Source organism: Myotis myotis, unplaced genomic scaffold, assembly GCF_014108235.1.
Source record: "Myotis myotis isolate mMyoMyo1 unplaced genomic scaffold, mMyoMyo1.p scaffold_m19_p_19, whole genome shotgun sequence".
Lineage (NCBI taxonomy): Eukaryota > Metazoa > Chordata > Mammalia > Chiroptera > Vespertilionidae > Myotis > Myotis myotis.
In genome coordinates this window covers 34,616,515-35,193,230 of record NW_023416323.1, presented here as the reverse complement: position 1 = coordinate 35,193,230, position 576,716 = coordinate 34,616,515, and the positions used below count along the sequence as shown (strand labels likewise).

Genomic DNA, 576,716 nt, shown 5'->3' with positions numbered 1-576,716 from the left:
TCCAGCGGGAGTCTCCAGCCCAGGCTGAATCACAGGTGCACTGTGGTTAAGAAACTACCTCCAGGCTCGTTGGCCTTGTCAAGGCCAATAGAAGAATGAGGTCCCTAAAGTCATGGTAAGATTGACGGATACATCCTGTCAAGTCTATTAAATATGACCTTGGATGACATCGCTACACATGCTCTTGTCCTCACCCTACACTAGAACATCAACCTAACCTTTGCACATAGAGAAAAAAAATCACTAAAGTTTATCAATCAATTCTACACCCCTCTCAAGTCATTTGAATAGTTTCTGTCCTCACCATCACTGCACGATTTGAAATCGCTGTGTTGACTTCACACACGTCTATACCCGCTAAAATGATCTTATAGCCGGTCAGCCTTGGTCCCTTCCCACCCCAACAAAGTGATCATATTTCTGTTTGCAAAAGTTTAAATGACTTAAAAATCCCTGCCTGACTTTCCATTTCCCAGGGAGAGATGGAATAGAAATTAAGGATATGATCATAGAGGGGCTTTGCTATGAATATGCCCCTTCCCAATTCAATCTCAGCCCGCAACATCTTTTTCTCACTTTGATTGCACTAAAATCCTTTCAATTATCAGTCCTGATTGTTTGTTTTGTTTGTTTTCTGAATGGAGAGATCAGCATATGTACTTGTTGTCTGTCCTTAAATCCTAGAGGAATCCTAATTTTTCTTGAAATTCCCAGGACATCTTCTTTACCTCTACAATATCTAACTTTCATGTCCATCCTCTAATTTCTTTGGTTATCATGCTTTTTATAATGCATTGCAATTGCCTTATTTATTCCTTTTTCTGGCTTTATTTTCTTTCCCACAAGACTGGGAGCTCATCTTGCACAGGGACTCATGATGTTAGGCTAAGAGAAGTCCTGGCATATAACTTACTCAATACATAGTATGGAAGTAAGAGAGGTCATTAATGGAGGCATAAACCTTCAGTCAGATCACTGAATGGACTGGCTCTTTGGATTCACAGGCTCTTTTGTGCTCTGATGTCTGTTGAACAGCAAATGGCATGAGTATTTGACTAACAGTCTGTGTGCTTGAATTTTGATTTCCTCTGTGGATTTGTGCCAAGGAGCTCAGAAGAGAGCCATGCTTCCTCACAGCACAAATAAATAGCAAGTAATGAACTTCACCCCAGGAAGTTCCTAACATACCAAGCGAACACCTTGTTATGCTATCAGGAATATGACTTCTGTCTTTTCTTGTTTGTTTGTTTCTATGGGTCTCCACAATATTTTCTATTAAAGAAAAATGTCAGGGTATTTAGCTAATAGTGCATAGCGCTATGGCCACATTTCTTGGTTGAAGCTAAATTCTAAATTTAGTGTGAAGGAAGACGATCACATAGAATAATTTTTCTAGTTTTTTTTGGGGGGGGGAAATAGACCTTGTTACTTCAGTATACTAAGAAGATAAACATTGGGTTTGGGCAAATAATTTTGAAAAGTCTGATTTTGGAAATTTTCCAGAGACAATTTAATTATGCTTAAACTATATTTCCAAGGAAAATGTCTCCTTTAGGTAAATAACTTCTAGGGTATAGGCATGTCATATTAAATAAAGCCAGTACAACATTATCCTGTGATGATGAGAGTGTATTGTATAGAACTTTTCAGACTTAATCTGTTTGATTGATTATTTATCTGTGTGGTTTTCCCAGATGAGTTATAGGCATAGCCCATAGACAGACAGCAGTGTGGTGATGGCTGGAGGGACAGGGGTGGGTGCTGGGTGGAGGTGGGTAAAGGGGGAAGGGAGAAAGTGGGGGACATCTGTAATGGTGTCAACAATATCTTTTAAAAATTGTTCTTCAAATCAGAAAATTAATGCTAAAATAGTTTGTTAACAACTACCCAAATAACATACAGGTTCCCCTGGCTAGCTGAAAGTAGAATGGTCCTATGAACTCTTTCCTGAGCTGAAATGTCATAAAGCAAAGAAGAAATTAACATTAATTTATATGGAAAATATTTTGAGCATTCCCAGACCCCACAAATAAACCTAACGAAGCATATCAAATAAACATAAAACTTAAAAAACACCAACATATAGTAAAAGCGGGAACCATATGATAAATACACACCATGTGTTGTACACCCATCAATCCACTCACACCATAGACTTTCCATGTTTTAGCCATTACTGGATGCTGATGAAAAGAGATCCACTTTGCTACTAGCAGAACCAATACCTTTGTTTTGTAACTTTGGCAGCTTTGTAAATTCATTCTCACTGTGTGTACATAGTAGGAATAGTGAACACAGGTAAGAGCAATGCTCACACAAGGTCTTTATTTCATTCACCAGAATGGAAACACTTAATTATGTCCAGTTTCATGTTAAGCAAAGCACCTTTATGAGCTCTTCTAGGCTTTTCTGCTACCTTAGGACACAACTTGTCACGGATGCGCAGAGTAAGTCAAGGTGAAACCCAGATGCTCACAGACAAGCTCAAGTCTATGGGGCTTGATGCAGTGTGGGTACCGGGGAAGGGTCTTGGTGGTGTCCCTTTTGCTGCGTGGGGTGCCACTGCCTCTATAGTGGCTTCTGCAGAGCAAACACTGAACGCTAGTTTCACTTTTTGCCTTTTTTTTTGCAAAGGTGAATATTCTCTTAGGATTTCCTTTGGTTAGAGAAACTGGGGGCACTAATGTGTGTCTTCTGTAAGAACAAAGTGGCTGTAAGTGAACTTTGTTTGGAAAAGCAGAGGATACCTGTATATAGGACTCTATGCCTCATACTTTACAGTTATCTTACACATATAATTGTCTTAAAACTTTCAATTTATATAAGTTGATTCTGGTAATGTTTTCTCATTCTTTTGTCACTAAAAAATAATCAAAAACTTTAATTATGTGTTTCTTTTTTATTTTATTTATTGATTTTAAGAGACAGCAAGAGAGGAAGGGTTGCCCGGCTGGTGGGGCTCAGTGGTTGAGCATTGACCCATGCACCAAGAGGTCACTGGTTCTATTTCCGGTCAGGGCACATGCCAAGATTGCGGGCTCCATGCCCAGAGTGCAGGCTTGATACCAGTAGGAGGCATGCAGGAGGCAGCTGATTATGATGCATCAACGTTCCTATCTCTCTTTCCCTCTCCCTTTCTCTTTCTCTAAAATCAATAAAAACATACATTTTTATAAAAAAAATCATCAATTTGTTGTTCCACCTATTTATGCATTCATTAGTTGATTCTTGTACGTGCCTGACCAGGGATGGAATCTGCAAACTTGGGGTATCAGGAGGATGCTCTAACCAACTGTGCTACCCAGCCAGGACCTTAACTCATTTGGGTTTACAGAATGACCTGCTCTGCCTCCTTCCTTTCCCTGCTGTGTCCAGGTTTTCATTCACTTTGCCCTGAGCTACCCATACCCCTGGTTGTTCACATTAGGATTCCATATTCTTCTCAGGACCTTTGTGAAGGGAAGGCCAGCCTCACTAATATTGCTCTAAATATATGCTACCTTTCATCTTTCAACCATACTATTCCTAAGGAGGCTTTGCCTTCCTTAACTATGTAGTTCTAAAGTGATGGCTGGTGATTACATTTTGCAGAGAAAGGTTTTCATCCTGTTTGCATGGTTCCTGAATTGCCACCCTCCTGTATTTTGAATGTCCTTTGTTCTTCTGTGTTGCAAGAGACAACTTAATTCTGCTCTTTTAGTCATGAGCAACACCTTCCTGGTTGACTTTTCATCTTAACCTTTTTGGGCAGAAAAGTGATGCCACTTCCGGTGTGACTCTGGCCATTTCCTGTGAGTCATGCCATTGTCGAGGTAATTTCATTAAGCAGTCCCGGCCACTGGACTGCGACAACTCACAAGAGTTTCATTGAATCATGCCCAGCACTGTGTGAACTGCCCTTTTCCCAGTTTTGGTTATGAAGGTGTGGTAGGCATATGATACACACATCCAATTAAATTTTCTTTAAAAAGGTCAAGCTATATCTGTGCATAAACTGAACTACCGACTTTAAAATTATTGGATGTAATTTATTTATAATGCTTCAAACCTCCAAAGTAAATGCCAACTTGATTTTACAAGCATTTTTAAAAAAAGAATGGTAGTTTTCTTCAGTCTCATATGCACTTTAAAGTACAGTGCAGAAGTTTGTCATTCTTATTCTCATTTTGATTTGTTTTCTAATACTATCTTAAACTTTTAAAATATATCAGGAGAAGTAATAAGTATGTATAATGCCATTTAGTTGGGGCCTTCTTTGTATTAAACATTGTGCTGGGCATTTTAAGCACATGGACTTATATAATCATCACAAAACTCTGTTTGGTAGAAATTGTCAGTATGTCATTGGATCAGGTGCTCCAAGTCCTTCCCCACATTTTTGGGAAGGGAGAGGTGTTGTTACTTTACTGATTTCGAAATACATAAAGAAAGAAAAAATTGTGTGAAAACCACAGAACCCAAAGTAAGAGATTTGCATATTCATCTACTTAAATGTGATACACCATATAATTCTAATTTTTTTTAAAAAACAACACTTTCATGCTCAACACAATGCCTAGAAAATTTTAAGTAGTTGATAATTGCTTAATTTTATTTAAATGGGATTCATTTGAAAATGTCCTTTTACCATCCATAAAATTGTTATGTAAATGTCTTAGTAAAAATGTTGAGTGAAGAAGTTATGCTATTGATCTTATAAAAATACTTGCAGTTGAAAGTAACTGTTACTCTGTGGTCCTTCATTGAGCATCCTTCCTTTAAGCATTTGGTGGCTCTGTCAGGCATTGCACTAGACACATTGAAGCTCTGAAACACTCATGTATTTTTTCAACCTGGATATCCAAGATTTTGTCACTGATTTTTGCCTTTAAGCTCCAGTCTCAAAACTTTCTGAAAGACAGGATGTGGCACACATAGGACAGGTGTTATCTACGGTATAGTTAGGAATAGTGAAAGAAAAACATATGATGGGGGTCTATACTTTGTATTTAGACTCAGTGTCAAAGCATCCATCTCAAGTATAATCCCCAATCTGTATAGAAAATTAAAGAGGCAAACAATTCTATTATGCAAATCACAGTCATTTATTGTGCAGTCAGAAAATAACAATCTCTAAAAATAAATGTTTGTAACAAAGTATGTCATGCATAAAAGTAGATCAACAATTCATTCCATATTCCTTTGAAGTTTGCTGGCAGATCTAATGCACAGATAAGATTTACTCTCTAAGACTTAATCTCCGTGTTGTCTGATTTGGTGTTTGTGCTAAGGTCATTACTGAAATAACACATATACCTGAGATTCCTGTAATATATGTTTTCTTCATTTATAAAGCAGAGTCTGAATATCCCCAAACTTTCTAATAGGGTAACAAATCAGTTTCCTAGAGGTAAATGGAGCAGTGGAATCATGTGTTTTAGATTCAGAAATATCTGCCATATTGGCATTAATTTCCCAGCCTCTTTCTCTCATTCATTGCATATTTATTGGACATTTTTGATTTGCCAGAGCTTATACTGAGCATTATAAATATAATATTGAGGAAAAACAGATATAATCTCATAAAGGTATACTCTGGTGGGGAAAGCAGACTTTAATCAAATAGTTATGCAGGTGGAAATAAATTCTCAATTGTGGCAAGTGCTGTGAACCAGGGGACTATGAGGATATAATAGGTGTTTTTGCCTTAGGCGGCAAAGTCAGGAAGAGATTATTTGCATAGGAAGCTATCCACTAGACCAGTGGTTCTCAACCTTCCTAATGCCGAGACCCTTTAATACAGTCCCTCATGCTGTGGTGGCCCCCAACCATAAAATTATTTTCGTTGCTACTTCATAACTGTAATTTTGCTACTGTTATGAATCGTCATGTAAATATCTGATATGCAGGATGTATTTTCATTGTTACAAATTGAACATAATTAAAGCATAGTGATTAATCACAAAAACAATATGTAATTATGTATGTGTTTTTCGATGGTCTTAGGCGACCCCTGTGAAAGGGTCGCTCGACCCCCCAGGGGGTCACGACCTACAGGTTGAGGACCACTGCACTAGAGGGTGTTTCCCTGCACCCCTTACCCCCAAATAAATAGAGAATTTTCAAGAAGAGTGGCGTGGGTTTCTACCCCTGAAGAACTACCGCTAAAGAATGGCATGGATTTCTTTAATCCATGTTTATGAATTCACTGTGATAGTAGCAATCTGTGTGCCTCGCATCCATGCCCCCAAATCTGAGAACACCGTACCTTCAGAAGGATTTTTTCACTCTTATGGAGTGCAGCCTACATTTTTGTCTACCTCTCCCAAATAGATTTTTTAAAAAATATCTAAAGCTACATAAGGCTGAAGTGTGAAGATCATGGTGATTGAATCAGATCAGTGAAACCTGATGGCTAGTTCAACTAGAATTTGGAACAGCATGGAGACCATGAAAGGCCAACCTGCAAACACATTTTGAGAAGATGAAATGAAAGCTGAGCAATTACTCTCAGCCTTGGCTGCAGATAACCTAAAAAGAAATGAGTGGAAATTACATCGCTTTTATTTAAAGAAGATGGCAGCATGCATCACCAGGGCACATACACAGTGGCTAGAAAAGGCATTAAGAATATGTATCCTGCCTCGCCGGCATGGCTCAATGGTTGAGCATTGACCTATGAACCAAGAGGTCACGGTTCAACTCCTGGTCAGGGCACATGATCGGGTTGTGGCCTCAGTCCAGTAGGGGGTGTGCAGGAGATAGCCGATGAGTGATTCTCTCTCATCATTGATGTTTCTATCTCTCCCTCTCCCTTCCTCTCTGAAATCAATAAAACTATATATATATATATATTGTTTTTTAAAAGAATATGTATCCGGAATGGAAAGAATCTTATCTCCCCAGAACTAGTCTTTCCTCCTTTCCTCCTCCATTGTTTGGCCAGGTCGCACTAGCTTTAGGATCACTCAAGCTCGGAACCATAGCCACCATCTACTAGTATGGCATTACTATATCCAATGAGCGGCCCTATGCTACCTTGAGACTATCACTCATGCTTCCTTGAGTCCTACCTATGCTACCTTGAGACTATCACTCATGCTTCACCACCTAATTCAGGTCTGCAGTGCATCTCCTGGAGTGTTTTAATAGACTCCTAAGTGGTCTGCTGGAGCCCAGACTCTCACAGCTGCCATCCATTCTGCACGTTGTAACCAGTGCTCTTCTCTTAAAACACACCCACCTGCCTGAGATGTCCTTTCACGGACTTGGCAGGCAACTAGGAATTGTTGAAAGTTTTTAAACCCATTAGCATGTAATTCACAGTTTCTCTCAAGAATGATTCCTAACAACTTGTATTATGTCCATTCAGATCTATTCCTGTAATGCATTTTAATAAATATTTAACAGATATTTATTGAGCATGTATTGCTTGGTAGAAAGGAAAGATGCAACAATGGAAAATGTGAGAGGTATTTCTCCATAGCGAGTGAACTCATACAAGCAAATGTCCTATGTTAGCACTTAGCAAGCTAAAAGAACATGTAAAGTTAGCCAAGTGTCATGGGGATGCACAGAAGAGAAGAGAGATTAAGTCCAGTGTTCCTGTGATATTTCTTCTTTTGAATTTCCTGTTAAGAGTAGTTTATCAGAAATTGCCTAACATAACATCTCAGAGGTGCGTTGGAATATGAGGGTAATGACTCCAGTAGTTTGGAATTGTAATTACTTCATTGTGTTGTTTCTGTCTTTGTATATGATTTAATTATGTCATTGACAAATCACTCTATTATTGTTATTCTCATAACAAAATGTCTTCCAATGATGCTTACTTTGAGGACCTAAAGGCATTTTTAAATGTCATTATTTAATATAATTTAGAGTTAGCCTAACGTACAGATGTATTTTGGAAAGAGGTGACATGGTCCCTTCTCTTGCTTTTGGTCTCATCTGAGTCTATTTTGAGTTTGCTGTGCTAGTTATTTAATGTAAGTGATAATCAATTTGTCATTAGACAACTTAGCTTAGTTTTTAGTTCATTAGTTCAGGTGTAGGTATAAAGACAGACACATGTTTATTCTCACAACCACACAATCGTTTGGAAAGGTGCTGAAATTCGAAGTAAATGAATGAATTTGATCTTTCTTGAATGTGGCTGCTCATACGTAGAGCTATGAATGAGTGATTTGTGGATTTATTCCTAAATAAGTTAGAATGCAAATTTAAATCCTCGGTTTTCAAGATTTTCTATATTACTGGGGAGGATCTCAAAGTAAAGAAATGATATAATCTCTTCTGCCACCCTATCCCTACCCCTTAAAATGAACTAAAAAAGTAGACTGACTGCATTACCGGCAGTAGCAGAAGCATGATTTAATGCAGAGAGTATGAGTTTCAATGTAGGCAGAACTGAATTTGAATCTGTTGTCTTTGTTTTTATTTTAGAGCTGAGGCATTTTTAGTGGTTTGCTCTCTCTAAGTCTTAGTGTGTTTTTAAAAAATAGTCACAATATCCACTTCAAAAATTCTGATGTGATAAGCCGAACATATGTAAAGCACTTCGCATATAACATATTTCTAGCTCCCTATCTGGTCTGTTTGTGTAAACCAGAGATCATTTTGAAATACTTATCCATCTAACATTTTATCTAAATAAAGTATTCTCTATTTCTTCTAGCCTCTGTTTTTAACTTGAGCTGAGATAAGTGAATGGAAATACTACAAGGCCAAAGGACAAGGTCAGATCTAGGGGCATAAGAGCAGAATAAAAATCTGAACACCCAGCCCCCTTTCTCTGTTCCTCGGAGGAAATGTAACTGGTTTCAGGCAGTTGCACTGACTTCTTTGGCCACTGGTGTGTCATCAGGGTTTCCTAAAACAGAAATGCCCAAACGAGGCAAACTGGAATGTGATTTTCATACAGATTTAAAATCACCTAAGGAATGTCTTCAGAACAGCTCACATGCTGGGAGAATCTAGCAAAGATTTAACACGAGAGCAAAAGTAGGACATAGCTTATTTAATTCTTTAATTGCTTTGAGGGTCTTCAGAAAACTTTGATCATATCACAAAATATAGTTTGTTTTCTCTTTATTCTAAACACATTCTTCTCTTCTCTCTCCTCTCTCTCTCTCTCTCTCTCTCTCTCTCTCTCTCTCTCTCTCTCTCTCTCTCTCTCTCTCTCCTGCCCTTTCCCCTCTAGTTTTCTGATAGATTCTAAAGGTAAGTTAAAATTGACTACTTTTTCTTATTTGCTACTTTTCTGATATATCATGTGTTTTTTGGTTTTCATTTGCTTTTTATTCACTTATTTTTTAAATAGTTTAATTGATTTGAATCTCAGGAAAATGTGGTTGGTGAATACGTGATCATAGTGAGGATTTACTTAGTATCAGGCATTGAAGAGATAAAGAACACAGTCTATGCATTTGGGAAAATCACAGGCTCACTGGGAGACTAGAATAACAACTCTTAAAGAAGCAACGGGATTTGTTATAATGAATGTCTCCATGCAGTTAACTATGAAATCTCAAAGACTAAAGTTACTATTTTTTTTTGGGGGGGGGGGTTGGATCAGTGAATCTGACACTTCCCATCTCTTTGAGTCTTTTTTAAAAATATTTTTTTTATTGATTTCAGAGAGGGAGAGAGAGATAGAAACATCAATGATGAGAGAGAATCCATCCGTGACCTCCTGGTGCAGAGGTCGACGCTCTACCACTGAGCCTCTTCTGAGTCTTTGAGGAAAGCTAGGGATTGGCTAGGAAATCTCTCATGTGTAGAGTAGAGGGTGCATAGTGTATAGAAGGAAAGGAAGGACATTTTTGTGTAAAATATGCACAGTATGTGCAGAATCAAAGAAACCCAATTAGAAAGTATTGGGTAGCCGGCAGGAAGTCTAAAACAGTTGGTGGATGGAGGGTGATGATGAAGCATTTACATAAATCTCTTAAAAGAAACTTTCACAAAAAGCTGTCTATACTGTCTACTCTATTTCCTTGTTCCTTTAGACCTCTCTAGCCAGGCTTTCATTCAAACCCCTCCAATGAAATTACCTCTGTGAAGAATACCAATGATCTCACCATTGTCACATCCAGTTGTTAGTTCTCATCCAGCCTTCTGACCAGCATTTGACCAAAACTCTTCCTCTTTAAAGCAACTTTCACTTGGCTTTCAGGGCACCCACACACTCCAAATTTTCCTCCTGCATCACGGGGCCTTTCCATTTCCATCTTTTTGGCTTATTCCCCAGGATTTCCTGACCTCTAAACAGTAGAATTCCTAGAGCTAGTCCTTGGTGCTCTTCTCTACTCTGTCAGCACTCATTGCCTAGGAGATCTCTCTCTGTTTTCGTTTTCTTTTTATTGGCTTCAGAGAGGAAGGGAGAGGGAGAGAGATAGAAACATCGTGATGAGAGAAAATCACTGATAGGCTGCCTCCTCCACGCCCCATACTGGGGATTGAGCACGCAACCCGGGCATGTGCCTTGACCAGGAATTGGACCATGACCTTCTGGTTCATAGGTCAACACTCGACCACTGAGCCATGCCAGACAGGCTCACGATGAATCATACATTGACCCATCAGTTCCTAACCCCACGCCCAGTCCAGGGTTGTCCATTTAAGTACCTATGACAGATCTTGATTAGGATATCTAATAAACATGCCAACATTGTCCTGTCTTAAAGGGCATTGTGTGCACATGAATGTGAGCATGGATACATACATGCACACACATGCATACACCAATGAAACCATGTTCCTGCTGTGGTTAAAACAATTTTAGTAAATGATGCTGGATCAAGTCAGATCCCTAGGAGTCTGCTTGAATCATTTTTCCTTTACATACTAACTGGTATCCATTAATAGTGCTGTGAATTTAATAATTTATCATCATCTTCTCTATCTATTACCAACTTAGTCATACTAATATCAACATTTTTACCATATATGCCTCTCAGTAAAAATAAAGATGACAGCATCACAGATGCATATATATATATATAATTATATATAATTACTTTATTATTATATTGACAATGGAATGAGCAGGATTTTAAACTATTTTAATTTGTTTTATTAAAATGATAGAGAATAATAAATAATATAGTCACAAAGTACAAACATCAATAAAGTATGAAAATATCCACACACAAAAAATAATAATAAAGTAGTATAGAAGGTATTCTGGCTCCCAATAAAATAATTATTAATATTTTAGTGGCAGTTATTTCACTAAAATGACTTCAATGTTTTTGAAAATCTTGGTTTAGTAATTTGAATTTAGAATTAGTCCTCAGCTTATGTTGTTACTATTTTTAGTGGCTTCCATAGCTCCAAAAATTAATTTTTAACAAGATTCAAATTGTGCAAGTACATTTTGACTGAGTTTTCTCCATCACATTCTTTATTTTTGTCAAGTTTATCCATGACTTGTGAGCTTGTTGCTGAAATTAGGGCAGTGCATGTCAACTTCCCTCTGAAATCACTTATCCTTGCAAACTAATCAGAAGGCGGTGCATCTGGATGTTTTTGACACACCAATTCCACGTGGACAAGCTCCTGGAAGAGTTGTAAGCGGGTTAGAAAATTCTATTTCTGGGGTTTTTAATGGCAAAGGAAACAGAGTTTTCAGAAACAAAATCCTACCAAATAGAAACATTTTCAAATACTGATTTCCCAGATGAGCTCTCGGAAGCACACACATTATTTTTTAAGCTGTGATTATCTCACTTTCAGCCCACCCCCAACCTCCCCCGAAGGGGGAGGGGTTGAAGTTTGAATCAGTGGCCAATGGCCTCCATAAAAACCCCAAAGAGGGTGGGGTTGGAAGAACTGCCCTGCTCCAGGACATGCAAGTAGAGGGTGCATCGAAGCTCCGCCCCCTCTCCCCATACCTTGTCCTTTGTATCTGGATGTTCATCTGTATCTCTTATCGTCTATAACAATAAAAAGGTAATATGCTAATTAGACTGGACGTCTTCCGGACGTCCTTCCTGATGAAGCCGGGGCCAGAGGGAAGCCAGCTGGGTCCCAGGTGCCTACAGGCAGCCCAAGGGAAGCCGGTGCCGGCAGCTGGGGGAAGGAAGGCCTACTCTTGCATGAATTTTCATGCATCGGGTCTCTAGTCTTTTTATAATAAACCCAGATAAATATAAGCGAATTATTCTCCTGAGTTCTGTGAGCTGCTCTAGCAAATTAATCAAAACCAACGAGGGCATCATTGAAACCTCTCATCTATAGCCAGTTACTCAAAAGCTAAGCTGATGCCCGGCCTGTGTGATCCAGGAGTTGAGCGTCAACCTGTGAACTGGGAGGTCGTGGTTTGATACCCCCACAGGGAACATGCCTGGGATGCGGGCTCCATCCCCAGTGGGGGTTGTGCAGGAGGCAGCTGATCAATGATTCCCTCTCACTCTCTCATCATTGATGTTTCTATCTCTCTCTCTCTCTCCCTTCCTCTATGAAATCAATAAAAATATATTATATATTTTTTAAAAAAGCTGAGCTGATAATTTGGGATTGGAAGAGGCTCTGAAGTGGGCGGGGTTAAGAAAGTGGGACTGAGCCCTTGACCCAGAGGATCTGGCACTATCGCCAGGGAGTTAATTGCAGGACACTCAGCTATGTCCTGGAGAATTGCCTGGCACAGGAACCACCCCACACCTTTGATGACTGGAAGTGTCAGAAGCGAAGTGTTTTGAGGGTAGCGGTGTGTGTGAGTAGTAAAGGAGACGCACAGAAAGAAAAACTCCTGGGTGGAAAACTGAGTTTTCCCAACTCAGCCTGGTTTGGAATGAGTGTTTAATAGCCACTAAGGGAAGGGGGTGAACGGAGGCTAGAGGTTCCCCAGGGCCCCGTAATGAAGAGTCCTGGCTTCCCAGCTGCTACGTTTGCATTTTAGCTTCCAAATAAAAGTCCCCCAAAGTCTCCCATGACATTTCTTTGCTAACAGGACAGTGAGACTTGCAACATAGTTGTTATTTTGAAGGCCAATGTTAATGATAACATATAAACATTTAATTTAGTGTTTTATTTTAATTTTACTTCCAGCAGAAAAGAAATAACTGCTGTTAAAAGAGAATAAAATGGCTCTTTTTTAACCTTTTCCCCAAATATGCTTATAGAAGACGCTTGATAATATTCCTTAAAGTTTTCTGTTTTCTGTTGTCTAAAGTAAGAAAACTGGTTTTACCTCATTAACAAATATTGGATTGAGATTTGACCTCATTCAAACTGAGATAGCATGGAATCATTATAAACACACATTAAGGGTCCCATGCCTGCTATTATTCTTCAGTACATGGACCTGGGAGTTTCCAACAGGCTTGTCTTGAGAATGTCATGAAAAGAATATCTATGGAGAAAAGTGATTTATCCAATAAAAGGAGTCTGTCTTCCCTTGGCCATATGCTCCCACAGCGAGGTGCCTTCGGGAAACTGAGGAAGGAAGGAATGTCGTGCACATCAATAAAAGAGACAAAATAAGTTAGGTAAGACATTTTTCCTTTGCAAGACCATCCTCGCTCACAGCTCTGCCCTTGGCTTTGCAGAAGCCCGGGGTCCCTCTTGCCATGGTCTGTGGATGTGAAGGGAGGGATGCAGCTTGGAGAAGAGAGATGCTGAGTCTGGCACAGCTCAGCGCCATCTGTTCCCTCTTGGAACCCACAGATGTTCTATCCCCAAGCACTGTGGAAGCTCAGCATTAGCGTGCCCCACCCAGTGGACTGTCTCTGTGGGTAGCTGTGGCTGAGTGACAAGGAAGGCAGCCCCCCCTGCTGGACCTCAGACAGGGGAGACTTTGAGAGGAAAGACTTCTCTGCCTCCTTGAACAGCCCACTTTGCCAAAGAGCACGTCTGAGTGACTTGAGCTAAGAAGCAAATTGCGCACCATGGAGAGAGGAGAGTATGGTGGATTGAGCATTGGACAATGAGTCCAAAAGATTTGGCCACTGTTCCTGGCTCGGTCACGAAATCCCTTTGTGACCTTGAGGAGGTCATATAACTTCTTGTGTGTCTTTGCTTTTCTCCTTCTAAATACCGCCAGGGTTTTGTTTGTTTTTTTTAACTCTTCTGTACTTTCTAGAAGGATTTTTTTTCTGTACCTATTTGATGTTTAGATGTGTAAACTCTTCCAGAATTTCTTAGGGGTCTGATAAGCCCCGTGTACCATCATAAGAAAGAAATAGAAATAGCTAGCTTCAGAATGATGTTAAAACTGGTTTTGGTGTGATTTCTCTTCAAAAGGCATTCTTTAAAAGAAATATAACAAACCACTTATGATGTTTTGATAATCCTCAATGCTTGAGTTTTTGGTGCCTTAAAATGTAAGTATATAGATATAATGGAAATATTGTGCTATTTATTTTTATTATAAATAATTTTTTACTAGTTCATCATGTCTTAATCCTTGCTGTTTACAACAATGGTGTGAAATGTAAAAGAAAAAAGCCGTATTGCCTGTCCCCTCAACTGCTTATATTGTACCAAAACGTACACTGTGTGAGAGAATACGCCAACCATTCTTGGCTGTTCTATTTAAATTTTCTTACATGTACATGCCAGCACTCTAGTTAGTGATTTAGTCATGTTGCAGTATTTAAAGGGAGGTGAAGGTGTGTGAACAATGATCATGTCTTACCTAGAGCTGTGAAGGAACAATGAGGTTCCTGTCTGAAGCCCTTATTGTGTCATTGTGGTGAATCTTATATGAAATGGATTAACATTGCCAGCGGATATGTGATACAGGAACGGATACTGCTGATTCTTATCTCTAGTAGATCAGGTACCTGACCTCTAGGTTGGCTAGTCTCTACAGAACTAATTTTATAGGACAACAACAGGAGATTTCGCCGGAGAAAGTGTAGGATGAGTGTAAGAGCATGGAATTGGGAATAAACTGAGATTAAATCCTGACTCTGTCACATGGGAGCTGTGTGATACTGGCCATTTCACTTAACATCTATCTCCTGGTGCTTTGTCTTCTCATGTGTAAAATGTTCAGAATAAATAGTATACTTTCCCCATAAAGCTTTTTGAGGCGATTAAATGAGATGATGCATGCACGTGCCAAGCATAGAGCTACCTAAAGAGTAACTTTGTGGTGCTTATGGTTGGTTCGATGGCTGAGAGACTCCTTTACTAACTCCCTGTATATAAGGTCTAAGAGCGACTCATTGTTTGATGAAGCACTTATTACATTGTCTTAGGATGGGTTCCCTCAGAAGTAGATGCCGTGATGCATATTGAATGCAAGCCGTTGATTTGGTAAATGATCCCAGAAGCATCAGTAGGAGAGGGAGGAAATTAAGGAAGTAAAGGAAGTCAATGTTCAACATGTTAATGAGCAGGTTACCCTTATGGGTAATTGGATATCTTTCTCATTGCTGACCTGTACAGCTTATGGAATGTTCAGCAGAGGAGTCCCTCGCAAGAAGTGAGGAGATCACGGTATTTCCCTTCTCTGGGGGATAGTAACTTCCAACCTGCTCCGTTTCCTCAGGAGGGAGTTACAGGAGGATGCTTTGGCAAGTGGAGGAGGGAGGACTGAGCACCATGGTGCCATGCTGAGGCTGGCACATACCACCGTGAATGATGTGTTAATTAACTCATTGGGAGGAAATGCTTTCATGTTGAGTATGTGTATCAAATCATCATCATCACTTTAAACATCTTACAATTTTATATGTCAACTATAACTCAATAAAGGTGAAATATCATTTAGAAAAATCTCATTTAGTATTTGTGATATACATAATTTTTAGAGCAGTTTTAGGTTCATAGCAACACTGAGTAAAAAGTACAGAGGTTTGCCTTACACCCTCTGCTCCCACTCCTGTAAAACCTCCCCATTACCAGTATTTTCCAGAGTGAAGCATTTGCTACAATTAATGAATCTACAGTGAAAAGCCAGTTTTCATCTTAAGTCCATAGTTTACATTACAACCTGGCCAAAGGCTTAGTGGTTGAGTGTTGACCCTTGAACCAAGAGAACACGGTTTGATTCCCAGTCAGGGCACATGCAGGTTGCAGGCTTGATCCCTAACCAATCAATGATTCTCTCTCATCATTGATGTTTTTACTAGTATCTCTCTCTCCCTCTCCCTTCCTCTCTCGGAAATCAATAAAAACATATATTTAAAAGACACACACATATTTTACATTATAGTTCTCTGTTGGTGTTGTATGTTCTATTGGTTTTGACACGTGTGTAATAACATGTATCCGTCATTATGACATCATACAGAATAGCATCACTGGCCTACGAATCCTCTGTGCTTTGCCATTTTATTCCTTCCACCTCACTAACCCTGACAACCACTGATTTTTCTTTTACCGTATTCATTGTTTTGTCTTTTTTATAATGTTGTATAGTTGATGTAGCCTTTAAGTTTCATCATATATTTTTCATAGCTTGATAGCTAATTTATTTTTAGTGTTGAATAATATTCCATTGTGTGGATATGCCACAGTTTACTTACCCACTCCCCTATTGAAGAACATCTTGGTTGGTTCCAAGTTTTGGCAATTAGGAAAAAGATTGCTACAAACATTTGTGTGCAGTTTTTGTTTGGACATACGTTTTCAACTCTTTGGGGTCATTATCAAGGAGCACAATTGCTGATTCAGATGGTAAGAGTATGTTTAGCTTTTTAAGAAACCACCAGACTAGCTTCCAAAGAAGCTGTACCATTTTGCATTCCCACCAGCAATGAATGAGAGACCCTGTTGCTCCACATCCTTGTCAACATTTGGTGTTGTCTTGTTCTAGATTTTGGCCATTCTAATAGATGTCTAGTGATATATCATTGTTGTTTTAATTTGCACTTCCCTAATGACATATACTGTGGGTCTTTTCATAAGCATATTTTCAACCTGTGTATCTTCTTTGGTGAGATGTCTATAAAGGCCCTTGACACCCTTTTTAATTGGGATTTTATTTATTTTTGAGTTTTAAGAGTTGTTTGAATGTTTTGAGTCAAATCTTTGCAGGTATATTTTTTGAAAGATTTCTCCCAGCCATTTAATTTTAACAGCAACCCTAACAAGTAGATTTCTAATATTTCCCACTTTATGTGGATGAGAGAAAGGCAACCCAAAGATTAGTTGTAAGTTACTTTTCTCAAGGTCCTGCAACCAAGAAGTAACAGGGTTGGGATATGAACCCATGTCTACTAGTATACCCTGTTCATAAAATGAAGTAAAATCTAAATTTATGGGTTTCTATTCCAGAGCTATTTTTAACAACTCTCCAAATACAACTTAAATACAATTAAACATAATTTCTTTTTTAAAAAATATGTTCTTATTGATTTTAAAGAGAGAGGAAAGGAGAGGGAGAGAGAAATAGAAACATCAATGAGAGAGAAACATCAACATCAATTGGCTGCCTTACGCACGGCCCCTCTTCAGATTGAGCTTGCAACCCAGGCATATGCCCTGATCCGGAATCGAACCAACAACCTGTTGATGCATGGGCTGAAGCTCAACCACTGAGCCACATTGGCCGAGCAAAACATAATTGCTTTTTTAGAAGATATTTACTCATATATGTTCAATATGTGAAAATCTGCCTCTTCATAGAGATGTATTTTTAAACTACATAATATACAATCAAATATAAAATTTTAGAAACAAACTTTTAGAAATCTTTGAAGGAAGAATAAAAAACAAATCCTGTCTATGAACTAAAAGTTCTGGGAATGGAGGAACACAATTTTATGTGCTTATAGCAATTAAGGGAGGCTAACAGAATGGCATTTAAATGTAGAATCGCTCTGTAATATGGCTGCAGGGGAATCTGCCTGCAGTTGGCGAACGGGAGCCAATGGTGATTAATAGGTGGTGCCATGATCCTTGAACGTCTGGTCCCACTTCAATACAGCAGACATCCAAGTTCAATATCAGCTTTATTAACTTGTTTTTTTAAAAAAACCTAATTAGATTCACAGCATAAAGCAGCTCCGTGTGAGAGCCCAAGATGTTTAAGAACATGGAGGCATGGCCACTGTGAGCTTTTTAGCTCTGCTCATTCAATCAGGGGAAAAAATCAAGAAGCAGTGTGTCTACAGATGTGACAGAATCTGTTAAATACGCAAAGAGGAAAACAGGATGACCTCTGCCTGCAGAATTTTGTTGATATAATTGGTCAAGTACCAGGATCATAAGTTGCAGGCCTAGGGTCAGACAGGCTGCGGTGACAGCACGGCTGACTCTGTGGGAACTTATGCAGGTTATGGAGTGGCTATAAAAAAAGAACCGAGGGTAGTTCCTATATCAGAGTTAGGGCTAGAGTTAGGGTTATGCCTATACAGGGACTCACACAGTTTCCCATTTCAGCAGTGGGATTGATCACAAGCCTATTGATGGTCACCCTGCATCTTCATATTTTAAGGGCTTGTGTGTGTGTGTGTGTGTGTGTGTGTGTGTGTTTGTGAGCTATAGGGAATTAATCTCATTGTACATATTATGTGAGCCTAGCCAGTGTGGTTCTGTGGTTGAGCGTCGACCTATGAACCAGGAGATCATGGTTCAATTCCCCATCAGGGCACATGCTTGGGTTGCAGGCTCAATCTCTGGTGAGGGTTGTGCAGGAGGCAGCTGAGCAATGGTTCTCTCTCATCATTGATGTTTCTATCTCTCTCTCTCCCTCTCCCTTCCTCTCTGAAATCAATAAAAATATATATTTTTCAAAAAAGAATGTGAGACCCAGGGAGGGATTATAACTTTGGAAAGGTCAGACAATTTGCTAACAAGTGTAGTTTATAAACGTTTATTTTTTATATCTCCCGCAGTAATTAATGCCATGTTTTAATTATACTTCTTGCTGCATAAATGTCAGCTGATTACTAAAATAATTCCTGCCTTTAATTTATTAATATTATTTTGTGGGTTTGTTATATTGTCCTGGTTATTTCTGGTGTGATGTAATAATGTTAATTAGTGTACTGTTTTCAGAGAAAAAAAATCACTAAAGATGGATGTAATTGGAAAGCATATCACATTTTAGGCTGGTTATTAGATTAAACTTCATCTTATACTTCATTTTTAGTGTTTATTTTCCCTCCAAATAAGTTCTGAAATTGAGTGCTAATGATTAAAATAACAAGGGCTCAGTGTATTTACTACTTTTCTACAAGCAATCATGAATATAAACTGCTTATTTAAAATACCTAAGTTCCACTTACGTTTTTTAAACTGACAACGAAGGGCAGACTCCCTAGTATATTCCACCACGTAATTCACCTTATCTCCGCTTTGACCTCCTGCCACCCCTTATGAGAAACCAAAATGTATCTTTTATACAATTATTTTTCACAGCAAGTCAGGCTAGAAACTTATTAGTGTGGAAGGATTTTTTTTTATGTGACAGTCAGGTGCTGATGAAGTGAAGGAAGGAGAAGAAAGAACATTCCCAGAGTATTTTGTGTGTGTGTCTGAGACCCAAATACAGAATTTATTTGAATCTTTTACCGTAACTGATGGTGTTGTTTTTCATTTCTATGAAGAATTGATGCACATTCTCTGTCATATAATTTTTAATATTCCAACATCTTTTAAAGTGTAAATTCACTGAAATAACTTGTAAAGAAATATAAAATATAGCATATTGTATGTATGCACTATGCAATATGAATTTACATGCAATTTTTATTTGATAGTTAAAATTTTTTGGTTAAGTAATATTCACCGCATAAATAATGGGACCTATTTATTTAAACACGCATGCATTTTATTTGCACTTGTGAAAATAAGGTATGCCTAAATCAGGGAATAGTTCATTGAAAAGATAAGCAACAATCACAATTTGGGGAAATTTAACAAAGTTACACAATTCATTATGGCCTCATATTTAACCTGGAGTTTCAGGTGGCAAAAAAGGAAATAGAAGAGCATTTAGATGAATTCATTGTTATTAGTAAGTAGGAAACATACCATTACTTTGGTGTAGGCAATGCTTTTCCTGGACTGAATTTCTCACCTATAACTTCAATTAAAAGCAGGTTATTTGTGGACTATCTTGTGTATTTTTTTGACAAGTCAAGTACATTTTGTAATAAAGATAATTACAAATGATGGAAATATATTTTAAAAAATAAATAAGTAAATGCTCCTCTAATGAAATCATATTTCAATATGTTTAATATTCAAGTAAAATATCTGAAGTATTTTTATTCCATGACCCTTTTGAGGCTCTGTATTTAAAATATGCACTGAATTGTTTTTTGTTTTTCATGGAATGATCTCGTTTTGACATTACAGCAGTGTATCTGTGAAGAGTGTAAGTATTCACTGTTCAGTGACTGCTGTTACATAAAATGCAAATGCAAGTTTATCTAAATGCAGCAATTAGCATAAATATGGTTCACTGTAGTATGCTTTGGGGGAAAAGTAAACATATAAAGAAGTAAATTTACATTGATTGGCTCAGAGGTACCTCTTGTAATGTGAAAACAATTCAAAACCATTTCCTCTATAATTCAAGTGTTCAGAATGTGGTTCGGTGCAATAGAATTAATGTAATGTACATGGCATTTTAAATTCATTTCAAAGTGGCAGTACATATTATTGAACTGCCACTAAACCAATCAGCCACAAATTTTTATAAGATGCCTTTGTACTAGTTCCTGAGAAGATTTAATATTACTGAATCCTTAGCCCAATAAATTATTCCCAAATTATGGAACGGAAAAAGGAAAAGAAAAAGTTGAAAAATAACTCCATATCTGAAACATGGGCCATATTCCCTAAATATTGGCTGGGTGAATGAATGATTTAATGAATGAATGGATGCACAAATGGTTTTTCTCTTATTAGTCAGCACACTGTCCTGAGAAAGACCAAGACTGCTAACAGACCTGAACACACAATACAATGTACATATGATGTATTATAGAATTATACACCTGAAGTCTATATAATTTTATTAACCTATGGCACCCCAGTAAATTCAATAAAAGATTACAAGCTAGGATAAACTCTTGCATTAGTGAAATTTCTGTGCCCCAGTGCAAGTCAAAAAACCCAGGAGGATATAAGCAAATATTTACTTCTGTTGAGCAAAGTGTGAGCCAAAGATTAGGCTCTGCCAAAGACTAGAGACAAGGAACATTACAGATAATTTGCATTCATTCAGTCCATCCGCAAATTTAGGTGCTGGAAACGAGACAGGTGGACACCATCAAGGCTTGATTGTAAATATTACTTGGATTGAGCAAAGCCCTAGCATTGTGTCTTACTTTTTATTAGAAAACATTGTTTATGAATATGTTATGGCAACTATCCTTCCTTCCTTCCTTCCTACCTTCCTTCCTTCCTTCCTTCCTTCCTTCCTTCCTTCCTTCCTTCCTTCCTTCCTTCCTCCCTCCCTCCCTCCCTCCCTCCCTTCCTCCCTTCCTCCCTTCCTCCCATCCTCCCTTCCTCCGTTCCTCCCTTCCTCCCTTCCTCCGTTCCTCCCTTCCTCCCTTCCTCCCTATTCTCTATGTGTTTATGTCATAAAAATTTGTATTGGAGGATAGGGTAGGTTATACAGGAATATACTAGTAATACATTTACTCAGTTGTTTTGTTTGTTTGTTCCCCCTTTGATTTATTTATAGGTTCAATGCATGTTGTCTGGGTCTTTGCTCAGACTCAGAGGTGCTTCCATCTTGGGTTTTGCTAACTGATGGGAAGAACAGGAGGGAGGGCCGGGCATCCACTCCTAAGTGTCAGCAAACCAAAAAATAACACTGGCCACTTCCACTTGCCTAAAGTTGACCATCATTTCCATTGTTCTAGGCATTTTTATTACTTGTTTTATGGAAGTCAAACACTAGTCACTTAAGGTTCATTTGAATGTTGTGTTTTGTTATATTATCACTAGAGGCCCAGTGCACAACATTTGTGCACTGGGGCGTGGGGGGTCCCTCAGCCCGGCCTGTGCCCTCTCTCAGTCTGGGACCCCTTGGGGGATGTCTGACTGCTGGAGCGGCTTATGCAGGCAGTCAGACATCCCCCAAGGGGTCCTTAGCACTGCTACTGCACTCGCCAGCTGCGAGCCCAGCTTCTGGCTGAGCAGCACTCCCCCTTTAGGAGCGCATTGACCACCAGGGGGCAGCTCCTGCATTGAGCATCTGCCCCCGTTGGTCAGTGTGTGTCATAGCGACTGGTGGGTCTGCTGTTCAGTCGATTTGCATATTAGGGTTTTATTATATAGGATGAAATTCCAGGTGTATTGCCTTGTGGTTAGGGAGTGTCATGTACACTGTTGGAATTTTAGTATTTGTTGAAATCATGGCCTTGTACATGTAAATAGATGTCTGTCTATGTGCATTCTCTAATCATTGAGAGATGCTTCTGTTGAAGTCTTAAGTTCAACTTTGGCAATTGTTTTGTTTTCTTACTAGAAAGGGGAGCCATCATCTCGCACTCTGAAAGTTGTCTATCCATCACTCTGATTCAGGATGTATATCATCTCCCCCTGTGACTTGAAGTACTCCCTAGTTTTTAGCACACTGACTAAGACAGCAACATAATTAAATATTAAAGTGTGCTCCTCTTCATGTTACTTGATAATAGAAGTTTTTTCTTAAATTTACAAATGAGGAAACTGATTCTCAGAGCAGAGAGATGTGCTGCTTAATATAAAAGTTGATCTAATAATACATAAAAATTAATCTGACAAGATGATATTTATTAAATTTCTCTGCATTTCAAACTCAGAAGGAAATTAATATTGATTTTCTTTAATAATCTTTTAATATATGTCTCAATTTGAGTATGCATGTTTCCCTTAGCCAATTTAACTTCAACATTCATTTCATTTTAATTCAGTAATAAACATGATTAAATTTACTATACTACATGGATTGTTGTAAAACACGCATTTTAGTCAAATAAATGTGACGAGGATGCAAAAGAGACTACCAAGTCAAATCAAAATATGCCATAATATTTCATCACATCCTAAATATTTCATGTTGTAGATATATTAGTGTAGGATTAAATGTCTCAATATCATCATCATATAACAAATCTCTTTATATTTCTTTGAATCTAGGGCAGTGATAAAATTACATAATCAAAAACATCTTAATTATAAAAAAGAGGATATTACTATTGAATTAAAATGGTTTATATATTCTTGGTAACTTTTAAATAGTTAATAGAAGAAGAATTTTTTTATTATTTAAAGTATTACATATGTCTCCTATTTCCCCCAGAAGAAGAATTTTTCAGGGAACTATAATTACCTAATTTGTAACCATTCAATATTAGTTGGAAAATATAAATTTCCTTCTCTGAACACACACACACACACACACACACACACACACACACATATCAAATCCTTAATGTTTAAACATGTGTAATGGAGTCAGGATCTTTGCTTTAAAGGATTTACATTTCTGTTGCACTTAGAATTCATCAAAATCATTTTTATTCTGATTTCATATATCTTTAGAACGTCATGCTTTTAAAACATTAAAGTCTAAAATGTATGGAATTTTTTATGATAAGTAATAAAAAAATAGATGGTATAACACACATATTTTCTAAAATTTCAAAGTAGTGTCTATAAAATAAGAAAGAGGTATGCATGTAAAATAATTATAATTATACAAAAATATATTTTTACTTTTTAAATTGTTTTTCTACATGGTGGATTGTTCAACTGTAGTTTCAAATGAGACAGACAACCACAGGCTGTTGAGTATTATTAAGGTAGAATTGTGAAGATTTACTTGCAATTTCTCAACTGTTCTTAGGGATAACAAGCACCTTGACACAATGTGAGCTTTTGGCTCATTTTGCTGCTATTCCCTTATTTCTATGTGATTCCTATACTTCCAATATCATATGTGCAAACACAATGTCTTAATATTTTCCTCTCATCTCTACTAAGACCCTGCCTTTCATAAGCATGGTGAAAATACATCTCTCTGTGAACATTAGGAAAAGCAGATACAAGAATCCTTTGAAGTATCTTTGAACCCCTCTGTAAATATAAATTTCAAAATTAAAAGGCTAAAAATATATACAAGATGGTGATGTCAGGAAAATGGTGGAGAAGGCAAGTTCAAGGTCCTATCTGCCCATAGAAACATCAAAAAAATGTAATAAAAAGCTGTCAGAACTAACTTTGTCAGAAGCTTGGTAAGCAGTCAAAGGTTTACAGCAGCCAAGTGAACACTGAGCCAAAAAAGAAGCTCCATGCAAAGTATAGGAAGTGCCCGAGCTGTGTGGATCAGGGGTTGAGCATTGACCCATGAACCAGGAGGTCAAGGGTCGATTTCAGTCAGGCCACATGCCTGAGTTTTAGGCTCGATCCCTATTAGGGGGCCGATTGACAATTCTCTCTCCTCATTTATGTTTCTGTCTCACTCTCCTTCTCCCTTCCACTCTAAAATCCCTAGAAAGGTATTTTCAAAAAGGGGCATAGAAAGTATTGTGGAACTTCTACGTGTCCTTGCTTCAACCTCCCCCCACTCTCATGGTGTCAGTCTTGAAAATGGCAGCCCACATTGCCAGGGTGGGATCCTGATTCGTGGTTCTAGGGGAAGCAGAGCAAACCTTCCTCACAGATCATTGTGGTGACTCTTTCAACTTCTGGAGGGGGAGAGGCAGGGCTCCCTGAAAGATGGAGGCGAGGCTCTTGCCTTTGTTTCGTTTATCTTAGAACTCGTTGCAGGAAAGCAGTGGGCATTTCTTGAAAAGCTGTAAGATGAACCAACAACTCATAGATGCCAGGGGCAACCAGTTATGAATGAGACATGCGATAGACTGCACAAGAGCTGTGGAGTACTTTGGGATGCTAGGGAAAGCTGTGGTAAACATTTAGTGAATGTGGTGTTATTATGTAAAACTAGAGGCCTGGTGCACAAATTCGTGCACAAGGTGGGGTTGCTCAGCATGGCCTTTGGGGATTGGGCTGAAACCAGCAGTCCAACGCCACCTGCTGCTTCTGCCTGCCACTCCCACTCATCCCGCCCCGCTGCGCCTGCCGCGGGCTTGCACCCAGTCAGTCCTGATCAGGAGAGGCTTGGGCACCACCACCACAGTGGCACCCGCCAGCCTTGAGCACTGCATCTGGCGCCCATCCTGAGGGGGGTGGGGTAGGCAGGACACCATCAGCCCTCCTGGTGGGCAGTGGGATGCCCTTGCTGGTCCTGGATCCAGATCCATCTCCCTGAAGTTCGCACCGGTTGTCGGGAGCCACCTGGCGGTTGCTTTTATATAGTATCTTTCTTGTGGAGCGTCTAGGGAGGGCGAGTGGCTTTGGTGCCTGAAGCCAACCTCCAGGAGGCTAGCAGCGCTGTCAGGATCATGCTGACGGCGCTGGTCTGTTGGTGACTGGTCTGTTCTCCAGAGATTGGACCTGCAGGACTGCTGAGGGAGTGAATGGCTGCCAATGGGCTGGTGGGCCACTGGATGGGTTGGTCAGCTGAGCGGCACTCCCACTGTGGGAGCGCACTGACTACCAGGGGGCAGCGCCTGCATTGAGTGTATGCCCCCTGGTGGTCAGTGTGCGTCATAGCAACTGGTCGATCGGTCGTTCTGTCACTTAGGCTTTTATCTATCTGTAGATAAGGGTTACTTGAACACAAGCACAGTGATATCACTCCAGTCTGATAACCAAGAGGGGTACTCAGTGACTAAAGGGGCAGGGTAGGCAGGGTGGACATGCTGGACATGGGGATGACTCATGTCCCAGGAATGAGGAACAGGATGGCACAAGATTCTATGCTCCTCAGAATGGTGTGCACTATTATGCTAAGCAAAATAAGTCAGTCAAACAAAAAGGACAGATAGCACATGATCTCACTTTTATGTGGAATCTAATGAACAAAATAAACTGACAGACAAAATAAGACCATAGACATGGGAGCATGGGGCAGACCGACAGATCTCAGAGGGAAGGTGGGAGGGAGGGTGGGAAGTGATGAACCAAAGGACTTGTCTGCATATACACATAGTCCAGGGACACAGACAATGGACAGGTGAAAGCCTGCGTAGGGTGGGAGCCGGGTGGAGGGGGAAGTGGGGGACATCTGTAATGCTCTCAGCAATAAAATACATTTTTAAAAAGAATGTTGTGTCATTCACAAGAAGGGGAGTAATGAGTCGGTTATTATGTAAATCCAGCGCAATGCTGGGCAGACTTAGAAACCAAATTGCCAAGTTCAAGTGAGAGGCTTTAAAATCCGTGTGATCAGGACTGCAGTTCGCTGAACTCATTCTTATTGAGTATGTTTGCTGTGCATTGGGGTGTGCAGATGCAGCAGACAGGGCCAACATGTTAATATCTTAGTGCAGCTCTGTCTTCGTTACAAGTGTGAAACCAGAGAGAGAGAGAGAGAAAAGAGAGAGTGCAGTCATCCCCTAATTTCTTGTTCATGCTCTTTATGAATTTTGTACTTTTTCCTAAAAGAATTAATAAAGATCCAGCTACTCTTATAACTATGCAACATATTTAGAAAACTTTCAGTGCCGTCTTACCACGTGTTACCACTGAAAACACACACCCACATTCACTTACATTGTTTTATTTCTTTTTTTTCATGAGATGTTACGGGGCGTGTGATCATTGCATCTTGTTTGATTTATGAGGACTTGATGCACCACTGATCAAAATAAACCAAAAAAGGTCATTAAGAATATGACATAAGGCACGGGTTTTGCACTATCACCTAGGACAAAAGAAGCAAGAGCTGTTTTCCTAGCATCTCTGAAAGTACAGAAAGCAACTGCTGCAACCACAGCACCCTTACTAGTTATCAAAGGATATATTGGCTATTATACGCTCTTTCAGATACTCCTGGGCACCATCCCTTCACAGGAGTGGTCCTTGTAACTTGTTATTAATAAGCAGAGGGAGTGATTATAGAGTCTATTGGAAATGAAATCAAAGAAAACAGGGGCAAAAATCTGCCCCCGAAAACAAACGAACAAACAAAACACACACACACACACACACACACACACACACACACACACACACACACACACCTTTCAGTGACTTCCTAGAGTTCAAGGAATATACAAAGCTATCTCATACTGTTGTGTTAGGTGATTTTGATATAAATTCTCTACTATCCACTATTCTATACTAATTACCTGGGAACTCAGAGACATTCAGAGCCCCCTCCTTAGAATTCTCTTTGGTCCCTATTATTTGCTTATTTGCTTGTTTGTTTGTTTGCTTGTTTGTTTGTGGTGCCATGCCTTTAACAATCTCTCGACACTTTTGAAAATTTTGCTCCAGCGCAATGTTGTTTTCTGTATTTTTTTAAGTCTCTGAAAACGGCATTTCAGCAATTTAATTTAATTAAATATCTCTATATAGAATTTCAGGAATAGATGATTCAAAAGTATATAAATTAGTCATAAATGGTGAAGAAGCATTTTCTTGCCCCCCTTGTCTTCTCTGCACAGTGGACTTATTGATTCAGGAAATAAACAAGCAATCAAACATTTTAGATCAATATTTTTATGAGTATATTTTAAAGCTGTGTGAAAGGAAAAATACCCTCAGTGTAGCACTTTATACCAAGAATCAATCTCTCTCTCTCTCTCTCTCTCTCTCTCTCTCTCTCTCTCTCTCTCTCTCTCTCTCTCTCAATCCTAATCTGAGAATAGGTTGAGAGGGAGAGGGAGAGAGAGAATGAGAACGAGAGAGAGACAGGGACATCGATGTGAGGGAGAAACATTGATTGGTTGACTTTCACATGTGCCCTGAACTGGGGTCAAACTGGCAACCTTTCAAGGCCTAAGATGATGCTCACCCAACTGAGCCACTCTGGCTGGGCAAGAATAAACTATTTCAATGTTTTTATTCCCATCCTATAATAAGAAAACCTGGACACGGGAAGTTTAATGACTTTTCCTGGACACATAAGTGAACTGGGTGCATATTTCAGGGCAAACTACTGAAATATGGAGGGATGAGATGTTCAGAGAGATACAGCAACTGATACCTGTTTAACTGGAACAGAAGTTGCTGGAGCCGTACAACGGTGGGAACACTTACTAGCCAATCATAATTTTGACCAATTGCTGGAGTCTGAATGTGGATTAGGCTGGTAGTGAGAACCTCTGGGAAGCCACCGTTTAAGAAGGACCTTTGAACTTTGGTGGATTTTCTCTCTAGGTTCTTACCATGAAGAACTGGCACCCTGGTGAGAAGAGTAATTATTTGTAAGATATACTCTGAGCCTTCTCCACAACAAAGAGTTGCCCTTCAGAAGAAAGCCTTCCTGAGCTATCTCCCTGTTGGGGGGAAGAGCTTCCCTCCTAGGCCAGACCCCTCCAGCTTTTCTGCCCCATCTAACAGGGCATCTCAACTAGTGGTAGGGCTTTAAGAAATTATAGTGGAAACACTGCAGCTGGGGGCAGGGGTAGGGAACAAGGGAAAACATACCAAAATCTGTAACCCTAGACTCTAGGGATCATTCATGAAGGTCATACCCGAGATACAGGCTCCGTAAAGACCTGAGATTTAACTGGAGGATTATGGGATGTTACTGATCCCCAAGCTTTGCCTCCACACCCAGCTGGCTCTGGTGTAATCACAGGGGTTATAGCTGATAGGCCTGTACAACCCAGAATCTCTCTGGACAGGAGCATTTGGCAGGATGGGTGACTTATCCATTGGGGTCCAGCCTGTGAAAGAATCCTGTCATATGAAACAATCGGCAAAAGTAAGACCCCCATTGTCCTCTCTGTGCCTTGAGACTTTCTTTTTAAAAAGACCCTCCTTAGAGCCTTTTTCTTTTCTTAAAGGAGCAATTGTGGATGTTTGATGAGCTCTTATAACTGTGGCTTCCTTCCACATCCCCCTCCCCCCGCCAACATGTTTTACCATCATGCAGTCAACAGTGAAATGTATAAATGATCCTTGTATTGTGAAAATTGCCACAGAAGACAAGCAATTATGTGGGGGAGTGCATTAAGTAGCACTGTTTTGGTTACTTTCAGAGCCTCGGCTTTATTCCGAGTGTTGAACTCAATTTGCATTGTACTCAGAACATTGATCATCACTGGCCCGAGTAAATATTTATTTGGATTGTCTCAGCAGGCAATCGCAGGGGTCATATTTTAACTCCTTGTGCAGGTGAAAGGAAACGTCGGATAGGTATTTTGGCTGGCCTCTGCCATTACAAAATAGACTCAAGCAGGTGTAGAATAATCAGAGCATATGAGAAGGGGCCTTGTAAACACGAAATTGCATCACAGGCGTATTGTACTGGCTTTATCTCATGTGATCATCCAAACAGTGGAGAGAAGGACAACAGTTATATCCTCATTAGGGGCTGGTAAGGGAAGGCACAGAGAATGTGAGACTTGTCTGTGTTCCCATGGCTAAGAAGAAGCTCAGCAGCACCTTGACTTTAGACACTGATAAAGGGAGAAAGAAGATGTGTTATATACTTATAATTAAATATAATTCAGCTTGCCCAGCTAGTGTGGCTCAGTGGTTGAGTGGCAACCTATGAACCAGGAGGTCAGGGTTTCATTCCCGGTCAGGGCACATGCCCAGCTTTTGGACTGGATCCCAAGTAGAGGGCGTGCAGGAGGCAGCCGATCAATGATTCTCTCTCATCATTGATGTTTCTATCTCTCTCCCTCTCCCTTCATCTCTGAAATCAATAAAAATATATAAAAAAACAAACAAACAAAACACACTGAACCGTCAGTGTACCCACTTCCAAAGGCCTCTGCTGTGTGTTCACAGAGCACTTTGGTCACGAATAAGTTTTCTAACTGTTGTGCTATTACAGATTGGATCTTCTAGTAAGCTCGGAACTTCTACAAGGTAGGCGCCAAAGCTATTGATCTCTTCATCTAGCATCTGATGGATTTATTAAATATCTCCTCAATTCAAGAAGGGGGTTACCTGCTCCTGAATTCCCCCACGGGCAAGTTTGAACTCAGAGTTACTAAAGCTTTTCCAGGGTATTTAGAATGGAAATGGCATTCATCAGTCACTCCACACACACACACATATAAAAGGAAATAGCTAGTATTAGAATGCTCATTTTACAGATGGGGGAAACAGGCATTAAAGAAATAATCTAAGTTGCTCTATTTACACAATTTATACCTGGTGAAAAATGGACACTAGGCAAGCTGATTCAGAGTAAATTGTATCTTCATATATAGGGTGCCCACCCCCCCCCCCAAAAAAAGTATACACACTTTCACAGCTGATAACTCACTTAATTTTCACTCATTTTCAGCTTTAATAAACACTAACTTTATAATCATTCGAAGTATGTATACATGTTTTGGGACACTTTATATATAAACTTTTCATCTTTCAGCATAATTATTTTCCATGTACTGCTTTAATTAATGTAGAACTTATTATTACCAACAACTATGAGACTTTTACAAATGAAGACCTATGTTAACTAGACTTAATGTGGTGACCATTTCACAATATATATGTTTATGGATCAGAATGTTGTATACTTGAAGCTAATATAATGTTATATGTCAATTACATCTCAATTAAAACAAATACCCAGAGAAGTGACTTGCCCAAAGTCATATTCCTAGTGTGAGTGCAGGAACCATCACTTTATTTTTATCTTCTCTGAATCGAAATCCTAGGCTTTTTGCACATGCCATATCCTTAGTGGTAAGCATTTTATTGTCCAAAGCATTATCATTGATAGATATACAAATATAATACAGTACTTAGTCTTGCAGAACTCACAGTGTAATATGTCTGCATGCAATCATTTTTCTATGTGAATATGATGAGTGTGTGTGTGTGTGTGTGTGTGTGTGATTATTTAGAGTGATAATTATTTTCTTTCATATGGAAGATTGATGCCTTTAATTTGCTCATGCTGAAGGGACAACACAATGTTACCTCTGTATTTATAAATGATTTCTTCCCCCCCTCCCCTTGTCCTGTTTCCACATGGTTTCCTGACTCCTATCAGAATCTGTGTCCTTTATGAAACATTATTCTCTTGGTGTTTCTGCTCTGTGAGTTATTATTCCTAGCGGCCATCCAAACAATTCTACCAAGTGTCACATTTCGCCTAAATTGATACTAAAGCCGTTTAGCATAAGCTAATTAAAATTTGGATGTCCTTCATGAACACGCCACATGACTGATGGCGATGAGTTCCATCATCATTACAGAGTACATTACGTTTGTCGATGTGCTTTGCAAAGCACTCCAGAGCCATTTATTATGTTTCCATGACCAAGTGGTCTAATACATTTATTCTATTGAAGAAGAAGAATGATTGAAACAATATTAGTGTAGCAGGATTTTGAACTCCAGTCTACATCTCTACTAACTTCTTCTCCTCCCCCTTATCCTTCAGTTTTACTATCTTCTTATTCTTGCAGATAGAGTATAGAAAACATGAGCCATTTCCTGGGAATAAGATAATAACATATGTCAAACACAATTCACTGTGTCTGAGAGATGAAATGAAACTCTGAGGTCAATTTCAAATTCTTGTTTTTAAGGAAGATTGCATTCCTTATATTAATCTCTTTTAAAGACATCACAAATTAATCTGAGGAGATGTTGACTGGAGACAGTATCTGGAAATAGTGACTGGCGAAAAGGGTACAGAGTTTAAAGTAGAAGTTTCTTTTCTTTTTTTAGACAGTATTAGTTTGCCATCCTCCCCACACTCTGCAACTGTATGATTGATCAAGCACTCATAAAACTGAGTTGAGCCGAAACTGGTTTGGCTCAGTGGATAGAGCATTGGCCTGTGGACTGAAGGGTCCCGGGTTTGATTCCGGTCAAGGGCATGTACCTGGGTTGCAGGCATATCCCCAGTGGGAGATGTGCAGGAGGCAGCTGATCTATGTTTCTCTCTCATCGATGTTTCTAACTCTCTATCTCTCTCCCTTCTTCTCTGTAAAAAATCAATAAACTATATTTAAAAAATTTAAAAAAAAAACTGAGTTGAAGAGAAACTTGGTTTTTGGCTCCATGTCATAAATACCCTCAGAATTAACAAGTTAACTCTTCCTAGAGCAATTGAGTAATTTGTCACCTTAGATGAAAATGTAATCATTTTTTAAAAATAGGCTGTAGAGGCCCTGGTTGGGCAACTCAGTTGCTAAGAGCATTGTCTCCATACACCAAGGTTGTGGGTTTGATCCCTGGTCAGGGCACATACAAGAATCAACCAATGAATGCATAAATAAGTGGAGTAACAGATCTCTCTCTCTCTCTCTCTCTCTCTCTCTCATCAATCTTTATTTTTTTAAATATAGGCTATAGACTCAAACTTGACTTCAGTTTAGTCATGCATAAAATGGAGACAATAATAATATCAAGTCCTAGGAATATTTTGAGGATTCTACAAGATACTGTACATAAAAGGCTTAGCACAATTCCTAGAACTTAGTGAAAATTAAGTGGAAAGAGTGATGCTGAAGATGAGAGAGGAGGCCGGCAACATTTCACAGCATATTCCCTCTAGTTGTTGGCTGGTGCTAATGCGCTAGCCAGTGAGGCCAAGTACAAGGTAGGCCAATCCTCACTACTGGTCTGTGTACTTTGTGTACAGTTGCAAATATCTAAGCAAGGCTTTTCTAGGTTTCTGCAAAGTCCTTTGGAATAAAGTCACTTCCTTAGCTTTTATTCTAAAAGCCTCCTTTATCCCCTCCCCAAATCACCATTGCCTGCAGAATAGGTTAAGAGGGTTGAGAATCTGCCTATTAAAAGGAGTAATTGAGTTGGTTTGCAGTAGTTGGAGGTAAGGGACAAAGCAAAATGCTCAACTGCACAGGCCAGGCCAAGTTCCAGAGTTGCTCTGCAATGACCCAGCAACTGAAGCGCTCAGCAGTCACACTCTGATGTGGTAGGTTGGTCTTCTATCTATCTATTTACTTATTTATCTTCCCTTCCCTACACTGCAGCATAAATGTTGCATTGTACAGTTAACCGATCCCCAAGATTCTTTTCCCACATGGTTGCCCTCTGCTCTCCAGTAAAACCTCCTAGCTTGCCAAGTGTATTTTTGTTTACATTCACACAGTTCTCAGCATTTCCTGGAGAGCCAACCACCACTCTTACTACCAGAAAACAGATGTATGTAGCTAGAACTTGTGTTGGGAAAATACCCAGGGAACGCAGTGACAAATACAGTTGCATGCAATGGTGTCCTTTATATATGGTCCTACTAAATGTATAGGAATGAGGAAGAACACAATAAAGCCACATGTATGTTTTAGAATGATGCAAGCTTTACAGGTTATGCCTATAATGCGCTCAGGTAGCCATGTAATCTGGTCCATTTTATTTTAAACCTGTGCCTCCAATATTACCTCTGTTCTATATTTTCACTTGCAATGAACTATCATGTGCTCCTGGCTAAAAGGTGCAAGCAAAGAAAACATCATTAGTCTCATTAAGAAAACATGGAAATTAGACTAATGGTGCCAGTTGCTCCAAAACTGATACGAGGTGGAAAGCCTGGACCGGGAAAGTTAGAAGGCAGGACAATGAACTTCCAAGGGCAAGAAGTGTTCCAAGTTCTCTGTCACTAGAGCTGCAGGCACCACCCATGGGATGTAGCCACCATCACGGCCTTTGTGATTCTCCATTAGTTGAAAGAGGATCTCAACTTCCCTTTGACTTTGACTCATTTCAGATTCAATATCCAGGTTAGATCATCCAAATGGCTAGGTGTTAAGGGTTGAACTTGGAGTGACATGGAATAAAAAGGAGGAAGATTTATCCCCCTTATCAGATTCTAGATCAGAATGGTATATACTACATCTCTGGACTATTCATAGAATGAGAAGTCTTCTAAATGGGGTGTGGGAAATACTGGGTACTGGACCACTTAAGTGACTAAAAATATCTGCTCACACTGCCTGTTGCATCCTTCTGATTCCTCTCTCTCCTCAATGAATTTTTCATGCAGTAGTCAGAATGAGTTTTAGAAAACGCATCTAGGGCTGTCAGCCCCTTTTTGATCTCTTTGAATTGCACCCATTAGGGGTACAAAGCCTTCAGAGAGGCTTGCAAAATCTTTTCCCCTATGACCCTTATACATGGCTCCTCCCTAATCACTCACTACACCAGGTTCTAAAGGACACCCTCCAAGGTTTAAATAAAATGTCCACTCTTTCTCAATCATGCTGATTCTTTCATAATCTCCGTGCTTTGCTTTTGCTGTTGTTTTCCTCATTAACAAAATTGAAAACTCCCATTTATTCAAAAGATAGCTCAGCAATCTATTCCTATGTCCATGCGTTTCTTAACTTACAGAGACAGAACTGTTATTTCCTCCCCTGGAGTCTGAAGGAAATGTGAACAGGTGTCTATAATAAGTCTTAGACAAGTCAACAGAAAAAAGTATATTCACATGTAAAGTCTCATTACTATATCTTGGTAACAAAGATAGACCCTATATCTCAATTGTTTTTTACCCTATTACAAGTATGGAATAGTTGGGATAGTGATCATGAGGGCAATAGGTGTTATGTGGCCTTCTTATACAAATGAATGACATGGAAACTTTTTGAATTTTAGGGGAAAAAATAGTAAATGTATTGGTAAATATAGAAGCAGAAAAATAAATTAAGAAGCTGCTAAGTAGTCCAGGTGATCGATGATGAGTAGCAGTGATAGGGATGAAGAAAAGCAGGTAATTGCCCTAGCCAGTTTGGCTCAGTAAATAGAGCATCAGCCTGCAGACTGAAGGGTCATGGTTTTGATTCTGGTCAAGGGCACATGCTGGGTTGCAAGCTGGATCCCCAGTAGGGGGAGTGCAGGAGGCAGCCAATCAATGATTCTCTCTCATCATTTATGTTTCTATCTCTCTCTCCCTCTCCCTTCCTCCCTGAAATCAATAAAAATATTTTTTATAAGAAGAAAAGGAGGTAATTTACAGAGAGATTGGGCTGAGAAAATTGAAAGGACCTCAGATTTAAATCCAATATCCAGCATATTTATGTTATTTTTTTTTTTAAAAATCAAACTTTAAAAATTTGGCTTGTGTTGGACTTTTACCTGATATTCCACACCTCTATCCCAATTGGCCATTCAGGAAAATTATGTCAGGAAAAGCCAGAGTGTGATAGAAATGCCAACATCTATTTCTAACAATTGGCAACTAATCCTCCGCAACACAAAAATAGGTGTAGAGACCACTGGATGACCCCCATCATCAGGCATTGGCATGGAAGTATCAATTTTTAAATCTTATTTCCAAATAATTCTAAGTTGGGTCTTTGAGCATGAAGATCCATCTTGGAGATAATTGCAGTGAACTGGAGTTGTTTCTTGGGAGATGAGATCCTATCAGTGTGGTGATTGACAGTAAATTATAGTGGTGTTGATGACAGATCTATAATTACATTACAAATATTTATCTCCGGGAAATCCTCTCTGAATTGCTTATCGTAATGGTACAACTTCTTTTCCCCTCCTTCCTTTGCTAAGATCTGTTGTGATTGACATCAAATTTCCAGTCTAAAAAAACCCCCACAAAACTAATTAGATTAAAACTTGGATAATAAATGGTCACCTGATCTAAAGGCAGATCTTCTTTCTGTTTTTATGAAGTTCCTGTCCAAGAAGAATAGAAAATGCAGGTAGAAACGGCATCTTGCTAAAATTCATCTATGTGGACTTGCTCAGAAGTTTCTTCAGCTGAATACTTACCTAGCCAGACATCTGTTAAGCACTTTCACAATTCAGCATGCATTTGAGTTCCTGGGCCCGTGTGCTGGGCACCAGGGGAGTTACTGAGGACATAATGATAAGTTAATTTTCAAGCTCCCTTGATAATATGAAATAGTTATCAAATTCTATCAAATGATCTCTTAAGCCAGTCTTTCCTTTGATATCCAATTGTATCACTCTAATGAGATCTTTAACTGTATGCCTGGATTATTGCAACAGCCTCTTGACTGGCCTTCACGCCTCCAGCTGACAGGTTTTGCTACTGTAGTTAGACCATGTATGGTCATTTTGGCATAAATATCTACACTTAGGAGGTCAGATGGCTTTTCAGATAAAATCCTAACTTCCCATTCTGACCTCTATCAAAGATGTGATAAGAATCTACTGTGTGCCCCTCCTGTAGTTAACAGAAAGCATGACTACCCCATAACAGCGTAACCATTTTCAATCCCAGTGTGCAGGAAAAAATGCTTATAGTTTGTACTTACCACGTCTTACCACCTCATGGTGCATCCCTACAACATCATCATGGTCTGGGCACCGTTATTGTGCTTCTGTTACAGATGAGAAAACTGAGGCACACACACAAAAGTCATCCCAGCTGGGCCAGTGTGTTGAGCCTTAGCCTATCAACTGAGAGGTCACAGTTAGATTCCTGGTCAGGGCATATGCCTGGGTTGCAGCTCTATCCCCAGTGGGGGGCTTGCAAGGGGCAGCTGATTGGTGGTTCTCTCTCATCACTGATATTTCTATCTCTCTCTCCCTCATTCTTCTTCTCTGAAATCAATAAAAATATATATTTTTTTTAAATCATCCCAAATTGCACTGCTCACCATCACTATTCAAATGCAGGTCAGCAGATTCCTAAATCCAGGTGCCATTTGCTTGAGACATCTGTACTTAGTAGAGAGAAAATCAGGGGACAAGGAAAAACAAAAAAACAAAACAAAACATACGTGTTATTGTTTGTTTGTATTAATGGACATTTAAGATTCAGACTCTTTTTTTTGTCTGTTTGAAAAAGGTCTGAATAAATATGAAATCCAAATAAATCTCAGTGTGGCATGTATGGTCTTGAGAACGCCCAGGGACAGTGACAGGAAGGAAGTCACCAATGACAAGTCAGCGAGGTTATGCTTGCAGCTGGGTGCATATGGTTTGGCAAAATATATTCTTAACCATTTTGCTTGGTCATTTATTGTCATTTCTTCCGAGAAACCAATGCTATTGGAGAGGGATGACAGCGGTGACCTGGCACCCAGGATTGCACTGTGAGCAGCAAGCTCTTTCCGTAGATGTACTTTTAAAAACTGCAATTTCCTCTCCAAGCACAGAGGTCATGCAATTCTCTGAATAGTCGGGCAAGGGCCAGGGCACACTGGCAGATGCTGTCCCTTCTGCACACTTGGGAAAACTAGGAAGTTGTTGGAGACAGCCACTGGAGGCTCGGTGATTACTTTGCGAGAACTAGTCCCTTTAAATTAGAAACTAATGCTATTCTTTCAGCACTATTGTCTAGCGCTGTCTGCAGGTGGCGGGAGATGGGCCACAAAAGGAATTTGATTTCATTTGTCATTAATTTTTAATTTGCTGTAGAGCCATCTTCAAAGATCTCTTTGTAGTTTTTCATATTTTTTTTTCTTGGTGTGGGAAATGACATTCCTTCTTGATTACCAGTCCAGCAATTAGAAGTGAATATTTATTGCAGATGTACCTATCCCAGCATGCTTTCAGCACACTTACTGTGAGTCTGTAAGGGGAGAGAAATATGTGTTCTGTGCCTCCTAATCTGAAAATGCCGAGTGTTTTAAAGCTTGGCAATAATAATTCAACTTAAGACAAATGAATTTTCCCTAAATTTTTCTCCTAAAATATGACATTGAGGCCTGGTTGGTGTGGCTCAATCGTTAAGTGTCACGGTTTGATTCCCTGTCAAGGCACATGCCCAGATTGCAGGCTCTACCCTCAGTGTGGGGCATGAAGGAGGCAGCCAATCAATGATTCTCTCTCATCATTGATGTTTCTATCTCTCTTTCCCTCTCCCTTCCTCTCTGAAATCAATAAAAATATATTTTATCTATATATATATATGAATATGACATTGAGTATGTACAGATCAGACTCAGAAAAATCTACCCTGCAGGATCTTTATGGCCTGACAAAGTGACCTGCTATTTCTAGTTGCCTCTTCTATATTTCTTATGATACTCCACAAACTCCAGCGTTCATTATCTCTTACAGGAACTATTCTAATTGGTTGCAAACTGGACTGTTGCTTTGGGTTTTGACACATACGAACAATTTCTCCACACCTCCACTAGAATGGTGCTTCTAAAAACACAGATCGATCTTGCCAGTTCTCTGCTGAAAGTCTCTCAGAATTTCTGTGCTGGTTACATTTCTCATTGTTAAGAATAAAGTCCTGCTTGGTCAGTATGGCTCAGCGGTTGATCATTGACCCAGGAACCAAGAGGTCACTAGTTCGATTCCCATCAGTGCACATTCCCTGGGTTACAGCTCAATCCCCAATAGGGGTTGTGCAGGAAGTTCTCATCAGAAAGATGGTAGAGTTTCAGACTGAATTGAAGGTTCAATAGCCACACAATACTCAGGGAGAAATGACTGCTTTCTACAAAGATGAGAATCCTGCCAGATCTCCCCCTGGCATGAATCCCTGCCTCCCACTGCCTGCTGGCATTGCCGTTCTGCTCAACACTGGCTTCTCCCCTATGGTGTTGAGATTCAGAGCTGCCAACACACACAGAACATCACGGTCCTAAGCTTCTGTTACTAGAAATGGTGACTGTCTTGCAAAGTTCTATTTAAAAAAAAACACCACACAAAAACCAGAAAGTACTCGAACTGACCCATTTGAACCCATGAGTGGTCTCTTAACTGGATTAATTATCAGTGGGGAGGGCAAGATATTAGAAAAAGTTGGGAGATCCTGCTGAAAACTTTTGGTTGAAATGAGAGAAGAATGGTTTACAGAAGTCAAGAGAGAAGGAGCAGTGACAGAGTGAGAAGGGCTTATGCCCTTAAGACGTATATTCCTCTTATTCATCTAGAGACGCTCTGTAGGTGTCACCCCACACAGACACCTTTCTTACATCCAGACCCGTCAAGCAAGCTTAAATCTCTCCTCTTCTAGTCACAGATAATTTTCTTTTTTGTCACTACTTGGTAACTTCTGTTTTCTAAGAATAGAATGAATTTTTGGAATGGAGAGAGGAAAAGAAACTGGGTTACAATATTTCTGTCTTTCAATTCATATATACATGTTGAACGGGCTTGGTCTGGGAGGAAGATGATACCAAATTTATAGCAAGTTTAATTTTTGTATCTTTTTGTAATGTGTTTAAATATGCATAGTTTAGCTATTACAATTTTATTTTTACTCTTCCTCGTTATACTTGGTGCCATAACTTAAGCATTCTAAGCTATTAAAAATATTTATGAATATTTTTAATGACCACTAGTATCCCATCACATAGTATACTTAAATTTCCCATGTTGCTAAATATATATTTATACTTAATCACATTTTTAAAATAATAGGTAAACATTTTTGGGTCAAGGGATTATAATATTAAACTTTTTCCCTGGACATATGTTTATTGAGTCAATATTGCAGGGTCAAAATATGTGCATATTTTAATGTTCTGGATTCATATTGACAAATTTTATAATGTACAATATTGGTCATAGTATTTAAATTTTTTTGTGTTGCCATGGACTTGCTAGAATTTCTGTATTAGTCTTTTAAGCAATGATGGGATAGCATTTATTTTCATACAAGGTTTTTTATACATTTTTCTGAATTGTACATGTCAATGACCATATCAAATGACATTTCAGTATATTGTTTATACAAGTCATTGACACAAACAATAGTAATGTTAAGCATATCTGGAATTGTTTTATTAATTTATTAACATCTTTAGTGACTAACGTTTCTTTTCATTGTTGGTTTTTGTATAAATGTTTCACTACTAAAGTTTTCAAAAAACTCTCCATATAAAAATGATCTACTTTAAAGACAAAATGGCCAAATTTATTCTTCCTGTAATTATAGTTGTGTGTTTTTAAACCCACGGATCAGTTAGGAGTTGATTTTCTTGTGGAGAACTATGTAAAACAGCATCTATTTGTATACAGTTGTGCATGGCACATGAGTATTGCATAAATTGGGGCAGTATTTTCCCTTCCCTCCACCCACTGCCCTTTGGCAACCATTAGATTATACTCTATATCCATGGGTCTGTGTCTGTGTGTTTGTTCATATTTTATAGATTCCACATATAAATAAAATAATGTGACACTTGTCTTTCTCTGTCAGACTCATTTCACTTAGCATATTACCCTCTAGGTCCACCCAAGTTGTCACAAATGGCAAGATATCATTCTGTTGTATATGTGTACCACATCTTCTTTATCCTTGAATCTATCTATGGACACCTAGGTTGCTTCCATATCTTGGTGCAAAGTAAGTTACACTGCAATGAACATAGAGGTGCACATATTTTTTTCAAGTTAGTGTTTTTGTATTCTTCAGATAAATCCAGAAGTGGGATTGCTGGATTGTATGGAAGCTTTATTTTTAATATTTTGAGGATTCTCCTTACTATTTTCCATAGTGGCTGTATCAATTTATGATCCCACAAACAGCATATGATGGTTTCCTTTTCTCCATGTCCTTGCCAGCACTTGATATTTGTTGAATTTTTTATGATGACTGTTCTAACAGATGTGAGGTGCTGTTTCATTGTTGTTTTAATTTCCATCTTACTGACAGTAAGTGATGTTAAGCATCTTTGTCTGTGTCCATTGGCCATCTGTATGTACTCTTTGGAGAAATATCTATTCAGGCCCTCTGCCTATTTTTAAAATTGGATTGTTAGTCTTTGTGACATGGAGTTGTGTGAGTTATTTATATAAATTGGATATTAAGCCCTTATTGGATATATTATTTGTGAATATATGCTCCCATTCAGTAGGTTGTTTTTTTCGTATTGTTGATGGTTTTCTTCTCACTGTGCAAAAACAATTTTAGTTTGATGTAGTCTCATTTGTTTATTTTTTCTTCTGTTTTCCTTGCTGGAAAAGTTATATGCAGGAAGATAGTGCCAAGACCAATGTCAGAGAGTTTGCTGCCTATGTTTTCTTCTAGGAGTTTCATGATTTCAGGATTTACATTTAAGTCTTTAATCCATTTTTGGTTTAGTTTTGTATACGGTATAATAAAGTGGAATTATATTTTACTCAGGAATGATTTTATATAATTATAGAATGAGATAGTCTAACGCTCTGTTTGAATTTTGTCCACGGAATTCTATCTTAAGAATGGGAGGGATTAGAAGAGCTAAAGAAACAGCATGGACCAGACTGTCAAATCTCAGGTGGAAGGTGGGGGCGGGTAGGTGAGTGGGAAGAGATCAACCAAAGAACTTCTATGCATATATGCATAATCTATGGACACAGACGATAGGTGTTGAAGGCCTGGGGTGGGGGCGGGTGTTGGGGAGGGCTACGAGAGGTCAATGGGGGAAACAGGAGGCAAATGCAATACTTTCAACAATAAAGATTTTTTTAAAAAAATGAAGAAAGAAAGAAACAGCCTGGTGAAGAACTAAAGAAAGAGCACAGGCATGGGAGAAGGAGGAAGAGAAACCTCTTCCTGTTCTGACCCTTAAACAATCACTTCTTTCCTTGGGGCCAAAATTTCTTCATAGCCAATAAAAATGAATGATGATGATGGCTAACGTGTTGCTTTCTGCTAAAATATTTTATTGTTCTATATGGATAATACTTCTTGGCAAATTATATGCAGCAGAAAAAGGCTCAAGGAGATACCAAACAAATGTGTTCATTGCCTGAAATGATCACCCTACCAGGATCTATGCCAAAGTGATGGTTTTCTGGAGAAATTTCTGAGAGCTCTGGTGTTAGTTTCCTAGGTCTGCGATACCAAAGCATCTCACACTGGGTGGCTGAGAACAACAGGAATTCACTCTCTCACAGTTCCCAGGTGACATGTCAGAAGTTGAGGTTATGCTTCCTCTGAGACTCTGGGGCAAATCCTTTCTTGCCTCCCCACCCCCCCCCAAGCTTCTAGTGGTGGCCACTGACCTTTGACATTTCTTGTCTTCTGGGTATGCCACATGGCGTTCCCCCTCTGTATCTGTTTTCCTATGGCCTTTCCTCTTCTTATAAGAACACAAAATCCTATTGGATTAGGGCCCACCTTAAGGACGCCATTCTCACTTGAATGCAGCTCCAAAGACCCTCTTTCCAAATTAAAGTGACATTCACTGGTTCCAGTAGTTAGGACTTTAATCCGTCTCTGGGTGGTACAATTCAACTCACAACACCCTCCATCTGTATTTTAGTAAATTAAAGATGCTCCATTGTCTCATTTCCAGGGGGAAGGGCCAAGATTGAGCCTGAGAGACTATGCACAATGACTCCTGCCTGGCATTGGGAACCATCCAATGCACAAGTGGCCATTCTTGGCCTGCGTTCCTTACACAGAGAACCTCATAAGTGGGAGAGGGATGCGGATGATGATGGGACTGAGAAGAGAAAACATGTCAGAAGGGAAATGGAGAGGTTAGGAATTAACTTCTAATCCCATTCCTGTCATTGTAACGAAGGAAAATTAACTCCTTAATTAAAATAAATGGGAATTAATTGGTCAGTGTCTTACAGCTTATAGAAGGTAGAGAAGGATTTAAATGTATTCAGCATTACAAGACTTTAAATCTATATTCTTAATTGAAGCGCTCTACCTGAATTATTTAATATCTCTGAGCTTCGGGTGCCTTATCTATACAATGGAATAGTAATCTTCTGCTTCAGAGGATCATGGGGGTGGGGAGGGAGGAAGGGGGTGATAAACACATGATGAAAGCTGCATAAATATTATATTTACTGAAGGATTCTTATGCTATTTCCCAAATGTTACTTCTTTCATCTTTTCCCATCAGACTGGTGGGTCCTTCAGGGTAAGGACATTAATGATTGAGCCTCTGACATACAGCTCAGTCCCTAAAATATAGTTAGCACCAAGTTAGAAGTAATTGAATGACTGGATAAAAGAATAACAATTTGGCAAACTGTCCACAGAGTTTCCAAATGGCCAGACACAGAATTACACCCGTAGTCAGGAAGAGTCCAAAGTGCTATTATCTGTCCCAGGAATGGACTGAATGTGAAGGCAAAGATAAGAAGACCACACATGACTTTAAAAAGTTGCATGGATACCAGAAAACTAGTATGTAAACCACAGAGAGGCGAGGCTGGGCTTTGGGAAGACTCATCCATTGAACATCTATCTGTGGAAGAGGGCAGAGGTGTCTTGGTATCAGTTTCCTTCCATTGTGAAGCTTAATTAGACGCAATGCTAGGAATCTCCACCCTATTTGACCCTCCGGAGTATTTATGGTGCCACTGCTCCTCTTCCATTAAAGTCCATGCACGTGAACTCAATTGGCAGAGGCACCACAAGGTTATGAAGGAGAAAGAGGTGGAGAGATTTTCAGTGTGCATTCTCCATCCCTAAAGCTCATATTTTGAGCAAAATATAAGGAATCGACAGTTATTAAACTACAGACGAGGCTGCTCTAGCAGGGCACTGGAGGTCAGCTGCCCATGGAGCCTGGCAGAGGGGCTTCAGGGTTGGGGGCAATCAATACACATAAGAACAACTGAAAGTTAAATGCTCTTCTGTGACCCGCTCTAATGATTCCAGCTGGCTTTGCTCAAAAGGTCATGCTTCCTTTTCACCTGCCTTATCTACTTATTTTTTTGAAGTCAGTATCTGATATCAGCTTTCTAGGACGTTCTCATGAAAGAGAATTTTGTTGCTGGCATGGGGTCAGAGGAATCATTGGCATCCCGGGAACTTTGTGTGTGTGTCCGCAGGAGCAGGTGGGAGCAGGAAAAAGCCATTCCATGATCCAGGGGTGGCTGCCCCTGAGAGCCTGGGGGCAACTAATATGTGCTGAATTGTATTCCAATTATTATATCAGTGAATCTTCAAAGCACATCTTATGATCTCTGCTTTAGAAGTCAGTAATAGAGAACTCAGTAATGTTAAGAGTCAGGCTCTCAGCCAAAATGTGTGATCTGACAGAGCCTGGTTTTGACTCAGGTCTAATGACTCTGTGTGATGCCTTGCTGCCTAAGGGGGAGTAGAAAAAAAATGAGTGCTCCATTGATTATTTGCTAACTCTTATGCACATGTAACTGTGGTTTATTGGTAATCTGAATAATAGAAGCATAACCATTTAGCGACTATTTTACTTATCATGATAGCTTCTATATCTAGCACAGTATCTGACATGTAATAGACACAGTCATCTTGCATGAATCCATGAAGGCTCCAAACCAGCCCTTAGGATCTATTTTCCAAATAGACAGTGGCGGCATGACTAAATCATGATGTTAATTAAGAATTTGTCTTTTGGAAGAAGAAATCGGAGTGAGTCAGAAGTTCACAGGAAGAGATCCCTTCTGGATGAATCTATAGGGAGTGCTTCATGGAATGAATAGGTAGAAAATGAACTGGCTTTGAAAGGTAAATGTTTAAAGAGTAGAGATAAAGTTTTGATGGCCAAGGTCTACCAGGTGATTGACAGAGAGGAGCCCATTTCTTGAGAAGCCCTCAGAAGGCTGGAATTCCAGGTGTATAACAAAGGCTAGCTCTGTTCCAACAGCTCTATTTGCCTCTGTAGTAGTGCCCTCCACCTGCTGTTACAAAGCACTACAAACCAGGTGGCTTGAAATAATAGAAATTTATTCTTTCATCTTTCTGGAGATAGAAGTCAAAAAGGAAGGCATTGACAGGACCATACTGTCTTTCTTTTTTTAAATATATTTTTCTTGATTTCAGAGATTAAGGGAGGGATGGAGGGAGGGAGGGAGAGAGAGAGAGAGAGAAAGAAACAACAATGATGAGAGAGAATCCTTGATCGGCTGCCTCCTATCCCTTACTGGGAATCGAGTCCACAACCTGGGCATGTGCCCTAACCAGGGATCAAACCCTGACCTTCTGGTTCATAGGTCAACACTCAACCACTAAGCCACACCGGCCGGGCAGGACCATGCTCTCTTTGCAGGCGCCAGGAGAGAATCCTTCCTTGCCTCTTTCTAGCCTCTGATAGCTCCCAGCAGTCCTTGTAGACGAACCACTCCAGAGCTTCCATTCTTATGTGACCTTCCCTCTGTGTCCATGTCCAAATTTCCCTCATTTTACAAGGACAAGAGGCATTCCATTAGACCCTACCCTCATTCAGTATGACTTCATTTTGACTAGATTATAACTACAAAGACCAAATAAGGTCACTTTCACATGTTCCAGGTGAGCACCAATTCAGGGGAGAGAGGGCACAATTTAACCCAGTACAACCTCTCTGGCTATTGGGCCAATAATAAAACAAGGGTTTGAATGAGGGCACTGTCGTCTACCTTTTGTGTGACCTGTGTGTATTGGAATGTCTGTATCTGAACTAATTGCATTTTAAGGTCTGTGAAAACCTTGTGATATTTCTGCTTAACCCCCACGGCTATCTGTCAGTCACTTTGGCAGACATCTTTTTGGTTCTCTCTCCCAGCATCCCTACCTCATTGGCTGCTTGAATGGACATGAGAGCCTCCCTGCCCCATAGTCACTAAATTGAGTTCTTAATAGTATCCTCTTAATTATATAAATAAGGATTTGAAGCAAACCAGATAAGTGGTGGGATTTTTTTGCATTTTAATTAAATTCACATTGATTTGGAAAAACAGATTGAGACCTTAACAACCATACGACACAGATAACAGAGTTAAGTCTTGATAACTTTTTTTGGGGGAAATAAATTGACTTTTGATTAATGACAAAGGTCTGTTTTAATAAATCTTGGTGAAATAAACTATTGAGGGTAGGTGGACATTTTAATTAAGCTGGGCTTCCTTATTGTTATACATCACTACCTTGACCCAGATTTGTTTATCCCAGACTTTATCTTTGGGAAAAGAAAAAAAAATCAGGCCATGTCCATTCATCTATTTTAACAGAATGGGTGAGTAAAAGCAATGTCGTTTCTGGATCTTCACTGAATGAAGGCCTCAGTCTCTTATGATTTTCATTTTCTCAAAGAACCCTTCCATGACCACCCTATATAAAGTATTCAATCTTTTCAACCCATATGTGTTTTCTTTACATACTTTATGATTCAAAATCATATCAGTTCATTAATCGTGTACTTACTTGTTTGAACCAGGTCTCACTCCCAGGCAAGCACTCTGACAGCAGCATGCATAACTGATGGGACTCGTATGTCCATCCTGGGACTTCTAGCACCAGGAATGGGGCCTAGAGACCTGTCCCTCTTGCTTTCCATCTGCTTTATCTTGTACATTCCTTTATTTAGTACTCAATAGGCAAATCAGTTATCAGCTTAGAGGTCGCTCTGCTTTACCAAAATATGAATTACTTGATATTTGGGGTCATGTCCCAGCCTCCAACCCTAGCCTTATGCTCAGACCTAGGCAAACATCCATAAATGCAGTTGAATAAAATAAGATGTTGTATATAAAATCTTGGAGCCCAGTGTGTAGTCACAGAGCTCCTCTAGGCGAGGGGTTCTTTGGCACCCCTTAAACTCTTCCTACTTCCTGAAATCACCTGGGGAATACACAGCTGTATTTCCTAAAAGATTGATCTATATCCTTTTGTGTGATATTGATAAACTGTTGACACCTTGTTTCATTGGACGTCTAAAAATAAATTGTGCCCAGCGCACCATAAATTACTACCTTGGAATCATTTGTACAATGTCAACACTCTGCAATAGGTTTTAGCAATAGCCACTAGAGAGAGGAGGGGAAAAAATAGTTGAAGAGGGCTGAAGCTACTGTACCTGTGAATCTCTTCTAGGCGAGACCAGGCAGGCAGGAGGAGGTCTGTGAGCACCTGAGTTATACAACTAAAATGTATTCGCTTTTAGGAAGTAACTATGGATTGTTGTTTTAAAAGAGTAGAAGTGCCAAAAAGATACTCAGGTGACTGTCTGAGCATATATTTTAGGCACGGTGCCGAGCAGGGGATTTATGGTATGCCCTTATTTATTGTACCAAAGCCCTGGGAATGAAATAGTATTAGCTCTCTTTTCCATGAGGGAATTGAGACTCGGGTAGGGTATACAACCTGTCTAATGCCACCCAGAGAGTAATGGATGAAAGCAGGTTCTGAACTTAGACCTTCTGGCTCTACATACATAACTTTGGCTTTAAACTCTTGATAAATGGGTCAACATGGGCTGAACTTGCAAGCATATTCTGGACTGAGTGTCAACCTAACCTAGAAGGATGTGATAGATGTTCCCAGAGGTAAGTGGAGGTCGGCTCAGGAAGGCCAAAGGTCCAGGCCAAGCATTTGACATCTACTGGGTAGATCAACAAATTGTACAAAACAAACAAACAAAAAACAGTCTGCAGAATTTATACACAGCTCAAAGATAAGCTAATCTTTATCTTGTCCCCTTTAAGCAAGGGGAGTCCTAAGAGATTGAGTTAATTGCCCAAGGTCAAATAACTAATACATAGTGGGCCTGAGATTTCCTTACATCTTATTTGAGAACAAGGTGACAACAGTTTCTCAATATCACACAAAATGGTATAGATCAATCTTTTAGGAAGTACAGCTGTGTCTTTCCAAGGTGAATTCAGGTAGTAGGAAGAATTTAAGGGGTGCCAAAGGACATAGGGAATAGACATTTTAGAATTAGCTCCTGAGTACTAGTCATTTTTAGAAGGAGCAACAACAGCCCATGTAGCTGAAGTCCCAGTCCCCAGTCTCAGTTCCTGGGGTAGATAACTGAGCTTGTCAGTTGTTTATACTTTTCCCTCTGACTTTTCTATCCCTCATTCCCTTATCACTGCCATCTCTTGATTGACAACCCCGAAAATATTTTGGGAACGTCTCCCCTGAATTTGCTAATACAATTTGTTGACTGCCTGATATACGTGTCTGTTCAAAGTGTGCCATGAATGTTTGCTTAAAGATAATGACCCAGTCTGAAAATGACGGTGATAAAAATGTCATGTAATTTCCAGGGTGACTTTGAAGTCAGGTTTACCATGTAAATGTAGGGGATTGAGAGATCCAGCTATAATTTTCTTCTCCGATGAGCACTAAATCAGCGACTTCCTCAGCACCAATGAGGTGGGCATTCTCCATGTTGCTAATTCCTTTCCTCTGGTCTTTCTGGTTGTGTTGAAACAATAACCAAGACCCTCCTGGAGCAGTAATTCCCTGGATCATTTTTGTGCTTTGTTTTGTTTTTCCTTTTTCACAATTCACTGCTTCCAGTAGTTGAAAGGATACAGGGTTTGAAGTCAAGCAGAACTGTGTTGCAATATCAGTTCTGTAAGGATTTACAAGAATTATTTGAGTCCCCATTTTCTCTCCTGTAAAATCAGATTTTTGGGGGGGAAGGATTAAATGATACAACATTTTTTAAATGGCTGGCATATGTGAAATAGTGCTTCTCAATTGTTAGTTGGAATCAGCACTGTATTTGTTAAAAATACATATGGTTGTGCCTTACTCAGTGAGATTCTGATTTAATACATCTTGATTGGAACCCAGGAATCTACATTTGTAACAAGCATACTAGGTCATTCTAACACAGGCTAAGTAGGGCCCTGCTTTGAGAATGATAACAACATGATTTCCATTCATTGTGTGCTATGGGCAAGGCACTGTACACTTACACTCTGCACTTGGCCTAGAACATGACATGATACTCAATAGATGCTAGTGTCTTCCATTCTCCTGACCCTCCTCTTTTTTCTCACTCAATGTTTTCTAAACATAGTAGAGTCCTTGGGGAAAGAGTAGATGTCAACAAGGTCCAGTTGCAGGAAGCCGAGTTGGCTGGTCTGATGCCAATTTAACTTTGGGGTTGTATCTCTCCTTCTGGACTTCGAGGAGATGTTTTCTTCCCACACTGTGCCTTGTCTTTAGAAGTTACCTTGTTCACATGACCTGTTGAGACTCTCTCTCCCTAAGAACCTGTCATGGACTTGCCCAACTTCAGTTAGAATAGCCAAAACCATAAAGTTTCCAATGCCCTGGAAATATGGTGCCATTTTCTCCATATCTTATTTGGGAAATGATAATGACACAACAGTAATTCATATTCCTCTTCTTTTGGGTCAGATTATATGCATGCTTCTGATTTTTTCTTGACTTTCCTTTGGCCTTGCGACATTTAGATAGTATATTTTCTTCTTTCTGTAACTCAAGTTTCTCTATCTTTTCTAAATATGAGAAATTTGAGGATCAGGGCCTTCTTAATGGACAAGGCCTCATAACATTTGTGAAATTACTATGCAAATTTTTAAGAATCTGAAAAACTTCTTTAATATTAGCATACTATTATGAAAATTGCTATCATCTACCCTATCCTTTCATTGTACAAAATAAGCAATGACTGGGTCAAGAGTATTCACAGGCCACATGCTGTATATGAGCAATTTACCTTTCTTTCTTGATATATATAATATTCAGTCCAAAATATATATGGTTGACTGAAGACAGTAACAGTGTTCTCTCGGAAGGTCAAAACTTCTGACTAGTGAGGCAGTCTAATTAAGTTAAGCTTGAGGTGATAATGTGTGGCTGGTCAGCAGCTAGAACATTTATTCTTATTTTTATTCTAAATCAGTGTCCTTTGAAACAGTCAATTAACATGCTGCAGAGGAGAGTGTCCAGATAACTCAGGACTGAATGGAAAGGTTTCTCTTCACCTGACAGAGCAGAAAGAGAGGTTGAGCACCCGACTTCCCTTTTAAAGTCGGTGATCCATGCAGCACTTCTGATTGGGAAGATGTGACCCTCTCCAATCCTCTGTGTATATATAAAAGGAGATGCTAAGGCAATTAGCCAGAGGCTGGCCAATCAGAATCAAGGGATGCAAGAAGCCTAATTGCCTTCCAATGTACCCAGCTGTCTCTGGGATATTCTGATTTTCAGTTTTCTTATTTAAACTCCTATGTAAAGAAGTCAGGAAGGGATAATAATGTCTAAAGTGAAGTCTGAGGCAGAAAAAGATGACCACTGCAATCTAAAATCACTCCCATATTAATTAATATCTTATTTGAAATATGCGCTGGCAGGCTTTAGGTTTGGGAGACTTAATGGGGGACTGGCAGATGTGATCAAGAACTCTTTGTATTAATAACTATTGGTCACCCACATGCCTTTATTGGGCAAGGAGTGAAATATGCCAAATAATGCCTGAACGTTTTCTACCTCTGAGATTACATTCTTTCTTAAGCACAATTTCCTTCAAAATCCTGTGCTTGGCGTCTGATGGTTGACCTAGGATATTCACATCTTAGAGTGATAAACAATGTGCTTGCAAGGATCTCTGGGCGTTTTGTAGGCTCTGATCTCCCCCATCACTGAGTCCTGGAGAGAGACCCTGATGGTCCTTTGATCAAGAAGAAACCAAAGTCGTTAAAGCATGTGGTCCTCGTCTTTCTTTACCACAAATTGCATTTTCTGGGACCCGCCTGGGCCTGCATGTCAATCAGAAGCACACACGTGCATTAATCAGCATCACAGGAGAGTGAACGCAGAGATCAGACCATCACTCTCTCTCTAGTTAGCACAATTACACTGTACCCCTTGGATTCATTTCTATCATTCTTCTTTCGGTAAAGGAACGTCAGTGCCTAATTTCTCCATTAATATTGATGTGTTCAAGTTCTTGAAGCCAATTACTTTAGACAGTTAAAGCATTTAACCAATGCTTAGAAGAATCTCAAGGATGTTAACATGGGGATCTGTGAGAGTGATCGCACGATGCATGGTGTGAGGTTTCTTGTTCATTTACCAACTAGGAGAGAGATGGATCATCCATTATGACACTTTGAGGAAACCTATTCAAGAAATGTCATCTGAGTTTGTATTTGGTGAAGACCCACAAACACTCAAATAGCACTACTGTCTCCCTTTCAAGATAAGGGTCAGAGACTGGGTCTGTTTTTGTCCTGCACAGCATCTGCTTCAACCAGGCTGCTCTGAATGGACTCAATTCCTAAGTCCTTTTCCGTTCACTTAGTAACTATATCTTGGCTCCATACCAGCTCTTCATTTCTATTACCTCTCTCCTCACCCAGCCTACCATGACTTTTCACCTAATTACGGCAACAGACTTATAGCTAACTTCTTATCATCAGTCTTGATCCACACCAAGCATTCCCTACAGAAAGTCACAGAACTAACGTGCGTTCTTCCCTTGCCTAGAGTCCTTCGATCACTTTTCATTTTTAGTGGGGAAAATCTGAGTCTTGCACAGAGGCCTCCAGGGAACTGCCCCTCCTTCTATTCCATTCTTATCCTGTTGCTGTCCGTACTGCCTTTACTGCTCAGCAGAACATCACTGCTTAGGATAAAATCAAGGCGAACATTTGGTGTAATCTCACCATTAAGAAACATAGCTGTGCTAGCCAGTGTCACTCAATTTGTTGAGCATTGAGTATTGTCCCATGCACCGAGAGGTCGCTGGTTTGATTCCCAATCGGGGCACATGCCTAGGCTGAAGGTTCAGTTCCCATAAGGAGGCATGCAGGAGGTATGTCATCTATGGTTCTCTCTCATCAATGTTCCTCTCCCTCTTCCTTCCTTTTTATCCTTCTCTCTTCCTCTCTCTAAAAATAATTTTTTAAAAACCTTCTAAAAAGAGAAAGAGGAAACAAGAAATGTATCTAAATTGTAGAGGTATGTTCAGGCTGAGAGAGCAGCTTAGATCCCGAAACAGCAGAACATCTTCAGGAAACAAGAAGAGACTTTGTGGGACTGTGGAAGGGTGACAGAGGGAGTGAGGCGTAAAGCCAGAGACTTATCTTGGAAAAGATGGTGAATTGTTTTAGAAGTCATATGGAGGCATAGGTGATATGGTAGTGTGATCATTGAAATGATTGTTCTGCATAACCATTCCATACCTGAAGACCAACTCTAAGAGAAGTCCTACCATTATCAGAAACCTCCTGGATATGCCGGCATCAGGACAAGGGCTGTCGGTTGCATCAGACTCTCAGAATGGTACCTTAAATCTCCACGATGGAGACAGGTCTGCAACCTGGACTCCACAACTTACTCCTCTGGAACTCTGTGCATCATATGCTGGCCCATCCTTTCCTTAGGTACAGTGATATAATTTATGCTTCAGCAGCATTTGTCAAGCCAAACCAGAAAAAACATCCCTTGAAAATAATTTTAAAATCAGCTGTTTTGTGGGGGAATGTTCCTTAGTTCTCCCCTAAAATGTTTCCTGAAACGTGACCCGATATTATGTTAACGTGAGCCCCTTTTTCATGTACAACCTTTGCACTCTCATGTCAATATGTCACCCAGCCCTTGCCACCCAACAGGGATAGATTCCATGTAATGATTGAGGGAAGGGTCACACATCAACATTCTGATAGTTAAAAAATAATGCAGAATCTAAAATAACTCCTGGAGAAAATGGTAGAATAGATACAACCAGACAGCTCCTGATGGATTACTATGTGAGTGGCAGTGACAATAATTAAAATAGGACTTAGCAGGGGTCAGAGGAGGCTTTAAAAAAAGGGGGCGGGGAGATTGGAACTGGGTCTGAAAATATAGGCAGGATTTGAATGGACAGTGAAGAGGGGACATTCTTGGTAAGTGGGGCTGTGTACTGACCTAGTTTAAGCAGATGGTCAATTACATCTAATATACGATGAGATTTCCTCTCCACCAAATTATGCAGCCCCTCCTACCAATGGGACTTCCCTAGCTGTCAGGGGGATTCCATACACTGAACAAGTGATGGGCAGATTAGAAGAGACAACAGTGAGAAGTGAGAGGCCTGTTTTCTTGTTAAGCTCAAGAAAGGCATCGGGCTAGAAATCAACAAGGGAAAGATGTCATTAGAATAGGGATAAGCTGTGGATGAGGCTGCCTGACACGGTCTCCTCACTTCCCACATTCATCTAGTGTTCAGCAAATGCTTACCGAGTAACTACTGTGTGCTAAATGGGGGCATCATTCTTCACTGCGTCTGAACATCCTCTGTATCCTTAGTACTGAACTTAGACATGTTTTCTTTTCTTTTTAAAAAAATATATTTTATTGATTTTTTTCACAGAGAGGAAGGGAGAGGGATAGAGAAGTTAGAAACATCAATGAGAGAGAAACATCAACCAGCTGCCTCCTGCACACCCCCCACTGGGGATGTGCCCGCAACCAAGGTACATGCACTTGACCGGAATCGAACCTGGGACCCTTCAGTCCGCAGGCCGCCACTCTACCCACTGAGCCAAACCGGTTAGGGCTAGACATGTTTTCTTACATCACTTTCACGGTGAAGGTTTTTATCTTACTTGAAGCACAATGGGAAGGAATAAAAGCAAAGTATTTGTAAATAGTTGTTGACTTGAATCCTAGCCTCTCCTCGATTGCCTAGGTCACCTCTATCAATTTCTTTATCACCTCTCTGAATTTCAGTTTCCACATCTCTAAAAGAGAAATGAAATTTAAAAAAAAAAACAACTAATGTCAGTCATCCTACCAGCAACTTTGATATGTAAGGAGGGTTCCCAACCTTCTCAACCAGGAGTGTACATAAAAATGCCTGAGTAATTAAAAAAAAAGACATAGGCTCATGCCCCATCTTTAGAGATTCTGACTGAGTGGGTATGAGCATTGGTATTTTTGACATGTTCTCCAGGTGCTTGGAGTTTTTCGCCAGAGATAAGGATGGAGATAAAGTATGTAAAGTGATGAGCGCAATGCTTGAGCACGGGACCTTAGGAAATGCTAGCACCTTTTACTTTTCCTCTGGTTTTGATATAATGACTAGGAAAAAATAGAACCCTTGAAGGATATTTATTCATAAAAGAGTTGTGCATCTGGACTGTATAAACAATACTTATAATTCAATGAGGCAAACAACCCAATTAAAAATGGTTAAAATATTTGAATAGTTATAAGGACATGGATATGAAAACAAAATATATGAAGAGAAGGAAAATGCAATGAATGCACAAAATAATGGGCAATTACAGAAACACAAGGTAAAACCACAATGTATTTACTATCTGAAGTGCCTGAAATTAAGACAATTGACCATTCTGACTGTTGATGAGGATAGGGAACAGTGGAAACTCTCACACACAGTTGCTTGGAATGTAAAATAGAACAATTCTTTTGGAAACATTTTGGCAGTTTCTCAAACTGTTAAACATTTATCTACTTATATGACTTAGTTGCTTTAAACCTAGGTATTTACCCAAGACTAACAAAAGTATATGTTCACATAATGACTTTGTATTATACAAACGTTTGGAGCAGTTCTATTTGTAATAACCCCAAACTTGAAGCAACATACATTTCCATCAATAGATCAGTAGATAAAGAAATTGTGCTATATGCTCTCAAAGAAATGCTACTCAGCAATAAAATTAAACTATTGATACAACAATATCAATGGATTTAAAAATAATAGCATTAAATGAAAGAAGACCAACAAAGAGTCATACGTACTGTATGATTTCACTTACATAAAACTCTAAAAATGCAAGTTAATATAAAGAGACAGCATGTTAATGGTCTATGTATAGGGTAGGGAAGAAGGGGAGGAGCAGGGATTACAATGAGGAATTTTGGAGGATGGCCGATTTATTCATTATCCATTATGGTGATGGTTTCATGGACATATTCAACAATGAAAACTGATCAGGTGATACAGTTTGAAGATGTGAAACTTATAGTATGTCAATTATATTTTAATAAACCTGTAGGGGAAAAAATGCATGCCTGTGGATGAAGAGCTGGGGTAGAAATGTAGGTAAAAGACCATCCAAACAAGCCACCTACCTGTTCCAATTACAATGGTTTTCAAACCATTTTTTGAGCCTCTATTGCTCTCTTAACACATATCTTATGAAAAGAATGAGATGTATTTATTACCACATGTTTGTTTATTTATCACTACATAGAAAATTATCCTAAAATTTACATGTTAAAAATAACAAGACATTGTCTCAGCTCAAAGACTGAGGTTGAAATCATACACTTTGGAGTTCTTGAAGCACCAGGCAAGAACTCCAGCTATACTGAAATGATAACGCTGGGGAGATCATTTGAAGATTTTTCTTAGAGAAAGAAGAAAGCACACAGGGAATCCCAACTATTCCAGTTTCAGTCATGTGTGTCTTTCTGGACCAGCAGCACATAGGTGGGTAAGAAAGTCTTCTGATGGTCCTCCCCCTGCCCCCCTACCCGCCAGCCATGTAGCTGGCTGATGTCTAATAGAACAGAGATGAACTATCTCTGCTAACTCTGGTCCCAATTAGAAATTCTTGAGCAAAACAATCACTGTTTCTGTTTTAAGCCACCATGTCTCATGGTAATTCATTACACAACAGTAGGTAACAGGTAGATATTTGGGTACCTGGCAGCAGGATGCCACCATAACAAAACTTACAACGTGTGGTTCGGGACCTGGATGGTAGGTAGAAGCTGGAGGAACCCTAAGGAAGCCTAGGGAATATATCAAAGGCCTAGAAAAGACTGTTAGTGGATTTCTCAAGGTGCGCTCGAAGGCCTAGGAATGGAACAAAGAACATTCATTAGGTCAAGAGCTGCATACTAGCATGTGCCCATGGACTTCAGATCGGATCAATTAATAGACCTTAATTGGGGTTACAGATTTTACTCTAAGTTCAATGTGAAGTCACTAACTAGTTTAAATAATAACTGGGGGGAAAGACGTGGCATAAGGCATATTCTAGAAGGAGTACTCTGGCATTTTATGTGGAGAATAGATTTCATTGATTCAGATTGAAAGAGACCTGCTAGGAGACTATTGTGGTGTTCCAGGTGAGCCATGATGGAGCTTTGACTAAGGTGGCATCAAAGGGAACACAAAGGGGCTGGACGCCCATCAGGATATGTTTTGAAGGCAGAGATAGCAGTCAGGACTTGATGATAAAATGAACATGTAGCAAAGAAAAGCACTCACTTTTATCTGAGCGAATCTTAAGAAGGTCAAATGAAATAATGGGTGTATAAATGCTTTATAAATATAAAGCTTTTCAAAAATCGTCATGAAATTTCATGCCTATTGATATATCAAGAGCTCCAAGCAAATTTGCTTGACTCTGCTTCCAACTCTGTCCTCCACAGCACAATGCATCTTGTTCAACGGCATTAATGCATGCATGAATACCGTACAGTGCTTGCCCCTCTTTATGGATGAATACTGACTCTATCTAAATGGTATCTAGATTTCCTTTGAGTACTGCAAACTGGTATTTGATCATTTCATTTTCCTACAGAAGATGAAACATTATGATTTTCAATAATCCATAAAGACCGACATTTGTTTCCTTTGTGAAACTGTACCCTTCGATGATTATGCCTCACATTAATCATAGTAAAAGCAATGCTTAAGGTAATCTCTTTCTTTCTGCCGATAATAAATGTCTGCTGTTGACAGCCCAAGTGTGGGAAGATGAAAGGCAGGGTGAGCTCTGTGTGTTTGTGAGATAAACAACCACCAGCCTTTCCTAACAGTGTGGTGATCCTGTGAGGCCAAAGTTGCCTCTGTATCGAACAAGGACATTTAAATAATTTTTCTCTGACCGGCGATTCAAAAGATTTCACTGGGGATATCTACCCTAGCATTTCTGTCCAGAAACCTAACTTTATTAAATGCCTGTAATTTCATATTTTATTTTGTTAAACACTGAAGACATTAGCATCTGGAATTGCCTTTACAGCTACTCTCCTTAAAGTCCTTAGTGGTGCCCTAGCTGGTTTGGCTCAGTGGATGGAGCATCGGCCTGTGGACCAAAGGGTCCCAGGTTTGATGATGGTCAAGGGCACATACAGTGATTAAAAGGCTCCTCCCCGGCCCCAGGCTCTGGTTGGGGCACGTGCAGGAGGCAGCCAATCGATGTGTTTCTCTCTGTCTTTCCCTCTCTTTTCCACTCTCCCTAAAAGATCAATGGAAAAATATCCTCGGGTGAGGATTAACAAAACAAAAACATAAATAAATTTGAAAAAATCTGTGGTGGTATATTGGTTCACCCGACATCTCAGATAACCCAGTAGTTTCCTTACCAGAAGTTATCAAGACCTTAACCAAACGTGAGCTCTTGAATGTGAGTTTAACCTGGGATGTAAAAGGCTCATGAAACATTTGAGTAAGAAAAACAGGTGTTTTCCAGTTACCTTCGTGGGGACACACTTGAATGGCTCTGTAGCAATAAATTCCACTCGGTGTTGCTTGTAAGCAATGAGGAGAAGGGGACTGACATTTATTTCACGCTCATTTTGAAGTTGCACTTCATGAATGTTTTCTGCGGGTTGCCTCATTTAATTCCAATGAAAGCTAAGCAAGTTAGGTGTCATCACAGAGCTTTTCGTCTGATTTTAAGAATGAGGTTTAGATGAGGACATGTGACTCACTTAGGTCATGAAAGTTCTGGATCTTACAAATGTTGCCATTATGAAAGATAGATATGTCTTTTTTTAAATGTTTTTATTCATTTCAGAGAGGAAGAAAGAGGGAGAGAGAGATAGAAACATCAATGATGAGAGAGAATCATTGCTTGGCTGCCTCCTGCATGCCCCGCACTGGGGATTCAGCCTGCAACCTGGGCACTTTTATTATTGCTGAAGAATTTGCAATGAAAGGGGAAAGGATGAGAAAAGGCTTATGATTTCTATGCTCTCCTGAAGCAGCTATCAGCAAAAGATCATACCAGATTGATCAGTCTTTAACACTACCTTATGTTTTCCATGATATGTCCACTGATAGTCATTGACTGGAAATGATACATTTGGGCATAGCCATATCCTTTGCTTCTTTTTTTTTTTAATACTTTATGGTAAATACATCGGGTTGTTTGTTCAGGGTTTTGAGTGGGTTTGCTGCATTAGGTTTTGGTTGTTTGATTGTGCCCCTACAATCAATAGTTTGCTTGCAGTTGGGCACTTTGAGTTGAGTTCCTGGAACTTGATGGATGGAGATGTAGGAGATAGCTTTCAACTGTCACACTTTATGAAACATCCAGGGATATTAATTAAAAATCTCACACATTCTACTTCATTTTGTGTAAAATATACAAACGTTCTTTACAACTTTGACATTTTAGTAATCACTTAGGAAAAAAAATTCATACGGGAAGATAGTTATCTTCCATCCTTAACAAATCTGACTGCTTCGGAAATAATCAACTCATAAATATTTAGCTAATATACACTCAGAGCAATGGATTGTGCAAAATTAAATGCCTCATTGAAACAATTAATTTCAAATGCTGTGATTTATTAAGCATGCTTTACTGGAAATTTAATAGAAATATGGACTCAAAGTAATTTGAGCAGAGGATGTTTGCTCTTTGATTTCTGGCCAACACATATTCTTACTCACCCTGCAGGTGAAGCTCCAAAAAAAAGAGCAAAGTTCCAGTAAATCTCTCTAATTGAATGTGTAGGTCAGAGTTTGATGGGAGGAGGCACTGGTCGGGGGTTGTAAAAAAAGACTAAATAAATAATAAACAAAACAAAGTAACCCTTTCATATTTCACATACCTCCTGCACTTAAGCCCTCAGGGAAGGAAATGCCACTCCAGTAAAAGCTTGTTGTCATCATCAGTCTGTTTCCAAAGAATACAGCTCATGCCCCTCTGAGCATCAATAACCAAACATCCCCCAGGCATCTTGGAAATGTGCAGTCCTGCAATTTCCAGTAAGCGGTCTCCGCTTGGGCTTGAAGCTAGTGTTGCATAGGGTGGTCAAGGCAGAATGAGTCATCCTGGGGAAGACTTGATGGACGGCTGAAAGGGTGAGGAGGGAGTGGGGGTGATGGAGCAGCAGAGGGTGATGCGTCGGAGCCTATCAGTGTCTGGTGTAACAGAAAGGACATTAAGTGGGATTCTGCAGACCTGAGTCCTAGTCCCGATCTAGCTACTGTTGACCTTGAGAAAGTCACTCTGTTACTCTTGTTTTCTGACCTCACAGGGTGATCTGATTATGAATTTTTAACTGGGCAGGTCATGGCCCCAGGCCTATAACTTCTTTAGTGAAAGGTTTTAAACCAGCCCTGTCCATTGTCCTTGTGCATCTAGGTTAACAGGCCTTTGAAATGCCCCTTGAATGGGGATTAACCCTCAAGAGAACACACAATCTTGTTACCTGTCCTATAATCCAATCTCTGCTTTGTTTTCTCCAATCTTCCATGTACTTCTCTCCTTACTTTTAAATGCATAAAAGAAGCTGCAAAACTGTTCTCTAAAGCACTTGAGATCTTGCTCCCTGGCATATGTCATCAATTTGGCTCAAAAAACTCTTACAAAAATTCTCTACAGATTTAGACATCTCTTATGCTGACAAAAGAAGCAGGACAAACAGGCCAGATAACTAAAATTTCCTCAAATTCAGACACTAACTCTCTGAATTTATTTTAGAATTTCCTTTCTTCAATTTTGCAAAAATTCAGCATTCTTTTAAAAATCTTAGACAGCTGATTTTCAATTTCCAAATATGTATTAATGACCGGCGAAGAGCAAGATGAGTACTTCTTTGGCATTTTTCTTTTGTGTTTTTAAATCAAGCCAAGCTCTCTGATTTTTATTATGATTTCTGAAATATGTTTTTATAATAAATAATTTCCCCAAAATATTTTAAATCACATTTACAAAACCTTATATGAACTGCTAGGTCTGGATTTTGTTGGGTTTTACTGGTTTTTTTTTTATTCTTTCATCAACATCCTACAACTGGGATACAAACCCATTCTTCTTGTCTCTACAGTCCAGTATTCTAAACATGAGGTGAGACGCATCTCGCTCATTTGACATCAGCTGAGTGCTTTCTTGCCAGACACGGGATCTGTGGTTTGGCCTTACCGTTTTCTGAATGAATGATTGATTGAATGACTGAATGTGAACAGATGTTGATTTCCAGTGGCCTTCAGAACTTCCTGTAAGTGAGTAAACATAAACTAAATATGGGTTTTTTTCATGATTTAATGATGCTGCTTTTCAATTTACCTAAGCAGAAACTTGTATTGTTAGTTCCAAACTTTCAGCATACAGACAGATAATGCTCTCTACTCAGCATAGCAAGGAGGAAAATACACAAACATACTCACACAATCACACAGAAGAGACTGCAGCATGGGAAATTTGGATTTTACCACTTGCTTATTGTTTGCATATCCATGATATTTTTGTATACAGTTTCTTCTTTTATCTCTAAAAATGAATATATTCCATGTACTAAACAGGGAAACATGCATGTTTTCACAGTTGTGTATGATACTTAATATATATTTGCCAATATTCATATCTAGAGTTTCTCCAATTTCTTTTTTTAGGAAAATAAAGCCTATTACAAGCATGAGGGCTCATACCATTGCCATCAGCCACGTTACAGCATTTTTCTGTTATTTGGCTGGTTAAGACATCCAATAAGCTAAATCATCAGGTCAGAATTTTAACGCAGTGAAAAGAAAAAGGTGAAGCCTTGATTTCTTAGCCTCTCCCACTCCGCCAGTAAAGCAGTCTTGAGTGAGGGCTTTTTTATTGTAGATTATTATTTGAGAAGTGATTCCAAGGAATAAGAGTGGAGGAAAAGAATGAGCTGAAAATGAAGGAAGAAAATCTAGTGCAAAGATGTGTTATAAGTTGGTCTACACTGTTTGCAACAAAGGCTCGGTTTTGAAGGGTAAGCTCTGAGAAACAGAGCAGATAGGCTTCCGAATTGTCAGCCCAAGAGACAGAACACTGTACAGGAGTTTTACCTAATGGCTCCTACTCTCTATTACTCAAACGTCCTCCAAGGTTTATGTAATTTTTTTGCACTTTTGGGTTGGTGCATGCTAGTGGCCATAGCCAAGGCTGGAATGGAAAAGTTCACTGATAGGATGAGTCAGACACCAGAAGCATTCAACACACTGGATCGTAAATGACCTTAAGTTTATGCTCAAAAAGCATTCATTCTTTTTATGAGCCAGAAACTATGTTCTGAGTTTTAATGAGGTCTGAGCACTGAACATTATTATTCCCATTTAACAGATCATAATCCTGAGGCAAAAATATAGAAGAGGAGGAGGAGGAAAGGTAGAAGATAGATAATGAGTCTAAAATTAGTAAGCAGTGGAATCAAGACTGAAACTTGCCCTAACCCATTTGGCTCAGTGGATAGAGCATCGGCCTGCGGACTGAGAGGTCCCAGGTTTGATTCCGGTCAAGGGCATGTAACTTGGTTGCGGGCACATCCCCAGTGGGAGGGGTGCAGGAGGCAGCTGATCGATGTTTCTCTCTTATTGATGTTTTTAACTTTCTATCCCTCTCCCTTTCTCTCTGTAAAAAAATCAATAAAATGTATTTTTTTAAAAAGACTGAAACTCAAGCCATCTGACTCCACAGCTCACCTGCTTACTCACAGCACTGCATACGGAAGAGAACATCGCTGTCAGTCAGAAGTGTGTGTTGGTGTGTTGCATCCTGGATAAGGCATAAGCCATTAAACTAGAAAGTAGATGCACGTTATGACTCCAGGACTTATCGGTGTTTTTGATTAACTCATTTAAACTCTCACAGTAGAGTCTTAATTCATATGTCATGTTCCTTCAGAAGCACTCAAATCATTTTATCCAATAAGTATTGTCTTTATGTCTATTCTGTGTAATGCAGAAACCACAGTTTTCCACCTCAGAACTCTTGACATTCAGGGCCAGCTGATTGTGTGGCTGGGGCTATCTTGTGCACTGTAGAATATTTAACAACATCCCTGGTTTGTCTACTCGATGCCAGTTGAACTCCCATCTTTAGTTGTGACAACCAAAAATATCTCTAGAAATTGCCTTATGTCTCCAGGAGGCAAATACCATCCTCCCATCCCCATTAAGAACTGCTTACCATTGAGCTAGGTGATACTCAAGACACAACTTTGACTTATATATTTCTCATGAAGCTTGTTCTTAGGAAAATTAGTATAGTATTTTGGGAAGGAAGTCTACAACCAGAGTTTTGGATAAAATTTTCTCTCATAAGACAGTGAAAATTAAATGGCTTTCCAGAGGTCACTTAACACTAAATATTGATTAGGCACAAAAATGAATTTGCATTGCTGTATTCAGATCTTGGGCATTTGATTATTTAGTTTTTTCACGCAACGCTGCATGAACTTGAGCCTGTCATTTTACTTTCATGATTAAACAAGTGGGGGAAATAATAACATTTTTTTTAGTTACCCAACATGACAAAACTCATCAAAGAAAACACCTAACTCTGTGATCACCACACTGCTCAGTAAGTGGTGATCATTGTCCATAATAATTACTATGCTTCTTAAGAGAACAAGATATGATTGTAAAAGCAATGTCTTTATAGAAGACTTTTAGATGTCTTCTACTTCCTCTAGAATGCTTGTGGCATGCTTGCAGTTTGCCTTTATTCCAGAATAAACTCAAGCAAAGTACATCGGATTTGATACAACAAGTAATCATTAGTTGCTTTCTGTTGTAAAGATTAAGTGAGCTTGTGTCAGGCACTAAGTAAATCTTGACAAATCACAGCAGTGATTTTTTTTTTTACCTGCTTCTTCTCCTTTTCCTTCGACCCCAGGGTGAGGCCCTTTGCTAGGCATTTTAGGACATTTACAGCTGAATAATACCTGAATGTTTATGTAAAGGAGTTCATAGTATAGTAATGCAATTCTTCTCAAGGTAGAGTTTTCATAAGAATTAACGAGGATCTTAATAAAATGTAGATTTGGGTATAGTAGGTCTGAGATTACATTTCTATCACTTTCCAAGTGAAACCAATGATGCTGGTGTAAGGATAACCATCTGAGTCACAACAGAGGAAAGGTCAGTAGTCATGCTCTGAGGGAAAATGATTCTGTTCTAGTTGGAAAGATTGAGGATAATCTCATCTTCCTGTGGCCAGAGAGCAAATTCTTTGCCTGACACATAGTAGGACTTCAATTAATCAATCTATAAATAAATGAGTGAAGACAGAATGTAACGAGTTTTAGTGGATAACTTGGTTTGAAATTGTGGCGATGCAGTTCGAAGATGTGTCAGAGGAGGACCATCAGTCACAGGTGAAAGGGATCAAGCTATGCTCAGAATAGTGGTCCTGAAAGTGGGATCCACTAGACCAGCAGTGTCCACGTCATCTGGGAACTTGTTAGAAACACAAATTCTTGGGTTCCATCCAAATCTACTGAATGACAACCCATTACTGGTGAGCCCCCAGTAATCTGTTTTAACAAACCTTCCAGGTGATTCTCATGCGTAAGTTTGAGAACCACTGGCTTAAGAAAGCAGGTACTAGTTCAGATTGCCTGGAGCTTAGAGTATATAAAAAGATAAAAAGAAGCCTAAACAGAATTATGATATCAGGGATGTGATTGATATCTCTAGCATTCAATTTATTCTAATTGTAGGACTATCAGGACACAGGAGATATGATTTCTTCCCTCCCCTCATTCTCAAGATGAAGCAATTAACATCTCCCACATAGATGAACTCTTGCCTCATCATAGACTGACAGGGATATAGATGCTTAATGAGGACAAAGGAATTTAGACTACGGACAGCAGAAACTGAGCTGAGCAGAGGCAATGTTAGGATCAGGTGACATATTGCAACCAGACATGATTTAGAGATGGGGAAAGGCTAAAGAACCGAACTAAAGAAATGGATTTTGGAGAGATCAAATGCAAACATTAGCCCAAATCCAGGAAGATGGAAGTGAATCAGAGAGGGCTGAAAATAATTGATCATGATTTTAAAAAAAATGATACAGAGTGGCCAGGAGAGGAGGAGGCTTTCTGACTTTCAAGGGACCTTAAGTTGTTGAAGAACAGCAGTAGGCGCTGCAATGCCACACTCAAATGTCAGGATTTTCTCTCTCTGTCAAATGTGTCAGCAAAGAACTCAATGAATCCTTTATTAATGAACAATAAAATACTTTTATCTTATTGTTAAGTATAAATGGGGGCTTTTTTGTTGTTCAGTTGTGAATAATGTCTTTAATAAAAGCTAAGACAAGAGAGTGTTAATATTTAAATTATTCACAGTCATAAACACAAAAGGCCTCCCAAACTCAGCAGATGGCTGGAGTGGATATTTTCCAAAGAGCTGGTGAGGAAAGAGGGAGGGAAGGTCTAGGGGTGGTGGAGTGGAAGGATCCCCAGTTCAAATACTAGAAACACAGAGGGGTAGTCCCAGTCTGCCCTGTCTGTGACTTGGGTGAGTTGATTTCCTCGCTCTCAGCTTCTGTTTCCTTTCATTACAATGCAGGTCCATACTTTTCTGCCAAGCCTCCGTGTTGAATACCGTAACCCTGGAGAGAGTTATTTTAAGATTGCAAAGGCCTAGGGACAGTTTTATTGACAAAACTATCTGAAACCAATCTTGCCTTTTTCCCTCCCCTAACTCTACAGTTCTCTGATCCTCTGAATTTTTGCCAAAAGTGCATAACAGCCATTTAGAAATACACACTTATTATCATTTTTTTGCAGTTATTCCCTTTGAAATATCTAATTTTACACAAAGATTTTAGACCACCACAATCATCGATATTATCAAATAAAATGTAAAATCTCTATCAGTCTGGGAGAATGGTATGACTTATTGATGAAACTGCAGGCTCTATTTCATTTTGTCTTATTTATTTAAATATCCTCTGCCTTTATTATTTATTGATAAGTAAATAAAAGGGCAAGCATTGCTAACTTTATTACAGAATATTTGCCTTAAAAGAAGACACTGAAACTCCATTTCCTCATTTATAGTAGAAATAAATGATTTCTTATAAAAAGCCAATATTGATGAGTGCCTACTGTGTGCACTTATTTACATTTATTGAAATAGAATATTTCTCCAAACTCACCAGATGGTTGAGACAGGCACTCTCCAAATAGCTTGGCCAAGTAAATCATCCAGGTGCTTTGCCTGGATTATTTTACTTCTTCCTCATAGCACTACTAAGCACTCCTCTGATCCCATTTCTGATGAAGAGTTTAGGCTTAGAAATATTCAAGCACTCCCCTCACTCAGTTATCTGACTCCAGAGCCCTTTCTCTTACCCCTACCCTATGGTCTATATGGAATTAATTTTATTATGACTCTGGTTTGTCAGTGTTTGTTGCTTCTTTTCTATAGTGTGATCCTTGTTTTCTCCAGAATTTAGCAGACTTAGTTCCTAATATTCAGTCGGGATTCAGTAAATGAATATTGACTAGAAGTATGAAGTGCTTATGACAGTCTCTGGGTTCAAGGGGAGTGACAAATTAAGAAACAGAAAATGTGTGATGATTTCTATGATAGAGGGAAGTACTCTAGGGTCACAGTGAAGAGAAAATTGATCATGGGAGGAAGCACAAAATGTCCCATTCTTTTCACAGTTTGTATCCTTGGAGTCATGACCCCAGAAAAATAAGAGATTTGATATTAGATAATTCAAAGCCAACACAAATATATGATCCTTCACTCAATTAGCATACATCTGAGTTTTATTATATATAGATATATAGATATATAGATATATAGATAGATATATAGATATATAGATATATAGATATATAGATTTCAGAGAGGAAAGAAGAGGGAGAGAGAGATAGAAACATCAATGATGAGAGAGAATCATGGATTGGCTGCCTCCTGCATGCCTCCTACTGGGGATTGAGCCCGGAACCTGGATATGTGCCCTGACCAAGAATTGAATCTTGTCCTCTTGGTTCATAGGTCGAGGCTCAACCACTGGGCCACATTGGCTGGGTTACATCTGAATTTTAAATGATGGGTTAGAGTTAACTAGGAAGGGGAAGGGAAGGTCTAAGCAGGCACTTGGAAGCACTCAGTACTTTGGGAATTTCATCTAACAGTCTGGTTTGGTGAGTGATGGGGGGGAAAGTGAAGCATGAGATTGCAGGGGAAGCAGGAAGCTGTTGCCTGTCATTGGTAAAGAATTTGGACTGTATTCTGGAGATAAAGTGTTCCGGGAGGGGAATGACAGGCTCATCATTTGGATGTGTGAAGAATCACTCTGGTGTCTGTGTGCAGAATGGATGGAACAGGCTACATTACACATGGAGAGTCTTAGGAGAAGGCTATTGAATGGTCTCAGGTGAGATATGACAAAGTTGGAATTAAGGCAGCAGCATCAGTGAGAATGGAGAGAAAGGGTAGAAGTGAAAAAAGACAAATACATATTTTAGTAAAAGTATTATCCCATGTCCAGTGGTAGAGCAGAAGGAAAATGGTTGACCAAAGTCTAAGAGATGTCCCCCAAGATGCTAATGAAGCCCAGTCACAGATTCATTGGCTTGTCTCCAAATTACATTGTGTAGTCTCTTTTATTGCCTTGTTAATTGTCCCTACTCTCTTTTAGCAGCATAAGGCAGAATGAATTTCAAAATCCAGATGTGTGAAAGAAGTATCGCTAACTAGAGCTCCAACAAGTATTAAACTCCTACTAAACATATTTAATTTAGAATTAATAAGGTGGTGGTATGGAAATTAAATCCCCCATGATTGTCGGGGAAGAACACCTATTGAGGTACAAATATATGAAAGATAAATCTACTTGCAGTGTAATTAATTCAAATCTGCAGAACCAATAAGTGTGTGACGATGTTCCTATTATTACATTACACTTGTGAGGAATGCTCAGGAATTTAATTAGCATTTACCCATACAACTAAAGAAAATGAGATATTAAGCATGCTATCTAATTAACTAGCTATAGATTGCCTGTTAAATAAATATTAAATGTATAAACACTTGAGACCAGGCTGAAAATGTGGCCCTAACAGATACCCATTTTCTCATGAGTCTTTTTTTTTTTTAACAAGTGTAGTTAATTCCAAGAACAAAAAATAAACACAGGGATCTGTATGCTTTGTTCCCATGGTTATTTATTCTTTATTTTTAGCTCAATTAGACCTTGCTCTCACCTCTAACTCCAAAATTAGACTAGAACTTGAACGATGAGATCACATGCATTTTCAACCCTCTGGTCAATTATGTTAGGATGTCAATAGCCCCATTTTACAGATATAGCCACTGAAATGTAGACATGTTAATTTGTCCAACATCACACAGCAAGGAATGGTACATGCTTTGTCATTGCACCATTGCTAAATATCCTTTGCTCCCACAAAGCAGCCATGATGATCTTGCTGTAAATCATATGCCACTCCTCTCTTCAAAATTCCCCAATGAGTTCCCATACCATAAAGAGTATATGCTGTAATCTTTATGGTGTTACATGAGGTGTCTACTGCTAACCTTTATTCTGACCTCAGATTCATTCCACACCTGACCTCATCTTCTCAACTCTCCCCTTTATTCATTCTACATCTGGCACTGGTATTGGTGTTTTTGCTGTTTCTGCACCATTCTAACCAATTATCAGCATCAGGGCATTTGCTCATACTGCTTTATCTCTCCTTCTGTTCCTTCATATTTCTATATCTCTGTACAAATGTTACTGTATCAATGAGGGCTTCCCTAATCACTCTTTACAAAAGAGTGGTCTCATTCCGACCACTCCCTATCACCTCGCACATGCGTGGGTGCACACACACACACACACACACATGCACATGTGCACACACACACACTCACACAGGGCACATTCCCCAGAGGAGCTTCCTTGGATTGTGGTTACTGTTTAGGCTGATAAAACCCACACTCCATACACACACACACACACACACACACACACACACACATACACACACAGAGACACAGACACACACACACACTGATTCCTTGTGGTATGAAGTTAAGATCTTTCATTCACAGTAATGATGTATAAGGTAGAGGACTGAAGTCAGAGAGGAAAGTTTCTTTCATTATTGAGTAACATGACCACATATTTTCATCCATTTTGGGACTATCGCTGTAGCCTACATATTTACAGGCTGTCCATGCTATACCAGAATTATTGATAGTGTCCCCATTTGCACCTGTATTTAGTTGTGGTGCTAAATGATTGACACTGATCATCTCATTTAATTATGACATTTAATGATCAGAATGTGCACCTCTCTAGTTATTATTATCACCATTTGATGATGAGTATGCATCAGGCCAAATACATTGAACACCTTGCTTAAGACTGAGGAGGTAGTCACTGTTGGGATAGGAATTCAAACTCAGGTCTGCCCTCCTCACATGTGACTTTTCCTGATCCCCTGAGGGGTCATTAATAGTCCTTGTCTTAGAGCTGCTTGATCTCCTTCGTATTCATATGTCTTACCATGTGGGTCCCCTACCGGATTGAAGGTCCTAACAGAATACTTGTTCACCACCATGTGCCTAATCCCTAATGTGATGCCCCAAACAGAGAATATAATCAGTAAGTAAATCCTTGTATGATTTGGAAGGATTATGATAAGAAAGTACATAGAGTTGAAATTTTTAGAGATGACATAGTAGTGATGGATCTTCACTGGTGGTGGGGCAAATGGGGAAAGCTTATCAAAGCAGGTGGCATTGGAAGTGAGCCTTGAAGAATGGGTAACGATCGCAACAATCATCTGTTATGCTCAGGGAGGTGGAAGGGTGGTTTGATGAAAGAGAGGTAGCCAAAGAAAAAGAAAAAAGAAAAAAAAGAGAGAGAAAAAAAAAAAAAGAGAGGTAGCCTACGTTGCAAAGGGCATTCCCGGGCCCTTCTAACCCAACAGGCAAACAAAAATATGCTCTCGATGCCGAATGTACCAGTATTATCCGTCCCCTGACTTCAGGTCCTTGCAAGTTAGTGTTTCTAAAATTTAAAGCTGGAAATCAGAGAGCTGTCAGGAGTGAGGGAGAGAAGCAGTGACATCTCTCCTGACCCAGCCTACACGGGAGCACGCAGATGGGACAAGGAACATGCAGGCTGTTGGCTCGAATGGTGTGCAGTGAGCCAGATCGAAGGATCCAGCGCGACGGCCTGGAAGGTGTCAGAATGGATTAGGGACGCGGGTCAAAGGTGGCCGCGGAGTGTCGCACTAGCTGACAGTTCCAGAGCGAAAGTCCAGCGGGGACAGCCTCAGGAGACGCAGGGAAGGCAGTGGGCCCGCAGGCTGGCCTGTCAATGCTGCGGCAGATGGGACGCCCTGGCAGCATAGTCCCAAATAGGCCTAGTGCGTTTGCCTGAGGACAGAGCACATGCTTATCAGAGGTCATTTTTTTTTTTTTAAGAAGGTGGGATATCAGGTATTCTAATTAACTAGACCTATTTACACTTTTCTAAATCGTGAAGCCAGACTCCTTACAGGAAACCCTAGTGCCTTTTCGATTGCCTTTTAAAAAGTCGTTCACAGTTTCCAATACTAATCATCTCACTTTTTAAGCTGTTTCGAAAGGGGAAAACGTGGCTGGAGGAGGACATGACATCTTGGCAAATTCTGGAGGCAGCCAATGGCGCCTTTGGTTTGAATGCTGTCTGTCGCGCAACCTGTCTCCATTTGGCTACTCCCCAGTGATTCATCTTCATCACCTTCGCGCTTGCGCAAGCATGGACCGCCTCCTTCCTTCCCTCCAGCATCCCTAGGTACCATGGTCCCCTCCACCTCCCGCTAGGGCCGCAGAATTTAGGGAGTTATTCCTTTCCATGTTAATGCTTGGTGGGCTCCTTTTTTGAGCCAGTGAGGGTAGGGATTTACAAAATCGAGAAAAATGAAAATGAAGCAGCCACCAAAACAAAACAGAGTAGACGGGAGAATGCCTCCTCGCACAGGCCGCCTGAACCCCGAGGAAGATGCGTGGTACCTCAGCCTCACGGGTTCTGGGTGACAGGAGGCCACAGACAAGTGTCAGGGTCTGCCCTCCCTTCCTAGTGCAGTTTGGTCACAGCAGCAGCCATTTCGGAGGACTTTTGTCTTGATGGCTCCTCTTTTTGGTGAATGTGTATTTTCTGTTTGTTGTTCTTTTTGCTGTGTGTGTATTTTGTTTTTTTTGTTTTTAACAAGGAAGAAAGGAAAGCAGACACTCAATCTGACGATTAAATATTGAAGACCTACGCTGATAAGCACTGTGCTTGATGTTTTTATGTATACGCTGTCTGACTTGTTTGACCAGTGTCTGGTACAGCACTCCAGTCGAGTTACATAAAATGTTTTATGGGAGTAGTTGATTAAACAATGCAATATCAAATACACACACCTCCATACATATTTAGAAGTTTTACATTGCCCATGTATATACAACTTGGCAAAGTTTTGTGGGCCGTTTTGCCACTCATGATGCCAAAAATTTGACTTAATAATCATCTTTGACAGAGCTCTTAATCCATCTGCGTTGCACGTTCATGTGTAAAAGAAGCGGGAAGTGTGAAACTTACAGCAAGATCCCGTCAGGAACTGGTAGTCTAAAATGAAAGCCCCAAATTCTCAAGGCATTTTTTTTTTGGTTTACAGTGAAAATGGAGTTAGAATGTAGGCAAACAGTCACAGCAACACCATTTGGGGAAGTGAGACCAGGGAGATGGGAGGTAGAGGGTGAACCCTCTGAGCCTTAACATCTGATTCCGGTGGCATGGGCTCTCACCATATTAGTTTTTTCTTTTTTTTGAAAAATCTTCTTATTGATTTTAGAGGCGGAGGAGAGGAGAGGGATGGAGAGATAGAAACATTAATCAGCTGCCTCCTGCACGCCCCGTACTGGCGATCTATCCCACAACATGGGCATGTGCACTGATGTGGAATCCAACCAGTGACCTCTGGATTCATGAGTTGATGTTCAACCACTGAGCCACACCAGCCGGGCCATATTTGTTTTTTCTAATCCTCATCATGTCTCCCTTTTCCTATGTTCCTTACATACAAACATGTTGAAACGTGGGGATTTACATTAACTTGACCACACCTCAAGTTTGTAGTTAAATGGGATTCAAACCCCCATATTTGTGGCCGCTAGGCCATTGTCGTGTAATTATTCACCCATGCTGTCGTCCTGGTCATTGCCAAAGTACTTTGGATACCATGCTAATGAGAATGGGTCCTTGTTCCTGAGAATTGTAATATGTATCACCCTGTTCACAGCAATCGTTGATACATGCCTCTCTTATGGGACCTAGACAGGGAAAGTTCAAGGAACATTCAAATAAGATAGAAAATACTTTTGGGGGAAGAGATATATGTGCAAAGGCAATGAACTTGGTGAGAGTGACATAGGGAAAGAAGACATCCCCAAGGACAGAACATAGAGCCTGCTGCCTTGGTTGTGGAGTAATATTTCTGTGGATTCTCTAACTCAGTGGAGAGGATGAGAGAGTTATTTTTCTCACTTCACTTGGCAACTCTTTTTTCTCATTCTGCCAAACTCTAACAGAATAATTAAGCCCACAGAGCCTTGCAGTGTGCTCCATAGGCACCCCTTCCGACGGGACAGAGAGCGTCGCATACCAGGGAGCCCGTGGCTCTGGACTCCAGGAAACAGGTCTCTGCTGTGTTGCCTTGGGCTGGGCACAGAAAAAAGCCTGGCCCAATGCAAACCCTGGTGTATAATGAATTATGTTACATATATCAAATTACAAAATGCACAATTCTTTTTCAATTTCTCTAAAGGGCGCCCTCTTATCATTTTTTATGCATTCACGGGCTAGGGTAGATATACATTTGTCATTTGAAATTCAAATAGTTATAGTCGTAAAGCTGCTGACTTGGAGAAACAGGAAATCTAGCATATATCAGGATCTGAATGCTACGCATGATTTGCTGAACTTTTATGATCATTTCAATAAATTATTGAATTAGCTCTGTAGTTTTACAAATAGGCTTGAAAAATGTTCAAATGGTTACAGCCAGGAATAACGCTTTTTCGGTCTTTTGCCCTACTTGAAAAATAAATTTCAGCTGACAGGCAAGTTTGAGACACAGAATTCACTCATCAAAAACAATAAAATCCAATTATTTAAATTTTGCAAGGTCCACTGGAAAATGAACTTAAAGTCTTATTACCAGTCTGGCTCTTACTGCTCTTCAATATTCAAAGTGTTTATTGATTTCAGCATTTTTCCACCAAAAAAAATCTTTAACATTAAATCGAAAGTTCATGCAAAATAGTTCAGGCAGACAGAATTTTAAAGGATTTAATTATGACCAGACCCAGGATTCTAATGACACTGCAATAGAAATGCATGTCAGAGATGATGTAATATTTTGCTGACATCTGCATCATCCATTGGTTCTATTAATGTAAATATGGACCAATTGGATCGGAACACAAAGATGATTTCAATCTGTCAGTTCTCTCTCATCTTAATGTGTAAGCAATGTGCTAGCTTTTGCTAACACTTCTGTGTTTGGAAGACTCAGGAGCCTCAAATTGACTGATTTTGTTTTCTAAATTATTCTCCTTTAGTAGAAATACTGAGTTAATTCAGCATATCTGGTTTAGGAACCACTATTTTTTTTTTCACTTTGTCTATAGGCTTGAATACACTAGGTACCTGCTAATAGACACATCATGGAATAACTATCTCCCACGATCTCTTAGTTGATGCATTTATTTTTCACTGATATAACTGCACATCACAGAATAAACTCCTACAAAGCACCTCCTCCGTGCAAGGAACTTTGTCACAAAGTAGGATAGTTGGACCTGTCTTGATCCCCCTTAGACGCATTGGCGTTTGCTATAGCTAAAGAGTATTTTCCCAGCCCCATTTTTATCTTTTTATACATTTTGATGTATCTAAGAATAATATGTGAGTGAACAATGTGGAAACATTTATCCCAATTAGATGGAAGGTTATATCAGCGGGACAAAGAATGTCATACTCAAGGGCAAGCATTATTTAAGGTGTTATTTAATGCTATGGTTTTCTTTAAATAAGTTCAAAGTGGTTGACAATGCCACTGACATGACTGTTGAAAGTTGATCCATTATTTAATCTGTGAGGTAGGCAATGATTATTTGTCTACTTCATTTAGTTGAAAACATTTAAGTCCAGAAATTTCTCAAACTCCCATTTGGCAAACAAAAACAGAGGATGCCCACTTAAGATTGAATTTCAGATAAATGATAAGTAATTTCTTGTGTAATCCTGTCCCATACCATATTTTGGATATTCTTATACAAAAACAAACAAAAAAACGCTAGCTAATGTTTATTGAAGGTTGAAATTTAATTGGGATTCTGTATTGTATCTGGAAACCATACACATAGTCAAAGTAGAGTTATAAGATTTCAAATCCACAATAATTTCCACAATAGCATACTAGCTTAAGATGGTAACCTTAAGCCATTCCCAGCCACAGGGTTATAGCAACTGATATCTATAATTTAGATAATTAGCAAAGCAGAAGCCATTGGCATAGTTACCCAACCAATACTACCTGTGTCCAATGAAGAATAATTGTAAACATTCAGAGCAGAACCACTTTCAATATTGCTTCAAGCCATGATAAGATTACATTTTTCATCTCTTTTGATCTTGAGTATATATACTACTCCATTGTTACTAACCAATTCAGTTGATTAAATTAGTGCTGGATTTGAATAAAAGATACTGCAATCTAGGGGGGGAAATACAATAGCCTTGAACCCACAATGTGCTGATCATTCATTTATTATGATATGTAATATAATCCATTAATTTTTACGGAACCATGTTTCCTCCTGAAAAAAGATATTGTGTCCCCGACTATTCAGCCAAAGTATTCTCTTGTATTGGCATGCTATATATAGATAGTTCACCACTATTTCTCATTTGTGAAAAAAAATGTATAATTTTTTCCACAAATACTCAATGCCCTGTTTATGTATACAGTTTTGATTATGTAGTAAAGACTTCCACTTCATCTTTTATAAAGCTTCCTTATCTTTGTCATTAACTTTACATCAAATCCTAACCCATTATATTCTTAAAACATTCCTGGATAAGGAACATCAGCATTTCACAGGTGTCAATATTGTTGAGTGATTAAGATAATGGCTCATAAATCAAACTCCTTGGCAAATCTATGTCCCTTTGATTTCTCATTGTGTGCCTTTGGCAAGTTATTTAGCTTCTCTTAACCTTAGATGCTTCATTTGAAAATTAGATGTAAAGACACTACTTAGGACAGATTATCTCTCACAGTCCTTGCGAACAACCCTAATGGGAAAATACCTACCACGTAGTAAGCACTATGATTGTGCAGTATTTTTACTACCTAAACCCTATGCAACTGGGTTCATTCCTTTTCCTGGAACTCCTCTGTCAAATTCACTCATGAACAGAACACTTTTATTTATCCTTTCATTTTATTGAAATAATTTCCTCTTGGTTTTATTTTTTTTTCATTACTTTCTCTGTTCTGACTTTATCTTCTCTAATTATTATTATTAGCAGTAATAATAATAACCAGATATAGTGAGCAGGATTCTGTGTTGGGGATGAGGAAAAGTAAAGCTATTTTATTATTATTATTTTTAAATTCTTTCCCAAGGATATTTTCCCATTGATTTTTAGAGAGAGTGGAAGAGAGAGGGAAAAACAGAGAGAAATATCGATGTGAGAGGAACACATCATTTGGTTGCCTCCTGCATGTACCCTGACCAGGGCCCTGGCTGGGGAGGAGCCTGCAACCGAGGTGTGTGCCCTTGACTGGATTAGAACCCAGGACCCTTTGGCCCGCAGGCTGACGTTCTATCCAATGAGCCATACTGGCCAGGGCAGAAAAACATGTCCTAAAAACAACCTATTGTCTATGACTTTGGGACATTTATCTGAAACCTCATCTTCATTTTGTAGACAGAGAAACTATACGTTATCTGGAAGAGCTGATGTGAGAACTGGAGATAAAGTCTGCAGGATATAGTGAGGTATCAATAACTTACAGCTATGATACTGCTCAGAGACAAGAGAAGTCTGTGTTAAAGGGCAGCCTTGGGATCACAGCGCTTCCACACACTTTCCTCAAGGCCTTTCACCAACAGCAGTAGCTCAATATGCTACACCCCCAAGTACACATTTTGGTACGGCTCACTTAGCAGTTAAACTAAATTACATATAGGAAGGCAAATCGGGCTCCTCTTAACCCAAATAGAATTTATATGCGTTCTTTGAAATTGCAATTTTTTAAGGGGTTCTAGGCCTTGAAAGGAGGTAAAATATCAATGAGTTTTGCATTCGGACAAATAAGTTGACCACGTCTTATCATCTCTTAAAGGGAAAGGAGGAAAACAAACTTGCATTGAGTACACACGGTATGTTGGCACAGAGCTGTGCACTGTTAACATTTCACAGGTCCCAGGAAAATAGTCATAAATGGGGTTATTTCTTCCCACCTTAGAGATGAGTCATTTAAACTTAGATCAGTCCTTACATGGAAAAGTGACTCACTCCACCTCATTGGGACAAGGTAGTGAAGTAACCCCCACACACTTTGGCAGGTGGATATTAAATAAGCTACTGTATCATGAGTACCAAGCACATAGGAAGGGACTCAAAAATGCCAGTTCCAACCCAAGATACTTTCCAAATTCATAATGTGCACAAGCTGCACAGGATTACTTCCCACCAAAGGGTGCCCACGGCTGAAAATTAGGGGAACAAGCTCCCAGTTGCACAAATCAGCAACAGATGGGGGGAGAGGGGGTCAGTAAGCAGAGGTGGTCCACAGAGTAGGTACACAGTAGAAGCCTACGGCCTGGCAGTGACAACAATCACTCCTGCGTTGGCATTCAGAGAGAAAAGTGCTTGTCAAGATCAAAATGCTAATCAGGGCTTGCTGGGAAAGTTAGTCTTTCCCAGCTGCTGCCCAAGCAGCAGGTCGCTGGAAGCAGCTGTACAGCATATTAGCACCTCGTCTTAACTGAATTGTCTGTGTGATCAGGAAACAGAAATAAAACCAAGGACATAGGTGTTCACAGCCGTCAGAATCACCACAGTTAGCTGTGGAGAGCCCTACATTCCCAGCAGGCATTTGGGTGTCATGGGAAGAATTAGGAGCCAGCCTGGGTGGGGCTTGAATCTCAATCATAGTTTTGCCTCTGTGGGTCTCAGTCACTTCTAGGAAATGGGAATGTTACTATCTCTAACAGACTTGTATAAGCATAAAAGGAATGCATTCATGCGTATTAGAGATTTACTGCTGCCTAACAAATGATTCCAAAACTTAGCCGCTGAAACAGCTGCAAACATTTATTTCACCTTGTGTCAGAAATCCAGGACTTGCTTAGATGAGCGATTCTGGCTCAGGATCGCTCATGAGGTTGGAGTTAAGCTGTGGATGATGGTTACAATCATCTGAGGACTTGTGTGGGACTAGAGAGTCCTCTGTACACATGTTGCTGTTGGCAAGACTTCTTCCCTTGCTGACTGTTAGAATGCAATCCCAGTTTCTCATCATATAGATTTCGCCATAGAGCAACTCACAACAGGGCCACTCATTTCTCCCAGAGTGAATAATCCAAGGGAGAAAGAAGGGCCCAAAGAGTGAGGAAGGGCGTGTATGGAGTGCCCTCGGTAGAAGCGATAGTCTTCATAGAACCCAATCCCAGGTGTGACATAACAGCACTTCCTCTATATTCAATTCATGGGAACAATCACTAAGTCTGGGTCCCACTCCTGGGGAGGAGACCACCCAGATCATGCATTCCCTAGGGATGGGGATTACCGTTCTATTTCAGAGCCTGCCTACCATAGCACATTAAGTACCTAACAGGTAAAACATAACAAATGTCAGTTAAACTCTGAAAGCACTTTAAAAATGGTTTTCTACAGTTTTGTTTAGATATGTACAATGAGTATAATAATTTTTAGTATGTTCTTTTTGAATTTAGGTGAGTTTTCTAAAATTGTTGAAGATTTACAGTAGGTACCTAATGAATATTAGCTGTCCTCCATTTTCTCCCCCTTACATATCAGTATCCCCGTGATCTTGAAACATTTTAATAATGCATCTATTAGATTGTCCATCCAGCTTTCCAACAGTCTGAACTAACCCACTCATTCTCTGCATCCAAAAATAACAAAATATTTTGTATTTTAAATGATAAGAAAGAAATCCATTTTATGCTACTACACAGGTTTAAGTTCCAAAGAATGAGGATCATTTCAACGGTAATTATTTCGGCACACATTTCTTATTTTAATCTATAAATAAATCCTTACCTTACTACCTAGGTTCCTTTGATCCATACAAAATAGGGATATTTATTAAACTCTATAATCATAAGATCCAAATCTAGATGATGTCTCTGTGCAGAATGATTCCTTTGTGGGAGAGTTGTGGTTATAGAAAAGAGGGTCTCAGGACGTTGATGCTAAAGACCTTAATGTCATCACCCTGTCAACATGCTGGCTCTTCCCTTCAAAAACACCCCACCTCAACCCTGGGTTTCTCACTTCAAGGAACCGCAGCCCATGTTGCTGAGTCACTCCAACCAGGCCAGAGCTTTATCTAGGGCTGCTCTCTCATTTTTATTCCTGATAACCAATCACATCAAGTTCTGCTGACCTTACTTTCTGCAGATTACTTAAACCCATTGCCTTTTCTTTAAATTCACACTACCATTACTTCTTTCCTGGGAATTACGTGCAAAAATTCTGTAATGATTCCTTCTTTCTCTGACTCCTTTACTCTTTAACCCAGCCTCCACAGAGCTGCCTATTGGACCATTCTGTTGTATAAAAATCTCTATCTTAGTTAAATATACTTTTATAGCCCAAACTAAACCAAGCTCCAGAATATGGCATATGAAATATTGCAAAATCAGGACCTAGATGGTTTCTCCAGCTTTATATTCCACTCTTCTGCACTGAGCACGTGCACATGTGTGTGTGTGTGTGTGTGTGTGCGCGTGCACACACACACACACACACACACACACACACACCCTTGCCCATTTTGCTACAACAAAACTAAACTACTCTTCATTTACTGATTTCACCACACTGCCTTTTATGCTTTAATTCATTTGTATATGCAGTTTACTTTGCTGTCTCCCTAGTAAACTTGTGTTCTTTCTTCCAAACCCAATATGTGGCTATTCTTGTTAAGCATTCTGGACAGCCTTCCCAGAGCTCAGAGAATAAACAGCTCCTTCCTCCCTCTCACTCTACACCTTGTAAACATTACATTGCTGTTCTTCTAAGTCTACTCAATGGTAATGTATTAGCTGTCATACAGTCTTTTATACAAAAAATAATCATCTTGGAATTATTAGCGCATTAAGCCTGCTTTTAATATATGAAGGTAATAGATGGCTGTACCTGTTACCAATAATAAGTTGAACCATATACAATTATTGTGTTTGAAAGTGAAAAGAAAAGGTCAATTGGCAATTTCATGTGGTTTACCATATTTGAGAGACCCTTCTTTTCTTGTGCACTGGGGGGTGTAGTGTAAAGCACAAGAGGAACATCAGTTGGTAAAGAGTTAAGAGGTGTTGTTAGCATCTAATGTGTCATTTTCTGGGAGAAAACTTGACTTCTTTTAAATAAAATTGAAAAGTGAATCACTAAGGTCAATAGACATGTGTTATCTAGAGATAGATTTTAGCTAAATATATGTAAATTGAAGGCTTCAAAGGAAATGAATGGAACACCTAAAGATATGGGATGTGTGTGTGTGTGTGTGTGTGTGTGTGTGTGTGTGTGTGTGTTGCATTGATGGAAGAAGAGATTAGACCAGGTGGTGTGGGTCAGTGATTGAGCATCTACCCATGAACCAGGAGGTCACAGTTCCATTCCCAGTCAGAGCACAGGCCCAGGTTGCGGGCTTGATCCCTAATACTAGTAGAGGGTGTGTGGGAGGCAGCCAATTGATGATTCTCTGTCATCATTGATGTTTCTATCTCTCTCTCCCTCTCCCTTCCTCTCTCTGAAATTAATTAAAAAAAAAAGAAGATATTAGTTGGCCACATGCAAGGCATACTAGTATTTAAGCACAATAAAAAGTTATCATGAATTAATTATAATGTTTATTCTCTAAAAAGGTATTAAACACCTATGTAAGATGCTTCTTCAGAATGCTGATTTTATGGACTGCCTATATCCATTATCCGTATGATATCTGTATTGAAAACTCCAAATGATTTCAGCAAACTCCAGTGTATATGTATCACTGGTCTATGGATAACCAGACAATACCTTTAGTATCTATATCCATAGTTATAGCTGTACCAATCTACATCTATATTTATAATTGAATCAATATCTTAAATGTAATTCTAGTCTTAGCATGCATACCTTTTCCATTCAGGAATCAAGTCTGGGAAACCAAGCTACTGGAAAGCAGCCCGGCCCTGTCATGTGTGTGGGAAATTGTATTTGAGGTGAGGAGGTGGGTGGCCTCAAACTATTCCTTCTTATCTCATCAAGCCATTTGGCTGCCCATCCATTCATACGCTGCCTAACAAACATCTCCTCCCTGTTCCCCTTCCTGAGGTGACTCTCATGCTGATCAAAAATCTTCTCAAAGCTCCTCCTACCCTGCAGGGATGCCCCCAGTTGGCCAGGGATTCATATCAATTTGCCTTTTGCTTAATCTTCCAGGGGAGACAGCATACAGGGAGTGACTTCCTTGATGCCTGAAATTTATCCAAATGTATGACCCAGATTCAATATTCCTGAAAGTGAGGCATGTGTTTTGGCCACAGTGGTTTTGAGCTGTTCATTTTCTGTCAAGAGGTTTCATGGGTTGCTTCTGGCTCAAGATTCACTTTGAAGTTGATGGATCATGCTTTTGTTTACTTAATAAACATTGAGCTCCTAATACGTTTATGGAATGGCACTAGAAGCTGTGGGCAATAAAAAAAATGAGTTAGATGTGCTCCATGACCTTAAGAAGCTTATAAGCTTATAAAACATTGCTTATTGGTAACTCTAAGGCTTAATATCATATAAATCTTGCACATAGTAGGCCTTCAATAACTGTTGAATAATTTAATGAGGTACTAGAATGGAGCTGTCATCATACTATTGTAGAGAGTTAGAGGAAGTCTAATTTTAATGTGTGGGACAGAAAACACCTCTCTTCCATTTCTCTAAAGGTTGACATTTCACATCCCTTCCAGGCTCACCTTAACCATAATGGTGGGAATGAATAATCTAAGCAGAAGGTTTTGCCTAAATAAAGTAGAGAAGTGGGAAAGTGTATAATATATTTGGGGAATGATCAGTAGATGATGAAATTAAGGGTGTGGGGTCCATCAGACAGAGTTAGTCCAAACATAGAGTCATCAGATAAATACAGGTTGGGGAGGATAGTTTTTGACAGAAAACACATCTCCTAACAACAACAACAAACAAACAAAAAAAGAGAGAGAGAGATACACTACTACCAGCCCCCTCATTTCTTCTCCAGTGTGTGCTTTCTCTCCATCGCTCTGGCTGCCTCCTGTGGCTCTTAGATATTTTTGCAAAGTTTGAGGCATTACCTTTGTGACCTTATAAAGCTAAAGCTCTCTTAGGAGAAAAGGTAGCACAATTGATTTCTGTTTCTAACTACCCTGGCCAGACCATCTTTTACTTCTTCCACCTGTGATCCATTCCGTCCTATGTCATGTTAGAGTTGAATGGACCAATGGCGTTGCCATTTTCTCTTTAGAATGTATAGTCCTTAAAAGAAGGATAGCTTGTTTAGTGAAGAAGGATGGCTTGTTAATAAATCAAGCCATTGGTGTAAAAATAAGCTCCCTTTGTGCATACAATCATCAGAAAGTAAAAACTGAACATTCAGCAGCTTAGATGAGTGGGTCTTTATATTATGCACGTGAAAATTAGATCCATAAGTCATTAATTATTCCTCAACATGTTTATGTTTTCTCCTTAGAAAGCATTTTGGGTCTTCTTGCTGTATCTCATATGTATAAATAGTGAAACATGGGTATTTTTTGTATTAAAATTGTTTAAGTATGTCTTGTACTACTGAGCTTGGTTATACAGTCGTGTATATAAACTAACACACATAAAATTTTCAATGGCTCAAAAGGTGAAGTTACTTACCCAACTAATTAGAGTTTTTATGCATAATCATATAGAATGAAACCTTTACGAGGAGAGAGTCCTATAGAAAATGTCAACCAATTTCTCATCTTGCATTGTTAGCCCTACGGTGTTGTCCATATTGTAGTTTTCTTTGGGACCTCAACGTTCAGCTTACTCTTGTGAATAAGCTTCATGATCAACGTGGCTGGGCTTACATTGCTCAACTCAGGTCACATCTGGGTCAAGTATGTGACAGGAGGAACCATGTTGATATGACATGGACAGATGAGATAAAAGCTACATGTAGACAATTCATGTCAAGGAGATATTAACGTTTGTTCTACTTTTACTTCCTTAACAATGGCCAGATTTAATGTTTCATAAAGTTTCCAACATCTGCATTGGGTAGGAAGCCAGAGAACTTGCTGGACACTGGCACTTATTAAACATGTAGAGCGCTAAATGCTGTCTAAGAATCTTCCTCATCTATAAAACAAAGGTGTTATTTTTAACCCCTTCAGAAGAAAATTGTGAGAATAATCTAATGCATCTACCATTTTTAGTGGCTCAGAGAGTCATTCCGCATTTAAAATTTCATCATTTAAAATGACAATTTACTAGGCACTTGAGAGTTTAGCATAGAATAAAAGATACAGAAACTCTGCTTTTATTGTGATTAGACTATAGTGGATAAAGACAAACAATAATTATAAAAATAAGAGGATAATCAAAATTAACAAGTAATGGTAATGGCTATATAAAGAAATTCAGATGCCAGACTATAAGAAAGGGGTCATGCAAGGCCTTCCAGGAGAAATTAACCCTAATTTCAGATTTGAATGAACACAAGAAGTTAATGATAAAGGCCATAGAGAGCAAGAGCATTCATGGGAATGTCTAGGCAAAACCCGTTAAAGCGTTGGAGCATTCAAAGACCAGACAGAAGCCATTGTAGCTTGTAAGAAGTAAGAGATGGGGGTGTAGAGTGTTTAAATGAAGTGGTAGGGAAGATGTATATGAACCATGTTATGTGAAGTTTCACAGGCCATAGTAATAAGCACGAATTTTATTCTAATAAAAAAAAACTATGGGAGAGGATAGCGTGGTAGGACTTAAATTTGAAAATGATGTCACTGGCTTCTGAGTAAAGGAGAAATTACAGCAGAGCGAAGTGGAAGAAGAAAGGTTGCTGTCCCCCTCCCACCCACAGACGGGGGTGAATTAGAATGTCAGCAGCGGACATAAAAAAAAAAATGATGATCAGTAGAACTTTCCGTGACTATGGAAATGCTCGATATCTGAGCCCTTGCAATGTGACTCGTCTGACTGTGGAACTCGCTTGCAGATTTGTATTTGCTTTTAATTAATTGAAATTTAAATAACTATGCATGCCAGTGCTTTCTCCACTGAGCAGTGCAGCTCTAGAGAGTGAACACTTAGAATCCAACTCACATGCCTTCAAAAGCCCACGTTCTTAACCACTGCCCTATTGGGCCACCACTTACATGATGGGAGGCAGTGATTTCTGAGCCGCTCCGTTTGTAACTTCCCCTGTGCTCTCTGACACGACGAGGGCTATTACCAACAGAGAAAGAACTCAGATAACGTCACCCAGCACTTTTCCACCGTGAGTGCTGCTGCCGGGGCCATTCTGCCTTGCCATCCCTGCTCTGATCCCAGTGTGTAGTGGGAAGCGGGAAGGAAAGAGGCATTTACTTTCCAAGAACACTTAGTTGTCCCAGTAATGTGTTTAGGACCAAAGACTGTGAAGAGGTTGCATTTAAAACTGTCTCTGTCCAGTTGATGGATAATTTATGGCATCATTACAAGGGACAACAAATGGCTTCTCTGGGATAACAGAAATGCAATTAGATTGTCGCAGACTGTCAGTTGTTGTATTTGGGTGTAATTTCTTTAATGCTTCCCTTGTATAAGCCTCTGCTGGTAATAATAACAGAAACAGAACTTGCTGTGTTCTTTTTTAAGAAAGGGGGGGGGTGGGATTAGGAGCACATTCTATTATATTCAAAGTGAGAGTTGCCGCAAGGAAGTTGCAGGAAATATTGGGGTTCTCAAGATTCTCCTTGCTAAGTGCCCACACTTAGTAAGAGCTCAATAAATATTTTAAATACAAAATAAATGAATAATGTAATAAAAGTCTTTGAAAATAAAACTCCAGAATGCATATATCCAACTTGTGCCCTTTTTCTCAAGTAACCCCATTGGTTGGTGTAGAGTTATTTCAATACTAGAGGCCCAGAGAGAGAGAGAGAGAGAGAGAATCATCAATTGGCTGCTCCTGCACACCCCACACTGGGGATCCAGTCTGCAACCCGGGCATGTGCCCTGACTGGGAATTGAACCATGGCCTCCTAGTTCATAGGTCGATGCTCAACCACTGAGCCATGCCAGCCAGGCTCCACTCAATGCTTCTTTTCCCAGTTATTTTCAGGAAACCTCTGCCTTCCCAGTCCAGGAGAAAGGCTTTTGGTGATATTAGCATCTAACCAGCAATGTCCATCTTATTGATTTATTTTACAGACTCTTTGATGTTACTTCAAATCAGGAGGATAAGGAATACGTAATTTAATTTCTTTAGGCTTCGATACTAAATTTTTCTACAGGGAAAGGGAGAAACTTGATGGTTCAAATATCACTCTCTGGGATAGCCTGTCTTCATATAACTTATTCCATGAGTATGCTGAACAGCCATGAGGCTCCAGGTCCTGAGCCAGGCCTGGAAATAGCATCAGTGCCCGGGAGAGATGTAGTCCCCACCCATATATAGATTTTAATAGATATATATTGCTTGTAAGGGGAAATTCTACTTCATATCTGATATTGTCCCCTGGAAAGTATTGCACTAATAACTTCTGTTGCCCATAAATAGTCCAGTATTTATTAAGCACTCAGGACTCAGCACACACTGAATTCTACCCCTACAGGTAACAGTAGTCAGGTAACACTGACTTCCACGAAATGTGTTCTTCTCTCATAAACATGAAACATCCCCAAGTCTGAACTCTCTGATGCCTGCCTCCTTTCCTGAACCTCACACCTATATATCCAGTAGGAAGTTGAACATAAAATAGTTATCTCCAAATTAATATCTCCACAATGGAATTTGATTTCTGTTTTCCAAGACTCTTCTTCCTATAGTCTTCACCCAATAAATGCTGTTGCCAATTGTTCAATTGCTCATCACAATACCCTGGTGTTATTTCATTGTCTTCTTCTTTCGCCCTCCATTTCTAATTTTTTATCTCTTTGCTGCAACCACATTTTGAAGCATCTAGTCTGCTGCGCCTTCATTGCTACTGCCCTCATCCAAGCTGCCACTGTCACCATCTGAATCATTACCATAGACAACTTGCTGGTCTGTCTCTTCCACTGTTCTCACTGCAAGCCATTCAACACATGGTAGATGGAAGGATGCTACTAAAAGCAGACTTCTCTGCAAAAAAAAATAATAATAATAATAATAATAATCATTTAATTACCACCTATTGGATTTTTATTTAAATTTCCACTTCAAAGCCTCAAGTGATCATCTCTCATCTGATTATCAAGTACACAAAGCTCTTTCTGACCTCAGTGAACTTGTGAGTTCCCCTGTGGTAACACTGTCTCTGGCTTCTCCCTTGATTGTCTGGTTTCTTGATAACATTGAGATTTCTTCAGCAAAACCTTAATTGACTAACCCTTTCAAAAATGTAAAGCCCTCAGTAAAATAAGCCAGTTACAGAAGGGCAGATAGTCTATGGTTCCATTTATATTAGGTTCCTAAAAAAAAAAAAAAATCAAACTCATAGAAAGTGAGAGTAGATTGGTGGTTGCCAGGGACTAGGGGGAGGAGGAAATGGGGAATTGATGTCCAGTGGTATACACTTTCAGATACAAGATGAATACGTTCTACAGACCTATTGTACAATATTGTGCCTTCGGTTAGCAATACTGTAGTATATAGTTTATATTTTGTTGATGGTAGATTTCATAGTAAGTGCTCTTAGCACCATCTATAATAATAAAAGCATAACATGCTAATTAGACCAGGCAGCCTGATGACCTTCCCAATGACCTTCCAGACGACCTTCCGGATGAAGCTGGGGCTGTGAGGGCCAAGGCAAGCCACCGCAGCTGTGAGGGCCGAGCTCCTTGCACGAATTTTGTGTGTCAGACCTCTAGTAAAAAAAAAAAAAAAAAAAGGAATAGAACTTTACTCATTACTCGGTTGCATTACCTGTTGATTTCCTTCTTTGCCATTCTCACTAGCAAAGATTATTGCATTCATTTGAATATTTATGAGGATACAAATTCAATGGAGGCAGGGCATGAGATATTTTGATTCTGCTCTTTTTCCAGAGTCGGGCATATGGGTTAGCACATGAAGGATACAGACTAAGTAATTATTAAAGGGATACATGAGGAATCTTTGACTCTGACTGTGAAAACCATGTTAGGGCCACTCTTTGAATTCCCACTGAGGAAATGTCATTATTACTCAAGGACCCTCTCACTTCTTTTTCTGATGGAATTCCACTAGGAGGCAGCCCTCACTTTGGAAATTGGCCCATCACGGCTGCTGAGATTTCAGACACAACACACCGTCTCAGTATAGTGCCTTCTGTTCAGTGATTTTCAAAACAGCTCTCCTGAGGGCGTTTAAAGGCCTTCACTCCAACAAGTCACCTCACAAATTAATTTGGTAGTTTTCAATCTTTATTAATGCAAATTGACTCAATGCTGTAAACATATGCAGGTGAAGGCTCAGGTTTCGCCTCATTCTCTCTGCACTGAGGCAGGGTAAACAGCAAGCTTTGCAAATACACACAACTTCAATAAAGAGGGCGGGCCCTGACAGGTTTGGCTCAATGGATAGCGCGTGAGGACTGAAGGGTCCCAGGTTCGATTCCTGTCAAGGGTATGTACCTTGGTTGCAGGCACATCCCCAGTAGGGAGAGTGCAGGAGGCAGCTGAATCTATGTTTCTCTCTCATCGATGTTTCTAACTCTCTATCCCTCTCCCTCTCCCTTCCTCTCTGTAAAAAAATCAATAAAATATATATATATTTTAAAAGACGGTTGAGCCCTCACTTGCAAGCTGCACAATTTCCCTTTGCAAAGGGAATCTCACACTTGCTTTAAAGGTGATATTATAATACCCTTCATACATCTGCCCCGCAGGGAGACAGAAATTGACATGATATTTTGGCAACAAGAAACTTTGGAATAATCTGGCCTTAGCACTGATCAGCTCCGGGGGACATGGTAGTCAAGTTGTGTAGTGTCAAGTTGTGTAATTGCAGCTGCTGGCAAATGTGAACATTCACACCTTCTCGCTGTTCTTTTTGGGTGAAATACACACAGTACTTCCTAGTTTGGGGTGCCTGATGGAAGGCAAACTAGAGATAAAGACAGAAGGGTAAACACAGTTTCTTGGTCTCCAAATTGTAGAACACATTTCTTACAAAAATAATCCTCACATTTGCATAGCATCGTGCATGTCCAAAAGAGTTTCCCATGGCATCTTCTCATTAAATCCTCACACCGAATGCGTCTATCCATGTGTCAGGACAAAGTGTCATTCTTTTACCTTTTTTCAAGTGTACATAAAGATAATGGGAAAGTATCTTGAATTTTAGGGGAAAAAATAAATTAAAAAATGGAGTTGACGTGGGACATCTTGAATTTAGTTTAAATCTCTAAACAGATTTTAATAGACAGAAAAGATTCATGTTATGAACAACAAATAAATGATTAATTCAAGTGATCATTGGTTTTGCAGAGAATGAAACTGAAGCTCAGAGAAATGTAGACACTTGGATAATAAGGAAGTAGAAGTATGTCAATCATTATACATGGGTGGGCAAAAGCAGGTTAACAGTTGTGAGTACACAAATCAGTTTAGTCTTGTATTGTTATTTATTAGTTATTGTGTTATTTATTTGTATTACAACTATAAACCTACCTTTGCCCACCCCCGTATCCACTGGCCCTCAGCTACCCTCTCAGCTGACAAATGCAAGCACAATTTGTGTGAGAAAAAAAGGACCAAAGAATATTTGAAGGAGTTGATAGTGTAGTGAGTGTATGCTTAGGTGTTGAACTTGAAAAATATATAATAAGTAATGCTTCATATGGTTTAGTATTATCTTAACTGTTTTCAAATTCCTGCTTCTCCCCAGTTAAAAGAAGAGGGGGAAAAGCCCAACCTCTCTTCCTCCTTCACTTTCTGCCTTCACTCTGGTAAATTCCAGTAAAATAAACACAGACAGTGATATCTGGTGTTGTTTGTTTTTGACAAGTTCGTTTTGGTGAAGATCTAAACATGCATGGCAATTCTAAATTGTCTTTGAACTTCATGTTTTTGCTGTTTTCTTCACATAACTGTATGGTTTTAATAATACAAAATATTTTCTAAATGGGGCAGTGATCTCTTTTTAATAATAATCATAAACTGTTAAAAACTAAAGAGTAACATGCAGAGAAAAACTTATACCAGGTATGTATGTGTTAAAGATAAATTCGTTTTGTCAGATATTATCGAACTAGAGGCCCAGTGCACGAAATTTGTGCACGGGTACAGTCCCTAGCAGCTTCCCCAGCTTCCAGCTGCTGGCCAGGGCCTCCCTTCTCCAGCTGCCAGATGCCAGCTGGGGCCTTCCTTCTTTCCGCACGGACCTGTGGTGGTCAGCTCACGTCATAGTGAGCCATAGAACTCCCGGTTGGTCGAACTCCCGAGGGAACACTTTGCATAATAGGTTTTTATATATATAGATTGGGCTAAAGGGCCTCTGTCACTTGAGATCCATGCCACTTAAAATAAGAGGATCAAAAAGACTACCTCTTGGATAAAAAACTATGGAGATATTATATATATATTTCAAACCTCAAATTTTATTTTGGAAACAAAAACTTATTTTTTTGCCATCAGATGGTTTTTGCCACATAGAATGAATATAATTATACTGCCCTTTATGGTCACTATGAACCACGTGTGACCACTGAGTAATGAAACCATGGCCCGTTCAAACTGAGATGTGTTATGAGAGTGAAATACACACTAGTTTTGAAGGACTTAGTTCAAAAATATCTCATCACTAATTGTTTATATTGATTCCATGTAGAATATTGAATTTTAGTTTAATGGAGTTAACTATTACTTTAAAATTTTAATCGGTGCCTGGCCAGTGTGGCTCAGCAGTTGAGCGTCAACCTATGAACCAGGAGGTCAAGGTCTGATTCTGGTCAGGGCACAGGCCTGGGTTACAGGCTCGATCCCCAGTAGGGGGCGTGCAAAAGGCAGCAGATTAATGTTTCTCTCCCATCATTGATGTTTCTGTATCTCTTTCTCTCTCCCTTCCTCTGTGAAATCAATTTAAAAAATATAATCTGTGACTTTTTATTTTTTATACCTAGGCACTAACAATCTTAGACATTCATATGTAGTTCATACGGACACTTCTGGTTTAAATATTTGAGAAATGTACTTAGAAATACATTTCTAGAAAAATAGAAAAGATGTAAATACTTGTTCTTACCATAGACCAAAACCCTCTTTACCTGACAAATGTTAAATGTTCATTTTCACTTTTCATTCTGCGATGTCTACAAATTATCTTGGATATGACATTTATTTAAATAACTGTAGCCCCAAAATACTATAAAAGTGTCATTTTTATCTTTATATAGAATTCTATGAGAGAAAAATATAATGGGGAAGTCTTCTAAATTCCATCAATAATTAGGTTAAAAGAAAATGGGGCAGCTATAGGAGAAGGATAGAGACTTTGTACTTGCAACATTGTTGAGGCCCTTTGATTTATTTTTGTTTTCTAATTCTGTGAAATATTTTATATAAGGAAGGCTTATAAAATACAATTCTTTTTTTAAATGCAAAATTACATCTATCACATGGCCTGTAGAGGAGAGAGAGAAAAAGGGATTATAAGGCAATACACTTTTGTGTTTAAAAAGCATAGTCATTTTGTTGTCATCAACGTGAGTAGATTAATAGATCGTGGGTAACATGTTTTCCTCTTATTATTTATATTTATAAATAAGTGTAGGTTTCTTTTTCACATTACCTACACTCAAGATGCCTTCATTTTGTCCAGAAATATTTCCTTTAGTAAAACACAAAGTATTTTCTTTACTAATTGTCTACAAAGCTCTTAATACCAGTCAGCCGCCAGCAGAACTTGCAATGACTTCATTCCAAGAGCCCAGAATCATCAAGGGTATAGTTTCGCAGTGAATGCGGCCAAGGTAAATCACCATTCAAGTGTTCTCTGTAATTACATGCATGGTGCAGTCTGCAGAGCACAGCCAGACTGGAGGAGCCTGAGGCTGCGTCCCCACAATCTGGCTCCCAGGTAATTTTTCTACTGTTTTCCCATTCCCATGCCTATACATACCACATGTACATCCTAAGCGTCAACTCCCCTGGGGAGACTACATCTAAAACCCTCTGAATTGGACCTTGAGGCCTTAGGCTATTTCCCCCACATAAAGACAAACATAATCCTTTTAACTTAAAATGCAAAAGTGGTCCGGGTCAATTTCAGCAAGAACAGACCCAAGAAGGGGTAAGAATGTCTTTTGTTGCTCCCCAAGCTAGATAAAATGAATCTTTATACTTTTTATTTATTTTTTTGGAAAAAAGATTCAAGGCAAAGAAAAAAATCTTCAAAAGCAGAATAAAAGGGAAATGTGGGGCTTTCTATGGGAGATACAGGAAGGAATTTTCTTATCTAAATGGATAAAATACATTTCAAATAGAAAAAGTATAGATTTCCCGGAGCATTTGTGCAAGAAAATTGAAAGAGTAAATGAGGAGTCAAAGTCATCATAAATAAGCAGAAGACATTTCACTTGAAAAGATATTAACAGAAGAAAATATATGGAATATATCAGAAGTTGGCCAGCAGACAGACAAAAAGAGTCCACAAAAAGATAGGCAGGTGCCTGTTAAGGTTTCAAACATTGAAAGCACTGGAAAAAGAACCTATTAGGGATCCAAGATGCTTTTCAATGAAGTTAAAATGAAAGCATCCAAGAGACACTTACAATGCAGAAATCTCTTAAATTTTGTCACAGTAGAAAATTATTTTTTCAATACAGAGTTTGTTTGGACAATTGGCTTCCGAATCCTCAAGCCTTAAGGGTCTATGAGTGTCTCTCTAAGATTGAAATTGTTTTATTTTTTTTTAAATATATTTTATTGATTTTTTACAGAGAGGAAGGGAGAGAGATAGAGAGTTAGAAACATCGATGAGAGAGAAACATCGATCAGCTGCCTCCTGCACATCTCCTACTGGGGATATGCCCGCAACCCAGGTACATGTCCTTGACCAGAATCGAACCTGGGACCCTTCAGTCCGCAGGCCGATGCTCTATCCACTGAGCCAAACTGGTTTCGGCTGAATTGTTTTAGATCATTCCTGCTAACCAGTATATTCACCTCTATTTTTGGTCATCAGCAAATGTTTATAAAGCACCTATTATGTGTCAGTTGTTAGGCTGAAAATATAGTGATCAACAGAACACAATTTTGTCTTTCCTTGCAGAGTTTTTAAGGAAGAACTCTTTCTAAGACTGCCAGGATTACTCACTTAGTAATTACTGGTAGGATGATATGAAGGAGAAGTGCATGGTGAATGTCATGTGGTCAAGTGCTGAGGTTTAGAGACCTCCCTAAGAAGGCAGACATGGAGTGGAGGCTGGAGGTATGATAAGGATTAGTCAGGCAAAGAGAGAATGTGGGATTACAGGATGCTTTAGGGTGAAAAAGCAGCACACGTGAAGACCCTAAATCAAGAATAAATGGGAATTTTGTAGGGATTCAAAGAAATGTATGTGAATAAAAAGAAGACAGACAGGAAGGGGAGGCAAAAGGAGATGAAGAGAGGCCTGTGCGACCAAACCATAGGTAAGGATTATACTTTTCATGCTATGGACAATGAAATCAGAACAATTAAACATGTTTCTGAAAAACAAAGGGTAAAGAGGTCTATCATTTTATAATAACGGATAGTTGTTGAGCACTTAAGTTTTTTGCATATATCTCAATGAGTTGATGACTCATTAAACTGACTAGAATAAATTGTGACAATATCTTTGGGGTATAAGACTTGAACACAGTCCTACAAAGCTTTGAGTAATGTGCAGTGATTCCTACATATATCTCATCTCTTTCCTCTTGGACGTTCACGAGGTATATTACCATATTAAAAATTCTGAGAAGCTCAGGTAAACACTTTAACTTTGTTAGTCCATTGCCTCCCAAATATGGGTTTGACATTCAGAGAAACAGTTTTTCTTTTGTTTATTCTTATTTTAATGCTTTTAACATTTATTTTATTGTTCAAAGTTTCGATAGCTATTCTTTTTTTAAACTTAAATTCTTTATTGTTTAAAGTATTGTATATGTCTCCCTTTCCCCCCATCGGACTCCCCCCCCCCCGCCCCGCCTGCCGTTCCCACCCCCCAGCATAAGCCCTTTCCCCTCTACTGCCTGTGTCCATGGGTTATGCTTATATGCATGCATACAAGTCCTTTGGTTGATCTCTGAGAAACGTTCATTCTGAAGTGGTGAGCTAAGGAGTTTGTAAGAAATCCTAAAAATATCTGCCACAAATATTACAGAGGCTGTCCCCAGATCTATGGCTTATAATGAAAGTTCAACAATGTTGAGAGGATGACTTTGGATGCAAATGATTGAAACCAGTAAAAATACAGTATTATTATAGGCATCGGGAATTCTTAAAAACACAACTAAAATGCCACACTCTGCAATCCAAGGCTTTAGAAGCACCATCATTCCTTTACTATAAACATCAGATTAAGAAGTCTTAAAACTCTGGTCTCTGCATGATAGATTTTATTTTTATGTCAAATCACATATTCATGTAATCTCACCAGTAGTGGAAATGAGGATCCATTTTCAATCCCTCTTGAAACGTGGTAGGGGGCTCATTCATCTGCCCACGCCCTGGCCACAGGCCCTGGAGCTTACTAGTTCCAGAAATCTCTGGGGAGAAAGAGCCTTACCCCATCTGCCAAAACGCATCTCACTGTTTGAGAATCTGCAAGCACACATGGATACTAGCCTCGTTTCCACGGTGGACCCATTTGAGGAGTGAAATTCATGGCTCCTCAAGGAATGCAATAGAACACTAACTCACTGTGGTTCCTCGGGCTCCCAGCACGCTCCAGATTCTCATGAGTGAGCACCTTAAATTATGTCATGAAGGGACTTGGATTAAATGAATGAGCCCCAGAGTTGGACAACAGTAAATCAGCAAATAATCACAAGCATGGGAAATATATGAATGCAATTTCACAATGCCTCATATATCTGCATTCGCCTTGGCAGGCTCTGGCACTCCCTGCTTCGGGCTGGAAGGCAACTTTCCTACCTGAGTCATGAGAACAGGAATGTTTACTTTTGTTTATTCCTGTACCCACTTATGCCACAGTACCCCCAACTTTCCACTTCAGATGCTTCCGATGTGCTCTGAGAGCCCTCATGTATAATTGGTATAAGGTTCTACTCTATGTAATGTTATCTGAATTTTTAATACTTAGATATTAATATTACTATTTTTTCAGTTACTATAAAACACCATGTTGCCGAAACCAGTTTGGCTCAGTGGATAGAGCGTTGGCCTGCGGACTGAAAGGTCCCAGGTTCGATTCTGGTGAAGGGCATGTACCTGGGTTGCTGGCACATCCCCAGTAGGAGATGTGCAGGAGGCAGCTGATCGATATTTCTCTCTCATTGATGTTTCTAACTCTATCTCTCTCCCTTCCTCTCTGTAAAAAATCAATAAAATATATTTAAAAAAAACAAACACCATGTAATATTTTTAAAATATATTTTTATTTATTTCAGAGAAGGGAGAGGGAGAGAGAGAGAGAGAAACATCAATGAGGAGAGAGAATCTTTGATCAGCTGCTTCTTGCACACCCCCTACTGGGGATCGAACCCACAATGTGCCCTTGCCTGAAATCGAACCCGGGACCCTTTCGTCAGCAGGCTGATGCTCTATCCACTGAGCGAAACCAGCTAGGGCCCATGTAATATTTTTTTCAGTAACCTTGTGAATTTTAATAAAACAAATATATGCAAGCAGTACAATCAACCATGTAATATTTATGTGTGTGTGTGTGTGTGTGTGTGTGTGTGTGTGTGTGTGTATTGGAGGATTCATTAATTCATAAGACAAGCTAATTACTTTTTTTGTTGTTGTTAATCTTCACCCGAGGATATTTTTCCATTGATTTTTAGGGAGAGTAGAAGGGAGAGGGAAGGACAGAGAGAAACATCGATGTGAGAGGAACACATTGATTGGTTGCCTCCTGCACGAGCCCTGACTAGCGCCTGGGCCATGGAAGAGCCTGCAACAAAGTTATGTGCCTTGAGCAGAATCGAACCCGGGACCCTTTGGTCCGCAGGCCAACTGAGCCAGACCAGCAAGGGCACTAATTACCTTTTTCTACAAATTAAGGCCTAAGTTATATTGTGAAGAATGCCATTGCCATGAGGATGGTTTCAACAGATGACATCACTTCAATTTTCCATAACTATACTTAATTATTATATTTTATTTAACCATGACAAAAAGATTTAAGACATGTGGTAACATCCGAGCAATGGACTGGTCCGCCGACAATAACTAGTTGCCATTGCTTACGGGAGCACCTTTGATAAACTCATAGACACGCTCATGTGTTACTAACCCAACTTGAATAAATAGAATTCAAACAGATTCTAAATTAAGGCTGTGCCTCTCTTAGAAGTTGTTTGAGAATATTACCAAGGTGTGTTTTCTCTCTCACTTCTGCATTGAAGAATGGGCAAGGAAGCCTGCGCACCTCACTGACACATCCTTCTCGAGTCAATGTTATTCAGACAAGTTAATGAGAAAATCGCAGACCATAGTCTTAGTCACGCTATGTTTTTTAATAAGCCTGCTGCTGTCCTCCAAGAATTCCTGGAATTGCCTTTATTCTTCATATCAAGAGATATCCTTTGAAGGCTTTACACACTTCCTTGCAGTTTATAGATATATATTTTTTCTCCTCTGTCACACCACTCCTAAAAATATGTTTTCTTCTATAGACTTGATTATATTTCTAGACAAACAGTCACCATGAACACCTTTGGAAATCTGACATCATCTATCAGAGGCTTAAATATGACTAAACATTTTGGAAGTTGGATTGTAAATGTAACTTAAGTTTAGGCAGTTTAGCTAAGGCACTCACAGCCTGAAAACCCTCTGGGTTTTGTTTGTTTTTGTCTTGTTTTTATTGTTGTTTATTTATTTCAGCTGGAATACTTAATATTTGCTACTATTCATAATTTCAAATTTAATTTTACAAAAGTGTAATTTTATTCTATAACTTATTTATTTTTCAAAAATGTTTTGAGTGGGTACCAAGTGCACTGAGGATGCTACAGAGGTGAGACAGGTGTAATTATAAGACGAATAGGAGACATAAAATCCTTAATTTCAAGGAGCTTCCCTGATAAGCAGAAAAAAAGACTAGTCACAGCCTGGCCAGTGTTGCTCAGTGGTTGAGCACAGACCTATGGACCAGGAGGTCACCGTTCAGTTCCCGATCAAGGCACATGCCCAGGTTGCAGGCTCGATCCCCAGTGTGGGGCATGCAGGAGGCAGCTGATCAGTGATTCTCTCATCATTGATGTTTCTGTCTCTCTCTCCCACTCCCTCTCTGAAATCAAAACAAAATGTTTGTTTGTTTGTTAAATCTTAGTTGTCCATTTTTAATTTTTTGAGGCAGGGAGGAGGATGGGTGGAGGTAGAAGAGGGGATAAGGGGGATAAATGGTGATAAAAACATAGAATAAAGAAAAAAAAGAGCCCTAACTGGTTTGGCTCAGTGGATAGGGCATCAGCCTGAGGACTGAAAGGTCCCAGGTTCGATTCCGGTCAAGGGCATGTACCTTGGTTGTGGGCACATCCCTAGCAGGGAGTGTGCAGGAGGCAGCTGATCAATGTTTCTCTCTCATCGATGTTTCTAACTCTCTATCCCTCTCCCTTCCTCTGTAAAAAATCAATAAAATATATTTTTAAAGAAAGAAAGAGCTTAAAATTATCGTTTCTGTCCTTACAGCAAGAAAAAGATGGCCATATTGGAAAGCAACAATGTTTCTGCACCAACCAGAGCCCCGACAGTGCAGGGCAAACTGCCCAGTGGAACCTAGAGAGACAGGTCAACCCAGGAGACCCCAGGAGACCTGCTCACCCTGAGCCAAAGCCAGCGGAGCCGTACACCAGTAGGTACAATGGGATGCTGACTTTTGACAAATTGCTGCAGGCTGAGTGTGAAGGAGCTGGAGGATGAGAAACCCTTGGGGCCACAGTCTTAGGGGTTCCCACACTTTTATGTTCAGGAAGCTCACCAGCTTCTCCCTGTGAAGATCCAAGGAAGAGCCCGTGGTGACTGTGATCGTGGGAGGGATGGGAGTGGAGGGGGTGAAAGGGAGATACATGTTTAGACCCTTCTTCACATTGAAGCTCTATTGTCCAGGGGAAAACAAAATGAAACAAAACTTGGCCACAGCCTTTTTAAAACTAGAAAGAAAGGGCTTCTGATTCCACTCCAGCCAGCGCTGTGCTATTCATCCGTAGGGTATAAGAAGGAAAATAAATCATAATCAGCCCGGCCGGCATGTCTCAACGGTTGAGCATTGACCCAGGAACCAGGAGGTTGCAGTTCAATTCTCGATCAAAGCATATAACTGGGTTGCGGGCTCCATCAGTGTATAGGCAGCTGATCAGTAATTCTCTCTCATCGGTGCTTCTCTCTCTCTCCCTCTCTCTCTCCCCCTCCCTCCCTCCCTCCCTCCCTCCCTCCCTCCCTTACACCCTCCCTCCCTCCCCCTTCTCTGAGATCAATAAGAATGTATTTAAAAAACCATTAGCAATAGGAGTAAGGAAGTAAAATAAACAAACAAAAAAATAAATAAATAGATTGGGAATGCTGCATCCAGCAAAGGGAATAAGGGTCAGAAGAAAGAAGAAAAAAAAATGCTTTACTAACACAGAAACACTGAAGGTCACAAGCTTGAGACACGGGTCTGCTAAAAGACGGGGCTTTAATTGGACAAGGATAGAATGCTCCCATCCCCAGCACCTTCCAGCTACCGCAGCAGAGATCCAGCGTGTTAACAGTGGGTTGAAGATGAAAGGGCTGCAAGACATAGGCTTTCTCTGAGGAGAAGTACATAGGGAAGCTCAGAACAAACAGGAGAAACCAACAAACAAAACCCCAAGTCATTAGAGGACGTTGAGGCCTCTGGCCCCGACCGACAGCTACAAAACTAGTATTCTCATCCCAGTTCTCGGCCAGGAGAACATCAAAATACTAAACGTCTATGTGCCTCATTTCCAATTACTTGAGACAACATGTTGGTTTGGAACAGAACTATTCAAAGAAGGGCTAAAAGAAGGAAAGAAAAATAAAATCTGAACAGACAAAGCAATTATCATAAGCAGACTCCCATATGATACAATTTTGGGAGTTATCAGAGAAGGAATTGAAAACGTCTGTTTAAAATGTTAGGGTGCTAAGGAATACAATAAATTCTTAAAACTCAAAAATAAGAAAACAAACACTCATTTTCTTAAAAGGGGAAAACTCAGAAAAGACATCTTACCAAAGAGAATACAAAGGTTGCGAATAAACATATGAAAAGATACTCCAGCTTCCTATTTCAGCAGAGAATTTTGCAAACGAGCCCGGCCCATGTGGCTCAGTGGTTGAGCGTCAACCCATGAACCAGGAGGTCACGATTCGCTTCCCAGTCAGGGCGCATGCCCCGTTTGTGGGCTTGATCCCCAGGAGTGGGCGTGCAGGAGGCAGCCTCTCCCTCCTTCTCTTTGAAATCAATACCAACTTTTTTTTAAAGGGCAGTGCCAATGGCTGAGGGTGTGAGTGACAGGAGCTCCCATTCATTCCTGGGGAAAATACAAAACTGCACAGCCACTTTGGGACACAGCGTGGCAGCTGCCTGCCAAACTGCGTACAGCTTTCAGTACCATCGAGCCATCACACCCTTGAGTCTTTCCTCATCTTATTTGAAAAGTTATGTTCATCTCAAATCTCCATGGGCATATTTTCCCATCATCTCCAGAAAGTGGACGCAATCAGAACTCTTTGAATAGGTGAATGGACGCACAACCTTTGGTTCACCCAGACAAGGCAACAATGTCCAAGGATAAAAAAGAAAAGGGCTTCGTTCCACATCAAGACAGGAATGATCAGAATTGCACACTGCCCTTGTGAAAGAAGTCAGTCTGAAAAGGCAGCACGCTGCGAAGTCTCATTATCTTTAATATTCCAGGAAAAGTGGCACTTTAGAAACAGCAAACAAATTGCTGGGTGCAATAGGTTTGGGGAGCGTGTTGAATTTGTGAGGCCCAGGTGACTGTTAGGGTGTTGAGATATTTTATAATATGGTACAGGTGAAAAACATAACACAATATGGTGTTTTGTTTTTTTTTAATCAAAACTCATAGAACTTCATAGCAGAAAAATTGATGCTTGATGTAGGCAAATTTTTTAAAAATCATTTAAGAGGTACAGGTCTGCAGATTAGGTTCAAATGTAAATATCTGGAAAAAAAGCATGAAATTTATGTAATAATAATAATAATAATGTATCAATGTTGATCCATACATTATGACAAATGTACCATGTTAATACAAGATGTCAATCAACAAGAGAAATGGGGTGTCAGATATATGGGAAATCTCTCTTTACAGTCTTCTCAAATGTTCTCTAATTTTTTAAAAGATTTTTTAAATTGACTTTTGAGAGAGAGAGAGAGAGAGAGAGAGAGAGAGAGAGAGAGAGAGAGAGGGGGGGAGAGAGAGAGAGAGAGATAGAGAGGTGAGAGTGAATCAGCAATCGGCTGCCTCCTGCACATCTCCTACAGGAGATCAAGCCTGTAACCCAGCCATGTGCCCTGACTGGGAATCGAACAGGCACACAGGACAAAAACCCAACCGATTGAGCAATTTTTCTCTAAATTCAAAACTGTTGTAAAATAAAAAAGAGAGCTGTAGTGGAGGAGAGTTTATAAAATTAGGAAAAGTTTTCTAGAAAGTACAGAGGAGAAAACATTGAAGGAAAAGCTAAGCAACTGCATCAAACACTGCAGGAAGATGGGTCCTGCCCTGGGCAAAATCATTGATAAAAATTAACACCGAGCAGGGAAACGCTTCTTACTATGAAACTTCTGAGTGACTGGGGAGCAGGTCCGTTTTCCTGGAGAGCAAACCACTCAGTGGAAGCTGCTTAAACAAATTAATATCCCTTCGGTCCAATATGTTGCTTTTAACTATTTTCAACACATTGCATTATTGATTTCTTGCAACCCAGGCGAGGTTCATTTGTGGGAGTTTGTCTGGGAACCCAATAGCGGAGCTGGTTTCATCGCTCGGGGGATAGCAATAAGACAGCACACCCGTGGCTTCCAGCTGGCAGAATCCTCAGGAACAGAGGGAGATCATTGCTGGCAGTGGACATGGGCAGCCCCTGCCAGTTCTTTGGTGGCACAGTTGAAAACTCCATGTGCTTCCCGTCACACAGCAATATTTTCACACCTCTCGTGCCATTAATTAACTTCTCTTTATCCTCCTGGATTCAGGAAAGAGACCCACGTCCCTGAATGGTGAGATCTATTTTCAATGGGGCTGAGCCATGAGATAGATTTGATCTTGGCTGCTGTTCCCATATCCATTTTTTTGCGCAGTGTTGCTGAGTGAGGTCTGAAGCACCATATATATTTGCTCCGGCAATTGATCTTGTCACGGAACGGAACCGTTTGGGAATAATCATTCAGACCATCTGTCGGAGACTGGGTCATAAATTGCATGTTTTTCTCCATAGATTTTTATTCTGTAGCATTAGTATGCATTGAATAGTTATTAGCGAACTGTGACTTGAATAAATGAGTTCTACGTGGTGTCAAAAGCACTGGGGGAATTTCAAAAATAATAGCATGGATAGGGTTGCGTATAATAGTTTAATTTATGTCCAATATGGGCATGGTCTGTAATCATCCTTACAGTCGGTTGCCTAGTCAAAGGAATCACAAATAACAAGGAGGCTTTGTTTTGTTTTAAATATGGGGTTTTTTTTGCTTTATTATTTGTTGCTCTTTCTAAAATGAGTATTTTTGTTTTGTTTTGTTTTGAACTTCCTGTTTTGGAACAATTATTGATTCATCGAAAGTCATAAGAAAATGTACAAGAGGTCTCAGGTACCCTTTACCCAGGGGAAATGGATCTTAATACTGTAATACAGTATCAAACTCAGGAAATAAATATTAGTACAGTTCAGGGAACTTGTTCAGATTTCACCAGTTTTACTTGTATGTGTGTGTGTGAGAGAGAGAAAAAGAGATAATTGGCTTGTCCATATTTCTATACAATTTTATTTAACTTTTTATTAAATTTTTTTATTGTTGATAGTATTACACATCTCTCCCATTTTCACCCCCTTCCTCCCATACCCTACTCCCCCACCCCCCGCAGGTCTTCACTACCCTATTGCCCATGTCCATGGACTATGCATATAGTATTTAACTTCTTTGGTTTATCTCTTCTCAAATCCCCAACCCCACGTCGAAGTATGTCAGTCTGTTCCATGCCTCTGTGCTTCGGGTCTTATTTTGTTGGTCAATTCATTTTGTTCATTAGATTCCACAAATAAGTGAGGTCATGTGATATTTGTCTTTCTCAGATTGGCTTATTTCACTTAGCATAATATTTTCCAAGTCCATCTATGCTGTCCCAAAGGGAAAGAGATCCCTCTTTTTCACAGCTGCATAGTATTCTGTAGTGTTATTTAACTTTTAATTTGTATTGAATTTATTGGGGGTGCCCTTGGTTCACAAAACCATACAATTTTATTCCACGTATTGATTCATGTAACTGTCAACACAATCCATATGCAGAACTATTCCCTTACCAGTAGGTGCCAGAAACACCCTATATGTATAATCATTAGAGTATATACTTCATGAGGCAGGAACAATATCAATTTTATAACACAAATGCAACCTAGAGACTAGCACCTGCACCTGAAACATACAGGGTGTTAATAACGTGTCAAATACACAACATTCTGAATTAGTCATTATCTCCATTTTATGGTAGAGGGACAAAATATTAACATATCAAACAATATCACCGTTTCTAGTCATTATCTAAATGTAGAGCAGAGAGATTTAAAACTTTATTTTGATATATTCATAAACTGATCAGTAACTGTGCATCTGAGCAGTTTCCTTAGCTATCCTCCAGGCTCACTTGAAATCCATAAAGGGCAAGCAGAGGATTTGGAAATGCTATTGGTCCAGTTATTACAGTTGTCACCAAATTCAAGACATATGGTTTTTAGAGAAATACTGGAACAGGCTTTTGAGAACATTGTCTGTGCATGGCTTACTATAAGAATGGGATTTATTTGATGGTAAAAAAAAAAAAAAAAGTACTTCTTATCCTTTTTGGTATCCTTACGAATTCATACATGGTCTGGCACATAGTACATTGTAAATCAGTGTGCCGTCCCAAATTGTTCTAATCAAAGCCAATCATAGGGATCTGATGGGAATGGCTTTTAACATCATATCAAATAAATTAAACGGTTTCTTTGTAGGGAGCCAGTATTTTTGTTGTTGCTGTATTGTGTGTTTTCTTAAGTAACATGATCAAAAGCAATGACTTCATTGATCTATCTTCCTCCTTCATACTGGGACTTTATACTGGGGCAGCTTTAAAGATTTTACCAGAGAACCATTTTTCCATTAATTATGTACCACCCACTGAGTCTGATATCAGGAACTCAAAACTCAAATCTATTTGTATGGCTATCTGTTCATTATCCCCACCCCCATCCCCAGCATTACAAATTGGAAATGTGGTGGGAGTCTGGACTTGAACTCTTGCAGTACTAGTGACAGAACTATTTTCCTATACACCAGCGAGATAAAATGTTTTATATTTAGGTGTCTTAGTCACTATTGTTATCCACTATAGGATTATGACTGTGCTATTTCCTTGACTAAGGGGCAAATACTCATTAACATATTGAAATATTTTTTGAGTGATTATTTAATGAAATTATAGATGGTTATAAGAATACTAGAGGCCCGGTGCATGAGAATGCATGCACTGGAGGGGGGTCCCTCAGCCCAGCCTGCCCCCTCTCACAGTCTGGGAGCCCTCAGGGGCAGGAGGCGACCTGGCAATCAGGGGAAGGTGATGCTCCATCACACCTCTGCTTCTGCCACTGCCGGCAGCACAAGCCTCGGCCGGCCCTGGCTGGGCAGCCGCCATCCAAGGCTTGCCTGTGCCTTGGGCTGGCTCTGGGCAGCTGGGGGACTGAGGGGACTGGACGCTGCCGTCTTATGGCTGTGGATGCCGCCATCTTTGAGGGCAGGACAGTCAATTAGCATATTCCCTCCTTATTAGATACGATGAATGTCATGTTGAAGGGAGGGAATTTATTGTTATGGAGAGGAAAATTAATGCAAGGATAATTTTAGTATCAGGGAGACTAGAGACCTCTATTAACCAAATCCTTCACAGATACAATATCTTAAGTTGTACCCAGAAACTACCTAATAAACATCATCACAATTTCCACGCCTCTTTATGAGAATATGAATGCATAATTGTATGATGCCACTTCCTTGCATCATTAATTTTCTTTCTTTTTTTATTGAATTTATTTGGGTGACACTGATTAACAAAATTATACACGTTTAAGGTGTACAATTCAACAATACACTGTTTTGTGTGTTCACGACCCTTAGTCAAGTCTCCTTCCATAACCATTTATCCCCCCTTTACCCTCTTCCACTTCCCCCTAGCCCCTCTCCATTCATTATAATGGAACTTTGAATAGAGAAATATTTTTTAGCCATTGTATAATGCATAGCATGGCCCATGAACCCAAAATAGCAAAGCTAATGTTCTTCCTCATACCAGAATTAATAAAGAGTTTTAACTTAAGATTTTAGTTAGTAACTTGGAATCAATCCCTACACCCAAACATATTTTTAATTCAGAAACCATGTATATTTTTGTCTTTAAAAAGCATTTTTGAAAGCAAGGGCATAATGAAATGGATTCATTATTTAAGAGATTACAAGTGAGTTCTTTATGATTAGTCATTTTGTAGTATGAAGGAAAATTCATTCAGTGATATTGAAGACTATTGATCTAATTCCTTAGGAAAAAAGGTAAGAAAAGTCCACAAGTCATCTTTAGTAAATAGTAAGTATTTAAGGGAAGACGAGTTTGTAGCAGTTACCCATGAAAGAGGACCAGTGGATTGATCGTGTAAGATTCTCCAAATAAAAAGTTCGGAGCCTAATCTATGCATGAATAATATATAAGCTGCATTACACAGTGAGGTTGGGTATGGCAAGGGGTCAGTTCTGTTAGGTCTGAGTCAGATGTTAACATTCCGTTATCACAAGCTGGGGGCTTCCATTTAATTGGATGCTTCGTGTTCAGAAAAGAGCACTGCATGTTGGCTTTTGGCCATATCTGTCAGGTTCCTAGATGAAAAAAAATTGAAAGGTATTGGCTTTATTCATGAATAGTTTAGTACCTAGTAAATAAGTCCTCCTTCCCATCTCTGTTTCTCCACACTTGAAAAAGAAAAGGCATATTGGTCTCTACAAAATAATCCTATTTCTTCCTACTCTTTCCATAGGAAATTCTCCCTGTTTTCCCAACTCACTTGGATAGTAATACCAAGGAATTTGTTCTCATTCTACCTCCAACCCATCTTTATGCTTCCAAGCATTTGCTCATGAGAGCATGAGTAGTAGGGTAGGTGAAAATGGTACTGATAAGGGATTTGCAAGGACCTGGTTCACCTTGCCCTAAGTTTCCTCCTTTCATGAGTTCTCTCTCATCCTCCCAGGTGAATGTAGTTTTCTTGCTGTATTCCTAAAAATAATACAATAATACTGTTATAGCCAAGCGTGGAAAATAGGTTCTATGATTATGTAAATGCATTCTCGGTCTCTAGCATAGAACCTTGACCACAGTATCTACACTAATAAAAGACAAACATGCAAATTGACCATAACTTTACTATGCCTTAAGCTATGCCCACCAGCCAATCAGAGGGACTATATGCAATTAACCCAACCAAGATGGCTGCAGCTCCACTCAAACCAACAAAGTTTCAATTATAGAAGGTAAATAAACCCCAGATACCTGCTTTCAGCAAGCCGTGGCCACGGAGCTGAGCCTTGGGTTGCCCCTGGCGATGGAGGAAGCCAAGCCCTGGCAGGCTCTGAGCTCCACTCCAAGCTACAAAGTTTCAATTATAGAAGGTAAATAGATCCCAGAATAAAAAAAAGAAAAAAAGGAGAGGCTGGGAGCTTCCATAACCAGGGAGGCTTAGCAAGCCTGAAAAAGGCCCTCAGCCCCTCACCCAGACTGGCCAGGCACCCCAGTGGGGACCCCCACCTGAAGGGGTGTGACCAGTTGCAAACAGCCATCAGCTCCCACTGGAGAGGGGCTTGACCAGCCTGAAAAAGGCCCTCAGCCCCTCACCCAGGCTGGCCAGGCACCCCAGTGGGGACCCCCACCTGAAGGGGTGTGACCAGTTGCAAACAGCCATCAGCCCCTCACCCAGGCTGTCCAGACACCCCAGTGGCACCCCAGTGGGGACCCCAACCCTGAAGGGCAAACCAGCTGGCCCCCACCCGTGCACCAGGCCTCTATCCTATATAATAAAAGGGTAATATGCAAACTGACCCTAACAGCAGAAAGACTGGGAATGACTGGTCACTATGACACACACTGATCACCAGGGGGCAGACTCTCAGTGCAGGAGCTGCCCCCTGGTGGTCAGTGTGCTCCCACAGAGGGAGCTCTGTTCAGCCACAAGCCAGGCTGGAGGTTTCCAGTACAGAGGTAGTGGTGGGAGCCACTCCCTCCTCCTCAGCAGCACTAAGGATGTCAGACTGCAGCTTAGGCCTGCTCTCCACTGGCAAGTGGACATCCCCGGAGGGCTCCTGGGCTGCCAGAGGGATGTCTGATTGCCAGCTTAGGCCCAATCCCCCAGGGAGTGGGCCTAAGCCAGCAGGTGTTCATCCCCCGAGGAGTCCCAGACTGCGAGAGGGCACAGGCAGGGCTGAGGGACCTCCTCTTCCCCTGAGTGCACAAATTTTTGTGCACCAGGCCTCTAGTTAAAATATAAGATAACTCATGTTAAAGCAAACATTTATGCTGTGTTTTCTGATATTGACTTAAAATTTGCATCATCCCTTTGTATTCTTCCAGATGCCAAAATTGGAAATGTGGAGGTTAGGGCATTTAAGAGTGATTATTTATGTGTATGAAGGGAATTATTTTATTCTGCTTGTCTTTGCTTTTCCAGCTAAATATCTTCCATGTCTCATTAGCAACATTAGCTCAAATATAAAGGTTTAAGAAATGTTAACTCCAAGTCATGTCCTGTCCTCAGCATCTTTTTATGCTTTATTTTGCTTAATCTTAAAAAAAAAATCCATAAAATAGGTGTTATTGCTATTGACCTTACTAAATGGTAGATTGTTTGCAAATATGGTCACAATAAGTCCCCCCCCACCCCACATCTTCAACTGTTGGAAATGATTCACATTACTCATCACTTTCTCATTCTTTTTAGTGAGTCCTCACTGAATCACGAGGTAGTCACTTAATCAAGAGAACCTAAAAACAAACAAACAAATAACCATTGTGTTTCCTAAGTAAATTTCTAATAAGAGCATTTCAGACATGGAAGTGTGGGACCATGATGACATACTTGAGTTTGTGGATCTCCTTCTGAGCTCGAGCCCCAGAGCCCCCAATCCTGGCTTCTGCTGGCACAGCTCCAGTTCACTTCACCCTCCCTCTGCTGGAGCACAAGGTTGGTGGCTGCACAGGGATTGTTGTGCGTTGGCCCTTTAAGAGGGTGCCTGAATTTCCAGCCATCACTCCTTGGCAGGCAGCAACCCTGCTGCTTCTCACAGCCAGATGTTTTGTGGGTACCCCTCTCCATTGTGGTGCTCTCTGCTGGGGGCCTGGCTTGAAGATTAGACCCCAGAGATCTCCGTGGCAACCCCCACAGCTGAAGTTCTCTCTGGAACTTCAGTTGCTGTGAGTGGGCACTTGGCTAACCCGTTCGCCCCTCCACCCCTCCTACCAGTCTCTATGCACCACCCCTCCTGCCAGTCTTTATGTCAGTGGTTCTCAACCTTCCTAATGCCGCGACCCTTTAATACAGTTCCTCATGTTGTGGTGACCCCCAACCATAAAATTATTTTCGTTGCTACTTCATAACTGTCATTTTGCTACTGTTATGAATCATAATATAAATATCTGATATGCAGGATGTATTTAAAGGGGTCGCAACCCACAGGCTGAGAACCGCTGCTCTATGTGCTCTCCACTTTGGGTCCTCAGGTGTCAGGCTTCTCTCCTAAGAGTTTTCCATTGATTATTCAGGAAGTTTTTCTGTATTTTAGTAGTAATGCCAGTTTGTTCCTGGGAGCGTGTCCCTGCAGCATCCACTTACTCCACCGCCATTTTTTGAGTTTGTGGATCTCAACTCAAAGAACCCGAGGATGTCAAGAGTTAAAATATAATTTCATCACAATATAAAGGCATAATAGGTGATGTGCCATCATGCATATGAATATAAAGTATTATAGTTTTATATGATCTCAAGATGGCTCATGGATTTCTGTTAGCCTTTTGATGGCTGTGGTGGTATAGAAAGAGGAAAGCTCTGTGAAGGCAGGGAAAAGTCCTGAAGAGCTTTGCTTTAAAACCCACAGCACAGAGCCTAGTAGGTATGTAATGCATACGCAATAAATACAGATGGATGAATTAATAAGTTACTTGTTTCACAGCATTTCATTAATTAGCTAGATTTGATTGAAGCACAATGACAAAATATAATCCTCAAAATTGTCCCATTTGGTAATATACTCACTCTACAAATGAGATAATTGTCAAATTGAAGAGGCATCATTTGAACAGTTGCTTCTATCTCTAAACCATGTTATAACCTTCAATTCAACTAGACTATATTCATTATACTCTACTATGCTTAGACTATCCAAAAGCTTACTATTCATTCATTCATTCATTCATTCATTCATTCATATGAATCTGTTGAGGAATCAAAATGTGTTTCATGATAATTGCTGGAACACATTGGTGAGTAGAAACAGACATAGTCTTCGCTCCCATAAAACTCGCGTCAAATGAGGGAGATACTTTAATCAAATAGTCACACGACATATAAAGTTATTATTCTAATAGCTACAAATGAGGTACACATAGATCTCAGAGGTTAATAATAAGAAATCTGGAATTTTATAAGTGGTCAAAGGTGATTTCACTTCGAAAGGATAAATAAAATGACTCAGATCAGGGATTTCCAGGCAAAGGCCACATTAATACAAATGCCCTATGGCCAAAGGAGTAGTATTGTGAATGAGGAACTGGAAGAATCTGTAATGAGAAGATGAAGAGAGAGAGTATTAGTGTTGAGAGGTAGGCAGGGACTAGACTAGGCAGAGCCTTCGATGGTAATTAAGCATTTCAATTTCATCTTTGGTGCAATGGCAAGACATTCAAAGGGTTTAAGCAAGGGAAAAATATGAGCAGTTAGATGCTTTGAAAAGAAAATAATGGTCCTAGAAGGTGTGGCCCAGAGGTTGAGAGTCAACCTATGAACCAGTAGGTCGTGGTTTGATTCCTGGTCAAGGCACATGCCTGCGTTTTGGGCTTGATCCCCAGCAGGAGGCAGCCAATGATTCTCATCATTGATGTTTCTGTATCTCTCTCCCTCTTCTTTCTCTGAAATAAATAAAAAAATATTTTTTAAAAAAAGAAAGAAAACAAGGGTTGTCAGTCCCTCCTCCCAGATATAAACTTACTTAGAAGAGGTATCTAATTAATGGTTAGGAACACTCTTAGACTGTAATTATCTTTGCTCTCCATTTTACCCATCAGAGGAGGAATAGAGAATTATCTTCACTGATGCTTTAATCACTGGAGAAGTGTTCCACTTGATCAATGCACAGAGTTCTTTGAATGTTATCTACTTTACAATAACTGAAAATTCCCCAAGGGTCATGCTTGTGCTCTGGGTACAAATTTCATAATTAGTAACCGAAAAAAAAAAAAGTCCAATCCAGAGTTTGTTTCCCAAAACTGAAAGTTGCTTTAAAAATACTTTAACAACATGGAGTTATCAATGGAATCATTAATTAAATTACCTAATGACAAAATTTAGGAATCAATTACAAAAATAATTAAAGTAATGAGACTAACACCATTTAAAAGATAGTATAAGGAGAGTAATTCTGTGAAATGGCAATTGTCCCTGGACACACTTCATAATTACAAACACTTAAATGCATTATTGGTTCCCAAATGGCCCCATATGGGGTACAGAGGAGAGGAAATAGTTATTCTCCAGATACTAATCTGAATTCCTTTCCAGAAATAAGTTATGTGTATTAAATTATATTAAAGTTGGAACATGCGGATAAACTTTTTTTTTTAATTGAGTTTAGAGAGAAGAAAGAAGAGAGAGAGAGAAACAAAGATGTGAGAGAGCTACATTGATCAATTGCCTCCTGTTGAACCTGCGACTTGGTCATGTGCCCTGACTGAGAATTGAACCAGTGACCTTTTGGTGCATGAGACAACACTCAACCAACTGAGCCGCACCAGCCAGGGTGATAAACTTGTTATTTTTAAAATGTAAAATCGTTTTAAAACAAAGGCAGGTAATTTCTTGGTCTTTGAACTTATCCTTAAGCTGTATCTACTCACTGAATTGGTTAAAAAAATCTCCAACCTTTCAAATCACCTTTTTCCTTATGAGTAAGATGAGATTTTTTTAAACTTGAACTCATGAAGGTGTGTAAAGTTCTTGAACTTCGGCATGAACCATGCTTAGGCTCAAATTTCAGCTCTGCACACTCAGGTAGAAGGCGACTTTAGGTAAAATCCTTTATTTCACCCTTAAAAGTGGTGATATTCTTCACATCTATGTCACAGACCTTATTTGAGAATTAAATGGAATACTACATGGAAGGTGCCTAGACCATAAAAATTATGATTAATACTTATTAATGTATTAAGTACTTTTTGATATGCAAGAAAGGTATTTTTAAAGTTTCTATAGTGTATTGTTTGATAAAGTATTTTTTACCTTGGAATTCATTTTTTAATATAATTCAAAGTTTAAAAGTGTCTCTACGGAGAACCAAGATGGCGGCATAGGTTAACGCCGGAGTTTGCTGCTTTGAACAACTACTTCAAAAGTGAAACCAAAAAACGGAAGGGACATCACCCAGAACCACAGGAAGGCTGGCTGAGTGGAAGTCCTACAACTAGGAGGAAAGAGAAACGCATACGGACACTCAGAGGAGGCGCAGTGCTGAAGTCAAATTCTGAGGTGCGGAGTGCGCTGAGCGGGCTGGCGGCGGAGGGCGCGGTTGGCGTTTTCAATCGGGAGGGAGTCGCAGACTCTGAGCTCCAGATCCGGGCGAGTCTTTAGGGACCCAGACTCAAACGGGAGAAGCGGGACTGTCTGGCTTCGGTCAGAGCGAGTGCAGCTTTCTCTCTGAGCTTTGCAGCAAGTGCTGGGACTCAGAGAGGCAGAGCCCCTGGGGACAGGACTGAGAGCTGCCATAACTGCTCTCTCCGGCCCACCCTGTTGATCCTGTGCGACCCGCCCCGCCCAAGCCCTGCACACAGGCATTTGCCGGATAGCCTCAGGCAAAGGCTAGATTAGCACCTCCCTAGAGGACAGAAGTTCTCTCACTGCTGACACAGCTGATTCTCGTAGCCACTTGGCCTGGAGATCAAACCCTCCCTGGAATTAGCTACAACAATCAAGATTTAACTATAAGACTGCGAACAAAGACCACTAGGGGGTGCACCAAGGAAGCATAACAAAATGCGGAGACAAAGAAACAGGACAAAATTGTCAATGGAAGATATAGAGTTCAGAACCACACTTTTAAGGTCTCTCAAGAACTGTTTAGAAGCCGCTGATAAACTTAATGACATCTACAAGAAAACTAATAAGACCCTCGATCTTATATTGGGGAACCAACTAGAAATTAAGCATACACGGACTGAAATAACGAATATTATACAGACTCCCGACAGCAGACCAGAGGAGCGCAAGAATCAAGTCAATGATTTGAAATGCGAGGAAGCAAAAAACACCCAACCGGAAAAGCAAAATGAAAAAAGAATCCAAAAATGCGAGGATAGTGTAAGGAGCCTCTGGGACAGCTTCAAGCGTACCAACATCAGAATTAGAGGGGTTCCAGAAGATGAGAGCAAGATACTGAAAACCTATTTGAAGAAATAATGACAGAAAACTTCCCCCACCTGGTGAAAGAATTGGACTTACAGGTCCAAGAAGCGCGGAGAACCCCAAACAAAAGGAATCCAAAGAGGACCACACCAAGACACATCATAATTAAAATGCCAAGAGCAAAAGATAAAGAGAGAATCTTAAAAACAGCAAGAGAAAGAAACTCAGTTACCTACAAGGGAATACCCATACGACTGTCAGCTGATTTCTCAACAGAAACTTTGCAGGCCAGAAGGGAGTGGCAAGAAATATTCAAAGTGATGAATACCAAGAACCTACAACCAAGATTACTTTATCCAGCAAAGCTATCATTCAGAATTGAAGGTCAGATAAAGAGCTTCACAGATAAGGAAAAGCTAAAGGAGTTCATCACCACCAAACCAGGATTATATGAAATGCTGAAAGGTATCCTTTAAGAAGAGGAAGAGGAAGAAAAAGGTAAAGATACAAATTATGAACAACAAATATGCATCTATCAACAAGTGAATCTAAGAATCAAGTGAATAAATAATCTGATGAACAGAATGAACTGTTGATTATAATAGAATCAGGGGAAAGAGGTGTGGGAGATGCGGGAAGAGACTGGACAAAAATCGTGCACCTATGGATGAGGACAGTGGGTGGGGAGTGAGGGCGGAGGGTGGGGCGGGAACTGGGAGGAGGGGAGTTATGGGGGGGAAAAAAAGAGGAACAAATGTAATAATCTGAACAATAAAGATTTAATTAAAAAAAATAAAAAATAAAAAATAAAAAAAAATAAAAGTGTCTCTATCTAGCCCTAGGTGGGTGCTCAGTGGTTAGAGCGTTGACCCTCGGACTGAAGAGGTGAAGAGTCACGGGTTTAATGCCAGTTAAGGGCACATACCTTGGTTGCAGGGTTGATCCCCGGCCCCACGTGTGGGAGGCAACCAGTCCAATCGATGTGTCTCTCTCACATTGAGGTTTTTCTCTCTCTGTCTCTCCCCCTCCCTTCCACTCTCTCTTTTTTTTTTTTTTTTTTTTTTAAATATATATTTTATTGACTTTTTACAGAGAGGAAGGGAGAAGGATAGAGAGTTAGAAACTTCGATGAGAGAGAAACATCGATCAGCTGCCTCCTGCACACCCTCCACTGGGGATGTGCCCGCAACCAAGGTACATGCCCTTGACCGGAATCGAACCCGGGACCCTTCAGTCCGCAGGCCGACGCTCTATCCACTGAGCCAAACCGGTCAGGGCTCTCTCTCTCTTAAAAAAAAAAAAAATCAATGGAAAATATACCCTTGGATAAAAAGTAACAACAACAACAAAATGGCTCTAATTATTCCCTTTATTTCAGGACAAAAGCCCCAGGTAACATGATGCCTCCCTTTTCAGTCTTGCTGGCCAGTGGCTTCAAGGCCATGTCTGCCAAATCCAAGCTACCATACTTAGTCTTTTTCCCTTTAGTACAGGAATCCTCCTGCTTCCAGGGTTGAAAATGAAGGAGGTCTATAGTTTGATTCTCATTTTGAATATATTTCATTACTATTTCCAGAAAGATTTTTATATGGAGTAACATGACATACATAAATATGGAAACAAATATAAATACAAACAGACATATCATTCCAGAGTAATAATTCTCAGCTATATCTTTAAATGCCTCTGGGTATAATCTACTCCAGCAGCCACAAAGTCTGTATAAATACATGTGAGATCCTGGAAGCCCTGGTCATTTCAGTGGTCAGCTCTCCTACCAGCCTGCTTGTAGATGGACACACCTGTTATCACTGGTCCTTCCCAAAATTTGGTAACTGATTTCAGTCTTACCTGTTTGTACCTGAAACTAGTTGTTTTCATTTCTCTGAATTGGATGTCTGTGTAGATGACCTGGGCTTACCGATGGGGAGTAGGCTTACCTTAAATAGGGTGGCTTGTACATGGGTCAACCCATCACTTCTGCACATTGAATTCTGAAAGAGTTCCATGTCAAGCTAGGGGGCTAGCCACCTGCCGCATAGAGTTATCTGTCTCTTCTTATTCCTGCCCGTCCTGTGGTCAGAACAGATACTCGTCTACATTGATGTTTTACAGAATGAGAGTCCTGAAAAGTTGAAAAATCCTTTCCCATGTCTACCACCCACCAGTTCACTCTTTGGTATTATAAACTCCATAAGTTAGAATGCTCAGATAATGGAAATCTATCCCAATATCAAATTCACCCAGTTATTTGGAAAGACAAAAGGGATGCAATCCTTAAATAAAGATGTGACAGGATTAGCAACCAATGGAGTTCAGAAATGTGACGGGGGGTGGGGGGGGATTTATTTTTTCCCTTTCAGTTAGCAATTAGACAGCTGTATTTTGTACAAGCTAAAATTGATACCCGGGATATTGTGCTCAAGTTGCTTGAGCAAAAATAGAATTGAATATAAGCTATGAGGGAAAAAAATTCTTCCTGAAAGTCCATTGAGACTATCTCACCCATGTCTGGCCTGTGTTTCCAGATTCATGACTAAGTGAATATTTCCCCCCCTTTTCTTATCTACTTTCTCTATTCTTCCTCTCTCTCTCTCTCTCTCTCTCTCTCTCTCTCTCTCTTTCTTTCTTCTTCCCCCCTCCCCTCCCTCACTATCTCCTTTTCTTCTTTCCTTCATTTATCTTTATTTTTGTCTTCAACAAGACAAAATTTCAACTTCAGAAATAAAGAAAACCTAATGGTAAATACTAAAATCAGTAAGAATGAGTATACAAATGAGTTGGGAAAAGTGAGGTGCGCAATTAGAATCTGGAATCTTCTCATATCTATGGAACCATCTATCTATCTACCGAACTTCTTATCATATATGTATCCATTTTCTCTAAATAAAACAAATACGGACTAATTTGATGGAAATAATAGCCTTTGAGTAACATTCTTTTAACACATTGAAGTAGTCTAGCTCATGTTTTATAAACTCCATTGAAAGAACATATTTACTTGTTTTTGGAATCAATGACTAAAATACAGAAACTTTTGTGGCAGGCTACATACACTCTCTGGAGCCAACACTTGATGTTACACTCTGCTCAGATACAGGTGTTCAGGCCAGTTTTATTTAACCAATGTAGTACGTATTTAGAAAAATAAAGGATAATAATGAGTGTTTATACTACTGTCTGCCTTTCACTCCATGAAAGATTTTTAAAAAGTAATGAATGAGTAGAGAAATAATGACATCGTCTGCCTTCTGATGTGGCTCATATTTAGGGGAAAGCTGAGACTGTGGTGGGAGAATTGGGGGTCTGTATCATGCATTAATACAAAACCACTCTTTATAAAATCCCACAGAAAAAAAATACGCAGCATGTTGCATGAAAAATTTCCATTAGCATTTTATTGTACCAATTATATTGCAATTACTCCTATGTTCACAGTCCTTTGAGTCACTCCATTTTGAGTGAGATCTTAATAATATATGTAAGAGCATTATACCTGTGTTTGTAATATTATTGATCTAACACCATTAACGTCTGCAGCATTTTTAAGACCCATTACCTGCTGTATAGTAGCCCTGCCTGGCAAAAGCACATCACTTTCTCTGTTAAAGTTTGTCAGACAACAACACACAGAAAAGCAATTTTACCTGCTACAGTGCATGTCTGACTGCTTGATAATGTCAATCAATAAGTGAATTCACTTCCCTTGTTCTCTGGTAAACAAGATGTCTGCCCTATTTCAGATGCACACAAAGAGAAAGGAGCCAAGATATGGGTAGATCAAAATAAAGTGTTTTGGATGATATTTAATGGGCATTTGGAGAAGATTGGGGCTTTGGTGGTAGAGACACTGAAAATTATATCCCCCACAGAAAACACTGACTGAATAAGCCATGGCAACAGCGGGGTACTGGCCTGGAGAAAAGTCTAAACAGAGATAGGTTTTTTCTTTCTTCCTTTTTTTCTTTCCTTCCTTCCTTCCTTCCTTCCTTCCTTCCTTCCTTCCTTCCTTCCTCTCTCTCTCTCTCTTTCTCTCTCTCTTTTAAAGATATGTTTTTATTGGTTTTAGGGAGAGGAAGGGAAAGGGAGAGAGAGATAGAAACATCAATGATGAGAGAGAATCATTGATTGGCCACCTCCTGCATGCCCCATACTGGGGACCGAGCCAAAACCATGAATGTGTCCTGACCGTGAATTGAACCGTGACCTCCTGATTTATGGGTCGTCCCTCAACCACTGACTGACACCGGCCGGGCTCATTTATTTTTTTTTTTTTTTTTTTTTTTTTTTTTTTCTCATTTATTTCTTCATAGGGTTGTGATGGAAAGCCATTTCAACTGAAGTACATTTTAAAATATTCAGCGAAAAGTACACCATGTTTTCATAATCTTGTCTATTATTGATCTCGCTGTCTAATAAGGTTGATAGCTAAATATGGAATATTTTTGTCTAAATATCTGTTATCTAAATCTCTATTTCTACATGCAGAATGGGGGAGGGGCATTATGAAGACAGTTACTATCCTATATAATAAAAGGCTAATATGCAAAGTGTCCCCTTGGGAGTTCAACTGCTCACTATGATGTGCACTGACCAGTAGGGGGTGGTATGGAATGAAGAAAGGCCCCAGCCAGCAGCCAGCAGCTGGGGGAAGGAAGACCCCAGCCAGCAGCTGGAAGGTCCTAATCGTCCATGATCACCAGCCAGGCATAAGGACCCAGCCTGTGCATGAATTTTGTGCACTGGGCCTCTAGTTTTTTAATAAGCCTTTGGATGAGTTAGGGTATTTCAAAAGAGGCTCAAAGACATGGAAAGCATTTTAATAGTGAGCCAGGGAGTTACATGAGTAGTTAAACCTCACTAGTCACGTCCACTGGGTTGGCCTCTGAGCAGATAGAGTTTAGCTCGTGATATGTCTCTGCTCAGATCCCTAGTTGAATGTTGATATGGATGAAAAGGAAATGTGGGCCTGGGGTCAAACTGTTGCAATAGTGCATGTTTATGACAGTCATACATGCATATCAGTCACACCAATCACCTGAGCTGCCCTGGGATCAATATCTCTGCCCAGTTCCTTGAAGACAAATGCTCTCCCCTGATTTCTTTCTTACTCAGTTGTATTACACAAATAGAGGCCTCTGTTTTGTTCTTGCTGTTGTTTTTCTAATGATTTCATGACTCTGATATATGCCCCTTCTTAAAAAAAAAAAAAGTAATATAAACATTAGAAAGAAAAGAAATATAAGGCTACATTCATAAAAGTCAGAGTATTTTTTTTGTACTAAAAGTATTGCGATTACTATAATAATATATCCAAACAGCTTTTAGGTATTAGTATAGGATCGGCACTTTGGAGTCTTGCCAGGGAAAGAGACAGAAAAGGTTTACAAAGAAATGATTTCCAAAATAAAAAGAATTTAAAGAGTTAAAGGAACCAAGAAGGGATGGTGCAGTAGTAAGAGACTGACAGTGAGAAGTCCTTAACCCCAGAGAATTCTGGGAAGCAAAGGAGAGACTCAGGCCAGTGAGAGCTGGAACAGTGGGAAGGGCTCCTGGTGTGAGCCAGCCTTGGAAGAATTCAGGCATCACCACCAGGAAAACAAGCAAAAACCTGATCTCACTTTCCTTCTCTCCTACAAACCTGTGTCAGTGATTCTATTAACATAACAAGGAGCCAATGGACATGGGGGGAGGGGTAGGCTACCGCATGCATAGAGGGCAACCTGCTGGGGCATGGAACTGTGAAGAGAAGGGTATAGAAGGGCCTGTATGTAGGGGAAATGGAGAAAACCTTGCATAATGCTTTACCTCAGTTAAGTCCCACCACAACCTTAAGATTATCCCATGTTTCAGTTCAGAAAATCTGTAGTCAAGTGTGGGACTTGGGTTCAACTTGGGATCAACTAGCATTGCTCAGGTTCATGTCCAGCCCTGCCTACCACCACCCCCAAGATACACACATACACATACACACACACACACACACAGTCTTTGAAAAAGATTAAAAGGAAACAAAGAAAAAGATTGGGATACTGCCAGTTGAACAAAAACCATTCATAAGTTTTGGGCAAGTTTTGAAATAAAGAACCTTGCAGTTCATAAACACTTTGAGCAGTATTGCAATTGATTTTCACAGCCTTATATTTATTGTTAGGCATGGAAAGGAGATTTATTCCCACATGTGGACAAAGGAAATTAAATTCAAGGAGGCCACAGAGTTTTTTTTTCCAGTCAGGGACTCAATGTTAGAACTTGCATTCCGATCCAGGTAGCCTGAACTTTACTCCCACTCTTCCACCATATCTCATTTCCAACATGGCTTGTGCATCAAAAGAGGCAGCATTTTATTTATTTTTAAAAATATATTTGTATTGATTTCAGAGAGGAAGGGAGAGGGGAAAAAAACAGAAACATCAATGATGAGAGAATCATTGATCAGCTGCTTCCTACACACCTCACACTGGGGATCGAGCCCAAAACCCAGGCACATGCCCTGACCAGGAATCGAACTGTGATCTCTTGGTTCATAGGTCAACACTCAACGACTGAGCCATGCTGTCCAAACAATGCAGCATTTTATACTCATATATTTATTCTCTAGTATTTACTGGAAGGCAAAAAAATCTATGAGTTGCTTCACATAGCTGTAAATTCCATTTTCATAATGTTTATGCATTATGATTTGTGGATAATTCCTTGGCCTACAAAGCAAATGTGAGTATATTATTAGTTGATCCCATAGTACAAGTGACGATGACCTTTTCAAGAACTGAGATAAGCTAATGAGAGCTACCCCATGCAAAATAATAAAGGTCACTAAGATTTTATCATTTAATTTTCATAATGCAGATGTCAATTAAAGCCTACTAATAAAGTGTATATTTTGAAAAAGAAAAGATGACACCATGAATTATATTAGTTTTACTGCCACGACGAATTTTGATAAATATCCCCTACATGATACAAAGTCTGAGGATTATTCCCCACCAGAGAGAGAGAGAGAGAGGAAGAGAGAGAGAGAGAGAGAGAGAGAGAGAGAGAGAGAGAGAGAGAGAGAGAGAGAGAGAGAGTTTTAATAAAGAAGATTGGCCATCAGGGTCTCAGCTTCCATGTGGGAGGTGCCTCTGTTCCCATCCTCACTCCCATCCTGCATCTGATCCAGCTGCACCCTGAAGTCTGAACAGCTCCACTGTCTCTGTTATTTATTGCTTCACACTAAATCAGAATAACGATGCCTTATTAATTCTCTTAATTCTGTAGGGTGGCTGAATCCAGATAGATTGTTCTAGTCTATTTGCACTACACTTGGGGGTCACTCGTATGGCTTCATCCATCTGTGAACTTGGCTATGATGTCCAAGATGGCCTCTCTCACATGTCCGAGACACAGGTGCTGACAGCCAGCTGGAGAGCTGTACCTGTTGTCCATGTGACCTCTCTCACTCTCTTTGCACATGGCCTCACCTACATGGTGACTGTTTCCAAGAGAGCAAAATAGGAAGCTCCCTAACTCAGATGGGCTGGGACAGAATTGGTGCACTGTTCGTTACTGTGGCCACACTCTACTGGTCCAGCAGTTGTAAAGACAGAAATAGACTCCACTCCTTGAAGAATACAGTGGTGTGCTCATACGTGGATGGGAGGACTGTTGGTGGTTGTCTTAGGAGACCAACTTCTGTATTTATTCTTGCCTAAATCCCAGGTGTAGACAAATTATAGAGCTCACATTCTGAGAAACAAATCTTTTTGGCAAAATAATAAGAAATCATGTTGTCCAGGGGAAAATTTTGTGTGATTGAAGAAAGATGGCTAAGTAGGGAGATGCCAATATCAGATCTGCAAGAGGACGCATGACTTGAGATGCTCTGGTCTATTTGACCTTGATATCTATGAGTCAGAAAAGGGATTGATCATGTTCTGCCTGATCCTTGTTTATTAACTACTTATGACTTATGCTTCTCATCATAATATATTCAAGTATTTTTACCCTATGAAGAGAGGAATAACTATTCACTTATTGAACAGCTATTTTATATCAGGGAATTTCATATATGTTAACACATGTAACTATCATGACAACACAATAAAGTATATGGCAATTCTATGCTTCATTTGTTACTATTTTTTATTAAGACTTTAATATGTTCTGGGCATTATTGGGGGCATGACGATAGAGTAGGTAGCAACATAGGCACACACTTCATTCTTAAGCTCACATAGTAGTGAAGAGCCATGTTCACTTTTGTTTGTTTATTGTCTACTTATGGACAATAAGTTCTGTGAAGAAAATTAAAACATTGGAAGGAGGCTAGAGATTTGCTATTTTACTTAGGATGATTAGAGAAAACTTTTAAATAATGTAACATTTTATTATTATCTTTTAATTAATACAGTCAAATGCCTCTATGTTACCCATGTATCCCCTCTGCCCAATGTTTACTCTTCCGAGAGATAAGCAGATCATTAGTGTCTCTTTATGTCTCTGAACAGTTTTTTAATATATATGTAGCAGCTACTAAGATTAGTAACCCCATTTAAAAAAAAATGTTAGACTTCTACATTATGCATTTCGTTTTTACCCTTCATTTTTAAAAACTTAACAGTACATGTTAGGGACCTTTCTATATTAGTACCCATATCATACAGAAATGTTCCTCACTATTTTAAATAAATATGTAGTGTGCCATGGTTTGTCTCATAAAATTCTTTCACTGGTTGATAAAGTTACTTTTTCAGAGGAAACTAAGAAAATGAGGGAACATACTATGTGGATGTCCAAGGGAGAGTAATAAACAAGAGAAACAGCAGCTGCAATGCTCTGAGTCAGGATTGTGCTTGATGGGAATAAGACTACCAACCAGTTCCTTGGGGCTAATATAGAACATTGTGGGAGGGCCCTTAGGATACGTGATTACAGAAGAAACAAGGAGAAGAACTGGCAGGCAATAACTTATATAAATAATAACCTAATTAAAAATGGGCAATAGAATAAAATAGGCATTTTTCCCCCAAGGAAGGCATACAAATGGCCAACAGGTATATGAAAAGATACATAATACTAATCATCAGAAAAATGCAAGTCAACCACAATGAGGTATCACCCCAAACCTCTTAGGATGTTCAATATCAATAATAATAATTAACAATAATAATAACAAATATTGGTGAGGATGTGGAGGTAGTGGAACCCTTGTTGCCTGTGGGTAGGAATGTAAAATGGTACCGTTGCTATGGAAACAGTATGGAAATTCTTCAAAAAATTAAAAATAAAAGTACCATAATATCAAGCATCCTACTTCTGAGTATCTAAAATAATTTCAATCAGAATCTTAGAGTGATATTTGCACTACTGTGTTCATTGCAGCTTTATTTACAGTAACTCAGGTGGAAACAACCTAAATGTCCATATATATAAAATGGAATGTTATTTATACATAAAAAATAAGGAAATCCTGTCACATATTACAACATGGGCAAAGCTTGGGAACATTATGTCAAGTGAAATAAGCCAGTCACTGCAGTACAAATACTGCATGATTCCACTGTTATGAGGAATCTAAAATAGTCAAATTCATAGAAACAGAAAGTGGAATGCTGGTTGCCAAGAGCTGGAGGAAGGGAGAATGGAGAGTTGCTTTTCAATGTGTACAGTGTTTGTCGTGCAAAAAAAAAGGAGAGATCTGTTGTATTACGTTGTTCTAATAATTAAAACCACTCTACTGTACACTAAAAATTTAAGATACTCAATATCATGTTATGTGTTTATATCATAACAAAAAATAAGTTATTATTACTATTATTATTGGTGGTGGTGGTGGTGGTGTGTGGTAGGGTCTTTTCAGTTGTATTTGCCTTTCTCTCTGTTAATTCTCACCTCAGCACCAAGAAAGTAGAGATGAGAAATTACTCTTAGAAAGGTTAGTATGTTGTTGTTTCTAAGTTAGAGATGTAATCAGAACACAATTCATCTGCCCCAATTCTTTACAACAGTGATCTGTTCTGCCAGCCATATTTTCCCATAGGAAGTAGAGTATGTTCCTTTTAAAATGAAAGAAATTGTGCATTGTTCAAGGTCAAGACAGCCAAGCATGTGGCTCAGTCAGGACTTATTATCTGGAGCATACTTCCAGAGCCTTGTTCTCAATTCACTGTTAGCTTGGTAACTCTGATATTGAGTTGCATGTTGTTTTCCTCAACTAGATGTTAAGGTTTATAAGAGCACAGCTTTAGCTATTTTGTCCCTATGTTCCCAGTACCTAACCAAGTGTCACTCACTAGTCAGATCTTGAGAAGCTGCTTATCACCCTGATATGCACAAGAATTCCTGATTGTAAGACCATATGTCTAATCTGGTCACCTAATTACTAAACCAGTCCTGGGAAGACAGAGCCCTTGCCCGAGTATCTGACTGCAGTAGGCACAGACACAGAAGCCCTCTTGCTCAACCTCAACTCAATGTCTGGTGCCCTGCTATTTGGGATAAACTTTCCAGAGACTCAAAACCTACATGCTGCTGTCTCAATATATTAAACTCCTTTATTCCCCATTGTTGCAATTCATAAACCTGTTGGATCTAAGATAGTTCTCAGTGCTTCTCTAAAATTTCACTTGGACACAGTGTCATATCTTGAAATCTTGCGTTAAGCTTGATTTGTTGAAAAGACTGTCAAGATGGTCAATAGTGAAGATGGATTTGAATGGGCAAAGCAACAGGAGGTAGGCACTTTTAATGCACATGAATGGTTTAAGCATCTTTGGACAAGGTAACATTAATTTAAACATCTGCTGCATGTTGGGGAAAATGCTTTTATATTTGCTAATCTTTTTTTTAAAAGTATTAGGTATTAAAGGGAATGTTGATTCCCTCTATCTTATTAAATATTTAAACCATGATATTTTATGAACATGTTCATCCCATAATAAAATTATTGTAAATCAACTAAACTAGGGAATTACTTTATGCATAAGTCATAGATGATTTAAGGACACTTATTTACATCAGATTCAATTCTCATTTTTGGAAAATCTGTAAGTATCTATTTACCCAAACATTATTTTAAGCTCTGTAATAAATATTCTATATCAATATTCTGAAATGATATTGTAGTTGGTTGTTCTATGAAGTTTATTTTTAAAGAAATTTTGGTTTTATAAAACAAGTTCAGGTATAGATCTTTCCTTAGAAATACAGATGATTCCTTCTTGAATACAGAACGAGAGAGAGAGAGAGAGAGAGAGAGAGAGAGAGAGAACATACTTGTCTAAGTATTTTAGTTGATATCACAATGTATTTAACAAGTGTGTTTATAATGATCAATATGCACTGTGACTCATAGAGTCAAAATGAGAAAAATAAATCCACTGGCATATTTTGATAGACAGTTGCTTCAGCATGACAACATCCTCATACTTCTAGTATTAGCTATTAGTCTTGGATGAGAACAGATTAAACCAATATAATAATAATGGCCATGTCTCTCTCTTTTTATTTCTTTGTTTCTGACCCTCTCTCCTCTTCCAACACTTCTGAACTACTTGTTGCACCTAAAATGTAAAACTTAACTATTAGCTTTACCCATGACTGTCATTCCTCCATTCCCCTTGACATAGATAAGGTGTTTCTAAATCACAGATCAAGATGCTCCCCCTTATTAAAGACTCATTTACTTTTATAACTGCAAGTCAGCAAGCACAGATGCTCCAAAATGGTGCCTTATTCTTTTCAATAAGATACTGGTCACTACTTTTTAAACACATTAGTCACAGAGCATTTTTTTTTTCATTCAATAGTGAAATATCAAGTCAACAGGAAGGGTTTGTATTAAAACATTAGCATGGACTCTAAACTTCTCAAGGAGATGACCACTCAAAGCCATTAAAGAGAAAATGCCCCATCAATTAGAACGACAATAATAGCTTGGCACATCCATTAGTGCATTAATAGTACATGAGTCCATTACTTTATTTCCACATATTTATTAATACCCTGCATCCACAGATCTATTAATATAACTTAGTGATCATATGGAAAGCATTCAATATTTTCAAAACCTTATAAAAGAGGAAATTTAAAAAGGATTATATTTGAGAGATGACATGGTATTTTTTTGCCTCTTTTCCTGTCCAATGACAATAAAAAGATTTTAACATGGAATTACCATCCTACAGATACATATAATGATTTTCTGCACAATCCAGGACATATCCTGGAAGATGAGCTGGTAAAACGATTTACCTAGGATTAGGGTTTTAGTTTTAGCAAATCAACATTTGCGTTGGATTTGTATACAGTCTCAGTCACTTATTTTTCATTGTGAGCCAGGTTAAGTCACTTGAAAAGCTCCTGGAACTTTCATTTCTTCACTTATCAAATGAGTATGTTAACATCTCCCTCACAGAGAAGTATTTCCATTGTAAACACCATTTCGGATTTAGCACATTTCCTCGAACATTGGAAGCTCTTCATAAATATCAACTCTTTGAAGTATGATCATCTCTCAAATCCTCCCAATGATCTCCACTGAGGTAGACTTCGCTCCATCTTGCAGGAAAACAAGCAAACAAACAAACAAAACGGAATTTGGCCCATGAATACACAAGCAATGAGGGCTGGGGCTGGGTTTTACAAAGGGCGGGTATCTGGGAGTTGACATTTTGTCGGAGTTAAGTGCGCAGTGTAGTGTCTGACGTGTCTGACAGTATAAACACACAGCAACTTCAACAACAATAACAATAGCATCATATTTTCATGTCAACGTGTTTTTTCTTCCTCTGACTCCTCCCTTTCGTAATGGTTGTGTCAGACCATATAGAAAGGCAGCCAGCAAGGCTAATAGTTATTAAACGGGCTGGAGTGTCTACAGCCAGGGCACATATACCAAGTGGCTGGGATGTGACAATGTTTGACATTTGCATTTCAGTTGTATAGGGGATGTTAAAGCTGAAGGAGCCACGCTAGATAGCAGACCTATGAGGTAGTTCTGTTGCTTTAAATCTGGCGAATGATCCTTTGTCTCATTGGTGATTTGATTTAAGTGAAGAAATATAAGAATGTAGGACTTTTCCTTTGTGCTTGATTTTGCCTCTTGTTCTTTTGTTATTGTTAATCCTCAACAGAGGATATTTTTTTCCGTTGATTTTTAGAGAGTGGAAGGGAGGAGGAGAGAGAGAGAAACATTGATGTGAGAGAGACATGGATCCCAACCGGGGCAGGGATCCTGCAACTCAGGTACGTGCCCTTGGCTGGGAATGGAACCCAATACCCCTTGGTCTGAGGGCTGATGCTCTCACCACTGAAGCCACACCAGACAGAGCTTGGCTCTCGTTCTTGACTCTGGCCCCTGCTACGTACCCCACTTCAGTCTTGAAATAATTCCACCCTGATACTTAAGAACAAGGAAGGACAGATGGAGATTGAAGACCTGTGTAAGTCACTCCAAGATGAAAGGGTATTTTGGCTACTGCTCCTGTAGTGTCATCCCATAACAGGTGACTGGTTTTGATTTTTCTGTCTTATCCCAGAGCCAGTGTACAGAAGTCAGTCTTTGTCTTCATTTTTATTCATAACATAATTTGACAAATGTCTCACAACATTACATTCAACCAGGAATTGTTTATTTTACACACACACACACACACACACACACACACACACACAGCTGGAAACGCCTGAAGCTCATCTACATGATTTATTTTCAAATCTGAGAAAGCTTAAAACAAATTAGAAACAAAATCATTCTTCATTGCCACTGAGAGTGATCAACTTTATTAGGTATATTTTTTTCTCTTTTTCAAAAACATGTGCATAATGTGATTCAGCAGGTAGTCTTACAAATTTAAAGAATCAATATTGTTAAGACATCTCCGAGTACAGTTAATATGTGGTAACTGGTCTCTTAAATCTTGAGCTTCCCCTTATGTCAGAAGGCACCTATATTAAGCTCTTTGGCACAAGGCGTAAAAGAGAGTTTTGTGACATAGTTGGATATCAGCGTGGACAACAGGCATTATTTTTTCATACTTTCAATTTAAATGGATGGCTAGAAGCTGGTGATTTTTAGTTGTAAAGAGACTGTCTGGTGTCTTTCTGGCTTAGATGTGAACATGACCCCCGACCCTCCCCATGCTTCGGCAAGAATCCTTACTCTCTTATATGTCACCCTCTGGAGTGACATAAGAAGAAAATTCAGAGGAAAGGTCATATTCTGGGCGGACAGCTTGTCTCAGTCTAAAAGGAAACCTCATTTGTTTCTACTTTATGCTGTTTTATTTGAAAAGGGACGTTTAGGTGATATTTGCTTGCTTCTTGTTCTACTTGTGAGAAAAATCACATACCATTGACAAGCGTGTCCGTGGGAGGTCTCAAGGATTTGGAAATAGTTTCCAAGTCTGTTATTTAAAAACATTGCAAGGCACTTCCTTTGTTTTCGATGAAGAGTTATGTATTGATGAAATTATTAAATCAATGCTTCAATTTGATTTTTTATAGAAAGCTACCACTATTCTACTTTTCCTAATTAAGCCAACTAAAATAATAGGTGGAAGGTGGTTGGTATTTAATATCTATTGTTGAAGCAGATATGCTGAAATGTAAATTTTCATACATCATTACTGATAATGTATATTTATTCAGTTTTTCAGAGGGTAATTGAGAAATATGCGTTAAACTTTAAGTGCACACAGCCTTTCTTTGTGTGAGTAAATCTTCAAATACAATTTTACCCTCCAGCATCTTTGCCCATTTCTGACAGTATATGTTCTAACATTCATTGGTTTTAATTGTTATATATTGATAAACATTTCTATTGTGGTCAAGTTTTTCTCCATCTAAAAATATGATACATTATAAAATAGTGTTGCCCGCCCCGTGTGGCTCAGTGGTTGATTGTCAACCTGTGAACCAGGAGGTCATGGTTGGATTCCCAGTCAGGATGCATGCTCAGGTTTCGGGCTCAATCCCCAGTAGGGGGCGTGGAGGATGCAGCCAATCAATGATTCTCATCAGTGATGTTTCTTTCCCTCTCTCCCTCTCCCTTTCGCTCTGAAATCAATAAAACACACACACACACTTATTTTTAAATAACAGTATAATATAGCCTATAATAAATGAAGTACATGTGCTTTGACAAAGATTATTGCATGCACATAAAACTCATGAAAAGAAACTCGTATAGGCTAATGTCTAAGAGGGCAGCCCATTGAATTAAGCTTTTGGGGTCTAATGTTGGTTCCGTTTACTCAGTGTGTGATCATGTACTAGTTACCCCATGTCTTTGAACATCCGATTTCAGCTATGTCAATGTAACCCTCGTAATGGCCACCCTATGTGGTTTTTATTTTATTTTTTTAAATATATTTTATTGAATTTTTTGCAGAGAGGAAGAGAGAGGGATAGAGAGTTAGAAACATCGATGAGAGAGAAACATCGAAAAGCTGCCTCCTGCACACCCCCTACTGGGGATGTGCCTGCAACCAAGGTACATGCCCTTGACCGGAATCGAACCTGGGACCCTTCAGTCCACAGGCCGACGCTCTATCCACTGAGCCAAACCGGTTAGGGCTGTGGTTTTTATATACATTGAAAGAATTCATTCTGGTGTGTGGAAGGGTAAATGAAAGGAAATTTACTTGTTACTTATCTGACCATTAAAATATTAAATTAATTATCACAGAATTGTAAGATGCTATTCACTATCCAAAACAAAACTTGCAAAAGGACTTCTCTGTAGCAGACATCAGCATTTGTCAATTAAAATGGAATGAATGAATGAATGAATGAATGGATGGATGAACCGCATTTCTACTGGCTTGGAGCATCTTATAGCTTCATGTTCCAAGGACTGCATTTGGTGCTGAGGATACTAAGTGTAAAGCTCATACCAGGTTTTTTTTTTCCTTTGAGGTTAAGAACTTGTTACTTCTTTGATGAAAATGTTGATTTCTCCCAACCCAATTAGTGCAGATTCTAATGCCTTTAGGTAAACAAAAGTGGAAAATGTATAAAGGACAGTAGACATTTTAGTTTTCTTTAATGACAAACAATGCCAATAAAAATAATGAGCTGGAAAACTTCTCAACACGCTTTAACTAAAGTACTTTGCCTCATTAGATCCTTACCAGTTTACACACAGGGAATTTGGTATTAAATCACACAGACATCTGTATCCACCTGCAGAAGGATTAAATCCAGGGTTTAGAGTTTTCCAGTGGTTGTTCTTACCCTAGTGCTTTATTCCAGTTAAATAACACTGAATATTCGTTCTGAAAGAGTTATCGGTGTCCATAAATCCATATGTGATGACACATTTCCAAAGAAAGTATTACATCTTTATAGCTCAACATGTCTTATAGGCCAAAATTAAAATCATATTTAGGTAACCAATAATAATATAAATGACAGAAAATGATTCATCCAACATCAACACCAAACTTTACGTTAAAAATATACATATTAAAAAAAATGAAAAATAAAAACACCTGCTTTTATTCTGTTGGAAGTTTGTAGCAATAATTGAAACCACCCTAATTTTAATTATTTTGAAATGTTTTCATCTGAAGCAATAAGTACCTGAAGATGATAAAGCAACAACTTTAGACGCCTCAGGGAAAAAGATGTGCCACTGGGGAGACAAGTGGAGAAAACCTGCATTGATGAAGACACTCATTTTCTAGGTTCTACACCTGACATAATTGTAAGAAAAATCAACAGAACAGTGTCTTTGCTCTTAGAAGTTGAATGGGTAAATGATGATCCAAGTCACTAATTCATTCATGCATTCCTTCACTCATTTATAATCCGATTATTCAATATTTGTTCAATATTTATATTATGGCTGGAACTGTGCTCACTGCTTCAGAAAGAGCAGGAAATCAGACAGATCCATTAGCACATATACTATCATTAGACTCTGATTTCCCCCAAAAGGACTTCTGGCCTTTGGATTTGTTTAGCTGAGTTTGAATCTGTCAGTGATTGTCTTGGCAGGAAACGGTGGCACACTCAAATAATGTGATTTTAGGAAAATGTTTAAACAAGGTATTTGAAGAGGTTACATGTAGCATTTAGAACAAGAAATCATGGTGCTACAATTCTACAGGTCTAGCGGGAAGATATTACTACCTCTATGCTTGAAGGAGTAAGAATAAGGAGTCATGATGAGGATGCTGAGAGAAGCTGGTGACACAGGGTTACCTAAATGAGCTATGGCCCTGAGTAAAAGGAAACAGCCAGATTAAGGAAACACAGAAGAGAAGGCACTTGGAAATACATTCCTCAACTTGAAACCCACATCACCCTCTGATTTTCTTCCTATTTTTTTTTCCCCATTGGTCTAACTCAACCATAATCTGGAACATGAAATAACCAGGAGATGCCCTACAGAAGGTGACATAGAACAAGGTGAAGATGAGAAGAGAGTGGGTCTGAAGGGCTAAATAGAGGAGATTCAGCACAATGAGCGTGACACTTAAACATACAGATCTTAATTTTCCTCACATACATGCAGGCAGACAGCATTTTCCCCTCCCCTATCATCTCCATCCAAACTTCAGGAAAGTGTATAACAAGCCAGTGTAATGAAAATGGAGGAAAAAAGTATTGTCATCATCTTTGAATTGCATTATTAGTAAACTATTTTTTTAGCACAGTTGTGGTTGTGACCCCTAACTGGAAAGGTTCATCTTTGTTTTGTTGAAGTTTCCACAAGTATCTATTTAGTTCTTTATTAGCACATCTCACCTATTCATCCAGCATGGTGCTTAACTGAACAAAGCCGTAGAGAAAAGAGGAGAGGAAATAATGATATGAAGTGGGATGAGGAACCTGGAGAGACTCATTTCCTTTGGTTCAAGAAGATGTGGTTTTCTGGCTTGGCACAGTGGATAGAGCGTCAGCCTGTGGACTGAAGGGTCCCAGGTTTGATTCCGGCCAAGGGCACATGCCTGGGTTATGGGCTCGATCCCCAATAGGGGGTGTGTGCAGGAGGCAGCTGATCAATGATTCTCTCTCATCATTGATGTTTCTATCTCTCCTTCTCCCTTCCTCTCTGAAATCAATAAAGAAATATATTTTTTAAAAGAAGATATGGTTTGGTCCTGGTCAACTAGTGATAAAGGCCTGTGAGAGTGACCCAGTCCTGATAAAAGAACACATGTTTATTGAGAAGATGAGGATCAGTTGAATGTTAGAATGGAAACTTCTGTTCTTCCTTCACACAACATACCATGAACCTATTTTTAAAAGGGGCATGCTAGATTCTTCTACATTCTGATGTTTGTGAATGTGTGCCTATGCTTGGGCACAAATGTGATTACTGAAAGTAGGACTCTGACTCCCATTCATAACAGTGTCATACTGGTGTTACATTTAAAATAGCTATTATGTCGCCTGGTTGGCATGGCTCAGTGGTTGAGCATCAACCTAGGAACCAGTAGATTACAGTTCGATTCCCAGTCAGTGCACATGCCCAGGATTGCAGGTTCAATCCCCAGTGTGGGGTATGCAGGAGGCAGCCAATCAATGATTCTCTCTCGTTATTGATGTTTCTATCTCTCCCTCTCCCTTCCTCTCTGAAATCAATAAAAAAAAAAGTGATTATGTTAAAACAACCAAGTCAGAAGGTATTTTTTCAAATGTTAAGTAAGCTAAACTATGCACAGCCTTTGTTAGGAACTGGTACCTACCAGCTACGTATGAAATATTAGGTTCTCAGTGGGCGGAAAGGAAAATAAACAGTTTCTTTTCTGTCCTCATCTAAACACATCTGCTTGAACTTGGTTCATGTGAAAGCATTTTTAAGCCCTGAAGTCACAAATTAGTAACAGATGTCAAGCTACTCTCTCTCTCTCACAGATACCCTTGTGAGACCAGAAAGCACGCTCATCTGATTTAAAGGGCAAACATTCTGCTTTAAGGAAAGGGCACTTATGTGTAGAAACCACATTCACTGGGTCTCTCCTACCGGGGCAGGAGGAGGGCCTGTTGCGATGGCTGTACAAAGCACTTGAATGATGATGAAATTCAATATAGACATCTGAAATGTCATTAAGATATCGACTTTGTGTTGAGGCAGATCTGAACTCAAATACCAGCTTCATCAATCATTAGGGTGACAGCGCGGGCAAGTCAATTAACATTTCTGAGTCAGCTGCCCCATCTATTACATAGGTGCTTTTATTCCTACCATCTGGTGGGAACGTGGAGCGGTTTAGAGGTATTGTGTTTATTTCTGTGCTCGGTGGCTTACACAGGTAATCTTGGGATCGTTAGCATGTTCCTCCTCATGACAGTAGTTAGCCACATGTCGTGTTCTGCAGTGTGCTTCCATGTGAGGACTGCATGAGCTAAGGCACGGGGCTAAAGCTCAAATTGGAAATCAGGTCCGTCTGACCTGACAGACAGCGTTAGTCACAACTTAGCTATTCAGTGACTAATGTGCTTGACTCACGTTCCTGATGAAAACATCGCAAATATTCCCCACTGGAACTATCTCTTGACTGCAGTTCTTTTCTTTAAATATTTTCTTATTGATTTTAGAGAGGAAGGAAGAGGGAGAGAGAGATAGAAACATCAGTGATGAGAGAGAATCATTGATCGGCTGCCTCCTGCAAGCCACCCACTGGGGATCAAGCCCACAACCCAGGCATGTGCCCTTGACCGATATCGAACCTGGGACCTTTCAGTTCGAAGGCCAATGCTCTATCCACTGAGCCATACCAGCTAGGGCTTGACTGCAGTTCTCATGATGGGTATTCACGGCCGTTCGAGCTGACTTTGGGACATGGACTATGTCAGAACCCACTCAAACAGTCTGGTAATTCTCAGCTTTTGTTTTGAAGAGAAAGAAAACAACTTTCCATTTTATTGAGACATAATTGACATATAACAAGTAAGATGTATAACATGATGCATTGATACACACATCTTGTGAAATGACCACCACAGGGGGTAGTTAACACCTTCCACTCACTAACATAATTACAATTTCTTTTTTTTTAAATATGTTTTTGTTGATTTCAGAGAGGGATAGAGAGCTAGAAACATAAATGAGAGAAACACCGTTGATCGGCTGCCTCCTGCATGGCCCCCACAGGGGATGGAGCCTGCAACCTGGGAATGTGCACTGACCGGGAATCGAACAGGCAGCCCCTGGGTGGATGCTTAACCACTGAGCTACACAGGCCAGGCTACGATTTCTTTTTTATGGAGAGAACATTTAAGATCTACTCTTTTAGCAAAGTTTTAGTGGATGACACAGTGTTGTTAACCATAATCACATTACATCCCAGAACTTAACCATCTTGGGATTGGAAGCTTGTATCCTTGACCGATATCTCTTCACCCCCCAAATAAGCCCTGGAAGCCACCATTCTACTTTCAGTTTCTATGAGTTTGGGTTTTATAGATTTGACATATAAAGATATCATACAGTATTAGTCTTATTCTGACCTATTTCACTTAGGGTAATGTCCTCAAGGTCTGTCTGTGTTGTTGCAAATGGCAGAATTTTCTTCTTTCTTAAGGCTGAATAATATTATGAGTAGGGAAATATATAAATATATATTTTTTCCAGTTATTTTGTCATTAGTATGTAGAAGGCAATGCACTAGGGCCCGTGGTGGGCAAACCGCGGCTCGAGCCACATGCGGCTCTTTGGCCCCTTCAGTGTGGCTCTTCCACAATATACCACTTGCACAAACAGTGTGATTGAAACTTCGTGGCCCATGCGCAGAAGTCGGTATTTTGTGGAAGAGCCACACTGAAGGGGCCAAATAGCTGCATGTGGCTCGCAAGCCGCAGTTTGCCGACCACTGCACTAGGCTATATTCCGCAATGCACTAGGCCCAGTGGTTGTCAAACTCATTAGTCAACAGAGCCAAATATTAACAGTACAACGATTGAAATTTCTTTTGAGAGCCAAATTTTTTTTATTTTATTTTTTTTTTTTAATATATTTTATTGAGTTTTTACAGTGAGGAAAGGAGAGAGATAGAGAGTTAGAAACATCGATGAGAGAGAAACATCGACCAGCTGCCTCCTGCACACTCCCCACTGGGGATGTGCCCGCAACCAAGGTACATGCCCTTGACCGGAATCGAACCTGGGACCTTTCAGTCTGCAGGCCGACGCTCTATCCACTGAGCCAAACCGGTTTCGGCGAGAGCCAAATTTTTTAAACTTAAACTATATAGGTAGGTACATTGTTATTAGCTTAATTAGGGTACTCCTAAGGCTTAGGAAGAGCCACACTCAAGGGGCCAAAGAGCCGCATGTGGCTCGCGAGCCGCAGTTTGCCCACCATGGCACTAGACCAGTGGTTCTCAACCTTGGCTGCACATTAGAATCACCTGGGAACCTTTTAAAAATCCTGACTTCTGGGCCTCCTCCTCTGGAAATTCTGTTTCTTTGTTACTAATGTTGTGGCCTCAGCCCATAACAAAGAAACAGAATTTCCGGGAGGATGAGGCCCAGACATCAGGATTTTAAAAAGATTCCCAAGTGATTCTAATGTGCAGCCGAGGTGGAGAACCACTGCTCTGGGCTGAGTGCTGCTGGCGGCCTTTTCACTTTCCGAGTGTGGAGCTAATCATCGGGCCTGAGCTCTGCGCCCGGACCACAGATGAGGGCCAGCTTTCCGCACGCTCGCTGACCACTCCCCAGACCTCGTGCTCGCTGATGTCAGGAGCACATAAGGAGCCGGCCCAGGTTCTGGGGTGTGAGGGCGAGGTGAGGCGGTGAGAGTGCAGCGGGTGCCCCTGGGCCAGTTAGAGGGATCAGTAGGCGAGATGTCCAGTGTAGTAGGTTCCATGCGTCTTTAATGCCCTCTCAGGGCCCTGCTGGCCACCTTCCCAGCCTCCTCCTGCCCCCAATCAATGCCCCTCGGGCCTCGGGTTGGGCAAGAGGGAAACAAGCCTCTTGGGCGGCACCCCACGCAGCTGGGGACGCCAGGTGCACACTTTTAAGGCTCTTACTTCCCCTGGAGCAGACACCGTGGGCCCAGAAGTTCCCTCTCAGCAGCAGCGTGATGCAGGTAAGCCACACGCCTCCTCTTCCCTTCTCCACGGGGTCCAGCTTGTATTTTGTTTGGACAGTGTGCTGACATGTCTCCACTGGGCGCCTGGACATCCACACAGGCGCTGTCCTCTGTGGGTAATTGTCTAAGGTGCTCTCAGGGGTACCTGGACGTCCACACAGGTGCCATCCTCTGTGGGTAATTGTCTAAGATGCTTTCGGGGGCCTGGACCCCCACACAGGTGCTATCCTCTGTGGGTAACTGTCTAAGATGGTCTCTAGGGGCCTGGACGCCCACACAGGTGCTGTCCGCTGTGGGTAACTGTAAGATGGTCTCAGGGGTCCCTGGATGCCCACATAGGCGCTGTCCACTGTGGGTAATTGTCTAAGATGCTCTCAGGGGCACCTGGACCCCCACACAGGCACTGTCCGCTGTGGGTAATTGTCTAAGATGCTCTCGGGGGTGCCTGGTTGCTCACAAAGGCGCTGTCCTCTGTGAGTAATTGTCTAAGATGGTCTCTAGGGGCCTGAACGCCGACACAGGCGCTGTCCTCTGTGGTTAATTGTCTAAGCCAGTGGTCGGCAAACCGCGGCTCTCGAGCCACACATGCGGCTCTTTGGCCCCTTGAGTGTGGCTCTTCCACAAAATACCATGTGTGGGCACACACGTACAGTGGGAAGTTGACTTAAAACTTTAAGTAAACTTTATTAAGTTAATTTTAGGGAACGTTGTAGAGTGAGAGAAGATGTAGTGTCGAGGATTGAGAAAGGTATGTTGAGATGGTTTGGACATATAGGGAGGATGAACGAAAGGAGATAGACGAAACAAGTACACAAGACGAGTGTGGATGGGAGAGTTGGAAGGGGTCGACCCCAGCGAATGTACCTCAATCAGATTGAGGACGTTTTTAGCAAAGGCCAGCTTAGGAGTAGCCTCATTAAGCTAATAACAATGTACCTACCTATATAGTTTAAGTTTAAAAACTTTGGCTCTCAAAAGAAATTTCAGACGTTGTACTGTTGATAGTTGGCTCTGTTGACTAATGAGTTTGCCGACCACTGCTCTACTGGGGTGGTGATTTGTTTAATTTTTTCCAGACGGCCAATCACAGTGCCACCTGTGGTTGCAAGTGTAAATGAGTGACTTGGTGGATATGGTAACTTCTGTGTCCATAAATATTGGTCTGGTGTGGTAAACAAGACTAGAGCAGTACTCAAATCTTCAAAATATACTTTCTGCTAAATCTAGAAGGCAAGTTCCAAGAACCACTGAAACTCAGTGCTATTTTTGCTCATCTTCCAAACTACATGAGTAAGGTCTGTTCACGAATGAATTCTACACAGAAGAAAGACGCCCCGAGAAATATAGAAGGGGGTGTGGAACCCTGAAAACTTTATTAGAGCACTTGGGTCCAACTGAGCTGGTAGCAAACTATCCCTTAACTATTGAGTTATATAAGCCAATATGTCTCCCACCCCTCTTTAGTTCTGTTTTATTCTAAACACCTTTCTAAATTTAGTAGACTCATTAATTCATTAGAGAAAGACATCTTATTTAAACTGTCTTAAGCAAAATGAGTAAAAATAGAGGCTTTCCTTTGCTAGTTATAAACTTTTTCTAGCACTCTGACCTTCTCTCTTAGGTTTTCTATTAAGACTTTTTGTGAAAGAATAGATGTATAGAAGCAAGGCTAAAGAAGTAAAATAGATATAATGTTAGAGAATATTTGGGTCATGAATGAAGAGGGGAAGGGACAGAGTAATCATGAGAAAAACAGTCTGGCGGGCAGAAGACATGGGTTTTAATTCTGTCTCTGCTTTAATTTGTCTTGTGGTATTTAGTAAAAATAAGATTTATTTACTCAAATAAGTAGAGGGTCAGCCAGCCATTGGTTCCAAATTAATTTCCAAAATTCCTTTAGAAACAAACAAACAAAAACATTATCTATAAAGATAATAACAAAGTTTTTACCCTATTTTGAAAAATGGATTTTTAGGCCTGGCCGGTGTGGTTCAGTGGTTGAGCATTGACCCATGAACCGGGAGCTCAGGGTTCGATTCCTGTCAGGGCACATGCTGGGGTTGTGGGCTCCATCCCCAGTGGGGATTGTGCAGGAGGCAGCCGATCAATGATTCTCTCTGATCATTGATGTTTCTATCTCTCCCTTTCCCTTCCTCTCTGAAATCAATAAAAAAACTATTTTTAAAAAATTGATTTTCAGCCCTAACTGGTTTGGCTCAGTAGATAGAGCGTCAGCCTGCGGACTCAAGGGTCCCAGGTTCGATTCCAGTCAAGGGCATGTACCTTGGTTGTGGGCACATCCCCCGTAGGGAGTGTGCAGGAGGCAGCTGATCGATGTTTCTCTCTCATCGATGTTTCTAACTCTCTATCCCTCTCCCTTCCTCTCTGTAAAAAAATCAATAAAATATATTTTTTAAAAAATTGATTTTCAAAGTGATAGATGTAATTGGGAAAATTTCTTCCCAAGCCAAAGCCTCCTCATATTTTTGTTAATATGCGTGCTCTTACTTGAACTAAGTCTGATAACTTTGGCTATCTCATGTCAACCAAAAGGTTATTATTTGTGGGTTGCGTATGCTTTTGATTAATAATACATTGGTAGTCAATTATTATTTAATAAACTCTGTGGGTTTGGAAGAGCACAGCCAGATGGTCCTGTGGTTCCTGGCCTTTCTTTCCCCAACAAGGACCCTTTTATTAGTTTCTTCTCTCTTCTGGACTAGTTCAAAATCACCTCAGGAAAAGTGTGTGCTATGGTGACCTAGAGGTTGGAGTTTTTGCTTCTCTCTTTAAAAATAACCAGTTGAGTGTTCCTTTGAACTTAGTTTTCTCACCTTTAAAATGAGGTTGTTGTTGCCGAACCGGTTTGGCTCAGTGGATAGAGCATCAGCCTGTGGACTGAAAGGTCCCAGGTTCAATTCTGGTCAAGGGCATGTACCTTGGTTGCGGGCACATCCCCAATAGGAGGTGTGCAGGAGGCAGCTGGTCGATGTTTCTCTCTCATTGATGTTTCTAACTCTCTATCCCTCTCTCTTCCTCCCTATAAAAAATCAATAAAATATATTTTTTAAAAAATGGGGTTGTTGGTAACTACAGCACAGAATTGCTCTAAAGTACAAAGGAGATTTCTGTTCGGTCCATGGTTGGTGTTTAATAAATCTTAGCCTTTGGTCCAGTGCTAAGATTTTTTGATATTTCATTTCTACTTTCACTGTAGTACATTGCGTATCATGCGAGACCATAGGCATCTACAGGATTTTTTTAAAAAGAGTGCTGATTTATTGAAAACGGGTTAATCAAAACTTAGGCAAATTTAGTGAAGAACCACTAATGAAATTTGAAATGCATCATAGACATGCTGGAAGACTAAGACACATCATTCACAGAACAAGTGCACTGGAAGAGAATGTCATGGATTAAGTAGTACAGAAATACCCAGCTGTCACAAAATGTCTAGGAGGAGAACATTAATTAAATGCCCTTTAATGAAGTGTTGACATGTGAAATTCAAGAAAGCAAAGAGGATCGGATCTAGTAAAAACCTTCAGCATGTATAGCAAATCTGATGAAATCGCAACAAGTGACAGTGAGCTATGCCCGTGAGTCTCCTCCTTCCCATGAGGCCACCTGTATCAAATGAAGACTTTTCCAGGGAGGGACAAGGAGAAATGGGGTTTTCTGAAAGGGAGATCCGATGGATCCTTCCTCTAAGATCTTAACAAAATGAAAAACATATTATCTTCACCCTACACCTGTGGCTTTCTTTGAAACATGTCCGTCTTTGTGTGTTTCACAAATCATTCATAAAACATAAAAGCTTTTGCAGCAAAATTTGGAAATGACTATAAAGTCCCAAAAAGTAAACATTGGGCACTTTGTCTATACTGGTGATTTTCAACCAGGGATGAAGTTGATGTTGCCTTCCAAACAGATGGACGTCTGTCAATGACATTGTTGTTTGTTACAATTAGGAGGAGAATGCTACTAATACCTGGTGGGTTCAGGACAGGGAAGCTGCTGAACAAATTAAGATGTATAGGATAGCCCTCGCTGGTTTGGCTCAGTGGATAGAGGGTTAGCCTGCAGACTGAAGGGTCCGGGTTCGATTCCAGTCAAGGGCACGTACCTCGGTTGCAGGTTCCTTCCCAGCCCTGGTTGGGGTTCTTGTGGGAGGCAACCAATCGATGTGTTTCTCCCACACTGATATTTCTCTTTCTTTCTCTTCCACTCTCTCTAAAAATTAATGGGAAAATATCCTCAGATGAGGATTAAAAAAAAAAAAAAGATGCACAGGATAGCCTCTGACAACAAATAGTTTTCTAGCTCCAAATGTTAAGAATGGTCGTTTTCCAAAACCCCATTCAGTGTTCATTATTTTCTGCAGATTGAGGGTGTCAGTATCTCCATATGTCTGAAATGGGCATATTAATTAAATCACTTAGATTAAAATTAAAAAAAAAGATAGGCTAAGATTCTCTACAAGGTCATTCTCACTCTGTACAGAGCTCCTCATTTTTTAGCTTTTTCTGTGTCTCATCTTAAATGTGATTTTATGAGTACAACTTTCATAGTTCTGGGAGTTATCTCTTTGTTCTGCCTTCGTAACACCAATCTCTCATCATCAAATTCTGAAACCTTCCCAACTCGGCCTCCCTTTGTACATACATTTTGTTTTACGTGTGGACTGAGGATTTAGTTTCTATCGGAGAATGGGGCCTGGCAGTCTCTTTTTGAATCCAGTGCTGAAGAAACCTCAGCTTTAATTAAAATGATAGTATCACCATTTTAAAGGCTAAAATACCTACAAGAACACAAGTAATAACCGCCCAGTTTTATGTGGCTTAGCGGGCTGTTTTATTGCAAGAATGCCTCTCATGCACTTGGTTCACTGGGAGAAAGAGGAATGCAGATTTTCTAAAGATATGGATTCTGGATCTGACTGCTTCTGTGAAGAACAGTTTAAGAAGGTTAGGCACCTCTGGCTGAAAAAAAGAAATCATTTTGTGTTAAAAGTTTCACAGTGTGACTGTGCAATGAAAGTCCCATTGAGTTTTCCTGAGCAAACATCCAATGCTTGCATCCTGTTGAGGAATGCAGATACCTTAGAGCTATAACAGGAACAGGGTAGGTAGGGTTTGCTGTGTATCCCAGGAAGTGTGGCCTGAGAGAGCTTGGACAAAGAAAGAGGGTTGGAAGCAAAAATCTAGGTGACCTCCCTAATCCTCATTCTCTGCTAATAATCTTGCCTCCTCCATCACCAAGAATGTGTATTTGTCTCTGTGTATCGAGTCTGCATTCTCTCCTGCTAGTTCGATCAATGAACTTGCTTCACATAAGTCAATCCTCCCATCAATGCATTAGATCAGGGGTGGGCAAACTTTTTGACTCGAGGGCCACAATGGGTTCTTAAACTGGACCGGAGGGCCGGAACAAAAGCATGGATGGAGTGTTTGTGTGAACTAATATAAATTCCAAGTAAACATCATTACATAAAAGGGTACTGTCTTTTTTTCCAATAGTTTTATTCATTTCAAACGGGCCGGATCCGGCCCACGGGCCGTAGTTTGCCCACGGCTGCATTAGATTCTCACCCTTCCCTTCCCTGGTTTTCATCATTGTAATTCCCCTGTTTCTTGGCTGCTTCCTAAAACCCAACACCCCTCTCTGCTCTAGTGGATTTTCTCCAAGCTCACATAAACACGATTTTAATTTGCCCACAATAAAAAAAACTTTATTTTGCCCCCTCCCCATCATATCTCCCACTTCATTTCTTTGTGGCCTATTGGTCAAAATCTTAGAATAAATGAGCCTGTTAAAAATGTAAATGAAATCATGTAACTCCATTGTCCAATTGATTCTCTGATGTCTTTTTTCAGTCAGAGTAAAAGCAATGTATTGGAAATGGTCAAATGCCCCCACGCCCTTGGCTTTCAGCTGCTTTCTGACTTTAATCTCCCACGCTTTCTCCTGGTTCCTTACTCACTTCTACTCATTGACACTTTTTTTTTAATTGTTTTATTGCTTAAAGTATTACAAAGGGTATTCCATATGTGTCCTCCCCCCGCCCTTGACAGTCCCCTGGCCTCCCCTACCCCCCAGTGTCTTATGTCCATTGGTTATGCTTATATGCATGCATACAAGTCCTTCGGTTGATCTCTTACCCCCCTCCCTCCTGCTCCCCCAACCCTCCCCGGCCTTCCCGCTGCAGTTTGACAATCAGTTTGAGGTCATTGACACTTTTTTTTCCCATTTGCCAGAAATGTTCAAGCTTTTTCCCACCTCAGGGTCTCTGTATTTGCTGTTCCCTCTGCTTGAGACCTTTCTTCACACAGTGAGAATGATGACTCCCTCCCTTCTTCAGTTCACTGGTAAAGTGCCTGCCCCCCCTTGGTGAAGTCTTCCTTGATGGCTGACAGCCCCTAGTCCAGCAGCATTCTTACAAGTATGTCATTGTTCTTGTTCTCCATTGTGTGCATTTGAAAGGGCTCCAGGGACCGCCCAGAAATTCCTGGAACATGGACACTGCCCTCCTGGCCTAGCATGAAAAGATGGGGACAGCCCTCGTCCAAACATAATTTACAAAGGCTGCCAGACACTCCCTCAAAGGAGGTCTCGCCTCACCCTCAGTAATACCATCATAAACTAGACGCCAATGCAGAAACTTGGACTTTACATTGTCCATGACCCTGTGCAGAGAAACCTCCATCATGCTATTTCTATTGATTTCTACTTACGCGTGTACCTTTTTAAAAATGTATTCATCCAGTATACTTCCCGCAATAAATAATGAAAGTGATGGAATAGATAAATTCATTATCAAAATTCTGCTTGAGGAAGAGATTATGAGAAAAAAAGGGACGGGAGGGTCCTATGGGGGCCTTTGCCTTAGCAACAGTGAAACCTCAGGGACTGTGACAGGGAGGAGACGCGTTCACCCCTGCGCTGGTGAGTGGCAGCGATATTCCTGGCATTCGTCTCAGTAGACAGTGATTTTCTGTAAAAGGAAGCTCCCTTCTCTCCTCTGGCTCCCCGATGAGGGGCGACTTCTCCCGGCATACTTTGTTCCCTGTCTCCAAGTCACAGTTTCTGAAAATCTCTATTGAACGTGACATTTCTCCTCCTGATACTTCTGGGAATGCCTGCTATCTATAGACCTGCTTATGAATCTACACTTTTGATGCGGGTCTCTTTCTTCACAAAAAATGCAGGAGGAGGAAGCATGGAGGCAAAAGTCCTGCATAAACTCTATTCTCCCTGAAAGTGGGGATGCACACCAAAGGGGTGTGTGTGTGTGTGTGTGTTTAAATGGAAAACTAGAACTAAAAGTTTGTTCTGTTTGTGTTTCCTTTCCTGACACCAGAAGCCTCGGCTTCCCTTTCTACTGGGCCGCCACCTGTCCCAAGCAGACGCCTTCTGTATTAGTCCTTCCTCAGTGACAGCTGCCAGTTCATTCCCTGAATGCTTGGGGTTTTTAGCAGGGAAACTTCCCACCCTCCTTCCTTCCTTTTCTGCCATTTTAGCTCCTTTGATGTACCCATCTTCCCTTCCTACAGGCTACATTATTTACTTTTTGATTTTATTTATTAAAGTAGTTGGGGTGGCATTGATCTCATGATCATATAGGCTTCAGGTGTGGGTTTCTATGTTACCAGGTCTGTCTATTGTACCCTGCACCCACCACCCAGAATCCAATCTTCTCCTGTCACCTTATATGAGGACCCCTTCTCGCTTCACCCTCTTCCTGTGGTTTGTGTTCCTAAGTTTCAGTGTTATGTCCCACATATGAGTGAAATCATATGCTTTTTTAGCTTTTTTTCACAAACTACATGAGTGGAAGAGAATAGGATTTCAAACTCTCAGGTAATCTATACAGTTGGTTTACGTGCTTGCAGGAAACACTGCCTCCTCTGTGATTGGTTTTCTGACCTGGAGAAAAATTGTTTGACAAAAGAAATGAGCTCAATTTTCCCTTTAATTCTGGGGGAAAACAAGTAAGAAAATGAAACTTGTTTATGTCATCTGATATTAAAACTAGAGGCCCGGTGCATGGATTCATGCACTGGTTTGGTCCCTCGGCCTGGCCTGCAGGGATTGGGCCAAAACCAGCTCTCCAACATCTTCTGAGGGGTCCCGGATTGCGAGACCCCTCTTGCAGGCCCAGCCCCCAGGACCTGGATGCCCACTGGCTCCCTCCTCTCTGGGTCCAGGATGTGGGTGAAGCAGATTCAGGACCAACGATGTCCCAGCAGCAACCGACTGCCAATTCCATGAGGAATCAAGCTCCCTCCTCTATTGGTCAGAGCGCCTGCCCCCTGGTGGTTATTGTACGTCAAAGCTATCAGGCGAATGATCAAAGGGTCACTTAGGATTTTATATATATAGATACAATACCTTTGCCTTTGTCATTACTTCTTCCAAGTGACCTTGATTCCATAAAATAATCTCTCCTCCTTTTTGTCTGTCTTGGAAATCATATGGTGTGATCATAAGAGCAAGTGAGTATCCAGCTTTTATGAGAAAACTTTCCCTGTGTCCTCGTGTCTCCATGAAGGAACAGTCACCCCTAGATCGGCGATTTTTAACCTTTTCATCTCATGGTGGACATAAACTAATTGCTAAATTTTGGTGGCACACCCAAAAATATATTTTTTGCCAATCTGACAAAAATAATAGGTATACTTTTGATTCATTCACACTGGATGGCTATTGTTATGTTGGCTATTGTCATTTTTTTTCTTTGACAATCTAAGGGAAAAGAGGTCAGTGCCCCTGGCTGAGTCAGGTATTGCATGCTTTAGACATTCTTGTGGCACACTGGTTGAAATTCTCTGCCCTAGATGGAAAGCACTGGGAACCTGTGTCTATTTCTGAATTTGAAAATGCAAGAGATATCTCATTACAACTCTTTAACCCCAGTTGAGCTTCATTAACATGTGACCTTGAGCTAATGCCTTAACTTCTCTGAATCTTACATTTCTAATCTAGAAAATGGGAATTAGTAAGAACGCACCTCACAGGATTGTCTGAGATTTAGAAAGGTACATTAGGTCAAAGGCATCTCATGCACTACTTTACATATAATATGTCCTCAGTGAGCTTTAGGTCCTATTATCCCATATTTTAACAGTCTTTTGGTGCCTTTCTCTAAAGGTGGCTCTTGATTCAAATGAACCCTTTGGACTTATTTCATTATGTCCTGGTTTGTTTTGAGAATTTACCAAAGTAATGAAATTCCTGACATAGACTAGGTTGTCAATAAGAGGTGGTTATTACATGTCATACTCTTATTATATTTCATCATATAGCCACACTGGTCACGCCTCTCTCCTGGCTAAGCCTGTTTGAGGGCAAAGTTTCCTTTTGGATTAGTTGAGTCTTCAGGGAATGGAACTCCCAGTGTCGTAATAGGAAGTTTTGACTTATATATGGCAGAAAATAGGACATAGTTCATTGGCAGGAAGACCAGAAAGGTCAATTACGGAAATCAAAAATTTGCCCCAATTTCCCTATCACAACCTCTACAGCTCATTGGGAACATTTTCAAAAGCCTGGTGTGAAATGCACACATGTCCTGCCTTTTCATTTAATTTCTGCTTAATTTTAGGCAGGGACTAACCATTTTTCTTAAGTCATTTTTATTACAGTTTATTCAAGGAAGAGCTCTTTCAAGTAATTACTTCATAAAACTTGAAGGAATAAATCAGAACTTCAGGGTTAATGAAAAGTAACAGTGTGAATTTTCCTTACATGAAATTGGCATGCTAAACAAGGGACCCAAGTACAGTGAAATAATATTTTTTTCCCGAATGCTGTGTTTTGTCTCCTGGAAAAACTGAGCCCCAGATACATGAAGTAAGCTACCAAGCCCACAGCTGATATACTGTATGTTATAAACATGTGTCATTCTTAGGACCAACGCTTCACAAAACCTCAAGATGAATATCATTAAACTGTGGGAATGGAAGTTCTGTAACTTGCCAATGGAGATCAGTGGTCATTTGCTAACACAAAAGTAAAGATATAAACCTCAAGAGGAATTAATGACAGTGATAAGGATTCAATGATAACATTGATATATACCCCGTTCTTAGTTTGTGCCCAACATTGTAGTCTGTATGTTGAAAGCGTTTTTATTTTTTTTAACCACTGAAGGACCATTTCTACTGCCTTCCTCCCAGAAGCATCAAAATATTCAAGAATTAGAATAGAAAGGCAGGGAGGGTCATCGTCATTAGATCCAAGCTCAGATACTTGGATTGACCCCTTGGGGAGCCCAGGAAGAAGCAGGCAGTTGTTAGCTTATCCTGACTGTTAAAACATGTTTTCTCCCGTTCAACATTTAGGATTTAGCTCTGTCTCCCAAGAGACTACTCTTTCCCTTCTAAGATAATTTCCCTCAGGCGTACGTAGGGGAAAAGGAGTTTTTGAAAAGGCGTATCAGCTCAGTTAAACCTACTAGAGTATTATAAGTATTTGTCAAAAATAACTGAACTGTCAATACAGTCTACAAGAGGGCTTTTAGGAAATAGAATACGAAGTTACATAGGTTGTTGAAAGCACAGTAAATTGCACAATAACCCTGATCGAACTAACTTAGACCTTCCCACTTTGAGGACTTAGCTTCTCTAGGTTAGAAAGGCAAAAGAACAATTAAACTGTTTAGCCTAATCAGCCCTTCAAGTTGACCCTGTGCAGATCCTCAGGGTTGGGCAAAAGTAGGCTGACAGTTGTAGTCTGTGAAAGTTTATTCTTGTATTATTTATTAGTTATTATTTTCCAAACTTACTTTTGCCCCACCCTGTGTATTTACAAAGACCTGGAGAAGTGATTCTTAGAGGTCTTATTGACTGGCTCAGGAAGGATTAGAACACATATTTTATCATCCCAAGTCCAGTGGTACTTTCACCAAGCCATACTGTCTCACAAGCCGCATGCATTTTAAAAAAATGAAACTTTAAAGAATGCCAATATTTAAGGATGTAGTATCAGGATAGAAGCAAGAAAAAGATTAAGAAGAAGCAATTTCAGTTGTATATGGAAACTTAGGAAGAAAATATGAAGTCAAGAAATCTAAGGATAGTCAACTTTAGAAGATGGACTAATAAATAATACTGAATTTTAATAATTTTATTAAACTTATGGGGTGGCATTGGTTAATAAAATTACATAGGTTTCAGGTGTACAATACTATAATGCATGGATGGACCTGGAAAACATTATGCTCAGTGACATAAGCTACTCAGAGAAAGACAAGTCCCATATGATTTCATTTATATATGGAATCTAATGAGCAAAATACACGAACAAACAAAATAGAAGCAGATTCATAGATACAGAGAATAGACTGGCAGCTGGCAGAGGAGTGGAGGTTTGGGGGCTGGGTGAAAAAGGTGAAGGATTAAGAAAAGACCAAAAAAAAAAAAAAAACCTCATAGGCACAGACAACAGTATGATGAACAATAATGAATTTAATCGTGAAGGAAATCTATATAAGAGGCTAATATGCTAAGTGCCTGACCGTCCAACCAGTCGCTATGACAGACACTGACCACCAGGGGGACAGATGTTCAACGCAGGAGCTTCCGTGATGCACACTGGCCATTTACAGAGAAACAGCCCTGCAAACCTGGTGCTGACAAAGCAACACTCGGCTTCCCCCAAGTGGGACACAGGCCCCGCCACCACCCCAGAGCGACAGCCCACCAAATTGTAGCTGACGCTGCCAAGACCCCATGGGACAAAATGCGGCCCACAGCCCAGCCTGGAAACGGTTGCTGTGGGCGCCAAGTAATGACATCATGTAGCAACACCCGGCTACCTCTCCCTAGTGACTAGCCTCCTTGGAGTTTCTTCAACCCAGAAACACGATTTGCTTTATAGCCAGGTGCAAACATTTTACACTTTAACCAAATGTTTGTGAAGCATTTTCTTGTGCCTCATCTCATTTGATCCTCACAGAAGTCCTGGAGTAGGTAGATAGGAGACTCGGTGGAATCCTATTTTCTTTACATTAGCTGGAAAATGGAGATTTAGAAAGATTAGAAACTTGATCTGATTGAAAAGAAGTAAGAAATGGTGAACCTTGAAAATGACTTCAGGTTTTCTCAGTGCACAGAATATAGTCAAACACTGCTGCAGTTAAATATTTTACCCTTTGTTCTCCCTGCATGATCTATAATATTAATCTGCTTTGTGTTGATATTTACTAGTACTGCTGTGTGGCTGACAATTACCTGAAAGAGAAGTTGGGGTGTTTCACTGGGCTGGAAAAAGTTTAGCTAAATCAGAGAGCAGATCTAATTAAGCAAGTTTATTCTATACATATAAAAGGCTAAGTTGACTCACACATGGCAATGCATATAAAGCTCTCACTGGCGCCAATTGCACGTCTGTGTTTTGAACTGTCATTGTCAATTGTGAATTTGGTTGACACTTCTATTATAGAGAAAGTGCGAATTGCGATATTAAAATATTTCTTCTAATTAGTTTTGATGTGCACAAATTCGTGCACCGGGCCACTAGTGATAACATAATAGACTGCAGAGGATATATTGAATATAAATTTGTCTTGTTTTTTACTCATCATCAGCCTATTAAAAGTTTGGAGAAGTGCCCAGCTGGTGTGGCTCAGTAGTTGAGCATCAATCTATGAACCAGGAGGTCATGGTTTGACTCCAGGTCAGAGCACATGCCTGGGTTGCAGGTTTGATCCCCAATGTGGGGCATGCAGGAGGGAGCTGATCAGTGATTCCCTCTCATCATTGATATTTCTGTCCCTCTTGCCCTCTCCCTTCCTCTCTGAAATAAATAAAAAGATTATATATATACATATATATTTTTTTTTTTTGAAGTTTGGAGAAGGTGGTAAGGAACAGGATGGAAACCTACCTGGGTAGGGGAGAAGGTATGTATAATTATTTTAGAAGATCCCTGGCCTAAAGTTAGAAGGCAGCCACTTAGGCATGGCTACTTGTATACAGAGATGCTGGCCTAGTTGCCAGGTTGTCTGATTTTTATTGAGAAACAGAAAGTATGGATTGTTTTGGGACATATTTTGTTTTCTCTAGAAGCATATATGGATTTAAAACACACACACACATTTCTTTGTGGATTCAGCTTGCAAGTGACTAGTTCAAGCACTTTGTGCGCTGTTGTCAGCAGGCGGTAGTTTACAATGAAATCTCCAAATAGTCCGTAGACCAGATGATCTCTCCTTTCCCCATGTTTTTTCAGAAAGGACTTCCAGAGAAGGAAAGAGCAGTCAAGGATGGAAACTTGGCCAACACTAACAGCAGGCTAAAGAGAGAAATCTAAGAGAAAACAAAGCAAGTGGTGAGAGAGAGAAAAAAAAAATGACTCATGCAGAGTAGAGTGCAGACTAAGACACTTAAAGAAAAGGGTACAGCCAACTGCATTCAATTCATCCAGCTACAGTGGGGCCTTGACTTACAAGTGTCCCGACAAACGAGTTTTTCGAGATACAAGCCATCTCTCGGCCAATTTTTTGCTTTGAGTTGTGAGCTAAAATTCGGGTTACGAGCCAGCTTCAGATACCCCACCGCTAGTTGGCGCAGCGAACCTCACAGTGAATGCCACAACATCAGCCCAGCGTCACGTGCCTCACTCGTTCACTTTTTGATTTGACATACGAGTAATTTGAGTTACGAGCTCCGTCACGGAACGAATTAAACTCGTAAGTCAAGGCCCCACTGTATTCACAAAAGCAGGCATTGGCAATAACTATCGGGCTTGTCAATCTTTAGGATATTTATTGATAGGCACTATGCTGGTAGTTTGGCATTAACAAAATGAGAAGACTTGACTCATGAATATTGTCAAGGAGAAAGACCCTGGCCTTTTAACACATTATTTTGGTCAGAGCAAAGATCACATCAAAGAGACTAGGAGGAGACAAGGGAGGAAAAGCAACTGACATTAGCCAGCAGAGGAATTTAAATGCTGGGCTCCAAACTCCAAACTTATCATGTTAACAAGTTTTCACTGAGCAGCCTTCATGTATTATTCATTCTGTGAACACTTGACACAAATCACTTCTAATTCTCACAGTGATATAGAGCTCTTATTACCTTTACAATGGGTATAATATGAAGATCCACTGTAGCAGCCTCATTTGATCATCTGTGTCACATCTCTCAAGCCAATCTCTGAATTCAAGTTACAACCATGGCAGACAGTCCCAAGGAGTACAAGCAAGCTGCATCGAAAACTTCTGTCATCTCTCTCCGGTGTTCTGCTGTGGGAATGTTGGCCTGTAATTTTTGGGAGCTTCTCAGCTGATGTATCGGACAGACTGAACCTATAAGGGAACTGGCATGCTGAGTGGCCAGCCTCTACCAGTGGAGAATAGGAATCGTGATGAAACAAATCTAGTATCGCATCCTTCAGAATGACCTATTCCTCATGGTACCTCAGAGTCAGCCAGTAGGACTGAGCCCCCGTTGTCTACAATGGGACCTAAGTCCTGGTTTCAGACTCTACTTTCAGAAAGAGTTCTAAGATACCCAAGGCATCTGAGATCATTTCCTTTTCTCTTAGGTTCATTAGATAAAATTACACACAACCTTCAGGACTTACTCAAATGTCTGTCTTCTTTGCACCACACCATCATCTCTTCACCCAAAGGCAATGGAAGATTTTTAAGAAAGACAAGCTGAGGCCTTCTGGATTTCCATGGGAGGTGTCACTGGCGGAGCTGGGCAGAATAGCCTGGAAACAGGGGTTCCCTAGAAGCAGGGATGTCGTTACAAGACTTTTGTGTTCTGGGAGTGTCTTGCTTCCCACCACACCTGAGAAATCTGTAGACCTCACACAGAGGAAGTGGCTCTCCAACGTTGCCCTTTCAAAATTTCCTTCCCTCCTTACAGGAAAAGCAGACTCCAAGGTCTTTCAGATTCCTGTGTTTTCCCAAGGTAGCCATTGTTCCCTTTGCGATTTCAGCAGGAGTTTTGATGGCTTTGACAGTTGAACTTGCCTGGCATTTCTAAAGCAGTGTACAATGAGGAAACAGCTGAGTGTTGGATTTTATAAGTGTTTTCAAAGCAAAGAAAGGCATTCTCTTCCAGCTCTGTCATTCCTTATCTTAACGAGCCTTAAATTGATAGATTAACCAAGCCAAACTTGAGAGATTTTGCTGTTAAACTCAATAAAGGTTTTACAAATGGATTTGACATAGCATTGGAATGCCCATTCAAAACACTGAATCATTTGAGATCAGGGAAGAGGTTTATTAAAAGAAACACAGGGGCACTGCAAGGCAAAATACCTTTGGTAAATGATTGGAAAACAAAAACATTGAAATAATGAGTCACACAAAAGTGTACCTGCTGCAAACATGACCCACATACAAAGTGAAGAAGAGATCTGGGCAAAGATGAACTGTTATGACAAAAAAGCTAAGTAAAACATTGAATATGGCCAAAACCGGTTTGGCTCGGTGGGTAGAGCGTTGGCCTATGGACTGAAGGGTCCCGGGTTCGATTCCGGTCAAGGGCATGTACCTGGGTTGTGGGGACATCCCCAGTGGGAGATGTGCAGGAGTCAGCTGATCGATGTTTCTCTTTCATGGATGTTTCTAACTATCTCTCTCCCTTCCTCTCTGTAAAAAAAAATCAATAAAATATATTAAAAAAAACACACACAAAAAAACATTGGATATGATAGAGAAGTTAAATGTAGTCAAGTCTGTGACTATGGTCAGTATCACAGACCCTATTTTCATTCTGTATCTTCCTTGTCTGTCCTTTTCCTAGGAATGCGATGCTTTGGCCAGGGAGAAATTCCAGACCAACAATAGGTTTAACCAGTCCACGTTCATGGTTTTCTAGAAGTTACCATAAAACAATGCAAACAAGGAATACACTTATTTGATTTTACAATTTAAAGAGAGAGAGAGAGCGGTGGGGAAGGGAGGGGAGAGGAATTGATGGATACAGGAAAGAACATTGCCCTGCTCATCTCCTCATGCTCCTCTGTGTGTTTTTAACTATATGGTAGACAGAAAGAAGACCTAAATAATTTATTAATACTACTGGTTGTACTGAGATCCCCAAAACTTGATAATACCAACATTTGTAAAGTCATTAATAATTTGAATTTAACATGATGTTTAAAAGCATGCATGGGCTGGAAGGCGAAAGAAATAAACTAGACACACATGAGAGGCCAAAAAGGTAAAGGCATCTATCAAGCTCTGGGCCTTTTTGAAAGTAAAGAATGTTTTCTGACCCTCATTTGTGAGATGAAATCACTGAGGCTTAGGTTTGTTAAGAAACTCTTCTGTGGAAAAGCTCAAGTAGCATTTGTGGCAGTTACATGAGAGTGTAGAAGTCTCCATTGCCTTGGCTGAAAACCAGTTGCTGCATAAGGCATTATGAAAATCGAGAGAAGAGTGACATAGCCATGAGTTATTTTTATAGATGTTATGAGATGGGTTATAGTGTAATATCACTGACTTGTCCGTGGCTGGTTTTTAATTCCTCTCCTAATGCCACAGGGAATTCTAGAACAATATTGGGAAGTGAGCTACCAACACAGAAGTTCAAATCTAAATTACTGAAGAAAATTAATCAATAATACTCAGATTCTCTGTACATTCTCAAAATTGCATCTGTATCAATTTCTCTTGGCTTTGTCCTTATTCAGCTAGAGTGACGCCATGATCATCTGAGAAGGTTTCAATCATTCCTGTCTCCAGGTGATGGTGGCGTGGAATCCCAGTGTTTTCTTTAGAAATGGTGTCTAAATAATTAGGACAAGCACCAACAGGTTGAGGTGTGAATTTCAGCTCTCCAGAAGTCTCTCAGCACCATATTTTCCCCATTATCAGAGTTAATAAAGCCAATTTACAGAGAGCAAAAGGCATCCTAGTGTGTCAGGGTAGGCTATTAGGACATTTAGTCACCCCACATAACACCCATACTACGTTGTCCTTACAGTGGAGGTATTTATTGCTTTTACACCCTGCTCGTGCGAGTGTAAATTGGCACATCCCTTCTGGGGATGAATTAGAAACATGAATTAAAAGCCTATGAAGTGTTTGTACATCTTGACCTAGAATTGTAATTCTCCTCTTAACATTTTTTTTTTTCCTGAGGGGAAAACCAGAATTATCAAACAACATTTATGGTCAGTGGTATCATTACATCACTAAGTATAATAGGGGAAATCTGACTACCCGGTTTCCAAACAACTTGCAATCCCATTAGGTTGCCCCTTCCTGGGACCATGCTTCAGGCTGGGAGGAGTGTCCCCTTCGTCCACCTTTACCAACATCAGACGTAGACTATTAAGACCTTATTTTAAAGGACTTGAACAGACATTTCTCCAAAGATATTAAAAGATTCTAAATACCACTAATCACTAGGGAAAAAGAAATTCAGAATCCTAATGAGATAACCCCTCACATCCACTAGAATGGCTGCTACCACAACAACAAAATATAGTAAGTGTTGGTGACGATGGGGAAAAATTGAATATACAGAACTGAAAGCAAGTTTTCCAATAGATATGTATACACCCATGTTCATAGCAGTATTGTTCACAATAGCCAAAAGGTAGAATAAGCCAAATGTTCACTGATGGATGAATGGATAAGCAAAATGTGAAATGTACTTACAACAAAATATTATTCAGTCTTAATAAGGAAGGAAATTCTAGCACACGTTACAAAGATGACCTTAAGGACTAATGCTAAGTGAAATAAGCCAGTCAAGTGACTATATGATTACATTGTATGAGGTCTCTAGAGTAGTCAAACTCACAGAAACAGAAAGTAGAATGGTGGCCACCAGGGATTAAAAAGAGAGGGAAGTGTGTAGTCGTTGTGTCATGGGTGTACACGTTCAGTTTTGCAAGAAGAAAAACTCCTGAAGATTGTTTCCACAACAGGAATGCACTTAACACTACTAACCTATGTACTTAAATATGGGTAAGACAGCTTTTATGTGCTATGTGTACTTTATTAGATTTTTTTTTATAAAGGGAAGGATGTAAGGTGGACAGGAATGGACTCCTTGAGGAAGGAACTTGGGAACAGAGACCTGAGGAGGGGGAATCAGTGATGGAGAGATCTGGGAAGACTTTCCTAGGAGGGAGAGTAGCAAGTGAAGGGCTCTAGAATAGGGCCAACTTGGTGTGCCGAGGAAGAGAGAAGGCCAGTGTGCTAGGGCATTGGTAAGCAGGTGGGACACTGGATAGGGGGTCAAGGAAGAGTTCAAGGGCCAAATTGTCACACATTATAGATTGTACGAGAGTATAGATTTAACTTTTTTGATGTGACAATCAATCTGCTGTTTGTTTGTTTATGAAAGGAGAGAGAGACCTGGATTTGTTGTTCCACTTATTGATGCATTCATTGGTTGCTGCTTGTATGTGCCCTGACCGGAGATCGAACTTGCAACCTTGGCATATCAGGATGATGCTGGAACCAACTGAGCTACCCAGGCAGAGCTTTTTGATTTCAATTAAGAGTCTATATTCAATACTAGAGGCCCGATGCTTGAAATTCATGAAAGAGTAGGTTTCCTTCCCCCGGCTGCCAGCACCAGCTTCCCTCTGGCACCTGGGACCTGGACTTCCCTCGCAGAGGGAGGCCCCGCCCACCCGCTGCAGCCCACCAGTTGGTATCCTGGGCCTCGCTCTGCAGGGCGATCATGGGGCGATGGCCAGGCCCCCGACCAATCACACCGCACCCACCTTGGCTGGCCTGGTGCCAGTGGGGGTCCCGGATGGTCATCTAGATGGCTGTTCCACTGTTTGGCCGTTTGGTCAATTTGCACATTATGCTTTATTATATAGGATTATTTTACATTAGTTTTACACATACAGCATAGTGGTTAGACAATCATATTCTTTACAGAGTGATCCCCCAAACATCGGAATTACTCTATTCCCTGTGTTGTACTTTACATCTCTGAGACTATTCTATAACCAGTGGAGGGTTATAAGGATGATCCGATCCAATATACTTTTTTAAGCTTTTGCTTCAGTGGAAAGAGACTTAGGAGCGCACGAGCAGAGCCAGGGCCTGCAGTTAGGATCTATGCTGCCATCCAAAGCTAGGGGAAGATGTGTTCTTATGACTTGGGAAGTCACACCTCCTTGTGGGACTTAGAGATCACGGAGCTTGGTCTTGCTTCACTTTGGGAGTTAGGACATCGATATTCATGAGTTAAATAATTCTGTAATTCTGTTCAGGAGTAGAGGGGACTGGCAGTTGTATAACACAGAATGAGGCTTAGGAAAGTATTTGTCTTAAATGACTTTGCGGTCTTGTTCCTGCTGCTGGCATACCTCTTCAGTACAGAAATTCATATTTGACCATTTCCATTTGGAAAAAATTGGAATCAGTACTCTAAGGTATATTATCTTGTCTCACCTTCATGAATTTCTCATGAATTCCATGCTGGGTTCAGGGGTGAAGCTATGGCCTACAGCTGAGGGACAACGTGGGACAGAAACTGAATTGGAGACCCCCGAAACAACACGCATATGGAGCTCCTGCTTTTTTTTTTCTTTAGTTCTTTTTTTATCAAGCTCAGAGCAGATATGGTTTTAAAAATACAGTATATGATCTATATTTGGACAAAACTAATTCTAAAATCAAGCTCTGACATTTAAGTGTCAGTCAGCTTTGAGGGACCTTCAAGAGAAGAATATCAGGGCTGTTTTGGATTTCAAATCCCAGTTTCAATTGTCTTATTTCTTTAAGCACTGTGTGCAGCAAGCCATGTCTTTCATCAGTCACTGCAGAATATTGACAAAGCAACACGGGCATCAGAGGCATTCAGGTTATTTGTAATCCTAGCTGTCATTCTTGAGCTTTATGAATTTAAATAATCTACTTAAACTGGCAGAGCCTTACTTTCTCACCTTAGTAATGAATGATGTTCCTAGCTCTTATAGTAGGTATTAACATCTTTCCCCATGTTCCTCCTCCCATCACCTTCTATGTGTAGGTGTGTAGGAAAAGTTTGTGCTTATGAGTTATTCATGGGAGATGTGCAAAAAGGTTTCCAAATATTCAGTTTTCAGTTGCCTCGTGGAGAAGGAACCAGAAAGAAATATCTTCAAGGACCTCACCAGGCAGGTGCTCATGGAATGAATTTGAGATAGGTCTAGAGATAGAATTGTAATGTTGATCCTGCCATCACTTCTACCCCCAAAGGTGTCCATTCCCTTATTTGGGCCTAAGTCCCTCCAGCTGTGAAGCTGACCTTGGAAATCACTCACCCAGCTGAGAGGTTTACATAAAAACCAGAGGCCCAGTGTACAAAATTTGTGCAATAGGGGGTGGGGGAGAGGAGGGTTCCCCAGCCCAGCCTGTGCCCTCTCGCAGTCCAGAAGCCCCATGGGGGAGCAGGCCTAAGCTGTCAGTCGGACATCCTTAGCGCTGCCGCCGAGGTGGGAGAGGCTCCCAGCATGGCCACTGTGCTCGCCAGTGGGAGCACACTACCACCAGGGGGCAGCTCCTGCATTGAGCATATGCCCTCTGGTGGTCATTGCGCATCATAACAACCAGTCATTCTGTTCAATCACTTTGCATATTAGCCTTTTATTATATAGGATTAATTTGTATTGTATTCTCTCAGATTGCCTGCTATCAACTATCTCCTTCTACAAATTCAGTTGCTTTGGAGAGAAGCCAGGAAATTAATCAATCTCTCTTTCTTTCTCTCTTTCTCTTTCCCTCCCTCCATCTCTCCCTCCCTCCTTACATGCATCCAAAACAAAAACCATCCCCACTGCGTCTATAGTCCCTATGGCATACAAAGGGCTAAGATACTCAATGGGTAACCAGTTTGGGGAAACACTGGGTTAGATAACCACCTAGGCCTTCCTTATACCAGGCCCTAAGATTTCATGACTCAATACTCTCTAATGGCAGTGGGCCTACTCGACAGTGTCCTCTGTTAAACTTTTGCAGTTTATGTTATGCAGTGAACACATCATCAGATCAGTTCTCTTACCTGTTTGGGCTTTTTGAGTTGACCCACAGGGAAGAGAGGTAAGCATCTTAATTGGGAGACTTCAAAGAGAAGCTTAAACAACATCAGAGGTATATCATAAAGACGAGAACTTGTTTATGGAACTGGAAATTTGGAATCTGATACAACCCTAGTGACTAAGTGAATCCATTAGGTATAATTTCAAGTGTGAGACGTGGTAGCTACCTGCATGGAGGCTATTGCTCTTACAGCATGCATTCTGAAGGAGTGGCTGCTATCATTGGTTAAAAGGCCAGTGGGGTTAGAATCAGCATCTGTGCAACATTAACTGAAATTTCCCTCACTGTGGTTAAACGAAGGACGATGTGTTTCCAGGCTCCTTACCCACATTCCATACCCGATGTAGGAGAAAGAGCAAATTAAGTTCTTTTAGAAAGCCTCTCTATTCTTAATGTTTGTACATTTCTCTTAAGAAAATACCATTTCTGCCCTAGTGGGTTTGGCTCAGTGGCTATAGCATCAGCCTGCGGACTGAAGGGTCCCAGGTTCAATTCTGGTCAAGGGCACATGCCCGCGTTGTGGGCTCGATCCCCAGTAGGGGGTGTGCAGGAGGCAGCCAATCAATAATTCTCTCTCATCATTTATGTTTCTATCTCTCTCTCTCCCTCTCCTTCTCTCTGAATCATTTTTAAAAGATACATATTTTTTTAAAAAAATACCATTCCTATTCAGAAGGTCTCGAGTTCCAATGATTTATGCATTTTAACTGAATTAATTGGGGTGACACCAGTTAATAAAATTATAGAGGGTGCAGGTGTATAATTCTATACTACATCATCTGTATATTGTATTTTGTGTTCACCAACCCAAGCCAAGTTTCCTTCCATCACCACTTATCCCACCTTTACTCTCTTCTACACCCTCCATCTCCCTTTCCCTCTAGTTATCATCATACTATCATCTCTGTTCTATGAGTTGTATTTTTTGTTTTGGTTTTGCTTAATCCCTTCACCTTTTCACCCACCCCCCGCCCCTCTCTTTGTATTTTGTTAGTTTCTTTTGTTCATTAGATTCCACTTTGAAGTGAAATCATATGGTACTTGTCTTTCTTTGTCTTGCTTACACTTAGCATTTTGGTTATGCTGTCTGTTTTACTGTGGTAAATGCATGTAACACATTTTTTTTTTTTATTCAAGAAAAAGTTGAGAACATTTATATCAGTGAGTGTGGTAAGGATAAGGGTGCCTAACACATACTCTATCCATAGACACCCCCCCCACCCCCCATTCTCCATTTCAGTGAGGCATGAATCTTTTGTTTGGTGTTATTTTGTTTTAATTAAGTATATTACTTTTCTCTAAAAACTCACATCCTATTAATTAAAGACAGAAGAATGAATATTTTAGTAGTCTCTACTATGAGACAATATGGGCAAGAAGGTTGGGAGGGGAGGGGAGAGGAATCTAGCACCCAAGAGGAATTTAAAATTATTAATTTAAGATACAGTGCAATGTGGTGGGGCGAAAAAAAGTGTAAGAATTAGAGTTAGTTAGGCATGACTTAAAAATTTATAAGTCCTGAATTAGATGATAAAATTTGAGTATTTGTCTATTGACAAGACTCAAAGTAAATATAATTTATCCTCAATTAGCAGGAAAAAAACCACTAGAGCTTAAAGACATTAAATAACGTGTCTATGTTGCTCCTCCAGGGACCCCACTTTGAGAAGGAGGTTTGTGGGTACTCCGTGAGGATCACGCTTTCCTTTTCTTTCAGATTTGAAACTTTTCTAGTACTTTGCCCCACACGGGACTCAATATGTTTCCTGATGACAAAACCAAAAGTCAGGTCAACTTTTATAGTGTACATAGATGTAGATCATTAATCATTTAATCAGGATGGCAGACAAAGAATGCTCCCCGGGCCCCCATCCTATTAAACAGCATCGATTTTGTTTACGGGGAGCTTAAATACTTGATTCACAGCCATAGACATGCCCCCTGCTCTGTGGTGTGCACTTGTATGGAGGTGAAGATGCATCAGAATTTTGATTCTCTGTCTCTTTAAGATCCCAGATGAAGACTTAAGCTGAGAAAGTTTTAACAACTCTTTTTGTCTCTGCAACATGTGTTGTTTACAGTGGCCTCGTAGCCCAAGTTGATGGGGAAAAATAAGAAACTAAAAATACACAAGGTCTTTCATTCGCAGGGGTAATGCACATACATAAGTCAAAGTGGCAGGTCATATGAAACCTTCTGTGATTCCTTGAGGTTCCTGTCTTATTTCACTGGCTAGCAAACAGCAAAGCAGTAGGATATATATTTTTCAATTAGGTTGTCAATATTTTGACCAAACAACCTATTTGTAACATTCAGGATGACTGTTCTGTTCATGAGAACCGCTAGAAGCTGCTGCGTGCTGCAAGATAGCCCGGAGATGTGAGGCAGCGTGACCGAGTCGGGTGCTAACTTGCTTCCCAGGTTTCACCTGCCTGTCAGTCATGCAGGCGTAAAACACTCATCATTGTGTCTGATTATTGTGAGAAAACATCCACCTTTTATTTATTTTTGATTAAAAAATTTTTAAACTATATTTTTATTGATTTCAGAGAAAAAGGGAGAGAGAGATGGAAACATCAATGATGAATCATGGATCGGCTGCCTCTTGCACGCCCCCTACTGGGGATTGAGCCTTTGAACCTTGACCTCCTGGTTTATGGATCAATGCTTAACCACTGAGGCACACTGGCTGGGCAAAACACCCACCTTTTAATATCCATTTATCATGACAATAATAGCCATAGTAATAGGAATAAGGACAGATAAGACAAAATTTAGAAGACCTGAGCCTATTTGAAGTAAGTATTTATTGATGGGACATTCTAATCAGAGTCCTACAAGCACAATGGATTAACTATTTTAATGCAAAATAGCAATTTACTTTTGTCCAGAGTGGAGGGAGAGGAATTGGTTCACTGACCACTGTTTTTCTCACGCTAAATATTATTTGGCCTCATATAACCCTAATTTTCCTATGATTTGGGAGGAAAGAATGTGGACTTTGAGATCCTGCAGACATAGACTCAAATCCCTGCTCTCTCATTTGCTAACCACATAACATTGGGCTAATTCTTTTAACTTCCGAACCTTATTTTCTTTACCTATAAAATGAATACATGGATAGCTAACACAGATGATAGCAGAGAATCAGGTGAGTGACTAGAAGCAAATGCAAATTGTTAACCAAAACAACACTATACAAATGTTGTTACTGATGTTGAAGGTCAATAATCTGCCATGTTATAATCATAGAGAGACATGGATATAAAAGAAAATATATCTACATGAATTTTTAGTGCCCAACAATATTAATAACTTTAATGTGCTTAAACTACTCCTGGGATACACTTAAATACTGAATAAAAATGTAAGAGGGGCCCTAGCCAGTTTGGCTCAGCCTGCAGACTGAGGGGTCCCAGGTTTGATTCTGGCCAAGGGCACATGCCGGGGTTGCAGGCTCCATCCCCAGTGGGGGGTGTGCAGGAGGCAGTCAATTGATGACTCTCTCATCATTGATATTTCTGTCTCTCTCTCCCTCTCCCTTCCTCTCTGAAATCAATAAGGAATTCTTTTTAAATCATCATAAAAAAATGTAAGAGGGGTAAATAAAAAGGAGAAGGAAAACCATTGTTTCATAGATGCATAATCCAAGGAAACATTTTATTAGAGAATTGTTTTTTATTAAAAATCATCTTCTCAATTACTAGACGGCTATCCTTACTCGTTTAATAATCCTGTTGCTTTGTTTTCATGCGATCCCAATGGAGACAATTATATCCAAAAGTGTAATTATCCAGTGTAATGAAACTGCTTTTGTTCAACTGGGCTCTGCTTATATTAAATCCCCATCCAAAGAAGGGAGATATTAAATGTCAATAATCAATTGACCCAAATCATAGAGGCTCCTGGGAAACACACGCACATCAAGCAGCAGAAGAGAACCTTGAGTTCGGTTCCAAGGAGCCTCATTTTGATGGTGTAGCATACATTTTTAGAGATGCAAAGTAGAGATCATTGCACACTTTGGCTATTTAAAACGTAAATAGAATAACTTAGAAGAAATGTATTAAGAAGCAATATTTAAATTGGAAGAGTGAGCCGGTTTGGCTCAGTGGATAGAGTGTTGGCCTGCAGACTGAGGGGTCCCAGGTTTGATTCTGGCCAAGGGCACATGCCCGGGTTGTGGGCTCGATCCCCAGTAGGGGGCGTGCGGGCGGCAGCCGATCAATGATTCTCTCTCATCATTGATGTTTCTCTCTCTCCCTCTCCCTTCCTCTCTGAAATCAATAAAAAATAAAATGGAAGAGTGATAACAAAAAAAACAGATCACAAGAACCTTCAAAACAGATGTTCTTTTTAAAAAAAAATCTTTTTGCTTTAAAAAAATATTTCATCTGGCACCGTGACTGGAGGTTACTGCCACACCCTCCACCGTCCATCACTTTGCTCTCCTTTAAATAACCTTGGTTTGTCCACAACAACACAGAACCTACTTACACTGTCTGAACATCTGCTGGAGTCATCAGAACACCCCTGACAAGATCCCACCAGTGGACCTGTTACTCCAGCCCCGCCCTCCTGGTGCTCCAATTATTCTGCCTCCCCTCGAGCCCTTGCTACTATATCCCTCACGTTGGATCAGGGCCATATTTCAGCTCTTAGGAACGGAAACAATTCTCATAAGCTCCCCCAGGTAACAGACATGCATGGAAAAGTTAGGGCATGTGAAGGAAGTGACTCTAGCTGAGGAAATCTCAGTGCACGCGTTTCTGCTGTGTTCACTTCCATCAGATGATTGTCTTTAACCGCCTTCTGCCACTGTGTGTCTCCATCCAGATCTGCGTTCCTAGGAGAGAAAATATGATTAAACTAATGGGTCTCGCAGGCCCACAGAGAGCCACTTAAACTGGGCCAGGAGGGAGGAACCTCCATCCCCCCACAGGCATAGTGGGCATATGCAGCCAAACACTGCCCAATGTCATTGCCACTATTCACTGGTCTAGTCCCCTTCACTGGTGATGGGTGGAGCAGGAGATGTGGGGAGCCTGACGCTTATAGAGGGTGACTATGGAGTACAAATACAAGCCTGCCTATCCATGACCCCTTCATAGTGACCTGTCAGCCCTTTCAGCCTTGACTCCAAGAAAAAGGAAACGTGCACACATTAGGAGTCTGCCCTGAGTGAGTGGCTCGGCTGCTAGAGCATCATCCTGTGCACCAATAGGTTGTAGGCTTGACCCCTGGTTGGGGCACATACTATATGGAAGGCAACCAACCAATCGATCTCGCTCTCTCTCTCTTTTCTCTCTTCTCTCTCTCCTTCCCTCCCTTCCTTTCTCTAAGTCCTTGGGTAGTGAGGATTTTAAAAATAATAATCATTTTTTAAAAAGAGTTTGTGAAGCCCAGTGGCATGGCTCAGTGGTTGAATGTCCACGTATGTACCAGGACAGCAGTTCTCAACCTGTGGGTCACGACCCCTTTGGCAGTCGAACGACCCTTTCACAGGGGTCGCCTAAGACCATCCTGCATATCAGATATTTACATGACGATTCATCACAGTAGCAACATTACAGTTAGGAAGTAGCAACGAAAATAATTTTATGGTTGGGTCACAACATGAGGAACTGTATTTAAGGGCCAGAAGGTTGAGAACCACTGATCCAGGAGGTCTCGGTTTGATTCCCAGTCAGGGCACATGACTGGGCTGCAGGCTCAATCCCCAGTGTGGGGCGTGCAGGAGGCAGCCAATCAGTGACTCTCTCTCACTGATGTTTCTATCTCTTTCTCTCCCGTCCTCTCTGAAATCAATGAGTTTGTGAAGTTCTCAGGCACAGAATGCTCTCCTGAAAAGAAAAATAATCAAAGCAAAATGTATTAAAATAGCACTATTGATTGATTAACAATATAAAACACTGTAAAGTTAAAGAAATATTTTCATAAAATGATATTGGCTCCTTTGGAAATTAGAACTTGAAAACTCCATTCAAAATATTTAATATGAGGGGAGGGGCATAGATCGTGAGGGCAGGTGGCTCATGTGAAGCTCTAATAGAAGTTGATTAAAAGCATAGTTCCTAATATTAATCACAATTGGACTGGGATCCTAGATTGGCAACTTCCAGAATCTGTGACCCTGGGGCAAGTAATTTAATCTTTCTTAATTTGTTTTCTTGTTTGGAAAATCAAATTAAATATGGTACCTACATCATAAAATTGTAATGAGGATTAAATGTGACAACCGGAATGAGGGTGCATGTAAGTGTTCAATACATTTTAGCGATTGTTGCTGTTGCTGTTTTATAAATGGTAGATGACGGCTATGAAGCAGCTTAGCGGAGTGATTGAGATCAGGAATCCTGAGGCAGACTGTTGCGTTGACTGTTGGTTCCACCTTGGGATACCGCTGTAATATACGCCCTAGATTTTCCTCCCTCTTCAGACTTCCAAATACCAACTTCTGGGCAAAAACTCTTATTCCCTCTAATTCCCCTTTCTCTTCCAAATTTCTAACCCAAAGTTCTTTATTTTTCCTGATTTTAATAGTGTTGTCAGTGTAATCATGCTTGTTAAGTTCTTTTTTTCTCCTCCCATCAATTTTCAAAGTCTTTCAGGGTTGTCTGTATCTTTTGTACTTCACCCAATATCCGGCACATAATAGTAGCTCAATATGTGTTTGTTAATGAATGAAATACCAAATAAATGAACCTTTCAAACACCTAACGGCAGCAGACCTCCACTCTGATGTGGGGTCAGCATATTCCAACAGCCTGGGGCACCCACGTATCCTGAAATTTTCCCACCTTCTCCTCTTCCTCCTCCTCTTCCTCCTCTCCCATCCAGCGTCTCTGCTGTGTTTTGGCATGAGGGAAAGAAGGGTTGGAAGCGCGTTGCATTGTGGAACGATCCTGAGACTGAATTGCAGTGAATCTTTTTTTAATTCATTAGTGTCCTCGGCCTTGGCCAACTCAGCTGTGTTTCTTTGTGTCTTTGCCCTCTTTGAAACCTCTACTCCTCAGTGACAATCCCGTTGCTTAACAAATATTTAACATGTTCTAGTGCAGTAGGAAGGATTATGTGTTTCTATGAACTTGGGACTTGACATTGATGTTGCAGCAAAGCATGGGGGTCCAATCCCGCCCACACTGAGGGCAGAGTTTCTCTCCAGAGCGTTACAAAGCCTCTTAGCAGCACGTTCTGTTCTGCACGACTTACGGGTCGTTTACCAGACTCTTTGCCTCCATCCTACCCAGGGCCATTCCCTCGCTCCTCTCTTGGATGATATCAGTGAAGAGGCTTGCAATGTGTTTCCACACACACACACAAAAACAACAAAACAAAACAGCACACCTGCGTTTCTGAAACCTATTTACTCTAATCCTGACATTTGAAAGGGCAGGAAATTGAGACCACGAGGGGAAATTGATTTGTGCAGCGCCAAATGGGAACGGGGAATCAGTAGTCATTGGAATCCAAGGACTGTCTAAGCAAATTAGTCCCCGTTAGAGCGCAAGTCTAAATAACTCAGAAATCACCCTGTCTTTGGGTTCGGCTTTGCTAAAGCTGAAGAAATACATCTCTCAATTAAAACAAATAAGGAAATATTGATTAAACTCTCACTAAAAGTATTTACATTCTACCTTCAAAAGAAAATACCACTGATGCACATAAACTTTGCCACAAAACACATACCTTCTATCTGCCAGTGTCTAGAATGTTCACTTGGCTTAAAATACTGTGTTTTGTTAATGTTCATTTTCCTTCACCGTCAATCAAAGAGCAGAAGGAAATGTGTAGCCCAACCACTATACATAACAATGGTAACTGTCTGTTATGTATTATGTACACACACATTTACACATATATATTTATATTGAATTTTAAGTAAAACTTCGACCTCTCTCTTAACACAATCAGAATTGCTGTTTATTTTTACTCGGCACCATCAAAGGCCAGACACTCTGCTAAATATGTTATGAATCGTTTCACTAGATCGTCAGAGAAAACATTTTGGGTATTATAATTAACTTTAAATTAAAAAGATTAAACCACTTGAAACCCATAATTTAAGAAACAGACTCATGATCATATACCTAATGAGTGGCCTAAGAGGGACATACATTTATTTCAATCCATTTTCCTTCTTCTTCTCCTCCTCCTCCTCCTCCTCCTCCTTCTTCGTGTTTATTTCTGTGCCATAATTTTTTTCATCTAAACATTCATCACCTTCTATCTCTCTTCCAAAATGACGTATTCCTCAGCCATGTTCATAGCCATTCCTGGGGTGGGCAAGCATCTTTGGTGTTAGCAGGTCCTTGTTCTCCTTCCAAGTTTGAGGTTTGGAAGACAAAAATAATTGGGCTTAGAATGTTGCGGACTGAAACATCCCACCTTTCCTTATCCGTACTGTCAGCAGATGGAACCTTAAACCTCAGGCTGCCCAGAATTTTCCCTTCAATTACCAAACCTAAACTGACAGCTATTTTTTTCAGAGAAGAGCCCATATTACTGATTGGGTCTGCCCTGTGCCTCCATTGACTAAGAACAAGAAGATGGATAGACTTTGCTCATGCAAGAGCATTCGAGGGACTTGGGTTTGAGTTTGCTCTGTTATGAACGGTAGCGCCTGAGACAATCATTCATGGAACTGAGCTGATAATACCTAGGACACAGTGTTGTTATCAGAGTGATAGAGCATGTTCATAGAGATATTGATTAAGGCTGAAAAGTTTGATTCTCTTGTCGTCTTTCAAGTCCACGAGAGAGAAGACTTCCTCTTCCTCTTCTCATAAGCCTACATGATGCTTGAGTTTCTATTTGGTGTATTGGTGTAGAGCTAACATGACCAATTGTCCCCATTTTCCCAGAACTGAGGGTATTCTTAGAACACAGGGCATTCACTAGCAAACCGGGAAAACCCCAGCGAACCAGGCCAAATTGCTCATCCTATTTGGAGCTTAATGATTTGATAGCTATATTGATAGTCCCCTTCCTATGACGTTAAACTTTTCTTTAACATATTTTTATTGATTTCAGAGAGGAAGGGAGAGGGAAAGAGAGAAACATCAATGATGAGAAGGAATAATTGATCGGCTGTCTCTTGCACGGCACCTATTGGGGATCGAGCCCCCAACCTGGGTATGTGCTCTGACCATGAATCAAACCCAGGACTCTTCAGTCCACAGGCCAACGCTCTATCCACCGAGCCAAACCATCTAGGGCCATGATGTTAAACTTTTAAGCTACATATACCTAGCTCTTCTGTGACACCTGACGACTCTGTGCTTGTCTTATCAATGTGTCAAGAAGCATCATCCATGGTCATTTCCCCTCACAGTCCAACAACAGTACATATTGTGGGGAAATCTAAGTGAAATTTACTTATTCTTCTCTCACCAGCACTCTTAAAAGTAGTGAAAAGGAGTTGGTCTCTTCTATCAGCATTTTCAAATGAATTTTGACAGGCTATCTGAACACTGTATATTTTAAAGCATACAAAATAGTTGTCCTCTCCCTTGAGAAAAATGTAAAAAGAAAACTTGAGGAGAAACCACAGTTAGAATCATAAACTGAATACTGAAGAGGCTTTCACATCGTGTTCCAAGTATTGACAGATATCAGTGTAAGAGCTGGATTTCTTTGGAAATCAACAAAGGGTAAGCATTTGAAATTCCCAGGATGCTCAAGAGCTTCTGAATTCATATTAGATCTGAATAATAATCAAGATGATACAATATTTTTTGTAAAACCCTAATTTTCCATTTTCAGATGACAATTCTACCAAGTTATTCTATTCTACATCATTAAATTGTCAAGAGGCAATTTTCTGCTTATTATATTTGAGACACTTCAGAAATTAGTAATTGTGTTTCCATTATATTCTTCAATGGAACATCAGATCTCTTTCTTTCCCCCCTTTCCTTTTCTCAGTTCAGAGAATATGCACTACCTGGAATCTAGTCCACATCTAAAGTACAAAGGGGTACATCATGTTAGTTTCCAGGAACTGTAAAAATGGGAGAGAAATTGATGTTTGAGGACAGACATTTTACAACAGAAAATCTACCTTGGGGCATTTAATCATCAACTGTCAAATAGCATGGTCGGTGCAAAGAGAAGGGAAAGGGAGTGAAATGTCTTTAAGGAAACAGATGGATATCTTCATGCCAGTACCATGCAGTGTTAACAAATGTAATTGTTTTCCTAAATGCCCACTGATGGAGAAGTAGATAAGGAACATGTTACATACATACAATAAGATATTACTCAGCCTTAAAAGAAGAAAGAAATATGACACATGCTACAGCATGGATGAACCTTGAGGACATGGTGTTAAGTGAAATAAGCTGGACATCTACAGATTAACTGCACGGTTTCACTACCATGAGATATCTTAGAGTCTAAGCCAGGGGTGGGCAAACTTTTTGACTCGAGGACCACAAAGGGTTCTTAAACTGGACAGGAGGGCCGGAACAAAAGCATGGATGGAGTGTTTGTGTGAACTAATATAAATTCAAAGTAAACATCATTACATAAAAGGGTACGGTCTTTTTTTTTTAGTTTTATTCATTTCAAACGGGCCGGATCCGGCCCGCGGGCCGTAGTTTGCCCACGGCTGGTCTAAGGCATAGGAGCAGAGAGTAGAAAGGTGGTTACTTAGGTCTAGAGCAGCGGTTCTCAACCTGTGGGTCGCGACCCCTTTGGGGGTTGAACGACCCTTTCACAGGGGTCGCCTAAGACCATCGGAAAACACATATATAATTACATATTGTTTTTGTGATTAATCACTATGCTTTACTTATGTTCAATTTGTAACAATGAAATTGGGGGTCACCACAACATGAGGAACTGTATTAAAGGGTCGCGGCATTAGGAAGGTTGAGAACCACTGGTCTAGAGGCAGTTGCTGTTCAATAGTGTAAAGTTTCAGTTATATAAAACTAGAAGCCTGGTGCATGACATTTTTGCATGGTGGGGCGGGGGGAAGGGTCCCTTAGCCCGGCCTGCACCCTCTCGCAATCCGGGAGCCCTTGGGGGATTTCCAACTGACAGCTTAGGCCCGCTCCCCGCAGTCAGACATCTTTAGCGCTGCCGCAGAGGCGAGCTCCCACCACCACTGCTGCACTCGCCAGCCATCAGCCCAGCTTGTGGCTGAGCGGCACTTCACCTGTGGGAGTGCACTGACCGCCAGGGGGCAGTTCCTGCGTTGAGCGTCTGCCCCCTGGTGATCAGTGCATATCATAGCAACCAGTCATTCCACCGTTCAGTCAATTTGCATATTACCCTTTTATTATATAGGATGAGTAAGTACCAGAGATCTGTATATTGTGCCTATACTTAACAATACTGTATGGACACTTAACACATTGTGGACAGATCATGAGAATTCTCTTCATATTAACACAGTGTTTTACAAAGTATTATACTTTAAAAAGATATTAGCTTGTAAGAACAAGTAATAAATAACTTCAAAATGCAATAGGTATTTAACTTTAAAGCATGCCTTTAACATTTATGTAAAATGTTTTTGTATTTGTTCAATAGAAACTTATCTGGCCACTGGGTAAAGCTAGCAATAAAACTACTGGTCTGCAATGTGTTAAAAGAACTCATGTTAGGCATTCTTACTGCAATAAATAAAATGAAATGATACTGCAAAAAAAGAATAAATAGAAGAAGAAACAGATGGAGAAGTGGCAAAGCGCAGAATAGAAGAGGGAAGGTCAGGAAGTACAGGTATAAGAAATGGGAGTTGAGAGAATTAGCATTAAAGTGACCCTCACCTGCATTAAAGCCCCATATTCCCAACCCTTCAACTCCAAGTGGACTTATGTATGGAACAGGTGTTAAAGAACAAGAAACGGAGAATTAGGAGACAGATTTCCAAACACAAGTCCCAGCTCTGTAACTGTGTTGTTGAATCTTGAAGAAGTTATTCAATTATTTCATCTTAGTGTTCTTATTTCTAAAATGGGAATAGATGGAACATATGAAATATACATATGGGATACACATGGAATATGTATTCTTCATAGGACTAGGGATGGATCTCGATTATATTTGAAAAGATTTATATTGAAAAATGAAAAAGAGAAGTGAGTTTTAAAGGGAAAAAATCAAGTGATCGTGCATAAGACATTAGTCCTACCAAGGAATGAGTTCCACTTTATCTCCTCAAACATTAATGTCAAAATTAAGATGCCGGGCATTAAAATAAGCCTAAGACGTAGGGTATTGTAAGCTAATCCTACCCCTGCTAATTTGTACACTGAATAATGAACACATATCTTGAGGATTCCCGCCCTCTTCTACTCATTGCTTCAACTCCTTTTTAAAATTTTTTTATTATTGTATTTTTTTTATTAAAGGTGGTACAGCCAGTGATGGCTCTTAAAAATCTGAGCCACTTAAAAACATGTGCACCCAGACCCACACGATGTCACTATAATGTAGAGCAGTGGTTCTCAACCTTGGCTGCACATTAGAATCACCTGGGGATTTTTTTTTTTTTTTTTTTTTTATAAGTTAAACGTTTTCTTAGGTTAGATGTGTACTTTGGGTTGAGGCTGAGATGTGTACAAGTATCCACTCAATGATTTTGTAAAGAAATAATTAGTTACATCAGTATTGTAATCACTTTCATTTTATTTTCTTAAGCACCTAGCTTAAGGCCTGGCACATATTAAGTGCTCAATAAATGTTTGTTGATGGATCAAATGACCTAATTACTTTTCAAATCCTTCCAATTTCAAGATGGAATAGGAAACAAAATATATTTATAACAATTTTTTTTTTTTTAATTTTTATTGCTTAAAGTATTACAAAGGGTATTACATATGTGTCCATTTTATCCCCCCGCCCTAGACAGTCCCCTAGCCTCCCCTATCCCCCAATGTCTTATGTCCACTGGTTATGCTTCTATGCATGCATACAAGTCCTTTAGTTGATCTCTTACCCCCCTACCTCCTGCCCCGCAACCCTCCCCGGCCTTCCTGCTGCAGTTTGACAATCTGTTTGAGGCAGCTCTGCCTCTGTATCTATTATTGTTCAAAAGTTTATAATGGTCTCTATTATCCATGAATGAGTGAGATCATGTGGTATTTTTCCTTCATTGACTGGCTTATTTCACTTAGCATAATGCTCTCCAGTTCCATCCATGACTTGCAAATGGTAAGAGTTCCTTCCTTTTTAGAGCAGCATAGTATTCCATCGTGTAGATGTACCACAGTTTTCTAATCCATTCATCTACTGATGGGCACTTAGGCTGTTTCCAGATCTTAGCTATGGTGAATTGTGCTGCTATGAACATAGGGGTGCATATATCCTTTCTGATTGGTGTTTCTGGTTTCTTGGGATATATTCCTAGAAGTGGGATCACAGGGTCAAATGGGAGTTCCATTTTCAGTTTTTTAAGGAAACTCCATACTGTCTTCCATAGTGGCTGCACCAGTCTGCATTCCCACCAGCAGTGCACAAGTGTTCCTTTTTCTCCACATCCTCTCCAGCACTTGTCGTTTGTTGATTTGTTGATGATAGCCAGTCTGACAGGTGTGAGATGGTACCTCATTGTTGTTTTGATTTGCATCTCTCGGATGATTAGTGACTTTGAGCATGTTTTCATATGTCTCTTGGCTTTCTGAATGTCCTCTTTTGAAAGGTGTCTATTTAGGTCCTTTGCCCATTTTTTGACTGGATTGTTTATCTTCCTTTTGTTAAGTTGTATGAGTTCCCTATAAATTTTGGAGATTAGGCCCTTATCAGATATGACATTGGCAAATATGTTTTCCCACACAGTGGGTTTTCTTGTTGTTTTGTTGATGGTTTCTTTTGCTGTGCAGAAGCTTTTTATTTTGATGTAGTCCCATTTGTTCATTTTCTCTTTCGTTTCAAGTGCCCTAGGAGCTGTATCAGTGAAGAAATTGCTTCGGCATATGTCTGAGATTTTGTTGCCTTTGGATTCTTCTAGAATTTTTATGGTTTCCTGTCGTACATTTAAGTCCTTTATCCATTTTGAGTTTATTTTTGTGTATGGTGTAAGTTGGTGGTCTAGTTTCATTTTCTTGCATATATCTGTCCAATTTTCCCAACACCATTTATTGAAGAGACTATCTTGGCTCCATTGTATGTTCTTGCCTCCTTTGTCAAATATTAATTGAGCATATTGGTTCGGGCCGATTTCTGGGCTCTCTATTCTATTCCATTGATCTATATGCCTATTCTTGTGCCAGTACCAGGCAGTTTTGAGAACAGTGGCTTTGTAATACATCTTGATATCTGGTATTGAGATCCCACCTACTTTGGTCTTTTTCAGGATTGCTGCAGCTATTCGGGGTCTTTTTTTATTCCAGATGAATTTTTGGAGAGTTCGTTCTAGATCTCTGAAGTATGCCATTGGTATTTTAATGGGAAGTGCATTGAATTTATAGATTGCTTTGGGTAGTATGGACATTTTAATGATGTTGATTCTACCAATCCATGAACACGGTATGTTCTTCCATCTGTTTATGTCTTCCTCTATATCATTTTTCAACGTCCTGTAGTTTTCTGAGTAGAGGTCTTTTACCTCTTTAGTTAAGTTTATTCCTAGGTAGCTTAATTTTTTTGGTGCGATGGTAAACGGGATTGTTTTTATAATCTCTCTTTCTGAAAGTTCACTATTGGTGTATAGAAATGCCTCGGATTTCTTGGGGTTAATTTTGTATCCTGCTACATTGCCAAATTCATGTATTAAGTCCAGTAGCTTTTTGATGGAGTCTCTAGGGTTTTGTATGTATAATATCATGTCGTCTGCAAATAAGGACAGTTTTACTTCCTCTTTTCCAATTTGGATGCCTTTTATTTCTTCTTCTTGCCGAATTGCAATGGCTAACACTTCCAGTACTATGTTGAACAGGAGTGGTGAGAGGGGGCATCCCTGTCTTGTTCCTGTTCTTAGGGGGAATGGTGTTAGTTTTTTGTCCATTGAGTATGATGTTGGCTGTGGGCCTGTCATATATGGCTTTTATTATGTTGAGGTATGATCCTTCTACTCCCACCTTGCTGAGAGCTTTTATCAAAAATGGGTGTTGAATTTTGTCAAATGCTTTTTCTGCATCAATTGATATGACCATGTGGTTTTTTTCTTTCAATTTGTTTATGTGATGTATCACGTTTATTGATTTGCGGATATTGTACCATCCTTGCATCCCTGGGATAAATCCTACTTGGTCATGGTGTATGATCTTTCTGATGTACTGCTGGATCCGATTTGCTAAGATTTTGTTGAGGATTTTGGCATCTATGTTCATGAGGGATATTGGCCTGTAATTCTCTTTCATTGTGTTGTCTTTACCTGGTTTTGGTATTAGGGTGATGCTGGCTTCATAGAATGAGCTTGGAAGTGTTCCTTCCTCTTGAATTTTTTGTAGTAGTCTGAGGAGGATAGGTTTCAGTTCTTCCTTGAATGTTTGGTAAAACTCCCCTGTGAAGCCGTCTGGTCCTGGGCTTTTGTTTGCTGGAAGCTTTTTGATGACTGCTTCAATTTCTTCCATAGTTATTGGCCTGTTGAGATTTTTAGATTCTTCCTGATTGAGTTTTGGAATGTTGTATTTTTCTAGGAATTTGTCCATTTCCTCCAGGTTGTCTAGTTTGTTGGAGTAGAGCTGTCCATAGTATTTTTTAACAATCATTTGTATTTCTGTGGGGTCTGTTGTTATTTCGCCTCTATCGTTTCTGATTTTGTTTATTTGGGTCCTCTCTCTTTGCTTCTTGGTGAGTCTGGCTAGAGGTTTGTCAATCTTGTTTATCCTTTCAAAGAACCAGCTCTTGGTTTCATTGATTTTCTGTATTGTTTTTTTGGTCTCTATGTCATTTATTTCTGCTCTAATCTTTATTATCTCCTTCCTTCTGCTCACTCTGGGTTTTTCTTGTTGCTCTCTTTCTAATTCTTTGAGTTGTAGAGTTAGATGATTTACTACCATTTTTTCTTGTTTTTTGAGATAGGCCTGTAGAGCTATAAACTTCCCTCTCAGGACTGCTTTCATTGTGTCCCATAGGTTTTGGATTGTTGTGTTTTCATTGTCATTAGTTTCCAGGATGTTTCGAATTTCTTCTTTGATTTCATTGGTAACCCAATCAATATTTAATAGCATGCTATTCAGCTTCCAGGTGTTTGAGTATTTTGGGTTGTTTTTATTGTAGTTTATTTCTAATATTATGCCATCGTGGTCTGCGAAGACGCTTTTTATGATTTCAATCTTCTTGAATTTGGGGATACTTTGCTTGTGACCCAATATATGGTCTATTTTTGAATATGTCCTATGAGCATTTGAGTAGAATGTATATTCCCTGGCTTTCGTCACCTGGGGATTTTTTAAAATCCTGATTTCTGGGCCTCATCCTCCAGAAATTATGTTTTTTTGTTACTAATGTTGTGGCCCCAGCCCATAACAAAGAAACAGAATTTCTGGAGGATGAAGCCCAGGAATCAGGATTTTAAAAAGATTCCCAGGGGATTCTAATGTGCAGCCAAGGTTGAGAACCACTGATTTAGAGGGTACAGGTCTTCTTCCCGCATTAGGAACCACTGCTCTTTCTCCCTGTATGCCGTCACTCTAATTTCTCCCCTTGCATGCCCTGTCCTCCATTCCTATGTTGTTCCTTCCTCAAGGCCCAGCTGAAATGCCACGACTTCCTGCAGCCTTTCCTATTTGATGTCTGGCTACTAAACTTTCACTACCATAACCCTCTCTGCTCTGTCATTTATCCCGTTTCACATTGTTGTAGTTATTTGAACATGTAGCTTGATTTTCCTACCAGTTACAAACTTCTGGAAGACAGACTACACATGTTTCCTCTCCTTATGCCTATGGCTGAGTCTTGCTCATAAGTGACCCTCAGGTATTTTTGATGAATAATTACAAACAACCAAAAAAACAAAAACAAAACAAAAAACCCATAAAACAATGTGGCAAACTAAACCCTGACTATACACAAGGAGGAGTCTAAGAGAGACCTCACCATTAGGCTCAGTAGGCAAAACTCTAGTTTAACAGGTAGGTTCTAGGATATCTTTATGAATTAATAAAAGTTAATGATAATGCAAATGAAGATATTCTAAATCATATCTTCATGCATTAGCAGAATCCCGTGTTAGCTGCTATATTTTTCCAAGAGCAGTTTGGTTATTTTTATGAAATTGGGGGGAGGGGGAATGTCTATATATTCACCCTGAAATCTTCATCTGCTGCTGGAGAATTCTTAAAAACACTCTAATTGCTCAGAATAGGGGATACTGCCATGAGCATCTTCATCTAAAAATAAAGGGAATAAACAAAGTTTATTAATAATAACATTCTTATTAGCAGTACATTTGTGACCATTAACCGCATTGAAAATCGTACTGTAGCGATAAAAACTCTAGTAACGGAGATTATAAATCAAATAGAAATAGATTATTATATATAAGAGAACAATTTATGATAAAAAATTATATTGTTTGATTACCATACTGTTAGAACAGGAATAATGAAATGAAGCGAAAAACGTAGAGACAGAATTTATTAGAATGGTGCACTTGGGAACTAATATTTATTCCTGATTATCATTAGCATCTTTCAGAATTGTATTTAATTGAAAATTGTGATTGTGTGTGTACGTATGAGAGAGAGAAATGGGGTCTTGGTGGCAGACAGACCATGTGGACCGTATTGCTCAAGAGTTTAGTAAGAGATGACAAGAATCCATATTAGAACAATGGTCATGAAGATGAGAAGAATAAGTGAGGCCTCTTATTGATCCGTTTATCATATTTATCATGTTTTAGTCGCAGCAGTTCTGTGGGTCGCGAACAATGAAAATACATCCTGCATATCAGATATTTACATGACGATTCATAACAGTAGCAAAATGACAGTTATGAAGTAGCAACGAAAATAATTTTATGATTGGGGGTCACCACAACATGAGGAACTGTATTGAAGGGCCGCGGCATTAGGAAGGTTGAGAACCACTGATAGTGTCACTGGCATTATTACATTTCTGAGCCCTAGCACAGGCCAAACATTATCTTCAAATGATTCACTTCAACAACAAACTGACCAGTATCAGCCTAAAGGTCCCTTTAAATGTAATCATTCTCACTTCATTACCATAGTGACTTGGCCTCCTTCCAGGATGCTGGATCAAGGGCTTGTTGTCTGTTTTACTTATAAGGCTAGGAATGGCTTCCCTGTGCTTCTGCGATTTCGAGTTATGAAATATCTGTCTCTGGACGTCGCCTTCGCTGTCGCAATCAACATTCTCTGCCACCCTGTTCCTTGGGAAGGTGTATAGCTTCTCCTTTGATTGGGCAGAGTCAGTTCCTGCTGCGGGTCTCAAATGAAAATCATATTTTCTTGGGTTGGGCCATGACACTCAGGTGTCACACAATTTACTTATTTGCAAAAGAAGTTAGCACAGAGTCCTGGCTGGTTCCTCATGAGGCATAACTTCCCAGTGTAAAATTACTGATTTTTCTTACATTTAAGACATTTGATAATGTCAAATGAACAAAAATCGGTTAAGTACTTGGAGACAAATGCCTGCTATTCTATAAAAACATTTTATAGATCAAAAATCCTAGCCATTCTCATTTTATTGCTAGGAGTTTTCAATAACCATCATTCATTTAAAGGGGGAAAAGATCTGCGTTTTCTTCTAGGATCAATTACAAAGATCTGACTGTGTGAGAAACAACTTGATCAAAAAATAATTTGAGCCCTAGCTGGTTTGGTTCAGTGGATACATTGTCGGCCTGTGGACTGAAGGGTCTTATGGGTTCGATCCCGGTCAAGGGCATATGCCCGGGTTGGTGGCTCGATCCCCAGTAGGGGGTGTGCAGGAGGCAGCCGATCAATGATTCTCTCTCATCATTGATGTTTCTGTCTCTCTCTCCCTCTCCCTTCCTCTCTGAACTCAATAAAAATATCTTTAAAAAATAAAGATAAATTTAAAAAAAGAATGATTTGAATGTGGAGTGTTCTTATCTTCCAAGGAGCCCGTAGTTGATGTCATCATGAAGTTCCCTATCCATGAGTCTCCTCAGTCAACTGCAAGATATGGGTCCTACATTGTACTCAGTCAAGATGACTGAAATGATCTACTATGGGCAGGGGACCCCCAATAGTAGAGTTCCCACAACCTCAGCACTGTTACCGTCTTCAGGAAGACTCCTGTTGTGCAGGACCGTCCTGTGCATGGTAGGATGTTTAGTAACATCCCTGGCTTTTACCACTAGATTCCAGGTGCACTCCTCCACCCAGTTTTTAAAAAATGTCTCCAAAACTAGAAAGATGTTCCCTAGGGGGCAACACTGCCCTACAATGTTGCTAGTATTTTTCATCTATAAATTGTTTTTGTAGAAGGGCATGCATTTGTCTCCAAGAACCACTGCCCTACAGAGAATTCCATGTGCATCTTATAACCTATATGTTTTACAGCCCATCTCAAAAATACTGTCAAAATTAGCTGAAATAAATATATAAAGATAGCTATAAGGTCATCGGCCCTTTTAACTTGACGGATGAATAAGTAAAACTTAATTTTAATTATTTAGATACTGTCATTGGTCATAATTCTGTTGATGTTGACATAATGGCTTTAACAACAAGCACACAGGCCTAGTTGATGGGAATCAGCCTTGTGTGGCATCATAATCAAGACTGGCTGAGCCCAGCTGACGTGGCTTGGCGGTTGAGTGTCGACCTATGAACCAGGAGGTCAGGGTTCGATTCCCGGTCAGGGAACATGCCCAGGTTGTGGGCTCAATCCCTAGTATAGGGGGGCATGCAGGAGGTATCATGGCATTTCATAAACTATATTATTATTTATTTTGAGGAATAAGCTAAGGTTTTCTCAAGTATGTTTTCTCATCCTTTATATGAATGTAACGTAGGAAAATATGTCAAGAAGTATAATGAGCAAACATCTAGATCATGTACATTTTACATAAGTAGGTAAAATCTGATTCTGGAGCTCGATCAGATAAGGTTTATTTCTTTCAAAATGCTGCTTTAAAAAACTTCAGGATGTGCCCTATCTCTTTATCAAATGCCTCACAACTTACTTGCATCATGAATGTGCACTATAAACTAAGATGAAGGAAGAGCAGTTCACATAATCGATCACCTTGCCCAAGTATAAAATCTGATTTTCATTACACTAATTAGAAAATAGGCTTTAAAAACTGTGCAAAAATTACTACAGGGTAGCGACATAACTTTTTATGTTCCATAATCAGTGGCAGAGCTGTGAAATTCCCCACTGGTACCATTGCTAATTCATAGCCTCATACTTAGAAATGTATGTTAGCTCTTATTTAAAAAAAAAAAATGCACACTTGCCTTTCTTTGCGCTACACAGAGATTAAGGGATGAGTGTCCAAATAGATTCTACCAGTCTGTGTTCACTGTGTAATGTGGTAGTGAGTCCCGAAAACATTGGGTGTTGGAGAATACAACTACCTATCATTTCAGTATGATTGCATGTTGAGTCAAATCACTACTACAGCAAGTCCTTTTTTAAAAAAAAAATTTTTATTGATTTCGGAGAGGAAGGGAGAAGGAGAGAGAAACATCAATGATAAGAGAGAAAGAAAAAATAAAATGCCATGTTGCTTACATTAATTGTTAGTTGGGGTGTTTTGTTGTTTTTTCCCCCTTAAGTTATAAAATTCAACTAGAACTATCTTATTAATGTATTATGAAATATCTTATCCATGTATTATTATTAAAATATGGAATTCAGGAGCAGGAATGTAGACGGGATAAGAATCAGAAACTAGAAATCATATGAATTTTTTCCTAACTCTCTGCTCTTTAGCCCACAAGAAAGAGTATTTCAAAAATAAAACCTGAGCTTTGATTGTCCAGGAGAATTCATATTGTAATATCTCATAGCCCCAAATCTTTGTATCTAGCTAGAAAAATGTCTCAGATCAGATATAAGTTGTGTCTAGTGTGTGTTAGATTTCATATACAGTATGGCTAAGGGGACTCATCCACGGAGATGGAAGAAACTGGTGAGAAAGAATGGAGAATTTCTATACTCTGGGAATATTCCTACAATATTCATTACACAGAGTGTCACTGAAAGAATAACCTGCCATGTGAACCAATTAATACTCTCATTTACTTGTCCAAGTGTTAACCCTTGTCTTTGTTCCTACTGAGGATATTTTCCTGCACAGGTGTGAGCTGCGGTATCAATCTTTTTCCTTTTCTTTGAGCTGATTCTTTTATGAACTGTCCCCAGTCTGGTTCATACTACAGACCATTTACATCCACACTTAGGTACAGAAAATTGAAATTTAATTCAAGAAGAATCCAAGAGATTCTGGATATGGGTGTGACATAGCAGTGGGCATCTTTGAGTAACAGGGATGTTGGAAGTGAGACCCATGGCAGGCTGGCGGTCTGGGTGCAAGCAGGATCCCAGTCAGTGGCTGAAGATTTCAGGGACACGCCCTGGCTCTCAGGGAGAGAAACTGACAAGGCAACCTGAGGTTCAAATATCAAGGCTTCACTCCAGGGACACATGGAGTGGGCACTGCTCTATGGAGAGTCTGGCCGGTGGATCCATGCTGTCCACCTCAGCAAAATGCTGCCCACCTTGATAAGTAAGTGCTCATTGTAGACCTGCCCCAGTGAATGTGTGACTGGGGGGCTGTGCCTGAGAGATGAACAGTTGGTGCCCCTCACTTTGGGCAACCAGAAGAGCTGAGAGCATCCACCACCTTGGTCAGAAGCATGACCTCGCTTTTGCATCTTGCTCTCTCTGGACAATAATGGTTGGTTCTTAGGGTGACCTTCTGGTGTGACAAGTGGTGCCCTGGAGTCACAAGAATGGGGCCTTTCCTTATCTGTCACCAAGATGAGCTGATTTAAGACAATCCTCTCCTTTTCTGACCTCTGGCTCCTCGTTGGTTGAATTCGGGGGCTGGGCTTCCAGTGTTTAAGGCTCTGGTGTTAACTGCTTTAATGTATCCCGAAGAGTAAACCCGAGTTGTTTTCAAGTTACCCTCTCCCATTGGCTCCAGCAGTTACTCTCTGCAACTTGTTCAGCTGGTCACACTTTTTGTCTCATTCTTCTCATTGTGCTCCCTTTCCACAGAGAAAAGTCTTCCCTATGCCAGGTGTAAGGTCAGGTACTGATCATGTGTCTTATGGGCTGTATGGCCTTGGAAAAGTATTGCACACTTTTAAGGCTCAGATACCGTATCTGTAAAATGGACATGGCAGTACCTATATCACAGAGTTAAAGTAAGGATTAAATGAAATTATCCATGTAGAAGACCCCATTTGGTGCCTGGTAGAACTGAATCACTTCCCTTCCCCTCCCGAGGATGTTAGCTGCTGCCACTGCTACTAATAGTAGTACCATTACTATCATCGCCCCCACCGATGATGTTGCTACCACTACTGATTCTACTGACTTGTGATAATGTAAGAGACATTCAAACCTGTGGATATTTTGTGAGTTTGTGCCAAACTGTCAACCATCGCCAGGAAGCAGAATCTCAGCAGATTGAGACCATGCTCTGGAGAATGGCAGTTTTCACCTTGTTTTATACATTACAAGCCAACGAGGAGAAGAACGTGGGTGACATGAAATCCATTGGGGATAGACTAGCGAGATGGGAGAAAGCAAAGCGGGGAAACCTCTGGGATTGGATAAAAGGCAAAATGATAGACATCTGCTTCTTTTACTTAAGTGGGTGCAGGATCGTTAACAGCCAACAATTAACTCAATAACAATGAGAGGGTTTGTGGTCTCCATAGAGTTGTGCCTGTGCTTTGAGGGGTCCAGAAAAAGAAAAATTACTTTGACGTTCCAACGACATGTTATCGTAGGTGGATAAGGACAATAGACAGGCTCAGTTAAGGTCAAGATTGACCTTTGTCAGGGAAGATACCCACATAGGACATGACTACCCACCGTAAACTGCTTTTAGTTAAAGCTCTAATTTCAGACCATCCTTTGTGGTGACTTTAGGTCTCTGAGTTTGCAAGGCCACCATGCAGGCCTTCCCTAAACTTGTCATGTTAGCATGTGGTCCCTTTTCATCCACACTTGAAAACTCTGAGGGTGGACTTGGATCACCCCGCCAGATTTTGATGGACAGGAGATAGTCTACCTAAGTCCCCTGTATTGCTCGTTAAATGCATAGGGTTTTCCCCATCTATTCTGATCTTTGGGAAATGGGAAGATAATGTGAACAAATATAAGCAAACACTAAAGTAAATGCCTAATTTTAAGTTGTCTTCAAGCAGAGCCTCTTGGTAGTCGCTGTGCACCGGAAGTGGGGAGCCATTGCTGGGTCCTCAGTGCGTGGACTCCCCTCCGTGAGGGCGGCCCCTTGCTGGCTCTGCCTGGGCTGCTCTTACAGGAGGGCGGCCGGCTTCCTTCTATTCCTTTTATTGGGAAGGACATGGGTGCCGTGTGTGTTGTGAGAGGCAGAAGCCTGGGTGCCATAGTACTTCCTGATGCTTTTGAAAGTCAGACTGTCTGGAAAAACGCAGAAGGAAATTAGTTGCTCATTCCGTGCTTTAGGAAGGTAACTGATCTGCCAATAATTCCTCAGTTTAATGACAGACAAGGTATTTTACGCACATAATCACATCCTGTTAGTTCCAAACCTCTGGTTTAAATGAAAAACTAAAGTATCAGTACCAGGGACTTTTTAATTTTTGTTTTTACTCCCAAGCCAGGGCAATTTTTATTCCATCATGCTAATGAACAGTCAAGTTCTCATTCTAAGCAGTGAATTTAGGTTCACCATTTAAACTTTTACTGAGTATTTAAACAACAAAAATGTATATCTATCTATAAGGTGCTAGACTAAAATTCAAACATTCCTTATTTTTATTTTTTAATCCTCACCTGAGGATATTTTTCCATTGGTTTTTAGAGAGTGGACGACAGAAGGAAAGACAGAAATATCCATGTGAGAGAAACACATCGATTGGTTGCCTCCTGCATGAGCCCCAACCAGAGCCCGGGCCAGGGAGGAGCCTGCAGCCAAGGTACGTGCTCTTGACAGGAATCGAATCCGGGACCCTTTGGTCCACAGGCCGATGCTCTATCCACTGGTCCAAACATTCCTTTTTAAAAGTGTCACATATAAAAATGTAGAGGACATGCCCTAGCCGGTTTGGCTCGGTGGATAGAGCGTCCGCCTGCAGTCTGAAGGGTCCCAGGTTCGATTCCAGTCAAGGGCACATGACCAGGTTGTGGGCTTGATCCCCAGGGGGGGCGTGCAGGAGGCAGCCAATCAATGATTCTTTCTCATCATTGATGTTTCTGTCTCTCTCTCCCTCTTCCTTCCTCTCTGAAATCAATAAAAATATATTTTAAAAAAATGGAGGGGACAATGACATAGCCCTCTGGGCAACAGAAGCCACCTTGGTACTTTGTTTTGATGAAAATGAAGGGCGTTTGCAGGTAGTTCTACATAAATACCCGGAATCTGTTGTCTACTCCAGTCTTTGTTTTAATTATCATCACAAAAGAGAAACATTGCATATATTAGACATAATTTCTAGCCTCAGAAAGAGAATGTTACCTTAAGTTCCACAGTTAGCATAAACTGAATTACTGGTTCAGCTCAAGGGAGGATATATTTAGGCTTGTTTGTAAAATGTAAATTAGAGTAAGTGTTAAGGTGTCATAAGTTAGTTGGATTACCTGCTTCAGAATCTGACAGCAGTTCCTCTCCTGAATAATTAAGAAATCTGGTTAAAAAGTATGTGATTGTGTGTACACCCGTGTGTGTGTGTGTGTGTGTGTGTGTGTGTGTGTGTGTGTGTGTGTGAATGTCATTCTGCATACATAAGCATAAATGTATGTGTACAGATGTACATGTTTAATAAATTCAAGCTTGCCCAGGTGATGTGGCTCAGTGGTTGAGCATTGACCTATGAATCAGGAGATCACGGTTTGATTCCCAGTCAGGGCACATGCGGGTTGAGGGCTTGATCCCCAGTAGGGGGCATGCAGGAGGCAGCTGATCAATGATTCTCTCTCATCATTGATGTTTCTATCTCTCTCACTCTACCTCCTTCTCCAAAATCAATAAAAATATAGTAGTTTAAAAAAATAAATTGAAGCTTTAACTTCTTAAGGCCTCTTGAGAAAATTTGATCTACCAGTCTTTTCTAGTTATGATAGAATAATAATTAATAATAAACCCTCTTTCACCTTGTGAGCCAGGGGAAGGTAATTAGCACTACTGTAATTATAGTTATTTTTAAATAGACCTATTCCTACTAATTAGCATTGTTTCGGTAGGTAGTCATTTTCATGGAATGGAATTAGGGTACTTGAGGAAGAAAAGTGAAGGAAGGGAGTGACCTGGTTCAATTTCTATAACTTGCTGGTGCTGGGGGATGGTGGTAGCGTTGCTGATAGTTGGCAACTGTCCTGCCAAAAGTGCCATCTTTTGACCAACTTCTCAATGTGCCTCCTAGTCTGGCTTTCAAAGACCTTTATCTTGTGTCATTTCATCACAGATGAAAAATTGTCTCTGTAACATCAGTAACTGTTGAAAGTGCATATGAGGTAATCTAGGGAATGTTCCAGCCATTTTAAAAGAAGCATGTTGCAGATATCCCTGCTTCCTTTCCCACTGTGCCTGCTATCTATCACACATGCCCCTGGTTGACCCACCAGGCCACCCATCACCTTCCCATTCAGAAGGCAACTGCACCAGGGACTTCCCTGAGAACAGTGCCAGATGTCCCAGTTGTTCCTGGGCCAGAATGAACGAACATTTTGAGTACTAGGTAGTGGAAATGTGCAGATATCATCTGTAGTGTCTGATTTGTAGCAAGACGTTTAAATGGATATCCTGTACTTCCAATGAACTGCAAATCTATGAAAGAAGTAGACTCAACATTTGTCAAGCGGCCCAGCCAGTTTGGCTCAGTGGTTGAGCGTTGGCCTGTGAACTCTATTGGTTCGATTCCCAGTCAGGGCACATGCCTGTGTTGCAGGCTCAATCCCCAGTGGGGGTGTGCAGGAAGCAGCCGATCAATGATTCTCTCTCATCATTGATGTTTCTATCTCTCTCTTCCTCTCCCTTCCTCTTTCTGAAAACAAAAACAAAAACAAAAACACACACAAAAAAACGTTTTGTCAAGCTAAGAAAAATGTTGTTGGCCTGAGGCCAACCTTGAAGTGAACAGTTTGATGGTGTATGGCTGTAACTCCTGGAAAGCAGCTGTCTCTGTGTTCACTGGGACATGCAACATCCACTCAAGTTGGTGAGCCCATTTTCTAGCTGAGAAGTGTCTTGACTTTTTGGTGATTTGAGTGCTCAACCCTGATAAAGTTATGCTAAGTTCACCACCGGTTTGATATCTTGTTTAATGAACTACCTTTTAAGCATATTAGCTGAGACTCCAAAGTCAGTTAAAATGGTATCTTATAAACAGTATATGGAATTTTAGAGCAAATTGAAATAATTAATGTTATGACACATATATACAATATCTGCATCTTTATCCTGGTGGATAACAGACCAGGATTTCTTTTTTTCTTCTAGCCTTTTGGTACCACTTGTATATGATCACTGCATCTATTTGGTTAAAATCCTAATCCAATGCACATTTTTTTAAAATCTGTCCACTGAACTAAGGATTTGAAAGCAGTACCTTACATTATTTCATTTTCCTTCCTGAAAGAAAATGAGTCCGAGATGGAGGCACAGGGAATCACAAGGAAAATGCTCTAACAGGTGCTGCTCTGTAGTGAAAATGTTAAAAAAAAAATAAGGAAATTTGTATGAAACGTGTTGTACGTTTTATGGAAATCATTGCATTTGTATGTGTGTGCATGGGTGGCGGTGTGTGTATGTTGACAATATAGAAAGTGACATTCAAGCCTTTGTAAGCCATCTACCTCCTATGCCCACAGCTGAAGTCCTACCTTCATGTCATGCCTTGAAGGCCTGATTATGAAGTAAATGGATTCCTTTCTTGTTCTGTTTATGCTGGTTTCAGTCACTGGGTCTCTGCCTTACAAACCTGTCTGGATGGAACTCCCGTACTTACATGGCATCCCAACACTAGTAAATACTGAAACTGGAATACAGTCTTTTAGCTCCAAGTCTAGCTAGCTTCCTATTTGATCATACCACCTTGGGATTTTAAAAAAATAAAAATAAAAAAGATTACCTATTTACAAATACTGAAGTGTGACCTTAAGGTACATTTAGGCCTTTTACTTATGTGTCAAAATTGTGTGTGTGTTTCTTAAGTCAACATAATATTGAGAAAACAGAATCTTTGAATTGCTAACAAAAAAAACTCAACTGCAAAATATGTTGTCATATTAAGACTAAAGGATAAAAAAGAGTCATTGAAAGTCAGTACCTAGAATTTGTGTGCTATCGATTTATGTTCCTCTTTCTCTCATGACCCCTTGATCTATGATTTTATTGGTTGCCCGGCTTTAAATTAAACTGGAGAAGCAGCAGCCACAATGAATGATTGAGAGTGATAAGCATTTGCCCTTATAAAACTGAAATGAAGACCAGAGGCCACTCGCTACCCAGAGCCAACTGTAGAAATGCTACTCCCAGTAACATTTTTGAATTGGCACTTCTTGTTGATATATTGAGCTAAATGATTATTTTGAAAGATTCATGGAGAATTTTAAGCACTAAATAAAAATATATGTAGTTAGACTAAACTAATGTTATCATTACATCAAATTTAATTCCATATCTGTTCTGACAAGTGTCAAAACCTGAATACTTAAAAATTACAATACATAAAATCCCTTTCAATCACAAGTCTTAATATTCTCTTCCACCTAATATTTGATCATAATTGCCATAGGATTGTGAAACAAAACAAGCGTCATCTCTTTTACCTGTTTTCCTGTCTCCATTTGTGCGCAGTACATATATTAGGTACTTGGAAATGCAGATAATGGACCAAGTAGGTATTACAAAATACTTAACATACAGTTTCTTCCTTGTTAGAGTTTTAGTAAGTCACAGCTAGCAATAACACAATGAGCTATATGAATATTTGAGGAAATATATACAGAACACTATAGAAATGTATCGAATATATGGATTTTACTAAGTAAAAGCGCTTGGGGTACTTTATAGAGGGTTTGGTATTAGACAGATTATTATATATTTTAAATGTGGAGATAGACATGCCATGAGCCAATGAGGAGCAAACAATTAGAAACCACTTTGAGGAAATTGAGTTCAGCAGCTGTGGCTAGACTCAAGGACAGTCGGGGCTAAGGTTGTGGATGGAAGTAGAGGGCAGATCGTGGGAGGGACTGAATACCGGGCCGACTCGGCCATAATTGTGCTGGAAATAGAAATGACACTGAAGGGTCACCAAGAAAGGAATGACATGATTTAACCTGTGCCTCTTGGAAAAATCAATTTGAGCAGAATCACCTGAAGGGTCTTGAGGCCGGGAAACTTCCGAAGCCAGTGCTCCTACCCAGGTGGGAAGCAGTGAAAGCTCAGACCAAAGCACAGGCCATGAAACAGAGAGGAAGAGGCAGCCTCAAAAGACACTGGGAGTCTCATCGACAGGATATTGAAACTGATGCTCTGTCCCAGGAGAGAACGAAATTGATGATGGCTCCTGGGTTCTAAAATGACACGGCAGGACGATCATACAGTTAACAGATAGGGAAATAGCTAAACCGTTTGGACCAGATGGGTCAACTCCGGTAATAAAGAGAGTGGCTTTCTGAACCACTCTGATGAGGATTGTGTGGTCGGATCTAAACTCTTGGGGAAGGAGCGCCATGAGGGTTTAGTTTTGTCTGCAATGGGCATAGGGATGAGATTACATTTGTTGGCTATCAGGTGCTTTCATCCTTGGTGTCTTACGTGGAGAAAAAAGAGAAAGAAACAAGAGGTGCACTAGTTTATTCAATTTATTTCTAATTGGTTTAGTTCTTACTTTTTTTCTTACTTGGTAGTTGTTATATCAGAATAGAGTGCAGGAGCAAAGATGTTAAAATCCTAATATACTCACTGGATAATTAGGGTGCAAGCTTCCGTTGAAGGATCATTCAATTACTAAAAAAGGTTGTATTTTCTTGTTGGTGTTTTTGTGTGGGTTTTTTTTGTTTTTGTGGGGGATTTTTGGTTTTTCAGTAAAACAAGTCCATATATGTGGCTCCAGAGTTTACCACATTGACTTTGCTTCATGAATCATATTTGCGTTTTTGGGGACACTAAGCAGATCTAAGCAGGCAATATAGCAGTAGCTAACACACATGTAAAAGAACACAGCTCATTCTCTGGCAAATGTATTCTTTATTAACGCAACGCATGCTCACAGTAACCCAATGAGTTTAGAGCTTGGTAGTATCACCAGCCCATTTTGTAGATGGGAGAACTGAGGCAGGCGTTGTTAAAAAGTTTGCCCATGCTCGCACAACAAGGAAGTGCTTAAACTAGAATTTGAACTAAGGTAGTCCAACTCCCAAGCCCACGTTCTCAGCCACTGACATACACTATGGCGCACTATATGCACAAGCATTCTGTATGGAAAGGCAAAGCAAGTCTTTTCAAAGTAACACCCCTGTGACACGGAGTTGTTAATAGGAAGCCTAAGGGAATATCAAATGTCAGTGAGAGACAAGTAACTGAAATGAATGGAGCAGGCTGGGAACAGAGGGGAATTGGGTCACGCATTTCCTGTCTAAAGGGAGTGGCTGCATCTCAAAGGCAGCAATGCTGGCCCGCGGTTGACAGTACTCATCCATCTTCGTGAGACCAGAAATCCAGAATTTTATGGGCCATCTATCTATTTCCCAGTAATGGGGACCAAGGAAAAATAGTTTAAAGACAGCTTGAGGCAACACACAGCAGAAACAAAAACGCGTAGTTGGATACCTTTACACACAGACTTGTAATTGATCAGCTTTTGCTCTAGGCATGGAGCCACTGACTGATAGATCTAAACACTGGAGTCCAATGGCATCTGGGCTAGACATCGGGCTGGGTTTAGGCCGAGATGTGTCTTCTTATTAATCACACCATAAAACCAGATCCAAGGAACTTGAGATCTATTCAGTCATATAATTAGGGGTGTGACCCTGGGGACAGTGCCTTTCATTCTCTCAGCCTTTGATTATCAGTGACATTTTTTTTACGGGGAAAGGAAGATGTTTGAAGGTGTCTTACCAGTCCTCGGGGTCTTTCCAAGTCTAGAGTTCTCCCTGCCACTCTCTGCCCCACCCCTCACCCCCCCCATACACACTTTTCTTTCATTTATTTTAGTTTTTAAATTTTTTGTATTTTTTTCTTGAACATGAGATCGTAGGAGTGTTTCAGACTTTTCCAAACCATCATGTTATCTGTGGGTGTAGCCCCAGCAGGAATCAAAGGGCCTATTGCCGGGTGATGGATGGTCTAGATTTTCCAAAACTTTCCTTAGATTTTCTTAGATCCTGGCTGCACTGAAGATGGGGCTCCCTGAGCAACCTGGTTCTCTGATCTTGCTTTTGAGGATTTGTCAGCACTTTTGAACCTTCACAATGGTCACAAGATGTTAGATGACATGAAGGCCCTTTGAATCTGTAATCATACGCCTTCCTGCAAAGGGTGTGTGTTCAGGAGTTTTATTTAGGACATGACAAGGCTGCAGTGGGGGGAAAAAATAAACACATGAGTTCTTTGGGTTTTAAAAAAAAAACCTTGCAGTCAATGGACCAAAAGTCACAGAAGGGTATTGCTGGATCCAATATTCCAGTACCAGAAGTCCCTTCTGCTTTGTGCGCATATGTCTACACTATGTATGTTTTTCTTTTTTTTTCTGGGTTTTCTGTCGCATCCTGTGGAATCTCCAAAAACCCAGGCATTTTTATGGATGCAATTAAATTTTGTATAACCAGAGTTTGGGATACAAGAAACAATGTCAGATGGGGACACGGAGAACTTCTATGTCAGTCAAATCGATTTTCATATCAGAACTACACACTCACTGAAGCTCGGTTATGTATGTGAGTGAGCATGTGGTTTCAGGGCAGAGCGTGCCCTGTAGGGACAGCACTCCCACCCGGCTTCACAGGGGCCAGCCCCAGAACGCGTGGCTCAGCTCCCTGAGTCTTATTCTCCGCCTGGGTGACTGCCGGGCCCACTCCTCCCCGCTCACTGCTGAGCGGGCTTCTCTGTGTTCACATTTCCCTGCCCAGGGCCCAGGGCGGCAGACAGCCTTTGGTCTGTTTCAACACTTTTACCTCTTTCTTTCGTTTCTGATCCTGGTAAACTCTTTGTAAAGTGCAGTTTTAATTCTCAAATAAGAGACACAGATTTTCTTATCCGAACCTCCTGAATTTTCTACGTATAAGATGGTGGGGCTGGGTGGTAACCGGAAGTTGTTTCAGCTCAAGGATTCTTTAGTTTGGTGTTAATCTCCCAACTGACAATACTTGTTGCAGGAAAAGCAGTCTGTCACCTGCTGTTTGCTTGTGTCTGTTTTTTAAAGAGAGTTTATATGTTTTTATTCTGCTTTATGGTGTGACCTGTTTATTTTTAACATAGAAAAACAGACATATAGACACGTATATATCTGTACCCTTTTTATTGATTTCAAAGAGAGAAAAGGAGAGGGAGATAGGAACATCAATGAGGTTGGCTGCCTCCTGCACACCCCCTACTGGGAATTAATCCCACAACCCAGCCAGGTGCCTTGACCAGAAACCGAACCTGTGACCTCTGGTGATAAGACAAGGCTCAACCACTGACCCACACCAGGAAGGGCTATGTGTACCTTTTTTAAAAGTTACAGTATCTTTATAAGCTTTTTGGTGGAAACCTAACATTCTGTCCAAGAAATGAAGTATGGGAAAAACGCTAGCCTCAGACAATAGTCTCAAACAATTCCACATATTTCTTTATATATCATCACTGCATGTATTTAAAACAGCCGTAGATTGCTCTGAAAATAGGTATTCTGAAGGACTAACTACAAAAAGAATGTTTGTCTATAAAGTGTAAATTGTTCAGTCTTTTCTGTAAGATATTTCACAAATGGGAAGAGAGAGCTTCAGCCTGGGGGAGGGGATCGACCTCCCTTATTTATTTAGGATCAACCCCTTTTCCTTACTAGGTCTATAGTTTCACAAGTTTTTTTTACAAGTTATTTTAGGTCAACACTCTTCCATTTAAAAAATGAAGTGGTTGCCCTAGCTGGTTTGGTTCAGTGGCTAGAGCATCAGCCTGAGAACTGAAGGGTCCCAGGTTCGATTCTGGTCAAGGGTACATGCCCGGGGTTGTGGTTGTGGGCTTGATCCCCAGTGGGGCGGGGTGCAGGAGGCTGCCAATAGATGATTCCCTCTCATCGATGTTTCTCTCTCTCTCCCCCCTCCCTTTCTCTCTGAAAGCAATAAAAATATATTTTTTTAATGAAGTGGTTAAAAGGTTTATCTCTCAGGGAATGTAAAGACAACAGAAATCTCTGATCCTGTTTACTTTTTTAACATTTATTGTTGAAAGTATTACAGATGGCATCTTTTTTCCCCCTAGACCTCTTCTAGCCCACACCCACCCCCAGCCTTCACCACACTATTGTCTGTGTCCATGGGTTATGCATACAAGTTCTTTACTTGCTCTCTTCCCACCCACCTACTCCTTCCCTCCATACATACCTTCCCTCTGAGATTCAACTGTCCGTTCCATGCTTCTATGCCTCTGGATCTATTTTGTTCTATCAGATTCCATATATGAGTGAAATCATGTGATACTTGTCTTTCTCTGGCTGGCTTAAGGCACTTAGCATAATACTCTCCAGGTCCCATTGCCTTCACTATATTCCAACGTAACACTTCTTATCCACCTGGGTCTGCATCTTCTTCTCAGAGTAGATCATTAATATCCCTGGTGGAATCAAAATGAGAACTTGACTATACAAAATGTGTATTTTTTTGGTCCCTCCAGATATAAGACACTGACCTTTTCAAACCTTGTTCTGTGCCTCAGAAACTAGTCTCTACAGACTGTATCGGCTGGGCTCCCCTGCCCTCCATGTTAAGTTGGGTTCAGATGATGGAGATTGGTTAGGGGGTGAAGAGTGGACGTGGCCTACTTCACGGCTGAGTTGCACGTTGGTAACGCTCTACTCACAGCCCTGTGACAGGCTACACGCTCACCGAGGCTTACACGCAAGAGGGTATGGATATGCACAGAAACAATCCTGTTCTATAGATACATGTGTGCATGGCACAGACACTGGTGCCTTAAAAAGAGGTGATGGAGTTTGATACAGCATCTGCTTGTTTCAGGAGCAGGACCCATACATGGGCATGCTATGTAGTTCCAATAAATGTCCCTTGTTTCTTGTGCATGTCTGTACCTCCTGTGTTTAAACCTTGGTCAGAGTTGGTGGGATAAACTGATTGGTAAGGATGTGGGAAAATCGACTCCATTGGTAGAACAGTGAATCAGTGCAATTCTCTTTCAAACCAATTCGAAAATCTCTCTCCACAATAAAAATGCACATACAAGGCTTTGTGAGGAGAAACACTTGAATTTATTCTGCAGATGGATTATACATGAGTTACATACCTTTACACATATTTGTAAGTCAAGGAAGATTTGCAACACGTTGGTAAGAACGTGGCTGAACTAAGCTAAGTACCCAGTACTAGAAGCCTGGTTAAATAAAGCAGGAAAGGCTAAATACAATAGAATACAGTGGGGCCTTGACTTACGAGTGTCCCGACTAATGAGTTTTTTGAGATACCAGCTGTCTCTCGGGCAATTTTTTGCATTGAGTTGATAGAGTAATTTGACGAGCTCGGTCTCGGAACAAATTAAACTCGTAAGTCAAGGCCCCACTATATGTCTTCTTTATAGAAAAAGAAGGGTGCTACCCCAGTCAGTTTAGCTCAGTGGGAAGAGCATCCGCCTGTGGACTGAAGGGTCCTAGGTTTGTTTCTGGTCAAGGGCACATGCCTGGGTTGCAGGCTCAATCCCTGGTGGGGAGTATGCAGGAGGCAGCCAATCAATGATTCTCTCTCATCACTGATGTTTCTATCTCTCTTTCCCTCTCCCTTCCTCTCTGCAATCAATAAAAATATTTTTTTCAAAAAGGATACCCATCTTGTGTAAAGGGGGGGGGGTCAAGTTTTACTATGCTTGGAATAGGAATATAAACACAACAGTTATGTCTAAAAAGAATACTGGGTTTCTATTTGGGGAAACAGACTTTTGAGCTTCTTTTCATGTTTATTTCTCCCTTTCGTCTGCAATGAACATTAATTTCATATACTGACCACTAAATCCATACTGGGTGTTGAACAATTCCTTCCAGAATGAATAATACATCTTCTTCTTTTTTTTACAGTAGTTATGAATGCTCGTATTCATTTTGTTGTCTATATATTCATTACCTAGTTCTATGTAGCCATTAATATGTTACTTCAATTCTACCAGACCTTTTGAGCACTTATATTTACAAACTAATGCGCTAGACACTATGAGGATATAAAGACAAATAAGACACATTCCACTGTCATGAAATTTATGGCCAGTATTGAGAGGATGGAAGAGATTGTAAAATCAAAGTGTCCAATGTTATAGAGTTCCTGGATTCTTTTAGTGCCTGGCATTGGGTTGTGCTTATTAAATAAAAAAAGTCTTACAAAATCTTCTATAGCTTTCAAGTAAAAAATTTATAACAGTTTTAAATGTAAGCAAATTTGAGATGATACTAATTCCATATAACTTAGACCTTTTTTACTCTTATTAACATCTTACATTACTGTGACAAATTTGTCACAATTAACCAACATAGATATATCATTACCAACCATAGTCCATAATTTATTCAAATTTGAATAATTCTTAATGTTCTTTTTTGGTTCCAGCATTCCATTTCGTTATCAGGTCTCCTTAGGCTCCTCTTGGCTACAAGTTTCTGAGAGTTTTCTTATTTTTTATAACCTTGAAAGCTTTGAGGAGAACTAAGCAGGTATTTTGTAGAATATTCTAAGGCCAGAATGTCTCTCTCATTTCTCATCAATAAACTAAAGGCTGACATGGGGGAGGAGAATCATAGTGGTAAAATGTGAGTCTCATCATGTCAAGTACACGTACTATTCACATGACTCATCATGGTTGACGTTAGCATTGGGCCACCTGGCTGATGTAGTGCTCCTCAAGTGTATCGAATGTAAAGTTACCATGTCCACATTGTCCTTTTTGGGGGGGAAAGGCATTAGGCAAAGTGGGCATTATGTTTGGCTTCCTTGGGGTTGTAATATCACTGTTATTTAGAATACTTCTACAGGAGAAGCTATTCTCTTCTCTCCCATTTATTAATTTTTCTGTTTTTTATTTATGGACTCATGGATCCTTATTTTATATTTGGGTTATAATCCAAAACTTTTTATTTACTCTGTTCAAAGTATTCCAGTGTTGCCTTTGGGAGCTCTTTGAGCTGGCTCCCGACTCCCTTAGCCATCCATCATCCTGCGGATCTGTTTTGAGCACTTCCTTTCTGGTGCTATAAGATTCTTCAAGTTCATCTTGTGCATTTCCCTCCCTAGTCTTAGAATCAGCCATCTCTCCAAGGATGCTCTGGTTCCTCTCTTGGAAAATATATTAGAAACAAAGTTCTATACACTAACCCACATATAGACGTATCAACAAAGATGTCTATATCTTCTTAAACTAACCAGGAGTTTATGCTGATGTCTCCAACTCTAACCTCTTTCTCCATGGATCATTGTAGCCTGCTTCCCTGGCTTATTGTAATCTCCACATCTATTAGTCAGAAACCTGGATCTTACCATTCACCAGCCACTTACTGAACTGTTCAATCCAGTGCGTGTTCATAGTGTTTTCAGAAATACTAACCTGGAGGCGGAGAGGGGAACTTTATCAACCAGAGTATAGAGCTCATGTACCGTACTGTTTGCCTTTAGTCTAACAGGCTACTTATCTCTGAAGGTACTTAGACTGGAGTCCTTTCCTCACCCCTTTAATGAGGTTGTTCAATACATTTCTACTACAGTTGCATTCCATTCACATGTCCCCCAACCTCCTAATAGTTTTCATTTTCATACATATATACCCCAGATTTTACAAATATGACATCATGTATTAACAATACAGCACCAGCCCTGGGGGTGTGATTCAGCAGTTGAGTGTCAACCTATGAACCAGGAGGTCACTGTTCGATTCCCAATCAGGGCACATGCCCAGGTTGCGGCTCAATCCCCAGTAGGGAGCATGCAGGAGGCAGCTGAATTTAGAATTTGAAAAGCATTTACCTGATGATGATTCTCTCTCTCTCTCTCTCTTCCTCTCTGAAATCAATAAAAATATATTTTAAAAAAATACCACAGCATCATATAGAATAGTTTCTCCACCCTGAAAAAAAAAATCCCCATGTGTTTCACCTATGTAATCTCCTCTTCCTCCTGATCCCTAGCAACCACTGATGAGTTGACTATCGTTACAACTGTGCCTTTTGCAGAATGCCATATCAATGGAATCATACAATCTGCAGCCTTTTAAGCCTTGCTTCTTTCACTTAGTTTTATGCAGCTAACATTCATCCATGCCTTTGTAGGCTATGGTGGCTCCTTATCACTGAATAGGGAGGGTTCTGTTGGCCGGATGGGTCAAAGTTTGTTTTATGCACTTACCTACGAAAGGCCTCTTCCTTGCTTCCATTTTTTTTGGTGATCACAAATACATCTTTTGTCAATATTTGCATAGAGGGTTTTTTGTATGTGTGAACATCGTTTTACTACTTTTTGTTCTTTTTATGCTTAAGAAAAACCTTGAACTTTAAGACATTTTCTTGGTATGTCATTGTATTTTACATTCTAATCCAGGTGAAGTACATAAAAGGATGTCTTAAATGCTTACCTGTCTGGCTACAAATGCATTTCAAATGCTAAATTCATCCTTCAGGCGTGGCTGTTCTAATCCAATTCTTTCATCTTATCCCCCATTTGATGGTGTCCTGATGGTAATTACCTACTTTACTGTCTGTCAGTCAGTTTTATAGAGAGAGACGCTGGGAGTTTCCATCAGCCTGGATGCTTCTAATTTCTCTATTAGATTTCCCTGCCCAACTCTTCTGAATGGTTTACTAAACTCTAAATTAATTACACCTTCTGAATTGGTTTCCAGCTATAACAAGAGTCAAGGAAGGCTATTGGTTGTGTCTGACATGCTTAAGTTTTTATCACCGAATACTCTGAGTCAGCCAGCAGACACTTTGTCTCCAGAGAGAGAGGTCTCAGGTACATCCACTGGGACGACTATGAACATTGATGTATTCTTATGTAAAAGGATCATTTTTTAAATTTGTCTGGACAAACATTTGGGTATGAGTAATGCTGGCCTTTATCGTCTCTCTTCTATGAAGAAGAGTCTGGCTTTATACACTTATAATGTTTATTCCCATCGCCACTCTCTGCAAAGTATTTTGCCAGTTATTTCTTGTTGGTATTTTGGTGCAGAATCTGGGGACAGAGCAGAAGTAGGAAGAGAAGAAATGTGATGACCAGGGGGCGGGGGGTCAGAGGGGCATGGACATGTGAGTTGTGCCATGGATTGGAGGAGAAAAAAATTGTGATTTTTTTGAAAAATATGTTTTATTGATTTAGAGCGAGAGAGATATGGATGAGAGAAACATTGACTGGCTGCCTCCTGCATGCCCCCTACTGGGGATAGAGCCCGCAACCTGGGCATGTGCCCTGACAGGGAAGTGAACTGATGACCTCTTGGTGCATGGGATGATACTCAACCAAGTGAGCCATACTGGCCAAAGTGGTGGTTTTTAAAAAGATTCTCTACATCATACTCAATAAATGCAAATAAAACACTTGAGCTGCCCCCTAACCAGTTTGGCTCAGTGGATAGAGCATCAGCCTGCAGACTGAAGGGTCCCAGGTTCAATTCCTGTCAAGGGCATGTATCTTGGTTGCAGGCACATCCCCAGTAGGGGGTGTGCAGGAGGCAGCTGATCAATGTTTCTAACTCTCTATCCCTCTCCCTTCCTCTCTGTAAAAAAAATCAATAAAGTATATATTTTTTTAAAAACAAACACTTGAGCTAACTTATAATTTCTGCCTTCCTGGTTGTGTTTTCTAGAACGTGACTGTGCTAAGTGTGGATCAAGTGGCCTGCAGCTTCAAGGAGGTGACGTAAATGTCCCTATAGCTCCTTCACTCGGAGCATGTACAGGTGAGCACACACATACACACCAGTAGCCACAACACAGACAACCATGACAAGGGGAACCTAGGTGGGTGTAAAATTCAGGTTCAATGAGATAGAACACCGAGATATTTTTCTCAGTGATTTGATTTAAACACTAAAAATAAAAAAAAAATACTAGCAGCCTTCGCAATTTAATGTTTCCCCCTTCCTGAGATAACTCATTTCCCCCCAAATATTTAAAGCACTGAAGTCCCGAGCTGAGCTTTTATAGCACTTTAAGTAATTGTTCAGCTTCCTGCTTCCTATTGTCTTTTATGACAGTCTTTGGATTTCCTAATTATTGCATTTTGTCTTTCTCTGGAGCTCAGATAATAAAACTGGCGTCTGGCTCCCGTTCTCCAGACAGACAGAAAAATAAAAAAGCTCGCTGCGTTATTTTGTGCCACTGCCACGTCACCATTTCTCTCTGTCTTTGGAAATAAATTGTTGTCTGATCGGCAATTTCTTCTGTCTGCTCCTCGGAACCCATGGCAACATGTCACCTGTTCCGGCAGATTTTTATATTCAGGGCACAATTCCGAGAGCAGGAAGAATTCTTCACTGATTTCCTCCAGTTATTAATCACTGCCTACCGCCTCGCTACTAGGGAGGCATCGCAGTCTCCACACGTGCCGTCAATGAAGGGCTGATTGTTTACTTTATGGATTCTCCAATTCTGTTTTGGTTTTTATTTTTTCCTTTGCATTCCTCCCCATTCCTTAGTTCCTAACGCATTTCTTCGTGGACTTTTTTTTTTTTTTTTTTTTTTTTTTACAGACAGGAAAATGGGGAATGGAATAGGCAAACAAAAAAATAGAGTTGGTAAATCCACTCAAAATTTTAGAACTAATCCAATTTGTTTGGGAATGAATGGATTACATAATTATGGCATTTTCCTCTGTTTGTCCTCTTAATTTCTGAGAAAAGTGTATAGAGGAGTGGGAAATTGCAATAACCCGAGAGTCAGACACCTTAGCTTTGGATCCTGGCTCTCACATAGTCATTGGGGGCTTTGCCAAAGAGCTGAGATTCAGTTTATGCGTCCATGAAATCAATGAATGCCATGACTTCTCGCCTGGGTCAAAGAAATACTGGATGGTAATGAGATCTCTGATTTGAAAGCTTTATGATGTACATACAAGAACATGTTACTCTGTGGATTCACACAAGCTACACTATATCAACCTATGGTGGCACAGTAAGCTAATGCCACAATATCGCCACCTAAAAATCTACCCCAAAGCTCACTTAACCATCATACACTTTTGTGGCTGGGCTGGCCTGAGCCCTGCTGGTGGCTCTAGTCCTTGTGTGCCTCTTCTGTGGCCCAGACTAAGGAGGCGGGAGCTAGTCTTAGAAACAGCTTCTCATGATGATGGCAGAAGTCAAGAGGCCAAAGTTCAAGAGCACACAAGCACTTTCAAACCCAAGTAAAAAAGGAAATACATCCTAGCTTAGGAGGAGGAGGGACTGCAAAACATTATAGAAAGGAGCATGGATACAGGGAATAGTGAAGTATTGGGATAAAACTGTCTGTTCTGCTTCTAATTACCCCAGATTTTGTCTATCCTTTGGAGTCTTCTTTCCCTGACCAATGACTATGCCACTCACACTTTAAGATTCTTCACCTGGGAGGACACTTATACTGCTTTAGTGGAATCTTCAATCTATATTTTGAAGATGAGCCTTAAAAGTTACATATTACATAGTCACACTGAAATATATATGTATGCCAGCCAATTTATATAAAATACCCAAAATCATGTCTGATTTTTTTCTTGCCATTTAAACAGACATAATTTCCTATAACCTGTTTCTATAACTGGGCTATATGATTGAACAGATTTGAGGGGAAAAAAGTACTTTTGCTTACAAATATTTCTAGAGTTATTGTACACTTACTTGCCTTCTTATATGTAGGGCAACTCATAGGCACATATCTGAACTTTTAGGACTAAACCAAGTTAAATGCTGGACATTGTATATGCAAATATTATTTTAAGAGTTTAATAATTGTGGATGCTAACATATTTTTCTAGGGGGAGTTGATCATTTGTTTCTAGCTAGCAACTGGCCTGTGGACTCTAGTAATTCCATGTTATTCTAATCCAATTAAGATGGTAGGTGGCCAAACTGGTTGTCACATGTTTCCCAAACTGGTTTGTCCCCATTGTCTTTTACTGACAGGGTCCCCTTTGATGGCCCAACTGCCATCATGATGGCACTGCCAGGCCCTCAACCTGATTCTGTCCTATCCATGCGAGGCTGTTGAAAGCCTAGCCTCTCAGCTGATGCTAGCCTCAGCTCTCAAGACCTGCTCTCCCATCTCAAAGTTAATTCCTTACTTTCCCGACTTGGAATTTTCCCAATAACTTTGTTGAATTCAATTTGTCTAGTTACTGAGTGAAAGGGTTAGCCAGAATCACCTAGCCCCCCACTGCCTTGAGCCTTTAAACACTACCTTCCTCTACAAAATGTAGAGCAGTGGTTCTCAACCTTCTGGCCCTTTAAATACAGTTCCTCATATTGTGACCCAACCATAACATTATTTTCGTTGCTACTTCATAACTGTAATGTTGCTACTCTCATGAATCATACTGTAAATATCTGATATGCAAGATGGTCTTAGGAGACCCCTGTGAAAGGGTCGTTCCCCCGCCAAAGGGGTCGCGACCCACAGGTTGAGAACCGCTGATGTGGAAGGAAAAAAAAGTAATAATAGTTCCTCTCACACCACCACCCCGTTTTGCCTAAGGCTGAGAAGTAATCAAGTCTTAATAGGGAACAAATTAGGTGAATTATTTGTTCCTTGCCCAGGAGATAATGCTGTGTATTTCTCAAGGCTTGTTATCCTGTTTAAAGCTACATAGGGTTTTAATTATTACTTCAATTCAGTCTTAACAAAAACAACCATGGGCTTAATCACATTACTTTTGGCCTTAAGACCCAGATGGACTTTATTGATCTAAAAATGGAGAATGGGTGGTACCATTTATTCAATACAAAGGGAAGGAGAGATGTCCTCACTGTGTGAGAAATGTAAACAAGATAACATTCAGCTTTATTTTTAAAATCTGATATCCAGATGGTAAAGTGACACATCTGATATGATTTCCTTTGGGATAGTCAATGGGCTATAACCCTATTATTTTGGTAGGGATTACTTTCACTTTGGGTTTGGGGAAATGTAAATACTGCCCCTCTTCCCAGCAAAAGAATGGTTGGGTCATGCTTCATTCGGCACTGCACCTGGAGTATGTTTCTACTTTTTATTCTCCTCAAAGAATATGAAACAACATAAACTTCATGCTCCATTGGTCTAAAAATTGCTTCATTTCTCTTCTCTCTCACACACACTCTTTTTTAATCCCCACTTTCCTTCCCAAATCAGTCAGTATATCTCCCTTAGGAAATACATATTGAGTGACTTCCGCATGGAGATGGGTTATTTCTCACGGTAAGCTCTCCCTCACCAGAATTCTAGGGTTCCTGTTTTAACTTGAATACCTTAGGTGAGTTTGGTGAGATCAGACACAGATCAAGAGAGAAAAGCAAGAAAGAATTTTACAGTTTTATTATGCTCACTGTTTCTTGGGGAGAAAAGAGTTTCCTACCGGGCCACTCAAGGGAAGACTGGGTTGGTTAGGAGGGGGAGTGGAACCGTGGACAAGCAGCTTTATTGAGGCTCCTGAAGGCTGGAAAGGGAGAGGCAGGGCAAGTGGGTTCAGGATTGACTGACTCCAATAATTTTGGAGGCCACTGCGCCATACCTTGGAGTATATAGTGGCTCCAATGTGAGCGCCAAATAAGGGAAGTGGTTGGGGTATGGACTAACTGTTGCTCAATTTGGGGAACTAGGCAGCCTTTAGCCAGGGCATCAAAACTGGATGTAGACAGTGCGCGCACACAAACCGTATTACAGTCCCTGCATTTCCTCTTCTACCTCTGTGAAAAGTCATTGGCCTTGCCAGTATACGTATGCTTCAGAGGTGGTGTTGAAACATTGTTTTTTGAAAGAGGAAAATAGAGAGTAACCTATTGCTTTTCTTTCCCCCTTCATTGGAAAATTCTTCTTTTTATTTTTTTTTTACAGTGTTATGCAGCTATCACCACAATCTAATTGGATTTATTGGGGTGACACTGGTTAACAAAATGATACAGGTTTCAGGTACACAATTCTATAACATCACCTGTACACTGTATTGTGTGTTCACTACCCCAAATAGCAAATTTCTTTAGATACAATTCATTTTTTAAGACATATAATTCTGAAAGCAATAGAAAGGAAGAGTTAAGAAAAACTTGAAGGAAAGGTCTCCACATTATCACTCTGTTCAACACCTATTTTTTTCTCTTCTAAGAAAATGGGCAAGAGCAGTAAAGGTCCTCCCCATAGGTTGAATGCGCCCCCACCAAGTTCACACAGAATATTGAAAGTCTAATCCCCAAGGTGACCTAGTGAGGAGGTGGGGACTTGGGGAGGTGATTAGGTCATGAAAGTGGGAGCCCTCATGAATGAGATTAGTGCCTATAAAAGAGGCTTGAGAAAGCTCCCGGACCCCTTCTGCCATAAGAGGTTATAGCAAAAAGCCATTTATGAAGGAACAGGCCCTTACCGGACATTGAGTCTGCTAGAGCCTTGACCTTTGAGTTCCCAGCCTCCAGGACTATGAGAAATTTCTTTTGCAAGCCCCCCAGTGTATGGCATTTTTGTTATAGCAGCCTGAAGGGGCTAAGACAACATATTTTCAAATAACTGAAAGAGAATAAAATGTAGTTTCATGGACACTGTATTTCCATTTGTTAAGATATTGGGAAATCAAGGGGAAACAATTAGCAACCTATTGAAGATCTTAAGCATTCACTAAAAGAAGTCTTATGAATTTTAATTGCAAAGTTTTCAACATCTTAGAGGTCATTTATCTTATAGAACATGTTGATTTCAATGTTGCCAGGATTGTTTGCCTATAAACATTAACCTGGCAAAAGGAGAACAGAGAAGAAAGCGAAACACAAACCAACAGTGAGTATTACTTTCTTTGATATTTTCTAGTGGAAAACATTGACTTGCCACCTAAGGGGAAATTTTATCAGATGCCTAAGACCCCAAGACAATTAAATTTGATGTTGGATCTGAAAAGTATTTTTTTCTACAAATATCATGCTCTTATCAAAGCTGGCTGCTAATGAGGTGATTGACTTAAATGTCATCTCAGTTGCTTCCTAATGTTTGCTTAAGCTTATTAGTTTGTAAGAGATAATTTATCCATGAATTTGAATTCTACGTGGTATGTTGACATAAATTCCAGGTGGAGACATAAACAGGAGTCAGTTTTTCAGATAGTGTTGGATTTTTATGGGAATACAATGTAAGAGGAGTGATCATGGCCCATGTTGAATTACTGTTGTAGTCAAAAGACCAACAGCTGTCAGGTGGATATATAACAATTCAGCATGCTTTTAAGGGAAACTTTCAAAATATACTGGGATCCTGATAATGCATTTTTGTAATACGAACTAGAGGCCCAGTGCATGAAATTCGTGCACTGGTAAGGTCTCTAGCGGCTGCTGGCTGGGGTCTCCCCACCTTCCCCCCAGCTGCCAACCTGGGCCTTCATTCTGCACTGCCCCCTGGTGGTCAGCATACATCATAGCGAGTGATCAAACTCCTGGTCAGTCAAACTCCCTAGGTGACACTTTGCATATTAGGCTTATCAAGAGTTCACATACACATATTGTATTATAATTAGAACACATAGCATGGAGTTGGAGAAAAGAAAAATTATGAGATTTTTTAAGAGAAGATAGTGAGGACTTTCAAATGTATTCATTTTATACTTAACTGTTTAGCTTTTCATTCTATATATGTGTATTGAGTCTCCACATGGCTCATGTACAGTATCAGGTGCAGGCAATCCCAAGATGAAATGGGCAGTTGCTGCCTTATTATAAGGGTTGTCAGTCTCACTGCGGACTAATTGAGCACACAAAATGACAACCCACAAGGTGGCTTTTTTTTACAAGTGCCCTGCATTTTTATGTGATGGATTATGGACTAAACACAGAGGGTGAGTTCCTTGATATGAGACTTCAGGTTAGTATTGTCTTTTATCTACAGAACCCTATACCTCAGGATGTAAAAAGCATATATGATGGCTCCAAAATATTACAAAAGTCTGTATATGAGTAATGCTGGGGGGTAATTTGCAATAGAGACATGCAGGAGATAAGGCTATGCAATAACTGAAATATTTAATAACTGAAAACGAAGAGCCATTGAAATTTTGACAGGAATAGTGTGCAATTGCCTGTGTACTTTTATCAGGTCCAAACCCCTCTGCCAGGGACTGGACCCTTTTGGACACCAGGTCTTAGAAGACAGAGAAGTTATGAGTATATAAGAGAATCTTTAGCCACTGCTAACAAGGAGCTATTAGCCATTAGACAAAACGGTTCTTCAAAGTCCCATACAGTAGCCGTACACGGGCTGGGTAGCAATACATCTTTCCTACAAAGCAGCAGCAGCCTCTAATATAGGAGCTATACAGGAGCCACCCGTAGAGCTACAGCCTTACATATCAGCATCCTCAAACTAAGCAGTCCAGCCTTATAGAGGAACAGCCTCTTCTGGCTGGTGGTAACATACTTATATACAAGCTCACACAAAAGAGCCTTTATGCCAAATAGTGACCTCAATAGCTGGGTTATAGGAGGGCATGCTTGTGCAGTGTATAGCTTGCTGCATCCTTGCTTTGCACCTGCATATAGCAACTTAGCCTTGAACACTTTGAGTAGGAGTCCCACGCTCAGAGTGGCCTTGAACATCCAGCGTACTCTAGACAGGGCCCCACAACTTTCCAACCTATTATCTCCCCTTTTATTGTTCTGTTCTCTTATTCAGGAAACTACATTTTCCAGAATCCCCTTTTCTATGGCTTCTAGTATTCTTCATTTCATAGACACCTTGGGAGAAGTTTGGCAGGGAATGAAAGATTATGTATTCCTTATACCCACCAGGGAGCCCTTCCTTCTAGGTTTGCTTTTCACACTGAAAATCCCCACCAGTGCTCTGGCTCCTTTTGGCTGAGTCTGCATTTTCTCACTATTCTGTTTAGCTTTTCAGTTTTTTCATTACTCATGTGAACAAGTATCTATCATATATACAGGGTGGGGCAAAGTAGGTTTACTGTTTGTATAGAAAATAATACAATGATTACAAATAATAATATAAGAATAAACTTTCCCATGCTCACAACTGTAAACCTACTTTTGCCCCACCCTGTATAATTCAAGTATCTATATATATTCAAAGCATCTAGAGTTGTTTATTTTTGTGCCTGAAATGCCACCGACATTTCTAAATCAGAGTCTGTAAGCAGCAGGCATATACAACATATCCTCTTCCATACTTTGAAAGCCATAAAAACACAGTCTTCAAATATAGGTACAATATATCCAAATACTTTTTTTCCCCCAAATTGTCAGATCTTTATATCTTGGGATGGACATTTAAAATATTATTGACTGCTCTGGCCAGTGTATCTCGGTTGATTGGAGTGTTGTCCCATACACCAAAGGGTGACAAGTTCGATTCCTGGTCAGAGCACGTGCCCAGGTTGTAGAGCATAAGAGAGGCAACGGATCGGTGTTTCTCTCTCACATCAATAGTTCTCTCTCTAAAGTCAATTTTATCCTCAGGTGAGGATTAAAAGAAAAAAATTATTGACTGTAGGCAGACTGGTGAGACCTCCAAAGTCAATAGTTCTGCCTGTCTAATGTGTGTTTTGTTTTTTAAATATATTTTTATTGATTTCAGAAAGGAAGTGAGAGATGGAAACTCAATGATGAGAGAGAATCCTGCATACCCTCTACTGGGGATTGAGCCCACAACCCAGGCATGTGCCCTGACCGGAAATTGAATGGTGACCTCCTGGTTCATAGGTCCGTGCTCAACCACAGAGCCATACCAGCTAGGCTGCTGTTTTTTTGTTTGTTTTTAAATCAGTGATGTAGTCTTTTGAAAGCTAAGACAATTATTTCATTCATAGATCGCTATTCTATTCCCATGATTCTGATTCTCTACAGTGGTGAGAAGGCTGCTTGCTTAGGTTTCCTCTACTCAGTACATCATGATGATCCTTCCTCTGTGGACACAGAGGTCTCAAAAGCGATTCAACTGCCAAATTTCAACTCCAGTCTCCTTTCTAAGTGCTTACAGTTTCACTCAGACGTAATCCCATTACATCCAAATATACACCTGCTATATGGGAGGGCAAAGACCCCTCTTGATACATCTGTAATCAGGGTCATTGGAGCCATGGTCCCTTGTTAATACTTAGAGGGGATTAATTATAGTAATTATAGAGTACAAAATGAATGGGGTTTTCATAACGGTAAAATGAAGAGCTTTTGTAGTCATTCTAAATATGGCCCATCTATTTCACATTAGCCAGAAAATAACAGCAAACAGAAGAGAGAAACAGCATTGATTAAGCATGCGCAATGTGCCAGATGTTGTGAAACATGTAAGTACAATATCTCTAATGCTTCTTGTTTAATCTAAGGAACTGATGCTCAAGGGATTGGATCCATTTCCTTAGATTAAAGCAACAGATGAATTCAGCTATCCTAGATTTCAAACCCTGCACTTTCTCCTCTGAATTCATATGGATTTTCTCTCATATTGAAATTGCTCAAAAATATTTGTTAAAGATCCATTCTAAGTGAATTCATGAAGAAATAAACATAGACTAAAGCTTAGCCCCTTAAACTCTATACTTTCTAAGCCCTTAGTGTCATCAAACCAGTTATATAAATTTTCTCAATAACAGTGAGTATGACTGACCTATGACCTACAAAAGAATATATAACTTAATTGGGAATATATAGAGAGAAAGGACAATTCCTGAAAGAAATGGTCATATGGGCAGTCATATTGAAACCATAAACTCATTTCATCATTCAGAAACAGTAGAGTAGGTTATTAGACCAATTAGGGAGTTACATTTGTGCAGCTTGGTTCCCAGCATTGGTTCTTACTATGGTTGCATGTGAATGACAGGAAATTATGATGATTGAATGCCTACTATATCTCAAGCACTGTACAAAGTGTTTGTTCTAAATTACCTTTACTTAATCCACTAAGAGCTGTAAAATCTCATCCTATTTCACAGATGAAACTAGGAGTCATAGTGACTTGCTCCAGGTCCCACTTCTAATGCCATAACAACTAGGACATTCTGATTTCTAAACACAAGCTCTTTCCATAACTGGGTGCTCCTTACCTAAGATAAGAGCACGGGCAGCAGGGAGCTGTGCTGATGATTGAATCATTGTAACCTCCCCCCCGCCTCGTCCCCCCATTGGAAATGGGTTGCAGGCACCGGAGGAACAGAAAAAGACCATGACAATTAGGACTTCTGTGATGAATGGTGATCCCAGAACTCTGGGAACCTAGCAGTGTGAACTATCCCCTTGGCTCAATGTATAGATTTATGGCATTTTTACTTAGACACAACATCAGTAGGGTATAGCAACAATAATAGAATAACACAAAATTAAAATCTCATTAAATCATCATCAAATGGGTACAATGCCCAATAAGAAGTTGAAATAGATTAAGCTATGCACAAATACATGTAAATAGAGAGAGTGTATCAGGTTCTAAGATTAATAAAAAGATGGAGGAAGAGAGAGTCATATGAAGGCATCGGCACCACCTGTTTCGTGTCCTCTTTGCCTTGTCCACATGAAAGTCTTGGAAATATCTTGTCTTCATGTCAGATATACTCCCTTGGGGGGGGGGGGGGGGCGGAGAACACAAACTGTCTTACCCTGATATCTTTGAATAACAAATTTTTATAACTAACTCTTCTGGTTCAGAGTGCATGCCCATCAAGGAACAATCTTATTACATTTTTTATTGAATATATTAAGCTAATAGGAAGAGAATGTGCAAGTTCTTTCAATGAGCTTTCCAAAAAGCCAAAGGGACTATTTGTTTGGTTAATCATCATTCCCATGAGTCTATGGATACCATGAGACTATCTTTTTTTTTTTTTAATATATTTTATTGATTTTTTACAGAGAGGAAGGGAGCGGGATAGAGAGTCAGAAACATCGATCAGCTGCCTCCTGCACACCCCCTACTGGGCATGTTGCCTGCAACCAAGGTACATGCCCTTGACCGGAATCGAACCCGGGACCCTTCAGTCCGCAGGCCGACGCTCTATCCACTGAGCCAAACCAGTTAGGGCAACCATGAGGCGATCTTAACAGATCCCAGAAATAGTAGGAAAGGGTCCAAGTCACTGAGACTGCAGGGTTGAAGTTCATCCCCTGGAGGAGGATGGCCTAAGAAGTGGATGTTTCCCAGGGGACTTTTGTCCTGGCAGCTCTTGAGAACACCCCTAAATGGGGCCAGAGACTCCCCGTTGTTGCATTTTGTTGTGTTTTTTTTTCCTCTTCTCACAAAACAGGTAACATTAATAGATGTGCCTCCCATTCTAAAGTCCCAGTTCATAATACACTTTTCATAACCTAGCCTTCATCTCCCCAATGACACAAAATATTGTCTAGCATCTATAACAATAAAAGCTCCTTTGAGAAACCCTGCATTAAAAAAATGTGTGTGTCTAATTAAACTAGAGACAAAATGTTCTCCTATCCAGCCAGGTCTCTCATTGGCTGGAGGGGTTGGCCTATTTTTTTCTGTAAGGACTTGATCTTAGGAGTGAACAGGATTGACCCACAGCCTAGAGCCAAAAAAATAGAAATACAAACGCTCAGGGTCCAAGTTGTTGAGACCACTGTGGAATCCATGGTTTACCAGACAATGCTTAGGATCAACCCGTGTGCCACAAGGATTTTTAAAACATGCACTACCATGCCAAAGACGGTTTGGCTCAGTGGATAGAGCGTTGGCCTGCGGACTGAAAGGTCCAAGGTTCAATTCCGGTCAAGGGCATGTACCTGGGTTGCGGGCACATCCCCGGTGGGGGAAGTGCAGGAGGCGACTGATCGATGGTTCTTTCATCGATGTTTCTGACTCTATCTCTCTCCTTTCATCTCTGTAAAAAATCAATAAAATATATTAAAAAAAAAAGAAAAACATGCACTACCTGACTACAGTGGGGCCTTGACTTACGAGTTGAATTCGTTCCGAGACCGAGCTCGTGAAGGAGCTCATTAACTCAAATTACTCTGTCAACTCAATGCAAACAATCAGCCTAGAGACAGCTGGTATCTCAAAAAACTCGTTAGTCGGGACACTCATAAGTCAAGGCCCCACTGTATTTAGTTAGGGGCACTGACTAAATTGTCAAATAAAAACAAATGATAACAGGTTTTGTTAACACCACACAACACTAACCATCCAGTGTGAATGAATCCAAATCATAACCAAATCATCCAATCTTTAATAGGATTGCCGAATATTTAGTACTTAGTTTGTGTGTGCCGAGAGATGGGAAAGGGTGAAAATCACTGCCTCGGTGGTGTTAGAGTTACCTTGGATAGAGATCATAGAGAAAATAAACGAGTGAACTTATTTCTACCAATTGGTGTCTGGTGACTTAACGCTCATTTGATCAAAAATGCCAAAAGGCTTTTGTGTGTAGAGAGGATATAACCTGAATTATGGGAACTTTCTCTAAGTGTATAAGCCAAGATCCAATCAAGAAAAATAACACTATACATTTCTCCAACAGAAAGAACAGGTGAAACGCCCCCGTTGGTGATCACGTGGAAAGCCAAATAGCTAACCATAAGGTGCGCCAGGTATTAGCAACAGAAGGAAGCTTCTACCATCCCTGGCTTAAAAGAGAGAAAGAGATGCCGCGTTAACTTATTTCAGGAGAATGGAGACAGGTGTGTCATTCATGGGGCACTAGAGCCGAGAACGAAACAGGCTTCCTTGGGAGCGGCCTCCCGAGGAGAAGGGCAGATAAGCATCCCGATTTTGCATGATTTTTGAATAATTTTAGATTTACAGGAAAAAAGAAATCCAAGATGGTAAGTAGGGTTTCCACATAAACTTCACCAAGTTTCCCCTGAGATTAACATAAGATTATCACTAACACATCTCTACGTTTTGTTTGAATCTCACCAATTCACCACCACTTTCTGGTCCCGGAGGCCAAGGGGAGATAACATATTGCCCTTGGCTTTGCCTTCATTTTGTTTGTTGGGCCAGGATATTGTTTCCATTTTTTTTAAAGAGAGAGGGACCGTCACTTCTTAACACTATACCCAGATATCAAGAGTCCACAGGCGAGAGAAAGAGAGAGAGAGAGAGAGAGAGAGAGAGAGAGAGAGACACCCATTAGTTGCCTCCTGCAAGTGCCCCGACCAGGGCATGGGATTGAACCTGCGGCCCTTTGGTGTGAGGGCCAACTCTCTAACCACTGAGTCACACCAACCAGGGGCATGTTTTCACTGCTTTTCGTAGAGGTTTCCAAAGACTGAAATGAGGCCGAGGCCAGCCCGTGGAGGAGAAAGGGAGCCTACAGGGGTAGGTCTGCCTGCAACGCACAGCAGAGCAGGGAAGGGCTAGTTCAAGCTAGGAGGCCAGACTAGCACACGAAATCATACCTCTCTTTTTATTCACGAATTCTTTGAAGTGTTAGATATGCTGCATTCTGATCACCACATGAAAGCCTTGCATTATGAATTATCTGCACAGCAGCCCTAACAGTTAGGTGTCCCTGTCCTCAAGTCACGAAGCCACTAATACAATAGTGGAAATGTAAACCCACTAATAAAATAGTGGAGAGTTTATCGGGCACTTTCCACTTGCTACATTGAAGTTCTGAAGTCTGCCGTCACTTCTTAACACTATACCCAGATATCAAGAGTCCACAGGCCATGCTAAATGCATTCCTGTTTTATAAATGTAATAGAATTGGGCAATTCTCTTCGATTCCAAATGAGAACATGAATCTACAAAACGGGAGGAACTTCATATGATCTTATTCCCAATTCAAACAGAGGTAAACCCGATCCTAATTGTGTTTGTCTTTTCACAGTGTCCGAAGTCCAGCTAGGAGCTGACCTCTCACCTTCATTCATTCCTGCTGATTAAGTGATTATGGGCCAGCTTCAGACTGGGAGTTGGTTTTAATGGCACAGTTTGGTCATTCAAGGTGAAAATAACAAAACCCTTCATCCTCCTCCGAAGAAGAGACAAAACTCTAACCCCCTCATCACAGGTTCCTGAAGCTTGATTTCTATGTAAAATCATTAAACAAACCAGCTAGCCTCGCATGGGCTCTCTGCATTCAATGGGCAGCGACTAGACTAGAGCTAACGGAGCAGCAACGGCAGAGAGGTTTCAGATGTCACCAGAGCTAAGCAGAAGGGACTGCACTGTCTGTGGTCAACCACATACTGTAGTTTGGCTGCTCCGTAACTATATTTTTGTTGAATCCAATAACTATATTTTTGTTGAATCCAATAAAGTTTTCATTTTTCATGAACAAGCTTTGGACTTGTTATGTTTGTTTCCAGCAAACCACGAAGCATTGAAGTCAATTCATACAGCCTGAGAGGCATGAAATTTTCATGTACGGATTTCTCAAACGTTTAATGGGCCAAGGCGGTGACTCAGACTTTCGTAACCACATGCCCCTCCCCCCACCCTTCCCTGCAAACCCTTGCTTGTAACCATCATGGGGAATGGAGAAAACCCTAATAGGCTAAATTACATGCGTGCAACTGCTATCTGCTTCAAGTTTCCATACGCCGTACTATCATTAGACACTCCACATCATGAATGTCAAAAGAATCATGGATTCTAGAATACACTGTCGGCTGCTTTCCCCCCTTATTAGAAAATCCCATTTCCCCCCCAGGTATCTTTCCTTCCCCAAGAAGCCCAGCCTTTCTCTAAGGAAGTTCACCTTTATTAGTTCAAGTCGATTACCATGTTCTGATGTGTTTTGCCAACGATTGGTTCAATAACATGCTTGTGACGTAATCTCTCCAATGAGAAAAGATGCCAGAGCTTCCTGAGAAAGACTTTATCCAGGGCAAGACTGCTTTTCCTGGATGTGACACCGAACATTGCTGCATTCTTCTTAAAACCATGAAAGCAGCCAGCCCCAAATCAAGTCAACACTGAGTGTGCCAGACGAGAAAAACTTAAAAAGACTGCATCCTCGCTCATGCTCGGAACAGGTAATTGCATATATTAAATGCCCTGGGATTGGGTTTCTTCATTGGCAAAAGGCGGGACACATAATGGGTGGCGGGCACACAGTGCCATATACAGATCTGGTAACATAGAAACCCACAGCTGAAACCTATATGATCGTATTAACCACTGACGCCCCAAAAATTAAAAAATAACAAAAGCCCTAAGAAAAGGGCTTTTCATAATAACACTAAAAGCCCCGCCCCAAAAGGGTTGGATAAATGTGAACAAATATCTTTAATCTTTATTTAAGTCTGCAGTCCAGGATTTGGAATCTCCTGTTGGTGAGGATTGATAAGATAATAGATGACACAATGAGAAGCATCTAGTACAGCGGCTGATGCATGATGGGATTAGTAAGTCTTGGTTCTCTTTGCTATTTCCCCCACGGAACATATGGGGACGCAAAGGCAAGTTGTATCATCGCAGGACCCAGGAGGGTGTGTTTGAATAAATTACCTGGGGATTTATATTGCAGATACAAAAGAAACGAAACATGTATTTTAAAGGAGCTTTGTTCCTTCCTGCCAGGGAAAACGGGTTACAGTTTCCAGGAGTGACTCTTTATCATTTGTGAGGCTTCCATAGGAAGGACAAGAGAGAGAATAAGACACATCTCACAGATCTCCAAAGGAGGCAATGACAAAGGCAGAGGGCACACCAGCCCAGGAAGAGTGACAGTCCCCGGGCATCTATTATATGCAATTACCTGTTCCCTGCTTACAAACACCGCCCGGAGAGCAGCTTCATTTATTGCCACTTACTGATGTCAAAACTGTAATTTCCACGCATCCTATTCTCTCCCTTCACGAATGACCCCTTTTGCCTGGCTGCCGACTTGCTTCTCCCTGTTGTTCCACTAATGGCGTTCTATAGAACATCTTGACAGGGATACCTGGCATGACTCACAGGCGGGTAGATTCATTGTGATTTCCAGTCTCTTCTAGCAATTTTCTCCTCGGCCTTCTGGTGACACAACCCACCAAGGTCAACACTTACCGCCTTGCCCTGTGCGGGAGCATGTGAAGTTCTGTTTCTTTGCCCGCTGTCGTTACTGGAATTGGCTGTGTAATCCGGATGAAGGATCACAGTTGTCTGCCATAAACAAGGTCCCTCTTTCCTGGGAGAGCCTACTTGGTTGATAATGTATTAACCAGGGCAACTGTAAAGTAGGTAAGATCATCCCAAGCATGCTTCCCCATGGAAATGTTAACAATGTCCTCGCACAGATACAGGAGTGTGTGGTGGTTTCTATATGAAACATGATGGAAGTTAGTAAAACCTCCATTAGAACAGTATGAACTTGTGTATTAAGAATCCTAAGCCTGGCCTGCTTGGCTCAATGGTTGAGCATCGATCTATGAACCAGGAAGTCAGGGTTCCATTCCTGGTCAGGGCATGTGCCCAGATTGCGGGCTTGATCCCCAGTAGGGAGAGTGTAGGAGGCATCCAATCAGTGATTCTCTCTCATCATTGATGTTCCTATCTCCCTCTCCCTTCCTCTCTCTGAAGTCAATTAAGACATAATTTAAAGAGGGGGGAGGGGAAGAGAGAGAAGGAAGAAGAAGCATTTAGGACCCACAAGGGTGTGTTTGAATAAATTGCCTGAGGATTTATATTTTGAGGAAGGAAGGTGAGTGTTTTGCTAGAGAATGCTGCCACAGAGAATCTGATGGCTAAAAGCACTATGCCTTCATTTATGATCAAGAAAGGAGGGATTATAAGGGGGTGGGGGAATCTTCCTTATTTCTCCTTGACAAATGTTGTGGTTAATGAGACTTTGGCTATTATTACTATTTTGTTTTAGAAGTAGAACATCCTTTGAAATAAGCGTGGAGGCCCGGGAGAACCTTGGTTTAAAAATAGGATTTCTGCTCTCTAGGCCATTTCTTACCTTTTACTAATCTTATGAAGCACCAGCAGCAAAATGCCCGCTGCAACTCACTCTGAGGGCTGTTTGGAAAAGAAAATTAAATTATGGATGTGCGTTTCCAAACTGTCAAGTGTCTCTAGGCTGGGTTTTTCTGGTCACCCGATGTACAGCCTGTCATGAGGGTGTGACGATGAGGCCCTGTCATAGCAAAGAGTTGACAGAAACCTTTGTTCAGAAGGGGGCCTTCCAAGACCACAGAGAAGTTTCTAAGGGGGTTTGAAGTTGCCCAATTACAGCCTTTCAGATGCATCAAAGGCAGGGCCTGGTCATCTTGAGGCAGGGTCTGAGGCTCTCCTGCAGGAAGGCGAGAACAAAGAGCAACTGTTTCTCTTTATGGATTATTAAGTGAGCAATGCAACCACCACATCACAGGCATGATGACCAAGCTCTGCTCAGCCCTGTCTTCATTCGGTTGTTTTGTGTATTTTTCTCAAATGAATCCAGAAAATACACAAAGGCTTTGACTTCAAGGGAGCTGAAATCGGGTCCTTTTTCTCTTTGTTGCATGTTGGCCTTTGTTCAATGGACAATCAAAGAAGCAGAGTGAGAGTGAGTGAGTGTGTGTGTGTGTGTGTTAGATTTCATCTCTGTAAATTAACTGGTAAAAATGTAAACCTTTCAAAATGTGTCTAAGGAAGCTCACTTTCATTTTGTGTATGTGATTGTAAATCCCAAGTATCTGTTTTAATAGCTTAAATTTATGGACAAACTCTCTCCTACTCCCCAACAACAACAACAACATGGGCAGCTTGTTAGCCATACCTCCAGTGTTGTAACTGTTGGCTAAATTAGAAGACACACACAATTAACATACATACAGGGATTGGCTCCCTGCTAATTCTCAGCCAGATCTTACATAAAACTTGTCTCCCAAAAGGGGTAACAATCCCAGCAGGAGTGACCTTACCCTCGGCTGGCAATCTCCATGGCTTTGTCTGCTTCCCACAGAATCTCTCATCTGTCATTTGACCCAGAGCACAGGTAACTATGACTTATAATCCATTTCTAAGACTCATAAGAACAGTAAGGATGAAATAAAGAGCATTACTTCAGCATACATTCTTGTTCTCTTACTATATCTTCTTTTAATTCTCTTAATGAAGACATGCATATTCTCTGAACTGCAATGACAACTCCTGAGGGTTTTATCACCCTTTTTCATCCATAATAAAACCTTAGAATCACAGAATTTCACTCACACAAGATCACATCACCAGCAGGTGGCAAAGTTGGGATTCTGACCTAATGCTATCTTCACCCACACCAGTGACAGCAACCATTCGACTGTAAATGGAAGCCATGTCTTATATTCACAGAACAAAACATCCACACGCCAGCTCTGCCAGAATCTTTGCTTCAGAAGAGGAATGGTACCAGAGGATGAGATGTCCATACACTAAAAGCCACTAACGAAGAGCATACCGGAAGACATACACACATCAAGTTCAAGTGCACCATCCCATTGAATGGCGCTAAAACATAAAGCTTCTTTCATCCAATAACTTAGTAAATCACTTTGAAAAAGATTGTTGCCATTTGCTTTTTTTTTTTATTTTTGAGTGGTCCTTATCTTGTGTTCTACTCAGCAAAACTCTATGGCATAGTACAATGAGCCAGTGAGCTCAGGATGAGAGTACACTTGATTTAGGGGGCAGGAAATCAGTCTGACACTACGTGTATTTTTGTAAAACTTGTATCTTTTTTGTTATTCACCTCATCTTTATCACGGGAATGATAACTGCTTCAAATGAGAAATGTACGTGATAATGTACAGGGTGTGGCAAAAGTAGGTTTACAATTATGGGTCTACAAAACCCAGAGTTTATTCTTGTATTACTCATTAATGAATGTGTTATTTTTCATAGGAACTACTGTAAAGCCACTCTTGCTCCACCCACCCTATCGATCAAGTAAATTGTGCTCAATAAATTTAAGTTTTTTCATATGTATAACTTATAAGGACAATATGTATTCATTTTTAAGCAATATATAAAATTCTAGTCTGTTTATTATCAAATAAAAATTTCCGCTTGCAGTCTAAAAAATTGTGTCTTATACACCTCATTGCCTTTTGCAATAAATATCGCAGGGGACTCATTCAGTTATGACTAAATACATTCAACAACCCTAGACTTCATTCAATATGGTCACAAAAGAGGAAATCTTTGAGATAATGCCTGTATTGTTACCAAAATAATTGTCTCCATTCTACATTCATTTTCTCCCATTTACTTAGACAAATCCATGCTGGGGCCCATATCTATCTGAGTTTCCTGCAACGAAGGGGATTTGTCTCAGGTCAGATTTCCCCGAAGCAGACCCAGAAATGAAGATCATTTCGAGCAGTGGTTCTCAACCTGCCTAATGCCGCGACCCTTTAATACAGTTCCTCATGTTGTGGTGACCCCCACTTTCATTGTTACAAATTGAACATAATTAAAGCATAGTGATTCATCACAAAAACAATATGTAATTATATATGCGTTTTCCGATGGTCTTAGGCGACCCCTGTGAAAGGGTCATTTGACCCCCAAAGAGGTCGCGACCCACAGGTTGAGAACCACTTTTTTAGAGAAACAGGTAAAATGGTGTGGGAAGCAGGACAAGAGAACGGGGGAAATTTGGGCATGGAGAGGAAGCCAAAGGCAAGAAGAAGAAACAAGGGAACTATTTAGACACAGTCCCAGCCTCAGCCCAATATCCAGGTGCGCCCTACAGTGCCCAAACTCTGGTGAATGAAGTTGGGTTTTCCTATTTTCACCAGTTTTAAGCTGCCCTTGGAGGAGGTAGGGGGATTATAAACCTTCAGGCAATTCTAATTTCCGTGCTATCAGGCAGAAGCAGCTCCAACAGCCTAAGGCCGTCCTGGAAGAAACCGCAGATACAAAATAGGGGACACACAGATTGCTGATGGTCACACAGAACAGGTAAGAAGGCCCTCAGGTAGGAGTGGGATAGAGCATTGCCAATCCCCACTGCTGGCCCCAAAATGGACCTGAGACTGTTCAGGTATGGTGCCTCTCCTGTTTATCCATGGAAATTCACCACCAACTAGTCCTAGCTAGACAAAGTCAAGAACTCATCCTTTTAAGGAAGAGAACACCAAACCTTTAAAACAAGAGAAACTTTGGTGTAGAGTTTCAGGGAGCTTTTGAAAGAAGTACCAGAAGCATCCATCTATTTAGTCATATACATTTATTCCAAGTCTTAACCGGCTCAGTCTCACACAAAGCTGACTCAGAAACAAGCCTTGAGTAGGATATATATTTAAAGAAAGAAAAAGTAGCATAAGCATACACACATTCTTGATAACATTTGATGTAAGTAAAGAGAAGGGGCAGGTATTACAGTGTCAACACATCAAAAGAGGGTTTCATATCCTTTTCCAATCTAAGCTGCATTCCCAGAATGTGGTAACTAGCAGGTAGTAATAGAGGCACGGCATGGCATTTCTGCAAGAGGGAAATTGGAAGCCTTTACACCAGTGGTTCTCAACCTTGGCTGCACATTAGAATCACCTGGGAATCTTTTTCAAATCCTGATTTCTGGGCCTCATCCTTCGGAAATTCTGTTTCTTTGTTATGGGGTGGGGCCACAGCATTAGTAACAAAGAAACAGAATTTCCGGAGGATGAGGCCCAGAAATCAGGATTTGAAAAAGATTCCCAAGTGATTCTAATGTGCAGCCAAGGTTGAGAACCACTGCTTTAAACAGTGATGACTGCCTGGCTGGTGTGTCGATTGAGGGTCGACCTATGAATCAGGAAATCATGGTTCAATTCCTGGTCAGGGCCCATGCCCAGGTTGTAGGTTCGATCTCCAGTAGGGAGCGTACAGGAGGCAGTCGATCAATGATTTCTTATCATTGATGTTTCTCTCTCTCTCCCTCTCCCTTCCTCTCTGAAACCAATAAAAATATATATTGAATAATAAAGATGAAGACTGAGCCGAGTCTACAATGGTAAGTGGAAGGTAGCTGGTAAGTAAAGGCAGAAATGAAAGAAGAGCGAGTATAATGGCGCAGAGGTGTGGGAAGCCAAGGTGTGTAGTTCATTAGTAGCAAATGTGAAATTAGGAGAACCAGCTGGGACTGCAGTTAAAACTAGAGAGGAACTTAGGTGCCAGGTCTGTCCGAGTTGGCCAATCACGCTAAAGAACTCGTTCTTTACCTTGGGTGGTACAGAGCATTGCACTCAATAACCAGGTTTTCAAGAAACTTGGTAAAGAGTCTCTATAGTTAAGTTGGCCATGGAAAGATTAATGGACCAAGTTACAAATAGACACACACACACACACAATCATTGCCCAACACATCAAGGATGTTCTAGTCTTATTGAAGTGCAAATCGCTTCGATATTGATTTATTTCTCCTGGGAAAATCAAAAGCAGCTTAGTAGACATGCTGAAGAACTTGAGAATATGCAAAATGAAGGGGTTTAGAATATAACTGTTTAGGGTGTTCACAGGGATATGAGGAAGGAAAGACTGTAGAAGCGGAAGCATGAAAAGGGAAGCCGGGCTAAGGTCTGATGAAAATGGCGCCCTTGCTAGAGCACAGGAAGTGTTGATAGGTGACCAGGCACAGTACGTGGGACAACGTGCATCCTGATGAGAAATAGTTATCACTTTCCTGAAGGAGAATATGTTTCAGAGTAGAAAAGAAGAGATATGCAGCAATGTAAACAGAAATAATCTCGGTCCATGTTGAACCTCAGAGAGAAGGTGGGGGCAGGGGGGAGGGTGGATAGGTAAGAAGAAATCCACCAAAGAACTTGTATGCATATGTGCATAACCCAGGGACTCAGACAATGGTGTGGTGAAGGCCTGGGGAGGGGTGGGCTGGAGGGGATCAAGGGGCGGAAGGGGGCGGAGAAGAGGAATATATATAATACTTTCAACAATAAAGTTTTTTTTTTAAAAAAAGAAAGAACCTCAGTCTTGTACATTCTTCCATGTTTAGATCTGAATTACAGTAAGTCCCCACCCCCCAACCCAAGCAATCTAGAGAATGGGTGGTCTGGTAATGGACTGGAGGAAAAGATCTAGTCAATATGCCCTTAAAATAGCCCAGATGAGAAATAATCAGGTCTGAACTTAAAGAGGTGTGGGCAGGGATGGAGAAGAGGCAGAAGACCTTGCTCAAATTGGAGAAAAGTTCTCTGTATTTGGGGATTGATTGAATATGGGGCTAATGAAAGAGAACATGAGGAGGAGGCTCAAATTTACACCTGGAGTGCCTGTGTGATGCTCTTCATCAAGATTAACAAGGGCAGCATCCTCTAAGTTTTTAGGTTATACTAGGATTTGTGGTACAGTTTGGTCCTATTTAGTTTGTGTAAGGCTAAGGGACCCTATATCTTATCTTAATCCAGCCACTGGCCCTCCCTCTGAGGACTCCCCCTCTTCGCCCCCTGGCCCAGGGAGAGATTCATGACTCATATCCAATTGGAAACCTGGTAGGATCTTCCTAATACTCCTGAGAAACTGCTTACTACACAACTGGGGCGAATGAGGATGAGGATATAGTTTAACTTGAGGCAGAAGATGCATTGCCATTTCCCTGAACTGAAAGCCAGAGTTAACCTCCATTTTCTGTAGCGCTTGTGGTGACTGCATATTCAGTGCACAGGACGGAGGAAGGAAGAAGTGTGCTAGAGATTTGATGGCAAGGTCTGGTCTGATCTACAGGCTGAGAGAGAGCCCCAGGCAAAACCAGGTTGAGTAAATTTAAAGAACAAAACAAACAACAAAAAAAACTTACCAAAAATGGTAAATATACATAAAAGCAGAGAGAATAATTCCATGAACTCAAGTGCAATTGTTACAATCAGACCACTGATGTTTGATCAATGCACAAAGCCCTAAAGAATTCTAAGATCCAGGACATCTTATCTATGTGTCTGTAAACTCTTCAGTATATAGCTAAGAGATAACACCCTACCCCTTAATAAGATTTCCATCTCTTGGAATTGGGACCCAAACAGATTAGGCTGGTTCTTTTTTTTTTTTTTTTTTTTTTTTTTTTAGGCCAGGACCTGGGGGTAATTTTTCCTTCTCTCACCCACAGGCACAAAGACCAAGAACACATTATACATGATGTGTTTCAGCTTCACCTGAAAGAATGTTAAATCAGTATGCAAGTCTGACATTCAAATTGCAATGATGGGGGCAGGAAGGAACACAGATACATAGAAATTTTTTTGAGAACAATATTTTTCAGAAGTGAAAAATTAACCACAGTATATTGCCTTAAAATTCAAAACAAAATAAAACAAATTTTCAGTTCTCAAGTCTGTTAGTGTTTCTCCAGTCCAATATCAAAGTAGGATATTGCCTTTCTCACGGCTAGAAAATTAAAGTGGGTGAGGAGGAGGAGCCGGTGGGGAGACTAGCAGTAAAGAAGTAAGACTCAAGAATGACTATCAGCCGAAACTGGTTTGGCTCAGTGGATAGAGCGTCGGCCTATGGATTGAAAGGTCCCAGGTTCGATTCTGGTCAAGGGCATGTACCTGGGTTGCGGGCACTTCCCCAGTGAGGGATGTGCAGGTGGCAACTGATCGATGTTTCTAACTCTCTATCTCTCTCCCTTCCTCTCTGTAAAAAATCAGTAAAATATATTTAGAAAAAAAAAAAAAAAAGAATGACTATCAGGCATTTAGCTCTGATGTTATTGATGACAGAGCAGATTTAGACAGAGGGCGACCCCACGCCACACTGAACAATGTAATTTTTCTGCATACCTATGATATGTCTATTTAGGAACAATTGAAACAGTTCTGAGAAATCATAGACATTATGTTGGCAATTCTCATAATCATTCTAGGGAACACATTAACATTTTCTGCAGAATTGTAGAACATTATAGTGGGGTTTTTTTTTCATATCTGAAAATACATCATTCATGACCAATTTAATAGTGACCGAGTGAATAGCTGCTGCCTTATTACCAAGTTGAAATGTTGAACTTTCTATAGAGGGGCTGGTCGCACTATGTGCAGTTGTGTCTCTGAAGGACTTTAATGACAAGGAGAGGCAAATCCATTCTCCTTGATATCAGTGAAGAGAAGATGAACCTTCTTACATAGAACCACATGGTTGAGAACTTTGTACATGTGCCGCCTCACTAATCCCACTCATCCCTAGGAGGTGGATTTTAAAAAATATATATAATTGTATTGAAATTTTACAGAAGACGGGAGAGGGATAGAGAGATAGAAACATCAACGATGAGAGAGAACCATCCATCAGCTGCCTTCTGCGCGCCCCCTACTGGAGATGGAGCCCACAACCTGGGCACTTGCCCTGATCAGGAATCGACTGGGGACCTAGGTTCACGGGGTGATGCTCAACCACTGGGCCACACCAGCCAGGTGGATTTTTACTATATAATTGCAGAGGTGAACACACTGGCCAAAGTATATCATACCATATCCCATAGTGAATCCTGGCCTCACGTCTCAGCTGAACTTACTCTCTTGCTCTAAATTTGGCGTTGCCTTTTGTATATCACCATCATCTGTTATTCTTTCTAGGGGGATGATCTCTCTCTGCCTTAATAAAGCCTACTCCCCGTTCAGGTATGGATTAGCTTTCATATTATTTCTTTTGAGAATGCTTCCTGGCTTCCCTGCCCCAGTCTCTTAGGCACACACTTTCATATCCTTAGTCATTGTATTTACAAATGTTCATATGAAACCATATAACTCTTATAATCCTCTTCTAATTAACCAAAATATTGGTTTAACCGACACTGTACATTTCCTGGGTGAAAACAGAGACACACAGCCATAGGCTTCTCTGTGATGCCGTGACACTCGATGCCACTGTTTGTTTATTCCGACGTGTGTTCCCAACCCTGTTTATTCCATTTGTGCTTTCCATTACAATTATTTCTTGTGTTTATGTAATGTTTATTTAGAGCGTGGAAAGAAAGAATCGCTGCATTTGTGGAAAAAAAAAACAGAATATTTTATAAAGACAATAAAGAGCGCTGAAAAAAAAAACATTCCTACTTAGGTGGGTGAGAAGCGATGTAAAAGAGTGGGAGGAATTTCAAATGGCTGCTCCCTACTTATTTCACAAGAGTAACTTCTCATCTCCCTCTGATGGAATTGAAATCGGAAATTGGACAGGATGCATTATATGTGAGACTCATGCGATGAAGGCAAGCTGAAATTCTAGGCAATAAGCACACGTTCCAAGAAATATATTCCCCTTCCATTGGAAGACTGATGAGGCTAAATTTCTATGTTTAAATTAAAATTTCTGGTTAAGTTTGAATACTCATTTGGGTTCCCAGTTTAACCGTAGCATCAAGGTGCAACAGATGGAACAGTGGGATGATTCAACTCACACGAGTTTCATGAGGGAACATTTGCAGAGGTAGAAGCCAGTTTAAGGAAGCAAAACAATGGATGGTGAAACAGCTCACTTCTCGCAGCTGGATGGAATTCCCACCCTCAGACCGAGAGAGGAAAAGGATGAAGGATGTCACTAGAGCCAGGCGCAATCTGGAACCTTGAAGGAGAATTTGCTTCAGAGGAGCTATGGTTGTAAATCCAGTCCTTGGCAGGAGAGCCAGGGAAGACAAGAGATGAGAAAGAAGTACCCCGACTTCTCTTCCCCCTGGCTCTCCAATCTCTGGATGGTGCATTCCATTGCCCCACACTCAGCTGGTATCCAAAGGAGCCTGGATACTGCACCCCAACAGTCATCACCTCCTACCCTCACCCCAGGGCACACAGCAAGGCAGAAAATGGGTAGAAATGGTTGTGGATGGTAGAATAATCAATCCACTGACCAAGTACCAGTTCCTAACATGATGAGGAGGCACGTTTCCCCCTGACTCACCTACCATGTACCTTCCCTATTGGCTTGTAAGTTCTGTAGAAGGAAGAGCATGTCCATTTTGTTATGTGCAATGACCATTAGAAAATGCCTGCATAGTGTAGACAATGTTAGCTACCATACTGGATGATTTAGAGGAAAGAGAAGTTCAAGGGTAAGACTGAGTTGACTTTCCTGTTTGGACAAGAAAAAGACCTCTTTTCCCTGGTGTAACCTTTCATAAGTTCTGTGACGCACCTGGTAATTAAACCCCAAGATTATTAGCTCCTCTGATTTAAACAGCCCCTCAGTTCAAACTGCAAGACCTAGCCAGTTTGGCTCAGTGGATAGAGCATCGGCCTGTGGATGGAAGGATCCGGTCAAGGGCATGTACCTCAGTTGCAGGCTCTTCCCTGGCCCGGGCCAGGGCCTGTGCAGGAGGCAACCAGTCAATGTGTTTCTCTCACATCAAGGTTTCTCTCTGTCTTTCCCTGTCTCTTCCACTCTTTCTAAAATAAATAAATAAATAAAATTTTTCAAAAAGGAAAAATATCCTCAGGTGAGGATTAAAATAAACAAACAAACTGCAAGAAGATAAGCTACTCTCAAGGCCACATTCTTGCATCCCCCTTTTCCCTGGTGTTTTTACAACTCAGGATAATTTGCACCAAGGACACTCTAGTTAGTAGAACTGCTCCCTTCCCTAACCCCCTCCCTTCAAACAAGCCTCTCTTGAACTCATAGCCGTTGCTCTAAGCATGTTTGACAGGCTTGGAGAAAATACTGATAAGACACTTCTCTAGGACATCTGCCTGGACTGTCTCCTGGAAAACAAACTCCACTTCAACCCCAACCCCTCTCCCTTCCTTGTCACCTAGCAACAGCAGCCATTACTCTTTAAAGGGGAAGCCTCCTTTGGTTTCTTGCCCTGTATCGATTAGCAATATACCGGCCCCTTTCATTGTGTGGAAAGTAAAATAAACTCCCTCTCTCTGCATCTATCTCTTCCCTCAGTTGTGAACTCTTTCACGGCCTCCGTCACTGCCAAAGCCTAACATTTCCCTTTTGATTATTATTATTTTAATGAAAGGCCAGTGTATGAGTTGGGGACAGGCCCTGGCTTAAGAGATTGAAGTTTGCCCATGGATTTAGTTTCTGCAAACAGGGATCTGCTAGAATTGGTTTTGGTTGCTAGCAGCAAGTGCTGGATTTGAACCAGTTACCCAGATGGAAGAAGAACCACAGCCAGGGAGCTCAGCTGTATGGTCCCTTTAGGAGGGAAGCTAACTTAATTAGTTCTCAGAACAATACTACATTTTTTATTGTTCATCCTTTTTTTTTTCCCCTCTTCTACAACCTTATGCTAATTTTTTTCCTCCACACTCACAAAACAGCTTCACAAAGTAAATTATATACTCTCACTGTGCGGTTGATTTATAATGCTTTTCTAGAAGAAAACAACTCATGTAAAACTCTGAGAATTAGATATGTCTATGTGGTCTCTCTCAATTTATTTGATTTTCTCCCCTCTGTAATAGCGTTTTCCCCGTTCACATACATATCACTTTAAGCATTAAGGCCTAGAAGAGGTATTTTTTGTGTTGTTTTTTTTAATTCTCACCTGAGGATATTTTTCCCATTGATTTTTAGAGAGAGTGAGAAGGAGGGAGGGAGGATGGGGAGGAAAGAGAGAAAAACTTTGAAGTGAGAGAGATACATCGACTGGTTGCCTCCCACATGTGTCCCAACTGGGGCTGAGGATGGAACCTGCAACCCAGGTACATGCCTTTGATTAAAAATCTAACCTTCAACCTTTTGATCATCAGGCTGATGCTCTAACCATTGAGCAACCCGTGAGGGCTAGCAGAGTATTTTCATGCCATAAATTAGGTAGAAAGTTAACACACCTGATAAACATGTTGAAAAAAAAAAATAGAACCAGTTGGGAGACAGATTTTAGTAGACATAGACTGTTAGACCTTAACATTACACTCGTGTTATTTCCACAAAATTAAATAAGTCAAACTAGTCATAGCTTCATTGAAAACAAACCTATTGTTTTTAAGTGAAGTTTCTGAAGCCCAAAAAGAGGAATTAAATTGCTTATGAGGCCCTAGCCAGTTTGGCTCACTGGATAGAGCGTCAGCTTGTGGACTGAAGGGTCCCAGGTTCGATTCCAGTCAAGGGCACATGCCCAGGTTGTGGGCTCGATCCCCAGGAATGGATGTGCAGGAAACAGCCCATCAATGATTCTCTCTCATCATTGACGTTTCTATCTCTCCCTCTCCCTTCCTCTCTGAAATCAATAAAAATATATTTTTTAAAAATTGCCTATGAGAACACAGAACCCCATGTAGAAAATTCATTCTCTCTCTGGCTTAGTCAATGGGCAGGATTTCCAAGTGTATTCTTTCTATTTGGCCCCTTACATTTCCAGATCCAACTCTCAAGACACTAACCAAGGTACTGGGGTAGGATTTCATTTGGCAACATGTTATCAGTCACATGAAAATTTGAAAGCAATTCGTTCCAGCCCCAAATGATTGTAAGCACGTCTTTATATATCCTCTTTCACTTCACGTCTCCTATTTGAGTACCATTTATAATCTCCACAGGAGACTGGGTTTCTAAAAAGCAGGGGTTGTGTTGTAACATTTCATCTCCTCAACAGCAAGCAAAGTACTTAGCACCAGGCGTCAAATGCATTGCCTTTTATGGGGGGAAAAAACACAACACAACAAACAAACAAACACATATTCTGGTTCCTTACCCAAGGCTCTTTTCACTATTTCACTGACTTGTTTTTTTGTTTTGTTTTGTTTTGATTTTTTTAGAGAGAATAGAAGGGGGAGAGAGAGACAAAGAGAGAAACATCAATATGAGAGAGACATGTTGCCTCCCACATGAGTCCCAAGCAGAGATGGGGATCAAGCCTGCAACCCAGGTATGTGCCCTTGACCAGAATCGAACCCGGGACCCTGCAGTCCACAGGCCGATGCTCTATTCACTGAACCAAACCAGCTAGGGCCTGACTTGGTTGTATTTTATGCATCTTACTACCAATTAAATGATGTTTCACATCACATACTTGAAGGAAAATACCTAAAACCGATATGAAGTCATTGTGTTCCTATCACTTAGCCTGTGCATTATCAAATGAGGAAAACATTCAATCAGTCAACACATGGAAACTAAAACCTCAGTCACATCGCACTCAAGGGTTAGTTCCACAAAATTAAATAAGTCAAACTAGTCATGATTTCTTTACAATTCCAAAGATTAGCTAGGGGAGTTCTGACTCCCTCTGTTCCCCCACATTGCATTCAGAGCCTCAGAAACAAGTGTTTACAGATTGTTCTTTTGTGTTTCCTACTTATCTAAACATCCCCCCCCCCCACACACACACACACAGATGGGAGTTTGAGCAAAGGAATTACAGGAAACCAACTTATTCTGACAATTGAGCAGGCAGCTGAGCGGGGCCTCATTAGCTTGGGAGGGAAGACCTTTGAATGCAGTAAGAGAAAAGGAGGCTGTTGCTATCACTGGTAACAGCTGGGAGTAGGGGGTCATACTGCAGAGAAAACTCAAGCAGACACCATCCTAGGACGGGTGGGGCATGGGTGTGGGAGGTCAAGGGCAGTGCTAAACCTCAACAGGAAGTACCCGAATCCAGAGAGGCAATATTTGTTATGGGGGGAACAGGTAGAGGTGAGTGGGGGCTGGAGAAGATCATTAGAGACCAAACTTCTCTATCTGAAGCTGTAAAAGAATCAAGGTTCTCATCTGTGGCATTCGATTCTAGATAAATAACCTCTTAGAAGAGTTCACAATTTTCTTAAATTGTAACTGCTTACAAAACTACTTGGGACAGCGTGGATGGACCTAGAGCAGTGATGGCAAACCTTTTGAGCTCGGTGCGTCAGCATTTTGAAAAACCCTAACTTAACTCTGGTGCTGTGTCACATATAGAAATTTTTTGATATTTGCAACCATAGTAAAACAAAGATTTCTATTTTTGATATTGATTTTATATATTTAAATGCCATTTAACAAAGAAAAATCAACCAAAAAGAGTTTGCGTGTCACCTCTGACACGCGTGTCATAGGTTCGCCATCACTGACCTAGAGGGTATTGTGCTAAGTGAAATAAGCCAGTCAGAGAAAGACAAATACCATATGATTTCACTTATCTGTGGAGTCTAAAGAACAAAATAAGTAAACAAACAAAACAGAAACAGACTCACAGATACGGAGAACAGACTGATGGTTGCCAGAGGGGAGAGGCTTTGGGGGACTGGATGAAAAAGATGAAGGGATTGAGAAGTACAGATTGGTAGTTACAGAATAGTCGTGGGGACATAAAGTGCAGCAGAGGAAATATGGTCAATAATACTGTGATAACTATGTATGGTGCCATCTGGAAACATCACAGAGAACACTTCAAAATTTTTATTGATTGATTTTAGAGAGAAAGAAAGAGGTGGGGGAGAGATTTGATGTTCCACTTATGTATGCATTCATTGGTTGACTCATGTATGTGACCAGGATCTTGTATTTGCCTTGTCATATAGAGGTGATGCTCTATCCAAGTGAGCTACCTGGCTAGGGCAGGGAGAGCACTTTAAAGAATATGATTGACTAACTAATGTGTTGAGGGAGGGAGGGAGGGAGAGAGGAGGAGAGAGAGAGAGAGAGAAACAGAAACATCAACGTGAGAGAGACACATAGATTAGATGCCTCCCGAATGCAGCCTCACCTGGCCGGGGATTGAGCCTGCAACTGAGTGAGGTCCGTACCCTTGACCATGCCCTTGACCAGGAATCAAACTGTCGACCCTTTGGTCAAGGGCCAACGCTCTAACCACTGAGCAAAACAGCCAGGGCGATTTTTACTTTTCTTTTTCATTGTTTCAGGATGGTATGAAAGAAGAGGGCAGAGTAGCATGGCGATTGAAAACATACCTGGTTAGTATTAGCAAAAAAATGAAAGAGGCAGGGGCAATAGGAACCTTCCAATCACAGGTTACAGCAATTTTAGTGTAATTATATTATCGAGATTATTTTTAGAGAACTGAGTGGGAGGTTCTGGCCCCTATAGACATGCTAGTGCATTTATTTCCCATATTATCTCCTTTTAGTAAACATGTAGGGAACATAAACAACTTGAAAACTAAAAAGTTTGAGGGTTGTTCTATTGCACATGAAAATCATTTTATCAATAATTGGTTTATTTTGTGCTAAGATCATTAATTATAAGATATGCTCCCAGTCATGGAAGATCCATGGGCTCACTGAGCTACTTCAACATGCCCAGGGAGCTTTTGTTTGTAGTCTTGTGCCCAGGCCTGCTCGAAGCTCTCTGTGTGAAGCACTTTGAGATCCTACAATAGGAAAACGCCGAGCAAACAGAAATCTCATTAGTGAAAGCTCTGTGCTTTGTCAAGATTTGGAAAATGTCAAGGTAGTTTTTCTTTTCTTCATCATAATGCTGATGTGTTCTTAATTGAGGTCGTGTATGAGAGAAAGACAGTTCTCAGAGATTGCTATTGAACACCCTGCTCAGGTATCCTGCCTTCTGTTCTGTGGTCTGAAAGGATGGAGGGACTTTCGTGATTAATGGGATGAGGGAAGGAGAATGTATCTTTTTTGATATAGTTGTATTGATTTCAGAGAGGAACGGAAAGGGAGAGATAGAAACATCAATGATGAGAGAGAATCACGCTGCCTCTGCACGCCCCCTACCGGGGATCGAGCCTGCACCCTGGGTATGGGCCTTGACCGGGAATCTAACCTTGACCTCTTGGTTCATAGGTCGATGCTCAATCATTGAGCAACACCAGCTGAGCAGAATGTATCATAGAATCCAAGGCAAATATTTGCCAGATGCAAAAATAAGGGACTAATCACCCCTTCCCCAACTACCACACGGTTGACGTGAAGATTGGCTGATTTGATCAAGGAAATGGAGATAATTACGATTCTAGGTACTTCAAAATATATGAAAAGTTCTCATTTCTTCAAGAAATATCTGCGACCCTTTCAAGCAAAAGTACAGTAAACACTCAATTTTGCCTGGTATATTGTAAGTTCTCGATAAATGGTAGCTGTATACCTGACCTCTTGGTTCATGGGTGGATGTTCAGCCACTGAGCCACGCAGGCTGGGCTCTGCAGCTGTTTTAAGGCCTGCCTGTCTGTGTTCCACCTGCTAAGCCCCGCCCCAGCCATGTGTTAAATGCACCCATTTCCTAGATCTAGTCAGCATAAATTTAAAATTACAGGAATACATGGAAAACCTGTCTGTAAATTTAAACTTTCCATACATACTTCATTTTAATTGCACAAATGTGTCTACATAAGTAAACACAGGTAAACTTATTTGTCAATTTTTTAACATACACCTTTGGAAAACTTTATTATAGAGGACTTGCAGCTTTAAGGGACACTCCCCTCACCCACCCAAGTTAGTTACTTATATTGAGGTTTCTAATGAGGTCCCTTTGAGTAACAGAGAGGGAGGGAGAGAGGTAGAGAAAAAGAGACTGAGAGATATTTAGCGAGTAAGACTTCCTGTGAACCTGCAAAGGTATTTTGCAAGTCCTAAATTAGTAATAATTTCTATTAGACATTAATTTCCCTTTAACCAGCCCTAGGCACCTAGAAGAATTTTAGTGTCTCACTCCCCTGTGTTTCACTGAGATGCCTGTGAATTCATTTTGCCTTATTATGGATAATATGTATGCCAGAGGGAGTTTATTTGCTTACTGTGGCTGGTCTCCCTTTCAAAATTATGAAGCCTTTCTGATTTTATGGGCCATGAAATATCATTTCCACAGCTATCTCCTGCCTCTCTCAGCCTCACACTTCTGGTCCATATTCTCTTGAGGATATGAAAGAGTGTAGTTCTAAGCCATGGGTTTACCTTCTCTTAGATTTTTGAGAAAATTTTTAAAAATATGTATTTCCTAAGCCTTTATTGCATAAATCTTTCCTCCCTATTGTCCACATATACAACTATCATTTATCGAGAACTTACAATATACCAGGCAGCATGCTGAAAGTTTACCAAGTTATTTCTTTTTTGAAATATTTGTATCGTTTTCAGAGAGGAAGGGAGAGGGAGAGAGAGATAGAAACATCAATAATGAGAGAGAATCATTGACTGGCTGCCTCCTGCACATCTCACACTGGGGATCAAGCCCACTGGGGATCATGTGCCCCAACCAGGATTCAAACCCTGACCTCCTGGTTCATAGGTTGACGCTCAACCACTGAGCCTCGCTGACCAAGCCAAATTCTCTCTTTAAATTGGTACATCTCAGGGCAATAGTTATCAACCCTACATTGTAAATGAGGAAGAAACCAAGGGTGGAAGAATTACAAGAGCTAGAAGTGCAGATACTGGCTTCTACTTCAGGTCTGTCTTTACCTCTTTACCTTCCACACTAAACTGCTTTCTCTTACAATCAACTCCCTTCCCTCTAGAGCAGCGGTTCTCAACCTGTGGGTCGCGACCCCTTTGGCGGTCAAAAGACCCTTTCACAGGGGTCGCCTAAGACCATCGGAAAACACATATAATTACATGTGTTTTTGTGATTAATCACTATGCTTTAATTATGTTCAATTTGTAACAATGAAATTGGGGGTCACCACAACATGAGGAACTATATTAAAGGGTCGAGGCATTAGGAAGGTTGAGAACCACTGCTCTAGAGTTTTAAAGCCAAATTTCTCAGCTTATATAGATATATGGTTACTAGAACTTAAGCTCACAGAATTACCTAAAAGAATTAGCCAAGTAAAATTTTACATAAATGTATCTGTGTCTGAAGAATAATCAGTACCAAAAAGTTTCCCTGTAGCCTAGCGTCCACATAACCACCCATTCATTCTCTTTCTAATTCATGTAAAAATGCACTGTTACTGTTAATGGATGTAATTGCATACTGTAGATAACTGTCAACTCTTATCATTATACTAATGAAACGGGAAACATCCCTGAAGGCACCATGAGCTTTATAAGCGGCTCCAACATCAGGTTTTTTACCAGTTGCCGGAGACCGCAGTGATGCTTGTCATATATTTGAGAACAAGTTTTACACAACAGACAGGCGATTTTTTAAAATATTAAGAGTATTGAAATAGAGCATCTATCATGCAGAGATTTACTCAAAATGCTCAGGAAAAATAAAAATAAAAGGCATGATAGGGAATCTAAGGTCAAGAGTCTGGGGGGAAGGGGAGGATGGAGGCTGCAAGCAGGTTTCTTCCTTAAATAAACAGACATCAGAGTTTCCTTTAAAACGATGTTAAGTCCCAACTGGCTGTAATAGCAACTTTCCCTGCTGGAGTACAGACATGCCTTTGTTTCTGAAGAGCATGCTGGGGCTTAGGTCCTCTCATCTCCTTTCTTCCACGTTCCTCCTTCAGATTTTGGCTCAGCTGACACCCTCAGTCAGGTCTCTGAATTGCCACCTCCTCAGAGAAGCCTCCCCTGGTTGCTCTATCTGAACTCAGCTGTTTTGTCCCTCTGGCTCCATTGAACCTGCCCCCCCCCCTTTTGTTTTTCTTTAAGATGTGTCCTTTATCGTGTTTGTTTTTGTTTATGTATTGTCTATGTAGGGGAGGAAACATCATTTCCCCTCTGCTTGTCTAAGTTTGTCCACAAAAGAAATACCCCAACCTGTAGAGAATTTTTATGAGTTAATTTGAGCCAAACCGATGACATGTCCCGGGGGGGCAAGATCCCAAAGGCTCCAGAGATTAACGGTTTTGAAGCTCCTTTTATGCATTTGAAATTAAGGAGGAAACAGAAGGAAGATTATTTCTTATAAACATTTCCACAGGTTGGGATGTTTCTTTTTTTTTAAAAAAAAATATATATTTTATTGATTTTTTACAGAGAGGAAAGGAGAGGGATAGAGAGTTAGAAACATTGAAGAGAGAGAAACATCAATCAGCTGCCTCCTGCACACTCCCTACTGGGGATGTGCCCACAACCAAGGTACATGCCCTTGACCGGAATTGAACCTGGGACCCTTGAGTCCGCAGGCCGACACTCTATCCACTGAGCCAAATCGGTTAGGGCGGGATGTTTCTTATGTTGACAGTTTAATAACATGCGTACCTCCACACACATGGGAGACACCCAGGAAAATCGAGTAACACCCCCAAATGGCCCAAGCCATCATTTAAGTGCCATTTTCAGCTAAAGATAAAAGAAGGGTACGGGGGAGAAGGGAGTAATGAGGTTACCAGGGAACGCACAGGAAACAGGATCTGGTTGTTATGCACATTTCATCCCTGCCTTCTCCACTGATAAGCGTTTCTAGAGATTTAGTCAATTTCTCTTCTTGGTACTAAGAGGAAGACAACTTGGAGATGCTTTAATAAATTCAAATGTCTCTTCAAAATGGTACCTTGTATTCAGTTTTAGAGCCTTTTTGGCTTCTGCTACAGCCTCATATAATCCTGTTCCGAAGAGGCACGTTTTGGGTGTCAGGGTCTGTTCCCCTTCACCTGCCTCCTGCAACTGAATGAAAGCTCCAAGAGGCAGTGCCCACATGGGTCTTGCCAACCTACACATGTTCAGCATCTAGCACAGTGGCTGTAATCATAGTAAGATTTTAGCAAATCCTTTTATTTTTAGAATGAATGCATGCACAGGCCATTGTGTTTCCTCTTATTGCAAATGAGAAAATGGTACTGTAGACAGAGAAAGTAGACCTCAGTACTTGATTCTGGATTTAGAAAAATTCACTTTTTTTCCTTCAAAATATATTCGATACCTTATACCACACAATTTCTTTCCAATTGAATTTGAAATTTTAACTCTTAGAGACCTCAATTTCCAATAATAACCAAAAAAGCAAACAACCGGCATTTCTTAGGTTGACGTTTATGAACACACTTTAAACACTCACTTTCAAGAAACACACCTTCAACAAAGCACAAGGCATTGCATCAACAGCTCCAGATCTGTTTTCTAGCTTCTTTGGCACTATAAGGCCCAACGCAGGTAAACTTAACACTTGTCTAGCCATCAATGCTTAACAGCTGAAGTGAGTTAACTTGATCTGCTCACATGGCTATTTTTTTTTTTTCCTTGCAAGAAGGGTTACCTCCAGAAGCTTGCATTTTAAAAGATGGCCTACGTGAGAGTTATTGGCATTTCAAAGATCCTAGGACTTTGCTTTCATAAACCAACTCTCTGTAAGCATTTTGAAGCTTTGCGGAAGGTAAAGTGGGCTGTGATGTGCTGACAGTACAGAGTTTATCTGTCCAACAAGGACAGCCATTTTGAATGACTCAAGGGATTGACAAATGTTGGCAAAGAACTAACAAATTCATTCATTTTGGGGATGTTTCTTTCCATCTGGGTATATTTTTCTTTCAGGCTCCGTAGCAATTATAGGAAATCTAGTTTACAGGTAGCACATAGCTGAGGGTCATTTCTGAGAATCCTAACGGCTGCATGTATGGAAAAGACACGTTGATCTAAGGCAGTGGTTCTCAACCTTCTGGCCCTTTAAATAGAGTTCCTCATGTTGTGACCCCCAACCATAAAATTATTTTCGTTGCTACTTCATAACTGTAATGTTGCTACTGTTATGAATCGTAATGTAAATATCTGATATGCAGGATGGTCTTAGGTGACCCCTGTGAAAGGGTCGTTCGACCCCCAAAGGGGTCGTGGCCCACAGGTTGAGAACCACTGATCTCAGGCCTCATACTCCACCCACATCCCTGGGGAACAGCGACACAGGTCTAACTGCAGGGTAGCATTAAACTTAATGGTGCCATTAACGGGCCAAACCTCTCCACTGTCCACTTTCTAGTGGGACCAGGCTATGTTGCAAAAGAAGCTTGAGGGACTAGGCTCAAGTTTCTCCCAAAGGGTGTCTCCAGGCACTGTGAACTGGTGCCCCATCTACGGACACAGATAAATTCCCAGCTGAGAATTTATGGAGGCGTCCCTGCTAATCTCTGGGCTGTCCGGGGCCCTCCTTATGTGGGCTGAGTACCACAGTAGGGAAATACCTGGGGTGTGGCGTGCACACCTGGTGTTCCGAGGGCAGACTTACCTGTGGTCACATGGTGGCTGGGCTCTGGAACCATGGACTCCCTCTGCTCAGACAGGCAGGCTCCACGTTACAAAACCAATCCCAAACCAGGTGTCCCTGCTTGTCTGCCTCGGGACTTAGCCAGCCTTGCCAGAGGTCCCGTATCAGGCCTAGAAAACTCTAGGAACAAGGGGTCCCTAGAAAACTCGTCCACATCTCTCAGCTTTAGTCATTGGGCTAGTGACCTGTTGCCCTGCGATTCACATGTCCCAAACCCTTTGTCCTCTAGGAGGCCTCCGAGAGGGGGCAGCCGCCCCTCGTAGGGAAGGGAGAGTCCCGGCTAAGTTATCCCCGAGGCTCTCATAGAAGCTGGTTTAGGCGCCAGAGAGAAGATTCCTGGTGACTATGCGTGTTAGCGGGGCCGGCAAGAAACACACAACACCGCGGGCCCGGAGGGCAAGGCCTGGCCTTGTCTAGAGGCTGGAAGCTGCCAGGTGTCCCTTCTTTTCCAAGATGAGTTTAGGCTCGCCTGCACCCAGCAAGAGGTTCAGCTCATAAAGCATTTGCAATAAAAAAAGCCATCCTCTTATTTCTGTCCTTAGTTATCTTGACACTTATCTATACAGTCTAGGGCAGTGGTTGGCAAAGTCATTAGTCAACAGAGCCAAATATCAACAGTACAACGATTGAAATTTCTTTTGAGAGCCACATTTTTTAAACTTAAACTATATACGTAGGTACACTGTTATTAACTTAATTAGGGTACTCCTAAGGCTTAGGAAGAGCCACACTCAAGGAGCCAAAGAGCCGCATGTGGCTCGAGAGCCACAGTTTGCCGACCACACGTCTAGGGTCTCTCACCCCTTAACCCTTAGCTCCACCTTGAAGATTTCAGAAAAGCTCCTAGAAAGTTCATCTGAATTAACTCCAGACACAAAGGGAGAGAACATCTTCCCAGCCAAAGGACAAGACTCCCTCCCTCCACGGGAACTAATAACCTGACAGGGGAAAGCAGGGGTGTGTGGGGGGGGGGGGGGGGGGGGCAGCTTGTGTGTGTTTATAATGGGTGCATATGTCTCCATCCAGCCCACCCTGTCCCCTGTCCCAGGCCTTCACCACCCTATTTGTCTGTGTCCGTGGGGTTATGCATATATACATATAAGGTCTTTGGTTGATCTCTCCCCACCCACCCTCCCCCACCTTCCCTCGAGATTCCACACTGGGTTCCGTGCTTTTAAATGCTCCACAGGTGCCCAAGCATTACAGCAATCCACAGGAAGAGAGAGAGAGAGAGAGAGAGAGAGAGAGAGAGAGAGAGAGAGGACGAACCCCATGGCTGGAGGAAAAGATGCAGGGAGGAAAGAGAACACAGTCATGTCCTTCAAGCCAAGGTGGCGAGGACTACTGGCTTACCTGTGATGAAACACCCGGGTCGTGGCACCATTATGTTGTAGGTGGTGGGAAGGGCACCAGGCCTCTGACCGACTGGGTGGGGTCAGACCAAACCTGGGGTCAGCAACCTCCGCACTTGGGTTCTGGCTAGGAAAGGATTTAGAGCCAAGACCCAAACTGTAAGCCAACACTCACTGGGTAAATCATAGAGGTAGAAAAAGTAATTCCTAAAAGAAATGGGCTTAGGAAACAAGTTCTACAGGTAAAGGGCCCTAGTGGCTGGGGAGTGGCGGGTGGGGGTGGGGAGGCAGAGTCCGGCCCTCCATCCTATGGGTTTTAAGGGTGGAGACTTAGGGGCGGTCCCAGGTAATCTCAATCGAATATTCAGCAGCTTTCCAAGTGTGTCCTTTCAGGGTGGTGATCTTCACTGATTGAGGGGCGTGCACCAGGCAGGGGTCATTATTCAAGGCAGCTGATTCTGAGGTCAGCCTTGGCTGCTTTTGTTGTTTATCTGGGTTTATTTGGGCCAGGAGCTGGAATGCTACGGAGGCCTAGATGTTATCTCTAGGGAGGAAAGGTCAGCCTGAGGCGAGGTCCCACCCTACAATTGTCCTTTGCCAGGCACCTGGGGCTTTCCAGCTGGTGGCCTTTAGCTGGCTCATTGTCCTTGTCCTCGCTCTGCTCCTATCTAAGTGCCCACCACACTTAAGCATGAGTGCATCCACATGCTAGCTGTGGGTGAAGATGAGGAAGAGGTTTGTTCTGAGAAAACCCTACCAGGCAATCCAGTAACCCTGGGTTCCCATGACCACCTCTGTGAATTCAACCCCGACATCCATAAGCCATCCGGTGTGAATGCCAGCCTTCCCAGATAGGAAACATTTAAAATGGGTTAGATCTGCCCTAGATGGTTTGGCTCAGTGGATAGTGTCGGCGTACGGGCCAAAGGATCCTGGGTTTGATTCCGATCAAGGGCCTCGTACCTTGGTTGCAGGCTCTAGCCCCGACCCTGGTCCTGGGCTCCTGCAGAAGGCAACCAACCGATGTGTTTCTTTCACATCGATGTTTCTCTCTGTCTTTCTGCCTCTCGTCCACTCTCCCTAAAAATCAATGGAAAAATATCCTCAGGTGAGGATTAACACCAAAAAGTAAACAAATAAATAAATGAAATGGGTTAGATCCTGCAGCATCTGCTTGCCCAGAAATCGTAAGAACCTCCTTGTTGAAGGCAAATTCAGAACAAAAGATCTAAGGCAGAGGTTCTCAACCTGTGGGTCGCGACCCCTTTGGCGGTCGAACGACCCTTTTACAGGGGTCGCCTAAGACCATCCTGCATATCAGATATTTACATTACAATTCATAACAGTAGCAAAATTACAGTTATGAAGTAGCAACGAAAATGATTTTATGGTTGGGTCACAACATGAGGAACTGTATGTAAAGGGCCAGAAGGTTGAGAACCACTGATCTAAGGCATGGGGACTCACAGGTCACCTGCCATACTGATAGCCCCCAGGGCTGCATCCCCAAACACAGAAAATCGTTCAGTTATCATCCAAACTAAGAAACAATTGGTCTTTTTCCTGTAACATGGCCTGGTCCCAATATAAATTAGAAGATGGGAACCATGAGCCACAAACAGCTCCCTAAATTATAACGCAATCCTCCAGGTAGACTTGTTTTGCCAAAGAAATGGGACCTGATTTCCTAGGTTCCGATTTCTATGGCTCTGCGTGAAAGTAAGGATCTCCAAAGCAGTGCAAGTTAGGGTCCACGCTCGCCACCCTCGAAGAAAAGGAGTCGGTGTTGCCGGTATTAGACTCTCTGGGTGAGGCCCTGGCCGAAGACTTAAGGGGCCTACACTTGGAGGGGGATACACTCTTTCAGGGTACAGATGACATATTGATTGCTAATCCTTCTAATCTAAGGAATTACCAGTCAGGGCACATGCCCGGGTTGTGGGCTCGATCCCCAGTAGGGGCCGTGCAGTAGGCAGCTGATCAATGATGTTCTTTCATTGATGTTTCTATCTCTCTCTCCCTCTCTGAAATCTATCTATATCTGTATCTATATCTATATATATATATTTTTAAAGAAGCAAGTTAAAGGGTTCTTGGGAATGTTCAGGTTCCCTCATGTGAATCCCTAATTTTGCATTCATAGCCAAGCCTCTCTAGAAGGCTTAAAAGGGAAAGATGGTGAACTATTTGAATGCAACTCAGAATGTGAAAAGGCTTTTTGGGAACTAAGAGACAGCTACTTCAGGCCCCAGCCTTGGGTCTCCCAGATTTCACAAAGCCTCCAGTGAAACAGGAAATAGCACTGTGGGAAGAGGTGTCTTAACTCTGAAGTTAAGACCTCTGGCCCAGGTAATTGCTCATTTTTCTGAACAATTAGATCAGACAGCATAAGGATGGCCTCCTTGACTTTGGGAGGTTGCTACTACAGACACTCTCTTAAAAGAGGCAGAAAGCTTGGCTTTTGGACAACCTGTAACCATCTGGACCCCACACCAGGTTCAAGCCCTGATAAACCCTAGGGGACAGAATGATTGCCACCTGGGAGACTAATCCAGGTTCAGGCCATGCTTCTAGACAACCCAGTGGTCACCATAAAAACATGCTACCCTTTGCACTCGGCCACTCTACTCCCAATTGAGCTGGGAAGCCTGGAACATCATTGCTTAGAAATAATAGATACAATATACTCCCACCAGCCAGGCCTGGAAAGTGAGCCCCTTCCAAGGGTGGAGGAAGCATGGCTTACTGACAGAAGTAGCTTCAAAAATGAAGGTAAGAGGGGGGCAGGCTATACAACTGCCACCCTAAATAAAACTGTAGGAGCAGGGGCCCTGCCTCCCCTCAAAAGGCTGAGTTACTAGCCCTCACTATGGCCCTAGAATTGGGAAGAGGATGACCCTGAACACCTATACGGACTTCCGGTATGCTTTCTCCATTCTACTTGGGCTAATCAACACCATGGAAACTCTAGGTATGACAGTTCCAATTGACCGGGTAGTGAAAGCTTGCCCAACCAGCAATGCCAATAACCTGAATACTCAGCCTCCCTCAGTCTCCAGGATGAGGCCAAATAATGAGGGGAACACACCGTGGGGAAGACTGGCATGGACTTCACTGGCATGCCTAAAGCACCAGGCAATTTCAGGAACCTCTTAGCACCTTCTCTACTGAAGGAAAAAATTCCTAATTGCAGGCTCCCCAATCTTTACAGAGTGGCAGTGGGCCAGCATTTGTCTCTCTGATTACAAAAGATGTTACCAAAGCCTTAAGAGTCAGGTGGGTATTGCTTAATGAGACCTCATTCATCAGGAAATTCCGGTGGCAAAGGCTAATCAGACCCTTAAGAGAACTTCATCCAAATTATGCAAGGAAACAAGAGAATTGGGTAAGGCCCCTTAAGGTAACATGCTGCATATATGGCCTAGTAAAACATGACTCAGGGACTATTGCAAAGTAAGCACTGGAATGAGTTGTGATGTTGAGACATTCTATGCTTGGGCATGGCTACCCATCATTGACCTTCCCAGTTAGGAACTTATGATCAGATCACCCTGTGAGGTTACTCACATCCTGTGTTATTCCTCCTAACAACCCTTCTTCTGTCATCTGTGGATAATGATAAAGAGAACTATTACCATTAAGAAAGATTCCCACAAGAGGTAATACTTACATTCAAGATGTGAGTCAGATAATGTCCCGTAACTCATGTTGGGGAAAAGAGCACCATAGACACTGATTCCTCCAAAAAATGCCTACTGGCCTTGAGACGTAAATGACACTTCCGGAAATAATGGAGCAGGAGCACACACACACAATATTTAGTGTCTTACCTTGGTTGTGAGCTAGAAGATCAGAGTTCAATGTCTGTCTCTCTCATGTATGGGATGTGTCACTGAACTCTGAAAAATTCCTTCAGACATCTCTGAACATTATTTTTTTTTTCATCCACAAACATGCTACGATTTAGGCAAACCTATGTGGGACGTATGAGCACCCATATTCTGGCTCTTTCTGATTGCTTGGAAAGGTGTCATTCATGTATAAACATCGTGCTTTTTCTCAGTTTTCCCTCTTAGTGTTGGTTGTTTGCAAAGCTCAGATTTCTATGGCACCCAGTCCTCAGTTCCCATCTTTTATGAAAACTCCATGAAGGTGTCTTGGGTCTTGGGTCTTCCCATTCAAAATCACTTACTTCCTCTTCAGTTCTTCTGCATCACTGTGGACAACTGAGCTTCTATTTCTTACCATTACAAGCTTCACGTTATAATTACCGAGAGTGTTCTATAGTCACAAGCTATGGGGCTTTAATATCAGGCGACTGTAAGTTTAAACCAAGTTGGAATGCTTCATAAGACCCTTGATGAAGAATGTTTTAATGATTTGTTTTAGATGAAATTTATTATCTCCATGTTATAAATAAAGGAAATAGGTTTGGAGATGCCATCCTACTGAATCTTTCTATATGACTCTATTGATGAATTCCTGAGCTGGTTAATGCTTGATATATGTAGGAGACACAATTGTTTCCTTTTAGATAATCCATCAAGTTGGGAGGGGGCGTTAAATTGCATGAGCCCATAATACTAGGATTGAGTCAAAAATACTTGAACTAAAGTATCTTTAATATCAAGAGTGTATTCATGTGAAAACCAGTATACCCTGTAATATATAAATGTGTGTTGACTAAGAAGAAAATAATAAAAATTAACGTCTGGTTATGATAGAATCTCTGTCTTCTACCTTCATAAAGAACAATGATTGCACTGACAATATATGCAACACTGTCTGGCCAAATGAGTCACTTTGCTAAGAAACTTTGTACACAAATAGAACAGTACTGTAATTGAGGAAAATAAAAATATTATGAAAACTATTTCCTACAAAATACATTCTACAACTATTTTCTCCAGAAAAAACAACAGAAGCACATACAAACATCTAAGTCCAGTTTCACAACATGATACATTTAATTCTAATCCCGGGTATTATGAGCCACTATTTTGTTCTCAAATAGAAACCTGCATTAAAAACCCTTTACCCTCAATCCAATGGCTTTCAAATTCAAGGTTACAGTCAGAAAAACAAAAAGCCACCATTCCGGGTTTGGGGTAGTGTGTGATATTGTGAGACAAAAAAAATTACAAATTAATCCCTGGTAACTCAATTGGGCATATGTGTATGTGTGTGTGTACACATACACACACATATGTTCAATGTTGATATTTCCTGTTTAAATTGTGCATTTATATAGCTTTTATAGCGATGCCCACTGTTACCTTATCTTTTTGACTGACAATAATAGGATTTCAGTCATGCTCAGCCTTTCCTACAGTGCCAGTGATGGGAATTTTTGAAATCTTATTACTGCTTGCACTGCCCTGATCTCAGATGGAACTTTCAATCAAAAAGGCAATCAGAAGGTTATACATTCGTGAGATCCCCTGCAAAGCCCGTGATCGCATAATACAACTTGTTGGAAGGGCCCACTTGCCTCCAGTCCTTATGTGGCTATAAAGAGTAATTGGCTACTTAGCTCTCAGCACCCGCATTTCCTTCTCCAAAACGCAGCCCAGCCCAGAACTCCACTGAGACTCAGTGTGAAATCTGGCTGTTCCTAGGAGATTTCTAGGTCTCATGCAGAGACCTGTCTTATTTTAAGCATCTGATTAAACAAACTCTCCCAAAGACACATTTGGCTCTTTCTAAGCATTCTGGTTTCACCGGTGATGCCAGTGAATCTAAGTTCTTTTATTTTGTACACACACAAACACTTACCCACGCATTTTTCCTCGGAACATTTTCATTCTTCATAATCTCGAAATCACAATTCTGTGTGGCAAGGTTAACACTTGAATTTAATGTCTAGCATCGTTTAACCATCCTCTTGTAAGTTATTTTTAATCTTAAAATAACTATACTCATCAACGATTACTGTAAAGAATGGGCCCTTCATTCTCTAGACTGTACATAGATGGATGTTTAAAAGACATTTTTATAATTTGATTTGATCAGTGAGTGGACAGGGTCAAGGCTGAATTGATCCATGTGATGACCAATCCACTCAGGGATGGTTCATCTCCCCACATAGGAGCCTTGAATTGTGAGATAGGTAGAGGGAGATGATTTTGTCTCACTTTGCATCAACTCAATAGTTCTTCTCCATTTGGTAGAAGAATGGGAAAGGACTAATGGTTGGGATCTATAGACACATTAAAATGCCCATGCAACAGAAAACAGTGCACAGAGACAAAAACAGTCACTTTGATAAAATTAAAAATATGTGTTATTTAAAGAGTTGAACATGGGGTTCTCAAATTCTAAAAGTTTAGGAACGCTCATGCCTTCTCTTGGTTAAAGAAATCCTGGAAAGTCTATTGCTAAAGTAAAAAGTAGTTAAGTCTAGGGGTGTGTGTGTGTGTGTATGTGTGTGAGAGAGAGAGAGAGAGAGAGAGAGAGAGAGAGAGAGAGAGAGAGAGAGAGAGAGAGAGAGAATGCCTCTGTGTTCCTTGGACTTTAATTTAAATTCAGGGTACACCAAAAATATAGTTCAGTCCTAGTAATAAACATACTTGATTCCATATTGTAACAACTTAAATGGGTTTTTAAGCACCAAGTGCTAGCATGGTGATGGCAACAACAACAAAGTCAGCAAGAGACCCACACTTTCATGCTGTCTCTATGGGCAAAGTGAATTTTGAGGTGAGCTTTGGGCAAGTGGTATACCAGGCATTATCTCCTGCTCATGGAAACCATCATAGGTGATTATCCTATTGATTTCCAAGATTGGAGGATATGGATTTTATATTCCAAAAATTAGCATGATTTTTGTTAACCATGTTTATAAATCTGTACTTTATGGCACTTCACTGAGAAATATACTAGAAATGAGTCTGGTATGCAAGAGATAAATAAAGTAATCATCTTACCTTGGTTTAGAATGTGTAAGGTAGTCAGAATATTATCAGTGAATATTATTACTAATACTACTATTAATAATTTACACTCACCAAATATTTGTTTCAGACATTGTTCCAAATCCTAGTGTATTTTGAAAACATTTGGGGCAATCGCTTTGACCTCCAAAAACACATTCAACAGCTATCATGATACACATAAAGGACAAACTATGGATGAATCTCAGGCAACAAAAACTCAGTAAGGCCTCATTTAAGTCACTGGAGAGTTGTCAATTCTAAGTATCATATTTAAATATTTTGTTTCTATCATAGTAGAAGTAGCCTCCAAAAATTGGTACCTTCAGTTTTCTAGCCAAAGTCATGTTCTTTTCAGGCAGCCCAAGCCAGTGCCTGAGATGGTGTGATCAAGCCATTTCACATCCTTGGTTCTTTATATAAAAGCTCTTACAAATAAAGGTGATTCTTGCAATAATTTAGTTGAATGTTCTAGAATTCTAGTTAGACTCTCGTAGTAGGTCTTCATCTGATTGGGGAAAAGAAAAGTGAAGACAACAAAGGTATTTATAAAAATATATTTCACAAAGTAGGAAACAATACAGGAGTTTCTCTGAATACAATACATGGAGTAAATAAACAATATTGCATTAAAGCAAAGTAGAAAATTAAAATGATCTGCATGTCATAGTAGTTCGGTTGTATCATACATTTCTCTACTCCTAAATGTCAGGTTGGTATTACAAATTGAATATGCTCACATCTGCTAGGGCTGTTCTCTTTTGGACTCTAAGATGTTCTGTGTCTCACCATGAGGATCGGGGAGAGAAGTGCTGAAAACAGAAGCAGTAAAATTATGTACAAATCAGTTCCTGCTCTAAAACATTGTGGGGTGACTTGAAGCATGTCTGTTGGGCAGGGCGTTATGTAGGTATCTAAAAGTCTAGAGTTTAAATATTCACACGGATCAATATACTTTCAGATGTTTGTGCTTGTAGTAAAAACACCAAATACTAGGAGTATGAACAAAATAGAAAACAGTCCAAAAGTTTCTCTGGGAAAATGCTGTTCCTGCCATCACCAGTCACAATAACACTTTCTACACTAAAGAGATTATTCGCTCCCTGGTCAGAATATTGCCTGCCATACTCATCTCATCAAAATGTACATGTATTAAACATTCATTGTGTGTGTGTATATATATATATATATATTTATATAAAACAATCTAAAGGATTATTAATGGATATAATTTATCTTTTTTTTCTCCATATAGTCCCTTCATCTATAGGTTACCAACCTTAATAAATAAACGCATTAATGGACATCAATAAAATATTTATTTTGAGGATTAAACAAATAAAACCATCTGTCTCTGACGTTGTCCACTGCGTGACATAGTCTATCTTTGTGTCCTTGTGGAACAAGATGAAGTGGAGGGAAGGAGTAATCCTGCTTCTTAAAAACAAGCCTGTTCCGTGGGATTTCTCTCCTCCCACCACTGCGTTGGCAGACCCCACCTTGGAATGGATTAGGAACATGTGACTATTTTAAGGCTCGACACAATATTTAAAGATGCTATTCCGTCTCTGATGAGTGGGGCCAACCATTATGTACAATGTGTGGTCACTGTACCATGTAATCTTAGGAGGCCTTCCCAAACTCCCAAAAGTCAGAATGTACAGCCGACCGAGTATTGCTTTATCGTGTGTGGCGGGATCCTTATTGGTGAAGGGGAAAAAAACCATTCGCATTTATAAAAATCCTTGCAGAAGACACATCTCAGCAGCAAATTCCTTGCAGGTCCATTTTGTCTAAGAAAGCACCTTTTAATTTTGATTTTTTTCCTCTTTGAAAACTATGTTTTTTCCCTAAGCATGAGCCAGGATCCCCATCTTTGTCTGTGTGGTCACATACATAGCAACTATCCAACGACTTCTAGACACTCCACATAGTTTAATTCACACTCCACAAGATTTATCACCTCCTAACATAGACTTTTTATTATCCATTTTTTTTTGGTTCAACATTAAAATGTAGTTGAGTTTATAGATGATTGGTGCTACACTTGCCTCTAAAACAAATAGCCACATTGGCTGTATCTAAAGGGAGTGGCCCTAGAATATTACAGAATGCTCAGTTCCATGGGTTTATTGGTCATCCACTGTCAAGTTTCTTTGTCACTTTCACCAACAGAGTAAAGTTCACCCAGTCTCTTAAAGCGGGGACCCCAGTCACTGAGGTAGTCAAAATTCTGGTCTGAGTCTGAGGTGGTGGACTCCAAGGAGCTGAGGGAGCCCGCCACTGACCCCCGGCCTTCATAGCCATAAATCTGAATGGAGTCATAGGGCGGGGCCGTGGGGTCGTTATCTGCCTCGTGGAGCCGCACATTTATAAATTCATCCACGTCAACACCATTGGGAACTGGAGCCAGCCCTTGCCTTGGCATAAACTGCAAATCTGGTTTAATATCCTTACGGGGTAAAAATCCATTAATTCCATCCGGGTTTTGTAAAGTGGCGATGTCAAAGGCCTCCGTGTCTTCCTCCCCGCCTCCTTCGTCGTCGTAGCGAATGATGTTTTCTCGTACATCTTCATCATCTTTGATAATTAATGGCTCATTTTTATGTCGCCGCAGAGTGACAAACAGCACCACGATGACTGTAGGAAAAACAAACATGAAAGAACAGTTAGTCGACTCGCATTTAGTCGTATGAGCAACACACACACCTTGTAGGTTCAGAGGGGGGGTCATTATTCTAAAACTTATGAGTCTATTGCTTTGATATCATTGCCGTGAGAATTAAGCAAAATACCTTTATGAAGGATGAGCTCTCAATTTTGAGAGAATGCTATTTGATTTTAATATCAAGAAAAACATCTCAGGAAGTCAATGTAATCTTGAAGAAAAAAATATATTATACTTTTTGTTTGCTTATTTTTTTTTCTTTTTATCTCACCAAACTTTGTGATCAGATGGACTCAGCAACCCAATCCATAAACTGTTTGAATAAAAGAGAGTTTTGGACACATATTTATTGCAGCCAGCGGGTGTGCATCAGATCTGGAGGTCTTCTTTATAATAGATGCTGTTGTAACCACATAAGGCCCATCCCCACTTCCCCCACCATCCACCTTAGTCTATATTTTCACTGGTGATGGCACTGACAAAGGCACGGAATAGTCATCTCCAATTGGACATTTACTATTTTTTTTTTTCACCATCGAGTTTTAGAGAGAGTGCAAGGGAGAGAGAGAGAAACATTGATGTAAGAGAGACATATAAATTGGTTGCCTCCCACATGTCTGGACCAGGGCAAACTGGCTAGGTTCCAACATTTACCATCATAACCATTTTTCTCCTCACCTCCTCTTAGTGATCTCAGAGCTAGGAGAAGTCCAAAAGAGTTCTTCTTTCCAAAAGCATGCCTGGCTTGGTCAGGGTTTGCTGTCCTTATGTACAGTCATTGATGAATCAGAAAAATGGAAACCATGAGGCTATGAAGGAAATACATACCTAGCAGCAAAATGATGCATGCCAATATAGCAATTAGGGCGCCCATACTGAGTCCAATCGGAAGGACGTAAGCTTCCACATTACAGGACTGGACAACACCATCACTGCTGCAGCCACAGACCCGGATGGTCAGCGTGCTGGTGCTGCTCAGAGGAGGGTTCCCGCTGTCACTGATGACGATTGGCAAAAGGTAGACTTCCTGCTTCTGACGGTTGAATCCATTATGCTTGGCCAAAATGCTGAGGGAATTATCTGGAAAAGGTGAAAATCACAATTGCGTGCATCATTTCAAAAATGGCTGCCCAAGCAACACTTGTTTTTCTAGTTCCTAGATTCTCTGTGAGCCTCAAAGCCACCCGACTCCACTGGGCCACTCAGGCTCTTTGCCCTTCTCCTCTTCCAATTTTTTTTTAAATATGTTTTTATAAATTGATTTTTAGATAGAGAGGAAAGGAGAGGGAGAGAAGAGAGAGAGAAACATCGATGAGAGTGATACATCAATCAGTTGACTCCTGTATGCTCCTTTCTGGGGATCAAGCCCACAACCCGGGCATGTGCCCTGACCAGGAATCAAACCTGGGACCTCCTGGTCCATGGAAAGATGCTCAATCCACTGAGTCATACCAGCCTGTCCTCTTCCCATTTTCCCAACTGGTGTGGACCACAACATCCATACCCAAACAAGTCCAAAGAATATGGCCCCATGATAAATTAATGAAGTTTTATCATCATCTTGTAAATGCAAACTATGTTTTTTATTTAAGAAAAAGTGTCCTTGCAGAAGACCCAAATTATCCCAAGTCCCACAATAAGCTTAATTTTCTCTCACTTATCCTGATCATGCAAAATTCGTGGGACAGAATCTCACCACAGTTGAAAGACATGTTTGAGAAGCTCTGGGTTAAAAGATAGACTACATGACACTATGACATATAAAACAATGCAATTTGTTGACTCTACAGGTAACTAAGAGGTTGTACCCGCTCTAGAACAGGGGTTCTCAACCTGTGGGTCGCGACTCCTTTGGGGGTTGAACGAACCTTTCACAAGGGTCGCTTAAGACCATCAGAAAACGCATATATAATTACATATTGTTTTTGTGATTAATCACTATGCTTTAATTATGTTCAATTTGTAACATTGAAAATATATCCTGCATATCAGATATTTATATAACGATTCATAACAGTAGCAAAATTACAGTTACGAAGTAGCAACGAAAATAATTTTATGGTTGGGGTTCACCACAACATAAGGATCTGTATTAAAGGGTCGTGGCATTAGGAAGGTTGAGAACCACTGCTCTAGAGCATTTATACTAACGTGGTAAAGTCCTATGTACTGCCAATTGGAGGGGATAGGCCACATGCATTAAAAATTTGTAGAGAAGACCTGCAGTGATTACACAGGTAAGAATAAAATGAAAAGTCATAGGGAAAAGTGTTCCATTTCACGTGTATCAATGAACTATCTGGAGATTCATATTGGTTATCTGAGTCAACACTTAAGGACATTTAGGCAACATTTAAAGATCAAATGAAGGAAATACATACCTAGCAGCAAAATGATGCTTTATCAAAGTAAAGCTGATCAGTGAGTAGGAATTGGCCCTACAGTTCTCAAAAGTTCACCCCCCAAGGGATACTTTTTCTTATCTTCATCCCTGTCTCATGAACTATAATCATATTACATATATTAATTATTAATATATTTTTTCATTTGATTAATGAAAGAACTATCTATTCAATTTAGAAATATTAATTATCTCAGACTGGTTTTCCCGCCAAAAGCAAATGAACATAATTTTGGTAAATGTGTGCAATGTTTTCTGGGCAAAATGATGATTTCAGTTGGAATTTCTTTTCAAATATTGGCAACTTTGGAAACATTTGTCTACCTCATTGTTGCATATTAAGGCAGGGATTCCAAACTATTGCTGTCTAACTTCTGGTCATCAGTGTCGTATTGTTTACAGATAGTCTATGCAAATGTTTACAGATAGTCTATGCAAATGACTTCAAGTAACTGTATTAAATCTTTTGTACCATATAGTTCTATAACCAGATTCCAAAAAATGATAGCCATTCCCTAAAACAGATGCATTAATTATATTTATTTTTTCTTTGTGTAGCAGGGGTGGGGAACCTTTTTGCTGCCAAGGGCCATTTGGACGTTTACAATATCATTTGCGGGCCACACAAAATCCAAATTCTCAACTTAAAAATTAGCCTGCTATATTTGGTCAAGCATTTCATTAACTCACCTCTAACGCCTTGGCAGGGCCAGACCAAATGATTTCACAGGCCTTATATGGCCCACAGGCCGGATGTTCCCCATCCCTGGTTTAAGGTATAAGCAGGCCTATATTGCCTTACTATTAAGCAGTCAGACAGAAAAAGACATTCTTAGTTAACTTTTTTTTCCCTAAATTTCTTCTGGTTGTGCTTCATTGTCTACTAATTTTAAGAGCCAAAAACCCCTACAATGTCTCTAATGGAGTTAAACAGTGATATAGCCAACGACCCAGTGGTCCTCATTTCCATGGCCTAGAACAGCCGTGGGCAAACTATGGCCCGCAGGCTGAATCCGGCCCGTTTGAAATGAATAAAACTAAAAAAAAAAAGACCGTACCCTTTTATGTAATGATGTTTACTTTGAATTTATATTAGTTCACACAAACACTCCATCCATGCTTTTGTTCCGGTCCTCCGGTCCAGTTTAAGAACCCATTGTGGCCCTCGAGTCAAAAAGTTTGCCCACCCCTGGGCTAGAAGGAAGTACCACTAAACTAAAAGCAGGAGAGCATTATCTCACAACCCGATATAGAATGTACAGCTGTGTGAAATTTTCAGAAAGTGTGTGACAAGTCTGACTATGGTTAATTAGTGCGAGGACCATTTGTAGATGGTTTCATACACCATAGTTCAAAACAGAATATGGGAATTGTTCTTCAAGATGCAATTAATAAAATTACAAGGAGGCCTTTCCCCTTTTGTGGTTGACATTATTTATGTAAGAAACCATCTTTATATATTCTCTCTCTAAAATAATCTATAACAAACATTTAGAAAATGCAGCAGGAATATGATTCTTGCAAAGCCAAAGGCCTATCCTTTATTGCATAGAAAAAATGTTGGTGGTTCTGACACTAAGCTCAGACCCATATATCTTACTACTCCTGGCATTTGTCCGCCTACATACAGAAAATTATTGACTGCTTAAAGGCAGTCCATGAGTCATTTTTACTAAATTTTAACCTGCTACTCCCAAGCAAGGTCAATTTCCTACTTGCCAACTCACTTTAAAAAAAAGTCATTTTGGCCCTAGCCAGTTTGGCTCAGTGGATAGGGCATCAGCCTGTGGAACAAAGGGTCCTGAGTTTGCTTCCAGTCAGGGCACATGCCCAGGTTGTGGGCTTGATCCCCAGTAGGGGTTGTGTAGGAGGCAGCCTATCAATGATTCTTTCTCATCATTGAGGTTTCTATCTTTCTCTCCCTTCCTTTCTGAAATCAATAAAAATATACAAAAAATAAAAAATAAATAAAATATTTTTAAAAAATCATTTTGACTCTAGCTGGTTTGGCTCAGTGGATAGAGCATGGGCCCCGCAGACTGAAGGGATCCAGGTTTGATTCGGGTCAAGGACATGCACCTCGGTTGCAGGCTCAATCCCCGGTCATGGCTAGGTTATGTGCCGCGAGGCAACCAATCAATGTGTCTCTCTCACAACAATAGCTCTCTCTGTTTCTTCCTCTCTTACACTCTCTAAAAATCAATGGGAAAATATCCTCAGGTGAGGATTAACAACAACAACAAAAAAATTATTTCCCCTGGCCAGTGTGGCTCAGTTGGTTGGGTGTCGTCCCATGCACCAAAAGGTCACCGGTTCCATTTCCAGTCAGGGCACATATCCTGGTTTCAGGCTCAATCCCCAGTAGGGGGTGTGCAGAAAACAGCTAACACCTGTTTCTCTCTCTCTCTCTCTCTCCCTCTCTCTCCCCCTCTCCCTTCCTCTCTCTCTAAAAATCAATAAAAACAGTTTTTTAAAAAATCATTTTTTGGTTGGTGCTTATATTTATGAATAAATGTGTTGTTATTTTATTAGACCAAATAAAGCTGTCATTAACATAAAACCTCCATACACATAAAAATCATCATATATCACATTTAAAATTCGTGTATTTAAAATACTTCTTTTTAAATCTACATGCCACAAATATCTTCTACGAAGTTCTGGTTTGTTCCTTTAAAAAAGTGGTTCTCAACCTGTGGGTCGCGACCCCTTTGGCAGTCGAACGACCTTTTCACAGGGGTCGCCTAAGACCATCCTGCCTATCAGATATTTACATTACGATTCATCACAGTAGCAACATTACAGTTATGAAGTAGCAACGAAAATAATTTTATGGTTGGGTCACAACATGAGGAACTGTATTTAAAGGGCCTGAAGGTTGAGAACCACTGCTTTAAAACATCCTCTTAAGGGCTCTCTATTATGATACAATGCTCTGTTTTTCTAATGGTGCATCAGTACCATGCTTTTTATGTGTATAAACTTGATAATGAATCTGGATGTTTTCCCCTATCGTATTCTTCAAGATTATCTTGGCTATTCTTGCTCATTTACTAATCTCTAACAAATATAGAATCCGATTAGCAAGTTTTGTGAAAATCCCCATAAGAACTTAAGTCGAAATTATATTACAATATAAATGAATTTTGAGAGAATTGATTTCTTTATGGTCTTTAGTCTTCTATATTAAGATTGTAGTTTTATTATTTTAATATACATCAACACAATGTTTTAATTTTAGCTGCAGGAGAACTTTACATCTTCTGTTAGATTTATTATTGGTGTGTATATTTTTTGCTCTGGTAAATATAACCTGTTTAAAATTATATTTTCAAGTCATTGTTGCTGGTGTATAAAATGAAATTGTTTTAGACATCGATTTTAATTCCAGTAATCTTCTAAACCGTTCTTTTTACTTATAAAAATATCTCTCCTCACAAAGTTCCACTTCAGCACGATAGTTTGAGGAGCACCACGGAATCATTCCCCAGTGAAACTGGTGAGAATTATAAAAGGAAAACCATGTATCATCTCAGGAAATGTTCCCGAGGCAAGCAGCAAATGAAGAAACAGTTACTCAAGGAAATCTACCAGAGCTTGGTAAGAATGGTGAGACTGTGGTGTGTGCGTCAGAACCCACCTCTTCCATCCCTGCTCCCAGCTCTGTGAGACGGAAACTCCACTCCAAACAGATTCAGCCAAGACCCAGGGCTTCCTCTCCCCCCCCAGCTAGCAGTTGGAGGACTATCTTTTTTAAAATATATTTTTATCGATTTCAGAGAGGAAGGGAGAATGAGAGAGAGAAATATCAATGATGAGAGAGAATCATGGATCGGCTGCCTCCTGCACATCTCACACTGGGGATCAAGCTCACTGGGGATCATGTGCCCCAACCAGGATTCAAACCCCGACTTCCTGGTTCATAGGTCGATGCTCAACCACTGAGCCACACAAGCTTAGCTGTTTTTGTGGGTTGTTGTTTGTTTTTTTTTGGGGGGGGTGTTTTTTGTTTTTTTCTTCTTGCTGGTGGTTTGGAGGCCAAGGAAAAACCCAAGCCCACAGAACTGCCTGTCAAAGAGGATGAGGCCCCTGAAAAAAACTATTGATGTGGCAGCAGAAAAGAAAGTGGTAATAATTACACTTGGAATAGCACAGACTGAGAGGATGCAGAAGAGAGCTGAAGGATTTAATGTACCCGTGAGCTTGGAGACTAAGAAAGCTGCTGGGGCCTGGCCCAACCAGTGTTGCTCAGTGGTGGAGCATTGACCTATGAACCAGAAGGTCATGGTTCGATCCCAAGTCCGGGCACAGGTCCGGGTTGCAGGCTCGATTCCCGGGTGGGGGGGTGTGCAGGAGGCAGCCGATCAATGTTTCTCTCTCATCGTTGATGTTTCTCTCTCTCTCTCCCTCTCTCTGAAATCAACTAAAAAAATAAAGCTTCTGGGGAGCTAAATTTGGAATTTCTTCAAATCCATCAAAAGACCTGTCATCTGACGCTAAGCCTGTGGTTAACCTGGACAAGCTAAAGAAAAGAACTCAAAGTTTGGCTTGAATGTCTCTTCAATCTCCAAAAAGTCTAAAGATGACAAGAAGGTTAAAAGAGGAAGGAACAATTTGGAATTGTCGCAAGTCCAGCTGGGACAGGCACCACAGAGGGTACAGAGGCGAGGAAGAGGAAATGCACAGGGCGCTTTGGCATTGCCTGGTGAGAGACTCTTCATGTTTTCTGTTCTCCAGTGGCTTCCATCTCTCTGACTGTCATTGGCCACACCTATTCCTACATACACAGTCATGTGCCTCGCTCCTGCCTCGTAATGAGAGAGCATGTACCCCTGCCACATCCACGAACTACAGTAGCAATTTCACTTATTGCGCTTCCAGCTTTAAGATTGCTGTGTGTTTTTTTAAATTTTTATTTTTGTTAATCCTTATCCAAGAATATTTTTCCATTGCTTTTTAGGGAGAGTAAAAGAGAGAGAGAAAAATAGAGAAAAACATCGATGTGAGAGAAACACATCGATTGGTTGCCTCCTGCACAAGCCCCGACCAGGGTCTGGGCTGGGGAGGAGCCTGCAACCATGGTACCTGCCCTTGACTGGAATCGAACCAGGGACCCTTTGGTCCCCAGGCTGACACTCTATCCACTGAGCCAAACTGGATAGAGCATGTGCTTTTTTAAATTATTATTTTACTTGTTATAAAAAATAGAAAAAGCCCGGCTGGCATGGCTCAGTGTTTGGGCATCGACCTATGAACCAGGAGATCATGGTTGGATTTCTGGTCAGGGCACATGCCCAGATTATGGGCTGGATTCCCCAGTGTGAGGCATGCAGGAGGCAGCTGATCAATGATTCTCACTCATCATAGAAGTTCTTCTTTCTCCCTTGCCCTTCCTCTCTGAAATAAATAAAAATATATTTAAAACAATATGGCTTTAAAAAATAGAAAGAAAAAAGACTCAGAATTTTTATGCAATGATTTTGACATTAGAGAGACAGATACTATTCCATAAAATATATGTGTTATCTCACTGGATTGGAACCCCCTTGAAGGAGACAAGCCTAAGTCCCAGCTCTATTCTAGGTCTCCAGCCAAGATCCCCATCATAATCCTGGTCATGTTGGTTAGCCCACTTTTGTTTGGAATGCTTTCAGTTTTAAGGAACTGATCACCTAACTGATTCATTAGAAACTTGCTAAGTAAATGGAGACTCTTTCTTGCAGATTGAAGATTTATTTTTCTTCCCATGTGACTTGCGTGGTCTAGTCCCTGCCCAGTGACCCAGCTTCGTGTCCTGACATTCTTTCTCTCTCTCCATTCTCTCTGACTTGGCCTTTTCTGAGCCAAAGGTTTTCTCTCTTCAGGGTTTTCATATTTATTTATTTTTCCTTCTTTTTAAAAAACATTTTAAAAAATAAATATGCTTTATTGATTTAAGAGGGAGGAAGGGAGAGGGAGAGAGAGATCGGAACATCAATGATGAGAGAGAATCAGTAACTGGTTGCCCCGTACTGGGGATCGAGCCCACAACCCAGGCATGTGTCCTGACCGGGAATCAAACCGTGATGTCCTGGATCATGGATGGATTCTCAACCATTGAACCACACCATCTTGGCTGTTTTTTCTTCTTCCTGATATCTCTCTACCCTTCTCTAGCCTAAATTTGAATTGTCCATATTTATGCATTCTTTATATCTTTGCTTAGTATTGCTTCTTTGTGGCTTATTTCCTTCATTAGTTGTCCCTGATCTCCCCAGATAAATTAGTTATGTATTCTTCTAAAAACCTTTATTTTTCATCACAGCTTTTATTACAAAGAAATAATATAGCAGTGGGGATAGAATAGACACCAGGGATACAGAAATAAAGTAGGGAACTTCTAAGTAACAAAGACCCAATTTTAGATGCATAATGAGTACTCAGCCAATATTTGCTGAATAAATGACTACGTAACCCATATTGTGTGGGACTCCTACTTATATCTCTTACGTTATTCTGTCATAGAGAATTACATGTGGTTCAAAATAAGTCATCTAGGAAGTTCAATTTCAGGCTATTGGAAACAACATATAGCCTAAGAAATATTGATAGTTTCCAAGTGTCTCCCCAGGCATGCCTCATATCATGTAACATAAGCAATAAACTGAGGATGATTAGATTGAAATAGAGAGGGTTCAGAGAGGGAAAACTTGTTCTAAAATACCTGCAATACCATCATATTTAAGAGGTGCACACCAGGATTCTCTTGAGCTGAAACTGAATGACTTACATTCAGAGGCGGGAACATATAGTCTGAATAAGTACCTCATATGGTTAGTCTAGGAGGAATTTCTTCTTTGATTATTGATATTCAGGCTTTTATTCATTTAGAGTTGCAAATCAACATACAGCATTCTTTCATACAACATTAATATCCTTATTAGAATGCTGCTTGTACCCTGCCCCCATTTCGCCCTTCCTCCCTCTCTCCCTCCCTCCCTTCCTTCCTTCCTTCCTCCTTCCTTCACTCCCCTCCTTCCCTCTCTCCCTCCCTCCCCTCCTTCATTACCTCCCTCCCTTTCCTCTCTCCTTCCCTCCCTCCCTTTCCTATTATTTACTCCGTATTTTAATGAAAAAATTATCATTATTATTGTTATTATTGAAATATCCCATGTTCTTTCCAAACTGTCATTTCTTTTTTTTTCAGGTAAAAGAAAGCAGAGCATGCCTGGCGTGGCTCAGTGGTTGAGCATCAACCTCTGAACCAGGAGGTCATGGTTTGATTCCCCATCAGGGCATATGCCTGGGTTGCGGGCTACATCCCCAGTGTGGAGCGTGCAGGAGGCAGCCGATCAATGATTCTCTCTCATCAGTGATATTTCCATCCCTCTCTCTCCCTCTCCCTTCCTCTCTGAAATCAATTAGATATATAAGCAGAAAAATCTAAATTCTCGGTGTGTTTCAGTGTAGTCATCTGCCCTGCTGCAGAACTTTAACTTCAGTCTAGGTCCCATTTATTGGAAACCTGGAGCTCTGGCTTTTGTTCAGCCTTTTAGATGGAAGCAGCAGCAACAAGGAGCCAGAGTTAATGAAGGCAGTTGCCAGACAAATATTTATGACAGAAAAGAGTAGATGAAGAGAAGATCAGTAGATAGTATGCCTTTTTTGAGAAATGCCTTCTGGCATTTGACTTGCAAATTTAATTCAAAGATTCTTGATCAATTCAAATGGAATGAAAATGGCAAGAAGGTCAAAACAAAGGGAAAATGGGTCTTTGTTCAGTGGACAAGAGATTTAATTAAGTTCTTATCATTGTTGTGTCTGTTGTTTATTTATAAAAACCTGGCAAGGCAATAAAGATACTAAAATCCAGGAGCTTTCCGCGTATCAGAAACATGTATACACAGTATCCAATAGTATAAATGTGAAGCCAAGTTCTTAACATCAACACTTTATTTATGTATGTCTATTACCATAGACACTATGTCTTATTGGAAATAATCAGGCTGTAATGAATTAATAAAAACGACTCTGCAAAGTCAGTTTCCTCCAGTGCCATTGTAACTTCCTACATAATTCACTGAAAGTGTACCAACACTAAACCTGCAGCAAGCAACTGTCTATGCAGAGTCACCTAATGAGACCATTCGTCACTCTTTCCTGTTTTCATTAGATTATCCACCAGGCCAACTGATGTCAAGAATCACAACGTTTACCTGAGTGTTATCTCATCACCAGGTCTGCTAATATTTAATTAAAAAGTATTATCTAGCCATAAAATATTGACCAACGTTTACTTTAGCTTTAGAAAAACATGATTGTGAATTCCTTTGGCAGTTTTCAGACTAACATCTGACTTCAGGTTTAGTCCGTCATTTGTAAGTACACAAAATGAATTAGCATATCTTTAACACAAAACGTTATTTCACTATAGCCATGCAACACAGTAGTTCTATAAATATCTCAATGAGGGTCATTGGCAGAGGAAATATACAGAGGGTAGGCTGTGCTTTGTAGTTTCTGAAACTGAGGACTCCTCAGTAAACTGTGAAACTTAAGCATCTTCTAAAATTACTTAAGTAGCTACATATATTCTTTCTCAGTAATTACTATAAAATAGAGTTTTTAAAAATTTTTTAAATATATTTTTATTGATGTCAGAGAGGAAGGGAGAGGAAGAGAGAGATAGAAACATCAGTGATGAGAGAGAATCATGGATCGGCTGCCTCCTGCATGCCCCACACTGTGGACGGAGCCTGCAACCTGGGCATGTGCCCTGACCGCGAATCAAATGATGACCTTCTGGTTCATAGGTCTATGCTCACCATTGAGCCAAGCAGGTTGGGCAAAATACATTTATTTTTAGATCATATAAAAATGGCGTTTAGTGAAGTGATCTGAATGGTGACCGCCAAAAAGACATGTCCACCTCCTGTGAATGCTACCTTGCTTGGAAAGGGTCTTGCAGATGTAATTTAATTAAGAACCCAGAGACGAGGAGTTCATCTGGGAGTACCTGGTGGACCCTAAGTGCAGTAACAGGTGTCCTTGTGAGAGTGAAGTAGAGGGAGAGTTGGCACAGGGTATAGAAAGAGGAAATGTAACCACGGAGGCAGACCCTGGCGTGATGCGGCCGTGCTATGATTGGCAGGGGATGCCCACAGCCAACAGGAAGGGGAAGAGAGAGAATGGACTCCCCTTCAGAGTCCCTGCAGGGGTGTGGTCCTGCCCACACCTTCATTTCAGACGTCTGGCCTCCAGCACTGTGAGAGAATAGACTTCTGTTGGCTTAAGCCTCCCAGTTTGTGATAATTTGTTATGGCAGCGCTAAGACACTGATACCGTCAGCAAATCTGATATGATTTGCAGAGGCAGGGAGGGCAGCCTCACTCCCATCTTACACATGAGGAGCAGGGTGTGCAAAAGATAACGTGACTTGCTCAACCTCCCTCAGGAGGCCAGCTAAGAATGACAACCGACTCTAATGTGTTTTCTACACTCTCTCTGTCTTCTTATCAAAAGTCACCTCAGGAAACAAGGGAAAATGGGCTCCAAAAGTTATTTTAAAACTCAAAGATAAGGTAAACAAGAGGAAGTGTATGGAGGGAGGTTTTCCCCGTCTCTGACCTTTTCTCAGAGGCAAAGGGAAAACTGATCGAGGTTTGATTCCCGGTTGTTCAGGGCACATGCCTGGGTTATGGGCTTGATCCCCAGTGTGGGGCGTATATGAGGCAGCTGATCGATGTTTCTCTCATTGCTGTTTCTATCTCTCTATCCCTCTCTCTTCCTCAAATCAATAAAATAAGCCCAGCTTGAGTGGCTCAGTGGTTGAGCACTGACCTATGAACCAGGAGGTCACGGATTGATTCCCAGTCAGGCCACATGCCCAGGTGGCAGGCTTGATCCCCAGTGAGGGGCTTGCAGGAGGCAGCCAATCAATGATTCTCTCTTATCATTGATGTTTCTATCTCTCTCTCCTTGTCCCTTCCTCTCTGAAATCAATAAAAATATTTAAAATAAAATAAAATCCACAACATAAAATATATAAAAAAATATTCTTATATGCTGGAGAGCCATTCTAGTCTATTCCATTTTTTCCCTGAGGTGTACGCAGTGGTTAATGGCTTGGTCCAAGCCCTCAGAGGCACCCCTAAGACCGCTATTATGTTCTGGGTTCTGTAATCCAGCAGGGGTAGCAACAGATAGCAATTTTCCTGCATAATTCCTTCTTGTCTGGTTTAGTGGTAAAATAGCTGCCAAGAATAAAACATAGAAAAAGGAGGGAAATGATTCAAGAATATGTGGCACCCTACAGCGAGCTGAAGTCCAGTGTTTGTCCTTGCATCATTTTAAAGTGTAATATGTTATATTAAAACAGCTTGGCTAAACATATACCTTTAGGCAAAAGTCTTACTATACAGCGAGGGCAAGAGGAAGGAAGGCAGTTGTGCTGATAAAATTATCATCCAAGCAGTGGTCACATTACCATTCATCCCAGGTAGCTGAGAATGGCACGTGCTTTTGAAACTTAAAACCCAAATTATTTTCTTCTTCTTTTTTTAAAAAAAATATTTTTATTGATTTAAGAGAAGAAGGGAGAGGGAGAGAGAAATAGAAACATCAATGATGAGAGAACCATTGACTGGCTGCCTCCTACACACCCCCTACTGGGGATCGAGTCCACAATCCGGGCAGGTCCCCTTGACTGGAATTGAACCCGGGACCCTTCAGTTTGCAGGCCAACGCTCTATCCACTGAGCCAAACCAGCTAGGGCAAAACCCACATTCTTTATTGCATTAGAAATAGTCCTGTTCTGATCATACAAAAAGGACTTTACATTGAAGGTCAAACTGATTTGCTTTTCCTCCCATTCACCCACATATTAACAGGTTAAAATACAGATGGAGCGAGCAGAACTAAGATGCTCGAAGGAAAACATAACTTCGAGGGTCACCCTTATGATTGAAATAGCAATCACATCCAAATCATTTAAACTCCTTTTCACTGAAAATGTAATCTGATAAAACTCCCTATTGTTATACGCTATAGAGAAATCGGAATAAATTTTGAAGTCACGCATGACTTCACTTTAATACTTTCCTTTAAAATAAAAAAGAATTCTTTTGATGAGTCTTTTAAAATATTCTCAAGATAACATTTGATTTTCCAAGCTTGCCATTCCCCCTTGACAGGGAAAGTGTGGTGCTTCCCGGCAGGGGACGGGGACATAAAGGTCCCTGCCACCCAGTTCTCCACATTTTGGAATCATTTAGAGAGAAGTTTGGGGGAATGTGTTCCCTTTTCCCACATTCTAATTTCTGAATAGCTTATTATCAGGTATAATTTCTTTACCGTGTGTATTTCAGAGGGCATCTGAATATGATGTCAGCTCACGTGCAGGCTCTGGGTCACTCCTAATTGTGTTTGCATTCCAATGGCATTCCTTGGCGCATTTTTAAATAATTCCCCAAGGTCATTGCAGGTATCCTTATTGTGCCCACATTACTCATTAGGGAACTGAGTGTCAGAAGGTCTTTGAGGGTTAACTATGTTATTCCACCTCAAGTGTATTTTCAGGGTCGGTGATGTGCAAACTGTTCAATAAACTTAAATTAATAGTGGTTGTTATTAATTTATGGAAGGTTATCAGTTACTTTAGCTTTGAAATAAAGCAGGGAGCTGTAATCTCCTTTTGTTGTTAATCCTCACCTGAGGATATTTTTTTCCATTGACTTTTAAGGGAGAATGGAAGAGAGGGGGAGAAACAGAGAGAGAGAGAGAGAGAGAGAGAGAGAGAGAGAGAGAGAGAGAGAGAGAGAGAGAGAGAGAGAGAAGAAAGACACATTGATTGGTTGATCGTTGCACCCACCCGGACTAGGGCCTGAGACAGAGCCAGTAACCGGAAGTATGTGACCTTGACCAGAATTGATCCTGTGACCCTCCAGTCCTCAGGCTGTCACTTTAACCACTGAACCAAACTGGCTAGGGCCAGAGAGAACTCCAGTGTTTTAAGAATATTTGGATTTCATCCTTTCAGACTTTACAACGAATTTCTATTTAAAAGACTCAAGATGGAAATAAAAAAGCAAATTATAAAGTTAAATGTAAGGGAGGAACTAAGAAAATACATGTTAAGTATAATAAGACTCTTCAAGATGCACACTGAGGACGTTCTCAGAATGGAAGGAATATGAGGATCTATAGTATCCATAAGCAATATACAGTGATTTCCAAGAAAATATTGTATCTAGGTCATTGTCAATCCATCAGTCAATGGTTTTGGGAATCCAGATCTTGATTTAAAACTTTATTCTTAATCAAAGGCAAGCCCATGGGAGCTCATCCCTTCCTACATCCTCTAAGAAAAAGTCAAGACCCACTAGGAAAATACTACCATTCTAAGCCAGGCTCAGAAACTCTCCATAAATACGCTGATGAATGTGTACACCTTCACATCTCCAGCGAATAGTATTAGATTAGTGCCCATAGTACATAACGTTAAATTAGCTAGACTTTCCATCCAACTTAGGTTAAGATAGCAGAGAACTGGGTCCAAGAGAGTGCAGGGAGGCATCGTAGAAAGTGAAAATTACTACAAAGGAAAATGAGGCAGGTTTGGGGAATGGAGGAGAAGAGGAGAGGGCAGCCTGCTCAGTGGAGGTCTGGCTTGACCATGTGAGCAGATTTGAGGCAGGTCATGAATGAGTCAGTCATGCAGACATACGGGGGTGAGGGGACAGGAGAGGGTGTCAAGAGAGGAAGCAGTAGCTCAAAGGCCTTGAGGTGGGGATGCCTATGATGAGTTCAATGAGCTCAACAAGAAAGAAGCCTGCCAAAACCGGTTTGGCTCAGTGGATAGAGCGTCGGCCTGCGGACTGAAAGGTCCCAGGTTCGATTCCGGTCAAGGGCATGTACCTGGGTTGCGGGCACATCCCCAGTGGGACATGTGCAGGAGGCAGCTGATCGATGTTTCTCTCTCATCGATGTTTCTAACTCTCTATCTCTCTCCCTTCCTCTCTGTAAAAAATCAATAAAATATATTTAAAAAAAAAAAAAAAAAAAAGAAGCCAGTGTGACTGGGGGGGTGGGGTGGGCGTGGTTGGGGGCAGCTGGAGGGAAGTGGTTACGAAGCCAGCAAAAGGAGGTGAAGTCAAAGAGATAAAGAAGAGATCAGGACATCAGAGAAAGATGAGTACCATATGATTTCACTAATATGCAGACTCTAATGAACAAAATGGACTAACAAACAAAATAGAAACAAACTCTGTATCTAAATCATAGATACAGAGAACAGACTGACAGCTGCCAGAGGGGAGGGAGGCTGGGAAGCTGAGTGGAAAAGGTGAAGGGACTAAACCAACCCCCCCCCCCCCCCGCAGCCACACACACACACACAAAATCATAGACACAGACAAGAGTATGGTGATGACAGAGGGAAAAAGGGGTGGGGGGGTAGAAGAGGTTAAAGGGGGAATAAATGGGGCAAAAAGGAGACAACTTGGGGTGGTGAGCACATGATACAATATATGACTGATGTACTATAGAATTGTCCACCTGAAATCTATACAATTTTATTAACCAATGTCACCCCAATGAATTCAATAAAAAAACAACAACCAAAAGAGAAGAGATTTTATCTTTAGTTTTACATAGTTTCCATAAGACTATTTAGAACATTGAAATTTTAGTTTCCCTTTATATAAAATGAAGATGGTGATATCACTACTGCACAGGGTAAGAGCAAGGATGACATGATATAATGTATATATACTAAGTGCTTAACACAGGCCGTGCACATAGTAACGATGCAATATTATTATTATTGCCTTTTTTGTGTTTTCTTTTTCATCAGTAAAGAGAATGAGTTTGCCTCATTCCACATATACTTGGAAGATGACTGTTGGCTTTTATGGCAGACTCAGTGGCTCTAAATCAAAGCAGAACTTGCTCTCTCACCTGACAATGAAACTAACTTAATTAATTACTCCTGTGTTCATTGGAGTTCAATGGTAAACACCTCTGGGGGCAGGGGTCGTGCCTTGGATGACTTGACTGCTTCTGGAATGAAAGATGAATGTTTCCGTCCACCCAGGCTGTCTCATCTGGGGAAACTGAAACAATGTGACGTTGCCAGCCTTCCTTTATACATAACCGCGGCAAAACATCTTCTTCATCTTCAGGATGTTTCTGTGTCAGCGAATCTGAATTCTCAAAACCAAAGCGCAGCCACATTGATAAACACGAAGATACTCTGGGTGTTTAGACAATTATTCAAATAATGATCAACCTTCATGCGAGAATGCTTCCCTTCTTCTTACTCTATTGCCAAGACAGGAGGATTTTTTTTTTCTTCTTTGCCTGAATACTCATTTTTTTCAAATGTCTTAGTCACCCACTCAGTACAAGGCGCTGTCCTTGGTACTGATTGCCTCAACTATCCGTTTGATTTCCACCAGTGAAAATAAAGCCCGAGATGGCAAATTCACGTTCTCATTGCAATGCCCTTATTTAAAAACTCAGCAGTCGGTGTGTGTTCAAGTGTTGCTTTGTAAGTGCCCCTCATCTGGCTCCTTTCATTGCAGTCCACTCTCTTGAATACGTGCAGATCACTAGCTCTGCCTGCTGTGTAACCTGCCACCCGCCTACCTCGGCTACCTCCCTGTCGCCGGGCTGGTAAGCTCTCTGCAGAAAGATCAGATAGTTAATGGTATTAAAGATGCCGCAGTGAAATTGTTCTCTATGCTGGGGATGTTACTTGTGCAAAGCAAAGGAGAGATTTCTAATTGGAAGCCTTGCAGCTGGAAACCTTGACCGGGAGGGGGTTTGTGTGTCTCCACGTTGATTGGAGTTAACGCGCCGGAGGTTAGGCAGTGTGCGTTTGGAACCTACAAGGATGTTGCTGTATCTTGCATGTGTCCTTTTGAGGTTGGAAGGTAGAATGTGCACTGAATCAAATGGCTGTTGAAACCAGGAGAAATACAGTTCTCTTAACAGTCACCAGGCGGTCTTGAAGAGAGCAGCGGATGGATTTTAGGAGGGGTCCTGTAGACCCGCTCCCCAGCTTCCTAACCATAGAATTGTGTGCAAATTACAGAATTTCCTTTCCCTCAGTTCCATAAGCTTTCAAATGGTATTGACACTTTCCTCAAATGCTGGGATGGATTCAGCGGTTCTCAACCTGTGGGTCTTGACCCCTTTGGAGGTCAAACGACCCTGTCACAGGGGTCGCCTAAGACCATCCCGCATATCAGATATTTACATTATGATTCATAACAATAGCAATATTACAGTTATGAAGTAGCAACAAAAATAATGTTATGGTTGGGTCACAACATGAGGAACTGTATTTAAAGGGCCAGAAGGTTGAGAACCACTGGAAATGAACCATTGAACAGTATGTCTACACAATGTTGTTGTTTTTTTTTAAAATATATATATATATTTGTATTGATTTCAGAGAAGAAGGGAGAGGGAGATTAGAGAGAATCATTGATCGGCTGCCTCCTGCATACCCCCTATTGGGGATCAAGCCTGCAACCTAGGGAATGTTCCCTGATCAGGACTTGAACCATGACCTGCTGGTTCATAGGTTGATGGTCAACCACTGGGCAACACTGGCCCCGGCAGTCTGCCCACTGTTTTGGCTTGTGTATTCTAGAGTCAGGCTGCTTGGGTTTGACTCTGGCTTTGCCTTTATCAACTAAGTGCCTGGGGCAAGTTAACCCCTTCACACTTCATCATTTGCAACGTGGAGAAAATAATAGTACTTAGCCTAAGTCAATTCTATTGATTTTTATTGAAGATATGTAATCGATATGGCGGGGACTGTAGTGGGTCCTTTCTGGGTCTCTTCTCATTTAGCTATCATCACACTTGATTTTGCTGTTTACCTCCATTATCCCAGCCTCTCTGCCGGAGAAGCTCATTTCTATCTTGTTCATTCAGGCCAGACGCAAGCCAAGGCTGTCATTACTGTCTCTGTGCCCTTGGAAACGCGAATGAAAGACCCCAGCTTTCTTTAAAGACACACACACACACACACACACACACACACACACACACACACACAACAAGTCATTTTATTTGGTTTTATTTTTTATGAGTCTCTTGTAATCTAGAATAGTCTCCAACAGACCTGTATTTTATTGTTGTTAATCCTCACCTGAGGACATGTTTTCCATTGATTTTTTTTTTTTTATAGAGAAAGTGGAAGGGAGGAGGGGAGAGAGAGAGAGAGAGATCAATGTGAGAGAGATACACCCACTGGTGGCCTCTCACACAGGCCCCAACCAGGGCCGGGACCAAGCCTGCAACCGAAGTACGTGCCCTTGACTGGAATCAAGCCTGAGACCCTTTAGTCTCTGGGCCCATGCTCTAAACACTGATCCAAACCAGCTAGGTTTGACCCCAGCTTTCTTTACCTATGAAGCTAAGGACTCAAGACATGCACAGCAGAAACGACCTCTATGCCCCTGACGTCTCTGCAAAGCAGTTTGTTTTCAAAGGAGTTTCAAAAGGATGAGTTTTGCTCCTCTGACAAGGGCTTCCTTTTTCATGCTGCCGGTGGGCCATGGAGCAGTGGGAGGGAAGAGATGCACTTACTGTCTGGGATAACCCCATACAGAGCATGCTGAGGTCTGAAGGTCACTGCTAGTCTCCCCTCGTGGCTCAGGCTTCTGCAGAATTATCCCAGAGATGACAGTGGGGATATGAAGATTTGACGGTGTGAATTCCCTTCCACTCTCACTGGCTGGGGAATACTCTGTCCTGAGGGGCTCCAGGTTGAGTGGCAGAGGAAATGAAACCTATTTTTAAAAAAGTATTTTCTCTCTTTCTGCCTTTAGTGGATGAGCCACCCTGAACATCAATTCCAATGGTCCTTAACATCTTCAAAGTGAAGTTTTCAAAGGCATAAGAAGTCCCAAACCCATTCTATGCCTAAACATTTTTTAATAAATATACTTTCATTGATTTCAGAGAGGAAGGGAGAGGGAGAGAGAGATAGAAACACCAATGATGAGAGAGAATCTTTGATCGGCTGCCTTTGGCATGCCTACTGGGGATCGAGCCCGCAAACCAGGCCTGGGCCCTGACCCTGACCAGGAATCAAACTGTGACCTGGTTCATAGGTTGATGCTTAACCACTGAGCCACCAGCCAGGCGACACCTAAACATTTTTCAGCCAAAGCCCTGCAGTGGGTTTGGACTGGATATCTGTGAGCTTATGTTCACTTCTAATTCTAAGTGTTGCCTGCAAGCCACACACTGGGAATGTCTGTAATATGTAACAGCCTAAAGCACAGAACCCAAGGGGTGAGAAACATAGAGGCGGGAAGGGGAGGCTGATGGGGATGAAGGGAGTTTCACTGAAACATAAGCTGGCAGGTTGCCCAAAATATACAGGTATGGTCCTCTGTACCATTCAACAGCTTAAGGAACCAGCATCCTCTCTGTTACCAAAACAAGATTTTATGATGAAATACTAGTGAGCTTTCGATTCAAAGTAATTGGGGTATGAATCTTAGCTCTTCTCTGACCTTGACAAAGCCCCTTCAAATGACTCAACTTTAATTTTTACATATGTAAAATGGAGCAAGTACTACCTCCCTTTTAGGATTGTCATGAGGCTAAAATGAGATAAGATCCATAAAAGTTCCTGGTCCATAAGAGGCACACAACCTCTACCCCAAAACTCATTTTCTCCCTCGAACTCTCCCCTGCCCCCGGCACCCACAATTGGAATTTCCACTTATTAGCTTTGTGATTTAGGGCAATCACTCAGTGTCAAGGCAACCTCACCCAGCCTTGGGCTCCACAGCTCTGAAATAAGGATCACAGTAATATCTCCTCATGGATCTTTAAGGGGAAACCAATGAGGCAGGAAATGTGAAATCACTGCTTTGGAAGTCAAGAAGCAATACTTACTGTGTATTTACTATGACTGCAGATTCATTTTTGCTTCAGTGATTATAATAATAGACAGGAATTTTTATAGAGAAAACATGTATAGAGTCCTGAGGATTTTTATAGACATAAATCACAACTTGATGAAGAAGGTTTCACTAATATGCTTTTTCTTTTCAGATAAAGACAGTTGTAGAGCATTTAACTTGCTCAAGTTCACACCACTAATATATGTTATAGGCTAACCGTGCCCTAAAAGCCACTGATCTACACTGCCTTCCACCTTCTAGGAATGTGAATTTCATGTGAGTTATCCACCTAACCTACAGCTGTCTGGGTCTGTATTCTTAGCACCATTCCACTAAAGTTGACATTCTTCAGGATATATAGGAGCAAGGAAATGTGCTGAATATATGTTGAGTAAATAATGCCCCAGTCCTGGCTGGTGTAGCTCAGTGGTAGAGCATCAGCCCGTGGACCAAAGGGTCATGGGTTTGATTCCCAATCAAAGTCATGCAGCTGAGTTTTAGGTTTGTTCTCTGGCCACAGTTGGGGCACATGAAGGAGACAACTAACTGATGTCTATCTCACATCGATGCTTCTATCTCTCTCTCTCTCTCTCTCTCTTCCCCTCCTTCCCTTCCACTCTCTCTGAGGATCAATGGAGAAAGTATTATTGATAAGGATTAACAACAACAATAATAACGCACCATAGGGGACTTATACTGACATTTTGGCAGGACAATACCCATATTTTAAAGATGATCAAGTTGCCTGGGTCCAGAGTGTCTCTGACGTAACTATCTACCTCTCAGGGGCATTGTTAGGAGCAATGCAGATGGATTGTAAAAGTTAATAATACTTCTCCCTCTTGTCTTGCACGTTGGATTCTTTATTGATCCTTGTTGCAATCCTGTCACTATCGGCTTTCTGAAACCTTGGAATAACTTGGCACCGTGTGGCAAGTTATAAACCGCCTTGCTAAATGAGTTTTCTCGCACCGAGGTGATCCTAAAATGGCCTCTCTCATCTCTATAAGCTCTCCTATTTCACAGGGGCAGAATGAGGTTTGGAAGAACGCCAGCCCCATCAATATGCACGGAATGATCTTTGGGGTTTGGTCTGTGTTTGCAGAAATTGAAATTGTGAAACATTTATGCTCCTTCCATAAGCACACACACCTTCAGAGTTGCTATCGATTAAACGTTTGAAGTAAATCTCTCAGCTTTCTCATCTTTTTATTTGTATTTTTTGCCAGTTATAAAGGGGTCAACCAAGTTATGTAATAACCAAAAATATTTATAGCAACATAAAAGATTTGTCTTAAGTCCCTAATTAATTTGTCGACCTTGGTGAGATATTTTCCAGGCAAAATGGTGAAAGTATCAATTGGTTTCTTTGGGGGACATGGGATAAGGCAGAGGAATAAAGAGATGAGCTAAAACAAAGCAATAACAACAAAAATATTTATTTTATAAGCACAACTTAATGGAATTTTGGATATGGAGCTTACTGGGTTGGAAAATAAAAGTGTTTCTCAATTCCTGTCTCTCAAATAGTAAAAGAGGCTCAGAGTGTAAAATGACTTAGAGTAGAAGTCAACAAACCATGACCCTTGGACCACATCCAGCCTGCTCCTGTTTTCCTAAACAGTTTTATTGGAAATAGCCATGTCCGTTGCTTTATGTATTGTTTATCTGCCAAGTTACCATTAGAAAGGCAGTGACAAATAGATGTGCAAAAAGTATATGATCCACAAAGCATTTTCTGCTCCTCTATAGGAAAAGTTTGCCAACCCCTTTCATGGGGTTAAGTTCAAATAAAGGGTGTGACTGCCCTTTGTTAACATCTAAAGATTTAAGATGCTACTGCATAGAGCACCTTGACTAGAAAAACAAAATTTTAGGGCATTGTCTTAAAGCAGGCTGACATACTGAAAGCAGACGGAGATATTTCTCAAAAAGAATAATAGATGTGGTGTTTTGAGACATGGACTGGATCTGAATTGGACTCATAGGAAACCTATAAAGTATCAAAAACATCATCAACATGACCAAAATTAACTGAAAAAATTTTGTTGTTGTTGTTAAGGATATTTTTCCATTGATTTTTAGAGAGAGAGAAAGGGAGGGAGAGAGACACACAGAGAGAAACACCAATGTGAGAGAGACACATTGATTGTTTGCCTCCCACACAGAGATCGAGCCTACAAATGAGGTGTGTGCCCTTGACTGGAATAGAACCCATGACCCTTCAGCCCAAGGGCCAATGCTCCATCCACTGAGCCAAAATGGCTAGGAATGAAATAGTTTTAATTTAAAAAGAAATCTCAGGCACCTGGCAGATTAGAACACTCATCTGACAACATGGAATGTTTCTTGTATAAAACAAAGGATTTTGAAGGGATGACCCAAGAACACAGAGGACAGAGTCAGGAGCCATAGTAAACAATGAACTTGCAGCCATACCCAGAGAGTACATCCTGGCTCCTTCCTTACCCTTGAAATAGGATCTGACAACAAGTAATCAGGTAGATTTTAAATAGCTATGAACCAGTGACCTCTATATATCTCACATTCCTCCCCTATTAAAATGGGGATCACTAGTCCAATCATCCATTTTGATTTTCACCCTTTGCTTACCTTGGTTCAGTCATCCATTAAAGTAGAGACTGCAGCCAAGACGTCAAACAAGAGAAGGCTGAGACTTGGGAAGGCCGCAATTGAAGAATTGGGAAAAGATCAGCAAGAGCAAAGATGTGTCATTAGAGACTAATGGTAAGGCCATTCACTCTGTCATATTGCCAATTACTCTGTACAGATATGAAAGCTAGACAGTGAAGAGGGATAAAAATGGATTCATTTGAAATATGGTGTTGTTGGGGGAGAGCTCCACGGATTCCCTGGCCCACCAGACAAGTGGGTCTTAGAGCAAATTAAACCTGAACCATCACTAGAGGCCAAAATGACAAAACTGAAGCTTCCTACTTTGGGCACATCACGAGAAGGCAGGTTTCTTTGGTAAAGACAGCAATGCTGGGGAAATAGAAGGCAGCAGGGAAAGAGGAAGATTCCATCTGAGACCGGTTGACTCCATGGAAGAAGCCACAGGCATGAGTTGGCAGCAGCTGAGCAGGGCTGCTGAGCAGGACATCGTGGACATCGCTCATTCATAGGGTCACCAGAAGTTGGTTCCAACTCAATAACAGGTAACACATATGGGGACAGCTATGGTATCTTTTCAGTTCACAGTCTCCTGATTGAGAGAAGCTGAACCTGAGAAATCTCATCTGCATTTAGACCTGTTTCAGAGTTTAATAAGCTAATACCATGACTGCAAGAGGTTTGGGGTGAATCCAGGGATAGGGTGAGCATCTATCAAAGATGAAAAGAATAAGAAGGTTTGTAGAGAGAAAGTAGGCAGTGGTAGGCTATAGAAAATGAATATGAATATATATTGCTCTTTCTATCAACAGCAATATATATTCAGTAAATATCTTTAGGGCACTGTTTTAAAGCAGGCTGACATACTGAAAGAAGGAAGTATTTCTCAAAAAGAATAATAGATGTGGTGTTTTGAGGCATGGACTGGATCTGAATTGGACTCATAGGAAACCTATAAAGTATCAAAAGCATCATCAACATGACCAAAATTAACTAAAAATCAATGGAAAAATATCCTTAGGGCACTGTTTTAGAATATATATTGGAGTCCCTTTTCCCTTCCCTAATGAGGGCTGGCCGCATGACTTGCTTTGACTAAAGCGATGTGCTGAAAGAAACCATGTGAAAGGGAACATGTGATGCCTTGGAATCACAAGAACCCGAAGAATCTGCTCTCAGCTGGGAAACGATCTATCATTTGAGTTCGGGTTAACTTCCCAGAGGAGGAGAAACCCTTTTGAAATGAGGTCCCAGCTGTCCCAGCCAAAAGCCCTCCCAGGAGAGTGATCCAAGGTGCGCGTAGCTGAGTCTAGCCCAGATGGCAACTACAAAGCTAAGTACAGAAGCCCAACTTGATGACACAGAGGATTGTGACTAAGTTAAAGGGTTGTTGTTTTATGCCACCACAGGGGCTCATCAAGAGGCATTCAACGAGGCATCACTCAGCGACACAGTTCTGAGCAGATTGCCTTGACCTGCATCTTGAATTCCTAAGTCCAATTTAGCTGAATATTTAAATAATATATTACCACAGCCTATCTTGCGGATGGGTGAATGGAAGTAATGAGTCCTAGATGTATTAAGTTTACTTGGGACCATCTTTAGACCAGGTAATGACCATATGTGGACCCATTCACTTAAACAATGACCTCCGGAATCAGAATCAATGCCAAGATATTAGATAGAATGATCTTGGTGTTTAATTGACATTCGCTGAGATCATAACCTCCCCCTGCCTCTCTCTCTCCATCTGAAAAATGGAGATACTCCCCGTAAAGAAATGCTAGACACTCAGATGGTGTTATCACTATGATGTTATGTGTAAGTTAAAATGTATTGAGAGTCAAAGCTGGACCCTGAGGTCCCAAGAGTGGACCAGGGATTCTGTGCCATAAAGGTGGGAGAAAGAAAATAAGATACGATGCGAGGAAGTAAAATTAAACCACCTCCATTTTACAGATGTTTCCAGGACTCTTTCTGGATGCTAGTTCTAGTTGAATAGTAACCATCGCTACTATATATACGGAATCATCTATACACATTATCACGCTAAGCAGTCAATAAATGATAGCTATTATTAGGCATCACAATCTGTGTTAAATGCTTTACATCATTATCACATTGAATCCTTAAAATGATTTCTATATGAGGCATGATTCACCCCCCACACACACACACACACAAAAGCCACAGAAGCCCCCAGACCTTAAATCATGGGCCCACAGATTTAGTAAGTGGCACAGCAAGGAGTCCTACTTGGATCCATCATAATCTCAAGCCTGTGTTCTTTTTGCCAGTGCCACTGTCTCTTGGCTGGTGGAAATCCTAGACCAGCCGTGGGCAAACTACGGCCCGCGGGCCGTATCCGGCCCGTTTGAAATGAATAAACCCCCCCCCAAAAAAAAAGACCGTACCCTTTTATGTGATGATGTTTACTTTGAATTTATATGAGTTCACACAAACACTCCATCCATGCTTTTGTTCCGGCCCTCCGGTCCAGTTTAAGAACCCATTGTGGCCCTCGAGTCAAAAAGTTTGCCCACCCCTGGCCTAGACAGTGAGAGTGCTTTGTCAGGCGCAAACACTGACAATAGATAGCTGCCGGCTTTGTTTTCAGAAGTGCCTTTATGCAAGGCCAGGGAAAGGCTGAAGAAGCTGTCCACACACCATAGCGGGTTCTATGTCGATCAATATTGAGTCTCCATGTTTTCTCCTGACAAAATTCATAATATCAAGGGAATCTATCCTGGAGAAAGCCTTTGGTATCACCGTTTCTTAAGGTGTATCTTGGGTTCTCTCATAGTGGGAGTGATGGGGCCAAAGGGAGTGGACAGGGTCTCTGGTCCAGTCCCTCACCTGTGTTTCAAGCACAGAAGCTTCACGTCTACGTGTTATATATTATTAGAATACATTGAAAAGTATAGCATCATAAGAGGATGCTTCTATTAAAAAATCACACAAGTTGAAAACGTGTGCTGTATGCAAATTCCTATAGTGTAGAGGAGGCCAGCGGAGCATGAGAGGGGAAACCATTTTCCAAAGATCCTCAAAGATAAATGTACCCTAGAAATACAATTAGACCCCAGAAATCCAAAATCCTGCTTTCTTCTCCTTGTTGGACCTGCAGTGCGGCTGTTAGTAGATTGAGTTTCCCATGGATTGTGACGTGCAAGGAGATTTGGGTAAGTGTCCCTAAGTCCAATGTAGCTGACTATTTACATAATATATTACCATAGCCTGTCTTGAGGATGGGTGAATGGAAGTAACCAGCTCTAGATTTATTAAAAGTTTACTTGGACCCCCTTTAGACCAGGTCATGACCATATGTGGACCAATTCACTTAAAACAATGACCTTTGGAATCAGAGTTAATGCCAAGATACTAGACCCATGGTCGGCAAACTGCGGCTCGCAAGCCACATGCGGCTCTTTGGCTCCTTGAGTGTGGCTCTTCCACAAAATACAGACTTCTGCGCATGGGCCACGAAGTTTCAATCTCACCGTATGTGCACGCCCGCACGTGGTATTTTGGGGAACAGCCACACTCAAGGGGCCAAAGAGCTGCCTGTGGCTCGCAAGCCGCAGTTTGCCGACCACTGAACTAGACAGAATGATCTGTGGACACTATCCTCCATAACACCTTCGTCCTTCACCCACTAGATGCCAGTAATACCCCACTCCTTCCCCATCTGTGACATCCCTAGACATTGCTAACTGTCTCCTGGACTGCAAAACCACCCTCCATTGTGAACCACTGGCCTGATATTGGCACTAAAATTATTTATTTGATCATGATTTCTTAATGCTATCCAAAAGCAAACTAAACTCACAATCTAAATTTTTAAAAATATATTTCTATTGATTTCAAAGAGAGAGAGAGAAACATCAATGATATCAAAGATAAGAGAGAATCCTTCATTTCCTCCTATACACCCCCATCTGGGAATCAAGCTCGAATCCCAGGCAAGTTCCCTGTATGGGAATCAAACTGTGACCTCCTGGTTCATAGATGGATGCTCAACCATCGAGCCATGCCGGCTGGGCTAAACTCACAATCGAAAAAACAATTGCACTCATCTTAGAAAGGAAAAAAAAATAGAGTTTGAGTTAAGATGCAGCTTTTAGGATGTTTGTTTTGTGTGTTGTTTTTTTCTTAAAAACTGATTTATGGTAACTGAGTTCTGCAGGCACTGAAGTGTTTGTGGATGTTTCAAAATGACCTGCTTTTCATGAACATCAAATTTTTGATCTATTTTCAGAAGAAAAAAATGGATTGATAGCTGCTATCAAATTTGATAGCAGATCCTAGATATATATAAAAAAGTCTTCTTGCTGTAAAATTTTAGCTGCCTGTCACTTACATTATATTATGTCACAGCTCACAATGACATATTGCAATGTAATGCAATGTAAGTCACATAATAGACAACTACAATTCATAACTTTCTGAACTGGGAGAGTCATTCTTTACTGAGCAATTTCCCAAGGGAAATAAAGGAATCCCTCTGCTTGAGGTCATTCCCAGCACTGATGTGACTGGCCTGTTTGTACCTCATCTTCTCATTCTGTCCATACTCTATTTTTCCAAGCCGCCTTCCTGCTAAAACTGGCCTTCCTCCGCTTCTTCTGATGGGGATGAAACTGTCAATCAAGTGGTTTGCCTCCATTGAGAGGACCATTTTATATTAACTGTGACAGACACCTCTACATATAAACATGTGTCTTATTTCTGCAAAAGTGTATTCAAGCTCTACTTGGAGAGATCTTTCTGATAAATCAAAACAGAATCCAGTAATTAAATATCTTCCTAGCACTCTTATATGTCATGTACTTGACTGAAGCCTGAGAACATAAGCAAGGCTTGCAAATTCCCAAATAATGGGACCACAAGAACTATGTTCATTGCGTTCTTTTGGTGTATAAGAATAATTTGTTTATTTTATATGTCCAGAATTCTGCCCAAGTATACTAAGAAAGAGAATCTATAATATTGTAGAAGCATATCTTAAAATACATATATATATATATATATATATATATATATATTGATTGATTGATTTCAGAGAGAGGAAGGGAGAGGGGGAGAGAGAGAGAAACATCAATGCTGAGAGATTCATCGATCAGCTGTCTCCTGCATGCCTCTACTGGGGAGCGAGCCTGCAACCCAGACCTGTGTCCTGACTGGGAATTGAACAGTAACTACCTGGTTCATGGGTTGATGCTCATGATCTATTTGCAGCCACACTAGCCGGGCTAGAAGCATATCTTTTAATAATATTACCGAATATTTTAATTTGGGTGAGATTGCGGTACGATAATTTCTAGTGTTCCAATCCCTTCCATAGGAATTATTTCTTTCGAAGGTTGATAAAGAAGACAAAGTACATAGTGTGTCATGTAACTTCCAGGTACCGCCTTTGGCATTTATCCTACCTTCTTTCCTTTGTTCATCACAGCAATTCCGTTTTCACATTGTCAAACACTCTCTGTCCTCGACAGTTCAAAGCCTTGCCCAAAGTCACATCTTTATTAATCAGTGGATGCAGGACTTGTCTGATTTCAAAGTCTGGGATTTTTCTCCAAATACCGCATGTTTGCCCACTCAGTATGTTGGAATAGATGAGTTCTTATATCCCCAGCATGAACTCATTCATTTTGTACAAGAGGAAACTGAAGTCCAAGGGGAAGTAAATCACAGCGTGACCTTGATGGAATTAGCAATGAATGTCTGGCCAAGGGAAAGCGTGAAACTCAGGGAAGGATGATTACGCTCAGCATACCAGGTACAGTATCACCTTTTTTCCCCAGACTGCCCCAAGATAAACAGCCTTCAAAAGGCTGAGAATATTATACTCAAGCAATAAAGGAAGAAAATTCTAGTAGGCAATCTGCTAGGATGAAAGCAAGGCAATGAGTAACCCAGAAAGGTCCAAGGACATCAATTACTACCTTCATCTGTAAAGGACACCAGCACATTCATTCTGGTGGCACCTTAGACAACAGATAGAATAGAAAACAGTGAGAAAATGAACCTGATGTCATGTTCAGACATCGGCATTCTCTAGTTGCCAGGGACCTACGGTAAACATTATACATTGAAAGTTAGCTAAAACCCGTTCGCCGACAGGTGTCTGAACCAAGGATGCACAGGGAATGGAAACAACATGAACTGTGTATAGTGAGACTTGAATAAAAATTATAATGGATCACCAGCCCCAGCTCCTGGGCAGTGCTAAAGCCCCAATGACTGAAATGTCTATGAATCTCTCGGTGAATCTAGAGAGAGCCCACCACCATGATCATTCCCTGCATTCAGAAATATGTTGAAGTGGATGGTTCAACATAGTTTGTCTAGCCTGGCTAGTGTGGCTCAATTGGTTGAGTGTTGTCTCATGTACCAGGAGATAACCAGTTCAATTCCCAGTCAGGGCATGTGTCCAGGTTGCAGGATCAATTTCCCAGTGTGGGGTGTGCAGGAGGCAGCCAATAGATGATTCTCTCTCATCATTGATGTTTCTATCTCTCTCCCTCTCCCTTGCTCTCTCTGAAATAAATAAAAATATATTAAAACTAGAGGTCCAGTACATGAATTCATGCACGGGTGGGGTCCCTTGGCCTGGACAGTGATTGAGGCCTATCGGGAGGGCTGGCCAGCCGGGGGGAGGGACCCCAGGAGGTTGGCCGTCTGGGGACAGGGGCCGTGGGAGGTTGGCCGGTGGGGCGGGGGGCGGGGGAGCACAGGAGGTTGGCTGTGGGAGCACACTGACCACCAGGGGGCAGCTCCTGCATTGAGTGTCTGCCCCCTGATGGTCAGTGCACATCATAGCAACTGGTCAACTGGTCATTCTGGTCATTCCACCATTCGGTTGCTGGGTTTTTATATATATAGATAGATATTTTAAAAAACACATAGTTTGTCTAAGCTCAGGCATAATGAGGACACCGATCTGAAACTCACACGGAGACTTAATTGGCCATGACACAATGTATATCACCACCCTGACCAGCCAAATGCTTTGTCAGAGCAGGAGCTATGAAATGCATGAAAGCCAATTCTTCTTTATGTAGGGCCAGTTTCATAAGCTGGGCAAGGTCCAAGAGGAAACTGTTTATGACAGTGTAGATGTTAGAATATGCAATCATTCCAAAATCATAGTACTTTGCAGGCCAGCCTGTGAATTTCTAAACTGTATAACAAAAATCCATGCTAAATTATAGCACTCTTCTTTGCAAATTCAAATTAGTCTAAGACTAAGTCCTAGGAGAACAAAAATACACTGTACACGAGGGTATCTATGTACAGTGTCTGTCTGATTCACTGCTTTATCCCCAGTGTTCAGGGTATTGCCTGTTACATGCTACACACTATAAAAATATAGGTGTGGAATGGGTGAATAGAGATATAACGTGTTACTAACAATCTCAGAGGACAGTGGAGGAGACATCCGTGGTGTCATGTGCCTGCATCAGCAGGTCGCACACTGTTCTGAGAGCAAAGCAAAGCAAACAAATTAAACAGCATCTGATCAGCACTCTTCTACTCTGCTCACAGATGAGGGGAACCTGACTTACTTTGAATGATAGGAAATTATCTAGGCTGAAAAGGGTGGTAGCAGAGAATGTATATTCCAGACAAAGGAAGAGGAGGGGAGATTTAAAAAGCATTATTGGGTCCGGCCGGTGTTGCTCGGTGGTTGAGCGTCGACCCATGAACCAGGAGGTCACAGTTCAATTCCCGGTTTAGGGCACATGTCCAGGTTGTGGCCTCAAACGCCAGTAGGGGGCATGCAGGAGGCAGCTAATCCATGATTCTCTCTCATTATTGAGGTTTCTATCTTTCTCTCCCTCTTCCTTCCTCTCAGAAATTAATGAAAACATCGTCATTGGGTTTGCACATTCAAGCCAAAGGTTGCATAAGGGGCATATAAGATGATAGTGAGGTATAAGGAAGAAGGTGATGGAAAATAAAGTTGGGGAGAGAGACAGCCATCATTGCCCTTTTTAAAGTATACTGGCACTGGTTGTTTGCTTTTTTCATCTGTTTGAAATTCTGTATTTAGCATCGATGATCTTCATAACCTGGCTATTTACCATGAGCTCCTAGCGCCTATCATTTTATCAGCTCTCAAATATCCCATTTGTCAATAGACAGAAAGCTGTATGCAATAGGACCTAGATATAGAAAGCCCAGGCCTATGGAAACCTGTAATTTTTAGACACTATTTTACTCTTTGATCATGATAATGATTACGATAATGAAGGTTACATTCAAAGAACGACTTACACAGATACTCTCCTTTCTCAGTGAGTGGAGACATGTTCAATCATTACCCTGTCAGGTAAGGGACCCAAGTAGCAGCATATTGTTGGTTATCACCCAAGTGCCTTATTTTAGGCCTCTTATTATTATTTTTGTTTATTGCATTGGGTAGATGAGCAAGATTCCGAAGGCTCACAAAATTGGAGAAGAAAGAGAAGAAGAGAGGAAAGAAACTAACATTTAATGAGTACCTTCAATTTGCTAGAAACTGAACTTAGCACATGTTTATTTTTTACCTTAAATTGATCTTTTCTGATTAAAAACAACAGTATTTCTCTTTTACGAGTAAAGAGTCAAGATTTTTCAGTTGTGTGTGCAACTGACACAAATCTCAATATTCCTAACGATGAAGTCTGCAGTCCTCTATTGCACTGGGCTCTCTTTTACCATTCATTCTAATTCATCCCAAGTCAACCTTTTAAAATTTTTTTAAAAATATATTTTTATTGATTTCAGGGAGAGAGAGATAGAAACATCAATGATAAGAGAATCATTGATCAGTTGCCTCCTGCACAGCCCTTACTGAGGATCGAGCCCGCAACTTGGGCCTGTGACCTGAGCAGGTATTGAACTATGACCTCCTGGTTCATACGTTGACGCTCAACTACTGAGTCACACCCAGCTTGGCTGTAAAAGAAATTCTTAACTTCTGAAGGTACTCTTGGACTATCACAAAAAGAATAAGACAGATACGGAAACTGTTCAGAATAACAAGACTTTTACAAAAAGCAAAGAAAATCTAGTTTTCTGGACCAAACTATACAGTCATAGGCAACTTGGGAAGTGGAAGTAAAGATCTGTTAGGTGTTTTTACTAGCTTGCACATCGTCCTTAATTACAGTTTAGACGACAAAATGAAACATAAATGGCTTTTTGTCAACGGAACATTGCTGGAAGCATAAACAATAAATTATGAATTACTGAAGCAGAAACTTTTGTGGATCATGGATGCATAATGCTATTCTGCATATTCAGGATCCCAGGTGGACCTCCTGCTTCATGCAAATGGAGTACTACCTCTCAGGATTCAACCTTGAGACCAAGCGCCCTGCTTCATCTTCGCAAGTGCTGACACCTTAGATGAAAGAGGCCTCTGGTCAATGTTTGGCGCTGTGCGTGGTGTTGTGAAAAAGCCCGGTGTGGGCAGAGCAGATGGCGTCAGCATATTAGAAACATACATACATAGGTATTCATTACCACAGGCATGCAAGCACACCGTTTGCACTTGTTGCTTGGGTATGGTTGCCTGGGAAACCCAGCAATCATGAATCTGCTCAGCTGAAGGGCGGAGGCTTTTGTAAAGGCCACTCAGGGAAAGAGATGTTCTTTCAGAAAGTCCTGTTTGCTCCAAAGCAGCCTGGAGTGATGGGAGAACTCAAGGAGGTCCAAGGTGGCCAGAGAGAGGGCAGGGGCTTCTTAAGGTGGCTCTTCCAGATTCAGTTCAGCCCAGAGGGGGCCCAGCTGGCTTAAGGTGGACACGAGAGGAACTCTGCCTCAACCCCTGCACGCTGAGCACAGGAGAGGCACGCCTGAAGACTCAGCCCAAGAGAGATGGAGGATGGAGGGGGCCAACTCCGGCTGGGTCGGGATCAGGGAAACCCACCTGCATTTCCAGGCAGCACATTTTAGTTTTGTGACAAGAGAACCTTGACATAAGCTGACATGACTCAAAAGAGCAAAGAGAGACCTGTCTAATTTTTCAGCTTATGCAAAAGAATTCCCACAGAGTATGTGTGTTGGAAGGTTGATACGCTAGAAGGGAAAGTAACCTTAACAAGTTGGAAGTGGGGGGTAGCCCTGGTGTGAAGAAAGCCGAGTTTCATTTTGGAGAAAAAGAAAAAAAGACAAAGCCTTCATATTCAAAACCAGACCCAGAAACCCTGCAGCTATTTCTGTGACTGGCAAATATTGGCATTATTTCCCCACCTTCTCCTCCTCCTCCTCCTCTTTCTATTGCTTTTCCTTTTATCTATTATGAAACCCTTATGACGGCAACACGTCGCTAAGCAGATTCCTTGCAATGCAATCTAGTGAGGACCAGGGTTTTCACAATCTCCAGTGAGCCCACTTTCAGGATCACTGTATCGCATCCCTACGTCAATGGAGTTAAAGCTGCCAAGAGACCTGGGTGAGGATAATAAGCTAGAGGAGATGGGCCATCGAATGGGCATCTAGGAATGAATGGCTTCGTATCATGAGCACCATGTCCCATTACTGATGTGGCTTTCCTATGTGCCAGGCACTGTGCTGAGGGCTGTCTGAGCCCTGGGTTATACATGCCCACGGCAGCATAGGCATACCCACGCATACCTATGGGGCAACGGGCATTGCTATCCTGGCATCACAGATGAGGAAACTGAGGCTTAAAATAACTTGCCTGTAGTCATTGCTCTAACAAGGGATGCTTCTAGAGGATAAAAAGACATAAAACACATACTTCTTGAAGTTGGCCAACAGGTGAAATGGAAACCCTCCAAAACCAAGCATGAATTATATCCTCAACAGGTGACCACATTATGGACATTGGGACAATCCAAGACGCATTTATTCCAATGCTCTGATCAACATTTACATTATTCAGACCAATTACCATGATTACCTTTACAGTGAGATGCTTATCAAGAGAATTTTGGTCAAAAAGAAGCTCTCGAGAAGAGAAAAAAAATTATCATCATCAGGCACTTTGGTCCCCCTGCCGTCTTTTCTTAAGCCTAACCAACTATAATGAAGGCCAAGTACAACACCTACTTCTTTTCTTCCCAGAGGCCCTCCTTAGTGAGCAGAGCTATATGTTTTTCCTTATTTCTCTATACACCCGATTCAAATACTTCAGTATAAAACATGAAGACTCCACTTTCACTACTGCTTTCTGGCCATTCCAGTCAAGTCTTTTACCTACAATGTGCAGGTTGGATAAGATCAGGTTTCTGCCGGCCTCAAATCTTCAGCAAGATATTCCTGGGAAAATGTAAATGGACCTGGAACTCCCCCATTTGTTATATTTAATTGTTGACTATCTTCCATTTTCACGATTGGAAACAAATACTGAAATGTGGTCAGCAAAATTCCTTTTGTTTATAAATATACCTAACTGGAAAATGGAGAAATTGATGTTGGGGTCATATAACTTAGACAAGTCAAGGCGATATGATGGTTTGGTATGTACATGTAATATAAGTGACTCATCACATTTTGATCTTTGCTTTCACCTTTATTCCTATTAAAGGCTGCTTTCCTGTTCTGGCAGATATATGATTCTCCTACATTCAGAAAGAGAATTCTATGTGAAATCACTCAACTGTGTAGGGGATAAGAGACAGCTAATTTCTATCTCATTTCGTCTTTGATTCTGAATTAGTCGGCTGAAAATTGCAGTAGGACCAATCTAGATGAGAGAAGGAGATCATAGTGACTTCAAGTTGAAAGACACAGCTGTGAGTTTCTTAGAAAACTCCAAGTACTGCACCCATTTCCTTTAAAGATCTCATTTAAAAGGGGGCCCATCCACCCATCAGTTATGAATTTGAATACTTTGACTATCTCCAAATTGTAACCTTCATCAAGAGGGAAGAGTCTTACAAATTATGATGTGCTCAATAGAGAAACATCAGCTATTGATCATTTTAAAGTCCATCGTAAAAAGAAAATAATTCTCACCATATTATACCATTTGATTCCTGCCATGTTTTAAACAGAAAATAGACCATAGTTTTAACATAAATAATGTCTAGTATTTGGACTTTTGGTTGATTGTGTGTGTGTGTGTGTGTGTGTGTGTGTTCTCCCATCATTAATAACAAGGAATGAGTAACAGGTTCATAAGCTATCTATCTATATATCTCCAACATTTTAAATCTGACAGTTTCTTTCTATTTGTTTCTACATGTTAAGAAGAGACGAATTGCTTTTTCTATTTCACAGTAACTATTCAGATACCAAAAAGTAGTGGTCGATGGAGCAAAGCACACGACTTTCTAGTACAGGAAAAGGAAGATATCCCAAAGACCTGTGGGTTCATAGCTTATTCCATGGAGATGCTGAATATTTGGGTCCTAAATCCATAATCACAGTGAACATATGTCCTGGTTTCCAAAAGGTAGTCCTGGTTTATGGTTTTTATAGGCATCAATATAAATGCAAATAGCAACCCCTTTCACTTAAAACAATGTCCCAGTTGAAATAATAACTTCTATGGCCATTCTTTGCAAAATAAATAAACACATAATTTAAAAGACACAATCATGGCACAAAGAGTGTGCTTTCTGTCCTGAGTAACTTTGCAGTACCTGACATCTTTTTCCCCCAATTATTTCATACACACACACACACACACACACACACACACACACACCTGTAGCTTCCATTTTCTAGTTCCAAAATAAAACAGATAATCCATATGCCTTTAACTATTCTATTACAGGGTTTATTGAAATGTATGAGGGAGCTAAAATATGGGTTTGTAAGTGTAAAATCTTTTACTTCTACTTATTCCAAAAATTAGAGAAAACATATGACATTCATTCACGGTAGGGCTGAAATGTCCTCTTTCAAAGGTTTAGGGAATAACGAATACAGTACAAAACTATGCTTTCACTGACACCCAATAACAACCTCTCATTCATTCAAATATCTATTTAGCACCTTCCATGGGCCCTACCTATAATGTGCATATCTTGAAACTACAGGAAGCACAGAAAATTCCAGAAACTCAGAACCTTAGAGATGAAAAAAAAAACAACAAAAAAACACCAAAACAAAGAGTCAACCATGGGACTGAAGGGTCCCAGGTTGGATTTTGGTCAAGGCTACATACCTCAGTTGCAGGCTCAATTCCCAGCTTGGTCAGGATGAGTACAGGAAGCAATGAATCCATGTGTCTCTCACACATATTGATGTTTCCCTCTCTCTGTCTCTCTCCCTCCCTCCCACCCTCTCTAAAAATCAATGGAACAGACTGCTGAAGCTCAGAGGGAAGGCGGGGGTGGGTGGGAAGAGATCAACCAATGAACTTGTATGCATATATGCATGACTCATGGACACAAACAATAGGGTGGTGTAGGCCTGGTATGGGGTGTGGGGTGGGTTAGAAGGGGTCAGTGGGGGAAAAGGGGGGACATATGTAATACTTTCAACAATAAAGATTAAAAAATAAAAATAAATCAATGAAAAAAACATCCTCCATTGGATGTTTAACAAACATTGAAGGATTAACCAACAAACAAACAAAACAAAGCAAAGTAAGCATGGGTACTTGGGCATGCACTTCCAGCTCAGTTTGAAATTTCTGAGGGGATTTCATGTTAGCCATATTTATGTGACTTCCAAGAAAAAGAAATCTTGGCACTATTAACTAAAAAACGAAGGCAATGTACTTGGATTAGAGTTCTTAATTAGGGAAGTCTAACAAATGAGTACTCTGGGACTGAGGAGAAGGCAGGATTTTGTCTCTGTAGAGTTAAGAATAGTGGAAGCCAAATAAATGAGTAACATCTCTATAATGACTTTCTCATTTCCTTTTCTGCGATGCCTCTACATTTATCAAAGCATACCCAATGAACTATGTAGCGTTACGTTAAAAAGTTAAGGCCATAACATATTTAACAAGAGCCTAAAATGTTATTTTCTTTCATAAAGGAAGTGGTATCAACATTCACTATTTCCTTGAAACAGGACATAGCAAATAATCCAAATGATTGCCATGAACCAAATTTTCCTCTTCTGGTTGAGCACAGCTTTTATATAGACCATTCATAAATCTAAACAATTGTCTGTCGTTAAGCCAGAAGACAGCCTGAGACAATACATTTATTTTGTTAATCATTCCGTAACAGCTGAAATTTAGACTTAAACACATCCGGGCCAAAATAAGCAGTTAAAAACCCTTGTTAAATAGACAGCGGCTAGGGAAACAAAAATGTACATGTAAATGTAAAATAGATTTTTTTCCCAGTTCCCACCAGGCACCATCCACAGTTATGACAATATTATTGATTATATTCCCTATGCTGTACTTTACATCACCACGCATATTTGGTAACTGCCAGTCTGTACTTCTCAATCCCTTCACCTCTTCCACCCCATTCTCCAAACCTCCTCCCCATCAGAGAGACTTTTATAATGATCTATGACCTTCATATCTAATAGGCAATTGTTAAGGGAAATACTTAATCCAAACTTGGTTCTCAGCAACTAATGACATACGGAGCGTTCCCCCAAAATGTATACACATTTTAACAGCTGATAGCTCAATTCTGAAAATGAAATGCATTTTAATAAACACTGTCTTTATAATTATTCAAAGTGTGTGTATACATTTTTGGGGGACACCCTATCCATTAAATGTCCTCTGTCAGTGAGAGACTTATAAATAAATCGGGTCTTATTAGCTCCAAAATAACAATGATAAGGAGTGTCGTTCAAGCAGGATTTTCTGCTCTAATTGCTATTGTCAGTGTTGGTATACAGGTTTAAACAAATGCCTGGAATGTGCACCCACAAACCAGGCACAATTAGAACAGGCTTTCCCTAAAGCCTTGGTAGGAAACAATGATATGTTTCTTTCTGATATGAGTATATATAGTTGCTAATTAAATCTTAACAACTGAAAAGCATAAGCCAGATCCTCCCCTAACAGTCATGTCAGTATCTCAAAATTCCTGCAACTTTCAAAAGGGTTAAACCTTACAGTCCATTTTCAAAAAGAAAGTGATTGAGGTATACCCTGGGATGAAATTAACATGCACATTAACAATTTGCTTATCTACTGTTTCAATATTGGAAAGAGGAAGTGATGTAATTACCATGCCATTAGGCTAATAAGCTGGATTTCAACTGCTCATGAATGAACAAAAATTATTGTATTGACACGTTCAGTCCTATTATGAACTCACATCTTATTTTCCAAGGTATATGGCGCCCCCTTTCTCAATGCTAATATATTTACCTTCATTTTTCTTGATGGTAAAATTCGGATTGTTGACCATTTCTGGAAGAAGACTGTATAAGAAATAATGGCCGTTTTTGGGATCATCTTTGTCCATGGCACTCACCGTTTGAATGACCTGTAACATAAAAGTTGACGTCAGCATTTCTGATGACATCGATGGTTTGAACCGCCTTTCAATTTTCTAAATGGTCCTGGATGGCTTGTGCCAAGAATAAGGAGAAACACTCATCACTTTAAAACCTCAGCTTTGATGAGCTGGTGAAAATTGAGGTCATTACCTTGGTGTCCATTGGGTGTCTGGGGCTTGAAATAGCATATTTAAGGGTATTTTGCAAATTTCCACTGGGCAATGATATGTTTCTTTCCAGTTTGAGTATATACAGGTATCTCGAACGAGATTTGGAATTGTCACAGTGATTGTAGTGTGGCCTTTGAGACGACGGCCTAGGACAGTGATGGCGAACCTATGACACGCGTGTCAGAGGTGACACGCGAACTCATTTTTTTGGTTGATTTTTCTTTGTTAAATGGCATTTAAATATATAAAATAAATATCAAAAGTATAAGTCTTTGTTTTACTATGGTTACAAATATCAAAAAATTTCTATATGTGACACAGCACCAGAGTTAAGTTAAGGTTTTTCAAAATGTTGACACGCCGAGCTCAAAAGGTTCGCCATCACTGGCCTAGGAGGTAAAGGACTTGAATCTTGAGTCCTCACAACCCTTCTTTAATATTCCTCATCAGGTTGCATGTGTTTGCCAACTACAATGTTCCTTGACACAAATGTCATTGTAACAAAGCTTTCTGAAGACTTGCATCTGTTCCCACCCAACAATGAATACTGTTTTTAAAGCGAGTAGATAAGACATGCAAACAATGCTTTGGGGTGTATCCTGAGATGAATAAATTACAGGGATTAGAAGAATTACCACCGCACAGAGAAACGTTTGCTCAGATACGCGTACTCGGGTCCCGGATGAATGTGCTTATTGCATTTGCAAAGCTGCATTAACTTAGGGCGAAGTTATTTCTTGGGATGTCAGAGAATTAGCTTAATAATTCTCATTTATGGTTCTGTGATATTAATCACTTCAATCAGAAACCCTGGGCAAACGCTACCGTAGGAAACACATTATAGCTTATACCTCATGATGAATAACTACAACACCGTTTCTATAAGAGATGCTTGTGAAGCATGACTGTCAAGGTGATATCAGATTCGCCATAAACAATTTAACAGGGACATGCTCTCACGTGTATGAAGTTTAGAGACGGCAATGATGAAGCCTAATATGTTATGTCTGTTAGAACAATTATACCCCATTCAACTCTGCCAATTTCACTAAAGAGGGAAAAAATGGATGGCTTCTTTTTAAGAAAGCGACATCATTGCCTTGGAACTTGTCACCTAGAGGATGCGAGAAGCACACTTTCAGAACACTTTTAGCAGCTGTGGCGATTTGCATTGTATCTGGTACATGCTATGTGAGAAGCAATGCAGTAAGGTTATTTGAGGCCTGAATGAAATAACCTCTCTAGTCTACTTCTCCATTATTAAAATGGGACATATCTGGCTTGGTAGATGTTTTACTTCTGCTAAGGACCTTATGAAATGTCTTCCAATTGTACTTAGCTTGAGTCACAATATCACCAAAAGTAGCACAAGATATAACTCATGGTTAAGAAAGAAATGTAGTCGTTAAGGTGATGGACTCTGAAATAAAGCCGTCTTGATAGAAGTCATAATTTCACTCTTCACTCGTTGCCTGACACTCAACTCTGAAACTCAGTTTTGCTGCATCCCTAAATTAAAAATCTGCCAGGGTTGCTTTGATTACTGATGTAAATTCATGTCAGATGCTCAAGGAAAATTAGTCACCATCATTATTATTGTTTTTGACTTTAGGGTCACTATTGTTTTTTTAATGGCATGGCACCTTGATAAGTGTTATTTAAGGAGGTCCCTGACCTCATCGGATTAGATGGAAATGCCCTATGTCTGCTATATATAATCGCCTAGCACATTTGCCTTGACATTTTAAGTATGGAGACATGCCCTGGGATTCCCCTTTTAGCAAAATGAAAGAATAAAAGGTACCAGGGGAGAAGCTGTGAAACACAGATTAACTCTTTTGTGGACAGCCTACATATGCAAATATTTATCAGGGGAATGTGATAATAGCCTCCTAATAGGCAACAGAGCAGGAAGGAGTTACTGGTGAGCAGGTGTGGCATCCCTGTAGCCAATTTTGCTTCAAAAGGACTTCTATTCCTGGATGCACCTTCTGAAGAAGTAACTCCTAAAGCATGTAAGCACATGTGAAGAATAAAGGCAAATAGTCCTGGCTGGTGTGGCTCAGTTGGTTGGGTGTCGTCCCAGGCACTAAAAGGTTGCTGGTTTGAGTCCCAGTCAGGACACATGCCTGGGTTGAGGGCTCAATCCCTGGTAGGGGGCATGTAGGGGAGTATGCAGAAGGCAGCTGATCGTTGTTCCCCTCTCATCAATGTTTCTCTCTCTTTCCCCCTCTCTTCTTCTCTCTCTAAAAATCAATAAAAATATTTTTTTAAAAAAGAATAAAGGCAAATAGAAAATTTCTTGAAAATCTGTGGTGGAAATCATTCATAACTAAATGCATTCTAACAGGATAGTTAGTGGGTAGAGCTGCTATAGACAGTAACTCTCTTAATGTTTCTAAGTAATCTACATGACAAAGACTCATACATGCTGGCTAGTGCAGCTACACAAGTTATTTAATTAAGCCACCACTACCCAAACAATAAAAAAACATAATCATTTAGCTTACCTCAAATAAAGGAGCATAATTGCCTGTTATACCACATCTCAGAAGTTTGGTGCAAACATTACGCCTGCAATGAACATGTTTTCCCCACCATTTATTTAAGCCAATAACTCTGTTAGATGTGCACCTTTTTTGAGCCTACTCAATCACAAAGTCTCAGGGCGGGGTCTAGGAGTCTACATCTTAGTCTTCTAGGATGGTGATTCTGCTGCATGCATTGGTCTGAGAACTGTTTTGAGCCCAGGGAGGCGGTTGGTGTCGAGAGCTCCCACATTATTATTCATTAGGAGCCTTTGCATTGTCAACCTCACCTCACGCTCAGTGCATAATGTGCTGCAGAAAAAGGGATGAAACGGTAAATCTGTAAATCAACTTCCAAATATCCTGTGAACTGGAAATGGCTAAGACTTTGGTTGGAACCATTTTTGACACCTGATTTTATTTTCATGCAGATGGCCACTGTCTGGTCATTTTATCTCAGAGTAGACGCCTGGTAGATCACTTGAAGGACTTTCTGTCATTAAAATGCATTAGGTGCCCATCTTAAAAAGGCTGGCATTTTCATTGATGTAAGAACATCTGAATACACTTAGCTTTAATCAATAGAAGAAAAAGAACACGTTTATGCAAGGAAGTGCCTCTCCACACAAGACTTTTTACAGACACACAGAAGAGATGGCAAAGGAAGGCCGCACACATGTCCCACGGAGAGCTACTATGACATCAATTAATTTTTAAATAATTGGACAGGTATTTCATGAAAATGACAAAAACAATTCTGGAGAGTACAAAGTTATTTTTTTTTTTTAGAGTACATGTAAAGCATGCAGTTAAAATATTTTCCCTTCTACCAATAAAGTTACAATATAATTGAAAAATCTAATGTTTAGTAATTTATTGTGGAATAATTTAAAAGGAAGCTGAGAGCTAATATGCCTCTCTATCAGAAAACCTAAGTATATGTGGATGTTGGGATGAGGAAGTAAATTCTAGGGCCCTGCTTGGGTTTCTATGGCAGCAGACAGCTGTTGGTTTCTCTGAGACTACTGATTTGAAATAACCTGAGGCATGACACAGAAAACAATGAGCATCATGGGGCCATATCATAATTCAGACTGTTTTCAAAAAAAACTACTCATTGTTTATCAATAACACTATGCCTAAGTTAGATACTTATTAGCAGAATTTATTAAACTTTATTTTAGACTATTTTATATTTACTCAAAAAATATTTAATAGTGGCCAGAGTGGTTCAGTGGTTGACCGTTGATAATTCCTGATCAGGGCACATGCCAGGGCTTTGGGCTCCATCCCCAGTGTGGGGCATGCAGGAGGCAGCCAATCAATGATTCCCTCTCATCATTGATGTTTCTATCTATCTCTCCTCCCTTCCTCTCTGAAATCAATAAAAATATATTAAAAAATATTTAATAGCTGTAGGCCATTACTATCAGTAACTTTTTTTAAAAAAAATATGTTTATTGGTTTTTTACAGAGAGGAAGGGAGAGGGATAGAGAGTTAGAAACATTGATGAGAGAGAAACATCGATCAGCTGCTTCCTGCACACCTCCTACTGGGGATGTGCCCACAACCAAGGTACATGTCCTTGACCAGAATTGAACCTGGGACCCTTCAGTCCTCAGGCCGATGCTCTATCCACTGAGCCAAACCGGTCAGGGCTGTCAGTAACTTTTTAAAAGGCAAGTAGTCAGGAAACAAATACATTTCTAATTATCTGATCTGTTAACAACCAAAAAACCTACCATGGGATCTATTAGAATATCTCCTATCAGTTCCTGTCTATATTATTCATTGATTTATTTTGTTCTGAGGGGATGAGTTCCTATTTTGTTTGTTTGTTTCTCCCTCTCTGCCATTGCAAAAGTCTGGCTATTTTTTTTAAAAATATATTTTATTGATTTTTTACAGAGAAGAAGAGAGAGGGATAGAGAGTTAGAAACATCGATCAGCTGCCTCCTGCACGCCCCCCAGTAGGGATGTGCCCGCAACCAAGGTACATGCCCTTGACCGGAATCGAACCTGGGACCCTTTAGTCCGCAGGCCGACACTCTATCCACTGAGCCAAACTGGTTCGGCAAAAGTCTGGCTATTTTTTATCTTTCTTTTTTTTTTTTAGGGAAAGTAGATGAGAGAGGGAAAGACAGAGAGAAACACTGATGTGAGAAACACATGGATTGGTTGTCTCCTGCATGTGCATGCGCCCAGACCAGGGCCCTGGCAGGGAAAAGCCTATAACTAAGGTACCTGCCTGGAACTGAGCCCTGAACCCTTTGCTCCATAGGCTGATACTCTGTCCACTGATCCAGATCGGCTAGGGCAACAGTCACTTTCTTAGGTAAAACTTAACTTTCTCTTTCTCAGAAGATTTTTCTGTAGTGAATTGGAAGGGGGTGAAGGAGAGAAGAAGGAGTCAAAGGTGGTGCAGAAAAGACAGTAGTGATTTTGGTTTTCTACTGCTTCTTCTGCCGATCATTGCCTATTCATTTCTGATTATCAGTATGAGCTTTCCTGAAATGCTAACTTCTATTTCTTTTTCTTTTTATTGATTTCATAGAGGAAGGGAGAAGGAGAGCTAGAAACATCAATGATGAGAGAGAATTAATGATAGGCTGCCTCCTCCCCGCCCCCTACTGGGGATCGAGTCCCCAACCCAAGTATGTGCCCGACAGGGAATTGAACCATGATCTCCTGGTTCATAGGTCAACGCTCAACCACTGAGACATGCATTCCATTATGCATACAAGATAAACCAGTTATAACACTGATAAATTTTTAAAAAAGAAGAAAATAATAGGGATGTGAGGAATTATACTAAAATTCACACCATAACCCAGTTATTCTCAATTATTTCAATACTGAATAACATAGTTCATATTAGCACCATTCATATCTGCCGGGAGCCAGTCCATGCTTGCTGTTTCAAGGGACCTGGCACATATGGCATACTGTTCTTAATATGTTTGCTCACCTTCTTGGCACTATGTGTTTTAACCAAGGTCACCTCTCTGAGAAAGGTTGTTTCCCCAGGTAGGAATTTTTCCCTGAAGTCAGGGAGGGAATAAAACCTCTTAACTAAGTGCCAGGCGGGAAATTAATCACTTTAACTATGAACAATCATGCTTAAGCTACATAATCTTTACTCCCTGGAATGGAGATAAGAAACGCCCTAACCTTTGTAATAGAGATTGATAGGATTGAATCAACTGGTATAAATACAGATGTAATAAGACAGAACTTAGAACACAGAACTTAGGACACAGAACTCAGAACACAGAACGAAGAAGACAGAACTCAGAAGAAGGAACCTACACAGACAGAAGAACTTCGCTGGAGAGAACATGGCAAAAGATCCTGCACTGAACCTGACTACAGAAATTGGCAAGAGAACCTGACTAGAACCTGGTAACTGAACCTGGCTGGAGAACCTGGACAGAACCTGGCTGGAGAACCTAGCAAGAGAACATGGACACAGACCCTGGCAGGAGATCCTAACCAGAACTTCGCTAGAGATCCAGACCAGAACTTGGCTGGAGATCCTGGCTGGAGATCCTGGCTAGGCTGCTGATCAACTGAACACTGTCTCCGTGTCCTTCCTTCTTCGCCGACTCTGCCTACGCCTTTGGGAACCCCTGGACCTGCTGGGGTTGGACCCCAGCACATATCCATTAGCACCATTAATGGATAGGTCCTGGATATTTGTTAAAAATAATTTGCATAGTAGTCCAGTCTCTACCAAGACTTTAATTTTTCTACCCAAAGTGTTTCCCCATGTTCCATTTTTTCTGCATGAACAAATTCCTTGCCTTTACAAAGTATTAGGTGGCCATTCAGAGCATGTACCTGGGGGTCCGGCCTACAGACAGCACAGCGGGGGAATGAATGGAGATGAGGCTGTATGTCAGTCTTTTAAACATGAAGTCCGCAGTCCTTTGGGGGACACCCGGGCCTTTCTTTCATAAATTCACGGTAGCCCTTCCAACATTCTCTGTAATTTCAGTCTCTTTTCACTCCCCTTCCCTTTACTAAACTAAGTTGGGGTAAAATGATACAGAGAAAGGGCTCCTGGAAAATGTGTTTATACAAAATTGGGATTTTTCCAGTTCCTCCTGCCTCGTATTTTATGTTGTTGGACCCTGAATATTTTATGTGTCTTGTGTACACCTCTGAAATGATCTTTTTTTTCCCTAAATCACTCTACCACTTGCTTTGCTTTGAAAACCTCATTAGTAGGATAAAACCCACAGTTATTAACACAGCTTTGAAATCTCAACTGCCTTTTCACACTTTTCTCCTCTCGATCTTCTACTCTGTTACCTCCCAGCAGTATTTCCTGATGCCTCCTGGACATTAGAAACATCGCTTCCTCCACTGAAACTGTATCCTGTTGTTTACTTTCCTGGAGCAAGATTTTCCCAACTGAGTGCCATTTACCACTAGTTCTATAGTTTTCTCTGACGGAAATTTGAAAGATTTTATAATCAGATCTGTTTGCTAGACGCCAAATACCATATACTAGTAGTCCTTTGGCGACTCATGTATTTATAAATGCAAGGGAACCTTACAGTTAAACAAAACCAACAAATAGTCATTAACTTTAACACAGTGGTTCCCAAACTTATTAGGTCAAACACACACACACACACCACCACCACCACCACCACCACCACCACCACCACCACACCATATATTGACATTCTATCTATACCCTGCAAGTGTTTCTCAGGCACTCAATTTAGGAAACACTATCATCGCTCTGCCCTTGAGGCTCAATGGTTGTGCATCGACCTATGAACCAAGAGGTCACGTTTTGATTCCAGATCAAGGCATATGCCCAGGTTGCGGGCTCCATCCCCAGTAGAGGGTGTGCAGGATGCAGTCGATCAATGATTCTCGTCCATCATTGTTATTTTTGTCTCTCTCCCTCTCTCAAATCAATACAAATATATTTATTAAAAAAAAAGAAACACTATCATCTGAAACTCCATCTGAGTCATAAAAGCCTGGAAGACCTTGGGAAGGTGCTGTGTCTAGATAGCTTGTTGGTTATCAAACTTTCTTTTTGCTTCTCTGTCATTCAAATAACATGTCAGCTCCACTTGGTACCAGATCTTACCCGGTTTATGTCACTAGCAGCAAGCCTAAAAGCTTCCATAATCTAGTGTCAATTCTACTTTCTTCCAAAAGGCATGCTCATCAGCATGGCTTCCATGACCAAGTGGAAACAAACAAGCATACACATGTGGCCAGCTCGCTCCCAGCCTAAATTCTCATTCAGTAATTTGTAGGTTGACAATAAAACGAGGGGGAATACATCAATCTGTAACAGCCCCCACATTTAAAATAATCCTCTGCACCATTTTCTGTGGTCACCAATCTCATTCAGGTGAGGGGCCGGAGTAAAACATGTGGCATCTAGACTCACACAAGATGTTCAGCTACCGCAGACAGAAGCTGCAAGTGTGACCTCAAAAAAGATGTAGACAGTGTGTGTTCCTACAAGTTGATTCTAGTGGATTTAAAAACAATAATTCTATTAACTCACCAATTCATATGTGGAGGAATTAAGTAGGAGCCCTTCCCTCACCCTTGACAAATAAAACACTTGTAAATGTTTTATAGGAAACATTCTCTAAGAAAATGTTTGACAGAAGAGGAGTTGTTCCAACATAGGAGACTAGATTGTCCCATTATACTAGTATTAATCCATTTATTAGTAGAGATTATTTAAGGTGTTTCAATCCAAATCAAACCTCATGAAGATATAACAACAAGAAAAATAAAAACAACAGATACAATGCTAATAAAGTAAGCAAAGAAAAAATAAGGAAAGACTCATGGACACAGACAACAGTATGGTGGCTATCAGAGGGAAGGGGGTGTGGGATGGTAGGAGAGGATAAAGGGGGGTTAAATGGTGATGGAAGGAGATTTGACTTGGGGTGGTGAACACACAATACAATATACAGATGATGTGTTATAGAACTGTACACATGAAACCTATAAAATTTTTATTAGCCAATGTCATCCCAATGAATTCAATAAAAATAATAAAATAAAGACAAAAAGACCAACAAATACAATAGTAAAATATAGTTTGCTTGTAGACTGTGAGACTAGTTGAAATAAATACTACTAATTAGAATAATTATTCATTGAGCACCTACAACATGAGGTACCCTTAACATGCTTTTCCTTCTGTCAAAGTTGTGCTCAAAAAGTCATACTTCCACTAATGGCTCTCTTGAAATATGCTTTGCTACAAATGATTTCCTCAAATATTGCTTTATGCATTCCACTAATTTACCATCTCCTCACTCCTGCCAAAATAAAATGAAAATAGTGCTTTATGCATTTGGTCGAGGCCATCAATTTCATCCATTGTAAAACCAACCCTGTCTCCCTCTTGTGCATGCAGACAGGCTCTGAGAGGTGCCTGCTGGCAGGGAAGTTAAAATTACTTCTCCTCTATGTACTGTTTCATGAAGGCGATAAAATGCCGTAATTGCATTTCATTGTTTTACATTTATTAAAGACCAACAAGAACTGAAAAATAAATAAACGAAGTAGCAAACTCATTCATTGCTGGTGTTTAGCAAGAGATAATGATCTTAACTTTTCTTATTAGGCTTTATTTATTTTCACTTAAGTTTTCATGGACTGCTTTTGAATAAAGCGTTATCGATCGCAGGAGTTGATTTTTGTTTTCTTTCGAAAAAGCTCACTCTGGGTCAGCATCTCATTCTCATTACTATTTTTCTAACACAGGCAATGGAATTTCAAAATCTGTTCCCTTGGGAAGCAGTGCCAGACTGGAGAAAGTTCAGGGACTGGGGCACCTTCAAGAACAGACTTTGAAACCCATCTCTGCCACTTTCCATGGCCTTAGGGGAGAGCCTTTCTCTTGGCTAGTCTCAGCTCCCACATCTGGGACATGTGATGGCCACACCAACCTCTTAGGGATGATGAGTACATGCTAGATATCTGTATATATTATTTTATTCATGCAGCTCTTGTAATCCCTTCTCTCCATCTCTACTGCCACCACCTAGACCAGACTACTGTCCATCTTTGGCACATACAGCCTTCCTTTTTTATTGATTTCAGAGAGGGAGAGAGAGGGGGAGAGAGATAGAAACATCAATGATGAGAGAGAGTCATTGATTGGCTGCCTCCCGCACACCCACACTGGGATCAAGCCCACAACCCAGGCATGTGCCCTGACCAGGAATCGAACCATAACCTCCTGGTTTTTAGGTTGATACTCAACCAACCACTGAGCCATGCCAGCCAGGCAAGTACAGCCTTCTTAATGTTCCTTCTGCTTAATTATGCATCTATGTGTGTGTGTGTGTGTGTTTATACATTTAATTCAAATGTAAAACTTTTTGTCCAATGTCATTCTTGCTTATTCCATTCTTATTATACTTGCTTATTACACTTATGCTCAGCAATAGACGTCTTCAGTTCTTCAGACAAACCCAGGTCTTTCTCCCTTTGTAGTCCTGGCACAAGCTTCTCCTGTGGGCTAGAAGGTCTGGCTCCACTCCCAGCATTCCTGGCCCTTTCTCATTGCTTAGTTTCAGCCTCCATGATACCATTCACAAGGTAACTTTCTTGGACAACACTGTATAAAATAGATCTTTGCTTTTTCATTGTTTCCTCCAGACTAGTTGCATTACTGCTTCTTCAGCCCAGTTTTCAAAATGTAGACATATCATTTATTCATTTTACTTTTTGTATAATCTCCCTTCCTTATTAAGTTCCACGTTCAGCCAGAGCAACTCAGTGGTTGAGCATCGACCTGTGAACCAGGAGGTCATGGTTCAATTCCCGGTCAGGGCACATGTCCAGGTTGCAGGCTCCATCCCCTGTGGGGAGTGTGCAGAAGGCAGCCAATCAATGCTTCTCTCCCATCAGTGATGCTTCTCTCTCTTCCTCTCCCTTCCTCTCTGAAATCAATTAAAAAAAAAGTTCCACAAGAGAGAACACGTTTTTGGTCATTTTCATGTTATTTTCCCAAGTTCATATGAGAATATTTAGCATCTTGAGGCTGCACAATAAATACAGTTTAATAAACAGATGAATGATTTTTCATGTGAAGAGGGTTATCTTGTGCACTGTGTGTCTGTGAGTAGAATGAGTGTTTCCATGGTAATATCTGAGAAAATAATTATTGAAATATTTGTCACTGCCAAATGAAGTGAATTACAACCACAATTTTAAAATTCTGTGAATATCCATTACATGCCAAGCATTGGCTAGATACCTATCTAGTAATAAAGGTTATTCTCTTTTTTGGGGAGGGGGGTACCTGTGATATTCCTATGAAATACTAACTTTATATACTGCAGTATTGATCAGAGAAAGAAAAGATTAAAAGAGGTAAATCAGAATATTTTTTTAACCCAGACATAATTAACTTGATTCCAAACAGCACATCTCAACTTCTATAGCAGGTGATGAAGCTTAAATTAGTCTCCACTAGATTTATTTATGGTAACAGGGAAGCTCCTTCCTGGAGGAAAAAGTACTGAAGCAGTCTGTCGCCTAACGGGTTCTCCAACAATAAATATTCTCTGAGACTCAACGCGAGACCTCGATTCATTCCTAGAAATACAACATTTTTGTTCAGTCCCTGTGTCGATGCACCATCTGGGACAAATTACCCCAATTCTGTCTGTATGAGATACAAGAGGCTGGTATCGCCAATAAAATCCTAGAAAGCTCGCATGAGAAGACCAAGATGGAGAAGAGAATGATGGAAGGCCCTCTGGCCAACACTGGCCACTGAAGTTCTGTTTCTCTCACATGGGGTTCCGAGTGTGGTGTTCTAGGGCAGAATGAGGGGAGATGAGGGTTTCTCCACATCTGTTACCTGCTCCTCCACCTGTCCAGCCACATTGCCATTCTCTCCAGACAGAATCGGGGTGATTCCCTGCTGACTCCTGGAATACTTGATAGATGTTTTCTGTCTCTGGTGGAGGTCTTGTCATTAAGATAGCTCCATCTCCTTTCTTTCTTCAGACTCCTTTCTGACTTGAGGATTTGAGGTATTGTCATGCATTTCTATCATTTCTAATTTTATTCTGTTTGCCATAGAGAAAACTCCATGTGGGAAAAAGACTGATGTGTAGGACATTAGTCTAGTGGCATTGGTTTGCCACTAGATCCCCAGTACCAACTCAACTCCTGGCATATAGTTAGTGCTCAATTCATATTGACTGGCTGTCCAAAACCTACCATCCTATTAGTCAAAAGAAATATCAGGCATATATTTTGCTTTCTAATTTTGAAATTAGAGATTTCAAGTAAGTGGAGAGCATATTTTTATTCTTCCTGATAACTGAGCGCCAAGTAATGTGTAGACGACTCTATCATACCATCATTAAATTAGAGATTAAATATATACACCATCTTCTATCTTTTTACTTAAGATAAATTATCTATAACTATTGGAATTAAAAGAAGTGTTACTGGTAATCAGAAAATACCATTGGAATTTATATATTTAACATTTAAATAATTGTATATTGAAGATTTAAAAGAATTCTAACCAGAAAGGATTCATGTTGATTTTGTGTAATATGGAATGTGAATAATTTCTCTGTGTCACAGGGTTGCTGTTATTCTCTAAGGGAACAAATTCAAGAAAAAGTCATCTTTCATTTCAGAATTATGAGAAGGTACTGGGGCTGATATGATTTGCAGTTCTACTTTCAAAGTGAACATCTGCCAATTTTAGCACAGATATGACATGAAATGGAAATCTACACCTAGAGAAGATGAAACTGGCTCACTGGCTCCCTCCCTCCTTTCCTCTCTCTCTCCTCCTTCCTTCCCTCCCTCCCTCCCTCCCTCCCTCCTTCCCTCCCTCCCTCCCTCCCTCCCTCCCTTCCTTTTTTCCTTCCTTCCTTCCTTCCCTTCCTCTTTCCTTCCATCCTTCCTTTTCTTTCTTATTTGGTATTTTGTTGATGAGTTCAATCCACTGGAAAAGATTCAAGCACAAAATAATTATCTATGTTCATGTTGACATTGGTTCTGATTTTATTGTTTTAAAAACCTTTGAGGTTCTCTAGGCCAGAAGTCTTTAGACTGGATATTCTGAATGGCTTGCCCTTAGTTATTGCTAATGATCTCCAGCTGCACTATCTCCCCAGAAGCTGATCCCCTCTGAATTTAGCCTTAAATCCACACCTTCCAGGCAAACCAGATTTCAAAGTCACCTGCACTCCTTACTCTGAGGCTGTTGTAAAGCAGACATCAAATGCTGAAAAATATTGAGTGACTATAACTCTAGTGCTAATTCAATGTTTGACAAATGTTTTTGATCATTTGAGAATGAACATTCTAATTTGAAAATGAGTCAGTGGTCTGTGGGGTGTGAGGAGAGATGACTGACAGTTTTATCGATGTTGAACTTATATAAGTGAACACTAGTGTAGGTAACAAAGATGAATTTTTGGAAAACATTAAATATAAAAATGAGATACTCGAGCCATTGAAAGTGACTGGGAGTGATGTAATGAACCAAATATGACTTCTGACTAGCACAAAGAAATCAGGAAGTTCAGGAGGGGAATGATTGCTTGTGCATAAACCAGTCCAAAAATTATGCTGAAGAGACAAAAGATCTGGTCTTTTCATGTAAAAATGAACCTTTAACAGATCTGCCTAAACAGATTCATTTGAGGATGAGCTAGTGCAGGGGACACACACACAACATAGGCATCTCTTCACAGAAGGAGTCATTTTGATCTGCAAAAATCATAAGACAAAGAATTAACTTTTCTCTTTTATTTTGATCTTGCATAGGAAAGGTGATGAAACAACCTGATTTCCCCCCTGAGGATAGGAACTGTTGAGGAATCATTAAAACCTTGGAAACAGTTGAAATCCACTGGGTAAAACTCCCGATTTCTGGGGTTCCAAAGGCATGTGTGTCAATGTCACAAGCGAAGGCGATGTTGGATTGCTGCAGTATTGATGCTATTGACTCTCTCAACGTGTGCGATAAGTTTTGCATGAACAATGGAGATTTATTTAAATTCTGATGCATTTGACAGATTCTGTATGATTGAAAGGGACAAGCTTATAAGTCTGTGATTGGCTACATTACCCCAGCAATGATCTGGATCACATAACATAGCCTTGAGAGGGACCTGCATATATTGTGTATATTTTGATCAAACTCTCTGCCAATTCAATCCGCCAACTTCGCTAAAGACTAGTATATATGACATACATATCAGGATGGGGTAAAAGTGGGTTTACAGTTGTGAGTATGTGAAACACTGTTTATTCGTGTTATTGTATTAATTTCTATAGGAACAACTATAAATCTATTTTTGTCCCCCACACTGTACATATAAACACACTCCATCCTTAAAGGATCACAAATGAAAATGTTCAAAACATGCTAGAGAGCAATTCCACATGACAAAATTAAGAAACATTTGAACTAATATTAGAATATTATTAAAAATAGTGTAGCACTGTGAAAGGTGAATGTTTTGATTAGAACATTTATATTATCTAGTTGCTTGAAATTAATCAGTGTTATTACAATTTCAGTTTGTGTGTGTGTGAGCATGTGTGTGAGTGTGTGAGTGTGTGTGTGTGTGTGTGTGTGTGTGTGTGTGTGTGCTATTTTGGTAAATGATGCTAATAGTTCAGGTATATGAGAGTAGTCTAGGAGAAAATGTCCACTGTTTTTAAAGGATGGTAACACACTGATCTTTTGTAATAAATGAAAAGTATGGAGCCACAATGCTAATCCTTTTTTTTTTTGGTGGGAAAAAAAATCTGACTCTTGTCAGGTAAACTGCTCGGCAGATAGTAAGTTTAATTCCTAACACCCACATGAGGCACAAGAATAGTTGGATTAACAACTCCAGTGTCATGCTGTCAGCTGCTGTTTATTTAAATTAAAATGTCACCATCCAGAAATAAATTAGTAAGTCGGAAAATGATAAATTTCTTAAACATACAGTACTTCGGCACCTTGTTCAGATAAATCTATTACATTTGGGGTTTTTAGAACTTTACACACACTATTTCCACTTTGACATTCAGAGTATAGCAGGTTTGGTTTTGTTCTTGCTTATACTACTCTTCCTCCAAACCTCCCTCACAAGTTCCCTTCCTTCCTACTCCCTCCCTCCCTCTCTCCTAACCTCCCCTCTTTCCTTTCTCCCTCCCCCCTCCTTACCTCTCCGCCCTCTAACTCACTCCCTTTCTTAATTGTTCCTATTTATACTACATGAGACAGGTAAAAAAAAAAATTCCATCAATACACAATTATCAGATGCTATAGTTACATGTCTAAGACCTACTGTTTATCTTATGTTAAAATGAATTAACTACATTTTTACAGGTTTCAAAATTCACTTCCTACACCCTCAGACAACTGGTTGACCTGGGTCCCTCTATTCTGCGTTATTTCTATGTCTGACATGAGACAAGCATTCCCTCCCCATGAGCTTTCCCCTTGCTTCCTGTCATTTGAAGTTTACCCTTTGCCCCCATCATGCCAACCCCTCCCCTGCTCTCCTCCATACCGTGGGGTAGTTTAAGCTAATTCTTTGGCTCTGTGGTCACAGGGCAGCAGGCTGTTCCACTTCCTGAGCCAATCTGGTCCTACGTAGGGAGAACCAACACTCAGAAAGAAAAACACTCCCTCTCTGTTTCCACCCGGAGTTTCTTGCCTGTGACTTTGCAGAATGAAAATAAGGCAGATGCACACTCTACGGCAGGTTAGTCAAATGTGAGACAGTCGTATACAAACATATCAGCATTAACAACATGGAGATATTTACTTGGCCGGGTTTTCCATTTTCACATAAAAAGGCCTCATATTCGGATGCGAATTCAGGGGCGTTGTCATTGACATCCAGCACTTTAATAGCAACAGGTACTCGTGATATCTGACTGTGGTTCCCTATGGGAAGGAAAAGATAACATCAGCATTGAGGGTATTTCATTGTAACGTGCAACTAACTCAACGTTCTTCTTGAAAGCATGGGTGTCTGTTTCAACTCCCCCTCATGGGGGTGGTTTCAACATGGTGGTTATGAAGTCTGACCACTCAATGAGAAAAAATAGCCAGGGCTTCACTGCTTAAAAAATAGTGTAAATTATTATTCCAAACACCATTTGCTGGAGCTTTGCTCTGAATCATTAAAAAGTTTCCCTGGTGAAGAAAGCTTTATTTTATTAATAAAGTCCATTAGATAAAAGAAAAAAATCCTGTAGGCAACAAAGATTTATCTCTTTGTTTATCTTGGGTAGAATACAACCCAGTGTTGTGCTATCCCTCATTTGACAGGCTATCTACGAAAGACGAACAAAAACCCAGCATAAGGGCCAAATCAATTGCTGATTGGTCCGTCACAATGATTAAAAAATAATCTTAAAGATGGGGGATCGTATTTTTTATGAATTTTATTCTTTATTAAAACTTGACCTTGGGATGGTTTTGGATAAAATAAGCCCAAGTCATTTTAATATTTTCGTTTTCATAAAGATTTTCATCAGTGTACACAGATAATAATCTCCTAATCTTTCCAGGTCAATCCCAATAGCAAATAATTTAATACATAATCCTTAATCCTCAAGCCCTTAAATTTAAAAAGTTACACACACACGCACACACACGCACACACACGCACACACACAGCAATCTGGTCCATTAATACATTGCTGACTTGGGCCACGTGATAATTTTTTATTTGTAGTAAATACAATAGTTTGACTCTGACTGCAGAGTCTTTTGATGTCTTGTAAATTATGCAGAATGCACGGGGGATGGCCAATTATTTATTTGTGTTTCTGTGGCACTAAATATTTATAAGCAAGCCATGAGGGGGAAAGCGTTTGACTTCTGAATATAAAGAAATCAACTTGCATTTGATAGATCAAATCTGCTTTTTGATAATTGATTACATTCAGATCTCTAAAACCTTCAAGCACTCATCATTGTGCTTTTTCTTAAATATGATGGTATTTCTAAAGCACAGACCAAATGATCAGAGCCATGTTACAAATTTACACTTGGTGAACCCCACTGGCAATGCCACATGGTTTAAATCTGGTTAACTAGCATGGCTACTCTCCAGTATTCTAATGTGATTACCTAAGAATGGATGACTACTCTCCTCTGGAATTCCAACCACCTGAGTCATGGAACATAATCTCACTTCCCCCAAATCAAGCCAATGGCCTTAGATGTGTCCCCTGATACATCTTTTCTCCTTTACTATCTTATATCTAATGGAATAATTCATTCTTCATTCAAAGAGGAAGCATGCACCTCCAACTTTTGATGAAAGGAAAAGTTTTATTTAAAAGTATAGCAGCTGTCCTTAAGATAAGGAACTTACATTTCATGTTTTATCTACTTGAGTAAATTCAATAAATAAGGTATAATTATTTGAAATAAGGTATGGTTATATGCTTAAAGATTTATATCTCTTTCTAGCCTGACCATGAGCTGAAGAGTAGTTACTGGAGAGTAAAGGGGATAATATAGTGTTAGCAGTAAATGATGTTTGGAGCTCCATCCTTGCCTCCTACACCCTACATGATCCTGATCAGTTTGCTTGACCTCATGTTATCCCTGCAGAAACTGAAATTCAAGCACGTAACATGTGGTTTACAGAATTATGACATTATATGAGAAAACATTAAAAGTATTATGACAGTATTGGGCACATGGTCAAGGGGGGTATTTCTTGCTGAGAGAGTAGCCAGGAAGACTGGGGCTGCTATCTCCCCCTCCACAAAACCCTAAGTTCCTACAGAAGAAGTCACTTAGAGAGACACTCCAGAGCCTTGGCTGAGGTTCTGGGGATGGGCTAGAGAAGCATAAAGCAGAGAGCTCTGAATTTCTTATAAAGAAGCTAACTTCAACCAAGCCAGTGTGGTTCAGTGGTTGAGCGTTGACCTATGGACCAGGAGGTTACTATTCAATGCCAGGTCAGGGCACATGGCTGGGTTGCAGGCTCGATCCCAATTAGGGGGCATGCAGGAGGCAGCCAATCAATGATTCTTTCTCATCATGGATGTTTCTATCGCCCTCTCCCTCTCCCTTCCTCTCTGAAATCAATAATCCTATATAATAAAGAGGGAATATGCTAATTGACCCTCACATGTCACAAAGATGGTGGCACCCACAGCCAATAAGGAGGGAATATGCTAATTGACTGTCCTTCCCTCAAAGATGGTGGTGCCACAGCCACAAGATGGCGGCGCCAAGTCCCCTCATCCCCCTAGCCGCCCAGAGCCGGCCCGAGGTGCAGGCAAGCCTCAGATGGTGGCTGCCCAGCTGCCCAGGGCCACCCAAGGCTCAGGTAACCAAGGCTGGCTGAGGCTTGTGCTGCTGGAAGTGGCAGTGGCAGCAGCAGAGGTGTGATGGGGGCATCGCCTTCCCCTGATCGCTGGGTCGCCTCCCGCCCCTGAGGGCTCCCGGACTGTGAGAGGGGGCAGGCCGGGCTGAGGAACACCCCCTCCAGTGCATGAATTTTCATGCACCGGGCCTCTAATAAATATATATATGTATACACACACACACACACACTAGTATATATACACTAGTATAAAAATAAATATTTTAAATAAGCCAACTTCATTTGCAAAGGAATGTGGAAAAGTTCAAGTCCATCTATGCACTAAAAATAATGGAGGTTGTTGTGAAAGGCAAATGGAGGAAGATTGGTAGAGTTGGTAGATTCATTGGAGATAGAGTTGGTAGATTCATTGTAAGCCAGCAAGTGGCCAGAGAGAATCAAAAAGGGAGGGAAGAGAAGCCAAGGCATTCCTTGGCTGGAGCTGCATAACTCAGTCTCTACCTTGATTGTCACATGGCCATCTCCTCATTTTCCGGGGTCATCTACTCTTCCAAGAACGCTTAGTACTGAATTTGGGGCCTACCCGGGTAATCTAGAATGATCTCATATTAAGATTCTTTATTGAATTACATCTGCGAATACCCTTTTCCAACATATTGACATAGGTTCCCAGGATTAGGACCTGGACATATATTTTTGAGTTTGACCATTCAACCTCCTGCATTCCCTCCTTCCTGAAAGCTATTTGGGACTGAATAGAATGGGACTATCCCAAATCTGCTCTTGTCCTAGCAAACAAAGATACAAGAAATTAATTTAGTTATACTTCCTTGCTTGAATTCATGTTTCAAAATATTATCAGATATAAGCTTAGATAACCTGTGATTCCCTTCTGAGAATTTTGTCATTCATTCATTTATTCTTTCATCATTTTTCTCTTTATTTGTTCAGTAAATATTTACCTCTGTATTCCCAGTTACTAAGACAAAGCTCCTACAGTTAAGGGATCTACAGTATTCCAGGAAATAAGGGTTTGTTGTACCCTCATGTACCCTACATATTATTCCTTTACAAAAAGCAGTGGAAGAATATTTCCTAAATTCATGGGAAATATTTAAAAGAAGGGATGACTTCTGAATTAGCTTTACATAATGAGTAGACATATCCTGGGTGAAGAAAGGTAGACAAGTCTTTTCGATTGAAGTCAGCCACATGTAGAAAGGGCCAGAAGCCCGGAGACCAAGCTGTTAATAAAATAATCAGTAGCTCCAATGGTGAGAGCATCCCGAGACCTGGCTGGTGGTGACTTCAGGGCAGAAAGTTGAAGCCAATCAGGAAGAGTCTTCTGTTATAATGAGTATAAGCTATATCACGTGATCATTGGTGAGCCAGTAAAAAAATTCTTGAAATTTACAGTTTTAAAAATTATCGATAAAGCAGAATGCCAAGCACAGTTACTTTTTAAAAATATTTTTCTAAGTATATGAGTGTCCCAGAAATTTACTATGGCAATTTCTTGAAAGTGTTAAGAATAAAACAATAAAATAAACAAGAAACTAGTACACCACATCCCCCAAATATCCTCAAAAAATGTGTTATTATTGTCTCTGTTAAATAAATGTGCATGATTAAAAATTTTGCAACTTATCATAATTTCCAACATGTCATCATTAAATGCTGAAAATTCACTTTTATCTAAATTAATGAAATGATGGAAGTTCAAATTTTCAAGACATTGTAGAGCAATACCACTAATTAATTAAGCTTCTAAGAAAAATTATTCATGTCCTTCGTGACTGGCCCCAAAATGTTTGCCTTTCATCTGATACACAAACATTAAATATAAAGATAATATAATTAGAAACTTGATTAGCATTCATTAAAGATTACTTTTCTAAACACCAGAGATGTGACTAAGTGGTCTGGAAGGAAAAGCCCATTCCAGTGGCCACAAGAGTCAGACAGTTTTTACATGTGATGAGAAAGAGACTGAAATGGCAGCGAGGATAAACAACTCCTTGACTTCTGCCATTTGAATCACAGCGACTCCCTGTCACCTCTCTGTCACACAGCCTCATGAACTGCCCATTAATTTTGCCCTTTGATAATCAAAGGTAATGGAACGCTGCCAAGTCTAAGTTACTTGGGAATTTGCTTCTAACTAGCTTCCATGAGCTGCTGTTTTCACAGGCATCGATTGAAGTAAACAGCCTCTCCGTTTCAGACTATAAGAGAGAGGGGGGAAAAAATTGGCAAATTTAGATATACTAGTGAGGCTCAATAAATAATCCTTGAGCCTTCCATAAGCAGAAGGGCGGAAGCCATAAGCAGTAAATTCCAGTCAACAGGGCCAGGCAAAATAAGAGAATTTATAATTGTGTCGGGGATGGAGGCACAGTGGAAGTTCATAAAGTGGGAAGACGTGAACTGAATATGTGATCAGAAAGCTGGCAACTTAGGAAATTTAAAATGAAACGGGTGAGAATTTGAAACATCATGGAAAATCATTTCAGCAGTGGGTGTAGGCTCTCTACTGACTAAAGTTAAAACCTTTTGAGGTATATTTTGCCCATAAATGGTTTGATAATTTCTAAATCAGTAGCGATAATTTACCAATTCATAGGATATTAGCATCCAAACAAGTTGGAATATAATAGCCAATGGACACCAGCAGGGTAGGAATACCACCAGGGTTGGGGTGTGTATGTGAGTGAGTGTGTGTTTGTTAATCCTTACTTAAGGATATTTTCTCCATTAATTTTTAGAAAGAGTGGAAGGGAGCGGGAGAGACATCAATGTGAGAAAGACATATCCATTGGTTGCCTCCCGCATGCCCCTGAGAAGGGCTGGGGATCAAGCCTGCAAGGGAGTACATGCCCTTGACTAGAATCGAACCTGGGACCCTTCAGTCCATGGGCCAATGCTCTAATCACTGAGCCAAACCAGGCTACCAAGAATATTTTGACTGGTTTTTCTCTTTACAGTATATTTTTATGCTTTACCCTTTTACTCTAGTAGCAACTGTATTGATGCCCTGGTTCACACACAGTCCCGTGAGTGCCTCAAACACATACCCAGAAATCTCTGCCTTCTAGTGTGCATAGAAAGAACCACTGACCACCAGAATTTTAATAATTTTCATGACAGGATTGTGAAAATTCCAGCAAGCCAGGCTTTAAAAAACATCACACTATTTCACTCCTTAAAAGCTGTCATATTTACACAGTGGTTGTGAAGAAAATTAGAACCATAATCAGATGGTGGGATTGGTAGCACACGAGCAAAGCTTATGTGTCTTAGCTTTTCTATTCACCAAGGAGCAGCCCTCTCACAAAAGCGAGAACAGCGCTTCCTCTCACTGAGAAAATGGTGGGCTTGCACATATTTGCAAATTCCTGTAACTCCCTGGAGAAAAGGACTCTTAAACGGTGACTTTGGTTAGGTCCTCACAGTCCCTGTCATTTTCCCTACTGACAGCGAGAAAGCATATTCTCTGGCCCCCCGACTTCCAAGGGCTTTCTAAATGGGAGGACATATGTGGGTCTCTTGTTTATTCCAGAAGTGAACCTGGGAATAGGGGGTCACCCCACCCTTTCCCTGTGTGTCTACAGGGAGCCCTCAGTATCATCTCTCCAGCTCACGGGAGTTCAGGGCCAGGAAACCACCTTCATGACCTAACATTTTGATCCTCTGGGGAAATGCTGTAGAAACCATTGAGGTGAGAACTGACTTTCTGAACCTTTAGATACTATATATTTTATTAACTATAAAACTATAACAGTTATGTTCTAAATAAAGGCAACACATAACTGCATATACACATATAAAGACAGCTTATAAATGAAAAGGCAGTACTTGATGAGAATGGAAATGTTATATTTTTTATTAATATGTTATTTAGTCGACTTTTAATTGTTTACTTATGCTTATCACTTTTTTTCTCTGTTGTCTCTACTCTTTTTCTTTTAAATATGTATTTTTATTGATGTCAGAGAGGAAGGGAGAGGGAAAGATAGAAACATCAATGATGAGAGAGAATCACTGATTGGCTGCCTCCTGCACGCCCCCTCCTGGGGATCAAGCCTGCAAGACATCTAGCATGACCAGCATCCCAAAAGCCTCTCATGTCTTCTCAGTTATTATGCCCGTCAGGCATGTGCCCTGACGGGGAATTGAACTGTGACCTCCTGGTTCATAGGTTGATGCTCAACCACTGAGCCACACAGGCCGGGGTCTATTCTTTTTTGTTTGTTTTGTTGCTGTTGCATGTGTATATGCATTGGGGTTTTCATTTGCTTTGTGAAAGGTATGCCTCATCATTAAACTGTATTGCTTCTGCTGAATTTGTAACTCAAAAATATCAATTCCCTCCTTTCAAAGCCCTAAGTTCATGTTTATAATTTTCTTGTACATCTCTCTTTCTCCATACTATAAGAGATAAGAAAATAAAATTCCATAATGAATTTATTATCCCCGATGCCCCCACTGGCAATCTAAGTCTTCTTTGCAGAATCTCTCATTCTGCCAACAATTTGCATTATGTTTCTATTACTAAATCCTTAGGTTTTATTTTCCCCTTAATTATTTCAAACAGGATCGATTCAAAAATACTGGAACTAAATTTCTGGAGATCATTTTTCTAATGCAATTCCACTTAAACCCCTTATAAAACAGAATCTTAATTATGGAGACTAATACTTGTAGAGGAATTATGTACAGAGTTATTTAATATTCAGTTTAAATGCTCATTCAATATCAACTTACAATAACAATTGTGCCCTCGATTCACACATGTACACACAAACACACATGCACTTTATTAGAGAAGAGAATTAATATTGTAAACAACCCAGCACATATTGCATGATCTATTATACACTATCTCTTTGAAGTGTATTGGCTTACTATGAAGACTTTTTTCTCAAATGGGAATATGATTTCAGAGTATGGGAGGACTGAAATCAATTAATATGAGTTACATATCATAATAGATAGTAAAGAATTATCATTTTCTAAATATCTAATGAGCCTAAAAAAATCAAATTATATGGAATCTAGTCAGCTGGCCCATATCTACTCAAAGCCTGGAAGTGGTAAAGAAATAGGAATCCCAGGTAGTCTGACCAACAGGTAAAAAAAAAAAAATTAAATAAATAAATAAAAACAAAACGTGTTTATTCTCCACAGACTTTCTTTAGCATAGCACTTGTAAAACTTAATCTTAAAAAACAAAAACAAAAAACAACCCCCCTAATTTAAATACAGATTACTTCCTAAACAATGCAATCCTATATAATAAAAGCCTAATATGCAAATTGACCAAACAGTAGAGCAACTGGTTGGCGGGGACAAGGCTGGCAGACCAGCCAAGGCAGGTTCCAGCAGGCAGAGGGAGGGGGTGGTGGCAGGGCGATGGGGCAGGACCAGAGCTGCTCCCTGGTGGTCAGTGCACTCCCACAGGGGGAGCGCCACTCAGCCACAAGCTGGGCTGAAGACTGGCAAGCAGTGGCCGGAGCCTCTCCTACCTCTGCTCCCCATGGGGAGCGGGCCTAAGCTGTCAGTCAGACAGCCCCCAAGGGTGCAGGCTGGGCACAAGAGGGCGCAGGCTGGGCTGAGGGACTACCTCTCCTGCCCCTGTGCATGAATTTTTGGGCACTAGGCCTCTAGTACAATAATAAACAACATCAAAAGAAAGGTTTAATGATTCTATTCACATGGCATTTTCTATTAATATATTTATATTTAGAAATATAATCATACTTAAAAAAAATTCTTGGGGTAACTGCCTTAAAGTTTTTTTGTTTTTTTTGCATGAGATCAAGTTCTGCAGGGGAAGTGGGCCAAGCAAACAATAAACTGGATAAATCTTTAGGGTGTATTCCTGTGTATTTTTATAAGATTATCATCCCCATGTAGCCACTCCACAGATCAAGATATCTGGCATAACCAGCATCCCAAAACCCTCCCATGTACCTCTTCTCAGTCATTACGTCTGGCAAGCTAACTCGATTCTGTTTCTTAACAATATATTAGTTTGTCTTGCACTGAATATTATAAAAATTGAATTAATAGAGTGTACACACTTTTCTATTTGGCTTCTTTAGCTCAATATTGTATTTTTAAATTCATTTGTATGTTTGCATGTAGCTGTAGTTCATTCTTTTCCATTGTTTGGAAAATAATTTGTATTGTACATATACCACAGTAACTGTATTGTATGTATACCACAGTTTATAGTATTTGTAAATTCATTCATATATTTGCGTGCAGCTGTACAGTTCATTATTTTCTATTGTTTGGAAATAACTGTATTGTATATATAATACTGTAATATATATATATATATATATATATATATATATATATATATATACACACACACCCAATTTATTGATCTTATCCTCATACTGGCAAATACTTGGGATGTTTCAGTTAATGCTATTCTGAAAAGTGCTATTATACTTAGTGTATTTCTCTTGGTGCACAAATATATGAACTTAGATATGTTATATACTTAGGAGTCAAGTAAAATATTGATTATAAGCTATCAACCATTCAGCTTCAATGTATGCTTCCAAATATATTTTTAATATGGATGTACCAATTTACACTTTGCCCAGTAATGTATAAATACAGCAATTGTTGTACATCTTTAACAATATCTGTTAAAGCAGGTTACTGCTCATTTTTAATTTCATCCATTGCAGAGGTATGTCATTGTATTTCAGATAGATCTGAATTTGCAATAACCTGATGATTAAATGTGAAAGACCTATTATGCTTACTGGCCACTTGAATATCTTCTCTGGTGATGTACCTGTTCAAGTTTTTGCAATTTTTTTTTGTGGGGTTTTTTTAATGTGAAGTAGCCTATCGATGGGACTTATATTCAGATAACTGATGATTTTTTAAAAATTGGTTTCAGAGAGAAAGTGAGAGGAAAAGACAGAAACATCAATGATGAGAATCATTGCTTGGCTGCCTCCTGCTGGGAATTGAGCCCGCAACCCGGGCATGTGCCCTGACCTGGAATTGAACCTTGACCTCCTGGTTCATAGATCCATGCTCAACCACTGAGCACACCAGCCAGGCAAGTTTTTGCCATGTTTTAAGTTGGGTTGTCCATGTTTTCCTAATTGATGTGCATAGTCTATGCTAAGAAGCTGAGTCCTTTGCTAGATGTGGGCATCACAATCCCTCTCCCTCTCTGTGGTTTGACACAAAATTTGAAAATTCTATTACCTCTTAGGAGACATAATTATTTTTGAAATTTACATCTCTGATCTATATGAAGATTACTAATATCGATTGTCTGAGAGGTCAAAGTTCAATTTTACCTACTCCAGATATCCAATTCACTATCCAGTCAATACAATTGAAAGTCCATCTATGGTATCTTTGCCATAAATCAGTTGAGAATTTTTGTACAGGTCTGTTTCTGGAATTTTCTGTTCCACTGTTCCATTTTTCTATCTTTATTGTTATGTAACGCTCTCTTAATAACTCTCTATATATGAGATAAATGCTCTATATTGCAATTATGAGTATGATGAGATCAACAATTATGGTTTTCTTTTGAATTTTTTTCCATTATTTTCCCTTTAAAGTTCTATGTACATTTTAGTGTTATTAGCTGAACTTTGTGTGTGTGCACATACACACACAACTGTCGGATTTTTGATCGATATTGCAAAGAATCTATAGATAAATTTAAAGAGAAAAAAAAAGAATTTAAAGAGAACTGTCATGTTTTATATTTGAATCCCCAAATAGGGAACTTTAGATATACTTATTTATTTATTTAGAACTTAGTTAATTTCAGTAATGTTTTTTAATTTTCTGGTTAAAAGCCTTGCATATCATTCATTAGATATCATTACTACTTAATTGAAGTCACTTTAGTATTTTAAGTAGTATTTTCGTTTTACTTTCTGAGAAGTGCTAAGAAATAAATATTGGGTTCTTTAATAATAATTCTACCAGGCATGCAAACTTTACTTATTATTTATAAATAGGTTTTGTTTTCATGTCTGGGTACTCAATCATGTGGTCTGTGAATAGTGACAACTTTATTTCTCCCTTCCCAATATTTACACTTTCATTTCTTACTTGTATCTGATTGTACTGGCGAAAAACCGTCAGTATAATTGCATACAAATAGCAATAGGAGACAACCTTATCTTCACTTCCAATCTCAGTGAGAAAGCTTTCAATATTTTCCCATTAGGTCTCATATTTGCTATGATTTTCTATAGTTGCCCTTTATCAGATTAAGTTCTCTTTGATTTCTAGCGTGCAAAGACCCTCCCCCCCTTTTATGAACAAGAGATGAGTATCTCGCAGTTTGTGCATCTGTGGAGCTTGATCTTATGTTTTTTTCTCTTAATATTTTAATTTATACTAATAGATTTTCAAGTGTTATAATCTGTCTTTGTATTCCCTGGGTGCAATATTATATTTTTATATTAGTGGCTTTGAATTGCTAATTTGCTACCTAGGATAACATGAAGCAGGCTGTTAATTCTTCTTTCTTGTAATATTCTTGTCAGGTTTGAGCAGTAAAATCACGCCGGCTTCCTGACATGAGGTGGAAATGCTGCCTCGTTTACTTCTCTGATAAACTGTGTGTCAGATTCACTGGGGCATGACAATTTATGTGTGAAGAGTTAGTAATCACAGATTTAATTTATTCAATACAGAAAGTGATAGACATATTTTTGTTTTTCTTATTTATGGCAGTTTGAAAAGACTGCATTTTTCAACTCAGCCTATTTCATATGTATTTTCATATCTTATTGGATCAATATATTAGTAATATCCAATTACCATATTTTTAATGTCTATAGTCTGTAATGATGTTTCCTTCATCATTGCTGATATTGGTAATGTGGACCTTCTCTATTTTTTTTCTTGCACGATTTTATTAACTTTATTCATCTTTGCAAAGAAATAACTTTTGGCTTTGTTGAATGTCATTACTGGACATGTCTTCAATTTCATTATAGTCTATCCTAAATTTATCTTTAGCGCTCTACTAGTTCTTAATTTTCTGTTCACTTCCAGTCTTTTTGAAGTGGATGCTTAGATTGTTGATTTTTTTTTAGCATTTTTTCTAGTGTAGACACTTAAGGCTAATTTTCCTCCAGGCACTGTGAGCTGTAGTCTATAAGTGGTATGGTGTCATTATTTTATCATTCATTTTAAAAATGTGCTCATTCCCTTGGTGATTTTAGTCTGTATTTCATGGATCATTTAGAAGTAAGTTTATGGCTTAATTTCCACTATTTGGGATAATGTCACTTTTTCATTATTTATTTCTAGTTTAATTCCATTGCATTAAGAAAACGTACTCTGCACATGTTGAGACTCATTTTATGGTTCCATTTTGACCATTTTGGGTAAATGTTTTAAGTGTGTTTGATATGATTTTTCTCTAATTTTTAAAAATTATTTTAAAATATTTTTCTTGATTTCAGAGAGTAAAGGAGAGATAGAAATATCTATGATGAAAGAGAATAATTGATCAGCTGCCTCCTGCATTCCCCCCACTGGGATTGAGCCCACAACCCGGGCAGGTGCCCTGATCAGGGATTGAACCGTGACCTCCAGGTTCATAGGCCCCTGCTTAACCACTGAGCCACGCAGCCCAGTCAAGTTTTCTCTAATTTTTGAGTGCTGTGTATTTTACATTTCAGTTATATAACTTTACTAATCATAATATTCAAACTTCCTATTCTTACCATTTTTGTTTGTCGACTTGTTTGATTAGCAGAGGCTTATATTTTAAAATCTTTATCTACAAGCATTAATATGTCTATTTTTTCTGTTTGCTTCAGTCAATTGCTTATATACTTGGCAAACAATATCTTAGGTCAGTGATGGCGAACCTTTTGAGCTCGGCGTGTCAGCATTTTGAAAAACCCTAACTTAACTCTGGTGCCGTGTCACATATAGAAATTTTTTGATATTTGCAATCATAGTAAAACAAAGACTTATATTTTTTATATTTATTTTATATATTTAAATGCCATTTAACAAAGAAAAATCAACCAAAAAAATGAGTTCGCGTGTCACCTCTGACATGCGTGTCATAGGTTCGCCACCACTGTCTTAGGTACATGAACACTTAGGATTTTTATATTATCTCCCTGCTGAATTTAATCATTTATCATTAGGAAATTTTTCTTTTTCCTTTCGGTAATATTTTTTTCTCCTTCCTCTATAGCTGAACTACTCTCACTTGGCTTGAATTTCATACATCTTTTTCAATGCGTTCAGTCTTCATGTGTTCTTATAGTTAAGGTTTATCTCTGATATGAAACATGATTTGAAAATTGGTATTTTTTTCCTAGTCTGACAATTAACATCTATTCATTGAAGCATGTAGTTTAATTATATTTAGTATGAATGTTTATATATCTGGGTTTTAATTTCTTATTGTATCTTTCAAATGTCTTTATCAGTTATTGCTTATGTTCCCTCCTTTCTATCTTTTTGGGATTAATATGTCTTAATGATTCTTTGTCCTTCCTTAGCCTATTAGTTATATAGTCTTAAATTAATAGTATTTTAGTGGGAACCTTAAAGGTCATATGCATATATGTGTCCTTGACTTACTAGAATATGATTGTGCCAGTTTGTTATACCCTTCCAGTACCTGGGCTTTAATTTTGGATATGAAGAAGGAAAGTATATTATCTCCCTTCACATAGGGTTGGATGATCTCCTCACAGGAGGATATGTAGAGATGGATCTTTGATAATGTCAAGACTGAATTTCAGATTATAAAAGGGCTGATTTAATTTCTGGTTTTCCTTGACTTCTAGAGCCCATCCTGCCTGTCCAATTTGTTTCACTTTTTAGCCTCTTAGCACATGCTGTCTGATTGCTTTCAAATCCTCTTACTCCTACACATTTTAAGAATCGGTTAAGTGCATCATGGGGAAAAGGTACCAGAATGCTCTGATACCTTCCCTTCAATGACCTCCTCCCTGTAGCTTTGGCCTCTCAATTTCTGGACACCTTGGGAGCCCTGAAGTACAATGGCGTCTCTACTTTCCCATGAGGCCATCACCCACTCCAGATTATCTATCTCAGCTTGGTTTCTATGGCCTGTGAGTTCCATCAGTTAAAGCTCTGAAGGGAATAAACATGCTACATTTAGGAGTCACCACAATTTGCCTCCTTCCTATGGTGTCTTGGCTTAAGTACTGAAAGCCTTCAAACATTGTTCTCCTCCCCGCTCCCCTAGTTTTATAGTTATTCCCAGCGGGAGAGTTAGCAAGATAGAAGCTACCATCACAGACATAAGAAAAATATTTAATTATTCCCCCCATCACACTGTGGTGTAATATGCTCATTATTTCCCCGAGAAAATTAAACCATAAATCACCGTGTATTTGATGGACCATGGACACAACTTTTACTATAAAATGACCCTAATCCTGCGTGAGGCAGTGCCCAGAAGAATTCATGTATGGTATGAATAATTAAGCTGGTGTTATCTTTAGTTAATGCTCTGACTACTAAGCCAGACAGATCGCCGGAGACTGTTTTTTCTCCGCCTGTGCTTTGGCCACAATAAATTCTGCATGTATTGTGACAGTGGAACAAGATATTGAGTTAAAAAAACAAATCCATAATTCAAGATAAATGATTAGCAGAGGTGGCTGGAGTGATTGCAGTACAACCCCTCACCTCAGGGTCAAGGACATTGCAAGGAAAGGGATGATGTTGATTTATTCCCAGAAGTAAATATTACACGGCTTGACTACGTGAGAATGTGAACATAGCTATACATGGTTATATCTATACATCGCTACTTCTGCCAACCACATTTGTATCCACAAAACCATCTATCAATGTGTATTAGGAACATAAGTAGACACAGAATATTACGTATTCCTTGACTAAAACAAAGGAGATGTATGAGATACATTGGGTAAAATATGCAAATCTATAAGTAATAGGAAGCACTACGTATTTTTTAATAATTGTGTTTGCGGGGACAAGCAGAACACTTGTTCATAATGACTTTGTGCAACTTGGGATGGCTAAACTTCTCTCTCTCTCTCTTTCCCTCTGGTTATAGGTAAAAATTAGTTGCTAGCTGTACTAAGCTCGCGTTTACAATATCTACCCTATTCAAGAAAGGTTAATAAATTCTTCCTGGACCTAGTAAATCTATCAGGCAAATTTACAATGCAGAAGAAAGAGAAGCTGATAAGGACACAAAGTGTCAAGCTTATTTTAGAACCTTATGAGAAAGTGAGAGGACACAGGCCGACACTGGGACCCTCAATGATGCTGGAAAAACAACTGCAACTAGTGGTGAAAAAGCAGCACTGCTGGGGGCTTTCTGTTTGAATGTATGGAGATGGCCAAAAGCTCTGTGTGCTACCAGAAATTCCTTAATTAAAAACACACACAAACATGTCAAAGACAAAAGTGAAAAGTGATTTTTTCCTTAGTACATCAGAACAAAAGGAAAAAGATGAGCGAAACACGCTGCAAGCAGAAGGCTAAGTTCCACGGCCGGCATCTGCATTTTTGCTTTTGCACACAATCCACCTGATTGTGCTCTCCTTCCTGACATGGCCTGGCCCGCTGGGGGCACAGCTTTGAGCAAAGTACGATGTAATCTAATTTATCTCCACATATCAGCACATCCCCCTTAAAACATGAATCATTTTCATGTGGGTTTCCCCCATCGAGGTACTGGAATCCATCCGTGGAGAAGGAACCACTTTAGTTGATGTTTCCTGTGCTCCACTGGGTGATGGAGAAAATTGCATGATTGGGGTCTAAGCTCCGAGGAGTCTTTCTATAAGTCTCTCTCAGCACAATCCAATGGACAGTGAAATCCTCCTTGCAACCCCGAACCTTACTCCATGAATAATCCATGCTTACCACATCAGAATATCGTCATCATCATCACCATCAGCAGCAGCAGCTTAAAATATATTTGCTGTTTACCAAACACTTACTTTGATGTGTTTCATGGCACCATGTTTTTATTTTTATGTATTTTTATTTTTTAAGTATATTTTGATGGATTTCAGAGAGAAAGGGAGAGGAGGAGAGATGTAGAAACATCAATGATGAGAGACAATCATTGATGGACTGCCTCCTGCACACCACCTCCCTCCCCACACTGGGGATTAAGCCTGGAATCAAACCGTGACTTCCTGATTCATAGATGGATGCTCAACCACCAAGCCATACCGGCCGGGCTCATTTTTATGTAACACTATGGATAAAGTGACACGATTATTCTCTCCCATAAACATTTCACAGACAGTCATTGTAATTTTCAAAGTCACTGTTCCAACTTCCATTCAATCAACAAATACTGACCTTACACTTCCTGGGTGCCGGACCCTCTTCTAGGACAGGAGATACCAAATAGCGAAACCAACCCAAGAACAACAACATTCAACATGGGGTTAGGGGTGGGGACTCCCATGTACAGATGAAACTGATGGACACAAATGAAACCAGATAAAGTGAGAGAGAAATATGGGGAGGGTGTAGCCCTCCTAGGGAGGTGGCATCGCACCACCCGACTTCTTTTCCCTCCCTCAGGTGTACGAATGGCAGACATAGGACTACAGAACCAAGTTGCCGGTGTGTGGACCTTCTTTCTCGACAACCAATCCCCTCCTTTCTCTACGTAGCAGGCTGAGCATCCACCCCAGTAAGGACATATGAGACCGACACCTTTTTCTTGGTGCTTGCTGGAAACTGTCTCCACGCCCAGCAGAGGCCTGTTGGCCACCAGGGATGACCTGAGTCACGGCTCGGAAGGTCAAGGGTCAAACGCGTCCTGCACTCCTGTAAACGGATGCCACGAGGAGAGCACAGTCCCTTGGTGGGGGCACGTGTCGCTTTCTTTGGAATTTTCTCTTATGAAGGGAACACGTGAGTTTCTGGAATCCCAGCTATTCAAGCTGGACCCTACCATATGAGCAGAGGATGGAATCGTAAATTCATGTCATTTAAAATAGCTGCAATGAAAACGGAGGCAGTTTTTTTTTCTTGAATTCTTGGGACTAGCAGAATGTGTGGTACAGTTAGACTCAATGGGTCTGGTTTTTGAGCCCAGAAACATCGATTAGGGAAAAACAACTATAACCACAACAGCACAGCCTTGAGCAGGCTCCGTATGGTAAGAACCATAGTGAGAAAATCCCTTCTTCATTTAAGACTCTTTCTCTGTCTATACCAGGGGTCTTGTGAGGATTGGGACGACAGCATTAATGCCGGCTGTATTTTTATACATTCTCCGTGAAGCTTTGATTCCAGGAAGAGCGAGCCTGTCCTAGCATTGTAGAAATTTAGACTTCAAGCCAACTGGTGAGCAGGTTTTATGGTTTAGCAAATCCCAGTTATCATTAATAGGATGTAAATTCCACCTGGATATTTACTAGGGCTAGCAGTGATGGCGAACCTTTTGAGCTCGGCGTGCCAGCATCTTGAAAAACCCTAACTTAACTCTGGTGCCATGTCACATATAGAAATTTTTTGATATCTGCAACCATAGTAAAACAAAGACTTATATTTTTGATATTTATTTTATATATTTAAATGCCATTTAACAAAGAAAAATCAACCAAAAAAATGAGTTCATAGGTTCGCCTCACTGGGCTAGGGAGACCGCAACAGAGGTAGGTGCCCTTGACCAGGAATCGAACCCATGACCTCTTTGGTTCGAGGGCCTCGACTCTGACCACTCAGCAAAACCGTCAGGGGCGTACCTACCAAATATAATTGGGCTAAGTTATAGCTTGAAGTGACTCAGTGAAACTCAATTAGGAGTTGTTATAATCATTTTCTTCCTCCTCTGGTTCCTGCATTGAAATTACAGGTCATGCATTCACAGCAGGACAAATTACTGTTTTCCCTGCAATCAGGTTGGCTCTGATTTATGCTATATCTTTCAGGATTTCTGCCCACTGAAGTCTTTTTTTAAAAAATATACTTTATTGATTTTTTACAGAGAGGAAGGGAGAAGGATAGAGAGTTAGAAACATCGATGAGAGAGAAATATCGACCAGCTGCCTCCTGCACACCTCCTACTGGGGATGTGCCTGCAACCAAGGTACATGCCCTTGACCGGAATCGAACCTGGGACCCTTCAGTCCGCAGAGCTACGCTCTATCCACTGAGCCAGACCGGTCAGGGCTGCCCACTGAAGTCTTAATCTTTGGTGATGATGTGGCTCTCAGCATTCTCTATTGGAAACCCCCAAACCAAAAACAAACAAAAAACCCCCAAAACACCAATAACAAAAAACTCTGCAAATGAGTTTCACTGTGTAGTTCCTCATCCCAATATTCATATTTATTTCCAATTAAATGCACGAGAGCAATTCAGAATTTTGTAACTTCAAATATTGCCTATCCTGGTGATTTTTCATAACTGTGAGAATAAAAAGACTCTCTAATTTTTAATTTCTTCCACATAAACCTTCATTATAATTTCTTCTCAGGAAATTGTTGGAATTTGCTCAACACTAAAAAGAATTAATTGCCTAATGTATTAAGGCAATTAAACAAATCATTTCATCATATGAATAACAATGAGTATAGTTTCACGCTAACTGGGAAAAGGAAGGCAAAGGAAGGGAAGAGAAAAAGGAAGCTAATAATGATGCATGTTGGTTTATTATTCAGTTAGTCTTAGTATACATTATACAGATGGCAAAACAAAGGCATAAAGAAACTATTTTACTTCCCTGGAGTAAAAAAATTAAAAAATAAATACTGATGCAACACAGGCTTGAAATTCATGTATGACTCATTCCAAAGAACAGCCAAATCCCTTGCAGTTTTAGAATATTTGCCTTAAGTTTTAAGTTGATACAGACACCATAGGTGTGAAGTTACAAGCCATCTGCTAGCAGAAAGGATTACCCCCAAGAAGCATATCTAGGGTAAAATAATTTGCATAAATACTCTCTCACTTTCTTTCCAAAAAAACACAAACAACTGAACAAACAAAAGCCGTCTGAGAGATTAAAAAACACATTAGCATAAAGGAGACAGATACTCATATGTCTAAGATAAAGACTGTCCAATCACCTTTTGCGCCATCTTGACTAAAAGGTCCACATGGGCAGAATTCATTAACATAGTGCATAAGAAGAGCAAAGAGTTGGTTTATGTGGTAGCTGTACAAAACCAGTATAGTGACAAAACCTCTGGACTGGAATACAGGGTTAGGATAAGATTAATAATGTGTATTGTGTGTTTTAATAGTTTGCATGTAGCAGGAACTCTATGTGCTCTGCCTGTGCTTCAAACTAAACTTTATGAAAACAGAAAGGTAATTATATTACATTGAGTTGTGCTGAACTTTCCAGCTCAAATATTTGAAGATGTCTATGAAAACTAAGCATGTTCTTATATTACCGGTTAATTACACAATGGCATTAGGTATTAGCCAATGTTCTTTCAGCCAAACGGTAACTGTTCATAGTCTAGTCCTGGTTTATGTGTTCTTTCTCCATTCATTTATTCAATCAGTCATTCCTTCATTCAGTAAATACTTATTGAATTGTAAACAGTCATTCAGTGTTATTGAATATTTATTACCAAATACTCTTGTAGCTGTGGGGAATGATATCAGCTTACAGCATAAGACATTCTACCCATGGGGAAGAATTCATGACCAATATACATAACAATGAGCAAATTATATGATATGTCAGAAAGGATTAAATGCTAACAAACAAACAAACAAACAAAAAAGGCAGAGTAAGGGAAATCTAATACTGGCGGGGGCTAGGGTAGGGCAAAGACTCAAAGATGGAGCCCATCTTGACTATAGCAAGAGGGTATGTATTCCAGGCCCAGGGAGCAGCTACTGCAAAGATTCTAAAGGGAGAACCTGACTAACGCCTGGAACAGTCAATCACAGATTTCGGGATGGTTAGTAAAGAAAAATTATTTTCTTGGGGGTAGCCATAGACTTGCACATAACAGTGACAGACTGCGAAGAGAATTAAGCAACATCTTTTTCTTGATTACCAAATTGCGATAATGTAAGACAAAACTACTTTAGGTTTTAACAAAGAATTAGGCTTGGGTTATTAACTTTAAAGTATGCAACCAACTGCTGTTCCTGGATGGAGGATGTTTTATTTCCTTAGGAAACCTCTCCTCTGATCTAGCCCCACCTCAGAAGTTTTGCAAGAATTCTGTGCCCTTTCCTCATATATTTTTTTAAAAATCTATTTTTTTTTTATTGATTTCAGACAGAAGGGAGAGGAAGGGAGAGAGAGGGAGAGAGAGAGAGAGGGAGGGAGGGAGGGAGGGAGAGGGAGAGAGGGAGGGAGGGAGGGAGGGAGGGAGAGAGAGAGAGAGAGAGAGAGAGAGAGAGAGAGAGAGAGAGAGAGAAACATCAATGATAACAGAGAATCATTGATCCGCTGCCTCCTGCACGCCTCCTACTAGGGATTGAACCTGCAACTCAGGCATGTGTCCTGACTAGGAATTGAACCATGACCTTTAAGTTCATAGGTCGATGCTCAACAACTAAGTGACACCAGCCAGGCTTCTTTCCCATATGAACTGATGTATTTTATCTCTTTATGAAGCGTATTGAGCATATTATAAGCAGGTGTTTACAAGCACTGTAAGATATACAAAAAGTACCCAGTAAGATCATTTACTCACTCAGTGAATCTATGTCTATCATTTATAATGTGGTCCTTTGTATGCTATCAGATATGAGGATGGGAGAGAAGTGTAAGGTATAGTCTCTGCCCTTGGTGACATGAGTCCGGGAGGGAACAGGAGGCACGTAAACAACTAACTCTACTTATAAGTTAGATCACCCCTGCCTTCTCTGAATTCCCATATAATCTCAGCAACATATATTGCTTCCAAATGGAGTAACATTTGGTTTGAACCTTTAAGGAAAACTAGTATTTGAAAATGCAGAGACATGACAGGCTATTCAAGGCAGAAAACAATAATGTCATAAGGAATGGTCCAGGGGAAGCTGGTGATAAGAAAAAAGGGTTTTGATAAAACCATGTAGATACAAGACATACATCTCTACATAGCTGGGGGGTGGAAAAATTTTACACTTTTTTGTCCTAAAACATTTTCTGCAAGTTTAAAATGATAGCCACACATTATTATTGGTAATTGAGATCTTGAAGAGAAGTATTCTAAAGGAACAATTCATCATTTAAACTGTTTTATTTATCAAGTGGCCTTTAGAGGATATGTTCATGCACATTATGAAATGATTATTAAGAAATTAGAAGTTCATATTGCATAATCTAAATCTATTTTTTTTTTTACCAAGACTTGGGAAGTTTATTGTCTAATGGGGAGAATGAGAAATGTCCTTAAGTAATTATACAAAGCACAATTGAATTCCTACTATGTGCATTTACTCTTCTAAGTCCGTTAAATCTATTTTGAATCTTTAAATTATGATCAGTAAATAAATACCAGCCTTCATGACTCAAAACCAGCTAGTGGAGCCAAACATGAGCAAAAGGACGAGCATGTTCAATGTCAGGAAGGGTTTGCAAGGTGCTGACTTATTTGAGTTGGTGTAGGAGATGTGATAATGGTAAATAATGTTGGAAACAGCAATAGCATTAGCTGTCATGTCTCCATCATCTACCAGGTGTCACACTGGATATCATTATATACTACCTCTTACGCCCTTTATATTTATTTACTGAAAATTAAATCAGTATGACTACATTTGAGATGAAGAAACTATAGACACTACTTTTAAGAAATAAGGCAGGACTCCCTGCATTTTTGGGCCTCAGTGTAACAGTCTCAGAAGGTGTTCTGGCCAAACATACAATCCCTTCTCTTTCCCAGAAAAATTTCTGGGCTCTCAAAGATAGATTCCTTTCTAAGGTTCCTCACATCTCACCCCAAACTTGACCCCGTGTTTTGTATCTAATGGTTAGTCAATAAACGTTTATTAAGTTACTAGCTGAATGAAAATAGAATTAAGAGGTGGGTTGCTGAAACCGGTTTGGCTCAGTGGATAGAGCGTTGGCCTGCGGACCGAAAGGTCCCGGGTTCGATTCTGGTCAAGGGCATGTACCTGGGTTACGGGCACATCCCCAGTAGGAGATGTGCAGGAGGCAGCTGATCGATGTTTCTCTCTCATCGATGTTTCTAACTATCTATCTCTCTCCCTTCCTCTCTGTAAAAAATCAATAAAATATATTAAAAAAAAAAGAGGTGGGTTAAGGACTGGATGAATAGATAGGTGGATGGATGGATAAACCGGTAGGTCACAGCCAGGGCACATACTAGAATCAACCAATGAATTCACAGATGAGTGGAACAACAAGTGGATATCTCTCCCTGTCCCTGTCCCTGTCCCTGTCCCTCCCCCTCTCGAGAGCGGAGTTAGCACAACCAACTCCAACTTGTGTTTGAACTTTATCATCTGAACACATAAGTCTGGTCCAACAGCCAAGTCCTGGGCTGCCAGCAAAAGGGAGGCAAGCCACAGGTGCAAGTGATGATGATGACCAAGCATCTCCGTGGTTATCAGCTCGACTGTCATGTCAGCCATAGTGCTTATGTTCAATAACCCTTATTCTACTTAACATGGGCACCATAGGCATTCGAATAACATTCATTACAGTGAATTGTTAATTGTTCTATTTTATTATTAGTTGTTATTGTTCATCTCTTCCTGTGCCTAATTTATAAATAAAACTTTATCATAGGTTATGTATGTATAGGGAAATCATAGTATTTATAGGGTTCGGTACTATCCACAGTTTTAGGCATCCACTGGGGAGTCTTGGAACTTATCCCCACTGGATAAGGGGGAGCTACTATATACAATTATTTAGAATAAAAATTGAATTTTAAAAACCCAACTTCCTGCTGATCAGCATCTACCTAATATTGAAAAACCAAATATGTTTTTTTTCAAAATGGTTAACAAGAGTTTTTGGATAGGGGAGGAGCTGGTCTAGGTCAATCAATCCTTTGCAATTGATGGTCTCAGTCTGAATATCACTAGGAAACTTGTTAAATATGCAAATGCTTGGGCTGCAAGTCACACCCAATGAATCAGAAACTCTGAGGGTGGGGCCCAGGAATCTGCGCTTCAGTCAGCTCTCCTGGTGGGTGCAGGGCGTGCTGAGCTTTGGGACACACCAGCCTAGAGGTGTGTTTTATGATAACCATGAACTATATTCTGAGCAGAGCCTTGCTACTCAAAGTTAGTCCACTGGACAGCAATGTCAGTGTCATCTGGGAACTAATGAACAACGCAGAATCGGTACTCCAGACTTATACCTGGAGTTTAACTTCAAGAAAATAACAAAATTCACATTGAATAGGTAGTTCAGGGATTTCAGGGGGATGGTTAGTTGGTTTTTTTTTTAATTTTTATAATCGTTTTGTTGAATAAGTAGGGAGGTATGGCTGGAAAATGCTTTAAAGCCTTTAGAAAATACATCAGGATTCTGGATAGTTTCTAGAATCCTCCAAAGTGAAATAAAAAATACATAAATAAGGCTCTCTCTCCAACAGCAAAATAAATGGCTAATGGAACAAGGGAGACCTTCATTAATAACACTTAATAATAGCCACTAATGTTATTGAGCATCATGTTCTAGTGTCTGCTAGCCCCTGGAGACCCAAAGATGAATAATTTAGGGTCAGCAATATGTAACAATCAAATGAATGAATATACCTAGTAAAATTAATCATCCCTTGCAATGTGCCAGGCATGGCACCAAGCGCTAAAAAGGTGGTTTCTCTATTTTAGTCACACAACGTTCATATGATACTAATATTATCATTCACATGTCACGAGGAGGGAGATGGAAGCTCAGACACATGCAGCGACTTTTTCATAGTCACATATTAAATATGAGGCCCAGACAGAATTCAAACAAAAGGCTATTTGCCCTAAGCTCCTTCTTTGATGACAGAAGTGAGAAAAGGCATTGTGAGGCGGTTAGGAGGCGTCGGTTGAGAAAGAAATGGGTTTTAGACTCAAATCACAGAGTGCTACCCAACATCATCCCTTTCCCTGTGTCTCTCCCACAAATGGTTCCAAATGTTTATCTTTGGGAAAGTAAAAGTAATTACTACCATTCATAACCAGTTCCTGATGCAGCATAAGAACCATTATACATGACCACAGATATGTCAGATGAATGTTATTTGTCTCAACACCAAAGTTTCTCTAGCTTCATAGTCTGTTGTGTCATGAAGTATGGGGGGGGGGGGGTAAGGGAAACTGACACATTTAGGGTGAATAAAACCAGTGGCATGACGGAGAAAAAGAGATTAACTAATGTAAAGTAATTCTTAGTTCTTCAATGCTTATTTTAATACATAGAAACAATTCCCTTCCCTCTTTACCTCAGAACATAAATATAGGTACAGATCTATCTATCTATCTATTTATCTATCTATCTATCTATCTATCTATCTATCTATCTATCCATCCATCCAGACACCTTATCCTGGTAAAAGTGTAACAAATAATTTCCACGTGAATCAATCAGCTAATATTTGTAATGTTTTTAAAGCAACAGGATAACCACAAAAATGGAGAGGCCTCATCCTAGGAAAATGATTTTCTATCTCATTTTATCTTGCTTTCTATATTTGAAAAATGGGTCCAATAATACTTGCCCTTTACAGACCTCAGAGCAATGCTGTAAGAATTAATGAAATATGTGTAGAGAGCTGTAAGCTGGATGAATTAAGAGATCATCACTGTTATTCTATTGGATTCTTTAAATCAAATTGCCAGTACAACTAGGACCCAACCTTTGTGGATAAGGCAGATATAAGAACATAGTAGTAATGTAATTTTTAAGGAAGTCTTTGTTGTTTAAATCAAGTGCTTACATCAGAAGTCTAAATTTCAAATGGATATGATAAATAAGACATTTTTGTTCCTGAGGGGGGGAAAAAAAGAATAAACACATTTGAGAAGTGAAAAAACAAAAAAGGGATGATCTTCAAACGCTGCCAGCTGACACCTCAGGTTGCCACCTCAGCCTCAGATCAGATTAGGGTCATTAGATCCATGATCCCAAGATTTAATAAATGGACAACACTGGCTTCTTTCTCTAATTCATCAAAATTAGTTGAGATACTCCTCTAGCCTTCCCCGTGCAGCTGTTGCTTGGCTGTGTGGGAGTAAAATGTCAGTTCAATTTTTCATTTTTGCTTCCAGATGTTTGGGCATCACACAGTTACAGGTGTGTAATTGTTTTAAAATGCGCTCAGATGAATGCAATTGAGTTCTACTGTTTTTGCCTTTTAGTCTTTAACTATAATAAGAAGAGAAGGCACTCTGTGGTTTTAAAATCTGAAACAGGATCTGAAATTCACATCTTCCCTGACCTAGTACTCCAACAATGGACCTGTATACATTTATTGTTGTTAATCCTCACTCGAGGATATTTTTTCATTGATTTTTTTTTTGTAGAGAGAGTGAAAGAGAGGGGGAAAGACAGAGAGTGGGAAACACGGATGTGAGAGAGTCACATCGATTGGTTGCCTCCTGCATGTGCCCTGACCAAGGCCGGGGATCAAGCCTGTAAGTGAGGTGCATGCCCTTGACTGGAATCAAACCCAGGACCCTTCCGTCCACAGGCTGACGCTCTATCCACTGAGCCAAAGCTAGGGTGACCTGTATACATTTTTAAAATTAGTTGTATCTCTTTAAGAAACTAAAGGATGATTCCATGGGAAGAAAGATAGAAATTAGGGTGAGAGAGGGGACATTCTATATCCAGAATATAGCTGGAATAAATCAGAATATCTTTTATTTTATTTTTTTTTTTCGTTTTTGATTTAATTTTTTAAAGGTGTTTCTTTTACTTTTTCGGGTATGATTTTTTCACCTTCTGTTTTTCCTTCTTGTTCCTTCTTTTTAACTTTCCCTTGACCAGGCATTGCAGTTTTCTGAGGTGATTGTTCTGTAGGGAAAGGCATAGGAGAGGCTTTTGGCCCTGATGGTGCAGGAGGCATTTTGCCCATGTCTCCAAGCTGCCCTGACATCCCTCTCTGGGTTTGGCAATTTAAACAAAGCCATTCTTGAATCTCAGTCAGGTGTGGTGTAGGGTTAAATCCACAGAGATTACACACTTGATGCTTGCACTCGGTGCAAGTGTTGAAATTAGGAGGCTCCTTAGAACCTATGTTGAGTTCAGTTTTGCAGAGAGGACAGGCTGATTCTGGTTTGGGGGGTTTCTCCAGTTTGGGGGGGAAGGGCAGCCTTCGGAGGCTCAGCTGTTGAAGGTTTGCCAACCTTAATAGGCTGAGGCTTCTTTTCTGTTTCTGTTCATTTGACTGTTGGAACTTGCTCAGCTTTGGGCTCTAATTTTTCAGCTCCGGGGGCTTTTGTTTCCTTTTTCACAGGTAGAACCTTTGCAGGTGCTGCTGGTACCTGACCTGTAGACTTGGGTGGCCCCTGAGAAGGAGGCGGCTGTGCAGGAGGAGGGACTTGTTTTGCTGGGCCCCCGGGCCCACTTTGTGAATGAGATCCCGGCTGGCCTGCTGTGGAGATTAAATTTGATGCCTGGCTGAAGATGGATGCTCCGAACCCGAAGAGCTTCCCAGTCATAGTTTCTTGAGGAGTGGTGGGCTGTGATTTAGGAGCATCAGTAATACTTCCCAGATTCAAGCTGAAACGCCTTGACTGCTCCTGAGGCTTTGGTGGCTGTGGGGATGGGGGGGCAGTTTGGCCAGGGGTAGGTCGTGGGCCGGAAGGTGTTGGTGACCCTTTTGGCACAGGCTTGGCATCTGGCTTAGGGCTGATTTTGGTTTCTGCTTTCTAAATCAGAATATCTCCAAGGAGCCCAAGTGGTACTGACTTGGACACAGTCACATGACATAGAAAGACAGGCTTAGTGGGCATTTTTTCATCCCTAAGGTGCTCGCTCAGTGACGTGTGTAGAGATACACATCAATATAACAAAATGGGGATAACGTAACCTTTTTACTTCCCAGCCTACCGTTTCAATGTAATATGTAGGGAAAGCGTGCTAATTTGTCTGTGCAAGTTACCTCTGGTCTAGAGAGGCGCTTCAGGCCACGATTACCCTATAAACACAAGACCATCCCTTCGAGCCCCAGCACGCACAGCTCCAGGGATGTCTCTGTATTCTTTGGAAAGGACAATCTAAAGACGGGAGGAGGGACACGCTGTGAGGAGCAAGCCAGCAGGCATCGTGCTCCCTCAGAGAGGGTGGAAACATACACATCCTCAGTCATATTTCCTCTGATACACCGACACCCATCGGGGTGTTTTCCAACACGGTTCCTGCAGATTTGCAAGTGTGTGTGATGCTGTTTCCACACAGTGTGACCAACAGATGTTATTTTTCTTGCCATTGACACAGTGTGCATTGCTAGAATCGCTCTGGCCTCTATCTGTTCTCGCAGAATGAATATTAGGGAAGCGCTTCTAATTATGAATCCAGGGAAAGCCTGGGGGTTGCAGCATGGCTTGAATGATCTGGAGGAAACAAGCTTTCTGACGTTCGGCTACATCACCAAAAATGCAAAGTAAGAACACCAGTCCTGGCCTGTTTTCATAGAGTTAATTTGAGGCTACGATGCAGTAAAGAAGACAGAATCAGTCTACAAAGTGTAAAATCTTAAAGTGGAAATGTAAGGAATTCCTACGACTCGTATAACTAAAGTCTGGAGGCCAAGGTTATCCTCACTGGGCAAGAGCCTCCGTTTTGTGACTAAGTTTTCCAATGTGTCATTCATCTTGCCGGGGACCCTGAGATTTAGGGGTTTGTCCTCAGCTTTGCAGAAACAGAAACCTTAGTCTGTGAGCTCATTCCTGGAGTGAATGAGATCAGCCATGCATCAGCCAAGCTCTCAGAAGACACCTGATTAACAAAAAAAAACAAATGTTTAGGTACAAGGGAGAAGGGAGTGCCTGCTAAAGGCCCCATTGTGTGGTGTACTGCATAAGGCAGAGGTTCTGGTGACACACATGTGTAGGTCCAACGTCTGGCCCCACCAAGCCGTAGCTGTGACATCCCTGAAGCCTTGAGACATACAATAGCTGTCCAAGTTTCTCATTCATACAATTTTTAATTTTTTTTTTTGTTTTTTTTACAGAGAGGAAGGGAGAGGGATAGAGAGTTAGAAACATCGATGAGACAGAAACATCGATCAGCTGCCTCCTGCACACCCCCAACCGGGGATGTGCCCGCTACCAAGGTACATGCCCTTGACTGGAATCAAACCCGGGACCCTTCAGTCCGCAGGCCGACGCTCTATCCATTGAGCCAAACCGGTCAGGGCTAAAATTTATTTTATTGTTTTTTTAGAGAGAGAGGAAGGGAGACTCCCAGAGGTGGGCAAACTTTTTGACTCGAGGGCCACAATGGGTTCTTAAACTGGACCAGAGGGCCGGAACAAAAGCATGGATGGAGTGTTTGTGTGAACTAATATAAATTCAAAGTAAACATCATTACATAAAAGGGTACGGACTTTTTTTTCAATAGTTTTATTCATTTCAAACGGCCAGATCTGGCCTGCGGGCCGTAGTTTGCCCACGGCTGGGGTAGAGAGATAGAAACACTGATGATAGAGAAACATCATCTATCGACTACCTCCTGCACGCCCCCTACTGGGGATGGATCCAGCAACCCAGGCTTGTGGCCTGACCAGGAATCAAACTGGTGACCTCCTGGTTCACGGGTCAATGCTCACCCACTGAGCCATACTAGCAGGCACAATTGTGATAATATGTTATCTAACCATATAGGGAAGTTTTTAAAAGCACATGACTGATTATTCAAGTGCTGTGTCAAGCACTGAGGAAGATGGCAAGCTCAAGAAATGAGGGAATGTCCTAGTGGCCCCGCCCTGCTGACCTTGGGCCAGGCAGAATCTGGGGCAGACTGAGTTGTATGGCTCTAGGACAAGGTCAGTTTTCCCTTGTATTCCAACTGGTGCAGAGCCCTCCCCTCACACGGCCAAATCTTGGTCTGTTAGGGCCTGATAAACTCTTCTGGCCTCCCCCTGATGACTCCATGATACCCTACCTCACCACAAAGGTCTGCGGGCACCTGATGGGGAGCAGCTAGACTTGGTATCCCCGGGGACATTTTGCTGAGTAGTTTTAGACCCCGCACTGGCATCAAGATTGAACCTATATATTTGTATTAACTAATATCACATCAATAAATTTAAAAAAGAAAGAAATGAGGGAATGGTAGTTGGTGTTATTATTATTACTACTACTATTATCTGGGTCGGCATATTTTATTGCAGCTATTACTTTTTTCAATTATTTTATTTAAAAACATTAAATTACAGTTCACATTCAATATTATTTTGTATCTGTTCCGGTTGTATAGCATAGTAGTTAGCCAATCATATACTTTACAAAGTGTTCCCCCTGATTTTTCCAGTACCCAAAGGGCATCATACATAGTTATTGCAATATTACTGAGTATATTTCCTATTCTGTAATTTATGTTTCATGACTTCCAATCTGTACTTCTCAGTCCTGTAACCTCTTTCACTCAGTCCTCCATCTCTCTTCCCCTCTGGCAACCATCACTCTGTAAAGAACTCATACAACTCAACACCAAAAAGACAAGCAATCCAATTTAAAAATGGACAAAGGACCTAAATAGACACTTTTCCAAAGAGGACATGCAGATGGCCAATAGACATATGAAAAGATGCTCAACATCACTGATCAGCAGAGAAATGCAAATGAAAACCACAATGAGCTATCTGTCACCTTTCCCCTGTCAGATGACTATCACCAATAAATCAACAAACAAATGTTGGAGAGGATGTGGAGAAAAGGGCACCCTTTGGCACTGTGGTTGGAAATGCAAATTATTGCAGCTATTTCTAAAATGGAATGAAATATCCCCAAAGAGTGGCTTGAGAAATAGGGAGTGAGAGCAATGGGAGTGAGATGTGTAATTAAATCTCGGTGGCCTTATGCTCTGATGATCTGCCTATTCCTGGAGGCAGGGCTGGTCCCCGGAAGAGCGCATCTGACTTGGTCCTTCAAACAGAGCATCTCTCTCTGGCAGTAACTGGATGAGTCCTCTCAGCCTGCATCTCTGAGACACACTCAGTGCCCTATGCCTGCTCATCTCTCTCTGAAAGAGTAATACCAGGGATTTTGCAGTAGGCAAGTCTTGGTCTGGCCTGAAACAATGTTGTCTCTTGAGAAGGCAACCTTATTTGATGAGATTCTGATCATGTCAAAATATTTCCATTGGAGCTAACTTCGTTTTTACTCTGTTCTTAACAACCCCTAGCATTTATATACTATATACTTACTATATACACTATCCCATTAATCTTGCTAAAGATGTTATATGTATTCTTTTAATATCCAACATACATTTTATAAGTGATAAATTGTTTTATGGATGTGATAAAAAAGTTACTATATCTCAACTAATCACTTCCAATTAATTGAGAAAATAAATGCCTTCCTAAGGCAATAATTTTTATGAAGAATTTGGTCTCAGGGCCTCCTCAGCCACTTGAAAATTATTAAAAACCCCAAAAGATTTTATTTCCAAAAACTTTTATAACTGGGTTATATCTTTCAATATTTACCAATTAGAAATTACAATTAATTACTGAAAACATAACAAAACACAAGCACACATTCCATTAGCCATTGAGCAATGATATCAACACATCATGTAGCCTCCGAAAAACTCCACTCTCTCTTGTGAGAGCATAAAAAAGAAAAAGGAAAATAGCACCTCAGTATTATCATCAACACATTGTGACCCCATGGAACCCATGAAAGAGTCTCAAAGACTTTAAGTCTCTCTGGACCAAACTTTGAATTTTCTGTGTTGAAAGATCAAAGGCTTTTACTGCCCTAATCCTGCCCCATATATTCCAATCATTCTCTCTTTATTATTTATTTTTTTAAGACTAGGCACTGTGTTAGGTCAGCGATTTTTCAGCCGGTGCGCTGCAAGAATTTCTAAAACATGCAATACCTGACTTTTTAGTCAGGGGCACCGACCTCTTTCCCCTTAGATTGTCAAATAAAAACATGGCAACAGCCAACACAACAATAGCCAACCGGTGTGAATGAATCAAAATTATACCTATTTCGTTTTTGTCAGATCGGCAAAAAATATCACATATTTTTTGGTGTGCTGCAGAATTTTAGTAATTGGTTTAACTGCGGTATGAGATGAAAAAGGTTGAAAATTGCTGTTAGGAGCAGTGTATAACAATAGAGAATGATACCATTATCCACACCTTACAAATGATAAAATCCAGGCATAGGAAGGGTGATTGCTTTGCCTAAAATCAGTTCACAATCCCATATCTGTTTGTCCCCAAACCTGCCCTCTTCTTTACCATGCTTTCAATCCGCCAATGAAGACCCATCAACCAGAGATGAATGGGAGCCGAGTAACTGTCTCATCTCACCCCAATTCTAACATGAACCCAGAAGTCCAGAGTTACAAATATGACAGCCCAAGAACTGAACTCAAATTCCCAAAGGGACTGATGTATCATTCCCAATTCCTTGCCTCTTAATATCAGATGTTCCTATTGCACTGAATAAAATCAACATGTTACCTTATTCTACTATTATTTATTTTTATGAATTTTACCTCAAGTAGACTGTAAACAATTCGACCCCCTGAGATAGATAGATAGATAGATAGATAGTACTATAAGGTCTGTCAAGTATGGGTACATGAGAAAATTGGTACAAAAATTCATGTTTTTCAAAAAATATTTGCCCTCTTTAAAAATCTGTCACACAAGTAACAAAGAGCAGAAAGAGTTAAGGGTTTGGCATTAAACCTGGTGGCATCTAACCTCACTTTATCAGATCTCTGACATACATATGTGTCCCCTCATTTCCCCGGATCTTGCTTCACACATTTTGAAACAAGGCTCAGGATACGTCCATCACAAAGTTGTTTTGAGGACTGAATGAGACAAGTGTTGGCAGGCAGTGACAAGCTTTCTGCCTGGAATTAGGGAGGATCTCAAATTTCACTTTATTTTATCTCCTTGATTGTCACGCCAGACATGAGTCAGTTTGGCAGACAATAGTGATCATCAGAGAGTTAGCAAAGAGCCCACAGCTCTTTTTGCATTCATGCTACTTTCTTAACTCATGAGTCTTATGATATCCAAACAACAGGGAGCTTCTTGGGCCTTCCTGAAACCAGGCACTCATTCATATGTTCCTGTCGGTCTACTGCACGTTGCTAATGCACAACAAAAAGGTTCTCATGGAAACAGGTGTTCATATTATGGAGGCTACCATAACCACTACTGAAACAGGCTCAGATCAATTTCTTTCTTTTCTTTTCTTTTCTTTTCTTTTCTTTTCTTTTCTTTTCTTTTCTTTTCTTTTCTTTTCTTATTTCTTCTTTCTTTCTTTCTTTCTCTCTTTCTTTCTTTCTTTCTTCTCTCTTCTCTCTTCTCTCTCTCTCTCTCTCTCTCTCTCTCTCTCTCTCTCTCTCTCTCTCTCTCCCTCTCTCTCTCTCTCTCCTTTCTTTTTTGTTGTTGTTAATCCTCACCCAAGAATATTTCTCTCTTAGACAGAGTGGAAGGGAGGGGAAGAGCCAGAGAGAGAGAGAGAAACATCCTTGTGTGAGAGACACATTGATTGGTTGTCTCCTGCATGCACCCCGACCAGGGCTGGGGATTGAGCCTGCAACCTACGTACCTGACTGGAATCGAACCTGAGACCCTTCAGGCTGCAGGGTAATGCTCCAACCACTGAGCAAAACTGGCTGAGGCTCAAGTCCCTTCTCTTCACCACAAAATTCGCAAAACATCCTGGGTGGATCCATGCTATTCCCTTTGCTGGGAACATCCTTGCTTTTCTTCTTCACTTGTCACAAGAGAGCATTGAACCTGCCTGTGAAGAGCACTGGGGAAGGCATTTCACAGAACTCACATCTTCCTCGTATGTGTTGTTTGGCTGCTTTTTCCTTTTATTGGACAATGTGACTGTAGTCCAGAAGGTGTCTCCTCCACTGCAGAGCCCACCTCCAGTCCTGGAGCCACGTCTTTCACAACCTGTGACCCGAGAGCCCAGGGGAGGCGTGCAGAAATGATCGACTCACTAGTGCTTTGTCTATTCCATCAACAATTACTTGTACCTCTCGTGCAGTGATGGCGAACCTTTTGAGCTCGGAGTGTCAGCATTTTGAAAAACCCTAACTTTACTCTGGTGCCGTGTCACATATAGAAATTTTTTGATATTTGCAACCATAGTAAAACAAAGACTTATATTTTTGATATTTATTTCATATATTTAAATGCCATTTCACAAAGAAAAATCAACCCAAAAAATGGGTTCGTGTGTCACCTCTGACACGCGTGTCATAGGTTCGCCATTACTGCGTCTAGTGACTACTGTATTAGATCTTAAATTTCTTTAAGATGGACACCACTACCAGGGACAAAATCCATCCTTCCAAAAGCAAAGGCAAAATAAAGGCCCCTAATTTGGCACTTCCCATTTTCACAGCGGCCTCCTGTTTATATGCCAAAGGCCATCAGTGGCCTCTCTCACCGCCTTTTTAAACCCATGTCTAACCAATCACTTCTGATGGCTATCCAGAGAGTTTCAGATTTATTTTAGGTTTCAGGTTCCCTGCGAAGTCACCCGTTCCTTGTCTTAGATGCTTTTTATACATCTTCTCGAATAAACAAATGTCGGTTTCTATGGTATTCGGTGGAGTTCAGGCTTTCTTTGTAACTGCTACATAATTATATTGGAAATGTGAAAAACAGTTCAGCAGGAAAGCAAATGCTGGCTCAGTGTGGGTATTTTTATACCCAGAGATTCTCAAATAGGCATGAGCAAGGGCATGTGGATGCTGTGCCTAATACACAATCTAATGACAAGCCTGATTTCCGAGCCAGAAAAAAATCCCCGCAGATATCCTTTACAGTGTGTTCGAGTGGTTTATTTGTTTGTGCTACACAAACCAGTTAAATAAAGCCGAGACAGGAAGGGTTCTAAATGTCAGTGTCTCTTAAACAGCAAGCTCATCACAGTCCATCTGAAAAAAAACAAATGACGAGGCTTCTATCTTTATTACTATTGTTGAAAACAGATATGGAGAATATATTTATATGTGTCATGTTATATTCTAATAAAATAATGGTATATGATATAAATGATAATGTAGTCATCATAACCTATTAATATAATCTATTATAGTATATATTAAAATATATACACATAGGCATTTTATATATGCATATGTATGTGCTGTATATATATTTATATATGTGCATATATACATTCCCTACATTATCCAAGTAAGTTTTAACTCACTATTGATTATTATAGTTTCCTTCTAACTGATAAATAAATATATTAGATTGGCCAAGGAAACTTTTGATTTTCAAGCAGAGAGTTGCTAATGGAATCTAGACTGGGATTCATAAATGTTTGACTACAAACTCGAAGCTTTACCCTCCCACACTTGCCATCCATGGTTTTATTCCAGGTCTTCCTTCCTTCTCCAGGCTACTATTAAGCATTCACTGTCAAATTACATCAGCGGGTGTGTGGAGCAGACCTCAGTACATCCCAGGATTATCTCAGTGGGGAGCAGGAGCATTCGAACTTCAATATCAGCTCCCCATTTAGACATTCATTTATTTTCAATTTAGGAGCTGGAGGTTCTCACAGCCCAAATGCCTCTGGAACAGGTAGTTCACAGACGCAGATTTTAAATAAATTGCCCCATGTGGACCTCCCCACATTCACCACATCCAGTGACTTCAGTGGGTATGAAAGCCTACCAATCATAACTCATTGTGTTTGAACTTCTTCTCCAAAGCATCCGTTGAAGAAAATCCATAGACACTTCAACTTTGGAAGTGACGGGTCACCTTTTGTGAATCAGGGCACGTCTCAATAGGAACTAGACCATCACTAAGAAAAGAATAGAGGCTAAATGCTCGGAAATGGAGCTGAAGAGTCAGACAAACCTAGGATGTAATCCCAAACTCAGCCTCCTCCATCTGGTGAGCTTGAACTTTGGCATCTTTGTTTTATTCGATGAAAGAACTGATGGTCTCCACATATGGAATTGTGAGTATGAAATCTGATAAAGGGCATCATCCATGACGGCAGCGGTTCTCAACCTGTGGGTCGCGACCCCTTTGGGGTCGCCTAAGACCATCGGAAAACACATATAATTACATATGGTTTTTGTGATTCATCACTATGCTTTAATTATGTTCAATGTGTAACAGTCAAATTGGGGGTCACCACAACATGAGGAGCTGTATTAAAGGGTCGTGGCATTAGGAAGGTTGAGAACCACTGCATTAGGGTGTAGAGTAACCAATGCCTTGCCACCACAAGTGAGATGGAAGCAAGCCATCATAGTTGATACATTTCAACCGCCTGGCTAGAGGGCCACCTGACCAGGCCCTGACATGCCAGGTGGGTGGGGGTAGATAACGATGGAATTGGGACCTATTTTTAGCCCCTGGTTCTAATCTTGGGATTAGGGATTCCTGTAATCAGAAAACATGCTGCATTTTCATTCTTCGGGCTTTGCTGCTTTGTAACCTGCCTCCGCGTGTTCAATTCAGATGAGATTAAATGATAAACGGGCTTGTTGGGTCATGAAGTGTGCGCTGGCATCATTCAGGGCTCTCCTCAAGGCTCTTAGAAGTGGAGAGAAATAACGGTTTTTGATCAGAAGCCTGGCTCCTTGGGGAAAGAGAGAGGGGACCTGAGGTTCCTTTCTACCAACACCTTCCCCATGGTCTCTGACTCCCAAGACTGGTTAATATTCTACGGGAATCCTTCCCTGTAAGCACAGTCAGTGCCCCGCAATTCTCAAACAAGGAGAGGGCAGTTGCTCCTGCCCTTTCTGTGCCAGCTTCAGTCACGGAAAGAATGGCTTTAAAATCCAGGGAGCTGTGTGCCCGTCTGCCTGAGACTTTTAACACAGAGCTGAGTGGGGTGCATAAAAGCGAAGGCCCTTTCCACCAATCAACTAATAGAGCCTGTTTGGAGTCAGAAGTCATCAGGGTACTGTTTACTGGTATTAATATGATCTCCTTTACTCATTCATTCATTTAGCAAATATATACTGTACTGGGAGCCCGAAGCACTATGCCAGGCTCCCAGGATAAAACAGGGATCAATCAATAATAAAGCAATAATAAAATATTTCATAAAGGCAAAGACTTTACCTATTTTTTCCCCTTAGAAATCTTTAAAAATGCATTCTCTTATCCACTCAGCTATATTTTAATACAACTATTGAAAAACAGAAATGTATTTTCAAAACCACAAGCAAATAAATGGTTATTATGAGTCTCAACCAGTCATTTAAAAGAAAAGAACAAGGGTTTGTGAGAACCTATATAAAAAAGGAAGCCAACCCAGCACAGGTATCAGGAAATAGTAATAATAAGTTAAAACGGTTATATTAATGCTTATGTAGAAGTTGCTGCGGCATTATAAGTGCATTCGTAGATTGAATGTAACACAAATCGCTACTTAATCTGAAATTCTAAAGAATCCATAGTTAACCAGTTGATGGCTGCTAGATAGATTGCATCTAATCCTTTCTTCCAAATATGTAAGGTGTGGAAGCACAGAATTCTGACGCACAGGTACCATCCTAAAAAGAAGATTCTGGAAGAATGGCTGTGAGGTGCCTATGTGGAGGCGCCTATGTGGAGGCTACAGATTGCTATTTACTTCTTGGCCATGCATACTGAGAGTCAGCATCCCAGTCTGAAATAAATTAAAAAAAAGAAAAGGCTGGCCATAATATTTTCAACTCCTCCCATCAAGAGACGCTTATTTCTCCACTCCTTGAACCTGGTCTTGTTAATGTCACTTGTTCTAGCCAATCCGGTATAGCCAACTGGATATCATTGGAGACTTAGAAAGTGCATCTCAACAGTCTTTGGCTGCTCCTAGCAAAGTGAGCCCAGCTGCCTCACAGCACCAAGAAAATACATGTTTATTATTTTTGAAGCCACTAAATGTTGACATGGTTTGTTAGGCTACGTGAGGGAACTGATACAAATCAGAGCATAATATGATAATTGTGGTCCCCTTTCTGGACAAATAGTGGGAAATGAATGCCAAATAGAAAGTTTAGCTGTGGGACAAAACTGGGAATGAGAGAGAGGAGACACCAGGTTGGGCCTGGAGGAGGACAGAGAGGGGGTGGGGGAAGAGAAAGGACTATTGAGTCCTTACTCTATGCCAGGCTCTGTATTATGGACATGGCCTGGATGATCTGTTTGAACTCTCACAACCAACTTCAAATACGGCGACTGAGATTTAGAGATATAACTCACTCAAGTCACACGTACAACATGTGTTGGACCCAATATTCTGGCTGTGACATGTTGATTCATAGTTTATATTTTTAACTAATAATCACTGCTGCCTACTGAGAGAGTGGTGACAGCCGTGCCTGTGACCTTGACTTTGGGTAAGAAGGGAGCTCTTGAGCCCTAACCGGTTTGGCTCAGTGGATAGAGCATCGGCCTGCGGACTGAGGGGTCCCAGGTTTGATTCCGGGCAAGGGCATGTATCTGGGTTGCGGGCACATACCCAGTAGGGGGTGTGCAGGAGGCAGCTAATTGGTGTTTCTCTCTCATCGATATTTCTAACTCTCTACCCCTCTCCCTTCCTCTCTGTAAAAAATCAATAAAATATATTAAAAACATTAAAAAAAAAAAAGAAGGGAGCTCTTGAAAATTGCGAATGTGGCCAGGATATTGAGGATCAGTAGAAGAAAGAAGTCTATTCTACTGGATACATCTCATCATAGAAAATCATACTCCCCAAATAATCTCAAGATGATGCTTCCTAAACAAACTCATCATTTGGTCAATCCCCAGAATGAAGTTGGGTGATTCTGCTGATGACAAGGAAACCCCCTTTGGGCATATCTCCTTTACTTACATAAAAATGATACAAAATAATGCTTACTTTATAATTATTGTTATAATAATTAATATTGCATTAGATTTATTATCAAACATTTACTCTAATTAGGCATGATATTAGCACTTACATAGATTCACTCTTCATCATATACCTCTAAAGCTGCATCCGCATTTACAGATAGGGAAAATGAGTCACAGGGAGAAGTTAAGCGACTTACCAACGGAATGTGTGTGGATAAGTGAAAAAGTAATGATGCAATCCAAGCGATCTGACTTAAAGCCTTCCCCACCCCATCCCCCTTTATCTTCCTCTCTGACTTCCAGACTGATAATCTGCATTTCCCCCCTAAGTCTTTATAAAAATTTCTCTGTCCCTAGAGAAAGCAAAGCCTGAAGGTAAATCAACCTAATATTATCTGATCTTTTAAAAATATATTTTATTGATTTCAGAGAGGGAGAGGGCCAGAGAGGGAGAGAGAGGGAGAGAGAGAGAGAGAGAGGGAGAGAGAGGGAGAGAGAGGGAGAGAGAGGGAGAGAGACATCAATGATGAAACAGAATCATTGATTGGCTGCCTCCTGCACATCCCACACTGGGAATCAAGCCCACACCAGGTCATGTGCCTTGACCAGGAATTGAACCGTGACCTCCTGTTTCATTGGTTGACGCTCAACCACTGGACCACGCCAGAGCTGGGATGATCTTTATAATCTTTTCAAATATCTAAACCCTTCCCTACCCCATCCCCCTTTATCTGGTACCCTCAAACCTGGAGATGGACATTTGTTATGAGTGGCCAGTTTGTTACAACTCACACCTGACACGACTGAATGACTGTTTGCTGCTTACCTCATTTCTATGCTTTGTCTACTGTCATCTACAATAAGAGTTACTGTTGAGGTTTTGGGGATGGTGGCTTAAAAACAGAATAAGGCAAGATGTGGGGATAGAAGCCTCTTACTTCTGTCTTTTTCTGGTTAGAACTAAGGGCTATTGGTCATAATGACATCCTAAAGGAGTTCCTGGTTAAAATCTGTATCTACAATCTAAATCCACATGCTTTTTCTAAGTAGATTACAACAAAAGGGGGGCAAAGAGAAAAAAGATGGAGAAGTTGTGGGGGGATATTAGTAGAATGGTTGCAGAATGAAGAGAAAATAAGGAAGAAATCCCCAAGTCAAGATACAAAGGACTAGAGCAGCTGCTCAGGAAGTGGGCACTACCGTGATTACAAGAACCCTCATGTGGGTCACCCCCAGAATGACATTCATCTTGGGCCTGCAGAGTCATCTCCTAGGACTTGGAATGGTACTGACTCCAATTCCTCACTATGGGGAGCTGTGCACTGGATTCTGGTCCCTTTGTCAGGAACCTAGAGCTTCCCTTTAACATCCCCATATTTTAATCTCCACTTCTCTTCATTATATCCCTTATTGTTAAAAATATTGATCTTTTCCTTGTCTGAGGTAGGGGGACTCTTGATAGGAACTTTTGTCACATGCCTATATTTCCAAGAAAGTCATAGGGGTCATACTGCTACAGCCTCTCTGATATTTGGGAGCCCCTTAACCACTCCTGGCCCTAAATCTCACTGTCTACAATCAGCAGTTCTCACCCTGTGGGTCGTGACCCCTTTGGCGATCGAACGACCATTTCACAGGGGTCACCTAAGACCATCCTGCATATCAGATATTTACATTATGATTCATAACAGTAGCAACATTACAGTGATGAAGTAGCAATGAAAATAATTTTATGGTTGGGTCACAACATGAGGAACTGTATTTAAAGGGCCAGAAGGTTGAGAACCACTGGCAAGCTCTTATGACCCTTTCTCTTCTGTGAGAGTTAGCTGGTAGTTCCCTTCATGTGCTTCTACTCAATCCTACACAGGAGAATGGAATTGATCTTAATGGAACTCTAGTCCTGTTTATGCTATAGGCAACAAAGAGAAACAGGATCCTGATATAAAATTTAAAGTCCTCAGTTTAATCAGGTGCTTCAGAAATGTGCCTGCTTCATCTGAGGGCCTTTCCGTAGGCGCTGGTCAATCTGCCATGCCTGAAACAAGGCCAAGAGGTAGGTCATTGAACACACCTATCAGCTATGCCAGTGGTCGGCAAACTCATTAGAGCCAAATATCAACAGTACAACGATTGAAATTTTGTTTGAGAGCCAAATTTTTAAAATTTATACTATATAGGTAGGTACATTGTTATTAACTTAATTAGGGTACTCCTAAGGCTTAGGAAGAGCCACACTCAAGGGGCCAAAGAGCCGCATGTGGCTCGCGAGCTGCAGTTTGCCGACCAAGGATCTATGCAATGAAGAAACATAACTGCACCTAGCAGTAACACATGAGCCACGAGCGCCAATTTTGCTGTGGAGAGGATAAGAAGGAACATATAATATAGACCAAATCAATACTATTAAATTAAGCTGTTCATCAAAACCCAGGGTCAAGGCTGTGTTTACAAGAACATCCACAATTTATTCATCAATTTCTAAAGGTCATGGATAAATTTTGAGCTAAAAGATATAGCACTATCACTGTTATTTAAATTCCCACTACACCCAAATTGTAAGGAACAATTATAATTCCCATTACACAGATGATAAAACAGAGCAAGGAAGGAGAAATTAACTGCCCAAGGTTACATGGCCAAGACACGGCTAACTGCGTCCAACTCTAGAACCTAAGATTCCTCTAAATAATGAGCGGACCATAAAGAGGTGCTTTTCCTAAGTGTCCTGGGTTGGACAAAGCATTTATTCTGGCAACCGGGCCCTATGCCAGGAAGAAACATTCCTTAAGTGCTATCAAACTGGTGTTTTCCCGGGGAGACTTAACCATCATTAGCGAATAGCTTCGTTTGCAGTGTTGTGTGCAGCCCACGGTGGTTGGCCAGAGCGATGCATTATCACTAACTGAAAGAGATTAATTTCACGGGCAGTTCTATGCTTCCTGCTTAAGACACTTGCAGGTAACCAAGCGTAGTGTGCTTTCTGGAAACGCCATTTGCCTGCTCCCGGGTACCCGTGTCAGTGGGTTTCTCCACCTTCCATCCCACAATTTCTCTGGGAGGAACACTCCGGAATTGGCCTCTAATGTGCCCCTGCAGAGACTCTATTCTGAGCACATTGATTCCCCAACTCCCCGCTGCATCCGCATATCCTTTCTCTCCCCTAAGACTGTGCTTGTGATTCCTGGTGCTACCTCTTAGCAGGTCTTTCCACCTGCCGTACCTAAAGGAATCCCGAGGGCTGTCTGAGCTTGAATCTCAGCCCCATGACATATCACCTCATCAAGAAGAATCACAAAAATTAAAGATAAAAAAAGAACACCTTACCTCTGCCTTCCTTCACAGAGTTGTTCTAATGTACATCTGACTGGGGGTGGGGCGTGGAGAGGCGGTGGGGGGAACCTGTGAAATGTGGATTCTGGAATCCCTGCCTTGAGATCATTATTCTGTAGGTCCTGGGGAACAGCTGAAACTCATTTGCTTTGGGTTTTAATAGTCACCCAGATGATTTGAATCAGCTGGGTAGGGTAACGTCTCTGCGCTCCTCACTGAAAAATGCTACCCCCTCCAATGCACTACCCTGTGCTTTCTCTTCCCTGTTGCTCAGTTTCCTCATATCTGAAATGGGAACAGAATTCCAGCCTGACCCGGCCCAAAGCTCTGCTCTGTCCACTAGGCAATATCCCTACCCTGGGTCACAAACATCGGAACAGAAGGGCCAGATCTAATGCAGGTCTGTTCTTTCCTCCAGGGCACCCTTGACCTTGCCTTCACCTTCTGCCTTGCAGAGAACTGCTTCATTCACTTGCTTCTGGAAGGGACGTGACAGTGTCAGATACTCAATGTAAGCAGGAGAGTGCAAGGGAAGAAGATATAAGAGAGGTTTCTTCCGTGGAAGGCAGCTAAGAACACGGAATCTGCAGTGAATCAGTATGGGTACCAATCCTGCACCCCCAACCCAACTCTTGCTCTCTATAAAAATGTGGGTAAATTACCTACCCTGTGTCTGAGTTCCCTCATCTGAAAAACGCATATAATAACAGCACCAACCTAACGGGTTTGACTCAGTGGATAGAGCATCATCTTGTGGACTGAAGGGTCCCAGGTTCGATTCCTGTCATGGCACATGCCCAGGTTGTGGGTTCGATTCCCCAGTAGGGGACATGCAGGAGGCAGCAGATCAATGATTCTCTCTCATCAATGTTTCTGTCACTCTCTCCCTCTCCCTTCTCTCTGAAATCAATAATATATATTGATTCACACCTACTGTCACAGAGTGGTGTGAGAATTAAATGCATCATAGGGCTTCCCTTCTGCTTTTTTGGTGTTTAATTAGTCAGCTAAATGTACCTTAAACCTTCACCACTGTGGTAAACAGCAGCCCTACACCGCAGTTGCAGGGGGTGGGTTGCTAGAGCAGAAGCAGCAGAGATATGCTGGCTATGCCCAACCTCTTGTTAGCAGGTGGGCTTTGAACCGCCAGCTCCTGTAATGAGAGGCGCTGGGTGATTGTGACGGCAAGCTAGATCTATTGCCAGTGAAACACTTGGGCAATGCACACAGCGGCGCATCTTGCCTTGGTTAAGTGACTCTGACACAGGAGGATAAAAGACAATATCTTCCTCCTCATTAAGGGATAACAGATGGACTTCCCTAATATCCATTTTTTAGCCTAATTTCATTTGTTTAAATCTTTGCCTGATGAGATGGCGTTCTGAGAGTAATTTTAAATTGTTCTGCCTGGAACAAATATTTCTTTAACTTTATTAGAACCTCTCCCTAAGGGGTTCTGTTGTCCTGGGTGGTTTTAAATATTCATCTCATCCAAATACAATAAATCTTTCTTTAATATATATATATATATTTTTTTACCCAAGACCTGGTCTGTGGCTTTGCAAGGTAAATATTACGTGATGAGCTAAATAATAAAACCCAGGCAAAACAAGTGATAAGCTGTTTTCTTAGTAATTACATTTTTTCTCAAGTTTTCTGTGGTTGTACTAATCCTACTTCTTTTCATGATTTAGACAAAGATGACTTCATTGTACATTTAAAGCTTCTAAATTTTTTTTTTAATATATTTTATTGATTTTTTTTACAGAGAGGAAGGGAGAGAGATAGAGAGTTAGAAACATCGATGAGAGAGAAACATCGATCAGCTGCCTCCTGCACATCTCCTACTGGGGATGTGCCCGCAACCCAGGTACATGCCCTTGACCGGAATCGAACCTGGGACCTTTCAGTCCGCAGGCCGACGCTCTATCCACTGAGCCAAACCGGTTTCGGCTAAAGCTTCTAAATTTATGCCCACCTCAGCTGATACTTCGCAGCTAACATTTAAGGTTCTCTTTTGTACTCTTATTCTTCCCTTTTCTAAGAAAGTTACATGCAAACTTTTTTTTTTTAAAGCAGATGGCTACCTAAGTTTATAGTTTCATGTTTCCTGAGATATCAACCTCCTGAATGAAGCTTGCTTCTTGGCCAAAAATATGCCTATGTAGTTTGTTTAAGTTTCCAAACTCTGAGTAAAAACAAGTCAACTAAGTAATTTAAACGGCGAGATAACACCCACTGTTTGAGCAGGAGTCATGTAAGTTTGGGTTATAGGTTTTCAGTTCTGAAAGGTTCATGGACAGGCTCATGGTCTTCATGGGGGCAGAGCTATTCTGCACTTTTTCTCTATGGCGCCGACTGTAAACCTGAATCTGGGACATGCTTGAGTGATTTCTCTGAAGCCATAAAGAAAATTTAACTTGGCGTACATTTTAATATTTTTGGTAATTTGATTACACTGCATTATTAATAACGATAACTCTATAACTTAAAAATAGTCTTATTTTTAAATACACCCTCTAGATCCATGCATGCTGTTGCAAATAGTAAGCTTTCATTCATTTTTATAGCCAAGTGATAGTCCATGGTATACGGGACCACAGCTTTTTTCTCTACTCGTCTATTTGTGGGCACTGGGGCTGCGTCCAGGTCTTGGATATTGTCAATGGCACTGTAATAAACATAGGGGTACACATATTCTTTTGAATTGGTGTTTTGAGTTTCTTCAGATATTCCCAGATGGATACTGGAAACATCGGGGAACCCTGTAAAAATATATGATTGTCTAACCACCATGCTGTGCACCTGAAACTAGTACAAAATAATGTTGAATACAAAAATATCTATACTTTTGACTAAATGAAAAAATAATATTTTACTGATAGACATAAAATATTTTTTTCCATATTGATGATGCTACAATTTTAAATGTAATCATATGTAATCACTGAAAGAGGTATGTTGTGCCACTTTTTCTCACCCTCAATATGGAACTGCTTGTAATACCTGACACTCATCCTCATCTCCCTCACCTCCATGTGTTTATTTTTAAAAAAAAAAATATATATATTTTTATTGATTTCAGAGAGGATAGGAGAGGGAGAGAGAGAGAGATAGAATCAATAATGAGGCAGAATCATTGATAGGCTGCCCCCTGCATTTCCCACACTGGGGATGGATCCCACAACCCAGGGAATCGAACCATGACCTCCTGGTTCATAGGTCGACGCTCAACCACTAAGCCACACCGGCCGGGCTCCCTGCCTTCCTTTATGGGTCTCTCAGCAGATTCCGAGCCATCCTTCCATCAGCAGGTGCTTCCAGGAGCCGGGAGAAAGAAAACTCCCACAGCTCCTGGGTTTTGCCTGCTGTGCGCACTGCTCTCCCCCCCGTCACTAGTCACTAGAAGGATGCTTGGCAAGGAGTAACAGCTCAATTAATGATGATTGAGTGAGTGAGCGCATGCATGTCTTCTGACTGGGTTGGTACCCGCATTCGCCTGGCTCCGCAGCTCATTACCCTGAAGCATCTGCTTTCCTGTCTGTCTGCTTACTCCTCTGTAATTCCTTGCAGATGAATCTTTTGTGTCTGGGTTGCCCCTGAAGTGTCTCAGCCGCAGCTCTGCGTGTTCACGTCTTTTTCCTCCTTAAAGCGGAGTCCGCGGAGCCTCAGCGCCAGGGTCCTTGATAAATATTTAAGTGAAGGCATCCAGCTCATAAAAAAAGTGTCCTGGATGATGGCTACCTCAAGTAGGGTGTGTTCAATAGACAAGGCAGTGCTTTAAGAAGTAATTACTACCTACCTACTTGAGAGAAATCGGTGATCCCTCTGAGCATTTCTAGAAAGCGTCAAACCAATCTAAACAGATAGGGGTTTTCTCAGAGGCTTAAGGTGATAATGCAGCGTCAACACTGTAAATGACAAACCCGCACGCCTGTGCCTCTCTAGACGGGCTGAACACTGCTGGTAAGTCAGCGCCACCGATGGTGCGCTGTGTGTGCTTTAGCCCTTCAAGTTGCAAGGGGAGGGAGAGAGAGATAGAAACATCAACAATGAGGCAGAGTCATTGATAGGCTACCTCCTGCACACCCCACACTGGGGATGGAGCCCACAGCCCAGGCACCTGCCCTGACTGGGAATGGAACCATGACCTCCTGGTTCAGAGGTCGATACTCAACCACTGAGCCACACCGGCCGGGCGCCATGCCTTCCTTTATGGGTCTCGCAGCAGATTTATGGGACACTCTGGCCGAGGAACACACCAGGGAAGACAAGGGCACGCAAAAGCCAGGAAAAACACCCAAGGGTCCAAAGCTCATCCCTCCCCGGGCCCCACAATCTGGTATTGTCGAAGCAACGTAACAACTTGACGGCAGGCTCTGAGCCTGCGCTTGAGGTTGCGATAAGAAACAGGCATCCTTCTCCCTTGAATCTTCACTTTTTCACCCAGTGCTGTTTTATTTTTTACTTTTATTTGTTTAGTTTGTTTTGTTAATCTTCACCTGAGGATATTGTTCCATTGATTTTTAGAGAGAGTGGAAGGGATGGGGAGAGACAGAGAGAAAACATTGATGTGAGAGAGACACATTGGTTGGTTGCCTCCCGCACATGCACATGCCCAGACCAGGACTGGGGATGAGCCTGCAAACGAGGAACATGCCCTTGACCAGAATCGAACCCAGGACTCTTCAGTCCAAGGGCTGATGCCCTATCCACTGAGCCAACTGGTTAGGGGTTGTGTGTGTGTGTGTGTGTGTGTGTTTAACGTTCCATGGAGGACATTTTCCCACATCTCAGAACAAGAAAACCCCATGCCCTTCCTAACGGTCTACCCGTGGTCGGCAAACTGCGGCTTGCGAGCCACATGGGGCTGTTTGGCCCCTTGAGTGTGACTCTTCCTAAGCCTTAGGAGTACCCTAATTAAACTAATAACAATGTACCTACCTATATAGTTTAAGTTTAAAAAATTTGGCTCTCAAAAGAAATTTCAATCGTTGTACTATTGATATTTGGCTCTGTTGACTAAAGAGTTTGCCGACCACTGGCTCTAGATCACTTTCATCTGTACGAACAAATTGATCATGTATCTCAGAGATATTTCCCCTGCATTCACACTGTGAAAACAAAGAGCAGATTGTAGAGAGAGCGCGGAGCAGAAGTTAGGTCCCACCCCTGTAAGTACCATCTACACACACTCTATGTTGTATGTTTGCCCATGAACTTTGCTTCCTGTCAGTTTGTATTTCCTTATTCAGATTCCCAGCTCCCTCAAGATTTGAATGCTTCCTTGAATCTCTGTGACCAGGCCCTTTATGGGAAGAAGAGATTTGGATAATATGCAGAATATGCTTTGTTTAGAAATGAAATGAACATCATGTCTCTTTTGCATGTTTTTGCATAATAAAAATGTAAGACAGAGTGTAAGTTCCCAAAGACAGTGTAGCACCAATGTCCCATCTAGCTGTTCTTTAGAGACTCAAGAGTAGTGTCATTAAGTGCAATCAAAGAAGCGTTAGGCATAAAAAAATGGAAAGACCAACATAGGTTATTTTAACAACCCTAGAAGGTTTACATTTTTGCATGTAATTTATGAAAAAAATAATTGTATTGAACATACAGTTTTAGACAGTCTATAATTAATGTGTAAAATACACTAAACTCTAAAAAACAACATAAAAACCATGTATAATTTCATCTCTTCAAATTAACATGTATTGATAGGGTGAGGTTTCTGTCTATATTTTCTGCCTATATATGTGTATACGCATGTGTGAGGCTCAAATATGTGAGCAATAGTTTCTATATTGTATATAGCATATGTTAGTGTCTATTTTTTAAAAAAATATATTTTATTGATTTTTTACAGAGAGGAAGGGAGAGGGGTAGAGAGTTAGAAACATCAATGAGAGAGAAACATCGATCAGCTGCCTCCTGCACACTCCCCACTGGGTATGTGCCCGCAACCAAGGTACATGCCCTTGACCGGAATTGAACCTGGGACCCCTGAGTTTGCAGGCCGACGCTCTATCCACTGAGCCAAACTGGTTAGGGCTGTTAGTGTCTATTTTAATTATAGTGTATAGTCCTTGAGTTCTATTTATTACCCACCCTATTATACTAAATCTTCCCTCATATTTTAACATGCACAACATTGTTTTTTAATGGTTGAATAATGGATATAGGTTATAATAATATTTGGATATAAGAATGTTGCAACCTTTGGTAAGTTAACACAATGTAAATTATTTCTTACTGAGACGATTCATCAAAGGCTCCTTGGGAATCATAAAATAATTTCCAATGCCCAACTCTCTAATGACCCTTTATCATGTGATCACTAGACACAAAGTGAACCCATTCACACAAGGAAAATAAATAAACCCAGGCACTTACTAATTTCAGTAGCAATGATCGTTATGTTGTGCCATACACTTAACTCTCTGTCAAGTGGCGTTGCCAGCGTTATCTTCCCATCATCTGCGTTAATGTTGAATTGCCTCTCCAGGTCAGTGTGCCGGTCGATGGAAAACCTACAAAACAGATAGATCTGTAATCTATTTCCATGCTCACGTGATCCAGACAGCCCATAGCAGACCTTTAGTCATCCTCGGAGAGCCATCATCATGAAGTCAAATGAATTGGGAAACTCAGCGGCATCGTCATTTGCAAAACCAAATGACTGGACAAGGCACAAGAAACTTGATAATTACTGTCCAAGGGGTAATTAGCTACCTATGCAACAAGGAGGTCAGACACCGCCACAGGTTTCAATGGGCAGCATCTTCAGAAATGGATGTTGATGAAGAGTTAATTGGACAATCCATCACATTTATTGGACAGCTTATGGTAATTAGCAGTTGCCACAAAATATCATCGAAGACGATGAACTCAAGCCCAAAGCAGGATGGGGCCGAGCAGTGGGTAATTTATGGCCGTTCAGAGGAAATGGGTGTTTGTGTTAAACTTCCATTGGACTAGCCAACATGTGTGTGTTTGTTTTTGCTGGTTTGTTTTGTTTTTATTTATATACAGTACATATATTAAGTATATATTTAGGCTTTCTATCAGTCTCTGTCCATAGAAATCAGACAGTTACTGATTCTCTAGTAATAATTTTTAAAAGTTGGAAGAGATATTTTAATAGATTTATAATACTAGATTCTATGAAATTGAAAATTTTAAATGGACTTGTTAGCAGTTCCTATATTGAGAAAATTTTTGGATAAGACAGTATTATGGTGTTTTGTGTCTAGAGCCAACTGCTTCTCTGGTGTACTGAGTATTAAGATTACATAGGAATTACGTTTTCCATAGCATTTATCAATATCCACTTTATAAATCAAGATCTGTGCTTTCACTACGAAATGTCAAATATCAGCAACAGAAGGTATAATTAGAAAAATTGTCCCATAAGTAAGCAGTGAAGTGAACTGAAACAGGATAGAATAAAAGCCTGAAGAAGGGCATTATGAACTGAATTTTTGTGTCTCCCTGCAACTCATATGTTAAAATCCTAACTCCCAATGTGGTAGAATTTCTAAGTAAGTTCTTTGGGTTATAATTATAATTAGGTCATGGGTGTGGGGCCCTCATGATGAAATTAATGCCCTTATATTTTTTTTAAAGTTGACACAGGGTCCCTCTCTGGTTTCTGCCAGTAAGCGGGCAGGAAGACAACCACCTGCAAAGGAGGAATCTGGTTCTCACCAGACACCGAATCTGTAGGTGCCCTGGTCTTGGATGTACAGCCTCCAGAACTATGAGAAATACATTGCTGTGGTTTGGGCCACCAGTCTATGCTGTTCCATAACACAGCCCAAACAAGACAAAGGTCACGGACAATCCCATTTTAGGAGGAAGAACGGCCGGAAGCGTTTACGGTTAAGGTGGCCTCCTAGGAAGTGCCCATGAAATCTCTCCATTCACTGATACCCATTGACCCTAAATAGGAAACCTGGTTTGAAGCTATTGGTGTCGGGCATATTTTTCTTTTTATACATTTTTATGAACATTTATTATATAATCAAGTTGAAACTACGTTATAAGAAACTAAGGGAAAAATAAATTTCCCACAATTTTACGGGTACAGTTTTGTATTGTTAATATTTTAGTGGATTTCATTGCAAACAGTTTATTATGCATCTCTTCTTATTTATGTACATCTACTTACTTGTTTCTATATCTAATTGTGACAACAAATGGATGACAAGATAGATGGATAGATGAGTAGGCAGATACATAGATAGATTCATAGGTAGATAGATAGATAAATAGATAGATAGATAGATAGATAGATAGATAGATAGATAGATAGATAGATAGATTATTCCTTTCTCCTTTTAACAAATTCTTTTTTGTTAAAAATGGTATCCCTATCCTTTATATCAGATGCAAACACCAGGGAAAAAGGCATTTATGTTAAATCCTTCGCACCAAAGACAAGCATCATTTAACAGTTTGGAGTAATATTAAAAAGTACTTAATTTTATTGGCAATAATTTATTGCTAAATTCCTTGAGAAAATATTGTATAATGAAATTATAACTCCTGATTCAATGAAAAGCTACAAAAGAACACTAAGAAGCTGACTTACATCTATATACCAGGCATTCTACACCTACCCCACACCTTACCCCAGGATGTTTAGAGAAATTCAGAAAGGATTTAAGAACCCAAAGTATTTAAGAACCCATATATATGGATTAACAGTGCTCTGGACCAAATCCTGAGCCTGAGAAAGTGCTCACTGCAAAACACTTCGATCTGTTGTATTACGAAAAGGAGACCAAAAGCCATTTTTTGGGGGGATTATTGATGAGACCAATGAGGTCCCAAGTTCAACTGTAAAATAACTTGACATGTGTTTTGCTTCACATATCATGTGGACTCTGACTCTTAAAAGAGCTAAGAAATGTCTGGAGGATTAATTATCACTTTGGCATCATATTCATAAATAAAATTTGCGGGTATTGCTGGACTGTAGTAATTGTATTATCTCACTTCTTATATTTCACACATTCACGCGTCAACCAATTTCCCTGAGGCCACCACAAAGGAGAATCAGCCTAATCACCGGTACCCATGGAACCCAAACAGGCTCCTTGGCGATTTGATGGATGTGTAGTAATTGCCTAGGACTTCTGGCCCAGAGGAAGCACTGGGACAGTGACAGGGTTGTGGAAGGTGTTTTGTATTTTTTTTTAAGTTGTTTGTTGAATTCCTTATTTAAATTTGTATCATGCAGAACTCAAATTTGGAATAAACTCTCTCCATTATTTATATATTAGAGGCCCAGTGCATGAAAATTCATGCACTGGAGGGGGAGTCCTTCAGCCCAGCCTGCCCCCTCTCACAGTCCAGGAGCCCTCTGGTGTGGGAGGCAACCCGGCAATTAGGGGAAGGCGATTCCCCATCACACTTCTGCTGCTGCCACTGCCAGCAGCGCAAGCCTCTGCTGGTCCTGGTTATCTGAACCTCAGGCAGCCCTGGGCGACTGGGCAGCTGCCATCTGAGGCTTGCCTGTGCCTCAGGGCAGCCCTGGGTGGCTGGGGGGCTGAGGGGACTGGGAGTCTCTGGAAGCAGGCACACGGAGTGGCCGGGCCCGCGGGCCTGGCCTTGCCACATGCCTACAGCCCCAGTAGGGCTAAGGGGACTGGGCACCACCATCTTTGAGGGCGTGGCAGTCAATTAGCATATTCCCTCCCTATTGGCTGTGGGTGCTGCCATCTTTGCAATGGCGTGAGGTTCAATTAGCATATTCTCTCTTTATTAGATATGATTGTTATTTCTGGGATAATTAATAAATTCACTGAGCCTGAATTTCCTTTTTCTTTAATATATTTTTATTGCTTTCAGAGAGGAAGTGAGAGGGAGAGAGAGATAAAAACATCAATGATGAGAAAGAATCATGGACCAGCTGCCTTCTCCACACCCCCTACTGGGGATTGAGCCTGCAACCCGGGCATGTGCCCTGACCTGGGAATTGAACCATGACCTCCTGGTCCATAGGTCGATACTCAACTACTGAGCCATACCTGCTGGGCTGTGCTTCAGTTTCTTTACTGGTCAAATATGAAATACCCATATACTAGGGCAGGTGAGAGGGGGCTTGTGAGGACTAAAAATAAAGCATAAATCAGTCCCTGGTACTTAGCAGGCAATGAAGACATTTTCATCATCATCATCACCATAATCATCTTGTCCATTACATGGAACTTTCATAAACTTCTCTGCCTGGAAGGTGGTGGAGAGGGCACCTTTCTTAACATTTTATAAATAGCATAAAACTGGGGAAACATTTGGGTATTATTTAATTCCCATAACTCTAACAGAGGCATTGTCATTTTTAAAAGTTCTAGCTCATGACAGACTTTATGGGGTGAGTCACAAGAATTTATAAAATCAGCTATAAATACAGCCCTTTAGTGAGATCAGAGGTAAGAATGTCATAATATTGTAAGATTACACAATGGGAGGAACTTGATGGGGGAAAAAATGACTTTGTTTAAAATTCAATTTAAAACCTACCTCAACTATTCCAAGGGCCCCTTGCTGCCTAAGTAGACATTGCACACGTTTTATTGCCAATAGACTTTATGATGAAGGCTCCCAAAAATTGCTAAGCAGCCCCAAATCTTGACTTAATATAGTCAACAACCATGCATTAAACACCGAATGTGTACCAAGTACAGTGCCCTTTCCTTCTTCTGTCAGGTGACATTGGTTAAAAAAACTGCCAAAAACGGTTTGGCTCAGTGGATAAAGCGTCTGCCTGCGGACTGAAGGGTCCCGGGTTCGATTCCGGTTAAGGGCATGTACCTGGGTTGTGGGCACATCCCCAGTGGGAGATGTGCAGGAGGCAGCTGATTGATGTTTCTCTCTCATCGATGTTTCTAACTCTCTATCTCTCTCCCTTCCTCTCTGTAAAAAATCAATAAAATATATTTTAAAAATACTATATAGGTTTCATATGTGTTCTACATCATCTGTATAGTGTATTGTATGTCCACCACCCCAAGTCAAGTCTCCTTCCATCACCATTAATCCCTCCTCTACCCTCTTCTACCTGCTCCCATTCCCCTTCCCCTCTGCTAATCACCATGCTGTTGTCTGTGACTAAGAGGTTGTTTTTTTGTGTGTTTTTTTTTTCTCCTTCATCTCTTAGGGGAAAGACATAATTTGGCAAGTGACATGAGAAAAAGATCCCCAAACTCTTTGTAGTGTTTGTCTATACCAGTCTTCACCCTTTTCAACATATCTGCTACTATGAGTATTTCCATAGAGCATAGATTCCAAGCTGAGGAGATGATAGGCAATATTGGGTTTCCTAGTTCCCTTCTCCCTACTCCCAAAGAACCTTCTTCACCTGACCTGACTCTTAGCTCATCTTCCCTTCCTTAAGAATGTCCTTTCTATTATTCTAGTGTTAAGCGTTTGCCAACAGTTTGTACTTTTAAGACAAGGACAGAATGTTTGGTTTAGATATTATAATATCACATTAGATAGCATTTTGTACTACAGTTACTCAGTAACGGATCAGTAGAAGAATGCACAAGCATTTGTTGAGCATGGATTGTTATTATGTGTGAAATACGGTGCTAAAGAAATATGAGGAAAAGGATTACATGGGATAGAAAAAGAGTAACAAGGAAAAACTAATAATTATTTGGATTCCTAATGTATCTCCAGAAAAGCTCAATGCCTTCTAATTTATATCTTACAAGTCATTGCATTTATAGCTCCTGTATTGAAGTCTGCATTCTAATTTCTTGAAAATATGCATGTCTTAGATCTGCCGTTCCTTTGCAGAATTACTTAAGATGCATTAGAGAAAAAGATCTCGCTTGGAGAAAAGCTGAATTCACTTTTGAGAGGGATCTTCCTGCCACAGCAAGAAGAAACTTCTTATTAACACAGTGGGAAGTGGCGTGTGAACAAACGGGCTCCTTGGGTCATGCTAACATCAATGCTAATGATGGAAGTTTTGGAAATAGACATTCTTGGTCTAGCACAAAGGATATACTTTAGAAACTGCATAGTCCTTGATAACTAATGCTCACAGAAGCCCTATTTCAACTCTCCCATTTTATTGCAACACATATCCCCGTTTGCTTTAATATGACTGCTCCTCTTACCTTAAGTAGTATGTCTTAGAAGTAAATGCTGAGGACTTCATCATTTTACTCTGTGAAGTTAGGGCCACAGATGCAAGGAAATCCTTACCTATATGCTTAGCCCCTTATTTGGAGGCTCCAATTGAACCTGCAGTACTCTGACCATGAATTCAAGCTGTTGTCACTCATTGAGGGTAACTTGCGGAGGCCAGAAGTGCATTGAAGAATATGCCGCTGGTGCAGTGGTTGAGAATACATAAGCATAAACAATTGGATTTTATTTATTAGGCAAGAGCACCCTATCCTGTATTGCTGTTGCTACTGTTGATGGTAATGGCAACTTTTACCTGAGTAATAGGTTTCCTCAAATAACACAGCCAAACTATTTATAGTTCATATCAACATATGGCTCAAAATCTCACCCTCTGTGTTTATGACTTATATTTTGTTGTCAACATCCAAATGTGATAAGTACATATATTCATTTGTTCATTCATTCATTCATTCACTCATCCATCCATTCATCCATTCAAATCATCTTCTACCTCTCCTCTTCCCAGTCTCACCCCCAACACTACATATGTACAAAGGACCTCTGACCCCTGCTCAATGACTGTTTCTTGGTTGAGATAAAGAACATTCATTGTGACGATGTAAAGAACATTTTAAGACTTCTCAGGACCAAGTTTCCAATGTCAAGGAGTCTCCCGTTTTCACTGCCAATGTCTTCACTGGCAAACTATGTAAGTTAAGGTCTGGAGCAGACACAAGCAGCTCCACTGATTATCTTAGTAATCAGATAAAAAACAAGACAGGGTTTTAAAAAGTTATTCTGAACTATATCCTTTCCATGGTAATATTTGTGAAACATCTGATAATTTTTCCAGAGAATGATTCTTCTTAACTTCTATTTAAACCATTTTCTATGCCTCACTTTCCTCATCTAAAAAATTTTAAGAAAAATTAGATTGCCTTCCTTAGAAGGTTAAGGTGAATCCCATTTTAAATAAAACATTGACAATTTCCCTACAATTTTTAAAGTAGCTTTATGAAGAGTATAATTCTTTTTCTAAAGGACACTCCGCTAAATAATCTAAGTATTTTTTTTTTAACAACAACAAAATATTTGAATGATTTTGGTGGTGTTCGGTGTCCATGAGAAAAGAGACATAATATGGTACTTCAACTTGCTGTTTTCACCCAGAGGTGAGTTGATACACCCAATAGCATCACACTCAGATACCTTTTACTTCATAGGAATCTCAGATTATAAATCTGTCTGTTCATATGAGGTCCCATTTTTTTTAGTGTGCAGTATGTTTTATAGTTTGTTCCACACAGACCTCAGAAAAAGATCACAAAGCCACAGTTTCATACATAACATTCTGCAGCCATGGAGCCCAAAAACATTTGTTTAGAGTGATTCCCAAATAAAATTGGAGTCATGATAAATTCTTCAATATTTACATAATACATTTGGAGAAATTCTATTTTTTCCCCTGAGTCCTCAAAAAATCATTTGTAACCAATAATTCTAAATATAATATGAAAAAAATGAAATGTAGTTTAGATACTGTGAAAGGATTAAACTTAAAGATTAATTTTAATTAATGTCAATAATTTCATTTTACTTTATTTTTTGAAATTTATCTTTATTGTTGAAAGTATTATAGATGTCTCCTTCTCACCCCCTTCCATCGACCCCCTCCACCTGCTCTCTCCCTCTCCCCAGGCCTTCCCAGAACTATTGTCTGTCCATGGGCCATGCATACATGCATATAAGTTCTTTGGTTAATCTCTTCCCACTCCCTGCCCCTTTCATCTGAAATACAGCAATCTGTTGCTTGCTTTAATGTCTCTGGATCTCTTTTGTTCATTATTTTATTTTGTTCATTAAATTCCACATATAAGTGAGATCATGTGGTACTTGTCTTCGTCTGACTGGCTTTTTTCGCTTAGCATAATGCTCTCCAGGTCCCTCCATAATTGTAGTGACTGCTCCTCTTGGTTAATTATGATGCTCAGTGTGTGAATAGAACCTGCTCTTTTGGACAGATGGGTGTGACTTTCTCATTGCGTACAACAGCAAGCGGCAAGCTCAGTAATGCGATCACACTTTGCGATGGGTCAGGGTCTCCAAATTGGCCTGGGAAAGGGTGAGGGGTGGTCACAGGCGGCACTGAGAAGATGTAGCATCTGTTATGGGACAGGAAGAAAGAGTAGGATTTCTCCAGGTGGAATATGTAGAGAAAGAAATTCAGAGGAAATATTGAGAGTTTGGGTATGATTAGAAAAATATAAAATTAAAGGACTGGACTAGGTGCGCTGATAGCTAAGATCTGACAGATGAGCATTCTATCATTTCTCTTTTCATCCTCTCTTTCTATCTCAGCTCTTCTCTCCTTCCTTCATTCACTCTTTGAATATCTCCTATGTACAAGGCATTGTGTTAGGTGCCAGGACAAACATGGCCTGTCACTGAGTCTATTTGAGGAGAAAGACAATGAAAGTAAATATGCTTTTCCAAAGCTTCCAGTGACGTATTAGTGTTAAAAAAAAAAAGATCTGAGATGTATAAAATATTTCCAAAATATTCCAATAAAAAGAAACAGCAAATATAAAAAGAGTCTGAGTTAGAAAGGTGTTCAAGGCCCTCGAAGACCTTAACAAAGGAGAGGTGGTTGAAGTTCAAGATTCATCTGGGGAAGGGCACTAAGAAATACAGCATGAAGGACGTTTAGCACTGTGCTGAGGAATGGAGCTTTTCCACTTACAGGAAGTGGAGAGCCACTTGAGGAAAATAGAGCAGGAAAGTGCTATGATCCGAACCACAGCTGAATGCCACAGAACTTCCTGCCCTATGGAAATATGACCTGTGCTGATCAGTATGGTAGCTGTTAGCTACATGTGGCTCTTTTGCCCTTAAAAGCTGGTGTAATTGAGAAACTGAAATTTTTATTTTAGCTGATTTAAATTAATCTGCTTTCCATGCAAAGAACCCAATGTGGTTAGTGGCTACCATTTTGGACGGCACAGATCTAAACTGAGTTAGAGGTGACTTTGGCAGCTGGGTGTGTTAAAGGGTAGGAGACAAAAGAATGGGGCTACTGTAACATAGGAAGTATAAAACCAAACAAAACAGGGCACCGGATTATGTGGATGTGGGAGGGAAAGGCGATGGAGGGGTCTTAGAGCAACACCCTGGTGAAAGCTCACAAGACCTTCTATTAACCTCTATTGCTTTCAAATGAACACATTTCCTCTCTTTTCTCTCCTTAAAGCCATTTATGTTAATGATTTAATAAAATATAGCAAACTGGTCACATAAAACAGTACCAAATTTTTTTTTTTCCAGGAATACATGGCATCTGGAACTTGCAGTGGCTAAGTGAACTTTAGCTCTGTGTATGCTTTCCTATATAGGAAATTAGGAGTTGTGAGGATAAAGTCTTTTATATTGAAGATCCCAGGATGACCTTGATCCTCACCGTTCACCCTAGGATCACAGGAATCCCAACTAATTCCCATGAAGTCCCCTAAACCCGTGGTGACCTAAGAATGTCAGCAGAAATCTAGGATGAAGAGAATCCTTTAAATCCCTAAACATCTTTATGGAACTGTCAATCATGTAGATGATGACTTCTGTGTACACACCCCCATTATATAGCAGTCTGGACCATAAGACCACATCCGGAACTGAGATTTAGTAATATATTTAATGTATTTACTGTAACCTTCCTAATTTTCAGCCTCTCTGCTAAGACTTGTACAGTAACTTTTTGTTGAACCCTCCCTATCAATGACTTGAGTAACTCAGATAAACTGTCCTGACTGTCAATGTCTGTGGTTGTAAAATGAGGAAAATATGCATTTTTCAGTCACAAAGTCCGTGAAATAAGTGTAAAATCCTGACCACGAAATTTAATGCAAAATGAAATCTTACTCAATGCTGGCGAGCTAGGAGGGTAGTGGTATTTGTTATATGTTTTCTAATTTTGGTCGAAATAATTTACTATAGAGGAAAAAAATGTGTTTATGAAAACATGCACACCCAAGGAATAATAAAAAGGATTGCATATCTATATTAAAGCAGGTTTTCTGGCGATGTCATAAAGTTATATATACTTTGACATTTTAATTGGACACTCAGGCTCATTTCGTACACAACTAAAGATGTAGAGTAAGTGCTAGGAATTGATAGGTGAACAAGAGCTGGCCTATTAACTCTTTAGGGCTGGAAATGCACTTATATTGAAATACAAAAATAGTTTGTTTACTTGCCTAATATGCAATGGGATGAACATAAGCACACCATTCCAGTGTGCAAGCGAATGTAATTTTTTCTAGGGAGACAAAAGTATTTTATTCCAAAAACACTCATGTCTGAACACAATGCCTGCTCACCTGGGGTCTAACCTAGTCACGTACATTTAAGCAAGTGCAAGGCCTGATGTTATGCCTTTGGTATTTAATAAAGGTGACCCAGACATGCTTCCTCTTTTGCCAATAAACAGAACCTCCACCTTCACTACACTCTGGGCCCTGCTCCCTTCCCAAACCTGTTCTGCCCAGTTTCAGACCCTCATCTTTGGAAGGATATTTGGGTCTTTTGCTGTCCTTCGCACCATTAAATATGTCTTCCATAACTTTGGTCTTTCTCAAGGACGTTTATAAATCTTATTCTCATTTACTGTGAAGCTACATACCCTAGCAGACATCCCAGGCTTGATTTGTGTCCTGAGTCCCATCTGAAAGGCATTTCAACCAGCCCTGTTCCACCCCCACCCCCCAGCAAATGGACTTGAAGCAGAGAGGATGATGCTAGTAAAAATTTGATAGATGGATGGAAATGGCATTTCTCTGTATTTTCTACATGCTCTCTTCTTAAAATATGCAATATTATGTTTTCCTTTATAACACGAAGTCAAATCTGATCATCCTTTATCAAAAGCAAGGTTGTATAATACAGTGTGTCAAACCAGAATGTAGAAATAGAAGGGAAAATAAAGGGTTGGCCGAAATGACTCCCATAAATATTTGAACATCTGATAAGAATGTCAATCTCCCTTTGTCGGGATGCAAAAGAGGGGATTTATGTTGCTTTGTGAGTATAATAATGTTAGATAACACAGCTCAGCCTACGCAAGCATCTTTGTTTCTCTCAGAATACAAACACTGTTAAGTTTTCCTTTAGGGAGGGGGCAGAGATTTCTCCAATCAATGCAAAAACAACAACAAAAACCCAAAACTTTTCAACACCAGATCAGTACTTGTCCAAAATAGTTTCTCTCGCAAGATTCTCAGGCTATGCTCGCCTCCCTAAATTACTTATTTTTAAATGTTTTATTAATCCATGCAGTTTGATAGTCTTAAAAAATTTTTATTGATTTCAGAGAGAAAGGGAGAGGGAGAGAGAGATAGAAACATCAATGATGAGAGAGAATCATTGATCCACTGCCTCCTGCACGCCCTCCACTGGGGATCAAGCCCACAACCTGGGCATGTGCCCTTGACCAGAATTGAACTAGGACCCTTCATCCCACAGGCTGCCACTCTATCCTGTGAACCAAACCAGCTAGGGCCAGTTTGATAGTCTTTGATCATTACTAGCCAGGTCTGCCATGCTGCACAAATATCATTTCAGCTAAATCAATTAGCCACTTCAGTGTCTGCCTCTCCAATTGTAGGATAGATATGCATATGCCTGTGGGAAGACACCAGAGTGTGGACGTGGGAGCTCGATGGCTAGCAGTGTGAATTCAGTCAGATTACTTCCCTGGCAAAGAGGTTCAGTGTACTTAGCCATGATCGACAGGAGATCCGCTGTGCAGACAGCTCTCCCTTCAAGGAGGATGTCAGAGCCGGGCGGGGAGCAGTCAGCAGACAGCCTCTAGCTATCTGCTCCCTGGAATCCGCCTCATTTACAGAGAGCATTCATTCCAGGGGGACTGAACATTATGCAAGCAGACAAATAAAGGCCCTATCATTGGGGCACAATGCGGGACTCCGCTGATCATCGATATTCACTCGAGAGAGACACCCTGGGCTGGGCCAAGGCTCAGCTGGGACTACATTTCTTTATTTTCTTTTTTTAAAAAAATATATTTCATTGATTTTTTACAGAGAGGAAGGGAGAGGGACAGAGAGTTAGAAACATCGATGAGAGAGAAACATCGATCAGCTGCCTCCTGAACACCTTCTACTGGGGATGTGCCCGCAACTAACGTACATGCCCTTGACCGGAATCGAACCTGGGACCCTTCAGTCTGCAGGCCAACACTCTAGCCACTGAGCCAAACTGGTTAGGGGTAGGACTGCATTTCAATTGGACGCCTCTCCCTGCCCATCCGGCTTCTGGCCCCCTCCAGTCACGCGTGCTGATCCCTGACAAACACCTTGTATTTCAAACTCCATCCATCTCCGGGGAAAACAACCTACAGCACAGTTGATTAACTGGAATAAGAATCCTCCATGTAATTCACGAAGTTAATGTAATAAAGTGTAAAATGAGATCTATGTGAAGGGCACGGTACTACCACAGCAAATAAACGTGAGTACAGATCCACAGACTATCTCGGTTCCCTTCATTAAGTAGCTCCTCCCCTATGAGAGGCCGCAGGGGAGTTTGCTGAACAGCCTCCAGCACGTCTATTCCCAGTGGGATTCTCTGTCAGGCCCCCTCATGCTCTCAGAGAGAGGAAGGCTGCTGGACCCGGAGAATTTGCCAACACACTGAAAAGCAGAGACCAGTGTTTGGCTAAGGCAGCCACCAGCCGCAAGTCCAGCACACTGTGCTGTGTCATCACTGAGATCTAGAAAAACAGGGTTTTATAACAAAGTCACGCAGGAAGCAAAGTAATTCCTCACTCCACGCAGGGGAACAGGATGTCCTGTCACAGCCTGTGGGTAGTTATGGGGATTTTCCCAAAGCTACACACTAACGAAAGGCAGGTTTTTCTGGCAAAACACAACACACAGGCACACTGTCACGGGACCCAGGAGGATGAAGGTCCGAAGGCTCTAAGGTGAGAGTGGGGAAGGTCAAGACCCAGCACCTACAGAGAATTCTAAGAAACACACACACACACACACACACACACACACACACACACACACACACACGCATATGTATATGTGTGTGTGTATACATATAAGTATATATGTATATTTGTGGTCTGGGCCCTAGTATGGAGGTTTGGGTCCCAGATGGATTTCTGGACCCTGGATAGAGGACTGGATTCTGGGTTGGAGGTCTGGACCCTGGGATGGAGGTCTGGGCCCTGGGAAGGAGGTCTGGGCCCTGGGATGGAGGTCTGGACCCCAGATGGAAGTCTGGGTCCTAGAAAGGAGGTCTGGGTCCCGGATGAAGGACTGGGTTCTGGGTTGGAGGTCTGGGCCCTAGATAATATAACATCTTATATTTAGTGAGTTTCTGAGACAGAATAAGATCCCCAATCATGTGAGGGCCAACTATTCAAATTTCTGATAAAAATACAAACCCCTACCCGTCTAGTGTAGAAGTTGGCAAGTAATTATTTCAGACTTTGCAGAGCACACTCTCTATGTCATAATTATTCAACTCCACAGTTGTCGAACATAAAATCATGAGGGTGCCTGTGTTCCAATAAAACTTTATTTAAAAATGTGGTAGATCAGCCCTGGCCAGTTTTTCTCAGTGGTTAAAGCATTTGCCCATGGGCCAAAAGCGTCAAGGGTTCAATGCCTGGCCAAGGGCACGTACCTCAGTTGCAGGTTCGATCCCCAGTCCTGGTTGGGGCACATCCAGGAGGCAAGCAGTTGATGTGTCTCTCTCACATTGATGTCTCTCGCTCTTGCTCCCTCCTTCCTCCCTTCTACTCTCTCTCTAAAGATCAGTGGGCAAAACATCCTTGGGTGAGGATTAAAAACAATATGGTAGGCCAGATTCGGCACACAGGCAGTGGTCAGCTGAGCCCTGGCCTACTGTAATAAAGCCACAGTTTTCACTGAAGTCATAGGCCTTCCCTTATGTAGGTCCTATGGGAAGCAAAATGTGTGTGTGTGTGTGTGTGTGTGTGTGTGTGTGTGTGTCTCACAGAGTATTAAAAAGATGCATAAGCTATGACACACATGTGAATCAGCATCATGGTATCTGCAATGCTCAATGCATTAGAATCTGGAACACAGACCAGTTCAGGAGCCTGAGTGACCCTCCTTATATCCCGTGATTCAGATGCTCTGCAACACGGCACACAGTTCAGTGATAAACCGTGCTGCTTACATTCTCTTCTTTTTAAAGAGCGCTGTGCACCTTCCCGGGGAGGTCCTACCGCAAAGAAACTTGAGTTGCAATGGACCTGGCCACAGGTGTCTGTAGTCCCTGTAGAGTCCCTTAGAATGCAGTTAGGGAGACGCTCCCCTTGGAGAGAGGCAGTGTGTATCCATTTTTCAAATGTAACAGGCATAAATGCACTTGTATATGATAACAAATGTTTTGCTAAACATTGGTTCGCAGCCTCTATATGGAAAATTTATAGGGAGATACAATTTGGAGCCGACTGCAAGTGAAGAAGCTATTTAGAGCCACATGTAATGAAATAAACCCCTTAGTTATGAATCAGTTATTATATTTCACTGAACTCCAACTGTTTCTTTCTCCCTGGTTAATTTCATTCTAGCCTTTGTTATTATGCCTAAAGAAACCATTTTAACATTTTCTCGCATGCACTTTGAGTATCAAAAATTCCATCTACAAGTTTTCAGCTTTTTGCCTCTAATTGCTCGACTGGTTGCTCTAACTGCTTTAATAAATAATATTATTTGAGTTCTGCTGGTCCCAGAATTCAAAGGTCCCTGCATCACACATTATTATTCCTCTGAGGAGAAAAAGGAGACTTTTTCTACCCAAAGCACTTCTTTATAGTGAGAGAGGGAGAGAGGGAATAAAAAAAAAGGGGGGGGGGTTATAAACACAAAGTCCATCCTCCAAATGAATTCTAGGTCCTCTATGTGATATAGTTTCACTTTAAGATAATAGGAGAGCTATCCTTGCTTCCATTGAAATTCATTAAGAAACTAGGCCCGGCTGGCATGGTTCAGTGGTTGAGCATTGACCCATGAACCAGGAGGTCATGGTTCAATTCTGGTTGGGGCACATGCTAGGGTTGTGGGCTTGATCCCCACAAGGGGTCATGTAGGAGGCAGCCCATCAATGATTCCCTCTCATCATTGACATTTCTCTCTCTCTCTCTCAATAAACATATATTTAGAAAAATACAAAAACTAGGAAATCTCTTCCTCCATTTGACCCTAAAGCTCTAGAACAGTGATGGCGAACCTATGACACGCGTGTCAGGTGACACGCGAACTCATTTTTTTGGTTGATTTTTCTTTGTTAAACGGCATTTAAATATATAAAATAAATATCAAAAATATACGTCTTTGTTTTACTATGGTTGCAAATATCACAACATTTCTATATGTGACACGGCACCAGAGTTAAGTTAGGGTTTTTCAAAATGCTGACACGCCGAGCTCAAAAGGTTCGCCATCACTGCTCTAGAATCTAGTTTTATTCCTCATTTTCAGATGGCATGTATTAAAGGCTTGTTTGATAAAATGGGAAGAGCTTGGGCTTCTCATGGCTACTCAGCCAGCCTCCATAGTAGAGGATAAGGTCCCTGAGGGCGGAGGCTCAGTTTTTATAGAAATACCCTTGGGAAATGTGGGCTCTACTGATACTATTGATACAACTAAAACAAGAAATATATATTTATCTCCCCATATGCAGTGAATGAATAAAGAAATAGATATGCAACTAAATGGATATGTTAATTCATTAATTAATCAATGGTAGTTGAATTAGCAGGTATAGAGAGTTCTTCAAAACAATGACTGGGAAGAGTTGGTAATTTTGAATTGGGAGCCAATCAAACTTTTATCTGGCTAACAGAGTGCAGGAACTACATGACCAATTTTTAATTGTTTTAAACAGGCTTGCTCCTCATACTCAACCCTTCTACACTGTTAGTGGGAGTGCAAAGTGGTATAGTTGCTACGGAAAAGAAGATTAGAAATTCCTAAAAAAAAAAAAAAAATAATAGAACTCCCATATGATCCAGCAATCCTAAACAATTTTATCCAAAAGAATTCAAGTTGGGATTCCCGAAGAGATATCAGAGTTTCCATGTTAATGAAAACACTATTTCCAATAGCCAAGATGTGGGAACAACCTAACTGCCCAACATGAATGGGTGAAGAATACGTGCTCTATAGATAAAACAATATTAGTCAGCCTTAGAAAAAGAAAATTCTATAGTATGTGACAACAGAGATGAACCTGGAGAATATGTGCTAAGTAAAAGAAGTCAGCCACAAAAAGACAAATCCCACATGATTTCACTTATGGGAAGTCAAAGTTATAGAAGAAGTAGTGGCCCAGTGCACGAAATTCGTGCACTTGGGGGGTGGGGGTCCCTCAGCTCAACCTGTGCCCTCTGGCAGTCAGACATCCCTCTCGCACTCCAGGATCCCTCGCTCCTTACGCACAGCTCAATGCTCCTTAGCCCTGCCGCAAAGGCTGGAGAGGTTCCTGCCACCGCTGCAGCATTCGCCAGCTGTGAGCCCAGCTTCTGTATGAATGGCCGCTCCCCTGTGGGAGCGCACTGACCACCAGGGGGCAGCTCCTGCGTTGAGCGTCTGCCCTGGAGGTCAGTGTGCATCATAGTGACTGGTTGTTCTGGTCGTTCTGCCATAATGGTCGCTTAGGCTTTTATTATATAGACTAGAGGCCCGGTGCACAAAAATTTGTGCACTTGGGGGGGAAAGGGGGGTCCCTCAGCCTGGCCTGTGCCCTCTCGCAGTCTGGGACCCCTTGGGAGATAACGACCTGCTGGCTTAGGCCTGCTCCCGGGTGGCAGAGGGCAGGCCCAATCCCTAGGTGCAGCCCCTGTTCGGGCTCAGAGCAGGGCCGATTGGGGAGTTGGGGCGCCACCCCATCATGCACAGAGCAGGGCAGATCGGGAGGTTGCGATGCCACCCTCAGTCACACTCAGGGTAGGGCTGATTGGGGGGTTGGGGCACCGTCCCCTGTCACACTCAAGGCAGGGTCAATGGGGAGGTTGCGGCGCCACCCCGTCATGCACAGAGCAGGGCCAATCAGGGGGTTGGGGTGCTGCCCCCTGTCACTCACAGAGCAGGGCCAATCAGGGGGTTGAGGAGCTCCCTCTGTCACTCACAGAGTAGGGCCAATAGAGGAGTTGGGGCACTGCCCCCTGTCACGCACAGAGCAGGGCAGATCAGGGGGTTGGGGTGCCACACCCTGTCACACTCAGGGCAGGGCCGATGGGGAGGTTATGGCTCTACCCCATCACACACAGAGCAGGGCCTGTGGGGGGTGGTTGGGGCGTCGCCCTCTATCACCCGCAGAGCAGGGCCAATCAGGGGGTTGGGGCGATGCCACTGTCACACTCAGGGCAGGGCCGATGGGAAGGTTATGGCTCTACCCCATCACACACAGAGCAGGGCCCGTGGGGGGTGGGGGGGTTGGGGCGCCGCACCCTGTCACACACAGAGCCGCAGGCGATCAGGGGGTTGGGGAGTTCCCCCCTAACAGGCACAGAGCAGGGCCGATCAGGGGGTTGGGGCGCCGCACCCTGTCACACACAGAGCCGCAGGCGATCAGGGGGTTGGGGAGTTCCCCCCTACCAGGCACACAGCAGGGCTGATCAGGGGCTTGGGGTGCCTTCCCCTGTCACGAACAGAGCAGGGTGGATAGGGAGGTTGTGGCCCCGCCCCCTGTCACACACTGAGCCACAGGTTGATCAGGGGGTTTGGGCGCTGCCCCGTCACGCTGATCCCGGTGCCAGGAGGCCTCACGGCTCCGCTGATCCCAGTGCTGGGAGGCATATTATCCTTTTACTATATACGATAGAGGCCTGGTGCAGGGTGGGGCCGGCTGGTTTGCCCTGAAGGGTGTCCTGGATCAGGGTGGGGGTCCCGCTTGGGTGCCTGGCCAGCCTGGGTGAGGAGATGATGGCTGTGTGCAGCTGGTCACACCCCCTTCAGGGTGGGGGTCCCCACTGGGGTGCCTGGCCAGTCTGGGTGAGGGGCTGAGGGCTGTTTTCAGGCTGGCAGGTGACTGAAGCTCCCAACCGCTCCTTTTTTTCTTTTATTTTTTTATTCTGGGCCAGCTTTAGTTCTGAGGCTTTGCTCCAGCTCTTAGGCCTCCGCTGCTGAAAGCAGGTATCTGGTTTGTTTGGGTTCTATAATCGAAACACTGTTTCAACTCTAGCTCTGAGATCCCGGCTGGCTGAAAGCAGGTTTCTGGGGTTTTGTTTAGCTTCTATATTTGTAACAATGTTTCAAACTGCAAGCTCAGAGGCCGGCAGCGTCAGGTGGGGAACGTTGGAATCCTCAGTCACTGAAGCAAGCAAGCCTCATGTTCGCTTCAAGCTGCCTGGCTACCGGCCGCCATCTTGGCTGGCAGTTAATTTGCATATTGCCCTGATTAGCCAATGGGAAGGGTAGCAGACATATGGCTAATTACCATGTTTCTCTTTTATTAGATAGGATAGAATAGAATGACAGATGCCAGGGGCAGGTGAAGGGCAGAATGGGTAGTTGCTAATCAGTGGCTTGAAGTTTCAGTTATATAAGATGAGTCTGCTCTGGAGCTGTGCCATGCACCACTGTGTCTGTGGCTAAGCATACTGTGTTGTGCACTGAACATGATATTGACCCTCTCAACTGATTTCTAAGTGTTCTCATCACACAAAGAAAACAACTAGGTCCTTACAAAAATGGGGAGCAACTCTAAGATGGAGGAGAGAGTCAATCAATACACTGCGTTCCCAATGAATGCCAGGTGCTCCACAGTGTAAAATACTTCCACACGGGCACTGTTTTTTAGCAGGTTTGAAGGAGTGTTCTCAGGAAGAGAGCTCATTAGCGGCAAGCCTGGTGACTGAGGTGAACTATTAAAAGGCCAGAATGTAGGTGGGGTGGGGGGTGGGGAAGCAACGCTCTTGTGCTGAGTGGGCACTTCAATTCAAGAGAGGAATTAGGACAACAGAGCACTGTGGCCACCACGATCATGTGTCTGCCTACGCCGCCTGCCGAATGGCCATCATTCCCACTTTTAATTTAAGCAGCTCACAAAGATACTCAAGGTGAATGCTCTGAAAGAAATACAAAGCAAGTATCTGCAGAACAGTCTCATGCCAGCTCACCGCCATGGTAACACCAAATACACACTTGAAAGAAGTGTATTGAGAGGAAAAAATGAGCCAGAGAAGGTTTGTATGAAAGCGTTGACTTAGAGTCAATGCCTACACTGTGCTAGCAGGTTTACTTCCAATATAAACAATCTGATGCATATAATGCTGTTTCAGAGTGTCTGTTACAAAGTATGGGCTCAGTAAATGACAGCTGCCATCATCCTACATCTCATGCAAGAAGCCAGGACCCAGGAAGACATGCAGAGACATAGTGGTGTCAATGGTAACGGGATTTGGCTCTGAACCCTGGCCCCACACCCTCTGCTATAGCACCACGCACAGAAAATGTATCCTTCTAGGCTTCCTCCTTCATTAAATTGGAATCATATCATAACATCTTTTGTGAGAAATAATCCTATATAATAAAAGGCGAATATGCAAATCAACTGAACGGCAGAGTGACTGGTCGCTATGACGTACACTGACCACCAGGGGGCAGACGCTCAATGCAGGAGCTGCTCCCTGGTGGTCAGTGTGCTCCCACAGGGGGAACACCACTCAGCCAGAAGCTGGGCTCACGGCTGGCAAGTGCAGCGGCAGCGGCAGGAGCCTCTCTCGCCTCTGCTGCAGAGCTAAGGATGTCCAATTGACAGCTTAGGCCCACTCCTTGCGGGGAGCAGGCCTAAGCTCTCAGTTGGACATCCCCCGAGGGCTCCTGAACTATGAGAGGGTTCAGGCTGGGCTGAGGGGACACCTCACCCCAGTGCACAAGTTTCGTGCACCAGGCACCGGGCCTCTAGTATATAATAGAAATGTGTGTCTGATGCATTAAATAACAATAACATTGTTTCTGCTTTTACTTCTTATTCATGATGCAGTTCATAGCCAAGCATAACAAACCTATACTGAGGGACCAGAAGGCAGAGCAAAGAACAGTCCACTTACATACTGATTCATTCCACAGACCTGGTGTACTTTCCTTCTTTCTAGGAATACATCCGGGATTGAATGAGGCCATTTAGAGAATGAATAATTTATTCTTTCAATTAAAAGTGGTTCCTGCGAAGCCATCCCAACATGCAGAGATATGGTTGGAGTCACAGAGATTGCAGGGAAAGGGAGTGTGGCATAGGGACTGAAGACAGGCACTGTGTTGTCAGAAAAACCCAGGTATGCATCACAGGTATGCATCGGCACTTGGCTCTTGAGTCTTTTTTGTTGTTGTTGTTAAATTAATTCTCATCTGAGGACATTTTTTCCCATTGATTTTTAGAGAGAGAGTGGAAGGAAGGGGAAGAGACAGAGAGAGAGAAACATGGATGTGAGAGAGACATATCAATTGGTTGCCTGCCACATGTGATCCGACTGGGGCCAGGGATCGAGCCTGCAACCAAAGTACTTGTCCTTGACCGAAACTGAACCTAGGACCCTTCAGTTCTCGGGCTGACACTCTATCCACTGATCAGCTAGGGCAAGTGAGTCTTTTTATCCTCAGTTTCTTCATCTGTTAAATGAGGATAATGAGCATACATGTCATCTCACAGAGGTGTTAGGGAATAAAATGAGTATATTTAGCGTCTCCCAGCCACATATTAATAAGCACTCACTAGAGATAATTCACAGCAGTAACAGGGGCAAATGAGATTAAATGAGGTTAGACTATTTAGCCTATAACTATTAAAAAAAACAACAGGTAATTCTGTGTCTGTTAAGCAACCTTTAGTAGAAGAATCTCTGCTAAAATAAGTACTAGGTTTTCAATCTGCATTTACGATATGACATTGATGGTGCCTTTATTAACTGGTAATACTAATTGCTACCATCTATTTTATTGAATGGCTTCACTTAATTATCTCAGTAACCCTGTGAGGAAGATGATATTATTCCAATACACAGCTGAGGAAACTGAGTCTCAGAGAATTCCAGAGACCAGCTGACTGACAGGGAAGAACCAGTGATAGGATTTAAACCTTAGTCTCAGTTCAAAATAGGTAATCTTTCAAATAGTTTACAGAAGCTCAGGCTATATTACCAGGAAGCATCTGGTATGGAAGAAAGCAGCAAATGTTTAATTAATGTTCCTAGCAGGGAGATGGTCAGACCATGGATTTGGCTATTTTCCCCTGGAAGGGAGTATATGGAGATAGACATAGACATAGATACAGAAGTAGGTGATGTAGATGTAGGTATCAATATAGATACAGGTATAGATATAGAGAGATATAGATAAATAGACATAGTATAGATATAGATATATAGATAGAGATAGGTATATGTAGATAGAGATAGGTAGCTATAGATAGATATAGATAAAGATATAGATATAGATATATAAATGTAGATAGAGATAGATGTAGATATAGCTATATATATATATATATATATATATATATATATATATATATAGATATATATATTTTAGTATAAGGATTTCAAAATACATAATATTTCATGCTTGACAATGTACTTGAAAAAGTTGTTGAGTCTTTGGACAGAGAGTCGACCAACCAATAAATGACTGCATGTTTTAGCACGGCAGATGACACAATAAATGCCTATTTCTTGCTAGATGGCCACATATACATTCCCCCAAAAGATGCATATGTTCTTGTCAGTATATAAAATGCAACAGCCCTAAAGAGACAGAAATGCTTTGCTCTTTGTTACTCAGTAATTCCCTGAATACCCACAGCCTCTAGTTCTGTTTTTAAAAGGTTAAATGGCTCTGAATCTGTCTGCTAGGCTCATAAGGAGCTATGCAGTGCTCTGGCTTGCCAGGAAATTTAATTTTCTACTCAAATCAACCGATTGTGCATTAGGGGAGGAAAAGAAAAGCTTCTCTCCATGACTCAGTTGGTGGGGGTTGGGGTGCAACTACAAAAATGAGACCAGATGCTGAGAAATGCAGCTGGCGATTCTCACATGTCTAGCCCATGGAGCCAATCCATGTCCGATCAGAACCGTGTGGGGCTCACCTTGTGAAGAACACATCCCAGCCCTGTTGTAGATGCTTTGTCACAGCATCTGCCCCTTCCTTGGGAAGGACCACAGATGTCAAGGAACTGCCACCTGCCTGACATCTATCAGAAGGATAGATCCGTCCGTGTCATCAAATGGTACTTTATCTGTTCATCTCTTCCTGGTAACACACACCCAAATTCCCTTTGATTTGTCCCCCCCATCCCCAAAAATGCTCTCAAGTTGGGCAATTGTTACAAAGCAGCTTCACGCCTTCTTTATGCCTGCCATTCCTACCATGACAATCATAAAAATAACAACAAAACCCAGCCCGTGTGTCTCAGTGGTTGAGTGTCCACCTATGAACCAGAAGGTCACGGTTTGATTCCCGGTCAGGGCACACACCCGGGTTGCCAACTTGATCCCCAGTGTGGGGCATGCAGGAGTCAGCCGACCAATAATTCTCTCTCATCACTGATGTTTCTATCTCTCTCCTCTCTGAAGAGATCAATACAATAATATTTTAAAACATAACAACACAATAATAAGAACAATCAACTACAATGACAACCGTCACTCGATGCCATGTGAACTGGAATGTTACCAGTGACTGTCCATTTGAACATCAGTAAAGGAATAGGTTATCAAATGTACAAAAACCTGTGGGGCGACGATGACCCTGGATTTGTACCCAGATCTGCCGACTGGAGCTCACTGTCACTATGGTACGAAATATCCCTCCAACCCCCTCGCTAGCTGATTAAGAACAGGCCTCCGCGCAGGAAGTCAGTTCCTGCTGGGACCTCGGATTTCATGTTTGGAGTTGATTGCCCTGATATTTGAACTCCTCGCATCCCCGAAGGGCCCTTGGCTTGGCCTAGTCCCGGGCCCCCTGTGTGTTCCCTGCTAACAAGAGCAGAAATCTTGTCAAATCAAGTGCCAAACAGGCCCCAGGACAGGCCTCTCAGTTGGACCAATCTTGCTTATTTCCTTCACATGCTGTCACTTACACTTGGAGATGTGCAGAGGGTGGCCATTCCTCCTTTCTGTGTTGGATTTTCTTCTTTTTTTTTTTTTCAGAGGAAATGGAGTGACATGAACATGGGGAAGATTCATTTATTCAAAAACATATCACTGCCCCTAATTTATAACAGGATTAAATATATATATTTAATCCTGTTATAAATTACATATTATATATATAATTTATATATATTAATTATAAATTATATATATAATTTATAATTTATATATTATATATATAATTTTTATATGATGTATGTTATATATATAATTATATATTATATATATAATTTATATATATTATTGATTTCAGAGAGGAAGGGGGAGGGTTGAGAGTGATAGAAACATCAATGACAAGTGAGAATCATTGCATTGGTCAGCTGCCTCTTGCACACCCCCAACTGGAGGTACAGCCCGGGACCCAGGTATGTGCCCTTGACTGGAATCAAACCCATGAGCCCTCAGTCCACAGGCCGATGCTCTATCCACCAAGCAAACTAGCTAGGGCTATAACAGGATTTCAAGATGAAGTCATTTCACGATTTAGTCAGAAAATGGCTACCCATGGTAATGTATTTTTCTGGATACCTCCTGCTGCTGTATTCAACACCTGGCCCTATAAGTCTCTTAGCCAAATGCAGATCATTCTGTATGTCTATTGCTTGGTGGATTCCTTTAGAACTGAGAATGGACAACTGACCATTCCTCAAATCCCCAGGTTGGGTTTTACCTTCTTAGAGTTTGGGCTCTTTTGAAGAAAACATTTTTTTTGTATCCTTATGAGATACACTCTATATTATCCTGAATTTAGAAATGGTTTGTGTTAAAAATATCTTTTCTGGATTTGAAAAAAAAATTATTTTGTGGCCAAACTCAAGTTACTTGGGCCAATGACTAGCTGACTAGCTATTCTGCTGGGTTTCCCCTCCAACCTCATCATTTCAGCACCCTTGTGAGGGTTGAGAATGTAATCCATAAATTAATAAAATTTCCAGCAAACTTATTTGTCTAGAATTTCTCTGAACAGGGAAATTAGAAGGACATGAACGCCCGTGACCCAAGTGAACGCGTTGGGTATGAGTTGACATCGAACTTACAGAGTAACTGGACAATTCTCTAAAACTGTATTCCTACATTAAGTTTTCTGTCTCTTTTTTACAGCAAACATTTCTAAGACAATATTTGAAATCCACACTCAAACACATCATTAGCCAACACTTCACCCTTAGAGACCAGTGTACCTGTTATAGATTTGCAGTGTGCTTTGGGGGAAAAAAAGCTATTTAGCTTGAGCATTGTACTGTCATTGGGGTGACTAGCAAAAGAGAAAAGTTGTACGCAGTTCAACAGAAAAAAATAGGGTTGAGTCTCATTTCTGAAAAAAAGGCAGAAAAACTTTAATAAAGGATCATTTCTCATCTCAGGAAAGAATTCTGAGCAGGGAAAGTATAAACAAAAGGTATTTTTGAAATGGAAGAGAAAGATTTTATCTAAAAGCCTCCAATCCAGATATGCTGACCAACCAGAAATGCTCAGGTAATTTCAAAGCCAAACACCAAATACAGACATAAAATAGGGGTGTCTTCATATGTTGAGATAGTGGTCTCATGCCTCTAAATTCTCATATATAATTCACTGTAACTGTTAAAGGAGAAAGAAGAAAACCCAGCAATGCTCGGACAAAAAAAAAGGAAGTGTATAAACAAGCAAAATCAAAATAATATAAAAGATCCACCCAAATACACCACAAAACAGATGCAATTTTGCGTTCTCACTGAGCTCTCTGAATGCGGGAAGAGTTGTGTTCACCCTGATATCCCTGGCTTTGGGCTTTGTATGTAGCTCTGGGTTAATGTGTCTGTATGTGTGCATGTGTACACATGTATGCATGCACCCACGTTCACATGCATATGCACACACAATATGCATTGACCAAAATTCTTTGGTCATGTGAGGTTAGTCACTAAGGCAACCACATAGGACGCATACATAATTGCATTTTATACTGACGTGCTTGTCAACTGATATAGCCAGTAAGAGACATATACCTTATAGGACTGGAGGTGATATCAGGGTCACGTGCGGTCACTTGCCCAATCACGGAGTTCAGAGCTGCATTTTCGTGAACTTCGAGGAGATAAGTGGGTGAAGAGAAGACAGGAGGCTCATCAGCATCCTCAACGACAATTTTGACCGTGGCCGTGTCTTTAAAGGGCCCCCTGCCGCTGAAACGTGGGTCGACGTGGACATTGGCCGCCTCCACCTTCAGCGTATAGGATTTCTTGGTCTCAAAGTCCAGAGGCTGTTAAGAAATGACAAAGATGAATGTTGCTCACTAATGACCACAGCAGCAAGAACAAATGAGTGTAATGCTGATGGATGAGCGTTATGTGCATGGAAGCCCATTTGTGAGCCTTAATGGGATCCCTCTCCATTCCCCCAGATCCAACCTGTAAATCCTACAGGCATTTTATGGATATCTGCGTATTATACAAGCTCGGTGAATCTAACCTCCTATTGTTGTGTTTTTGTTTTGCTCATTTCGCTTGGAAATTCACAAAATATTCGCAGTCATGAATTGTGCCATCAAAATTTCACTTCAGAGTCATAATAAAATTTTACTAGTGATAACATGACCTGCATACCAATCAGCCAGTTAATTGAGCCTCTGCTGGGAGGAGATAAGGCAGCATCAAACACCATCTCGATCTGGGAAGAATATTTTAGCATTTCTGCAACAGTGTGTGAAATGTGAAGAACGAGAAATAATCATTGTTTAGGGCAAGGAGACATTATAAAGCATAATTTAGCACTAATCTCCACAAAGAGTGTTTTCTTATTTCACTTGCAAAGCATTGCTGCTCGGCTGATCATGTGGCTAAAAATGAGGTTTAACATTTATTTTTTATTTTTTAAATATATTTTTATGGATTTCAGAGAGGAAGGGAGAGGGAGAGAGAGATAGAAACATCAATGATGAGAGAGAATCATTGATCAGCTGCCTTCTGTATGCCCCACAACAGGGATCAAGCCAGCAATCCAGGCATGTGCCTGACCAGGAATCGAACCATGACCTCCTGGTTCATAGGTCAACGCTCAACCACTGAGCCATGCAGGGCTGCAAGGTTTATTTCTTTTTTGGGGGGGGGCGCGAGGGAGGGTATTCTTAGAAGTTCTCTATGATGAGTTCTGTGCTATGAAGCAGGTGAGCATGTAAAGAAATACATATGCAGACACATATGTACTTGTGTTTATATTTAGAAGAAGGAAAGATGAGAGCGGTAGCTATAGCTCTCTAGGTCTCACCAACCACTAAAAGCAAATTGAAATGACCTCATTGCACCATTACTGACAATATTTTTGACATATTAATAACTCATTCCTTAAAAGCCCCAGAGACTGTGGTTAATGACCTAGGTAAATATAGCTGGGTGAAAGAACATAATCCCCTTTAATAACCAGAGGGCATCTGTTTTGCAACCCTACGGTCCAATTCCCGGCAACACAGAATACTTCAGACTTCAAGAAAGTACATCTGTCAAGGTTCAAAGATACACTTTAGGTTTCTTTGCAATTTCCACTAAGAAACAGAACTTTACATCTGCAATGCAGATTTTAAAAAGAAGAGAAGAAGCTGGAACACAGACCAGCATTCACGAACTCTTTCAGAACTCCTGTATAAGTTTATCTATCATTTCAAATTTTTGTATTGATTTTTATAGTTGAATTCAGCTTTCATGGGACTTGACTTTTTTTGAAATATTTTCTAGGGAACAAGGCACATGCTCACTTCCCTGTCTATTCTGAAATGACTGGGTGCGTGTACCTGTGAGTAGATGATTCAACATCAGCGATTTGCCAACCATCCCTACTGTAACACGTATGCAATTTCAAGTTCTTCAGAAACACTGGTAAGTGCGACAGATTATGTCCCGTTTCATTCTTAGCTCACATAGTGACAATGTCCCCCACAATCCTGGTGTCCTTAGGATTGTATCAGACAAAAAAGAGGTCCCATGAATCGTGGAAATATGACACAATGCTCTCTAGAGTAAAATACATGTGTTTTCTTGGTGTTAAAATGTGTAGTATATGCTTCTAAGTTTATGAATAATTGTGAAGAAAAATACAGCCAATGGCTAATTGCTTCAGCTTATAAAAGCACCTTATGGCAACAACGGAGAGCAGTTAGTAATAACAATAAAAATGACATTAGAAATCATTAGCCAAGGAAAATGTGGCTTTGGGTTATTCAATAATTGACTCAAGCATAATTATACTGTACTCCATTTTTAAATACTTTGCAATGCTTAATCCTGTGCTCAAGCCATGTATAAAGGTAGGGTTGCTCAACAGAGAGTTGAAATAAATGCACCATTTTTCTCAAAATTGATCTTAAAATGTATTTTGTATACAAAGGTGAGTCCAGAACATGCCAGGTTCCCACTGCCACTGTCTCTTCAACGGGGGGATTTTAAGAGCATGATCAGTGGATGGCAGATCCCTGTGCAACATAACATAGAATTACAGAGTACATTTGGAGCTATTTCAGTGTAATACTGATCAGGACAGAGGGGAAAACGATGGGCTCCCAATGGTGTGGTTCACCATCTATCTTCTTATTCATGAACAAGCAAAACTTTTTAAAAACTAGCGACCTGGTGCACGAAATTAATGCACAGGAAGGGGGGGTCCCCTCAGCCCGGCCTGTGCCTTCTTGCCATCTGGAACCTCTCTGGGATGTCCGACTGCCGGTTTAAGCCCAATCCACAAACCGACATCCTTCTCGAAATTCCCTGGCTCCTAACCAATGGCCTGCCTACCTGCCTGCCTGATCGCCTCTAATCCCTCTGCCTGCCTGACTGCCCCTAACCACTTGCCTGCCTGCCTGATCACCCCTAACCTCTTGCCTGCCTGCCTCATTGCCCCTAACCACTCTGCCTGCCTGCTTCATCTCCCCTAACTGCTTGCCCTTTCTGCCTAATTGCCCCTAATCACTCTGCCTCCCTGGCTGATTGCCCCTAACTGCTCACCTGGCTGCCTAATCACCCCTAACCGCCTCTGCCTCTGCCCCCGCCACTGCGGATTCATCTGGAAGGATGTCAGGAATGACATCTGGAAGGTTGTTCGGCTGTCTGGTCTAATTAGCATAATACACTTTTATTATTATAGATTAATTTGGATTACTTTATGACAGAGATATAAAGGACAACATTCATCTAAATACCCATGATGAGCCTGGCTGGTGTGGCTTAGTGGTTGAGCATTGACCTATGCACCAAGAGGTCATGGTTTGATCCCTGGTCAGGGCACATGCCTGGGTTGTGGGCTCGAACCACCATCCAGGGATGTGCAGGAGGCAGCCAATCAATGATTCTCTCTCATTGTTGATGTTTCTATCTCTCTCCCTTTCCCTTCCTCTCTGAAAACAATAAAAATGTATTAAAAAGAAAGACTTCAGTGTGATTTGTGGAGACATACCAGGAAGTAGGAGGACAGACATGGGGAGAATTAATATAGAGAAAGATTAAAAGCCATTGAACTTGCCACCTCTGTGGGCAAGTGAGGCCTCTTCCCACTGGAAATCCTCTTCGGAACCATAGATAATAGGCCTCCAAATAATTTCTTCAGAGAATAGGAGCTGTCCCCCTATCTGCATCCCTCATTGCTTGAGGGTTGCCTTTCAAGTGTTGGGTTGCCTTTCAAGTGTTTAGTTCCCTACAAATGCCTGCAGTTTTGGAAAAGGCAGTGTGATGTAGATGGGAGAGATAAGGTGAGATTGGTGGCTAGCATCACCATGGTAACTCTTTCCCAGAGCTTTAGCTGATATGTAAAGTGAGGCCAAGAGGTATGAGGTGTAAAATTAGATCCACTTTTTCTGCAGCTAAAGAAGAGACACCTCTATCAGCTCTAAGACTTCACCAGGAAGTCCACCCAACTCCCGCAAACCCCAAAAACTCAAGTTTCCAAGAGGTATTTTGAATGTGAACAAAATCTTCCTTAGCTTACCTTTCTTAGTCTTATGATGCCATCCTGGGCCTGGGCATCAGAGGTGATTTCAAAGAGTGCTGTTCCATCCCCATCAATGATGTCATACGATGACTGCGCATTTTCACCAATATCCTGATCATTGGCCTTTACCCTGCCTATGGCAGTGCCAAGAACCACATCTTCAGGTACTGAGAAGTGATACAGACCTTAGAAAAGAGGAGAAACACTGAGCATGATGCAAATTCCATTCATTCATTCATTTAGCAAGCATGTATTGGGCACCTCCTTTGTTCCGGGAACTCCTGTAAATGCTACCACTACAATGTGGAAAAGATTTTAAAAAAGTAATTTTTGTTGTGGAATGCACAATATTTTAAATGAGTCAGAGACAGAGTTCCCAGAAGTAGTGAGCTCTTTTTGAGACTCTTCTCAGAGATGGAATTGATCCTATCACATGTGTACCAAGTGTGCAGTTGGAGCAGAGTTATAGCAGGATATTAGTGAATCTGTGTGAATGTTCTTTGCAATGGACTGTACAATCACATTGGCTGCCCGTGGGGCTCTTCGTTGTTGCCCAACATAAAACAGGAAGCTAATTTCAGCACAGGAAGATGCAATGTGCAACACACAGAAAGTCACTTTTGAAGCGGCCTCTGTATTTACAGACTCGGAGACCATTTTTGATAAAACCCAATTACTAAACTTCTGCTGTGCCCTGCAGCAAGCTGTTCTGACACATGAAACACTCCTCTTGCTACCAAAGTCCTTCCTCGTGGCTCTGAACACCAGCAATCCGACTTTCCAGACTCTCTAGGCAAAAGGCAATTACAGTGCGTGTTCCTTCTCCGGTGGGGGCCGTAAAACATGGCTAATTAGCGGCATCTTAATTCCAGTCGCTTTAGCTGTTGCCTTCGTGTTAACTCCTTCTCTTTGGCGGAGGGGAAGCTTTTGGAAACGTAACCCCTGGCTATTACCACTTCAGTGCATGTGTGCCCTACATTTCATGGCCGACTCCTGCGTTTATTTGCCTGAGGGTTTTCTCTGCCTTTCAGAATTCACTTTGGCCCCTGCCTGTCAGACCAGAACTGGAGAGAATGAATGCCCCATGGAAGCAGCCCTCAAACACTCACAGGAGTTCCTAGCCCAGCTTCCTCCCTTCTCTGGTAGGGTAACACTTCTCCTTTTTTTTTCCTTTTGCTTGTTTATTTAATTTACAGTGTTCCAGAGTTTCCCCAGTGGGATCAGCTCCAGTCACCCACAGTGGTAGCTGGCTTGATAATGTGCATCTTGGCTCCCTGTCTTTCTCACACACATCCTCACTTCCCTCCTGGCATTTCTTGGCATCATCTCCAAGATAAACTACTTCTAATCCAATTCTTGTCTCAGTGCCTGTTTCTGGGGGAATCCAAACCCAGACAACCAGGAAGTTTTAGTTTCACTGCAACAAAAACCAGGGGAGAATAAACACTCAATGAACTCTAAACCCAAAAGGAAAAATTACATCTGGAGAACATTACCTAATTGTGGTTTGAACGCGATCACTGGGTCCCTGGGATAAACTCGGGCTCATTTTACCCACTGTAACAGGATTAGTTCAGATGAGATGACGGGTAAGGTTTTCTTGTAGCACGAACACACTTTTATTTAATGACGACAGGAAGATGTCCCTTAGAAGCATGAAATGATGGGACCGGGGAGCAGAATGTTGTCCTAATAGCTTTGCCATAAGGCATGCACTAAAAATCATCATGTTGAGCATAAGTTTCCCGATTCTCTCATAATTGGTGCAATGATTCCATTTCCTTCAGACTTCTTATTCCAGGTAAGGTTTGAGATGCGCCATTCAGGAATAGTTATTAAGTAAATAAGGCAGCAAGGGACCTCAACCTCACTGCCTGTTCTGAGGCAGAGAGCCTTGGGAAACCAAGCAAATGGAACAATTCTTCAGCCATCTCTAGTCTATGCACTCTCATCATCTCCAGCAGTGTGATCATGTTTAATGGTTATTACCTCTAAAAAAGTTATTAACACTTCTGAAACTCATCTGCCACCGCTGAAGTGAAACAATCCTTTTTGCAAGAAAGAAGAGTTGCATCTTAGAGCATTAACTCTAATGGCAACTGAAACATTATGCTAAGTGAAATAAGCCAGTCAGAGAAGGATAAATACCACATGATCTCACTCATTTGTGGAATATAATGAACAACATAAACTGATGAACAAGGACTGATCCAGAGACGGAGAGGCATTGATTGGACTGTCTGGCCTTGGAGAGAAGGTAGGGGAGGGTGGGGGTAAGGGGGAGAGATCAACCAAAGGACTTATATGCAAGCATATAGGCCTAACCAGTGGACATGGACAACAGGGGGGTGAGGGCATGAGTGGGGGGGGTGGGGGGTAACATGGAGATAAGGACACATATGTAATATCTCAATCAATAAAAAATATATTAAAAAAAAGAAAGAAAACGAAAGAGGAGGTTGGGGGAAGGATAGGAGAAATGGTGTTTCTCCATTCCAATAACGTTGTGAGAGGGGGTTGCCTTGTTGCCTGATTTATGAATGGCCAGATGTGCCATTTCTCAGTCAAAATGCATCTTCAATGTTCTTTCGACCTTGGGATTTCTGAAGATACATTCTCAAAGGTGCCTCAACTGTGTCATTTTCAATCCCACCTCTGTCTCTCTCCCCGTCTTTCTCTTTGTCCTCTCTTTCTTCAAAAACTGGTTCTCCTATGGTATTTCCTATCCCAGCAACATGTACCAGTATGCATCGAATAGTCTTTCGTGTCAGAAATATGATAATTCACCTCCTCAACTAAATTCACCTCCTCTTAGATTTTTGTTATCATAACTTCTCAAATATCTATGGCAACTCTGCACTCTTCTCCACTTCCACTGACACCACCCTGGCTGGCCAAGGCTACCATCACTTTTGACATGCATGACTACAACCACCTGTTAACTGGCTGCATTGTGCGGAAGACAGTGGGCAAAGGCCAGCTTTCCTTTTCTCTCCCTGAAATCAAATCCTATTACTCAAGCCACCACTTGAAATCTTTTCTCTCATTTTTTTCAACTTAATTTTTTTAAACATATATTTTTATTGATTTCAGAGAGGAAGGGAAAGGGAGAGAGAGAGAGAAACACTGATAGAGAGAATCAATGATCAGCTGCCTCCTGCACACCACCTACTGGAAATCAAGGCCTCAACCTGGGCATGTGCCCTGACCAGGAATCGAACCATGACCGACTGGTTCAAGGGTCACTGCTCAACCACTGGGACACACTGGCCGGGCTCATCTTTAAATCTTTTAATGCTTTTTAGTGATGTTAGGATAAAAGTCATGGTACATAGAATGGACTCCAAATCCAATACATCTAACTCTTGCCTAACCTTACTCTCCAGCTTCTGTGCTTCCCCTGCCGTGAAATTCTATCCATTCCTATCCAGGGCCCTACACCCTTCTTCTACAGGGTGTTTGGACAGCCTTTTCCTCTAGGTGCAATGCCCATCCCCCAATCTCTTGCTTTTACCTTGTCTCAGCTAGTTCCTAATTATCATTCATACCTCAACTCAAGAGCCTCCATGTCAGAAAGACCTTCCCCAATCATATTTCTAGGTCAGGTTACTTTGACAAATACTCAAAAGAAAAGGGATTCAATGAGAGTACAAGAACGTTGGCAAATGATGACCGTCTCCCTGATTCATTGAAGGTGGTTGCCTAGAAGGCCATGGAGAGGTTTCTGAGGCCGACCATGTCCTTAGCAGGGAAGAGTTGAGTCAGTGATCACTGATGTTCCTGCAGCTGAGGAAAAGTATATATTTTGCAGCAAATGTATATGCCTTTTCCACCTCCGATGCTAAAGATTTGGTTTATTTTATATGACAAGTAGGACTATTGATAGAACAATATCTGAGGTGCATTTAATCACGCTATCAAAATTTCTTAATGGAAGGAACCTTGAAATAGAGAAATACGCTCACATCTTGCAGTTTGAGCTCCACTACTTAACTACATACTTAATATTTGGAAATTATTTCAATTGATTTAAACTTTGTAAAATGAGGGTGCATTTAATACCAAATGACAAGAGGGTTGCTTGCTTTGTGCATATATGTGAATTGCCCTACCTTGTATATAATCCACAGTAAAAGATGGCAATGGGCTCTTTGGATATTTATAATATACATTTGAATTTTATAATATAATTATAATATACATTAATTATAATATAAGTATAAATAATGAAACATATAACATAAATTCGAATGCCAACATCACACTTAGATTCTCATCCAGTGCAGGAAACTCACTTACTTTGGGCAAATTTTGGAGGATTGTCATTAACATCAGTAAGAGTCACTGTCAGTGTCGTGGTCCCGGACAGGCCCCCGGAGTGGCCACCCATGTCTTTGGCTTGGATGACGACCAGGTACTCCTCCTTGGCTTCTCTGTCCATGTTGGGAAGGGCAGTTTTTATAATTGCTGATGGAGAGAGAAATGGGAGAATGACTTTCAGGCAGACAGCTCATTCAAAAATAAATGTGTGAAACAAACTCTCTCTCTCTCTCTCTCTCTCTCTCTCTCTCTCTCTCTCTCTGACACACACACACACACACACACACACACACACGCACGCACACCCCACACACATACATAAACACATACAAGTCCCCGCTCACACAATTTTCAGTTTTCTTTTGACATTTCACTGGTGTGTGTTTGTGATGCCAACACTAAGGAAGATTAGAATCATAGACAGCAGTAGATAACTTGCAAAAATCCATTTTATCACATTTTTTTAAAAACTTGCAAAAATATACATTCCAAAGTAAATCGAATGGCATACTCTTGCCTCCCAAATTAAAGTATAAATCACAACACAGCCTCATCTACCGAGGGAAACCCTGGAAGTAAAAGAATCCTACAATTTATCACAGGCTCCAATTCCCCTACAGGAGGAGTAAATACACAAATAGCTTGAAGGCTCTGAGGTCAAAGATAAATTATTCTGATGCTCACAAATACATTTGAGAAGAAAAAAGTAAATGCATTTTTGGAATCAACTCAGATGAATTAGATACCAATCAGAATTCATATAGGCGAGTGTCTAAATCCCAAGGTACTATGTGTTCAACTACATTTATACTTTAGGTCCTGAACTTATTTTGAAAATCTGTATTTAGTCCTCTCTCTACCCTTATAATTCTTTTCATAGATAAGCATTGCTAACATATGTGTATAATTCTAAAGCCATACTTGAAAATGCATACAAATGTGCATATGTATATAAACATTTAACCACAAATATGATCATGATATAGGCATTTATTCACACAATGGATGTCTTTGAGATATCTTCTTTTAAATATATTTTTATTGATTTCAGAGAGGAAGGAAGAAGGAGAGCGAGACAGAACATCAATGATGAGAGAGAATCATTGATCAGCTGCCTCCTGCATGTCTCACAATGGGGATCAAGCCAGCAATCCAGGCATGTGCCTGACCAGGAATTGAACCATGACCTTCTGGTTCATAGGTCAATGCTCAACCACTGAGCCACTCTGGCCAGACTGAGATATTTTCTTGTTAGCACATAGAGGTCCAACTTATTACTTCTTATAGGTGCATCCTTGTTCCTTTATGAGTAACTATGAGTAACTTAGTCCCATATTAATGGATATTGCAGTTATTTCCATTTCAGAGAATAGTCATCTAACTTATAAGAATATTATATTTTTTTTCTGTGCCCTGAATTTTTACTTAAGTCTATATCATAGGATGCCCCTCTCCATCTTGCTAAAACCCCATAAGAAAAATGATCATGACTAGCCTAGTATATTCCTATTGATTGGATGTGTGTTGTACCTCTGGCCCAAATGAAAGAAAACTTCCGATTAAAGATAATTCCCCCTTACTTCTAACCCAGGGACATCATAGATGTTCAGTTCAAACTGAGGATGAGCCACACTCTGACACTCCTGAAGTTGTAATTCTGTTTTGTTTTGTTTGTTGCTGTTGTTTTTTTTTAACTCCTATAGTCTAATTAAATCATCTGTCTATAAAAGGTTTGTGAGAAGTTCAAGTCCCTGCATCATTTGAGTAGCTGGTGGGGCCCAAGAGTATCCTGGGAAATCTAATCCACCCAGGCAGTGGGCAGGCTCGGGGAAGAGCTGAGTTCTTACGTACTTTATTTGACCTTGACATAACTTTCATATCAAAGCCTCCCATCCGGGGAGCACTCACTTGGATATCTATGCTTATTTGAAAACACTGATGGTAACATAATAATATCTTTCATTACAATTGTTTGTCTCAGGATTTGATCATATCATACTATAACTCAATACATCACACTTGCAAGGTTATAAACCAAAACAGGAAGAAAAGGAAAAAAAGAAATATAGCCATTACTCAGACTTAGATCACTATCCCTTGATTGTCTCTCTTAACCTGGCCATTTCAATAGATCCTTTGTTGAACTCTCCTCAATGACTCCATTCCTGCCAGAATCTTCTAAGATATGGTTAGAATACCTGTCCGTACCTAAGTGTGAAATGTGGTTCCAGCATGCCATTGTTACACAGACATCTACAGGTAAAATGTATGTCAATGAATAGCCTATGGCTGCCCCAAGGATCGCTCCTTATCTGTGAAACTGAGAATAATACCTATTCACTTAGATTAGTTGCTCAACATGACCCCGCTGGGAAGCTGCACATCTGGGAGACTTCACACCTCCTCTTCTCTTCTGCAACATCTGGAGGAGCTTTCCTGGTTTCTAAAGCAAGCAGGAGCCTCTCCAAAGTTTTGTCAGGGCATGGGGCACATATAATTGGCTTTAATACAAACAATAATAAACAGCGCTTGCTCTGTCTAAGGCCCCCCCACCCCCACACTCACCCCCACCCCCACCCCTTGGCTCTAGTCTCAACCTCACAAGTAGCAGTAACTCATTAGAAAACCCAAGACTGAATTTCTGGAACATTTTTCTGCTACTTGGTGGCTGTAAAGGCAGGAGAGGAAAAACACACAAGTGCCCTTTGCTCTCCTATTTGTTCTCCATTGGGTTGGGACGTGTTCACTTTTTTTGAAATTCCTATTCAAAAGGCAAATCAATCCACTTGCATAAATATTGCAAGATATTGATAAGCTCCTAAAATAGAAATTTTAAAACTGCCTGAAAACGTCCTTCTGCTTCTCCCTAAATCATTTGCTTTGGTTCCCATATTACCCCAAGCCCTAGGAGTCTCAGGCTGTGTCTTCTGTGGGTGAGAGAACTTCCATGTGTATACATACATACACATACATACATATATATGTTGTTTGGTATTACATACCAGCCAACACAGAGCAGAAAATACTCTGTGTGATCAGGCTGTTTTTCCTCTCAGATTTGAGAAATAAAAAAATTTGACCCATTGCCAAAACCGGTTTGGCTCAGTGGATAGAGCGTCGGCTTGCGGACTGAAAGGTCCCGGGTTCGATTCCAGTCAAGGGCATGTACCTGGGTTGTGGGCACATCCCCAATAGGAGATGTGCAGTAGGCAGCTGATCGATGTTTCTCTCTCATCGATGTTTCTAACTCTCTATCTCTCTCCCTTCTTCTCTGTAAAAAATCAATAAAACATATTTAAAAAAAAAATTTTGACCCATGAATACCCCACCCCAAATTTGCTAAAATGTTCAATTAAGAAGCATTTTTATCCATTTTCAACTTTGATTTTTAAAAGGTAGACAGGAACTCCCACTATACTCTTTTCACCAGTATAAACAAATTTAAAACACCTTGCGATGGTGCTAATTTTATATTTTTTAATTTACTGGTTTGAGAGAGAGCCACACATTGGTTTGTTGTTCCATATATTTATACATTCATCAGTTGATTCTTTTATCTACCATGGCCAGGGATTGAATCAGCAACCTTGGCATATGAAAACAATGCTCTAACAACTGAGCTACCCTGTCCAGGGCATGATGGTGCTAATTTTAAATAGCTTCCCTTTGCCCAAAATATGAATTGTGTCTCCTTTTGTCACCGTCATGCTCAACCTCACATGCCTATGTCTCCCACATGCTTATGGTCACACGTTCTCAATGCTCAGAAATGTGTTCATAAACTTAAACGTGATGTTGAAACTCCCATGACACCAACTCGGCAACAGATTCAGGTGTTCAATTTATGGCACTCAGCGTGACAACATTCTTTCTGCTGGGACAGTTAGTAAAACTCCTTGATGTAGATATTTGCTAAATAACCTCACAAAAAATAAAATCAACTTATTTTTTTCCAATGGAAATTTCAGGATTACAACTTGGAGTTGATCCGATGAAAAATATCACCCCTGGTATCTCTGGCTTTTGTAACTTTCCAACACAGGGTTTAGGCTTAGACGCTCTTCACTAGTCCCCCTTGATAAGTCACAGAACATCCTGGGGACCCACCTTTTCCTTGAAAACAGAGGCACTAATGTGTTGAGAAGGAAAAACAAACAAACACAATTGGTGTTCAGGAGGATGAGCAGGTCCCGCTGGATTCTCAATAACATTAAACACAGATTCAATTCAGAAAAGAAATGTAAACAAATACATTTTAGAAGTTTTTCCCTAGAACTTCATTTTGAAAATCTAATCAGAAAAATCAATTAATGAAAACAGCCCATCCTCCATGAATTCAATTCAATGCAGGTATTGAAACTGGCACAGGGGAGCAGGAAAGGGAAGGTCTGGGGATCGAGATGAACGCTGGTAGGAGGATTAAAACAGGGAAGGGGGACCATCTTGCTCTGAAACTGGCATTCACTACCCTACAGTGAACAGTCAATCTGACTGTGACTATAGCTATGAATTAGATTGATGGGTGATGTCTTGCCGGGAGCCGGTCCATGCTTGCTGTTTCAAGGGACCTGGCATATATGGCATACTGTTTTTAATATGTTTGCTCACCTTCTTGGCACTATGTGTTTTAACCAAGGTCTCTGAGAAAGGTTGTTTCCCCAGGTAGGGATTTTCCCCTGAAGTTAGGGAGGGAATAAAACCTCTTAACTAAGTGCCAGGCGGGTAATTAATCATTTTAACTACGAACAATCATGCTTAAGCTACATAATCTTTACTCCCTGGAATGGAGATAAGAAACTCCCTAACCTTTGAAATAGAGATTGATAGGATTGGAATCAACTGGTATAAATACAGATGTAAGAAGACAGAACCAAGAGAGACAGAACCTAGGCACAGAACCTACACAGAAAGTTCTCTAGAGACAGAAGAACTTTGCTGGAGAGAACATGGCAAAAGATCCTGGACAGAAACTGGCCTCAGAAACTAGAGACAGAACCTAGCGAGAGAACATGGCAAAAGATCCTGGACTGAACCTGACTACAGAAATTGGCAAGAGAACCTGACTAGAACCTGGTGACTGAACCTGGCTGGAGAACCTGGAGATCCTAAGCAGAACCTCTCTGGAGATCCAGACCAGAACTTGGCTGGAGATCCTGGCTGGAGATCCTGGCTAGGCTGATGACCAACTGAACGCTGTCTTCGTGTCATTTCTTCTTCGCCGACTCCATCCACACCTTTGGGGACCCCTGGACCTGCTGGGGTTGGACCCCGGCAATGTCTGATGATAGATAGATGATAGATAGATAGATAGATGGATAGATAGATAGATATGATAGATAGATGGTAGATAGATACATACATAGATACAGATGGTAGATGATAGATAGATTGATAGATAGATAGATAGATAGATAGATAGATAGATAGATAGATAGATATGATAGATAGATGGTAGATAGATACATACATAGATATAGTTGGTAGATGATAGATAGACAGATATAGATAGATATGGTAGATACATACATAGATACAGATGATAGATGATAGATAGATTATAGATAGATAAATAGATAGATAGTTATAGATAGATAGACGATAGGTCACTGATAGAAGATCTGCATTTGGAGAAAATAATTTCCTCATATATTTCTGGTGCTTCATTCTCCTGTATTTAAAAGGCATGGCCTTATCTTATATTTGTTCAATCAAATGGAGATTTCTCTGGTGCGGCACTTGAAGAATTTAAATCCTAGACTGGCCTAAGTTCTCTGTGCTAAGCAGCTGCTCCTCATGCCTCATCATTCAGAGAGTACTTCTGATTAGAATCCCGTCTCAGACACCTCAAAAATTTAAAACATGTGTGTGTGTGTGTGTGTGTGTGTGTGTGTGTGTGTGTGTGTTCTCTTCCCATTGTCTTCGGCGTTATCATTTGGGAAGCATTCTGTATCCGCCAGGAAGACTGCTTTTTATAATTTCTGTGCTATCAGGAGATTGAGAGGCTGCCCGAGAACGGCAAGGAGATGCTGATTAACTCCTTTGTCATCGTGAAGGCTGATTACTGTAATTCAGCCCTTGTGGGCCCCCCAGATTGTGCCGCTCAAAGACTGCAGTTGATATGAAATGCTGTGCTCGACTCCTCTCTTGAATGCAACTTGTTGAGCCCGTTATCCTGGTCATGAAACCACTAGCTTTGTCATTCACCGAAACTCTTGCTATTTCAATGTGCGATTGTTATCCTACTATCTGTAAAACTTACTTCGCAATACGTCTTCTTTTTTGGGGGGGGGAGGTCACAGACCGCACCCATACTTTCTGCAACTGTGGGATCTGGGCCACAGCAGCCAGTGATGAGGGTGAGGGATATATACCCAGAGCTGTCTCAACACATGCTCACATTACCATGGAAGAATAGCCTCAGTATAATCCCTTCAATCACGCCCAATCTGCACGAATATGTCACAAAGGAGAAAGCGACGCATGAGAAAGCTGCTCGCCTCCACAGGGTACAAAATCTCCTGCGTCTCCCTTTCTTCATGACTAGAACTAGGAATTAGCGAGATGGGTGATGACTGATGACAGACAGCTAGATAGACCGAAAAACAGACAGACAGACAGGAAGATACATAGATACAGATGGGTGACAAAAGAGTCTCTATTCAGAGAAACTAGATTTCTTATCTATTTCTGGTTCTTTTGTAAAACAGAACAATATAATTGGAAGCTAATTCATTAAATGCATCAGTAATCAAAGGGTTATTTATATATTTTGACTTTATACTTTTAAAATCAGAAGTTATTCCAAGAAAATTTAAAATGCTCCTTTCTCGCTTCTTTTTAGAGTGTGTTCACTTTTTGTATGATATTTCGTAAAGACAACCAATTTAAATATGTAACAAGGTTAATATTAACTTAGTGGTTAAGATTATATAGATTAAAAGTATACACTATTAAGGAGATGTTTATTTTTATGTTTATAATTATGTTAAAAATGTCTGTAGCAACATAAAATGCTCATAACAATTTCTAAATTTTATTTAAAAAGAATATTTGCCATAATTATTTTGTATTATAATGTGCTTATAAAAATTTGGCAAAGAATATACATAAAGATAACATGAAGTGTTTTTGTAAAGGAATAGAAGGCCCTCTCCTTCCCATAATAAATTTCCCTGAACTCTCTAATGCAGCGGTTCTCAACCTGTGGGTCGAGACCCCTTTGGCGGTTGAACGACCCTTTCCCAGGGGTCGCCTACGACCATCCTGCATATCAGATATTTACATGACAATTCATAACAGTAGCAACATTACAGTTATGAAGTAGCAACGAAAATAATTTTATGGTTGGGTCACAACATGAGGAACTGTATTTAAAGGGCCAGAAGGTTGAGAACCACTGCTCTAATGGGAGTCATAGGACCGTACCTGCTAGAAAAAGGGCTCTGGGGTTAGATATATGAGAACTTATTTTGGTAGTAGTGCTACTCGCCATGTGATCTTGGGCAGACCATTGAAACTCACCGAAGCTCACAAATCTCTTGTGTAAAATGCTATTAATTGCTAAACCAGAGTTTCAGTTAGGTACATGTGAGATAAAAAGCCAAATGTATTACATTATACACATATAGATATTATTACATATAGATATAGATACATACACAGAGATATATAAATATATACATATTTTTGTATTTATATTTCCAAATATATTCATACATCAGACATATATTTATACCTAACGTTGTATTTACATTTTATAAAGACATACCTATTGATACATATTTATGTAAATACAATTTAGGTATCCATTCCATGTAATAATAATCACAATACACTTATTTTAATAAAAATTAGTAACAAAGTTTATGTTCTGTGATGCTACAAACACGAACATCCCTCACCAACTTCAGAATGGTATGCCTCCACAGTGATTTCCAGGCAACAACAAAGATCTGCATCCAAATATCTACATAATTTGTGCCCAGCTGATCTTTTACCAGAACATTCTACACAACACATGGCTTTTAAAAAATGGAGATCTAATGGACTTATAGCATTGTCTTAGCTTCAGGTGTACACCAAATGTTCTGATGTTTGCATGTGCACGCAATGCTCACCACAATAGGATAAGTACCTTTCTTCAGACGTTCCTCATACTGTGGTGCCTGCACAAGTTTGTGGAGAGTCAGCCCAGACCACCCTGGGCCTTCACTCGGCCTCTTAGAACGCCATTCATGTTCTGAGGTCTAGCTCTGATGTTGCAGAGACAAAGAAGCCCTCCCAGGCAGAACTAATGACTCTCTTCCTTTCACCTTCATGCACCTTTGCTAGGACCTGACTCACGGCATTTAGCTTTAAGTCTTTTCTCCATTTCACCACGTCCTCTATGATTTCAACCTGTCCTGAGAGCAACGTACTGTGGGCAGGAACCATATCTTATTCATCTTCCGATGCCCAGAACCAAACCTAATCTCTGGCACATAATGGGTACTCAACCAATGTAGGAGAGAATAAAAGAATACCAAGGAAATGAATGAAGGTAGGAGGGATGAAGGAGGGAAAAGAAAGGCAGTAAAAAATGGTAATAGAGTTTTTCCTAGCTGCTTTGGGGACTCAGTATTAGAGTATGCAAACACTGGATAAATGTCAGTAATTGTCATGTCTACGGGGTCCAAAGAACTAGATACAAATATAATATAACAGAGCCACCAAGTGGGGAGGAGGGGATCAAGATTTGAACCTAAGTCTTGCAACCTTCAAGGCTCAAAAAATGCCCAGGGCTATTCCGGACCATCTCATGAGTCACATCTTAAGGTCATACCAGTTTGCCAGAGGAAGGTCACAAGGTCATGACACTTCAGTGAATGCCAGTGAGGTGAGTAGGTTTTGCAGATTAAAGAACCCAGGGGTTCTCTTTGTTTCTCTAGAAATTTTACCCATTTCATAATTGACATTTGAGTTGTTTACTAAGTGCCTCGGTGTATGTTCATGGTTAGTGTTCTAATACTTCAGATAATCTCAGGATTACTTAAAAAAAAGGGGGGGGGAAATGCTGATGAACTATGTATCCTAGTAACATTTCATGAATTTAATTAATTGAAGGTGAATTCATGAAAAAACAATTGCTTTCATCTCCAGGGGTGGGCAAACTTTTTGACTCGAGGGCCACAATGGGTTCTTAAACTGGACCGGAGGGCCGGAACAAAAGCATGGATGGAGTGTTTGTGTGAACTAATATAAATTCAAAGTAAACATCATTACATAAAAGGGTACGGTCTTTTTTTTTTTTTTTTTTTTAGTTTTATTCATTTCAAACAGGCCAGATCTGGCCCGCGGGCCGTAGTTTGCCCACGGCTGATCTACACGCTTTACCAATAATGCCTTAGTCTTACTTGTCATTTTTCAAGTGCCATTTTTATTTATTTCTCTTTGCATATATACAGATATGACATTCACATTCTCCTAAAATTATTTAGAGGTAAAATTAGCCGAAACTGTATTATTAGATGACTAGTAGGGGTTTGGAATATGGTCCAGCAATGAGAAAGGTCTCAGGCCATGTCACAGACTGTACCGCGCAAGATTCCAAATCTGGGTCTCTAGAATTTTAGTTATAAATAAATTAGTTAAATTATCCACTCCCTTTTGGCCAAAAAACTCCCCAAAACACTAACCAAACAAACAAACAAAAACCCCTCCATATCGTGCTTACTAAGATATTTTTCCAACAATCTCCTCCTATGTTATCACAATATCTTAACATGAGTCTGACAGACATGACTTCTTTCTTTGACTTATAGAATCTTGACTTATAGAGTTCATATATATGTAACTCTATTGGACCCTCCCCATTTATGTTTGAAAACTGGTGCTAGAGAACAGTAGGCTTGCAAGCTGTAAATTAGACCATGAGGATCCATCCAGTATCTCAATGTATACAAATTACTTATTTGCATGTGAATTTCCTGTCTCAGGAGGCAGTATACTCTTTGACTAAATAACTGTAACTTCTTTCTCCCCCTCCTGTATGGTTCCCATGCATGTCCAGATCCATATCCGCAGGAAATGACGCAGGAAATAGTTGTAAGTGAATTGGCAATGATGCCCTGTGTCTATAGCTTTACACTCTGGGTGTAGTGACTTGTGTGTGGAGTGTCTCCTCTGCAGCTCCTGGATTCCCCTATTAAGCAATTCTGCACAGGCCACCCCTTTCCAGCATCAACACATGACTAGCCAATAACTGGTGCGACTCAAACTGCCAATTTCGTGTTCCATTGAAATCCTTGCAATTATTCCTATTCACAATTGATGATGCCTCAATCAAGTGGAATTATTTCTGTGAAGAATATGATGGCTCTATTCTTTCCTTAAGCTATAATTCCAATAACTAATTATACATACAAGAAGTATGGGTGGTTTAAAGAAGCAAAGTGAAAGTCGCTAAAGAATGGATGCTTTCTCCACGGCAGGGTCGTGGAGAAGCCAAAGCAGGGGCTTGGCAGTGCCCACTGAGAAACGGAGCTGGAATGGAGACCTCAGTCTAAATAAAGTCAAGCAAGTCTTTTCAGCTCTTAGCACCTTCGTCTCCTCATTTGGACAACAGAGATTTTTAACAACTACCTCCGACCTCCCATTATATAAAACAGCTTGCAGCGTTGCTCACAGAACATAACAGAGGTTCAAATATGAAGTGAATTGATATTATCTCCAAATGCTAGGTGGTGCTGATTCCTCTTCTGCCTCATTGGAACTCTGGCCCCACACCTCAGTCAGACACAGCATGTCACGTGGATCGAAGCCCACGAAGTTTGAGGAGCCTGGGTGTTTTTTTAAAATATATTTTTATCGATTTCAGAGAGGAAGGGAGAGAGAGAGAGATAGAAACATCAAAGATGAGAGAGAATCATTGATGGGCTGCCTCCTGCATGCCCCATACTGGGGATCAGGCCCATAACCCAAGCATGGGCCCTGACCGGGAATTGAACCATGACCTCCAGGTTCATAGGTTGAGGCTCAACCACTGAGCCATTCAGGCAGGGCAGGAGCCTGGGGTTTGATATCACACATTGGGTTTGATTGGCCCTTCCATTTCCAAGTGCTACCATTAACATGGGCAATTTTTTTAAATGTCTCTTTGCATCTGTTTTCTTTTTTGCTTCATAGAGATGGTTCTTACCTCATAATTTTTCTTGTGTTTATTTTGTTATTAAGATGATTAAGACAGATAATGCATATTATTATGTTATCATTTAACATGTGTTAATTATATAGATAGATAGATAGATAGATAGATAGATAGATAGATAGATGTTATTAGCTGATCACTATTACTATGACTATAACTGCCAGTGATACCACGTTATTGCTGGGTGATTGTGAAGACCAATTATGATAAAAAATAATAATATTCCATATCTTATAGAACCTCCTTTAGGCCAGGCCCTATACAGGGACAAAGTCTATATGCATATAGGGTGCTTAGGGTAGTGGTTGGCACGGAGTAGGTATTCACCTACGTAGCTATTATAATTATTATCACTATTACCTCATCTTTCCACATCACAACCATCCAGTTAAGTAGCAATTACAGTTCCTGCTAAACAATGAAGGCATATGAACTTCTGTGATCTTAGTTAATTGATTTATATTCTGTGAACTTCAACATGGTTGAGATAGTAATAGACCTAATGATCTTAGCACTTCCTGTTTCATCAACTTATCTCTCCTACACCTTGGAGGTTCGAGCTGATCACGGATCGCTAACTTCAGAGGACTCTGCCTGGTAGGTTTGCATGTCAGCTGCAAATGATAGTCATTGCCCTTCCTCTTTGAGTAATCTCTAACCCAGAGATGCAATGCCAACTCAGGGACCCGTCACTCAGCAAATTCCCACCAACCCACTAACCCTGATTGCAAGTATCTACAAAATGCAGAGAGTAAGTGAGACTCTAGCCAAGAGACTGCCTCTGCTGATAAAATGTTCCCAATTAACTCACTCTTCAACCTCAAATTAATCGATCAGCCGCCTCCTGCACATCTCCTACTGGGGATGTGCCCGCAACCCAGGTACATGCCCTTGACCGGAATCGAACCTGGGACCTTTCAGTCCGCAGGCCGACGCTCTATCCACTGAGCCAAACCGGTTTTGGCAACCTCAAATTCTTAGAGAAATTTCTGGCTAATAAGTCATGCCTTTGCCCCATGGGTCATTGAGCATTGCAACAAATGATCACTGTATCACTTCTGCGTGTGGCGGGGTAGGCTCCCCACTCATAAAAGCATAGCCCAAGGCTCAGAGATGAGGGACAACAATGTGCTTCCCATTGCTTTAACCCAGGTCAGAAGGGCACATCCACTTCAATGAAGCACTTAAACATCCTGATGCATCTACAATAATTCAAGGGGCACAGAGCTCCCAACTACCCCTGGATAACCTCCTCGCCGTCCCTTGTCTGCCTTTCCACCCGATGCCCTCCTCCACCTCTTCGTTTCAAGGTCTGCTTTTGAAATCCCCCTACATTCTGCTTTGGGGCCGCAGGCTGTCTTTCTTCCCAGCAGAGTGACTTGTCGCCTTTCCTTCACGTTCTCTCTCAAAAGAGAATTCTCCTCCTCCATTCCCCACGCCACCTCTCAATGCTGCTGAGCAAGCCCTCAATCTCACCAGTGTCTGTGTGAGATGTACCATCAACTACCTTCCACTGGCACAGTGCTCACCCCTCCTTCTCACTCTTCCTTATTATCATGGGTTTCAGGGTTTTTCCTCCTTTTTATTTAGCCACCCCCCAAATTACTTGGACCCATGCAGTCCATGCTCCCCTTTGTGGACCAAAGTGCCCTGAGCTCTATTTTGCACAGACTAAGAAATCGTGTCACAAAATAACTGGCGAGGAATAAATCTGCCATTCCACCCATGTGTGCTGAGGACCTACTGTACATCAAACCCTGTGGCAGGTACTAAGGATACAGGGGAGGAGACGGGCAAGGAGGTTCACTTCACATCCTTACATTCCAAGAATTTATGACCTACAGGAAGCAGAGCAAGTAGGCTCACACCTCATTGGATTTCTGAGCCCCAGCTTTTTCATTTGTAAAGCTGGGAGAGTGATGTTTACCTTGCAGGGAGGAGAGAGAGAGAGAGAGAGAGAGAGAGAGAGAGAGAGAGAGAGATCACCAGCAGGAGCTGTTATTATAAGTGGTTCTCAGATACACTGGTCAATGTTACTAACTATGACTATTAACACAGGTCATTGTGAATATTGAAACCCAGATATGATTATGCCCCATAACAGACAGGCGAGCACAGGGGACTGCATGTCTATGTCCCCCCAGGACAGAGATAATCAGACTTGTATAAACAAGAGGCCTGCTGACCTTCCTCGGAGGCAAGCCGGAGGCAAACCACTGGGAAGGGAAAGTGAGGTAGATGTTTAGTTAACAGAGAGTTAACCTACAGAGGGTGCGGAAGGGCGGATTTGTACGGATCTATTGTTCCCTCGGTGACAGTTGTCACAATACATCAGAGCTCCGTTTCTTCAACTACATCAAGTGGCTGATGATTCTTATTCTCTATATTAAAATTAAAAACTGTAACAAATAAGTACAGCTTCCTTCTCCTGCTCTGTATTTTTAAAAATGATGACTCCCCCTTCTCTTTCTCTGTCTTGATACGTTTTTTTTTGTTTTTTTTTTAAAAATGTTTCTATTGATGTCAGAGAGGAAGGGAGAGGGAGAGAGATAGAAACATCCATGATGAGAGAGAATCATTGATCAGCTGCCTCCTGCACATCCCACACTGGCGAATGCCCTGACCTGGAATTGAACCGTGACCTCCAGGTTCATAGGTCGATGCTCAACCCAGTGCCATACCAGCTGGGCTCTTTGCACATTCTTAATAAGTCCTCACACTCCATTTACTCTGTAGTATTCTTTTTAATGTCTTTGTTCCAACAAATCTAAGTGAAGATGCACATTTTGGGGATGTGGGTTTGGTGTGTGAGAGCAAGAATGAATTTATGTTGAAGCTCTACCACCTCTCTATGTCTGCTTCCTCCAATTCGATTCAGTGGACACTCACTAATTACCTCTTGTTCGCTAAGGATCAGGCGTGGCGGTGGGGACTGTGTGAGATTCCCTGCGGCTGAGACACCCACAGGAGCGGAAAGACTGCTTCCTTCAAACGCTCCGCGGCTCGTGGTAATTACAGAACCTGAGGTTTACATGTGTGTCTGCTTTTGACCTTTTCACAATAATAATGCACGCCGTTGATTCTGACAACTTGCAGTCCCTACTCGCACACGTCATTTTAGGCGGTGAAATGCGGAATAACATTCCATCTCTACCAGGAACTTCTGTGAGTGCACATGAGTGCAACATAGTTAAGAGAAATTATGCAAATCAGGGGAAACATTATGGACTAGGACAAAGGAATAGATTTAGCTTCAAGTCTGACAATTGGGTTTTGGGTAAAAAGTCACCCACCTTTTCTCATCATGACTTACCTGTATTAAATGGAGAACACTAAACCTGTTTATCTAAGATGAGCAAAGTGTTAAATCAGGGAAATGTGTGTGAGGTTGCCTAGAAAACACATTTTTCCTACGCTTCAAAGTATAGCATAATAAGTGAATTATTCAAGGTCACAGTACTGGGAAATCTGTTGAAATTCAGAATTTTTTGACTCCAAGTCCAGCATTTCTCTGGGTAAGCACATACGTCAGCAATAGTTTTTATTTTTTTATCCAACCTTGTAAAGAACATACATTTGCTGAGAACCTACAGAGCAAATCAAAATATACTATGTCAGTGTTGCTGGTTTGGCTCAGTGGATAGAGCATTGGTCTGAAGGGTCCCGGGTTCAATTACTACTGGTCAGGGCACATGCTCGATTTGTGGGCTCGATCCCCAGTGGGGGGCATGCAGGAGGCAGCTGATTGGTGATTGTCTCTCATCATTGATATCTCTTTCCCTCTCTCTCTCTCCCCCTTCCTCTCTGAAATCAAGAAAAATATATTTAAAACAACAACAACATAAAACACACACAAAATATACTGTGTAATAAATAGAGGCATACTATATTGAAAATTACTAAGATCTTTAATTTTTTTCTCTCTTTCCCCCCAAGGAATTGTTGCTAAGCGATGGCCCCAAAGAAGTCCAACTATAGGGCAATGCTGTTAATTCTTTTGGAACCTACTAGGCATTATTTCAATAGCTACTTGCCTGATCGTTTCATAATCCCAAAGTATGAAATTATTTTTGTTGTTTTATATACTTAGAGGCAAATGAAATTTCATAAGCCTCACTATTTTCATGCATGCAAACGATCTGTTATTATGAAGGAATTCGACGGGTTCATTTCTGGTGTAAGTAAACTTAATTTTCAATGAATTCTTTTTAAAAAAATATATTTTATTGATTTTTTACAGAGAGGAAGGGAGAGGGATAGAGAGTTAGAAATATCGATGAGAGAGAAACATCGATCAACTGCCTCCTGCACACCCCCTACTGGGGATGTGCCCGCAACCAAGGTACATGCCCTTGATCAGAATCGAACCTAGGACCCTTCAGTCTGCAGGCCAATGCTCAACCCACTGAGCAAAACCAGTCAGGGCACAATGAATTCTTTTTTTTATTATTAATTAAATCTTTATTGTTCAGATTATTACATTTGTTCCTCTTTTTTCCCCCCATAACTCCCCTCCACCCAGTTCCCACCCCACCCTCCTCCCTCACTCCCCATCCTCTGTCCTCATCCATAGGTGCACGATTTTTTCTAGTCTCTTCCCGCATCCCCCTCACCCCATTTCCCCCCCAAGAATAATAAATTCTTTTTTAATAAATATATTTTTATTGATTTCAGAGAGGGAGGGAGTAGGAGAGAAAGATAGAAACATCAATGATGAGATTCATTGCTCGACGGCCTCCTGCACACCCGCTGCTGGGGATCCAACCTGCAACCTGGGCATGTGCCCTGACTGGGAATCAAACTGTGACCTCCTGGTTCATAAGTTGGTGCTCAATCACTGAGCCACACAGGCCAGGTTCAAAGAATTCTTCCGTGAGGGAATCAGGACAATATAAAAAAAAAATCAAACTTTCTTTCTTCCTTAGTGGTATTTTATACATATGCTAACTTTGTCAGAATACTTCAAATTTAACTATAACTTCTTTTCACAGCAGAGCAAGAAAAAAGGGGCCATGTCACCATCTCCCACCATCATTAGTTTCTCATCTTGGAAAAAGCTCAAATAATGTCATTCAAATCAATGACCATTGAGAGAGCACCACCAATATAACAGGCACTGTGCTAAGAGTTGGAGATACAAGGCCAATGAGGTACAGTTCTCTGGCGTGGGTGGAGTCACTCACAATGCAAAAGATGAGGCAGGCATGAGCGACTGCCTGCTAAAACGAAAACCCACCCCTCCTGGTTTGAACGCTGCTCTCACTGTGCGCATCGCTCTATCATGACACTTCACCCCAGATTTGTTTCCTGTATGTGCTTTCGCTCTTATTTTAGCATCTACCTGGCCTACGCATCTCCATCAAAATTAACTGTCCCTGCTCCAGTCTTTTCCACTCCCAAAATATATGGCTGGCCCCTCGCTTAGTCACCTGAACCCTTTGGTAAATACCCTAAGGCCAGAGAGAAGTGATTTCCATGACTCCATGTTGTAAAAGGCAGCCCCAAACTTAGAATTGGGACACCCATCGGATCCCAGGAGCACCACAGATGGTGTGACAGCACTGTGACATCTCTACTCAAATGTCAAATTATGAGTGAGGCTTCCCTGACCAGCCTTCAAAAAATAATAACCACTCTCAAGGGCCCCCCTGTTCTTCCTTACCCGGCTGCCAACAACCTCTGCCCACAGGCATCCCAGTGGCAGCACACGGACAAGAAACCAATGGTTTTGCTTGTTCACTGGTGTTTACCCACCCCAAGAATAATACCTGACACACAGTAGGTTCTCAATACATTTCAGTATTTTTCAGTGACACCATGCATGAATGAAGATCTTTTTTGCTCCCATGTGAGCTTATGGGGAATCTGATATAAAAGCAAACACATACGGCCTGACCACAGGGGCTCAGTGGTTGAACATTGACCTATGAACCCAGAGGCCACGGTTTGATTCCTGGTTAGTAGTGCACATGCCCGGGTTTCCAGCTCTATCCCGGGAGGCATGTGGGAAGCAGCCAATCAATGATTCTCTCTCATCACTGATGTTTCTTTCTCTCCCTCTCCTTTCCTCTCTGAGATCAATAAAATATTTTTTTAAAAAGTAAACACATATAAGTGAATGGCCATCTGCACCCCTATTGAGAAGTTGTATGAAGGTCTAATTACAGCCAACTCCCCCCACTTTTCCATCTCTACAGGGGGACCTTCTGGCCCCAGAAAGCTCAAGGGCTGGGGCAACCCCCTCTACTCAACAGAGAGCTAGGAGGTGCACCTGCTATATGCCTGTGAACCATGCTGAATAGCGCAGGATCAAATTACTGTTGTTCTTCTCACTCTTACATAAAACCCTGTGCTTGTAAAACTTCAGTACCTTGACATTTATTAAAATTGTTGCATGGGAAAATGAGACAGATTGACTTGGCAACAGCTGTTGGCAGCCAGCACGGAGAGAGACGGTTCTTTGTCAAGGCGACAACCAGGGGTGGTGCAGCAAAAATGCAGACACCGGGACCTAATGTGGGTGGGCTGGGAGCTGGCTCTGAAAGGCCACTCCCCACTCACCTTCTCATGGACCTGAACATCCACGGGCCTTCTGGCCTGCATTCTAGTGCTGCTCTACCTAGATAATAGGGCAGGGTTTTTCTGTGTGTGTGTGTGTGTGTGTGTGTGTGTGTGTGTGTGTGTGTGTGTGAGTGTGAGTGTATTCAATGTGAACAAACCTCAATTTCCCACCCAAATTCATTTTGAAGTCAATGATCCATGATGCCAATGATTTCAGTCAGTGAGACCCAGTAATAAGAAATGCAAGATTCACCCGACCAGCGTGGCTCAGCGGTTGAGCTTTGACCTATGAACCAGGAGGTCACGGTTCAATTCCTGATCAGGGCACATGCCCAGCTTGTGGGCTTGATCCCCAGTGTGGAGTGTGTAGGAGGCAAGTGATCAATGATTCTTTCTCATCATTGATGTGTCTCTCTCTCTTTCCCTCTTTCTTCCTCGTTGAAACCAATAAAAACATATTTTAACAAAAGAAATGCGAGATTCAAGGGGGTGGTATTTGAGTTAATGCCTTTCAATGAAAATTCTAATTTTTTTAGGTAAGGGAACTCCAGTACCTGTGTTGAAATTACATACCAAGCCCACTAAATATGTTATCAAAATCTGAACTTTATAAGAGCCCTAGAGTAGCTATAATCATCCATCCTTAGAATAAAGAATAGCATCTCAGGAATATGAAATATCTTAGTGATGGGCATACACTAGAGAAGGTCATATGAGTCACGTCAAACCTGACTCTTCCTCCACAGTTCACATTCAGGACTTCCCAGGCCAGCTGTCCCCTCCAACATTCTAAGCCACGTTGTCACCCCGTTGGATCTCTTTCTCAGAAACCTGGTGACCATTCAGAGGCTTAGCTTTGTTATAAACAAATGTTTATACACAACACAGAGCTCTGTTTGTCTTTTTGCTTCCTTCAGCACATTTTTCAGTTACTGTCGATGACAGTCTTCAATAGCTACCTGCCAGAGTGTAGGAGGTGCCTCACTTTAGAGTTCATATGAAATGTAAATAAGACAAATGCTGTTTTTAAACTTGTTTTTCTGCATATCTATTTTCAAATAGAAATTGATGCCATTTTAGAACAGATTCCATTATGACAATTCTGATGTTTTATAACTACAATCTGGTATATGCCTGGTGAATAGGAAATGGAACATGGTGTGGGGGGAGGGGGAAGGGAGGGGAGTATTTCTTTCTAACTATTGTAGAAAACTACAGACATCTATACACAGAGTGAGATAAAAACTTCAACAAACTACCACCCTTACAAACATTTCCCCAGTACCTGATTATTAACAATCCTTGTTTAGTTAGCTCCTAAAAGGATTATTAACAATCCTTGCTAACTCCTGTTGTTGTTAATATATTTTTATTGGTTTCAGAGAGGAAGGGAGAGGGACAGAGAGATAGAAACATCAATGATGAGAGTGAATCACTGTCCGGCTGCCTCCTGCATGCCCCCTACAGGAGATCAAGCCAGCAACCCAGACATGTGCCCTGACCTGGAATTGAACCATGACCTCCTGGTTCATAAATCAACATTTGACCACTGAACTCTGCTGGCCGGGCCAAGAGAAAGGTTTAAAAATACAGTGGTCCCCCCTTACCCTTGGTTTCCCTTTTTGCATTTTCAGTTACCTACAGTCAACCACGGTCCAAAAAATACTAAATATTAAATAAAAAATTCCAGAAACATACAATTCATAAATTTTCAATTGGGCGCCATTCTGAGTAGCGTGATGAAATCTCACACCATCCTGCTTCATTCCCCCTGGACCTGAATCACCCCTTTGTCCAGAGCATCTACACTGTCGATGTTACCCGCCCGTTTGTCACTTCGCCATTTATCAGATCAGGAAGTCAGGACCAGTGAGATTTGACCTCAGATCTTTGAAATTATGGAATGCCTTAGCTTTATTGTCCAAGGACTAGTACCCACTAGTGTTTCCTATTACTACTATTTGTGTGGGGGGTTGCTAATTTATACTCTGCTGAGAACAAGAGCGAGCAAGGGAGGACATCAAATTTGCATCTTGCTTCATCATGTAAATACAGTCATTATTGTTTTCACTGATGGCGCATGAATGTATTTGTTATTTAATAACACCATTAGGCAATCTCAACTCCTGTCCCACTGAGATTCCCCAGATGTCAGAGTGCAAAGGTAGCTTTTAAGTTAGATCATAAATACCGCAGCAACGTTACTAGAGTTAATGGGATGGAAAGGGAAGTTCCAACAGTAGTCTGTCACACGCAATAAAATTTTACCACTCATGGAAACTACTTTTAAAGAAACTCTCCAGCTATATCTACATAAAAAAAAAATCTATGTAATTATGGCTAGGCTTACATTTACCCACCAGTTCAATCCTGTTAACCTCATGAACACTAAAATTACTCATTTACTGAAGTCCACATTCATGCTCCTCGTGGGCATATAAAAAAGCCTCGCTTGTAATAAAATAATCCCATTTAAGATTTTGAATGGGATATTATGCATAATCACAAATTGTAAAGTGACTCTAGTATAATTCTTAAATCATTTAAAAAAAAAGTGTTATTTCTACAGCCAGACACTCTTTGGCCCCTCCCTGCCTATGAAAACTCCCAACTTGTGTCTATTTCACTGGTTCTAAGCACAGTACCAGGAACAGAAGAGTCTGAAAAATCCACGTATTCTATACATATTGCTTAAACCTGTCTGGGTGGAAATACCCATTTATTTCCATATTATAACCATATCATTTTCTCACTGTAAGGGAATACAGACTAGTTCTTACACTCAAAATTTCTTAAGAATCAGGGTTTTATGCTAAGTGGGAAGTCTATCAGGTTTTTGAAAATGAAGAACTGATACTCTTGAGACAAATTATTCTTTTCAAGTAACTATATTTTAGACCCCCTCACCCAATATTCCTAAATCACCCATATTTGTATATATTTAAACTGATTATTATTATCCAAGAATGTTGTGACTTTATCGCTTTTCTTTCATAAGATTCAATACAATCCTTCATACAAGAGCAATAATAATTGTAACAATAAAAATCAAACATCTCATTCCCTGACATATTTTCTTTATCGCACTTTGACAATAAACAAGAAAATGTAGAATGGGTGCATTTATAACATGATTTATGCTGACATCTCTCTAGCTGTTTTGTATAGCTCCATGAAGTTAGGACCATGTCCATCCCAGGCATCATTCTATTCCTCAGAGCGGAAGTGATCAATAAACATCTATTTACTGAACTGAAAATAAACATTGATCTAAAAGAGGACATTAAAGTGTTTAGAGACTCTCTTTTCTTCCCTCCCCATTTTTTTTCTGGACTCATTGACTTGTGTGTTTATTTTCTCTCCCTAACCACCCTCTCTAATAGGAGATGGGAAACCTAATGCAGGAGACCTTGAATTCAGACAGATCTGATCAAGAAACCAGCTCTGAGTTTTACTACTTGAGCAGCTTCCAGAAATTTTGTGCATAGCCTTTATTTCCCTTATGCAAAGGGGTGATCACAGCACCCGCCTACCCACTTACATGGTATATACTAGGATATATGTAATGAAATGGCGCATAGTAGGTGATCAATACATGGTAGCTTCCTTCCTCAATTTTCTGAACAGAACATAATATCTAGAGGTATGTGCCATGAGTGAGAAGTCACTGCATCTGGATGGAGAGACCGAACTAAAGAAGATGCATTTGTGTTGTGGACTATTCTTATGTAGCATCCTTTTGTCCCTGGTCTGTTATCAGCAATGCCACAGTTACTCTTCCCAAATAATCAGATGATCAAATGCTATACATATTGACTATGAGGAGAGAACTCAAAGATATAGTCTAAGCATCTTAAAAGCATCCATTTTTCAAATCCAAAATCCTCTGCGATCTGAAATTGACAGCATCTAAGTTCTTCCAAAGAAGCTCTTTTTCTAACCATGTTCATCTTGGAGGTTATTGCCTATATTTATTGGTTCATTTATAATGTGGTTCTTCTTTTTTTTGAGACTATTATCTGTATTTATTTATTCATTTTTTTCTTTATTGATTAAGATATTACATATGTGTCCTTATCCTCCCATTGCCCTCCCAACCCCTTCACCCCCCTGGTGTCTGTGTCCATTGGTTATGCTTATATGTATGCATACAAGTCCTTTGGTTGATCTCTTCCCTTTACCCCCACCCTCCCCTACCTTCCCTCTGGGGTTTGACGGTCTGATCCATGCTTCTCTGTCTCTGGATCTGTTTTTGTTCATCAGTTTATGTTGTTCATTATATTCCACAAATGAGTGAGATCATGTGATATCTTTCTCTGACTGGCTTATTTCGCTTAGCACAATGCTCTCCAGTTCCATTCATATTGTTGTAAATGGTAAGAATTCCTTCCTTTTACTACAGTGTAGTTTTCCATTGTGTAGATGTACCACAGTTTTTTAATCCACTTATCTGCTGATGGGCACTTAGGCTGTTTCTAAATCTTAGCTATGGTAAATTGTGCTGCTATGAACATAGGGATGCATATATCCTTTCTGATGGATGTCTCTAGTTTCTTGGGATATATTCCTAGATGTGGGATCACTGGGTCAAATGGGAGTTCCACTTTTAGTTTTCTGAGGAAACTCCATACTGTTCTCCACAGTGGCTGCACCAGTCTGCATTCCCACCAGCAGTGGACAAGGGTTTCTTTTTCTCCACATCCTCGCCAGCACTTGTCCTTTGTTGATTTGTTGATGATAGCCATTCTGACAGGTGTGAAATGGTACCTCATTGTCATTTTGATTTGCATCTCTCGGATGATTAGTGACTTTGAGCACGTTTTCATATGTCTCTTGGCCTTCCTTCTGTCTTCTTTCGAAAAGTATCTATTTAGGTCTGTTGCCCATTTTTTGATTGGGTTGTTTATCTTCCTTTTGTTAAGTTGTATGAGTTCCCTGTGATAATGTGGTTCTTGACTAACACAGGACAGCACAGTGCTAGGCGCTACTGTCCGTGGTGAGAACTAGATAAGATCCCTGCACGAAGAGCTGAAACTCTTTTTTAAATGGTATTTCTTATAAAGAGACATCATGATCTTTTATGCTTTGGCCCAGAGGAAATGATTTCACAGAGATGTTTGTGAAATTTGACTTACAAGGAAACAGATGGAGTATTTGTATATTCCTCCTACCAGCCTCTCAGTGGGTTGGTATCTGTGCACCAGAACTACCTTTGCTCACAGGAGAGTGGTGTCCAGTATTAATTAATCCCCTTCTCTAAGCTCCCATAAATACATAGACAATCACAGATAATACTGATGGTTTTAACTCTGTTTTCCAAACTAGAATGTTAAAAAGTTAGAATCCTTTTTTTTTTTAAAGGAAAATATACCTACTGCCACATTTGCCACAACATCTAAAAACAATCACTGAGAAGCAGCGGGTTATGTTCTATAAAGTCTTAGGTAATCTTAAGTGTTGGGCAGGCAGAGTTAGACATAAGGACGGGGGAGTGATGAAACGATACAAAGAAAACCTGCTATCCTTAAATAAAAACACTAAAGGTTGCATTTTTGAGTATATAAGGAGCAGATAAGGGTTTATCAAAAATATACTCCTCTTGTTTGCTGGTTAATCTTTGATATTCTTAGATAAACCACCCTTCTCTACAAAATCAATGAAAATACATCTTTGTCCTTCTTCACCAAGTCATTTTGAACTCGTGCAAATGGAACCCAAAGCTATATGTCAAAGGAGAGAAGAAGTATCAGCATAGAAATTACAAGTAAATTCTGCATAAGCATGATACATAGTAGGTGGGGAACAGTTCCTAGCTGGTCTGCTCAGGTTGGATGGGTGTCATTTCATTGGGGATCAAGCATGGGATTTTTCTCCCACCTAAACCCATTCCCAAAGCACCCCGGTGTGACAGCAGGTGTTCCATGTTGAGAAGTCTGTGTGGGTCACAGTCTTTCAATTCATCACGCACATCCAAAGACCTTTGGTTTCTCTAAAAATATATCTCTTCGACTCCAGCTACAGTCAGCATTGCTAGCTGCTCTGGACTTAAAAATGATGTGTCCCAAGGTGTAAGTAAAGTGACAGTCACACTACATTCAGCTTACCCAAGTATATTTAATTATTCCATGTGCGTGGGGTGGGGAGATTATTTTTAGTAATCATAAAACAATTAATGTGAATGCAACGCTTACTCATCCCCACTTTACCTCCCACGGGAGATTCCAAGCAAGGAAATAAATGATGGCTAAGTCAGTGTGTGCAAGCAGCCAGCTGTCATGCTCACTGAGATAGGAGGATCCAACCATCAGCAAAACTGGGGAGGGATAGCATGGGTGAGGAGCACTGTGCATAAATGCAGAGCAGATTAGAATATTGATCTATTAGATATTTAAAATTAAGTTTGCCATCATCATCATCATCATCATCATCATCATCATCATCACCATCATCATCTAGTTTGGACTGAACAGCACAGTAAGATGTGAATATGGGTCCTGGTGGAAGTAGATTCTCATTACTCACTCATTCATTCATTTACCCATTCATTTGTTCAGCACATATTTATTGTGAGCACTATGGACTGAATACTTGTCAGCTGTCTGCCTTTAGCCATATCATGAAACCTCAAGGATCCTCATAATCCTCATCTTTAATAAAATCTTTAAAAACAGCTACTGTGCAGGAAATGGGATTAAATCAGAATGCCAAGACACATAAGTGCTGCTGTCTAGGATTTTTATGCAGAATCCACTGGTGTTTCTTCTACTTGAAATGGAAGGAACATGAGACAGGCAACTGTCTTTCTCTATATTCTCTAAAAAAAGCATAGACTTATACACTGAGACTCCTCCCCCCCACTCAACTTGGTTGCTCTGAAGTTGTGTGTGCATGTATGTGCTGTACTTGAAAAGGGTGTCTCTATGCTTATATTCTTTCCTTAAAATTTTTAGAAATCTATGTCCTTCACGGTGTGGAGAAAATGGATATTGGATGAAGAGTGCGTTAGGAGGACATCGCCCTGGTAAGAAAAGTGCTCTCCGGCTCCCTCCCAAATCCTCCTGCCTGACTGCCTTAGGGAGCAGTCCCATTCTTCCTCCAGGAGGTTTGGAAGAGACTCCATGTGTTTCAGAAGGAACCATCCTTCCTCCTTCTCCACCATGGGCCAGCGCTTTATGGGAGGGCCCGATCTGGGGTGTTCTGGGATCTTTAGAAGTGAGTCAGCCATGTGATGGGTACAGATATCTCAGCTTTGACCAGCACTTAGAATAAGGTTCTTTAGCCCTACCCCATTTTGCTCAGTGGTTAGAGTGTCAGCCTGAGGACAGAAGGGTCCCAAGTTCGATTCCGGTCAAGTGCATCTACTTTGGTTGCAGGCTCGATTCGCAGCGAGGGTCAGGTGCATGCAGGAGGCAACCAATAGATATCCCTCTCACATCCATGTTTCTCTCTCTCTGATTCTCTTCCTCCTATCCACTCTCTCTAAAAATCAATGGGAAAAAAATCATCAGGTGAGGATTAACAAAAAAAGTTCTCCTGTGATGGAACTGTCCCAGACAACAAGCAAGCTTCCTTCTTCTCATGTCACTTCCTGCCTTTCAGTCAAACTTTCAACTCTAAATCCAGGGGATTTCATAGAAACTGGTGTCTTGGAATTAATATCACTGAGGTACTTTATGATCTACTGTTAATAAAAAGCTTATTGCTTTTTTTAAAGGAGAAATGTCCCATCAAAAATATCATACAAATAAAAATAGAAAAATAATTTTAATATCAGCATGATTAAATTAATATTATTATATTACTATTGTATTTATAATATTAACATTCATAATATCAATTGTGAAGATCAAAAGCAAAATATGGAGTATTTTAATATCATGAATGATCAGAAACAGTTTTATTACCAATATTTAATTGCAAAATTAGTCATAAGAGATGAAGGCACGCATCCAAAGTCATACAGAAAATCAGAGGGATTTGGGTTTCTAACTTCTAGCCTACAATTATTTGACAAAGAAAAACCTGAGAGTATGCACTCTGATACCATTCAGCCAGTGAAAACTATTTGATTTCCCAACATCACCCCAATATGTATGTTCCCCCTGACCACATCTTGATTTCTTCTGGCTGAAATGCCTTAAGTTTCTCCCATTCTGCACCCACCACTTGTCAGAAGTGTCACCAGTTTTCCAGGGCACAGCCTTTGGTGTGACCGCCTTTCTAAAGGCTTCCTTGCTGTCCTCCTCCCATACACGCTTGCTTAGCTGGGACTCCTCCCCATCCGATCCCATGGATGCTGACATGTTCTATGTTGCCACACAATTGTGACTGGACTCCAGATAGATCTCTTTGGAAGAATTATTTTTTTATTGATTTCAGAGAAGAAGGGAAAAGGAGAGAGAGATAGAAATGTCATTGATGAGAGATAATCATTGATCTGCTGCCTTCTGCACACCCCACGCTGGGGATTGAGCCAACAACCCATGCATGAGCCCTGACCTGGAATCGAACCATGACCTCCTGGTTCATAGGTCAATGCCAAACCACTGAGCGACACCAGCCGGGCAGGTCTCTTTTTAGGATTTATCAGACACAACATTGCACCTTCAACACCTATGACTTCTTACAGAATGTAGTGTTGATTAAATGTAGATTAATGTGAATTACAAAGACATTCTCACTTATCAATGCAGAACCTAGCATTGTTGGTCTACCTGAATTATCTGAATAATTTTCTCAAAGGTCTGCACTAAGAAAATTCTTCGGCCAGTCCCCTTGGCAGTGGAAATGATAATCTATGCAACCCTGACTTTAAAAAAGACCCTGTGTGTTTGCAATTTATCACTTTGACTCAATTCCATGAAGACATTCCGTGAAGACGCCACGTATTAACTTAACTTTTCTAAAAGGAGACCATTCATTGCATAGATTTTTTCCCAACGAGTATTTTTTTCTGTAGCTTATTTTCACAGGTCCCATGGAGACAAATGTTATTTGTATCCAATGAAGAAAGATGGTCTGAGTTTCACAAAAAAAGGTCAATGAATTAAGTTAGTTTATTTTTAAGCAAGTCATTTTTCATACTCTTGCTTGCCTGGGGCAAAGTTTAGACTGTCCTGCAACTTTACTGTGGTTTCTCTAGATAATTAAGCATTTATTATTCACTTGTCTTGCATTTCATTTACACCTTCCATCTTCAATCACTTACAATGGACTGCAACTGTTTTCTCACTATTGTCCTCAAATTAGTGCTTCTTAAATAAATGCCACATCTCTCCCTATCCAAATGCCCAAAATGTCACAAGCAAACATATGGTATTGGGGATGGTAAGGAGGGGAAAACAACAACAAAAAAGGATACATTTATAGAATACAAATGAGCTATTTTTAGCCTTTTGAAGCTTTGCACAAAAAATGGCCATTTATTTTACAATTACTATCTCCTTACATCCTCTTCATCACCAAAATGCCCCCAGGTCTCTGGAGAACAGAGACCTGGGCCTGCTTCCAAGTTCTACAGGTCCCTGTATAAACCAATGACAGCCCCAAGTACGAGCTGCACCGCTTGGCAGTCATATGGGGTCACAGAAGAATGGTGATGGTGAAAAAGGAGAGTTTGAAATCACACAGACTCACTTTGCGTCTTGCTTCAAACATTTGGGGCAAGAAATGTATCAGTTTGGACCGTCTTGTACTCTCATCAGTAAAAATAAAATGACATTAATATCTATCTTAAAATATTGTGAGGAATAAATTACGTTATATTTGATAACGCATGCAAACCCATTAGCACAATGCCAGGAGCATAATGTGTCCAATAAATGAGATGGTGGTTGTTTATATTCTTGTTTTTACTCTTCCTCTGGTTGCTATAATTTGCCAGGGAGTGTGATTTAAAGTAAGGCATTTTGCCTTATTCTTTCTGAGACACAGTTTTGTCATTTGCAACTTAGAGACAGTAATTCTTCTCTTCACTTGGTTTAGTGTTCTTTTAAACCTAGAGGACTGTAGGAACACAATGATATGTTTCTTTTGTTTGTCATAGTTAGGATTATTAATATCACAGTGACCTCTGAAATAAGAAGATATGTTAAGAACCATTCCTTCCCTGTGCAGTGGCTCTTGAGCTTTTCTGTCTCAACGTGTGATCTAGAACTAAATCTGGGCCAGCGTTTATCACAATCTAAAGGCTCCTTTTTGCAAGTACAAGAAAAAGCATCGTGTTGGCTAGACACTTAAGACATAGTATGAGACTTGGAAATGGCAGACATTTTAGGCCTAAGTGAAACTCAACAACAATAATAGAAATCACATCTGAGGTTAAAATGATGTTCTTCCCACCAGAGAAAAAATAAAAGGGATATAAACTAGAAACCAAGTTGCATTCCCTAGTGGGTTCATCATACATCTTCTGTGTGAGTTGGGCAAGCTTTTCTCTATATTAATCCATGCTCCCCTTCCCCCCCTCTCCTATCCTTCCTTTGCATCTCTTTTTCATCCTGCTTTCCTATCTAAAACACATATGAAAAGGGATATAAAATGAACAAATAAGACAAACCCCCATTCTTTCATAGACTGTATATTCTAGCTTGAGAAGTGACTTAAACATATAAATAAGCTAATAGGTGCATTAATCACTGATTATGAACTCAAAGAAGCAAATTAATAGAACAAATGGCAAATCTCTTGTCTTAAGCTTATACCTGAAACAAGAGAAGGATCACTCCGTGAGGTAGAGAGATTAATAGCTCATAGCAACAGAAAATAATTCTATAAATTTGAAATATAACAAACAAGAGGACAGCAAAACTGATCTGTCCCGAAGTCCAGAGTTCTGTTCTAGCATTCCTGTGAGGATAAAACAAGAAACGTAAAGGGTTTCTTATCTCCTATGCTCTGTATCTTTTCCTTATTGAAAATGTCCTGGCATCAAGGACTTGATGACTGTGCTCCATGGGAAACCTTCTTTTTTATAAATATCTTGACTGTGTTCATGTCCCATAGTCTGGTAAAGGAATGATCACTGTCATAACATTTATCTTTAAAGCTAGAAGTCTGATCCTCATGGGTAAGGCCAGGATCCTGTTATGAAAAGGAAATGGGTCTGGCTGGTGTGGCTCAGTGGTTGAGCATTGACCCATGAAACAAGAGGCCACCAGATCAGTTACCTGTCAGGGCACATGCCAAGGTTGCAGGCTCGATCCCCAGTAGGGGGTGTGCAGAAAGCTGCCAATTGATGTTTCCCCCTCATCTGTGTTTCTATCTTTCTATCCCTCTCCCTTCCTCTCCCTCTCTAAATATATATATATATATACATATATATATATGTGTGTGTGTGTGTGTGTGTGTGTGTGTGTGTGTGTGTGTGCAAAAAAGAAGAAAAGGGAATGTGGTCAGGCCCAGATAGGTTCACTGGTAAATTCCACCAAATGTTTAATGAAGAAGTTATACCAAGTCTGTACAATCTCTTTCAGAGGATAGAAACAGAGGAAACACTTCCAAACTCATTCGATGGAGCCAGCATTACCCTAACACCACTAATTTTCAACACTATTCTGGAAGCTCTTACTATTGCAATGAGACTAGAAAAGGAAATAAAAGGCATACAGATTGGGAAGGAAGACATAAAACTTTATATCTGTGTTTTTTTTTGGCAGATGACAGAGTTGTCTATGTAGAAAGTGAAAAAGCAACACACACACACACACACACACACACACACACACACACACCCTCAGAATATAAGGTCAATTGCTTTTCTACAGAATGACAACTAATTTAAAATTACAGCACAACATCTTTTACATTAGCACACAAAATGAAATACTTAAGCATAAATCTATCAAAACATATACAAAAGCTATATGACAAAACTATAAACCCTTAAATAATGAAATCAAAGAGTAAATAAATGGAGAGATATCCCATGTTCATGGATAGGAAGTCTCAATATTGTTAAGATATCAATTTTCCCTATAGACTGCAATCAAAATAAAAATCTTAGCAAATTATTGTTTGGATATCAACAAATGAATTTAAAAATGAATATGGAGAGGCAAACGACCCAGAATAGCCAACATACTATTGAAAGAGAGGAAGAAACAGCTAACACTCTGCTTTCATTGGAGCACAGGCAAGTGTAACTGTGCCAGCATTTATACAAAAATGTTTCCATTTCATTCCTACCCATTCACTAGTATGTTTCAGCAAAAGAACTCAGGCTGGCCCTTTATCGATTACCTAAATGAGACTCTATTTCTTTCTGCATTGTGACAGCTTTAGTTGTTTAAAAATGCAACTCCACTAAACTGGTATTTCTTGAGCAACTACTATATACATGTTTCAAGTATCATTTCTCTTCATTCCATTTTTTTTTACAGCAGTCCCAGAATCTACTTTCTAAAAATATAAATCAGATAAATTTGTATCTGTCAACTTGGAAATGATAAAACTAAAATGAATGCATGCAGAGACAGACATTCAGATGCTGGGTAAAATGTAAATATTAAGTGTTGCTGAGAACACTTCATTAAGCAAATGGTCATATAAGTCAATGAGACTTTGAACAAAGTGAAGTTTCACTGTGTCTGATAATGGCTTTGAAATCGAGGATCTGGCTGTGAGTTCCAATTCTGACCCCGATTCTGTCACTGTGACTTTGGCCAAGTAATAGGACATTTCCTTTTTTTTTTTTTCTTTTTCCTTAAAAACCCAGCATTCTGCCATTTCTCCAGGGTCATCGAGGAGCCCAAAGGAGATGAAGTTTATGACAGACGCCCTTCTTCACTGAGGAAGAATATGTAATGATGCCCTAATTAGTGCATCATAGAAGAGTTCTTTCCTGTTTCCAAGTCTAAATTTAATTTTAAGCCCATGACCTATTTATGTATAAATACTACTTTTCTCACTTTCAAATGTATGAGGATTTTACTCTTTGGATTCAAAGAAAGAAAAGAGGGGCTTTAAATTTTTAATTTAATTAATAATTGACTTAATGGCACGACATGGACATTTATCTCAATAATGCTGAAAACTCATGAATCAAAGAAATGATACTATATGTGCATGTAGCCACATATTAAATTTTTTCTACTTGGAAATTTGCAGGCTAAACCACCAGATACAGAAACATACACACAAATGATACTGTTTTTTGTGTGATAATTTTCAAGTGTGCCACCCAACTAGCCTGTGGATTATAAAAAGCCTAACGAAATGTCTATAAGGACATTATTAAAATTTTTAAAAATAAAAAGATTTATCTTCATTTGCAGAAACTATTATTTAATAAAATTATGGTTCTAAAATCTGTACTACCAGACCCAGAATTATTAGTGGCAATAATAATAATAAAACATATTACATATAATATGACAATGTATTATATTAGAATACATAATAATATCTTTGTAACGAACTCTAGTGAGTAAATGTCAGCATCTGTTTTAAAAATGAGGAATCTAATAGCAAATATACTATCCATCCATTGAATTGTTACCATGTGTCATACACTGCATGGCTGGTATTTATTGCTTCACCTGATCTTGTTCATCACCCTAACTTTGATGGCGAACCTTTTGAGCTCGGCGTGTCAGCATTTTGAAAAACCCTAGCTTAACTCTGGAGCCGTGTCACATATAGAAATTTTTTGATATTTGCAACCATAGTAAAACAAAGACTTATATTTTTGATATTTTGATATTTATTTTATATATTTAAATGCCATTTCACAAAGAAAAATCAACCAAAAAAATGAGTTCGCGTGTCACCTCTGATACGCGTGTCATAGGTTCGCCATCACTGCCTTAGGAGGTAGATTCTGTACCCACTTTATAGATGAGCAAGTTGAAATTTAGACAGATGGATAAGCCAAGCATCTTACAGTCAACACATAGTAGCTAAATTTATTCTTAAATTTGATATTTCAATTGTCTGGATTCATAGACACTCTTCTCTCCAAACCCAGGATAAAAGCAGGTGGCAGACCATGGCTGGTTTGGCTCCGTGGATAGAATGTTGGCCTGCAGACGGAAGGGTCCCGGCTTCGATTCCGGTCAAGGGCACATGCCCGGGTTGTGGGCTCCATCCCCAGCAGGGGTGTGCAGGAGGCAGCCAATTGATAATTCTCTCTCATCACTGATGTTCCTATCTCTCTTTCCCTCTCCCTTCCTCTCTGAAATCAATAAAAATACATTAAAAAAAAAAAGCAGGTGGCAGGCCAGCTGTTAAATAGGTGATGTTGTACAAAGGGGCTGCAATTTGTTTTAATCAACATCAAAATGATGGCTGGGCTTGCCATGTACCTCACACTGCACAGAAAGAACACATTCGAATATTATTGATACAGGCAGTAAAGTACTTAACCGTAACATTTCATAATCCAAATCCCGAGAAAAGTGTTTCCCTGAAGCAATAACATGGTGAATAGAATTCAAAATTTAGTTCACAAACCTGTTTCTGGCTCAATGGAAAAATAAGGCTGCCCCTCCAGGATGCTGTACACCAACTTGGCGCTGTTGCCATAAACTGGGTCATCAGCATCGGTGGCTGTTACATTAGTGACAGACGTACCTAAAAAAAAAAAAAAAAAAAGAGAGAGAGAGTGAGAAAGATAATAATTAACACATGATTCTTGCCAAGAGCTAAAATTTGCTAAGCATATCCTACAGAACTGCATGTGTGGGAATAAGGAAGAAAAGAAGTCTTTTTTAGGATAAGGAGATAACTACTCCATCATAACTTCAACAATATCCAAGTTTTTCAAAAGAAAAAGTACTGCTAGGTTGAAGCGCTATATAAAGATAGCCCTTTTAGAATCCGTATTCTTGAAGATTTCTTTGTAGTTTTCATTTTTAAGCTACCTCTCCGACCCACGTAGGCATGGAGACTATTGAACAGGAAGCGTACCAAAGAAATATGAAACATAAGCTTAATAATACAATAGCACATGCAGCACTGAAGTTTTGTAAAAGCACAACTGAAAATATTTTAAAAATGGCTGCTGGTAAAATCTCTACAGAGATATTAAAGGGGTAGTTTATCCATCTTATTCCGTTCCTCAGAATATAAAATCAGGTCGGGACCACCAATTCATCAGCATGTTTAGGGAATGAGGCCTTATGGATAATAGAAGCACACCTTCTAATTTTTTCAGGATAAATTATCTATCTTTTATTCTCTCATTCATTCAGCAGGTAGCACATATGGCCTGCCTGATATAAAGCATATATACTAAGACAAAATGACAGGCAAGAAGCTCACAGTTTGGTGGGAGAGGAAAAGTTAGGGGCAGACAGCTATACCGGGAAATTCAGCTGAAAGCAGTAACACCAGATTTGGACCCCCCCATTTAGTCCAGCAGAGGGAGTGGCCAAGGACAGCTTTCTAGGAGACATAGCCTTTGAGTTAAATTATTCAAGACAGGCAGAGTTTAACCAGAAGTAGAGGTGCTTGGGAGACATGCTGAGCCATCAGTCAAATACAAGTGAAGGCAAAAGACTCAGAGAGACGGTGGGTAATTCTGTGAATGGCTGAAACTGGGGAGACATTGGAGATGTCTGGTGAGATCACAAGCATCACCTTCTACAAGGGCAGGGTCGGGGTCGTCCTGATCCAGGAGGTGTGGGACATATGGTAATTAGCAAACGTATATTGGCTCTTGGAATGAGCGGATGAATGAATAAGCCATGTGTCGATTTCATGAGGAATGGGAGGAAAGCATCACAGATGAATGTAGAGTCTGAGATAGTAGAGATCTCTTGCAGAATTTGTATTGGGGAATCCCCTTTGATCAGTATCTTGGGGAGGCAAAAGGATGATATTGAGCTGGACGTCATTCCATCACTTGGGCTGTGATGCCATCACATCAAAGGCCTCCGTGGACTCCCCTGGGGACTCCAGAGCTAGAATGTCATTGAGGAAATGGGGCCAGGCTTTTGGACCCCAGTACCGACCGGCTGTTGGCTACTGGAATGCCCCTGGGAATGCAGGCTGGACCAGACAGCCCCCTTCCGCTGAGGGAGAATCAGCCCTGAGCAGTCAATATCAACACTCCCAGCAATGAGGGCAAGACTGTTTCCAACCAGACGGAAGTCATAGGTGGATCTCAGCAGCGTACTTCTGTGTTTACTGGAATAAGGCAGAGCTTTGCCAAGATCTTGCCAAGTCAAATCTTTTTGGAAACATTTTTGATGACGGATGCTCCCCAGGAACATGTAACAATAATATTTGTTGAGCAGTTGATAGGCCTGTCAAATTGGAATTCCTACTCAGAAGTATGATTCAGAGGTTCTACAAAATATACAGTGAGAAAAAAAAAAGATGTGCTGAATGTCTTTCCACCCGGCACAGGGAACCATATAGAAAAACAAACTTAAGGCTCATGTTCACAAGCAACTCATCAACTAGCTGATTAAAACAAGCATGTGAAAGTACAATGTTTGTAGTTATTTGAATACTATATGGGATGGAGAAGAATTAGAGGAAAAACTTTCCAGGTGAGAGGAGGATAGTGAGATAAAAGTTCCAAAATGCTTCTTAAGAAAAGATATGACTGGAAGAGTCAGCCATCAAAGCTAAATTTGGGGATGCAAACTGAGAATAAGGTGCAGGGGGCATTTTTTGTTGTTGTTAACCCTCATCTGAGGATATTTTTCCATTGATTTTTAGAGAGATTGGAAGGGAGCAGGAGAGACAGAGAGAAATATCAATGTGAGAGAGACACATCGATAGGTTGCCTCCCATATGCGCCCCCGTCGTGGGACAGAGCCTGCAACTGAGGTACATGCTCTTGACGGGAATGGAACCTGGGACCCTTCAATCCTCAGACCCACACTCTATCCACTGAGCCAGAGTGGCTGGGCCTAGAGGAGACATTTGAATGCCAAGATAGGGAGCGCTGGCTTTAAAGAAGACATTTCATTAAGAGAGCAGTCCTACACCGTGGGCCTCTCTCTCTCTGTTCGTGCTCCCAAATTGGACTGGAGGCAGAGATGTAGATGATTAGATCAGACAAGTTATATATATATATGCCTAATATGCAAATTGTCCCCACAGGAGTTCAGCCAGGAGACCAATTGCTAGCTATGATGTGTGCTGACCACCAGGGGGCGGTGCAGAATGAAGGAAGGCCCAGGCCAGCAGCTGGCAGCTGGAGAAGGGAGACCCCGGCTGGCAGCCAGGGAAGGGAGGCCTTGGTCAGCAGCCGGAAGGAAGAACCCAGCCAGCACCTGCAAGGCTCTGATCGGCCCTGATCGCTGGCCAGGCCTAGGGACCCTACCCGTGCATGAATTTCTTGAACCAGGCCTCTAGTAAGGGGATAGATAGCAGCAGTCCAGGGAAGAGGAGATGAAACATTAACACTGGGTAATGACAATAAAGATGGACATCACTGTGAATTTTCTCCTTTTGGCCCTGTCCTAAATGTATGTAAGATGTCCCACTGGGGGTAAACTGAGCAAGGGAACTATTTTTGCAAATTTTCTCTGAGTCTAAAATTCATTCCAGAAAAGTTCAAGAATGAATTTAAGAGTCACTGAAAGAACCGACAGAGACTGAAGGGAGGGGTGAACTCCTCTGTGGGGAAGACCATGCCCCCATTTGTTGTTTTGCTGTGTTTGTTGCTGTCTTGAGATTTTACTTTGATTTTTTTTAAAGGAGAAATGTTGTTCCTTGTTATGAAGCATTATCAGAAAAATAAAGTCAAACACTCTACTCAGTATGGTGTGACATTCATGAGTGTGAACACACGGTTCCATTCACTGCAGAAAGAGAAATGATCAGAGAGTCTAAAGTTCCTGTCATTAAAAAAAATCCCTGTCATCAACAAATAAAGGTGACCCTTACATAAAAAAAAATTTTTTTTAAGTGTCTTTATAGAGAAAAATACAAATATGGAGAGTTTCTAAACAAAGCCAGAATTCCTGTGTACATATGTTGGGTGGGTATCTAGGGGCAGAGTAGCTGGGGGTTAATAGTTTTGCCAATGGAATATGTATCTTTCAAAAGACTTAACCTCTATCTCTTTGGGCAAATCATTTATCCTGTCTTAGTCTCAGATTTCAGATCTACAACATGCATTAGAGTTATTATGAGGCTTAATCAAAATACCATTTGCAGGAGCTAACACAGATTTTACCATACGTGATACCTGGGAGTCCCAACTACCAACCCTACCTACTTCTCAGAATCTGGCTTTGAAAACTACTTAGGTGCCTGTGGTCTCTTTCAGGTCTAAGGGATGGTAAAATAGGGATGGTGGTGGAGTGTTTTCAAAAATCTTCCCGGGCAATTCTGATCTAAAGCCATAGTTCAGAACGACTGTACTGGGCACCAGACTTCATTCTTCGCCATAGAAGTGTTCATTTCTATGGTGATTACTTTGAGGAACTCTTACTCAGATGTGTTTGGAAAATAAAGTATTTTTTTTTTTTTAGACTATTCACATGTCATAAAGAAGCATGGAGATGATTTCTTGTTAAGTGAGAGTTGGGGAAAGTCCCTCGGGAGTTTACAACCGTGAGACTGGTCATCATGATGTCTATTTTCGCTGATTATTGTAATGGGATGCTCTCTTATTGTGAGAGGCATCCCGTGGTCACATCAGCAAACGCTGAGGTGGGAGGAAGGAGAGAAATCTCTGTCATTTGCATGATCTGTGAGTCAGTCTTTTTCACGCGTGAAGGCGGTAATTTTTATTCTGCAAACCTCAAAAGATTTGTGTGAGGATCAAATGAGATAATATTAAGTATAAAAAAGGGACGGAGGAGATCATTTGGAGCCAAACTGTCTTGAGCCAGATCATTTGCTTCATATTCCACTCCCCACTCTCACTTCCCCTGTGTCCTCTGCCAAGTCACAAAACATGTCTCAGCTTCAGTTCTGTAATTTCTAAACAGGAAGGTGGCAGTCATTGTTACATGTTAGGCTTGTTGAGATAACTAAATGTAATAATTTATGCAAAAGATACAGAAGAGTTAGCCACATGATATTTCTGAGAGCTTCCCTTACATGTGGGAGACTAAATAATCAACTAATTTTATTCCAGGCTGGTGTGGCTCAGTGAGCGGTTACAGTTCGATTCCCAGTCAGGGCACGTGCCTGGGTTTCGAGCTCCCTTCCCCAGTGTGGGGCGTGGAGGAGGCAGCCAATCAATGATTCGCTCTCATCACTGATGTTTCTATTTCTCTCTCCCTCTCCCTGCCTCTCTGAAATCAACAAAGATATCTTTTAAAAAATAAACTAATTTTAAGTGGTGGTGATGTCATTTATAACTAAGTATAGTTCTGCCTAATTATTTTCATAGTAGGGTATTTTCTTACATTTTCTTACACAAAAAACACATTTCCAAATGTAACAATATGTTCATGTCCTTTTACAAAACACACACACACACACACACACACAATCTCACATTGTCCCACCCCACCCATCCTGTCAGTTTCCTCGGTATTGTAAAATGGGAGTGGGCCCAAAAATGCGTTTTGATGTCGTCAGCACCGAGTCAGGCACCGGGCAATGTCAGTTTCTCCATGTTATTTGAATGGATGTCGTCGCCATCTCCCGGCCCGTGCAGATCCCACACACACTTGCCAAGATGGATGACTGGGCTGGGGACCGCAACAGAACTAAGGCACGTTTCTCCCCACATCCTCATCCAGGCTATTCCTGCCTGACACCCGGCTTCCTGGCAAACCTGCATCTTTCAAGGTTAGACATCTGACAATGAAAAGGCAGCGGGACTTCCCTTCAAGGATGATGTTCCTCTTAATAGTGACTCAAGACTGTCGACGCACCTGTGCGCGGGCATAGTCGATGCGTGTAGAGGTTTTGCGGATGCATTTGTCAAGGGATTCCCCGGAGGTGGGGAGAATGGATGCTTTGAGGTTAATCTTGCGGCCGAAACGATGCAAGCTGCGGTGTAGGCTTCTCCATGGGAAATGCATGCAGGATGCAGACCACAGAGGCAAACTGCAAAGTGGAAACCTTGCAGGATAATGTGTCTTCAAAGCGGCGAGTGTTGGTGTGTGATAAATGGGGCCCCGAGCAATACCCGCCAAACAGAACAGGATCCTCTGTTTGTGTTTTCATTGGGAACTGTTTTTGTCCCTTTGTCAGGGATACAAGAGACTCATTTAGCGGGCGACTATAAATTTGACACCGTGCCACTGCTCCAAGAAAGCCCCTATTATAATCCAACTTGATGCTGATCCTATTATAATAATATAGCTGTTGTATTTCCAGCTGCTGTCAACAAAAATGATCCCCGTCACCACAATTCATCCTGCCAGTAACAAGTCAAGTAGGAACAGGTCAATGCCAAGGTGAATTCTGCTTTTAATAGACCCATTTTTCTGCATTTAGTTTCTTAGTTAAATGAGATCGGCCAGCGTGCTGCTGGGGCTGCAATGAACACAGGGCTTATAGCATCAGCCTCTTCTTGCAACACCTTAAAGTTTGCTCCCTTTAACAGCGGGACCCTCACATTCCCCCTACCCCCCCCCCCAATAAAAATGAAAGCCAACGCTACAAGCAACATTAACCATCCAACATTTTTACAGTGTCAGGCTAGAGGTTCCGGTCGGCTGACAAACTAAGATGAAGGGTCTTAGAGAAAATAAGACGTTGGGTTTTGGGGAGCGCCGCTCCGTGAGCGAGGCTCTCCTTTCTTTATGAGCACGTCAGCACACCAATTCTGCACATTATTCAGAAAGAAAAATGCTGGTGCTGACACCCTGAGCAGGGAAACAAAGGTTTGGTGCAGCGTGAAAATGCGCGCACCGGAGAAGCGAACGCTCTGATGATGTGAGCAACACCAACCCCATTTGCAAAGAGTGCCCCGCGATCCATTTTCGGAGAATAAGCAATCCAGTGGCAGGCAGGGGCATGAAGCAGCAGAACCTTGGCCAGTAGCTGTAATTCCTGGACTCTTACTGCCATCTATAACTTTTTTTAAAAATATATATTTTTATTGATTTTCTTTTTTTTTTTAGAGGGAGAGAGAGATAGAAACATCAATGAGAGAGAAACATTGATCGGCTGCCTCCTGCATGCTCCCTACTGGGGATCTAGTCCGAAACCCGGGCATGTGCCCTGACTGGGAATCGAACTGGGGACCTCTTGGTGCATGGGACCCAGCTTAGCCAACTGAGCCACACCTGCCAGGAGATCTTCATGCTTTTTATGTGACTTTCTAGCTGCCCGGATCCAGGCTTAGCATGTACGATCCACGGACAGACAGGGTGTCTGGCATTGCCATCTGACGCTGTCTCTCTTAAGCATCCGCATGTCCAAAGACCACAGGTCACAGAGCAACTGCCTTTATTATGTGACTAAAACGTAACCCTCAGCCCACCTTCCCTGTCCGCCTTCCTAATGTTCCCAAGGATGAGGCGATGCCAGAGGTAACGGGACACAGGCATCGCCATGGAGACCCGTTTTGGTTGTTGTTGGATACCAGAGCAATACTTTCCCAGGACCTGCATCACCTGTTGATGTTTAAGTTATCGTTTACTAGAAGCGGACGCCTCTGGCCCCGAGGTTTTTTTTTTCCTAAGTGTGTCAGGACAAAGGCATGATTTTTTTAGTTTTATGGAACAATGCTCTGAGATGCCTGTGCACCTGACTGGCACGTACTTCGAGAGCTTTATTGGTTTATAGCGGTTCCCTCCAGCACCCCTACCCCCAGGAAGAACATACATCTAAAGTCAGAAATAAATCCGAGCAGCCAAGGCATTTTTCTTCATGTCTCCCTAACGGATACCATAGTCTTCAACATCCATGTGTCCCAAAGGGCCTCAGGCAGACACCCCCAGGGGGAAAGATGGCCTAATCATCCCCGTTTTGTTTATTTGTTTTTTGTTTTGGCTTATTTAATTATAGAACACAAATGCCACATATCCAAACCTCCAAGGACCACCTTAGGGGAACTTTGAGAGATGAGGGGATTTAAACACGGATCTGTACAAATCAAGGTGTGTCTCTTTAACCCTGTGTATGGAGAATTCCTCCCCAGCCAGGCTGTGGGGGAAATGACAGTGAACTGTGCATGTCCCTGTAGGCAGGGAGACAAGGACTCCCTTCCTTCTAGGAACCTCTCTTCTCTGAATGGCTGTGGGCTAACTAGGAACCTTATGGCAGGGGGGGATGTCGGAGATCAAACCCTTTCCTTTGGTTGGGGAGCAATCTTGTGATTTATAAAAGCCAACGGAGTAGGAGGCGGAGGTAGCAAGCGCCTGCCATTGATCGGAGAGACCTCCCTTGTCAGACACACATCACACAGGGAAATCCTACACCACGTCCCCTGCCTTCTCCTTTTGCAAAGGCCTCACCATTGCTCACTGGATGTTCTCTTCATGCGCCCACACTCAGCGTGCAGCGGAATGCAGCTGCCAACTTCTACACGTGTCACGTTGAATTTATTACAGAAACGGGGACAGGTTCTTAACGGCACTCAGGTGAACAGACAGCGCCGAAATGCATCCTGGTGCTTCTCTGGCTCTGTGATTTGGGACAGAAGCTAGGGAAATAAAATTCCATTTCCGCTCTAGCGGATTTGGCTCAGTGGATAGAGCATCAGCCTGCTGACTGAAGGGTCCTAGGTTCCATGCCGGTCAAGGATACATGCCCAGTCAAGGATACATGCCCAGGCTTTGGGCTCAATTCCCAGTAAGGGGCGTGCAGAAGGCAGCCAATCAATGATTCTCATCATTGATGTTTCTCTCTCTCTCCCTCTCCCTTCTTTTCTGAAACCAATAAAAATATTTTTTTAAAAAATTCCATTTTCATATTCTGTTCTGGGGCATCGGGGAACCTAAACCATTGTCACTTAGTGAGACATCCAGGCATCCTTAACGTGCTGTTTGTGCAAGGAGCCTGAAACATTCTGGAATAATCAGATGCTTCAGGAAATGCGTGTGAGCACACAAATGCCTTCTGCTCACCCGAGCATCATTGCTGTGGACATCTGTAATACGCACCGGGTGAAAGCAATGAAAAATCTTGTAGGAAAACGTGTAACTGACATCTCAGCCAGGTTTACTGGGCTCGGGAGAAAGGTACCTCCGCATCCCTCGCTAACAGCATGGGATGGTGGCCTGCCTACTGCCTTCACGAACAGATAATGAGGCTGCTTGGAGGCCTGGCTGTGAAAACGAATATAAATAAACCCAGGTGTAAAAATAAACCCTTTCCCCATCGGAATGTCTCTTTTACTTATTTTTTTATTGATTTCAGAAAGGAAGGGAGAGGGAGAGAGAGATAGAAACATTAATGATGAGAGAGAACCATTGATCAGCTGCCTGCCCCCTACAGGGATTGAGACCGCAACCTGGGCATGTGCCATTGACCGGAATCGAAACCGGGACCCTTCAGTCCGCAGGTCGACGCTCTAGCCACTGAGCCAAACCAGCTAGGGCTGGAATGACTCCGTGAGAACACAAAAGGAAAAGGGTGTATGTCCTTATTAGGGAAGCTCTTCCCAATAATCAAGCCTTTGCCAATCTGTGACCTAAGGAATGAAATCCTGTGAGCTCTCAAGAAATAAACTAGCATCGTTTTATCTCTAGACAGGCAGCTTTTCCATCCTGAACTTACACAACTGTGCTACCCGTGGCTCTGCAGGTGCCGTCCAAAGGTGTCAGGATCGCAGTAGGCACAAGCTCTATTCACTCTATTTGATTACAGGAACCTGCTCATTCAGGCATGCGAAGGCTACCTGCACAGTACCTACTGAGCACTGGGCTCAGACTTAGACGTGGAAGGTACAAGACTGAGCAGTGGAGTTTGTGTCCTGACTGTGCTTGAAGCTTATGTTAGCCATGCATTCACATGGCTTTGCTTTATTACAGGAAACTCAGAAAATCTTTGCTAAGTTTCTTTCTAGAAGGCACTGACATGATCCAGTGGGAAACATATACAGGCTATAACTACAGTGTGGGAAGTTCTTGTTCATGTTATAGGACTGAGGTCCTATTCTTCATCAGTGGCTTGCCACTCTCAGGCAGCAAGAAATTATTTTTTTACATCCTTAAGACTCAGTGACCTACTCTAAAAAATGGGAACTGCCCTAACTGGTTTGGCTCAGTGGATAGAGCATCGGTCTGAGGACTTAAGGGTTCCGGGTTTGATTCTGGTCAAGGGCATGTACCCTGGGTGCGGGCACGTCCCCGGTGGGGAGTGTGCAGGAGGCAGCTGATCAGTTTCTCTCTCATTGATGTTTCTAACTCTCTATCCCTCTCCCTTCCTCTCTGCAAAAAATTAATAAAATATATTTTAAAAAATGGGAACAATGCCACCTGCCTCCTACTCTTATTCTGAGGTTTCATGAAAATTATCACACAATCTGTAGCCCCTGGGTGAGGGGACACTGTGTGGATAAAGTGTGGATTTGAGGCCAAGATGAGGGAGGGAAAAAAAAATATATATATATAATATATAATAAAAGCATAATATGCTAATTAGACCGGACATCCTTCTGGACCAGTGGTTCTCAACCTTCTGGCCCTTTAAATACAGTTCCTCATGTTGTGACCCAACCATAAAATTATTTTCCTTGCTACTTCATAACTGTCATGTTGCTACTGTTATGAATTGTAATGTGAATATCTGATATGCAGGATGGTCTTAGGCGACCCCTGTGAAAGGGTCGTTTGACCCCCAAAGGGGTCGTGACCCACAGGTTGAGAACCGCTGTTCTAGATGAAGCTGGGGCTGCGAGGAAGCCTGGGTCCTGGGTGCTAGAGGGAAGCCAGTGCCTGAAGCTGGGGGAAGGAAGGCCTACTCTTGCACGAATTTCGTGCATCGGGCCTCTAATATATATAAATATATATACACTCACTGCAGTAATTGTTCCCTTTTTTATATATATATACTTTTAGAATAAGCTTAATTCTCTAGTTAAAAGCCAGACTTCTAAAAATGGCAACAGTGTGGCTATGGCCACCCTCCTTCCCCACATACCCATTGACACACACAAAAACACCACCCAACGTTGTAATATATTTAAATTGGTGTATAATGTGATGATTGGATATAGGTTACATTGTGAAGTAATGACCACAATCAAGTGAATCAGCACAGCCATCCTCTCACACAGGTTTCCCCCCACCGGAATATGAAAGACACAATGGTGAACTCTGCCACCGAATCGCAAACCTGGCAGAGTAGAACCACGGAGCCACTGGGCTGTGGGAAGGGACAGTCCTACCCACCGCAGGCTTAACTCGGCAATCATTACAGAGCTCGGGTTTCAAGCAGGTTTAAAAAATAAATAAATAACTGTTCACCACCTCCCCTGAAACACAGCATTCTGTCCCTGCCGCCATCCGCAATGTGGCTCCAACAAGGTGAGCTGGGCTTATGTCCTGTTTGGGCCCTTCATTACCTCCAGACATTTTTCTTGAGCTGCTGCTATGGGTCAAGCCTTCTCTGAGGCACCTAAGAAGCGTGCCAGTTAGAGGATTCTTGCTTTCTTGAAGGGCAGGCTGGTGGGAAGACATGAAATTAAACACTTAGCTAACAAATGACGTGACGAAGCTCTGGCTAGCCCAGGAGGGGCAGTGAAACAGCTAAAGCAGTGGATCTCAACCTTCTGGCCCTTTAAATACAGTTCCTCATGTTGTGACCCAACCATTAAAGTATTTTCGTTGCTACTTCATAACTGTCATGTTGCTACTGTTCTGAATCGGAATGTAAATATCTGATATGCAGGATGGTCTTAGGCGACCCCTGTGAAAGGGTCGTTTGACCACCAAAGGGGTCGTGACCCACAGGTTGAGAACCGCTGAGCTAAAGCAAGGTGTGGGGGATGTCAATATTTCAACTTACTCAAAGTTTAATCATGATGGCAAGCTGGGGAAGAGTGATGTTGCTAGGTGCTAACAAAAGGTAAAAAGCAGAAATTAGCAGATTTGAAAGACACACTCAGAGAATTTGGGGAAATATTGAAAGAACTACAGACTTTGCTTTAAAAATAAGTGAAATGATCAAATAAAGTCCCTCAATCATTTCAGTTATGGCTCCAATTTCTAGTAGAATCTTAGTTGAAATAGGGTAAGCGATTCCATACGTTTTCCAACAACTGTGCCCTCCCAGCTGTATTTTATATAACATCTGTGAGGTTTTCCCTTTGAACAGTTATACTACCTTTGTGTTTGCCCTTTGGGCTAATTTGCAGTTGACCCCAGTAATAGAGGCCTTTTAACCAACATTTGTAACCGACGGCCACTGACCTAGCAGTCTTGCGGAATGCCTTCAAAATCAATGCATCCAAAGGAAGGAGCTGGTGGGACTGCATCATATCACATCTTGTTTTTATCACAAATTTCCAATTTACCAAGTTCCTGTCTCATTATTTATCCCAGACAGGGCCTGCTGATGAGATGCACAGCCCGCTCCGTCCCTTTCGGCGATCCATTTATAACTGAAGCACAATTAATATCTTCACAGCTGTTCTCCAGGCAGAAAGAAAAAAGTGGCAGCAAGGATTTTGTACATGTTTGCGTATAAATGTGCAAAATGAGGAGCACCGGGATGTATCCCCAAAAAACCAGTGGAATCCGGGCTTTTCTTGTTTTTTAAATTCCCCAGAGAAATGTTTCCAAAGCAGCACTTCCTGCGGGAAGGGAAGACGCCTTTACTAGCTCTTCAGGTTTCCTAAGGAAATAATCAGGGATCAGGATGAACATGACATACAAACTTCACACATGAGCTCCTTCATGGGAAAAACAGGAGGGGAAGAGACACACATTTCTAGAGTTCCACATCATCCTAACTTCCAAGTTTTTAATCTCCTGTTAATTTCCTGTTTTACTTTCAAATATCAGTCTTTCCTTTTTCATTACCATCAAATACAGAGGAGCCACTGTGTTTCTGGCCCAAGTACTTACTAGATATAACTTAGATATAACTTAGATCTCACAGAAACTCCCCAAATTAGATTTACATCATTTCAGATTTCCCAAAACTGATAACAATAAATAGGTATTCAATCCATGTTTTTTTTTGTTTTACTTTTTATAGAGTTTACTGGGGTGACATTGGTTAACAAAACCATACAGGTTTCACCTCAATAAAACATCAGCTGCACAGTCCCAAGGAAAATCTCTTTCCACCCCTATTTACCCACGTTTGCCCATCTCTTCCTACTCCTCTCCCCTTTCCCTCTGGCTAGCAATACACTGTTGTCTGAGTCTATGTGATTATATATAGATATGTGTATATATCTATACTAGAGGCCTGGTGCACAAAAATTTGTGCACTCGGGGGGGAGGGGGGGTCCCTCAGCCCGGCCTGTGCCCTCTCGCAGTCTGGGACCCCTCGGGAGATAACGACCTGCTGGTTTAGGCCTGCTCCCGGGTGGCAGAGGGCAGGCCCAATCCCTAGGTGCAGCCCCTGGTCAGGCTCAGAGCAGGGCCGATTGGGGAGTTGGGGCGCCGCCCCCTGTCATGCACAGAGCAGGGAAGATTGGGAGGTTGTGATGCCACTCTCAGTCACGCTCAGGGTAGGGCCAATTGGGGGGTTGGGGCACCGTCCCCTGTCACACTCAAGGCGGGGTCGATGGGGAGGTTGCGGCGCCACCCCTGTCACACACAGAGCAGGGCCCATCAGGGGGTTGGGGCGGTGCCCCCATCACACACAGAGCAGGGCCCATCAGGGGGTTGGGGCACTGCCCTCTATCACCCACAGAGCAGGGCCAATCAGGGGGTTGGGGCGCCGCCACTCTCACACTCAGGGCAGGGCCGATGGGGAGGTTATGGCTCTACCCCATCACACACAGAGCAGGGCCTGAGGGGGGTGGGGGGTTGGGGAGCTCCCCCCTATCAGGCACAGAGCAGGGCTGCTCAGGGGGATGGGGCCCCGCCCCCTGTCACACACAGAGCTGCAGGGCGATCAGGGGGTTTGGGCGCTGCCCCCTGTCACACTGATCCCGGTGCCGGGAGGCATATTACCCTTTTACTATATAAGGTAGAGGCCTGGTGCATGGGTGGGGCTGGCTGGTTTGCCCTGAAGGGTGTCCTGGATCAGGGTGGGGGTCCCCACTGGGGTGCCTGGCCAGTCTGGGTGAGGGGCTGAGGGCTGTTTTCAGGCTGGGAGTGACTGAAGTTCCCAACCGCTCCTTTTTTTCTTTTTTCTTTTTTTATTCTGGGCCAGCTTTACCTTGAGGCTTGGCTCCAGCTCTTAGGCCTCCGTGGCTGAAAGTAGGTTTCTGGCCTTTGCTTACAATGTTGCGAATCTGCTGGCTGAAGTCCGGCGGTATTTGTTACAATGTTTCTTAAACTGCCCGCTCAGAGGCCTGCAGCCGCAGGCGGGGAACGTTGGTTTCCTCCAACGATCCTCCGTCACTGAGGCAACCAAGCCTCATGTTAGTTTCAAGCTGCCTGGCTGCCGGCCGCCATCTTGGCTGACAGTTAATTTGCATATCTCGCTGATTAGCCAATGAAAAGGGTAGCGGTCGTATGCCAATTACCATGTTTCTCTTTTATTAGTGTAGATATCTTAATCTGTTCATCAACTCAATAACAGATGTGTTTTCCATGTGGATATTTGTAGCCTGATTATGTAGCAAGCAGACTGATAGTACAGCCAGAAAAACAAAACAGATAGATAGGTAGTTAAGTAGGTAGGTAAGTAGGTAGGTAGATAGATAGATAGACAATAGATAGATAGACAATAGATAGATAGATAGATAGATAGATAGATGGATAGATAGATAGATAATATTAGACTTAGTCATTTCATCATTTGGAAGTTATCCTAAAGAAAGCATTAAAAAAATGAGCAAACTATTTTTTCTGCTATGTTCTGACAGAATAAATAAATATTTAAGAACATTTAGCATATCATTAGTAATAATTATCATAATGATAAATATTTAAATGGTAAAAAAAAAAAACGCTGGAGATAAAACAGAATGCACAAAATGGAAAAAGAGAGAGAAAAAATATACTAACTGTAAAAACAACAATGACAAAACTAAAATGTTTGGGTCACGAGCCTGGGTTCCCACAACCAACAGATGTGGAGCCTGCAACCAGATGCAGGTTCTGACTAACAGCAACATGACTGTGCCATGCTATATGCTGTGGACCATGTAGTGCAAGCATGTCAAACTCAAAGGCAGACACGGGTCAAATAAACAAGGTTTAAGTTTATGTGGGCTGCAAAAAACAGAAGTTTCAATTTTCATAGAAATGTAGGTTTATTTCAATAGAGTTATGCTGAATACAAAGGGCTGAAATAAATGAGTAATGGTTAACATAAAAGAATAGAACATTTTAATAAAAATTAGCATTTTTTCTTGAACATTAACTCACTAGACACTGAATAACTGCACAAATTAATAACTGTAACTCAAATAAACCTATTTTTCTTGTTCTCAGAAAGTGAAATATTTTCTGTTGTGCACACCAAACACGTCAGTCCAGGACTAATGACGTGGCAATCAGCTGCTAAAATATTCGCTGCTAGTATCAGTGGACAGAAATGGTGCACCTGCACATAAGGTGCGTAAGGGAAATGAATGCAACACGATTATAGTAATCATGCATTAGCAAACATTGTAGTTCGTTATTAATAATTATTTTTTGTAAAAATTAAGTTACAATATTTTTATTAAAATGTTTCTTACATACTGTTATATTGGTTGGGCCACAAAAGTATTCGTTGTGGGATGCATGCGGCCCACGGCTGCGAGTTTGACATGCTTGATAGTGTGTACTGTGCTGCAGTGATCCTGAGTGACTGAAAGCCACAGAAATCTGCGGCTATTTGAGAATCAGAATGTGCAGACTCTTCTGGACAGACTTGGACACTTTCAGACAAAGGACAAGGTGTCAGAAGATGGAGACGTGTGTGCAGTGGGAGAAGAGCTCTGCTCTGTATGACCAGTCCCTCCACCAGGAGCAGAACCCCCTCGAGAAGCTGTGTTTGAAACACAGAGAAACCCCGAGGTCCTGTCTCATGGAAACCAAAGCAGAACCTCAGAGGAGGGGGCAAGAACTCCACTTCATAACACACCAGCCCATGGGAAAAGTTGTGTGTATGAGTTAGAAAGAGAAAGGGGTGCTTCCATCTTTCAAACATTATAATGTTATTTCAAGTTTCTGATGACCAGAGTAAGACAAGACAGAGCCACTGTGAGAAACACACCTCTTTTTAGCAGGCAACTCTCAAAGAGACGCCTGGGAAGGCACAGAGTGAGAAGGCGGGGCTTGGAGGACCATGCAAAGAGGTGCTAAGGAGTTCATTAGCACCTGAATTCTACAGAGTACAATTCTGGACAGGCTGGGGGTCCAACACTGAAAAGCACCCAGGAGAGACTGGAGAAGGCGAGAGATAACAACTTGAACTTCACTTTTGTAAGTATTTAAACCTATGTATGGCAATTTTTCCATAGTTCTAAGACACAAAGACACTTCTAATTATCTCTCTAATTAGAAGGTATCTTGCTTTCATCTGGATTTTTATTAATGGAAATGAAGGATGGATACAGTTGACAATCCTATATAATAAAAGACTAATATGCAAATTGTCCCATCGACTGGGAGTTTGACCAGGGGGCGGGGCCAGCTGGTCAACCACCCATGGCCCCTCCCCCGGGCTGCCCAATCAGTTCAGGTCAGTGCTGGTAGGCTGGGCCCCACCTGTGCATGAATTCGTGCACTGGGCCTCTAGTATTAAATAAAGAATAAAAAGATTAGCTACTGAGACAAGCACATGTCTAGTTAATTCCCATAAACAAGCCTGTGGTGGGCTGTATTTTCACCCCTACCTCTGCTTGCTGGCAGACCCCCATGCTGGCATTGTTCTTAAAAGGAATGAACACCTCAGGTTGCAGTGGTGTTTTCTGAAATGTGAGCCACACAGGCCACTGAATGAAGCGTACTGAGAACTGGTTCAACATGAAGTCCCCAGGTCTCCCACACGAGGGACTTCAGATAGAAAGTGGACATCAACGTGTCCATTCACTGAAATTAAATCGTTGTGTGATACACAGTAAGCCCTCGCTACAACTATTATATTTGGAAAATACCTGCAAATATCTTGAATCAATACGAGAAGCCCAACTCAGAAGATTATCTCCCCAACCCCCATGCCGAGGTTCTGTTGTTGGTCCTATGTTTCTTGTGTGGCAATAGACACAGAGAGGTTAAAACAGATGGTGGCGCCCTGTTCTTGCCAGGCCTGAGCTAGGACCTGGGGATTCAAGGGCGGGCAAATGGACAAGGCACTTGACCTTCGGAGCCCCCTGCTTTAGAATGTTGGGGTGGAGATGTTTAAAAATGCGCTAGTAAGTTCAACAGTCATGTGAGGTGACATCTTTCACAGGAAGGAGCAGACAGTTATAAACTTGAAGAACTCTTCGTCGTCTTTGTTTTCAGACTATATCATGCAGTTTTGTTGCACTTCATTCCTTAATATATATCAGCCTTATTTTTTATTTCTATTTTTTAAAATATATATTTTTATCGATTTCAGAGAGGATGGGAGAGGGAGAGAGACAGATAGAAACATTTTGCTCTGACAGGGAAACAAACCGAGACCTCCTGATTCATAGGCTGATGCGCAAACCACTGCAGGACACAGGCCAGGCTATCAGCCTTATTTCTTAGAATATGAAATAGCTTTACACATATTCTGGCGACACCTCCGATAGGTGTGTCAAGCCTCCCTTATTTTGTTTCCAGAGTCTCTTGGCTCCCCACCAGGGACTCCACATGGAGAATCAGAGCATTGTAGTCCCTCACTAAAGCAAGGGGTTCTCAAAGTGTGGGTTCCGACCAGCAGCACTCGCTTCCCCAGGGAACTGGCAGGGCGTGTCAATCCTCGCCTCCAGGCCTCCGGAATCATGACCTCCGAGGGCAGGGCGAGGCTGAGAAACTGCTCCAGCCACTCCTCCAGACCTGCCCACACTCATGAGGGAAGCACCATATCAGGGGAATGGTAACAGGACTATGACACAGATCAACAGGGGTATCTACGGCCTGAAAAAGAAGCCATTCATTGAACGTGTTACATAACGCTTTATCTTCTTCGCATAACTTTACAACCTTCCGAGTAAGGTAAGACAATGATGAAGTCTCCGACTTTATAGAAAAGTAGTCTGAAAAATTCCCCTAGCCTCTTTATAGTGAAGGGTTGAACAGATAGTACTGATGCTTGGGACGCTGGGAATGTATCTAAGTGTGCTTCGTAAGCTTGTAATGTGTGGGACGTTTTTAGTTTAGTGTCAGGAGAGATGTGACTAATAAATCTCCCTGTTTTCACCTGATGCTTTCCATGAATTATGGCATCTTACCGCCCAATGGTAGGGTGTCATGATCACAACAGTTAGGTTTTTAGGGTTTGTTAATAGGATGGTAAAATTAAGAAATACAGAATATAGTTTTTATGCTAATTGTACTTTCCCACTCCTCAAAAATTAATATATTGTAACATACCTAAACACAGTCATTAAAATTACATTGAGATCTTTTGTACAAGAACTTAAATAAGCATAAATTTCCAGGCACAGAACTTCACAAGCCCCTTAACAGTTGACAATTGCTGTTTCCCTGGCTCCCACATTAGACTGGAAGACCTGAGGTGGCTTCTGTGTTTGGTTTGGTTTTGGTAACCCTCACCCAAGGATATTTTCCCATTGATTTTTAGAGAGAATAGAAGGGAAGGGGAGAGACACAGAGAGAAATGTCAATGTAAGACAGACAGGTCGATTGATTGCCTCCTGCACATGCCCCTACCAGGGCCAGGGATTAAGCCTGCAACCAAGATATGTGCCCTTGATGGGAATCGAACCCGGGACCCTTTAGTCACTGAGGCAAACCAGCTAGGGCCACAGATTTGTTTATGTCAATGTCCTGCTTCCCTATTCATTTTACAAGGCACCCTCATACTATAGGGCTTTGGAACAACGAAAACCAAAATCCTGGACATTTTGCTTATATGACAGTTTTTTAAAAAAATATATTTTGATTTTTTACAGAGAGGAGGGAGAGGGAGAGTTAAAAACTTCAATAAGAGAGAAACATCGATCAGCTGCCTCCTGCACGCCCCCTACTGGGGATCGAGCCTGCAACCAAGGTGCATGACCTTGACTGAAATTGAACCCAGGACCTTTCAGTCCATGGCCCGGCGCTCTATCCACTGAGCCAATCCGGTCAGGGCTGCATGACAGTTTTCAAAAATCCTTCAAAACTAGGGCTAGGCGTGCTGTAATCCGTTACCAGGGAAGTGGCCTCTGCTTGTGTGGGCTTAGAGCATTTCTTTCTAAACGCTGTGCAGGGGACAGAAGCAGCAGCAAGACCATGAGAGGTGGGTCATAAAAGAATCCCCTTGGAGGTACATTCTCACAGTAAAGACTGGAGAGGTCTCCTTTCTCTCCATTCAATGAATAGCTATGGATCCATCACCAAGAACAAGTCAATCTTAACTTTCCATTTGTGTCTGCCTGTCCCCTTCCCCTTATTTCGGACGTGAGCATTATCCTAGACTTGGTGGAAAGCACATTTGGCACAGGGATCAGTATATGTGGAGCTTAGAGGCACTAGGAGCTGGAACAGACAAGCTTAGAGCAACTTGCTAAAGCTCTGAGTCTTACTTCCTAGTATTTACTTTGCCCACAGGACTGCAACATCATGAAGAACCAATGGGATAACCAATACACATAACGCGGTTTCACGATATGCAAATCTCATGTGAACATAAAGAAATCCACACAGATCATTATAATAACTATATTTACACAGGTCCCTTCTACCTAAACCTCTATCTCTGTTACCAGTATCATGTCCCTTTTTTAAAAAGAAAAAAATTTAAATCCTCACATGGGATAGTTTTCCATTGATTTTCAGAAAGAGTGGAAGAGAGAAGGGAAGACAAAGAGAAATATCAATGTGACAGAAACACATCGATTGGTTGCCTCCTGCATGGGCCCTGATCAGGGCCTGGCCCCGGGAGGAGCCTGCAACCAAGGTACGTGCTCTTGACCAGAACCCAACAAGGGACCCTTTGGTCCACAGGCTGATGCTCTAGCCACTGGGCTAAACCGGGTAGGCCCATCATGTCCCTTTTTACTACATTTCTAAAACCCATTGAAATCAAACACAATCACTTTAAGCACCACCATAAAGAGATAATTTCATCATCTTAGCACAAAATAACCCAATGCTGTATATTATGGTTGGAACGGACAAACATATAAAGAAAAAGTCAATGGCATAATGTGGAATTATTAAAACGGAGGCTTCCTAGGCATTTGCTGAAACTCAATCCTTTGGAACTTGAATGGCCCTGAATGAGATCCCGCAATATAAATAATTTTTCACCTGCATTTTTTGCCAAGATAATACAAAATTAATGATCACTCGTGTTTCTATGAAGACTTTAGAATTTACACATCTTTCCCCATGTGCGGTGTGTGGGGAGAAGACTACATTCGACAGAAAAGAGAATTCCCTTTGGGACAGAATTTATATTTCAGAGCAGAGAGGATGTGAAGCAAGCCAGATATTTTTTGTTAGACTCTACACATTTTTCTCTTTGATTTGGAAAGAAAGCATCATTTTCTCTCCAGCTTACACAGTGTATATCACACAAATTCACACACAACTGCAACATATAGAAATAAGAGAGAATGGAGGGAGAGAGCATGTGTGTGTGTGTGAGAGAGAGAGAGAGAGAGAGAGAGAGAGAGAGAGAGAAGATAAGAGGAGGAGAGGAGGGGAGGGAGAGGGGAGGGAAGGGAGAAGGGAGGGAAAGGAGAGAAGAGGGGAGGAGAGGGGGGAGGGGAGAAAAAGGGAGGAGAGAAGAGGATGTGTCCAAGAAAAAAAATTAGAGAATTTTGCTTCCTTCAAGAATTCAGAGAAATTCTTTGGGAAAGTACATTAACCTGTGATTCATAAATAACACATTTAAAACTAAGAGGAAAGGCCATTCTAAAGAAGCTCTTTCATGTTTTTCTTTGTCACAGTTGAAAAAATTGCATGGGAACACAAACACGGATTAGTGCTTGCTGTGTGCAAATCACTTGTGCCACAGACATGGGAGCAATGTTCCTGCCTCCACAGAGCTGACCATCTAGTCAGATGTCAGGTGAACATGAACTTGGCTTTGAACATTTATTGTATGTTTCTTAGTGAAGGGTGGGAGACTGAGTAATGAATTCCATTTCTTTCTCTAGGGAAGGTATCCCGAAGACCATGGCTCAAAGAGCACCCTAAGTTATGTCCAAGTGGACTTAGGACTTCTTCATCTGGCTTTAGGAATCCTATATAATAAAAGCCTAATATGCAAATTGACTGAATGGCAGAACGAATGGTCGCTATGATGTGCACCAGGGAGCAGACACTCAATGCAGGAGCTGCCCCCAGCTCAGGCTTCAGGCCAGCCAGGGCGAGTGCCAGCAGGGACCCTTGATTGTTCACCAGCTTTCCCACAGATCGGCCCTGATTCACCGACCAGGCCTTGGGACCCTACCTGTGCACAAATTTCATGCACTGGGCCTCTAGTTTCAACATAATTACACAGGCTTTAGTCTGGGGATAATGAGTGACTGATGTCATATTTACCTTTCAAGCAGTGGTGATTTTTATAATAACAACATGCACATATTAAATACACAATGGTATACTCCATCTGGAGGTATAGAACCATGCTTTAGTTACATGAAGAGTTTGTGGTAAGACTGGAGAGAGTTGAATTTCAGTTTCACTGCATACTTTGCTGTAAGACTTTGAGTTCATTACTATATTGCATTTTCTTAATACAAAGAAGGAAGGAAGGAAGGAAGGAAGGAAGGAAGGAAGGAAGGAAGGAAGGAAGGAAGGAGGAGGAGGGAGGGAGGGAGGGAGGGAGGGGGAAAGGGGGAAGAGAGAAGAGGGGAAGGGAAAGGGGGAGGGAAAAGAAAAGAGAAAAGAAAAACCTGCTGGACAGAGTTGTAGACATCAGATCAGAGGGAATGCCGGGTGCAGTGTTGGCTCACAGTGATAATGTTAATGATGTTGATAATGATGACATTCATGGTGCGGATTTGCTAAGCACATACTGTAAGGCACTAACCCAGGTATTTTATGTGCTATTATTTCTTACTTCTCAGCTACTGAATGTCTCCTAAGTGTCACTCATGCGTGTTCATTAGTTCCAGAAATAACAATAAAAGGATACCACTCATTAAAAAAAATAAATTGGATGCACAGAGAAGAGAAACAGCATATCTGAGTTTGCATGTTTAATGAGTGGCTCCATGATCCATAAGTCACTGCCCAGAGTCCACACGTCTCGGCTGCCCCAGAGGAGTACCCATTTAGCATCTCACGTTATGCATTAAATCCTCCTTTATCCCATGCTGTCTAAATTACTGCCTGAAGGTTTAGATCCCTTCTATCTGAATAAGAATAATGTATTCATCCCCATGCCCTGCCTAAGTTTCTAAAGCCACTGGAAAATAAAAGACCAGAGAGCGAGTCTCATATTTCATTGTCCTAATCCTACACAAATGAGTTTCCTCCAACGCAGACTGCGAAATGGTTATTCCCGGCTTTCCACAATGTTCTTACCTCTGGTGACCACAAATTAAAAGATAATAATAATCAACTTCATGTATATTGAGTCTCAAGAAAAAAGAAGATTAAGGTGTAAGGTGGATTTCTTTTCAACAAGAGGGAGACATCTGAGCATCAAAAGCAAAACAAACGCGGGAGCCCACGAACATGTTCTCACTTCCACGGAGAGCGCCTTCCTCACTCCCACATCAGTCTGATTCACGCAGGATGACGGAAGACATAGCCTCCGCTAAAAGAAATCCCCTCTTTGTCACACTTCAGGATCAGCGGCCTTGTCGCTCGGAGAGGCAATGCAGATCTCGATAACATTTCAACACGAAAATGCCTCCCGTTGCCATCAGACAGCAGTTGACTTCACCGTTGGATTTCTCGGATGCTATCACTGCACCGGCTCCTTGTTAGCATCCTTGCAAATAGCTCTGTGCCCCGGTCATCGCTGGACCTCTCTCAGCCTCTTCCTCTGCACCAGCGAGGACCACACATCACGAGCAAGAGTTACCTTGCACACCAGGGCTCGCTGCAGGGAGGTTTTCTGTCTGCTCCCCTAACTGCACCTGGAATCTTTAGCAAGAACCTTGCTCATTACCTTAGGCCCCCCTTCCTTAATCTGTCTGTTTCATATTTATTTTCTGAGCTACCCGCTATGCGTTCAGACCCGTTATAGGCGCTTGAAGACAATAAGGGACAAAAGAAGCTGAGGTTCCACCCTCAGGGAGTTATCAGTCAAGCACAGATTAATCAATTATAATTTGTACGCAGAAAAAGGCAGAACAAGATGAAATCTTTAACAGACTTAAAAACTAGCCTGCAACCTGGTTGGTGTGGCTCAGTGGTTGAGCATCGCTCTGTGAACCAGGAGGTCACAATTCAATTCCCAGTCAGGGCACATGCCTGGGTTGTGGGCTTGATACCAAGTTGGGGGTGTGCAGGAGGCAGCTGATTGATGATTCTCTCTCATCATTGATGTTTCTATCTCTCCCTCTCTCTTCCTCTCTGAAATTAATAAAAATATGTTTAAAAATATTAGTCTCCCTTATTTGGTCAAACATTTAATTAATTCACCCCTCATGCCTTGGCAGGGCCAGACCAAATGATTTTGCAGGCGTTATACAACCTGCGGGTGGGACATTCCTCAGCCCTGCTTTAGAATGTGTGGACTAGCGAATGTAGATGACAGTATGGAAGCTAGGCAGGCACCCAAGGGAAATATAATTGTTTCTTGGATTAAGATGGTGAGAGAAATCAGAAAAGAAAAGGTGATCCTTAGTTATTATAAAATAATTCAACTCCACTGATGTTTAGGCCTGGATTGGCAACAAGGCCTGCAAACTCCAGAGGGGAAAAAACACTTACCCACTAATTCTTTCTATCTGCAAACACAGCTTTATCTCTGTGACATCACCGCCTATAAATGCAGGTGCTCCATGAATGTATGCTAAATGTATTTTGCGATGTCATTACAGAAAATAGAGAAACAGGGGTTGAAACAAACAAACGAAAGAAAGTGGGGGAGAAAAAGAGTCGTTTTATTTTGTTTTCTTTGGAATGCATGTAGTTTTCATAAGTGAATTTCCGTTAGCAGAAAGGTAAGGTTTATTTGAGGCCAATTATGGACCTCTTTGATGTCCCCGTGGTGTCACTGACCATTGGTAGAACTAAGAGATGGTGCTGGCGATTGGCCTGAAACACAACCTTAGCCTTGGCCTGGGAGTCCCCACTTAGCTGCCTTGAGCCAGGTACCCAATGAAAGGAAACCCCAAATAGCATTTCTAGTATTGAAGTTGCCTTCCAGAGCCAGGATAAAAACAGGGAAGAAGAGAAGCAAAGAGAGGAACAACAGAATGAATGAGTAGAATTATCAATCTATTCACTGATTCATTCACAGACCTAATTCATCTATCTGGTAGACCTGGTTTCAAGTCTGTTGTGGGTATGGGGAGAAAGGGACCAGACACAGAAGCAAAAGCAGCAGACCAGTCGCTGCTCTCAGAAGTGAGGATGTGAGTTACGAGTCTATGGGAATGGTGGCAGGAGGCAGGCACAGGATTGAATTGTGCAGGTTGGTACAATTCTGATTTTCTATCTGGGTGCTGATTACACTAGTCTGTTCGACGTGGGGGCTGGTGCTCTCATATGCATTTTACTGTCCGGGTGTTCGACTTCAATGCATAATCTAAAAAATATGTATGGGGGTGTGGGGCAAGAAAAGGTGAAAATGCAGCAAAGCCTGAACAGGACCAGGCATTGCTGTCCATGCTTATGAAAAATCTACCGCCCCAACGTCCTTCGTGCAAAATCAAGCAGTGGAGACAATGCTAGATTCGCATCACATGGTCTTACTTTCCTTGTGTGCAGTCCCCTTAATAGGCCCTTACTGTGCACTTACGCAGTGTTTATCGGAGCTGGGAGACACCACAAGAGCAGCTCTTAAGATGGATACCGGCACTTCACCTTCCCTTTAATTTTGACGTTGGCACTTGTTACATATACATAAGTGTGTGGGGATTGTTTGGTATTATTTCATTGCCACCTGATGGTTTCAGCAGCCCCGAGAACCACTTAGGAAGAGCAAGCCAGCAACAACAACAAAAGATCCAGCGGTGAGTATCATTAGTCAGATGACTGTGTCGAGGTGAGGGAGAGGACAATGAAGGCATGCTCAGGTATGAATTTTGCCCTATGTTTTCAGTCCTGATCACCTGCTTTGTGTTTTTTTTTCCCCCCTCTAATAGTAACTTTAAAAAAGAACAAAGCACGGAAGACTGTAGGTTACCTTACATCCATTAATAGATCTGAGTATCTAAATGGATGGAGGGGTGACATTGCACTCAGCATGAAGGGGCTGTGTTTTGGACTGAACGGAGAATATTCCTTTTCTCTTTCTCTCCCAGTTCAAAGAGACGCGTGATCCTTTTATAAGCCCTGGAGAAAGGGTATTCCAGCCCCCGCTCTGGTTCTAACGTTCCTAGGAATCTGACATTTCAGTTCATTGCTTTTATATGGGCAGCAGTCAATGGCACATAAGAGGGAAAATGACGTCCTCATCTAATCTTATTATATTATGAAGATATACACTACATCTTACTAAATCGACACCGTATCTTGCAGTAAGGAGCCAATATCTTTCACAAGACACAGGAGGAATCATCTATTCTCTAGGTCCATATAAGGAGAAACTGCACAGAATTTGAGTGGGAATAGTTATCATCTTTATATATCATTTACATAGCCAGGGAGAAAGATATATTTATAGTCCTTTCTAATAGGCAAAAATTCCCTTGAATGACTCCTTTTCACTGGTACCTGCAGCATTCAATAGAAAATTTTTGCTTTAAAGAAACACAGTATTCTCCTCCCCTTTGAGTTGTCATGTATGGACAGATGGAAGTATCATGGGAGCCAGAGATGGGGATTGTCTGAGACTCAGGAGGTTTCTAGGAAGCTTAATAAGGAAAGCTTATGGGATTGTTTTTAAGACATTAAAAAGACAATACTGTCATATGGATACATGGCATAATGTACCTGTGAGAACCATTAGAATTGCACAGAACAATGAGTGAACCTTCATATACGCAAATTTTAAAAAATTAGGATGTTGGGATTTCCTAGGATGGAATGCAAGCTGTGACAAAATAATATAACCATATTATAAATATACTTTTAAAACTTACAGGAGTAGCCTGACCGGTTTGGCTCAGTGGATAGAGTGTCGGCCTGCAGACTGAGGGGTCCCGGGTTCGATTCCGGTCAAGGGCATGTACCTTGGTTGCGGGCACATCCCCAGTGGAGGTGTTCAGGAGGCAGCTGATCGATGTTTCTCTCTCATCGATGTTTCTAACTCTCTATCCCTCTCCCTTCCTCTCTGTCAATAAAATATATTTTAAAAAAAGAAAAAAACTTACAGGAGTAAAAGGAGTATACCTAACACACACACACACACACACACACGTTTATGTATATATGCAAGTATTTCCACATATATTTGTTCTCGCTCTGTCAACTGAGAGGGCCTAGAAGCAAAACCAACCCCGTAGCAGCAAGTACACTTAACACTTAGATCTTGGTTTCTAACACCCCAATAAAAGAATGAGGACTCCTTGAAGAAATGTCTAATTCTAGAATTGGGGTGATAAATATGCAAGAAGAATACAGAGTATCATGCACTGAAAGAAACTAATAAAGTAAGTTCTAAACAACAAACCAAAAAAAAAAAAAATGTCAAAGGAACACAGCAGACAACTAAAAAATCTCCCAGTGATCAAAGCTGGGGGGAAAACTGAGCAAGAAAATAAAGTTGTATTGGATTATAACCTGAAATGTAAAATCACTCTGAGTACATATTGATTACATGAGAGAAAGAAAGGAATAAAGAAACAAACAAATATGTAAAAATAGGAAGATAAGGAGGGAGGAAAAAAAGGAAAGAAGGAATGTACATAGCGAATTCCTTCCAAAGGGTACAGTTGGAAATGGGAGAAAAAAAGTAATGTCATAGTACAGAAATCCGGCAAACAGTACCTCAGCCAGGTGGTCAAGTTAACTTCAACAGGCATAAACCGATTCATAGTATGTACTTGAGATAAGGTAATAAAATGGCGCTTTTCCCTGTGTGGTCTTCCTCCCCCAACACATTGCCCCAATCTCATTATGAACAAAACATTACACAAATCCAAAATTAGTGAAACCCTACAAAAAATAGCTAACCAGTACACATGAAGACTGTTAAAAGGCCTGTGTCGATACTGGTTTATTCATCCTGACAAGTGTGCCATGCCAATGTAAGATGCTAGTAATGGTGGCCAAGTACGTGGGAATGCTGTGCAATTTTACAACTTTTCCATAAATGTTAAACTTGACTAACATAAAAGGTTTATTTAAAAGAAAAAAAGAGGTTGCACATGCTTGAACATACAGTTTCCTTTTAAAAAATTCCATAGCCGGGAACAGATGTTTACTCAATCTGCTTGTGTAGATATGACCCTCCCTCGTGGCTGATAGAGGGACCCAGCAGTTACTGATTTCATAAATCTCTGGTTTTGGATTTTGACTCTGAAGCATCCTAATTAAGTAAATTTGGCCCCACAAACTGTATCAGTTTGCGATGGTGGCCATAACAAACTACCACAGATTGGGTGATTCATAAAACAGAAATGTGTTTTCTCACAGTCTGGAGGCTGGAAGTCCAAGAGCCAAGTGACAGCAGAGTTGATTTCTCCTGAGGTCTCTCTCCTTGACTTTGCAGATGGCTGTTCTCTTGCTGCCACTTCACGTTGCTGTTCCTCTGTTCATATGTGTCCCTGGTGTCCTTCTGTGCTTCCAAACCCCCTCTTCTTGTAAGGATACATGTCAGATTGAATCAGGGCCTGCCCATATGTCCTCACTTAACTGTAGTTGCCTCTTTAAAAGCACTGCCTTCAAATAGAGTCTCATTCTGATCTTGTGGTGGGTGAGAGCTTCAATATATGAATTTTGGGGACCACAATTCAATCCATAACACACAACCATTCTATTTACATTTTTACAGTAAGTATTTGATAATACTTGACCTATCTGATATAATAAAAGCCAAATATGCTAAGTGGCCAGTACGCCATTCAACCAATCAAAGTGTAATATGCTAATGATATGCTAAGGTTACTCAACTGCTCGCTATGACATGCACTGACCACCAGGGGGCAGACGCTCCGACTGTTAGGTTAGCTTGCTGCTGGGGTCCAGCTGATCCGGACTGAGCGAGATGGGCCTGACACACCTTGGAGCCCTCCTGTGGTCCCTCCCCGGCTGGCCAACCTCCTGCATCCCTCCCTGGCCCCATTCCTGCACCAGTGGGGACCCTCGGCCTGGCCTGTGCCCTCTCACAATTCGGTCTGAGGGACTCCCTCTCCCCTGAGTGCATGAATTTCATGCACCAGGCCTCTAGTATGCTATATAAATTTCATATCATATATAATGTGCAACAATTACACTTGACATTATATACTTGACATGTGTAATGCATCCTTCTAAAAATCTATATGGTACTTGACACAGTAACTAGCCTACAGTAGAAGCTAAGTAAACAGTATCTGTCATGGCTCTGTTCTCCAGTTGGATAGCTTGGGACTGTTTTTCCAGAATTTCCTTCCTTATGCAGCTGGCCCTCTGTATCCTCCGGTTATGCTTCTAAGGATCTGCTGTTTGTTGAATCCATAAATGAAGGGCCCATGAACACAGAGGGCCAGCTAAGGGATGTGAGCATCCATGGATTTTGATATCCTTGGAGGGTCCTGGAACCAGTCCTTCATGGGTCCCAAGGGATGACTTCATTGTCCTGGTTAGGTTTGGCCTGAGATTTCAAAGGCAGGAGTAGAGAAGGTAGGTGGCAAGTTGGCATAGGGTATCAGGTACGGGGGCAGCACATGGGGACTTCAGCAGATTTTCAAACTCACCATGTTGGCATAGAGCAGAATTCAAGTCCACAGCTCCTTCAACAACTCTCGGATCCGCTCCTTCATTTCTCCAGATCCTGAGCAGGATACATGTGCAGCTCTATGAGAAGGGGCACCGTCTTCTGCAGGTTTCCCACCACATGGAAAACGAAGGAGGAGAGCCAGGCGAAGGCTTCCATTGTCTTCTTGTTCTGCCGTGTGCCTGGTCTCTCCCACTTCACATTCAGCTCTCCTGCCCATGACCAGAAGCAATGACAACAGCTCTGCAGAGACGGCTCTACCAGCTCCACAGCTGCGAATGCTCTGATCCCTGTAATAACTCCCTTCTCCTTGTCTGATGAGGAGCTCCCATTTTCACCAACAATAGGACCTGGAGTAAGCTATGTTATGGCTGTGTGCCTCAGTTTTCTCTTTTTAAAAACTGAGAGTAATGGCCCTGGCCAGTGTGGCTCAGTTGGTTGAGCACTGTCCCATGAAACAAGAGGTTGCTGTTTGGATTCCCAGTCAAGGGGCGTAGGGGAGACAGCCAATGGATGCCCCCTCCCCCTCTCCTTTCTTCTTTCTAAAATCAATAAAAACATATTTAAAATAAAAATAAAAAATGAGAGTAACAATAAGGCTGCTAAGATTAAATAAATTTACATGATCAGTGTTTGGCATAAACACTTAGGAAATATTAAATTCTATGTAGAAATAAAGTAATTAGTCCTTAAGCTAGCCTTAAGTGAATAACATTGGATTTCAGAAGGAATACATATGGACACTTCAACACCTATTTCAAAAACTTTTATTTGATTAGCACCCTCCTCTGCCCTCCTCCATCATTTCTTGAGCTCAAACCACTCTTGTGATTTGCAAAGATTCATAATTGGAAGATAATGATGAGATCTGAAAAGTATGACATGGTTATAAAGGGAAGATTCCTTGGTGGCATGCTCCCTAACAAAAAGAAAATGAATGAAATCATCTTTAAAGCGCCACAAATATGATTTTCCTGACTTTAAACTCTTTGGGCACAGTCACAAGGAATGATATCTCATTCCCTTAGAATGAAAAATATATCTGAGACAATCCACATGGTCTCAGCTATGCCTCACAGTGTAACAATTTTTGTTGTTGTTGTTTTCAGGATATCTAACTACATATCAAAGACACACTCACACACAATTTACATCTTCCTTTTCTACATAAGTCTTTGTTCATATCTTTATCCTTTCGTTCTTTTAACAGTTTGCATATCTTCCCTACCATTTTCTACATATTGATCTATGTGCTTACTGGTATCTATGCATGTAGCTGTCTTGATATATACATTTCATCATATTTTCCTCCATGTGAAAGTACTGGTAAGAATGGGGAGGGGGCAGGCACTGATAAAACTGTGATTGCTAATCCACCAAAAAATAAAAGCATTTGGGTCCAAAAATCAAACGGCAATTTTTAAAGTTCAGTGAATCCAGAAAGCACAATAATTTGAAGTTAAAAAATAATATGAATACATACATAGAGACTCTAGGAACCTCTCTACCAGCTCCGAGGAGCAAGCTTCTGCGAAGAGCATGCCATACACCAGTGATCGTCAACCGCTGTGCCGTAGGAATTTTTAAAACATGCAACACATGACTATTGAGTCAGGGACAATGACCTCTTTCCCCTTGGATTGTCAAATAAAAACATGGCAATAGCCAACACAACAATAGCCGTCCAGTGGGAATGAATAAAAATTATACCTATTATTTTTTTGCCCAATCAGCAAAAAATATATATTGTTGGTGTGCCACAGAATTTTAGTCATTAGTTTATGTAAGCCATGAGATAAAAAGGGTTGAAAATCACTGCCACACACCAAACATTTACTGACAAAGGTGCCCCACATTCATTTTCAGCCAAGACTTCACAATTTCACAAATGCGTGTGTTGGATGTGCTTTGACATGCCGTGGGCTCATTTCTCTGACAGGCGACTGTAGGCAAAGGCTGACCTCCATGAGCATTGCTTTCCAGCCCCTTCTAATCCATGGTTTCCTGGGGTGGCCAGGTAAGAAATAACTCATAACACCGCAAGTGTTGATGCCAATTCACGGAGCGCTAGACACAGACATGGCTGGAATAACTTAAGAACAATTTGCCCTTTGCCTCTAGAATCAATCAATATGTTGAATCCTAATATATCAATTCTCATAGGGGTCTCCCCAGATGATCCCAAGATCCTGAGGTCTCTCTTGGGTTTTTCTCATGATGAGTGCAGACTTACTGCTCTGAGAACACTTCTCAGTATTTGAAGTACCAGAAGGTTGTTTGAGTAGAAAGCAGTAGATCTGACTTTCCTCAGAAGGGCTCAGGATAGGCCTGCATGAAATGTTGGCCATAGAGCATTCCTCTGAGTTACAGGGAAGTGAGGTATAGTTTTCAGAGAGGCTAACCCATATATGTAGAAACAGAGAAAGCCAACAAGCAAATGAATAAAAGACAGATTTCTGAAAAACTCTAAGAGTCAACGCCAGGATAACCAAATCGATCATCAAATTGTTATTCAATGAAATTGAGTTTCATTCTAATGAGCAAGCACAGGGACACAGAGGAAGAAAAATGAAAATGGAAACACACAGAACTTCAGCAATAGCTCTTGGCTATGAATAGGCCCGTAAACCATTGTTTAATTGGTATATTGATTGGCTGACCTGGTTTAAAAGCATAGGTGGAGATATAGGATCAACGTTGCCTCTTTACTTAGATATTGTTAACACTCAGTCAATGCTCTAATTTAAAACATCAATTTAAATTATGAGATACCCATGAATGGGACCTACTTTGATTTAAATAATGAGATACCCATGAATGGGACCTACTTTGATTTAAATAATGAGATACCCATGAATGGGACCCACTTTGATTTAAATAATGAGCTACCCATGAATGGGACCGAGAGGTGTCTGAATGAGTCTGCGGCACAGGCCCCATTCCGCAAGGAATGACTGTTCACCTGCAGGGAGAGGTTAGGGGCAGAGATTGTAAAATTTGTTTTCAGTGGGTTCAAACTTCCTACATTAATGTAACTTATTGAAATACAGTTTTACCTAATATTCTGTTATACTAGAAAAAAGTGATGCCTATATTACAACTTGTAAAATCAAACGAGGTATTTCACTACATTTTCTGGTGATTTATGCCAGTCTAAAGAATTTTTGCTGGCTAGTGATTGAGAATTCATCTTCTAGAAGGAATTCAAAGATTTCAACTGCTTACTTGGAATTCCTAAGTTCATAGACAAATATACAAGAGGAAATCATTGAAAATACTTAGTTTTTTATCTTGCTAATGGGACCCCAAAGCACAGGCAGATCTGAGGCGCCTATGACAACCCTACACTGAATAGCTCTAGAATTTTAACTCTTTTCAAATCACTGAAAGCTGACTTTTGATAAAATTTAACCTGCATAGAAACAGGAGCATATGTATAATTTATAATAAAATTTCCTAAGCTATTCTACATTGTTAGCATATTTTTTATGAGTTGATATTTGGATAAAAAAAAAAAACCTTAAATTTAAAGAAATCAGGGATATGAGTTGACAATGATAAGGTACTAAAAATAGAGTTTCATTAGAGGAAATCCAATTGACTAATTATATTACTGTTATCAATCATCGACTCATGAAATAGCATCTTATAATTTATGGAGAACAGAAGAGTAAGCATTAAAGCAAAATTTGGTGGAAGGAGTTTCCTCATCACAAAAGGCATTCAAATGATCCTTGCTTGATATTTCCAAACTTGTTCTTAGCCACAGTGCAGACACAACACAAGGCCTCTTAGAAGACTAATACATTTTTAGGTACCTCTCACAGTTCATTGCCAATAACTTTCACATTTGAATACTCTAGAAATTTCTGTTTTTATTCATTTGTTTATAGAAGCATTATTCATAATTGCCAAAATGTAAAAGCAACCAAGATGTTCCTCAGCAGGTGAATAGACAAAATGTGGTAAAATCCAGACAATGGGATATCACTCGGTACTAAAAAGAAATAAGCTATCAAGCCAACTGTCTACGCATCCCTATGGAGGTTTAGCTTCTTAATGCAGAACAGAAACTACACAATCCTCATCCCATCTTAGAGTTTTGAAACCTCAGCTGTTATAGGCATTCATATCAGGTCGAACAGCTGGGTTGCTTATGAGGGTGTTTATTTCAATCTTCATGATTTCCTTCCCATGTTTTCCTAAAGAATTTCAATTTTGTTCATCACTCTGAATCGAATAAGGCAAAAAATATAATCAAACCCATCAATATGTTTTTCTTTTTCTTTTTCTTTTTTTTTATTATGCATCTCGCCTTTAAGATAGAGAAATGCTGCTGAATTGCCTTAATATCTGGCTGAGGGAAAGAAAGCAAGCCACAACCTCAAAATTATCAGAAAGAAGTATGTTAGGTGTAAGATAGTTTGTCCACATGACACTTCTTTAATCTTTTAAGTGTATGTGACAAAAACTCTTTCTTGAATAATAAAAAGAATATAAAAATGAATCTCTTTAATTATTACTTTGGGAATCTTTTTTTATAGAGGACTAAAATGTGGACTGGGCAGTGACAAGAATACAAAGCTAATCCATGTAAGCTATAGCCATGATGATTTTCAATTCACTCCTTAACATGGTAAACTTCACTATTTAACTGCTTGCTGAATTAACACGTGGCCTTGCTTAGAGACAGTTTCCGGGGAGGGGAGAAGGGCTGCAGGTTGAATCAACTGCCAATGGCCAATAATTTACTCATTCATAACTACGTAATGCACCTCCCCAAAAGACAGCTGCAGAGACCACTGTATGGGTGAACACTGGGAGGTTTGGGGAGACTGGTACCCTGAAGGGGGCATGGAAGCTCCGTGCCCCTTCCCATGTACCTTGCCCTATGCATGGCTTCCATCCGTCTGTTCCTAAATTATAGCCTTTTATAATGCACTGGCACTTAGTCTGTGAGCCACGCTAGCAAATTCGTGGAACCCAAGAAAAGGGGCCAAGGGACCTCTGATTTATAGCCTGTTGGTCAGAAGCACAGGTGACAACCTGGACTTAGGAATGGCCTCTGGGGTGGGGGTGGGTGGGCACACAATCGGGTGGGATCGCCTCAACCTGTGGCAAGTGATGCTACTTCCCAGAAGGTAGTGTCAGAGTTGAGCTGAATTGTAGGATACCCTGATGGTGTCCAGGAATTGCCTGGTGGTGTGTGGGAAGTACCTCCTCCCACGTACACACACCCACAAACCACAACTGGGTGCAGGAACCTAATTTATTACTAAATTAGGATACATATATACTTCAAGGACCGGTATAAAAAGTACTTTTCTTTCTTTAATTCAGTGTTTATCAATTAAATTTGACTTTTTTCCCCAATAAACCTATTTTGAGTACTGATTGGAAGCTGTTGCCATAGGTCTGTTACATATTAAGAAATGACTCGATAGATAGGACAAGAAGAGCAGAGAGCATTATGTAGTTTCCTGCCTCTGTTCCTGACTATCTGCCTGCCGCCTGGACTATTCATTCCAAAAGCTACGAGGTGTGGCTGGGCAAGGTAGCTGGTTCCAGTTACCTGCAGTCAACTGCGGTCTGATAATATTAAAGAGAACATTCCAGCTATTTTGAGAGAGAGAGTCCATATTTACATATCTTTTATTAAAGTATTTTGTTATAATTATTCCATTTTATTGTTAAGTTATTGAGGTTAATCTCTTTTTGTGCCAAATTTATAAATTAAACTTTATCCTAGATGCATATATATAGGGAAAATAGTATATACAGGGACTATTTTCGGCATCCAGTGGGAGTCTTAAAATGTATCTATCCCCTGCCAATAAGGAGGGACTACTGTACTTGGCCTTCTCATCCCTTGACTTTGACCTTCACTAATACGCTCTTTTGAATAAAACAGAGTTCATTCCAACATGCACATCTGTGAAACATAAAGTTTAAGGCTGTTGAGCATTCATGTCATATAGGCGATTTTTAAAATCATGCTGATAGAACTCACAAGTGGACAGCTGTAAAGAAACTAGTATCTGTTGGGGACCAACTCTACGCTGTGCCAAATGCTTTCAAAATAATCGCTGAATTTTTCCAAACGCAGGTTTGTAGGTAGAGATTATTGTGCGCACGACAGAGAGAAAGTAAGATTACCTGGCTTCTGCCCCTTATGCAGGCAGAAGGCAAATGCGCAGCCAAACAGCCTGGAATTCTATGTTAAAAAAGCTGATTTCACTCCAATCCAGGTGTCGACATAAAATCGGGATTAAACACCCCTCGCCCCACTATGCAACAGCATGAAAAATATCTACGTAAAGTATCTGGAAATCCACAAACACAGGGACATTTGCATAGAAAAACCAACTTCAACAACGCTAGTTTGGTTTCCACAGTAAAAACCAGACACGCTTGCAGGTCGCTCTTTATGCGGTATTTGCTATAAAAGCGAATTCTCATCAAGTTCTGTGATTCACAGGCGGATAGAAAAGAGCCGTATCTCCAGCTCCCAAATAAGATATTTCTAAAATAATGCGGCTGCCATTTGGGCAAATATATATGTGCGTTTTGTCTTGACAGCTTGTCAACTGGCAGACGGTCCCTGAACATCAGATTCATTTCAATATAATCTTGGCCAATTTCTCAATTAGAATTTTATTTTTCACTTTCTGCACAACGAGATCCCCCCCCCCAGCCCCTCCCCACCCCCCAGTCCTCCCTGGCATTCCTCAGGGCGAACAGGTGCGGCTGCTGGCCTTTCTGTGGTAGCAAAGGAAGAAAAATGAAAGAATGGAGAAGGGGAGGGGAGAGACAGACTGAGAAGAGTGGTAATAGGGAGAGAGAGGAGATAGTAGTGACCTTCATCCTGATATTCACCTTCGTGAGAAATGAAGGGAATAATTCACACCTGACAATAAAATAGTGCGGCTGCCTCTGCCTCCTGTACCCAGAGAGGCTGGAGTCAAACAGTAATCAGACACGCGATACATAAGATCGATACATGGGGAAAGGTCCAAACGTATGGTGGGAAATAGATTGATAAAAATAAGCTTTTTCATATATTTTTATTGATGTCAGAGAGGAAGGGAGAGGGGGAGAGAGATAGAAACATCTACGATGAGAGAGAATCATTGATTGGTTGCCTCCTGCACAACCCACACTGGGGGGATCGAGCCTGCAACCCAGGCCTGTGCCCTGACCTTTAATTGAACTGTGACCTCCTGGTTCAAACGTCGACACTCAACCACTGAGCCACACCAGCTGGACAATAAAAATAATTTTTGAAAACCACCACCACAATCAATTATCGGGTGCCTGTTTACTTTAAGGCACACCTTAACCTTGTATGCGATCACACAATTCTCACACAACGAAAGTAAGATGGAAATGCCTATGTTTGCATGATAGCTAAGGAAAATGAATGATCATGGAACCTCCCTGAACTTCAAGGTCAACCAGACAATAAGGGATGGTACCAGGATTCAGAACTCTTTCTATCTAACTTCAAACCCACACTTTGAACTGTAGCAGCACGCTTCATGTAGTTTTTGAAAAAGATGTAATAGAGAAGGCATTTTTAAAAAAACAAAAAAACTGTGTGTGTTAATGAATGTTAATTTTTCTTAGTCTGCACTCTCTCACCAAGAAAAACCTTTTAGATAGAAAAACATTATGTACTGTGTATTTACAGGTGCACACACACGTTGCATAATGTAGCTAATAATATCTCTACGATCCTTTTCTTAGCTGAAATTGACCTTGGGAGTCTGCCGAAGTTGGAGGAGGGAACTTCTTTCTCAAAATATTTATCAGGCACATGACTCATATACACAGAAATGGAAGCCTCTGACACATTTACAATAAATAGATATAGGCTTGGCCATTAAGATGTAGAAATCCTAAGTGAGGCAAAAATAACCACTTCCCTCTTCACCATTTGTTAGCAATTTAAATAAAGGCTTCTTTGTATATTGAAGGTGACCATAGCCCTTTAAAACTGTATCACTCTTATCTGGACGAGAAGGTGAACGAAATAAGTTCTTTACCCTAAACAAGAAAATAAGAAAGAAAGAGTGTTCCTCAAATTCTGTTTCCATGTCAGGATTTAAAAGAAGTAGGCACATGGAGATATTTTTGCTTATTTGTGGGTTTCTTTTTGTGGGAATAGTAATGGTAGAGAGAGAATTTCCTACCGGAAAGGCATACAAGTTTCCCTAGAAAAAGTGTCATTTCAGCCAACCAAAGAGGAGAGATGCGATTCTGGCAAGATGAGAAAAAATAAATAAAGGCAGAATTCTTTGCACAAAAAAACTGACAAAGTCGAGTGTTGGCAGGAGTCATACTTGGGGGAGACGTGAAGACCTGCAATCCATTCTGATTTTCTGCTGCAATGGGCACATCGGCCAATGTTAACAGAAGACAGAAGATATCAGAGAAAGCCAGGCTGCTCACCTCATTCTGGCCTTCAATTTATGTCTCTACTTGTGTGTGTGTGTGTGTGTGTGTGTGTGTTTAATTTGTGTCATCATGTCCATCTACTACGAATTTATGCGATTTTGTTGTATTCTGATTTTGATGTATGCATCCTTATAGGTTGTCTTAAATGTAATTTAAATCTAAGTAGTGTTTATATTCCATACATCAGAATGACTTGTGGGCCCAGCCAGTGTGTCTCAGTGATTAAGTGTCAATCTATGAACCAGAGGTCGTACATTTGATCGGGGCACAAGCCCAGGTTGTGGGCTTAATCCCCAGTGTGGAGTGTGCACGAGGCAGCCAATCAATGATTCTCTCTCATCATTGATATTTCTATCTCTCTCTCTCTCCCTTCCTCTCTGAAATCAATAAAAATACATATTTTTTTTAAAAAAAGAAAGATTTTTGGTATTTCACACTCTCATTTTTAGATCCTGCCTATTAATTTTGTCAGATAAGAAAGAGGTCTATATTACAAAGTCTGGGACAGGGATATTTCCAGGATCAAAGCCAGGGATTGGGGAGGGATAAGCAGATCCCTCCAAAAATAAGGAAAAAGAAAAAATAGCATGCTTTGAAATATACACTGCTCTGAAAAAATGTAATGAGTACTTCAATGACTCAGAAAAATTGGGAGTGAATCTTTGATGATGGTGGCACTTCTAAAACAAAGTTCAGCCTGGCTGGCGTGACTCAGTTGTTGTGCGTCAACCCATGAACCAGGAGGTCAGGGTTCGATTTCTGTCCAGGGCACATGCCCAGGTTGCATGCTCTATCCCCAGTGTGGGGTATGCAGGAGACAGCCAATCAGTGATTATCTTTCATCATTGATGTTTCTATCTCTCTCTCTCTCTCTCTCTCTTTCCCTTTCTCTCTGAAATAAAAAAATATATCCTATATAATAAAGAGCTAACATGCTAATTAGACTGGACAGTGGAATGATCTTCCAGAATGACCAGTGGGCGGGGCCACGAGGGCCAAGCCCCTTGCACAAATTTCATGCACTGGGCCTCTAATATATACATATATATTAATAACACACACACATATATATGTATATATATGTATATAATTCTTTTGAAAAAGTTAAGGTAAGACACCCACTGCACAGAAGTCTCCGGTATCTATGATTCCTAATCCACTCTGGGGTGGGCCTACCAGCTCCATTCAATATCTGGCTGCCTACAGACCTCGACGGCTCCCTATTTCTCTATGCACTGCAATTGCATGTGACTGTGCACAAATAATTAACCATCAAGCAAATATCCACAGGATTAGTCTGGCATGTTGGAACAAATCTTGATAAATCCGCCTCAGTAACAAATACTCCAAGTACAAGTGTAAGAGAAGAATACAAATTCGGCCTATTGAAGGACTGTCATGGAAGGAGAGATATTTTAATAAAACCGCTTCGTCAGTTCCTATTACTAAGGGACTAAAGCTATCGAGCTGTGGCACTGAGGCCAAAAAAAAGGGGGGATTTGAAAATGCAAATGAGAGAGAAGACAGTCACAGATGCCTTTTATTCAGCCACACACTATCCCCGGTGCCGGGAGCTATATTCAAAGTGACTCTTAATAGTTCTGCATACATACCCAAAATGGACATCTCCGGCACAGTCGCATGATAGGGTCCATTAAGAAACTCCGGTGCATTGTCGTTGATGTCCTGAACTTTAATAATAAATTCTGAAGGAGGCTCCAGGGGCTTGTTGGTCTCAAAGTCCACTGCCTGAGCTGTGAGCGTATACTCAGCCTTTTCCTCCCGGTCAAGTCTCTTTATAGCGTGGATATCTCCCGTTATATCATTTATTTGAAAGATGGTCCCAGCTCCATCGCCCGACAGGATATACTTGATTTTTTTGCTCCCAGGATCCAGGTCTGTGTGCAGCTAAAATGAAAGGTGACATTGGTTAGCGATGCAACGTTATTTTCTCTTTTAACTCCCTCCTGCTTGAATATCACGTTGGTCCTTTTTGCATTCATTGGAACTTCATCAATCTCTGCAATCAGAAGGTGCACAAAGAGTCCATGCGACTGTGTTATTTTTTAAAATGTTATCTTTATTGTTGAAAGTATTGCACATGTCCCCCCTTTTTTCCCCATTGACCCCCTCTACCCTGCCCCTGCCACCCGCAGGCCTTCACTGCACTATAGTCTGCATCCGTGGGTTATGCATATATGCATACAAGTTCACCAATGTATTATTATAAATCAAAACAAAACATAATGAAATTCATACAGATAAGTTGGAATGGTAAGCAAAATAGTGACAGACTCATACATAGAGAGCAAGCTGACAGCTGTTGGCTGGGGTGGGGTGGGGGGGGAGGGGGAGCTGGGGGTGTGTTGAGGGATTGAGCAAAAGTGAAAACCTCATGCATGAACATGGGCAGCACTGTGGTGATCACCAAGCAGGGCCAGGGTGGGGCGGGGGACTGGGGAGTGAGGGCTGGAGGGAGGTAGAGGAGGGTATGGTGGGGATAAATGGTGATAGAAGGAGACTTGACTTGGGGTAGTGAACATACAATACAGTGTACAGAGGACGTGCAGAACTGTGCACCTTAAATCTGCATAATTTTGTTAATCAGTGTCACCCCAATAAGCTCAATTTAAAAAGACTTTGACCAGTTTAGTATAAACTGACATGCATTTAAAATGATAAAAAGATCAAGGAAAATATGACAAAAATGTACAGATTCTTTTCAGTTTATTAATACATGTATTTAAAGTTTTTATCACTAGCTACCTTTTGGGTTCACTATTTGTATGCCAAGAACCATGCAAATCACTTCTCACATAATTCCCTTAATTTTTACCAAAAACTAAATGAATTAAAATATCCTATATGATAAAAGCCTAATATGCAAATTGACCAAACAGCAGAATGACCGATCATTATGACATGCACTGACAACCAGGGGGCAGACACTCAATGCAGGAGCTGCCCCCAGCCTGCAGGCCCCAAGCTGGCCTAGGCGAGTGCCAGTGGGAGCCCCCTGATCGCCCTGCCAGTCACCCCACAGATCGGCCCTGATCACCAGCCAAGCCTAGGGACCCTTACCCATGCATGAATTTCATGCACTGGGCCTCTAGTTTCATATAAAATATGAGAAAAAGGAGGTTTGACAAGGCACACAATAACCTCCCTGAGGTTCATATTTTTGAATGAAGTGTAGTAGACCCAGAATCCAACTCAGTTTTGCCTGCGGTATTTACAAATACAAAAGTAATTCTAATAATCTGATACATATTAAAGTCTTATGTTTGTGCTCGGCCAGCATGGCTCAATGGTTGAGCATCCACCTACGTACCAACAGGTGTTAGATTCCCAGGCAGGGCACGTGCCCAGGTTGTGGGCTCAATCCCCAGTGAGGGGTGTGCAGGAGGCAGCTGATCAATGGCTCTCTCTCATCATTGATATTTCTTTTTCTCTCTCTCCCTCTCACTTCCTCTCTGACATGAATAAAAATATTTTTTTTTTAAATCTTATGTTTGTCTAGGATGTTTTTTACTTTGTTCCGTACAATTCTCCTGGTCTAGGAAAATTATTCCCATTTTATGAAGAGCACTGCGGCCAGAACGGGGAAGCACGTTTTCTAAAAATGGGAACGCTGAAAAAATAACAACTCTGCAGCAAGGATCCAGGTCCATCGCAGGTCATGGCAACACACACTCATTGAACACCTGCCCCGCCTGAAAAGTGATAGTAGGTACAGAATGCCTGGCTGTAAAATGTTCACTTTACTCTCAAGAGGGAGACAGGCATGTTCTGATACATGGTGCTTCTTTTAATACTATGTTGACCCCTGTTTGTTTGTTTTTTTAAAAAAATAAAATAAAATAAAACATGAATTTATAGTTTTAGTTTGTTTTTGTTTTTTGTTTTTTTAAAAAGGAGGGCATTGGATTATAGTTGGAAAATACCACTCAAGTGCATGTTTTCAGTTTAATGCAGTTAAATAGCAATGTAGTTCCACTTATCGCACCATGAGATTTCAAATACTTGTTCCTTAAAAAAAAAAAAAAAAAAAAAAAAAAAAACTTCTTCAAAGAAACTCTTAGAAACTCAAAAGATTGTGTTCTCTTGGGATCACTTTTATTCAGAGCAACCTCCGTTGCTTTCTTTGCCAATTTAAATTGTATTTAGCGCTTCAATAAATGAAAAGAAAAGATTTGTTCAAAAAGACATAAAGCAGCAACAAAGAGTTCAAATGCATCTAGATCTCCTACTTTGCTTTTGAATATTTTAAAAAGTTAAAGCCTAAGATTACATCAAATATTTATTGAATCTCCAAATGTATCCCTTTCATTTATTGTATTAAATTTATTAACAAGAGCAAATATTGAAATGCCACTTTATCTTAATGAATGTGGGATTATAATTCATTAATGTGATATTAATCCTAATTTATGATCATTTTAATTTATGTGCATTTTAACATTTCCATTAGCATTTTTATTAAAAAAAGAATATTTGAATAATATATCATTCTTGGAGGTTTCCATTCACATACAAAGCATTCCTCAGACACAGAAGGTATGGGTATGATTTGCACTTAGCCACAATATTTTTTTTGCTATTAAAATTAAGCCCTTCGTCCTGGCTGGTATGGCTCAGTTGGTTGGAATGTCACCCTTACACCAAAAGGTTTGGATCCAATTCCCAGTCAGGGCACATACCTAGGTTTCAGGTTGAATCCCAGCTGGACATGCATGGGAGGCAACTAATTGATATATCTTTCTCACATCTATGTTTCTCTCCCTCTCTTCTCCTCTCAAAAAAAAAAAAAAAATCAATGAAAACATATCCTTGGGTTAGGATTTTTTTTTTTTTAAATTAAGCCCTTTAATGGTGTTATCATTATTATGTTGGAATTTATTTGTGCCATATTTTTCTTACATTTATCAATTAGTCAATTAGTATTATAATCTTAACCAAGGTTTTAATGGTCCCTTGTCTTTAGAAATAACTGAGCAAGAAGAAGAGAAAAACAGTGTTGGAAAGAAAAGCACAAAGTTAAGATTCTGGTCCCTCTAACTACATGAACCGGAGAAATTAATACACTTGTTTGTGCTTCTGTTGCTCTGCCTGTAGTGTGGGGATGAGACATCTACCCCGAACAATTGACTTTAGAATCTGATCTAACCTATTTGAAAAACAGAAAAAGGGAAGCAGACATGTTAAATGTGCAATAACTAAAATCATTTTATTTCATACCATATTCCACCATAATCAAGTATCAGGAAACACTCTGCTAAGCCTCAGTGAAAGCAAATTCCCAAGACTTCATGATAGAAAAGCAGAGAAAAGACAAAAAAAAAAAAAAAAAAAACCACAGGAAACACGATATGATTCCTCTTCTTTCTGAAAATTCATTTTTAGCAAGTCTCAGTAAAATCCAGATCCATGGGCTAATGGTAATCTGGAAACATAGGATACTGTGTCTCTAGTCATTCGCTTCATGCTGTTATTTGTATCATGCACACAGCTTTGCACGTGGCTTGTTCAAGGAACCAGTTTGGCATTACAAATAAAAGAGTTGTGCCCTAACTGGTTTGGCTCAGTGGATAGAGCATCGGCCTGTGGACTGAAGGGTTCCAGGTTCGATTCCGGTCAAGGGCATGTACCTGGGTTGCGGGCACATCCCCAGTAGCGGGTGTGCAGGAGGCAGCTGATTGATGTTTCTCACTCATCAATGTTTCTAACTCTCTATCCCTCTCCCTTCCTCTCTGTAAAAATCAATAAAATATATTTTTTTTAAAAAAAGAGTTGTGGGTGTGTAAGTACAGCCATTTACAGGCTTCAAATGCTTGTGAGACCCCGCGTCCGGACCTCAGAAGGATTTGGGGTACACGGTGACAAGCTGCTACATCTCCTATTTTCTTCACATAAGTCTGTGAGCATCTGCTCACTGCAATGCAACTGCTCCTACCAATGCATCCACCCCAAGACCTGCTCTGAGACTAAGGGGCCAAAGGCATCCCAAATTACCACATGTTCACACATCATACATCATCCAGAGGTGTGAGGACCGCCTCTCCCAAGGGCTGCTTCTGTTAATTAGAGCAAGATAAAGGCCACTTGCAAATTGGCCTGGGGTGATAAGACTGCTTTGTCTGGCTGTGATACAAAAAGACCTCTTCATTCATTTATTAAACATGCTCAGAGCATGTGCATCGAAAATGTGGGCTGCTCTGCCCTCAAAGACCCATAGTTAGTGGGAGAAACACAAATAGACAGAAAACAAAGAATAATAATAATAATAATAATAATAACCCTCCTATCTAATAAAAGAGAAACATGGTAATTGGCGTACGACCGCTACCCTTCTCATTGGCTAATCAGGGCGATATGCAAATTAAATGTCAGCCAAGATGGTGGCCAGCAGCCAGGCAGCTTGAAACTAACATGAGGCTTGCTTGCTTCAGTGACGGAGGACTCCAACCTTCCCCGCCTGCCACTTCAGGCCGTGAGCTGGCAGTTTGAAACATAGTTACAAAAATAGAAGCTAAACAAAACCCCAGAAACCAGCTTTCAGCTAGCCGGGATCTCAGACCTGGAGGTGATACAGAGTTTTGATTGTAGAACCTAAACAAACCAGATACCTGCTTTCAGGAGCAGAGGCCTAAGAGCTGGAGCCTCAGAGCTAAAGCTGGCTCAGAATAAAAAAAAAAAAAGAAAAAAAGGAGCAGTTGGGAGCTTCAGTCCCAGCCTGAAAATAGCCCTCAGCCCCTCACCCAGACTGGCCAGGCACCCCAGTGGTGACCCCCACCCTGAAGGTTGTGTGACCAGCTGCAAACAGCCATCATCCCCTCATCCAGGCTGGCCAGGCACCCCAGTGGGGACCCCCCACCCTGATCCGGGACACCCTTCAGGGCAAACCAGCCAGCCCCCACCCATGCACCAGGCCTCTATTCTATATAGTAAAAGTGTAATATGCCTCCCAGCACCGGGATCAGGATGACAGGGGGCAGCACCCAAACCCCCTGATCGCCCTGTGGCTCTGTGTGTGACAGGGGGCGGGGCCACAACCTCCCTATCCGCCCTGCTCTGTTCCTGACAGGGGAAGGAGCCCCAACCCCTGATCGGCCCTGCTCTGTGCCAGATAGGGGGGAGCTCCCCAACCTCCTGATCGCCCTGCGGCTCTGTGTGTGACAGGGTGTGGCGCCCCAACCACCCCACCCCATTGGGCCCTGCTCTGTGTGTGATGCCGTAGAGCCATAACCTCCCCATCGGCCCTGCCCTGAGTGTGACAGTGGCAGTGCCCCAACCCCCTGATCGGCCCTGCTCTGTGGGTGATAGAGGGCGGTGCCCTAACCCCCTGATCTGCCCTGCTCTGTGCATGACAGGGGGGAGCTCCCCAACCCCCTGATGGGCCCTGCTCTGTGCGTGACAGGATGGAGCTCCCCAACCCCCTGACGGCCCTACTCTGTGCGTGACAGGGGGCAGTGCCCCAACCCCCTGATCAGCCCTGCTCTGTGCGTGACAGGGGGCAGTGCCCCAACCCCCTGATTGGCCCTGCTCTATGTGTGACAGGGGGTGGCGCCGCAACCTCCCCATCGACCCTGCCTTGAGTGTGACAGGGGGCGGTGCCCCAACCCCCCAATTGTCCCTACCCTGAGCGTGACTGAGGGTGGCATCGCAACCTCCCTATCCGCCCTGCTCTGTGCATGACAGGGGGCGGCGATCCAATTCCCCAATCAGCCCTGCTCTGAGCCCAACCAGGGGCTGCACCTAGGGATTAGGCCTGCCCTCTGCCACCTGGGAGCAGGCCTAAGCCAGCAGGTCGTTATCTCCGAGGGGTCCCAGACTGCGAGAGGGCACAGGCCGGACTGAGGGACACCCCCCCCCCCCGAGTGCACAAATTTTTGTGCACCGGGCCTCTAGTATATAATAAAAGGCTAATATGCAAATTTACCAAACAGTGGAACGGCCAGTTGCTATGATGCACACTGACCACCAGGGGGCAGACACTCAATGCAGGAGCTTCCCCCTGGTGGTCATTGTGCTCCCACAGGAGAGTGTTGCTCAGCCAGAAGCCAGGCTCTCGGCTGGTGAGCGCAGCAGTGGTGGAGGGAGCCTCTCCCAACTCCAGTGCAGCACTAAGGATGTCCGACTGCTGAGGGCTCCCGGACTGCGAAAGGGTGCAGGCTGGGCTGAGGGACCTCCCCTCCCCCCGAGTGCACAAATTTCGTGCACTGGGCCTCTAGTAATTAATAATAGAGAGAATGTGAGTGTATATATATGATATAAATAACAGCATGAAACCAATGGAGACACGCAGTATTTTAGTTTCAAGATTACTATTCAAACAGAAACTAAAGATGATATTATTATTATTATTATTATTATTATTATTATACTAGTGCCCAGGTGCACATTGAAAGGGAATTAATTAGAAGGTGGCCAGCTGGGTGGGACTGGGCAAGATGGGCCGGACATGCCCTGGAGCCAGTCTCCTGAGGTCCCTCCCTGGCCGGCCGCACCTGGGGGTGATGCTGTGGCTTGAAGGTCATCTGTGGAGTTGAGAGGGTACCTCTGGCAAGTGGGGTCCCTTGGCCTGGCCTGCAGGATTGGGCTGAAACTGGCTCTATGACATCCCCTGAGGGGTCCTGGATTGCAAGAGGGTGGTTTTCGGGTGACATACCCCAGAATCAGGCTACCTCCTCTCTGGTTCCAGGTTTGTCACCCGAGAACCGCTGCTGCCAAATCACCAGAGCTCGGCAGCTCTTGTGTTGAGCATCTGCCCCCTGGTGGTCAGTGCATGTCACAGCTACTGGTTGGAGCATCTGCCCCCTAATGGTCATTGCACATCATAGCTACTGGTCGGACAGTCGCTTAGCCTTTTGTATATATATATATAGATTGACTACTTACTGTCTGATCAACATTTTATATGTGTAAATATCATGGTATCCTCATAGCACACCAGAGACCACTTCTCCATTTGCCAATGAAACGATTGAGATTCAGAGATTTTTAGGAAACTTTTCCACTGAATGCACTATGAGCAGGTGGCCATCTTAGCAGCACATGCTTTAGAGTCAATGTCCTGGACTCGGGTGCACGCTTCAGAGGTGATGATATGGAAAGAACGGAAGGGTGTGAGAGTGTATAGAAATTTCCCTTCACCCAGAAAAGTGTAGTGTGGAGGGGCAGAAACAGCCTTCCCGGAGAAGCAATGATTAATTCTTCGGATCTCAGAGAGGGAGGAAATGCATGCCAGACACAGGTAACAATGTGGGTGAGGATCCGGAGATGGGGGAAAGCATGCTGAAGACGATTTCCTATGCCTAGGGCACCGTGCTAAGAAGAAGAGAGGTGGCGAGAAAGGATAGAACACAAGGCAGGGGCCACACGATGTAGAGTTTTAAAACCAAGACATAGGTACTATTTATGTTATTTATGTTATGTTATTTATGTTGTTATAAATAAGCAACAAGAGTCCATGAGCACAAGGTTTCAGTAAGGAGCCTGACATGATCATTTTGTTTCCGTAACATCACCATGGTGGGCGGGTGCAAAAGCAATGGCCTCGGAATCAGAGGGGAGGAGAAGCTCAGAGGGAAAATGTAGGCACTGATTCACAAAGCCACCTTGACATGGAGTCAGCTTCTGCCCGCACCCATGACATCACATCTACAACTGGATATGATGGTGGTAGATGGGTGGGGTGGGGAGAGGGTGGCCTGATGGGCTATGTAGCTTGGAAGGTGGCTTTATACGCCGCAGTGTGATGCTACTACAGAAAAACTGAGTAATTCAAAGACCGTTATCGTTCATCCAGACACCCTGTTCTTAATAAGTTACAGAGACAAATTATATCATAACACTAACACTAGGTCATAGGCATCAGAGCACTCCTCCATTTTAGTGAGGTCATGTTGGGAATGTGCAATTACTCTTGTCATCACACGTCATAAAAAAATAACAACTCTTTGAAATAATAACAGTTATTAAAGTAACTGGTATATAAACCATGTTACCCTCAAATATGTTGTAAGAGATGAAAGGCTAACAAAAACAATGACCCCTGATTAAAAGAATAAAACACACCATCCCACGCTGAAAATGACCTCTGCTTCACACACACACACACACTTTCTGATATTTTCCAGCAGGCAAATGCATAGCATCTTGCTATCTCAGACTGTATTCTTGGCATTCAGTGTCTGCTGCTGGTGTGAGTATTGAACCAACTGACCTGGCCAAGGGTACATGTGCCCAGAAAAACAAAAGATTGGAAGCCAGTCCAAGTGAAATACTGCTTTTGGCTGCAGGGACCTAAAAACATAGTTACTGCTTCTGCTTCTTTTGTTAAATGCTAAGTTCCACAAGGCCAGAACTTTGATGTGCATTATTTAACACCATCTCCAATAAGCATCGTGCTTGGCACATAGTAAATGCTCATTAAAGTTCATATATACCCCACATACATACTGTCTGCACAGGATCGATCTTAATGCTCTACACTTTGTCTGAGATTTCACAGAGCTGAGGGGCTCAGGTTCAGCAAATACTGTACTTGACTTTCTCAAGATCATAAAATTAACAAACGACAAAACTAGATACATCCCAGTAAATCAGATTCAGGAGCCTATAATTTTTTTTAAAAAAAAGGAACCCTGAAATTGGAGAGAGGATGACACAATTCCTCAGGGGATTCAGGGAAGTTGTTGCTGTTTTAAGTATATTTTTATTTCAGAGAGGGAAGGAGAGGGAGAGAGAGAAACATCACTGATGAGAGAGAATCATTGACCGGCTACCTCCTGCACACACCCCCGCTGGGGATCGAGCCCGCAACCCGGTATGTGCCCTGCCTGGGAATCAAACCCTGACCTCCTGGTTCATAGGTTGAAGCTCAACCACTGAGCAACATCAGCAGGGTGGAGAGCCTACATATATGAGCATAATTCTCTAGAGACCATCCAACTAGTTAGTCTGGGGCCTTCTGTTTCCCTAGATGAGGACCACAGAATGGGGAAGCCTCTAGTTTGTCCCTAAATATATATATTTAGAGACCATGTGTACAAAACCACACAGGACAGACGCTTTGGGGGAAGCAATTCATCCTATAGAAGTCTGGAATGAATTAGACATAGAAATAAAAAGGCGGAATGGCCGGCTAACGGGAACGCAAAGAGAGAAATGTTGTCAGGAAGAGGCTGGCAGGATGTTTCCCAAGACACTTCCCCGGCTGACATTCATGATTTTGGCAAACTCCCTACTATCTGTGCCAATGACAGCTTCACAGGTTTGGAAACGTGATGTATCAGCCCCATAGCAAAGCCATCTCTCTCAGCCAGACTGCACGAGAGGAAGTTACTTGTCTACTTTTTTTGTAAGGCGATGTACTGATGGTAAATAGCGTTTCAAATATTTAAGTTAACAGAAGGAGCAAAATTTCTCCTTCTGTAAAGATCTCCCCGCCAGTGAAGCCAAGCCATCCTAGTTGATAGGATTCGGAGAAAGGAGAACGAAACGGGTTAATTCTATAATGATGCCATAGAAAAAATAGTTTCAGTCTGCCCATCTGACAAAAAAAAATAGTCTTAAAAAAAGAATGCTTCCATTACATATTCTCAGATTTTCTCTTTCCCTTGATGTACTAAGGTGGAGACTCCCTTATTTAACCAAGCAATCATTAAAATAATAATAATAGTAAGAAAGGCAATGGATTTCCTTCTGTTGGATACAGCTTTTCTTATGTGTGCTGCTGACAGCCCAGTATGTGACATCTTACAGGCTTGGAAGTCAATATGTTTCCCTAAGGCAACCAAAAATTCACCAAGTAGTAGTTCAGATTATGGGATCTAGAATGAAAGCATAGGAAACAAAGCTAGCCCTGGCCGAGTAGCTCAGTTGGTTAGAGCACTGTCCTGATACACCAAGGTGGCAAGTTTGATCCTCAGTCAGACACATACAAGAATCAACCAATCAATACACAAATAAGTGGAATAACAAATCGATGTCTTTCTCTCTCTCCCCCCGCCCATTCCTCTCTCTCAAATCAATAAAGAAATAGAGCTAGATAAGTACAAAATGTAATACACCAAGGAATTTGCTTCACCTCTCCAAAACTCAGTTTCCTTATTTGTAAAAGATTTCAATAGCCTATTTGGTTTTTGGAATAGTTACAATGTGACCATAGATAATAAAGGCCCAATATCTCCAGGAACTAAGATATTCAAATAAAAATGTGTGAATTCTTGTGGCGATTGAATTTTATAATGAAAGTTTCTGCCAGACCTGGAAATGTTCTCCAAAAATATATATACCTAACAGCACATTCTGGGTGAGAATTCCACATAGTGTGCTGATTGGAGGGGATGGGGATGGGGATGGGTAGAGGTGGAAGAGAGAATAAGGGAGATAAATTGTGCTGGGGAAAAATAAGATCAAACAAAGAAAAAAAGAATTTAACATACAACATGGATTTGTAGTAAAAATAGATATGTCACTTCTTGAGTTAAATGATCTGGGTACAAATTGGCTTGAAACTCTGATATTGGGCATGTCACGAAACACATATTTGGTGCTTACTCACCTATTCAATGAATAATGATAGCAGGTATATCTGGAAGTTTTTATTTCTTTTTATTCAGCTTTATTAAGATAAAATTATAAGATATTTAAAGTTACATTGTTTTTGTACGTCTAGAAGTACAGGGGAGGCCACGGGTCATTGAATAAATGTTTGTGTGGGCAAGAGGGGGGTGACTAATAATAGTAACGACTATAAATTGACTTAGGTAAAGGGATCAAGGAGTGGATGGACAGACAGATGGATAAATTGGTTGATAAGAGAATTATGGGGAGGATGATGATTAAGTAGATGGTTTTATTGGAGAATGCACGGATAAAGAAAATAACACATAAAGGGATTAAATCAGATTTCTGACTAAATAAGATTTCTCAGCCATCTTTCCATTTAGGTTCCAACGCATATTAAATACTATGAGTCAATGGATGAATGAACAGATGGGCATTTGGTGAGTGGGTGGGCTGGAAAGACCACAGAGCTTCTCACTGAAAGACTCATTTTGGAAAAACAAATTATTCTGCCTCAGAGCACTATTCCCTGCCTTACACTAAAGCAGACATAGTCCTTGGGAGTGCAACAGTAAATTGTTGCCAGAGCTATTACTACAAAAGATTATTATATGAAGATCTTTGGTGCATGTTTAATTTTCAACAAAACAATCTCTCCATAAAATTCATGGGGTGGGGGGTCCTCTTTCTCTCTCTTTTAAAAAATATTTTTATTGATTTCAGAGAGAGGAAGAGAGAAAGAGAGAGATAGAAACATCAATGATGAGAGAGAATCATTGATCAGCTGCCTCCTGCAAGACCCTACTGGGGATCAAGCCTGCAACCCAGGCATGTGCCCTTAACTGGAATTGAACCCGGGACCCCTCAGTCCACAGGCCAACGCTCTATCTGTTGAGCCAAGCCAGCTAGGGCTCTATCTCTCTTAGTAGGTAGGTAGGTAGATAGACAGAAAATCAGATATATAGGGGTGGGAGAAATTCTGTGCCAAATAAATCCACAATGTAGTAACACAGAATGTAAGCAAGGTAAACAGGACTGAAGAGAGACACCCAGAATTATTATGCAAACAAAAGAAGTGGATTTTAAAGAGATATGGGTATTTAAAACATATTTGGGATATTTTCTAAAGGTCAATTAACAGTGGAAAATTTAGTTGTACTGTGGAATAAGGGAAAAATGTCAAGAGAATGTTGTGCCAATGTTCTCCAGGTTCCTAAAGAACTTTCATCAGAGGACTAGTAGGACTTAAAAATATGAGATAGATTTCTGACGTGGGCACCACAATTACTTGCTAAACAGGATGCATCCTGTTATCCAAATACCTGACAAGAGCACAGTGGGAAAGACCACAGTGGATAAGCAAATGTCAGTCAGGTGCTTTCTCTCTGAAATTCTATAATTATGAAGAGACTGGAGGATAACAAAAAATGCCATGAACTTGGACGGATATTGCAATTGAAGTTAAATACATAAACATGAAGTTTAATTTGGCCCATAGAATGGATGGTGACTTTGGCAAATTATCCTTCTTCTGTGATTAAATAAAGGCCTAATAATAATAATTTAGCTGTGTTACCCACTCCTATCCCTTGAGCACTGTAAACTGTTTCATTCCCAGTCTTGTAAGAGAGCATGAATAAAACTTGGATTCATCAGAAATAATCTCATTTTCATGTGCCATGACTACTCAGTAAGGTAGATATATGGATGGGTGGATGGATGGTTGGATGGGTGGATGGATGTGCTGATAAGAGAATTAAAAAGAGGGGTGGGAGGTAAATTGTTTCATTTGAGAATACATGGGTGCACGTAAAAGTGGACGAGATGATGGCTAACTAACCAGATTCACAAACCTCCTTCCTTTTAGGTGTAAATGAGAATCAGAAGACTCAGTCTGCATTGCAACAATTATATATAATCTTGAGCAAGTTACTTAAATTTTACCTAATATTTTAGTTTCCATTTGTTAAATGATACTGACAAAGCCATCAGCACCATTACACAAAATACTAGAGGCGAAGGCCTGAAATTCGTGCAAGATTGGGCCTCGCTTCCCCCGGCTGCCAGCACTGGCTTCCCTCAGGCACCGGGGACCTGGGCTTCCCTTGCAGCCCTGGTCATCTGGTCTAATTAGCATATTACGCTTTTATTATTATAGATTATCTCAGACTGTGGTAAGGATAACATGGATGTGGAGGTCGTTTTGTTTTGTTTTGTTTTGTTTTGAACTCCTACTCTCCCAGATATCATTATCCCTACAGTTAATATTTGGAAATAAAACCTAACATAGCATCAACTTATGAGAATTAGGTGCTGGAAGCATAGCTCACAAGGCTGTAAATGTGCGTGTGTCTGTTTATGTATGTTTCTCTACTTCAGTTCCATTCTGCCAACAAAACCTGGAAGGAAATACCGAACAGCAGCAGGAGCAAGGGCGACAACACAACCTCCAGGGAACCGTGAAGCCTTGCGCTGCCCTGAATTCGCGCCATGAACAGACCTGTAGATTTGCCGGACATCTGAAAGCCCACTGCTTTAGTACTAATATTAATACTCCATGAAAATAAATATTTTATTTAATTTATAAACAGAAACAAAGATAATCCTTCCAGGTCCTCTGTTATGAGCTGAATTATTTCCCCTTTAGATTCATAAATTGAAGCCTGCACTCCCAGTCCCTCAGAAGGTGACCATATTCGGAGAAAGATGATTATGTTAAAATGAAGCTAAGATGGGCTTTAATCCGATCTGACAGGTGTCCTTATAAGGAGAGACATGTTTAGCCCGCCGGTGTGGCTCAGTGGTTGAGCATCGATCTATGAAGCAGGAGGTCAGGGTGGGGGTGAAAAAGGGGAAGGAAAATATAGTCTGTAATATTGTGTTAAGTTTGCACAGTGACAAGTGATTACTAGACTCACCGTGGTGATGCCATTGTTAAGGCATACATGCGGAACCATTATATTGTACACCTGAAACTGATATGATATTGTATGCCATCTATACTTAAATTAAAGAAAGATTGGCAATAAATAAAAAATAAATGTAGTTTAAGAGCACACACTTCTCATATTACCTGTTTGGTTAACAGGAGTCTCCTGAGAATCAAAGTCAAGGTCAGAGTTGTCATCTCACTGGCACACAACAGGAAACAGAGTCCCACATCTAATGAGCTCTGGAAATCCAACACCCAATTAACACCTCAGGGTTCCAGGCGCACCCCCCCCACCCCGCACCCCCCACCCCCGTGGGGAGGAGCCTAATGATAGACACCTCCCTGGGGAAGGGGGGAGGGGAGAACTTGCCTTTAGCAGTAGAAAAGCTTTGGGGAAATCTAGCAAGCCTAGAAGGCAGAGGTTGGGAGATGAGGTGGGGAATTTACAGAAAACAATGTCAAGCTAGAGAATTATTCAATACACTTTGCAAATTAGGCTCTATGTATGGGAAATAGCCACTCAAATGCTCATGCATCCACACCTTCCCTAAAAAACAAACTCATACACATTCTGCACATTCAACAACATTAATAATAGGACAGCACGGACTGGGTGCATAATGGATGCTCCATATGTAATGTGGAATATAGGACAGAGCTCTACTCTGCATCATTTCTTCCTCCCAGTATTCTATGCATTGTGGTAAAAAAAAGTTTCCTGGGTAAGTACATTCATAACTTCACCCACTCAGATTGTGAGAAGTTTTATGTGACCCCGGTGGATTCTTAGGCCACTCAAAAATAGATCGAGTGATCCCTTTAATCTTCTTCCTGCCAATGCCAGTTTTATGTGCAATGACAAACTCAAGAGCAGTTACTACAAAAATATAATAGAAGTGGACAGGAGAGGTGATGAACTAAGTGTTTGCATGGGTGGGAGTTAGGGGAGAAGATCTGCTTTTTTGTATACTATCTGTTTCCTCTCAATTGCAGTGTGTTTGAGGAGAGAGACAAAATTTAGGGAAATTGATCACTAACATGAAAGATTTTCAGAGATTCAAGAAGGGAATCAGGTTTCTAAAAAGGTTTCTAAAAGGTTTCAGTGAACAATAAAAACATCGATTTCACTTTCTCATATTATGGAGTGATTACATTAAAAGAAGTAAATTGCTTTTCAATTGTCTTTGGTTGTGAGATCCAGGGTTCTTTGAAAGTAATCATGTACTGAGATAAAAGGTGGATACAGCTCAGCTTTGTAAATTATTTACGAGAGAGAGAGAGAGAGAGAGAGAGAGAGAGAGAGAAAGAATATGAATGAATCACCTGGCAGTTGGGGAACATTGGGGGAGTACTGAGGAGAATGGATGGGATGCTGATGGAGTTGTGGTGGTGAACTTGAATCACCTATAGTAACATTTTTTAAATGGCCAGTCTTTGTTATCAGGTATGAGAAAAATTCTGGCAAGAAGCAAAGCTAGGAGCAAAGCTATGGATCTGTCTTCTAATTATAGCAGGGGTGGGGAATGCCCGGCCCGCGGGCCATATAAGAACCACAACATCATTTGATCTGTTGCTGCTAAGGCACCAGGGGTGAGTTCACTAAATGTTTGACCGAACATAGCAAGCTGATTTTTAAGTTGCTAATTTTGTGTGGCCCGAAAATGATGCTATAAATATCCAAGTGGCCCTTGGCAGCAAAAAGGTTCCCCACCTTTGGTCTACAGGAACCACCTTGGCCAGGACTGGGACTTGGGAGAAACAGATGTTTTGAGCAGCAGTTCTGCAAGTCTGGGTCCACAGACCTCTGGGAACCTCTGAGCACCTCCCCAGGCATCAGGAGGTCAAAGTCATGTCCCTTCTCTTCTGCGCTCACACTGGTTTGACTATAAAATAAGTCATGGGTGCATAATGCACTATGTTACTTTATAACTATAAGTTTTACCTCTTAATAAATTTTAAAGAGTATAAAGGTATCCTGTGACCAAAAATTTTGAGAACCACTTATCTACACTTAATACAATTTATACCATAATAAAGTTTATTTTTAAAAACAACCGTAATGTCAATACTGTAACTTTAGCTGCTGATCTGGAAAAATATAGGGTTCACATTACAAAACCCAGGTTTGGACGTTTCTATGTATAAGCAGGATCAAGTCAAATGCATCTGGCTTCTATTTGAGGCCATTTTTACAAAGGGGGAAATGAACTCCTTTTCCTCTGAAACTTCGTAAATATCAAATGCAATGCTGTATGTCAAACAGGAGCACAAAGCTCGCATATTCCAGGGGTCTGCCCCAAAGGTGCTTCTTTGAAGCCAACTTAATAATTTGCACATGAAAGCCATTCTTCTGAGATGCTGGGCATTCACCTCAAATCGCAGGTAAATATTATCTCAGGTTATTAGAAAGCCCTGGAAATTGTGCAAGATGACTAGAGGGAAAAGGCAGGCACACAGATTCACATGTGTGCTCAGCGCAGTGTAAACTTAATGATGAACAGAATCATGTGTAAAAGCACAGACTTCCGGGCCCAGGTAGCAATTCGGGGGTGGAGTCCAAACAACTGCATGTCAAAAAGTCACCAGGTAATGCTCATATTTTTGGCTCAGCCACCACGTTTTGAGAATCATTCACTTAAATCGCAAAACAATATATTGCTGGGATTTTTTAAATGCTAAATTATTCTTCATGGAAATGTTTTATTTGATAACAGCAAATGGTTCCAATTGTTTCTGTTAGGAATAATCAATTTGAGGCTCCAGAGATTTTTATAGGGACTTTCAAGCATTCATAGTCTAATTCTAAGGCATTTAATTTATGTAGAGTCCGGAAGGCATGGCTCAGTGGTTGAGCGTCAATCTATGAACCAGGAGGTCACGGTTCAATTCCCAGTCAGGGCACATGCTCAGGCTGCAGGCTCAATCCCCAGCATGGGGTGTGCAGGAGACAGCTGATCAATGATTCTCTCTCATCATTGATGTTTCTATCTCTCTCCCCATCTCCCTTCCTCTCTGAAATCAATAAAAGTATTTTTTAAAAAAAGAGAAAACTCTTCTCTTTAAAAAAAATTTTATGTAGAAATGCAGTCATTCATGTTTGTCTACATAGATCATTGTGCAATCCAGTCAACAAATATTTAGAGTGTGCTCAGCACACGGCTTCTCATCCCATGCTCTTGTAAAGGACAGAGCAGATTTCCACACAAGCAGGAAGGCTGTTCTTATAGAGTTAAATATCAAGCCACAGTTACCTGCTTATCCAGATCCAAGGTGCCTGGGATATTCGATGACAGAGACCCTTCCCCACCCCTAACTTCTACTCTCACTACTGAAAGTTGCTGAAAATACTAATCTGCCCCAGGCACCATCATTGTGTGCTCATGCGAAGGTTAAAGAGAATCATAGTCAAAAATTGCACTCATACATATACAGGATCTTGGTGATTGATACAGCAATATAATCAGGATAAATGAGTATTAGTCTCTATTTTTTAAAAAAATAAAGACCTATCAACACTTAAAAATATTCTTATCTGAGCATGTAGTTATTTTAGTTGCTATAACTTCAACTAAAATTCAACCTTCTATTTTTGACATCTTTGCCTGTTTTGGCAAAGAAAGCATTGAACATAAAGAGCTATTAGCTGTCTTGCTGCGGTTGATCTGTAAGGCACTCTGAATATACAGTTTCCATAGAGTTGCTAATTGTTCTTCACTTGAACGTTCATTCTGAGAATGAGAGGCACAGGATAATGTAAACATCACCAAGGCATGGGCTGCTGCTCTGCTTAGCATGCACATTATTATTCAGTCATAATGAACACACTTCGAAAATAAAGTGTTGACAGCACTCTTGTTCAAATATATAGCATATGTTTATAGTCTCACACATTGAGGTACACACATAATTATAATATGAGTGTGAGAGAAATTGCCAGGGCCATTCAAGGAGCCATGCTCATTCTGATTGAAAAGTGCTACTGTCCAATTCAGACGGGTGAGACCATGGGGTGGCAACACGGTCAAATGCCTGTCAGACATGGCCAGGCTGATTAAATAATGAGGCAAAATGCAAAAAAAAAAAAAAAAAATTTTGTTGCTGTTTGGATAGAACTTCGAGCAGCTAATGGAAATCAGGATACTCACCGGTTTTCCTTATCCCAGCCAAAGGAATAATGCATTATTGTAGGCAATAATAGCTCAAAAGCACAAGGCCACCTTTTACCAAACCAAGTGACCATTGGGGGAGAATAATTATTTCTACTTGTTAGAGATGTGCTTTTAGATGGATGTAGAGAAAGATAATAATGTGATGTTAGGTTGCTTTTGTTTTTATTCTCTCCATTCGTGTTAGGAAGTAATTCCTGCATCGTGTGTGAATATAGAGGAATCACACTTATTTCTAAGCATCGTGTAACATGAATTTCAAGGGGCATTTAAATTAGGGTCATTTGTCTGCTAAAGCACAGGACACCGTTCCTTAGAGGAAATGTATGTCCTGAAATGTTAAAATCAAGACTCGTAGTAAATAAGAGTTTACTCTGTAAATGATATGACTTTTAAAGTACTCATTTTAGTTGGGGAAGGGAGTAAACAAAGGGAAAAAACACTCTAACAATATTCTTTTAAGGATGACTCGTATGAGATCAGGTCAAGAATTAGCGGGAAAAGTTGAATGAGACAGAGAAAGAGATGGAGAAGAAAGAAAGCTGGGAACCTATAGAACCACCCTGTGCTATGTGCTGGTTTAGTTAATTAAATGCACTTCTTCAACCTCACACTCCAAGGCCATTTTCCTTATCCTCATCTTTAAATTTTGTAAAATTAAATGTATTGGGGGTGACATTGGTCAACATGACCATATAGGTTTCAGGTCTTTATTCTTGTTTTATCATTGGGGAACGTGAAGCACACAGTAGTTAAGTAACATAAGTTAGTAAAGACACATAAGTTAGTAAAAAGCAGAACCATGTAGTTTTGGTCCTGGACTCCAAAGCTGTGTGTGTGTGTGTGTGTACATTTCTTTATAATTATTCTTTTTCTCCATTTCAAATAAATAATTATTCTACATTTTTCTCCTGCCTTTTGTTGGTGACTCCTTGGAAGTGGGGCAAAAAATCTATGCTCAAATTCTGGGGAAAAGGAAACAGAAGGAACCCTGTTGAGAACCGGTCCGTTGGCAGCTGCCTGACATCGAGAGACAACAGACGAACAGGTATTGGACTCAAGGATGCCTGACAGCAGCCCATTCATTTCCAATCCCTTGCTTTCCTTTCCAAAGCCCCCAATCTATTTATAGACAGCTTTGCTTCCTGTCTTTGTAACACCTTCCAAATTCACACCCTGATCTGTGTCCTTGGGAGTTACTCCTCCTAAAGAATCAACTCGTGAATTCACCAAACAGATGAACACCGTTAGGTGGTAGAAGGACGTTGCTATGTCCCTAGGTTTCCGTGACACCTGACAGATGGAGCAGATGCCCACAGGTGACCCAGCGTTTAAACAATCATTGGCTGTGCAACTGAAACCTCGGGGATGCAGTGCGCTCATTCACAAGGAGGAACTATTCAAGGATTCATAATTTGGATTCAACGGGGTTCATTATTTCTTTTGTGAGCCTACATAAGCCTCGTTAATAGTAATGGCTATTATATGGAGACACACGCTGGAGATTGGCATCTAGGGGTGCCGAGATAATGCTGTGGTTTGGGACAGGAAGATGGCTCCAAAGGTCTCATTTAAGGTATTATGTACTTTTTATTTCCAAAGGCTAATTACTGCCATTGAACTCTGCCATTAATACCTTCCGTGACAGTTTCAAGGATAAAGAGTGAGAAACAACAGGTGCATTAGGTTAGAAGGCACTGCATGAGCTATCGCCCGTGGACAGCGGGCTCCCCTGGTTAGTCTTGCCATGCCATTCAACATCATGGAACAGTAGACAGAACACAGATTTCGAAGTCACTTAGTTCTCCATCTCAACACCGGCTTTAACATTTAAACATCATGCGACATTAGGCAAATAACTCTACTTCTCTTAGCTTCCGTTTCTATATCACCACAGAAATAAGACTATCTCATGAAGTCAGTGTGAGATAGAAGGATGTCTGTTAACTGACAATAGTGGGTATGCAAGGTGCAGGTCTAAGTCTAGGGAGAGCAGATGGAGGTCTTGATTCAACGAGCATCATTTTATTTCTACATGCATTTAGTTCTTATTAAACACACACAGGCACATGTTAAGTCCCAGGCACTACCTATACATAAATATATGGCACAGCTCTGTCTACGCCAGGAGCAGGGTTTGTGATGACGCCTCGGGAAATGCCTCCGGAGATGGAGCACATGGGGCCACGTGGACCTGCATGGCCCGCAGCACATTGCCGAAGCTTCACATTTATCAACGTTAGCTGTTTGTACCTAAGACACTGTTTGACAGGAGGGTTAGGCTATTTTAAAATGTTTGAAATTCATTGTTCTGCATACCCTCAATCCCTAGGACTGAACTGTACAGGAATACCTGAGCTCCACGTGCAATGTCATTTATAAATCGAGTCCTTGCCTTCCGGAGAGTTGGTGGAGTTAGTTTCACTGAATCTTTACACCCAAGAGTTGCACTTCTGTGACCTACATTAAGGAATGTTAGGAACTAAAAGCCCTGTAGAACACCTTGCTGCAATATTCGACGGCTAAGTTGAGGATGCTGCTCACAGCGCTGCCTAGTGTACTGCAGAGAGAGGACGCTAAGGTGAAAACGCTCCCCACACTAAGGTAGCAACCAAGTTTCTCAAGATGAGTTTGTTTATTTTATTGGATGGATACACCATTTGTACTACTAATCAGCTTTTGAACTTCACAGTGGACAGCAGCAAGCTGAGGGTCAAATTGTAGACATTTAAACTCCTGGGAATTCTATAATGGCGAATGTACAGGAATTCTCCTGTGTAACTTGTATTTAGCTAAAGGACCGGCTATGAGGGTTTTCCATTTTCACAACTTTGCCCTAGACGACTCCTCATTTATGGAGTCCCGTCATTGTTTCCATGTTATGTTTTCATTTGATTTTCAAAAACTATGTATTTTTATCTGTGGTAAGCTTGAACATGCTGATGTAAATATGGGAACCTTGCTTCTGAGATATGCAAACGCATGCCCACCATATGTATATGGTAATTGCACATTGCAAATGTTCTATTTATAATTCTACCTCTTTCATCAAGGAACCTGGTCATCTCTAAAACTGATAAGAAAGCTGGTGCTCACTAAGACTCTTGACTGCCCTGGGTAATTGCATGTATCGTGTGCCCGCACTCCACCTCCCCTCTATCTCTTCCTGCTACCTCTCCTCCGAGTCCATTGGAGACAAAGGCTGAGATCCAGCCACTGAGTGGCCTCAATCTCTGGTTCCAACAGTGGGCCCTATATTAATGAACCTAATAACCATCAATAGAAGAGGTTAGCGTCCTTTCAAACGAACAAGTGGGAACAGCAGTATGTCTTACAGACCCTATGAAATTGAGTGATGGGAGGACATTTTTGAAGGTGTACAAGGTACAGGTACTAATGTATACGCCCTGTTGTCAAAATATCCTTTCTCTGCCTAAACTCTAAGAGAACAACATATTTGGTACCAAGATGGCACCTGAGAGATTTAGAAAAGTGATATGTGTGAAGAAGCAAGACAGTTTGTTGAATTACATACATTTCATAGTTCTTTTTTTAAAGTTTTTTTAAAAAATCCTCACCTGATATGTTTTTCATTAATTCTAGAAAGAGAGGAAGGGAGAAGGGAGAGGGAGAGCGAGAGGGAGAGGAACATCAATCGGTTGCCTTCTGCATGCATGACTACCTGTTATCAGGTACTGTACTATATACCTTCTATGTATAAACTCATATAAAGCCCTTAAGCCCCTGATTCCCATGTCTGCAGTGGGGCTATGGTTACATACCCAGCTGCCTGAGATCAGACCGGCCAATCTGAATCCAGAACTCCTGCTCTTAACCATGTCCTACAACAACCATTTCTGTGCCAGGTGTTTTCATTCCCAACTGTCTCACCCGGACCTGGCTGTTCATCCTTGTGAATCAGAGATGCTTGGGAAAAAATCTATTGTGCTGAGCTTGCCAGCAAGGATTTCCAATAAGTCCACTAATGAAAATATCCAAAAAAAACCCATGCTTTATTTTTTAATGAGAAGGGAATCAATTAATGAATGAATTAATTCAAAACATATGTCAATTACACGACTAACTAAGCCAAAAGCCAAAATGCAATAAGTATACTCATAGGTCATTTTAACATCTACAAAACTCTCCTATGAATCTGTTCCATAACATACACAGAGTAGCTCCCTCTTTTTTTGCAAGGGATTTGACCTAAGAAACCATAATGGGGGCCTAAAACAATGAATAGCAGCAAACCCTATAGGTACTATGCTTTTTCTTATATCTGCATCCCTATGATAAAGTGTAACTTATAGAGTAGGCAATTTCACAGATAGAATATTTGTCCTTACCATTGATCCTATTCACCACATATATTTTTTTCTTCCCTTATTAACACATTGCAGACCAGTAGTTTTATTGCTAGCTTTACCCAGTGGCCAGATAAGTTTCTATTGAACGAATACCAAAAAAAAACCACAAAAAAAAACAAAAACGTTTTACATAAATGCTAAAGGCACGCTTTAAAATGAAATACCCATTGCATTTTGAAGTTATTTATTACATGTTCTTACAAGCTTATATCTTTTTAAAGTATGATACTTTGTAAAATACTGTGTAATAACACAAAACATGAGAATTCTCGTGATCCGCCCACAATGTGTTAAGAACTTTAACCTTTTCATGTAAAGGAAGCACCTTATGGCTTCTCATATAAACTCATATAAGCACCACATGGCATAGCCAAATGACCAGCGTCACTACCCTTGCACTTGGGGCCTTTATTAAGCCCAGTAAGGATGACTTGAACATAAGCGCTGTGATACTGCAACAGTTGTCCTGATAACCAACATGACTACTAAGGACCGGCTGCATATAGAGAGTGCGGATATGCTGGACAAAGGGATGGTTCATGCCCTGGAAGGGACTCTATAGCATAGGACTTCATTACACTACACCGAACTGTGCCATTTAGAACTTAAAGTTGTTTATTTCTGGAATTTTCCATTTAATATTTCGGGACCATGCTTGACTGCAGGTAGCTGAAACCTTGGGAAATGAAACCGTCCAAAAGCAGGACTACTATACACAAGGGATAGTAACTACACCAAAGGGTGGTAATGAATCATTCTGTAATCCACAGCAGTGATTACAAAAGACTGCTTAAAAACAATGCTTAGTTAAATTTGGATTATGCAGAACCAGGAGCAAAGAGGACTGTTTACCATAAGAAAAAGAAATGTGAATAGTAAAAGTAAATATTATATTAACATGGGGTATTTGCCCAGGTGATGCCTGTTTAAATTAGCTAAAATCAGAAGGGGAAAATACACATAATTGTACATATACACATATGCATTTTCAAATGAGAAATATAATTTTATTACATTCAAATGCATATAATCTTTAGATGCAAGTTAACCAGCTATTGCTAAGACACACGGTCAATCTGAGAACAGGAGTAAAATTCTTTGTAATTGGCACATTATGTCACTGACCTTTGCGAACACGGCAACTCTGTTGCCTATTTGTCAATGCGCTCTTGAAAAGTGTTTGAAACTAGCTTATTTCTCTTATGCCAAAAGGAATGTGAGTTGAGAGGCCTGCCTTGACCTTTGGAATTCTGGATTCATCACTCACAAACCTCTGGAGACACTTGCTTCGGGCTTCGAATGTGTATTGAGGACTGAGTGAACCTTTTATTCCATAACAATAAACCATAAGCCCTTTCTTGGTCCTGGTAAAATAGTGTCCAGATTTAAAATAGCAACTAAGGTAAGAGTTGGTACTATATCATTCCTTTCTCCACGGACCATTAAGAGTTTTCTGGCTACAATTTTGTCTAGTTAAGAAAAGTGGTCTCTAGGTATTGAAAGGCAAGAGAACAAAACCAAACCAAACCCTAAATGTCACCCTCATCGAAATTCCTGATGTTATTCTTTTTTTTAAATTTATTTCATTATTGAAAGTATTACAACTGACCCCTTCCCCCGTGTCTCACCCCAACCCAGGCCTTCACTGCACTGTCTGTATCCATGGGTTATGCATATATGCATACAAGTTCTTTGGTTAATCCTAACACAGCTTGAGTAGCCCTGTCACAATAAATACATCATTTAATGAAGCATGCTTTTTTGTGTGTATTTGATCATACCAATTAGGAATGGAAAGATATATAGATTAGTAATGTCTCACTTAAAATGAAAAAAGAAAGTTGAAATAATGAAAACTTTAATCAATATATATATATATATTGATTTCAGAGAAAAAGGGAGAGGTAGAGAGATACAGAAACATAAGTGATGAGAGGGAATCATTGATTGGCTGTCTCCTTAACATTCCATACTGGGGATCAAGCCTGCAACCCGGGCAGGTGTCCTGATAGGGAATCAAATCGTGACCTCCTGGTTCATAGGTCAATGCTCAACCACTAAGCCACGCAGGCTGGGCTGCAGTTATCATTATTTTATTCTGAGTAGCATGATTCTTTCCCTCCCCCAAAGGGATCTGACCTCCTGACCATCTTTGTATCCCCGGAACTGAACACAAGACTTAGCGTATTATTGGTATTCAAGACGTGCCTTTAGAATTATCAGATGATCGCATGCACTAAAATCACAGAATTTAAGCCTGATTGTCACCGGAGGCTTTTCAGGGATAAAAATGTGAGCTTTCAGCTTCTAGTGCAATAATTGTAATGTCAGGACACAGCTCCAAGGTTAGACCCCACGCCAAGCCCAGAGCGAGTGGTCCAGATAGGAAACAGCACTGAGAGGCTGCCCTTCTGGGAATATTTTGAATTTCTTAACATTAATATTAACCATCCAGCCATCTTTTGCATTAAAACCCACGGCCCCGGGGAAGGGATAATTATGGATGGATGGGGCATGAGATGACATTAGTGATGAGGATGCTCCAACATTCTGCAGGCTAACTTGGGAAGAATCAAAAGCAGAGCCGTTGCGCCTTAAACAAGCATGATAAGTGTGAACGCAGGATATAGTTCTCCTATTTGGAATGCATGAGCAAGCTTTAAGATGTTTATGGATGACACTGAACTAGAAAAGTACAGTCATCATATGATTTCATATGAAATAAATGAACCTACACATTTTCATTAAATTCCCGTTAAACCCAAGTACAGCTTTATGTAGATGAATCCTGAGTGGAGAAGTTTAGTAGTGATGAGTGGCTGTGGCATGTCACTGAAAATATACAGGGGCAAAAGTAGGCTTATAGTTGTTCATATGAAAAATAATAACATGTTTGATGAATAATAATAGTACAAGAATAAATTCTGTGTTTTTATGTACTGTAAACCTACTTTTGCCCCACCCTGTATAATGAAGATCCGGGGATAAAAGTATATACTAGTAGTCAGGTAGGCTATAATACGGCAAACAAGTATTCAGATTGATAACTTTATTCTTCCATATATATTTTATTATATATATATTATTTTAGAGAGGAAGGGCAAGGGAGAGAGAGATAGCAACATCAATGATGAGCGAGAATCATTGATTGGCTGCGTCCTGCATGCCCCCTTCTGGGGGTTGAGCCTGAAACCTGGGCATGTGCCATGACTGGGAACTGAACCGTGACTCTTGATTCATAGGTTGATGCTCAACCACTAAACCACACTGGTTGGGCTTCCATATATACTTTAAAAGCTGTTCCTGGATTTTAGCAATGTAGCATCAAGACTGGAAACAGACATTTAAATGTCCTCAACTTCATCTTTTCCCAGATCAGGGAATTCATACTTGGATACCATTAATCAGAGAGGAAGGAAAGATACTCATTTTTCTTAGACATTGACATAATTTTCTTTCTAGATCTATTTCCTATGAGTTCAACTATTCCTTTTTCTCTTTGGTTCTATTGTTAACAACTACTGGGCACGCAGCATATGTCAGACACTTCATTGCAGACTAAAGCCACATAAGTAATCAAGACACATCTTTACTCCTCCAGTGGACTGTGGTGGATGAATACATGAAATGCAGCATCATAGATACATGTTAATCTGTATAGAAGATAGTGGAGAACATGGATCATTCCATGTGGGGGAACCTCAGGAGGGTGAGACAGTAAGTGTTGTGATGGTTCTCAGCACAAGCTCTGGAATCATACTTCCTGGATTCAAATCCTAGACCCACCACATAGTCGCTGCATCCTCCCAAAGAAACAAATCCTCCTAGTGACTCAGTGCCTTTATCTCTAAAATGGGGGCAATAGTAAAACTTACCTCAGAGGTATACGGTGTAAAGAAATATATATATATATATATATATATATATATATATATATATATATATATATATATATATATATATAACTTAAAGCAGTGTCCATTGCATTGTAAATACTTAAAATAGGTTAGCTCTAATTTTGTATATTTCCCTGGTAAGAGAAGAAAACGGCACTTCTGAATTACAAGCAATGAGAGAACCATGGAGTTGTAAGGCATTCAGATAAACAGTTATTTGGTGCTGAAAATGAAAACAATAACTACCGACATGTATCGAACATTTAACACTGTCACACACCGTGCCATATTCCATTGCTTCATTTAATTCTCACAACTAGGGCTAGTAGAGAAGGTTTGCCAAAACATCACTGACTTTTTAACAAGAGGGAAAACACTGGATTTCTCACAATTCTGTCAGGGAGAGGATTATGTGGTTGGCAAGAGTAATGTGAGAAATCATTTAGAATGGGAACGGTGGCTGCCTCCCAAGTAGGCCTGTTCAAGTAGGAATGGATCATCACTCTATTGGTATTTAATGAAGATGGGTCCAGTTCATTAGAAGGCTATTGTCTTGCTGAGTGGGATGGGCTAGTGTGGAAGTCCAGAGCTTCCCCGCTCAGGACTGCCACCAGGGGTCCTACTTTGCTGATCACTTCCAACGTCCTGCTCTGTCTCTAAATAAAGACTGAATTAAAAATTCATTTAGGGCCTAGCCAGTTGGGATCAGTGGATGGAGCTAGAGCCTCAGCCTGCAGACTGAAGAGTCTTGGGTTCGATTCCAGTCAAGGGCATGTACTTTGGTGGTAGGGTTGATCCCCAGGCCTGTGTGGGAGGCAGCCAATCAATGTGTCTCTCTCACATCGATGTTTCTCTGTCTCTTCCCCTCCTTTCCACTCTCTCTATAAATCTATAGAAAAAATATCCTTCGGTGAGGATTAACAACCAACACAAAAATTCATGTAGGAACATATGAAGAACTCCAGGGTTGTCTAATTCCCTTGCCCATGTTCTTAACTACTAACTAATATTATCTTTTATTACATTACTAGAGGCCCGGTGCACGGAATTCATGGGGGGGTGGGCAGGGGGAAGGTCCCTCAGCCCGGCCTGCACCCTCTTGCTGGTTCCTAACCACTCACCTGCCTGCCTGCCTAATCGCCCCTAACCACTCTGCCTGACTGATGCCCCTAACCGCCTCTGCCTTGGACCCCACACCCAGGACCCGGGCTTCCCTCCCTCTGGCTGGCCGCAGGCACCCAGAACCTGGGCTTCCCTTCCTCTAGCCGGCCGCAGGCACCCGGGACCAGGACCACGGGTGCCTTCCCTGCCTCCGGGCCAGGCCCCAGCTTTATCTGGAAGGACTTCGGACATCTGGAAGACGTCGATCCAGTCTAATTAGCATATTACCCTTTTATTAGTGTAGATTGTATTATTTTAAAGTGGGTTTAAAATTTGGATGCAGACTGGGGTCACCTTCTCTGGGAGATTCTGGAACCTACCAATGCCCAGGCGCCATTTCCCTATATTCTGAATTAGTAGTTGGTGGTGAGGCCCAGGAACTGGTGTTTTTAAAGCCTTTTGGGTAATTATAATGTTTACTCAAAATAAAACCATTGTTATGCTGGAGCAGTGATTTTCCAAGTGCAATCAATGAGTTTTCTCCATGAAATTTGAATTTTTAGCTAGCATATTTATGCAGGTATAACTTTATAAATTTTTAAAATGGATTTTAAAGAGAGGAAAAGAGAGGTAGAAACATCTCAATGATGAGAGAGAATCATTGATCTGCTGCCTCCTGCATGCCTCCTACTGGGGACAGAGTCTCCTAGTTCATGGGTCAATGCTCAACCACTTAGCCACTGGCCGAGCAACACAGTGTAACTTTAAAACATGGTTCTGAACTTACAGTTCTCAAAGACTTGGGGCTAAAGGACAACAAGGAGCTCTTTACCATGGCATGTTTTGTGTGTGGAAAAGAGCTTGGATTTGTTCCCGAGGACAAACGGAAACCGTTGGAGGACACTAGGACATGCTCAGGTTGATGTCTGAGAAAGAATCAAATTGGCCAATTTGATATACAGTTCAACTGAGAGATGCGGTGTCTCAAAGTGGGACATCAGAGACCAAACACCATCTTTCTGTTTACTGCCATATCTGATCCCACCCCCACCCCCGTCCCTCAATACACACACCATTTTTCAGACCTTGGACAATCCATAGAAGCTGCAGAAGACAGTGACAAGCAAACACGTTATGGTCAAATGTTTCAAGAATACATTTTTTTAAAAATCACAGCATTTCAGTGTGGAAACAGGATCCACAATATCATCTATTTTCAAACCCTCCATAAAGGTAGAGCTTTCTTCACAATACCTGTATGGCAAGCATCTCAAACTCACGGCCCGCGGGCCGCATGCCTTGTTTATTTGGCCTGGGTTAGCCTTGGAGTTTGACATGCTTGCTGTACGGGGACCTAGATATCCTCTCCCAACTAATCAAGCATTAGGTGTAAGCTGCAATTTCTATGCTGTAAACTGCTTACTTCCCTAAGTAAAAATGCTTCTACGGACACTGAACTCAGGAGTCCTGAGTCAGAGACTGAACATCTAATAGTGTTTCCTTTTATCAAGGGTACACCTGCTCCTAATTGCTTTCTTTATTTCTATTTATTTGTAGCCTGGAGAAATGCAGGGACGATTAATTACAGGAGTTAATGTTTCCATTTGAAAGGAGATGATACCCTGTAAGTACTAAATATTATTAAATTTAATGGAATTAAATTGGTCTAAAAGAGACAAATGGTACAATTCCCTATTTCATTGATGCCCTGGAAAACTACAACACCCCACATTGCATCATCGTGATAAAGTAATGGGTTTTTTTTTAATTCCCCAAGAAATATAAGAGAATTTCATTGAGTGTATTTCTCACTGATGCACAGATCCATGTAGCTGTAGACGAGGTGATAAGGAATGAATTCATTGCTGTTATCCCAAATGGCACTTATTTTACAATACACATGATTTCCATGTTCTTACCAATCATTTCGGAGCTGAAGTAGTTAGTTCATTCGGGAAGAAGAATGCCATAAAATTGCAAGTATTTACCCCACCAGTGAGGTATTAATGAGATGCCTCCTCCTCCCCCTCCCCCCCACTTCTGTTGGCATCTCTTTGACTGAAGGAGGTAGGTATATATCCCTGTTTTCTGTGCTGTTCTACTTCACAGAACCAGAGGCTCTGGGCCTTGGCCACATCTCTAAGAACTGAAAATAAGCCCCCTCATGCTGGTGTTAGTGAACAATACATATGAGGAGTAATATTAAAGTATCAGGTGTCCCGCCAGCTTGGCTCAGTGGCTGAGCACCAAGCTATGCACCAGGAGGTCACGGTTCCATTCCCGGTCAGGGCACATGCCCGGGTTGCGAGCTCGATCCCTGTGCAGGAGGCAGCCAATCAATGATTCTCTCTCATCATTGATGTTTCTCTCTTTCTCTCTCCCTTCCTCTCTGAAATCAATAAAAATAAAAATAAAAATAAACATAAGGTAATGGCCAATCCACCGTTAAACTTGGAATACAAACATGAGATGCATTTGCTGGGTATTCTCTTTTTGACAATCACAGGCGAACAAAATCCTTCAAGTGTCCAAAGATCACCATCTCCAAGGGATTTTCCTCCTCCAAGATGTTTTCATTTTTAAGGGATTTTGTAGAAAAGAGGCAGGACTGCTGAATCGAGGTGAAGCATGAAGTAGGTTGTTTGTGTATTGGGTTCCGAGGTCTAGGTACCACCGTGTGTGTGACGTAAGCCATTTGCTCACCGGAAAATGGGATAATGCTAGTTCAGTTCTCCTTGGGGTTGTTGGTGAAGACTGAGTGAGATCATATGCACAGAACGTTTAGCATTGTTCCAGCTACTTAGTAAGCAATGAGTAAATGTTGGCCATTATAGTATTACCTGCCGCTGGACCACACAAACATTTCCTCTGTCACTCGGAAAAAAGGAAGCCAAGACAGATGAGGGAATCAACAAAGGTCTCGTGCAGGGGGAGGACTGATCGGCTGGCTCTTTAGATTCTGGGTTTCTCTATTCCTGGAAGTGAGCTTTGGAATCTTTCTTCAAGATGTTGTATTGGTATTGAATCCAGAATGATGAAGGGTTAAAAAAAATGTTCCCATTCATCATAACAATTTAACTTGTTTCTAATAGCAGTTAAGTCACACAGGTGAATTCAGGGGATGTTAACCAACAAAATATGGCTTCCCCATCTCAAGGAGAAAAGGCACTTTTGGTTTGTGGGTTGCTGTTGTTTTTTTAATTTTTAAAAGTATGTTTTTATTGACTTTTTAAAGAGAGAGGAAGGGAGAGGGAGAGAGAGATGGAAATATTGATGAGAGAGAACATCGATTGGCTGCCTCTTACACGCCCCTCACTGGGGATTGATTCTGAAACCCGGGCATATGCCCTGACCGGGAATGAAACTGGTGACCTCTTCATACATGGGTCCATGCTCAACCACTGAGCCACACTGGCCAGGAGAAAAAACGTTTTTTTGGGGAAAAGTTTATTGTTACTTCATTCCCCTCTCCCATACAAAAAGATTTCTGAGTCTTCTAGATTTATGAAGGTATAGATGTGTAGACATCATTCTAAATTCAAATAAACTATCTTTGGAGATGGGGAAGTATTATTTCCCTCCTTCGCAGATATGAGACTGACAGTTAAATTTAATTCATGCCATCATTGGGTACATTTCCATCAGGTGATTTTTATGGGGATGTTTGAAGAATCCAGCTACTTATTTCATAATGTGACATTATAATTTATTAGCATTCCAATTAAAAACATAATTTATCTATAACCTTCAAGCTTACTATTTATATTGCACTTTTCTAGTAGCGAATAAATCATTTGTAATTGACTTTAATACCAAAAAGCTAAATACCAAGCCCCACCATAATCAGAAAATGATGGGCTAGGCAAATAGATTGCCTCTCCTGCTACATATAAAGTGAAAGAGGCTAGAGGTTGAGCAATTTGGAGAAAGATGTAAAACCAGGTCATAAATACCTGTCACTAACCAAATATCTGCCATTTCCGGGGACATACACATGAGAAACATGAGTTGTTACCATGCATAGATAAGAAGCTGAGACGCAAAAGAGTTTGAGAAGCTTGGGCAAGAGCACAGAGACTCAAGTGATGGGATCGGGATTCAATCAGATCTTCTCTTCCAACCGGAAATAAAAGAGGCCTATTCCCTTGCTGGACATAGCTTCCTATGAATTCACTAATTTTACCGCATCACAATCATAAGCATTAAAGAGAAAACCCATGTTAGCCTCTAAGTTCTATTTCCTGGAAATTCATAGATTGCTTGTGTGTTGTTGTTCTTCAAATGAGGAATATATTAAAAATAAGACACATAACTCTTCTCTCCTTTTACATCTTTCTCATGCCCGACAGTGCACATCAACTTAAATGAGTCACCGCAGGATCACTCATACTGTTCTCCTTACGCCATCTAATATTTATTTGCACATGAAAGATCTCATTACTGGCTTGAATTGGCTTCTGAATATGTGTGCTCCTCACCAGAGCCAGAGTTTACATCCTTGCTGGGGCAAGCTGTGCTAATGGCTTGTTGTACCTTTAAAAAAAAAAGGCCCAGAGCTGGGGCTGGAATCCCTAAAATCTCTGTGGGTCTGACGTCACACGGCGGGTTCAACATCAACTTCTGGACAAGAAGGATACCACATGGAACACACCCAGAGAGGCCCTCGGCTCTGTCTTTGCCTATCTTTCAGGAATTACAAATTCAAGCTTTAAGGAGGCCCAGATCTTAAGGATGAGCGAAACAAACACATGCAAAATGGTAATCATAAAAATAATATCAGGAACAACACTAATAAGAAACATGTGGGAAGATATGGGAATCACAGCTAAGTGTATTAATAGTGTATCATTTTACAGGCCCACAGAATTCAATCATGTTGACCTTGACAAAGAAAAATACATAGTAATTTTACAGTAATGTGACACTGTTTTCGAATAGTTATGTCATAACCTGCAAGAAAAAGAAGCCGTTGAGGCAGACTGTTTGCTTCTCATTTTATTCATGTGCACAAGACAGTTGTGGTTGTATGGCGACTTTCCAGAGAGGTGACCTAGAAATATGGCTCATGCCTTTTATTATTATTTTTTTTCTTTTTCAGGAAGTTAAGATTTCTTCAAAGAGTGCCTTCAAATAGCTCCGGCTTTGACTCAAAGTGATTTTAATTTAAATAACAGAAATTAAAACAAAGAGTCATACTCTCCTTGAAACACTTCCTTTTTCTTCTCTTTTTAAACTTAATTTAAAATTTTGAGAGGGAGAGAAAAGGAGAGGGAAGGAGAGATAAAAACATTGATGAAAGAGCAACATCTATCCGTGCCTCCTGCATACCCCCTACTGGGGATCGAGCTTGCAACCCGGACATATGCCCTGAATGGCAATTAAACAAGTGACTTTTAGGTTCATGGTTGATGATCAACCACTGAACCACACTGGCCAGGCTCTTCTTTTTTCTTGACGCCCAGATTATTTCACTTTCCAGGCTCCTACACATAGGTTTATTTCCATAGAGACATGCTGAATACAAAGGGCTGAAATAATAACTGAAATGAGTAAATGTTAACATAAAATAATAGAACATTTTAATAAGAATATTTTTTCTTGAACATTAACTTACCAGACACTGAATAACTGCACAATTAATAAGCATAACGCAAATAAACCTATTTTTCTTGTTCTCTGAAAGCCAAATATTTCCTGTTGTGCACACCAAACAAGTCGGTGCAAGACTAATGCTGTGGCAATTGGCTGCTAAAATATTCGCTGCTAGTATTAGTGGAGAGAAATGGTGCGCCTGCGCGTAAGAATGCAACATGATGATAGTAATTATGCATTAGCAAACACTGTAGTTTGTTGTTAATAATTATGTATAGCAGAATACTGTAAAAATTAAGTTACAGAATTTTTTTTAAAATGTTTCTTACATACCGTTATATTGGCTGGGCCGCAAAAATATTCATTGTGTGCCGCATGTGAGTTTGACATGCTTGCTCTAGACCAGCAGTTCTCAACCCGTGGGTCGCGACCCCTTTGGCAGTTGAACGACCCTTTCACAGGGGTCGCCTAAGACCATCCTGCATATCAGATATTTACATTACGATTCATAACTGTAGCAACATGACAGTTATGAAGTAGCAACAAAAGTAATTTTATGGTTGGGTCACAACATGAGGCACTGTATTTAAAGGGCCAGAAGGTTAAGAACCACTGCTTTTGACAGAAGGAAAATGTCTCTGAGGCACCTGCCTGTGGTGACTTTTATCTCTGGGGGATGGAGCTCTCACAGTCTGGGTCAGAGGGTTGAGAACCTCTGCTCTAGACACTTCAGAAAGATCAAGTTCAAGGAATCTCTTCTATCCTTTCATTTGGGATTCAGGATAGGTGTCTACAGATCGAGTTCATGTCAATATGGTACAGAGCTTTCGATACAGTGGCCATTCTACTCTGAGTCAACACTAGTTGCTCACATGAACACCAAAATGGATTTATTCAGACACACAAGGTACTCATTAGATGTTTCCTGAAAGGCTGTTTATTTCATTTTCTATGTATTGTGTTGAGTTTGGAAAAACATCAATATAATTGAGACACAGCCCCCTTTTCTCCTATCTCCTTATCCAATGGAGATGGTAGAACCATAAATAACACTATTTAATAAAATTATATCACATGGCGTATTTTGGCGCCCCTGGCTGAACATCAGAGAAGGTTTCATTTATAGAAGTGAATGCCTGATCTGAGTCTCCAAGCAACAGAAAAGTTAGGTGAGAACCGCGGACAATGGAATCAATGATGGTACCAACTAAAGAAGTGCGTGAAGTTCCCAAAGCGTGGGGAGGAAGACTCTAAGTAGACAGGAGGAGACACTCAACATAAGCAGCACAGCATCACGGGAAGGAGCAGGTGCTCTGACATCAGGCAGGACTGGGTTTGCATCCCAGCGTCACTGTGTATGAAGTGTGTACAGTCTTTGAGAACTTACTGTCTCCTTCAACAGATGAGAACCATGAAGGCTTTGAGAGCATTGCTCATCAGCTCGGAAAAGCACTGTGAGGTCCCATGGAGACAATAAGTGTAAAGCATGAAATGCCCCATATCCCAGCACCGGAGTGCCCGGGAGATGTTTGCAGCACTCAGCTGAAAGGCAAAGAGGAACGAGAAGGGAGGTAAAGAGGTTGACTGTTGATTAGCATAGAGTCTGTCATTCTTGCTGGCTTTGCATTAAAATATTAAATAAACAAAACACCTCTCTTCTAAGGGTTCTCAATTCTTTCTTAACACTGTAGGAAGAGGGGCCGTGGGTATGCGGAACAGCAGCTGAGTATTACCTGATTAGTTGTGTCACCTTTTCCAAATTAGTTAAGTCTTCCCTCCTCCTTTTAAAACAGGAGTAATGTCGGTGATTAATTTATTAGGTGTTGTGAGGATTAAATTAATTAAATGCACGGGAAGGACGTATTAAAAGACACTGATATCTACGAATGCACAATAAATAGGAGCAACGTGCCACAGTGGCTCTGATTTCCTCATCTCCTAAACAAGACTTCCCAGATGCAGGGAGTCTGTCAATAATCCCCAAACAGAAATTAAAGTGAAAAGTACAAATATACCTATATTGTATATAACATGTAGAAGTAAAGTCGTACCCATGATAAAGGGAAGACAAAAGAAAATGTGGTCTGCCCCAGCTGGTGTGGCTCAGTGGATAGAGCTTCAGCCTGCAGACTGAAGGGTCCCAGGTTCGATTCCGGTCAAGGGCAGATGCCCGGGTGGCGGGCTCAGTCCCCAGGGAGGGGCGTGCAGGAGGCAGCCGGTCAGTGATTCTCTGTCATCACTGAAGTTTCTATTTCTCTATCTCTCTCCCTTCCTCTCTGAAATCAATAAAAATATATTAAAAATAGAAAGGAAATGTGGTCCAAAATCTAAGAAAATAGGTTCAAAGAGACTTCAAGTTCATCGGATTTATTACAACGGAGGATGGGATATTGTCCATTAGGGAAAAATCTGGCTTTTGAGTCTGACAATCTGGGTTTGAATTGAGCCTTTGCGCCTATAAACTGTGTGATATTAGCAATTGCTTGAGCTTGCTGAGCCTCTTTTAGATTGTTTTTAAAGAAGACATGCGAACACCCCGCTGGGAGGACCCTGGTGGAGATGAAATGCAATAGGACATGAGAAATGTGCTCTGTGACTGCTGATAAAATTTGCATCTAAGTGGTCACAAAGTCAATTTCTCCATTAACATGTGTCCCTGCTTAGAGAAAGGCAGCAGGTGGCAGGGAACTCAGGCTTCCATCAGTCCTGCCAAAAAGCCAATTTCATTGTGTGCCTAGACCTAGATGCATGTTCAAAGTCAGGGATTCACATTTATCCACCCTGACATACCATCAGTCTTACCCCCAAAGGTCACCTAAACTCTCAGGCAATGTTGGGCTTTGGGAAGCTCTCCACTCAAAGGTTAGCTGTGAAGTCTGTCTGTTTAAGAGTTGAGAACTGGAGCCTTCGCTGGGTTTGCTCAATGGTTAGAACATTGGCCTGTGGACTGAAGGGTCACGGGCATGTGCCTGGGTTGTAGGCTGCATCCTCGACCCTGGTGGGGTATGTGCGGGGGGCAACCCATCAATGTTTCTCTTTCACATCAAGCTTTCTCTATGTCTCTCTCCCTGCCACTCTCTGAAAGTCAATGGTAAAAATATCCTCAGGTGAGGATTAACCAAAAAAGAAAAGAAAAGAAAAAAGAGTTAACTGGAGGAGGAGGCACAGAGAAGAGCAGAAAGTTGAGGAGGCCTCACACCGTCTTTAGGAATCCCAAGCTCGGGGTGTCATCTGCAAAGGCGGAGACACTAGCTTCAAGGAAAATAGCTATTCCAGGACACTGAGGAGAAATTAGCAACAACCAGCTGGTGTGAAGCGAGAGAAATATGCTGTTCAAAGGTGGAGGGGCAAGCTTTTACAGAGAACCAGCTTCCCGACAGCTTTCTCAGGCTCCGTGGATTCTTTTGTTTTGTTTTGTTGTTTCATTATTTCCTTCTATTTTTCTCCTCTACCCTTTGGAAGGCTGGAGAATGAATGGCTGTAAAACGTGAAAAGAATGTGTCTGAGTCAAAGAAGGCTTTGTGATTTCACTTCATTTTAATAAATCGCAGGCAGAATGGATTTTGGCATCTTCAAAGTTACTGTCAAAGGCATCTACAAATTTGAGACCATTTCCCTGCTTTAAAGCGTCTACCACCTACAGTGCAGCCCTACTCTCCCCCCTCCCCTACATACACACAGGAAAGATGAATCTTCCCCCCATACAAATGGCTGCCCCACTGTCTGGGGGAAGATTGCAAGGGGTTCTCTCTGTTACTGTGTAGAAACTTCATCTATTTAATATGACCTGTTCTTCTTTCTTTCTTTTTTTAAATTTTTTATTCAAACTGGCCTCATCCAGTATCCTGACTCACATACCTCTCTCTCCCTTGCACGTCCACACTCTTAGTCATTAAGCCTGAGAACAATGAGGTTCTGATCAGCAATAAATAATCGCAGGAACAAAGTCTCAGGTCTCTCGAGCACAGAGTTTTGGCCAAACCAGAGATAATATCCAGGCTTCAGTTGTGTTTCATCTCCAGACCAGCCCCACCTATGATGGCCTTGTGCTACCAGACAAAGCAACCACATGGCTGACATCAGGACCAGACTCAATGATCAAGGACTACCTATCCTAGCACTGGCCAATCAGTAAAGACCATGACCCTGACCGTGACCATGGTGAATGATTTTCCCCCCATATAACCCACCCCCTAGAAGCCATCAGGAGCCAGGTCTTTGAGCATTAAGCTCACCTGTGTCTCCGGGAGGGGACCACTTCCTCAACCTCTAACACTTTCTTTGCTGCAAGCTCCTGTTCATGTCTTTTTTTCTTTTTCTGTTTGTTTTACAATTTATGTCTCTTTTATCCATTCATGTGACTTCCAGTCCTTGGTATAAAATAGACATTCAGTAAATACACGGTTGGATGAATGAACATATTTCAATATGTAATGCCAGGAATTCGTCATATTAGCAGATGCCATGAGGTAGTCAGATGCTTATACATCCATATAGAACAGTGGTCTCAGCCCAGGATACACAGGAAAAATACCTGTTAGGCTGTCTGGGCTTTGATGCTTTAGGCAAATGGACCCTGTTAGTACGGTAACATCTCTGGTGATAGTTTTGGTTCTTTTGGTCTAACATCTCTCCAAAAGTAAATAAACTGCTGAAGAGCCCACAAAAAGTCTGAACATGATTGGGAACTCTTTCTTTAACCTATGGTAAGTGAAAGTTGTAACTACAAGAAATTGTGGAAAACACTAGGATGGGAAATTGTACCCTTATGGTGCCTAGGAGAATCCTAAAGAAAGCATCGCTTTCAATATTTTTATTTATAGTATTCCTAGATAGGCAATTTAGGGAGAAAAAATGATAAATTTCAGAATCAGGTATGTCAGTACTTGAGTTAAAGTTTCAATAGCCGATGCCTGTCCAAGCTTTTATTCTCTCCCCTGAGGTAGCTAGGTATCAATATACTTATTGATTAGGAAACTGAGGTTTGAAAGGTACCCTCATTGGAACACAATCAGCCTATAATACATATTAGTTTTCTTCCATCTTTTCCCCTCATACACATTAGCCCTCTTGATCCTGAAGGCAGATAAAATTTAGGGGGAACCAGAATTATTCAGGTTTTCTTTGCCACTGAGTAACTTGTCTAAGGGGACACAGCTTAAAAAACTATACGCAGATTCTAAGTCTCCACAATTCGGCCTCTTCATAAGTATTTGCTAAACCAAATCACAACACTTCTTATCTTGGCTGGTGCAAAACAAATTTGTGTGAAAAACTGAGAGAGAAGTGATTGATGATTTATGTGAAATCTCTAATCAGACTGTAGGGTAACCAAGATTGAGCCGATCTGATTACCTGTTCCCCAGGTAAGTGCTCAACTCTCCTATTTACTGGGCGGAAGATTCCACTGTGGTTGAGGCAGAATGTTTCCACTAGTTTATCAAGTATTCTCTAGCTGAGGGATTTGAAACAGCTCTTTGCATCTCCAAGTCAAGAATTTCAAGACTGCTCATAAACAGTATCACAAATGGTATCAAAACAACTCCAAACTGTTATTGATTCTCTATACATGAATACTTTTGTAGATATTACTTCTAAATTGAAGTATAGATGGCTTGAGTATGATTATTATTTCATGGTTTATAAGAAAATAAGGCAAATATGACTTCTCTGTAAGATACTGAAGTGTTATTTTTAATACTTAAATGGCTGATATAAATTGTATCAAATGTTTCCAGGAAAATGCTGATCATTCCCCAAGCACATATTTTTGTAACTGTACCATTCAGAGATAGATTCCGCTGCGTGAGAGTCAGCTAGATTAAACAAACAGCTATGGAGTTTCTATTATTGTCTGGAGGAGTTACACACAGGGGTGATGAAGGAAATATGGCCCCTGTCTTCAAGGGATTCTTATTCTGGGTTGAATTCTCTCATCCTGGGATATAAAAGTCCACAGAAAATAAAAACAAAATGGAAGTCAAGTGTCAGGTAGTGTAAATCTGGAAGAAAGCGTACACATCTTTCCTCTAAATGAACTAACACACTCCTTTGCAGACTGAATATATGAATGTGCTCCCCCCCCCTCATTCTACATATTTGCTTCAATTCATTCTCTACAAAAGCTTTATTCGTGACTCTAGAGTACTGTAAGTTATGTCTATGATTAAAATAAATGTCAAACAATGTTTAAAATGTGTTTAAATTTCAACATGGGATTGCTATTGGTCAATTTACAAGGCTGTTATGTCTCTGTTATGAAATAATAGATGCTACAGAGAAATGAAAATAATCCAAGGACATGTCCAGCTGATGGAATTTATACTAGAAGGAGCCAGTCAGGCGAACTACATGGTTGAGAGCACGGGGCTCCTGATCACATGTAGTTATCAGTCTCCATTAACTCTTCCCTGACCACACATCCATCCCGGCGACCTAGTCATTAAGGACCCCAGGCTCATAATGGCAACATCATAGAAAATCGAATGCACATCAACCGGTTGGTAATCACCAACTAAACTAGACTTGATGGCACCAAATTGGAGGAAGATCTGAGAAGATTTTTGCATGGAGCGGACACTATAAAGACTAACAGAAAATGGGAAGATGATAATCAATGTATTCAAAGGTTGGCGGAAGCCTGCCTGTAAGAATTAGCTTCAGAACATTTCTGATCTCTTGCTTCCCTGGTGATCCTGATCAAGTCATTTTAGGTTTGAAAATATTCATGGCATTGGAAGAAACATTCAATGTCACTTAGCACACAGTTACAACTTAGTATTTAGTACAATCTCTCTCCACCATTAGACACCCTATTCATCCGTTATTCAGTATGTATCCCCAGTACGTGACCAGAACTGGGGCTCCCAATGGCAGAGAATCAGTGCAGTGCTGACTGAAAGAATCAGCAGTCACCAAATGCCTATGTTTAAGCCCTCTCAAGAATATGCTAAAGACAAGCCTATGTTCTAATTGTTCACTACTGTCTTTTCTTCAAGTTCTCTTTCACCAATATTATTGACAAAACGTGGGGCAGGAGAGTATATTCCTCCCTTGGGAGAAGTTGCAGAAGGAGTCAATGTTTTCAAAAATAATCTTCTGTACAGAGTGATATAATGCATGTTGGAAAAATCATTTGCTATGTTGACTTTATAGTATATCTCTAATTCAGAGATCCACAAACTAGGTCAGCATGTTAAAAGTTCTCATTCCTGAACTAGCCAGTTTGGCTCAGTGGATAGAGCATCAGCCTGCAGACTGAAGGGTCCCAGGTTCCATTCTGGTCAAGGGCACATGCCCAGGATGTGGGCTCCATCTCCAGTAGGGGGCGTGCAGGAGGCAGCCGATCAATGATTCTCTCTCATCATTGATATTTCTCTCTCTCTCTCTCTCCCTCTCCCTTCCTATCTGAAATCAATAAAAAATATATTTTAAAAAATTCTCATTCCTCCCAACAAAGGAAAATGTAAGTAACTGATGGCTTCTATGGTCAACACTGGGAAACTCTGTTTCATGAGGCACCTACCGATACTTCACAGGATGATGCACTTGGGTACATGTTGGAGTTAAGACATATTAAGCTCCATAAGCCATAGCCTCACACTTGTACTTCCTGTGCCATGGTTTCCTGAAGCAGGTATAGCCTGAATAATCCTGAAATCAAGACAACCAGGACTTGTAAAAGCAGGTGTAGCATAATTACTGATAGAGCACCCTCTGTCTACAGAAGGTGAGCCCAGCACACTCCCTGGTAAGTGATCAGGCTGCAGTATAAGGCAAGACCTTTTGATCCCAAATGGATTTTCTCCCCCTTCTCTGACTTCTGCGTTGAGAGAAGTTTCTAGTGATAAGACAAGCAGTGGAATATTTTTTAGCTGAGAAGCAACACTTCATAAGGAAAATCCCTTTAGGGAAATACTGCAGGCGGGTAGCAGATTTCCCTCTATTTAGTAAATGTGCATAGAAGTTCAATACTTGTTTGTTGAGTGAATCAATGTTGAAAAGATTAAATGACCTGAGTGCAGAGCACTATGGGGATTGTGACTGGGTGTCTATTTCCCCCTATTACTTTGGATTCTAATGGCATTAGTGCCAAAAAATGACAATATAAAGAAATATACATTGAGATGTAAGACTAGCTTTCTCCTTATTTTCCTCCCTAACACCATTCAACTCTCAACTATTGTTCTTTATATCTTTAAGCCACTAACACTCCACACTCTACTCTTTGGCTAATAAGAATGATAAATATTTGAAAGAGATCTTCCTTTACACAAGACATTTTGCTAAGCAATACACATAGTTTGTTTAATCCTCTCAATACACCTATGAGAGTTCCCATGTTGTCTTCTTTACATAGTTAAGAAATATGGACCTCAAAGAAGTAAATTGTCTTTGTAGAAACACTGGGGTTCAATATCAAAGGTCCTGCTTACTTTCCCCATGGAGTCTCACAATTCATTATACTAAAGCTAAAATCCTGAAAGAACTTCTAAACCATCATTATTCTTTAACCACAGCAGCTTTATAGGATGTTAGCAATTCCGATCACGCCTCTTGCTCCTCCTTTTCTCTTGACTCATTTAAAGGGATATGATTTCCCAATGAGCCACTGGGCTAAGCAATAGAATACTGCAGGTCCCCTTGCCAAAAGGAAATGCAATTCCAATTTAATAATGGAAGTCGATGGGAAAATGGGATTTGCTCCACAGGAATTTGCCAACTTTGCTGGAATTCATGCAATGCATCGGCTGGTAGAAAGCTTTGATTGGAGAGAAATAGAATTAACCCTAAGTCAGTTACTGGATATTATTAGACGCCCAGAAGGCATTGGCCATGTCTCTTTGTTCATCACTGTAGCTTCTACAGCAGAGTTCTTTAGAGGTGATGTTTAATAACTGCCTAAGAAAATAAAACTTTTTGTTGAGATTTGTAAAAAGTATTCTCATTATTAACATGAGTTAAATAATAAATACATAAACTGTAATTTCTTGCATGAGTTTATTGCATAGAAAGAAAATAACCAGACCACAGATGAAGAATATCACAGGAGAATTCCTTTAGTTAATTAAAAAAATATGTAGATTTTGAGCTCCCTCACTGTGGTAAGAGCTGAAGAGAAAATGGTGAACACCAAGAAAATAATAACGTAAGTTTGCTTTTCCACATTTAAACCAAAAGAAAGAGTTCTGTATTAAGAGAAGTTAAATCCATTCATTTATAATAACATCATTAAGATTAAGAATAATTATATCCAGCCCTAGCTGGGCTGCTCAGTGGTTAGAGCATCGGTCTTCGGACAGAAGAGTCCCAGATTCAATTCCAGTCAAGGGCATACAGGAGGCAGCCAATCAGTGATTCTCTCTCATCATTGATGTTTCTCTCTCTCTCTCTCTCCCTCTTCCTTTCTCTCTGAAATCAATAAAAATATATTTTAAAAAAAGAATAATTGTATCTAATTACTTAAGTTTAATTTATTAGGATTCAAATAAACACTATTAAACTTTAAGAAATGATTAAAATGTGTTTAACTTTCATATAAATTTCCACATGCACCTTAATAACTAGCTTATCAATAACAGTACTAACCGTGTGAATTAGTTGCTAAGAAAAGTATACATGCAAACGCACATCCTTTAACGATAAATATCTATACACTGAAAGTTAAAAACAACAGATCGAATTTGATCCCATGCCTTGCAAGTCTGCATTGCACCACAGAAGTGTTGTCTGTTTGTTTTTAAAACAGGCAACATAGTCTTTGGAAAAACAGAAGTCTCGAAGAGCAAAATCTTAAGGTAAACTTAGAGAAAGTGTCTGGAATTGACGCAAATAATCACTAGACTCCAAAAAAAATTCACCTTGGAAAAAGAAGAGAGAGGAGGTAAATTTGCATGGTGTTTTATTATATTCTTTAACGTTTTCCAATTTCCAAACAGCAGGCCCAAGGTAATGCAAATTCTCCTTTATGGGGGCAAATTAAGCCTAGTTTGCATAAGCACAAAGCGGTATCTATTTTTACAGGAAAAATACCAACTCCCTGAACAACGTTTTTATGATGCTTCTTAACAAGTTTGTACTTCCTTGGCAAGAAGAAGTTATTTTACTTCTCAAGGATAAAACAGAAAAAGAATTAAAAAGATAAGTAAAATGCTCAATTCTGTGCAACTCGTTCCAATTTCAATAGTGCTTTTATGGGTATTGATTTTCTTTACCCTGTACCCACAGAGAGGAACTTAAGTGCTTGAGGCAGGAGGTCCAGACTGGCGGGGTTTGAAGGGCCCTTAAAGCTGAACACGGCATGATTATCCACATTGTGTCTCTAATCCGCTTTCATCCTCCTTGTGGTCAAAACAATCCCTCTTCCTAGGTCAGTCCTCATGCGAATGTGTGGGCAGCAGGCAACGCGTGCGTTTAACACAATGTGGATGCTCTGTTGAACGCAGCAGGTGTACCTGGGTGACAGTATTTCTCACTGATCTGCCAGGCAGATTATATGTTAATGTAATATTACTTGGCAAATCATTTCAGCAGAAGCAAGTCAGTGGCAGTGGATATATATTCAAAATTACGTTTAAGCCAATTGATTCTTAATTACACAATCAGAGACTCAAGAGATCAAAGTTAACAGTCCTTTCTCCTCCCCTTAGACACACGTGCGCGCGCGCGCGCGCGCGCACACACACACACACACACACACACACACACACGCCCTTTGAAAGGTTCTAGCTGCTCTGAGGAATCAAAGCATAGCCCAGCAGTATTTGTCTAAGAATAAAGCTTCAAATGTCTAAGCAAGACCACCTACAGTCTAGCTGATTGTTCCCTTCAAGGAAGCCAGGAAGAATGTCGATTTCAGAGCCAGAAGCAGCCACAACGTACAATGGAAAAGAAACACATTGAAAACCCTCCCTATCTGTCAGGTTCCCCATCTCTGTGAAAAGGACACCAGTTCATGTGCCTTCCAGAGACTCCAAACTATTTAAGTAGCCATTCAGCTCAGGTACAAAAGACGCGTGTGTAGGATTTAAGAATGGAAATCACCCCGGCCCGTTTGGCTCAGTGGATAGAGCGTCGGCCTGTGGACCAAAGGGTCCAGGGTTCAATTCCAGTCAAGAGCAGGTGCCTTGGTTGTAGGCTCCTAACTGCCCCGGGCCCTGGTCAGGGTGCATGCAGGAGGTAACCAATCAATGTGTTTCTCTCACATCGATATTTCTCTCTGTCTTTCCCTCTCTCTTACACTCTATCTAAAATCAATGGAAAAATATCCTTGGGTGAGGATTAAAAAAAAAGAATGGAAATGACATTACCGATATAAATATGCATGAAGAACTTTATATAGGTGGTACATGAATGCATACAAACACACACACACACATGTTCATTTGCTCTGTTTCAGACACATGGACTTTCTGAACATGACAACTTTTCTTGTAACTCAGATCCTTTGCAACTGGTCTTTTCTCAATGCGTGTAATACTCTGCCCAAGAAATTCACATGGCTAGTTCTCACCCTTCAGGTTACAGATGGCGGGTCACCCCACCTCTGCTGATATATATATATATATATATATATATAAAATTGATTTCAGAGAGGAAGGGAAAGGGAGAGAGAGATAGAAACATCAATGATGAGAGAGAACCATTGATCAGCTGCCTCCTGCACGCCCCACACTGGGGATCGAGCCCACAACCCGGGCATGTGCCCTGACCAGGAATCGAACCCTGACCTCCTGATTCATAGGTTAATGCTTAACCACCGAACCATTCCAGCTGGGCCTGACCACTATATTGAAAGGCATTTCCTCTCCCACCTCCCATCCATCCTTATCATATCTTTTCCTTCATCCTTATAATCCCAGAACTCAGTCCAGTGTCCGCCTTGTAGTAGACACTCAATACGATGGGTTGTTGATATTAGGCGCTCTACTCGATGGGGAATTCTTCTTGGGTAACTGATAGTAACACGTGCTAGAACATAACGGTGCCCCGACTCTATTACAGGTTGTCCCAGGGACCGAGTGTGGTGTGCAGGAAGAAAACAGTCTCTGTCCTCAAACACCTCATGTCTTGTGGGAAAGGAAGGTAAGTAAACTGAGCAGACTGTGGTTCTAGCTGGGAAAGCACAGGGGACTAGGAAAAGCAAGCTAGCCTGCATGAGGCAGGGGTCCCTCTGGAGGCTGGCGATAGCTCAGACGGGCTCTCGGAGATTGAGCTGAAGAAAGAGTGCTTGGTAGTGCTCTCCCATTCAAAGAGAAGCGCTTGTGCAGGTCCGAAGTTATGAGTTCTTTGATCTATCTGAAAGTTCAATTTATCTATCTGATTATGGTGATAGGTGGGAAAGCAGCTAATCAAAGCTGAGCTATATCAGTATAAGAAGATGATCTTGTCACATCCATCCATAACAGCAACACAATAAAATTGTACATTTTTTAAAAAATATATTTTATTGATTTTTTTTAGAGAGGAAGGGAGAGTGATAGAGAGTTAGAAACATCGACAAGAGAGAAACATCGATCAGCTGCCTCCTGCACACTCCCTACTGGGGATGTGCCCGCAACCCAGGTACATGCCCTTGACCGGAATTGAACCTGGGACCTTTCAGTCCGCAGGCCGATGCTCTATCCACTGAGTCAAACCGGTTTCAGCTAAAATTGTACGTTTTATAAGTTAAGTCAAGCTCTGTCAATCTGCCAAAGACCGTTGCTGTGTACTGACCATTCCACAGAGATGCAAAGCAAAACACAAAATACAACAAGAGCATGGAGGTTAAGAGCATGAGCTCTGGCCTGGCTGGTGTGGCTCAGTGGTTGAACGCAGACCTATGAACCAGAAGGTTGAGGTTTGATTCCTGGTCAGGACACATGCCTCAGCTCGACCCCCAGTAGGGGGCATGCAGGAGGCAGCCAATCAATGATTCTTTCTCCTCATTGATGTTTCTATCTCTCCCCTCTCCCGTCCTCTCTGAAATCAATTATATATATATATATATATATATATATATATATATATATATTTTTTTTTTTTTTTTTTTTTTTTTTTTTTAAAGAACCTGGGCCATGGAGACAAACACTTGACATGAATCTCAGTTTTCCATTCAATCTCTCTCAGGTCACCTCTCTGGAGAGTAACAGGCTCAACCTCAGTTCCTTCACCTGCGATACAGACTGTCAGTAATCTTCAAAGGAACCTTAGGAAGCAAGGTAATACGATAAAATGATCTGCACAAAAAAGTGTCATTTGATGCTCAGAAATATCCATTGTCCCTCTCCTGCAAGCCCTCAGTGCTGTCTGCACATCGGAGGTTATCTGCTAAGATCAGTATTTCAGAGACAACTGGCCTCGCTCCTCAGTAGTGTGACACAGAGGCCCGGCCTGATCTGAGTGTGACCATGTCTCTCCATCTCCAGTCACGGGAACCCCCAGGCCATTCCCTGGACCACAGCCTTAACCGCAGCTTGAAATCCCCAGGCACAACCTCTTCACAACTTTTCACATTCACACACGCCTGCTCTTTCTGTCCGAAGTCCTTTCTCACATTTGTTCCGCTCTTGATTTTCCTTCAAAAGTCAACTCGATTCTCACTTGCTCCTGAAATCCTTCTGGGTCCCCTGCACCTGCCGCTTCTGCCTGGACTCTGTGCCTGTCCAGGGGACTCTCCCTCGTGGGAAAAGCCAGGGTCTGCTGTAATGATTGGTTTCTACTTCCACATGCCTGGCTGCCAAGACCACCTACAGAATCGGGGATGCCCAGTACATAATGAAAATATAGAAAAAAAGGCAGGAAAAATGTGTGTCATTTGGGTACTAAAATATAAGTCATTTCCTGTCTTCGGTGTATCTCTTCTGCTTATGTGCATATTCCTTTGTCTCATGGGATTTCAATGATTAAAAAAAAACACAACTTAAAGATAGTGACAGCAGAGCATTCATGCAGGTATGGCGCCCTTTACAGGGACATGTGTGAGTCCACAGCTTGCATGTGCAAGAAGCCAGCCCAGACCCTCTGGGACCTGAATTCTTAGGGCTCATGGCCACATCACCTATTTGTCTTTTCTGTAGTCAGCACAGAGCCTGTCGCATTGTAACACTCAATAAATGTTGACTGAAGATTTTTCTGGATAGTGCAGCATGGGGTATTGACCCTATAACCTCCTGCTCAAAAGCAGTGTTGGAAGAAGCACAGCATAAATAATGGAAAGAATGAGTGAATTTCTGCAAGTCAGAGCTGGTACCCCTTTTTTATTCAACGTGCTTGCCTGTTTCCCTCCCTTCCTCCTCCCTTCCTCCCTTCCTCCCTTCCTCCCTTCCTCCCTCCCTCCCTCCCTCCCTCCCTCCCTCCCTCCCTCCCTCCTCCCTCCCTCCCTCCCTTCCTCCCTTCCTCCCTTCCTCCCTTCCTTCCTTCCTTCCTTCCTTCCTCTGTCATCCCTCACCAATCACCATCTTGACTGGCTGGAGCCTCTTGGTCAAGCTGAGCAGTATCCTTCATACTTTTCAGAAATTATTGCCAGAGATCTCTCGCTAGTTTTAAGATCATTCACGTCACTTTCCTCTCTTTCCCTTCACCGTATTCTCTGAGGATCAACATTCCTTAAATTTCTAAGGCAAAAGTTCTAAGAAAATCAGAGCAGCATCTCAGACAGGCTCCTGCTTCACTAAAGTTCCTTCCCCTCAAAGTAAACAGAATCATCTCTTTAAAAAATTGAATTGGCCCAGCCGGTGTGGCTCAGTGGTTGAGCATTGACTTATTAACCTGGATTTCATGTTTCGATTCCTGGGCAGGCACATGCCCGGGTTGTGGGCTCGGTCCCCAGTGTGGGGCGTGCACGAGGCAGCTAATTTATGATTCTCTCTCATCATTGATGTTCTATCTCTCTCTCCCTTCCTCTCTGAAATCAATAAAAATATATTTTTTTAAAAAAAGATGAATTGGATAATGTTACTCTGGCACTCAGAATCTCCAGGGGCAGCCAATCCCCATCACACCTTTCCCAGTGGAATCCCTTTGGAGGTGTATGAGGGTCCACCCCTGCAGCGCTCCCCCCGCCCCTCCTCTGTCTCACTCAAGATGATCAGGCCAGAGTTTTCCCTTCCTTTTCCTTAGACCTGCCCAGCCCCACCCCTCTTGGGGAAGAGTTTTCACTCTTCGGATGTTACCTCTTTACAGAAGAATCCTCTGCTTACATTAATTTCATCTCAACCCCCCTTACACAGAGCACTTACATATATAAGTAGAGTTCTCTTCCATTCCCATGTCACTGCCTGTTTCACTCTTAAATAACGTTAGGCAAGACCATCTGGTGCACTTGTGCATCCCTATGCCTAGAATGGTGCCCAGCAAAGAGCAGAAACTCACTACACATGCGCTAAAGTTGTTAAAAGTGGGGAAGGTGCAAATACTAAGTAGGCATGTCTGTGTGAGCAGGCTTGGCCCTGAGTCTTCACTAAGATATAACCATGACTGTGCCCACTCAGCATTTCCTGTTCCCACCATGTGATGCCCAGGGATCCGCTGTTTGAAGAGTGCTGAGTGCGTCCCCATAAGCCCAGTCAGTCCTGGGCTCCCGGCCTAAAGCGTTGTTCCTAATACTGTTGGACTTAATGGGCTTAGACTTAAAATTGGTACTTCACTCCTTTCCTTCTAAAATTGAACTGCGCTGTTTAACAGTGCGCTGTTTCTCCTGTTTTTGTGAGAAAAGTATGGCATCAGAGGGCAAAATGGAACACTGGTATAAAATTGTGTAAAATAAAAGTAAGCTTTCCTCCACGTCCACCTCCCAACCCTGCCCGAGGCAGTAATTGATAACTTCCCCATGTGCATTTCCCCAGACATTTTCTATAGACATGGATGTTAGCGCGAATATAGCATTTCCTCTCTTTGTAAAAATGGAAGGAAGGGAGCCCTGCATCTCACTACACTGGAAACTGGTTCCTCCCCTGAATAAAAAGCAAAGTAGAGACCAGGAAGGGAATTGGGGCTGGGGGAGGCAGCCACAGGCAGCTGGGCCCTAGTACACACCTCCCTCCATGTCACTGCTAAGCCAACATGACCCTCAGGGGGAAATTGACACCAGGATCTAAAATGCTAAATTATGTTGCTTACATATCCACACCATCTATTATATTTTTTATCTTTAAATTGATTTTTCACTTAAATTTATTTCAAAAGAAAACTTTATATCACTACTATAACAGAAAACCTATATCATATGCCATAAATAAATGTAATCATAAAAATGAATTAAATGAAAGCAAAGCCATGTTATTACATTCTGTCTAGATTCAGTAGTCTGCCAAAGACTCTAAGAAAAATGGGGGGGCGGGGGAGCCCAGGGAGGTGTTAATCTCTCTCTTTAACACTAAAGACTACAATAAACTTAGACTTTCTTCTACATTGTGATAAGGACTGAAAGAAAAAGGAAGAAGGGATGAATTGGGAAATAACAGACTACCCAATTTTTAACGTTTTTCCCAAGCTCCCACAGTTTCTGAAATTCAAGGAACCAAATATTCCAGTGATGTTAATTGATTTTGTTGTTGTTATTTCTTTGAGAGCCTTCTAACAAATCAGATGTAAATAAATACTTAGAAACCCACTTTTGAATTGGCTTAAAATCTTTCTGTCTTCCTTATCTGTACCAAACAAGAGGCAGCCAATGTCAACACAATTAAACCCTTGGACATGTTCTCTCTAGAAAGTCCTTCAAACCTCACCATTTACAATGAGCTCAGGCTTAGGGGAACAAGATACTTGGCTGCAGTCCTAGCTCAAGTCTTGACTAGATCTGTTGCTTTGGGCAAATCGCTGCCCTCCCTGGATCTCAGTTGCCCCAAATATACAATTCATCCACATCTCCTGCTCTCCTCTCTATGAAACACCATCAATGCTCTCTCCTGGATGAAGTCTTATCCTTCCAGATTGTTCACTGAATAGCTTTCTATTACTAACAGAAAACTTAGACTAATATCTAGGTAGTTGGACATTAATAAAGGAATGGAGCAAAGGGCATCGGTCATCATTAACCATCATAAACTAGGGAGCATAAGCCTGTTTGTTTCACTAGGAACCTACAGCTTCACATACTCCCCAGGGAGCCAGCAGTCCATTCCCACTGATTACTAGGGGGAGGGACAGAACAATAAAGGGAAAATTCCCCTGCAGGGCACATGTCCAGTAGACGGCCCAGGAGACAGCAAGATGTTGCTGGGGGGGGGGGGGGGGGCGCTTCTATGTTGAGGCATGCACAGTAGGAACTAAGAAGGCAATCATAAGGGGGTGTGTCTAGCCGGAGAAAAGGATTGGATTGGAAAAGTGACACAGGACCCTGGAAGATCTAGGAAATTAATTGGTTAGAGCAGGGGTTCTCAACCTTCCTAATGCCGTGACCCTTTAATACAGTTCCTCATGTTGTGGTGACCCCCAATTTCATTGTTACAAATTGAACATGATTAAAGCATAGTGATTAATCACAAAAACAATATGTAATTATATATGTGTTTTCCGATGGTCTTAGGAGACCCCTGCGAAAGGGTCATTCGACCCCCAAAGGGGTCGCAACCCAACAGGTGGAGAACCGCTGGGTTAGAGGGAGGATTCAGCACCAACACACTAAAGCTGGGGAAGTTGATTTGTTAGTTTGAAAGGGCACCTGGTCCTTCCCCAGCCCAAGATAATATATCCTACACTTAACAAACAGCTCTCTCTCTCTCTCTCTCTCTCTCTCTCTCTCTCTCTCTCTCTCTCTCTCTCGTGCTTGCCCTACTCACTCATGTGTTCTCTCTATATGCCAGCCATGTGGCCCTAGCAGCTGCTTAGGGCCCAGTGGACATGCATACACCAAGTGTAGAACTGGGTACAGCAATGAGGAGCATCCAGGAACTGAAGCTAAGGCAGACATATGGGGATAAATGCTGCACTGGACTAGCTTTGAGATGAACTAATCCAATGACACAGAACTGCTGGACCCCAGGAGGCTACTAGACTCTTATGGCTGCTATGGAGAGAGAACACATGTGTGCATAGGTAAGCACATGTTACCTAGCAAGAAAGAGAGAGAGCGAGCTTGTTAAACTTGGACTATGTTATTTTGGGCTTGAGAAGACCAGTTGCTTTTTCAAAATAACCAATCAACTTGCCAATCTTTCGCGGGCTGTTCTCGGCCCTCCCTTAACCAATCCGTTTCCTTGATCTTCCGGAGTTTTGCATCCCTTAACCAATTAAAGCCTTTCCCAGGCTAGGCTCCACCCCTTATGGTCATCATCTTGGCTGCCATTGCACATGCCTCATAGTAGAAGCACCTCTCCCTGAGCTATCTTGACCTCTACTGGGCATGCTCCCAGTAGAGGAATTTCTCCTGCTGTTTTCATTCCTCTCTGGGTAATGACCAGTAATGATCCTTCCTGCCAGCTTCCAGGATTAGGTCCCAGGGGCAGAGGATGCAGTGGTCCCATGGGGAGTGTGTGAAGCTGTAGCTCCCTAATGAAGCAGGCTCATTGCCCCATTCAGTGCCCTAGTTTATTATGCGTAATAATGTCTGATTCCCTTTGCTCCCTTCCATTATTAACATCTAGCTACCTATGCTAACAGATGGATTGATTTTTTTTTTTTTTTTTGGTAAATTACACAAACAATAAAATCCAAATTCCTTGGAGTGGTCTACCCGGCCTGCATATTCTGGCTCCTACCTCAGAAGAAAGTCTTTCGGTTCCTCATCTCCTTCCTTCCCACCTGTCTACCTCCAAGCCTTTGCTCCTACTGTTCTTCATGCATAAACACCCCCACCCCCAACTCCCCACATCTGTTGCTCTTTCTATGACTTTTGAGGTTGAGGGCAAGAATGTTCAAAACATATAAAAAAAAGAAACATGTTCAAATGGCCATCACAGTCTAATGAAATGTTCCAAATGGCCCATTGATGACCTGACTGGTGACCTCGTCATCTAAAGTAGACTCCCCACTCCCTACAATTTGCTATTTTCCATCACCACCCTGTTTGTTTCAATCTCAGGCAACTTCCCATTCTGACGCTTAATTTATTAATGCGCTTACATTCTCATAGGAAAGGCAAGATCCAAAGCAAGTCATCTTTCCCGAAAGGCTAGAACCACTGCGATATGAGGCTTATGGGATCCCTGGCACCAGCACAAGGCCTGGCACAGCGCAGTTCACTCAGGTTTATTAAATGTCTCCAGGAAAAGACACATCGGTGACTCCTAAAGTTCCTAACAGCAAGGTATCCCAAGTCCAGGATCTGCTACCCAATTTCTGAAAAGCCATGATTCTTAAAAACCTCAACAAAAAATTATAACCTGAGCTCACATCAGGTGGGTGCCTCGCAAAGGAACTCCTCTCTCCTGCGCCCAAATAAACTCAATTCTGAGCAAAAAGAACAAAAGTAAGGACTAAAGCAAATACAGACACAGGATCATCTTACAGCTGATTGCCTGGCTGACAAAACCTGCTGACAAGGACAGAGCTGAGCTTAGTGCACTTCCCGGGAGCATCGTGACTGCGCATTCCCAACCAGGTACACTCATTTGCAAGGCGGGCACTTTCATGAAGATGGGCCATAAGGTATGTTAATTCTTTCATCTGCGGTGGCCCTTTAGCATAACACGTATGGAGAATGCATCCTTGTGAATCCTCCTTCTGTTTACACCTGAATCCTAAGAGCTAATTGTGCTGGGAACACCTTATGCCTCGATCACAAATATGACACGATGAAAGAGTGAGCAAAATTGGCTTCTTGCGATGAAAAGCCATGTTTTCGAGAGTCAAGAAACATTATCAATTAAAAGTCATGTTCATTGGCTTTATCGCACAGGGCCTTATGAGGGTGGGCCTCTTGGTTGAAAATGTTGCTTTTAAAAGAATATAAAACAGTGCTTTAGTCCATGTATTTCTTAAGCTTCTTTCCTACAGACACAAGGTGGTAGCAATTTGAGATCAAACCAACTTGTATACTGATATAATTTGGCAATAAGAAAGAGTGTGGTCTCATATGTGGAATCTAATGGACAAAATAAACTGATGAACAAAATGGACATAGAAGCACGGAACAGACTGTGGACTCTCATAGGAAAGGCAGGGGAGGGTGGGTGGGTAGGAAGAGATCAACCAAAGAACTTGTATGCATATATGCATAACCCACGGGCACAGACAATAGGGTGGTGAAGGCCTGAGGTGGGGGTGGGGTGGAGGTGGGCTAGAAGAGGTCAATGTGGAGAAAAAGGAGACATATGTAATACTTTCAGCAAGAACGATTTTTAGAAAGTGTGGTTATTTGGGGAAAAACACACACACATAACATGTACCTAAATATTCAACTATATAGTGAACTTATCATCATAAAATCTATGCCCAAATAAGAATACTAAAAAATACATTGAGTCAAACCGTTAAATTAAATTAATCAAATTAAGTTAAAAATATAGACAAAACATTGAGCCATTATTAACCTTTAAGATAGAGGCAGAGTGAAGGCTGGCATTCTAAAACCAACCACCCTGTGAAAAGCTAGACTCTTTATAGCCATTATATCATCTATTAATCAAAGCAATCAGGCAAACACCTAAGGACATTTTGACTTTAGAGAAAACTGAGTCTTAGACAGAATCAAATACTAACCCAAATCAGACAGGTAGTGAAGAATAGACTCGCTGAAAGACCCCACATAGGGTTGACTTCAAACAGTGTATACGTTTTATTTTTGTCTTTCTACCACATTCCCTCCCAACATGTTAATACTGATCATTTCTAACCTAATAAGAAACCTCATCCTCCGGTTACAATATCTATATTACTCCTATCACAGCTGGATTGGAACAGAGAGCAAGCCTTTAAAGCCGGCGGTTCTTTAACTAGAATAAGGGTTATTTCAAGGACAGTTTCATGCAGATTCCTGTGATCAGCCCTAGGAATTCTTGCACATGGTCCAGAAATTACTTTGTGAGAAACACTTATCTAAGTTATATATGTCTCTGAAGGTTTTTCTCTTCTTTTATTGACTCTGGACTATTGAGTTATCTGTCATAGTCTCCCTTCCTACTCGTATATACCACAGATTCACAGTTTATGCCATTATGCCCATTTTAATGATGATACAGGTTATCTCAAAAGTTGAGAGACCTGCCCAGCTAGCATGGTTCAGTGGTTGAATGTCGACCTATGAACCAGGAGGTCAAGGTTTGATTCCCGGTCAGGACACATGCCCGGGTTGTGGGCTCAATCCCTAGTGTGGGGCATGCAGGAGGCAGCCAATCAATGATTCTCTCTCATCACTGATGTTTCTATCTCTCTTCCCCTCTCCCTTCCTCTCTGATATCTCTATCTCTATCTCTATCTCTATCTCTATCTCTATCTCTATCTATCTCTATCTCTATCTCTATCTCTATCTCTATCTCTATCTCTATCTCTATCTCTATATCTATATCTGCTGAGAGACCTAGAGCAGGTAAAGGTCTTAGTTGCGTTTCAAGTCCCATTTTATTAGGCTGTGATCATGGCAAACTCCATCCCCAAATCTTGACTCTCCTTTCTGTTTTAAGCAGAATGTGAAACAAAATAACAGCATCCAATGAGCAGACACACCGACAGACGAGCCTAGCTTTTGGAGTAAAAACGATCATTTAGCATTATCTGAATAGAATTTCTGCAGCTTAATTCAATAAATGAGGCATCGCTTTAGACTCCGAGCATAACAAACTCTCATTTGCACTGACTGGATTCATAAATTCATGCTGTTAAAAACGTGTTTCTGTCAGGAGTCTCCCTCATTCCAATTCTGAGCGGCAGGAGGGAGCTTGCCCCTCACAAGCATCAACTATCATTAGCGCATTTCCTCTAGTGATGCTCCAGAAGACGGCATGAAGCCTGCAGTGCTGCCTGCTCACCTCAAACAGGTTCTCGCTTCACACAAGGTGGGGGCGCCTCCCCATATCCCTGCGCCACCAATTGACAAGTTTTTCTTGGCAGAATATCACAGGAGACTCTTAAGAGTCCAAGATTCTTTTTTAAAAAAATAAATACATTTTATTGTATTCATTTATTTTTTGTTAATACTCACCCAAGGATGATGTTTTCCCATTGATTTTAAGAGAGAGTGGAAGGGAGGGAGGGGGAAGGAGAGAGAGAGAAAGAGAGAGAGAGAGAGAGAGAGAGAGAGAGAGAGAGAGAGAGAGAGAGAGAGAAGAAGAAGAAGAAGAAGAAGGAGGAGGAGGAGGAGGAGGAGGAGGAGGAGGAGGAGGAGGAGGAGGAGGAGGAGGAGGAAAGAGAAGAGAAGAGAAACATCAATGTGAGAGAGGCACATTGATTGGTTGCCTCCCACAAGTGCCCCAACCAGGGCCAGAGATCGAGCCAGCAACTGAGGTATGTGCCTTTGACCGGAATCGAACCGAGGACCCTTCAGTCTGCAGTCTGATGCTCTAACCACTAAAGCAAACCAGCTAGGGCAAGAGTCCAAGATTCTTGAAAACACAGATCTAGGGATTGGATTTACGCACACACCAAGGAGAACCAACCTTCCCAGGCAGAGTTAAATATTTATGGAGAAAGAAAAATGAATGTGATTGCATTGCTGTGTTGCGCAACAGTGATACTAACCACTCACAATGAACAGACTTCCTGTGGGCAGAGTGAAAGGTAGGATAGGAGAATTGACATCTGACAGGAGAGTCCTCAGAACTTAGGGAAGGTAACCAGACACAAACCCAGGAAATCACTAGGACACATGAACTTCAGCAGCAGACCCAGCGCTGAATGGATTCATGGGTAGATGAATCTCCCATTGAGGCCTTGAGATATTAAAACAGAACTCCATCTGTGCGATGCGGTAGGATAAAACATAACTGTGGGTCAGGAGGATAGATTTCATAACACAGGGTGGTCCCTTCGCAAACCGTAGAAGAAGCATAGGTTAAAATCTGGAGTCTGTGTGCTTTTGTTCAAATTACCTACTAAATGAGACATGTAATCTCATACACTGTTTTGGGTAATGGAGCTATTGTGTGTCTTAGCATGTAGCAGGTTCCATTTTATTTGAAGTACATCAAAGAACACTCACAGTGCAGAGAAGTCATACCTGGGTATCTCTATAGACTATTAAATGACCTCTGCTATCTTTCTGAGCTCTAACAGACTATAATTTGTAAATGTTAGACAATAATCCAGTTACGATGTCATAGCTATATCTATAGCTGTCTCTATAGCTTTATCTATGTAGATATCGATAATTGTTTGCAAAGACTTCTGAGCATCCACTATATATTGGATCACTGTGGGGTAATGTGCATATAATATAATTCCTGATCCCATTCTACGATATGCTGTGATCTCTAGGTGCAATGGCATTAATATAAACCTGGTATATGAAAGTACCGTCCTAGCTTCTGATATAAGGATGAGAGTGGTTTGGTTTGGGGTGGGATAGTATTGGCATCGTGTATTATTCCTGATGGCAATGACAGATTGTTGAAGAGGTGAAGAGAGTGATGCCAAGTACAACCAGATAGCTACAGTGTATGTGCTTCCTCCACCATTAGCAAGAAAAATTGTCCTTTTCTTGAGAACACATTTGTGTGTGTGTTTCATTAATGTCTTGTTTGTTTGTTTGTTTGTTTGTTTTAAATTGGGCCTGGTTCTTTCAATGGTCCATATATCCCTCTACATGATATATGATTGAACTGTCAGCAATACTACCACCCAGTCAGGACTAATCAGAATCTTCCCAGGAATGACACAGAGTGCGAGCTGATAATGGACATCACTCTTCTTACTGACTTTTGAGTTTGAAGAAAAAGTCAAGCCTGCAGGTGTCAGCAACCACCTGACCTAGGTGCGTAGCAAAAGCAATCTACATAATAACCTCCTCTTTGAGGAAAGCAGAAATGGCACCTGGCAAAAGATACAGAGCTCTGTCAAGATCATATGAGCCTTTGCAAACAGACGTGGAACTGATTTAGGAAATGCCCACACTAGCGTACACCAAATAGGTGATTATATATCTATTCAGACTCCTGAACAATATGTATGTGACTCCTTGGTGCTCTGCCCACCTGGCCTTCACATCACAGCACCCAGGGCCCAATAAAGCCACGTGCACAGAGATACAGAGGAATTATCCACAGGTTGCTAAGAAACCTGGCGTGCAGTCCATTAAAATTGTATCAGGAAACTAAATAAACCCAGAGACATAATTTCCTGCATGATGGTCTTGAGAAAAGACACACAACTTCTCAGTCTCCAGTTAGACACTAAATTGCCCTCAGATTTATCATTTGTAAGCTGATGTCCAACCACTCTACAGTTAACACTTTCCCCAATGCCCTCATTGCAAATATTGGAGCTGGACCTTAGCTCCCATTTCCTTTCTTAGTCTTGTCTATCAGGTTTGCCTAATTCTCAGACTCGCCATTTGTGAGTCACTAACTCGGTGTTGAAACCAAAGTAAGCAATTCGCATGTATTAACCATCACAAGCATTTTATGGTGTCGGTATAATTAGTCTCATTTCGGATGAAATAGCTGGAGGTTGAGAGAGAGCAAGTGACTTGGCCAGTGCAGCTAGTCGCGTGCCTTGCTGGAACTTCTATATCACAGTTCAAGAGGCTATGAACAGCACAACTCCAGAAAGAAATGCATTCATGAAATGAGAAAAATCTATTCGGCTTTCCGTTAAAGAGAGTTTGGAAAAAGGATGAGGGGATATGCTGTGCTCACAATAGCCACCCATTGGATAGCTGACCATTTTACTAAGTGGACACAGTCACAGACACAGAGATCCCTCTCTGTACCAGGCTGGTGCTGCCATGAGAATAAGGGTGGTACCAACCTGTGTCAAGATGAGGGGTCTCAGTATGTAATAGCATCAGCTTCGTTCTGTTAAACCTGGCAATTCAAGGTACACATGGCTCACAAAAATCAAGAACTCATGTGGGAAAGAGTTGTAATGTGGCCCATGAAATCCACAATACCCAGTCCTGAAAGTTTCCAACCACTCAGAACATGACGTGGCCCTGTCATGGTTGGTATCACAGCTTTTGGGAGGTCTGAGGGTATACTCAAAAGAAAGGAAATTGCATGATATTCTCAGTGCTTTCCTTTTACACTTCCAAAGCTCACAAAATAACTTAAATAGTATAGAAAATGTAGAAGCCATGTCACAGCAAAGTATTCTCTGCACCTTATTTTTCAATGTGTTAAGTGGTACCTTTTTAAAAAATAATATATTTTTATTGATTTCAGAGGGGAAGGGAGAGGGAGAGAGAGAGAGAGAGATAGAAACATCAATGATGAGACAGAATCACTGATTGGCTGCCTCCTGTACTCCCCACACTGGGGATTGAGCATGCAAGCTGGGCATGTGCCCTGACGAGGAATTGAACTGTAACCTTCTGATTCATAGGATGATACTCAACCACTGAGCAACATTGGCCAGGCCTATGTGGTACCTTTTTTAAGGGTGGTAACTCTAGGAGAGATGCCATCCAAGGTGATAATGTCCAGCAGAGCTGAGATGAGAGTGAGAGCACTCAATCCCAAGTGCATCTGCTTGGGCAGATGGCAAAGTGACTGAATTTCTCCAAGTTTCCCAGTCCTCAGTGCCCCATCAGCGCATTGATTCTGTGATAAGAACATACGGAAGGTTTTTTTGGGGGGAAAAAGTTCTGTCTTTTTACCCTGGGTGTGTTGACAAAAAGGCTATGATTATTTCTGACATGACCTTAAGAGTAATGAATGGATGCTCGCAGGATGACTCTCTTTATAGGAAGAAAGATGTGTATGACCTGAAAATAATAAAAGATGTCAAGTATATTGAAGTGTGCTACAAAGAATGCCATTTTATTCTCAGAGGGACAGGAGGCAATCTCAGGAAGCCATAAATCTTTTTGTCTTCCTTTAGATCATCAAGGTGCTGTGATGGTCTCTGAAATTGCGTAGAAAGTGTCATTGATATTTAAAAAAAAAGAAAGAAAGAAAGAGTGGAAAAAAGGGAAAAGGCTGTTCAGAATTTTGACTCTGGAAATTCCAAGTAGAAAAGGCATACTGGTGTGGTGTTTATTGTCAGACATGGAATGCTAGGGTAGGGAAAAAAATGGGGCCATGAACATGAGACTGGGCTCAAGTTCAAGTGCAACCTGATATCCAGGTAAGTGAGTCCCCTGCTCCTCAGGGTCCCAGTCTATCAAATGATGGCAATGACCTTCTCCCATGGGAAGTCTGGTGTATGCCATCAGCCAAGCATAAGGACTGGTATGTAGCGGGGGACTGGTAAGGATCACTAACGTTGAAAATAATAAGTGGACAAAATGAAGAAAAATGATCAACTAACATGAATACAGTAGACTGGAAACAATACCCATCATTTGTTTGATACATGAAAGTTGAAAAAAAAAGCATACTTTCAATGCAGGGAAAAGTGGTATTAGCAATAATTGAATTAAAAAATTCATTCATATATTCACTCATTCATTCATACAGTGCTCCAAATTGGCGGGAAAAATAGATCTGGCCCTGCACTGATGAAGCTTTCCTTTTCAGGATGTTACTTCTGCTTATAGGGTCAGTGACAGGCTCTGGGAGACTGATTTCCTGAAGGGCACAAAGCTGGTAAGTGGAAGAAAGAGAACATCTAGCCAGTGTCATGTGACTCCCATAAGTCCCTGTGTTTACCCAGCTCCACTGGGCACATGACTGTAAAATGAAGGGGCTCCACATCAACCGACGGACTTGTATGCATGTATATGAGCACTACCAATGGACACAGACAGTAGGGGGGTGAGGGCATGTGCTGGGGGGTGGATGCGGCCGGGGAGAGGTCAACAGGGGAAAAGGAAACGCATGTAACACTTTAAACGATAAAGAATTTAAATTACAAAAAGCGAAGGGGCTCCAGCAGGAATCTGGGCTATATAGACCCAAAGGAGATTTGACACATGGGTTCAAAGAGCTGTAGGCTTCTCTTTTCTTCTTCTTAATCCTCACCTGAGGATATTTTTTTCCATTGATTTTGAGAGAGAGTGGAAGGGAGGGGGAAAGACAGAGAGAGAGAAACATCCATGTGAGAGAGATTGGTTGCCTCCCACAGCCACCCTGACTAGGGCCAGGGATCAAGCCTGCAACCGAGGTATGTGCCCTGATTCAAACCTGAGACCCTTCATCCACAGGCTGATGCTCTAACCATGGAGCAGCCCGCTAGGGCTGTAGGTTTCTCTTAAGGAATGCAGATGAGAAGTTATGTAACCATCACTGAAGGAAGTGAATCAGTCTACTCCAGGGTCTGACAGAAGTACTCCCCTGTCCAAGTTACCTCCTGGGGCTGCACGGCTCACCCTGTGCCTCAGACTTGGAAAAGCACTGCAGAGAGAGTGTTGTACTGGAACATTCGCCCTTCAAAACCTGCTTCAGCCTTTACTAGCTGTGCCAACTCGGGAGGTTCTTACCATAGTTTGCAAAACAGGAATGGAAATCATTCTGCAAATATTTCTGTAGCAATACATACATAATAAGCCCTCCGGGTTTCATGGCTATATTTCAGTAGCAGGTAGTCTATTTCAATAATCCAGATTGGATTTTGGTTTTAAAGCAGATCCAGGCCTTAATCAATCTCTCTCTCTCTCTCTCTCTCTCTCTCTCTCTCTCTCTCTCTCTCTCTCTCTCTTTCTCTCTCTCTCTCTTTGGTTTAATCTCTCTCTCTCTCTCTCTCTCTCTCTCTCTCTCTCTCTCTCTCTCTCTCTCTTCAGATAAGTCACTTAAATTATTTTCAGGGATTCTTCTCTCTCCTCCCACTCGGCAGCAGGTCAGCTGCTGAGAGATGCTGGGATGCTGCCCCTTCAGGGCTGAGAGAGCACTTTATTTGCTTTTGATGCTCCAGCCCCAAGCAGTTTCTAGGGCAGTGGTTCTCAATCTTCCTAATGCCGCGACCCTTAATACAGTTCCTCATGTTGTGGTGACCCCCAATTTCATTGTTACAAATTGAACATAATTAAAGCATAGTGATTCATCACAAAAACAATATGTAATTCTATATGTGTTTTCCGATGGTCTTAGGCGACCCCTGTGAAAGGGTCATTTGACCCCCAAAGGGGTCGTGACCCACAGGTTGAGAACCGCTGTTCCTAGAGCATAATAAATGCTCAATGATGTCCGGGGAAGTCACAACACATAGCAAGAGGCAGCAAGTTGGGGAGGAGAAATCTTGAAAATCATTGGTGAAAAGATTCCCAAATAAGGGGTATTATTCTACATTTTTCTAAGACCAATAACCTCAAAGACCTCTCCCAACAACTTCAAAGAGAAAGGCCTCCTCCTTAAGAGGTGTCTTTAAAATACATGTCGCCCTGGAGAGTGTGGCTCTGTTGGTTGGGTGTCATCCGTGCACCGAAAGATTGTTGGTTTGAGTCCCGATCAGGGCACATGCCCAGGTTGCGGGTTCTATCCCCAGTTGGGGTGCCTGCAGGAGGCAACCGATCAATGTCACATTCTCAAATCAATTTTTCTCTCTCACATCAATGTTTTTCTCCCTCTCCCTTCCTCTACCTCTAAAATCAATAAAAGCATGTCCTCGGGTGAGGATTAAAACAAAAAACATGATGTCATAAATTGTCCATGAGAAATTCTTACCTATGAAAAAGGCAAGTTTGAGGTTAAGGGCAAATGAAATCAGTTCAAATGTAACACATGTTATGAAATATTTCAAAGTCTGAGACTAAATAATACAGCTTGGGAGAAAAATACCCAGAAATTCTCATTAAAAAAATGTTGGGCCCTAGCCGCTTTGGCTCAGTGAATAGAGCGTCAGCCTGCAGACTGAAGGTTCCCAGGTTCGATTCTGGTCAAGGGCACATGCCTGAGTTGTGGGCTAGATCCCCAGCGGGGGGGAGGGGGGGGGGCGCGTGCAGGAGGCAACCAATAAATGATTCTCTCTCATCATTGATGTTTCTTTTTCTTTCTCCCTCTCCCTTCCTCTCTGCAATCAATAAAACTATTTTTTAAAAAAAAAAAATGTTGGGAGGGGAAGTGAATAGATCTATAAATTTCCTTACATGTAAGCTAAGGGTGTGGAAATGAAGAATAATTTTGAAGACCATGCCCGTCCATGACAATGCCATTGGGCATCTGAACTGTTAGCTTCCAATACTGGATTCATCATGTCTGAACTGTGGGTTCATGGACAAACTGCATTTATTAGCTCATCTTTTTTCTTCATAACACAACACATAGGTTCTTATAGGATTAGTAAAAAGATTGCCACATGCCTGGCTCCAGTGAGCATTCAGTACATATGACAGCTCCAGCAGCTCTTAGTTATCTTTCTTATATTTGTTATTGCTTTCATTGTCATTGCAGCACAGAATCATGTCACATGTGCCCAGTACATTAAACAGATTCTCCCACTGACATCCACGCTCTGTTCAAGTCCAGAATCAATAGATTTAGAATGTCTTTCTCCTTTGGCAAGGAAGCCATTCTATCTTTACAAGGGTCAACATTTTCTTCTAATTGTCTATTCAAACCAGAATACAACTTCACAAGATAGGCCAAAATGTTAGTGAGCATATCAGCCTTGCAGTTCTGGAGCACAGTGTTCACATTATATGTGTGTGTGAGAATTTCTCTCTGCACAAATCACACTTCCCTCGACCCATATAGCAAAAGGGTTAAGATCTGTCTTCTGACAATTTGTGCAGAGGGAAGTTACCCATTGATAGTTTTGTTGCTGCTGTTACTGCTATTGCTGCTGAAGGTGGAGGCGGTGGGGGTGGGGTTATGTTTTTATATGGCAAACACATTAGACAAATAAAAAGACTTGAAGATGTTGCTTCAAATTAGTGTTCTGAAATGGAATAGTTCTCACTGGCTTGGAATCAGCAATCCCCTTTCAATTTTTAATTTTTCTTCATGGCAAAATTAGGAGACCCAAGCTTACTGCCGATTACGGCACAGCAGGCTCTGGGCGGGGTCTTTTACATGCATTGGTCCCATTTTACAGATGAGGAAACTGACCTTCAGCTACCTGCACAAGCTCAACCCTCTTGTAAATGAACCAAATTCAGATATTTTTGGCTCAAAGCCTGTGCTGTTCCCACTAGACTGCCCCTTTGCAGTGGCAGCTACAAAGGGCTACTTAGAGCTGATTTTACTTTTAACAAAGAAAGGAAATTGCGTTCTCTGTGTGTGGAGCTGTAACACACATGCTGCTTTCTCCTCTAAAAGCCTCACCTCCCTCCTGCCAACCTTTACCTTTTAATCCTTGTTTGAGTCTGCAAAGCAGAGAACTGCAGGCAAATATTTATTCATGAAATGAGCCATTTCCCCCATTTCCAACCCATATGAAACTGTTCTAGTTTCTCCTCAAACTTTTTAAAGCAATTTGCTTTTGGACTGGAAAAAAAAAAAAAAAAAAAGGCAGAGACAAAGAAAGAATCCCAGCCCAGAAGCAGAGGCAGAAATGATAGGCCCACTGCCATGAATCTCAGCTACTGACAACACACATTTCAGATACTGAAGATGAGACATCAGATAGGAGTTTCAGAATTGGGGTGAAGGTCTTCCCTTGCCCCCTGTGGATGAAGGAACATGAGCAGCGAGGGTAGTGAAATCGAGAAGCATTAGAAAGGCCCAGTTCCAGATAGAGTTTGTCATTGAATGAAAGGTTTTCCTATTGACTAGAAAAAATGAAAACCTTTACTTACAGAGCAACATCCACTCTAGATAAAGATCAACAAATACTTCTCATGGTGCCTCCTCTCTGCCATCATGCACAGGTGCCAGACATCACTAATTGATCAAGGCACTTGTTTTTGCTGGGCCAGGATTCCTTTCAGCATCCTTAAGACCATGACAATCCAACCAGCCTCCATCGATCAATTGGAATAGGCACAAAGAAAGAAAACCTTGGTACCAGCACAAACATACAAGACAGGGAATCTGGATGGCTTTTTTGTTTTTCTTTTTCTTTTTTAATTTACCCTCAAGTTTTTCGGTAATATCAGCCACTGTTCTTTTTTTTTGTTTCACAGGTGATGGAAGATTCACCAAAACGCAGGTAGGATACCAATCATGTAATGTTGGGCAAGTTACTTTAACTCTTTTCCTCATATGTTAAATTGTTACCATCATAATGGTAATATCCCGCCTTGGTGTAATTTTTAGTTGACTGTTTGGTTATCTATTTTTAAGGATAATGGGAGTATTTATAAAACCCTTAAAACCAGGATCTACAATCTACAAACCCCAAGTGATCTATGATCAATAGTGTTTTTATAAGTAAAGATTAGTTGGAACACAGGTACCCCATGCATTGGCATGATGTCTATGGTTACTTTCATTCTACAGTCACAAAGCCGGCATGGCCCACAGAACCTGTGATACTTATTATAGGGCCCTTCCTGGGAAAAACATTGCCAGCTCCTGGCTTACGCCTAGATTACATGCATCTGCTAAAGCATAATATCAGAGAATTATACAGTGCAGACATTCTCTCCTCTCATCTATAAAACATCTAAAAGAACATCATCAACAATCACAAGTTAGAATCAGGAAGCTCTCAGTTCAAAACCAAGTTCTGCAATTTACCAGCAAGGTGACCTTGAACAGGTTACTTGGTCTGTCTGTGGCTCAGCCCCTCATCTGCACAGTAAGTAGGGATAATGATGTTGCCGATGCCAAAGATTAAATGAGAGAATACTTCCAAAATAGTTTAGAGTCCCTGGCATATGGAAAGCAGTAAAGAAGTATTAGCTGTTATGATTTATGCCTCTTGGCAACCGAACCAAACTGATCTATACGTCTTTAACAGTGAAATAAGAAAATGCTGAAAATTGTCTAATGAGGAATGCAAATCATAACCAAGAGTATCATGTCCGCTATGACTATATCAACATGTGATCACAGTCAAGGACACTGCCCTTATTGATCAGCCGTCGCAGCATTTTCTTTTCTAACGTTATTTTTATTGTTTACACTATTATATATGTCCCCATTTGACCCAGCTTTGCCCTGCAACTGTAACAAATGTATTCAATATTGCTCTTCTCAAACTATATATTCTCAAGAAGGTTGATATTTCTCAGTTCCATGGCTTCTATGTTGTTGGCCTGCAGGGATCTAAAGCTGAACATGGGAGATCAAAAACTCATCCTCACTTAAGGGGTACAGAGAGCAAGCCTCTAGAATACTGTATGGAGTCTGGTGTCTATCTCTAAATGTAAGAGGGACACAGAGAAATCTACCCACTCTTCTCATCAATTAAGATTGGGGGGGGGGAGCCTTCAAAGAATAGAGATTTTGAGCTGAACCTTTAAAAGGATGTATATTTGGATGGTAGTGTGTATGTATGTGTGTGTGTGTGGGTGCGGGGAGGGCAGAGATGAGAAAAGCATTCCAGGCAGAAGTGGCAGCATAAAGACAGCCTGAGAAGGAACAGAATAAAGAATCTCAGGTTAGAATTAATTTGGAATCAGAAAATGAAAGTCCTGCCTGTCCTGCGTGGCTCAGTGGTCGTGTCAGCCTATGAGACCTATCAACCAGGAGGTCAAGGTTCAGTTCCTGGTCAGGGCATATGCCCAGTTGCAGGCTGGACCACAGTATGGGGCCTGCAGGAGGCGGCCAATCAGTGGTTCTCTCTCATCATTGATATTTCTCTCTCCCCCTCTTCCTTCCTCTCTGAAATCAATAAAAATGTTTTTTAAAAAAGCAAAGAAAATGGAAGAACTTGTCTGTCTTATTATGGTTGTTTGATTACCTTGGTTGGTACCAAGAACATAAAATCCCTTCATAACCCCTTTCTTTTCTTTCCTTCCCTTTCCTTCTCCTTCTCTTCTTTCTCCCCTCCCTCCTCCTCCTGCCTGAGCATGCTGCTGGCTTTCAGGAAGAGAGGCAATATCTTTTCTTGTTTCCTTTTTCTTGTCTATGGGCCCTCATCTTGGAGACTAATGATGGGTACCTGGTAAGTGCTTAATAATATGTGTTGAATAACTAAATTTCCAAATTCACTTCTTATATAAAAATTACACGGAGCATTTACAGTAAATCACCACAATGTAACAGCAGAAGCACTTCCTGGGAAGTCAAGCTGACTGAGTAATAGTCCTCTCTCCTCCCCAGCGGGGGGAGCTTAGGCGATCTTTACACTCTGAGCTTTACCTTCCGTACCAGCAGGAAGAGGATAGATAATAATAATAATAATAATAATACCCTCTTCTTGGACTTGTTGGAAAGACTTGATAAATTCATGCGCGCTAAGCATTGCCAAATGCCAAATCCACAGTGATCACTCAATAGGCACGAGCCATCCTGATTTGCAGATAGAACACTAGCAATTTGAACTCTCTCTACATGATCCTAGAGGCTGGTTATATAATAGGAATGAATGAATTTGTGAAGATAGTCCCAGGAACTCTGAATCTGAGCCGAGAGAGAGAGAGAGAGAAAAAAAGTGCGACTAAAACAATTTATGAGTAAGCCCAGACCTTCTCTGTTAGTAAAGGACATGTCTATAAAACGATTTATATGTTGTCATAAAAGTATTGCCTCTGTGTTTTTAATATTCATTTTTACTATCAAATAAATCCTCTACATGAAAATATACATATAACCCATAAAAAGTTAAAGAAGAATACTAAAAGGAACATTCATTAATCAATCAGAAAAAAAATAAAACAATCTTAATTTGAAGCCTCAAATTTGACCCTAGCCCACCCAGCGTGGTTCAGTGGTTGAACATTGACCAATGAACCAGGAGGTCACGGCTCAATTCCCAGTCAGGGCACGTGCCTGGGTTGCGGAGGGCTCAACCCTGAGTGTGGAGGGGTGCAGGAGGCAGCCAATCAATGATTCACTCTCATCATTGAAGTTTCTATCTCTCTTTCCCTTTCCCTCTCTGAAATCGATAAAAAAATATTAAAAAAATATGACCCTATGCTACAGCATCCCCTCTCTCACCAGTAATGGTAACCAGTGCCTCATTTCTGTGTTGAATATGCTGTTTTTTTCATTGGAGTTCAGCCCTACACATACTTCTGTGACTGGCTTTTTGCTCAATGATGTTTTTGAGATTCACCCATGCTATTGCTTAGGTTGCAGTTCATTCATTTTTACCAAATTCTAATAAGACGGTGCCAAACCTATCCATTCTAAATTAGATGAAAAATCGGGTAACTTTCACCTTATGTTAGCATTGAAAATGATGCCGACTTGTGTTTTTCACTTGAACTCTAGTGCCCATGACTAAGAGACAGTTTATAGTGCATTTGGCTCAGAGTAAAATTGCGAGGTAATAGATATAGCTACTGCATCAATTTCCCCATTTTCCAAGATAGTATTGAGTTGTTTTATGAAAGTTTTATGAGTTCACACACGATCTGTAAGTTATAAGCACTTATTTTGCTCAACAACTTCAATACTTGATGTTGTTCAACTTTTAATTTTTGCACTTTGTTGGGTTTAATTTTTACACAATGCCACTCAACTGTATTTTTAATTTGCATGATAATTAGTGAGCTCGGTACCTTTCCATATGTTTCAGGGTAACACGTGTTTCTTTTGCTGCATATTTTGCCCATTGTATTTGTCTTTTACTTAATTTTAATTCTTTGTTGCATATTCTGATAGAAATCCTTGGACAGTGATATGCAGCATATGCTTCCACACCCCCGCCCCCCCCCCCATTCACTACTTTATGATGCCTAAACCAAAGTTCTTGATTTAGGTAGTAAAAATTAGTGATCTTCCCCTTTAAAGTTTATATTACTTGTTTCTTGCTTAATAAATACTTTCATACCAAAATTATATAAAGACATTCTCTTATATGTCTTTGAAAACAAATACCTTTCATATTTAAAGGCTTCATCCATCTGAAGTCGATTTTTTTGTATATGGTAGAGGATAGAAAAGCAGTTTTATATGGATAATTAATTGTCCCTGAGATACTTATTGACTAGTCTTTCATCACTGACCTGTAATGCTATTTCTGTTGCACATCGTTTCAGTGTATACACAGTACCTCTCTGGACCCTTTAAGCCAGTTCTACTGTCTACCTGGCTATCACTAAGCCAGTACTACAATGGCTATTCCTTTTACAATGTGTCTTGAAATATAGTAGTGCAACCACCCACACCTTCATTTCAAGAATGCTACTTTTCAAATGTAGAGTTTCTTCATGATTTCTGTTCTACCCCCTGTGAATGAGAAGCCCAAAATCCCTTTGCAGGGGAGGTTTGCAATTTAAATGTTTGGGAGTTAAAGCCACGAGACATTCTAGCTCTGCACTGACCAATACTACAGCCACTACACACGTGTAGCCAATTAAATGTATAGTCATCAAAATTACATACAATTAAATATCCGGTTGGTCGCACCAATTCCATTTCAAGAGGGCAGTGGCCACAGTGGCTGGGGCTACCATATTGGAAAACATAGATCTAGAACACCCCCATCACCATGGAGGGTTTTATCCGAGAGGACTGTCTCAGGCTCTCAATCCAGAACCATCCAAGAAAGTTAGTTTATTCCCTTTTGAAGAAAACATCAAAGCGATAAACCCAGTAGGGTCTGATGTTCAGTATTTTTCTTCCTCATCTTCTATATGACCTTACTTTTCATTTCTTGAAAAGCTCCACGCCTAGGGTCTTTGTTGTTGAATGTAATTATCCTCTGCCCACCAGAGGCAGAGCTGAAAAACAAAGGTGCCCTGAGTAGAAATATCATCATGGCCCCAAGAGCAGGTTGGACCACGGTGTTCCCCTCCGTGACTTCCTCTCCCATTTTCACCCTTTTCTCATTTGAATCTCCTAGGTGACTTGCAGGAAGAGATGTCTCTTCTAGTATGTGCCTGGTAATAAGAAACTCTTTATCTTCTTAGACTCTTTACTCCCTTGAAACAGCTATACAAGGCAACACAGTCTACTACAGTGGAGCCTTGACTTACGAGTGTACCAACTAACGAGTTTTTCGAGATACGAGCCGTCTCTCGGCCAATTTTTTGCTTTGAGTTGCAAGCTAAAATTCGGGTTATGAGCCAGCTTCAGATACCCCACCGCTAGTTGGCGCAGCAAACGTCACAGTGAACACCACAACATCAGCCCAGGATTCAATTCGCTGTAATGGTGAAAATTTATTTGACATACGAGTAATTTGAGTTAAGAGCTCGGTCACGGAACGAATTAAACTCGTAAGTCAAGGCCCCACTGTATATACTTACTGTTAATAACGGCAGAAAGAACATACACTCTTTGGAGTGTTAAAGTAGCCAGATTAGTCCCAAGATGAGTCACTCCCACTAAGCCCCAAGTCAGCAAACAAAAGCCTCCAAGCCTAACTTTCTATGTTCCGTTCTCTCAGAAAAGGAAGTGAGGAAGGTCTAAGTCAACCAAGAAGCACTTGCCTGATCAACACACGTTGCCTAACTGGCTCCAAGACCTCCCTGTCCTCCATGTAAGAAAAGCAATCCTGCTTGAGCCAATCAGCCAAGGCCCAGCATAACCGCCTTGTCCCTGCTCACTTGAGTCTATAAAACCCTCTCACACTGTACAGCTCCTCGGGGCTCCTTTCTACCTGCTAAGGGTGGATGCTGCCTGGTTGATGAGTCACTGAATAAGCCAATAAGAGCTTTAAAATGGACTCCGTTGAATTTTGTTCACAGGGACTTAAAGAAGTGTTTTCCGACACATCCCTGGAGTGATGAGAACAGAATCTGAGTAAGAACGGGAGACATGTTCAATATGAGCCCTCATAGTAACAAGGTGAGGATATGACTCTACAGAGCAGAGGTGGTGCATCTGCGTGGGCAGGAGGCAGGGAGCCCAGGCCTGTGAGAAAGTAGTCTAGAGATTCCGAATAGGTCCTGGGTTCCATAGTGAATGTGTTTGCCCCAGAAGGCCATTGATAATTAAAAGGGTCAAGAAGGGGCATCCATACATAAAACACTGGGAATTTGCCTAAGCAGCTTTTAAAAATTTTTTAGTATTTAATAATAGTTGACCTTCAGTATTATTCTGTATTAGTTTCACATGTACAGCACAGTGGGGAGACAATCATATACTTTACCAAGTGTTCCCCTTCGGTATTTCCAGTACCCACCTGGCACCATGCATAGCTATTACAATATTATTGACTATATTCCCGATGCTGTGCTTCCCATCCCTGGGACTGTCTTATGACTTCAGATTTGTAGTTCTTAATCCCTTCACCCTTCTCACCCAGCCTCCTGACCCCCATCCTTCTGGCATCTTTTCTAACTCCTATTTTGCGACTGAATCTTCAGAGACAAAGCTCAAGTAGGCTGGCCTATCATTCTCAACTACAATGGAAAAGTAATAAGACAGGGGTGGGGAACCTTTTTTTTTTTTTTTTTTTCTGCCAAAGGCCATTTGGATATTTGTAACATCATTTGTGGGCCATACAAAATTATCAACTTAGAAATTAGCCTGCCATATTTGGTCAGACATTTTTAAAATATATTTTTATTATTGATTTCAGGGAGGGAGGGAGAGAAGAAGAGAGGAAGGGAGGGGGGAAGGGAGAGAGGGAGAGAGAGGAACATCAATGAGGATCCACACTGGGGATGGAGCCACAACTCAGGAATGTGCCCTGACTAGGAATTGAAGCTTTACCACAGGATCATAGGTCGATGCTCAACCACTGAGCCATATAGGCCAGAATGGTCAAACATTTAATTAACTCACGCCTAATGCCTTGGCAGGTCCAAACCAAATGATTTCAAGGGCCTTATACAGCCATGGCCCAGATATTCCCCATCCCTGTAATAGGGAATGATGCCCTAAGATTGGGCTTTTAAACAAGTACCTCCTGCTCCCAGCTCCCAGGGAGTTAAACAAAATGTGTTCCATAGGAGGAAGGTGTGCCCATTGTATTAACCTACTCCTGGGACTAATGTCTAATGGAGAGTTTAAAGGAGAATATGTAACGGATTAAAAGGTATTGGGTTTTCACCACGAGTCCACCCAGCGGGGAGATATCTTCACTTAACCCTCACAATAACCCTCGGAGGTAAGAATGAGTACCGCCATTCAGCAAGGGAGGAAACTGAAGCTTAGCCAGTACACAGCAGAGGGCAGGTTCAAATATGGGCCAGGCCCAGTCTGTTGTCTCATACTTCTCTCTGTACAATCTGATGACAAAAACATGAATCTCCCTCCTCTGATCATTATAATCAGCCCGGTATTCAGGATTGGCAAAAAGACTCAGTTTCTGACAACTGTTCACCCTTGTCTAGTTTTTGTTTGGATATTAATGCTTATACTAACGGCTACCATTTACTAAGTGTTAACTTTGTTTCGGGCACTTTTTAGAGATTGTCTCATTTAATTTCCTCAATTATCTTATGAGGTGACGCAATAACCTCATACTTTTCGAGTAGGAAAGTCTAGTTCAAGCAATTGCCTAGACCAGTGGTTCTCAACCTTCTGGCCCTTTAAATACAGTTCCTCATGTTGTGACCCAACCATAACATTATTTTCGTTGCTACTTCATAACTGTCATGTTGCTACCGTTATGAATTGTAATGTAAATATCTGATACGCAGGATGGTCTTAGGCGACCCCTGTGAAAGGGTCGTTCGACCGCCAAAGGGGTCGCGACCCACAGGTTGAGAACCAGTGGCCTAGACTGCCATTTGTGGTCAATGGCCCAAGCCTGTCTAACTTCATCATGTGAAGAGCCCAGCTTGTGATCAACTTACTTCATATTTATTCTTGGAGAACATGGCTGTTCAATTAAAACAATGCTCAGGAGATTTGGGCCATTGCTGTTCTTGATTCCCTGTTTCTCTGAAATTTTATTCTTAAAGGCAAAGGGAAATTTAAACATAAGAAGTTACAGTAAAAAGCAAAACAAAACACCTAACTCTCAACACCTTCTGTGCCCCCAGCACAGAAACATCTGTGCTAATTTTTTCAAAATATATTTTTACTTATTTAGAGAGGAAGGGAGGAGAGCGAGAGAGATAGAAACATCAATACTGAGAGAAAATCACTGATCAGCTGCCTCCTGCATGCCTCCTACTGGGGATCAAACCCACAACCCTGTGCCCTGATTGGGAATGGAACTATGACCTCCTGGTTCATAGGTTGATGCTCAACCACTGAGCCACACCAGCTGGTTATGCTAAAATTTTAACTAGTGGTTCCAGGAAGAAGTATCTTCCAAAGAGAGAACTCCCCAAAGCAGAGCCATAGATAGTCAGGGGTAGGATTGGTATGCAAGGCAACTAATTACCTAGTGACATATACAAAATGTGACTTTTAGCCTTGATTAAACAGGTGCTCTTTACACCAAGCTCTGCATTTTAATTGTAAGTCTATTTAATGCCAGTGTAAAACCATTTCTGATAACAGGCAGCAGTTACAGACAATCTGGCTGCATCCCCTGGCTGTCTTCATGAGCTCCATGTACAAACAAACAGAAGTCCTTCGTGTTCAGATGATAGAGTCTCTGCTATTAAATAAACACAGTCTGGCCGGCGTGGCTCAGTGGTTGAGTGTCAACCTATGAACCAGGAGGTCACGGTTCGATTTCAGGTCAGGGCACATGCCCGGCTTGTGGGCTCGATCCCCAGTGTGGGGCGTGCAGGAGGTGGCCGATCAATGATTCTCTCTCATCATTGATGTTTCTATCTCTCTCTCCCTCTCCCTTCCTCTCTGAAATAAATAAATTAATTAATAGATAAATAGATAGATAAACAAATAAATGCAAAGACTGAATTACAGGTAAAAACCAGTTTACTGTGTTTGTTTTAACATTTAGATGGGAAGTTTTCAGTTCAGATTAGGTATTTAGCCCTAACGGTTTGGCACAGTGGATAGAGCAGCCGTGGCCGTAGGCCTGCGGGCCGGATTCGGCCCGTTTGAAATAAATAAAACTAAAAAAAAAAAAAAGACCCTACCCTTTTATGTAATGATGTTTACTTTGAATTTATATTAGTTCACACAAACACTCCATCCATGCTTTTGTTCCGGCCCTCCGGTCCAGTTTAAGAACCCATTGTGGCCCTCGAGTCAAAAAGATTGCCCACCCCTGGGATAGAGCGTCGGCCTGCGGACTGAAGGGTCCCAGGTTCGATTCCGGTCAAGGGCATGTACCTGGGTTCCCGGCACATCCCCAGTAGGAGGTGTGCAGGAGGCGGCTGATCGATGTTTCTCTCTCATCGATGTTTCTGACTCTCTATCCCTCTCCCTTCCTCTCTGTAAAAAATCAATAAAATATATTTTAAAAATATTTTGTTGTCAATCCAAATATGCAACAAAAGGCTGCTGGGAGAACGTTTGCTGACAATGTTTAGTGCTGTGGCTCAAGCCCCTTTAAAATTGTGAAATGTTATCCAGGAAATCCCAATTTTAGGCTGAGTAGCGACAAAGAAAAGCTGCTGAGGCCAGTGATATTCACATTTGAGATCGCTGCATCAATATAATTAAATTCCAAAAGGAATTGCCCTTTTTTTGGCAAGAAAAAGAATAAAAGGGTCAGAGTTTAGATAAGACTTGGAGAGAGCTCCTAAAAACACTCTAGCAATTTTCCTTCCGTCGGTATCTGGGCTCACAGACAAGTTCCTTTGGCTAGGGGAGCCCTGCAAGAAGCCGCACCCTTCTGCAAATCCTGGGGAGCGAATTGGAACCGACACTAATCCTAACACCAAAGTCAAAAAGAAAGATACAGGACAGGAGAAAAATGAGAGGGACATCGAAACCATAATTTCACACATTCATACTCTTCCCACGGGGTTGCTACATGTTATTGATGCATTGTTGTTTTTATCTTTTTATGTTTTATTTATTTTGAGAGTCTGTTTATTGAAGCTGGGGACAGTGAAACAAGGGCTTAGGATGAGGACCAACAGGAGAGCCTGGCGGAGCTGCTCTGGCTCACTGAAATCAGAGGAAAGGGGGCCTCGGAGTCAGGTTCAGGGGTGAGGCTGGGATGAGCTGCCCAGCTGTGGGGTCCCTTAGAAGTTAGGAGATGCATATCTGTGGGGGAAGCAGAGGGGGAAGAAGAGAGGAAGAAGAGGGGGAAGGAGAGAGAGTGCCCTGATGCATTCCTGTTTTTAGACAAAGATGATTCAAAATCTTCCAGATCCATCAATACCAGGATGGCTTGAAATGGCTTTCCCTACACAGGGAGGATGATGGGTGGCAAAGTGCTGCTGCTGGAGTCTGGGCGGCAGCTCTGATGGAATGGTGAACTAATTCCCAGGATGTAGGAGATGCTGAGATCCCCAGCCAATTCACCCGCTGCCTAAGAGAAGGCAGAGCCTCCCGCCCCCAGGGGGGCCATAGACGCATCCGGAGAGAACACCAGTGCCAAGGCCCCATTCCAATCTCTTGGAACATCCTGTTCACAGATGGGCTGGTGAGGCCCGAGCTCCAGTTCCTGTCGCTACTCATCAGCAGTGTGTGCAGACCACCATCCTCAGCTCCTAGGACCAATTCTGCAGGGGATGGGAATGACTGGATGGCACGAGGGCCCAAGGAATGAAAGCACGGGCTTGTTCCTATGCCTTCTTCTGTGTTCCTGTGCAAACCAATCAGCACTCTGTAAACATTAATTGAGACTTTCCCATAATCCATTGAGATTCGGTGAAGGGTACACTTTTCTTTGCTGCCTGGGTTAACCTTAGGATCCTAATGATGCTACGTGATTTGTCCCCGGGATGTGTTTTGCCTCTGGGACAGCCCAGAGTGCAGGCCCCTGGATTCTTCTTCTCATGCCCTGAGAAAAGTAAGTGTCACATGCCACGTAGAGGCCAGCTCTCCAGAGATAGGCAAGCATGGGGCCCACCCTGCACCTCAGAATGCTGGGTCTCTGACTGTGAGTGGTGCATGCAACCTCTTTATTAGAAGATTAACCGGTAGGTAGTATAATGTTCCCATTTGAAAGATAAGGAGACACGAATTCGATGGTCAGCACGGAGTTTGGCGCAGCACGGAAGTTGTCATTAGGTTCCCACTGTGTGGGTGTTGTTCCGAGCTACTGTTACAACAGGTGAGGAGGAGGGTCACGGACCACAAATGCCATGCATTATGTTTATGAACTTACCTATCATTTGCCAGATCCTTTCGCAAGCAATTCACCTATTTTAGCTCCATTTCTCTTACCATCCTGATAACGTGGAAGGTATTCCCATTTTACAGACAGGGAAAGCTGAGTCAGGCGTGAAGGTGCACAGTAGCTGAGTAATCTTAAACAGAGTCAGGATTTGACGCCTGGCCTCTGAGACTTCACCAATAACATGCCTTCACTAACAGTACTCATTTATAATCACATATGCACGGCCTATACCGACTTGGCAGGTTCAGGTTTCCAGTTTCCCACGACCAGCTGGAGTTAGCATCTCTGAGTCGCTTTGGGTAAGCAGGGGAGGGAGGGAAGGAAACACACATCGATTAAGGCACCGCCATCTGCCTGGCGGAGGGTGAGGACTTCCGTGTGCTCGTCTGTACTACAGACTGCGTTAACTTCTGCACTCATTTCCCGACAGAAACCCAACGACGCAGGAGTGCTGGTGATCGCAACCTCCCACGTGCTCAGAAACACCTCATGCAAATGTGGAAAGCCTCGATTTAGATGGGCAATGCCATGACTTCGAACTCCTGTAGCACTGGGGAAGTTTACAAGATGCTTCACATATTTCACTTGCTTGGCACTTAGAACATTTGCAGGCAGATGGAGGCTATATCGGCATCTATTTTGCAGATGAGCATGATGGAGTTTCTGAGAGACTAAGAATTCCGCCCAAGGCAACACACATTAGAGACCAAGGTGGTGATCAAGCCCTTTCAACGTTTTACCTTGGGAGTTATCCGAGATCTCCTTCCCTCCTCCCTCCCTCCCTTCTCCCTCCCTCCTCTTTCGATCAGTGTTGCTGGGCACATTGGAACTATCCCTAGGGAAAAGCAACAGGATATCACAGTCCCATCCTATTCCCTTCCACAGTGTCAGGGAAGTCCTACTTGACTTGCAGCAAACAGATCTGTTGGAAGGGTAACTCCAGGTCCAAGGGCAGATTTTAAAAAACGAATCAAGCTTCACAAAAGGTGATTACTGGTGTGAAATCACACCGGCTCTCCTGTTCCTGGTCAAGGCCCCGTGGGTGAAGTTTTCTCAAAGGGGCAGAAGGCCTAGTGTTCACACACAGAGGAGGCTCTGCTCTGTAAGACACAGCCAGCCCTTCCTGGGAAAGACGATCATGAATGACATCACATCCCAGCACTGAGCCTGCCCACAGCTCCACTAAAGAAGGAAAGAAAAAACACAAGAAAACTACTCAACACACTTTTTAAAAATATATATATATATTATTGATTTTTTACAGAGAAGAAGGGAGAGGGATAGAGAGTTAGAAATATCGGATGAGAGAGAAACATAGATCAGCTGCCTCCTGTACATCTGGGATGTGCTTGTAACCAAGGTACATGCCCTTGACCGGAATCAAACCTGGGACCTCTCGGTCCGCAGGCCGACACTCTATCCACTGAGCCAAACCGGTTAGGGCTCAAAATACTTTTTTAAAGAGATTATGGAAAACAACTCCCCCCCCCCAAAAAAAAAAAAAAGAAATCTAATTTTAAGAACGAAGAGAAAATCTAATTTTAAGAACGAAGATAGGCTTGTGCTGGGGTTTTGATATTCCTTTTACCTTATCCATGTCTCAAGCATCATTCAGATAAATTGAAACAGAATAGCTTCTTCTAGGCAGACAGAGTCTCTACAATATTTAATAGTATGTTTTCTCATTCTTGTTCAATCAAAATTAACAGATGTGTGAAAAAGAAAGATGGCCTGGCTCTGTGGTTGAGTGTCAAACTGTGAACCAGGAGGTCACGGTTCAATAACTGTTCAGGGCACATGCCCGGGCTGTGGACTCCATCACCAGTGGGGGGCGTGCAGGAGGCAGCCAGTCAATAATTCTCGCTCACCATTGATGTTTCTATCTCTCTCTCTCTCCCTCTCCTCTCTGAAATCAATAAAAATATATTTAAAAAAGAAGGAAAGAAGGAGGTAAAAGTGTTTTCAATCTCACAAGCTTTCATCTCTCCTGCCCAACGTGGTGGATATAATCCATTCACGCTTGGTCCTCTCATCCATTAAACCTCCAAAACGAATTCAGAAAATCTTCAGATGGCTCCGACTGATCCTAATCCAACGCGAAGGTTTCCTGTGTTCTTTAATCATGCTGAAAAGATAGGCCGGCCAGGCAGCTTTAAAGACATATGTCTCCTTCGCCTGGAGACAAAGAAAAATAAACCTAATCCATCCTTGCAGATAAATTCATCAAAACGCAAGGCCTGTGGAAATGTTGACCAGTGTGTTCTCTATTTCCTAGTTCAGAATATCTGAGCAAGAAGGGACCTGACAGATCATCCAACCCAATCCCCAGAAGCAGAGATAAAAATAAAAGCATCATGGCTGCGGTGGAATCCAGAGTGGAAGAACCAGGCCTTCTAATTGCATGACAGAGTCCTTTGCTGCCACCGCGGGGAGAGGCAAATACGGCACATGGGGGCAATTTGTGCCTCCATCAGAGGACGGCTGCACTAAAAATGCCTGGCAACCGGGGCCAAGTGAGCAAAGGCAAGCTCTAGCATCTCCCCTTCTTAAAGGAGCATTAGCACAGTCCTGGGAGACAGAACCCAGACCGTTTCAGAATGCTTATCTGCAATAGCTTTTACTTGGGAAAATATGAAGTCATAGAATATTAATCGATTACTATATTTCCTAAAGCTGTAGCAGCTTTCATTCTAAAATCCGAAATTATCCCACAAACAGGGACCTAGAGAGGATGATCGCCAGGAAGTAGGGTGTGGAATGAAAATGCAAGGGTATAGTAAATCAGATTCGGGGCTGACAGCGCCTCAGCAACAACATAACCCATAGTCGAAGGTGGAATCGTGTGGCCCCACGAGGAATTGGGCTCCCTCCTCTTTGATTTCCGGGTGCGTCACCTGAGAACCACCGCTGCCAAGTCACTGCAGCTAGGCAACTCCAGCGTTGAGCGTCTGCCCCCTGGCCCTCTGGTGGTCAGTGGACATCATAGTGACCAGTCAGGTGGTGGGACTTAGCATATTTGCCTTTTATATATATACTAGAGGCCCGGTGCACAAAAATTTGTGCACTCGGGGTGGGGGGAGGGGGGGGACCCTCAGCCCGGCCTGTGCCCTCTCGCAGTCTGGGACCCCTCGGGAGATAACGACCTGCTGGCTTAGGCCTGCTCCCGGGTGACAGAGGGCAGGCCTAATCCCTAGGTGCAGCCCCTGGTCAGGCTCAGAGCAGGGCCTATTGGGGAGTTGGGGCGCCGCCCCCTATCATGCACAGAGCAGGGCGGATTGGGAGGTTGTGATGCCACCCTCAGTCTCGCTCAGGGTAGGGCCAATTGGGGGGTTGGGCACCGCCCCCTGTCACACTCAAGGCAGGGTCGATGGGGAGATTGCGGCACCACCCCCTGTCACACACAGAGCAGGGTCCATCAGGAGGGGTGGGGCTCCATACCCTGTCACGCACAGAGCAGTGTCAATCAGGGGTTTGGGGAGCTCCCCCCTGTCATGCACAGAGCAGGGTCGATCAGGGGGTTGGGAAGCTCCCCATGTCACGCACAGAGCAGGGCCCATCAGGGGGTTGAGGAGCTCCCCCCTGTCACTCACAGAGTAGGGCCGATAGGGGAGTTGGGGCACTGCCCCCTGTCACACACAGAGCAGGGCAGATCAGGGGGTTGGGGCGCCACCCTCTATCACCCACAGAGCAGGGCCGATCAGGGGGTTGGGGCACCGCCACTGTCACACTCAGGGCAGGGCCGATGGGGAGGTTATGGCTCTACCCCATCACACACAGAGCGGGGCCCGTGAGGGGGGGGGGGTATTGGGGCGCTGCCCTCTATCACCTACAGAGCAGGGCCAATCAGGGGGTTGGGGCGCCGCACCCTGTCACACACAGAGCTGCAGGGCGATCAGGGGATTGGGGAGCTCCCCCTATCAGGCACAGAGCAGGGCCTATCAGGGGGTTGGGGCGCCTTCCGCTGTCAGGAAAAGAGAAGGGCCGATAGGGAGGTTGTGGCCCTGCCCCTGTCACACACAGAGCCGCAGGGCGATCAGGGGGTTTGTGCGCTGCTCCCTGTCATGCTTATCCCGGTGCCGGGAGGCCTCGCAGCTCCACTGATCCCGGTGCTGGGAGGCATATTACCCTTTTACTGTATAGAATAGAGGCCTGGTGCATGGGTGGGGGCTGGCTGGTTTGCCCTGAAGGGCGTCCTGGATCAGGGTGGGGGTCCCCACTGGGGTGCCTGGCCAGTCTGGATGAGGGGATGATGGCTGTTTGCAGCTGGTCACACACCCTTCAGGGTGGGGGTCCCCACTGGGGTGCCTGGCCAGTCTGGGTGAGGGGCTGAGGGCTGTATTCAGGCTGGGACTGAAGCTCCCAACTGCTTTTTTTCTTTTTTCTTTTTAATTCTGGGCCAGCTTTAGCTCTGGCTCCAGCTCTGAGGCCTCTGCTGCTGAAAGCAGGTATCTGGTTTGTTTGGGTTCTATAATCGAAACTCTGTATCAACTCTAGCTCTGAGATCCCCGCCCGCTGAAAGCTGGTTTCTGGGGTTTTGTTTAGCTTCTATATTTGTTACAATGTTTCAAACTGCAAGCTCAGAGGCTGGCAAGGCAGGCGGGGAACGTTGCAGTCCTCCGTCACTGAAGCAAGCAAGCCTCATGTTCAGTTTAAGCTGCCTGGCTGCCGACCGCCATCTTGGCTGGAAGTTAATTTGCATATCGCCCTGATTAGCCAATGGGAAGGGTAGCGGTCGTACACTAATTACCACGTTTCTCTTTTATTAGAATGGATAAATAGGCATAACCATGGACACAGACAACAGTGTGGTGAAGGCTTTGGGTGGGCCAGGGGCTGATGAATGACAATTATTATTTTTATAACCATTATTATAGTTAACAATTGCATGGCATCACTATGTAATATTCTAAGCACAGTCTATTTCCTATCAACTCATTTAATGTTTTCAATGACTCTGGAAGGTTAAATGACTCCCCTAAAGTCATGTAATGGTAACTGCTGTTCACTGAGACTAGGGAATGATTTTGGAGTCATCAACATAAGCAAGGAGAAACACACGAATTTTACATGCAGGGGAATATGTCCAGGTTTGAAATTTAGAATAATGACTTGGATCAAACATAGAATGTTAGATTGGACAGCAGATGTGACCACCTACATGGAGAAGATTAACTCAGTTAGTCACCCGGCCCCAACCCTATGCTTAAAGAATACACTTAGGCCCTAGCCAGTTTTGCTCAATGGATAGAGTGTCAGCCTATGTACTGAACGGTCCCAGGTTTATTTCTGGTCAAGGGCACATGCCTGGGTTGCAGGCTTGATCCCCAGTAGGGGGCGTGCAGGAGGTAGCTGATCAATGATTCTCTCTCATCATTGCTATTTCTTTCCTTCTCCCTTCCTCTCTGAAATCAATAAAAGAAAATTTATAAAAGAAAATACTTAGGCCTTATCAAATAACAATATTTAATAAGGTCTGGATGGAATTTTCACTTCATCTTGTTGGCTTGGAATTTCTGGGTTAGGATGGAGAGTTGGATATCAACATTTTTGAGGATAATTTACACCTTGGAATTCAGTTAAATCCATGGCGACAGGAGCAAAATACTGTGCGTGTGTTTGTGTGGATGTGTGTGAGCATCAACCCGCTGCGAAGATTTCTTTTCAAAAAGTTGCCCCGTGGAGACAAATAGCCCGAGGTAAACACACAAGCTATACATTCTGCTTTTGACTGCAGGCTTAACATGTCAGCGATAATGATTTACATAGTGATGTTCTCTCTTGCTGTCTGGAAAGTTGCACTAGCTTCCAGCTATGTGTTCTGTTAAGAGTCATGAGGAGAGAAACCCTTCCTATGTCAAGCTGGTTTTATTGTCAGTTCTGTTCCAGGGGTGATGTGAAACCTGGGTAATGCAGGTGATCTAGAAGCAATGTTGCTATGAAGATGAGTGGATATTATTTTTTAGAAAACAGGCAAACTGATTGCCCAACCGGCATGGCTCAGTAGTTGAGCATCGACCTATGAATCAGGAGGTCATGGTTTGCTTCCCAGTCAGGGCACCTGCCCAGGCTTTGGGCTCGATCCCCAGTGTGGGGCATGCAGGAGACAGCCAATCAGTGATTCTCTCTCAACAATGATGTTTCCATCTCCCCTCTCCTTTCCTCTCTGAAAAAAAAAAAAAAATATATATATATATATATATATATATATATATATATATATATATATATAAAATAATAAAAATAGGTCAATTTATTTTAAAGAGTGAATGCCACCCCACAATGGCATATTTCTACCTTGTTTCTTCATGGTGAATATTTATGTCATCCAGAGTCCTTGCTTATCTCAGCAAAGGCCCTGGCAAACAGTATGTCCCCAATAAATCCTGCTGAATAAATATATTCATCTACTTTTGTCCAATAATTTGTCAGCCCTTCAGAATAACAAGTTAATCATATTGATTTTGAAAGTAAAAAAGTGATTCATCTGTGGAATGTCCTATTGGTTTCTAAATTCTCTTGTGCGTGTGTGTGTTTGATAAAATATTATAATGTGAAGAACTTCAACTTTTTTATGAGACACTATACGTTAGGAAAGTTTAGGGGCAAAATTTAACGGCAACTATATTGATGTTTGAGATCTGATTCAGCAACTTCCAGCTGGCTGACCTTAGGCAAATTACATAGCATCATTAAATCTGTGTATGTCTACAAATTGAAATATATTACAGTGTGCACCTCTCATGGATTTTGTGAGCATTAAATAAGCTATGCCAGTCCTGGCTGGGTAGCTCAGTTGGTTAAAGTGTCATCCCAAGAAGTCAAGGTTGCAGGTTCGATCTCTGGTCAGAGTAGGTACAGAAAAACCAATGAATGCACAAATAAGTGGAATGAAAAATTGCTGTTTCTCTCTTTCTCCCTTCCTTTCTCTCTCTAAAATCAAGAAATAAAAATTTTAAAAGAAAGAAGATTTGCCGTGGTATTCATCTAAGAACATACCCATGGGCGAAGAACAGAAGGAAGAACCAAATAAAGTAAGAGAGAAGGCAGAAAGCAGCGTAGGTTTTGAAATAATCTCCTTCTGTGTTAGTCCCTTTTCCTGTCCTGGCCATTTGGGGACAGTGGCTGACTCTTTCTGCACCTGAGTTTATCCGTTAAGGGGCCACAGAGGTGATGTTAGTAGCCTTATCTCATGATTCAAGTGAAGGCTAAGTAAGATTTTTAATAACCTGAAAAGCACTAGGTAATTTAAAAGTCTTAATTCCCTTGGTCCTGACTATACATATTCAACTTACCAACTCTTTCTTGATCCAGTAGAATATAGATGAATTCAAAGGACAAAAGTAGAAAACAACCTGCAGCCGTCTGTATGGCCATTTTAAAATGATTTAAAATGAATTGCATAGGCTACATTTTTCATACTAGAAATATAAATTCTAATAACATGGTTTGTTTCTTCTACTGTCTTAAAAGCCCACTCCATAATTTGTACAGAGTTTGAGAGGATGTAAATTGTCCAAGGGCTTACCCATAATCCTTTCCCACTTCCCCACCTCCTCAGCAAACTAACATAGTTTACTAAGTAAGTTTAGGGCCGTGGCACCTAAGTATGAACTGTGTGATGATTTCATTTAAAGGGTCATTATTTTTTTTTAAATATATTTTATTGATTTTTTACAGAGAGGAAGAGAGAGAGATAGAGAGTCAGAAACATCGATGAGAGAGAAACATCGACCAGCCGACTCCTGCACATCCCCCACCGGGGATGTGCCCGCAACCCAGGTACATGCCCTTGACCGGAATCGAACCTGGGACCTTTCAGTCCGCAGGCTGACGCTCTATCCACTGAGCCAAACCGGTTTTGGCTAAAGGGTCATTATTAATCCTGGCCCGTGTGGCTCTGTTGGTTGAGTGTCGTCCCATGCACCAGGAGATTGCTAGTTTGCTTCCCAGTCAGAGCACATGCCCGGGATTATGAGCTAAATTCTTATGCTCCATATATGATTGGAAAGAAAAGGACTATGATCTAGTTTCTAGCCCTAGTTGCAAGAGAAGTATATAACTTTAACAGCCAAACTGTGTTTCTGGAAAAATTTAGAAAGAAGAAAGGTCATCATGGTTGTTGGTTCTCTCATATTGTCCCAACTGCTGGCCTGGCCCTGCCAGCCACATTTATTCAGCAAAGACCACCTGTCAGAATCAGACACACCCCTTTTCAAAAGAGCAGACCTGTGTGGTCAGAAATGTCCTAAACGTGCGCATCGGCCCATCCAGCCAGGGCTAAAACAAATTAGTTTGGGCCTCATGAAAATCTCTCCCTGGACCCCAAATCCACTCCATGTGGCTTTTCTGTTTTTTTCTCTCTCTCATGGCTTCTGATCCTGTGCGCTTTTTTAATTCTGCGCTCCTATAAAAGTCTCGCACTTGCTATGCTTTCTGGGTCAAGGCTCCTGTCTTATGTTGTATCATTTGTACCGTGACTTTCTGTAATTCGGGATTTCTGTCTTCCTCACTACTTGTTGCTCAGCCCTATCCTTCATGTCTCTTCCATCCTGTCTCATCATCTAAATGAGACAGGGGTTGGTGGTTAGGGGTGAGCATGTCTGTCTTTTATCTTTTTAAAAATATATTTTTATTCATTTCAGAGAGGAAGGGAGAGGGAGAGATAGATAGAAACATCAATGATGAGTGAGAATCATGGATCAGCTGCCTCCTGCACGCCCCTCACTGGGGATCAAACCCACGACCTGGGCATGTGCCTTGACTGGGAATCGAACCATGACCTCCTGATTCATAGGTGGACACTCGACCACTGAGCCATGCCTGCTGAGCTCTTGGTGTTTTTATCTGGACTCCCAGCTTCTTTCTGCTTGTTTCCTCTAACCTGCGGGATTGAGGAGAAGCTGGGATCGTTGCAATGTTTTCCCCAAGGACTAGTCGGGATGTGGACTATGGTTTCAGGTGTAAAAAAACCTGTACGGGAGGAGTCTAATGACAGGAAGAGCAGAGGAGAAAAGAGAAACAGTGGCCATGATCAATAGGACCAGCCATTGCAAATGTCTAATGATTTTGGAAAACACCTCGCGAGGCTGATTATAAATGTTCCTGCAAAGGCAGGGACATAATCAGAGGATGAGTCCTGTCAAAACAACACTGCTCTGAGGGAGAAATAATAGGACACACACACACACACACACACACAGGCACACACACACAGGCACACACACACAGGCACACAAGAGCGAGACAAAAGGCAAGCTGCAATGAGACATTTATTTATACTTTCAGGTTCCCAGAAGCACATTAAAAAATATAAAAGCAAAGAAAACTCCACTATAAATAGCCTTGCCACATCCCAAATCAAGGCTCCGAGTGGCTAGGGAGTTGGACTTGGTTTGAGGAGTTACAGGATTTAGTCATTTGTAATGGCCATGTTCGCTCCTTCACCAAATCACGTTTCCTCGGAGAATCTGCTAAAGAAAAGGGCTGGGAGTTATTCTCTGTGGCAAAGGGCATGACCAGGACTGTCCTGAGGAAAGTCACCATGATAAGAGCTAGGAAGGAAGAGAGGAGGCAGAGAGGCACGTATCCATTTGGAAAAGGGCTCTGGGAGATGGAAGAGGCACCGGGAAGTTGCTGCAGGGAGCGGTGTGAGAGATCCACTCTCAAGCATCTGGGACGTTGCCCACCAGCTCGGCTCCCCCGTGTCCTGGGACTTGGCACTAAATCATCCAGCATTAACGTGATTAGTTTGAGAAACTGGAGAGTGCAAGCTTTCTGCCTTCTTTATGTTCCTGTCTGTGTGTAGGGGGCTTCTGGTTCATTCCACTCAACTCGGCCACCCTCCTTGCTGCTGTTCTGGTGATTCTCCATTTAAGAGGAACCCACAAAATCGCCCAGTTGTGGCCAAAGCTTCTGGAACGAAGTTAAGGCCACCACTGAGAGTAGTTAAGAATTATACTCAACTCAGAGAAAAGCCAGAATCATCTCCCCGTACTCACCTAACCAGTGAACATTTACGTTGGTCCAACGTGTCAATTTTCCTGTCTGCAAAATGGAGACGATAACTCCATAAATATGTTGAAAGCACAAAGCAAGGTGCCTGGAGTGCACCATAAAAATATTCCCCTCGCCTTGGCCAGTTTTATCCAATGGTTAGAGCGTCAGCCCACAGACCAAAGGGTGGCGGGTTCGATTCCCGGTCAAGGGCTTGTACCTTGGTTACAGGTTCACCAGCTCAGTCTCCACGTGTCCAGGTTCCCCAGCCCCGGCAGGAAGCAACCAATCGATGTGTCTCTCTCACATAGATGTTTCTCTCTCTCTCCCCCCCACCTTCCTCCTTTCCACTTTCTCTAGAAATCAATGGAAAAACTATCCTGGGGTGAGGATTTAAAAAAATTCCCCTCCTGCTGTCCCTTCCTCAGTAACATTTTTGTCTTACTTCATCATCATATTCATTTTAAATATAGACTCTAAAATGAGAGAGCAAAGGAGACAGATACCGTGCTAGGCCCTGTATTTAGAGACCACTCCACAAATGATCACTTCGGCCATGGCACCGGCCCTGCTCAGTCAGGCCCAGACTGTGAGAGTTCCATCCCCCAGAGATAAAAGTCACCACAGGCAGGTGCCCCGGAGACATTTTCTTTCTATCAAAAGCAGTGGTTCTTAACCTTCTGGCCCTTTAAATACAGTTCCTCATGTTGTGACCCAACCATAAAATAATTTTCGTTGCTACTTCATAACTGTCATGTTGCTACTGTTATGAATCGTCATGTAAATATCTGATATGCAGGATGGTCTTAGGCGACCCCTGTGAAAGGGTCGTTTGACCGCCAAAGGGGTCGCAACCCACAGGTTGAGAACCGCTGGTCAAAGGGATTACATCCACCTCTGTTCTGACTCTGAGGAGCATGCGGAGAAGTCGCTGCAGTGGCCTCGCCATTAGACAGGCAGCTTGAGTAGATCTCACCCAACCACATACACTATAGTCAGACACCATACCCTGGGTCACTTCAGTGAGTCTTTTCTTATCTGCAAGTTGGGGTGGCAGCCCAGCTCACTGAGCACCGCCCACGTGGGGTTCCAAGGAGATGAGATGTTGCCATGGTTACTGGAACAGGCTCTGGGATCCCCACGCCCAGGTTTGCCTCCTGGCTTCACCTTTTATGCTTCGCCATTTTCCTATCATCTCTAATGCAAATAACTCTTCCCTCCAGGGACGCTCTCCTGATCTGGCCATGGGAATCACACTCATCAGAGGATTGCTAGGAGAACTGAACAAGCAAACTTGATAAGGTATCCACTCTATAGTAAACATGTAATGGATCTAATCAGTTTATTTTGGTTACTTAAGATCTCCTTTCTCGCCCCCCGCCCCCATCACTTTCATGTCCCTGGAAAATGCCATCAATTTCATGGTCTTCACCCTACATTCAAGGCAATGAAGATCTATGCCACGCAAGTGGGCTTTTTAGGATTAAAGAGAAACAAATATATGCAGCTCGTGTTTTATTCCCTGCTGTTTCTCCCAGTATTTCTCAGCCCTCTGACCAGGCTCATCTGGATTCCGCTATTGTTTCCTGCAGAAGCCCAGTGACATTTAAAAATATATATATATATATATATATATATACATATATATATATATATATTATTGATTTCAGAGAGGAAGGGAGAGGGAGATAGAGATAGGATCATCAATGATGAGAGAATCATTGATTGGCTGCCCCCTGCACGCCCCATTTTGACCAGAATCAAACCCGGGACCCTTCCGTCTGCAGGCTGACACTCTACCCACTGAGCCAAACCAGCTAGGGCCCCAGTGACATTTGATACTTTGCCAATTTCAGAGCAACCCTGCCCTTTGTGGTAAATGCATGCAGGACAAAAAGAAAAAAAAAAAAAAGGAAGTTCATGGATCTGAGCAGGGAACAGTTCCTGTGAGCTGACTTGCCTCCACCATCCTCTGCAATAGACGGGAGTTCCCTCTGCAAATTGATGTCACAGCCTGTGGTGCCCTGCACCTGCCACACGGGGTTCAAATGAGATAAGCAGCTTGGCATCTACCAAAAACCTTGCCCGGGGCTCTTCCAAACACCAGGGCCCATGACCCCTTCCTTTGAGTGGTTTTCAAAACACACTCAGCCTGGATCCAGAGAGCAAAAAGCGTGATTCAAGCTCTCCTGGAATTCACTGGCGACAGATTGATTTCTTTAAAAATGTACGTGTTTATTTCAATGCTTTACTTCGCACAGGAGACATTACTAAAATGCAGCTTCTGATTCCCTAGGTCAGGGACGCGGTGAGTAAACGAAATTCTGCATTTCTAACTATCCTTGCCAGCTGCTGCTGCTGCTGGCATGCAGACCCGCACTGAATAATACCTAGAGTATTGTTCTCCTCCCAGAGTAACATCGACACGTTCTGAAAAGTGAGGTGAGGAAGCCAGTGCTGATGAGAAAAGATATCACATCTTTACTGAAGACCTGGATCTTTGAATGTTGACAAGACGTCTGCACTGTATTCAAAATACATATACATTTAGCTGGAAACAGGAGGCCACATGACCACATGATGCCAAAGTGTGTGGGTGTGTAGGTATGTATGGGGGTGAATTTAAGTAAAATGGAGCTCTAGCTGGTTTGGCTCAGTGGATAGAGTGTCGGCCTATGGACTGAAGGGTCCTGGGTTCCATTCCGGTCAAGGGCACATGCCCAGGTTGCGGGCTTGATCCCTGGTAGGCGGCGTGCAGGAGGCAACTGATCAATGATTCTCTCATCATTGATGTTTCTCTCTCTCTCTTCCTCTGTGAAATCAATAAAAATATATTAAAAAAATAAGTGCAACAGAAATTATATGTATAGATAAAAAATGCTGGCATGTAAAAGAAATGACTGTTTTGAAAACATGCATAGCCCGGCCAATACTGTAACACTTTTATCTTTCTGAAATAACATAATTCCATAAATAACTTTTCTAGGTTATTCTCATGTATTGAAAGGTTACAAGCAACATGCAGGATAACGAGATTAAAGTTTCCAAAGATAGTTTCCAGGCAAAAAATAAAATCTCCACTTCCGGTTACTACATGGCCAACCCCATGATGATGAAAGTTGTTTAACATGCCTTTAGCGGTACAGCAGGGCTGTGGTCATTCTTTCTCTCTTCATAATCTCATAGAAATGATGAAATGTTCCAGCACTTTAATTTATTAATTGATGGGGTTGGCTTTCCAACTGCATATTACAGGTGTAGTTTTTAAAAAAAAAGATTCTATTTGCCAAATGAGTTTCACATTAAATCATTAAATAATGGACCCCATGAATTTGCCATGTAGATGGCATTGATTTTTAAGAAAATTGAACAATATGCCACTGTCATTTATTTTACTCTCATCTTATAATGTTTTTGAATGAAATTATAGCCTACTCTAGAAAATAAATGGCAAAAAAATGATAAAGAGGAAAGACCTGCTAATCTAATCACATATATTGGAAAAAAGTTTTAATAGATTCATATATTTTCTTACAGGTTCCCCTTTATTGATTTGTGGTACAGTTATTAATATGAATCGATATCCGGAATTAACTCCTTATTTTGTTTTTAATGTGGGTTAAGTGAATATCATTTATTCATTAGATATAATCACACCTTTGGGTTTTTTTTTTTAATGATCTTTGTTATTTTCAATTGGGGATATTTTTACACCAAAATCAGTATGTAGTGGTTATGAATATAATTAGGATTCTGCTTACATTAATTTTTAAGAATCAAGAGATTTGGCACTACATGTGTGTGGGTAATTAAAAAATAGCAGAATAGTGAAAATTGTTGAATATGGACGATCCTTGGTGAGGGGTACATGGAGGTTCATTATTTCTGTAAATATTTGAACATATATATTGTTCATGCGTACATACATATCTTAATAGATATGTGCCAGGTACCCAGTTCATATCTTTCTTGCATTTTTAAATACTATCTATATATATTTTATAACTTGCTTCTGATATTTACTCAGTTGCCATCTGAATTATAATTATCATAAGTCTTAATAATTTGTACAATTCACACTAATCTGCCATGTGACATCACAATGCAAGTCTTTCAAGATGTGCAGCATTGGCTTGCCCAGTTCTTCCCTGTGAGCTTTGGCTTCCAATTTGTGACAGGAATCAGTTCTCTATTTCCTTTTGCCTTCCTCCTGACTACCTTATTGCCACTGATTCCTGAAATAAGGTTACGTAATCCCCCAGAAACATAGGACTCTCATTTGGCTTCAGGTTAGAAAAACATCTGCCTCAAGGAGATGACCCTAAGAGACCTGGCAAAAAAAAAATGCAAGGCTCTTCTTCCGAGAAGTCTGCATGGATTTAGTTCTCGGGGCATCTACAGAGGTAAGCACGGGTTATCTACACTCTCACCTGGTCCACGGTAGGGAATGAGGTGAACAGGGTGAGGGTCTGGGCTGCAAAAGACCTGATTAGGCAATGACTGGGGATGTACTTACGTAGAAACTCGGCTAATAGACGGAGTGTGTGCCTGCACACGTGTGCGTGTGTGTGTGTGTGTGTGTGTGTATTTCCGCTGACTTATAAGACTAATATTATTCCATTTATTTATATCGGCATGAAAGATTTCCAGCAGCTCTGGGATGCCTGCTGTTTTGAAGTGGGGACGTCGGCAAGAGGCAGACAACCCCAGTTGCCGGGCCAGATTGAGACACACGATGCTGACTTGCATTCCTGCCAGACTGTTGGTGCACAAGGCTCCATCGGAGCAGGCGGAAGCCTCACGGACCTGACAGTGAATTGTTCTCGCATGGCCGAAGGTCCAATTTGGCTGTGGCTGCGTCGCCCAGTGCTCCTCACATGCAAACGGCCAGCAAAAATAATGGCATGTCAAGTGCAATTTTCTTGCCGGCTGCTGACACCGTAAACGGTAATAGAGTGTAATTATGTGGCATCCCGTGTCCTTCATACTAAGCACCACCCAGACGATTTCCAAGTTACAGGCAAGTGGGGAGGTTAGAAGGTCAAATTTAAAGAGAGAGAATGAGTCAGTGCCTTGGAGGAGAGGATTATAAATAGATGTGGCATCACCAGCGAGAAAGTACTATCCAAATAAGGAACTGCTCAGGCCCAGGTAGGAGGGAAGATGAGGGGAACGGAGCAGAGGAGTTTATGTAAGAGAGAGAGAGAGAGAGAGAGAGAGAGAGAGAGAGAGAGAGAGAGAGGATTTGTGACAGATCTCTGACCACCTGGACAGCAAACCAGTTTTCCCCACATCCAGCAGTCAGGGGAGCTGAGGATCACACAACTACAGAGCGAGACATAAGGAACCCGGACCGAAAACTGAGAGATGTTACACGCGTTTTTTAATATGGCTTGCCTCTCCCCCATTCCATAGGGATTTGCGTCTTCAATATAGTTCTGTAACTCACTATAGTACAGTGGGGCCTTGACTTACGAGTGTCCCGACTAACGAGTTTTTTGAGATACCAGCTGTCTCTCCGCCGATTTTTTGCATTGAGTTGATAGAGTGCTTTGAGTTAATGAGCTCCTTAATGAGCTCGGTCTCGGAACGAATTAAACTCGTAAGTCAAGGCCCCACTGTAGTAGTAAGTGAAGACGTGTGGCCAAGAGAAGCCGTGTCACTTTCTCTTTTGGCCACTTTGTAGCAGAGACAGAAGAACCCAGATCTCCAGGGGAGCCTTGCCTAGCTTCCTGCTGTCACTCAAAAGATCCCACCCCCAGTTCTCCGTCTTCAGGTTACCCAAGCCTCCGCACATGTGATTTCCTCCGCTGGGAACTCTCTCTCTTTCCCTCCCTGCATCCTGGTTCACCTGGTGATGGCTTCTCGGCGCAAAGGTATTGCCTTAGGGGAGAGGCCACCACCGCACAGGACAGCTTCCTCCTTATATGTGCGCCCAGAGAACCATGTTCCTTCATTTCAGAGGACTTATCTCTGTTTTCACCTGTTTTTTCTCATTCTTCTTATAATATGTTTTATTGCTTTCAGGGAGGAAGGGAGAGGGAGCGAGAGATAGAAAACATCGATTGGCTGCCCCCTGCACATCCCCACTGGGGATGGAGCCCCAACCCAGGAATCGAACCGGCGACCTCCTAGTGCATGGGATGATGCTCAACCACTGAGCCACACCAGCCAGGCTCGTGATTATGTTTTTAATATCAGTCTCCCCCTTGTAGCTCATTAGTTCCAAGACTGAGGGCATGCATTTATTTGCTCAGACCTACAAATCCATAGGTAATAATAATGCTTAGCAAACAGTAGGTGCTCAATAAATATCTGTGGAATGACTTGATGCTGATACCATAAACGGTAATAGAGTGTAATCATGTGGCATCCCATGTCCCAGTGCAGGGCTCTCAGATGGCATCAAGCTGTCCCTATTAAAGAGTCCATGCACATTGTATCACAATGACACTATTTTTGGTCTTGGTTGCAAGATTTATAAAAAACCACATGGGTTTTCTCTCTCTGTCTTCGCTAAGAGCCGAACAAATAGGCACATAGGGTGAAGGGTCCCGTGCACCATCTTCTCTGCCAGTGTTAGCAGAGACAGTCAACGCTGGAGGTCTGGGGCCACGTGGAATGCTAAGCATTGACGTGTTTGTGGACAGGCTCTGAACCACCTTGTTCGAGAGGCCTGGAGGCAGGGATGGAGTCTGTTTGGCTGGCATTGGTTTTGCAGAAATTTAAAAAGAAGACTCCTGGTGCACTGTGGGCCATTAGCACGAGCATACGTTTGCAGCTGGATTAGGAGCTCCCAGAATCCCCATCTTGCACTGCTTCCTGCCACTGAAGGGGAGGCCTCCACAGGGAGGAGCCTGCAGCCTCCACAGAGTTGTTTTTAATATTTTTAAAAAAGATATTCCTATTGATTTCAGAGGAAGGAAGAGGGAGAGAGAGAAAAAAACATCAATGATGAGAGAAAATCATTGATGGGCTGCCTCCTGCAGTGTCGCCCGCTGGGGATCGAGCCCACAACCCGGGCATGTGCCCTAATAGGGAATCGAACCGTGACCTCCTGGTGACCTTCTGGTTCATAGGTTGACGCTCAACCACTGAGCCATGCCAGCCAGGCCAGAGAGTTGTTCTAACAAGTTCACTTGTCCACCATCACTGACTCAAAGACGTCTTTTACATTCAATACATAGAAACAAGGCTTGAGCTACCCAGCTGGTCTATAAAATACCATGATGAAAGGGAGAGAAGGAAAGAAATGCATTGGCCTTTTTATTGAAAAATGCTGTTTGTACTAAATCTGGCAGAATTAATATTACGTTTGTAAATTCCTCCATTACTTAGGTGAGTTATTAATTCATTTGTTCGCGCAAAATATTTACTAAGCACTTCCCGTATGCAGTCTGTCGTCTAAGACCTGGGGATATATAGTGAAGAAGAAAGGAAACCAAAAATAATTGTTCTTTGTAGAATTTGCATTCTAGTAAAAGACAAGTCATAAATGAGATAAAGAATAGAGTATGTGAGATAATGGTAATCTTGAAGGACAAAAAGCATAGTCCAAGGACATGAAATATTAGAGATGGGACAGTTACAGTTCACACAGAATGGGACAGGGAAGGCTCTGTTGAATATGGTTTTCAGCTGCTTCTTTTTTTCTCCTTTATTTATTTATTTTTGTTTTATTGTTTTCATTTTCAAATACATTTTTTATTGTTGATAATACTACAGATATTTCCCATTCCCCCCTCCTCCCAGCCCCTATCCATCCACCCCTAGGTCTTCACTACCCTATTGCCCATGTTCATGGTCCATGCATATCCTATATAATAAAAGGCTAATATGCAAATCGACCGAACAGTGGACTGATCAGTCGCTATGACATGCACTGACCCCCAGGAGACAGATGCTCAATGCAGGAGCTGCCCCCTGGTGACCAGTGCGCTCCCACAGGGGGAGTGCTGCTCAGCCAGAAGCCAGGCTCACGGCTCGTGAGTGCAGCAGTGGTGGCTCCCAGATTGCGAGAGGGCGCAGGCAGGGCTGAGGGACCCCTCCGAGTACATGAATTTCATGCACCGAGCCTCTAGTAAGTAGTTCTTTGGTTTATCTCTTCTCCTTCCCTCAACCCATTGAGGTATGTCAGTCTGTTACATGCCTCCCTGCTTCAGGTCTTATTTTGTTGGTCAATTCATTTTGTTCATTAGATTCCAATTAAAAAATGGGCTGAAGACCTGAATAGACATTTCTCCAGAGGACATACAAATGTCCAAGGGACATATGAAAAAATGCTCAAAGTAACTATTCTTCAGAAAAATGCAAATTAAAATCACAATGAGATATCACATCACACCTGTCAGAAAGGCCATCATCAAAAAAATCAACAAAGAACAAGTGCTGGTGAGGATGTGGAGAAAAGGGAACATTAGTTCACTGCTGGTGGGAATGCAGATTGGTGCAACCAGTATGGAAAACAATATGAAGTTTCCTCAAAAATTAAAAATGGAACTTTCATTTGACACAGCGATCCCACTTCTGGGAATATATCCTAACAACCCCAAAAGACCAATCAGAAAGAATATATGTACCCCTATGTTCACAGCAGCATTGTTTACAACTAGAGGCCCAGTGCACAAATTCGTGCACAGGTAAGATCCCTTGGCCTGGTCAGCGATCGGGGCTGATCAGGGCCGAGGGAGGTTGGCCAGGGGTAAGGGCTGTGGGAGATTGGCTGTGGGAGCACACTGACTACCAGGATAGAGCTCCTGAGTTGAGCATCTGCCGCCTGATGGTCAGTGTGCGTCATAGCAACCAGTCGACAGGTTGTTTGGTTTTTTAGGCTTTTTATATACAGATAGCTAAGATTTGGATATAGCCCAAGTGCCATCAGTAGAAGAATGGATAGAAAAGCTGTCAGGCATTTACACGATGGAATGCTATGCAGCCGTAACAAAATAGGGATCTCTTATGCTTTGGCACCGCATGGATAGGCCTGAAAAATATTATGCTCAGTGAAATAAGTCAAACTGAGAAAGACAAATATCACATGATCTCACTTATTTGTGGAATCAACTTCATTTTAATTCAACAGGAAATATATGGGCTTACATTGCTTCTGACGCAGGGGATCCTCAGTAGTCCTACCCTGTCCCTGTAACATTACATAAACCTTTCTGTTCAATTAGGGCACCTAACTTTCCACTCCACCCCACCAAGCTAACTGGTGTCACCCTTCAGTACACACCTAAAAATCCCTTCACCTAAGTCACCTAAAAGGGCTCTTATTTGAGCTCCCAGAGTCTTGGGCTTACTTAGCGCTGTCATTGTCAGTTTGTCCACTACTCCAACCACACACACACACACTTGTATAATTAATACAATAATTAATTACTTGTAGGCACTATGCATACATTCTTTTATTTATTCTTATATACTCTTATTTATCCAGTTTGGATAACTCTTTTTTTAAAATATATTTTCATTGATTTCAGAAAGGAAGGGAGAGAAAGGGAGAGGGAGAAACATCAATGATGAGAGAGAATCATTGATCAGCTGCCTCCTACACGTCCCCTACTGGGGATGGAGCCCGCAACCTGGGCATGTGCCCGTGACTGAAATGGAACCTGGGGCCCTTCAGTCCGCAGGCCAACACTCTATCCACTGAGCCAAACCGGCTAGGGCCAAGTTGGATAACTCTTAAAGAGTTTTAGTAATTTTCCCTAAAGTTAAGAGCCAGAAAGTGGCCAAGCCAATATTCAAATCTCTGGAGAGTGCATCTCTAAGGCCAAGCTCTATCTCTGCATCCAGCTGCCTACTGATATAGTAAACGTAGACCATGGTGGTGTAAGGCAAGCATGTCAAGCTCAAAGTCTAACACAGGCCAAATAAAGGAGGCATGCAGCCCATGGGCCATGAGTTTGACATGCTTCGTGTAAGGGGATAGGTGGAGAGTCAATCACTCCAACACTGCTCTGCCCTTGAGCTTGAACTCCGTCAGCCAGGCCCAAGGCCCTCACCATGGTGACTGGCAGGAGGGTCTTTCAAAGAGCAGGTGTGCTGAGGAGTGACGAAAGCTCCTCAGCCAGCTCCCGAGGAGAGGCTCGGCGATGCAGTGGTTTGGGGTGGGATGTGGAAGAGTGTGCACAGAGATAAAATGCCACAAAGCCCCAGTGGGCGTCCTGACACGGATCATCCCCACACTCAGCCTGCCTTGTAATCAGGAGCGGTCCGTGATGTGTATTTTTGGCTTTTCTACAATCCCAGATCCTGAAAGGCTAAACTGGAATAATTCAGGAGCAACTCCCCTTAAAGGAGAAATAGGTATGATTGGCAATGTTTGTGGAAACATTCTTCAGAAAACAGACTTAACTCTGAATTTGCAATTGTTTGGGAAATGGCCGGGGAAGGGAGCAAGACAAGTTAATTAATAGAAACAGTCATCAAGACGCAGGAGCATGTCAGCTCTTTCAAAGTCCTGGGGGGTCGTTAGCCACCTTTCTGTCACTCAAAAAAACATGAATTTCTTGAGTGTTACTGAGTCACAAAGGTGCCGAATGCCTCTATTACCTTATTTCAAGAAAGGAGGTGGGATTAGTCATCAGATTCTATGAGTCCAAAACAAAACCCAATATAATTACTTTTTCTATTCAGACCAAAGTGGAAAGTTCTTTCAGCAGGGCATGTTTGTTTATTTATATTATATAAGATGCCATCAGTGTGATACACTTCCATAAAGAGTTAACTAATAGAAACAGGCAGGCGATATCTATCAATGATGCAGGTATGAAATTACCCAGAATTTCACATGGTATGAAACGACGTGCCGTGCAGCTGGCTAAAGCAGTTCTAAATAACCAGAAAGTAAGAATGTAAGGATTCTCCATCTATGTTTAATTTGTTATTATTTTTAGAGAGAGAAGGGAGAGGGGGAAAGAGAGAAACATCGATGTGAGAGTGAAACATCAATCCGCTGCCTCCTGCACGCCCCCTACTGGGGATGGAGCCAGCAACTCAGGCATGTGCCCTGACTGAGAATGGAACAGGCAACCATTAGGTGCACGGACAGTGCCCAATCGACTGAGCCATACAGGCCAGGGCTATGCTCAATAACTCTTAAGTTCAAATTACAGTTTAAACACGTGGCAGCTACTGACTAAGGTATAACAGAATAGGGTGGGTAAAATCATGGCCCTGGGGATCTCCAGACTCAGTTCACTCACTAGCTCTGTGATCTTGGTGTGAGCTTTCTTAATCCAGCTAGGTCTCAGGTCCTGCACTTACAAAAAATTAACCCCAAAACCTGGTTCTGGTCAAGAAGCCCATATTCAAAACCCACTGGGAAGAAGTGTTTCAGAACTCAGAATTTGTCACATTTAGAAGCATGTTAAGATGTAAAAACTGTTCAGTAAGTAACACCCTCAGCAGGGTCTGGGGCGCACCCTGTTATCAAACACATGAACATTTCTGCTGGGAAATACATGAACAGGCACAGTAATGGGATGCATTAGGACTCTCAACAGCTCCCAGCCAGTTCTGCTACCTGAGTTTATACCAAGCATGCAAAAACAAAATCTTTTAGAGCTTTTTGCCTTATGGACTTATGAAATAAAGGTATACACGTGTACACATACACATAGAGCGAGGGGGAAGGAATTACTGTTAGAATAGGATTATGTCCACAAAGTGCTTTTCGGAGAGCACTCAACACTGGTTTGGAAAACACCCAATACTGGCCAAAAGGTGAGGTCCTGGAAGCCAGGGGTCACTGCTTTGCTCATTGATTCCCCCCAACCCTCCCACCCACCCCCGCCCCATGGATATGCCTAAGAGAGTGCTGGCCACATAGAGAGTGCTCAGTAAATAGTCTTTGGATGATTCGCAGCTCCTCGTCCAGGCTTCCTCTGTCCAGGTTGGACCTACTATAGGAAATGAGACAACAATCCCTGAAGAGGCTCGCTTTGCTTTGCCAGGCAGAAGCAGGAAAGCCAACAGAAGTTCCCAGAGGAACAGAGAGTTAACTTTACGTTTCAAAGATCCACCTTTACTTCCCTTCCTGTTTATTTTCCTTTCAAACCTTGCATTTGGGAAACAAATAACATTGGCATGATTCACTTCCGAATCTGACTTATCAGGGCAATCAGCCATTGCCCGGCTCATAATTGGAATTCTACTGACGATGATGGTGTGTGTCAAAATGAACAGGAGCTTATGAACGGTTCTGAGGAATAAACATGTTCAGTCTTCAGCAACGCCTGTGTGACCATGGAGAGCAGGCAGCCCTGATCTGCACAAGAAACACTTGTCTAACCTGCCAACAACAGCACAAATGCACACCCCGTCTAGCACGTGCAGCCATGCACTCCACAATATTCCAATTTTGCTTCTATAGATTTCATCCCATCTGACGATGAATGAACCAGGTTCTATTGCCAAGTTTACTGAATCACAGTACATACGGAGCACCATTCAGCATCCATGCGAGGAGTTTCCCTTTCTGAATCCTAGCTTAATGATTGACACAAATAACAAACAAAAGGAGAAAACTCTACCTGAAATTGGAGAAACATGGCCTCAAAATAAAATGAAACAAACAAAAAAAAAAACCCAACATTTTAGGAATCAAGGCGATATACATTCAAACTGAGCAAAACAGGCACTGGAAGTTAGAGGTTTGGTGTAGAGACACCTTGTATGAAACGAGAAAGACAATCTGTGTGTGTGTGTGTGTGTGTGTGTGTGTATTACACAAGGGCTATTGTATCTATGGTGGGATGGAAGGTGTGGGAGAGAACTTTCCCCAGAAGAGCAGCGTGTCTACATTTAAAACTGTTGCCAGGAGATCCTCCCTATTCCCAAAGAAACCAAGAGGTAAACTCACTAACCATGGGGCAGAAAGTACTCACAGTGAAGTGTGTCAGCAACCATGACACGTCTGCCTTTAAGATCTAAAGACAAGGAACCGACCATGAACTTGGGAATCTTAAAAAACGAAAGCTTACCCGGCCAACAAGAATCGGTTCCGGTCCAGAAAACTCCTCCAGGACAAACATTTGATTCCAAACCCAGCCTCGTTTGGAGCGGTTCAAGATCCGCTGTTCTTCACTCAGCCTGTTTAGTTCCAAACGGGATCCACTCGTCAGAACTTGAGACGGAGTCGTCGGAGCCGTGTCCACGCAGGCGGGGAGAGTAATCCATAATATTATTAATGGAGTCCAGAGATCCAAGAGCGCTTCCGAGAGCCGTTCTGGCATGGTCCCACCGGTTAAGCAGATGAGCACGAAAATGAGACAATTACTCGTTTCGCCTCCGGTCCACAGCCATCCAATTCATCATGCAGGGCAGAGCGTTTACTCACGGGGCCGCCACGTGTTCACAGCACAGCAGGCAGACACCATCTGAACAGGGTTTCTAAGACCAGCATCCATTGGCTTGCCTTTTCATTGAAATTGCCTGCAAAAAGCAAAAAGGGAGGAAGAGAGAGAGACAAGTCCACTGAGACAGGGTTTTCCAACGAAATCGCTGCTTTCAAACAAAATCAGGTGAATGAGCCACACCAGGCATTCCCTAAAAGTCTCGAGTTAAGAAAGTCAATCTGAGGAATGGAAGCAAGTGGGCTAACAGGTCCTTTCGTTTTTTTAAGCTTTATTTCGTTTTAGTGTTCATATTTTCTCTGGGTTACTTATAAAAAACTGCTTCACGGACAGTCATAGAAATTTGCTTTTCCTTCTCTTCCTTTCTTCCTCCCTCCCTTCTTTCCGCTCTCTTTTCTTAAAATTTTTTTTAAAAATTTTCTAATGCAGCCTGGGGCGCATGTTCATGAAGCCATCTTATATTCTTATGGAGGTTGCAAACCTTCATTTTTTCTTTCTTCCTTCTCCTCTGCCTTTCCCTCTTTTTCTCTTTCTTTCTTTCTTTTCCAGTTTAAAGGTGGGTTTTAATTCATTTTATGCTGAACTATGTGAGGAAACTGGCCTTCACTAGTGGTTGTTGTTTTTTTTTAAATTTATGAATGAGAATGGGAAGGGAAATTTCCCCAATTTTTACTGTCTTAGCTGCCACAACCCATCAGAAGGGACCATCTAGTTGGGTCACAGAATGCAATTCTCCACCAGGATGCTAATAACCAGGGAATAAAATTAGAATGGTCCCACAGAGAAAGCCGGCATGTCCAGCGCATATGCGGTAATCAGGACAGTGCCAGGACTCCCATTCAGAATGCACAGTTAAACAGGAGATTTCAATTATGAAAAGCTCCTTGGGGAGTAGGATATGGTAAAAATACAATTTTCAGTGGAGGAGATTCAGAAACGGATGGGCGAAAAAAATACCCATTACCTCAGGTGTCAAATACATTTTTTTGCTTACCTTTAGCGTGGCAAAACGTATTTCTCCCCTCTCAAAAAAAAAAAATATATATATTTTTTTAAAGAAATAATGCTCACTGCAGATCCCAGACAGGAGCCTTGCTGAATTCAATTAAGTGGGAAAATGATTTCTCAGAATGCCACTGGGTACAATTCCGTAGGCAACCCTTCAACCTCTAGGTGCCTGGTTCTATTCTGCCTCAGAATGGAAAAGCAAGAAAGTGGTTGCCATGAGCTGGGCTGGCTGTGGGCTGGGTGAGGCCAGCTGGCAGGAGCAGGCCCAGCTTCTGCTGCCCACAGCGGCAGCGTCTGATCTCACATGACAGCCAGTGGCATCGCCCTGCCTGTCACATGTTGCCAGGGCTCAGCTCTGTCCCTAGGACTCTGTACCTCAAAAGCGGCTCCACCCCCAGGAGTGCACACAGGGGCCACTGCAAGCAGCAGCTGTTTTGGAAACTGAGGAAAAGCTTGCAATAGGGAACTGACTCAGAGCAATGCCCACCACCTTCCATAGAGCTGCAGCACTCAGGGACACTCAGCCCCCCTTGAACTTTATTTTTAAATATATTTTAAAATACATTTTTATTGATTTTTTAATATATTTTTAAAATTTATTTTTATTGATTTCAGAGAGAGGAAGGGAAAGGGAGAGAGAGAAATAGAAACATCAATGATGAGAGAGAATCATTGATCTGCTGCCTCCTGCACGCCCCCTACTGGGGATGAAGCCCACAACCTGGGCATGTGCCCTGACAGGGAATAGAACCATGACCTCCTGGTTCATAGGTCGAAGCTCACCCACTGGCAAGTTCAGAAAGGACACAATAATGGTACCTACCCAGAGGATGAAAAGATTACCATCCTTGTGAAACCATTAGGAAAAGCTGGAATGGACCATTATTTTTACATTGTGCCAAATACTCTGCAGGTGTACTCTGGCATCTTCTGTGTTAATGATGCTGGGACAGGGATATGTCATCCCACTGAAACTCAGGACAGACGCTTCTTTGATGGAGACCATCAGGCAGCACTCAGGATGACCTGTGACATGACCAGTGTGCTGCCTGACCTCGCCAGGCTCAGGGAACAAGTAGTAATCGGCCCTGGAGCAATTTCATAGAATGGCATGGTTTCATTAGTCTGAATGAAAGGATTAATACGTAGATGCAGGGCCCCAAATACTACCCATGACCACAATACCTTACAGTCAGAGTAAGCTCACTAGGCTTTGTACTGTTTTGTTCAAAACTGAGGCACTGAAGAATTAAGTGACTTGCCCAAAGAATAGCTCCGATAAGAAGCAGGTCACTATTTCAATCTAGGTAATCGAACTCCAAAATTCTCTTTCCTCCTCCTCTCATTATATAAATATCTGCTGAGCATATACTGAGTGTCCAATACTGGGAACGGAAAGGTAAGTAGGTCAGAGAGCTTATCCTCAGGGACCGAAGAGTCTAAAGGGTAAAGACTAAGAGATAAATACAACATCTAGGGCAACATAATCTGAGAACAGTTAGGGGAAGAGAGTGATGAGTATGCCACTCATCTTGGCAGCATCACAGAAGGCTTCCTGGGGGCAGTGTCCTCTACATGTTGAGAAGTGACTTCCCAACTGGGGAGGGGTAGATGTGAAAGGACATTTAAGTCAAGCCATGGGCAGCCCAGACTACTGACTAGTCCAGGAGCTCTGAATGAGCCAGCACCTAGGGTAGTGTCCCAATCATGACTCACTAGCTCATCCAGTCCATGATCATGGCACCTTCTCCCTACCCACCAAGTTCATCCTAGTCACAGCTGCTATGGAGTACATGTCTGTAGGGTCCCTTCTTCTCTGCCAATTCTCTGTGAAGAGAAAGGCATGCTTTTGGTGTGTTTTTTAAATATTTTTACAGAGAGGAAGAGAAAGTTAGAAACATCAATGAGAGAGAAACATTGATCAGCTGCCTCTTGCACACTCCCTACTTGGGGATGTGCCTGCAACCAAGGTGCATGCCCTTGACCAGAATCGAACCTGGGACCCTTCAGTCCACAGGCCAATGCTCTATCCACTGAGCCAAACCGATTAGGGTGAGAAAGGCATGTTTGATTTCTCCTAAGCTTTGAGAATAAAAATACATACCCTCCCACAGAGAGGGAGTGGGAGACAGAGAAGTGCTATTCCAATGCAGCCCCTCCTTTTTCAGAGAAAGGGGGAGTGACTTGGCCAACACCCGCAGTGGGTGGCAGAGCCCTGGCAGAGCTCCAGGAAGAAATCAGCCCAGCTCTGCAGAAACCCTTCTTCTTCTCTGTTGCTCACCCCCACTACCCCCTCTGTGCGTGCTTCTAGACCTGAAATACTCCTACACCCCTCCTCCAGTGCTGCCACATTCTTGAATCACTTGTACCATTACTTTAAATTCTATTAAAACGCTTTCAGTTTTTAAAGTATTTACTTAAAGCCCACCCAGCCTGGCTCACTGGTTGAGGTTCAACCTATGAACCAGGAGGTCACGGTTCGATTCTTGGTCAGGGCACATGCCCGGCTTGAGGGCTCAATACCCAGTAAGAGACGTGCAGGAGGCAGCTGATTGGTGATTCTCATTATTGATGTTTCTATCTCTCATTCCCTCTCCCTTCCTCTCTGAAATCAATAAAAATATTTTAAAATTGACTTAAAAATGGAAAGCCAATATTATTTTCTACGAAATAATTAAAGTGAACACTTAGAAAACATTTTGTGAATATCCCATCATCAAGACGGACTAAACACACTCACGCACACACACTTTCCTAATATGTGCAGATATGGTAAGTCATCAACACAGACTATACACAAATATATATCTACACATGTTAGATGTAACACACATGTATGTATTTATACCTACTCTTCAAAATAGCCCTAGTATTATTATGACTTTATTATCATTCCCATTTTAGAGAAAAGCAGACTGAAGCACAGAGAAATTGCTTTGTAAAGCAATATTTTATTTTCCCTGAGCTAGACAATGTCAGAGTCTCAGTCGTCTCTCTCTTTGTTAAAAAGGAAGCAGTTAGAGGCAAGGGTGTGCTGTTCAATAACTAACAAGTAGCTCTGGAAAAGGAAACTAGGAGAATGTCTGATGTCTGAGTTCCATGCTACCAATATCTCCGCCATGACCAAAGTCAAGCTTAGCATGACCGTTAACCAGCTCCAGGGCAGTTCCTCAACTTTTTAGCAATCAGCTCTGAGGCGTCCAGTAAGAGCTACCCCAGGACACCATTGTGGGGGTGCATCTCAAACTTCAATCTACATCCAAGGCACCTGTAACTCTAGCTAACATGCAGATTCTGAGCCAGTGAACTGAGGGCGGGGCCTGCGATTCTGCACTTCCAACCATCTCTCCTGGGATGCAGATGCTACCATCTGGGATTTGAGGACCACCATCTGCAAAGCCAGGGGTTCTCGAGAATAAGACAGCTCTCCATTCAGATCCCCCCCTTGAGATAACTTGAAGGAGTCCATGGTGATGTGGGAAATGCACTTCCTGCTCAGTGTCATTTGAAGCCGTGCCCATAACCTACTATCACTCATTATACGGGACCACACGCATATATCAGAAACCCTGCACTGAAGTGTATGAATACACAGGGGTTTGTATGATGTCATAATATTCCTCCCCCACTTTTTATCAGCATTGGGAGTGACACGGGAATCCTGTCCCCCTGGCTGGTGTGTCCATCTACACATGCATTTTTTTTTAATGTATTTTCATTGATTTCAGAGACAAAGGGAGAGGGAGATAGAAACATCAATGATGAGAGAGAATCATTGGTCAGCTGACTCTTACACACACTCTACTGGGGATGGAGCCCGCAACCCAGGCATGTGCCCTGACTGGAAATTGAACCATGACCTCCTGGTTCATAGGTGGACGCTCAAGCACTGAACCACACCGGCCAGGCTGCATATGCATTTTATAGGAGGTGGTGAGACTTGGCCTTCCCTTCAGTGAAGTCTGTCACTTGGAGAGAAATGGGATTCTCGGTGACAATGAGAGCCATACTGTTTATATGCTTGCACCTCTGCCACGGGCAGGGCTAATAGTACCCTCTCTGATGATCAGAAAACAGTTGTGTAAGAATTCTTGAGATGCCATTGAATGTTATGGCACTGTTATCAGAATTAATAAACATTCTGAATAGCAACTGCTACACCAGCTGCTGAACTCTATGCAAGGATGAAGAAATTGTGCAAGGTTGTAAAGCTTGGGTAAAAAAAAATCGATTTATTTTTAGATTTTTCTAACCACAATATGTATGTCTGGCCAAGCAATCCACTTTATTATAATGCTGCTACATTGATTTACACCCAGAGAGTGAGATGAAGAGATTTCACAGTCTCTCTGGAATTCCTACACATAAAAAAGGGTTTGGAATTCCCCCACAAGAAGGTAGTTCTCCTCTTGGGTAAACTACCTGCAATCCAACTTTTCATTCACACTCAGTTTCAAGACAGTTCTAATGTCAACCTGGATCTCGGTCTCCTGACCCCAACATCCGATCAAGGTGAACTTGGCCAGTCCTCAAATACGTTAAGTCATTACCCAGAAACAGAGTGCACCATCGATTTTGTAAACAGCCTAAAGTTCCAAACGCTGAGCCACACACCGAGAGGTGACGTCTACAATAAAAATGGGCTTTTACAGACACTTTAGGATTCAATCCAGCAGATGATTGTGGTTGACAGGAAATTATGCTTTTATGATCCACTGGGCTTAGTGGCCACAATATTTCATGGAGGCAAAAATGACACACAGGACCAGAGAGTTTCTATTAAAAATGTTTCTGACCTTGAATTTAGAGCCATTAGCAGGCTGTTTCAACACAGGTAAATGCACACTGAATTCAAAGTGGTATTTCAGGAACGCGGGGGATGCGAGTCAGCGTGAGGCCCAGTGCACTTCACGCCAGGCGCTGGACAACTGGAGCTGAACGGGTAGAAATGGTTTTGGGATCTTGGAGAGGAGTGTGATACATGCATGTGTCCAAATATAAGTCATTCAAGAGAACCGCCTTCCCTAAAGCCTTCAGAATTCCCCAACCAGATTCCCCGGGCAGAATAGCATCCGCAATGTTTCCTGCACACATACATAAACATGTGTTTGTTTGTTTGCTTATCTCTCCCCTCAGCCGCAACCTTTCTGATTATCTCTTCTTGGCATTAGACCATCTACTAGTACTTATCCAGCTGTGCCTATGCACCCAAAGGCATATCATTTGCCAAAATAATACTGGCCAAATCCACTTTGCTCTCTTATTGACATGCTCCTTTTTTTCTACCAGAAGCTTTAGTTTCTTTAAGTTCTCTAACGATTGGTTATTTTGGCAAAAATAAATGAATAAATAAATAAATGCCTTCTCCTCTTTTTCCCAAGAGGGAGTCAGAGCTTCTCTATCAGTTACAGACATTTCAGAATGGGGAGATGAGGTCCGTGACAAGTCAAGGAGGTCAAAATAAGCCCCCCTTTTATAGAGTTACTAGAGGCTCAGTGCACAAATTCATGCACAGGCGGGGTCCGGCTGGCCTGCCCAATCAGGGCCAGGCTGGCCATGAGGAAGGGCCAGAGGCAGTTGGCCAACCGGCCCACCCCCCTCCCCTGGTTGAACTCCCGGTCAAAGGGACAATTTGCATATTAGGCTTTTATTATATAGGATAGAGCCAGGCCTTTATTTATAAAAACTTTCTTAAATGATAAGGTTAGTTAAGCTATTGAAGGTAAGTCTGTGGTATTGGACTTGCTTAAAGCAAAGCTGCAAGGAGATCATCTCAGAAAGATGATTGGAGGCCCTGGCTGGGTAGCTCAGTTGGTTAGAGCATCGTCCTGATACACCAAGGTTGTGGGTTCAATTCCCACTAAGGACACATACAAGAATCAAGAATCAACCAATGAATGCGTAAATAAGGGGAACAACAGATCTCTCTCTTTCTCTCTCTCTCTCTCTCTCTCTCTCTTCCCCTTCCCTTTCTCTCTCTAAAAATCAATCAATAAGTAAAAATGAGTGGAAGTTTGACACTCACTAAAGATAGGTAGTGCCAGGAAGCCATTTCTCAAGTCTCATTTAAATCCCTCCTTTTTCATTTAAAGGCCACATCCTTTGCTGTCTCTGTATCACTTGTTTACAATGCACTAGTTGGTGATGGAATGCATGAAAATATTTTGTACTGGCCATTTGTTGGAGGAGGTCATGGAGAGAACGTTACCACCAGTGGACCCTTCAGCTGGACTGGGGCAGTCAGGGGAGGCTCTTTACCCCTCCTGGTCCTTGGAATGTAAGTTCTGCCCACTGTTCCTCCACTAGGAGCTACTTCAAGAACACAGCTTGGAGAGAGCAATGTATAATTGAGACCAGGTGGACTGAATATGGAACTGAACCCATTGAGGCCTCTATGTAAACCAGTGGTTCTCATCCTTGGCTGCACATTAGAATCACCTGGGAATCTTTTTAAAATCCTGATTTCTGGGCCTCATCCTCCGGAAATTCTGTTTCTTTGTTATGGGGTGGGGCCACAATATTAGTAACAAAGAAACAGAATTTCCAGAGGATGGGGCCCAGAAATCAGGATTTTAAAAAGATTCCCAGGTGATTCTAATGTGCAGCCAAGGTTGAGAACCACTGAAACTTTTTATTTTTTTATTTTACTGATTTTTTACAGAGAGGAAGGGAGAGGGATAGAGAGTTAGAAACATCGATGAGAGAGAAACATCGATCAGCTGCCTCCTGCACAACCCGCACTGGGGATATGCCCGCAACCAAGGTACATGCCCTTGACCAGAATCGGACCTGGGACCCTTTGGTCCACAGGCCGACACTCTATCCACTGAGCCAAACCGGTCAGGGCTAGAACCACTGAAACTTTTAAGATTCTCTCAGGAGGGTGCAGAGAGGAACTTGTCTGTGGTTGCCCAAGTCAAGCCTCCTATGTAAGTTCCCTTGATTATTAAAGTACCGCCTACCAATGTGGAATAGTTGGCCCCTTTCTCCAGTCTCTCCTTGCCCTCGAATTCCACCTGGAGAACTGCCAAGGTTGCAAGCCAGCAAGCCACCAAAACCCTTTAAATCACAGCCACCAATAGGAATCGATCATATGCTTACCATCTTTATAACACACATGAACCGTGGGGAGCTCCAAGGCACAGTGGTTAAGAACACTGACGCTGGAGTAATCTGAATCATAGTTCTATCATTCATAATGTAAATGGCAAATTAATTTCAAAATGTGGCAGACAAGGAAACTGAAGCTCTGTGTTTAATAATACCTAACTGGGAGGATTACAGAAAAAAAATTATACAAGAGAAGATATGTAAAATTCTCTGTCAACGTAGCAATAATAGTTAGTTTTTATGGAATGCTTCATGTGCTTCACAACGAATTTTAACTGATTTTATGAAATTATTTTATTTCAATTTCTTGCTGTGCACATCACTGGGGGAAACTGCAGTGTTCTGTGTAGACAGGTAATAAATAAAATAACCTTTTTTTCCAACCCTTGATTTTAAAATAAATGGCCTGGACCCAGTTGGATATAAATAAAACGGCATTTCATAAGTAGCTTTCCCTACCTGCAGCTAACATACAATTAATGCCTCCAAGTAGCTTTATTAGGCCTCTAAAGGGTTGCAGTTTTACCCACCCACCCCCACTCAACCCAGTCTCCCTTTGCAATAGATGCCATGGCCTTGGCCAGTGGTTCTCAACCTTCTGGCCCTTTAAATACAGTTCCTCATGTTGTGACCCAACCATAAAATTATTTTCGTTGCTACTTCATAACTGTCATGTTGCTGCTGTTATGAATCGTCATGTAAATATCTGATATGCAGGATGGTCTTAAGCGACCCCTGTGAAAGGGTCGTTCGACTGCCAAAGGGGTCGCGACCCACAGGTTGAGAACCTCTGGCATTGCTATCATTATTTTCTCCTGAGAGGTTCCAGTGCAAGAAAGGCACTTCCACATCAGAGAAGATTCCCTTTCAGCCAAGTTGTAACCACTCATTAGAAAACATGAGCCGGTACTTTCCTTCTACAAGAAAAATCTCACTGCATTTCACAGTCGTCTATACGGTCCTGAGGTGGGGGCAAGCAGGGAGTCCCTGGTAACGCAGAGAGGAGGCCAAAGTGATACCTAAACACTTCTCACGAGGGAGCTCAGTAAAGCTAGTGCCAGTTAGAGATCTGGTTCAGACAGTGTCTGCTTCCAAAAATACTCAACAAACTTCCGCTGTGCATGTTAAGGAATTTTAGCACCACTGAGGATAGAAACTAGAAGCTCTCCCTTCTTGCTTATTTATGAAAGGTGGAAATGGTTAAATCAGTTCCATCACACAACCAGGCGCACGGAGTCTGCAATACTGAGACGGAAAAGCAGCCGAGTGTAAGAAGTTAAGATCCTGCCAATGAGATTACGCTGCGTGGCAACCACCTTACAAGTGCACTTTCCTGTCTTTCTCTCATGTCTCAGACTTCATAGCTTAAATGCCACCCCGGGACGCTGTTCCCATGAACTCCGGACACAGATGATGGGGTAGACAGTCAGATAGAGAGCAAGCGATCATTTAACAGAAATAGCTTCGAGATGTCACAGGGAATGTATAGTTCATGAAAATTAACTAAATTGCTAGTTTCTAGAAAGGGTAGACTAGCTCCAGCTACAAAATGTTAGTGAAACTCAAAGACAAGTATACTTTACTACAATAAAAACACATAGAACTTTTTTCATATTCATGAGCATCCTCATTTTGAAGATGGGCCTATTTGGATGCAGTAAAGTTGAATTCTGTTTGGCAGGCTGAAATGGCAATACACTAGTAGAGAATGGCATGTGCCCCTGTAATTGTTATATCAAATTTTGGAGATGAAGTTGCATATACGAGAAAGAAAGCATTCCCTTGTGATATTTATATCATTCCCCATCTACATATTTTGTTATTCATGTCACATCAGAAATCAAATAATCATATTTTATGCATTAATCTACCTAGAAAGAAACAATGCCTGGAAAATATTGCTCTTACTGCTAATGGAGCATGAATATACTTTGATGATATTCTCACTGAGTTATATACATAGAAAGGATTAAAAAGATTCTGTTTTCTATTCCTTTACAAGATATATATTCAATTTGCTTAAAATATCAGTAAACACATCCACAAAAGCATCATACAATGGAATACACATACACACACATATATTTTTTTTCCTGTGTGTATATGTGAGAGCCAGGTACCCGGCTGATTAAAAGCAATACACAGGAGCACAGACTGTTTTCTAAGACACTCAGACTTGTTCACGAGTGGAATATAAACTGTTTCATTTAAATTAAAAAATATATTAAAGGGAGAAGGAGATGAGCAAGTTTTTCTTGGTGATTTTTTAAACTTTCCCAGGAGAGAAAGGTAACCACACTGAGTAACACATGTAACAATTCCATACCCAGAGCATTTTTCCCCAATAAAATATAACTTTGCATCACATGCAGTTTAATAGCATGCTTGATGTAAGTCTAGTTTTGGAGGCATTCTCGTTTTTACAAAGCTGACTTGTGTCACTTTTATATCCCATAGCATTTAAAAATGATTTCAAAGGGGAAAAAAATACGCTTTGTGCAACGTGAATAAAACTGATTTCAAAAGAGAGAGACTCTAAAAATAAACTCAGGGCAATTTATGAAACTTGTGAGGAGAAAACGGAGGTAGACCATCACAATATTGGACTTTGGATATGACTGCAGCCTGCCCTGCCTGTTATTGAGAAGGCACCGTCTTTGCTCATTGTTAATGCATCAAATAAATGTTTACTGAGCACTAACTCTGTGCTAAGCCCTCGTCCAACCATAATTCTAACGTCTGCAGTTGTCTTTGGCAGTAAAGGTAAGGAAGGCTAGAAGATTCTAAATAAAATTGTTATTCTTTTACAATGCTTTTCCAAAGAGCCACCCGGAAATCACAACTCTGTACTTCTACCTACTAATACAACTTAAAAAAAAGACTTATAAAAGCAAGACAGGGGTGGTGATATTTACATAAGGAATAGCACTTGTAGATAGGAACAGGATACTGTATTGGTCCTGGTGACTTGTCATGAAGTGGCGATGGAGATTCAGTTCATGGTAACATAGGGGAGACACAGCTACCTTGCATCTCTTGAACTTACTTCTTTTCTGACCTTCTGAAGTTGCCAGGTTCAACTCATTTTCTGCTCACGGTTACACCTGACGCGGATTCCGAGGCAGGCACCAACCGTTCAGCAGAAATCAACTACTTAGCAATTTGCATGGGAATGAAATGAGATGGGACTAACAGCTCTTGGGTGAATTCAACCCCACTAAATCAGATCCATCAAAACAGTATTCTGTTTCACAAGTATATACGTGACTGAGGTCTCACCGCACCACACACAGATGTACTGTTTTTAAAAGACTGGCTGACATATAAATTCAAGAGCCTGGGGGGCAAGTCAAATGACCTAAGGCAGGTGAAATGGCCAAAGGAACATGATAAAAATCTCATACTTGAACCAATAAATGAGTTCGTTATAGGGGCATGTTTTCAAGTTTTTTCTGGCAAGTGTGCGTGAGTGTGTGTGTGTGTGTGTGTGTGCGCGCGCGGGCTGTGACTTCATTCTATGCTCCGTAGCAGGTGTATAATACACCAAAGTTCAGAGCTGCTTCCCAAACTAAAAAGCCAAGTTAATCCATTTCAGCCGTGAATGCCAACAGTATCGAAAACAAAGAGAAAACTGCATTTTTCCCGCCTCTCTGCATAGCCGTGTGAGAAATATCAAATGACTGAAGCCAGCAGCAGCACTGGCACGGGATTTCCGCGCGAGTCCTGGGACCTTCTAGTGCATTGCTAATTAAAAGGCTGCTCTGCTTCTGCTTGCTCCTGAGTTTGTCAAACGCAAACCTCTGCTGATGGGCCGGAAAAGTGTTGTTGAAAATATAAATGGAATGTCATTCTACCCCTGAGAAGCTTCTGGTTTTGCGTGGACCATTTGCTCCACTGGAATGTCAAGGAAGCTATAAGGAGTGCCACCTTGAGTAGAAAAATAAAGATGCTTATTTTTCTTTAGAGCGTTGAAGTACTTACAATATGTTTTTTCTGAACAGCTGAGGTATGGAGTCTAAACTTTCCTATCTGGGCTTGTTCCTTTTCCCTCGCCAATAACCAGCGGAAGGAACCTAGAAGCAAAGCCCAGAGGTGCAATTTCTTTAACAGAATCATTATACCCTCATTCCGTGGAGTTTCCTAGTTTTTGCTCCAACAATCGGATGCTCTCTGGGAACCAGGAGCACCAGACCTTAAGTGCTTTACAGGGAAATGTCGTGTCAGGAGTGCATGCATATAACAGCCTTTCAAAATACTTTCTCAGGTGGCCTATTCCATTCTGCTGAGCATGTTTTAGGGAATGTTTTTTACATCCAGCATACCACCGATGGCTACTTAAAGTGTACGCATTGCTAAATTCAGGGGTGGCTTTGGACAACTGCTGCCTTGACCAGAGTTCTGCATGATACTCCGATAGAGTTATTTCCCAGGGTAAAGACTCCCTTCCCTTTAGAGCTGATGTGTGCAGAGCAGGCACCCGGAGCTGCTCTTCGAGTGAGGGCTGCTGCCAAACTGTTCTGCAGCTAAATTTCTAAGACCCACCAGAGCTCCCGAAAATCCATGCCCGGTACCCAAACTGTAGCGCCCCAAATGCTAGCGTCTTGAGTGGAGAGGAGTACCTATCTGGAATCTTGAGAGTTTTAGGAGATTGTAGATTGAGAATGGAATGAAACCAAAGCATTTCATTGTAATAGTAACACTAACTACAGGGGGAAAAGAGATTTAAAAGTTGGAATGACGGCATCACTGCACAAATTTCGGAAAACATGAGCCCGTGTCCCCCAAACATCTAGCCCATGTGTGATGGTCAGGGGATGCCCTGCCACTCCTTTGGGCACATGGGGGACAGAGTAAGGAAGATGGACAGCCCTGCAGGGAGGGAGCCCCAGAGTTGCCCGGCAGCCTCTTCTCTGTTTTCACAACAGATTTTTTTTTTCCTCAACGCTGAGCCCTTTTCAGGGCCCAGAAATAACATCTCAAAGGTGATTTAAAACCCTGCAACTGCTCCAGGTTGGAATGGCTATGTGACGGGGCGCTTCCCATCTGCGGGAGCAGATTTACAAAATATTAGGATTCATAGTATTATTTAATAAGAGGGATAGCCCTCCAATTTCTTTCAGCTACAGAGCTCGGGGAAGTGGAAAAACATGTCTGGACATGATAATTACGGAGAACTCCCTTGGAGTGGAAAAGAAAATGTAACCCTTAGAGAACATTCTTCAATGGTACCAGGTCTCTCAGTAGAGAAACTCCTCTCTCTCTCTCTCTCTCTCTCTCTCTCTCTCTCTCTCTCTCTCTCTCTCTCTCCCTGACACACACACGCACACGCAGACACACAGACACACTCCAGATGAACCCCCTGCAAAGTGGACACAGCTGGTGAAGGCAAAGGCAGCAGCCAGGCAGGGATCTCAGTTGCGTCTGGCGTGAAGGATGGGGCTCATTTTGCATGCAGTGAGGTACAGCCGCGAGGCGAGGGTGAACGGATGGAAAATCCCACTCTCCAACCCCACATAAATATCTCTTTCCCACGTCTACTTTTCCAGTTGAAAGGCTCCTATAATGAAGCCAGAGGTGACAGCCCAGGGGGGGCTGCTAACCATGGAGATGGCCGTCAGGAGTGTTGTAAAGGGGACCGGCGCTTCCCCAGGGTCCCGACCAACCCCAGTCCCTCCTCTGGGCTCAGCGACAGTACCCGGAGCCCCAGGGCAGTGCCCTTGCCTACCTCCTTGGCGGGCGTCCCCTCCTTCCCAAGGCCAGCCCACAAGTCCTGGGGAGCCGGCGAAGAAAGCAGCCCAGCCGGCTGAGCTCATTAGCAGCTCTGGCGCTAAAGGAGTGAGGGCTCCTCTCCAGCCTCTTAAAGAGGAAACTCTTGTGGAATCTTCAGGAAAAGGGTGGTAAAGTTGAAAGGACCCTGTCTCCCTCCGGCTCGCTCTATGCTAAGCTCCAGCCTTTCATTGGAGCCGAAGTGAGCAGCTGCCAGCCCGGGGTTCCATTACAGACTAATGTTGTGCGTTTGCAACAATCAACAATTAATGTTGTTTGATTTCTTACATTTAGCAACCCAAGCAAACAGCTGCTCTCTCCGCTCGCGGAGGCACAGGGCTGGTCCTTCGCTCGCCACCGGCTCTGTGCCGACGGGGAAGGGTCCATCATAAGGAAACTTTGAGATTTCGGCCACACTGGGGAGGAGGCGGGGGGAGCTTTGGTCTCGGGGAGGGAAAAGGCGGAGGAAAATGTAGATACCTGTTGGCATCACCGTTGGCGGGGGCAGGTCTTCGCCGTCTCCAGCCTCGGCTAGAGCCCGGGAGACCCGGCGCAGGTCCCCGAGGAACCTGTTACGCAGAGCCCAGGCGAGAGCCCTCTCTTCCTCGGGGTTCTGCGAGGGGTGCGGCCCGCCCCCCAAGGGCTGGCGGGTGGGAGCCGCGAGATGACAGAAAGCGCAGCTGCAGGTTCTGCAGGCGCTGGGAGAGGAGGGGGTGGGGGAACCGAGACGTCCCCGGCTCCGGGGGCCTCGGCGAGCTCAGTGTCGCCGGCTGAGAACGGACGCTGCCGGGGGGTCCTGCCGGGGTGCGGGGCAGCGGCTCGGAGTCTGCAGAGCCGCGGGGCGGCGCGGGATCCCGCAAGTTTGCAGCCGGCGCCGCGCCTCCGGGCTGGAGCAGCCACTTGTGGGAAAGCCTGGCGCGGGGGGTTTGGGGCTGCAGGGTCGCGATCGGCGGCGGCACCGAGGGGTCGCCCTCCCTCTCTGGGCGGGGAGGGATGCGGCCAGCCTGCGAGAGGGCACCCCGGCGCCCCCTTCCCCCGCCGGCGCGCACACGCCTCGTCCTCGGCGGCAGGTGCTCCCCAGCCCCGCGCGGCCCCCGCAGTGAAGGCGCGCGGCCGCCGCTGCGCCCGCCCGGGTCCGGAAGCGGCGGAATTCGCCCGGCGATCGCGAGGAACGAGACCGGCCGGACAACCGGGGGGGACTCAGCCCGCTCGCTCCTCTCCAGGATCTACGCTCACGGCGGTTGGCAAAATACCGTCACGCCACATTCGGAGGCGCCCCCTGGGCTGCGCATCTCGGGGAAGGAGACGCGGCTCAGCTCGGCGCCTGGGCTGGGCACCCGCATCCAGCATCGGAGCGGAAGGAGCGCGCAAGGTGTCCAAGGTGTGGGAAGGGGCCGGGGCATTCCTAAAAGAAGCGTCCCTCCTGGATCCTCGGGGCGTGGAGGGGAAAATAAAAGGGGGGGGGGGTGGTTACTTACTTGGGCTGGCTCCGCGCTGGCGAATGTCAAGCCGCTTGGTTCACAAATGGCTGGAGGGACTCGGGGTCGGCTCCCGAGGGCGGCGAGTGGCGAGCAGTCCCCGCGCGCTGGGCAGGCGCCTCCGGATCCCGTTCATGCCGGTGGGAGCCGCGGGGCGGGCGCGCTGGGCTCCGGGTGTCCGCGGCCCCAAGTGCGGCGGCCGGGCGGGCGCTCCCGTCTGTGCGCCAAGCCGCCCACCGGCCGCGGCGGCGGAGCTGCCAGGAGGCAGGGAGGTGCCCGAGCAATCCACGGATTCGGGGCTGAGCGCTCCGGCGTGCGAGCCCGCCCGCCTGCCAAATGCAACTGTGAAGTGATGTGGAAAAGTGAGCCGGGTGCCTCCCCTGATGGATCTCATTGGGCAGCGCGCGGAGGCAGGTCTGCCACTTGGAAATTCGTGGAAGCGGCCCCCCTCCCCGCCCCCTCCCCGCCCGCCCCCTGCGCTGGCGCGCGCGGGCTCCCCGGCTCCCCCCCCTTCCCAAGTGGGCACCCAACTTTGAGCTCCTCGCCCCCGAGCGCGCCCCGCGCGCCTCCGCCTCCGGAGGTGGCGGCGGGCGGAGAGGCGCCCTTCCGTGCGGGGCGCGCAGCCCGCGGAGGACCGCGCTGGCGGGTAGGAGGGCCGGCGGACGCTAAAGGAGGCGGAGGAGGTACCCGCGAGCTCGCTCTCTCCAGGCTTACCGGAGTTCTGCGGCTGGCGGTCGCTCGGGAAGCGTCTCCTTGGCCCACAGCTGCTTTCCCTGGGAGGAGGAGGGCGCACGGGGCAATGGGGTGCGCGCGCGTGGGCAGCCCACCTCCTCGTAATTCCAAGAGCCTCTTGTGGACAGAGGGGTGTGTTTGTAAGACCGCTGCCTTCTACCCAGACAATATGGGTTTAGAGGTTGCGTTGGGTGGTCCTGTGGGGGGAGCGCATTCCTCATACCCTTCGCTTCTACTCCTTTGGGGAGCTGAGATGAGGGAGAGCAGCAGGGTGTGCAATAAGATGTGAAAAGGAGAGCAGATCTTGCTTGGCTATAAAGGGGGGCGTTGCTAAAGGTCTTCTCAATGTGTCCTGGCCTCCAGATCTCTGCTTAGGCGCCATGCATTCAGCCCCCCACAGCTTCCACCAAGGCCCCACCCCCACCCCCCCACCCCCGTCTCCACCAAGAGATGCCCTGTCTGCGGGCCCTTCGAGGCCTCTGGTGGAGTCCACTCTGATCTTGAGAAAGGGCCACCTGCAGTAGAGCCAGTGTAAGAAGAGGGGGTCATGAACTAGGAAGTCCAGTTTCTTTCTCATCACGGAGGCTAACACATAGAAATCCATCATCCACTGTGATCATCTTTTAATAAAACTGTTGAAACATAGGATGCATTAATTCTTACTTTTTTGTGTAACTCCCTCCATAGAGCAGCTCGATTTAGTCCATCCCCTGTGCACTAGGAGGGGGGGCGTGGCTAAAGGTCTTCTCCATGTGTCCTGGCCTCCAGATCTCCGCTTAAGCACCATGCTTTCAGCCCCCCAGCTTCCACCAAGCCCCCCCCCCAAAGTGAGCTCCGAGGAAGGCTTTTGCCATCTGGGGACAGAGCTCAAACAGATGGAGAAAAGAGTGCAAAGGACCAGACGCAGGGTCTATAGAGCTTGCACTGTCTGACTCAAATGAATGAGAGCGAGGGAGCAGCATGAGAACACAGACACGGGATGCTTATAATATAGATGCAGATTTGACAGTGTGTGTGTGTGTGTGTGTGCGCCGCATCTAGCATCCCATCGTGAAATGTTGAGAAGAACATTGACTGTAGGTCTAATATCTGTCTGTTTCGCATTCTAGCCGTCATGGGCAAGACACTGCTATTTCAGAGAGGAAGAACTGAGGAGAGCCAGGAGGTACCTGCCACCAGCACCAGGCAGTCACTATGTAACTGTTCTTTGCTCAGACTCTGTGTGCTAACAGGGGATTCTGGGCTTGGCTGATTCTGTCTTGAAAAAAATAAAATAAAAAAGGAACAGCGGTCGCACCTCAGTCACAATATGACTTCTGCTGAGCAGGCAGCCCCAAGTGGACAAAGAGATCCCACCTTGGGTTGGATTTCATTTTCACGTTAAACAAATGGTCTGAACCTTCCCTCGGGGTGCCTTCTTACGTCAGTGAGAACTAAAGAAAAGCTTGCATTCCTGAAGGCTGGGGACTGTCACAATCTGGAATAGCAAACTGCCCCTAAAAGGAAGCCAGAATGGTAGAGATAGACATGATTGCAAATCTCATTTTCTTAAAGGCAAAGCAACACTGTTTGGACAGAGTGAAGAGAGTGAGAATCCAATGGCTTTTGGCACCTGGGGTTAGGATGAAGGTGGATTGACTCACCTTGTCCACATTCACTCCCAGGGCAGCTATAGCCATTGTCATTGGATCTTGGCCAAATGGAATTGACGGTAGCCCTCTCTCCACTGTTCATCTCCGCTCCAAGCGCTGCAGTAGGAGTTTCCTACAGATTTCCTCCTGATTCTTCAGAGAGGTCTGGGTGATGAAGCAGTATGAAAGAGGATTAGGATAATGTTATAAAGCCCTAGAAAGATATTTCTAAAAGAATCAGGGATGCCGAAAGACAAGGCATTTGCCTCTCTCACAATTCCACCCACTCTTAATAGGATGCTAGTAATGTCACAGTGGTGAGAGCCTAATCCCTTAAGGAAGTGTTTTCCAGTTAACATCCTTTCCAGGGTTGGTTACAGACTTCCAGCAGGAAGAAGGGTGTGTTACAGAGGCTTTGGGGAATGGGCACTGACATTGCATGAGTTATGGAGCATTTAGGGAAGGGAGGGGGTAATAACTGATAGGGCAGGAGTATAATCAGAGAAGGGATGGGGGGAGGGGGGTAGAGAGGACTACATTCAGACTACCCATGCACAGAGTGGGATGAGACAGGGGTTCTCCCGCCTGGGTTTTGGTGACGAACAGACAATTTTGCAGAGGAATCCACAGCAAATGAATAAGATGGAGAGAGAATCCATGTAGTAAAAGACATTTTACTTTTTCACTGTGGGTGGGACTTTTGATTTTGGCTGAGGGATACAGTAAACCAAATGTCTGGCTATTTGGAGAGTAAGGAGTCACATGGCTTCCAGGAAGCGGCGCCCTGGAAGGTGTTAAAAAGCTAGGAAGACGCCAACTTCTATAGGTTGAGCAGGGACTGATGGTAGAAGCGAACGTATCGATTATTTGCTGCATTAAATTTAAAGTTATCTTTTTTTCATTCTTCAGTGTATACATCCTTCAAAACTAAAACCATCTAACTAAAAAATTCCCACAACAAAATGTATTTGCTGTTGTATGGTTATTGGGAACTTTAAGATTGATTAGTTGCTTTTAAATGTAGATTAACTCATTCATTCATTCATTCATTCATTCACTGAATGCCTTCTAAGGGTAAAAAGTTGAGGAGTTTGGATTCTGCGAATGAAGGGATTTCATGTGATATTTGCCAAGGGTATTTGAAAATAAGAGTTAAAATAAAAACCTTAAGAATCTAAACTATGAAGATGGCTAAAACATAAGTGTTACACCAATGAATATGTACTCTTTTCCAGAAATTAACAGTTCTTTTTTTCACACTTTATGTTACATAATCCTAATGAAGAAATCTAACAACCACCATGTCTATTTTCTTGGGTGGGGGGTGGGGTGGGGGCGTGGGGAGTAAGCATTATATAACAACTTGTGCATTAGGCAAAAGAAACTTTAAAATTTTATTTTCAATTCCAATACTGGAGCATAAATTATAGGGATAAAAAATTAGGAAAGCAGTTTAAAGAAGTCTGGCAATGTTTAAGTAAATTTAGGAGCTTTTTTTTTTTTTAAGAGTTTTTTTTAAACCCCGTACCCTCTCCTCCCACCAAAATCATGAAAATATATGATGGTGCTCAAGTTACATGAATGTGAGCGATCATGGTGGCTGTCAAGCTGTGGGCTCTGGACCAGGTTCCGCCTCTCTATTCTCAGGGGATTGGCTAGAAATTGAAATTCTCATGCCTTGAACTGGGGCGGGGCTCAGAAATCTGGGTTATTCATAAATGACCCAGGGGATTCTCTGGCTCAAGTTTAAGAACTACTACCTTAGGTATTATTTTTTCTTTTCCTTCTCTTTTTCAGGTGATATCTATCTATATATCTATGAGAAAAATACATTCGTGCCCTGGGGGCGGGGGGGAAGGTGGGGGAGTCCCTCAGTCGGGTCTGTGCCCCCTTACAGTCCGGGAGCCCTCCAGTGATGTCTGATTGCCACTGCGCTCACCAGCCATTAGCCCGGCATATGGTTGAGCGCATTCCCCCTGTAGGAGCGCACTGACCACCAGGGGGCAGCTCCTGCATTGAGCGTCTGCCCCCTGGTGGTCAGTGTGCGTCATAGGGAACAGTCATTCCTCCATTCAGTCGATTTGCATATTACCCTTTTATTATATAGGATTTATTGTTTTTGTCCTGGAATATTCTGAAATAAAATACTATCTTTAATAAAAAAGAAAAGCATATGCACACTAAACTTATCTTGTGATTACTTCACCAATTTTATTACGGGATTTGAAAACTAAACTGATTCTTGAGAAGTGGTTACGGCTTCCTGGGCTGAAATCACCAGTGAGCTTGCCATTCTGAGTTGTGTTTCTCTACATCTCTTGGCTGCGGGTTGTACCTGTCCCTGAAATTAGGGCCTGGATCTCTTAATATTGACTGTAATTACTAATCTTGAGCTGGCCATTATATTTTCAGTAAATGGAGGTGTAAACTCTTTTGTGAAAACCACATCTGTGCTGAGAGCCTTTTGGAGAGGTTTTCAAAATGGCGTTATCTCCCATCTTCCCAGGTGCTGGGAAAGAGATAAGCTCCAATTCAGCTTCTGAACCGACACTGAGGCGTGCAGTGGGGTGGGCAGTAGATATATTTAAGGGAACTGGAACAAAGCTATCAAATATGCCAGCCCACTGGTTTATTTTGTGGACTACCCACTTAGCATTTTCTTTTTCTTTCTTTTTCTGAAAGAGAAGAGCAACTTGATTAAAATTCCAGACCCTTCTTGGTTTAACATGGGAGCCATGAAGAGGGAAAAGAAATTAAAATAGTTCAGGGTACATGCCTGGGTTGCAGACTTGACCCCCAGTGGGGGGGTGGTGTAGGAGGCAGCCGATAAATGACTCTCATCATTGATGTTTCTATCTCTCTCCCTTCCTTTCTGAAATGAATATATATATATATATATATATATATATATATATATATATATGAGGAATAAAGGGGAACCTTTCTTCCCACACCCTGAAATACTACACGTTTCATCTATCAGATTGTATTCAATATTAAAACATAATAGCGACATGTAATTGATCGAAGTCTGATTTGGAAGATGGCCAGCATTTGCAGTTTGCATACTTACACTATCACATCATCACACGTGTATAGGGGCATCCAGATGCCTAGGGGAAAAGACCCATCCGCGCCTCCTATTTTGCCTAAAATAGAGTTTCTAGCTCTGATCAAGCCGGTGATCTGAGAGAGGACTGCTCTATGCGCATCCAACAAAGGCTCCAAGAAGTTGAAAGGCAATCACATCCCTGAAATGTGAGCAGAATGTCTTTATTAGTCCGGGCTGCATAATGCTGTCGAAGGAGTTTTTTTGTTTGTTCATTTATTAGAGCGATGCTGCCGCGTGGGAAACAGGCAGGGTGTTCAGGCTGCGGCTGCCGCCTGCACAGGCAGCCAGTCCGGGGGATGTGAACGCCAGGGCGCTTTTTCTTCTACCTCAAGTGCCCTCTAGCGTGCAATCGGGGCGCAGGTTGCTATGCAGAAGGAGGTGGGAAGGAAAGAAAAAAAGAGAAAGAAATAGCCTACCAATCGCTACCCTGATTCCTGAATCGCTCGGTTTTTCCTCCTCTCCTTCCTCAGAGGGGTCGTTTCCACAAAAGTGTTTGGCAAAACAAAAAAAGGTGCCGCTGCTTTTGCGTGGAAAACAAATCACTCCTTGGCTAAATGGGGAAACGCACGCTAATCCTTTCTCGGGGGTTGCCGCACCACATTCATCATCATTTTCCAGAAGTTGCATACACTCTAGTCATCAGGCAAATCAAAAGAAGGTAAGTTGCTCCCTGGGAAGAAATTCCGTTTTGTTCCTCACTCACGGCAGCCCGGCTAGAAGACATTTGATGCAAATTGATTAACCTCTCCGTGGGTTTTCAGCTGGTGTCTCCATAAAACTGCCTAATACTTCTTTTTTGCCTCAGGGGGGTGGTATGAGGCCTAATTGAGGTTTAGAAAACAATTTCCGTTCCTCTGATACAGTCTGATAGACGGTTGAACCCGCCTTTCATCTTCTACCTACTAACAGGGTCTCCAATTTTCTTGGGGAGTCCAGAGGGGAAGGGTAGCCAGGATCTGAGTTTTCATAAACGTGCCATTACAACAGCTTTATTGGAAATAGCGGGTGTGCTCAAGAGACGTAGAATGGAAGGAAATGGGAAAGAAAAATGTGCTTGCCTTCGCAAACATGTCTGTGTGCGAATAAATATAGCTAACTAGTTAAGGTGAAATTCCTACAAGACATACATTTGGGCATATCTCCCTAAATTTTAACACAAGCTAACAATAACAGAAGGTGATTTTACTCGCCCAAACACCACCCGCTAAACAGTCTCTGCGAGGGAAGCAGATACCTGTAAACAAACTCCTATACTGTATTGGCATCCGTTCAGGGGTGGTATATCTAAACACCTGTTAGGCAACGGAGAGATGTATTTACTAATGATTTGGTTAGTCTAGCAGTGGTTCTCAACTTGTGGGTCGCGACCCCTTTGGGGGGTCGAACGACCTTTTCACAGGGGTCGCCTAAGACCATCGGAAAACACATATATAATTACATATTGTTTTTGTGATTAGTCACTATGCTTTCATTATGTTCAATTTGTAACAATGAAATTGGGGGTCACCACAACATGAGGAACTGTATTAAAGGGTCGCGGCATTAGGAAGGTTGAGAACCACTGGTCTACAGCACTGTGTTTTGCCAACACCCCCTAGCTATGAAGTTTTAAAGGGCAAGTAAAGAGGGAGGCAAGCTAACATTATAATATGCCCCATTTGTTTCTTTTCATACAGTGTCTCTTTAATTATGAAGGCACTATGGATGGAAAGGCTATTTATTGTTGGTGTCCTTTAAAGTATGAGAAACCGGAGGCTCAGAGAAGTGAAGTGATTTGCTCAAGGATACACAGTCAATACGTTAAAGAGTGAGATTTAGGCTCAGCATTTCCAACATTAAATCTAATCTAGTAACTATCTCTCAAGATTAAAATACTAGTAACTTACTATGACCTACTTTTATTATTTTTTATTTAAAAATATCTTTATTGGTGAAAGTTTTACAGATGAATCCCATTTCACCCCCATGGATCCCTTCTAGCTTGCACCTGCCTCCCGCCCAGGCCTTCCCCACACTATTGTCTGTGTAGACGGGTTATGCACATATGCATACCAGTTCTTTGGTTGATCTCTTCCCACCCACCACCCACCCTCACCTTCATCATCTCACTGTAGAAGAGACTCATACATGGCAATTCAAAACGAGCTAAACGTGATATGTTTCAAAACAGAATCAGAATCCTTTACCTGCATGTGGTTTTGTAAATATGGACCCAATTGCATGGTTAGCCAACTAAATCAAACTCTCCAAGGAGAGTATATTTCTTAAAAGCAAACAAGGTGATTGAGACTAAGGGTAACAAGCACTGTTCTGGTTACCCCTTGAGAATATGGAAACCAAATGGAACCTGAGGTCTTGTTTCATTCCTCTGTGCTGGAGGCTCACTTCTGCCGTTACTATTTAGATCTGTATAGCCCTTCAACTATTCCCAAGTACATCCGCTCTCTCATTTGATCCTTGCAATCCAATCATCTTGTGAGGTGAGAAGAAGATACAGTTATTTCCTCGGTGTTACAGAGTTAGAAGCTTTTAGAGCCAAAGGGTCCTTAGAGTTGGTCTAGTTCAACCTCTTCATTTTATGGGGAAAGAATCGGATGAGGCTCTTGACTCCTGAGCCTCAGGTTCCAGAACTAACTGCAGGCCAGGTTGTTACTTGTCCCTGCAAATATGGCCCAGGGACAACTCATTTAGATCATAGCCTGAGCCGTCTTCGAAATAGGAAGCCAGAAGAATGGGGGCCGGGGTGAGGGAGAAGACAAAACCAAGTTCAGGTACTCAGATGCAAATTCATGCAGTCTAGAAACAATTCTTTCCTTTGCTGCTGAGATAACATTTGCTCCCTGCAACTAGTGTCTACACGGTCTAATAATATGTCTTGTCTTGGTTGAATTATCTCAGTCCTCTGGAGTTTTGCTCACTAATGCAGCCCCAGAGACTCCGTCAAAGCAGGTCTTGTGTGCTATATATTTTTGAAGTGAGTCCTATTGGGACATCATAGGAAGATGACAACATCAGAAAAAAATAATGATGCTAACATACCCCGCCCCCTGTTACTTTCTGGTAGGAAACACGGAGAGACCATTCATTTCCAATGAAGATGTGTACGACTGGCTCCTGCATTCTCCAAAACCGGCCAAAAACCAAGTGCATGTGTCTTGCCAAAACGATGGAGCCTAATGAAAATTCTGGCTTTCTTCCCCAAATTATTTCATTGTGCCTGAGCAGGCAGCACCTTAATTTTCACCAGGTTGTACCCTCCCCTGAAATCACATAAGGTGGATGATCACTTTCCTGGAAGGAAACGTGAGGATAAGGAGCCCTGACAGTTGTGGGTATTCTTATTAGGGAATGTTTAGTACCCTCCTAGGCACCCCTGGATTGACTGGCATCTGCTATCTATTCTCCACAACAACCTCCTAATTGTTCAGATGGAGAAACTGTGAAGGGAAATGTATTTTCCTTCTCTAAATCCCAATTAGGCCCCTGTCCATCACTCCACCTTTCTTTCATAGTACAATCTATTTGTCCCGCAGGCACTGGCCCAATAAAACCATTCTCGGGCTCTTGGACATGTTAACTCCCTGATCTGGGGGTAGGACACGTGATGCCTCTAAGAAAAAGCACAGCATTTGGAGTGGTCTCTATGTGGTTTCAAATCCTGGCTGAACACATGACTGGTTCTGTAGATTAGACCAGCTCGCCAATTCACCAGTTTGATAACGACTCGGAGTCTCCTACACTCTTTGAGGATAAGGTCTTGTACGCTTTCCTGGAATGTTTCACGCATAGGGTTGTTTTATTAAAGGAGGCGATGAAAGAAACCATGTCTCAATCACGTTAGTTTCATCTCAAGTGGGTCCATGGGTACCTACCTAAAAAGAGCAGAGGGCCAGGGAACAGACCTTCGGAGAAATCCCTACGGCGAGGCTGCTCCTCTTAATCGCTAAGCCTGTCTGGTGGCCACACAGGGCACTCGGCCAGCCCTCTAAATGGCATCTCCCACTGTTCTCCAGCACATTCTGAGCTCCCGGCAAACGAGCCGTTCACCTTCCAATCATCCCTTTCTCAACAGGTTACACCTTGCACCCTCAATTGTATTCCTTCCTGAAGATGAAAACTGTGTTTTTTATGATTTTGTTTGCTCCCCCCTCGCCCCCCACCTTAATAAGGGGCTAAAAGCAGCTCATGTTAAAAGGAAGCTGGCTTCAGTCTCATGATCTGATATCAAAATATAAATATTGTGCATTTAATGACCTAAAGGAGAATTAATGGGGTCTCAAGGCATAAATGAGAGAATAAAGGGCCAGGGCCAAGATCCTTCTGGAAGAAGCAAGTGCTCTCCCTCTTCTCTGGGGAAATGGACTCGGGTGTCAGGTGTAGGTGAGGAGGGTGCTAGGACTCAGACAGGGGTAAGGACCTGCCTCCAGGCTTCACACCCGCATTCAGAACCTTTGGGAGGTGAGGCCTGGCCAACTGAGGGCTTCAAAGAAGCCACCTGCCCACAGTAGGTCAGGCCCACACTCATTTCCCTGTCGTGGACCTCTGCTGGAAATGCCCCATTTTCCCAGTGATCTGGAAGCGATGGACCTTGGGGACTAACACTTGGCCAGCCTTACAATGGGAAGGTCTCAGGGGAAGAAATCTGGACTCAGAAGTGCCTGGGCAAAGGCTGAGTAAGAGGGTGTGGCTCCTCCAGGGACTTGCCTAGAACCTAAATTTGCATAGAAAGAGTAGTTTATGGCCTACTTGGAGATGCCTTGTGCTCAGACACTCCTTGGAATTGCCAGGAGGTATGGCTCTACTCTGGGGATGCAGTTGAGATCAGCTTGTTGAGTAGACCCTCTCAGGATGCTTCTCAATGGATAGTGGACATTGTTTCTTTCATTCCGGATGGATCCCAGGTATGACTTATGCTCTTCAGTCTTCACGCCTGTCCCCACCTATATACCTCTGCTATTCCTGCACACACCTGTAGCATGAGGCTGAACACCCTGCTCTATCACGTTAAGTTCATTTGTCTATCGCCCTTGCTGGAATCTGAGCTCCTCCAAAGCAGAGACTGTACCATCCATACCTGTGTATCTCAAACCTCACCCCAAGCCTGATATAGTCAACATTCAGGAACTGTATTATTTAAGGTAATGAACAAACGACTAGGACTACAAAGATAACCACAGTATTGTTGTCAACAGTTCGCTAGAAATAGACCCAGATTTAGAGTTAGAAAAATCAGATGGCCCAGCAGATTGGTGTGGGGAACTCAACAAGCAGAACAGATTTCACTGGAAATGAGAGAGGGAGAAAAGAGGATGGCAAAGCAAAGTACAAAGAAACAAAACCAGGAAACTCAATCTTTTAGAGCAGAAAGAGAACAGTGAAGATGACTCACAAAAAAAGCCTGAACAATTGATCCCTGTTCAGTCGGTAGGAGCATCTTCATTACATTACACGCCAGGGTTGTGGGGTTGATTCCCAGTCAAGTTGCAGTGTCAATCCTGGTTGAGGCGCCCTTTCTTAAAATAAATCACTAAAAATGTATCCTCTGGTTAGGATTTTAAAAAAGGGGGGAGAACAAACAATTGAAAAGAAATTAAAAATTCCTCCAACACAATTAGGAGGGAACAGCAAGAAACAATTCAGATCCCAAGTGGCAATTTGCATAACAGTGGTGGAAATGGCCATTCTAATGACACCCCTAGGTATGAATGAGGATGCACTTGCCCTTTAGTGCCTCATAATTCAGCGCCTGAGTGTTTACAAAGCCATTGCCCTTCCAGGAAGTAAGTGAACCCTGAGGCAGAGGGCACTGTCTCTGCAGCCTTTAGACTCACCCAGGTCGCCCCTCCCCAAGATGAAACTCCAACATGAACTCCCAGAGAGCCAAGCGGCCTTTCCTCCAGAGCCAGAGCCAGAGTTTCCTCCGAGAACAGAAAGCACTGCTTTGTTCATTTCTCTTTGAATCTCCAGGAGCCCAGAAGAGATGCTCCATAAACTTTTGTTGATTTATCACCTCCTATCTGTGGTACAGCAAACCGCAGGGTAAGTAGATGGTGTCCAGCACCCCAGTGTTTCAGATGAGGAAACTGGAAACAGCTAATCAGAGTAGAAGCCAGGGAACCAGCCTGGGATCTTTGAATACAGTGGCTTTTTCTGCTGTGCCTCACTGAGGTCTGAAAAGATCACCAAGGTCACATTGCTTATTAATTACTCCTTTTCTGCCCTGGCTGGTTCGTTCAGTGGTTAGAGCTTTGGCCCATAGATGGAAGGGTTGAAGGTTTGATTCCTGGTCAAGGGCATGTATCTTGGTTGCAGGCTCGATCCCTGGGCCCAAGGTTGGGGGTGCATGTAGGAGGAAACCAATCCATGTGTCTCTTTCACATCAATGTTTCTCTCTCCCTCCTCCTCCCCCCTCCCCCTCCCCCCTCCTCCTCCCCTGCACTATCCCTAAAAAGAAAAAAAAAATCAATGGAAGAAATTTCCTCAGGTGAGAATTAAAAATAATAATAATTACTCTTTTTCTGTCAGGAATTCTAAGAATGCACATTCCTTTAGTATTCCTTGAGAGGATCAAAGAGATCTCAGGCCAAAGTCATCACTTCTCATGCTTTGCAGAAATCAAGGGCCAGGCTGAGGGCTTTGGGTGGGTCTTGAGGACCTAATGCGTCCTTTCCCATTTTGAAGTGATGGGAAACAGGAGGGGCATTTAGAATCAGCATGTAAAAATCCATGTGTGTTCTCAGGGAGATGGAAGCCATGCGTTTCTGATTAATTTACACTTAAATCAACGAAGTGTTTTGGAAAAGATATGTGATGTTTGAGAAGCCTTTTAAAAGGAGCCTGATGAGACTTTAAAGCTTTTTTCCCCTTAAGAAGAGAAACTTATTTTTCCCCCAGGATTTTACACCCAAATTATGTCTCATTTATGAACAGAATCACGTGGCTCTCAACCTCTCTCCCCTTCTCCCTACCTAGAGGTAGTTAACCTGTGCTCTTTTATATATTATTAGTATTTTTTTCATCTATATGTCTATCTATTTATTTTGCCAGTGTAGCTTTTTTAAATTGATTTCAGAGATAGGAAGGGAAAGAGATGAAAACATCAATGATGAGAGAGAATCATTGATGGACTGCCTCCTGAACGCCCCCTACTGGGGATCAAGCCTGCAACCAAGGTATGTGCCCTGACAGGGAATCGAACCATGACCTCCTGGTTCATAGGTCAAGTTCTACCACTGAGCCACACCATCTGAGCTGTTGATTTATTTTGCCAGTATAGCTTTTAACAGAACAGGCAGATTATACTTGTGGAGGTTGTCAGAATATTGGATGTGATTTCCGCAGGACTACAAACACCTCAGAATGTTCTAGAACAATGAGGGGTAACTTACACAAGTTAAAGAAGATTTTTTTGTGTGAAGAAAGGATATGTGAAGGGTGAGGGCAGGGGCTTGAAATGAATGGAGTCTTAATGTCGATAGACTAGACAGAATGGAAAGACAAACTGGATGGAGGGTTGAAGGTAACCAGAACTAATTGAACAACAAGGGAATACTGGCGTTTTTACAGAATGCTGTTCCATGTAACCCTCCCAACTGTTCAGAGTTTCAGGTGTCATCCCCTCCATTTTTCAGTTAAAGAAGGGGAAACAGAGGAATTCCACCTTTGCTGGTTAACTGATTAGGAGACCCCAGTGTTTGCCACACAGCAGGTGGTGCACCCCCGTGGTGATTTCTGGTGGAACACAGACTTGGAAAAGAAATACCATTGGATCTCATGGTGGGAAAGTTACTTACTTTTCAATTCCCTTTCAACCTTCTGATGATTCAAAAGAGAACATTTCAGGAGCCTGCCTGTGCTGATCTCTCTAAGCAGAACACTGGCCTGGGGCTCAGAGCCTGAAGCATATACGTCAAGTGCCTTGTTAGAAGGTTAAGAACATTGCATTCATTCATTTTATTTCCAAATTTACCTTGTCTTTTTTGGCAAGTGAAAAATAATTGTTTTTAATTTTTAGGTATAAAGTTCCCTGTTAAAAAAGTGAGTTGATTAAAAGACTGTATCACACATTACTTAAAAAAGAGAGCCTACACACACCACACAAATGGTTGTAGTTAGGAAAGAAGAAAACCCTTATTAAATCAACATCCTGTCAAAGTACTATTATCAAGTCAACTGTCCCCTTAAACTTGAAGATATATATACATGTAAAATATTATTCCTGAGATCAAAGTTTTTCTGCAATATTAAATGTTCCAGATCTCCTGAGTTTGATTCCCGATAAAATCAACTCTTAAAATTATAAATGTCAGGTCTGGGAGTTATAAAGAATTTAAATATAACCTAGTGGACATTGCAGAAATGCTTTTAGTCTTCAGGTACAAAGAGTATTACACTTTTGTATCTCTGTCTGCCACCTCCCACTAATATTTCAGAGAGGGAGCCTTATGAGCCTGATGATCATTGATCTGCCACCCCCTGCATGTCCCCTGCTGGAGCTTGAGCCACAACCTGGGCATGTGCCCTGATCAGGAATGGAATCATGACCCCATGGGTCAATGCTCACCTTTCGTTATCACCTTTCGTTAACATTGTCGACACAGGTTGATGACAATCCCACTGTAGTTTCGTGTGTTTTTCCCCTCAGGAAAGACTAAACAAAATAAATAAAATTTCCCAGTGTACACACTTTGTTCTGTGGGGGGGAAAAAAAGCCCAGCCCATGTGGCTCAGTGGTTGAGCATTGACCCATGGGGTCATGATTCCATTCCTGATCAGGGCACATGCCCAGGTTGTGGCTCAAGCTCCAGCAGGGGACATGCAGGGGGTGGCAGATCAATGATCATCATTGATATTTCTATCTGTCTCTCCTTCTCCCTCTCTGAAATCAATAAAAATATATTTTTTCAAAAAACACCAAAAAACTAGAACCTACTTCCACTTTTTATTCCTATTTTATTTGGTTTATTACCCAGTTTCATATGGGGAGACACTGTAGTCCTCTTCAATGAGAGTTTATTTTTATTTTTTCCTTTCCAGTGTAAAAGGAAGTCAACATATTGCTCATAAAATGTTAAAGTCTTTATGAACTGCTGATAGCTATCAAGGAAAAGCTCTAAGGATTAAGAGGTGAAATTGGGGCAAAATATCCACTTCCTCTAAATATTATCTTCAGTAGCTTTATAGCAAATATTGCTGAAGAAAGAGAATATAAATCACTTTAGTCCCCCAGGACTTAATACTGAAGTACCATTTATGTGTTCCTTTTGTTTGAATTACTGACTAACACTCTACTTCGGGAGGCAAAGAGAAAAAGAAAGAAAGGCTTTAAAAAAAAAAAAAAAGGAGAGAAAAAGAGATTAGAAAAATAGAAAAGAAAATTACTGAGCATAGTCTGGTCTCCTTTTGATCCTTGGGTTTCATGGTATGGCCAGGTCCTTGGGATCTTGGAAACGCCTATGGAGATATTCCCAGTTTTAAAACACACACACACACACACACACACACACACACACACACAGACACAACTCTTTTCAAGGCCAGATGTGATGCTCACAATTCTGGAAAGCATTTTGGGACTACACAAGTTGGGAGCTGGGAAATCCTAGGACAGCCCTGGCCGCGTAGCTCAGTTGATTAGAGCATTGTCCCCATACCCCAAGGTGTTGGGTTCAATCCCCAGCCAGGGCACATGCAAAAATCAACTAATGAATGCATATATATAAGTAGAACAACAAACTGATGTTTCTCTCTCTCTCTCTCTCTCTCTTTCTCTCTCTCTCTCTCTCTCTCTCTCTCTCTCTCCCTCCTCTCTCTCTCTCTCCCTCCTTCTCACCCCTCTCTCCCCACTCTGTCTTTCTTTCTCTTTTTCTCTCTCAAATAAGTAAATAATTTTTTTTTTAAAGAAAGAAAATCGGGGACATATTCTGGGCCCAGTCACTTACTGGATACAGGGCCTTTAAAAAGTCAAGTAGCAGAGGTGCTCCAGTGTTGTTTTGACGTGTTTGTCTTTGAACAATGAGGTTCTGGTAGTCATCACTTGATAAATTGTAACAGGACCCTCCCGTTCTCTCCTCTCCCTGCCCTGTGAATTCGTTCCTGCTGATGGAGTCAGTCAAGATGGGAGTGCTGATTTATCATTGCGGTCCTTCATCAGTGTCACTTGGCTCTCTATACAGAGCGTTCACGGTTTTCTTTCTGCATCACAGTGACTGGCCTCACTCCCCATCACTGAACTCCCTGAGCCTCAGGCTCTTCTTCAGGAATTTGGCAGAAAAAACCTTTGCCTCACCTTTCTCAGACTGCAGTAAAAAGCTAATCATGTAAAATACATGTGACAAAACTGTGTCCACTACACACACATGCACAAGTATGATTTAGTGTGTGAATGTGTAAGATCAAAAGCAAGAAACTTCCTGTTTTTCTGACATTTGGAGGCTAACACGTTACCTGCCATTTTCCATAGCAATATTGCCGATAGAGAGGCTAGAGTCCACGTGTCGGGGCTGACACCTCCTTGACCAGATGTCCTTGTCTGGCTTGCCATTCCCTTTAAAAATCTCAGCGTGAGCATTTCTCATTAAGAGTGAAGGCATAATATGAGCGTTTAGCAATAACAATATTTAGTGTGTTTGCTTAACCCACTAGAAGTCGTGTGTTATTAACGTAAAAATAAGTGCAAGCATAAATACACCTACATTACTGATCAGTTTCCTCAAGCATGCATTAATTCTCACATTGTTACCCCACTTAGTACCAGGCGCAGCTAATGCAGAGATGAATGAGATAACATGCCCTCAAAAGCTCAGTCAAGTGGCAGAGACAGACAATGCGAACATTGGATACACTGGCTCTTGGTACAATAATAGCTCTCAAGGGCGGCAGCAGAATGGATTGATAGAAACGGTGGGGGCTGAGGACTCAGGGAGTATCCTTAGAGATGTCACTTAACCTCCCTGAACATCCTTGTAGCCTTCCAACCTCGGGACTCACTTACCTTCTCTGACAGGTAGTCAGGTGGGCTGGAATGTAGGATAGATGGGCGAATAGAAGGCAACGATGGTGGGTCATGTGCCCAGAGAGTTAAATGGACCAGCTCAGGGGGCCCTGTCTGTTAGACTGAGAAATTTGGACATAATCTTCCAAGCCTCTGGTGAAAAATATCCATTAAGTGTCCATATACCGGTTACCTCTATGATCACCATCTATAATAATAAAAGCGAAATATGCTAATTAGACCAGACAGCTGAACAAGCTTCTGGACGTCCTTCCAGATGACCTTCTGGATGAAGCCAGGCTGCAAGAGCCTAGGCAGCTGCCGCAGCTGCGAGGGCCGAGCCCCTTGCACGAATTTCATGCACCGGGCCTCTAGTGTGAAAATATAGTCCTGGAGGTTGGGTGGAGGTGGGAGGTTGGTTAGATTGAATAACGGGCAATGGGAAGCATGAATATCCATTTAGAAGTAATGGTGATACTAACAAAACAACTGCAAACATAAAATAGCACTGTTTTAAGTGCTTTTAACTCATAAAACCCCTATGCGAAAGGTATTATCATCCTTAGTTCACAGACCACAAGTGTGAGGTACAGAGGGGTTAAGTCACTTGCCCAGGATCACACAACTAGTGTGACTTCAGAGATTCTACCCTTCGCCGTTCTATTATACTGTAGTGAAAAGCTAATCATGTGAAATGCATGTGACAAAACTGTGTCCAGGCTAGAAAACTGGAGGGCCTGAACCACGTGAAAACCTTGTAAAACGTGCTTCTTATCTGAGTGTACGCTTTGGACTGGCTATCTTTCTGCCTATTCTATTGTTAGTTTTTATTTCTTGAAGCCATGGCTCCAGTACAGGCCCTCTGAATGCTATGAATTATTACTTGTTTTGTTATGTTCTAATGGAGCCTACCCCACTGCCCGGCAAATAGCAGGTACTCACAGCTGTTTACCGCATGCACCATGGTGGTGGGGTCAGCAGCATCAGTAGGTTCTGTGTACATGCCACTGTAACAGAGGCCTGACTGTGTATGGCCAAGCGGGCAGACAGCAGCCTCCATCGCCTCTCCTTTCTCCAAATGGTTGCCCATTTCTTGTTTTTTAAATATATTTTTTACTGATTTCAGAGAGGAAGGGAGAAGGAGAGAGAGAAACATCAATGATGAGAGAGAATCATTGATCGGCTGCCTCCTGCACGCCCCCCACTGGGGAGGGATCTAAGCAGCAACCTGGGCATGTGCCCTTGACCGGAATCAAACCCTGGACACTTCAGTCCTCAGGCTGAGGCTCTATCCACCAAGTCAAACCTCATTCCTTTAGCCTAGAATTTCTTCTTCACTTTCCCTGGCAGTTTACACAGACAGCAATGTGCCTGACCTCCCAGACCCAGCTAGATAGCGAGGCGGCTGCTGTAAGGAGCCTTTGTTGCGTCTGTCCCTCCTTAGTCTCTCGGCCGTGCCTGCCATCTCTCATAGATATCTGATGTCTGTCCCCTCGCACTGACTAAAAATCTGGGAATCAGCAGCACGTTATTTAATCAAGTATGGACTACACAGGCAAGGCAGTCTGCAGTAGGGAAGATAAAGTGTATGAAAGGATTGTCAACATTTGGGGAACGATGAAAGATGGACAATGTCTACATTATAGGGATGGAGTCGCGATGAGCTTCGTCAAATGAAGTTTGCCCCCCTAGACTTTTGTAAATAATAGAAGGAGTACCACATATATGAGGGTATAATTTTGACACAGTGTGTCATTTCCTCATTCCTTTGCCAAATAAGCTTTGATGCTTCCCTTGGCTTGAAAGCCTGCTTCCTCAGGCTCCTAGGAATCCTGCCAGTGCACTTCCTCTAGGAGGCTTCCTGGATTTCCCCAACTCAAGGGGCACCGCTCCTCCTGTCCTAATGTAACACAGTCTGCAGCACACAGGAAATTCTTACTGTGGGCAGCCTGGTTCCCTGGCTGCAGCAGTCATAGCTGCCTCCCTGCCTAACATGACTCACTGTCTTAGCTAGCGCTGCTGTAACAAAATACCACTGACTGGGTGGCTTAAACAACGGACATTTATTTCTCACAGTTCTGAAGACTAGGAAGTCCAAGATCAAGGTGCTAGAAGATTTCGTTCAGGGTAAGGACTCTCTTCCTGGCTTGCAGATGGTCCCCATCTTGTAGAGTGCTCACAGGGTCTTTCCTGCAGAAGGGGAGGGGGAGGGGCATGGGATACAGGCTCTCACATCTCCTCTTTGTATGAAGACAGTGATCCCATTATGTGGGCACCGCCCTCATGACCTCATCTAAACCTAATGCCCTCCCAAAGGCCCCATCTCTAAATACCATCGCATTGGGAGTTAGGGCTTCAGTATGAATTTGGGGCAGGGCACATTCAGTCCATAACATGTGTATGCTTCCTGGGGGTGGGGGGAATGCTCCTTATATTTCCTATGGCGATCGTGTATGCCTAGCACTTAGTAGGAGTGCAAGGAAGCTGAAGTAACTGGCTGATGCGTGGGAAAGAGCAAACCCGATGAACATGGGATCCAGTTTTGTAGAAACCAACAAATGGAGTTTGAAGCGAAGGGAGATGGACAGGGCCATTAGATAAGTTAATTTGCTCTGAGATGTCATGTCATTCTTAGCTTTTCTGGCTTTCCTTCTGCGTGAACACCTTCACTTACAGACAGACAGACAGACAGCTTTGGGGTGAATTCAATAATCGGTCAAGTGAGAAGAACATCACCCAATGTGTCTGCAAAACCACTTTTACTTCAAGAATGATTATGAAAAGCCACAGGAAGGCAGGGATAACACAGCTGAAACATTGACTTACTGATCAAAAGAGACACTAACATGTACTCCTTAAAAAAAAAATCCAGCTGAGGCCGGTTTGGCTCAATGGATAGAGCGTCGGCCTGCCGACTGGGGGGTCCCGGGTTCGATTCCAGTCGGGGGCGTGTGCCTTGGTTGCAGGCGCGTCCCCAGTGGGAGATGTGCGGGAGGCAGCTGATCGATGTTTCTCTCTCATTGATGTTTCTGGCTCTCTATCTCTCTCCCTTCCTCTCTGTAAAAATAAATCAATAAAATATATTTAAAAAATCCACATTTTTTCTGTTGTTGTTAATCCTCACCCAAAGATATTTTCCCCATTGAATGTCAGAGAGAGAAGAAAGGAGGGGGAGAGAGACAGAGAGAGAAACATACGTGTGTCCTTGACCAAAATCGAACCCGTGACCCTTCAGTCCGCAGGGCTGTGCTCTAACCACTGAGTAACCAGCTCCTTCCTTTCTCCTCTGCATTGTCACACACAGTCTCATCTCCAGGACTCTCCCTTTGGGGCTCAGCTCTTTTGCAATAGTTTTCTTTGCTTTTTGTTCTACAGCCTTCCTTTCCTTCTTCCTTCTTTTTTTTTCTTATCTACTTTGGCAAGACAGTTTTTTCTCTAGATTTGAGAATTTTTTGCATCACTCTTGTTTCCTTTTTTCCCCTTCGTTCATTTTTCTCTCTTTTTTTCAGAAAGATCTTCCTCCTCCAATAGGTGTTGTGGTCATGAGAACAGCAAGCTGTACAATTTGCTGAAGAGGAACTTCATCCAACAAAGGTACAGTGGAATTTAGGCTTTAAGCCCCAATTTTTTAAAATTAAAAATATATTTTTAGCCCTGGCCGGTTTGGCTTGGTGGATAGAGCATCGGCCTGCAGACTGAAGGGTCTCAGGTTCAATTCTGGTCAAGGGCACATGCCTGGGTTGCGGCTCGATCCCCAGTGGGGGATGTGCAGGAGGCAGCTGATCAATGATTCTCTCTCATCATTGATGTGTCTATTTCTCTCCCCCTCTTCCTTCCTCTCTGAAATCAATAAAAATATTTAAAAAATACACACACACACACATACACACACACACACACACACACACACACACACACACATATATATATATATTGATTACAGAGAGGCAGGGAGAGGGAGGGAGAGATAGAAACATCAATGATGAGAGAGAATCATTGATCGGCTGCCTCCTGCACAACCCCTACTGGGGATTGAGCCTATAACCGG

At 41.4% G+C, this 576,716-nt stretch overlaps 1 protein-coding gene and 1 pseudogene across 2 annotated transcripts; one reads left to right on the top strand and one right to left on the bottom strand.

Moving 5' to 3' along the window:
- Positions 1-232,932: 232,932 nt before the first annotated feature.
- CDH8 (cadherin 8) lies at positions 232,933-556,628 on the bottom strand. 2 transcript variants are annotated; one of them, XM_036346731.1, is made up of 13 exons: positions 556,201-556,628; positions 540,467-540,917; positions 442,411-442,705; positions 403,787-403,906; positions 371,569-371,736; positions 367,267-367,454; positions 363,306-363,559; positions 338,361-338,497; positions 291,157-291,278; positions 275,512-275,629; positions 238,130-238,381; positions 237,091-237,273; positions 232,933-235,141 (listed from the first exon to the last, which is right to left on the bottom strand). In XM_036346731.1, exons 2-13 carry the CDS (start codon positions 540,716-540,718, stop codon positions 235,113-235,115), a joined length of 2,118 nt encoding a protein of 705 aa, XP_036202624.1. In that variant the 5' UTR covers positions 540,719-540,917; positions 556,201-556,628; the 3' UTR covers positions 232,933-235,112. The 2 variants fall into 2 exon arrangements, with proteins under 2 accessions (XP_036202624.1, XP_036202622.1); XM_036346729.1 differs by lacking the exon at positions 232,933-235,141 and having other exon boundaries at positions 235,213-237,273.
- LOC118674691 lies at positions 243,225-244,411 on the top strand (annotated as a pseudogene).
- Positions 556,629-576,716: the final 20,088 nt, after the last annotated feature.

Coding starts and splice junctions, on each gene's coding strand:
- CDH8 (XM_036346729.1), bottom strand. CDS start 540,718: ATGCCAGAACGGCTCTCGGAAGCGCTCTTGGATCTCTGGACTCCATTA. Junction 363,560..367,266: donor GCATCATAAGACTAAGAAAG/GTAAGCTAAGGA, acceptor ATTTCTTAACAG/CCTCTGGACTTTGAGACCAA. Junction 275,630..291,156: donor AAAATGGAAAACCCGGCCAA/GTAAATATCTCC, acceptor TTTATGTTACAG/GTCATTCAAACGGTGAGTGC.